Source organism: Microcaecilia unicolor, chromosome 3 (genome assembly GCF_901765095.1).
Source record: "Microcaecilia unicolor chromosome 3, aMicUni1.1, whole genome shotgun sequence".
In the NCBI taxonomy this organism is placed as follows: Eukaryota; Metazoa; Chordata; class Amphibia; order Gymnophiona; family Siphonopidae; genus Microcaecilia; species Microcaecilia unicolor.
Window position 1 is genome coordinate 87,012,991 of NC_044033.1, and position 576,716 is coordinate 87,589,706.

Below are 576,716 nucleotides of genomic sequence, written 5' to 3' on the forward strand. Positions count from 1 at the left end.
GAAAATCAAAGAGTTTTTTTTTTTTTGTTTTTTGCTGAAAGTTTTATACCTAGGGCCAGATGCACTAAACTTAATGAGCCGTTAACGAGCAAGTAGTAAACCCTGGCATGCACTAAAGGCTTCTCCCAGCCATTTTCCGATCACGGTAGCAGCTAATGAAAACGGAATGCAGATGAGCAAATTAGTATTATAATGTGTAGAAACTGTATTGTAATGAGATGCACTATCATTTTCCGATTCCCTTACCGTGGAAACCCCTAACGGGAGGTCTGCACCTCTCGTTGGGGCTGCTGTGAGGGAATCAGAAAGAAAAAAAAACATCCAAGTGCTTGTCAGGGATGTCTAACACGAGCTGGACATCTTCCTGCAGCTTTTGTGATGGGTGTCCTTCTTGGACGTGTTTTTCTTCTATGCAATTAGGAAGGACTTCTCTGAAGAAGAAAAAAAAGGACTTCCCTGTTTTTCTTACCTACCTAAACTGACCACAAGCACAGTTCTCTCAACAGAGAAAAGGCGGCTGAGGGGTGACATGATAGAGGTGTACAAAATAATGAGTGGGGTAGAGCGGACAGATGTGAAGCATTTGTTTACGCTTTCTAACAATAATAGAATCAGGGGACACAAGATGAAATCAGAATGTGGTAGGTTTAAAACAAATTGGAGAAAGTTTTTCTTTACTCAGCGCGTGGTTAGACTCTGGAACTCATTGCCGGAGAAGGTAGTGATGGCAGCTGGCCTTGCTGAGTTTAAAGGGGGGGAGGAGGGGGGTCTGGACAGATTCCTGAAGGAAAAGTCCATTGATAGTTATTAAAAATTGGGGTTTTGCCAGGTTCTTGGGGCCTGGATTGGCCGCTGTCGGAGACGGAGTGCTGGGCTTGATGGACCTTTGGTCTTTTCCCAGCGTGGCAGTGCTTATGTAACAGTCCCCTCCAAGGTTGTTTTTAGCTTGCGCCCCCCACCCCCAAGATTGGAACGTGTGAGGACGTCCAAATCAAAACTTTTTGGGTGTCCCTCCCTCCAGGTCTCAGCCATGGCGGGAGGGACGTCCAAAAAGTTTTGATTTGGATGTCCTCGCACGTTCCGATCCTGTGTGTGTGTGTGGGGGGGGGGGGGGGTGCAAGCTGAAAACATTACAGGTAGGAAAAGCATGTCCAAGAAGGACGCCCATCACAAAAGCTGCAGGAAGACCTCCAGCTTGTGGGCACTTGGATGTGTTTTTCTTCACAGAAGCCTTCCTAATTGCCTGATGTAAGCCTGCCTTTAACATGCAAAGCAGTAACATAGTAGATGACGGCAGAAAAAGACCTGCACGGTTCAGCCAGTCTGCCCAACAAGATAAACTCATATGTGCTACTTTTTGTGTATACCCTACTTTGATTTGTACAGTAAACAATGGAAATGTTACACAAGTGAAGAGCAGTAGCACTAAATTAACTGGGACTCTTTTCAGCACTGTTTCGCTTCTGAGGGTTCAGGCTGCTGACAATTCCTGCTCGTTGGGGACATCCTTTTTTTTTTTTTAAAGTGAAAGACGTTCTTGGCATGTGAAAGTCTGCAACGATTATGGGGATGAGTTTTTTTTGTTTTGTTTTGTTTTTTGAGTGAAGGATGTCCATAAAGGATGTCCTTGGCATGCGCAGAGCAGCTGGCACAATGCTTTGCTGCTCTGCATGTGCTCCACCAGCCGCCTGTTTACCGATGGAATAGAGAATGCAAGTGAGCTACAACGAGCAGCTCATTTGCATTCCTTTTCCTTGATGCATGCCCATTCCTTTCCGATTCGCTAAGGGAATCGGTAAGGGAAGGGCTTTAACGATTTTTTAGTGCATCTTCCCCCTAGTGTGTACAAAGAAAAGCCTTCCTTGGAAGCATCTGGGAACACCCAGACCTTTTGCCCATAGAAAAAAAAGGTACTCTTTCTGGAAGAAACAAAGTTTCAAGGGCTGGTTCTAATCCCATTCTAGAATCTGGGTTGCTAGGAGAGTCTTTTTCCCTGCATTTCCCTCATATTACCTCAAAAACTGTGCACAGTTATCAGCCCTTCTCCAAGAGATCTAGCCACAGGTTCCAACTTCCTTCCTGGCACATAGAACACCTTTAAAGTCATTGGAACTGAAATCTCTAGGTGATGTACTGCACATACAGCTTGGCACGAAAAGAAAAATTACAATTTTGTTAACATAAAAACAATTGTAAAATAGTCTAACAAGTATAAATACTATTAATTATGTAAACGTGGAGATGGCAAATTGCATCCTAGAAATAGGAGTAACGAGGTGGAGGTGTATTTTCAGAGTAACCTATGGATCTTTAAGTGCTTTAACAATGAGCCCAATGGTATCAGAAATATACAGAACCAGCACAGTAGAGCAATCAAATGAATGACAGCACCATCCAAATGCTGCATTATAATAGGCAACTTGCAAAGCACATTCATAAAACACACACATGATCAACACACTGAAACTAGCACTGTAAAGGGTGCCGAGCTGCAGTGTGCTGAATGCTAATTCTAAAACAGCATCTGAGCACCCAGATTCTATTATAAAATACTATGTGCCAATGTGTAGGCATATCCACTTATGCCAGGTCGATAGCAGGTGTAAATGTGGCACTTAAGTGCATAAATATGGAGCTGCCTCGTGTACGCCCCCTTGCAAGTGCATGCTAAGTGTGTTGTGCATCTACGTTACAGAATACCACTGAGCCTGTGCCTAGCACGTGTGTAACTGTAACAGTCCTTCATGTAAGTGCTAGTATTCTACTTATGTGCGCAATTGGTAGCTTACTTCAGGTGGCCTGTTATAGAATGAGGGGATGCATCTGCACAATACTCATGGTTCTCTTCAATAGGCACTTATTAGAACAATGAAATAATATGAATGTTGCTCATAATGTCAGTATGGTACAATAAAACATCTTAATAAGCAGCCAGCCAGCCAGCCAGCCAGCCAGCCAGCCAGCCAGCCATGGGTGGCTAAATTGATGGCAAATAATATATACCCTAGCAAGGTATGAAGAGCCGGTCTTATAGAGACTGATGCTAACTGAAGCTGTGGCTGAAACTTGCTGCTTGGTTTCAGTTAGAACTGAAAAGGCTGTGCCCAGCCGGACCTGCTTGTCTCTCTCGGCAAACTATGTATACACACCCCCCCCATACACACAAAAGGAGTCCCTCTATGCTGCTGTGCACTGTCTTCCGTGGCAGAGACACCCCCCCCCCCCCCCCCAAGGCCCTCCCTTGGGCCTACCTTAACAAGCCCTGAAGATGCAGTGGTCTCTTGGGCGGCAAGACAGAAGCCCACTCTTTGCTGCCCAGAGCCAATGCTCAGTGGAAACCACAGCCAAGACTTCCTGCAGCAGCCTTGCGAGACTGCCACAGGAGATCCCAGCAGCTATTATGAGATAAGCACCAAGAATCTCAAACTGGCTGCTGGGACCTCCCATGGTAGTCATGGTGGCCACTGTCATTGAGCAGCAGGACTAGACCACCAGGGCTTGTATGCCTGGGAAGGGCCTATGGGGGGGGGGGGGGTTGGGAAACCTGGGGGAAGCTAGGTTTCTGCTGGGGAATGGGGGGGGGGGGGGGTTGAGGCTTGGAGCGATCTCTTTTCTGTGGCAGGGAAAGGGATTATGTCATCTGCAGATGGGTACTCTGAGGGTGGGGGAGAGTTTCAATTTCTGCACTGGCATTTTTGGCAGAAACCTGGATTTTGGGCTGGTTTTGGTGCCAAATCCAAATCTGAAATTTGGTCGACCTCTATGGTCTTAGTTACAGGATTTGCAGCAAGCTAGTCCAGAGGTGGAATAAGGCGTCTTTAAAAAGGTGAAGGAACCTAACTCATTCAAATCTTCTGCCTTTGCTCTTGGAGTTGAGCCCATCACAGGGAGTTCTTCCTCCTGCAAAACATGAAGCTCAAGCTGCTTTCCAAATCAGGCTCCTGTGTTACTCCACACAGCTGGCTGCGATTGCTGCAGTTGGAATTACTGCTATGCCCGAAAGGCACCAAATATCCATGAACGGAGGGCTTAGCTGGCATTGGAACTACTGGAACAATATCTTGGCTCAGCCCTTCCACTTCACTATCACACACAAAAAAAAGATTTTTTTTTTTTCCAGAGGTCACGTTATTAATCATTAACACTGAACATGGAACTTTATACATACAAAAACTGTCTTCTGGTACCTGAGGACCCCCATGTACATTAGAGATTTTAATACATCACTTCTCTCTTCCCTCCTGTTTATAAAACCTACAGAATGTCATGTATTCATATAATGAACCTCCTTCCCCCCCCCCCAAAAAAAAAGCTCAAAGTTAGCTAAACAAGCAGCATGTACATTTTACTACCACTACAAGAAGAACCAAAACCAGGGTCAAAGTGGGAGAGACCACTAACCCCATAAGAACCAGTTCTCAGGCCAAGAGGAAATTGTCTTTATTTAATATGTGAACAACTGAACGATCTGGAACAGGTAAATCTTATGAGAAAGTGGACTCTACCGTTCTGAAGCTGGTAGCAGCTCTCCTTTTAGTGGCAGTAAAAATGCATGAATGTTTCTTCTTTTTTTTTTTTTTGTTCTTTACCTATAGATCAGAGATCTCAAACCTTTCACCTGAAAGGCCAACTTGGGCATTTGAAACCAGAGAGGAGCACATGGGGTAGGATCCTCCTTGGAAAGGTTTGCTAAAGTAGGAAAGGGGGAAGGGGGACCAGGCCTGGCCTTTTCTGTGCTTTCAAATGCTGGGGAAAGAGGAAGCCAGGGGACATGGTTCCCAGGAGTGAGGCAAATAAACCTGCTTACCTCTTTTCCCATGCATTTGCCCTCTGAGTTGAGTGTGAGGTGGGTTGGTGTGGCACATTGCTCTTCTACTCGATCCTACCCCCATCTCTTCTCACTCCCCTATTTTGCCCCATCCTCTCCCTTCCCCCTTACTCTTATATCCCAGTCCACTCTTGCTCTCTTCTCCTATTACTCCCTTCCATCTCCTCCCTTTTCTTATTGCCATACATTTCTGTCTATCCTGCATTATAAAAACTGAGCATATCCCACACCCATACATTCCTAATTCTTTAATCACTGAGAGAAAGGAATATCATCACTCACACCCTGATCCTCCAGGAGCCAGAAGCAGTTGCACAGGTATCCGATGCTGCAGCTCTGGAGCAGGAAGATACTCTTCCTTCCAACCCTGCATCGCCAGGAGTGTGAAGCATTTCTTCAGCCAGCCGCAATTGTGCCCAGCCCTGTAACAAACTCAAACAAGAGCTGAACTGTGATTGGAGATGGTCCACTGGATTAATGTTTGCTAGTTTTAGCAGTCCTGGGTTCTAGAGACACTGGCTAGTTTTGGTCCTCTTCTATGCTCACCGTTTTCCTGTGGCCATTGTCCCTTTCCCACTAGTCAGATACTCCTCGTCCTTTCTGTGAAAGTACAATAGGGAGGAATGTAATAGGAAAGATGGACTGAAATCCCCAAACTGCAATAGGAAGAGAGGCAGGGTGGAGTTTATGGCAGTGGGGGGACCCAGAAATGCATGGAGAAACAAGAAAACCTTGCTCCAGGGGCTTTAGTCTGGGGACCTTTGGCCTAGACACATAATTATGATTTGATTCACTAAGGAAGTGGTTCCCAAGCCTGGTCCTGAAGGCACCCCAGCCAATCAGGTTTTCAGGATATCCACAATTAATATTCATGAGAGATTTTGTATGCAGTGGAGGCAGTGCTTGCAAATCTCTGCCACTAAGGTTTGCTTCTCTGGCCCTCTGATTAGGGTTACCATATGGCTCCAGAAAAAGGAGGACGGATTGAACCAGCCGGGTTTTACTTCCAATGCCCGGTTAAGTGACTTGCCCAGAGGATCAAAGTCCACTGCACTAACCACTAGGCTACTCCTCCACCCCAGTGGTTGCCAGTGGTTCATATTTTAATTGGAACTAAGTACAGCTTATTTAATTTGATGATATGCTGCCCTTCCTACAAGCATTACAGAGTGGTTTATGTAATGAAAATTTTAAAAGGAAACTCAAGGAGAAAGGAAAGAGTAACTCCAGTGGGAGACAGGAAATTAACCAATCATACAGCACACATTTTGCATGAGGACTACAATCTGCATGAAGAAATACCTATTTAGAACTGAAGTTTTTATATTGGCCATCAATAGAAATCAAACAAAATAAAACATGGAAAAGAAAATAAGATGATACCTTTTTTATTGGACATAACTTAATACATTTCTTGATTAGCTTTCGAAGGTTGCCCTTCTTCATCAGATCGGAAATAAGCAAATGTGCTAGCTGACAGTGTATATAAGTGAAAACATTCAAGCATTACTATGACAGTCGGCCAGAAATCAAATTTGCTGGTTTAAAATGAAGACGCCACTTTTTTTCCATCACAAAATTCCACTAGCACACTAGCAACAGCTACCTCTCCCACTATCAAAACATGGAAAGCCAAGCTGCAGTTTGGCAGGACAGCTGGTAGCTCTTCTAGTCCTTTAACAATCTGTCTTACCATTGGCAGATTTCTACTTTAAGGCATATTTGACTGTTTTAAATTACAGTTGGAGAGGTCCAGCCCAACCATTAGGCAAGACTAGGCAGTTGACTAGAGTAGCAGCTGCTTCTGAGAGAGAGGAGGCCACCAAAGAGCAGCTGCAGGCAAAACAAAAACAGGAAGAAATAGAAGGTCATTTTACCAGTGGGTTGGACAGTTTTCAAATTGGCAGAAAGAGTGGGAATGACCAAATGTAGAGAACTGATGATCCAAGCTCTTCTAAAATAAAAACTTGTTATTGTTAAACACCTTATGATGTATGATGGTTGAAAGGCACAGACTCAACACTGGCCATGTCTCAGCAAAACTGCCATTGTCAGGAGCCCAATCATCAATCAATAAACATGATAAAGCTAAGAAGGACGGTTATGAAAGCAATTTTCTGCTATATGACGTGTCCAGGAGTAATGAATCTCTGCAGCAGACGTGGAAGTGATCTTCCAGGAGGCTATCTTGCAGTGCTGCAGTTGCTTTGGAAAAAAAAAATGCCCATTTACCCAGATTATTCTAGAAGGAAGTGTGGCGGGGTAATCATGATTGTTGTGGGGGGGGGGGGGGGGGGGGGGGGACAGGAGGCACAGAAGGCCACAGGTTTGCCTAGTGTGCCTAATATCCTTCCATCTGCCCTGGCTGGAGTTCATACAAATTGTGACACAGTGGCACTTACTCTTGAAGCATATGGATATCCATGCGCTTAAAGAGTTCAAGTACTAATTTTGCAAAGGCAGAAAAGATATGTCCAAAAAGCAAGGGGGTATGTCTTGGGCGGGATTAGGGAGGGCCTGAAATCTGGACATCCAAGAATGATTACCGAAGGGGAAGAAACATCCATCTCTAAAAAGAAGGATGTCCCTATTTTGACCTGTTTCAGATACATCCAGGGTACAAAAAGATGTCCTGATTGAGCAGCTGTCCACTGGAGGGATTAAGACATGACACCTCCTTAATTGCCCCATAGGAGCCAACTTTTCAAAATGATTGGGGGTGCTGAATTGTTTTTTATACGGGTGGTGCATTTCCCACCCACCCCCGTACCTTAACATCCTGTCTGCTGCAGTCTTCACCTAGGCAGTGGCAGTGCCACCAGTGGCGTAGCCAGACCTAACATTTTGGTGGGCCCAGAAGCTAATATGGTTGGCACTGTGTATATAGGTATGAGTAGTGTTTCTTGCTACAAAATAATGCATTAGAATGCACTTGATGATGGATTTCTAAGTAGTATGCTCAGCATCAACATATGGAAAAACCAATATTTTAAAATATAGTTTACACTATCCCACATCTTAAACTTGACCAGGCATAAGTCTACTATAATGGCAAACATCTCAACACACATGACAGGATCCTACAGCATAATTTCCTTCAAACTTTGCTTCCCTACCCCTCCATCAACCCTGTAGCACGGCATCAGCCCTTCTCTTCTCTACCCCCCCCCCCCCCCGCCCATAGCCCAGCATCAGCCCTTCCCTTCCCCATCATCCATCCCATAGCTATGCATCAGCCCCGCCCTAACCCCCCACCACTCCCCATAGTCTGGCATCTCCCCCCCCTGCCACCCTGAAGCACAACAGTATTAAATATGAAACCTTTTTTTTTTAATGTCCTTGGCACTGCAGAGGCCACCCCCACCCGGGAACCTGCCTACATTAAATATAAATGGGTTTTTTAATTTAAACCTGGGCACTGCAGAGATCATCCCCACTCCAAAACCCAACATTATTGGTGGGGGTGGGCTCTTCACTGCCTAGGGAAAAAAGATGAAATACACCTTTTTCTCCTAGGCAGTGAAGAGCCCACCAACAACATTACACTCACACAAAAAACAAAAAAAAAAAAAAAAACATTCAGACAAAAACTGAAATGGAGACACACACCCCCCCCCCTTCTCTCCACTCAAGAAAGCCAGTCTCTAAAAGCAGGGCAATAACAGAAATTATTTTTTTCTCTCCTGTACTCTGCAAAATACAAAACTAAACATTTTTTTTTTTTTTTTACAAAATGTACATTTCACAAAGCAGGCACATTTCAATCTTTACAAAAAATATTAAATAAAATTTTTTTTTCTTTTCTACCTTTGTTGTCTGAGCACTTTATTTTTCTGATTGGGCTGGTCCCACTTTCTTCCACTTTCCATGTGTCAGTCTTCTAAATTCTTTTCCATTTCTTCTTTCGTCTTGTCGTCTTCCTTTCCCATTCAATCACCAAGTCCCACTCATCTTCTGCTCTGTTCCCCTTCCCCCCCACACCCATCTTCTGCTTCTTCTCCCTCCCTCCACCCACACCTTCTAGTCTCATCCATCTTCTGCTCCCTCTCTCTCCTCCACATAGTTCCATTCATCTTCTGCTCCCTCTCCCTTCCCTCACACCCCCTAGTCCCAACCGTCTTCTGCTCCTTTTCCATCTCTCTCTTACTCTCCCCCCCCCCACCAGTGGTTTCATTTTTTTTAACCCTTTGCCGGCTGGTCTCGCTCCGTCTCTCTCGCTCTCCTTCCAGCACCCCCCCCCCCCCCGCTGCCGCCACAGCACTGAAGTCTTCCAGTTCTTTCTCTCCCTCCAGCCCCGTGCTGCCCAGTATCATCCCCTCCCCCTAGTCTTCCAATCCTCCTCCTACTGCTACTTATCATTTCTATAGCGCTACTAGACGTACACAGCGCTGTACACTTAAGCTAGCCAATTCAAGAGAGTACCTTTCAGTGGCGGCTCCATCCTCCAACCCTGCCGTCAGTTTGGCTACACTGCAAACTCCATCTGACAAAAAAGAGTTTCTAGTGATCACCAAGAGAGGCAGTTTCTTCTTCTGTCAGTGACATATCACCTCTTAGCCTGCCAAAATGGCCATGACCACTGTTCCTGAACAAGCTGCCCATTCAGCCTGCTCGACCACAAACCAGTCCATTGGATTCACTGACAGGATCAGCTCTGGGTCTTCAAAGTGATACACCTGATGCTTGCATTTTGCCCTGCCTCCCTCTTAGTACAGCAGTAGACAATCGGAGTTGCCGGCAGCTTCATTGAGAAAGCAGTACAAACACTGCTTTAGACCTTCCCCGAAGGCTTTTCTCTCTCCTACAACTTCCCATCTACACGGGAACAGGAAGTTGAAGGAGAAAGAAAGGCTTCTGGGAGCAGGTCTAAAGCAGCATGCGTACTGCTTTCTCGCTGACGCTATCGGCGGATCGTAGGATTGGAAGGCTCGGGGGGGGAGGGCGGGGGCGATACCTGGTGCCGTGATGCTGGAAGGAGAGAAAAAGAAAGATGAATGCATTTTGGAGAGCGAATTCTCCTCTCTCCCCTGCCCTCCCCTCCCTCCATCCATTCATGTCCAACAAGTCTCATCTCTCCCCTGCCCTCTCTTCCATGTCCAGCAATTTCTTCTCTCTCCTCTCCCCTCCATGTCCAGCAATTTCTCCTCTCCCCTCCGCCCTCCATGTCCAGTAACTCACCCCAAACACCCCCTGCCCATTTTCAGCCCCCTCCTCCGAGTTCCAGTCCCAACCCCAGCCCGACCTCTTCTCCCACAACAGTCCTCTGTCCTCGCTTTCCTGCCGCCCAGAATTTAAAACTAATTTTACCTTGGGTCCCGGCAGCAGTGAAAGACGGCGAGCAGGCTCGCCTTCAGCCTTCCCTTCTCTCTCAGCTCTGGTCCCGCCCTTGCGGAAACAGGAAATGAGGGCGGGACCAGAGCTGAGAGCAAAGGGAAGGCTGAAGGCGAGCCTGCTCACCTTTCACTGCTGCTGGGACCCGAGGTAAAATGAATTTTAAATTCTGGGCGGCAGGAAAGTGAGGAGAACGGAGGACTGTTGAGGGAGAAGAGGGCGGGCAGGTCGGGCTGGGGTTGGAACTGGAACCTCCGATGGCGGGTTAAAAATATTGGGGGTGCTCAAGCACCCACAGCATCCATGGAGTCTGTGCCTATGAATCTCCCAGTGTCTGCTGTTCCCCTCCCTCTCCCTGAAAGTGAAACAAAAGAGTGCATTTTCTTCCATTTAGGTTTTAGGCTCTATAGCAGCTTATAAATATATAAGCCACTTGCAAGCCTAAAGGCTATAGAAGTGGTGTACATTCAAGTACAGTATGTATGTTGCTGTTCCTGGAGGGCTCTCAATTAAAACAAACAAAAAAAAGAGTTAAAGTAGGATTTGAACCTGTCCACTGCACTAACCACTAGGCTGCTCCTCTCCTCTGCATGAACATCTGTGTGGCCATTTTCAAAGAAAGCTGCCATACAGATGTTTATACCCCATGTTTTCCCCCATTCATAATTTGGAGATTCCAGTTTGTAAAATGGATGTTCATGCTGGATGTTTTAAGTCTATGGATGTCCATCTCATATTTTTGAACAGGAAATCTTGACATATTTCCTGTTCAAAAATACATGCGAGATGGATGTTGGCTTTGGATGTTCTGCCTTGGCCGTGCTTTTAAAAATGTCCCTCCACGAGTCCAAATACTCTGTAAAAAAAATGTGTGTGTTTGTCTATATGTATACAGAAACATGTACATCAAAAGAAACATTTAAACAATAAAAAGCAAGATAATTCACTGATAAAAAATAGAGAATAAGTTCAAAATATATATACAGCATATATGAAAAAAATCATTTTACAACTGGAAATGTAAAAAAAAAATTGTGAGTTAGAATAATCTTTAAGATGATTGATGTTTACATTGCTGCAAATTTATAAAGCTTTATTTAAAAAGAAGACAAGGAGGAAAGGGGGAACGAGATAGCTTTGGCTCCACCAATAAAACGTACAGTTAAAGCTATTAGAGTGATCCATCATTGGCACTTTTTTTATTTTTCCAAATTGTATGACACTGTTGTGTTTAATAGTTCTTTCAGCTTTTTTCTCCCTACATACAAAAATCATAGTTCAGTAAAGTTGTGTAAGAGAAATTAAACATCATTTACAGCTTGCTATATGTCTTAGTCTTTATCAGCTGTGGCCACAAATTATTTTCCACACCAGTAGGTATGTGCTATTGATTACAAAAAGATAATTAATGGAGCAGATGGGACACTTTGGCCTCTTTTATCAAGCCATGCTAGCAGCTCCCAGTGTGGTAATGCTGACAAAGCCCATTCACTATGAATAGGGTCCATCAGCACTGCCACAAAGGAATCACTAGCACAGCTTGAGAAAAAAGGTCCTTTATCAGAATAGGACAGAGGGCACAAATCTGTCCCTTAATTCTTTTCCCCTTTAGAGCCTGGGACTCTAACATTGTCTTTGAATACAACATGTATCTGATAGGCATCTTGGAAGTTGTAACTGAATCCTTTGTCACCATTAGCTGCTTACCCACTTTGAGCCTTCCAGCAATTACCTACTACTCCTGAAAACAAAAAAGAACAAGAAATACTCTTGAAAACAAAACCTAAACGGAAGAAAATGCACAGGCAGTTGGTAACTCAGATGTATGGGGAGGAACTGGGGTGGGGTGGGGGGGGGGGGTGGTGGAGGGACAAGTTAAAATCCTTGGTATGGCAGAGCAACACTTTGTCAGCAGTAAAGCTTTTGAACACAGCAGGGAAGGATCCCTTCACTGTGTCCTTCCCTCTGGGCAGCTACACCAGCTGTCTTCCCCTTCCATACCTCTGTTATATTTGTCTATGTTATTGATGGTGATATGCACACTGAACACAATCTGGGGAATTGTGAGCCAAAAAAAAAATCATAATAATCCAACATATTAACCAGTGGAACAGTGGCCTAGTGGTTAGTGCAGCAGCCTGAGAACTAGGTTTGATTCCCACTGTAGCTCTTTGTGACTCTGGGTAAGTCACTTAACTTTCCATTGCCCCAGGTACAAAGGAAGTACCTGCATATAATATGTAAACCACTTTGATTGTAACCACAGAAGGGTGGTATATCAAATCCCATCCCCTTTCTCCTCTTAAAAAAAAAAAAAGAACCAATATTTGCAGTATATTGCAATGTTTTAGTAGGTTGCCAAAGGACTACTAGGCTGCAATCTGCTGGCATTTATTGTTTAGTTGTAAAACACGGATTCTCCCAGAACAAGCAGGCAGGCTGTTGTAATCTCACAGATGGGTGATGTCATCTGATGCAGCCTGGTGTGGAAGCTGACTAGCAGCACCACACCACACCACACATGCCCAATTGCCTCCCTACCAGACGCGTGAGCACTGTCTCCTTAGTCTTCATTTTTCTACAGAGCTGAAAGAAAATGTCTTCTCTTCATGGCGTGATTGTTTTTCTTCAAAGTGCCTTCCCATGCATTTTTCTTCAAAGTGCCTTCCCATGCAGTTCCTTACCATAATTTTTGTTATTTTTACAAGTTGTTTTTCTCCTTTACCTTTTCCTTTTAATTTCTTAGTTTTTGTGGCATTTTTAGGTTTTTGTTTTTTCCACGATCAGCTAGGCCCATGGTTCGACCACAGCCCTGACGTCAATTTGGCTACTGCCCCATATTTTCGGTCCAAGATTGAGGAGTTTAATTTGGCCTCAATGCTTTTTTCGATGTCTCAGAAGACTCCCATGGCTTCAAAAGGTGTGCCAGTGTAGTACTTTGATTTAATTAAAAAGGTGGGGTTTTAGCCTAGATTTGAAGACAGCCAGTGAGTTACTGGCTCAGGAAGTCTATTCCGGGCATATGGTGCAGCAAGATAAAAGGAACAGAGTCTGGAGTTAGCAGTGGAGGAGAAGGGTGCAGATAAGAGAGATTTACCCAGTGAATGGAGTTCCTGGGGAGGAGTGTAGGGAGAGATAAGAGTGGAGAGGTACTGAGGAGCTGCAGAGTGAATGCACTTGTAAGTCAATAAGAGGAGTTTGAACTGTATGCGGAAATGGATAGGGAGCCAATGAAGAGACTCGAGGAGAGGGCTAATATGAGCATAGCGACACTAGTGGAATATAAGTTGTGCAGCAGAATTTTGAACAGATTGAAGGGGAGAGAGAAGGCTTAGTGGGAGACCTGTGAGAAGCAAGTTGCAATAGTCTAAGCGAGAGGTGATAAGAGTGTGGATAAGGGTTCTGGTAGTATGCTCAGAAAGGAAAGGACGAATTTTGGTGATATTATAGAGAAAGAAATGACAGTTTTTAGCAGGCTGTTGAATATGTGCAGAGGAGAGGAGTCAAAGATGACCCCAAGGGTATGAGCTGATGAGAAAGGGAGGGTAAGAGTGTTATCCAAAGAAACAGAGAATGGGGGAAGATAAGAAGCTCAGTCTTGGTCACATTTAGTTTCACATGGCGATGAGACATCCAGGCAGCAATGTCAGGCAGGCAGGCTGATACTTTGGCCTAGATTCCTGTTGAAATTTCTGGTGTGGAGAGATAGATCTGAGAGTCATCAGCATAAAGGTGATACTGAAAACCATGGGATGAGATCAGAGTACCAAGGGAAGAAGTATAGATGGAGAAAAGAAGAGGTCCCAGGACAGATCCCTGAGGTACACCAACTGATAGTGGGATAGAAGTGGAGGAGGATCCACCAGAGTATACACTAAAAGTACGATGGAAGAGATAAGAAGAAAACCAGGAAAGAACAGAGCCCTGAAATCCAAGTGAGGACAGCGTACCAAGGAGTAGGCGGTGATCATCGTGTCAAAAGCAGCAGATAGATTGAGAAGGATGAGGATAGAATAGAGACCTTTGGATCTGGCCAGGAACAGATCATTGGAGACTTTAGCAAGTGCTGTTTCAGTTGAATGAAGAGGGTGAAAGCCAGATTGAAGTGGATCATGAATAACTGAGATGAAAGAAACTCAAGACAAACGGCGGTGAACAGCATGTTGAAGTGTCTTGAATAGGAAAGAGAGGAGGGAGATGGGATGACAGTTGGAAGGACAGGTAGAGTCCAATGAAGTTTTTTTGAGGAATGGTGTGACTACGGCATGTTTGAAGGCATCAGGAACAGTCGCAGTGGAAAGTGAAAGATTGAGGATATGACAGATAAAAGGGATGACAGTAGGAGAGATAGTGCTAAGTAGATGGATGGGAATAGGATCAGAGGAACAGGTAGTTAGTATCAAGGAGGAAAGAAAATGTGTAGTTTCCTCTTCAGTGATTTCAGAAAAGGAAGACAAGGAGGCAAGGGTTGAAGGAGGGTTGAGAGAATGGACTAAGGGAAGGAGAGGTGGAGGTGATTTGGTTGAGAATTCAAGTTTAATCTTGTGAACCTTATCATGAAAGTACTCAGCCAGAGTCTCAGGAGAAAGTGAAGGGGGAGTTGGAGGTGAAGGCACTTTGAGGAGAAGAGTGTTCAATGTGGCTAACAAACATCAAGGGTTTGAGCCATGAGAATTTGTCAACTGGATATAGTAGTCCTGTTTGGTAAGTGAAAGAGATCAGCAAGAATTTGAAATGTATGAAGTCAGCATGGACATGAGATTTCAGCCAAAGGTGTTCGGCAGAGTGGGCACAGGAATGTAGGTAGCAGATTCTAGAGGTCAGCCAAGGCTGGGGTTTGGTACAACTTACAGTATGGGAAATGGGAGGAGGGAGAGTATCCAGAGCAGAAGAGAGAGTAGTAATTTAGGAAGGGCCAGCCTCATTGACAGACTTGGATAACATGGTGTTGAGAAGAGATTTGAAACATTGCAGGACAGAGTACAAGGGTCAATAGCCTGAAGATTCCTAAATGTATTGGTTGAGATTGGACTGGACTGGTGGGGAGGGTGTTTAAGTGTGAAAGTTATCAGATGATGGTCAGAGAGGGGAAGAGCTGAGGCAAGAAACTGGAGAGCGAGCAGTTGGAGAAGAAGATAAGATCAAGCAGCATTTGGATATTTTGCTTGCCAAAATATTCAAATTGCTATTTTCATAGCATATTTTGCAGACGTGTATCTATGCAGTGCATCTGCAGTGCATCTAAATCACAAGGGGGCATGTTGGGGGCAGGATTAGGATGTTCCCAACACTTGGACGTTTTTCTGCCATAATGGAACAAATAAATGTTTTGGTCTAGACCTCTTTTTAGCACAATTAAGTCAGAAAAAGGAGCCCTAAATGAGCAGATGACCACTGGAGGAATAAAGGAATGACACCCCCTTACTCTCCCCAGTGGTCACTAATCCCCTCCCACCCAAGCAAATATGTGAAAGAAATGGCATATACCATCCTCTATGACAGTTTCAGATGTTATGGCCAGTCCTATTAGAGCAGCAAGCAGGGCCCTGGAGTAGCCTAGTGGTCGGTGCAGTGCATTGTACAGAAAGGAACCCAGGCCCATATTCCACTCTAACTGTTACGCTTGTGGTAGAAAGTGTCAGCCCCCCCAAAACCTAACAAAAACCTACTGTAACCACGTATAGATGACACCTGCAGCCATAAGGGTTATTGTAGTGGTGTACATTGGGTATAGCAGGTTTTTGGTGGGTTTTGGAGGACTTACTATACATCTGATTGGCTCCTGCAATTGAGTGTAAAGAACTTTTGTTGTTATTCTTTGTTATGTTGTAAGATTGTGCTTTCTTCCTCTGTGCCCCTGTTGTGTTAATTCTTTCCTGTTAAGATATGGAGTTCCTTTCTTTTTATGTTTTTAATTGGATTTTGTGAAACACTTTGATTTACTTGCAATATGTAGTGATATATAAGCAATAAACGATAAATATAAGGGGGTAACAGTGAGATGTGTTCCTGGGAGCAAATATGTGAAGTCTACTGCTCTGCTGGGATGTCTGTGTGGCTAGTCTATGAATGTTGGCGCCTCCTAACCCAATGGCTTGATTTTGTGCATTTTTCACTTGGACTTTTCTTTTTTTTTTAAAATGGACCAAAATGATAGACGCACAAAAACATCTAGCTATATTCGCCACTTGGATTCTGGATGTTTGAACAAAACGTCCAAAGTCGGACTTTGACATCATATCAAAAATGCCCCTTTAAATACTCAGTGTACCTGAACGTATTATTTATTATTTATTGCACTTGTATCCCACATTTTCCCACCTATTTGCAGGCTCAATGTAGCTTAAGGAGATCTGATATGGCATCGCCATAACAGGGCAAAGTATACAGTTGATGTTACAAAGAGATGAAAGAAAACAAGAGAATCCGATCAGGTAGTAGTAGGGTGAGACATTCTGAGTAAAGGAGTTTAGGTGTTGTGATCTAATTAGTTATGGGTTATCGTGGTAAGCTTTGTTAAAGAGATAGGTTTTCAGAGCTTTGCGGAAGTTGTTTAGTTCGCTGATCGTTCTCAAGTGAGTTGGTAGTGCATTCCACATCTGCATGCTTATGTAGGAAAAGCTGGACGCGTGTGTAACTCACCTTGAGCTACTTCTGAAAAAGGTGTGCGCAAAATCTAAATAAATAAATTGCATTTCTATTGGCAACAAGAATTAATCAAATTCTTGTATATGCTAATTTATGCTCTCTTTGGGGGATTTTTTTTTTTTGGTCAACATTTTAATATATATCTACAGTTTTTAATTTTGTGAAGAATATTTACAGATTTATAAATATTTTTGTTTACTATATTGATTGATATTATTATACAATTTCAGTTTCACAGTGAGAATGATGCAAATACTTGTTTAGATCTGTATGTGTTCTCTTTTGATGTGCTGTTTATTGACATTTAGTGGTCCTTTTACAAAGCTGCAGTAAGCACTAAGGCGTGCTTACCACAGCAAAAAAAGGCATACTGCAGGGTGCACTGAAGCATGGCGTGGTAATTTTACCATCTGTGCATGCTACCATAGGTAGTCGGTGGCCCAACTGTTTGGGGAGGCTAAAGGGGTGGGGTTAGGGGTGGTGCCAGGGGTGGGGCTTATATCCATAATTGTCTGACAACACACAGAAAAAAAATAAGTAAAAGTAAAATAGTCAATTAATACCTTTTATTAAATTTAGATATTCGATATGTATCATATGTCAAAGAAAAAAAGTGGTTGCTCAAAGCATATATTAACCAATGTATACTATTCAAAAATGTTATCAATTATTAAACACTGCTATTTCCATCCATGGAAAATCCCAAAATGAAATGGTCACATTAGTGAAGTAACACCCGGCGACTAGACTTCACATCATAGGTGTCAATGATCTGCTCAGGGTTAATTTCTCCAACAAGATCACTTTCAATGTTCAGTAAACATAAATCTGTCAGTCTTTCTTGACCCATTGTGGATCTCAGCCAGTTTTATACACATCTCATATGAAGGCAAAATACTGAACTATAAAGTTACCTCAAGAAGTCAGACTCAGCATGCAGCAATACTAGAGAAATCGAAACTTAAATGCAAAATATCACAGATGCACATTTCCAAAAGCTGGCATATTCTGAATAAAATACTTTTTTCTACCTTTGTTGTCTGATCATTTAGCTTTTTCTATTCGCTTTGGTCCCAGTGTCTTCTGTTTTATGCAGTATCTTTTTTCCATTTGATATTTTTTCTGTCACCATGTCCACCATCCCTCCCCTCCATCCATGTCCAGCATTTCTCCTCTCTCCCTTCCCCTCCATCTGTGTGCATCTCCTTCCTTTGTATTTCCTTCTCTCCATCCCTGTCCAACATTTCTTCTCTCTTTCCTGCCCTCCACCCCATCCATGTCCAGGTTTCTTCTCTCTTCCCTCCCCTCCATCCATGTGCATCTCCTTCCAGTCTTCCCTCCCCTCCATCCATCCATTTCCAGCACCTTCCCTCTTTCTCTCCTACCCTTCCATCCAGTGTCATCCCTTTCTCTCTCCATCCTTCCACCCATTACCCTCTCCCAATCCTTCCATCCATTGTCTCCCTCTATCTCCCCTTACTTCTAGACAGTTCTCTCTCTCTACCCTTTTCCATTCAGCATGTCCTCTCTCTCCCCATCCTTCCAGTGTCTTTCCTCTTTCCCTCCCTATCCTTCTGTCCAGCGTCTTCCCTCATTCTGCCCCCCTCCTTCCAGCATTTTCCCTCTTTTCATTCAGCATTTCTCCGTCTGACAGCTAGGATCTCCCCCAGTTTCTCCCCAGCAGCTTCCCTCTCTCTCCTGCCCATGTCCCCTCTTTCTTTCCCCATCTTTCCACTCATCTCTCTCTCTGTACCCCTCTTCCATCCAGCATCTTCTCTCTGGCTCTCCCTTGCTCTTTTCCATGTCCCCTCTTTCTCTCCCCTGCTCTTTTCCATGTCCATGGCTCTCCCCTGCTCTTTTCCACGTCCCCTCTTACTCTCCCCATCTCTCTCTGGCTCTCCCGTGCTCTTTTCCATGTCCCTGGCTCGGCTCTCCTCTGGTCTTTTCCATGTCCCCTCTTTCTCTCTCTGGCTCTCCCCTGCTCTTTTACACACACACTCTCTCTCTCTCTCCTCCAGTGTCCTCACTTCCCTACTGTTTCCAGCCATGTTCTCTCCCTCCAGGCCTCTTTTCAGCAGCGCTGACACAAGAACAAAAAGAAGCGCGGGGCCACAGCAGCCTTCAGGCATGCGCTGTCGGCTCTGCTGGTTCTCTGCCCTTGGAATGGGAAATTGATGTCAGCGGGGGCATAGGACAGCAGAGCCAACAGCGCATGCCTGAAGGCTGCTGCAGCCTCGTGTTTCTTTTTGTTCTAATGGTGGCTGTGGAGAGAAGCGGCGGCAGCAGCTCAGTGCGGTGCTTGTGCCTGCAGCTGCTCAACAGAAGCGGCAGCAGCGGCAGAATTCAGCGGGAGTCTTGGCAGGTATGCTTATTGGGGCTACATTTGGAGGAAGAGGCAGGCAGGGAAGGTCACAGCTGGGCTGAGGAGGCTTAGCCTCTTATACGGGGCACCTATGCATGCTACCCATGCTCTACAAAATACAATTTATTTTATGGCACGGGAATGTGTCTGAGAGGTGGAGAGTGGGTGTGATCTGCACTAATTGGTTAGCACTGCTACATTTTACATTTACGCATGTTAACCGTTTAAGAACATAAGCATCGCCATACTGGGACAGACTGAAGGTCCATCAAGCCCAGTATCCTGTTTTCAACAGTCGCAAAATCCCAAAACAGTAAAAACGATTTTATGCTGCTTATCCTACAATATGCAGTGGATTTTCCCAAGTCCATCTTAATAATGGCTTATGGACTTTTAGGAAATTATCGAAACCTTTTAAAAACCCTGCTATGCTAACTTCTTTTACCACATTCTCTGGTAACGAATTCCAGAGTTTAATTACTCATTTGAGTGAAGAAATATTTTCTCCGATTCCTTTTAAATTTACTACTTAGTAGCTTCTTTGCGTGCCCCCTAGTCCTAGTATTTTTGGAAAGACTAAACAAGTGATTCACATCTACCTGTTCCTAGTACTTTGTATAGTCTATGCTTAGTGCTTGAGCCCTTACTGGCTACATAATGAGTAGCAGTAAGGTCTCATGTGCTAATCTGTTTTAATGGCCACACACTAATGGCAAAATTATCGCATGGTCATTAATACCAAAAATAGGAATTTCAGCCATTTGATCTCAGCAGTAAAAATGGCCTTAGTGCAAGGGAATGACCTGCATAAGGGCACACTAAGGTCATTGTTTACTGCTGTTTGGAAAAAGGGTCCCTTATTGTAAATCTGTAATTAATGATCAGTTTACAATAAAAAGAATTGAAATAAAAAATACAAATATTTTTATATATTATTTTGACTATTTATTTAACAGATTTTAAGGTCTAAAATAAAGTTTATTTATTTATTTGTTACATTTGTACCCCACATTTTCCCACCTATGTGGCTTACATAGTACCGTGAGGCATTAGCCACCATTGATGAAACAAATACAAAGTAATGTAATTGTCAATAAGATAAATGTGTTACAGACACATCAGGGAATCGTAGAGAAGGGAGTTATATAGTGATCATAGTGTTCATTATAAGTTTTGGTTTCCTTGTGTTGCTGGGTTCAGGCATTTAAGTTGGGTCAGTAAGGTATGCCTTTTCGAACAGGTTGGTCTTTAGTGATATCCGAAAGTTGAGGTGGTTGTGCGTTGTTTTTACGGCTTTTGGTAGTGCATTCCAGAGTTGCATGCTTATATAGGAGAAGTTGGATCCATAAACTGATTTGTACTTGAGTCCTTTGCAGCTAGGGTGGTGAAGATTTAAGTATGTTCGTGATGATTTGGTTGAGTTTCTGGTTGGCAGATCTATGAGGTCAATCATATATCCCGGGACATCGCCATAGATAATTTTGTGGACCAGGGTGCAGATTTTGAAAGTAATACGTTCTTTGATTGGGAGCCAATGTAGTTTTTCTCGAAGGTTTTTGGCGCTTTTGAATCGTGATTTTCCAAATATAAGCCTGGCTGCTGTGTTTTGAGCGGTCTGTAGCTTCTTTATAAGTTGCTGTTTACATCCCGCATAAATTCCATTGCAGTAGTTGGCATGGCTTAGTACCATTGATTGTATCAGGTTGCGGAATATTGACCTCGGGAAGAATGGTTTCACACGTTTAAGTTTCCACATTGAGTGGAACATTTTCTTGATTGTAGAGTTAACTTGGTTCTCGAGTGTAAGGTTCCTGTCGATTGTGACACTGAGTATTTTTAGGTTATTTGAGATAGGGAGGGTGTAATCTGGGGTGATTAAGTTTGTGGGTATGTTCATATTGTATTGGGAAGAGAGGATGAGGCAGTGTGTTTTTTCTGTATTAAGTTTTAGTTGGAATGCATTTGCCCATAAGTTCATGGTATGCAAGCCGAGATTGATCTCGTTGGTGATTTCTGTCAAATCATGTTTGAAAGGGATGTATATAGTAACGTCGTCTGCATAGATGAATGGGTTGAGGCCCTGGGTGGATAAGGACTTGGCTAATGGGGTCATCATTAGGCGATCACACCCACGCGTGCTGGACTTTTTGCAGGACGGCTTACAAAAAGGCCTGGCTTACAATTCCCTGCGGGTGCAAGCGGTAGCATTATCATGCTATCAATGGAAGGCTACTGTCGTGGACAGGATGCTGGGCTCGATGGACCTTTGGTCTTTTCCCAGTGTGGCATTACTTATGTACTTATGTACCAGCCCCAGGTTCCAGGCCTGACAGGGCAACCGGACAGGAGGACGGAGACTAAGCACCCCTCTGAGAAATTGGGCAATGTCCGGATGAGCAGCAAGGGACCAGCCAGCGACCTTCCGTTGATGGCATGATAATGCTGTCACTTGCACCCACAGGGATCTCAACCTCCTGTAGTAGAACATCATGTAGAAATTCTGATAACTGTTTTCCAACTTCTCCCAATGAGATTTATATCTGCATGAAAGAACTAAACAAAAAACAAAATCAGACAGGGAGGGATCATGGATTCATCTGCTGTGACTAAAGGAAAGAAAATTACCAAGGTAAGAACCTAATTTTCCATTCCTTGTCATCAGCAGCAGATGAATCCATTAACTGATGGGATGTACAACAGCAATCCCTATTTAGGGTGGGAACAGGCCACACCACAAGCCAATACTTGAGCTCCAAAACAGCGTCCTGCTTCGCTGCAACATCCAGCTTGTAATGCCGGGCAAAAGAGAGCTGAGAAGCCCAAGTACTACTACTACTACTTAACATTTCTAAAGCGCTACTAGGGTTACGCAGCGCTGTACAATTTAACATGGAAGGACAGTCCCTGCTCGAAGAGCTTACAATCTAAAAGACAAATGTACAGTTAACCTGAAAGGTCAGACAGATTGGGGCAACCTATATGTTCGAAAGGTTAGGTTCCGAATGCAGCATTGAAGAGGTGAGCTTTAAGCAAGGATTTGAAGATGGGTAGGGAGGGGGCTTGGCGTAGGGATTCAGGAAGATTGTTCCAGGCATAGGGTGAGGCAAGGCAAAATGAGCGGAGCCTGGAGTTGGCAATGGTGGCAAAGGGTACTGAGAGGAGGGATTTGTCGTGTGAGCGGAGGTTGCGGGCAGGAACGTAGGGGGAGATGAGAGTAGAGAGGTATTGAGGAGCAGCAGACCGGGTGCACTTGTAAGTAAGGAGGAGAAGCTTGAATTGGATGCGGTATCTGATCGGAAGCCAGTGAAGTGACTTGAGGAGAGGGGTGATATGAGTATATCGGTTCTGGCGGAATATAAGACGTGCGGCAGAGTTCTGAATGGATTGAAGGGGGGATAGATGGCTGAGTGGGAGGCCAGTGAGGAGCAAGTTGCAGTAGTCGAGGCGAGAGGTAATGAGAGCGTGGACAAGAGTAGCCACACTACAGATCTCTTGAAGAGAGATTGCACCCATTTCAGCCCACGAGGAGGAAATGGCTCTCATGGAATGCGTCTTAAACGCTTCAGGCGGAGACCGACCTGAAAGCAGAAATGCAGCGAAAATGACTTCCTTGAGCCAACGGGCTATAGTGGCCTTAGACGCTGGGCCTCCCTGCCGAGGACCTGACAACAAGACAAAAAAGTGATCAGAAGTCCTGAAGTCATTTGACATCTGAAGATACTGCAACAGCGCCCTGCGGACATCCAGAAGATGTAACTGCCCAAAGGAGTCCAGGAACTCTTCCCTAGAAAAGGAAGGAAGAAAAATGGGCTGGTTCAGGAGAAACGCTGAAACCACCTTAGGCAGGAAGAAAGGCACTGTATGTACTGTTACTCCAGACTCCGAGAATTGCAGAAAAGGGTCCGACAGGACAGCGCCTGCAGCTCAGACACGCGTCTAGCCGATGTCATGGCCACCAAAAAGACTGTCTTGAGAGTCACATCCTTCTCCGAAGCTCACTCAAGTGGCTTGAAGGGCAAAGGGCAAACACCGAAGAGCCCTCAACAGTACTGTCGAGACTGTAGCCCGCGTGGGTGTGATCGCCTTTGAAACACCCCACGCCTCAAATTTGCGCCAGATCCGAGCATAAGCTGTAGAGGTGGACCGCTTGCGGGCCTGCAAGAGAGTGGAGATAACCTTGTTAGAGTAGCCCTTGTCTCTCAATTGCGCACTCTCAATAGCCAGGCCGTAAGACCAAATCGGCAGGGATCCTCCATCGACACCGGACTCTGAACCAACAGGTTCAGCACCAGGGGCAAATGCACTGGAGGGTCCACCAACATCCGGCGGAGATCCGCATACCACGGACGCCTTGGCCAATCTGGAGCAATGAGAATCACCAGATCTCGGTGCTGTCGAATCCGCAGTAGGACTCGCCCTATCAGGGGCCAAGGAGGGAACACATACAGGAGCTCCGGGGGCCAGGGTTCAGCCAGAGCATCCAACCCTGCCGAGTGAGGATCTCTCCTTCAGCTGCAAAAGCGAGGTACCTTGGCGTTTGCACTTGACGCCATTAGATCCATTCCGGGAGTCCCCCATTTGGCACAAATCTGAAGAAAAACTTCTTCTGCCAGTTCCCATTCCGCCGGGTCGATTTGATGCCTGCTGAGAAAATCGGCTTGCACGTTGTTCTGATCTGCTATGTGAGCTGCTGACAGAAGCTGCAGGTGTAGCTCGGCCCAGTGGCAAACCTGGCCAGCTTCTGGGGCCAGGGCCCTGCACGGAGTGCCTCCCTGAGAACTTATATCAGCAAGCCCCTTCAGAATCTTTTGAAAGGCCATAAGAGCCTGGAATATCGCTCCCAATTCCAAGCGATTGATGGACCACCCCGCTTCCACAGGTGTCACAGACCCTGAGCATAGCTTCCCTGGCAATGTGGTCCCCAGCCTAGAGGGCTTGCATCTGTTATCACCAGGCCCCAAGAAGGAAGCGCAAGAGCCATTCCTTGGCGCAGCATTCTGTCTGAGAGACACCACTCCATACTGAGTCGGGCCGCAGGGAGCAACGTTAGTCTGCGTTGATATTCCTGAGACATCAGAGACCATTGTTGAAGCAGGGCAATCTGCAGAGGCCTCATATGCGCTCTCGCCAAGGCATCACCTCCACAGTGGCCGCCATCGACCCCAGCAGCTGCACAAAGTCCCAAGCTCGCAGGCGAGGCATCTGCAGGAGCAGACGGACCTGATTCTGAAGCTTGCATCGCCTTTGGTCGGGGAGAAAGACAAACCCCGATGCCGTGTTGAACCGGACCCCCAAATACTAAAGAGACTGAGAGGGGGGTCAGGTGACTTTTGGGTATATTGACCACCCAGCCTAGCGCCTGCAGGACTGCCACCACTCTGGCTGTGGCAAGACGACTCTTGGTTGTCGAATCCGCTCTGATGAGCCAGTCGTCAAGATAAGGGTGAACTCTGATACCCTCTCGCCTGAGACAGGCAGCTACGACCACCATGACCTTGGAAAAGGTAGGGGGAGCTGTGGCTAGGCCGAAAGGCAAGGCCTGAAAATGGAAATGCTTTCCCAACACCGCAAAGCGGAGGAACCGCTGGTGTGGAGGCCAGATAGGAATGTGCAAATAAGCTTCTTTTAGGTCCAGAGACAAGAGAAACTCTCCTGGCTGTACCACCGCCATGATGGAGTACAGGGATTCCATGCAAAAATGTTGTACTCTGAGAGTCTCGTTGACTCTTCATAAGTCGAGGATTGGTCTGCAAGACCCACCTTTTCGAGGCACCACAAAATAAATGGAATAGCGGCCGCAGCCGCGTTTGGCGGGAGGCACCGGGATCACCGCCACGAGGTGCAGCAAGACTTTAAGATCTCCTCTACTGCCGCCCATTTTACGGCAGTGCCGCATCGGGACTCCACAAACACGTCTCTCACTGGGGCACCGAATTCCAGTCGGTAACCTTCTCTGATCAGGTCCAGGACCCACTGATCTGAGGTAATCTTGGTCCACTCCTCTAGAAAGAGGGAAAGACGTCCTCCTATTGCAGGCAAGGAGGAGTGGACTGGCGTCCCATTGTTGTGGAGGATGCCCCTGAATGCCTGGCCTTGAACCGGCCCCTGCAGAACATTTGTCCGAGCGAAAGGAGTTCCTCTGCTGAAAACGGGCACGTTGAGAAAACCCAGCAGAGCACCCGGGGAGATACCTGCGAGCTTCATGGAAGCGAGGTCTGGAAGAGGAAGGAAACACAGAACCCTTGGAAAAAGGTCTCGGCCTATCCTCAGGTAACCTCTGGGGTTATATTCCCCCAGGTCTTTCACAATCTTCTCCAATTCCTCTCCAAATAACAGGAGGTCCCGAAAGGGTAGCCTCACTAGTCTTTGCTTAGAAGCCATGTCAGCCGCCCAATGCCGCAGCCAAAGAAGGCGGCGGGCGGACACCGCCACAGACATCTGTTTAGCCGAAGCTCTGACCACATCATAAAGGGCGTCAGCCAAAAAGAACAGGGCCGACTCCATCCGCGGGGCAACCTCAGAAAGGGGGTCTGCACCATCGGCAGGCTGTTCCACCGCCTGCTGTAGTCAGGAAAGACATGCCCGGGCTGCATAGGAACTGCAAATAGACGCCCTCAAGGCAAGGCCCGCAATTTCAAAGGACCGCTTCAGGGCGGACTCCAGCCGCCGGTCCTGCATGTCTTTCAAAGCGAGCCCTCCCTCTACTGGGAGAGTGTTTTTTTTTTGTCACCGCCGTGACCAATGCAACCACTTTAGGCATCCCCAAAGGGGCCAAATGCTCCTCACTCAGAGGGTAAAGCTGACCCATAGCCCTGGCCACTTTCAAAGGCCCATCGGGGTCAGACCAATGAGCAGAAATATACTCTTGGATGGAGTCAGACCGGAAAGGCCCGAGTAGGCTTCTTAGTACTTGCCATCCTAAGATTAACAGAGGAGGCTTCGCCTTCAGCAGGATCATCAATCGAGAGGGCCTGCAAGGCATCAGAAATGAAAGGTGGCAGCTCGTCACGGTGGAAAATCCGGACCGCATTGGGATAATCCAAATCCAGTGGCCGACAGGCACCCTCCTCTGGATCATCCGTCCCTGAGGGCCTGCCAGATTCCTCAGACTCTCCACAGCCCGACCACTGGGGGGAAAAAGGATATGCGCCACTTCCAGATGGGGAATGTACCCGTCTATGTTTAGCGTGTTTCCAACACTCGGGGGAGGAAATAACCTCTGAAGTTATCCCTGGGACATCAACACCCGGAGGGAAGCCAGGATGCAACGCGCTGTCAGACACCTGCGGCAGAGCTCTTTTCAGCATGAAAGCCTTATGCATTAAAAGCACAAACATAGGGGAGAAAAAACTCACTCTGACCCTCCGCCTCCGAATTAGGAGAAACGGATGTAGTAGCTCCTCTGGCAGCCTCTAAACGAGGCGTCCCCCTGCACTCAGACTCCTCCGCAACCGCGAGGGTCGAGACATGCGGCGCTTCCAAAATGGCGCCCGCTGCTAGCTCCATCGAGCGGGAAGAAACATCACTTGCCATGCTAATACTAGCGTGAGCGTCTAAGGAGCACGTTTTACACAGCCCTGCTGCTGATCTGTGTTTACTACAACGGGAGCAGCGCTTAACTCATTCAGCAGCCATCGTCCTACAGGACGGGAATATAGCAATAAAATGGCGGCTTCGCGCCAAAACTTACCCTGATCGGAACGGCGTCCGTGGGACCTCACCGGAGGAGCTGGGCACCACTCTCACCTCAAAGGACCAAGTCAACGAGCTCCGGTCAAGCTGCACAGAACCAGAATCACTGGAAAAAGCCTCAGAACAGCCACGCAGTAAAAGTGCACTCTTTTTTTTTTTTACGCTGTGAGGAAAGTTGGAGGCAGGCAGCAACAGAGGTACTCCGGGAGATGGGGGGGAATGGGTAAGGCAGGGAAAGGGCGAACCTATATGCCTTTAAAGTGGGCACCACCAGCCACAACACCCCTGCTCAACTGGCAAAGCATAGGAGCCACCCCAGGCAGTCTGAAATCCAGGAGCTGATCAAGCTACATCCACACCTGCTGGGAGATAGAGAAATACTGAAGGCAGTTGGGGCTAGCCGTCCTAGAGGCACTATGGTTTTTCAATGTTCTCTATCTCCACCTGCTGGTAGGCGGATACAACCCATCAGTTAATGGATTCATCTGCTGCTGATGACAAGGAAATTTCCTTTGTATTTGCTTCCAAGCGTTGAGTATGTGATCCGTCTTTTATTTTTGTCCATGTTCGTTCAAGCTTCCTGGTTTTTGGTTTTAGTTTTTTCAGTTCGTCATTGTACCAAGGAACTGGATTATGTCTATGTGAAGTTCTTGTGCGCAGGGGTGTTTCTGCATCTTTTATCCCATTCAGAAAGGAAGTTTATGGAGTCCGTCTGTGCTGTCCATTCGTTATTATATATCTGTTGCCAGAATATGTTTAGGTCTATTTGGCTCCTTGTGGCTTATGTTTTATGGCTTATTAGGTACTTTCTATACTGCCTTTTGTTTGGTACATCAAAGCAGTTTACAGTTTTACCCCCCTGTTTACTAAGCCACGCTAGTGGCTGCTGTGCAGCAATGCCGACACAGCCCATTCAAAGTCAATGGGCTGTGTTGGCTGTCACGATTGTGCCCATGTTTCATGCTCTCATGCATCTCGCCACCTGGTGGTTAGACCTGGTGGCTGCGTTGGACTGTCTGTTTGCTGTTTCCCATGTTCCAGAAGCCATGCCGGTCCGGTCCGGATTTTCCAGCCTTCCAGACTGTCTTGGGATTTTTGGAACTAAGCAGCACCCTTACCTGGTGACCTCCCTTGTATGTTGCCTTTATTAACCACCTGGAAACTTTCCACTTTGCCTTGGCAACAGAGGTCTTGAGTTGTGTTCCTGTCCCTGTTGGTCTGTTGCGGTTCCTGCCCTGATAGCTTTCTTTGTCAGCTTTGACCCTGCTGTTTTCCTGGATTATTCTACTGATTGCTGCCTGCCTTAGACCCTGCTTGTTTCCTGGTTTATTCTGCTGTCTGCTGCCTGCCCAAGACCCTGCTTGATTCCTGGCTTATTATCCTGTTTGCTGCCTGCCCAAGTCCCTGCTTGATTCCTGGTTTACTACTGATTGCCGCCAGCCTATAGACTCTGGTTCCTGGTTTCCCTTCTGCTTTGCTGCCTGCCAGTAAGACTCTGCTTGGCTCGTGGACTATTCTCCTGCTCACTGCTTATTGCTTCTGTTCCAGTCCAGCAGCTTCAGTCCGGCTGTTCCAGTTCTGGTGGTACCAGTCTGTTCTGCCTTGCCTCCTGTTTGGGTGATTCGCCTGCTGCTGCCGCTCCTTGGCAGTGGCCCAAGGGCTCACTATTCCTGACCAGCGTGACATTGGCATTAGCATACAACTGCTGCTAGCGTGGCTTAGTAAATAGGTGGGTTAATAAACCTGATGTATCACTTTTCCTGGTGCACATAGCAAAGTGGTTGACATAACAAAATATGGAGAAGGAAGGCAGAAACACCATTAAACGATAGGAAAAGAAATTGCTTCACTTAGAATCCAAAGCAAACCCCTGACTGACCAACTGACTTGCGTCCTGTTTTACAGGCCGCCCGGTAACTGGAACGAAAGTCAGCCTGTCTTCATGGATTTCATCTCAAACACCTGTGTAAACAATACTAGGTGACATAAACCTTCACCTAGAAGACCCCAACTCAGCCAACGCACGCAAATGCAAAGACTTCCTACAGTCCTGGGATCACACATGGCCTCACATGCATCCGACCCACTCCAAGGGACATACATTGGACCTCTTATCATACAAACTGTCAACAGATCACAACCTATCATTAACAGATACCAAATGGTCATAAACACCTTGGACCGATCACTATAAACTGAACCTATCCCTAAAATGGCGAAAGAAGGGCTCATATCGCACACCAGAACAAACTACTTACACTACGAGAGGGCAAATTGACCCACAAATATTCTGGCAACAGATATATGACAATGAATGGACAACACCAACTGACTCCATACATTATCTTAATCAATGGGAGGCTAGATGCAGCAGCAAACTAAATGAAATAGCACCCTTAAAGACAAGAATATCAAAAAGACAAAACTCAAAACCATGGTTCAACAATTAATTAAAAAAACTCAAATCACAGTCCAGAAAATTTGAACGAGCAGGAGAAAAACAAAAGACGAACATACACTCAATGCTTGGAAACAAATACACAGAAAATACAAATACGCAATTAGACAAACCAAAAGGTCATACTATAAAACTAAACCACAGGTAAAAGCATACTCCTCCTTCAATTCAACATGTTGAGCGCATTCGACATAGTAAACTATTACATACTACTATGACTCCTTGGTCACTTCAGTATTGTTGGAAACGTACTTAAATGGATCAAAGGCTTTCTAACCACCAGAACATACCAAGTAAAATCAAATTCAAACATATCATCACTGTGGAGTACCTAAAGGATTGCCACTATCACCAATACTCTTCAATATGATGATGATCCCACTGGCAAAATCCTTATCCAATCGAGGTCTTAACCCATTCATCTACGCAGATGATGTTACAATCTACATTCCCTTCAGACATGCCCTGAATGAAATAACCAATGAAATCAATGATGGCCTGAACATCATGGACTCTTGGGCAAACTCATTCCAATTGAAACTGAACACTGAAAAAACACATTGCCTTATCCTCTCATCTCAACATAACAACTACAAACCCGCAACCTTAAACACCCCAGGACATATACTCCCGATTTCTGATAACCTAAAAATACTCGGAGTCACAAACTACCACAATCTCACCCTCGAAAGCCAAGTAAAAACCGTAATAAAGAAAATGTTTTATTCAATGTGGAAACTCAAAAGAATAAAACCTTTCTTCCCAAGGGACACCTTCCGTAAGCTAATACAATCAATGGTCCTAAGCCATGCAGATTACTGCAACGGAATCTACGCGGGATGCAAAGAACAACTCACAAAAAAAACTCCAAACCGCCCAAAACACAGCAGCCAGATTGATATATGGTAATATATGATTCGACAGCGCCAAACCCCTCCGAGAAAAGCTGCACTGGCTCCCAATCAAAGAACGGCTCTTCTTCAAAATCTGCACTTTTGAACGGCGTAGTCCCAGGATACATGACAGATCTCTTAGATCTACCAACTAGAAACAGATCAAAATCAGTGCAATCATACCTAAACCTACATTACCCAAACTGTAAAGGGTTAAAATACAAAACAACATATGCATCTAGCTTCTCCTATTTGAGCGCACAACTATGGAACGGACTCTCGCATGCTGTGAGAATAATACATGACCACCTAAACTTCAGGAAATCATTAAAAACTCACCTCTTCAAAAAAGCCTATCCCTCTGATCCAACTTAACTCCCCACACCCAGCAACACAACATAATCAAGGATCGTACTGGACAACTTACCACCACCATTCCCCTTGACCCAATGACGCCTGACTCACACCTTCCTCATCTGACCACAACACAATTTTGTATTTGTTATCAACCGTAACGGCAAATGCCTTTACAGTACTTGTAAACCACATTGAGCCTGCAAACAGGTGGGAAAATGTGGGATATAAATGTAAAAAATAAATAAATAAATGTTGTTGTTTTAATTGCTAAAATGCATTTGACTGAGAACTTTCGTTCTGCTGTGAGACTGAGTATAGAGTTCCCTGTTACGTGATCTCCACTAGGATAGTATGAGAGGTGAGCAAGAAACAATATCAGATTACCCAGTTACCATAGTGACAGGTAGCCAGAAAGTGATCTATATCTACAATCCTTTTCTAGGCATGTTTCATTCATTAGAAAAGTGAGTACTGTCTTTGTTAGGTACATATGTCTATTGCTATACAATACCTATTTGGCAGATGTAATAAAACACACTGATGTCAGCTAAACTGCTGCCATTTATTAAAATGGCAGCCACCACTGAAGAAGGAAGCAGTCCAAACTATTAATATGGGGAGGAGAGAGGAAGGGCATTGGGACAGGAGTGTCCTGAGCCAAAATCACACCCTATGCAAGATGCCCTCTAGTGCTACCACCCAGCTCACTGTGCTACAGCCACCACAGAGGAAACAATAGGAAGAGATTTTTGCGCTAAATCTCCCTTGCGCTTATATGGCCACACTGCCCTTGGGATGGCCCTGATTTGGAGGGCCGATAGGATAGGTAAGGGTAGCTAGGTAAGAGGTGAGGGGTAGGTGAGTAGGTGGATAGAAGATTTGAGGTAGGTATTTAAGTGGGTGTAGAGCCCCAGAACAAAATCATTCTGACTAAAGACTGCCAGGTCAAATGCTCTCTGGCTCAGGGGATCTCTAACACAAAAGTAGCAGGATGTGACCTGGGGTCATTAACTGTTGATTCTTTGTCCAGGGGTCCCCAACTTGGGGACACCAGCAGGTGAATTTTCGAAAGAGAAGGGCGCCGATCTTCCGACACAAATCGGGAGATGGGTGTCCTTCTCGCAAGGTCGCCCAAATCGGCATAATCGAAAGCCGATTTTGGGCGCCCTCAACTGCTTTCCATCACAGGGACAACCAAAGTTCACAGGGGCGTGTCGGCAATGTAGCGAAGGCGGGACTGGGGCATGCTTAGGAGATGGGCGTCCTCAGCCGATAATGGAAAAAAGAAGGACGTCCCTGACGAACACTTAGCCAACTTTACTTGGTCCATTTTTTTTCACGACCAAGCATCAAAAAGGTGCCCAAATTGACCAGATGACCACCGGAAGGAATCAGGGATGACCTCCCCTTACTCCCCCAATGAGCACTAACCCCCTCCCACCCTAAAAAAACATCTTTCAAAATATTTTTTGCCAGCCTCTATGCTAGCTAAGCTTATCTTGATCAACATAAACTAGTTCTAGCATTCTCCCTTGATCTCTTGGCCGCTTTTGACCTTGTTAACCACTTTTTTCTTCTTTCTCATACAGTGGGGGAAATAAGTATTTGATCCCTTGCTGATTTTGTAAGTTTGCCCACTGACAAAGACATGAGCAGCCCATAATTGAAGGGTAGGTTATTGGTAACAGTGAGAGATAGCACATCACAAATTAAATCCGGAAAATCACATTGTGGAAAGTATATGAATTTATTTGCATTCTGCAGAGGGAAATAAGTATTTGATCCCCCACCAACCAGTAAGAGATCTGGCCCCTACAGACCAGGTAGATGCTCCAAATCAACTCGTTACCTGCATGACAGACAGCTGTCGGCAATGGTCACCTGTATGAAAGACACCTGTCCACAGACTCAGTGAATCAGTCAGACTCTAACCTCTACAAAATGGCCAAGAGCAAGGAGCTGTCTAAGGATGTCAGGGACAAGATCATACACCTGCACAAGGCTGGAATGGGCTACAAAACCATCAGTAAGACGCTGGGCGAGAAGGAGACAACTGTTGGTGCCATAGTAAGAAAATGGAAGAAGTACAAAATGACTGTCAATCGACAAAGATCTGGGGCTCCACGCAAAATCTCACCTCGTGGGGTATCCTTGATCATGAGGAAGGTTAGAAATCAGCCTACAACTACAAGGGGGGAACTTGTCAATGATCTCAAGGCAGCTGGGACCACTGTCACCACGAAAACCATTGGTAACACATTACGACATAACGGATTGCAATCCTGCAGTGCCCGCAAGGTCCCCCTGCTCCGGAAGGCACATGTGACGGCCCGTCTGAAGTTTGCCAGTGAACACCTGGATGATGCCGAGAGTGATTGGGAGAAGGTGCTGTGGTCAGATGAGACAAAAATTGAGCTCTTTGGCATGAACTCAACTCGCCGTGTTTGGAGGAAGAGAAATGCTGCCTATGACCCAAAGAACACCGTCCCCACTGTCAAGCATGGAGGTGGAAATGTTATGTTTTGGGGGTGTTTCTCTGCTAAGGGCACAGGACTACTTCACCGCATCAATGGGAGAATGGATGGGGCCATGTACCGTACAATTCTGAGTGACAACCTCCTTCCCTCCGCCAGGGCCTTAAAAATGGGTCGTGGCTGGGTCTTCCAGCACGACAATGACCCAAAACATACAGCCAAGGCAACAAAGGAGTGGCTCAGGAAGAAGCACATTAGGCTCATGGAGTGGCCTAGCCAGTCACCAGACCTTAATCCCATTGAAAACTTATGGAGGGAGCTGAAGCTGCGAGTTGCCAAGCGACAGCCCAGAACTCTTAATGATTTAGAGATGATCTGCAAAGAGGAGTGGACCAAAATTCCTCCTGACATGTGTGCAAACCTCATCATCAACTACAGAAGACGTCTGACCGCTGTGCTTGCCAACAAGGGTTTTGCCACCAAGTATTAGGTCTTGTTTGCCAGAGGGATCAAATACTTATTTCCCTCTGCAGAATGCAAATAAATTCATATACTTTCCACAATGTGATTTTCCGGATTTAATTTGTGATGTGCTATCTCTCACTGTTACCAATAACCTACCCTTCAATTATGGGCTGCTCATATCTTTGTCAGTGGGCAAACTTACAAAATCAGCAAGGGATCAAATACTTATTTCCCCCACTGTATATCATCTATGGGAATTTTGGATGTTGTTCTGGCCTGGTTCGAATCCTCCCTTTTTATCGATCCTGTCCAGTGCTTACCCCTGCTTCTTTCTCTCAAAAGCGACAACTCCAATGTGGTGTTCCCTAGGGTTCAATCCTTTCCCCGCTTTTAATTTGTTCCTAAGTCCTCTGGCAGCTGTTATTCACTCATTTGGCAACGCAGCTTATTTCAAGGCAGACAATATTCTTCTCATCTTCCCTACAAATTAATCTCTCTCGATCGCCCCATTAGAGCCCTGTCTTGATGCAGTAGCAAATTGGCTCTTCGAACATCAACTTGTTCTTAATAAGGATAAAACTGTCATATGCTGGTTCTCAGGTTCCACTGTCCTTCCATTTTCCCCTATCACTCTTTTTGGGTCTCATTTCCAACCAGTTACCATCATTTTGCTATTTAGGAATTATTTTGGACTCCTCTCTTTCATTTATACCTTCGATTTCCTACATATCAAAACTCTGCTTCTTTAATTTCCAACAACTGCGGAATGTTTGCCACTTTTTTGATCATGACAACTTTCATACTCTCTTTCTATTGATCTTTACTTCTCATCTTGACTATTGTAATATCATTTACGCAGTTTTATCACAGGTCACACTAAAAGGGCTACAAAGTTTACAAAATTTTGCAATAAGACTTTTATACCATGCTCATCATACTGATCGTATCACTCCTTTGCTTAAACGTCAACATTGGCTGCCCATCAAGTTCTGGATCACTTCTGACCTTTAAAGCTTTTTGAATTAATATTCCTATCTCTCTTGCCTCATTATACCCTATTCTCTAACTAGAGTATTTTATTAAATTAATGATCACCATTTGGTCCTTCCCAATAACAAATTTGCTCACCTTGAAACCACCAGATACTATGCCCTTTTCTTCCTTTCTCCTCACATCTGGAATATGCTACTCCTTTCTCTCCGTAGTGACCTGGCTTTTTAGGCAGGCTTTTGGGGACTGATGTGTCCCGTGAATTTCTCTGGTGTGCGATGGTGGAGACTGTTACATTACATATATCTCAACCTTCTGCTCTCCTATCCACTTATTTTATTGGTGTGAACGTGTGCCTTTCCTGTCATTAATAGAGTTCCTTTCCTTTCAGAGGAGTTTAAAAAAAAAATCTTAGTTCTGAGATAATATTGTAGGCTGTAGAAATCTCACTGATAGATTAAGAAGGGAAGAGGAGGAGGAAGAATGGATAAAATGCTTATGAGAAGAGTTAATCCATGTCCCTGTGTTAGTCCTTCCATCCTTGGAGAAACCTTTGCACTTGTTTGTGTCAATAGATGATGGGGTGGCTTTGGGGATTCTCACACAGGCATGGGGAGGGAAGAAACACCCGGTAGAATATCTCTCAAACATGCTAACTGATTCTAGGTTGTTAAAGTATGAAGCCATATTAATGGAAAAGGATGATTTATGGGCTCATTTTCGAAAGAGAAGGATGCCCATCTTTCGACATAAATCGGAAGATGGGTATCCTTCTCACAGGGTCGTCCAAATCGGTATAATTGAAAGCCGATTTTGGACATCCCCACCTGCTTTCTGTTGCAGGGATGGCCAAAGTTCAAGGGGGCATAGCAAAGGCGGGACTTGGGCATGCCTAAAACTAGGACGTCCTTGACCCATAATCGAAAGAAACAAGGACGTCCCTGACAAACACTTGGACGACTTTACCTGGTTGTGTTTTTCTTACGACCAAGGCACAAAAAGGTGCCCAAAATGACCAGATGACCACCGGAGAGAACCGGGGATGACCTCCCCTTACTCCCCCAGTGGTCAATAACCCCCTCCCACCCTCAAAAAACATCTTTCGAAATATTAATTGACAGCCTCTATGCCAGCATCAGATGTCACACTCAGCTCCATCACAGCAGTATGCAGGTCCCTGGAGCAGTTTTAGTGGGTACAGTGCACTTCAGGCAGGCGGACCCAGGCCCATCCTCCCCTTACCTGTTACGTTTGTGGAGGAAACAGCGAGCCCTCCAAAACCCACCAGAAACCCACTGTACCCACATCTAGGTGCCCCCTTTCCCCCTTAAGGGCTATGGTAGTGGTATACAGTTGTGGGTAGTGGTTTTTTGGGGGGGTTTTGGGGGCTCAGCACAAAAGGTAAGGGACCTATGTTCCTGGGAGCAATTTGTGAAGTCCACTGCAGTGCCCCCTAGGGTGCACGGTTGGTGTCCTGGCATTTTAGGGGGACCAGTGCACTAGAAATGCTGGCTCCTCCCAATACCAAATGGCTTGCATTTGACTGTTTTTGACATGGATGTCTTTGGTTTCGAAAATCACCAAAAATCAGAAACGTCCATGTCTAGGGACGACCAAATTTAAGGATTTGGACGTCTTTGATGGTATTTTCAAAACGAAAGATGGATGTCCATCTTGTTTCGAAAATACGGGTTTCCTCGCCCCTGGATTTTGCCGTTTTGCAAGGACGTCCAAATCGCAACTTGGACATCCCTTTCGAAAATACGCCTCCACAGGGCTCATTTTCAAAGCACTTAGACTTACAAAGTTCTACAGGTTACAATGCAACTTTGTAAGTCCAAGTGTTTCGAAAATACACCTCTATGTCATGGGAGCAAGTCGTTGGATATGTCTGAAACATTTAACAAAATTAAGATGACATAGGGAAATGTGGGAGAGAGGTTCTAGAAGCCAAATTTAGGCTCTTAGGTAGAAAGCTCAAGTCCAGAACCTGTTCCACGCGCAGGGCCCAAGAGACAGGCAGAGCTCCGGAGTCTCAATGCGTGGATGAGACGATGGTGCAGGGAGGAGGGTTTTAGATTCTGGGGGAGCCTATTCCGAAAGGATGGGCTCGACCTTAACCAGGGTGGGACCAGGCTGCTGGCATCGGCATTTAAAAAGGAGACAGAGAAGCTTTTAAACTAGAAACGGGGGGAAGGCTGACAGTTGCTCAAAAGCGCATGGTTCAGGATAAGGTATCTTTCAAAGATATCACCAAAACAGGGAAGATAGGGTATCCTGATAGTGAGGTTGCAAAAGAGACCATAGTAGATAAAAATAAAAATCAGACAAAAGATTGCAAATTAATACTGTCAAGTACTGAGCATGATGTAAACAGGAACAACAAACATAGTCTGAAATGTCTATATATGAATACCAGGAGCCTAAGAAATAAGATGGGTCAGAATATATTGCACTAAATGAAAAATTAGATATAATAGGCATCCCTGAGACCTGGTGGAAGGAGGATAACCAGTGGGAGACTGTCATACCGGGGTACAAATGATATCGTAGTGATAGGGTGGATCGAATTGGTGGAGGGGTAGCATTGTATATTAAGGAGAGCCTTGAATCAAATAGATTGAAAATTCTGCAGGAAACAAAACACTTCTTGGAATCACTGTGGATTGAAATTCCATGTATAAAGGGGAAAAGGATAGTGATAGGAGTGTACTACCGTCCGCCTGTCCAGGATGAACAGACGGGTGCAGAAATGTTAAAGGAAATTAGGGACGTAAACAAACTGGGCAACACAATAATAATGGGTGATTTCAATTACCCCGATATTGACTGGGTAAATGTAACATCGGGGCACACTAGGGAGGTAAAATTCCTTGATGAAATCAAGGACTGCTTTATGGAGCAGCTGGTACAGGAGCCGACGAGAGAAGGAAAAATTCTAGACCTAGTCCTTAGTGGAGCGCATGATCTGGTGCGGGAGGTAAAGGTGCTGGGACCGCTTGATAACAGTGATCATAATATGATCGGATTTGATATTAGCTTTGAAGTATACACTGGGAGTCAAATACGTTAGTGTTTAACTTTAAAAAAGGAGACTATGATAAAATGAGAAGAACTGTGAAAAAAATAAAACTTAGAGGAGTGGCTGCAAGGGTCAAAAATTTACATCAGGCGTGGAAGCTGTTCAAAAACAACATCCTGGAAGCCCAGGCCAAATATATTCCGCGTATTAAAAAAGGAGGACGGAAGACCAAACTACAGCCGGAATGGTTAAATAGTGAGGTGAAGGAAGCTATTAGAGCTAAAAGAAAATCCTTCAGAAAATGAAAGAAGGAACCGACTGAAAATAATAAGAAACAGCATAAGGAAGGTCAAGTCAAACGCAAAGCGCTGATAAGGAAGGCTAAGAGAGATTTCGAAAAAAAAATTGCGTTGGAGGCCAAAACACATAGTAAAAATTTTTGTAGGTATATTAAAAGCAGGAAGCCACCAAAAGAATCGGTTGGACTGCTAGATGACTGAGGGGTAAAAGGGGCGATCAGGTAAGACAAAGCCTTAGCGGAGAGATTAAATGAATTCTTTGCTTCGGTCTTCACTGACGAAGATTTGGGTGGGATACTGGTGCCAGAAATGGTATTCAAAGCTTATGCGTTGGAGAAACTTAATGAATTCTCTGTAAACCTGGAGGATGTAATGGGGCAGTTCTACAAACTGAAGAGTAGCAAATCTCCTGGACTGGATGGTATTCATCTCAGAGTACAGATAGAACTGAAAAATGAACTTGCGGAGCTATTTTTAGCAATATGTAATTTATCCTTAAAATCGAGCATGGTACCGGAAGATTGGAGGGTGGCCAATGTAACGCCAATTTTTAAAAAAGGTTCTAGAGGAGATCCAGGAAATTATAGATTGACGTTGGTGCCGGGCAAAATAGTAGAGACTATTATAAAGAACAAAATTACAGAGCATATTCAAAAACATGGATTAATGAGACCAAGTCAACATGGATTTAGTGAAGGGAAATCTTGCCTCACCAATTTACTACATTTCTTTGAAGGGGTGAACAAACATGTGGATAAAGGGGAGCCGGTTGATACTGTGTATCTGGATTTTCAGAAGGCATTTGACAAAGTATCTCATGAAAGACTCCAGAGGAAATTGGAGAGACATGGGATAAGAGGTAGTGTTCTATTGTGGATTAAAAACTAGTTAAAAGATAGAAAACAGAGTAAGGTAAAATGGTTAGTATGCTCAATGGAGAAGAGTAGTTAGTGGGGTTTCCCAGGGGTCTGTGCTGGGACTGCTGCTTTTTAATATATTTATAAATGACCTAGAGATGGGAGTAACTAGTGAGGTAATTAAATTTGCTGATGACACAAAGTTATTCAAAGTCGTTAAATCGCGGGAGGATTGTGAAAAATTACAAGAGGACCTTACGAGACTGGGCATCTAAATGGCAGATGACGTTTAATGTGAGCAAGTGCAAAGTGATGCATGTGGGAAAGAGGAACCCGAATTATAGCTACGTCATGCAAGGTTCCACGTTAGGAGTCACGGACCAAGAAAGGGATCTAGGTGTTGTCGTTGATGATACGTTGAAACCTTCTGCTGAGTGTGCTGCTGTGGCTAAGAAAGCAAATAGAATGTTAGGTATTATTAAGAAAGGAATGGAAAACAAAAATGAGGATGTTATAATGACTTTGTATCGCTCCATGGTGCGATGCACCTCGAATATTGTGCTCAATTCTGGTCGCCGCATCTCAAAAAAGATATAGTGGAATTAGAAAAGGTACAGAGAAGGGCGACGAAAATGATAAAGGGGATGGGACGACTTCCCTATCAGGAAAGGCTAAAGTGGCTAGGACAAAAGGTGGCTAAGAGGAGATATGATAGAGGTCTATAAAATAATGAGTGGAGTTGAATGGGTAGATGTGAAGCGTCTGTTTACACTTTCCAAAAATACTAGGACTAGGGGGCATGCGATGAAGCTACAATGTAGTAAATTTAGAACGAATCAGAGAAATTTTTCTTCACTCAACGTGTAATTAAACTCTTGAATTTGTTGCCAGAGAATGCGGTAAAGGCGGTTAGCTTAGTGGAGTTTAAAAAAGGTTTGGACAGCTTCCAAAAGAAAAAGTCCATAGACCATTATTAAATGGACTTGGGGAGAATCCACTAATTCTGGGATTAGCAAAATAGAATGTTTTGCACTTTTTTGGGATTTTGCCAGGTATTTGTGACCTGGATTGGCCACTGTTGGAAACAGGATGCTAGGCTTGACTGACCTTTGGTCTTTCCCAGTATGGCAGTACTTATGTATTTATGTGACCTGGATTGGCCACTGTTGGAAACAGGATGCTAGGCTTATGTACTTATGTAAGATTAGTCCCACCCGTGGGAACAATAGGACTGGTGAATGCCAGATCAGCTGCAAAGAAATCCTCAGTGATCCATGATGCCATACATGAACAGCATCTTGCCATTCTAGGAATACATGAAACCTGGCTAGATAAAAGTGGGGGTTGACCACTGGTTGAACTATGCCCAACAGGTTTCAACATCCAGCATCAAACAAGACTAGGAAGACGAGGTGGAGGGGTAGCAGTCTTGATTCGGGATACAATCAAACTGCGCAGAATGACGTTGAAGGATGCTTAAGAAAAAGGTTGTGGCACACAGACACAGAGGATCATAGCAGGGTTAGCTCCGTGGTTTACTTTTTCCTGAAGCAGATCACAAATTAGCAGATCACAAATTTTTGAGCTCAGAACAAAGGAGTGTACAAAGCACTGATAACACAGAGCTAGCTTAAACAAGTTTGAAAAGGGCGGTGTATAGCATGACGTACATAGAAGCTAAAAGGTAGTATAAATGTAACAGTGTGATAAGAGGAGCCGAGCATTGCGTCTAGATTCCTAGCTTTGTGAGTGCTTGTGATGCTCCTTTAAGAATGAAACTATTCTTCCTTCTTAAGACTTTTTAACCCTGCTCCTCAGTACCTCCCCACTCTCATCTCTCCCTACATTCCTCCCCGGGAACTCCGCTCATTGGGTAAATCTCTCTTATCTGCACCCTTCTCCTCCACTGCTAACTCCAGACTCCATTCCTTTTATCTTGCTGCACCTTATGCCTGGAATAGACTTCCTGAGCCAGTACGTCAAGCTCCATCTCTGGCCGTCTTCAAATCCAAGCTAAAAGCCCACCTTTTTGATGCTGCTTTTAACTCTTAACCCTTATTCACTTTGTTCAGAACCCTTATTTTATCATCCTCACTTTAATATTCCCTTATCTCTTGTTTGTCCTGTTTGTCTGTCCTAATTAGATTGTAAGCTCTGTCGAGCAGGGACTGTCTCTTCATGTTCAAGTGTACAGCGCTGCGTATGTCTAGTAGCGCTTTAGAAATGATAAGTAGTAGTAGTAGTAGTCTTTTCTCTTTTGTAACACTTAATAAAGCCAGCTTAATTTGATTTACTACTACTTTGTAGATTCAATTTATTTCAGGTTATGAAGCCTCAGGTCCCCGAAGGCTTTGCTTGCCTTGGACCCCAAACAATATCTATATCCCCCAGCTACATGAATCAGAATCTCTTTTAATCCAACTTGAAGAGGAGAAACCAATCTGGTTGCTCATGGTATACCAAGCACCTCATAACAACACATTATCTGTGCAAGAATTCCTAGACCTCATTACTCAAGTGACCCTGAGTTACCCTAGGCTAGTGATCATGGGAGAGTTCAATCTACACATCGAAACCCCAGATACCGCCACAGTTGGCTCGCTGGACATGATGACAGCACTAGGATTTATATAAGTGATCAATTCTCCAGCCCACGAAAAGGGTCACATACTACAAACGAGTGGATATCCCAGAATTCTGGGATAACAGTATTAAAATAACACCCCTATCACGGTCAGACCATTTTCTAATTAAATTTTCCCTAAGTGACCACCTGAAACAAATGGCAGCTCCCAGAGTTTGGAAGGAGATGAGAGAAAAAAAAAAGCTGACCATTGATAAGTTCCTAGAGGCCTTGGACTATTCACATGTGGATGAAAAGACTAGTGTCAGAACAGGTTGACATCTGGAATACACCCTTAGCCAAGACCTTAGAGAAAACGGCACCACTAAAAAAGGTCTTATGCCCAACTCACAAATGCTCACCTTGGTTTTCTCCAGAACTTCGGATCCTTAAATACGAAGGACGGAAACTGGAAAGGAGATGGCGTAAAACGATGAAGACAGGCTAAACTGTAGGAAGCACATGACAAAATACCGCCAAGCCTTAACAGCAACCAAAAAACAGTATTTCTCTCAATGCAGTTGTTCAGTAAACAGCCTACTGCAACCCCCACAACAGAACCAGCCTGCCCAGTCTAAACTGAACTGCAATGATTTTACTGCATACTTTGTCAACAAAATTAAAAGTCTCTGCCAGGATTTACAAGGAATCCCACCCAGTCTCCAACCAGTTAACCTGGGGTGCACAAACTCGCCCCCTCCTAACAGAGACAGATGTGACACTTTTAACCCACTTACAGAGGACAGCCTTGACAAAATCCTAAGAGACCTTTCACCAACTACCTGCTCCCTCGACCCCTGCCCATCAAAGATAGTGCAGCAGGCAAGTATGGGCCTCATAGAAGGTGCGACAAAAAATTGTGAACACCTCTCTTTCTAATGGGCAACTGCCAACAGCATTAAAAAGGGCAGCGGCTCACTCTTTGCTAAAGAAAAACAACTTTGACCAGGACAAACTTGAACGTTACCGGCCAGTATCCAACATCACATTTCTAGGGAAACTTATAGAACAAACAGTCTGTGTTCAATTTAATGATTGGCTAGAAGAGAGAAACTGGCTAGATCCATGTCAATCTGTATTCAGACCCGGTTAGGGAACAGAAATGGTCCTCGTATCCCTACTAGATGATCTTCACAGAAACTGAGACAGGGGAGTCACCTTGGTGTTAGTATTGCTAGATTTCTCAGCAGTTTTTGACACTGTGGATCATGATATGCTAGCATGACTGACAGAAACAGGTACCAATGGAACAGTACTCGCTTGGTTCAGATCCTATGAGACAGGTAACAATCCATAATGTTTGGCAGCAACTCATCACCACCATGGTCACTGACCTGCGGGGTACCACAAGGATCGATACTGTCACCTATTCTATTCAATATCTACCTCAAGCCACTAGCTGAGCTGATTTGGTCAATGGACACTCACAAACGTTGCCTGAACCCAAGTAAAACTGAGATTCTCTGGGTCCCTAACACAAAAGGATACATACCTGACATCAAACTCCCTTTTGGGAAGTTCCCCTCAAATCACAAGTGAGGAACCTTGGAATACAGTTATCAACACTTACTCTGATTCCCCAAATCCAAGCAACCTTCAAGAGCTGCTTCCACTATTTGTGACAGCTACGCTGCCTCTCTCCTTACATCGAGAAGGTAAAGCTTATCCCAGTTGTGCTTGCCATGATAACATCAAGACTGGATTACTGCAATGCAGTATACAATAGTTTGACTACAAAGGACATGCAGCAGCTCCAATTGATTCAGAATGCAGCAGTAAGACTTGTAGAAGGTTGCAAGCGATATAACCACATCAAACCATTTTTGCAAAAACTTAATTGGCTACCAGTACAATACAGGGCTAAATTTAAAACTCTATGTCTGATCTTCAAGGCCTTTAAAGGAAATGGCCCTGAGTACCTGAAGAATAGGATGATCCTCTACACACCACCAAGGACACTAAGGTCCTCTCAAGGACTATCACTAACCACACCCTCTCCAAAAGACATTACACGATGTGATACCAGCAAGCGAACCTTCTCCAGAGTAGCCTCCACACTCTGGAATGAACTGCCTGAAAGGCTCCGCTTAATATAAGACTATCTCTACTTCAGGAAGCAGGTGAAAGCTTGTCTCTTCAACCAGGCCTTTAATGGAAGAAGTACCTAACTTGTTAGTCTCACTCACACACACACACAAGGAGTGACACAGGCTGCACATACTGCTGCAGGACATGTTTATCCACTCCTGCCCTAGCTGAGATAATATTTAACCATCTCTCTGACCTCATGTGCAACTTTCTTAAAATTAGACTCCTTACTTTTTAAATCTTTTACTCTCTTACCTATTTGTTCCATCTTTGCTTTATCCCTTCACTATCAATTAAAATATTCTATTACGTATTGTGTTGACATTGTAAGTAGACATTGTGTTACATTGTAAGTAAATATTCAAATAACATACTTTGTATTGTTATTTGACTATTTTTACTGCTGTAATTGTCTATTGCTCATGTTTGATCTATTCTTACTGTACACTGCCTTGAATTAATTCCTTAGAAAAGGCAGTAAATAAATCCTAATAAAGAAAAATATATACCCAACTGGGCATTTAAAAGTCTGTCCTTTAATGATGCCGCATGCTAAGAAATCATAGCCATAAGTATAGACAATTATTCAAACATTTATCACATGCACACACCAGAAAAGGCATCCACACCCACACTGCAAAACATAGTAACATAGTAGATGACGGCAGAAAAAGACCTGCACGGTCCATCCAGTCTGCCCAACAAGATAAACTCATATGTGCTACTTTTTGTGTATACCTTACCTTGATTCGTACCTGTCCTTTTCAGGGCACAGACCGTATAAGTCTGCCCAGCACTATCCCCGCCTCCCACCACCAGTTCTGGCACAGACCGTATAAGTCTGCCCAGCACCATGCCCGCCTCCCGCCACCGGCTCTGCCACCCAATCTCGACTAAGCTCCTTAGGATCCATTCCTTCTGAACAGGATTCCTTTATGTTTATCCCACGCATATCCCATCAAGCCCAGCATCCTGTTTCCAACAGTGGCCAGTCCAGGTCACAAATACCTGGCAAGATCCCAAAACAGTACATTTTACGCTGCTTATCCTAGAAATCAGCAGTGGATTTTCCCCGTCCATTTTAATAATGGCTTATGGACTTTAGGAAGCCAACCAAACCTTTTTTAAACCCCGAAATCTAACAGCTTTTACTAAATTCTGTGGCAACGCATTCCAGAGTTTAATCTACAGCACAACACAGTATATATAAAATTGTTTTAACCACCCTTAGGTTTTGCATTTGGGTTTAACAAGCAATACCACGTGCATGTAAGGTGTGGATAAACAAATTAAAACAATCAAAGTTTAAAGCAAATGCCCATAATAATATTTGGTAGCAATAATGAAACAGTGATGGAATATTCACATAGCAGGCAGCAAACACATTTATTTTTAAACTGAATATATATAACTAACTTTGAATGAACTTGGCGGCTAATTGTGTGCTGCTTGCTACTGTATTTTGGTGGTGTATTGTTTGTAAGCCAAATAAAATCACACTCATCTATGTACACAAAGCCGGGAGACAAAGATTAAAAATAAACAAACCCTTTTACAACCAGACTTGAAGAAGAAATAAATATATACAGCACAACTGGACCATGTTGGCACATTTAGCCTGACTCTGGATAGAGAGTCTGCATGAAGGAAGCTCTTCCCTCATTATTCAATACCTGTCTTTGAAACAGTAGTAATAAAAAAAAAAAAAATCAAGTTCCTTTTTATAATACACTACTGCATTCCACAAAACAAAAGGAGCAAGTTCCCACATACCATCTTTTCTTTTGATGTACACACAGGGAAAAAAGATGTTAAATGCTACAATTCAACCTAATTAATGCTTTAAAAAAAACCTTTATACTTATAAATAGAAACTCTGAATGTTGAGCATCTGATTTTCATAACACGATGTCTTTGGTGGCTCTTTACTAGTTGAAAACATCTCTGCACGAAAACAGGGAGTCCCTATACCAGCCCCTCCAAATTACACAATCATTACGATTTAGAACTAATTCTAACATGAAATCAATATGTCGTGTATGTGTACATCCGTATGCTGCACAAGCCGGCATGCTTGAAAATATGAGTGAAATCAAAGTGACCACGTCGATGAAGCAGCTGATAGGTTTGTTAAGTTTGCTTTGGTTTGGGTGTGTTAACATGGCGGCTGGACGGGCGGGGGCGGAAGATGGATTCCGTTTTATACGTCATGCCGCCTCCTCTCTTCTCAATCTAACCTCCTTCGTCAAACCACGATCTCTAGCGTCCTACCCTACCCTCCTTGTGATGCAGCTTCCTGTTTCCGGCAAGGCTGGATGTATCTGTGGAAAGACGTTGCATCTGAAGTGAGGGACTGTGCATTAGAGAAGAAAAGTTGACTGGTGGTGGGTGACCTCAGGTATGATTTTGATGATAGGATGAGGGGGTGGCGGTTCGTGGATAGGGAGGAGATGAGGCACGGCAGATGGGGAGAGAATACCGGTCCCCGAGTGCGTTTGAAGAGGGGTGCTTGGCGTTTGAGGGCAGCCAAATGCGTGTGACTTGGTATCTCTCTTAATTATTGCGTCTCTGCTGCGTGTTTTCTTTCACTGACAGAGAACTAGACATTCCTATCAAGCATATCTATGAATTTTTAGGCTGATACAGTTATGTTTGTGACAAGACCTAATGCTTGTTGTATCCTTTAAAAACATTAACTCACATTTCTGTGCAGAATTACTTTGAAAAACTGCAAACACCTTTCGTTTTCTTACCAAGTTAAAAAAACTTGATGACTAGTTGTACTAAACCTTTTCCTCCATAGACCCAGAACAGAGAAAACTGTCTAGTACTCTGGCTTGTAATATTTTTGTGTAGTTTGAAATTGAGAAAAATACAGTTGTGAGACTTTATTTTTAATCGCTGTACTTATGCATCTGGGATCCCCAACCTTTTGGGCATGCAGATCCCTTTAATGCAATAATGGAGTGATTCATAATGTATAAATTGTATATACCTGATGAATAATAATTTCTTTATTACATTGATTCTCAGTAACTCTTCTTTTAGTCCATAGTTATCCGCTCTTCCTCTACCTCTACAGGTTTATCCTAGCAGTTAACTGTTTTGATTTCCTGGGATCCTTTAGTTCTTCAGACCTCTTTTCCTCCCTTTTCCTGCTTGGTCCTGCCTTTAGCATATTGGGGCAACTGACTTCCATTGAGGAAGTGTCACAGAATCCAGCTCTGACAGTTCTACAGATTAACTTGGGTGTGTGTGATTTGCAAAGTGGCTGAATTTTGCTACTCAGTATAACTGCCCCATCCTGCTTACAGTCCCTCCTCCTCTAGCTAAGCATATAACTTTTATGTGTAGAAGGATCAGGAAAAAATATGGCTCTTACACAGTTGGTGCTTCTGCTCTTACTTGCTTGTCCTGATACTTAAAATCATGCATGTTGGTAGAAATCTTGTATCTTAAAAACTGAGAATATGGCAAGTTATTTTTCAAATTAATGTACTGTAACAGTGTTTCAATCTGTAGGTTTAACATAGTGAAAAAAAATTGTCAAATTGAACATAAGAATAGCCATACTGGGTCAGACTAATGGTCCATCTAGCCCAATATCCTGTTTCCAGCAGTGGCCAATCCAGGTCACAAGTACCTGGCAGAAACCCAAATTGTAACAACATTCCATGCTACCAAGCCCAGGGCAAGCAGTGGCTTCCCCATATCTGTCTCAATATCAGATATGGGCTTTTCCTTCAGGAACTTGTCCAAACAACATATGATCACCTAAACTTCCGGAAATCATTAAAAAACAACCTGTTCAAAAAGGCATACCCCACCGACCCAACTTAAATGCTTGTACAGCGCTGCGTATGCCTTGTAGCGCTATAGAAATGATAAATAGTAGTAGTAGTAGTACCTTGCAACACAACGAAACCAAAGCTCGTAATGGACATATAGGAACTTTTGCCCTCTACGATTCTCTTCCTCTCTACGATTCCCTAATGTGTCTATTACACATGAACCCTATTCTACCACAACATTACTGTATTTGTTCATACCGGAATTGGCGAACACCATTACGGTACTATGTAAGCCACATTGAGCCTGCAAATAGGTGGGAAAATGTGGGATACAAATGTAATAAAAATAAATAAAACCCAGATACGCTAACCACTGTTACTACATCCTCCAGCAAAGAGTTGCAGAGCTTAACTATTTGTTGCGTGAAAAAATATTTCCTCCTGTTTGTTTTAAGTGTTTCCATGTAACTTCATTGAGTGTCCCGCTAGTCTTTGTAATTTTTGAAAGAGTAAAAAAAAAAATCGATTCACTTATACTCGTTCTATACCACTCAGGATTTTGTAGATCTCAATCATATCTCCCCTCAGTTGTCTCTTTTCCAAGCCGAAAAGTCCAAACCTCTTTAACCTTTCCTCATATGAGAGAAGTTCCATCCCCTTTATTATTTTGGTTGCTGTTCTTTGAACCTTTTCATATTCTGTTATATCCTATTTGAGATACAGCGACCAGACCTGAACGTGATACTTAAGGTGAGGTCGCACCATGGAGCAATACAGAAGCATTATAGAATCTCAGTCTTATTTACCATCCCTTTCCTAATAATTCCTAGTATCCTGTGCTTTTTTTTTGTCCGCTGTCACACACTAGGCAGAAGAGTTTAGCGTATTGTCTACAACAACACCCAGATCTTTTTCTTGGGTATTGACCCCCAAGGTGGACCCCTAGCATCAGGTAACTATGATTCGGATTATTTTTCTCAATGTGCATCACTTTGCATTTGTCCACATTAAATTTCTTCTGCTATTTGGATGCCCAGTCTTCCAGTTTCCTTTAGGTCTTCCTGCAATTTTCACAGTGTACATGTGTTGTAACAGCCTTGAGTAGTTTTGTGTCATCTGCAGTTGTGATTGCCTCACTAATCGTTCCAATTTCCAGATCATTTATAAATATGTTAAATAGCACTGATCCCAGTACAGCTCCCTGCGGCACTCCACTATTCACCCTCCTTCATTGAGAGAAATGGCCATTTAACCCTACCCTCTGCTTTCTTTCCAATAATTAATTCCTAATCTATAACAGAACATTGCCTCCTATCTCATGGCTCTAATTTTCTCAGGAGTCTCTCATGAGGAAAAAATTGTTTCATATGAGAACTAAATTAATTCAGCCATTTCACAAAACTAACCAATTGTCTGATGGCAGTTCTGACCTGTTATGGAAAGTCGATGACTAGGTGGAGAGACAAGAATGGTTTGAGGTTCTCAACTATATACACATACATTTTTACAGCCTGTAATGTCTAAGTGGGATATAGTGGTGAATTACCACGCTCATACTTATGCATCTAGGAATAGTAAAATACTGTCTTCCAAACAAAGGAGAAAGTATATTTTAGCAGATGAATGAAGGTTGATAGCTTTGTCTTTAAATTCAGCTGGATGAAGTTATGAGGAAAAAACAAATTTTCCCCTTTTTCACATTTAAATATAGTTTCTTAGTTTTAATCTTTTGAGGAGGTTTTATAACACATGAGGCATTCTCTCCTTTTATTTCTGCATTTTAAATGAAATTAGCTCGTTATCCATTTATCACACAAACCACCCAACAATTGGAATAGCAATTTATATGATGAATGAGCTCGGAACAATATCCACCTAGATCATCATTTTTTGAATTTAGCCACTGTGGATAAAGGAATCTAACATTTATTATTATTAATAAAGCACTGTGTACACTTAGTAGTGCTGTACAGATGCACATAATAGATACTTCTTTTAAGCTTACAATCTGGAGTGAAGTTTGAGAGGTTCTTTGGGTGAGCAGCTTGTGAGCATGGTCAGGAAGACATGGAATGAGTATTTTTTCAGGTTGGATTTGAATCTTGTAAGAAAAGAGCAAGGCAGATGTGTTCTGGACTATTCCAGACCATTGGCCTGGCAAACTGGTCAGCATGGACTTCAGATTTGACAGTGGAGGAGAAGAGCATGGATAATAGCTTGTTTGCTGAGTGAATTTCAGGAAGATAGGTGCACGGAGAAATGAGAGGCAAAGTGCTACAAACTGAATGCATTTATATATAGGCAAGGACAAGTATTTGTTGTCCCATCCAGTTCTGAATAAACTCTAGATGAAGAGTAACATTATCGTGGCAGAGGAAGATAAGTCATTCTGCTGAATTTATAGCCGTACTGGGTCAGACCAATGGTCCATCTATCCCAGTATCCTTCTTCTACTAGTGGCCAAACCAGATCACAAGTACCTGGCATAAACCCAATGAGTAGCAACATTCCATGCTACAAATCCGAGAGGAAGTCTATCTAGTCTTAAGACTGAAGGGTTCCCGCACATTGCCTGCTTATTTATTGTAGGCCACATTGAAAGAGTATGTTCGGGATAATTGTGGTATAAATGTCAAAATAAAAAAAATAAATTTGATGTTCTTGCATCAGTTCTTGAAATAATTCAACCAGAGTTTGCCATCGGATGAAAAGTTGTTAGAACAACAACAGACAATGATTACAGTTTTGAGAACGCCTTCTCTGAATTGGACATCATGACAGTGATAATGAAGATGCAAGTGATGAATTAAGAACATAAGAATAGACTGCAATAGAAAGAGGTTGTTTGGGGGTTGAGAGCTTTTGACCTTTGATCATACCTAGATCAGAAGTTGTAGGTTAATGCATCAGATGAATTAACCCACTGTCCCCAGGGAGCTCTAGCTAAATGGTAAACCCTTGGGATAATCTCTACTGATGGATTTGTTTTGTATAGTACATGATGTAAATGATCCTGACTTGTAAAACAGCATGTGTTGGGTATGATCTTGGTATTTCAGATTGACTGCTAATGTTCTTTTTAGTACTTGCATTGTTAGCTTCCTTCTGCAGTTCAGGTAACACATCAAGGACATTCTTTTTAATCAAGCTGGTGTTGGCCAATACAACTAGTATTATTTTTGTATCTTTGCCACATATTCGTGGTTTCTAACTGCACCTTGAGGATTTTCTCATTTTGCATTATAGAGTTTAGTGTCTTGTCACTGATAGCTCTGTTAGTAATGCCCTTCATGTTTTTCTTTTTTACCACAATGTCTGTTTTTCTCACATCCAGCTTTTATATCGGTAGGAATGTTCCAGGTGATCACTGCTTAAGTTCAGTCAGGGTTCTTTGTCCTGGTGTCTTGCTGGTATAGTGGATGAGCTGTGCTACTTTATTTTGTCTGTCTCTATCCAGACCTTCTGATGCCAACACATCACACACAGCGAGGAGATGTGTAACCATTTCCAGTTTGGTGCTAGAATCTGCATTTGTCTGCTTTCTATTATTTTTCCAATGCATGTTGTGAGCCATGTTTTCTGTACTTCATTCTCTTGTGCTACAGTTACTATTATCAATCTGTTTTAAACTGTTTTTGTTAGACAGTGTTTAGCTAAATTCTACAACTGGTCAAGAATTCATAAATGGTATTTTTAAAAAATGTTTCAGAGGTTTATTAAAACAGCTCTTCTGGTGATAATGCAATAAAGTACCTCATATAGCAACTGGCTAATACATAGTTGGACCTATTGACTCGTATGCCACTACCTCCATTTAAGAACTTCTAAGTAATCATTTTCTCAGTCCCTCCCCACCTTCCCTCCCACAAATACCCAACAAGCAAGAACAGAGAAAAAAATTGTCAAATCCATATGTGTATAAATGCCCAAACCCTTCATCAATAATGAAATACAACTTTGAGATGTGTTATATAACTTTATTATGTGAGGAAGATAAGTTAATAACTATTGAGAGTAGTTCTCACTAAACATATTTTCTAATTGGAAGCAAATAATTAGTAGCACTCCAATTGTGTTTTTAAAGCCTGCTTTCTTTCTGAAAAACATTGCTTGTGATTTTCTTGTGAAGAGGAGCTGAGATGGGACTAGCTGCTGTGGGGAGAAACTGTACTGATGAGTTCCTACAAGAAAAAAAAGATTTTGGGGGGGAGGAATAGGAAGACTTGGGGTTAAATAGGTAATGTCAGTGTCATACTCTGATTATTTAATTACGGCAATTTTATATAGCATAGTTTAACATTAAAGTCTCTTTAGTGTTTCATATAAAATCAGGTTAGAGCACAGCTAGCCATTAACATGTCTTTGTTTAGAGTCTCTAAGTCCCTGACACCCATACCAGGCTTAATCTTTGGTTTATAGGCTTTTAAGCCAGTTGGGAAGATAGACAGTTTAATTAGGGCATCTTCAGTTGGGAAATCTTGAGGCAAGAGGCAGTTTGACCGTGCTGTATGCCCTGTTTGCTAGAACGGCATTGGCTTTCTATAAAAGCCCGAGCTTCTTTTTAAAGTGGATTGTTGGGCTTACAAGATTTTTGAAGGCTCTTGCTCTGATTATCTAGCAAGTCAATTTTCATTTCCATTATTACCTACCACCTCTAGGGCAAGGGATTCTCGGCTTATTTATTTCCATCATTCCGTGGAATTAAATATAAAAGCTCTTTGCAGTCCAATTTTTGTATATCAGGCTATTTAGTTTTGGTGTTCTTTACCTATTAAACTTAGAACAATGCCAACTTATCTGTCTTTTTGTAAAGGTTTGAAAAACTATGTTTGTTTGTTTTTTATTTTTGTTTAATTTGTACCCCACGCTTTTAACAAGTGTATTTTCTCTTTTGTTGCTTGTAACCTGCTTTTGAACCAGTTCTACTAGGAGTTGGTGCTCTATAAGTACCATATTGTATCATATCATATATCATACTTATATACACTATGCTATAATACATAAGAGTAGCGATACTGGGTCAGACGAATGGTCCATCTATCCCAGTATTCTGTTTTCCAAACAGTGGCCAAGCCAGGTCACAAGTACCTGGCAGAAACCCAAATTGTGGCAACACTCCATACCACAAATCCCAGGGCAAGCAGTTGCTTCCCATGTCTGTCTCAATAGCAGACTATGGACTTTTTCTCCAGAAATTTATCTAAACCTTTTTTAAACCCAAATACACTAACCACTGTTACCACATCCTCCGGCAAAGAGTTCCAGAGCTTAACTATTTGTTGTGGAAAAATATTTCCTCCTATTTGTTTTAAAAGTATTTCCAATTAACTTCCTCAAGTGTCCCCTAGGCTTTGTACTTTTGGAACAAGTAAAAAATCGATTTACTTTTACTCGTTCTACACCACTCAGGATTTTGTAGACCTCAATCATATCTCCCCTCATCCATCTCTTTTCCAAGCTACATAAGTACATAAGTATTGCCATACTGGGAAAGACCAAAGGCCCATCAAGCCCAGCATCCTGTTTCCAACAGTGGCCAATCCAGATCACAAATACCTGGCAAGATCCCAAAAAAGTACAAAACATTTTATACTGCTTATCCCAGAAATAGTGGATTTTCCCCAAGTCCATTTAATAACCGTCTATGGACTTTTCCTTTAGGAAGCCGTCAAAACCTTTTTTAAAACTCTGCTAAGCAAACTGCCTTCGAATTCCAGAGTTTAATTACACGTTGAGTGAAGAAACATGTTCTCCGATTCATTTTAAATTTACTACATTGTAGCTGAAGACTCCTAACCTCTTTATCCTTTCCTCATACGAGAGGAGGTCCATCCTATCATTTTGGTTGCTCTTCTTTGAAACTTTAGAAATTCCGCTATATCTTTTTAGATACGACGACCAGAACTGAATGCAATATTCAAGGTGCGGACGCACCATGGAGCGATACAAAGGCATTATAGTATTTTCAGTCTTACTATTCCCTTTCCTAATAATTCCTAGTTTCCTTGTTATCAAGCAGATGAAGCCGTTATGTATGGGTTGTGCCCATCAACCAGTAGGGGGAGATAGCACTCAACTTTTCACAGTGCCTCATGGCTAGCCAGCTCCACTGCCTCTTCAGTATTCTCTATCTCCCCAAGCAGGGTGGCTGCAGCTTCTTCGAGCTCCATCAAAAATCTGCCTGGGGGTGGCTCCTGGCTTGCCAGTTGTTAGCCGGGGTGTTAGAGGCTATAGCAGCTTCACTTTGAAGGCACATAGGTTAGCCCTTTCCCTGCCTTACCCATGCCCCCGTGGATGTGGACATATTAGCTTGCTTTTCCTTGTCCTTTCCCACTCAGTAGATGCAGGCACATTGTTTCGCCTTTCCCTGCCTTTCCCACTCATCTGAGCCTCCAGAGTTCTTATTACCTCTGCTTTCCTCACAGCGTTAAAAAAAAAAAAATGGAACAGAGGTTTTCCTTTGATTCTTCTATGGGACCGGAGCTGTGATACTTGGTCAGGTGAGGTAAGAGTGTTTTCTAACTCCTCCGGGGTGGGCCCGCGATCGGGGTGTTTTTGGCGCGACACCGCCATTTTGAATTTTCCTGCCGTTTTCGGCGATGGCTGCAGAGAATGTAAAGCGCTGTTCCCGGTGTGGCAAGCGCAAATCAGCAGCGGGGCTCTGTAAATCGTGCTGTACAGGCGTAAGAGCCGGCCCGAGCATGGCGAGCGATGATTCTTCCTGCTCAGAGCTGGCAGCGGACACCATTTTGAATTCTCCGCATGGCGCGGCCTCTGTAGAGACGGAGAGCCCTGAGCCCGGGGGGGGGGGGGGACCTCGAATTGAGGCTATTCAGAGAGCGGCTAGCCCCGGACGGGATCTGGGTGCCCAGGGCGAGTTTTTCTCCCCTGATTTTGTGGTGTTATTGCATAAAGCATACATGCTGAAAAGAGCTCTCCCTCAAGGGTCGTCTGGGGCCCCTTCTATTGTCCCCCCCGGTGGATTCTGGCCTGGGACTGCCCGCTGAGGCTATTTTCCCTGATAATTGGCATAAAGAAAAGCGTAGAAGGGCTAATTCCCCTTCAGATTGTGGTGCACCTCCTTTTTCCCCCCCTGTGGTTGGGCTGTGAGGATTCGGAGAGTTCTGGCAGGCCTTTGTGCTCTGAGGAGCCAGAGTCAGGTGCAGAATTACCACAGGATCTGGATGATCCCTCCGCGGTGAGGATTTTCCACCGTGATGAGCTGCCAGCGCTTATTTCAGATGCCCTACAGGTCCTTTCTATTGAACAGCCTGACAGTGGCACGGCCTCCTCTGTGAATTCTATGGGGCAATTATACCCTCTGCGTGAGGAGCATTTGGCTTGCTTTGCAATGCCTAAAGTAGATGCCCTAGTCACTGCGGTGACAAAGAGAACTACCCTCCCTGTGGAAGGAGGAGTTGCCCTGAAGGATATACAAGACCGTAGGCTGGAAGCAGCACTTAAACGGTCCTTTGAAATTGAAGGTCTTACTGTTCGGGCGTCTGCATGCAGTTGTTATGCTGCTAGAGCCTGCCTGGCATGGTTGCAACAGGCAGTGGAACAGCCCGGAGATGGAGCGGAGCCCTTCTCGGATGTGGCTCCGCGGCTTGAGTCGGCCTTTTCCTTTTTGGCTGATGCCCTTTATGATATTGTCAGAGCTTCGGCTAAACAAATGGCAGTAGCAGTGGCGGCTCGCCATCTTATTTGGCTACGACATTGGGCAGTGGACATGGCCTCTAAGCAAAGGTTGGTGAAGTTGCCCTTTCAAGGCCTTCTCCTATTTGGTGAGGAGTTGGAAAAAAAATTTGTTAAAGGCCTGGGAGATCCTAAACCCCAGCGCTTGCCCGAAGATAGACTGAGGCCTTCCTCCAAGGGCCAGGCGGTCCACTCCTCTTATAGACCTCGCTTCCGTGAAGCTAGAAGGTACCGCCCGTGGCGTTCTGCTGGGTTCACTTCTCGTGCACGTTTTTCAGCAGAGGAACTCCTTTCACTCGGACAAGCGTTCCGCAGCCTCCGGCTGTAGGCCTGGAGTTCAGGGGCGACCCTCTCAATGATGGTGCGCCGGCCCCCTCCTCGCTTCCTGTCATCGGAGGACGTCTTTCCCTCTTTGCCGAGGAGTGGGCCAATGTTTCCTCAGATCAGTGGGTTCTGGACCTGATCAGAGATGGCTACAGAATAGAATTCAACGCCCCAGTAAGAGACGTATTTGTGGAGTCCCGATATGGTTCTGCCGTCAAACGGGCGGCGGTAAAGGAGACTTTGCAAGGTCTGATTCAGTTAGGGGCCGTGTCCCCGGTACCTCCCGCCGAACACGGCTACGGCCGATACTCTATCTACTTTGTGGTGCCGCGAAAAGGTGGGTCTTTTCGCCCTATTCTGGACTTAAAAGAATTAAACCAGTCCCTGAGAGTGCGGCATTTCCATTTGGAAACTCTGCGCTCCGTCATTGCTGTGGTACAGCCAGGAGAGTTTCTCACGTCTCTAGACCTGAAAGAAGCTTACTTGCACATACCAATTTGGCCCCCGCACCAGAGGTTTCTGAGGTTTACGGTGTTGGGAAAACATTTCCAGTTCCGGGCCTTGCCTTTTGGCCTCGCCACAGCTCCCCGAACCTTTTCGAAGGTAATGGTGGTAGTAGCTGCTTTGCTCAGGTGAGAAGGTATCAGTGTTCACCCGTACCTAGACGACTGGCTCATCAGAGCAGACTGTGTAACAGAGAGCTATCAAGCTACAGCCAGAGTGGTCTCAGTACTTCAATCTCTAGGCTGGGTCGTCAATATGGCCAAAAGTCACCTGACCCCCTCGCAATCTCTAGAATATTTGGGGGCCAGGTTCGACACAGACTCGGGCTATGTATACCTACCCGAGCTAAGGCGGTGCAAGCTTCAGAATCAGGTCCGTCTGCTCCTGAGGATGCCCCGCCCACGAGCTTGGGATATTGTCCAGCTGCTGGGTTCGATGACAGCCACATTGGAAGTGGTGCCCTGGGCGAGAGCGCACCTGAGACCTCTACATTATTCCCTACTTCAAAGATGGTCTCCAGTTTCTCAGGATTATCAATGCAGACTTTCTTGGCTCCCTGCGGCCCGACTCAGCATGGAGTGGTGGCTCTCAGACAGCATGCTGCGGCGAGGAATGCCGCTGGTGCTCCTCGATTGGTGTATAGTAGTGACAGATGCCAGCCTGAAGGGCTGGGGCGCACATTGCAAGGGGAAGCATGCCCAGGGTCTATGGACACCCGAGGAGTCGGAGTGGTCCATCAACCGCCTGGAGTTGAAAGCGGTGTTTCAGGCTCTTCTGGCCTTTCAAGTGACCCTGGAAGGATTGGCTGTCAGAGTGATGTCGGACAACACGACAGCAGTGGCCTACATAAATCGACAAGGCGGCACTCAGTGAAGAGCACTGGCTGCGCAGGCCGAACAGATTTGCCACTGGGCCGAGCTGCATCTTCAGTTTCTGTCGGCAGCTCACATTGCAGGTCAGAGCAACGTGCAAGCCGATTATCTAAGCAGGCATCAGATCGATCCAGCAGAATGGGAACTAGCAGACTAAGTATTCCTGCAGATATGTTCCAAATGGGGCAAGCCCGTGATGGATCTTATGGCGACAAGTTCAAATGCCAAAGTCCCGTGCTTCTTCAGCAGACGGAGAGATCCTCGCTCGGAAGGGTTGGATGCCTTGAACTCAGCCCTGGCCTCCGGGCCTACTATATGTGTTCCCTCTGTGGCCCTTGATAGGGCGCGTGCTCCTGCGGATTCGACTGCACCCAGGAGAAGTGGTCCTCATCGCCCCGGATTGGCCCAGGAGGCCTTGGTATGCGGATCTCCGACAGATGCTAGTGGAGGTTCCCCTTCCTTTACCTCTGGTACTGAACCTGTTGTCACATTGCCCGGTAGCCATGGAGGATGCCTGCCGCATTGGTCTTATGGCATGGCGATTGAGAGGGCGCAATTGAGGGACAAAGGCTATTCAAACACAGTCATTTCCACTCTCCTGCAGGCCCGCAAGCGTTCCACTTCCGTGGTTTATGCCAGGATTTGGCGCCAGTTTGAGTCTTGATGTGCTTCAAAAGCGATCACACCCATGCGGGCTCCTGTTTCGCCGATTCTGGACTTTTTGCAGGATGGTGTACAAATAGGCTTGGCCTATAATTCCCTGTGGGTGCAAGTGGCAGCGTTGGCCTCCCTTCGTGGTAAGGTTGAAGGCGTGTCTTTAGCTGCTCATCCAGATGTGGCACGGTTTCTTAGTGGGGTGCTTCGGCTCCGGCCTTCTGTGAGAGCACCGCGTCCAGCTTGGAACCTGGGGCTAGTTTTGAAGGCCATGCAGGCTTCTCCTATTGAGCTGCTTCGGCGAGCATCGGAGAAAGATTTGACACTAAAGTCCGTTTTTCTTGTGGCCATTACTTCAGCGAGACGGGTGTCAGAGCTCCAGGCGCTGTCCTGTAGTGACCCATTTCTGCAGTTCTCAGAGTCCGGGGTCATGGTTCGGACCATGCCTTCCTTCATGCCTAAGGTGGTTTCAGCGTTTCACCTGAACCAGCCTATTTTCTTGCCCTCCTTTGACAAGGAGGAGTTTCCAGAATCTTTTGGGCAGTTGCACCTGTTGGATGTGCGCAGGACTCTGCTGCAGTATCTGCGAGTTACTATCTCTTTCAGGATCTATGATCATCTGTTTGTTTTGCTATCAGGTCCTCGCAGAGGGTCTCCAGCGTCTAAAGCCACTATTGCCCGCTGGCTCAAAGAAACTATCTTTTCAGCTTATCTGCTTGCCGGCCGGTCTCCGCCTGTAGCCTTTAAGGCGCATTCTACCAGAGCGATTTCTTCCTCTTGGGCTGAAACTGGAGCACTCTCTCGTCAAGAGATATGCAGTGCAGCAACATGGGCTTCTAAGCTCTCTTTTGCCCGACATTACAGGCTGGATGTGGCTGCTAGGAGGGATGCGCGTTTTGGAGCACAAGTGCTAGCGTGTGGTGTGACCTGTTCCCACCCTATATAGGGATTGCTTTGTTACATCCCATATGTAATGGCTTCATCTGCTTGATGACAAGGAAGGGAAAATTAGGTTCTTACCTTGGTAATTTTCTTTCCTTTAGTCATAGCAGATGATGCCATGAGCCCTCCCTGTATGATTGTCTGTATGCTGTGAATCTGTTTCAGGTTCTGTTCTTGTTTCCTGAAGTTCCTTCCTTGGGAGAAAGTTGGAAAACAGTCTTCAGGATTCATGTTCACTTATAGGAGGATGAGTCCATTCCCTCCAGTTTATATTTTGGAGGATGAGTTTATTCCCTCCAGGAGGTTGCGTGTATCCCCTCCAGTTATACAATAAGGAGGATGTGTTCATTCCCTCCAGGAGGATGTGTTCATTCCCTCCTTTTGAGTTCATGCCCTTGTTAAGGGGCCATCGTTCGCTGTGAGGAAAGTTCATGTTATTCCCATTGCGGTTTGCTGTACTGCTTTGGAAGCTTCAAATACCGAAGAGGCAGTGGAGCTGGCAGGCCATGAGGCACTGTGAAAAGTTGAGTGCTCTCTATCTCCCCCTGCTGGTTGATGGACACAACCCATACATAATGGCTTCATCTGCTATGACTAAAGGAAAGAAAATTACCAAGGTAAGAACAATGCTTATAGTACTTACAACAGAAATAAAGCGATCCCTTGCCTTTATTTCAGCTGTGTTTGACGCTGTCAACCATAATTTGCTACTACGTGAAATACGTATTGGTGGATCGGTTCTTACATGGTTTTTGTCTTTGAGGTAATAGACCATGCCGAGTACTGAAATATGGCATTTGATCTGAAAGTTGGAAGCCAAATTGTGGCATCTCCAAGAGGTTTCCTTTATCACCGCAGCTTTTCAATATTTACATGAGCCACCTGGGTGAATATTTACAATCTTTAAGTATATTCTCTCACCATATGTTGATGATATTTTTGTCCTGTGTTCTACTCAAGATTCCCTGGAAAATACTTTTTCATTAATAAAACAATATATTAGGCTAGAAGAATATGGGAAAATTAGGTTCTTACCTTGGTAATTTTCTTTCCTTTAGTCATAGCAGATGAAGCCATTACATATGGGTTGTGTCCATCAACCAGCAGGGGGAGATAGAGAGCACTCAACTTTTCACAGTGCCTCATGGTCAGCCAGCTCCACTGCCTCTTCAGTATTTGAAGCTTCCAGAATGCAGATACATGGACTCTTCTAAAAATGAGAATTGTAAATTCACCACAAATTCCAAGAGCTTTGCTATCCAGGGAATACTAGCCACAGGTCTAAAATTATCAACTTGTGTGAGATCTCCTCCTATATTTTAGGAATGGGGGTAAGAGCAATAGGAGCAATTTCATTAGGATAAATGCCTTCAGACAACACATTATTTATAAATACATCGAGCCATGTTATAACTCGAGGAGGAGTTGCTTTTAAATAGAATGATAAACAAATATGTAAAGGACTTCCCTTCCTAGAAGTTTTCCAACCATCGTGGAAGAAACGGATGAAAATTCATTCCATAGTCTGTCTGCAAGTCACATCCAAAAAGTCTTTACGTCACTGGCACATCCTTGAAGGACATGACTGTTTCAAAGACAAACATCTGGTAATCGCATACTTGAGGGAGAAAATTTTAAAGGAAATACTTGTACCATCCTGACTTACCCAGTTCACAGTCAAAAGAACTATTCAGCGACCACCTAAAATGTGGTTCCTGTAGTGTGTATACACACTATGGAAATTCTCCTACACATCCACACACCCAGAAGACCTACAGACTTAATCATACTTACAAATGCAATACTGCAAATGTCATTTACGTCGTACATTGTCTGTGCTCCCCTCTATATATTGGGAAAATAAAAAGAATGATCAAGAGTAGACTCGCAGAACACCACAGCTGTATTAATTGAAACATTGAATCTGTTTCCCTGGTCGCTCATTGGAAATCTACTGGTCATTCATTCTATAGATTACATCAAATTTTTTTTTATCTTTAAAGTCCTTAAGAGCAATTGGCACAGAAGTGATATAGACAACATACTAATCCTTTTTCTTTACTCCTTTTTATTGGCCTTTTTTATACAGGGCCACTCTACCACTAAGTGGACTATGCATCTGGCAAGGGCAGTAGACTTTGGAGGTAGGAGCGGCATGGCAACCCTTTAAAGCCACTGTCAGCAACTGATCTTTGATCATCTGCACACCTGTGCGTTCAAGGCATCCTGCATCAAGGCTTGCATCTCATGCCACTAGTGGAGTGTGTAGGATGTGGCAGGCCTTGAGTGTGCTTGAATATGCAGATGCTCGAAGGCCCACAGCTGACAGCAGCTTTAAAGGGCTGCTCTGCTGGTGTCTTTGCCAGCACTATGGTATATTTTGAAATGTATGGGAGGTAGTTTATATATTGTACAAAACTATCTTATGCATGTTCATTACGGATATTAAAAAAAAACCCCAAACACTGCTTCCATTGCATTCTTGCACATAATGATAGAAAACCAAGACTTTATAGATGGAGCTATATGGTCAGCCTTAACTGAGCATTACTGGAGAAAGAAAAGTTCATAAATAAAAGTAAAACCACCATGTCATGTAAAGGTGCACCAAAACAGAAATGTAGAATGCATGGAAAACAAAAGAAATTGTAACAAAAGACAGATCAGCAATTTCACAAACTATCTCGGTGTACACACACAGTGGAGAAGCAAGCTGCTCTATACAGTGAAAACCAAGTACGCATTACAGGTACAGGGCAGGCATACAAGTGGTGATCATGATGTGTATATGAGGCTGAACTGTGGTGCATGCAAGTGATGTGTCAAACAGGAAACAGTAATGCCACATCAGCAAAAGAAAGCAAACATAACCACAGGCAAATTGCCATGCAGGTGGAGAGACTTGCAAAGGATCATAGTCATAGGTGGGTGCAAACCAATGCTTCTCAAACATTTTATCCAGTATGGTCCCCTTTTTCAACATTTAAAAATTCACCTTAACCTCAGATAGTGATGAAAACAAAGTAGCAGACCTGCATTCCCTTACCTCCCTCAACTCTCTTTTCCCCCAACTTACTCAAAGCATGAAGGCTGCAGCAGTCAGCACTAGGTCCTGTGTGACAGTGTGTGCTCACAGACCCATGCTCTGCATGTGTTTCTATCCTAATAGGAAGCTTACACAAGAGAAGGGGGCATGGCCTATGAAAGTTCACAGATTCGTAGGCCCATGCTGACTGCCACTACTGGGCATAGATCATAATGGCAATCCAGAGGGAGGAGGAGCAGCCCTGTTTCTCAGACCCTATTTGTTGATGAAGTGATCCCATTTAAGGTCCTGACCCACAGTTTGGGAATCATTGGTGTGGACTATTCAGCTCAGCTTGGGCACCTCCCGCAATCCATTGGGGTACATTAATTGTACACATTAATTGTACACAATTGATTTGATTTGCTTACTTTATTTCTTGTCTATTAGATTGTAAGGGACTGTCTTTCTTCTATGTTTGTGCAGCGCTGCGTACGCCTTGTAGCGCTATAGAAATGCTAAATAGTAGTAGTAGTAGTAGTACATTGGAGTCAATGACCTCTTCTGCCTGATATTCAGAAGGGAGGCTGTCAGACCAGACACTTAGGCCAGGAACAGGGTGCTGGATTGACCCTGATCACTCTAAATGCATGCTCAGGGGCAGCAGTGGTGACTCATAGAGATCTGTTCTCCATTGGGGTGGGGGTATGTGAAGGGCTGTATCTTCCACCAGGGAGGGGTGATAGGCACGACTTTTCGGTTTTAGCCAGAGCCAAATCCACAGCATAAGTGGCATAACCTGTGCCTAACATTGCAGGGGCAGACATTTACACCAGTCCTAGAGCTGTTATAAATGTCCACATCAACAGTTTTCAAGTAGGCACATAAATTAGTCTGATCTATAATTTGTGTGTACTTGTGTGCTCTGCCCAAACTCTACCCTTATGCATATGCCCCATGGCAAAGTATGCACCATCAAGTCGAAATGTGTACGTGTGCTGTTCGATATTTTGTAAGAGGTAATTTATGCATGTATGTGGCCACATCCGTGCAAAAATAACTAAAATACCTCCAAAGTGGGCACACACTTTACTGCTTAAAGTAATTGGCTCCTTATAAAACTACCTTCCACAGGAACAATGTTTAAAATCTAATTAAGTCTGTTTCTAGAAAACATCATCTTCTGTAAGTGAATAATAATCTATTAGTTCCCAAAATTTAACACACCGTAAGAATCTTCTTTCCGTAATCTGCATGTATGTTGATCTTGAGTTGCTGTGGTAAATGTGTTTTGTTATGTATTTGGTTTACTGCTCTAAGACTGTTGAATGTTTTGTTAGATTAAAGGAGGGAATCATGTAAATATTTCTCTCATGACAGGTACCATAAGATACACTAATGGGTCACGTGCCCTGTGTTGTGTGTTGGAGGCTGTTTCCAGAGCTTTGCAGAAAAGATTTTGAGCATCTATGAAAGTGTCCCAGCTGCTATCTGGATCTGCAGCTCTTCGGTTTCATTTCCATTCTCATTCGTCAGAGGAGGTAAACACCCTGCTGGATTGCAGCTTGTATCATGTTAGGCATTCTGCTATTTTTATGTTTTATATTTTTCTACATCCTTGGTGATCTTAGAAACTTTTTCTAGAAAACATTTTTTATTTTTTTATTTTTCCCCTGAGGGTTCCATGCCAGCATTTGGGCTGCAGCCTGCATTTGAAGCCCCTGGAACCTCAGGGGGGGTTGGTCTGGAGATGTAAGCAGCCCAGAGTCCCTGAGTGGGGACTGAGACAATGAGGAGTCCTGTCTGCTTCTGTAGAACTTTAAATAAAAAAAAACATTAGCTCAATGGTTCCCACAATGAATATTCATGTTAGTCATTTGCATGCAGTGAAGGCAGTGCATGCAATATCTCATGAATATTCATTGTGGTTATCCTGAAAACCTGACTTGCTGGGGTGCATTTAGGGGAACTGGGGCTGGTACTATCTGGGCAGGTGGAATTTGGATGCTGTCTCATCATCAAGGGGGCAAGAGGCAGCCCTTCCATGGAGTGAGAAGGTTGATGGTGCCCTCTCCTTCTCTATCCCGAAGGAACCTTATGGTCAGAGGGCCCTCTCTGCAGAGGTGCAGGTGAGAGGCAAAGCTCCACCTGTTCCACAAGGAATGAACCCTCATTACGTCTAACCAGTGGGTTTTAGAGGTTATTCAGGAGGGCTGTGCTCTGGAGCTTGCAAAACCTGTTTTAGACTTCTTTATGATATTCCCTTGCAGGTCCCTTTTGAAAAGAGAGGCCATAGAGAGCATTTTGCTGTAGTTAATTCGACTGGAAGCTGTGGAGCTTCTGCCAGTACAGGAGTACTTTTTTTTTTTTTATATTTGTTTATTGGTTTTTCAAAAATAAACAACCTCTACTAATACAAGCTTCTGGTAAACTTATTACATCAACTACATACAAACAATGCAGATCGTACAGCTCCTATGCTCATTTCTTTTCCCCTTCAATTCTTCCCCCCTCCCTCCCCTCCCCCCTCCCCTCGGGTGTACTTCATCCTGCCTCATTACACTCCTTTCCATTGTTCATATGCATCCCACACTTTTTGAAACTTTTGAAGCTGACCTCTTCGCAATGCCGTCAACTTTGACATTTGATACAGGTGATGTAACCTGCCCATCACCACCTGCATGGCTGGGGTCTCCTGCTGCTTCCAGGCCCGAGCGAGCGCCAATTTTGCTGCTCCTAAGACATGAATGACCAACTTGTGACTGTGTATGGGGCTCTTTCTAGGTCTTACATGCAAAAGACAACTCTCTGCCGTTTTCGGATAGCTAATCTCAGTCATTTCCTTCACCCTGTCCATGATCTCCGTCCAGTATTTTTGAACCTTTGGGCATTCCCACCATATATGCCAAAATGTGCCTTTCCCTCCACAGTCCCTCCAGCAATTTGTCGACATTTGTGGGCAGAATTTCTGTAGTCTAACTGGGGTATAGTACCACCAGTATAAGATCTTATACCCATTCTCTGCCAGAGGCTGGGCAATGGAGGGCTTCAATAGGTATCTATAGCTATGTGTCCACCACTCTTCCGCGTAGTTACCCTGTAGTTCCTCCTCCCATTTTCTAGTATAGAATCCCAGTGGGGACGAGAGCAGAAGCAGAGCTCTATATATCCTCGTTATGCCACCCCTACCCCTCCTTGTCTCATTGCCTTTTCCACCTCCGTCTCTGCCAACTCCAATTCATCCCTAGCTCTTTTAAGTATATAATTTCTGATACAATTATAATACACTAAGTCCCTCTCCTCCAATCCGTACTCATCTTGCAACTCCTCAAATGACCGCATCTCCCCGTTGACCCATATTTGCCCCAGTTGGTAAAGACCCCTCTTGGCCCAGATCTGAAATACCCTCTCCTCCCTCCCCAAGGGGAACCCTGGTGCATCTTGTATTGCCATCTGTTGGAAATATTCTCTTTCTGGGAAAGCCCGCTTTCTTAATTGTAGCCAGGTATGTAAGATGTGGCTCAAGCCCAACGGAACCCTCTCAATTATCTTTAAGAGTTCCTTTCTCGGTTTCCAGAGTGCGTCCCCTGTGTATCTAGTCCCCATCCATGCTCGCTCCCAGTGAAGCCACTTTTTGGTATTGGTCGGGTACCATTCTGCGCATACCCGCAGTTGCGCTGCCTGGTAGTATAGAAAAAAATTTGGGACCCCCATGCCGCCTTTGTCCGGCCTTTGGTACATTACACTTCTTCGCACCCTGGGTGGCCGCTTCCTCCAAATATATTCAAAAACCTTTTTAGTCAACTTTTGGAAAAAGGTACGCGGTATGGGAATTGGAAGCGCCATAAATAGATAAAGCAGCTTCGGCAGGAGCATCATTTTTACCGCATGTATTCTACCCAACCACGAAATCGTGAGGCCCTCCCACCTATCCAGTTCTTCAAAAAGCTCCCTGACCTTCTTAGGGAAGGTTTCTTGATATAGAAGTTCTATTCTTGGGGTAATCATAGCCCCAAGGTACCTTATTGCCCTCGCTGCCCATTTAAATGGGTATAATTTCTGCAATTCCTGGGCCTCCCTCTGCTGTACCGTAAGATTAAGTATTTCGGACTTAGTGGTATTAATTTTAAAGCCCGAGAGCTCCCCATACTGCAAGATCACTTCTGTAACCTGCTGTAGCGATTGTTTAGGCTGTGCCAAGGTCAGCAATACATCATCCGCAAACAGCATAATCTTGTGCTCCCTCTTACCTCTGACCACCCCCCGTATACTCCTGTGTTCTCTAATCCTTTGTGCTAATGGTTCAATGGATATTGCGAACAACAGGGGCGATACCGCACACCCCTGCCTCGTCCCCCTACCCAGTCCTATCGGCTCCGAATAAGCCCCATTTATCTTTATGATTGCCAGGGGATTAGTATAGAGCAGGCTGAACCATTTTAAGATTCTGCCCTCCATCCCCATCTGCTTTAGGACCCCGAAAAGAAAAGGCCACTCCACCCGGTCGAACGCTTTTTCAGCATCCACCGAGAGGAGTAGAACCGGGTCTGACTCTTCATTAGCTTGCTGAATCACATGGAGCAGGCACCTAATATTATCGAACGTCTGCCGGCCCTCTATGAAGCCCGCCTGATCCTCATGAACCACTCTCGGGAGTACCCTCTGCAGCCTCGCAGGCAGAATTTTAGTGAAAATTTTATAGTCCACATTTAATAGGGATATGGGTCTATATGATCCACAGCATAGGGGATCCTTGTCCGGCTTTTGTATCAAGACTACCTCTGCCACCCTCCACGAGTAAGGCATTTCCCCCATGTTGTCAAATGCTGTGACTGCTTTCAACAGCAATGGTGCTAACCACTTGGAGAACTGCTTATAGAAGCTCGCTGGGAATCCATCAGGCCCCGGCGCCTTATTATTTGGCAAACTCGCGATTGCCCTTTCTATCTCCTCAAGCGTTATGGGGGAGGACAACTCCTCCACCTCCTTCTCCGAGAGGCCTGGCATTTGTATCCCCTGTAAATATTGTGCAATCTCTTCCCTTGTGCCCCTCAGGTCCGACTTATATAGTTGGCCATAATAATCCCGAAACACTTCCTGTATCTCTTCTGTGCTATTTACTAACTGACCTGATGCATTATATACCCCTGCAATATAATTTCTTTGGGTTTGCTTTTTCAATTTATTTGCTAATAACCGGCCAGCCCTATTTCCAAATTCAAAATGCTCCTGCCGAACCCGCTGAAGCTGCCCTGCTATCTCCGTCATCTGGAGATCATTAAGCTGTGCTCGGAGTTGCTGCACCTCCTGCAATTTTTGCGTGTCGGTCGGGTCCTCTTTATGCTTTCTTTCACTGGCCTCCATGTTATTTCTAACTGTGTCCTCCTTCCCCCTATGGTCCCTGGCGATGTGTGCCTGCCATGCTATAATCTGACCCCTTAATACCGCTTTCATTCCCTCCCAAATACTGGTCGGATGTGCTTCTTCATTATCATTAAGCTCTATATATTCCTTTATGTACTTTTCCAATTCAGCTATGTTCTGTGGCTCTAGTAGTAAAGCTTCGTTTAGCCTCCAATGGGGACGGCCTATAGGCCTTCTTCCCATCCTCAGCGTTAGCACCACCAGGGAGTGATCCGACCAACTACAGGGCTCAATAGTCACCCTTTCAACCTGCCTCCTCACCATCGCATCGCCCAGCCAATAGTCAATTCTCGAGTATGTTTTGTGGAGGGGGGCATAATGGGTAAAGTCCTTTTCAGTCCCATGCGTATCTCTCCATAGGTCAGTCAGCCCCCACCTTGCCAGCCAGGACTGGAAGGCTACTCTGTCTCCCTGCGCGTATTTTGCCACCCCCCCTGAGTTATCTAGCTTCGGGTCCAGTGTCAAGTTCATGTCACCCCCTATCACCAAATGTCCGTTAGCATGCTTTTGTAAAATCCTCTCCAGTTCCTGCATAAATATCCTCTGATTCTCATTGGGTGCATATGCACATACCAGTGTGTAATATTCCTTATCAAGGGAGACCACCATCAATATATATCTGCCCGCTGTATCCCTGACCGTTGTATGCACCTGCCAGGGTAGGGACCGGGATAGAGCTATCAAAACTCCCCTCTTTTTCTGAATCTCTGTGGCTGATGCACATCTTATATATGGGTATTGCTTATTATTCATCAAGTATTCATGGACTTTTCTAAGGTGGGTCTCCTGAAGAAACATTACATCGGCTTGCTGGCATTGCATTTCCCTAAATACCTGCTTCCTTTTTTGCGGAGTATTCAAGCCCCGCACATTTATAGTCACACATTTAAGCATTGTATAGATAGACAACTTCTTCAGTTATAAGCATCATTATAGCATACCTCGATATTCGCCACCCATCTCTCCCACCCTTCTTCCCTCCCCCCCCCCTCCTCTCCTCCGCCCCTTCCCTTCTCCCTCCCCCCCTAGTCTCCCCTTCCCTTCCCCAGAACCTTAGCACCTTTACCATATTCTGGATGGTGCAACACGGAGGTGTTGTAACTCACTTGTACCCCTTCACATTTTTAGCTATTAATATCTTTACCTTAACTCTTATCTTGCTCCCTGTTTAAACCAATGTTCTATATTACCCTACTGCACCTTATAACCAACAATAACTTTCTACCAGGCCAGCTTGCCGCTCTCCAAGTCCACAGCCCCTGGCGAACTCGCCACAAGGGCACATCCTGTTAAACAAGTGGGTTCTTATCTCCCAATGTTGCCATGCAAAGTCAGGTGAGGCGTCCCGCTGACTTCTGGCGCTGAAGTCGACTCTGACCCACTCTTTGCCATCTGGGGTGGGTCCTGGGGTCCGCTGCCATCGATGGGCGCTCCGCCGCCGAGGGTGTATCCATCTGATAGTCTCCCTGCAGTATTCTCTGCGCCTCTGCCAAGGTTTTGACCATGTGCTGCTTCCCATCCTTGTAAAATGCTAGTCCAAACGGATATCTCCAGCGATAGCGAATATCCAGTTCTCGCAACTTTGCCGTTACCGGCTTCAACTCAGCCCTTCTCTTCAGGGTGGCAGCCGCCAAGTCCTGGTATATTTCCACCCTATTGGTGTCCCATTTATGATCCTTTATTTGTCTTGCCGCTGCCATATCACGCTCTTTCACTTTGAAGTCCTGGAAGCAAGCTATAATATCTTTTGGTAAGTTCTTTCTATTAGCCCCCAGGGCCCGATGTGCTCTGTCCACGTTTATTTTTTCTGGTGGAATCGGATCCTCCGTATTCGCTAGAATATCGCTGGCAATTTGCTGGACCACTTGCTCGCTATTTTGATACTTTGAAACCTCCGGCAGGCCCCGGATGCGGATGTTATGGCGCCTGCTCCTATTTTCCAAGTCCTCCAGTTTTTCAGATAGAAGCTGCTGACCTATTCGCTCATCCGCGATCTGCCTCTCAAGGGAGCCCAGGGACTCCGAATGGTCATCTATTCGGCCTTCCGCCTCCTCCACCCGGTGTCCGAGCTCAGCTATCTCCCCTCTCAGGTCAGCCCCCAGCGTCGCCAGCTCTGACCTCATGGCCTTTAGATCCGATCGGATTTCCTGGATCCAAGCGCATAGCTCCGGCAGTCCGGCCCCCTCTGGCTCTCCCTGGGCCTGCGATGCGAACATGTCTCCCGATGGTTGCAATTCCGCATCCATTCGCTCCGCCATTTCTTCGTTCGCTCTGGCCGCCATGTTGGATTTCGTCGCGCCTTTCTTATACGCGAATTTGGACAGGTTTAGCGGCGTAGATCGCCTTTGCATGGACGTCTCTGGCCTCCTCCGCTCCTCGTTCTTAAGTGGCGCCGTTTTCTTTGCCCTCCTTGCTTATTGTAAGTGCCGGGTAGCGCTCTTTGCACCTCGGGTACTCGGGAGCACAGAAGTTAGGCAGCCATGCTCTCCGGTGACGTCACTTCCCCCTGAGTACAGGAGTACTTTTGAGGATACTTTGTGGCTCTGAAGAAAGGAGGAGCATTAATTCCCATTCTGGATTTAAAGGGAGCTGGTGCCTCCCTTCAGGTCCCGCACTTTCACATGATGTTGAAGTCTGTTATCTCATTGGTCAGGCCAAGGGAGTTTCTGACATTACTGGACTTTTTCTTTGCAATCAAGGGTGCCCTCAAGCGCTTCCTCTTCATTTAATTTTTTATTTATAGAATCATTTAAATAAAATTACATGTGAAAAAAGGAAATCGGCAATAATTTAAGGAAAAGTAAAATTGTTTATTTAAAAACTTGCTTTCCTTGTCATCAAGCAGATGAAGCCATTACGTATGGGTTATGTCCATCAACCAGCAGGGGAGATAGAGAGCACTCAAACTTTCACAGTGCCCTCTTGGCCAGCTAGCTCCACTGCCTCTTCAGTATTCTCTGTCTCCCTTAGCAGGGTGGCTGCAGCTTGTTCGAGCTCCAGAAAAATCTGCCGGGAGGTGGTTCCTGGCTTGCCAGTTGTTAACCGGGGTGTTGGAGGCTATAGCAGCTTCACTTTAAAGGCACATAGGTTAGCCCTTTCCCTGCCTTACCCATACCTCTGTGGATGTGGACATATTATATTGCCTTGCTTTCCCTGTCCTTACCCACCAACAGTGGATGCAGGCATATAGGTTCGCCCTTTTCCTGCCTTTCCCACTCATCTGAGCCTCCGGAGTCTTCAATACCTCTGCTTTCCTCACAGCTTAAAAAAAAAAAAAAAAGTTGCGTCGCGTTTTTAAACGCAGAGACGCTGGAACAGAGGTTTTTGACCTGATTTTCAGCAGGATCGTAGTTGTACACTAGATCCTTTGAGGTAAGAGTGTTTTCCAACTCCTCCGGGGTGGGCCCACGATCGGGGCGATTTTGGTGCGAAACCGCCATTTTGGATTTTACCGCTGTTTTTCGGCGATGGCTGCGGACAATGTAAAGCGCTGTTCCACTTGTGGCAAGCGCAAATCAGCAGCAGGGCTCTGTGAATCATGCTGTATTGGCGTAGGAGCCGGCCCGAGCATGGCGAGCGATGTTTCTTCCCGCTCTGAGCTGGCAGCGAGTGCCATTTTGCTTACACCGCATGGCGCGGCCTCCGTGGACACGGAGAGACCTGAGCCGGGTGGGGCACCTCAAGATGAGGTTATTTCAGGAGTGGCTAGCACCGGACAGGATTTGGGTGCCCAGGGTGAGATTTTCTCACCGGATTTTGTGCTTTTGCTGCATAAAGCATACATGATGAAAAGAGCCCTTCCTCAAGGGTCGCCTGAGGCTCCTCTGATTGCCCCCCCGATGGATTCTGGCCTGGGACTGCCCAGTGAGGCTTTTTTCCCAGATGCTTGGCCTAAAGATAAGCGCAGAAGGGTTAATTCCCCTTCAGATTGTGGTGCACCTTTTTCCCCACCGTGGTCGGGGTGTGAGGATTCTGAGAACTCTGACAGACGTTCTTGGTCTGAGGAACCAGAGTCAGGTGCGGATTTACCACAGGATCTGGATGATCCCTCCGCGGTGAGGATTTTCCACCGTGATGAGCTGCCAGCGCTTATTTCAGATACCCTGCAGGCCCTCTCGATTGAAGATCCTGACAGTGGCATGGCCTCCTCGGGTAATCCCAGGATGGCTAGTACCAAGAAAGCTGCTCGGGCCTTCCCTTTGCATGACTCCATCCTAGAGCTTGTTTCGGCTCAGTGGGCTGACCCCGAGGGACCTTTGAGAGTTTCCAGGGCTATGGGGCAGTTATACCCTCTGCGTGAGGGACATATGGCTCGTTTTCAAATGCCTACAGTGGATGCCCTAGTCACTGCGGTGACAAAGAGAACTACCCTCCCTGTTGAAGGAGGTGTTGCCCTGAAGGATGTTCAAGACCTTAGGCTGGAAACAGCGTTGAAACGGTCCTTTGAAATTGCAGGTCTCACTGTTCGGGCGTCTGCATGCAGCTGTTATGCTGTGAGAGCCTGCTTAGCTTGGCTGCAACAGGCAGTGGCTCAGCCCGGAGATGGAGCGGAGCCCTTCTTGGATGGTGCTCCGCGGATGGAGGCGGCTTTGTCCTTTCTGGCTGATGCCCTTTATGACCTTGTCAGAGCTTCGGCTAAACAAGTGGCAGTAGCAGTGGCGGCTCGCCGTCGTCTGTGGCTACGACACTGGGCAGCGGACATGGCCTCTAAGCAAAGGTTGGTGAAGTTGCCTTTTCAAGGACTTCTCCTATTTGGTGAGGAGTTAGAGAAAATTGTGAAAGGCTTGGGTGATCCAAAACCCCAGCGCTTGCCCGAAGATAGGCAGAGGTCTTCCTCTAAGGGCCAGGCGGTCCACTCCTCGTACAGACCTCGCTTCAGTGAAGCTAGAAGGTACAGCCCGGGGCGTTCTGCTGGGTTCACTTCACGTGCCCGTGGTCAGCAGAGGAACTCCTTTCGCTCGGACAAGCGTTCCGCAGCCGGCGGCTCAAGACCAGGAGTTCAGGGGCGACCCTCTCAATGATGGTGCGCCGGCCCTATCCTCGATGCCTGTCATCGGAGGACGGCTTTCCCTCTTTGTCGAGGAGTGGGCCAAGATTTCCTCAGATCAGTGGGTTCTGGACCTGATCAGAGATGGCTACAGAATAGAATTCAACGCCCCAGTAAGAGACGTGTTTGTGGAGTCCCGATGCGGTTCTGCCGTCAAACGGGCGGCGGTGGAGGAGACTTTACAAGGTCTGATTCAGTTAGGGGCAGTGACCCCGGTGCCTCCCGCCAAGCAAGGCTGCGGCCGATACTCCATCTATTTTGTGGTGCCGCGAAAAGGTGGATCCTTTCGCCCTATTCTGGACTTAAAAGAAGTGAACAAGTCCCTGAGAGTGCGGCATTTCCACATGGAATCCCTGCGCTCCATCATTGCGGCGGTTCAGCCAGGAGAGTTTCTCACGTCTCTAGACCTGAAAGAAGCTTACTTGCACATACCGATTTGGCCCCCGCACCAGAAGTTTCTGAGGTTTGCAGTGTTGGGAAAACATTTCCAGTTCAGGGCCTTGCCTTTTGGCCTCGCCACAGCTCCCCGAACCTTTTCGAAGGTAATGGTGGTAGTAGCTGCTTTTCTCAGGCGAGAAGGTATCAGGGTTCACCCGTACCTAGACGACTGGCTCATCAGAGCAGACTCTGCAACAGAGAGCTTACAAGCTACAGCCAGAGTGGTCTCAGTACTGCAATCTCTAGGCTGGGTCGTCAATATGGCCAAAAGTCACCTGTCCCCTTCACAATCTCTAGAGTTTTTGGGGGCCAGGTTTGACACAGTCTCGGGCTATGTGTTCCTACCCGAGCTAAGGCGGTGCAAGCTTCAGAATCAGGTCCGTCTGCTCCTGAGGATGCCCCGCCCGCGAGCTTGGGACATTGTCCAGCTGCTGGGATCGATGACAGCCACGATGGAAGTGGTACCCTGGGCGAGAGCGCACCTGAGACCTCTACAGTATTCCCTACTCCGGAGATGGTCTCCTATTTCTCAGGATTACCAATGCAGACTTACTTGGCTCCCTGCGGCCCGTCTCAGCATGGAGTGGTGGCTCTCGGACAGCATGCTGCAGCGAGGAATGCCGCTGACGCTCCTCATTTGGTGCCTAGTGGTAACAGATGCCAGCCTGAAGGGCTGGGGCGTACACTGCAAGGGGAAGCATGCCCAGGGTCTATGGACACCCGAGGAGTCGGAGTGGTCCATCAACCGCCTGGAGTTGAAAGCGGTGTTTCAGGCGCTTCTGGCCTTTCAAGTGACCCTGGAAGGATTGGCTGTCAGAGTGATGTCGGACAACACGACAACGGTGGCCTATATAAATCGACAAGGCGGAACAAGGTGCAGAGCACTAGCCGCGCAGGCCGAACTGATTTGCCACTGGGCCGAGCTGCATCTTCAGTGTCTGTCGGCAGCTCATATTGCAGGTCAGAGCAATGTGCAGGCGACAAGTGCCAATACCAAAGTCCCGTGCTTCTTCAGCAGACGTAGAGATCCTCGCTCGGCGGGGTTGGATGCCTTGGCTCAACCCTGGCCTCCGGGTCTACTTTATGTGTTTCCCCCATGGACCTTGATAGGGCGCCTGCTCTTGCGGATTCGGCTGCACCCAGGAGAAGTGGTCCTCATCGCCCCGGATTGGCCAAGGAGACCTTGGTATGCAGACCTCCGACAGATGCTCCTGGAGGCTCCTCTGCCGTTACCTCTGGTACCGAACCTGTTGACTCAGGGACCGGTAGCCATGGAGGACGCCGGCCGCTTTGGTCTTACGGCATGGCTATTGAGAGGGCGCAATTGAGGGATAAAGGTTATTCCAATAAAGTTATTTCCACTCTACTGCAAGCCCGCAAGCGGTCCACTTCCGTGGCTTATGCCAGGATTTGGTGCCTGTTTGAGTCTTGGTGTGCTTCCAGAGCCATTGTTCCAATGCGGGCTCCTGTCTCGCCGATTCTGGACTTTTTGCAGGAAGGTGTACAAAAAGGCTTGGCCTATAATTCCCTGCGGGTGCAGGTGGCAGCGTTGGCCTCCCTTCGTGGTAAGGTGGAAGGCGTGTCTTTGGCTGCTCACCCAGATGTGGCACGGTTTCTTAGAGGGGTGCTTCGGCTCCGACCTCCAGTGCGAGCACCCTGTCCAGCTTGGAACCTGGGGCTAGTTTTGAAAACCCTGCAGGCATCTCCTTTTGAGCCGCTTCGGCGAGCATCGGAGAAAGACTTGACACTGATGGCCGTTTTTCTGGTGGCCATTACCTCGGCGAGACGGGTGTCAGAGCTCCAGGCGCTGTCCTGTAGAGACCCATTTCTGCAATTTTCAGAGTCCGGAGTCACGGTTCGGACCGTGCCTTCCTTTATGCCTAAGGTGGTTTCAGCCTTTCACTTAAACCAGCCTATTTTCTTGCCCTCTTTTTCAGAGGAAGAGTTTCCAGAATCTTTTGGGCAGCTGCACCTTTTGGATGTGCGCAGGACTCTGCTGCAGTATCTGCGAGTTACTAACTCTTTCAGGACTTCTGATCATCTGTTTGTTTTGCTATCCGGTTCTCGCAGAGGGTCTCCAGCGTCTAAAGCCACTATTGACCGCTGGCTCAAAGAAACTATCTTTTTCAGCTTATCTGCTGGCCGGCAGGGTTCCGCCTGTAGCCTTTAAGGCACATTCTACTAGAGCGATTTCTTCCTCTTGGGCTGAAACTGGAGCACTCTCTCTTCAAGAGATATGCAGTGCAGCAACATGGGCTTCTAAGCTCTCCTTTGCCGACATTACAGGCTGGATGTGGCTGCCAGGAGGGATGCGCGTTTTGGTGCACAAGTGCTAGCGCGTGGTGTGGCTTGTTCCCACCCTATCTAGGGATTGCTTTGTTACATCCCATACGTAATGGCTTCATCTGCTTGATGACAAGGAAGGGAAAATTAGGTTCTTACCATGGTAATTTTCTTTCCTTTAGTCATAGCAGATGAAGCCATGAGCCCTCCCTGTATGATTGTCTGTATGCTGTGAATCTGTTTTTCAGGTTCTGTTCTAATTTCCTGAAGTTCCTTCCTTGGGAGAAAGTTGGAAAACAATCTTCAGGATTCATGTTCAGTTTAAATTTAGGAGGATGTGTTCATTCCCTCCAGCTTGTTTTTTTTTGGAGAATGTGTTGATTCTCTCCAGGAGGCGCGTGTGTTCCCCTCCAGTTCTATAAATAGGAGGATGAGTTCATTCCCTCCAGTGTATTGGGAGGATGTGTGATTCCCTCCAGGAGGCGCGTGTGTTCCCCTCCACTTATACAATAAGGAGGATGAGTTTATTCCCTCCAGGAGGATGTGCATTCCCTCCTTTGAGTTCATGCCCTTGTGATGGGCCATCGTTCGCTGTGAGGAAAGCTCTTGTGATTCCCATTGCGGTTTGCCATACTGCTTTGGAAGCTTCAAATACTGAAGAGGCAGTGGAGCTAGCTGGCCAAGAGGGCACTGTGAAAATTTGAGTGCTCTCTATCTCCCCTGCTGATTGATGGACATAACCCATATGTAATGGCTTCATCTGCTATGACTAAAGGAAAGAAAATTACCAAGGTAAGAACCTAATTTTCCCATACTGCCCTTTCAATAAGGTAAATATAAGCAATGCCAACCCTTTAGATCATAATAGGGAGGGAGCCAAAGAAATAACTAGACGTTTTCTATCTAGAATATAAAAAGTAAAAAAAAAAAAAAAAGCAAATACAACAGAGGGAAGAAGAGAGCTACATACCATCCACTCTATATGTACATGTGTACTAGCTTTGATCAAACTCCAGTACCTTCTCAAGCCATCAAAAAATCCAACAGCAGTTTGGGCTCAAAAGATAATTTTTTACCAGAATATAACACATGACATTGAGAAGGAAATTTCAATATATATGTTGTACCAAGCATCAAGGCTCTCAACCTTAAGGCAGAACATCTTTCTGATGCTTCTGTGACAGAGATCAGGAAATATACGAATTAATCAGCCCCAAAACCATGCATATGATGAAAATAGAAAGCCATAATATAGTCTAATTTGAAGGCAAAAGGCACTAGGAGTGTAGTCCTAGCTGTAATAACATTTAGGAAGCTCTCCAAAATTTGCAGTAACATCCAGTGAAGGAGAAGCCACTTCTGCTGTATTGGAGGAGAGCTACCCTGCCTGTTTCCTGCTGATAAATATTGTGCCCTTACAATGGGCAGCATAGTCTCAGCTGAAACCAAAAGAACTTCCTGAAAATATTTCTGGAACATATCCATAGGAGAATTCAATGAAGACTTTTTGAAATTTTCAAATGATTCCACCTTACAACTTGTGGCCTTCATTAATGCCACCTCCAGACTCTTCAGTTTGCCCACCTGAGTCCCCAGTCTGTTATCCTGCTAGACTAATCTCTCCTCATTTAAAGTCACCTTGTTCATTACTTCACCAGCTTTTATATCTAAACCACAAGACATTGTGTTGAGAGATGCATCCAGAGATTGGATGGCAACCCATAGGGTGTCCATTGTTACTGCTGGCGGTTCCTTTATCTTGCCAAAGACTATTTTTGCCTTAATGGAGCAGGATCCTTCCACTTTCTCAACAGCCTTGGACAGATCTTTCTTCTGTTACAATTCCACACTAGCCCAAAACTTGGTGAGGTACCAGTGGCTCTCCTTGTCTGGGCAGTAACTCAGCGCGCTCTGCTGCAACTGCTCTGGGTGCCACCCCAGTCTTTACACTAATTCTGGGTCTCGTGGGCACCAGCCTAATCTCGGGACTAAGCAAAACTGAGTCTGCACTGAGGTTCGTGGTTCCATCAGTGGACCTCGCCAAAAAGCAACAGCACCTCCTTGGGCAAAAGGTCCTGCCTTTCTGTGTCTCCGGGTAGGACCATCGGTTAGAATGAAGGTAAGAGGAGCTTTCTCACCATGTGTCTGCTCCCAGCACCATTTTGTCTCCCGCTTCCTCTGTTTCTGTGGGCTTTGCAAACTTTTTAAGGCCAGGCACTGCTCTTTGTCTAGCAATGGCTTCCTGAACCTTCTCCAAGGTCATGGTGGTGGTGGCGGCTGTGTATATATGCAAGGAAGGTTGGTGCACTGTACTTGGACGATTGGTTGTTTCATACCTACTCAGAAGTGGTATGTGGGTGGCAGCAGGCAGAGTGATCCAACCTTCTTCTCTTGACATCCCTCAAAGAGCAGCTGGCTTGGTGGGACCTCCCATCTCATTGAAAAGAGATTGTCTGGATTGGGTGGCAGTGATCACCAATAAGAACTTGAGGGGCTGGGGTACCTATTATTTGGGAGAGATCGTTCTAGGAAGATGGTCAGATCTAGAGGTGGTGTGGGCTATAAATCGCTTAGAAGTGAAAGCCATCTGCGAGGCGTTACAACTGTTTCTCTTGCTGGTGCAGGTCAAAATATCTAATATAATAAAACGCACCCTCAACGTTCTGAGGACAACGTTCTGTGAAGCCCTGAAGCCATGAAGCCATCTGACGTCACTGAGGCTGTAGGGTTCGTGGATTCGTGGTGTGAAGCCTTCAAGCCAGCCAGCCGTCTCTGCCCCTCCCTCGCGACAAAACAAACAAATCGGGAAGCGAAACGTCAGGGAAGGAGGCGGTGCTCCCGACGTCTAGCCTTCCCTTCGCTGTGTTCCGCCTTCTTTTTTAAGGCGGAACACAGCGAAGGGAAAGCTAGACGTCGGGAGCGCCGCCTCCTTCCCTGACGCTTCGTTGCCGGAAACGCCACGGAGGTAAATTGAAAAAGAAGAAAAAAAAAACAAAACGATGCATGGATGCGAGGGGGTGGGGGGGGAAGAAGAGGGCGGGCCAGGCTGGGACATGGGAGAGAGAGGAGCATGGATGCGAGGGGGGGTCATGGAAGGGAGAGAGGGGACTTGCTGGAAAAGGATGAATGGAGGCGGCAGGGGACAGAGGAGCATGGATGGGCATGGATTGGAAGGGCAGGACTCAGGGAGAGGGGAAATGCTGGATAGGGATGAATGGAGGGGACAGATGGGCATGGATGGATATGGATTGCAGGGCAGGGCTCAGGGAGAGAGGGGAATTGCTGGATAGGGATGAATAGAGGGGACAGATGGGCATGGATGGATATGGATTGCAGGGCAGGCCTCAGGCAGAGAGGGGAAATGCTAGATAGGGATGAATGGAGGGGGCAGGTAACAGAGAAACATGGATGGCCATGGATTGGAAGGGCAGGACTCGGGGAGAGGGGAAATGCTGAATAGGGATGAATGGAGGGGACAGATGGCCATGGATGGATATGGATTGCAGGGCAGGCCTCAGGCAGAGAGGGGAAATGCTGCATAGGGATGAATGGAGGGGCCAGGTGACAGAGGAGCATGGATGGGCATGGATTGGAAGGGCAGGACTCAGGGAGAGGGGAAATGCTGGATAGGGATGAATGGAGGGGACAGATGGGCATGGATGGATATGGATTGCAGGGCAGGCCTGAGGCAGAGAGGGAAAATGCTGGATAGGGATGAATGGAGGGGGCAGGTGACAGAGAAACATGGATGGCCATGGATTGGGAGGGCAGGGCTCAGGGACAGAGGGGAATTGCTGGAAAGGGATGAATGGAGGGGGCAGGGGACAGAGGAGCATGGATGGGCATTGATTGGGAGGGCAGGGCTCAGAGAGAGAGGGGAATTGCTGGAAAAGGATGAATGGAGGGAGCAGGGGACAGATGGCCATGGATTGGGAGGGCACGGCTCACACTCTCTCTCTGATATGCAATGTCGTTCTAACTCTCACTCTCACACACTCTGTCTCACACTGTATCACATTCACTCTCTATGTGCCACACAGTCACTCACACACTCGCTTGGTCTCATACACTCACTCAAACAGAGAATCTGTGTCTCACACACACTCTCTCTCTCGCCCACACACACACTCTCTCTCACACTGTGTCTCACATACACACTTGCACACACTCTCATTCTCACAAACACACTCACACCCAGACTCACTCTCTCTCTCACACACTCACACTTTCACTCTGACTCTCAAACAGTCACTCTCACATACACTCTCCCAAACATACACACTCCGAGGAAAACCTTGCTAGCGCCCGTTTCATTTGTGTCAGAAACGGGCCTTTTTTACTAGTTTTGAATAATGTCTGACATAGCAACCACAGTAGCATACATCAACAAATAGGGAGGAAATTGAAGTGGCACAGGTGATCAGTTGGTTTTGCAGCTGGATGGAACTCAGTCTCTCGTAGCAATTTCAGGGATGTGTATTGATGGAGTGAGGAATGCTCAGCTGGTGTATCTCAGCAGGCATTCTTGGGACCCAGGGGAGTGAGAGCTAAGCCCCTCAGCCTTCCACCTACTAGTGGTGCATTGGGGATTCCTGCCATTCAATTTGATCGCAATGTGGCAAATTGCAAAGTGCACCCTCTTACTTCAGCTGTAGAAAGGAATTAGGACTGGCAGGGATAAATGCGCTGGTGCAGTCCTGGCCCCAACAGGAGCCAACGTATGTCTTTAATGCCAATGGCTTTGATCGGCTGAGTTCTTTTAAAAGGTTGCAAGACACCCTTTCATAGTCATCCTGGTGGCTCCAGACTGGCCATGCCAAACCTGGTACACAAATCTAATTCATTTAATGGTGGACTCTCTAGTTTCCTTGTAGAGAGGTCCAGGTCTTCTGAGACGGTCTGGTCATAATGGAATATTTGGATCCTTTCTGGCTTATGACCTGGCCCTTGAGAGATGTTGTTTGAGACAAAAAGGTTACTTGGTGTCGGTCATAACTTCCTTACTAAAAAGCCTCTGGGCCTTCTACATCCTTGGTGTATGTTCGAGTGCAGCATGTGTTTGAGGCCTCTTGTTTGGAGCATGGCTTATCTTTCTGGTATGCAAATTTAGCCTCCATTTTAGCGTTTCTGCAAGGGGGACTTGATCAGAGGTTGACCTTTAGGTCCCTTAAAGTTCAGGTGGTGGCTTTTTATTAAAGGGATAAGGTGATCAGAGTTTGCTTGGTGGCACAGATGTTATGGTTCTTGCGAGGTGACAAATATATTTGGCCACCGCTGTGGGATCTTAACTTGGTACTCAATGCTTTGATTAATTCTCACTTTGAGACCCTGTTGCAAGCTTCTCTGAAGAGTATTTCTTTCTCATTACATGATGTCTTCCTTCTTGCCCAAGGTATCATCTCCCTTCTGCATGAATCTGATTGTTTTTCTTCAGTCATTTTTTAAAAGATGGGATCTGCAAGGGGTGCTTCATAAGCTGGATGTTTGCAGAATGCTCTTGCCTGTCTGGAGGTGACAAACCGTTTCTGGAAGTCTGATCAGATTTTTGACTTGTTTAATAAGAAGCACGTGGGAGAAACGGCTTCCAGGTCTTCCTTGGATTAAGATGGTAATAGAGACGGCATAGGTTCTCAACCTGAAGGCAGTACCATGGGGTACAGGCTCATTTGACAAGATCTCAAGTGATCTTGTGGTCAGAAGCCTAACATTTGGGTCAGGGGCAATGGTGTCTTTGGCAGAACAATGTTGGAGAGAACCTTCTCTTTCTCTTGTCTCTGAGGGATAGAGCTTTTGTTTATTTCAGTGGTCTAGTATAGAGTAAACTTCGGTTCCAGTTTCAGCACTTCAACTAGCCCAAAATCAAGGTTTGGGTTTCGACTGAAACTCCGCCCTTCCCCTCCCCCAGCCGCCATATAGAGCCTCCCTTCCCCTTCTCCCCAAGCCGCTGCATGCAGCCTTCTTCCCCCCCCCCCCCCCCCCCGACAACCCTTCAGCCAGCTTTCTCCCTCCTCCCCCGGGCCTACCTCAGATGCCCTAGTGGTCTAGTGGCCTAACCAGGGCAAGAGCTATTCAGTCGCTCTCACCTTGGTCATCTCCATGTCCAATATAGCTGTCATCACCTTCAGTGGCAGTCTTGTGGCCATCTTGGGATTGGAGCCAGTGTAGGCAGAGGGGAAGGGAGGCTGTGTGTGGCAGCGACGTTGGGGGAGGGAGGCTGGCTGTGTGCAGCAGGGGGTGGGGCTCAGTCAATTTTTGTTTTTGGCTTTGGTTTCTGCCACAACAGAGCAGCCAGTTTTGGTCACGGATTGTGTTTTAGCAGAAACTGAAGATCCTGGGTTCAGTTGGACTGTAGTAAGATGAAAAGGAATGCGAAATTTGTTCTTACTTGATATTTAGTATTTATTTTCAGCACTTGATATACCGCAAGTAATCCCTGAGGCGACTGTGATTTACAATTTCTATTACAAGCACTTTGATTTCTGCTGGATCAGTCAGGACCCATTCTGGGATACTATGGTTTTTGGGGAGTCGCTTGTGGCATCTGCTGTTTCTCTGCTCTTACTGCTCTTAGTGCTCTCTTTCCTTAGAGGATTCTTGATTTGTTATGTATAATTTTGTTGCTTAATTAGTTGCTTTGGGGTTAGTATACTGACTGCTTCCACACTGTACCATTCCTTTTGCTGGTGATGCATGGTGGTTCAGCTTCTTTGTCTCCATCTGTTGGTTGGGGGGGGGGGGGGGTAGCCCATTAGCCTCTGTTGGTGTAGCAGGAAAGGAAAAGAAATGAATAGATTAGAGCAGATTTTACCTTATGCTCATATTTTCCATTTCTAACTATGCCTCTCAGAATGCCACCTTTTAAATGTGTCTCAAAGCATGTGCATTGTGGATCAACATATATACTTTGTCATCTTGGGAAGAATAAATTCAAGTCCAGTAGCAGATTTTACATGAGTTAATTGCCATCTAGAATTTGTTGCTAGAGAATGGGGTAAAAACCAGTTGGCTTAGCAGGGTTTAAAAAAGGTTTGGATAATTTCCTAAAGGAAACGTACATAAGCCATTATTAAGGTGGACTGGAAAATCCAGCATAAAATCTGTTTTACTGTTCTGGGATCTTACCAGGTACTTATTACCTGGATTGGCCACTGTTGAAAACAGGATACTGGGCTTGATGGACCTTCCATCTTTCGCAGTATGGCAACACTTAAGTTCTTAATGTGAATGGCTTTGAAAATTGCTGTCCTATCAGCGAATGATTCCTGGACAGGAAAAGACCTGCACCTGGCTTGTCAGCACTCAAAACTTGCTTGAACTGGACAAGCTAACGAGTTTTTTTTTTCAAGCCATGATCATTGCTGTTTGCTTTTCTTGACTGAATGGAAAGTAATGCTGATAATAGAATATTATTACATCCTATAAACACATAAGCATAATTTCACAATATTGCAGTGATATAGGTTGTTTTTTTAGTTGCTGTGTTCAAAAACCACTTTAAAAAAAAATCAGAAACTACAGAGGGTGAACAATTTGACCTCCTGGTTGTTTATGGTCTTTTTTTTTTTTTTCCAGTCATTTTGTTGAATGTAGTTGCCATTGTGTAAATTGTACAGAAGAATAACATCAAATGCTGCTTATAGGATGACTGTTTAGGTAGGAAACTGTCCTTTTTATTTATATTTTAATAAACCAGCAAATGGTTTTAGAATGTTATTAAGCTGCTGTTAACTCTAATGGTTAGAGCAGCTGGCTGAGAATCGGGGGAACCTGGTTCAATTCCCATTTGGTAGCTTGTGATCTTGGCCAAGTTGCTTAACTTTCCATTGCCTAGATACAAACTTGGCTTAAGAGCCTTCCAGAGACATAAAAATACCTATTGTACCTGGATGTGCACTGCTTCGATAGCTTTTGGGCTTGCAGGAAGTATATAAAACTATATAAAAAAAAAATAAAAGAAAAATAGATTTCTTAGAAGTCCTTCATGCAGAATTACAATAGAATTTTAAAGGTTTGCTGTGAATCTTAATAAAACTGTCATTTAATGGAATAACTTATTCAGTGTGGTGTTACTCGAGAGAGCATCACATGATAATGTTGAAATCAAATAGATTGGTGGTGGGAGCACATCTATCTCTTTTGATGCTCCCTAATGTTATTATTGGGATCATTTCAATGGGCAGCATTTTGCTAAGTGTGGAGCTGTGCCTTGTCACTTGTGTACACTTACTATGACAGCCCTTGCTGCCTCTCCATTCTTCCTTTTCAGACAATAAAACTATGGAAGGCAGGGACAGGACTGCTGTGCAGAGAATTATAACTCTTGAGAATTATAAATCAACTTACAAACCCCATATTCTGCTTCTCCTTCTTTACATCCACCTAGTTCTGAAATGGTCAGAGAATTTCCAGTTTGGTGGCGACATCAAAAATGGAGCCAGAAGGAGAAGTATACATGGCATGGTAGTGGAGCCCCAGGTCTTGCAGTCTGGCTTTGAGTCAGCAGGAGGAGAGGCCCATAGGGCAAAAGTGGAGTGAAGGAATTACATGGCAAGACGTAATACAGTGTTGGTGGAGATATGCACTGAGGTAGTATCAATCTGTGAAGTAGAGGATTACCACAACCATTTTTTTTTTTTTTTGGTTTCAGTCAAAACCAAACCTGTGATCAAATTTTGTTGCTTGGTTTCAGCTGTAACTGTAACCAACATCAGCTGCCCCTAATAAGTACTGCACCCCCCTTGTCCCCAAACCTCTGGGACCTACCTTATAAGCATTGTTCCTTGTCATCAAGCAGATGAATCCATTACGAGTGGGTTGTGTCCATCAACGAGAGCAGGGGGAGATAGAGAGCACTGAAAAACCATAGTGCCTCATGGCCAGCTAGCTCCATCTGCCTCTTCAGTATTCTCTATCTCCCCAGCAGGGTGGTTGTAGCTTGTTCAAGCTCCTTCAGAAAATCTGCCTGGGGTGGCTCCTGTGCTTTTGCCAGTTGTAGCAGGGGTGTTGTGGCTGGTGGTGCCCACTTTAAAGGCAAATAGGTTAGCCCTCTCCCTGCCTTACCCGGCCCCCGATGTGGAAGTAGACAAATAGGCAAGCCCTGTCCCTGTCTTTGCCCATGCTGTGGATGCAGGCACATAGGTTCGCCCTTTCCCTGCCTTTCACACGCTACTGATCCTCTGGAGTTGGAAATTTGCCTCTTTCGCTGTTGCCTCAAACTTTCTAAACAGCGTTAAAAAAAAAAAAAAAAAAAAAAAAAAGTTGCGTTGCGCTTTGGCGCTGCGATTCCAGAAAAGAGGTTTTCTTCTGATTGCGCAGCGTGACCGGAGCTCGGAGACTCGGTCTGGTGAGGTAAGAGCATTTTGTAGCTCCTCCGGGGAGGGCCCACGTTCGGGACGATTTTGGCGCGAATCCGCCATTTTGAATTTCCGCTGTTTTTGGCGATGGCTGCTGAGAAAGTAAAGCGCTGTTCCGTTTGTGGCAAGTGCAAATCTGCAGCGGGGCAATATAAGGCTTGCTTTTCAGACGGTAGAGCTGGCCCGAGCATGGCGAGCGATGTTCCTTCCCGCTCCATAGAGCTGGCAGCGGGCGCCATTTTGGAACAGCATGGCGTGACCCCCGCTGAGGCGGAGGGGTTTGAGCCTGGAGAGGCCCCTCGTGTAGATGCTAATAAAAGAGCTGTTTCCCCTGGACTAGAACCGGGAGGCCAGGGTGAGCCATTTTCCCCTGAATTTGTTTTATTGCTGCATAATGTATACATGTTAAAAAGAGCTCTTCTGCAGGGGTCCTCTGCGGCCCTGCTTTCTGTATCCCCTCCAGTGGAGTCTGGCCTTGGATTACCGTCAGGCACGTTTTCTCCTGACAGATGGCCGCAAGACAAGCGCAGAAGGGTGGATTCCCCTTCAGAGAGTGGCGCACCCCCTTCCCCCCCCCCCCCCCCCCCCCCCGGTTGGGAAGTGAGGACTCTGAGGGGTCTGGCAGGCCTTCGTGGTCTGGAGAGCCAGAAGAAGGTGCAGGATTGCTACCGGATCCAGATGATCCTTCCGCGGTGAGGATTTTCCACCGCAATGAGCTGCCAGCGCTTATTACTGATGCCTTGCAGGTCCTCTCTATAGAAGACCCTGGGAGTACTGAGACCTCCGGTAATCCGAGGATGGCAAGTACTAAGAAGCCTGCTTGAGCCTTTCCTTTGCATGACTCCATCCAAGAGCTTATCACGGCTCAATGGGTTGACCCCGAGGGGGCTTTGAAAGTCGCCAGGGCTATGGGGCAATTATACCCTCTAAGTGAGGAGCATTTGGCGAGCCTAGCAGTGCCTAAAGTGGATGCCCTAGTCATAGATTTCCAGTTTTGGGCCTTGCCTTTTGGCCTCGCCACAGCTCCCCGAACCTTTTCCAAGGTAATGGTGGTAGTAGCTGCTTTTCTCAGGCGAGAGGGTATCCGGGTTCACCCGTACCTAGACGACTGGCTCATCAGAGCAGACTCTGCAGAAGAGAGTCATCAGGTTACAGCCAGAGTGGTCTCAGTACTGCAGTCTCTGGGCTGGGTCGTCAATATAGCCAAAAGTCACCTGACCCCCTCTCAATCTCTAGAATATTTGGGGGTCCGGTTCGACACAGCCTCGGGGATGGTCTTCCTACCCGAGCAAAGGCGGTGCAAGCTTCAGAACCAGGTCCGTCTACTCCTGAGGATGCCTCGTCCGTGAGCTTGGGACTTTGTCCAGCTGTTAGGGTCGATGACGGCCACCAAGTGGTGCCTTGGGCGAGAGCGCACCTGAGACCTCTGCAGTGTTCCTTGCTTCAATGGTGGTCTCCAATATCTCAGAATTATCAGTGCAGACTCTCGAGGCTCCCTGCGGCCCGGCTCAGTATGGAGTGGTGGCTCTCAGACAGCATACTGCGGCGAGGAATGCCGCTAGCACTCCCTGATTGGTGCCTGGTGGTAACAGATGCCAGCCTGAAGGGCTGGGGTGCACATTGCTGGGGAAGGCATGCCCAGGGTCTTTGGACACCCGAGGATTCAGAGTGGTCCATCAATCACTAGGAGTTGAAAGCGATTTTCCAGGCGCTTCTGGCCTTTCAATTGACCCTGGAAGGATTGGCTGTCAGAGTTCTGTCGGACAACACGACAGCAGTGGCCTACATAAATTGCCAGCCAGGCACTCAGTGCATAGCACTAGCAGCGCAGGCCGCGCAGATTTGCCACTGGGCCGAGCTTCATCTGCAGTTTCTGTCAGCAGCTCATATTGCAGGTCAGAGCAACGTGCAAGCCGATTATCTGAGCAGGAATCAAATCGACCCAGCGGAATGGAAACTTGCAGACGAAGTATTCCTGCAGATTTGTGCCAAACGGGGAAAGCCCGTAATGGATCTTATGGCGTCAAGCACAAATGCCAAAGTCCTGTGCTTCTACAGCAGACGGAGAGATCCTTGTTCGGCAGGGTTGGATGCCTTGGCTCAACCCTGGCCTCGGGGCCTCCTGTATGTGTTCCCTCCATGGCCCTTGATCGGGCGAGTACTCCTGCGGATTCGGCTCCACCAAGGAGAGGTGGTTCTCATTGCCCCGGATTGGCCCAGGAGGCAGTGGTATGCGGACCTCCGGCGGATGCTGTTAGAGGATCCCCTGCCGTTACCTCTGGTACCGAACCTGTTGTCACAGGGCCCGGTGACCATGGAGGACACCTGCCACTTTGGTCTTTCTGGTGGCCGTGACATTGGCGAGACGGGTATCTGAGCTCCAGGTGCTGTCCTGTCGAGACCCATTTCTGCAATTCTCGGAGTCCGGAGTAATGGTACGTACGGTGCCTTCCTTCATGCCTAAGGTGGTTTCAGTGTTTCACCTAAACCAGCCTATTTTCCTGCCCTCCTTTTCTAAAGAGGAGTTTCCAGAAGCCTATGGGCAGTGGCACCTTCTGGATGTGCGAAGGGCTCTGTTGCAATATCTGCGCATGTCAAATGCCTTCAGGACCTCTGACCATCTTTTTGTTCTTTTGTCAGGTCCGCGCAGAGGGTCTTCAGTGTCTAAGGCCACTATAGCCCGTTGGCTCAAAGAAGCTATCTTTTCAGCATATCTGCTATCTGGCCGGCCTCCGCCTGAAGCCTTTAAGGCACATTCCACAAGAGCGATTTCCTCTTCTTGGGCTGAAACTGGAGCACTCTCTCTTCAAGAGATATGTAGTGCAGCTACTTGGGCTTCTAAGCTCTCATTTGCCCGACATTACAGGCTGGATGCGTCTGCCAGGAGAGACGCGCATTTTGGAACACAAGTGCTGGCACGTGGTGTGGCTTGTTCCCACCCTATCTAGGGATTGCTTTGATACATCCCACTCGTAATGGATTCATCTGCTTGATGACAAGGAAGGGAAAATTAGGTTCTTACCTTGGTAATTTTCTTTCCTTTAGTCATAGCAGATGAATCCATGAGCCCTTCCTCTGTGGTTCATTATGTGATTCATGTTAATTTTATGTTCAGTTTTTCCTGTAGATGTTCCCTCATTGGGAGAAGTTGGAAAACAGCCTTCAGGATTTCTGTTAAGTTAGAGGAGGATGAGTTCATTCCCTCCAGCAGGATGAGTCCATTCCCTTCTTTGACTTATAGCTCCAGTTTTGGGGTGTTCATCCGCTGTGAGGAAAGTTCATGTTGTTATGCTTTGCGGTGTAACACTGCTTTGGAAGCTTCAAATACTGAAGAGGCAGATGGAGCTAGCTTGGCCATGAGGCACTATGGTTTTTCAGTGCTCTCTATCTCCCCCTGCTGGTTGATGGACACAACCCACTCGTAATGGATTCATCTGCTATGACTAAAGGAAAGAAAATTACCAAGATAAGAACCTAATTTTCCCTTGAGTAACATAACTGGAAAGAGCCCAGGTGACAGCAACAATGAGAGTAACTATTTGATGTAGTGGTTCAGCATCAAGAGAGTACAAAATCGAGGGCAATAAAAACCTAAAGGCAAGAAACCCCCCTGGAAAAACATTTAAAAGTAGATCTTTTACTGCTGCTTTGAAAAGTGCATTATTGTGTTTCTTTCTTGCTGCATTTGTTACATTCTTTACCAGATCTGATCTATGCACAGGTTTTTCTGTTAAGTGTATGCACGCGGTTCAGTTTTAAAAGGCTGATTTTTTTTATGGGATATTAGTAAAAATAATATTGGTTGCAGTATTTCTCTAATATATGCCACATTGAATCCTTCATTCTGAAACACAAATTTTTAAGATGGTGAAAGTGACAAGTTTTTGTGTGCAAATACTGACATCTAGGGGCCATAGATTATACAAATTGCTTTTTGGTGATGGTACCAAAAATAATCCAACATGGGAGGAAAAGTCAAATGAAATTTCATTCCAGGTTGTTCCACCAGAAATTAAGCCCTGTTTTCAAGTATTTAACGGTATTGATCTATTTCATCTGTAGTGATTTTTAACAGTGAGTTAAACCCGCAGACAAAGGAGGCGCAGTGGTAATTATGGACATACAAAAATACATTGAAGAGGGGCACAGACAGCTCTCAGACAATAAATACTACAGGAAACTAACTGAGGACCCCACACAGGATTACACAAAACAGCTGAAAGACCTTATCAAAACATTTCCTACACAAGTGCAGCCTCACCTGAAGAAACTCATACCAAATCAACCTTCCGTGGGCACATTCTACATGCTACCCAAGATCCACAAACCGGGAAACCCTGGCAGACCAATCATATCAGGTATTGGCACACTCACGGAAGAAATATCTGGATTCATAGAGGGAATTCTGAAACCTCTCGTACACAAAACTAACAGCTTCATACAAGACACCACAGACTTTCTGAATAAATTGAAAAATATCAAGCAACTACCACCTAACACCCTTCTGGTCACGATGGATGTAGAATCACTATACAGCAACATTCCACATGCGGATGGCATAGCTGCATGTGGAAGACTCCTAAAAAAAAATCCACACTGGACCATCAATACTCACCAGAAACTATTACAAAATTAATCAAATTCATTTTAACTCACAGCTACTTCCACTTTAACAATGATATCTATCTGCAAATGATGGGCACCAGGACAGCACCCCAATATGCCAACCTTTTTATGGCTGAGCTGGAAGAGACATTTCTGAATACACACCAGACCAAACCTCTAAAATACTACCGGTACATCGATGACATTTTTATGATTTGGACGGAGGGTGAAGAAACTCTGAAACAATTTTATTCTGCCTTCAATACATACCATCCTACAATCAGATTCAAAATTGACTACTCCCCAGAAAAAGTCAATTTTTTGGACACCACAGTCTCAATCAGTGATGGCTGTATACAAACATCTATATACAAGAAACCCACAGACAGATACAGCTACCTCCACAACTCCAGCTTCCATCCTTCACATACAAAAAGATCCATCATTTACAGCCAAGCCACAAGATACCACCGTATTTGCTCTGATCCAGGGGACAGAGACAGACACCTTAAAATCCTGACTGAATCCTTCAAACAAAAAGGCTACAACCCCAAAATAATCTCCAAGAATATTGCCTCCTCCCTCAAAACACCCAGGGAGAATCTGCTACAGTACAAAAAGAAAAAATCCACAGACAGAATCCTGCTTGTAGTGACATACAATCCAGAGCTGGAAAAACTGAGGAAAATCATAAGAGATCTACAACCTATACTCCAGGAGGATGAATTACTGAAAGAGATATTCCCATCCCCACCAGTACTGGCCTTCCGACAGCCACCCAATTTAAAACACAAGCTAATCAGAAGTAAACTTCCATCACAGACTGAAAAGGAACAGAAGGGCACACTTCCCTGTAATTTATCCAGTTGCAAACTATGCCAAAATATTTCACAGGACCCCAAAGTCATCCACAAAGGAAAGATATTCAACATAAAGGGATCTTTCACTTGCTCATCTTCCAATGTGGTATATATCATTCAGTGTAAAAAATGTAACGAAGGATGCTATATTGGAGAAACAGGCCAGATGCTTAAGACAAGATTCAATTTACATAGACATCATATGAACAATACTGGTGCCAGCAGGGTTCCCACGCCTGTTAGTCAACATTTTACAGGACCAGGACACTGTACCAGTGACTTCACAGTGAGAATCCTCAAAGGTAACTTTAAAACCATACAAGAACGTAAGACCTTTGAAGTCAGAATGATTGAATATTTTAACACCCAACAGAAAGGACTTAACAAGGATCTGGGGTTCCTAGCCCATTATAAACCATAAAGCTGTATGTCTCTGTTGATCACCCTCCCCTCACCTATCCACACCCATCCTGTTAGAATATCAATGATATGCTTTGATGTCCCCATGCATACTTCCTACCCACCCCCCTCCTCCCACCCTGTCAGACTGTCATAGTAATGCTTGAATGTTTTCACTTATATACACTGTCAGCTAGCACATTTGCTTATTTCCGATCTGAGGAAGAAGGGCAACCTTCGAAAGCTAATCAAGAAATGTATTAAGTTATGTCCAATAAAAAAGGTATCATCTTATTTTCTTTTCCATGTTTTATTTTGTTTGATTTCTATTGATAACCTTAAGAGTGGACTAACACGGCTACCACACTCCTCTACTTAACAGTGAGTGATAAACAAAAAAAAATACAAATAAGAAAAAATGGACAGTTAGACCTCTGATTAAATTACAACATGGCTTAGTATTTGTTCCATGTTGTAATTTAATCAGAGGTCTAACTGTCCATTTTTTCTTATTTGTATTTTTTTTGTTTATCACTCACTGTTAAAATCACTACAGATGAAATAGATCAATACCGTTAAATACTTGAAAGCAGGGCTTAATTTCTGGTGGAACAACCTGGAATGCAATATAGTTCTGCTACTTTTCATACTCCAGGGGTCTGATGCAGATAGCACTGTGGGCTTAGCTGCGGGGTTACCACTAGTTAATTGTGGGTTGTGCGTTCTTGAGCAATGCAGAGAGGAATTGAGCATGGGTGTTAACTCACGCAGGAAGACGCAGTCATAGGTTGTATTAAAATGCATGCTAACAAGCTAATTAAAGCATTCTGTGCAATACAAAGTATACCACCCACTTTTGATGCACACACAACGCAAGTATTGTTTTGCACAGTGGAGCAGGTAATCTCAAAACAACTGTAAAATGCCTTTTGTACTTCTAATAAATCATGGGGGAATTAACCTGTACTGCCCAGCAGGTACATTGCTAAAAATGAAAACATGGGGAAAGTAACCTGCACTGTGTAGTAGATGATAACCTAAAACCAGTTTTGCGGGAAGTAACCCACACTACGTTGTGGGTTCCATCCTAACAGCCTTATTGGGTAGAGTAGATGGACCTTGCTGGTCTTTATCTACCATCACTTACTATGTTATATTTCTGTGGGGATTGTTTTAAAAGCCTTATTTGTGTTTTCCATACAGAAGTACAAACGTTTACATATGTATATTGCATACATGTGTAAAAAGCAATTTCAGAAACTGGTATTCACACATGAAGATGCACATGACCTAGAGATTTAAAATTTGAGTGTGATTTGGGTTGGGCTTGGACAGGACTAAAATCTATTCATTTATTCTCTGTTTTACAAAAGAAGTATACATGTAGGAAATTTTTCCATTTTGGCTTTTACACCTGGTCAGCCTGAGCTTTACAGGAGGAATTAATCCCCTTTCCATATCATCATGCTGATCAATCCATAGACTGGTGGGTTGTGTCCATCTACCAGCAGGTGGAGATAGAGAGCAATCCTTTTGCCTCCCTATATGTGGTCATGTGCTGCCGGAAACTCCTCAGTATGTTCTCTATCTCAGCAGGTGGTGGTCACACACAGCAGCAGCTCTGGCTAGGTCTCCAAGCCTAATTTTTAGGTTTTGTTGAGTACCTGGGGTTGAGGGCTCTTCTTGAGCAAGTGCAAACCTGGTGGTGCCAGGTCCCTCCTTTTCTCCCCCCTCCCGCTGGCTCCGTTAAAAAAAAAAAAAAAAAAAAATTTTTTTTTGGACGTCCTTAAGGGCGTTTATTTCAACGTTTATTGCAGCTGCTCACTGGGACACCAGTTCGTTACAGCTCGGAGCGAGAAGCAGGTAATTTTACCTTTTTATAGCGGGCAGGGGGTTCCCCGTTTGGTCTCCACGTGGCTTATGGCGTCGGAGGGCGAGGGCGCGAGGATTCGCTCCCCGGACCGCGTGGGTGCGTTTAGCGGGGATGCGGGGATTTCAAAACCTGAATCGCCTTTGTTAGGCATCAGTTTGGAGTCCGGTCAGTGTCCCGGTTCTTCCTCCGGTGCGGCGGTTTTTCCTGCCATAAGCGCCCATCCCCCACTGCTCGCCCACTCCATGTTGGCTGGCCACTCTGCTTGGATGGCTTCTTCTTGGGCCGCCCTTGATTCGGGCGACGGTAAGAAAGCGGCCAAAGTTAAGCGCCGTTCTTCCCGCACGGCTCCTTCTCGGAGGTTCGCGCCGGACGCCATTTTGGATGCGCAGCACGTTTCTCCCCCGCTCTTGTGAGTGCCGGTTGAGGGTGCGGCTAGGGCCGTGGCCCAAGCTGCAGAAGTGCACAGTTCGGGGGGATTCTCCCCTGAGTTCATTTTGCTGCTGCATCAGGCTTTTCTTATGCAAAACGCTGCCCCTGCCCCCCTGTCAGATAAAGGGGTTGAGGCCTCCGGAAGCAAACGCCCTCGGGTGGATTTCCAGGCCCTAGAGGACTCTGTCTCCTCTGATGTAGATGAGGGCAGCGTATCTGAGTTCTCCCAACGGTCCTTTGGGGATTCCTTGGAGGAGACTGATTCCCGCTCGGATGGAGCGGATGACCCTCTGCAGCTCGGATCTTTCGCTCAGAGGATTTGACCAACCTGTTAGTGCAGGCCATGAGCATTTTGAAGATTTCCTCTCCGGAGGACGTCTCTCCCTCAGCCTCTGTTGGCTCCGCCATTATACTGGGAACGAAGCGCCCGCCTAGAACCTTCCACGTGCATGAAGCCATGCGCACCTTGATTTCGGCTCAATGGGATGTCCCAGAAGCGAGCCTCAAAGTGGCTAGGGCTATGTCCCGCCTCTATCCTCTGCCTGAAGGTGAACGGGAGGCCTTTCTTTGGCCTACCGTGGATTCTTTAATCCACTTGGATCCACTCAGGGCCTCCGCTCTAGGTGCCCAGCACTCCCACCAGGTGCTGTGGAGGACTTGCAGCCCTTCTGCATTTCCTCACAGCTGTATCTGGGGTGACTCCAGTTCCACCCCGATCTTCCCAGGGCCTTCGCTCCAAGTGCACAGAGTTTCCAGGTGCTTTTTGGCTAGGATCAGGCGACCCTCAGGGGGAGGAATGCTGGCTTCGGCCTAACCCCTGGTAAGCCTTTCCTCAGCTGAGAGGTGCCCAGCTCTACCACCGGCTGCCTTTCAGGTGCTGTGGAGGACTTGCAGCTCATCTGCATATCCTTACAGCCTTCTCCGGGGTGACACCCAGGTCCACTCCGATCCACTCAGGGCCTCCGCTCTAGGTGCCGCGCGCCTAACGGCGCACGGGGCATTTTTCTCTTTACATCTAATTTTGCTAAAGTACCTCAGTCATTTATGGCCCCTATTCATATTCTCTTCCTAGCCCTGTCCCTTCCTAATCTTTTCCCTCACCCCTTACCTCTCCCCGCTACAGGAACTCACTGCCCATCCATCGACTTCATCACCTCACCTTCTGTCCTACCCTCTTCCTCCCTCTTGGCTTTTAATCTCCGCCTTTTTCTTCCGTCCATTTTGCCTTCCCCATTCCACCTAAATACCTCTCGCCTTCGACGCCTTCGTGGCCACACCTCTCCTACTCTCCTCCGTTCTCTTTTACTCCTTCTCTTACTCTCAGCCGGTGACATCAATCCCAATCCTGGCCCCCCTCACCAACTATTATCCCAACTCTACAGATCTCACCGCGACCCCTCTAACCTCATCTCTATTTCTCTACTCCCCTCCTCTTCTCTGCCCTTCTCTTGCACCCTATGGAATGCCCGCTCTATCTGTAACAAACTCGCCTATATCCATGACCTCTTTATCTCGCGTCACCTCCATCTGCTCGCCATAACAGAAACCTGGCTCTGCCCTGATGACTCTGCTTCAGTCGCAGCCCTGTGCCATGGCGGTTATCTATTTTCACATACTCCTCACCCTGCTGGCCATGGGGGCGGTGTTGGACTACTTCTCTGTCCCTCCTCCAGATTTCAACCCCTTCTTCCACCTCAATCTCACTGTTTTTCCTCCTTTGAAGTCCACTCTATCTGCCTTTTCTCCTCTGCCTCTTCGAATAGCGGTCATTTATCGTCCCCCTGATAAGTCCCTTTCATCCTTTCTCAGTGACTTTGATGCCTGGCTTGCCTTCTTCCATGATCCTTCCTCCCCCCTCTCTCATCCTTGGTGACTTTAATATTCCTGCTAATGATCCTTCCAACTCTTATATTTCCAAGTTACTCGCTTTAACGTCCTCCTTTAAATCTCCAACTATGCTCCACCTCCCCCACTCATCAAAATGGTCACTGTCTTGATCTCATCTTCTCCTCCAACTGTTCACCCTCTAGTTTCCTTGCCTCTGATCTTCCCTCCTCTGATCACCATCTTATAACTTTCACACTTAAATCTCCTCCCTCCCAGTCCCGTCCTATCTTATCTCATTTATCTAGGAATCTTCACGATATTGACCCTTCATCTCTATCCTCCCATGTTTCAAACCTCCTCTCTACTGTGGCACCATCCACATCTGTCAACGAGGCTGTTTCTTCTTACAACAATACTCTATCCTCTGCCTTAGACACTCTTGCACCTTTGATGACCCGCCCTGTAAGGCGTACAAAACCCCAACCTTGGCTGACTTCTAATATCCGCTACCTACATTCCTGTACCCGCTCCGCCGAACGCCTCTGGCGGAAATCTCGGGCCCTTGCTGATTTCTTACACTTTAAGCTCATGCTGACCTCCTTCCAATCTGCTCTTTTACGTGCCAAACAGGATTATTATATCCAACTGACCAACTCTCTTGGCTCTAATCCTCGACTTCTCTTCACCACATTGAACTCTCTCCTCAAGGTGCCCCCTCCCCCAACTCCCCCTTCATTATCTCCTCAGACCCTTGCTGAATTCTTTCACAACAAGGTTGAAAAGATAAACCTTGCTTTCTCTACCTCACCACCTCTCCCTCCACTAGTCCGTTCCCCTCTCTCTCCTTCCCCTCATTCCCTTTCCTCCTTTCCTGAAGTTACTATTGAGGAAACTACACTTCTCCTTTCTTCCTCAAAATGTACCACCTGTTCCTCTGATCCCATTCCCACCCACCTTCTTCATGCCATCTCTCCTGCTCTTATTCCTTTTATCTGTCACATTCTCAACCTCTCACTTTCCACTGCGACTGTCCCTGCTGCCTTTAAACATGCTGTGGTCACACCTCTCCTTAAGAAGCCTTCACTCGACCCTACTTGTCCCTCTAATTACCGACCCATCTCCCTCCTTCCTTTTCTCTCCAAATTACTTGAGCGTGCTGTTCACCGCTGCTGCCTTGATTTTCTCTCCTCACATGCTATTCTTGACCCACTACAATCTGGTTTTCGCCCTCTCCACTCAACCGAAACTGCGCTTACTAAAGTCTCCAATGACCTATTACTGGCTAAATCCAGAGGTCAATATTCCATCCTCATTCTTCTTGATCTTTCCGCTGCTTTTGACACTGTCGATCACAGCATACTTCTCGATACCCTATCCTCACTTGGATTCCAGGGCTCTGTCCTTTCCTGGTTCTCTTCCTATCTCTCCCTCCGCACCTTTAGTGTTCATTCTGGTGGATCCTCTTCTACTTCTATCCCTCTGCCTGTCGGTGTACCTCAGGGTTCTGTTCTTGGTCCCCTCCTCTTTTCTATCTACACTTCTTCCCTTGGTTCATTAATCTCATCCCATGGCTTTTCCTACCATCTCTATGCTGATGACTCCCAAATTTACCTTTCTACCCCTGATATCTCACCTTGCATCCAAACCAAAGTTTCAGCGTGCTTGTCTGACATTGCTGTCTGGATGTCTCAACGCCACCTGAAATTAAATATGACCAAAATCGAGCTTCTCATTTTCCCCCCCAAACCCACCTCCCCGCTCCCCCCGTTTTCTATTTCTGTTGATGGCTCTCTCATTCTCCCTGTCTCCTCAGCTCGAAACCTTGGGGTCATCTTTGACTCTTCTCTCTCTTTCTCTGCCCATATCCAGCAGATTGCCAAGACCTGTTGTTTCTTTCTTTACAGCATCCGTAAAATCCGCCCCTTTCTTTCCGAGCACTCTACCAAAACCATCATCCACACCCTTGTCACCTCTCGTTTAGACTACTGCAATCTGCTTTTTGCTGGCCTCCCACTTAGTCACCTCTCCCCTCTCCAGTCGGTTCAAAACTCTGCTGCCCGTCTCATCTTCCGCCAGGGTCGCTTTACTCATACTACCCCTCTCCTCAAGACCCTTCACTGGCTTCCTATCCGTTTTCGCATCCTGTTCAAACTTCTTCTACTAACCTATAAATGTACTCACTCTGCTGCTCCCCAGTATCTCTCCACACTCGTCCTTCCCTACACCGTGCACTCCGCTCCATGGATAAATCCTTCTTATCTGTTCCCTTCTCCACTACTGCCAACTCCAGACTTCGCGCCTTCTGTCTCGCTGCACCCTACGCCTGGAATAAACTTCCTGAGCCCTACGTCTTGCCCCATCCTTGGCCAACTTTAAATCTAGACTGAAAGCCCACCTCTTTAACATTGCTTTTGACTCGTAACCACTTGTAACCACTCGCCTCCACCTACCCTCCTCTCTTCCTTCCCGTCCACATTAATTGATTTGATTTGCTTACTTTATTTATTTTTTGTCTATTAGATTGTAAGCTCTTTGAGCAGGGACTGTCTTTCTTCTATGTTTGTGCAGCGCTGCATATGCCTTGTAGCGCTATAGAAATGCTAAATAGTAGTAGTAGTAGTACTTCGGTGACTAAGAAAACGGCGTTGCCGGTGGAAGGTGGCACGGCCCTAAAGGACGCCCAAGACAGAAGATTGGAGGCGGCGGGCAAGAGGTTACCAGAGGTCAGGACTCGGGCCAGTGGTGCTCGCCCCGGGTCCTCCAAAGGACGGTTTCAGGAAGCCCATCGGTATCGCCCGGGCAAGTCGGGCTCCTCTGCCCCCTCTTCCTTCAAGAGGAACTTCTCCCCCAAGCAGCATTCCTTTCGCAGAGACCGCCGTCCCGGTGGTGCGTCCTCTGGTCCTCCCCCAGGGTCTCGTACCCAATGACGGGGCCCTGGTCTATGGCCCAGTGCAGATTGGAGGACGCCTGTCCTCGTTTCTGGGCGAGTGGACCAGGGTAACTTCAGACGCTTGGGTGCTGGAAGTCATCAGAGATGGCTACAAGCTAGAGTTCTGCCGACCCTTAAGAGACGGGTTTGTTCACTCTCCCTGCAAGTCTCCGGTCAAAGCTGTGGCAGTGCAGCAGACTTTGGACAATCTGATCCTTCTGGGTGCGGTCGTTCCGTTGCCAGAAGATCAGCTTGGCAAGGGACGTTACTCCATTTACTTTGTGGTACCAAAGAAAGGAGGTTCTGTACAGCCTATCCTCGACCTCAAAGGGGTCAATCGGGCCTTGAAAGTTCGGCACTTCCGAATGGAGACTCTCCGCTCTGTTATAGCGGCAGTGAAGGCAGGGTAGTTCCTGGCATCCTTGGACATCAAGGAAGCTTACCTGCATATTCCCATCTGGCCTCCTCATCAACGCTTTCTGCGTTTTGCAGTCCTGGGCCGACACTTCTAGTTCAGAGCCCTCCCGTTCGGGTTGGCTACTGCTCTGCGGACCTTCTCCAAAGTAATGGTGGTCATCGCGGCCTTCCTACGAAAGGAAGGAGTACAAGTCCATCCTTATCTGGACGACTGGTTGATCCGAGCCCCCTCTTATGCAGAGTGCGGCAGAGCTGTAGACCGGGTGATTGCTCTTCTGAGCTCCCTGGGGTGGATCATCAACTGGGAGAAAGGCCAGCTGCGCCCGACTCAGTCCCTGGAATATCTGGGAGTTCGTTTCGACACCCAAGTGGGCAGAGTGTTCCTGCCGGACAATCGAATTGTCAAGCTTCAGGCTCAGGTGGACCAGTTCCTAGTAGCCTCTCCTCTTCGGGCTTGGGACTATGTGCAGCTGTTGGGCTCTATGACGGCCACGATGGAAGTAGTGCCCTGGGCTAGGGCTCATTTGAGACCACTACAACACTCTCTGCTGCAGCGCTGGACTCCAGTGTCAGAGGATTACACTGTGCGCCTTCCCTTGGACCTAGCGGTGCGCAAGGTGCTGAGCTGGTGGCTGAGGACAGACAAGTTGTCCGCAGGGATGCCTCTTTTGACCCCGGAGTGGGTTGTCTTCACGACGGACGCCTCTTTGACGGGCTGGGGAGCCCATTGCTTGGGAAGGACAGCGCAGGGGCTCTGGTCTCCTGCAGAGGCAAAGTGGTCTATCAACCTCCTGGAACTCAGAGCCATTCGGTTGGCGCTTTTGGAGTTTCTCCCGGTACTGGCGTTGAAGCCAGTACGGGTCCTGTCGGACAATACCACGGCCGTGGCCTATGTCAATCGCCAGGGAGGTACCAAGAGCGCCCCTGTAGCCAAGGAGGCCATGAATCTATGCCAGTGGGCGGAAGGTAACCTGGAACAGCTGTCGGCGGCCCACATTGCTGGAGTCATGAATGTCAAGGCGGATTTTCTCAGTCGCCATACCTTGGATCCCGGAGAGTGGCAGCTATCGGCTCAGGCGTTCTTGGACATCACGAAGCGCTGGGGCCAGCCGAGCCTAGATCTGATGGCGTCATCGGCCAAGTGCCGCGCTTTTTCAGCAGGGGACGGGACCCTCGATCTCTGGGGGTAGATGCTCTTCTCCAACAGTGGCCGACACAGGAGCTTCTCTATGTGTTCCCGCCCTGGCCCATGGTGGGCAGGGTGCTAGACCGGGTGGCAAAGCATCTGGGCCGGGTAATCCTGGTGGGTCCGGACTGGCCCAGACGTCCCTGGTATGCGGACTTGATCAGGCTCTCAGTGGACGGACTTCTGCGACTGCCAGCGGAGCAGGGCCTGTTGCATCAGGGTCCCGTGGTGATGGAGGATCCCTCCCCCTTTGGTCTTACGGCCTGGCTATTGAGCGGCAGCGTCTGAGGAAGAAAGGCTTCTCAGACAAGGTCATCTCCACTATGCTGAGAGTGAGGAAGCGCTCTACTTCTACTGCTTACGCCAGGGTTTGGCGTACCTTTGCTTCGTGGTGTGAGGCAGGCTCACTTTCTCCCTTCACTGCTCCTATACAGTGGGGGAAATAAGTATTTGATCCCTTGCTGATTTTGTAAGTTTGCCCACTGACAAAGACATGAGCAGCCCATAATTGAAGGGTAGGTTATTGGTAACAGTGAGAGATAGCACATCACAAATTAAATCCGGAAAATCACATTGTGGAAAGTATATGAATTTATTTGCATTCTGCAGAGGGAAATAAGTATTTGATCCCCCACCAACCAGTAAGAGATCTGGCCCCTACAGACCAGGTAGATGCTCCAAATCAACTCGTTACCTGCATGACAGACAGCTGTCGGCAATGGTCACCTGTATGAAAGACACCTGTCCACAGACTCAGTGAATCAGTCAGACTCTAACCTCTACAAAATGGCCAAGAGCAAGGAGCTGTCTAAGGATGTCAGGGACAAGATCATACACCTGCACAAGGCTGGAATGGGCTACAAAACCATCAGTAAGACGCTGGGCGAGAAGGAGACAACTGTTGGTGCCATAGTAAGAAAATGGAAGAAGTACAAAATGACTGTCAATCGACAAAGATCTGGGGCTCCACGCAAAATCTCACCTCGTGGGGTATCCTTGATCATGAGGAAGGTTAGAAATCAGCCTACAACTACAAGGGGGGAACTTGTCAATGATCTCAAGGCAGCTGGGACCACTGTCACCACGAAAACCATTGGTAACACATTACGACATAACGGATTGCAATCCTGCAGTGCCCGCAAGGTCCCCCTGCTCCGGAAGGCACATGTGACGGCCCGTCTGAAGTTTGCCAGTGAACACCTGGATGATGCCGAGAGTGATTGGGAGAAGGTGCTGTGGTCAGATGAGACAAAAATTGAGCTCTTTGGCATGAACTCAACTCGCCGTGTTTGGAGGAAGAGAAATGCTGCCTATGACCCAAAGAACACCGTCCCCACTGTCAAGCATGGAGGTGGAAATGTTATGTTTTGGGGGTGTTTCTCTGCTAAGGGCACAGGACTACTTCACCGCATCAATGGGAGAATGGATGGGGCCATGTACCGTACAATTCTGAGTGACAACCTCCTTCCCTCCGCCAGGGCCTTAAAAATGGGTCGTGGCTGGGTCTTCCAGCACGACAATGACCCAAAACATACAGCCAAGGCAACAAAGGAGTGGCTCAGGAAGAAGCACATTAGGGTCATGGAGTGGCCTAGCCAGTCACCAGACCTTAATCCCATTGAAAACTTATGGAGGGAGCTGAAGCTGCGAGTTGCCAAGCGACAGCCCAGAACTCTTAATGATTTAGAGATGATCTGCAAAGAGGAGTGGACCAAAATTCCTCCTGACATGTGTGCAAACCTCATCATCAACTACAGAAGACGTCTGACCGCTGTGCTTGCCAACAAGGGTTTTGCCACCAAGTATTAGGTCTTGTTTGCCAGAGGGATTAAATACTTATTTCCCTCTGCAGAATGCAAATAAATTCATATACTTTCCACAATGTGATTTTCCGGATTTAATTTGTGATGTGCTATCTCTCACTGTTACCAATAACCTACCCTTCAATTATGGGCTGCTCATGTCTTTGTCAGTGGGCAAACTTACAAAATCAGCAAGGGATCAAATACTTATTTCCCCCACTGTATCTTCAGTGTTGGCATTCCTGCAAGAAGGTCTGGAGAAAGGCCTGTCGCTCAGTTCCCTTAAAGTCCAGGTAGCGGCTCTGGCTTTCTTCAGGGGCCGCCTGAAGGGTGCTTCCCTGGTTTTGCAGCCAGATGTGGTGCGCTTTCTCAAGGGAGTTAATCACCTGCGCCCTCCTCTGCACTCAGTGGTACCTGCGTGGAATCTCAATCTGGTGTTAAGAGCCTTGCAGAAGCCGCCTTTTGAACCCTTGTCGAGGGCATCTCTGAAAGACCTGACGTTGAAAGAAGTCTTTTTGGTGGCTATCACTTCAGCCGGAAGAGTTTCCGAGCTCCAGGCGCTCTCATGTCGAGAGCCCTTTCTGCAGTTCACTGAGGCAGGAGTGTCTATTCGCACAGTGCCTTCTTTCCTGCCCAAGATTGTTTCTCGCTTCCATGTGAATCAGCAGCTCTGTCTCCCATCCTTTCGTAGGGAGGACTACCCAGAGGAGTACTCTGCTCTCAAATATCTAGATGTGAGACGAGTCATCATCAGATACTTGGAAGTGACCAATGATTTCCGGAAGTCGGATCATCTGTTTGTCCTGTTTGCAGGTCCTCGTAAGGGTCTGCAGGCTGCTAAGCCTACAGTGGCAAGATGGGTCAAGGAAGCCATTGCAGCGGCTTATGTGGTCGCGGGGAAGGTGCCGCCTATCCGGCTGAAGGCTCACTCCACTAGAGCTCATGCGGCCTCGATGGCGGAGGCCGGGTCCGTCTCCTTGGAAGAGATTTGCAAGGCGGCAACTTGGGCATCGGCTCATACCTTCTCCAGGCATTACCGCTTGACTGTGGCTGCTCGGGCAGAGGCCCAGTTTGGAGCTTCAGTGTTGCGGTCAGGGATTTCTATGTCCCGCCCTGGGTGAGTACTGCTTCGGTACATCCCACCAGTCTATGGATTGATCAGCTTGATGATATGGAAGGTAAAATTATGTATCATACCTGATAATTTTCTTTCCATTAATCATAGCTGATCAATCCATAGCCCCTCCCAGATATCTGTACTGTTTTTATTCTGGTTGCATTTCAGGTTCAAGTTTAGTCTTCAGTTCCTGTTCAGGAGGACTTCGTGTTCAAGTTTTTTCAATTGGATTCTTCAAGAGTTGAGACGATTTTGTGTTACAGTGAGCTGCTGCATTCCTCTCCCCTCCGTTTTACGGGGCTGGATTGAGACCTAAATTCTGCCGGCGCTCCCTCCTGCTTCGTGCGGCTGTAGGGCAGCTTTGTACCCCTCCCGCTTTGGCGGTGTTAGGGTCAGTCAGCTCCTCCCGCGGTTGCAGGATAAGCCAGATCCCTCCCGCATCGGCGGGTGTGGTGTCCCTCCCCCGCTCCGCGGGGATGAGCTGGATGGATTCCCCTCCCCCACTTGTGTGGGGATGAGCTGGGTTAATTCCCCTCCCCCTTTTCAGCGGTGGTGAGCTGGGCAGAGTGTCCCTTTGTGGGTGTAATTCTCTAAGTGCTGAGTCCTGCGGATGGAGCTTTGATATCGACATACTGAGGAGTTTCCGGCAGCACATGACCACATATAGGGAGGCAAAATGATTGCTCTCTATCTCCACCTGCTGGTAGATGGACACAACCCACCAGTCTATGGATTGATCAGCTATGATTAATGGAAAGAAAATTATCAGGTATGATACATAATTTTGCCATAGTTTATATACACCTCCAAAATGAAACCAAATTAATATTGTAGAAGCACAACTTAATTGGTGGCATGTGTAGGCTTGTAAAAAGAGGCTGCTGCATGTGGAAATTACAAAGTTACCACTTCCAGGTGTAAGTGCACACTGCAGACACTTCCACATGGAAGCTGCTGGGTCTGTACTGTTCATTTTTTTTAGTATGTGTTTATAAATGGCTGCTCCTACTGCACAAGCCAGCAAATACTTTTGTGCTCCTGCAGGTACTATAGAAAAGGTTCTGCATTTGCAGAGCCTTTAGTAAAATACCACCAGAATTGAGTACGTCCGGCTTGGATGTCTATTCTGGTCTATGTGTTCTATATATAATGGGTCTTGTATCCCAGAACAATTCTTCTCACAACAATCTTCAAGGCCTTATTCTTGTAGATAATTTATGTGGGCTTACTCCCGGATTTTATATATGGTGCCTAAAAATCCACGCAGAAACCAAAACGTACTCTATTACAATGCACATAACTTGGTTAACTAGCTAATCACTATTAATTGGATTGGCATTAATTGAGATTTACATGCACAACTTGCTAAGTGTATTTTATAATGTGGTACAGCTAAATTCTAAGTCATATAATTGAAAAGTGGGTGTGGCCATGGGCAGAGCGTGGGTGTTTCTAAAATCCATGTGCTTGTTATAGAATACACCTGATCTACGCCTAATTTGATCGGATTTACACTAAGTAAAGGTGGCCTCATTATCCCAATATTGACTGGATAAATGTTGTTATCAGGGAGTGCAATTAGAGATAAAATTTCTAGATGTAATACACAACTGCTTCTTGGAGCAACTGGTCCAGGAACAGACATGAGGGGGAGTCATTTTGGATCTGGTCATTGGTGGCATACAGAGGTGGTGGGGTTGGGTCCCCTGAGCAACAGTGATCATAACATGATCAAGTATGAGCTACTATATGGAATGAACCCGCAAAGGAAATCTACTGTAGCTGCATTTGATTTTTGAAAGGGCAACTAAAATAAAATGAGTAAAATGCTTAAAAAGAAACTAAAAGGATCAGCTGCTAAGATCAGGACACTAAATCAGGCATGGACGTTATTCAAAAATACCATCTTGGAAACCAGACTAGATACATTCCACATATTTGCAAAGGTGAAAGGAAGAGAAAATGACAGCCAGCATCATTAAATGGTGAAGTAAGAGGCTATTACAGCCAAAAGATTGTCCTTCAAAGAATGGAAAAAGGACCCAAATGAAAAAAATAAGAAAACACAAACACTGGCAAGTCTGATGCAAAGCATGGGGCATTTTCGAAAGAAACATCTAAGTTTGGATTTGGACGTCTTTGTAAAATGTCCAAATCCAGAGGCAGGGAAAACAGTATTTTTGAAAAAAGATGGACGTCTATCTTTCGTTTCGAAAATACCATCAAAGACGTCCAAATCCAAGGACGTCCTTTAATTTGGACATCCCTAGATTTGGACGTCTCTGACTTTCGACCATTTTCGAACACAAAGACGTCTAAATGCAAGATGTCCAAAACAGAAGAGGACTGGCTTAATGGTTAGTGCAGCGGGCTTTGATCCTGGCAACATGGGTTTAATTCCCACTGCTGCTCCTTGTGACTTTGGGCAAGTCAAATGCACAAGGGGCATCTTTGGATATGACATCTAAGACTGAATCTGGATGTTTTTTGTAAAGCATCCAAAATCAGAACAGGAAAGGTCATTTTCTACAAAAAAAAAGTCTATCTTTTCCTTTTGAAAGTGCTGTTTGGAAAAATGTTTTGTGATTTGGGGGAGGAAGGGGAGGTGATCCTCGAGTTCCTCCAGTGGTCATCTGGTCATTTGGGGCACCTCTTGTGTGGAGTAGAGGAGCAGCCTAATGGTTAGTGCAGCAGACTTTGATCCTGGGGAAGTGGGTTCATAAAAATAGGTCTAGCTCAAAACGTCTACGTTTTAGTCTTGGACGTCTTTGTTTTGTTCCATTATCGCTGAAGACGACCATGTCTTAGGAACGCCCAAGTCCCACCTTGAACACACCCCTGGCACTCCCCCTTGAGATTTAGACGTCCTTCTGACGGACTGCAGTTGGAGACATCCAAAAATCGGGTTTCGATTATACCGATTTGGATGTCCCTGAAAGATGGACATCCATGTTCAGATTTATGTCGAAAGATGGACGTCCATCTCTTTCGAAAATCAGCCTGTAAATCAGGTATGGACGTTATTCAAAAATACCATCTTGGAAACCCAGACTAGATACAATCCACACATTTGCAAAGGTGGAAGGAAGAGAAAATGACAGCCAGCATCATTAAATAGTGAAGTAAGAGGCTACTACAGCCAAAAGATTGTCCTTCAAAGAATGGAAAAAGGACCCAAATGAAAAAAATAAGAAACAACATAAGCACTAGCAAGTCGGATGCAAAGCATTAATAAAGACAGCTAAAAGAGAATATGAAGAGAAACTTGTCGTCAGAAGCAGAAAGCCATTAAGGGAATCCGTGGGACCATTAGTTCACAAAGGAGCAAAAGGGGCACTCAGGGAAGACAAAGCCATAGTGGAGAAACTGAATGAATTCTTTGTTTTGGTCTTTACAGAAGAAGATGTAAGAGATCTGCCTGTACCAGAAATGGTTTTCAAGGGTGATGATGCGGAGGAACTTAAAGAAATCTCAGTGAACCTGGAAGATATACTGAGCCAAACTGACAAATTAGTAAATCACCTGGACTGGATGGAATACATCCAAGGGTACTGAAAGGGCTCAAGTATGAAATTGCTGATCTGCTGTTAGTCATATGTAACCTGTTGTTAAAATCATCCATAGTACCTGAAGATTGGAGGGTTGCCAATGTGACGCAGATTTTTAAAAAAGGTTCCAGGGGTGATCTGAGAAAATGATAAAGGAGATGGGACGACTTTGGCTAGGGTTTTTCGGCTTGGAGAAAAGGCAGCTGAGGGGAGATATGATAGAAGTCTATAAAATAATGAGTGGAGTTGAGCGGGTAGATGTGAAGTGTCTGTTTACACTTTCCAAAAATACTAGGACTAGGGGGAATGCAATGAAGCTACAATGTAGTAAATTTAAAACGAATTGGAGAAAATTTTTCTTCACTCAACGTGTAATTAAACTCTGGAATTCATTGCCAGAGAATGTGGCAAAGGCGGTTAGCTTAGCGGAGTTTAAAAAAGGCTTGGATGGCTTCCATATACCATTATTAAATGGACTTGGGGAAAATCCACTATTTCTGGGTACTTATGTACTGACTGGTAAGCTTGATGTCAATGCTGGGCAAAATAGTGGAAACTTATTATAAATGATAAAATTATGGAACACAGACTGATTTAATGAGACAGTCAGCATGGGTTCAGCCAAGGGAAGTCTTGCCTCACCAATTTGCCTCATTTCTTTGCAGGCATGAATAAACATGTGGATAAAGGTGAGCCTGTTGATGTAGTGTATCTAGATTTTCAAAAACCTTTAAGTTCCTCAAGAGAGACTCCTGAGAAAATTAGAGTCATGAGATAGGAGGCAGTGTTCTGGTGTGGATTAGGAATTGGTTATTGGACAGAAAACAGAAGGTAGGGTTAAATGGTCATTTCTCTTAATGGAGAAGGGGGAACAGTGGACTGCCGAAGGGATCAGTACTGAGCCCGGTGCTATTTAACATATTTATAAATGATAGGAAAATCGGAATGATGAATGAGGTGACTGAATTTGTAGATGACACAACTATTCAAGGTTAAGACACGTGCGGACTGTGAAATATTGAAGGAAGACTTTAGGAAACTGGAAGACTGGGCATCCAAATGGCAGATGAAATTTAATGTGAACAAATGCAAGGTGATGCACATTGGAAAGAATAATCCGAATAATAGTTTCCTGATGCTAGGGTCCACCTTGGGGGTCAGACCTCAAGAAAAAGATATAGGTGTCCTTGTAGATAATACGCTGAACTCTTATGCTCATTGTGTGGTGGTGGCGAAAATAGCAAGCAGGATGCTAGGATTTATTAGGAAAGGGAGGTGAATAACACCGAAAATACTATAATGTCTTTGTATCATTCCATGGTGCAACCGCACCTTGACTATTTCATTCAGTTCTGGTCACCATATCTCAAAAAAAGATATAGCAGCATTAGAAAAGGTTCAAAGAAGAGCGACCAAAATGATAAAGGGGATGGAACTCCTCTCATATGCGGAAAGATTAAAGAGGTTAGGAATCTTTGGAAAAGAGATGGACAATGGGAGATCTGATTGAGGTCTACAAAATCCTGAGTGTAGAAAGAGTAGAAGTAAATTGATTTACTACTCATTCCAAAAGTACAAAGACTAGGGGACTCTCAAGAAAGTTAAAACAAATAGGAGAAAATATTTTTTCACTCAACGAATAGTTAAGCTCCGCAACTCTTTGCCGAAGGAGGTAATAAGAGAGGTTAGCCTATCTGGGTTTAAAAAATGTTTGGACAAGTTCCTAGAGGAAAAGTCCATAGTCTGCTATTGAGACAGACATGGGGAAGCAACTGCTTTGCCCTGGGATTTGTAGCATGGAATGTTGCCACAATTTGGGTTTCTGCCAGGTACTTGTGATGTGACTTGGCCACTGTTGGGTTTTGTGGGGCTCAGCACCCAAAGGGAGCTATGCACCTGTGAGGTATTTTAATTTTTTTTTTTTTTTTTTTTTAAAGTGCCCCCTAGGGTGCCTGGTTGGTGTCCTGGCATGTGAGGGGGACTACTGCACTACGAATCCTGGCCCCTCCCACGACCAAAGGGCTTGGATTTGAGATGGCCAGCTTCGGTTTCCATTATCGCTGAAAACCGATGCTAACCATCTCAAATCCGCCCAAATCCTAGGCATTTGTCCGGCACCAACCGTATTATAGAAAGAAAAGATGGCCGCCCACCTTTTTTGATAATACGGTCTGTCCCGTCCCTTCGCGTTCCCGTCCTCGGAGATGGGCGGCCCCATTTGATTACCCCCTCAATGTGTGCTTTGCCAGCCAGATCTGGGTGCTCTGCATCAGACCGAGCAAAAGAGCTATTACCAGGGCTTTCAAATAGAGCAACATCAGAATGAGCTTTGCTCACAAGAAACTAAATTATGATTTCAAACTGGAAAGCTCTGCTGTAGTGCTGCACCATAGTCAGAAATGGCCTTTCAAACATGAAGAACTGCATGCAGGTGTCTCAATCATTTAACCAATTAAAAAAAAAAACTCTATTATGTGATCCAGATGACCAAATGCCCGAGTTTAATCTATTTACCACAGTGTTTACTTAATACCTGGTGTGGATTTATGCTGCAGGATTTCTACTTGTCTAGGAATCTATATGGTTAATAGTGTGGGAGTGATTTGGTTTTCCCAGTTTGATGGGTACTAGGGAAGGAGACATGTCATTAAGATTATAGTGGAAAAATTGTCTTTGCCTCCTGCTAAGAGGGAACACAGGGCTCCTGAGGAGTGGGATTTGAGTACAGCCTAGACTCTGGACAAGTAAATCAAGGGGTTGTGGTCTTCTGCCTCTTATTCACCAAAGGAAAAGTAAGGGTGGCAGCTGAAGTCTTATCACCAAGGGTAGTGGAAGTTTACCAGGGAAGAGGATGGGGACTGTGTTCCTTCATCTAAAATGTCACTGGTTTTCGAGAAATGTCTTACAGATCAGAAGTGAAATTCTTCCTGAATGTAAGAAGGTATAAGGGAAATCAGGGAATAAGGAAATGACGAAGAAGAGGAGTACTCAAATTGAAAGGTGGTTTCTGCATAATGAGTACTCTCTATGGTTTCTGAAGTCTTTTTTTCTCTCCACGTTTTATGAATACTAGTGACTGTACACCTCCAATACTGGGTTATAACAAAGTAGAATTTTGCTGCAAATGGTGATTGTATTCTAGTATTCCTTTTTGTTGATCGGGGTAATTGAAATCACCCATTAATATAGTGTTGGCAGCTTTCCTAATCTCTGTAAACATTTCTTCATCCGTCTGTTCATTCTGTCCCAGCGGACGGTAGTATAGCCCTACAAGCTTCCCTTCTCATATGGAATTTATATCCATAATGATTCCACTGCTGTCTGTTTCATGTGGCATGTTTATTTTATTTGACTCAATTCCCCCTTTCAACATATAGCCCAACCTTCGCACCAGGCAGGTAAGTGACCAGATGATCCTCACATCCACCAGCCACCCAGCTATCTACATGCCTTATGATCAAATTACCAACTACAACAGTTGTCCTAACCCAGGGGTAGGCAACTCTGGTCCTCGAGAGCCGCAGGCAGGTCAGGTTTTCAGGATATCCACAATGAATATGCAGGAGATGGATTTGCATACCATGGAGGCAGTACTTGCAAATCTATCTCCTGCATATTCATTGTGGATATCCTGAAAACCTGACCTGCCTGCGGCTCTTGAGGACCGGAGTTGCCTACCCCCGTCCTAACCCTTCCTGCCTGGGCAGAAGTTGTTGGAGACGTATCCTTGGTGTGAGGATAGTGCATCCCCTGGTGGGCAGGTCCTGGTACAGGAGTGCTTCCTACTTCACCAGGGTGATGCTCTCCTAGGAGACCTTTCTCCTCCAAGTCAGCTCAGGGGCTACCAGACTGGAGGTGAAACTTCTCTACAATGTTCCTGTAGGTCTTCTCTGTGTTCTTTTGTCTCCCTCAGCTGCTACTCAAGCCTCAAGAGAAATGACCCATTCTCTGAGAGCTAGGAGCTCTTTGCATCGGGCACGCACATATAACCGCTCACCATTTGAGAGTTAATTATACATGTGATACTTAATGCAAAAGACTTGATAACATCCCTCTTGCTGCTGGACTGCTGTCTCCATCTTAGTATTTTTAGAGTTTTTCAGTCATTTAAAACTTGCTAAGGTATTTAGGATATTAGTCTAATATAAAAAAGTATTTAGCTTATCTATATAAATAATTCTCACCTCCAATTCTGACGCTCACTGTACTGAAACACTGAAGCCCTGTACTGTTGTAGCCTGTCAGCACCACTCACTCTCATTCTCACTCATACACCCGCCCTCAGCCATGCCCCATCCGGACATAATTCGCAACCCCAACGTTCTAATGAAGCCCCAAGCTCCACCCACTTTCATGAAGGGTTCATAACTTCGTGGTGGTGAAGCCTCTCCACTGACCATGTCTCTGTCACGCCCTCGCGTTGAACGTGATGACGTCGAGGGCGGAACAATTTCGGTGAACGAAAGGAACGCAACGGAAAGGCATAAGTAGGGAAACATGCTCCCCTACCAACGAGTTACACACTCCCCCCTCCCTCCGATTGCAACACACCCCCTCCGCGTTACTGCCCCCTGGACCCCCCTGCCGTGACCTCTGGACACCACCTTTCCTCCCAAAAACCTCCCCCGAAGCCTTCGCCTACCTCTGCTGACGGAGACAAACTTCTCTTCTCGCCTGCGGGGCGTGGCTTGATGAAGGAGTATCTGTCCAAGTCTCTGTGCGTGTGTCTGACATCAGACGCACAAACAGAAACTTCAACAGATGCTCATTCAACAAGGAACGCCCCGCAGCCGAGAAGAGAAGTTCGCCTCTGTCAGCAGAGGTACGCACAGACTTCGGGGGAGGTTTTCCGGATGAAAGGGTGGTGTCCAGAGGGTCGCGCCACAGGGGTGGGGGGGGGGGCAGGCAGTAACGCCAAGGGGGGGGGTTCAACTCGGTGGGAGGGGCGTGAAGGGGGCCTTGAACTGGGAGGGAGGGGGTATGGAACTCGGCAGGGAGGAAGGATGGGTGGGAATTTCCCTTGCTAGCACTCGTTTCATTGTGTTTCGAAACGGGCGTTTTTTACTAGTATTTGTGTGATTTATTTAGTGATTTCTTCTTAGAAATTAATGAAATGTAATTAGAACTCTGTAAGAGCACTCCTCCCTTGTTATCCTAATTAGAATAACTGACTATAAATGAAGAGTTGTGATGTGGGTGGGATTTCGGAAGGAAGGGTGGGATTGAAGACTATAAACTAGGTCCTGCTGTGCTGTCTAGAGGCTATTTGTTAAATGTTGTAGGCTGTGGCAAAAGGTTCAAGCTAGATCAGTGATCAGATTGCCCTTAATAACCTTTGCAAATATTCTACTTCCTCACAGCTTTAACACCTAATTCAGGTCAGTAGCTGTGCTACCTCTCAAGCAGCCAAAGAACAGAAAATAACTGTCTTTTAGAACAAAATTTGAGCCTTGTTGTATCCTTTTAAATGTTCTTTGGCTAGTTAAGTTTCTACCTCTTGAGAAAGTTTCAGTTTAAAGCAATGGGGAAAGGGTTGTACACTATGGAAACTAGTTAATAATGCTTGCTTCTCTCTTTTTTTTTCCCCTTTCCCCAAGACTGAACTAGGCCCTGCTGTGCTTGCTAGTTAATAATGCTTCTCTCTTCTCCCGCCTCCCCCCCCCCCACCCGAAAGGCTGAACTAGGCCCTGCTGTGCCTGCTAGAGGCTATCTGTTAATGCTGTGGTACAAAATTCAATTTTTAAAACTAAGGAAAAAAGGTATGAAGACTAGTTTGCATTTTTTTTTATTCTGCCTTTCAATAACCTACAATTCCTCCTTTAAACCCCAATCTTTACGTTCCCAATGCACAGGGCAAAATTATGTTCACTTACCGGAGAAATGTCCTCTTCTTTCAGAACTTCTCAGTAGTTTGGAATTTTTCTTTTGTTTTTGCGTTTTTGTAAATATTTCTTTAACATAGGTAAAATAACAGCAATGATACAAACATACGTTAGGCATAGGTTGTTTTAAATGTTATTTTATTTTAAATGCTACTGTACTAATGTCTAGTGTTTGAGCACTAAAAAGCTTTTTTTTCTCTTCCATCTAGTGGTGGTCTCATGCAATGGCTGCAAGCCATAGGTCCTCACCAGTGCCTCACACGCCCAGTAGTGATGGTTTCTTTAAAAAAGAGCTGGAGTCTGCAAAACAGGTTCGACTGGTGCAGTCACTGCCGGATGTTTGTCCCAAGGAGCCTACAGGTAAAATGGTCCTTTCAAAGCAGGTGAACAGTGACCTGATATGCAAAATGTACATACCAAGGAGCATGCTTACTTTATGTGAGCCACCTGCATTGCCTGCAGCATGTGAATAAGGCTTGGATTCAGGTGCCATGTGGAATCATAGTTGAAAATTGATAATCTAAATTTGTCTGAACTCCGGATGCACACCAATTGTAGTTAACTAACATGACTTGTTGTGAACTCAGGGTCTGAAGTGACTTTTATATTCCAGTTAAGCAGCATTTTAGTTGTTTATGATGTAGGGGTGTGCTTAGAAAAAAAATTAGATCCAGCTGTGTCCCTACTCCCCACCTTAAGAAAACTAAGAAATCCTTCCTGGGCTCCCTCTCTACACACTCTCCCCCCGCCCCCCACCCCGACTTTTACCTCATTTGTATTTTCTTCAAGGGACAGGAGTGATCCAAACTCAGTTGCATCTGCACCACCATTGTTCTCCAGATCGTACTGCAGATTTTATTGTAGAGTATGGTAGCCTCTATCAGGCACGTGGTGAAGCTGACATCAATTGTAATCATCCTGCACAGTGGTGATGGATGAGGCAGGCTTTGGTCTGTCTGCATAAATCCTTTTTCTCAAGGGGATCACTAACATGTAGAGATGGTGGTAACAATGATTCCATGTTTTCATTGCCTATACTTTGTAAGTAAAGGAATAATTTTTATTGTATATCATAATCTTTAATAGTTATGGGAGAGCATAACAAGCATGTTAGAACTACTCAGCTTTGGAATTCTTACATCCTAAGAATGTAGTTGAGACCATCCCATGCACATAAGTGTTGTTCCATTAATTTACATACTGTGTTAAAAGTCTAATGTTATAACAGGTATCTAGGGTACATAGACTGGTCCTTAAAAATGTATGACTAAATACTTCATCTGTCACAAGACCTTGTAAAACCACTGACTATTCATTAGTATGTGGGAAAAAGAATCTCAGAAAATACCCGGTGATATATTAGCCTTCGTTATTGGCTTATTGTGGCTTTTTGAATCACTCGTGGGTAATTAATCATAGGTTCAGAAAACCCCCACAAAACTTCACAAAATATTTTTCACTCAATGTCTTATTTCTTTTTTAAAGTTTATTTTTGTAATTTTTTGTATAAAATGATCCAAAACAATTCAGAGGATGAACTACGTTTGTTCACTTATCTATTTGCAGAGATCCTAACAGGCACCAGTTTCGCAGAACCTGCTTCCTCAGAGGATCTTCAGCGTAAATATCAATTTAAGAAGCTGCCGCTAAACCCTATATCATGCCGGCACGATATTATGTTTAGCGGCAGCTTCTTAAATTGATGTATACGCTGAAGATCCTCTGAGGAAACAGGTTCTGCGAAACGGGTGCCTGTTAGGATCTCTGCAAATAGATAAGTGAACAAACGTAGTTCATCCTCTGAATTGTTTAGGATCATTTTATACAAAAAAACGACAAAGATCTTTAAAAAAAAAAGAAGATATTAATATTGAGTGAAAACATATTTTGTGAAAATTAGTTTTGTGGGGCTTTTCTGAACCAATGATCGATAAATTACCTGAGAGTGATTCAATAAGCCAATAAACCAATAAGCCATTAGGCACGAAGGCTAATATATCACCAGGTATTTTCTGAGGTTCTTTTCCCTATATACTAATGAATAGTCAGTGGTTTTGCAAGGTCTTATGACAGATGGAGTATTTAAAAGCCTAATGTTAACCTTTTGTGTTAAAGGAGATTGGAGACACCCAGCATCGGTGCTCGGTGCTCAGTTTTTCAGTTCCCCCTAAGGGTCTACTTGCAGGGCTTGTCACAGAACCCTGAAAAAGAGGTACCTTGGATGTAGATAATTACATTTTACAGAAGAAAGTGCAGTGGCATCTGTCCAGCATGTTATTGGTTCATAATATGATCTGCAGTGAGGTAATATGTGCAGTTTAGAGAAAGAGGGAAGTGGACAGAGACAAATTTATGTTGTAGAAAACTATGGACCAATAGGTTCCAGCATTGTTGACGGTGAGATTCAGTTACCATCTGTCCCTTTTTGGAACCATAGTAACATAGTAGATGACGGCAGAAAAAGACCTGCACGGTCCATCCAGTGTGCCCAACAAGATAAACTCATATGTGTATACCTTACCTTGATTTGTACCTGCCTTTTTCCGGGCACAGACCGTACAAGTCTGCCCAGCAGTATTTCCCGCCTCCCAACCACCAGTCTCGCCTCCCATCTCCGGTTCTGGCACAGACCGTATAAGTCTGCCCTCCACTATCCTCGCCTCCCAACTACCAACCTCTCTTCCCCCACCTGCTCCGCCACCCAATTTTGGCTAAGCTTCTGAGGATCCATTCCTACTGCACAGGATTCCTTTATGCACATCCCACGCATGTTTGAATTCCGTTACCGTTTTCATCTCCACCACCTCCCGCGGGAGGGCATTCCAAGCATCCACCACCCTCTCCATGAAAAAATACTTCCTGACATCTTTTTTGAGTCTGCCCCCCTTCAATCTCATTTCATGTCCTCTCGTTCTACCGCCTTCCCATCTCCGGAAAAGATTTTTTTGCGGATTAATACCTTTCAAGTATTTGAACGTCTGTATCATATCACCCCTGTTCCTCCTTTCCTCCAGGGTATACATGTTCAGGTCAGCAAGTCTCTGCTCATACGTCTTGGAACGCAAATCCCATACCATTCTCGTAGCTTTTCTGTGCACCGCTTCCATTTTTTTAACATCCTTCACGAGGTACGGCCTCCAAAACTGAATACAATACTCCAGGTGGGGCCTCACCAACGACTTGTACAGGGGCATCAACACTTCCTTTCTTCTGCTGACCACACCTCTCTCTATACAGCGTAGCAACCTTCTCGCTACGGCCACCGCCCTGTCACACTGTTTCGTCGCCTTCAGATCCTCGGATACTATCACCCCAAGATCCCTCTCCCCCTCAGTACCTATCAGACTCTCCCCGCCTAACACATACGTCTCTCGTGGGTTTCTACTCCCTAAATGCATCACTTTGCATTTCTTCGCATTGAATTTTAATTGCCAAACCTCAGACCATTTTTCTAGCTTCCTCAGATCCCTTTTCATGCTTTCCACTCCCTCCCGGGCGTCCACTCTGTTGCAAATCTTAGTATCATCCGCAAATAGGCAAACTTTACCTTCTTAACCCTTCGGCAATGTCACTCACAAATATATTGAACAGAATCGGCCCCAGCACCGATCCCTGAGGCACTCCGCTACTCACCTTTCCCTCCTCCGAGCGAACTCCATTTACCACCACCCTCTGTCGTCTGTCCGTCAACCAGTTCCTAATCCAGGTCACCACTTCGGGACCTATCTTCAGCCCATCTAGTTTATTTAAGAGCCTCCTGTGAGGAACCGTGTCAAAAGCTTTGCTAAAATCTAAGTAGATTACGTCTATAGCACGTCGATGATTCCAATTCTCCAGTTACCCAATCAAAGAATTCAATGAGATTCGTTTGGCACGATTTCCCTCTGGTAAAACCATGTTGTCTCGGATCTTGCAACTTATTTGCTTCTAGGAAATTCACTATCCTTTCCTTCAGCATGGCTTCCATTACTTTTCCAATAACCGAAGTGAGGCTTACCGGCCTGTAGTTTCCAGCTTCTTCCCTATTACCACTTTTGTGAAGAGGGACCACCTCCGCCGTTCTCCAATCCCTCGGAACCTCTCCCGTCTCCAAGGATTTATTAAACAAATCTTTAAGAGGACCCGCCAGAACCTCTCTGAGCTCCCTCAATATTCTGGGGTGGATCCCGTCCGGTCCCATGGCTTTGTCCACCTTTAGCTTTCCAAGTTGTTGATACACACTCTCTTCCATGAGTGGTGCTATATCCATTCCATTCTCAGGTGTACTTTTGCCAGTCCCTCGCGGTCCTTCTCCAGGATTTTCTTCAGTGAAAACCGAACAAAAGTATCTATTTAGCAAATTGGCTTTTTCTTCATCATTATCTACATAGCGGTTAGCTGTATCTTTTAGTCTCACAATTCCCTTTTTAGTCCTTCTTCTTTCACTAATATATCTGAAGAAATTTTTGTCGCCCCTCCTTACATTTCTAGCCATTTGTTCTTCCGCCTGCGCCTTCGCCAGACGTACCTCTCTCTTGGCTTCTTTCAGTTTCATCTGGTATTCCTCCCCGTGTTCCTCTTCTTGAGATTTTCTATATTTCTGAAATGGTAACTCTTTAGCCTTTATTTTCTCAGCCACTTGCTTGGAGAACCATATCGGTTTCCTTTTTCTCTTGCTTTTATTTACTCTCCTTACATAAAGGTCTGTGGCCCTATTTATTACTTCTTTCAGCTTGGACCACTGCCCTTCCACTTCATGTACATCCTCCCAGCCCATCATCTCCTTCCTCAGGTATTCCCCCATTTTACTAAAGTCAGCACGCTTGAAATCCAGGACTTTGAGTTTAGAGTGGCTGCCCTCCACTTCAGCCGTTATATCAAACCAAACCGTTTGAAGGTCACTGCTTCCCAGGTGTGCACCCACTCGGACATTTGACACACTATCCCCATTTGTGAGCACCAGATCAAGCATCGCTCCCTCTCTCGTGGGTTCTGTCACCATCTGTTTGAGCAGAGCACTTTGGAAAGCATCCACGATCTCTCTACTTCTTTCCGATTTGGCAGACGGAACCTTCCAATCTACATCCGGCAGATTGAAATCTCCCATCAACAGAACCTCTTTTTTCTTTCCTAATTTTTGAATATCTGCGATCAGATCTTTATCTAGTTCCTCTAATTGTGTCGGGGGTCTGTAGACAACACCCACTTGGACCGAGGTTATATCCTCTCTTTTTAAGGCGATCCATATCGCTTCTTCTTTTCCTCAGGTCCCTGTCATTTCAGTCGCCATGATATCATTCCTCACATACAGAGCTACTCCTCCACCTTTACGACCCTCTCTATCCTTCCTAAATAGATTATAGCCTGGTATGCTTGTATCCCATTCGTGGGAACCGTTGAGCCACGTCTCTGTGATTGCAACAACGTCTAAGTCTGCCTCCAACATCAGGGCTTGAAGGTCATGAACTTTATTGCTTAGACTACGAGCATTTGTGGCCATCGCTTTCCATCTATATTTCTTGGTATGTGTTTCAACATTAGTGATTTGGGGGTGTCTTTTCACTTTGGGTACCTTCATGTCTTTTTGTTCCAACTCTATTGCTTTTTCCTCTGCCTCAGTTCTATTTTCAGGAGCATTACAGTGCTGTAATGGAGCAAAAGAATTCTTTAGTGGCAACACTTGTGCGGGCGGATGCTTCTGTGTCACATGACGAAGTCTGCCTGAGCCTACTGTGAACCATCTGTTCTTATGTGGTTTTATTCTTTGAGGAACCACAGGGCCATATTTTCCTATCATGAAACGAACAGGCTGTGTATCACTTGTCATGTCTTGTGCTCCTTTCACTTGTTTGCTCTACCGCTGACATCTTCTGCATTTCATTTTCTTAATGTGTATTGTCTTCCCCCTGAACTGTGTGTTGACTTTTACTGGCAGTTCAAACCTGAAATGTCTGTTTTGGAATTTCTTTAAAAAATTTTTAAGTTGGGACAACTTTTTACGAATTCTGGAGCTCTCATTGAAGCTCGCCAAGAGCTGTTTCTGGCATAGAAGAGGCACTTCTGTAACTGGGTGCTGCCATTTAGGCATCCTAATAACGCTGGTGGTGAACCTGTTCTTTAAGGACATTTTCACACCAGGTCAGTGGCTAGCTTTAATGGCACACTTAAATGGAGCAGTTATGTGCGTATTCTGTAAGTTTGCCCATAGAACTGCTAGACCCGCCTGTGCTGCTCTTCTTTGCGTTTACACAGTATGCCATTTGTGCGCATACTTTTTACAATAGCACTTGACCATGCTGCAGTTATTTTACGTGCATGGATGGCAGTGTTCAGCTAGCACTTACATTTAGGCAACCTGTTATAGAATGAGGGGGTTAATGGCCACTCCAACCTGTTGCCTTTATCAACATATTTTATACACTAAGGTGAACTGATGTTAATGACATGTGTTCTACATTTTTTTAAATCAAGCTAATTGGAAAGAGGGTGCCAAGGAAAGTAGAAATAAAACATATAAACATTGTAGGCTGGAAGGTGAGGAGTGGTTAACTGATTTAAAGTTGTCAGATAAAAGCAGCTTACTTGAATTTGAGAAACAAGCTTTGGTTTATGGCATTTTCAGAAAGAGCAGGATAAGCACAGTATAGTGCTCAAATATTAATATCAAAGCAAACCTGTGTCCATATGCTGTTGGGGAGGCATTTAGATAGTGGAGTGATAAAATGGATCTGGTGTAGGGGATAGTGGAGGGTTGGATTTATGACTTAACAGAAAACAAGTGCTGCTGAAAAGTGATGAAGGAAAATGACATTGTGTGAATTTTGAGAGACTGAAGTCTAGAAGAGGAATGCTTTTGCACATGAATGGGATCTAAATTTCCTGATATGCTCTCTGAAATGCAGTATATAAGGGGGGGGGGAGTTTGTGTGTATAAATGCTCATATTTTAAATTTACATTTGGTACCTTGCAAGTGTCTTCACAATCTTGTAGATTTTCATATTCTGTTGTCTAGAAAATATCATTCAGAATGTTATAGAAGTTTGTTTCACTGATCAATGTAACATACTCTACCTTTTTCAGCTTGAAAGACTATTTTTTAAAAAATTAAGAAACTGAAAAGTCTTGATTGTTTAAATCTTCACACCCTTTGACATAGCAGTCCCAAATTGTATCTGGCTTCAAAAATAACAAGGCTTATAATAAGCCCACCTGTGTCCAATCATAGTATTCAAGCTGATCCAGACATTCATGTGTGAATAATAAAGCTTTTTTTGTTACGACTTGAACTTGTAGCAAAGGTCCAAACCTACTCAACATGGAGCTACCAAAAGAAATAGGGATACAGTTATTAAAACCTACAGATTGGGGGAAAGCTATAAGCAAATTTCAGTGTCTATAAATATCCTTCATGGCAATGTCAGGTGCATCATTTTATTTTGGAAACAGTTTGGCACTACCAAGGTTCTACCTTGATCAAGCTGTCAATGCCAGTATATTTATCACCTGCTTTATTTTAATCCCTGGTTCTATCCTCTGTTGTCCAAGAAATTGCATGGTCTGATCATGCTTTAGTAATGTTTGAACTCTCAATGAAAGACTTAAAAGATGAAAAAATGTTTTGTTTTGTTTTTTAAATAAAATACCAGCACAATACCTGCTGAAATCGCAGTGAAATGTGTCTGGATATTTACACTAGCTTGGGAGCAGATATAAATGTACACAAAAGTATATGCAGAGATTTGTGCTTTATGATCAACCTGTGCTTTGTAATTCCACCCAAGCTCCTACACCTGGGCTGTGTACAAGTGCGTGTTTATGTACTGTTGCGTTGACTTGTACTTGTGGGGTAATTTTATAAGAGACCTTTTACTGGCATATAACATCTTTCTGAGAACTAGCAGGATATCAATATTACCACATAGGGATGATGTCACCAATAGACGCTGCCCAGCATTCTAGGTTTTTCAGAAGCTTTTTGCAGACGTGACCATGTGTGTGTGCCTTCCATCCTTCCTCAGTCACATGGGACCAGCAGTTTTTCTCTTACCATGGAACTGAGAAGATGTTTGTTTAGTGCTGTCTTTGGCACAGGATTTTTGATCTCTTGCGGCCTTCCATGACTTTGGCTGTTTCTCCTTGTTAGTAGTGTGGGACCAGGTTTTCCTGGTTCCCTTTATAGTTTTAGTATTTTTTGTTTTTCTGTGGCTCTGTGGCCCACTTAGGCCTGAATATGGCTATTTTTTCCCCAGTGTCCCTTAAAACTCCCAGTGGTTTTAAGAAATGTTCTTGGTGCGGCAAGGGAATCTCTGTTACTGATTCTCACCATTGGTGCGTGCCATTCCTTGGACCTCGCCATAAGGTCCCTTTGTAAATCCTATTCTACAATGCAGAAAAGAACACAAGAGTTGTGAGGCACTGCATGAGAGACTTCTTGACGCATTCGTCTGGTCCATTGGAATTGGAGCTCCCAGACCTACATCAGACAATGGGGACATTCGGGCACAGAGGAGGGCATTGATACACCCATCCAGGCCAAGAAGCCTTGAACCCAGCACCAAGGACATGCAAGGATTCAACGTTATCCTCGTCAGCACCATAGGACCTCAGTGTTGGACATTGAGCAGAGATGAAGAAGCACTGTTATCAGACCTCTTTGAAGCACAGTGCCAGGAGCTCTGGGACATCAGCATCATTGGTACTCAAGCATTGATACCAAGAGGGCTGCTCCTCCTCCATGGAGTTGGTGTCAACATAACAGACTCCCCAGAGCCGGTACCAGACCTCCGGTTCAACTCCCTCATCTTCTCAGGCTGTTATCACATAAGCACCAGCCCAGCCTTTATTGATGCCTGCCTCCAAAGAACAGCTCCAGGCCATGCTACACGAGGAGTGGAGTGCATCTTGGGTCAGCACTGTGCAGTAGCATCAAGTGTCTGTGATGACCATTGTGCTGCCCCAGCTAATCCTGGAGGCCCATGACTTGCCTGTCTGTCTTTCATCGTGTCCTGTCGGGCATCAGAGCCAGCACTCCTCTCCACCCCATTTGGGGAGGAAGCCCCTTCGATGTCCAGGAGAGGGCCTGTCCATTGGCACTCTCACCCAGAGGCTGACCATGAGTCCAGTGGTCCAAGGCAGATAAAGACTTGGCATTCTCGTGAAGAGTATTTTGCTGAGTCTGAGATGGGACTGCTCTTGAGTGTGAGGTAGAGCCAGAGGACCTCTCAGAGGAGGGGATCCCTTGGTCTACCTTCAGACTGTTTCCCCGTGCCTTTTCATAGCAACGTCATTTTTTGAGTATATATATATATACCTTATTTAGTGAGTATGATTTTTTTAATGATGTTAGTTCATAGCAGCACTTACTGTTTGTACTTTTACTGTTCACTTTTGTTAGGTTTTTAGCAGTTATTTGATTTTTTTTTTTCTCCCCTCCTTTTATGCACCCAATATTTTATCTGGTTTCCTTCTTCATTTATGCACCCGCTATATTTTAGCATGTTACCTTTTCACTCTAGCCATTTTTCTTTGTTTTGCCAGCTAACGTCCATATACCTCCATGGACCTCATTATTTACTTAGTCCCGTATCCTGTCTTTTTTTGTTTTGTTGTTTTTTTCTGTTTTGGTTTTTTTTGTGTCTTTTGCCATCCCTGTTGTACTTTTTTTTTTTTTTTTTTTTAATGTTTTTCATATTTTTCCCGCATAATAGCGGGGTTTACTCTCCAACATTTTATTAATAGTAGACTTTGGCTACAGTTTGGTATATGTTTCTAGTAGTTCTCACATTTTTCCCCTTTTATTTTCATTTTATCTGTGGACATCGTGTTTTCCTGCTACATTCATCCAGTGCATATTTTTATTTAGAATTGTTCTTTTTATCCATATGTATGTATGTTTGTAACCTCCATATAGCTTTTATTTGTCCCTGTTGTCCACTGTATGTACGTTTTTACCCATACGTTCTCAGTGGCTAAATAAACAGTACGCATGGACTGTGTTACCCCAGGGTAACAAATCGCTACCATGAAAACCCATAACTAACTAAACCACAACATCTATCCACCTTTATCAGTTTGTATCTTTCTATAATTGCCTGACCAGTCCCTCTTGTTCTCCTTGATTTCTTTGTAACACCAATTGTATTCTTTACCCTGGTATGGTGATGCCATATCAGTTCTTTGTAAGCCACATTGAGCCTGCAAATAGGTGGGAAAATGTGGGATACAAGTGCAATAAATAATAATTTTTATATATTTTTTATATATTTATTTTGACACGCCTTTTGTTCACTTTTTTTGTCATGCCTTTTGTGCATTTTCTCCTTTTATAGTCTACATTTATATGTGGTACCCGTGCCAGTTTATTTGACTATACTGATTTCCAACATTCATCAGGTCAGTACTTCATCTCATGTTATTTACACAAGTGATGCATGTGATATACTTATAGTTCTTTATTTTAGATACATACAAATATCTTAATTGTTCTAAACAATGTATGTTTGTATTTTCATATTAATTGAACATACACAGAGTACATTTAACTGTTTTCTTTTCTATATTGCATTAAGCCTATTTGCCGCAGTTTATGCACTTAGATGTTTTTTATGTAATAATAATATCTTTTACATAGAACTACAGCACATTGTCACAATCCTCCATTGCAAGATTTGTGTTATTCTTTTATTGTTTTGTTTTTCTATATGTTCATGAGTCACTTGATTTGGCCACGTTTGTTTTTCCTTCCATGTCATCAAAGATTTCCAGTGGCTTTAAGCTCTGTGCTCCGGTGCAGTCGGACCATCTCTGGAAAAGATGGTGTCTCCAGTGTTCGGGACCTGAACATACCCCTTCCAGCTGCCTTCTTTGCATGTGTATGCAGGAAAAGAACCCAGCTGTCCATAGAGGTTCAAAGAGAGAAACTTTTGGAGTCCGGTACAAATTGTCGACATCGGCGTTGGCAGTTGCATCGGTCCACATGGCTGCAAGACCTGTGACACTGGGAGTAGGAGTGTATCGAGCAGGTCTCCATCTGTCTAGACACTCAGCTGCTGTGCAGGTCCCCTGGGACCGATCAGCATGGGACCTGACATCGAGGATGCATGAGGTTTGGCTTTACTCAGAGTGAGGAATGGCGATACTCGACAGTGGGCAAAGGCGAAGAAACACAAGCATCGATTTCCCCCCCCCCCCCCCCCCCCTCTCAGTGCATGGTGCTGGGAGCACTGGTGCCCTGAGAGTAACAGTCCCCAAGAAGCATCAGCTGAAACACTAGCCTTACCCAATGTCAACTCTTGATTGAGCACATCCAGGCCATACTTCATGAGCACCTAGTGGGGCATATCCATCAGAGTGCATCAGCATCTGGGGTGCTTTCACCAGCCATGCCTCCTCTTCTAGCCTTTAGCCTGTGGTGAGGTTTCCAACACCGGTGCAGCATATGATTCCAGTGTCAACAGCTGCCTGTGCTGTCACCCTCTCTCTGATCCTGGTAGCTAGGGATTCCCATATTTGGTAATATTTGATGTCCTGCTTGTCCTTGGAGAAAGTGAAGTTACTTGTAGCAGGTGTTCTCTGAGGACACACATTACCATATACCCTCCCACTTCCCCTATGACGCAGATGGAAGGCATGCCCACATAGCTGCCATAAGCTTTTGGAAAATCTAGAACACTGGGCAGCATCCACACTGAGGCTTTGTCGATGACTTCTCCCATATCTGGTAATGTATCCTGCTGTCCTCAGAGAACACCTGCTACAAGTGAGTAACTTCATTTTACATGCAAGAAAACCTTTAAAATTAATCCTGTATACTACAGTGTAAAATGTTGAAAAATGCATGCTGTAAGAATTGTACAATAGCATATTTTGTGGAGTGGCAGCAGCAGAAAATTAAAGAGCACAGTGGCTCAAATTGGAAGCCCCCACACCTCATTCCAAAAGCAGGTCTGAAATAGAGAAAAGTTCCTACCCCCCTGATTAAGCCTTGCTTTTTTTTTTTTATATAGGGGAGAAATCTTCAGTGGCTGCTTATACAAATATGGTGCTGGCTGATCCCTAGTAGTAGGATCTCATTATTAATACTAGGGGGGGGGGTTACACGTCCAAGTAAATTCACACTCCCTTATTTGGAAGTGTAACCCTGAGTGCTAGTACCACAAGACTACCACTAGGGGTCACCTGGCATATTTGTATCGGCAGCTGCCAAGGCAGGAGTGAGTAGGGATCTCTTCTGTCTCTATTTCTCCAACTTACCCCTGGGCCCTGGGAGGGAGATGATACAGAGCGGGGGGAAGGGGTGGAATTTGAAATTTGTCTATAATTTGGGTCCTGTGTAAGGGGTGAGGAGGGGGGAATCAGGCCCAAAGAACCACCAGTGGTTTGGGGAGGGGGTGGCGCTCCGTCAGTGTGCCTTTTAATTTTCTGCTGCTGTGGCTGATCTTTGCTGGCATGAACTGGGGACTCCTGCCACCTCTCTACCCTGCACCACTACAGCTCTGCACTAATCTATCTTTGCTGTTAGGAACTGGGGACCCCCACCACTATTCCACTCTACGTTGCACTGCCACAGATCGACATTGATATTTTCTGGGACTCTACTTCAGTCTATTGTGTTTGAAACACATCTATTTATTTGTGTATGTGCAAAGAAACAGATACAGTTTGACAATAGACGGTATCACCAGATGTGAAACGCACCTAAAACTGATTTACATGTGAAATATTATTCTTTCTTGTGCAGCAAGAGAAGAGAGGGAATCAAACACAGTAGAAAAGAAGCACAATGGGCCTCAAGAATTGGTGTGAAGGAACTGTATTGGGTCCTCTAAATTTAGTTCCTTCACAACAATTCTTGGGCTCCGTTGTGCTTCTTTCCTACCATTCTTTCTTATGCACTCACTATTGGCAAAGCTACTTTCAAAGCCTTATCTTTTAGCTCTGGAGATTGCATAGCACATATTGGACACATGATAACGTGGAATAAGTTTCTTATTTGTGCTGATTCAGCCAGTTCTGGGTGCTCTCTATCAGACCTTCAAGTAACAAAAGAGAGGGTCCGAAAGTACACAGATATAAGAAAAAAAAAAGCACAAAAGGGCCTCCAAGGCTGGAACAATGGTACAGTCTTTAATAAAAATGTACCTGACACGGGCCGTGTTCTGGCGCAACGTGCGCCTGCCTCAGGGGTTGTGTAATTGTGTGTATGTTTCAGATTCCAATGGCAGATCGGACACTGGCCTGAAGGATTGGGAGAAAGAACAGGAATCGTTATATCCTCCTCAATTCTGCCTTCAATAACTGTTGTATTTCCTTCTGTAACTTCCACAACTTCCCTCAGACCCCGCTCCGCCGTCACTTTCCCGCGGGGTCTGAGGATATAATGATTCCTGTTCTTCCTCGCAGTCCTTCAGGCCAGTGTCCAATCTGCCGTTGGACTCTGAAACATAAATACAATTACACAAGGCTTGAGGCAGGCGCATGTTGCGCCGAAACACGGCCCGTGTTGGGTCCTTTTTATTATTAAAGAACGTACCATTGTTCCAGCCTTGGAAGCCCTTTTGTGCCTTTTTTTTTGTTGTTGTTGGCTGTATTGGACCTTCATCAGCCTTTTTCAAAGAAAGCAAAGTCAGTATATACTTAAATCTCTGGAAACCAAACTGTAGTTTCAGAATCGAAGGCTCTTGTCAAATACCAGAAAAAGATAGTTGCTGAGTGTTTCACAGTGCAATGCTTCACAGTGTGGGAGATTTGTATTTGAATGGCTTTTCCATGTTTTGTTTTATTATAGGGGGTTCTAATAGCTTATGCAACAGCCCATCTGTTGTTGCAGACCAGCACAGATGGACTATTTATCATTCCAAAGTTAATCTCCCAGCAGCACTAAATGACCCAAGGTTGGCAAAAAGGGAATTGGATTTCTTTACAAAAACCTGGGGTCTGGACTTCGTGGAGACTGAGGTTATGCCTTCATTCTACCTCCCACAGATTACGAAGCAGCATTTTGCATTATACAAGCAAGAAACTACTCAGGTAAAACCTCTCGTTTGATGAAGATTCTTGCTGTAAAAGTCAGTTCACAGGAGTAGGTCCTTGCACCTAATGGACAGGTTGATGGGTGCAACTGCACTGATGATTAATTTCTGGTGTAGCAGTGACATGGAAGCCTTGAGCTGTGGAGGAAGAAGAGACCTTTTGTCCTGTCTTTCTTCATTTGGGTCTGACAGTGAGGCTCATTTTCAAAGCACTTAGCCTCCCAAAGTTCCATAGAAACCTATGGAACTTAGCCTCCCAAAGTGCTTTGAAAATATGCCTCAGTGTCTTGCAAGTGACCATCACAATGAGGTTGGACCATAGTGCATAACAGGGGGGCAACACAACACCTTTATGATTGGGCAGTCAAACAGACCAAACTCCACAGCTTTCCAGTTGCTGATACTGTTTGAGGTAAAAGGTTGGTCAGTCCAAGGCCCCTGCAGCCCACCTCATTCCACTGCCAGTGGTTCAGAATAAGAAGAAAAACACCAGTGAAAGATTGATTTCAAAATTGTCTGAGTAGAGTGATGTAGCCATGTTAGTCCACTTTTAAAGGTAATCGATAGAAGTAAAATAAAACATAGAAAAGAAAATAAGATACCACCTTTTTTGTAGGCAGGGCCTTCCAGTCAGTGCCTTCAGACCTGATCAGGTGAACCATGAAAGGTTACCACTACATTATGATCAGATCCAAATTATAGAATGACACAGGGACAAAATTTGTCCCTTCCCCGTCTCCGTGTGTTCTGTCTCTGTCTCCACCCTGTCCCTGCAGGCCCTGTTCCCGCCCCATCCCTGTGGGCTCTGTTCTCATCTGCAGAAGCCTCAAATACTTATGATTTTATATTTAAATCTTTTTATTAAAGTATAAAAAGGAACATATGCTGTGCATTTGTTGTGTATAAATTACAAATAGAAAACAATAATAACAACTAGCAGCTATAACTCTTCCACCACCACCCCCCTCTACCCTTCCAACCCCAACAATAGCTGACTTCTATTACCCCAAGGAATCCTAATTCACCCTGTTAAATTGTCCAGGGGTACAAAATACAACCCGTTCTGTATGCCCTAGAGGGGAGAAATATGCCATATGAAACACTGTTATGATTTTTGAATCTGTGGATGAATAGGAAGTCATGAATAATCTCAGGATTAAGTCTAGCTCTCCTGTCTTCCACAGACCCTCCTGCAATAGAAGATGTCTTCTTAGAAGATGTGCTGGTCGCAGAATGTGTAGGATCCCCCATGCAAATTTTGCTAGCTGTGGCCAGCATGTTTGCTTGTTTTTCCAAAAAATAAAAATATTGCCGTCTGCATCAATCAAACATAAATAACAGTCCAATTCATTAACAGGCTTCAAAATAGAAAGTGACATGGGGACGTCCTCATGGGCTCTGTTCCCATCCCCTCGGCAGAGGCATAGCCTGGTTAGGGGGAGCAGACTTTTGTAAAATAGGTGCCGTTTGGTGTCTGCTAGGCAGCAGTGCCGATGTTGTTGCTTTGGTGCCATGGCTGTGACCAGCAATGATTTAACACAGACTGCCTCTGCTGTGTCCTGCCTATGAGGAAAACAGGAAGTTACATCAGGAGGCCAGACACAGCAGATGTCCCAGGACTGGTGGGGGCAGGCAGCTTGTCTTCTTAACTAGAAGTAAAAATATTTCAAATTGTGACCATCACCTCAGGGACAGCACACACACTCCTTCCACTGCTAGACACTTTTTTAAATCAGATGGGCTTTTGTTTGTATGGTGACTCTACAGGATGTGGAAACCACTGGTCCATTGTCTCTTTCACCCTCTCACCATCCAACATCACTTCGCTCTCTTCCCCATTACATCGCTCTTCTGTCTCATTTTCCAGCATCCAGCTTTACTCTGTCTTTTTCTCCAACTCTGCTCTATCCAGCTTTGCCTGATTCTCCCCCAGTACTCCTGTCTCTCTTTTTATTTCCTTGTTTATCATGCAACATCGCCCCATCCAGGACCCTCTCTCTCCCTCCATCTGCCATGCAGGATTCCCTCCTCCCTCTCCCCCCCCCTGCAGACATCCAACATCACCCCCCTGTCTCACCCCTTCACCATCCAACATCACCTCTCTCTCTCTTTCCATTCACATTGCCCTTTTGTCTCTCATCCCTCAGCATCCAGTTTTATCCTCTTTCTCTCCTCCTTCCCTTTGCCTGTCCTTCCCCCAGTACTGCTCTTTTTTTTTTTTCCTGTTCATCATGCATCATCCCATCTCTGTTCCCCTCACCCCCTCCATTGGCCCTCTCTCTCTTTTTTTCCCATCCCTCCTGATCACTCACTGACATTTCCTCCTCAGTTCTCAGAGTTCTGGAACAACCACGAGCTTAGCTTCCCTTTCCTGACCCTTAATGGTTTTCGCCGCTTACTGCATCCCTGACCCCAACTTGGCTGCAAAGTAACACAAGAAATCCGCGCGCGGGGTCATAGCTCTATTGCACCTCTTCCGGTTTCCTCCCCTTCTCTGACCTGCCCCTCGCTTATTGGTTCACACCGCTTACTGCCTGTCTGCCTCCCCGATCCCGACTTGGCTGCGAAGTAATTAAAAGTAAGAAAAGAAAGCCACGCGCGGGGTCATGGGTCTGTTGCACCACTGCCGGTTTCCTCCCCTTCCCTTCCCTGCCCCTCGCTTATTGGTTGGCACTGCAACTGCCTCCCTGACTACTTGGTTGCGAAGTAAAAGTAACAAATGAAAGAAAGCCACATGTGGGGTCATAGCAGCAGCACACATAGAGCTGCTGCTATGACCACGCGCCTGGCTTTCTTTCCATTTGTTACTTTTACTTCGCAGCCAAGTAGTCAGGGGGGCAGTCGCAGCGCCAACCAATAAGCAAGGGTCAGGTCAGGGAAGGGGGAGGAAACCGGCAGTGGTGCAACAGACCCACGACCCCGCCTGTGGCTTTCTTTTCTTACTTTTAATTACTTCGCAGCCAAGTCAGGATCTGGGAGGCAGACAGGCAGTAAGTGGCACGAACCAATAAGTGAGGGGCAGGTCAGGGATGGGAAACAAGCTCGTGGTTCCTTCAGGGACTGGAAAGGCACTTAACCTATGGCACATAGGCGCCATTTTCTTTGAAAATCTGTTTGGGGGAGCGACCGCTCCCCCTGTGCCCCCCCCCCAGCTATGCCACTGCCCCCCCTCAGTTACTGCAGTTCTCCGTCCCTGTGTCATTCTCTAATCCAAATCAGCTCGTGGACTCTACATTTGCATACAGAGAAAATAACTTATGTTGTTCCAGGGTGATTCTATCTATGCAGAGCCCATTACTCTGAACAAAGCCACAGGTTTACAGAAAAACTACTTACACAGTTGGGGAACCACTAATCCTTGAAGACTGCCAGCTGACCAGGTTTTCCAAAAAGCACTAATGTACAGTAGGACACAGATTATCCGGACTAAGCTTGGCAAAGGGCGTCTGGATAATAGAAAATCTGGATGATTGGACAAATCTTTTTAGATTAGATTGAACATAAGAGCACACATTCTGAGCATTGCATGTTGAGCATTATTTTTTATTTTTCATAAAGGGAAAAAAATACTGAACTACAGTACTGTATTTGTAGTACATATACTACTGTATTTTTATTTTAAAAAGTAATTCTTAATTGCTTCAATGCTGATTTTCATTTCTCTGCTGCAAGATCAAATAGTTCTTCAGACATAGGAGCTGTGTTACCCTGCTTTCTTTTTGCTTTTCCAGCAAAGCTATCGCTGTATTTAAACATTCAAAGGGTTCTGCATGTGTTAGTCCCACATCAGCATTAACCTGTTCAAAGTACTAGGTCAAAACACTTAAGTAAAATTAAAAATAAATGTATATTTTAATACTTAAATAACAGTATAAGTACAGTGAAGACCACATTAAAAAAATCTGCTTAAGTGAAAGTAAATTTATTGCCTAATACGTTTTGAGTAAAAAGTAAAAGTACTGCACTGGATGCAACTATTAACATTTTTATCCCAACAACTTTATTACTCTACAATTGAATCCACTTTGCTTTTAGTAAACCTAAATTTTGAAAATAACTGTCACTATGTAAGTGCACTTGTGAGTCATTAATCCAGCACAGCTAAAAAGGTGTTCAACAACTGCACTAGCAGGAAGTGAGATTGTAGTAGATCGGGTATCTTTAAATAACAATAAAAATCAGACAAAAGATTGCCAATTAATACTGTCAAGTACTAAGCATGATGTACTTAGGAACAACAAACATAGTTTGAAATGTCTATATGCGAATGCCAGGAGCCTAAGAAATAAGATGGGGGAGTTGGAATATATTGCACTAAATGAAAAATTAGATATAATAGGCATCTCTGAGACCTGGTGGAAGGAGGATAACCAGTGGGACACTGTCATACCAGGGTACAAATTATATCGTAGTGATAGGGTGAATCGGATTGGTGGAGGGGTAGCATTGTATATTAACGAGAGCCTTGAATCAAATAGATTGAAAATTCTGCTGGAAACAAAACACTCCTTGGAATCACTGTGGATTGAAATTCCATGTGCAAAGGGGAAAAGGATAGTGATAGGAGTGTACTACCGTCCGCCTGGCCAGGACGAACAGACGGATGCGGAAATGTTAAAGGAAATCAGGGACGCAAACAAACTGGGCAACACAATAATAATGGGGGATTTCAATTACCCGCATATAGACTGGGTTAATGTAACATCTGTACACGCAAGGGACATAAGATTTCTTGATGAAATCAAGGACAGCTTCATGGAACAGCTAGTTCAGGAGCCGACAAGAGAAGGAAAAATACTAGACTTAGTCCTTAGTGGTGCTCATGATCTAGTGCAGGGGGTAACGATACGAGGGCCGCTTGATAACAGTGATCATAATATGATCGGTTTTGATATTGGCATTGAAGGAAGTGAAACTAGGAAATCAAGTACGCTAGCGTTTAACTATAGAAAAGGTGATTACGACAAAATGAGAAAAATGGTGAAAAAAAGACTGAAAGGAGCAGCTCGCAGAGTAAAAAACTTGCATCAGCCGTGGATGCTGTTTAAAAACACCATCCTGGAGGTTCAGGACAAATATATTCCACGTATTAGAAAAAAGGGAAAAAAGACTAAACGTCAGCCGGCGTGGCTAAACAGTAAGATAAAGGAAATCATTAGAGCCAAAAAATAATCCTTCAGAAAGTGGAGAAGAGAACCAACTGAAAGTAACAGGATAGATCATAAGGAATGCCAAGCCAAATGCAAAGCGGAGATAAGGAGGGCAAAAAAGGAGTTTGAGAAGAAATTAGCGTTGGAAGCAAAAATACATAGTAAAAATTTTTTTAGATACATTAAAAGCAGGAAACCGGCCAAAGAGTCGGTTGGGCCGCTGGACGAAAATGGTGTTAAAGGGGCGATCAAGGAGGACAAAGCTGTAGCGGAGAAATTAAATGAATTCTTTGCTTCGGTCTTCACCGAGGAGGATTTGGGGGGGGACACCGGTGCCGGAAAGAATATTTGAAGCGGGGGAGTCGGAGAAACTAAACAAATTCTCTGTAACCTTGGAGGATGTAATGGGTCAGTTCAGCAAGCTGAAGAGTAGTAAATCACCGGGACCTGATGGTATTCATCCCAGAGTATTAATAGAACTAAAAAATGAACTTGCGGAGCTACTGTTAGAAATATGCAATCTGTCCCTAAAATCGAGTGTAGTACCGGAAGACTGGAGGGTAGCCAATGTTACTCCGATTTTTAAGAAGGGTTCCAGAGGAGATCCGGGAATTATAGACCGGTGAGTCTGACGTCGGTGCCGGGCAAGATGGTGGAGGCTATTATTAAGAATAAAATTGCAGAGCATATACAAAAACATGGACTGATGAGACAAAGTCAGCACGGATTTAGTGAAGGGAAGTCTTGCCTCACCAATCTAATGCATTTTTTGAGGGGGTAAGCAAACATGTGGACAATGGGGAGCCGTTGATATTGTATATCTGGATTTTCAGAAGGCGTTTGACAAAGTGCCGCACGAAAGACTCCTGAAGAAATTGCAGAGTCATGGAATCGGAGGTAGGGTATTATTATGGATTAAGAACTGGTTGAAAGATAGGAAGCAGAGAGTAGGATTGCATGGCCAGTATTCTCAGTGGAGGAGGGTAGTTAGTGGGGTCCCGCAGGGGTCTGTGCTGGGTCTGTTGCTTTTAATGTATTTATAAATGACCTAGAGATGGGAATAACTAGTGAGGTAATTAAATTCGCCGATGACACAAAATTATTCAGGGTCGTCAAGTCGCAGGAGGAATGTGAACGATTACAGGAGGACCTTGCGAGACTGGGAGAATGGGCGTGCAAGTGGCAGATGAAGTTCAATGTTGACAAGTGCAAAGTGATGCATGTGGGTAAGAGGAACCCGAATTATAGCTACGTCTTTCAAGGTTCCGCGTTAGGAGTTACGGATCAAGAAAGGGATCTGGGTGTCGTCGTCGATGATACGCTGAAACCTTCTGCTCAGTGTGCTGCTGCGGCTAGGAAAGCAAATAGAATGTTGGGTGTTATTAGGAAGGGTATGGAGTCCAGGTGTGCGGATGTTATAATGCCGTTGTATCGCTCCATGGTGCGACCGCACCTGGAGTATTGTGTTCAGTACTGGTCTCCGTATCTCAAAAAAGATATAGTAGAATTGGAAAAGGTACAGCGAAGGGCGACGAAAATGATAGTGGGGATGGGACGACTTTCCTATGAAGAGAGGCTGAGAAGGCTAGGGCTTTTCAGCTTGGAGAAGAGACGGCTGAGGGGAGATATGATAGAAGTGTATAAAATAATGAGTGGAATGGATCGGGTGGATGTGAAGCGACTGTTCACGCTATCCAAAAATAATAGGACTAGAGGGCATGAGTTGAAGCTACAGTGTGGTAAATTTAAAACGAATCGGAGAAAATTTTTCTTCACCCAACGTGTAATTAGACTCTGGAATTCGTTGCCGGAGAACGTGGTACGGGCGGTTAGCTTGACGGAGTTTAAAAAGGGGTTAGATAGATTCCTAAAGGACAAGTCCATAGACCGCTATTAAATGGACTTGGAAAAATTCCGCATTTTTAGGTATAACTTGTCTGGAATGTTTTTACGTTTGGGGAGCGTGCCAGGTGCCCTTGACCTGGATTGGCCACTGTCGGTGACAGGATGCTGGGCTAGATGGACCTTTGGTCTTTCCCAGTATGGCACTACTTATGTACTTATGTGAGTTTGATAAAAAGTTCCTTCAAATCAGTCCAAGTAGCAATATTACACACCTGACTTCCATATAACAAAGAATAATTATAAAGTCCTTATCATCTGCATTAGAAGTAGTGCTGTCTAATTCATTACTTGCATCTTCATCTTTATTATCATCGTCATGCTGTCCAGTTACAGAGAAGGCTTTCACAAAGTTGAAATCGTTGTTTTTGTTCTAAGAGTTTTTCGTCTGATGACACTCTGTTTGATTATCTTTGAGAACTTATGCAAGAACATCAAATGTGTGAGATCCTTCAGTCTTAAGGCCAGACAAAGAAACTTCTTCTCTAAAGACACTTTCAATCCAGTGGACAGTCATCCCAATGTAAAATTTTCCATAGAATGACCAGCAATCTGTTGTGATAGAGACATATGTCTTGTTCACCAAGAATTGCTGCTACCAGCTTCAGCTTCAGCTCCACTTTAAAGTGATCTAACTTATCACTGTTCAGTTTAGCTGGAGACCACTAACCAGTTTAACGAACCCAGACAGCTCCACTGTTCTTATAGACAGTGATGTGGTTCTTGTAACCCGCTAACTTCCAGTTATCAAAAGCATAGCCAGGTTGAAGGCACCAGGGGAGCAGAGAGTGGACTTTTGACAGCACCGGTGCGCGTTTTAAATGCGACTGATCACGTAAAAGATAGATACCAGCACTGTCAGAAGTCCGTTTGGGGGAGCGACTGCTCCCTGGGTGCCCCCCCTTAGCTACGCCATTGCCACGTAGTAGTTGTTCAAAGCTGGTAACAGAGTAGTTGAAAAAATATACAATAATGAATGAAGATTAAGACAGAAATCTTTTAAACAGATAAGTCTTTAAATTCTTATGAAATGAGAAATAAGCAGAGGAGCCTCTAAGTTCAAAAGGAAGACAAAGCCAAAGATGAGGGCCTGGTAAGATTTTGGAAGCTTGCTTTTGTTTTTATATCTAACGTTTACAAATGAAGGCAAAATGAAACAAAATGGATCTCTAGCTTTCAAAATTCTGTGAACTGAAGGGAAGAATATTAATCTAAAAAGGTAGCTGGAGGTGACTACTACTACTGCTAACATTTCTAAAGCGCTACTATGGTTACGCAGCGCTGTACAATTTAACATAGAAGGACAAAGAGCTTACAATCTAAAGGACAAATGTACAGTCAGTCAAGTAGGGGCAGTCTAGAGTTCCTGAAAGGTATAAAGGTTAGGTGCCGAAAGCAACATTGAAGAGGTGGGCTTTGAGCAAGGATTTGAAGATGGGTAGGGAGGGGGCTTGGTGTAAGGGCTCAGGAAGTTTATTCCAAGCATAGGACGAGGCGAGGCAGAATGGGCGGAGCCTGGAGTTGGCGGTGGTGGAGAAGGGTACTGAGAGGAGGGATTTGTCCTGTGAGCGGAGGTTTCATGCGGGAGCGTAAGGGGAAATGAGGGTAGAGAGGTAATGAGGGGCTGCAGACTGAGTGCATTTGTAGGTAAGAAGGAGAAGCTTGAACTATATGCGGTATTGAATCAGAAGCCAGTGAAGTGACCTGAGGAGAGGGGTGATATGAGTATATCAGTTCAGGCGGAATATAATACGTGCAGCAGAGTTCTGAATGGATTGAAGGGGGGATAGATGGTTAAGTGGGAGGCCAGTGAGGAGTAGTTTGCAGTAGTCAAGGCGAGAGGTAATGAGAGTGTGGATGAGAGTTCGGGTGGTGTGCTCAGAGAGGAAGGGGCGAATTTTGCTGCTGATAAAGAGGAAGAAGCGACAGGTCTTGGCTGTCTGCTGGATATGCGCAGAGAAGGAGAGGGAGGAGTCGAAGATGACTCAGAGGTTGCGGGTGGATGAGATGGGGAGGATGAGGGTGTTATCAACTGAGATCGAGAGCGGTGGAAGAGGAGAAGTGGGTTTTGGTGGAAAGACGATAAGCTCGGTCTTGGCCATGTTCAGTTTCAGGTGGTGGTTGGATATCCATGCAGCAATGTCGGATAAGCAGGCCGATACCTTGGCCTGGGTCTCCGCGGTGATGTCTGGTGTGGAGAGATACAGCTGGGTGTCATCAGCATAAAGGTGATTCTGGAAACCATGAGATGAGATCAGTGAGCCCAGGGAAGAGGTGTGGATTGAAAAAAGAAGGGGGTCCAAGGACAGATCCCTGGGGAACTCCAACAGAGAGCAGGATGGGGGTGGAGGAAGATCCATGAGAGTGTACTCTGAAGGTGCTGTGGGAGAGATAGGTGGAGAACCAGCAAACATTTAAAAAATTATACAAGCCAATTTAAATAAAACTCAAAATTGAACGGGGAGCCAGTGAAGAGAAATGAGTGGCAGTAGAGCTTTCAGATTTCTTAAGAATAAGTTTGGCAGCATTATCCTGTAGTATCTGCAGTTTATGATGCAATTTCACGGTAAGAGATGAATAAAGGGTGTTAAAATAGTCTAACCGACTTAAAGTATAAGATTGGACTAAAATGGCAAAATGTTTTATCAAAATAACTACGAGTATAATGTAGCTGATGTTAATTGTAAAAATACTGTTTGCGTCAGATGATATAGTTGTGGTTCAAATGAGAGAGTAGTATATAAAATAACTCCAAGGACCTTGGAAGAATGATCAATTTTAAGAGAGATATCTTTAGAAACTGAAAGAGAATAGGAAATAAAATTATACTTACAGTCGAGCCAAGGTAATTGGCTTATATACTCTGAGCAGCCAAATTTAAGATAAGATGATCCACTGTTTGCATGACGAGGTTTACAATAGCAAAATCCTGCTTCAGGTTTTGCTGTTTCATTTGGTTTATTGAGGAATCATCATTTGTCTCACTTCCGCTTTACTTTTTACTTTTAACTGCAAGCATCAGATGTAACTGAGTAAAAGTAGTAAAAATTGGTGAAATTATTACTTTAGTAAAAGTAACAAGATGTTTACTGTACTTCTTTACAAAACATTTACTTAAGTACAGTAGCTAGTTACATTTACTAAGCTACTATACAACACTGCTTCTATAGTAGCACCTGCCTTTCCTCCTTAAATATAGCTAAAGCCCCTGAATGTGGGAATCGGTTACCAATTGGGCGGTTTCCTGCAAACCCTCGTGGGAAAAAATGCAAAATCCGCAGGTAGCAGTTTTTTGGGCTGTTTTCCCACTGGGGCCCGTGGTTTGGTGGATTTTTCACCTCACCAATCCTGTTGGTCAATAGGATGGCGAGGGAGGCGGGATCTAGCCTGCTTTAAATATTTGGTGCCACCTGTGATAGTCCCACACCCTGTCTCACTCTCTCAGAGTTGGTCGGAGTCCAAGACCGTCGGACTGACGGACTCTGCTATTCGGGGGCAGCCTTTGCAGCAGCAACTCTTTCCCTTTTCCCCTTATTCTCTTTCCTTTTCTCTCACTCTTTCCTTTTCCTTTATTTTCTCTCTTCCCTTAGTCTTTCCCCATGGTTTCTCTCCCCTCACCTTATTCTCTCTCCTCTTCCCCTCTTCTTTCCTGAGTCCCGACCCGGTCCTGTTCTACTCAGGCGCTCTGGAGCCGAAGACCACTGGCTTTCCTCCAGCTGACCTGGGCAGCTCTTACCTCTGTTCCGCTCTGCTTCTCTCCAATCCGGTGCTTCAGACTTGGTCACGACGCCAACGCTGTCTTGTAGCTAAGCTTTATATGTGAGCTGCAAGATGGTGTCATCATGAACCAGGAAGTGAGTCTGGAGTGCATGACTGAAGAGAGAAAAGCGGGGCAGGAGCGGAGCAGAATGATCTAAGAGCCACTCGGGCCCCTGTGATTCAGCTGGAGGAGATCTCTTCCTGGTGCCGACAGGGAGAGGAGGACTGATATGCTAGGTCGCCAGTGCCAGTGAGTGAGCACTGGGCAGGCACAGTGGGCCATGGTGGCCAGAGACTAGAGAGAAGAGGAGGACCACCAGCTTAGCTTGGAGCAGCCAGGGTCCAGGCAAGGCAGGCAGAGGAGTGGGCTGCATAGGTGAGGGGGCAGTGGTCTGTCGGACTGGAGAGAGGGGGCTGTGCTCTGGGCTTTAAAATGGTTGCTGTGAAGGGAGGGGCAGCTGTAAAATCTGAGCTGCTCTATCCACTTTCTTTATTGTTGGTAATATTTTTATTTGATCTCACTTATTTTCTGTTGGCTCAGGCTGCTTGATATGCGAATATTCCATCACTGTTTTCATTATTGATGCCAAGTATTAAGGGCATTAGCTTTGAACTTTGTTTTAATTCGTTTATCCAGTCCTTATATGCACATGGTTTAAACCCAAAGGTGATTCCTAAGGGTGGCTGCACAATTAGGTATAAACTGGGTTTCTGATTTTACTTGTTGTGGGCTACTAAGTGCTTACACAAATTAATGTTAGTCTGCTTTTTATGTAAAAGAAAAAATGAAAATAGTTTGAAAATATTAATATACTGCTGCTTATGATGCTAATTATTATGATTATGCTGTTGATTATAATAATTACAATATTAATGTTCATATTAACCTTATTAATATTGGGCTATTTTGGGTCTGGAAAAAGTTTTGCCATCTGGCAAGATTACACTGGGAATTAGCTGACACAATGTATTACACTGGTAGCACACAGCTCCTCCTCCTCTTCCCACTCGTGTGTCTCCCTTTGAGTTCTTCCTATATGTGGTGGAGTTGTCAGTGCTTCTTTTGCTTTTCTTTGACCATATGAATCCTGTTCATGGATAAACTGCCTGCTGTGCTGAGGTTGGCATGTCACAACATTTTTTTTAAATCTAGGGGTGCATTGGACTTGAAAAGGTTGGAAATCACTACACTTTGACACGCCTCTTTGGAGCTGCAGCTCACGTCTGTTTCTGTTTTGTTGCAGAGACAAAAGCTTCATGAAAGATGCAAGAGCATTTGCCCTCCTAAGGATGACTTTGATAGGACTACGTATTCACACAGTAATGGTATAGTGCCTTGCCTTTCTCCTCACCAGTGTTCATGTAAACCGTTCTGATAAATAGTATAGTAAATAAATAAATGATAAACAATTGTTGTGTATGCAGCTTGATGCAGAACTGGCTAGAAAAAGCTAGAAGCGTTCATGAGTGCTGCTTGTGACAAAGGTTCTGGTTGTTAATAAACAAGATTTAAAAAAAAAAAGTGTTGGGTAGATCCATGCAGTGGACAGCTATGCAAAAGGAGCAGGCAACTTTCATTTGCAGCTGGACTTGCCACAGTCGCTCTGAAACCCAATAGTTTTCTTGAACTGACCCCAACTGTCCATCACTTTCTAGCAGTTAGGTGTCATGAAATGTGACACATTCTGTGGAAGTCCTCATTGAACTAGCACATCCTACTATATATATATATATATATATATATATATATATATATATATATATTATTTTTTTTTTTGTTTTTTTTTTTTTTTGTTACATTTGTACCCTGCGCTTTCCCACTCATGGCAGGCTCAATGCAGCTTACATGGGGCAATAGAGGGTTAAGTGACTTGCCCAGAGTCACAAGGAGCTGCCTGTGCCTGAAGTGGGAATCGAACTCAGTTCCTCAGTTCCCCAGGACCAAAGTCCACCACCCTAACCACTAGGCCACTACTCTACTGGGTACTAATCCAAGGTTCTTTTTCAATAGCAGTTTGAACCTCTTTACCTTTACGCTGGTTAATTAGGGTATACTTGAAACTGTCTGAGCAATTACATGTAGCAAACGCTGGAATGGCTCAGCTTCTACACAATAGGAGTCTTGTAATGGTGTTTGCTCTCCATGTCAGTATGAGCCAGTCAGCTTGTATACTGTGGATGTGTGCCTGTGTCAACTAATTATTGTGTAAGTTGACCTCAAGGTTCCATTCTTGCTAAAGTACTCCACATCCTACTTGCTTTTTTTTCTGATCAGACTTCTGGATTCAAACCAACAATTTTGTGCAACAATTTTCTGTCCCCACTTTGGGGATCTTTCTGTTGAGCTAAAAGTGCAGCTTCCCAGGTTGGGCTTATAGAACTTGAACTGATAGTACCTGGTTGCTTCTGTCTCCGCCTTTCAATACCTTGTCCTATCCTAGCCAGTGTATGCTGGATTTGGCAAAAGAAGCACTTTGGCATAAGCCAGCACTTCTGAGCAGTTCAAGTATTGTATGATGTGATGCACAAAAATAACAGAGGCATATTTCAAAGCACTTATACTTACAAAGTTCCATAGATTCCTATGCAACTTTGTAAGTCTAAGTGCTTTGAAAATAAGCTCCAAAGTGTTCCTTAAATAATATCACAACAAAAGGTGAGTACTAACGTCACTGCACACACATACATCTATTATATGGCCATGCCATGAGTGTTCCTGTCTGGTGTTTGCGCAGTGCAGAAAGAGTGAGTATGTACAGTGGGGGGCTCTGAGGGTTGTGTGCATCTTACAACACCACACAGTGTAGATTTGCAAAGTACACAAGGGAGTCTGTTTAGCTAATTATTAGAGTCTTGAGGCATTTGCTTTCTGATAATCCCTTTTGTTTGTATCCTGCTTTCTGAAGAGATTGAAGGCATGTGGTGTCCCCATGTGTTTGTGTCCCTCAATAATAACCTTTGTGCTAGGTGTCCAACTCACACCAAAACTTGCTAGTGGGAACACGAAGTTGCTGAAGGATGGGGATTTTCAGGAGATCCACATACAGTGGTGGAAATAAGTATTTGATCCCTTGCTGATTTTGTAAGTTTGCCCACTGACAAAGACATGAGCAGCCCATAATTGAAGGGTAGGTTATTGGTAACAGTGAGAGATAGCACATCACAAATTAAATCCGGAAAATCACATTGTGGAAAGTATATGAATTTATTTGCATTCTGCAGAGGGAAATAAGTATTTGATCCCCCACCAACCAGTAAGAGATCTGGCCCCTACAGACCAGGTAGATGCTCCAAATCAACTCGTTACCTGCATGACAGACAGCTGTCGGCAATGGTCACCTGTATGAAAGACACCTGTCCACAGACTCAGTGAATCAGTCAGACTCTAACCTCTACAAAATGGCCAAGAGCAAGGAGCTGTCTAAGGATGTCAGGGACAAGATCATACACCTGCACAAGGCTGGAATGGGCTACAAAACCATCAGTAAGACGCTGGGCGAGAAGGAGACAACTGTTGGTGCCATAGTAAGAAAATGGAAGAAGTACAAAATGACTGTCAATCGACAAAGATCTGGGGCTCCACGCAAAATCTCACCTCGTGGGGTATCCTTGATCATGAGGAAGGTTAGAAATCAGCCTACAACTACAAGGGGGGAACTTGTCAATGATCTCAAGGCAGCTGGGACCACTGTCACCACGAAAACCATTGGTAACACATTACGACATAACGGATTGCAATCCTGCAGTGCCCGCAAGGTCCCCCTGCTCCGGAAGGCACATGTGACGGCCCGTCTGAAGTTTGCCAGTGAACACCTGGATGATGCCGAGAGTGATTGGGAGAAGGTGCTGTGGTCAGATGAGACAAAAATTGAGCTCTTTGGCATGAACTCAACTCGCCGTGTTTGGAGGAAGAGAAATGCTGCCTATGACCCAAAGAACACCGTCCCCACTGTCAAGCATGGAGGTGGAAATGTTATGTTTTGGGGGTGTTTCTCTGCTAAGGGCACAGGACTACTTCACCGCATCAATGGGAGAATGGATGGGGCCATGTACCGTACAATTCTGAGTGACAACCTCCTTCCCTCCGCCAGGGCCTTAAAAATGGGTCGTGGCTGGGTCTTCCAGCACGACAATGACCCAAAACATACAGCCAAGGCAACAAAGGAGTGGCTCAGGAAGAAGCACATTAGGGTCATGGAGTGGCCTAGCCAGTCACCAGACCTTAATCCCATTGAAAACTTATGGAGAGAGCTGAAGCTGCGAGTTGCCAAGCGACAGCCCAGAACTCTTAATGATTTAGAGATGATCTGCAAAGAGGAGTGGACCAAAATTCCTCCTGACATGTGTGCAAACCTCATCATCAACTACAGAAGACGTCTGACCGCTGTGCTTGCCAACAAGGGTTTTGCCACCAAGTATTAGGTCTTGTTTGCCAGAGGGATTAAATACTTATTTCCCTCTGCAGAATGCAAATAAATTCATATACTTTCCACAATGTGATTTTCCGGATTTAATTTGTGATGTGCTATCTCTCACTGTTACCAATAACCTACCCTTCAATTATGGGCTGCTCATGTCTTTGTCAGTGGGCAAACTTACAAAATCAGCAAGGGATCAAATACTTATTTCCACCACTGTATTTGCATGCTCCAAATGTGCATGTGCTCTGGAAAGCAGACGCCATTAGTTTTGGTTGAACGTTATATTTTGAATGATGAATAAATGGTGTACTACACTCATTGTCTGTTCCAGCTACTCACTGTTCCTCCTTATTTTTAGGCCTACTGTATATTTTTACCCAGAATAAAATGGGAAATGAACAGTGCAGAAAAGGCGCCAACTGGAGTTTCTTGTTGTGGTTTACTTGTGAACAAGCTTAGAGTGTCTGAAGCAGAGAGATTCTAATTTGACTTTTCTTTTTTCTCAGTAGATAAATCAAGGACAGATTTGGAGTATGTACCTAAGGTATGATTTATAGGCAAAATAATATGCTTAAAAGTTTGGATTGCATCATTAATTTGAATATTCAGCAGTATTTCAGAGAGAGGTTTCTGTTTTGATAGGTTCTCAAGCCAGGCTTGGCACACATTCAGCCAGTCAGGCTTTCAGGATATGCGCCATGAATATGCATAAAATTAAATTTGCATGCACTGCCTTCTTCGTCTGCAAATCTGTCTCAAGCATATTCATTGTGGGTATCCTGAAAACCTTCCTGGTTGGATAGGTCCTGAGGATTGGCTTGAGAACCCCTCATAGAGAGTAAGCACATTTTCAATTTTCACATGTGATGGTACAAAATAGCCAAGTGCATGGTGAAATCAAATTAGATTTTACTTCACCCACCAACAATGTAATAGAAAAGCTGTCCATAGTAATTGGTGTAGCTACCCCAGTACATTGTGAGACTGAGGTGAAAAAATATATATTATGAATTGGAAGTCAAGGCATGAAACAGCTTGTGTTCTTTCATTCAGTAAAATGCAAGATGCATAATTCTGAGGTCAAAGTTGTCTTGAAAAACCTTACCAAGGTATTTATGTTGGCATCATATTGCATGAAATGGAATCAGGACATGTTTCCCTCTCCTTGGAGGCTGGCTGGCGCCATATATCTTCCAGTAATATCTTTCTGTTTCATTTCATTTATTGATTTCTAAACCATTTTCCCGGGATCCAAATGGAACCTCCCAAAGTGATGTGCAATTTAATACATTTTTAATTTTTATTTATTTATTTATTTAGAGCACTTATACACCACCTTTTCCCCCATTAAAACAATATAATGCACAAAACTGAATCTGCTATCAAATGAATATGCCAGGGACTTTGCCTCTCTGGCAGGGCCAGTTCACAGCTTGATGCAGGAATGGGCGCCATTTTGTCAGGGCTAATTGACAGTGAGAAACAGACCCTGTCTAATCATTCATGGAGCACAGCTGCCATTTTACAGCTTCAGGACCGGACAGAGCATTCAGCTGCATTGGGATCTTTGTTTTCCACAGAGTTTATATTGCTCTTACACTAGGCCTATTTACTGAAGAAGGGACTGAGTTGCTGCAGGGTGCTTCAGTTTCTCACTTCACTGTCCCTTCTGCTTCTAAAAGATCTTGTTTAGCCTCATCTGTCCTGGAGGTCTATCTCTGCTTCTCCTGCCTTATCTGATGTGGCCTCGGTTTATTCAGAGGAGCTATCATTGAAGGAGCCTTTAAAGGAGGGACAGCTTCCTTCAGAGGATGGGGATGACCTGAAAGCACTGAGGTTGTTTCATAAAGAGGAGCCCAATACTCTTATTTCTGAGGCATTGGCAGTGCTTTCCATTCATTCAGGACCTGATTATACAGCAGAATGGGTCTTGCCAGACATGGTGCTGAGAGTGGGAAGAGGAGAAAGAGAAATTGTAGCTTCTCAGGATGTACTCCTTGTTACGACAGTGACTAAGAAGATTACCTTGACGTTGGAAGGGGGCATTGCCCTAAATGATGTACAGGATAGAAAGCTAGAAGGTTCACCAAAACAAGCCTTTGAAGTGACCAGTTTGGGCCGTCAAGCGACAGTGTGCAGCTCATTCTTGGCTAGAGCACGCTTGAAGTGGCATCTGCAGTCTGCAACACAAGACTGGTGCCATAATGCCCAGCTAGAAGTGGAGTTTGCCTACTTGGCAGATGCTATTATGACATGTTAAGGGTTGTGGCCCACAGTATGTCTTTGGTTCTCATGGCACTTTGGCAACTCTGGTTGCGGCACTGGGCAGCAGATGCAACATCGGTCGCATCTAGTTAAACTGCTCTTTCAGAGCAAGTGGCTATTTGGACAAGATCTCAGTAACTTGATGAAAGAACTGGGGTAAACTAAGCCACAGTAGTTGCTGGAGGATAAGCTGAAAGCCTCTGGTTATCCGTCTTCAAGGGGCTCTTGAGCTCGATTCCAAGACAGCAGATGCTACCAACCTGGTCATTGGTAATAGTCAGAAGTCCCGCTTTCAGGCACCCAAATTTTCCTTTCGTGCGGACAGAAAGTCCTCCTTTCAGTCAGCTAGAGTGACTAATGCTTCCTGAGCTTCGCAGTGATGCGAGGCTGGTTCACTCTTCTCTTCCTTTGGTGGGAGGACAGCTTCAGGATTTTTAGTAGGTGTGGGCCAAAATCATGTCAGACCAGTGGGTTCTGGACATTCTTACAGAAGGTTACAAGTTGGAGTTCTTCCACCTGGTTGCTCCTTCTTCTTGAATCCTCCTTGTTGAAAGGGAACCAAGGAGGTTGAGGTTCAGGCCACTGTAGATTCCTTGCTGGTGCTCCGGGCCATTGTTCCAGTTTCCCAGGCTGAACAGGAACATGTCAGATGCTTCGTCTATTTCATTGTCGCAAAGAAGGAACCTTTTGTCCAGTCTTAGTTATCAAAGGTTTAAACCTCTGCCTCAAAGTGTCCCTGCTTTTGCATTGAAGCACTAAGAGCAGTCATAACCTCGGTTCAAGTGGGAGAGTTTCTCACCATTCTTGATCTCAAGGCATATTGCATATACCCATATGGCCACCACTTCAGAGGTTTCTACATTTCTTGGTGCTGGGCCGTCACTTCCAGTTCAGGGCTTTGCCCTTCAGTCTCGCCAAGACACCAAGAACGTTTACCGAGGTTATGGTGATGGTGGCAGCCTTCCTTCAGCACCAGGGAATTGGAGTTCACCTGTATCGCAACAATTCATTGATGTCGTCCTATTCAGACAGTGTGGCAACGATGGACAAAGTTGTGTATCTTTTGCGGTCATTGGGTTGAGTGATCGGTTTTGAGAAGAGCAGACTAACACCATCACAGATGCTGGAGTGTATGGATGTTTTATTCAACACAGCAAGGGAGAGGGTCTTCCTCACAGAACGCAGGCGGTCAAAGCTGGTTCAACAGATTCATCTTCTCGGTTAAGGCAGGCCCAGGGTCTGGGACTACATCTAGGTTCTGAGGTCAATGACGGCAACGATGAAAGTGGTGCCATGGGCAAGGCTCATATGCAGCCATTACAGGAGTTCCTTCTCAGCTGCTTGTCTCTGGTGTCGCAAAAGTACGACCTTCATCTTCTTTGTTGACTGGTCACCAGACAGAATATGCAGTGGTGGTTGTCCAGGAATTTGACCGTTGGAGCTCTCTTTCCGATAACACAATGGGAGGTGGTGACGACAGACACTACTAGCAAGTCGGGTTGGGGAGCTCATTACAAGTTCCATCTGGCACAGGACACCTGGGCAGTACAGGAGTCTCTTGTTGATTAAATCACTTGGAGCTCAGGGAAGTGCCAAATTCCTTGTGCGATTTTGCTCCCTTTCTGGCGGGGCTCCGGTTTGAGCTTTCTCTGACATGCGACGGCGGTGGCTTATATCAACAAGCAAGGCGGGACCTGCAGCCATCCAGTCGTGATGGTGGCAGCCTTCCTCATGAGTTGAGTGAAGAAAACTCTTCTCTGCTTGTCTGCAGCTCACATCACTGGGTCCTTGAATATGGAGGTGAACCTTCTCAACAGGTTGTCCTTGGACACAGGAGAATGGGAACTATCCAGCCACGGTTTTCAGCTGATAGTGGGCCAGTGGAATTCTCTGCATTTGGACTTGATGGCAATGAAAGGAATGCCAAAGTGCCCAATTTCTTCAGCCTTTGCAAAGAACCTGGTTCAATGGGGATTGATGCCCTACTGCAGCCCTGGCCTGGGGAGACATCTACTGTATGTCTTACCTCCTTTGCCCATTGTAGGACACGTTGAAAAGGATCACGTTGCATCGGGATCAAATAATTCTCGTAGCCCCAAATTGGCCACAGAGGCCATGGTATGCGGACCTGATTCATCTACTGGATGGGGATCCTCTCTATTTTCCACAGGTAGACGACTTCTTGAAGCAAGGTCCGGTGCTCATGGAGGATCCGTGCCCTTTGTTCTTTTACCTTGGCCATTGACAGGGCTCATTTGGGACAAAAAGATTATTCTGATTCGTTCATCGCTACCTTGCTTCAGGCTCGGAAAAGCGCTACATCTGTGATGTATGCAAGGATGTGGAGGGCGTTTGAGGGCTGGTGTTCTGAGCGCAAACTTTCTCTCTTCTCTGCCTGGATCATACATATCCTAGGGTTTCTCCAGGCAGGCCTTCAGAAAGGATTGGCTTGAGTTCTCTAAAAGTTCAGACTGTTGCAGTTGCTGTTCAAGGGCCAGCTACAGAAGACATCTCTTGTGGCTCATCTGAATAGGCTAGTGCTGAAACTACAAAAGGAACAGAACATGAATCGCCTGCATATCAAACATCGGCTTGCTGGAGAGCAGCCTTCCTTGCAGAAGAAGAAATATCGGGATCTTGATCGTCAACTTCGAACGATTGTCATGGATTCTGCTAATCGCTCAACTATGGATTATTTGCATGTATGCAGCCACAACATTAACTTGATTAAGAGTGAAAGAGTGGCAGATCCTATTTGGACATGTTTCATTAAATGATTCTACATTGGTGCATCCTTTACGCATCTTTCTTGAAAATAAATTTGCTTTAATTGGTTCTAAAGCTTTAGTCCATGCTTTAGAGAACGCTAATGTTGGCTTTATAAACAAATATTTGCTAGTCGACTATCACTTTGCAAGATTAATTGTCACTTTTATTGTGAGTTTTCTTAATAAAACCTTTACAAAGTTTCATTTAATCATGGTTAACCTACTATTCATGCTAAAATGTCTGCGCCAGTTTGTCTGCCACAAATTGCCTGCGCCAAATTGGCCTGCTCTCAATTATCCTGCTTCCTGGTGTACTCAGAAACCAGTTTTGGGACTTAGTTCTTAGGGTGGCAGCGCCAGGATACCACCCACTCCAGGGATTGCTTTTTAAACATCTCACAGGTTCTGGAATAATGGGAAGCTACATTTTGAAAGGAGAAATGAGGTCTTACCTTATAGTTTTCTTTCCATTAGTCCTTTCCACTATTCCAGAGGCCCGTCCAAGGTTTTTGAGATATTTAGTCTGTGCAAAGTAATGGCTCAGATAATGACGTGTTATCTTTCATGGTGCTTCCTCCATATCTGTTTCTACAAGTTGTCCAGAGATATGAGAGGGCCACACGTTTGCTTGTCTGGTTAGTGTAAGGTTAGAGAGTTGTATGAGATTGTTGTGTTATTCTGCATTTCTCCTTACTTGTCTACGTAAATACTGAGGAGCTGAACTAGATGGCAAAAGAGATGTCTCAGCTCAGTTTTCAGTTTTCTATCTCCACTTGCTGATTGATGGACACAACTATCCCACAGGTTCTGGAATAGTGGGAAGGACTAATGGAAAGAAAATTATCAGGTAAGCCCTCCAAATTACCTAATTTATCTGAATGTAGCTCACTTTGAGCTATACTACTGAAAAAAAGTGTGATCTAAATCCAATTAAATAAATGTACAGGATAATGCTTAGGCACATTTTTGCCTTTTACGCGTGCGTGTATGTGCACACATGCATGTATATGCCATTATAAACATTTATGCATGTAATGGGTACGTAAATGTTAGCGCCTACTTTATAGAATTCCCCCAAGGTGTATAAGGAACAGATCAGCCAACAAGTTGAAATGTTTTTTTTCTGCAGGTATGTAGCATTAAAGCTATAGCATTCTGTATTTGTGTAGGAAGAAAACAACATATAATGTTGTTTCAGGGTAGTTCTATCACTCTGAAAAGAAAAATAACTTACACAACTGGGAACCACCAGTCCTTCAGGTCTGCCAGCTGACCAGATTTTCAAAAAAGCCCTAATGAATATGTATGAGTTTCATGCCCACTGCTGCAGTTAAATGTAAATCTGTCTTAAGGTTTTCCTGCAATCTGCATACCTTTGATATAAGGTGCTTTTTTTTCTTAGTGTGTATTCTGCAATATTTATTTTACTTTATTTAAAATCATTTGTAATATGCTATATCATACTATACACAGCAGCTGACAACTCAACATACTCATGCATAATTAATCTTGGCAGCAAGTAACAAATAATTCCAGAGGGAGCAACTTAACTGAGCTGAGGCAGTCAAGGTGAAGTACTGGTTTTTTTGAACATCATTTTAGAGTTCTTAGCAATAATTTGAAGGCAGAACTCCTCTCTGGAACAGTATACTACTCCTGGGGGAATTCTGTGCAAAATGTTTTAAAATTCTACATAGCTTATTTGTAGTAGTTTGCACAGAATTCCCTCATCATAAGGCCTGAAAATACCTCCTGCCTTTTCCTTCCTCAGGCTTCAGCCTCCCCAGTTCACTCTCTCATTCCAACTGCTGTCCTCTCTCTCCCTTCCCAGCAAGACTTCTCATTCTGTCTGTCCCCAAAGTTGTCTCCTGCATGCATTACCTCCATTTCTCTTCTCCAGACTTGCCGTCTCCTTCATTCAGAGGGAGTCTTCCGCACTCCTGCCAAAGCGGGAAAGTGTCCCGCTGAGACACCGTGGGTCAGATTGCTTTTTTCCCCCACTGCTGCTGCTTCTCCCAGTGAGCAGTAATGATGGCAGAACAACTCCTGCCTCCCGCTCCCCCTTCCACTCAGTATCCGTTTCCTGGCCACTGCTGCTTCTTCTGTTGGGCAGCGGCTGCAAAAAATAAAAATAAGCAAGCTTGGCGCTGCAGTAGCCTTCAGGCATGCGCTGTTGGCCCTGTCGCTCCTGTCTCCTCTCTTCTGGAAATTAAAGAATGGATAGTAAGAATGAATTAAATCTGGACAAAGAAAGGCAGAATAATATTGAAGAAAACAAAGAAAAAGGAGGGAAAAATGACAAATAGACAGGAAATCCTGGCAAGAGAGTTAAGAGAAGATGAAGGAAAGCAGAATCAAGAGACTGGAAGCAACACAGAAAAAGTAAATGGCCAGACAACGAAGGTACAGAAAATAATTTTATTTCTAATTTAGGATAAAGTCATGTGGTAGCTGTGTTAATAAAGATTAATAAATGCAAATAAAACACAAAATAGAAAATAAGGTGATACCTTCACTGATTTTAAAACATTTTTGATTAGCTTTCAGAGACCAGCACTTTGTTCCTCAGGTCAGGAGAGGATACCATAACAGCATTATACTGACCTGAGCTGAGGCAGGAGGTTTTTGGCCTGTAAAAGCTAATTGAAAAGGGTATTATGCTATTAAATAAAACATTTTCTGCAATGGCCGGGGGTTTGAGGTGTGCCAGGGGGTGGAGCCAGTGCAGAGTGGGGTGGGACTGGGGGGCGTTGGCTAAAATATCCCTTTCAAAAATTGGGAGCCCTTGGCAGCTCTGCTTCTCCTCTCCCTATTGTTGTATCTCTCAGCCACCATGCTCTATGGTATACCTTCAAGCTCCATTACTTCCCATACCAGTTCTCAGCTTGTTCAGCTCCCCCCCCCCCCCCCCCCCCCCCCCAACAACGTAATCACTGCTTGGTTTTCTCTGCCCCCTCCTCTCAATCGCTCTCGCTGCCTCCCCCCCCACAGATTAAGGGTCAAGAGGAGAAGAAAGCGAACAGCTGCACATTGGGCCACTTTCTCTTCCTGTGGTGACCTAGGCCCAACTGTTCATTTGAATCATGGGGGCCTCTGTATAGCATTGCAGTTCAAATTAATAGTCAGGTCTAGTTCAGCACAGAAAGAGGAAGCAGCCCAAATGTGTAGCTATCATTTCTTCTCCTCCTCCTCCTTCTCTTGCTGCGGGATCTCTATAAGTGTGTCTCTGGGATAGGGGAGAAGGTGAGAAATTTAGCAGCGCACCTGATGCTAGTACCTTTGCAGAATGCTGCTCATTCTGTGGAGTTGGGGAATTCTGCTCAAATTCTGCATTGTGCAGTTCATGATTCTTCTAGGAGTAAATATACCTCTGTGATGTAAACACACAGGAGGCAGGCCTCTTTCAATTCAAAGAAGATCTGGAATGAAGGGTTATAGGATGAAGTTGAAAGGGGCAGACTCAGGAACAATTTTATGTTTCAACATTTTTATTGATGATTCCACAAGAAAACATCCCACAAACTCACTGTACAATAAGTTGCAAACACAACATAAGCATCTGAGTATAAACAATAGATTCCACTCCTCATCAATCATTTTTAACCTTTTCTTCCCCCCCCCCCAAGCTTAGCATATCCACATTTTTATTACATTTAACATTCAGCATCTCCTTGACACCTGCCCAGAAGGACCTGCTGACAGTTCACTACCCCTGGGCATCGGCAGCATACTATTTCACAAGGCCATGGCATCTTCTATTTTGCCCAGTTTTAAATACTCCAGTGGAGATACCAGGCCGGCCCCCCCTATTTCGTGTAGCCACCTCAGGAACAATTTTAAAGAAATATTTCATTATGTAAATGATGGTGGATGCGTGGAATGTATGGAATAGACTCCCAGTGGAGAATCTCTGAGGGAGAGGAAGGGATTGTAGAACATAGTGGATGGGCAGACTAGATGGACTGTATGGTCTTTAATTTTCAGTCATTTTCTATGTTTCTGTGTAATTATATTCACTGCTAGTGTAGCAGTCTGTGATGTGGACTACTAGGCCTTGTCATAGGTGCACCCTGTGCTGGTGCATGTTTCAGTGTTTCAACTTATTAGAAAATAATGAAGTGCAAGTAATAAAGAAGAAATTTTGTTTTATTACATTTCAGATTTTTATGAAACCAGATTTTGCCTTGGAAGATTCATTAACGTTTAATGCAGTCTTACCGTGGTCTCATTTTAGTATCGCTGGAGGAAAAGGGAATCATGATGCAGCTTCCTCAAAGTTGCTGCAAGAAAAGGTTTGTTTATGTATTATATACATTTGATTGCTTGCTAGTCGCCAAAGAATCTCAGAGTAAGAGAACAATTTTAATAAATAAAAACACATATATGAAATAAAACAATAACACACCCAACTCTATCCAGTTCCCAATAATGCATAAAATATATTACTGTTACAGAACAGAATAGTGGTGGAAACTATCATAAAGAATAAAAGTACAGAACACATAGACAAACATTATTTAATGGGACAGAGTCAGCATGGGTTCAGCCAAGGGAAGTCTTGCCTCACCAATTTGCTTCATTTCTTTGACGGTGTGAATAAACGTGGATAAAGGTGAGCCGATTGATGTAGTATATCTAGCTATTCAGAAAGCTTTTGATAAAATTCCTCATGAGAGACTCCTGAGAAAATTAGTCATGAGATAGGAGGCAAGGTTCTGGTGTGGATTAGGAATTGGTTATTGGACAGAAAACAGAGGATAGGGTTAAATGACCATTCAATGGAGGAGGATGAACAGTGGAGTGCCGCAAGGATCAGAACTGGGACTGGTGCTATTTAACATATTTATAAATGATATGGAAATCAGACCGACGAGTGAGGTGATTAAATATGTAGATGACACAAACTATTCAACTGTGAAATATTGAAGGAAGACCTTAGGAAATTGTAAGACTGGGCATCCAAATGACAGATGAAATTTAATGTGGACAAATGCAAGGTGATGCACATTGGAAAGAATAATCCAAATCATAGTTACCTGATGCTAGGGTCCAATTTGGCAGTCAGTACTCAAGAAAAAGATCTAGGTGTCGTCGTACATGATATGTTGAAATCTTCTGCTTAGTGTGTGGCAGCAGCCAAAAAAGCAAATTATTAGGAAAGGGATAGTGAATAAGACCGAAAATACTATAATGCCTCTGTATCACTCCATGGTGCGACTGCACCTTGAGTATTACGTTCAGTTCTGTTCGCTGTATCTCAAAAAAGATATAGCAGAATTAGAAAAGGTTCAAAGAAGAGTGACCAAAATGATAAAGGGGATGGAACTCCTCTCGTATGAGGAAAGGCTAAAGAAGTTAGGGCTGTTCAGCTTGGAAAAGAGACGGATGAGGGGAGATATTACTGAGGTCTACAAAATTCTTAGTGTTGTAGAATGAGTAGAAGTAAATCATTTTTTTATTCATTCCAAAAGTACAAAGACTAGGAGACACTCAAGGAAGTTACATGAAAATACTTTTAAAACAGGAGGAAATGTTTTTTCACTCAACGAATAGTTAAACTCTGGAAATCTTTGCTGGAGGAGGTGGTAACAGCGGTTAGCATATCTGGGTTTAAAAAGGTTTGGACAAGTTCCTGGAGGAAAAGTTCATAGTCTGCTGTTGAGACAGACATGGGGAAGCAACTGCCATTGGTCTGACCCAGTATGGCTACTCTTATGTTCTTACAAGTAAAAAAAGGCCTGTTTCTGACACAAATGAAACGGGCGCTAGCAAGGTTTTCCTCGGCTCCCCTGCAGCCACCCAGGTCCAGCAACCTTCCTCTCCTCCTGCAGCCACCCAGGTCCAGCAACCCTCCTCTCTCCCCTGCCCCCCCCCCCAGCCACCCATGTCTAGCGACCCTCCTCTCTTCCCTGCCCCCCCTCCAGCCACCCATGTCCAGTGACCCTCCTGGACATGGATCAGCTGTGAGGCATGTTTTTTTTTTCCCCCCGGGTTCTGAAGTTGACATCATAATGACTATGGTGATGTCAGCCTGATCTACGGAGCCTAGCAGACCAACTCGGAATGAGCCACGGTCCTAGGCAAGTCAGAACGTTGGAGGTGAGAATTATTATATAGGATGTACCCTCACATGTTCCCTACTAATTCTCTGGACACATCTTTATTGTTCCACCCGTTATGTACCCTCAAGTTAACACAGTAGTTTCCTAGTGGATATCCTCATTTAACATTTTCAGGCTGATTGGTTTTTGGCATTGCTAATTGTTAAATCTGTTACGATTGTCCAGAGCTCAAGCCTGAGTTCTTGAGGTTCCTGGATGATTAATGGGGCGTTAGTTGTGCTTTAAAACTCATTTGGTCTCTTCCCTAACTAACTCATAGCTGGCCTCCTCTGTTGTTAGTGCTATTGCAGATGACTGGCTTTTATGCATTTCTTTTTGGATATGCTGATAGCTCCGATGTTAGTACTTTATGCTCATATTTTGTTCTCTAAGTATGTTTTATTTCACTTTTTATTTGTTTTTAATATGTGCTTTTATGATTTTTTTTTTGTTAATCTCTTCTGGGTGTTCTTGTAAGGCTAGGTATAATAACTAAATACATAAAATCACTTTAGTATTCCAGACCTATAACAAATCCACAATCCCATAGTCTTCCACCTGTCTGCTTTGGAATAAACTAGGGCTCTTCATCTTGAAGAAAAGGTGGCTGAGGGGAGATATGTTAGGGGTCTATAAAATATAGTAACATAGTAGATGACGGCAGAAAAAGACCTGCACGGTCCACCCAGTCTGCTCAACTAGATAAACTCACATGTGCCATTTTTTGTGTATACCTTACCTTGATTTGTACCTCGCTTTTTCAGGGCACAGACCGTATAAGTCTGCCCAGCACTATCCCTGCCTCCCAACCACCAGCCCTGCCTCCCACCATGGCTCTGGCACAGACTGTATAAGTCTGAATGGAGTGGAACGGGTAGCCGTGAATCACTTGTTTACTCTTTTCAAAATACTAGGACTAAGGGACACACAATGAAGCTACAAAGTAGTACATTTAAAATGAATTGGAGAAAAGTTTTCTTAACTGAAATTAAATTCTGGAATTCGTTGCCAGAGAAAGTAGTAAAAACAGTTTACTTAGAAGGGGTTTAAAAAGGTTTGGATAGTTTCCTAAAGGAAAAGACCATACACCATTATTAAAATGGGCTTGGGGAAAATCCACTGCTTATTTCTAGGATAAGCAGCATAAAATGTATTGTACTTTTATGGGATCTTGCCAGGTACTTGTGACTTTGATTGGCCACTGTTGGAAACAGGATGCTGGGCTTGATGGACCTTCGTTCTGTCAGTATGGCAATACTTATGTACTTACGACCCAACTAATAGTATTATTTATTTAATTTATACATTATTCCAATAGATCAGGTTCAATGTGCCTAACAACTTATTGACAGTACAAAAAGTGATTTGGGATAGTATGCATTAAGTATTAATACAATAAATGAGGATTCAGTAAAGCTGTAAGGTTGGGGCTAGGAGTATCTGGCTGTTAAGGGGTTGGATGGGGAGGGGGGCGTTTAACGGTGACTAGTTCCCAAGAAAACGGTATGGAAGGGGGTAGTTGGGTAAGGAGGGTGGGGTATTTAGGTTGGGTTGGGTAGGGTGGGATCAGGTACCATTTTTATCTTGCAGTGGAGTCAGAGCTCAGGTGGTTCAATATTGTGTCTTCAACAGCTATAATATCGTGGTCTTACTTAACAAACACGGGGTACTATATGTGGAGGGAGGCCGTGTGCTGGGACGGTCTCTCTACTTCAAACTAAAATGCTTAACTGTGAGCTTGCCTTTACATTTTCTGCTATTGTGGTTAAAGTTGTAACTTGGCATGTTGGGGGCATCCACTCTCCTATTAAACGATCAAAAATTCTGCAGTATCTGCAGCGTATCAAGTCTGATGTAGTTTTTCTACAGGAAACTCATTTATCTGAAATGGAGCATTCTAAATTGGCCTGCTGGTGGGTGATTGTGTCGTCACCAGCTGATGGTAAGAAAAGGGGAATTGCCATTCTCTTTAGGGCGGGATTAAGTGCTCAAGTCCAAAAGGTTGTTAAAGACTCTGGGGGGGCGCTTTGTTTTTTGCCATACCCTGATAGCCCGACAATCGGTTGTGCTGGGCAGTATTTATGCCCCCAACCAATGGGATGGTACCTTTTATAAACGCCTCACACACACACACACACTTCTGGGACTCTCTGCCCTTGATATTAGGTGGTGACTTTATTATGGCCTTTGAACCTGAGTTGGACAAATCTCGCCCTTCCATATCATCATGCTGATCAATCCATAGACTGGTGGGTTGTGTCCATCTACCAGCAGGTGGAGATAGAGAGCAAAGCTTTTGCCTCCCTATATGTGGTCATGTGCTGCCGGATACTCCTCAGTATGTTCTCTATCTCAGCAGGTGATGGTCACACACAGCAGCAGCTCTGGCTAGGTCTCCAAGCCTAATTTTTAGGTTTTGTTGAGTACCTGGGGTTGAGGGCTCTTCTTGAGCAAGTGCAAACCTGGTGGCGCCAGGTCCCTCCTTTTCTCCCCCCTCCTGCTGGCTCCGTTAAAAAAAAAAAAAAAATTTTTTTGGACGTCCTTAAGGGCGTTTATTTCGACGTTTATTTAAACGTTTATTGCAGCTACTCACTGGGACACCAGGTCGTTACAGCTCGGAGCGAGAAGCAGGTAATTTTTACCTTCCATATCATCAAGCTGATCAATCCATAGACTGGTGGGTTGTGTCCATCTACCAGCAGGTGGAGATAGAGAGCAAACTTTTGCCTCCCTATATGTGGTCATGTGCTGCCGGAAACTCCTCAGTATGTTCTCTATCTCAGCAGGTGGTGGTCACACACAGCAGCAGCTCTGGCTAGGCCTCCAAGCCTAATCCTTAGGTTTTGTTGAGGCCTGGGGTTGAGGGCTCTTTTGAGCAAGTGCAAACCTGGTGGTGCCAGGTCCCTCCTTTTCTCCCCCCTCCCGCTGGCTCCGTTTAAAAAAAAAAAAAAAAAATTTTAAACGTCTTTAAAGGCGTTTAATTCGACGTTTCTTTAAACGTTCATTGCAGCTACTCACTGGGACACCAGTTCGTTACAGCTCGGAGCGGCAAGCAGGTAATTTTACCTTTTTATAGCGGGCAGGGGGTTCCCCGATTCTTCTCCTCGTGGCATATGGCGTCGGAGGGCGAGGGCGCAAAGGGTCGCTCCCCGGATCGCTGGAGCACTTCTAGAGGGGATGCGGGGGTTTTACAACCTGATTCGCCCTTGATGGGTGACAGTTTAGTGACCGATGAATGTCCCGGTCGTTCCTCCGGCGTGGCGGTTTTTTCCCGCCATAAACGCCCATCCCCCGCTCCTCGCCTCCGCCATCTTGGCCAGCCACGCGGCTCGGACGGCTTCTTCGTGGGCCGCCCTTGAGGTTGGAGACATTAATGCCATGAACGCCCTTAATTTGGGCGACGGCACAAAGCGGCTAAAGTTAAGCGCCGTTCTTCCCGCGCGGCTCCTTCGCGGAGTTTCGCGCCGGACGCCATTTTGGATGCGCAGCATGTCTCTCCCCCGCTATTGCGAGCGCTGGTTGAGAGTGCGTCTAGGGCTGTTGCCCAGGCTGCGGAAGTGCACAGTCTGGGGGGTTTCTCCCCCGAGTTTGTTTTGCTGCTGCATCAGGCTTTCCTCATGCAAAACGCTGCCCCTGCTCCCTCTTCTGATAAAGAGGTTGAGGTTCCCAGAGGTAAACGCCCTCGGGTTGATTTCCAGGCCTTGGAGGACTTTGTCTCCTCCGATGTAGATGAGGGCAGCGTGTCTGAGGTCTCCCAACGGTCCTTTGCGGATTCCTTGGAGGAGATAGATCCCCGCTCGGATGGAGCGGATGACCCCTCTGCAGCGCGGCTTTTTAGCCCAGAGGATTTGCCCAACCTGTTGTTACAGGCCATGGACACTTTGAAGATTTCCTCTCCGGAGGACGTCTCTCCCTCAGCCCCTGTTGGCTCTGCCATTATGCTGGGGACGAAGCGCCCGCCTAGATCCTTCCACGTGCATGAGCCATGTGGCTCAATGGGATGTCCCGGAAACGAGCCTTAAAGTGGCTAGGGCTATGTCCCGCCTCTATCCTTTGGCTGTGAGTGAACGTGAGGCCTATCTGTGGCCTACCGTGGATTCTTTAATCACTGCGGTGACTAAGAAAACGGCGTTGCCGGTGGAAGGTGGCACGGCCCTAAAGGACGCCCAAGACAGAAGATTGGAGGCGGCCTTAAGGTCGTCCTTTGAGGCAGCTGCTTTAAGTTTGCAGGCCTCAGTTTGCGGCTCCTATGTGGCCAGGGCGTGCCTGACTATGGTGCAGTGGGCTTCCCCCTCGGATCTTTCCTTGAGGGCTGATTGGCCGGCCCTGGAATCGGGCTTAGCCTATTTGGCAGACTTGCTGTATGATGTCTTGAGAGCCTCAGCTAAAGGCATGGCTCAGACAGTCTCTGCGCGGCGGTGGCTTTGGCTGAAACATTGGTCTGCTGACCACGCCTCTAAATCCCGCCTGGCTAGATTGCCTTTTAAAGGCAAGCTGCTCTTTGGGGTCGAGCTGGACAAAATCGTGACCGATCTCGGCACGTCTAAGGGCAAGAAATTACCAGAGGTCAGAGCTCGGGCTAGTACTCGTCCCGGTACCTCCAGAGGACGGTTGCTGGAAGCCCGTCGGTACCGCCCGGGCAAGTCGGGTTCCTCTGCCCCTCTTCCTTCAAGAGGAATTTCTCCCCCAAGCAGCATTCCTTTCGCAGAGACCGCCGTCCCGGAGGTGCTCCCTCCGGTCCTCCCCCAGGGTCTCGTACCCAATGACGGGGCCTTGGTCCACGCCCCAGTGCAGATTGGAGGACGGCTGTCCTCGTTTCTGGGCGAGTGGACCACTATAACTTCAGACGCGTGGGTGCTGGAAGTCATCAGAGACGGCTACAAGCTAGAGTTCTGCCAACCCTTAAGAGACGGGTTTGTACTCTCTCCCTGCAAGTCTCCGGTCAAGCTGTGGCAGTGCAGCAGACCTTGGACAACCTGATCCGCCTGGGTGCGGTCGTTCCGGTGCCAAAAAATCAGATTGGCAAGGGACGTTACTCCATTTACTTTGTGGTTCCAAAGAAAGGAGGTTCTGTCCGGCCTATCCTCGACCTCAAAGGGGTCAATCGGGCCTGGAAAGTGAGGCACTTTCGCATGGAGACTCTCCGCTCTGTTATAGCGGCAGTGAAGGCAGGAGAGTTCTTGGCTTCCTTGGACATCAAGGAAGCGTACCTGCATATTCCCATCTGGCCTCCTCTCCAACGCTTTCTGCGTTTTACAGTCCTGAGACGACACTTCCAGTTCAGAGCCCTCCCTTTCGGGTTGGCTACTGCTCCGCGGACCTTTTCCAAAGTAATGGGGGTCATAGCGGCCTTCCTGCTAAACGAAGGAGTACAAGTCCATCCTTATCTGGACGACTGGTTGATCCGAGCCCCCTCTTATGCAGAGTGCGGCAAAGCTATGGACCGGGTAGTTGCTCTTGTGAGCTCCCTGGGATGGATCATCAACTGGAAGAAGAGCCAGCTGCGCCCGACTCAGTCCCTGGAGTATCTGGGAGTTCGATTCGACACCCAAGTGGGCAGAGTGTTCCTGCCAGACAATCGGATTGTCAAGCTTCAGGCTCAGGTGGACTAGTTCCTAGTAGCCTCTCCTATTCGGGCTTGGGACTACGTGCAGCTGTTGGGCTCTATGACGGCCACGATGGAAGTAGTGCCCTGGGCCAGGGCTCATATGAGACCACTACAGCTATCTCTGCTGCTGCGCTGGACTCCGATGTCGGAGGATTATGCTGTGCGCCTTCCCGTGGACCCAGCAGTGCGCAAGGCGCTGAGCTGGTGGACGCAGACAGACAAGTTGTCTGCAGGATTGCCTCTGGTGACCCCGGAGTGGATTGTCGTCACGACAGACGCCTCTTTGATGGGCTGGGGAGCCCACTGCTTGGGAAGGACAGCGCAGGGGCTCTAGTCTCCTGCAGAGGCAAGTGGTCTATCAACCTCCTGGAACTCAGAGCCATTCGGTTGGTGTTATTGGAGTTCATCCCGGTACTGGTGTTGTAGCCTGTACGGGTCCTGTCGGACAATGCCACGGCTGTGGCCTATATCAACCGCCAGGGAGGTACCAAGAGCGCCCCTCTAGCCAAGGAGGCTATGAGTCTTTGCCAGTGGGCGGAAGCGAACCTGGAGCAGCTTTCAGCGGCCCACATTGCCGGAGTCATGAATGTCAAGGCGGACTTTCTCAGTCGCCATACCTTGGAGTCCGGAGAGTGGCAACTATCTGCTCAGGCGTTCTTGGACATCACGAAGCGCTGGGGCCAGCCGAGCCTAGATCTGATGGCGTCATCGGCCAATTGCCAAGTGCCGCGCTTTTTCAGCAGAGGACGGGACCCTCGATCCCTGGGAGTAGATGCTCTTCTCCAACAGTGGCCGACACAAGAGCTCCTCTATGTGTTCCCGCCCTGGCCCATGTTGGGCAGGGTGCTAGACCGGGTGGCAAAGCATCCCGGCAGGGTAATCCTGGTGGGTCCGGATTGGCCCAGACGTCCCTGGTATGCGGACTTGATCAGGCTCTCAGTCGACGATCCTCTGCGGCTGTCAGTGGAGCAGGGCCTGTTACATCAGGGTCCCGTGGTGATGGAGGATCCCTCTCCCTTTGGTCTTACGGCCTGGCTATTGAGCGGCAGCGTCTGAGGAAGAAGGGCTTCTCAGACAAGGTCATCGCCACTATGCTGAGAGCGAGGAAGCGCTCTACTTCTACTGCTTACGCCAGGGTTTGGCGTATCTTTGCAGCATGGTGTGAAGCAGGCTCATTTTCTCCCTTCACTGCTCCAATTTCTTCAGTGTTGGCGTTCCTGCAAGAAGGTCTGGAGAAAGGCCTGTCGCTCAGTTCCCTTAAAGTCCAGGTAGCGGCTCTGGCTTGCTTCAGGGGCCGCCTGAAGGGTGCTTCCCTGGCTTCGCAGCCAGATGTGGTGCGCTTTCTCAAGGGAGGTAATCACCTGCGCCCTCCTCTGCACTCAGTGGTGCCTGCGTGGAATCTCAACCTGGTGCTAAGAGCATTGCAGAAGCCGCCTTTTGAACCCTTGTCGAGGGCATCTCTGAAAGACCTGACGTTGAAAGCAGTCTTTTTGGTGGCTATCACTTCAGCCAGAAGAGTTTCCGAGCTCCAGGCGCTCTCATGTCGAGAGCCTTTTCTGCAGTTCACTGAGGCAGGAGTGACTATTCGCACAGTGCCTTCCTTCCTGCCCAAGATTGTTTCTCGCTTCCAGGTGAATCAGCAGCTCTGTCTCCCTTCCTTTCGTAGGGAGGACTACCCAGAGGAGTACTCCGCTCTTGAATATCTGGATGTGAGACGAGTCATCATCAGATACTTGGAAGTGACCAATGATTTCCGGAAATCGGATCATCTGTTTGTCCTGTTTGCAGGTCCTCGTAAGGGTCTGCAGGCTGCTAAGCCTACAGTGGCAAGATGGGTCAAGGAAGCCATTGCAGCGGCTTATGTGGCCGCGGGGAAGGTGCCGCCTATCCAGCTGAAGGCTCACTCCACGAGAGCTCAGGCGGCCTCGATGGCAGAGGCCGGATCCGTCTCCTTGGAAGAGATATGCAAGGCGGCAACGGGGGCTTCGGCTCATACATTCTCCAAGCATTACCGTTTGACTGTGGCTGCACGGGCGGAGGCCCGGTTTGGAGCTTCAGTGTTGAGGTCAGGGATTTCTATGTCCCGCCCTGGGTGAGTACTGCTTCGGTACATCCCACCAGTCTATGGATTGATCAGCTTGATGATATGGAAGGTAAAATTATGTATAATCATACCTGATAATTTTCTTTCCATTAATCATAGCTGATCAATCCATAGCCCCTCCCAGATATCTGTACTGTTTATATTCTGGTTGAATTTTAGGTTCAAGTTTAGCCTTCAGTTACTTCAGGAGGACTTCGTGTTCAAGTTCTTCTTTCACTTGGATTCTTCAAGAGTTGAGACGAGTTTGTGTTACAGTGAGCTGCTGCATTCCTCTCCCCTCCGTTTTACGGGGCTGGATTGAGACATAAATTCTGCCGGCACTCCCTCCCGCTTCGTGCGGCTGTAGGGCAGCTTTGTACCCCTCCCGCGGTGTTAGGGTCAGTCAGCTCCTCCCGCGGTTGCGGTTGCAGGATAAGCCAGATCCCCCCGCATCGGCGGGTGTGGTGTCCCTCCCCCGCTCCGCGGGGATGAGCTGGACGGATTCCCCTCCCCCACTTGTGTGGGGATGAGCTGGGTTAATTCCCCTCCCCCGTTTCGGCGGTGGTGAGCTGGGCAGAGTGTCCCTTCGTGGGTGTAATTCTCTAAGTGCTGAGTCCTGCGGATGGAGCTTTGATATCGACATACTGAGGAGTTTCCGGCAGCACATGACCACATATAGGGAGGCAAAAGTTTGCTCTCTATCTCCACCTGCTGGTAGATGGACACAACCCACCAGTCTATGGATTGATCAGCTATGATTAATGGAAAGAAAATTATCAGGTATGATTATACATAATTTACCTTTTATAGCGGGCAGGGGGTTCCCCGATCGATCTCCACGTGGCCTATGGCGTCGGAGGGCGAGGGCGCGAAGAATCGCTCCCCGGACCGCGTGTGCGCTTCTAGTGGGGATGCGGGGGTGTTAAAGTCTGACTCGCCCTTGTTGGGTGTCAGTTTGGAGGCCGGTCAGTGTCCCGGGTCTTCCTCCGGTGCGGCGGTTTTTCCCGCCATAAACGCCCATCCCCCGCTGCTCGGACGGCTTCTTCTTGGGCCGCCCTTGAGCTGGGAGACGTTAATGCCATGGCCGCCCTTGATTTGGGCGACGGCAAAAAAGCGGCTAAAGTTAAGCGCCGTTCTTCCCGCGCGGCTCCTTCGCGGAGTGTCGCGCCGGACGCCATCTTGGATGCGCAGCATGTTTCTCCCCCGCTCTTGCGAGCGCCGGTTGAGGGTGCGTCTAGGGCTGTGGCCCAGGCGGCTGAAGTGCACAGTCTGGGGGGTTTCTCCCCCGAGTTAATTTTGCTGCTGCATCAGGCCTTCCTTATGCAGAACGCTGCCCCTTCTCCCTTGTCCGATAAAGGGGTTGAGGCCCCCGGAAGTAAACGCCCTCGGGTGGATTCCCAGGGCTTAGAGGACTTTGTCTCCTCTGATGTAGATGAGGTCAGCGTATCTGAGTTCTCCCAACGGTCCTTTGCGGATTCCTTGGAGGAGACGGATTCCCGCTCGGATGGAGCGGATGACCCCTCTGCAGCGCGGATCTTTCGCTCAGAGGATTTGCCCAACCTGTTAGTGCAGGCCATGAGCATTTTGAAGATTTCCTCTCCAGAGGACGTCTCTCCCTTAGCCCCTGTTGGCTCCGCCATTATGCTGGGGACGAAGTGCCCGCCTAGAACCTTCCACGTGCATGATGCCATGCACACCTTAATTTCGGCTCAATGGGATGTCCCGGAAGCGAGCCTCAAAGTGGCTAGGGCTATGTCCCACCTCTATCCTTTGCCTGAAAGTGAACGGGAAGCCTTTCTTTGGCCTACCGTGGATTCTTTAATCACTGCGGTGACTAAGAAAACGGCGTTGCCGGTGGAAGGTGGCACGGCCCTAAAGGACGCCCAAGACAGAAGATTGGAGGCGGCCTTAAGGTCGTCCTTCGAGGCGGCTGCCTTAAGTTTGCAGGCCTCAGTTTGCGGCTCCTATGTGGCCAGGGCGTGCCTGACGATTGTGCAGCGGGCTTCCCCCTCGGATCCTTCCTTGAGGGCTGATTGGCCGGCCCTGGAATCGGGCTTGGCTTATTTGGCAGACTTACTGTATGATGTCTTGAGAGCCTCGGCTAAAGGTATGGCTCAGACAGTCTCTGCGCGGCGGTGGCTTTGGCTGAAACATTGGTCTGCTGACCACGCCTCTAAGTCCCGCCTGGCTAAGTTGCCTTTTAAAGGCAAGCTGCTCTTTGGGGTCGAGCTGGACAAAATTGTGACCGATCTCGGCACGTCTAAGGGCAAGAGGTTACCAGAGGTCAGGGCTCGGGCCAGTGCTCGCCCCGGTATCTCCAGAGGACGGTTTCAGGAAGCCCGTCGGTACTGCCCGGGCAAGTCAGACCCCTCTGCCCCCTCTTCCTTCAAGAGGAATTTCTCCCCCAAGCAGCATTTCTTTCGCAGAGACCGCCGTCCCGGAGGTACGCCCTCCGGTCTTCCCCCAGGGTCTCGTACCCAATGACGGGGTCCTGGTCCATGGCCCAGTGCAGATTGGAGGACGCCTGTCCTCGTTTCTGGGCGAGTGGACCAGGGTAACTTCAGACGCTTGGGTGCTGGAAGTCATCAGAGACGGCTACAAGCTAGAGTTCTGCCGACCCTTAAGAGACGGGTTTGTACTCTCTCCCTGCAAGTCTCCGGTCAAAGCTGTGGCAGTGCAGCAGACCTTGGACAATCTGATCCGCCTGGGTGCCGTCGTTCTAGTGCCAGAAAATCAGCTTGGCAAGGGACGTTACTCCATTTACTTTGTGGTACCAAAGAAAGGAGGTTCTGTACGGCCTATCCTCGACCTCAAAGGGGTCAATCGGGCCTTGAAAGTTCGGCACTTTTGCATGGAGACTCTCCGCTCTGTTATAGCGGCAGTGAAGGCAGGGGAGTTCCTGGCATCCTTGGACATCAAGGAAGCGTACTTGCATATTCCCATCTGGCCTCCTCATCAACGCTTTCTGCGTTTTGCAGTCCTGGGCCGACACTTCCAGTTCAGAGCCCTCCCGTTCGGGTTGGCTACTGCTCCGCGGACCTTCTCCAAAGTAATGGTGGTCATCCCGGCCTTCCTGCGAAAGGAAGGAGTACAAGTCCATCCTTATCTGGATGACTGGTTGATCCGAGCCCCCTCTTATGCAGAGTGCGGCAAAGCTGTGGACCGGGTGATTGCTCTTTTGAGCTCCCTGGGGTGGATCATCAACTGGGAGAAAAGCCAGCTGCGCCCGACTCAGTCCCTGGAGTATCTGGGAGTTCGATTCGACACCCAAGTAGGCAGAGTGTTCCTGCCGGACAATCGGATTGTCAAACTTCAGGCTCAGGTGGACCAGTTCCTAGTAGCCTCTCCGCTTCGGGCTTGGGACTATGTGCAGCTGTTGGGCTCTATGACGGCCACGATGGAAGTAGTGCCCTGGGCCAGGGCTCATATGAGACCCCTCCAACACTCTCTGCTGCAGCGTTGGACTCCGGTGTCGGAGGATTATGCTGTGCGCCTTTCCTTGGACCCAGCAGTGCACAAGGCGCTGAGCTGGTGGCTGAAGACAGACAAGTTGTCTGCAGGGATGCCTCTTGTGACCCCGGAGTGGATTGTCGTCACGACAGACGCCTCTTTGACGGGCTGGGGAGCCCATTGCTTGGGAAGGACAGCGCAGGGGCTCTGGTCTCCTGCAGAGGCAAAGTGGTCTATCAACCTCCTGGAACTCAGAGCCATTCGGTTGGCGCTTTTGGAGTTCCTCCCGGTACTGGCGTTGAAGCCAGTATGGGTCCTGTCGGACAACGCCACGGCTGTGGCCTATGTCAACCGCCAGGGAGGTACCAAGAGCGCCCCTCTAGCCAAGGAAGCCATGGGCGGAAGCCAGTGGGCGGAAGCGAACCTGGAACAGCTGTCAGCGGCCCACATTGCCGGAGTCATGAACATCAAGGCGGACTTTCTCAGTCGCCATACATTGGATCCCGGAGAGTGGCGGTTATCGGCTCAGGCGTTCTTGGACATCACGAAGCGCTGGGGCCAGCCGAGCCTAGATCTGATGGCGTCATCGGCCAATTGCCAAGTGCCGCGCTTTTTCAGCAGAGGACGGGACCCTCGATCTCTGGGAGTAGATGCTCTTCTCCAACAGTGGCCGACACAAGAGCTTCTCTATGTGTTCCCGCCCTGGCCCATGTTGGGCAGGGTACTAGACCGGGTGGCAAAGCATCCGGGCCGGATAATCCTGGTGGGTCCGGACTGGCCCAGACGTCCCTGGTATGCGGACTTGATCAGGCTCTCAGTGGACGACCCTCTGCGGCTGCCAGTGGAGCAGGGCCTGTTGCATCAGGGTCCCGTGGTGATGGAGGATCCCTCCCCCTTTGGTCTTACGGCCTGGCTATTGAGCGGCAGCGTCTGAGGAAGAAGGGCTTCTCAGACAAGGTCATCGTCACTATGCTGAGAACGAGGAAGCGCTCTACTTCTACTGCTTACGCCAGGGTTTGGCGTACCTTTGCAGCGTGGTGTGAAGCAGGTTCACTTTCTCCCTTCACTGCTCCAATTTCTTCAGTGCTGGCGTTCCTGCAAGAAGGTCTGGAGAAAGGCCTGTCGCTCAGTTCCCTTAAAGTCCAGGTAGCGGCTCTGGCTTGCTTCAGGGGCCGCCTGAAGGGTGCTTCCCTGGCTTCGCAGCCAGATGTGGTACGTTTTCTCAAGGGAGTTAATCACCTGCGCCCTCCTCTGCACTCAGTGGTGCCTGCGTGGAATCTCAACCTGGTGCTAAGAGCCTTGCAGAAGCCGCCTTTTGAACCCTTGTCGAGGGCATCTCTGATAGACCTGACGTTGAAAGCAGTCTTTTTGGTGGCTATCACTTCAGCCAGAAGAGTTTCCGAGCTCCAGGCACTCTCATGTCGAGAGCCTTTTCTGCAGTTCACTGAGGCAGGAGTGACTATTCGCACAGTGCCTTCCTTCCTGCCCAAGATTGTTTCTCGCTTCCATGTGAATCAGCAGCTCTGTCTCCCTTCCTTTCGTAGGGAGGACTACCCAGAGGAATACTCTGCTCTCAAATATCTGGATGTGAGACGAGTCATCATCAGATACTTGGAAGTGACCAATGATTTCCGGAAATCGGATCATCTGTTTGTCTTGTTTGCAGGTCCTCGTAAGGGCCTGCAGGCTGCTAAGCCTACAGTGGCAAGATGGGTCAAGGAAGCCATTGCAGCGGTTTATGTGGCCGCGGGGAAGGTGCCGCCTATCCAGCTGAAGGCTCACTCCACTAGAGCTCAGGCGGCCTCGATGGCAGAGGCCGGGTCCGTCTCCTTGGAGGAGATTTGCAAGGCGGCAACTTGGGCGTCGGCCCATACCTTCTCCAGGCATTACCGCGTGACTGTGGCTGCTCGGGCGGAGGCCCGGTTTGGAGCTTCAGTGTTGTGGTCAGGGATTTCAATGTCCCGCCCTGGGTGAGTACTGCTTCGGTACATCCCACCAGTCTATGGATTGATCAGCATGATGATATGGAAGGTAAAATTATGTATCATACCTGATAATTTTCTTTCCATTAATCATAGCTGATCAATCCATAGCCCCTCCCAGATATCTGTACTGTTTATATTCTGGTTGCATTTCAGGTTCAAGGTTAGTCTTCAGTTCCTGTTCAGGAGGACTTCGTGTTCAAGTTTTTTCAATTGGATTCTTCAAGAGTTGAGACGAGTTTGTGTTACAGTGAGCTGCTGCATTCCTCTCCCCTCCGTTTTACGGGGCTGGATTGAGACCTAAATTCTGCCGGCGCTCCCTCCTGCTTCGTGCGGCTGTAGGGCAGCTTTGTACCCCTCCCGCTTCGGCGGTGTTAGGGTCAGTCAGCTCCTCCCGCGGTTGCGGTTGCAGGATAAGCCAGATCCCCCCGCATCGGCGGGGTGGTGTCCCTCCCCCGCTCCGCGGGGATGAGCTGGACGGATTCCCCTCCCCCACTTGTGTGGGGATGAGCTGGGTTAATTCCCCTCCCCCGTTTCGGCGGTGGTGAGCTGGGCAGAGTGTCCCTTTGTGGGTGTAATTCTCTAAGTGCTGAGTCCTGCGGATGGAGCTTGGATATCGACATACTGAGGAGTTTCCGGCAGCACATGACCACATATAGGGAGGAAAAGCTTTGCTCTCTATCTCCACCTGCTGGTAGATGGACACAACCCACCGGTCTATGGATTGATCAGCTATGATTAATGGAAAGAAAATTATCAGGTATGATACATAATTTTACCTTCACCATTCCCAAGGGCCTGGTCAATGAGGGGGTTGCCTGGTCTTTGTGAGCTGTTGGATCTTTAGGTATTTGGCGTATTTTGCACCCACTTGATAAAGATTATACACATCTTTCTCGGGCACATGGTACACAATCACGGATCGATTATTTGCAAATCCTTCTTGAATTCTGTTAAAGATTCGCAGATAGGGCCATGTGTTACTTCGGATCATGTGATTGTCTGGTTGCAGTGGCTGACTGCTGAGGTGGAACAGCCGGGCCCGATCCTGGAGCTTTCCAGCTTACTTGTATCATAATGGGGAATTTAGGGAGCTGTTACTACAAAGGTGGACTGAATATGCGCAGCTTAAATCGGGATAGTGTACATAATACGTCCATATTTTGGGAGGCTGCTAAAGCTGTCTTGTGGGGTGAAACCATTAGTTATGTCAGTCATTTAAAAAAAGCGAGAGATAGGGAGCTTCTTTGTCTGGAGCGAAGGCTGCTGGTTTTGCGTCGTAAGCATGGCATGTCACCCACTGCAGCACTGAAACAAGAGCTTTTATCGGTGCAAAATGTCACAAATTTACTATAAATTTCAATTGTACAGACATGGAAATAAGTGTGGAAAGTAGTTAGCGAAACTAATTGCTCAAAAGCAGGCTTCAAAGTCTATAATTACTATCAGAAATGCTCAAGGCAGGGATGTCCATTACTGATAGAGACATCTGTGAGGTCTTTCGAACCTTTTATCCAACTTTATATACTCCCCCAGAGACTGTTGATTTGCCAGGCCGCCTCTACTTGGAGGGCATGGATCTTCCACACCTGTTGCAGTCCGATCGTACATATCTAAATGCTCCTATTCAAACGGATGAAGTCTTATGGGCGCTTGGTAAGAGTATGTTGGGCAAGGCTCCCGGCCCGGACAGTATAAGGGCTGAGTTCTACAGTTTGCTAGGGAAGGCTATTGTTGACCCATTGACTGCCTTATTTAACTTGTGGGTAGAGGCAGGTAAATTGTCTTTTTATTTATTTATTCATTCATTTTAAACATATGGTTTTCAAAGATAAATATCTTTGAGGAAATATTACACTTAGTTTCAAAAAATCATTTTCAAATACATACATCAGCTGACTCAGTTCTGAATTAGTCCACTTATTGAGACCCAAGATGTCCTAAAGAATAACCCAAGAGGAGTCGGAAATTATAAAATTAGCAAAACACAAATTTAGGCTTCTTATTACAATCCATTTAAACTATGAGGAATGCCAAGATTGCCTCCTGGTCTTTATAAAATCAGAAAGTTGATTAACCTCATAGAAAATACATTTCTTGTCCCCATATATTACAACACATTTGCATGGGAAGCGCAATTGAAACTTGGCCTGCGATAATATCACATCTTGTCTTAGTTCAAGAAACTTCTTTCTTCACATTTGTGTCCACTTGGATACTTCAGGAAAAATAAGAATTCTCCCTCCTAGAAAATCTATCTTAGATCTGTGGAAATAAAGTTTCAATATTGCTTCCTTATCTTGGAGGAAGACAAACTTCACAATTAACGTAGATCTCTTTTTTTTCTTCTTCAGTGGATTGTTCTAGAAAAGTAGTCAGGTCCAAGTCCTGTGCTTGACCTCCAGACTGAACCTGAGATTCTTGTTCCTGTTCTCGTGTTTTTTCTTGTGGTTTAACTGGCAAGTAATATATTTTGTGTACAGAAGGATACATTTGCTCAGAGTACTTAAACTCCTCTCTCAAAAATTTAAAGAACATTTCTTTCGGTGATATTAAGTCATTCAAAGGAAAATTCAAAAGTCTTAGGTTTTGAATCCGCAAGGAAGTTTCTAAATTTTCAATTTTCCTTATAGTCATTAATTTTTCACCAACTACCTGGGTTTGGACTTCACTTATTTTTCTCAACTCTGCATCCATCTTCAATTGCTTATCAGAGATTATTTCTAATTCAGCCTTTAAAGATTTAACTTGTGTTGCATTATTTAGTGACACAGAAATAAAAGACAAACAGACCTTGTGGAGGCTTTCCAGGGCTGTCCAAATTGTCTCCAGCGAAATCTCGGCAGGTCTTATCAGGGGCTGTATCCCTGCCAGAAGTAAAGCAGTTTCAGCTTGTAAAACACTAAATTCTTGTGTTGGGACCGCCCCTGCTGCTTGAGAATGTTGGGCTTCCTCCATTGCCTCCCGCACCTCAGTGTTCTTATCCGGAGTTTGCCTCTCCTTCAGAGAAGAAAGATTAGTCTTCTCCTGCACTGCTCCGGTCGGTTTTGGGAACGGAGAAGTTAAAGGGCCAGCTGGACTGAGTGATAAATCACTCTCCAAGCCAGTGCTCTCCCCAGCACCGGCAGTGGAAGCGTCCATCGGAGTAGAAGCCAGGAATGCTGAGATAGATGTTTGATGAAGGGAGGGGGTTTCAACCTTGGATCCTCGCGGGTAAATTATCTGATTTAAATATAGCACAAATTGTTGTTTTACCGAAACTGTGCCGGGACCCTATGCTGCCAGAATCTTACAGACCCATATCACTTATTAATCACGAGGTGAAGATGTTCGCAAAAATCTTAGCCAATCGACTGGGAAGGATATTGCCCTCCCTCATCCATGAATTACAGGTAGGGTTTGTGCAGGGAAGATCGGTGACTAAAAATATTAGACAAATTTTGACATCCTTGGAGGTTGTGGCTGAGCAGGCACTGCCAGCGATATTGATTAGCTTTGACGCTGAAAAAGCGTTTGATCGTGTATCTTGGGACTTTCTATTTGCAACCCTGGTCGTCTATGGGTTTGAGGGTTGGTTTGTGTCTGTGATTAGAGCGCTCTATACTCGCCTCAGGGTGAGAGTTATGGTAAATGGGCTGATATCTACTGAATTTGAGATCTGTCAAGGGACTCGGCAGGGATGCCCAATGTCATCGCTGCTATTTGCGTTGTCCCTTTACCCACTGATTCGAGATATCTAGTCAAATCTTGACATAAGGGGAGTGGTAATAGGGGCTGAACATTTCAAATTAGCAGCCTTTGCCGATGACCTTTTGGTGCTTCTGACAGGTCCCCAAATTTCCTTGAATGCTTTGCTGGAGTCCGCAGAATATGGAGATTTCGCGGACTTTCGTCTTAATTTTGACAAGTCGGTGGCCTTGGCGACCTCAGCAGATCTTCCGTGGGTATGAAGGGGAACCTTTCCACTGAAATGGGCACATGGTTCCTTTAAGTATTTGGGTGTTGTTCTTGCGCCTCAGGTAAAAGATCTTTATAATCTCAATATGCATTGGATGTTCCGTGGGATGGAGGAGCAGTTGGATAATTGGCAGGGACTGCCTCTCTTCCTTGCGGGAGGAGCGGCCTCATTTTTGTGGTGATATTGCCCAGATGGCTGTATCTTCTGCAAACCTTGCTCCTACGAATGTTAAAAAAAAAAGATGTACAACGATTTAACCAGTTGGTTAGCAGATTTTGTTGGGCCAAGCGGAAACCCAAAACGCGTTACCAGCTGCTATTGGGCAATTGGGCACGGGGGGGATGGGTCTGTCCAATTTACAGTTATCTAATTATGCGTGCCTATTGTGCAATGTGGGTGGCTGGCTTTACTCAGAAAGCCGTTTTACGCCACTGCTTTTTGAACAAGGGTACTTTGCTCCTTATGATTTGATCTCCCTGCTACATTAGGATCATCATTTGTTACCTGTTTGATTGAAGGTTTCTGTGCTTTTAAACCCTTTGCGGGAGGCTTGGAGATATTTGGTAAAAGGTATCGGAGGGGATCCACGGATTACCAAACTCCTTTCTATACGGGGTAACCCATTGTTCCTTCCCGGTTTTGATACTAAAGCCTTCAAAAGTTGGGAACATGGGGGAATTAGTAGACTGAAACATGTCTGGGATACCGCCGGTGGGCTTTAAGTCTTTAAAGCTATTGAAAGGACCTGGGAACATACAATGGGGAGATGTCTATGCATACTGTCAGTTAAAGCATTGCATTCGAGCATTGTGAGAGGAGTCCCTGGGTAAAGGTACTGGAGCTCAAGTGCATAACTTTTTTGACATGATATGAGTCTTCCACTTCTATTTCAGGAATCCATAAAGCTTTGTGGAACCTGGGTACCCATAAGGAGATGGAGGATGTCAGACATCACTGGGAACTTGACACGGGATTGAACTTGGAATCGTGGGATATGCTCTCCACTATACAGAGCAGGGCCGTGCTAACACGGTAAGCGAGGTAAGCATGGCAGGGGGGCGCTTCCCTCTGGGGGGCGCCGCCGCACCATGCTCACCTCGCTCGCCCTCCCCCCAACATCCCTTTTCTTTTCTTTTTAAATTTACCTCCGTGGTGGCGGTTCCGGCAGTGCAGCGTCAGCGAAGGAGGCGGCGCTCCCGACGTCTAGCCTTCCCTTCGCTGTGTTCCGCCTTCTTCTGACGTCAAGGATGACGTCAGAAGAAGGCGGAACACAGCGAAGGGAAGGCTAGACGTCGGGAGCGCCGCCTCCTTCCCTGACGCTGCGCTGCCGGAACCGCCACGGAGGTAAATTTAAAAAGAAAAAAAAGAAAAGGGATGTTGGGGGGAGAGAAGAGGGCGGGCAGTTGAACAATGGGAGCGGGAGGGCAGGGGAGAAACGAGAGCATGGATGCGAAGGGGGGGGGGCATAGATGCGAAGGGGGGGGGGGAGAAGAGGGCGGGCCAGGCTGGGACATGGGAGCGAGAGGAGAGAGAGGAGCATGGATGCGAGGGGGGTCATGGAAGGGAGAGAGGGGAATTGCTGGATAGGGATTAATGGAGGGGGTAGGGGACAGAGGAGCATGGATGGGCATGGATTGGGAGGGCAGGGCTCAGGGAGAGAGGGGAATTGCTGGATAGGGATGAATGGAGGGGACAGATGGGCATGGATGGATATGGATTGCAGGGCAGGGCTCAGGGAGAGAGGGGAATTGCTGGATAGGGATGAATGGAGGGGGCAGGTGACAGAGGAGCATGGATGGGCATGGATTGGGAGGGCAGGGCTCAGGGAGAAAGGGGAATTGCTGGATAAGGATGAATGGAGGGGACAGATGGGCATGGATGGATATGGATTGCAGGGCAGGGCTCAGGAAGAGAGGGGAATTGCTGGATAGGGATGAATGGAGGGGGCAGGTGACAGAGGAGCATGGATGGGCATGGATTGGGAGGGCAGGGCTCAGGGAGAGAGGGGAATTGCTGGAAAGGGATGAATGGAGGGGGCAGGGGACAGAGGAGCATGGATGGGCATGGATTGGGAGGGCAGGGCTCAGGGAGAGAGGGGAATTGCTGGAAAGGGATGAATGGAGGGGGCAGGGGACAGAGGAGCATGGATGGGCATGGATTGGGAGGGCAGGGCTCAGGGAGAGAGGAGAAATTGCTGGACATAGAGGGGAGGGAAGAGAGATGAAGGAGATGAAATGAGGGAAAAGGAAGAGAGGAGAAAAACTGCACATGGATGAAGAAAATAGGCAGAAGCTGAGGACCAGAAATGAAGAAGAAAGGAGGAAAGGAAAGAAATAAATGGAAAGGAAGCCCTGGAAACGGAGTTAAGAGGACAGATGGCAGTGGAATCAGATACTGGGCCAGCATGATCAGAAAAAGAAAGTCACCAGACAACAAAGGTAGAAAAAAAAATTTTATTTTCATTTTAGTGTTTGGAATATGTCCACTTTGAGAATTTACATCTGCTATCTTATTTTGCAATGTATAGCAATTTGTTTCTAAGAATATTGCTGACAATTCCTGTCAGTGTGGCAAGTGGTGTGCGATCATTTTCATGGGGGGGGGGGGGGCGCCGCCGCCGCCGTTGCCAACTGATAGTCTGCAGGGGGGGGGCGCCAACTTATAGGCTGCAGGGGGGCGCCAGAGACCCTGGGCACGGCCCTGATACAGAGTATGCCAAAGCTCACAGGAAGTGCTTCTTATAGAGAGTGCTATTTTTGGGTTCTTCTGAGGGCCTATTTCACTAGGGTTCAGGTGGTCCATGTGGGGGGGGGGGGGGGGGGGGTTGTCCTGTTCAATAAGTCCCAAATCCAACAAGTCAGACAATACTTTTTATCATGCCTTTTGGACATGTGAGTGGGTCTGCCACTTTTGGGATCGGGTCACTGCGTATCTGTCGTCAATCATACTTCGTCAGGTGATGTGGTCCCCGTCCCTTTTGCTGCTGGAATGTTTCGGGTCAGTGAGGGGAGTTTTGGCAGAATCAAAGATGATGCTCCGGAAGGCTTACCTGCTGGCACGTAAATGCATTTTGCAGACTTGGGTTTTGGATGCATCCCCTGAATATTGGCAGGGGCTACTCCTGAGAAGGCTCATTGGCAGGTATCGTATCATATCATTCCCTTTGATGAGGGGACACATAGTGATGCTCCTTGAGAGGATCTTAGAAGTTTCAAAGGTGTGTAAAAAGCTAACTTATTCTTTAAGTACTCTGGCCCATTTTGTCTGAGGGCCTTGAAAATCAAACATAGAGTTTTAAATTTAGCCCTATAAGGCACTGGTAGCCAGTGTAGTTTTTGCAGGAAGGGTGTGATGTGGTCATGCCATTTGCAGCCTTCTATCAGTCATGCTGCAGCATTCTGAATTAGAGCTGATACAAACTCTTTTTGGTTTGACCAGTGTACAGGGCATTACAATAGTCCAGCCGTGATGTTATCATGGCATGGACTGTTGTCAGATTCGTCTTTTCAATATATGGAGAGAGATTTTGTAACTGCCGTATGTAATAGAGACAATTTTTAAAGGTAGTTTTAATTTGCGGAATCAGAGTGAGTGATGAGTCTAGCAGTATCCTAAGATTCCTGGCCTGTGATTTTAGGGAGAGTTCATACTTTCCAAAAAGTATTTTGAAGTCCGATACTACTACTACTACTTATAATTTCTATAGCGCTGTCCACTTGTGTTAGGTACCTAAAGAATCTCTGTTTTGTTTGGGTTCAGGCAGAGTTTGTTGTTTGCCCACCCCTGTCTTGTGGTTAGGCAGACAGACAGTTCAGTCAGAGCTGTTGGTAGATCTGGTTCAACAGGCATGAGTAGTTGCACATCATCAGCATAGATGTAGAATTTTCTGTCCCATCGACCAAAGCAGCTTAGCCAAAGGCTTGAGGTAGGTATTAAATAAAATGGGAGACAGTATGGATCCCTGTGGCACTCCACAGTTTAGTGTACAATGCAATGATGTGCTGTTGCTGAACAGAACTGATTGTCTTCTGTCTGACAAATAAGATTTAATCCATGTAAGTACTGTTCCACTGATACCTGTTCCTGCAAGTCTTGTAAGCATGATGTTTATTTATTTATTTGTTACATTTGTATCCCACATTTTCCCACCTATTTGCACGCTCAATGTGGCTTACATAGTGCCGTGGGGTGAAAGCCTCCTCCGGTGAAGAAACAAATATAGAGTTTTGTTATTTTAAATGAAATAGATATGTACAGACACATTAGGGAAACATAGAGAGGGAGGTTATATTAAGTTCATAACAAGTTTGGGTTTCTTTGAGTTGCTGGAGTTTCTTTGATGTTATGATCTGTAGGTACTTTTATATCAGATAATCACACACAAAAGCAATTATTCTGGATTTGTTTGCTCAGGGATATGACAGTACCTAAGTGACCCTTTGCTTTGCTAAATAGCTGAACCAATGAAAGGAATAGTGCCACAGAGAATATATATTATTATTAGAAAATATAAAAAAAATATGTATTAAATGGTAAGCAAAGTACAAAAATAAGCTGGTATTACAAAAATAGATTATCACCAGGAGATATATATATAATTAGCCAAAACTGTGTGGATAAGTAACAATACAACTGATGGCACCACTAATATCCTAAGAATTATTATGAGAACTTACACAACTAATTTGTTTTGAGCAAAATATGCACTTAGCAGCTAATGATTCACTGATCACCAGTCCTGAAAAACCAATCTGTCACAGATAAAAATGGACTAACTAATCCCTGAACCATAGATAGTAAACCCTGTTATCTCACCTTTAGTCCATATTGCAGACTTCCAATGGATGAAGAAACGGATTCCACCATTGAGACTCCAGCTGAAGCCCCAGCGAATCTTATTTCAGTCCCAGAATAAAGTCCAAGGTCTTTACTCTGTACTAATTACAGTCTTTCGGGTAGTCCTAGTATTGTAGTTGAGCTAACCTTGTCAATTTGTTACAAGGTATGCAATTCACTGGTGTGTTTAGAAAATCAATCTCTCGTTCCTCTCGGAACCATCTATCCACCAACAAGTCTTCTGGTCTTCTCCTTTGTCTTCTTCTTCTTCAGTCCAACATTGGCATCTTTCTGGGTCAGATGATACCTATGGACCAATCACAACGGTGTAATTCCATCCAGCCAAATACATTGTCATGAAGAGAGACCTTGTTCTTAGCAAAGAAACTGTTATCATACAGCAAGCAAAACTCCCTGTCGGGTCTCATACCCCTGGAGCCATCTGTCCCTGGAATTACTGTCCTCCACTCTTCACAGGAGATAACTGGGGGCTAGTTTGCAGCAAACAGTGTGTCCTTGGATGAAATCATCATGGTATGCCCAGCAGTAATATTCCTTTGTAGAAAAGCTGTTTTTGATGGTGGCAGATATATTCAAGCCACAGGTTATAGAATCCATAATGGTTATAAAAGGATGGTTCAGACTTGAATAGGCCCCAGACCAACAAAGGTGAGAGAGCAGGAAAATACCCCTACGGATCCACAGTGTTGAAGATGACTGAGAAATCCAGCAACATTAGTATCAAGGCAGATAGATCCCCGTCACAATTTCTGTGCAGATCATCAAGAAGGGACACAAGAAATGTCTCTGTTCCATACCCAGGTCTAAAGCCGGATTGACATGGGTCTAGCCGGTTATTTTCAACTAGCCAGTCATTGAGTTGCAGACAATTTGGGGGTTTTTTTTCTATGTTTTGCTAGGAAAGGAATGTTAGAGACTGGTCAGCAGTTTTTGCGCTTGTCCTGGTCGAATGAACTCTTTTTCTGTAGGGGGCGAACTACAGCTCTTTTTAGTGTTATTGGCAGCTGCCCTTCCACAAGAGAGCTGTTAACAGTCTTCTTCAATGAGGCCTATGCTAGCTTGTTGTATTATCTTTGCTGGGCAGGTTGTAGGACTTTCAGGATTTTTTCAAGAACTTCCTCTGTGACCTGGTTGAATGAGTCTCAGATGGATGTGTATGGTGAGGAAGAGGGAGTGTTCTCTTCGTTAGCTGATGGGAGCTTTGATGGGACTATCTGTAAGTCTTGATGGGGACTTTTAATTTTGTTGGCAAAGTATGTGCCAAAATCATTGCTGGTTTGTTGTGACTGGCAAGGCTGGTTCTGTTTTGGGGTTTGCAGTAGGCTGTTTATTGTTTTAAATAGTTGCTTGGTTGAATTTTCAGCTTGTTCTATGTGTTGAGAGAAATATTGTTTGTTGGCTGTTAAAGCCTGGTGCCATGTGTTTGTTACAGTTGAGCCTAACTTCATCAAAGTGAAATGTTTCGCCATTTTCTTTCAGGTTGACGTCCTTGACGCTTAAGGACATGTAGTTCTGGGGAGAACCATGGGGAACATTTGTTTATAGAGTAAAAGACCTTCTTTAGAGGGGCCATTTTTTTCTGATGCCATTGCTAAGCATGCATTCCAAATATCAACCTGTTCTGACACTGTCGTCATATTTCCATTCACTTGGGGGTAAGACAAGGCCTCCAGGAAAGAAGTATTAGCAGTCAGATTTTTTGTCTCTGATTTCCTTCCAAACTTTGATTAGGCCCATCTGTTTTATGTAGTCCTTAATAGCAAATCTGATTAGAAAATGATCAGTCCATGATAGGCGTGTTATCTCAATGCCACCAGTCTTGTGTTCAAAATGTCGACCCTTTTACTGGACACCAAGTCTAGCATTTGGTCCTTTTCACAGGTTGGATATTTGATCCCCTGAATGAATCCTAGAGCTACCATCATATCAAGGAAGGCAGCAGCAGTAGTGTCTGGAGTTTCAATGTGTAGGTTAAAATCTCTCATCATCAGTAACCTAGGATAGCTCAGGTTACCTCAGTCACCAGATTCAGCAATTCTTGTACAGATGGTGCGTTCTTGCGAGGTGCTCTGTAGACCACAAGCAGCCACACTGGTTCTTTATCTCCTAGCTGGATTGGGAGGCATTCTGACTCAGACAGTTGGGGGATGGAGACTCTGCACAGTTTGATCATCTCTCTGATCAGGACTGCTATCCCTCCACCCCATTTCCCTTGACTTGTTGCAGGATAGAGGATCCGGTGGGGCATAGATCTGCCAATGGTACTTTTCCATTTTCATCCAGCCAAGTCTCCAGTTATTCCCAAGATGTCTAAGTGGAATTCACAGATGACATCATGTATCATAGGAAATATTTTGTTGGTTGATCAGGCAGTTACTAGACCCAAGTTTCCAAGTACTGGTCTGTTAGTTGTTAACTGTCAAGCTGCTGTGCTGATTCCCACGTTAACTGCTTAGCGCACTTGGGGCTCTTAAAATGGCTTTGCCTAAAGAAGCAGTGCCTCTTGGCCTGCACAATGATTAACAAGTAGAACTGTATGGCTGAGTGTGAGAAAACAGAGCTTTACAAGCCAGTGGTGAGAATGAGAGGGAATGATAGGGGGCAAAAGGTGTCTTGCCAGCAGCAGGTGGTGATAGCAATCTAGTCAAATTACTGGGTGAGACCATATTTACCATTTTGTGTCCATTTTTAGATGCAAAAAAATATAGATAGCACAGAAGTGGTCAAAAGGAGGTATTCAAAAATGATGCAGTGTGCACTGCAAGCCCCTGGGAAGTCAGGCTGTGTCTTCTGGAAGAAAGGCAGGAATGATAGCAAGCACTGAAATACCTCAAAGGTCTAAATGTTGAATATATATGGCCGCCCTTGCTCTCAGTAAAATACAGGTCAATGGCTCAGGCTAAAGAGCTAGGCCTCTACAAGCAAATGGCTCATAATAAGAGCTGGTCTTCTCTTAAAAATCCAAAGTCATCTCTGATACAAAATACATTTTTCTGCATCACAAGCTGAACTGAGTTCTCATGGAGCTGGCACGGGAGGGGGGTCCTTTGCTCTTATAAACATGCCTGGGACTGAGAAAGATGTTTTGGGTTAATGAAAGTAGATAAGGGGGTAGATGTACGTAGTTAGAGAGTACTCAGAGGAAGGGGGGAGCTGAGAATAGCTGAGAAGAGCAGAGTGACCGATGAAGTCATCTCGCCAGCTGTGCTTTGCACCCCTTTTGTGTATAGTTAGAACCTGGGACCCAATGAAGTCACCCTTATCGGTTCCTTATCAACTGATAAGGGGATAGCAAGTTCTGCTGACAAAGCTGGATCCCATTGGAATCCATTGGGTTGAGACAGTATAAAGGAAGCACCCCGAGAGGTGTAAGATGCAGATGCTGATGGAGGAGAAAGACAGAGCACCACCGAGAGCTGGTGTGTCGTGTGATTCTGTTCCACTGTATGATTGACTGAATTGCTGGTATCCTCATTATTGGGTAATGTATCGATGCTAATTAATACTAATAAACTATATCTCTTTAGCTAATTAAAACTGGGTTCCTCTTTAATTACAGACTTAGCTACGGCTGAGTCTGTACCGAACTGCCATGAGCAGATTCAAGGTTGGGAAAGCTAGATATTTGGAGGGCATATGTAACTCTGCCCAGAGAGATGAGACGGGCCACTGCTTCCGCTGCCTGATTAGTAAAGGCAGATTCTAAGAAAATAAACAATGTACATAAGGTGAGCATTTTTCAGTGGAAAAGAAATTAGAGAACAGCTGGTCATGGAAATATTCTGAAAAGAGAAGCCTTGGGCACAACATGAAAATAGTTCTTCAAAGAAAGATTGGGTAGATATATAGAACAGTCTTATAATGGAAGTAAAAACTTAACAATTCAAGAACACTTGAATCTAACAGGATCTTCAGTTGTGTGGAAGCAAGTATAAAAATGAAAATAGAGTAGGTACTGCATAGAGAGTTGCATGGGGACCCGTACCCACCCATTCCTGGTGGAATCTTACGCGTCCCCACAAGAATTTATTGGTACTTAAAAAAAAATAATTCCAGTCGCCTCTCTGTCTCTTTGTGTTTGAGCCGCAGCACTGCAGACACAAAGTTTGAACTTGGAATACTCTGGTGTGCACATGTAAGTTTTGTCTCTGATTCACTGCCACTGTGTGCTGAGGTTGCCATATGCACATGCCAGTAGGTGACGTGACCTTTGATGCTGAGGCCTGTGCATCAGCCCGGGAGCAGAGAGGATTAATGGAAGATTTTCTGCATCTGCGCTGTTAAAGCGAGGAGGAGGGAGGCGGTGGCATTCAAAGAACTTGATAGGTGAGAGGCAGGTGCAGCTTACACTTCCACAGGAATCCTTCAGGAATTGCTTCCATCCTCACGGGAACCCCTCAGAACTGCTTCCATCCCCACAGGAATCCTGCTGCCCCGGAGGTGATTCCTGCAAACCCTTTTCCCATCAGATCTCTAGTACTGCAACAGGAAAGAAGACTATCAGGCTCATTTTCGAAAGAGATGGACGTCCAAATCGGTATAATCGAAACCCGATTTTGGACGTCTCTATCGGAGGTCCGTCGCAAGGACGTCCAAATCTCAAGGGGGCGTATCGGAGGCATGGTAGAAGCGGGACATGGGTGTTCCTAAGACTTGGACGTCTTTGAGCCATAATGGAAAAAAAGCAAAGATGTCCATGACTAAAACTTGGGACATTTTTACCTGGACCTGTTTTTATTATGAATAAGTACTACTACTACTACTACTATTTAGCATTTCTATAGCGCTACAAGGTATACGCAGCGCTGCACAAACATAGAAGAAAGACAGTCCCTGCTCAAAGAGCTTACAATCTAATAGACAAAAAATAAGGCACAAAAAGGTGCCCGAAATTACCAGATGACCACTGGAGGGAATCGGGGATGACCTCCCGTTACTCCCCCAGTGGTCACTAACCCCCTCCCACCCTCAAAAAACATCATTAAAAATATTACTTGCCAGCCTCAGATGTCATACTCGGGTCCATGACAGTGCATGCAGGTTCCCGGAGTAGTTTCGTAGTAGGTGCAGTGCACTTCAGACAGGTGGACCCAGGCCCATACCCCCCCCCCCCACCTGTTACATTTGTGGAGGAAACAGCGAGACCTCCAAAACCCACCAGAAACCCTTTGTACCCACATATAGGTTCCCCCCTTCACCCGTAAGGGCTATGGCAGTGGTGTACAGTGGGGGTAGTGGGTTTTGGGGGGCTCAGCACACAAGGTAAGGGAGCTGTGTACTTGGGAGCATTTTATGAAGTCCACTACAGTGCCCCCTAGGGTGCTCGATTGCTATCCTGGCATGTCAGGGGCACCAGTGTACTACAAATGCTGGCTCCTCCCACGTCCAAATGGCTTGCATTTGGACGTTTTAGACTTGGACGTCTTTGGTTTTGAAAATTGCCGAAAAACAAAGACGTCCAAATCCAGGGATGTCCAAATCCTAGGACGTCCATGATATTTTCGAAGCAAAAGATGGACGTCCATCTTTTTTCAAAAATTACCTTCTCCCCACCTCCGAATTTGGACGTCTTTGAAAAAACGTCCAAATTCAGATGTTTCTTTCGAAAATGCCCCTGTACGTAAACTAGGTGAACTTCAGTCTGTATAAGAGTAATTCTATAATAGGGCATGTAGGATAAAAAGGTAATCAGGTACCTGTTTCAAGCCTGTTCTATATGGAAAAGTAAACACCTATTTTTCTTTATAAAATAAAATGGCAGATCACTTACACCAGTCTTATAGCTGGTGTAAATATTTGTGCCTAGATGTTAGTCAGATTACATGTAAATTAGAGGCGAGTATGATTTGAGCATTCTGTCTGTGCTCTGCCCAACCTATGCCCATGTGCACAGCCACTGGGAAAGTATATGCCAGTAAAAATGCCATGCACCTTTTAGTTAATTGATATTCTACTACTACTTGACATTTCTAAAGCGCTACTATGGTTACGCAGCGCTGTACAATTTAACATAGAAGGACAGTCCCTGCTCAAAGGAGCTTACAATCTAAAGGACAAATGTACAGTCAGTCAAATAGGGGCAGTCTAGATTTCCTGAAAGGTATAAAGGTTAGGTGCCGAAAGCAACATTGAAGAGGTGGGCTTTGAGCAAGGATTTGAAGATGGGTAGGGAGGGGGCTTGGCGTAAGGGCTCAGGAAGTTTATTCCAAGCATAGGGTGAGGCGAGGCAGAATATTCTGAGAACATTTACATGCATAGGTGGTGAGAGTACTGCCATTTATGCACATTCATTATAGAATTACCCCCATCTACTGTAATTTTCTTGGTTTTAACTGGGGATCAGTTTCCTGAAACAACCTTAACATGGAAGAGTGGTTCTATAATTTGTGTTGGAGCCTTCCCTCACTTCCTAATTAACAACAGGGCTTGTATTTATTTTGCTAAGTCCCTGGTCTCAAGTTCATACCTATTTTTAATTCTTCAGAATTAGGGATCATGTGGAGTAGCAGCTTAATTTCAAAAAGCTGTAGATTTCCACTAATATGAGTCTGTGCTACAAAAACAATCCTCTATAATTTAGGTGTGATCTGTTCAATAAATGTTAATGTTAGAACACATAGGGGGCACCATAGTATAAACTGAGATGTGCTGCCCTGTCACACGTGTAGAAATAGATGTGGCAAAGAATTCTACTGCTATGGCATTGTTCCCGTGTTTGGCATGTCCTTCATCAACAAGTGGAATCTGTAGCCTTTCATGCCTCATGAATTTATTAGAAGGCAAATGTCACAGTATGTTAAGATCACAGGGTCTGTCTAACATGCACATTTTTTCACACTTACTGCATTGCCTCAGACCATGCTGGATCTCTGTCTCTGCTCTCCACTGCTGAGGATCGGTGCTTGCCCCATACTTTCTTGAATTCTTTTTTTTTTTTTTTTTGGTCCATGTAAAAACGAGGTTTCATTGAGGTAAATTTGGAGATAGAAACAGTTGTAAAAGTTTACTGTCAGTTTTTCTTTCTACATTCTAACTGCCTTCCATATTTTCTCCTCATTTCCCTCACAGTCTTCCCTGTTCTTGTACTTCCTCATCTCCCCCTACTTTTCTTATTTCACTTATTCCTTTTCCCCTTCCCAAACTATTACTTTCAACAGCTGGTTGGTTCCACCACTGCCAGGAAGGTGGCCCCCTTTTTTTCTTGACATTTTTGCCACATCCTGCCTCTTGTTCTGGTGGTGAATGGATCCCCACCTGCATACTGCTGAAGTCCTTGCCATGGCTGTGATACACCTCCTCTTCTGCTCGCTAAAGACGGCCATCACCACTGCAGAGTTTTCTCAAATTTTAATACCACAGGGATTGGTGTCCTGCGGTACCAACTTTCTTCCTGCTGTCACTGCTCCCAAATTATCGGTGTGTATATATTTATTGATAAAGCTCTTTCTCTAAGGTCAAGCAGGCTGCTTGTTCTCACATGTGAGTCGACGTCCGTATCAGCCTGGTAACTGGCATTTTAGAACAGCAAAAAATAAACAAAGTTTTGCCAGAGTCTTCTGGTGCGCGAGCGCGCCTCAGTTTTTCTTGTTCTGCGACGAGGAGCGGCAGGCTCCTCCTGTGCTCCTTGTTGAGTTCCGGAAAAGAGTTTTCTTTAGAGCGATTCTTTCATCAGTTTTTCGCTTTGTTTAGAAAAAAAGAAAAAAAAAGATTAGTTTCCCGTGGTTTTTCTTCTTTAGCTCTTTTTCTCTTCATTTTAAGTTTACTTTGTTTTTCGACGCGGCCAGGGTTCTCCTCTCTTTTGTGTGCCCTTCCAGTCGCGTCTTTGATTTTGCTGAGACCATTTTTCCTTCCATGTCATCAAAGACACCCAGCAGCTTCAAATGTTGTACTCGTGCAACCGGACCATCTCAGGTACCGATACCCATTCCTGATGTATCCAGTGCCTTGGGCCCGACCACAGCCCAGCTGTTTTTAGTCTGTGTCTTCGTATGAAGAAACTGAACCAAGTGTCTCGAGAAGCCCAACGAGAGAAGCTTTTTGGGGCTCGGTCCGGTCCTTCGACACTGGTACTGAGGTCGGCGGTGTTGGCATTGACATCGAGGGAGGCATCGATGTCAGGAGCAGAGGTAATGGCTGTTGAGAGACCAAGTTGCGCTGGGAACAGTGAGGTATTGAGTAGGTCTCCACCTGTCTCGAGGCCTCCTGCTATGCAGGCCCCCCCGGGACCAACCATCGTCGGACCTGACCCCGAGGAGACGTGAGGATTCCACGTTATCCTTGTTGGCACTGAGGAGCCTCGGTGACAGGCATCGAGCGAAGGCGAAGAAGCACTGTCACCGGTCTCCGACACACGGTGCCGGGAGCTCCGGGGCGTTTAGGGACTCAGCACCCAAGAAGTGTCTGCACCGAGAGGATCGCTCCCCCTCTGAACAGGAGGTGCCAATGCGTTGGTCTCCTGGCAGCCCGGTACCTGCTCCCGAACCTCAACAGATTCCGCCACCACCGGCTGTTCCACCAACCCCGCAGCCTTCTCTGATAGCGGCTCTTGACGAGCGCATCCAGGCCCTGCTTCCAGAGCGTCTAGAAGGACTGCTGCGTCAGTCTGCTTCGGTGTCCGAGGTGCTTGCGCCTTCCATACAGTGTGCTGCAGTGGCATCTTGCCCTTTGCCTGCGGTGAGGAAAACACACAATCTCAAATTGGCTAGCAGATTGCATTTCCTTCACTTATACCCAAACTGGGCTGACTCTGGAGGGCCAAGTCATGGCTCATAATGTCAGAGCCATGGCTGTGTCAATGGCTCACTTAAAGTCAGCCTCCATTAAAGAGATTTGCAAAGCTGCAACGTGGTCTTCAGTCCACACATTCACATCTCACTACTGCCTTCAGCAGGATTCCCGATGCGATTGTCGGTTTGGGTAGTCAGTGCTGCAGAACATATTTTGGGGTTTAGAATCCAACTCCACCCCCCCATGGCCCGTTTTTATTCTGTTCCAGACTGCATTCTCAGCTAGCTGTATATAGTTTCAGGTTAATCTATGTTATGTCCTCGCTGTTGCGAGGCCCAAATGTTTTGAGTGAACCTGGATGCTAGAGATACCCCACATGTGAGAACAAGAAGCCTGTTTGTCCTCTGAGAAAGCGATAATACTTACCTGTAGCAGGTATTCTCCGAGGACAGCAGGCTGATTGTTCTCACAAACCCTCCCACCTCCCCTTTAGAGTTGTCATTTGTTATTTCTTATGCTTTTTGATTTAACTGAGGAGACACGCTCGCACGGTGGGCGAGAAGTCAGTCCGCGCATGCACGGTGCACGTGCACCAGAAGACTGGCAAAACTTTGTTTATTTTTTGCTTTTGCAAAATGCCGGTTCCTGGGCCAACGTGGACGTTGACCCACATTTGAGAAACAATCAGCCCAACGTGGACGTTGACCCACATGTGAGAAACAATCAGCCTGCTGTCCTCTGAGAATACCTGCTACAGGTAAGTATCTTCGCTTTATGTAAGAACCAGAATTCACTTTGCTGTGCCATATTAGAGACTCTTGTCTCAGAAATAGAGCCTTTTCTTGGTGGCCCCTGAGGAGTAGTTTGATAATGCAATGGGTGGGATTTTTGTTTGTACATTGCTTCAATAGCTTTTCTAACTTGTAAGTGGTATATAAACAACTTTGTAAGGTAAGAACATAATTGGAAGAGAGGCGTGAGTGTAAAATACATGATTTCTGTATTACAATATCAAAAAAGATTCAAACTTTAGCAAAAATAATATGGTCCTGCTGCTGCAGAGTAATACTAAATGTGTTTTGGATTCTTCTGATTACCATTTGGAAACCAATCTGTTAATTGTGAGATGTATTGAGCAGAATTAGATGTTAATAGCTAAGGGTGAGCACTCTTTATTAAAAGCAGAATGCTTGTAATTATTTTTATTTTTTGTTACATTTGTACCCCGCGCTTTCCCACTCATGGTAGGCTCAATGCGGCGGGCAATGGAGGGTTAAGTGACTTCCCCAGAGTCACAAGGAGCTGCCTGTGCCGGGAATCGAACTCAGTTCCTCAGTTACCCAGGACAAAAGTCCACCACACTAACCACTAGGCCACTCCTCCTATATTATCAACTATGGTTGTGAAAGGATGCTGTTGTAGAATGACTCTTAGTAATATTCTTAGGGTAAGAGAACCAGGAAGCAAAGTTAATGCGTTGTCTGAGTAAAAAGGTCAGTGAAATCAAGAACACAAACTCCCAGTGGGATACCTTAATATACAAGATGATAAATGAAGAGGAGAATGTGGAAAAGAAATCCACCTCTTCAGCTGTGAGAAGCTGTAGTTGCTGCTCTGCTTTGAAAACTTGCTCTTGCTAACTATGGTGTTACCCCACAAGAGTGTCCTTAAGCAGTCAGGTGGTGGTCTTGTTCAACCACTATTTTAATTATCAAAAAAGGCAAGTTCTTTTATTAATGTTGCAGTTTAATTACAAGAGATACAGTATTATAGTGGTCTTAATGATGTGCCTAATGACCCTGTGCTGAAAGACTTTGGGCTTCTGATTTAAAGGTCCCAATTTCAGTCTCTGGCAAACCCAACAATTGCAATATTTTATTAACATGAATGGCTTTAGGTACTTCACAATAATTGCTAATTATTGAAGATTTTACATGCAGGAAACATTCTTATTTTTACAGTGCACATATTTTCTCTGCTGCTGTTATATTCTCTTAGAACCAGCTCATACCCTGCAATGTGTGTTGTCTCTTGTAGCCTAGTGGTTAGTGCAGTGGACTTTGATCCTGGGGAACTGAGTTCGATTTCCACTGCAGCTCCTTGTGACTCTGGGCAAGTCACTTAACCCTCCATTGCCCCTGGTACAAAATAAGCACCTGAATATATGTAAACCACTTTGAATATAGTTGCAAAAACCTGAGAAAGGCAGTATATCAAGTCCCATTTCCCTTTCCCTTTCCCTAATAGTTCCCATATGAACTCGGTATGTGCAATATCTACTCTTTACAGAAAATGGGATTTCTAGGGAAATGATGAAAAGGAAATTGCTGTTACTAGCAGTGCATGCCTTTTTAATCTTAGGCAAGGCCATAGCAAATGGAACATTTCTTTACCCTGTTTATAAAGCTGTATTAACTAAGATGAAAATTGTGTGCTAAATGTGTGATGCCATATTAACTGTTTGCAGATGCTGATTGCTGCATTAAACATTTAACTTGGGGTATGTAATGAACAAGACTGTGCTTTGCTGTTAACGAGGAGGTTGTGACCACATATTAGCAGTTAACATGGCACATATCGTTGTGCAGTTAATGTTTATTAACACAGAACAAAGTTTGATAACTGTTCTTCAGTCCTCCCAGATGTGCTGGAAACACCCCTAACATTTACCACAGAGGTTTTGCTCCTAATGAACCATAACTTGATAGTTGACACATGTTAAATTCAAAATCTTAGTGCACTTTAGAAAATAAAGGTCTTAATGTGGAATAAAATGAAGCTGCTAATTTTGGACAAAGTGATGCAAAAAGGAGGAAAGAAATGAACATCATTAGATTACATATAAACTCAACTCTGGAGTTGGTTTCTTTCTGTTGTTGTTTCGTTGACCAGAACTCGCATAGTATCAAAGAAGTGTTAAGTTACTTAAAAAAAAAAAAAAAAAAAAAGTATACCATGTTGTACAAGTGTTAATGAACCATGTTTTACATTCTGGTGAAATTACAGTATCAGAAAAACCTACTAAAATAAACTCTTCCCTCGATATTCAGCTCGTGGTAGTTAGTGTCTTTAAAACGACTGACTGCTGCGGATTGAATCTAACCCAGATTATCCTTTCCAAGCCATGTCTGGGGATCAGCATTGGATATCTGAATTATTAGCAGACTTGGTAGTTAGGCAAATATAGGACTGCATAAAGATCAGTTCTCTCTGCATGTTTAGCTATGCGGTCACTGACACTGAATTTCATCATTGCCTGCATAACTACCAGCTCTTCCTTGATTCTGCCCACAGACTGCCTTGCACTAACTGCACAGTGTCACTGCAGTCAGAAGGGATATTCAGTGGCATTGTGTGGTTAAATGCCACCAAAGATCTAGGGATGGTTCAGATAAAGGAAGAAATGTTGGTCTTGTTGATATGTGAATAAGTTATTGTTTTGTTATGTTGAATTTATTGTAATGTATACGTTTTTATATATGTATTCCTGTGGGAAGTTGTGGGTTATAAATATTTTAAATACAAAACTAAATAATACCCCTATATTTCCCAAATAATAAGAGATGAGTTTGCTATTAAAAAATATAAATAAATAAGCTGATGACCTTAGGTCTTTTAAGTGGCACAAAATTTCCTACATTGAGTAATCATGACCATTCACATAAGGCATCCTCGGCTAACAGTCAGCCATGCCCCTTGATGGCAGGAAGTGGTTCATTGTTAAAGGTAGAGGGCAAAAAAAGCATGCAACTGTGTCTAGATAAACGATTTTATTTTAGTGTATCAGTTTTGTAATCTCTTAATAATTTTTGACTCCATATTCAGAAGCACTTATTTGGATAGCAACACCTGCTATCCGGATAAATGTTGCCGATTGGGCCTATTAACTGATTTTTAAGTGGCATTATCCAGGTAGTGTCACCAAAAATCATTAATGACTTCCCCTGGCAGTGCAAGGGTGAAGCATAGGTTGCACTGAATATCCAGATTAAATTTTAAAGTTGTGGTGGATTAAAAAAAAAAAGAATACTGCTAATTGACCCATTTGTTTTAATTTCTACACCACTCTTATTACTATTAGGGGCAAGTTCCTAAATTAGTTTCATAAGAAAACTAATTAAATTTCTTAAGGGGTGGGGTGAGTTCTTCAAAGATTGTTTGAAACCAGTCCTGCTTGACACTGCAGATTCTTCGATGCAAAGGAATAGGCATAACGTTCCTCAAAGTAAAATTGATTATGAGATAAAATAGTGAGGCCAGTATTCAGCTATGTGGTCAACTGGAACAACCCAAATACTTTCCTCTTTCCAGATAGATTATTTTGGCCATACAATGACTTATACATACAAAATTATCCGTTCAAATGCCTTGGGTTTAAAATAAGCTCGATGCAGTCAGCCCCACTGCTAATTGCATTGTGCTTTTGAATATTGATCCCTCTGTGTTTTGGCTTGTTAATGAAACAGCCAGCTAGGTGTAGGTTTTCATTAAACTCCTGTGGAATATTAAGTAATTCTGTTTTTTTTTCTGGTTTATTTTTTAAGCTGAGCCATTATCTGGATATTATTGAAGTAAACATTGCTCATCAGATTTCACTGCGTTCTGAAGCATTTTTTCACGCAATGACCTCCCAGCATGAACTGCAGGACTACCTCAGGAAAACTTCCCAAGCTGTAAAAGTGCTTCGAGACAAAATTGCACAGATTGACAAAGTGATGTGCAAAGGATCTCTACACATTTTAAGGCAGGGACTGACCAGAAATAACTGTGTTAAAGTGTACAATAAACTGAAATTAATGGCTACAGTACACCAAACGCAGCCTACAGTGCAGCTACTGTTATCCACGTCTGACTTTGTTGGGGCTCTGGACTTAATAGCAACGACCCAGGAGGTGCTACAGCAGGAGCTTCAAGGCATTCACAGCTTCCGGTAGGTTGTGAACCGACCATAATAACGTGGTAATACAGACCCCATTGATAGCATTACGGCCAGTGTTCTTAGGAAGTGTCAAAATTATTACAGAAACTGAAACTTTAAATTTCTTGAAAAATATATATCTTTAATAATTTAAGAACCAAAATCTTATCCAATGGTCTACAGATAAGTGGTTTCTTTAGGGCACTTCTTCTCTGCCTTCTGCTGGAGAGCATATCTAGCTAATCAAGTTTTCAGGATTAGTGTAATGAATATGCTTGAAATGGATTTGCATTCTTTGGGTTTCTAGTTTATAGAAATGAATCTCATGCACATTCCTATGATACTCCTGAAAAACTGATTTGGCTAGGTGTGCCTCCAGAAGAAGGTTGTGAAGCACTTTTTTTAGGGCAAGACATAAGAAATAGCTTTGGTTTTGTTTTATTTTTAAATAACTGGCAGTCAGGTAAAGTTGAATATTGGAGAAAATATGCATCTGTATTTTTCTTTAAGTTTAGATTTATTTTTTTTATAATCTGGCCTTATCCAGATCAGAGAACAAACAAAACATATATAAACATAAATGCAAACGACACTGACATTAAATAAAAAAACAATCTTCACATCTACAGGTTCATTCAGTCAAAATGTCAGTCCAGTCAAGACAATCCATATGGCAGACATAAGAAATGCTGTTCTAACAAATGCTTAAAATCTGTCAGGTTTCTCTTAAGCCACGTCTGCAATGGCAATGTGTTCCACTCCAGAGGACCAGCAACAGTGAAAATACTTTCTTTAAGTCTGGTACCACTAGTGTACAAATAATTGCAGAGCGCAGTGTGTGAGATGGACTATATTGCTGCAGTCCAGGTCTCAGATACAAAGAAGAGTCCTGATACAACCACACATGAACAAGTAACAACAATTTATTTCATGTGATTAGGCTACAGGTAGCCAACACACTGAAATCAGATAAGGGGTAACATGTTCAAATTATCTGCAACCATACCGCAATCATACTGCTAAATTTTGGGCTATCTGCAAAGATTGAACATGTGAGGCTGGCAAACTCAGGTATGCAATATTGCAGTAGTCCAAATTGCTCAAAATCATAGACTGTAAAATAGCATGAAAGTCTGAACATGCCAACAAAGGGCACAACTTATTCACCAAACATAGAATTTTGGACCACAGCCTTCACTTGAGATGTAACAACAAACTGGAATCCAAAAACACCTGCAAAATTTGAACATGCTTCCCTAAAATAGAGACTTCAGAAGGAATTTCAGAAGTCTCATCAACTGACATTCAAAGAAAGCCGAATGTCCTACATCCAGTTTGAAACACTATCCAAAATGGTCTGTAGCTGGAGAGTCACAGAAGGGAATGTCAACTGTTGGTGAAAGAAAACCTGGATGTTGTCTGCATATATGCGGTACGAGACCCTAAAAGAACCTAACAGATGACATAGAGGCAAAAGATATAAATTAAATAACACTGACAGATGAACCCTGCAGCACCGCAGTATGCAGCAAACAGGCCTTAGAAAATGTAGTCCCCATGCACACCTCCTCGCTATGGCCAGATAAAAAAGATACAAACCAATTTAAAACAGCTCTCACAAGGCCACAACTACATAGATGCTGTAACAATATTCCATGATCCGAAGTATCAAATGTGGCAGAAATGTCCAAAAAAAAAAAAATGTTGATCCATTCCATCGTGTAGCTCAAAGAAGCTGCCACAAGTGTCTCTATAGTGTGCACCTTGGGGAAACCGTATTGATAAGGGTCCAAAAGGGACGCCTGATCTACATACTCAGGTGACAAACTGAGCGCTCAATCACTTTTGCCAACACAGACAATGTAGAAATAGGGTGAAATTTTAACAATTTGCTATAGCCCAACGTCTGAGATTTCAAAATGGGACCTACAGTGGCCCTTTTCAAGTCATCTGGGAGAAACCTTTATTCCAAAGATTGATTAACAATTGCTGTGATTGTAGGTTCAACAAGACATCCATTGCACGCAACAAGCTAGCGTGGTGAACGTCATAAGAGGAGGCAGTCTTACGACACAACTGCAGATTCACCCTTACTTCCTTCTTGTATTATCTGATCCCACCACCATGTGTCTTTGTTTCCACTGCTATGACAAGATCGTAGGATAGTCACAATGTGATTCTTCAGGGGAGTAGATATGGCCTACTCGCTAACAGGATAGGCAGATTGAATAGGGTGGAAAAAATGAGACTTCATAAATTGGAAGATTAGCTAAAGATTGCAAACTGTAATTCAGTGCAAAAAAAGAGAGCTAGAGAAACCATGTGGAAAGTGATGTAACCAAATGTTACTAATCTGTTTAATAAACTAATTGACCTAGAAGCTAGAAAAGGACATGGATGTAGTTATTTATTTTATTTGCTTATTTCATTTACTACCTTTTTGAAAGAATTCACTCAAACTGGTGTATGTTAACAGGATTGTGGTTCCAAGCCAATTGAGACAGTGAGCCCAATACACCAAGATGTACTTTTCAGAAAAAAACGTGATAGATAAACGAAGGGGGGGGGGGGTACTTTTAAATATTAGAGACAAAATAAAATCCATTGAGGTACCAAGTGAGCAAGAAACAGCTGAGTGGCTATGGATTTTCATGTAAAGTTGTGATTTATAAGCCACTATCACAAGGGAAGAGAGATTATATACACAATTGAAGCTATTCAGAGCATAGCTTCAAAAACTGAGGAGTGGTTGATGGAGGAGGGGTTTAATTTTATTAGGTTTATTAAATTGGAGAGTGCCATCTGCTGAATCATATGTAGGAGGAAGACTTCCTTAAACTAATTCAGGAGCCCACTGGTATCAAGGTACCACTGGATCTGGTCCCAATAAAAATTATTCTTTTCATTAAGTTTCAACGGTTTTTATTGATGACACACCAAAATAAAAGAACAAACATGGTGGTACAAAAATCGTCTTGAATAATACATAGCAATAATTGAGCAGGCTGCAAACTGTCATCAAAATTTTTTTTGTTTTGTACCCCCCCCCCCCCCCCCAAAAAAAAAAAAAACATTCCTCCCCTCCCATACCTTCCCACCCCTCTCCATCCCATACCTTACCCTCCCAAAGTTCCTCAGAACAATATCCATATGAATAACACTTTCTAAAGGGAGTGCCAAATGGTACATGCTGCAAACTGGAACATTCAACTCTAGAACCATGTGTTATGAAAGATATGACCAGTTACGTTGTGTTTACCTAAGATTGTCCCTTTCGACTATTCCAAGCCTACCGTTTCCCCCCCCCCCCCCCCCAAAAAAAAAAGAACAAAACCCTATTTAGTACTTTGGAATATAGGCGGTACCACCGTCCTTGGCCCCTCCCTATGTACAGCAAGAGTATGAACCCCTATCCTGCCTGCCCACCCCCTCTTACCCTTAACTATGATGCCTGAACCTCCTCCGCATAGCCACCCCTATTGCACCAAGGAAAATCTGTTCAAAATTCAAGTTCATGGGGATATCCGATTTAAGTAAGCTTTCCAAATCGCAAGAAACCTCGGTTGCCTCTTTGGGGATAGGTGTGCGCCCTAAGACTCCCAAATCAAAAGCTCATGAGGTTTATACCTCCAGTACCAAAAGGAGTGGGGATGTGGCAAAACCCAAAGGTTGCATAACAAAACTGAAAGTATTTTAATAACAATTAATCCTTCCTAGCTAGGAGATTGCTATATCATATGTAAAGCTGATTTTTGAAAATTACCAGTGTATACTGAGAACCCACCAAATTCTTGGATCAGACACACAAGGAAGGAGAGGGAATTTGAAAAATCTCTAATATAAGGACATAGAAAAAGATTGCATTCATCTCACTCCCTAGTCTTATCCTGTAATCCTTAAATTCCTCACAAATTAAGCAGACAAAGGGCTCAATAGCCAGAGCAGAGAGCACAGGTAGCAGAGACAAACATGACAAGTGCTTCTCTCCAGACTAAAAGGCAGTAACAGATGCTCATTGACTAGTGCGGGGCTGCTTATAGCCCTCAATCCAGCTACAAAATTGTGGCTGAAGCCAAATCTGCAGAGCACACAGAATAAATAAGGTGCCTCAATTTTATCAAAAGTTTTCTCAGTGCTAAGGACAAGACAGCATAGTGGATATCTTCTCCTTTTACTGCAGGAATGAAATTAATCAATCACCATATGTTGTCCTCTCCAAATCTGTTCCTAATAGAGCCTGACTGATCCAGGTAAATAGTGGAGTACTTGGGGTCTAAAAATCTACCTAAGTTAGACCTAGATACTAATAAATATCTAGAATGGCTTAGTGTCAAGGATGCATATAGTACCATTGTGCCACTAAAGAATAAGAAAGCGGCAGGGCCAGACCATCTACTTGCAGAACTATATAATGGCATCTTTATAAGTGGCAGTCTAATGATACAGCAACCCCCCCCCCCCCCCCCCCCCAAAAAAAAAAAAAAAAAAACACATAGGCTCCTCCACTCTTTTTACACTGAAATGATTATGGTAATCCCTGTGGAGGGTAAAGATCCAACACTGCAGCAGTTATAGGTCCAGTTTTCTAGTAAATATTGACTATAAAATCTTGGCAAAAATACTTAACTTTAGAATGGACAGCTCCTTCAGTAGGTTGAAATTATGTCTTATGAGACAGGCTGCCATCTTTTCAGACCTGCAGAGGTCTGCTCATATCTCATTTTCTGAATCTAGCGTCTAATTGTTACCCTTTTAAATTGCCACAGGAGGAGCTAATTAGCTTTATCTGAGTGTTCATAAAAATGCCTCTTTGTATATTGTATATCTTTTCCTGTTCTCCACATGCCTTTATCAACTGATTTGAAACTTGTTTATTTACCATTCCCTTATGTAACCTCTCCAATCACATTAATTATGAATATAATGTATCCCACTGAGTCTGCTACAATTTTCTTATAAAAGGATATAATAGAAGTAATATATCCCTTTAACACAGCTTGTCTAGTTTCCCAACACAGATACAGAGTAGTTTCTGGGGTGGCATTAAAATGCATAAATATCTCCCATGCTTTCAAAAGTTTTTCCAAAAGGATTGGTCTTCAAGTATGCATAGTCAACTTGGGTGGGCTCCTATATGGATCAATATTCAACACCTCCAAGATTACCCTGGCATAATTTGAATTTAATATGGGGCTTACAGTATATGCATGTGTCCCTATCGTCGAACATAAGCCTTGCCATATGGAGCTGACTAAAAGGTCCATCAAACCCAGTATCATGTTTCCCAACAATGGCCAATCCAGATCACAAGTACCTTGCAATATACCTAACCCAAACATTTGTTCTTGCTTCTCATACCCCCAACATTATCTGCCATCCTTCTCACCCCAGCATCTCTTAGCATTGGTCCCTTTTCTCCAAGGGCCGGCCCCAGCTACTGTCCCAGCATTAGTAGTCCCCTCCCAGCCCCAGCCTGTGGCAGGCAGGGCACTCCCAAGGTCTGTGTTCATCCAGTAAATTACTTTAATGTGTCATACTAATGTCACAGTGTATTCTTTTGTCCACCAGTTCATCTCAAGGAGGTTTGATTGAGAACAGGAGGTGGCATTTAGGTTAATCTGTTTCCCCTTCCCTGCACAGCTGTTTTTCTGCATACACTCAAACCAAAGCAAACAAACCTATGAACTGCAGTATCCACATTGTCGTTCTTTATTGTTGGTAGAATTTTTTTTTGTAATCTCGTTCATATTTTCAAACATGCCAGCTTGTGCAGCATACGGATATACACAGGGGAAGTATAATAACGGAATAACTTTTCATAAGTAAAGTAGTAATTTGTTATGAATTGTAATCAATGTGTCATTTGGAGGGGCTGGTTATAGGGACACCCTAGCACATGTTATATTCATGCAGAGATTTATTTTCTCCGGGTAATGGGCCACTAAAACAAATATCATGTTATTAGAATCAGATGCTCAGCATTCAAAGTTTTTATCTATTTATTTATTTAGTTATTTATGACATTTATATCCCACATTAAACATGAATTAGGTTGAAACCTGGGAGCATTAAAAATCTTTTTTTTTTCCCTGTGCCTAGATCAAAAGAGAAAGATGATTTGTGGGACCTTGCTCCTTTTATTTTGTGGAATGCAGTGGTATATTATAAAAATGCACTTAATACTGTTTAAAAGAGAGAAATTCATTAATGAGGGCAGAGCTACCTTCATGCAGAAGTTCAGAGTCAGGCTAAATGTACCAACATTTTCTGGTTCTGTGATATATATTTATTTCTTCAAGTCAGTTTTCAACAGCATTTTCTCGGTTATTACCCAAATGCAAACACAATTATAATGTAACTTAATACATTTTGGATGTTACTGAATTCTATTATTCTGTCTCACTGTATTTCCAGTTTTGGAACAGTATGTCATCACAAGGACAAAATAGAAGAAAACCAATTGACTGCATTAGGGGCTTATAGCCCATTTAGTTATGTTTAAACAAATGAGAGATCTGCATGAAAGAAAATATTTATTTTTATTATTTTGACCTATCAAAACCACTTGTACCTGAAACATGCTCAAAACAAACCTATAAATCTAGAGGATGTAAAGGGGCAATTTGACAAATTGAAGAGTAGCAAATCTCCTGGACTAGATGGTATTCATCCCGGAGTACTGATAGAATTGAAAAATGAACTTGTGGAACTATTGTTAGTAATATGTAATTTATCTTTAAAATCGAGCGTGGTACCGGAAGATTGGAGGATGGCCAATGTAACGCTGATGTTTTAAAAAGTTTCCAGAGGGGATCTGGGAAATTATAGACCGGTGAGCCTGACATCCGTGCTGGGCAAAATGGTAGAGATTATTATAAAGAACAAAATTACAGAGCGTATTCAAAAGCATGGATTAATGAGACAAAGCCAACATGGATTTAGTGAAGGGAAATCTTGCCTCACCAATCTTTTACATTTCTTTGAAGGTATGAACAAACATGTGGATAAAGGGGAGCCAGTTGATATTGTGTATCTGGATTTTCAAAAGGTGTTTGACAAAGTACCTCATGAAAGTCTCCAGAGGAAATTGGAGAGCCATTGGATAGGAGGTAGTGTTCTATTGTGGATTAAAAACTGGTTAAAAGATAGAAAACAGAGAGTAGGGTTAAATGGTCAGTATTCTCAATGGAGAAGGATAGTTAGTGGGGTTCCCCAGGGGTCTGTGCTGGGACTGCTGCTTTTTAATATATTTATAAATGACCTAGAGATGGGAGTAACTAGTGAGGTAATTTAAATTTGCTGATGACACAAAGTTATTCAAAGTTGTTAAATCGCGAGAGGATTGTGAAAAATTACAAGAGGACCTTACAAGACTGGGTGTCTAAATGGCAGATGATGTTTAATGTGAGCAAGTACAAAGTGATGCATGTTGGAAAGAGGAACCTGAACTATAGCTACGTAATGCTATACTTACTCCTCACCGGCCTCCCACTTAGCCATCTATCCCCCCTTCAATCTGTTCAGAACTCTGCTGCACGTCTCATATTTCGCCAGAACCGATATACTCATATCACCCCTCTCCTCAAGTCACTTCACTGGCTTCCAATCAGATACCGCATTCAATTCAAGCTTCTCCTTACCTACAAATGCACTCAGTATGCTGCCCCTCACTACCTTTCTACCCTCATCTCCCCTTACGTTCCCGCCCGTAACCTCTGTTCACAGGACAAATCCCTCCTCTCATTACCCTTCTCCACCACCGCCAACTCCAGGCTCCGCTCATTCTGCCTCGGCTCACCCTATGCATGGAACAACCTTCCTGAGCCCTTACGCCAAGCCCCCTCCCTGCCCTTCTTCAAGTCTTTGCTTAAAACCCACCTCTTCAATGCTGCATTCGGCACCTAACTCTTACCATTCAGTCAATCCAGACTACCCCTACTTTGACTGCCCCTTTCGGTCTTGACCGTTCATGTGTCTATTAGATTGTAAGCTCTTTGAGCAGGGACTGTCTCTCTTTGTGAAATTGTACAGCACTGCGTAACCCTGGTAGCGCTTTAGAAATGTTAAGTAGTAGTAGTAATGCAAGGTTCTACGTTAGGAGTCACCAACCAAGAAAGGGATCTCGGCGTCATCGTTGATGATACATTGAAACACTCTCCCTCTGCTCAGTGTGCTGTGGCGGCTAAGAAAGCAAATAGAATGTTAGGTATTATTTGGAAAGGAATGGAAAACAAAAGTGAGGACATTATAATGCCTTTGTATCGCTCATGGTACGACCGCACCTCGAATATTTTGTTCAATTCTGGTCACCGAATCTCAAAAAAGATATCGTGGAATTAGAAAAGATACAGAGAAGGGCGAGTTCCCTATGAGGAAAGGCTGAAGCATCTAGGGCTGAGGGGAGATTTGATAGAAGTCTATAAAATAATGAGTGGAGTGGAACTGGTAGGCGTGAATTGTTTGTTTGCCCTTTCCAAAAATACTAGGACTGGTGGGCATGCGATGAAGCTACAAAGAAGTCAATTTAAAATGAATCGGAGAAAATGTTTCTTCACTTAACGTGTAATTAAACTCTTGAATTTGTTGCCAGAGAATGTGGTAAAGGTGGTTAGCTTAGCGGGGTTTAAAAAAGGTCTGGACAGTTTCCTAAAGGAAAAGTTCGTAGGCCATTGTTAAAATGACTTGGGAAAATCCACTGCTTATTTCTGGGATAAGCAGCATAAAATGTATTGAACTTTTTGGGGATCTTGCCAGGTATTTGTAACCTTGATTGGCCATTGTTGGAAACAGAATGCTGAGCTTAATGGGCCTTTGGTCTGTCCCAGTGTGGCAGTACTTATGTAAACAGGATAATCCATTTGTACAAAAGAGATGAGGTGAAGATGTGATTCCATGTGCACCAATGAAAGAGTTTAATTTTACTCCAATCTTTATAACATCAGGCTTCCCAAGGCAGATTACAACAACAGTTAAGATGAACCCATCAGTAAACAGGATATCCTCACTGAAAATTGGCCATGTATTTCTGTGTTATATAGAACAGTGTAGAAAAATGAGCACAAAATACAGCCTTTATTAGTGCTCTTTCCACCAGCTACATATGGAAAGCTTTCAAATAAATTAAAAAGCTGTCAAATAAGTTAAAAAAACAAAACAAAACTTTTGTCCTCCACTTTTAAGGCATTGCCTATCCAACTGGAACAGCTTTTGACTTTTTACAGATGGACCATGCATAGGCAGCCTGTTATGTGTAATAATCTTTTACTGTTGTTTTCAGTAGTGTTTGCTATTTTGGGTGAACTGGTGTAGTGGCAATCTCAGCCTACTGCCAGCAAGCTCTGCCTACTGGCTTCAACCAATATAATGGGCTAGATAGCCTTGTACCATCTCCTGTTCTCAGTCTAACCTCTTTAGTTCATCTGTTTATCCCTGTTCCTGGTTTACCTTTCTGTTTGACTTCTTTTGCCTCTATAAGAACATAAAAATAGCCAGACAAACAGTGTGGGGCAATAGAATATGTTCCTTCATCTTAGCAGAGTAGATTTGAAGTGCGGATATCCCCAGTGGGTGCACAAGCTGCCCCCCATTTCACCCCGGCCTGTTTAGAGCTGTCATAAATGCTTATGCCTTAGCCTCTGTGTAAAGATACATCAATTTACCAGACCAGCATACCAAACTCGGAGATTAGCCGGGAAGAGCAAGGCAAATTGCAACTCTTTACAATGTAGTTCTGTGCAATAGGGTGCCATTAGCTTCCTCCCTGGCGGAATAGTCATTGAATAACAGGATTTTCCTACCTTCATACTCCAGCAGGCCCAATCTGCAAAACACTCTCAAAATAGCTTCTTTTTCTTTCCAGTTCATACAGTGTTCTATCGCAGGTCTAGGCTTCCTCTTCTCCTTTGGTTTTGGGCCGATTCTGTGTGCACGCTCACACCTATACATATATGCATCTGTATTCAAACCAATTTTTTCTGGCAGCCATTTACTAAAGATATTAGAAAGATCCGAATCGCTCACCGCCTCAGGAAGTCCAACCAACTGGAAGTTGTTACAGCGATTCCTATGTTCTAACTCTTCAAGTTTCTTCTTTAATTCAGTAGTCTCTTTCTAGAGCATTGCAAATGCACTCTCCATATTTGTGCTGCAATCCTCCTGCTCTGACATCTGCTGCTCAGTCTTCATTAGCCGACAACGCAGTCAAACTTTTTACTAAGCTCGTCCACTGCAGACAGAAGTTTATTTAAACTATCCGCAAGCACCACAGACACCGTTCTCGTTATTTCCTGTATCCGCTCACCAGCACTGTGAAGGAAGCCACTCCATCTGCCATCTTTGGTGTTAGCAGTTTGTTTATCTTGGGACGTTCTCTGGGTTTCTATGGATATACCACTCGTATGAAATGCTGCAGCTCAACCATCCACCTCCCCTGAGAGCACTTCATTTTCCCAGATAGATAAAGGAACCCAATAGCCACGAGAGATCGATTTTAAAGCAGATTTATGTAGGTAACCACTGAGCTCCGCTCCTGTGCGTCCGTTCAGGCAGGCTGCATCACGTCATTATTTGGGTTTCTGCCAGGTACTTGTGACCTGGATTGGCCACTGCTGGAAGCAGGATACTGGGCTAGATGGACCATTGATCTGACCCAGTATGGCTATTCTTATGATCTACAAAGGTGCGCTAAATGATAATACCCCATAGAACTGTAATGAGCGTCTTATCATTTAGCATGCGCTAATCATTAGAGCACCTTAGTAAAAGGACCCCTTAATACTGCCACTAACAGGTAAGTTAAGGGACCTCCCTGGCTCTGCGCCAGCACTATCCAGATGGCTCTCGTACAAGGATACTCAGAGGCAGTATCCTGGTCAATGGCACTTAATCCAGGTAACAGGTGCTGTTAGCTAGATAAGCTATTGAATATTGACTCGATAGTTTTAGTTTGCAGCTAACAGAAAATAAAAGGCCAATTAATTTAAAAGACAACCATCCTTTAGCTGAAAATACTTATCCAATCTAAATATGTGAAAAGCAAAGAAAAAGTGTATCACTTAGTTACATAGCAGTGTTCGCCATTATTTGAAAATGTAATTTTGTGGGATACCCACCAGAGATTCTGAGCCAAAATAATTTCACAAGGGCCAGTGCATCTAAATGCTTACTTAAAACGTATAAGAAATCACTACAAAAGAAAAAAAATCTGATAGAATGAATCACCATCTCTGCTTGGTGTAGCTCCATTGGTGATTAATTTGTGTAATGACTTCCTCTGCTCCTATGTGGGTTTTGTGGTATTTTGTTTACATCAGAAACTACGATATTCCGGGGACTGAAAATATTTTATCTTGCTTGAGGGAACTGGGGGGCTCCTTGAATGGGGTGAGGAGGGTTGCATAGTGATGAGCACCAGAAGTAGGTGTGCTAGAGTACTTGGTTTGGGGGTTGGAGAATGTATGGGGATGGAAGGGGAGGAAGTTGCGGGGGAGTGTATGCAAGTGGGTGGGTGGGTGGGTGGGTGTGAATGGGAGTGAATGTGTACAGAGGTTGTTGTAACCATTGGAGATTGCCTTTGGGAACTCAGAGCACAAGAAGGAACAATGGGCATCCGTTTCACGCAGCTGGGCCTAGCTGGGGGGCTCAGGGGTGGTTTTCTTTTTGGTATTATACAGTTGTCTCATACAGGTCTTCTTGGGATTTTGGCTGATTTAACAGTAGTTACCTTAAATGCAGATGGTATAAAGTCTCCTGTTAAACGTATTAGAGTGCTTCATTGTCCGAAAACACTCAAAGCAGACAATTGCTTGTCTGCAGGAAACCCATCTTCCGGGTGCAGAATCTGTAAAACAAAAAGGGTTGGGTGGGGGAGGTCTATTTTTCTGCATTTCATGGACCTCGAATGGAAACAGCAACTTTGATACATAAGCAGCTCGCATTTCAAACAAATACAAGGTGAAGAGGGCAGATATACTTCTGGGTGAGGTGTGAGGAGTACTTCTAATATTATTAATGTCTGTACACCAAATGTATATAATCATACATTTTTTCATCCCTGATTGTGTAGCTGGCTGGGTATCCGGATTATTGCCTGATAGTTGGGGGTGATTTCAATATAGCAGCAAATCCTATTATTGATTGTAAGCTCCCCAAGCCCTGAAATAGGGATCACGATGCAAAAGGGGTTAATTTTTTGCTCCAGCAATTAGTACTGCTGGACATTTGCTGTTTGATGCATCCATCAAAACGTGAGTTTACTTTCTATGCTAATCCCAATGGGGTATACACAAGACTGGATTAATGATACCCCGGATATAGGACCAGCTAGTTTTTGGCATGCGTCAAAGGTAGTAATGAGGGGTCACGTTATTTCCTATACTCGTGTGTGAAAAAAGAAGAGGAAAATTTTAACAGCTTACAACGAGACTTCAACAGCTTAGGCGGTGCCTCATTAAAGATATGGATGCTCCTACTAGAGCAGAATATCAGGCAGTCAGTATCCGAATAGAGGATCTTTTAATAAATGAGCAGAGCATGTTCTCTATTATCAAAGAGAGAGGTTGTTTTGTTGGGGTGGAAAGCAGATAAGCTTTTAGCCAATTTGGTGTGCCCTTCTAAAAAAGGTAATCGTAGCTATTAAGAACGTTCAGGGTACAAAGTTTGTAATGGTGGGTCAAATAGAAGAACAGTTTGTTTTGTTTTACAAGACATTATATGAAAAACAGGACCTTGACTATCAGGACCTTGGTCTCTTTTTTGAGGGTCTTTCTCTTCCATGGTTCACAGAGGAGCAGTTGCGGCAATTAAATGCCCCATTTACAGACACAACTACTGAAGAGTATTTCGGCCCTTAAACTTACCAAGGCTCCAGGACCTGATGGTTTTGGGCATGGTTATTATAGTGTCCTCCCAGACCTGGTGGCCAAGCCCTTGTATGCTCTATATAATGAATTAGTGAAGAGGGAGGGATGTAGAGCAGGATAATGTGGCACATGTATTACTTCCTAAACCTGGGAAGGACCCTGAACAGGTCAGTTCTTATAGGCTTATCTCTCTCTCAAGTCAAGATAAGTTGATGGCTGCCATATTGGCTGGGAGGCTTAATGCTTTTCTGCCTGGTGTTATCCATCCAGAGCATATGGGATTCGGCCCTGGCCGATATGCCTCCATGAACTTGATGAAAGTTTTGGGACTCCTGCATGATCATAGAGGGAAGGTGGGCACATCAGCAATAGTGGGATTAGACATGGAAGAAGTATTTGACAGCATATCACAGGAATATGTCTTTGGGTATTGGAGAAGTATGGGCTTACGGGTAGCTTTTTTTGGTTGGAACAATTGGCTATCAAGATCCGGACATGTACCTTGGTTAGGGGATTGACGGAGGACAGGAAAACAGGATTAGACTCTTTGCAAATGACATCCTTTTTACTTAGCACAAGCCCAAGTGCATTTTGCACCATCTGTACAGATAATACATACTTTTGGGACGCTATCTGGTCTTAAAGTAAATTGCTAGAAATCAGAGCTCTTGGTGCTCACGGATGGAGGTCCAGAGCCTTTGTCAGGATGGATTGGAAATGACACCTACCCAAAAACCTATGTGATATTTATGTACATATCTGAGCACTGATCCCTTGGTTGTTTACCATATTAATATTACCCATCATTTAGATGGTGTAGGAGGGTTGTGTCAGGCCTGATATGATCGCCCTTTGCCTTTGTATGGCCAGGTGGCATTGGTAAAGATGGTCGTTGTCCCTAAACTTTTATACCCCTTACAGGCTTTTCCCATTTGGTTGACTAGAAGGGATGAACTTAAGTTTGTCTATTATCTCTAAATGTATCTGACACTTCAAAACATCTAGAATTAGTATGAATAAGCTGCAGTTGGATAAATTTAGGGTGGGACTAAATATACCAGATATTCGAGCATACAAGGTGGCTGCCCTCATGCAATGGATACATGAGGGCCACACGGGACATCTGAAATATTTTCTGTCGGGATGGATGGAGCCATCTTTTAGGTTCATTAATTTGATTCATGCTCGGGGTGGGGGGGGGGGGGGGGCAGAAGATCGCCTGTCATGACAAGGTTCAATTTTTGGGTCCCATGCTTAGGGCTTGGAGATGATGGCGCAGATTACATCATAAATCCACTGTTATGTCTCCTTTTTCGAATCTTGAAGGCAAATCATTACTGGGAACTAGTGAATACGCAGACACTGGGTGAATGAGATAAGGGATGCTTAGATCAGTTTTTCTCCACCACACCAGCTTTATTTAGGGGTCCTTTTACTAAGCTGTGGCAAAAAGTGACCTGTGGTAGTGTGGGCGCATGTTTTTGGCGCACACCGGGCAAGTTTTTACCGGGTCCAGGAAAAGGGCCTTTGGTAAAATTGAAACCAGCTTGCACCTATTTATGGCCTCAGCCTTTAACGCCATCCGTTGACCTACTACTACTATTACTACTATTTAACATTTCTAAAGCGTTACCAGGGTTGCGCAGCGCTGTACAATTAACAAAGAAGGACAGTCCCTGCTCAAAGGAGCTTACAATCTAAAGGACAAAAAGTGCAGTCAATCAAGATTGAAGCAGTCTAGATTTCCTGGATAGAGGTACAATGGTTAGGTGCCGAAAGCGACATTGAAGAGGTGGGCTTTGAGCAAGGATTTGAAGATGGGTAGGGGGGACTTGGCGTATGGGCTCAGGGAGTTTATTCCAAGCATAGAGTGAGGCGAGGCAGAAAGGGCGGTGTCTGGAGTTGGCGATGGTGGAGAAGGGTACTGAGAGGAGGGATTTGTCCTGTGAGCAGAGGTTATGGGTACGAGCGTAAGGGGAGATGAGGGTAGAGAGGTAGTGAGGGGCTGCAGATTGAGTGCATTTGTAGGTTAGTAGGAGAAGCTTGAACTGTATGCGGTACCTGATCGGAAGCCAGTGAAGTGACTTGAGGAGAGGGGTGATATGAGCATATCGGTCTAGGCGGAAGATAAGACCCGCAGCAGAGTGCTGACCTAGCAATAAGGGCTCACGCACTACATGCGTGGTGACCGGTCAGTGCCTGTCAACTGCTGATTAAAGACGGAAACTACTACTGCTTATCATTTCTATAGCGCTACTAGACGTACACAGCGCTGTACACTTGAAGATGAAGAGACAACCCTACTCGAAAGAGCTTACAATCTAATCATAGTAACATAGTAGATGACGGCAGAAAAAGACCTGCGTGGTCCATCCAGTCTGCCCAAGATAAACTCATATGTGTATACCTTACCTTGAATTTGTACCTGTCTTTTTCAGGGCACAGACCGTATAAGTCTGCCGAGCAGTATTTCCCGCCTCCCAACCACCAGTCCCGCCTCCCATCACCGGCTCTGGTACAGACCGTATAAGTCTGCCCTCCCCTATCCTAGCCTCCCAACCACCAACCCCTCTTCCCCCCACCTGCTCCGCCACCCAATTTCAGCTAAGCTTCTGAGGATCCATTCCTTCTGCACAGGATTCCTTTATGCATATCCCACGCATGTTTGAATTCCGTTACCGTTTTCATCTCCACCACCTCCCGCGGGAGGGCATTCCAAGCGTCCACCACCCTCTCTGTGAAAAAATACTTCCTGACATCTTTCCTGAGTCTGTCCCCCTTAATCAGGACAGACAGGACAAATAAGGGATAAGGGAATTAATAAAGTGCGAAAGATAAAACATGCAAGGGTACTATACAACTGAATAGAGATTAGGAGTTAAAAGCAGCATCAGAAAGGTGGGCTTTTAGCCTGGATTTGAAGATGGCCAGAGATGGAGCTTGACATACCAGCTCAGGAAATCTGTTTCAGGCATATGGTACAACAAGATAAAAGGAACGGAGTCTAGAGTTGGCAGTTGAAGAGAGGGATACAGATAAGAGAGATTTACCCAATGAATGGAGTTCCCGGGGAGGAGTGAATTAGAAAAGGTTCAAAGAAGAGCGACCAAAATGATAAAGGGGATGGAACTCCTCTCGTATGAGGAAATGCTAAAGAGATTAGAGCCCTAAAGGGGATGTAACTCCTTTCATATGGGGAAAGGCTAGAGTGGTTAGAGCCCTAAAGGGGATGGAACTCCTCTCATATGAGGGAAGACTAAAGAGGTTAGAGCCCTAACCTCTTCAGCCTTTCCTCATATGAGAGGATGTTCCATCCCCTTTATCATTTTGGTTGCTCTTCTTTGAACCTTTTCTAATTCCGCTATATGTCTTTTGAGATACGGCAACCAGAACTGAACACAATACTCAAGATGAAGGTCGCACCATGGAGCGATACAGAGGTGGCATAGTATTCTCTGTCTTATTTACCATCCCTTTCCTAATAACTCCTAGCGTAGGATCAGTTAAATATGATTGGATTGTTCTTCCTAATGTGCATCACTTCGCATTTGTCCACATTAAATTTCATCTGCCATTTGGATGCCCAGTCTTCCAATTCCTAAGGTCTTCCTGCAATTTTTCACAGTCCACATGTATTTTAACAAACTTGAATAGTTTGTGTCATTTGCAAATTTAATTACCTCACTTGTCATTCCGATTTCGAGATCATTTACAGATATGTTAAAAGGACCCCTAAGTCTGATATCTGAAAAGTGAACTTAATGTTGCTGCTATTTAGATGTGTTGCAGTGCTGACCGCATCATTCGGATATTTAGCACCAGCCACTATCCAGATTTAAATTGATAATTTAATGAATTCATCATCTCAACAGATCATCTCTGCAGCACTAAAAGGGGAAAGGGAAATGGGACTTGATATACCGCCTTTCTGAGGTTTTTGCAACTACATTCAAAGTGGTTTACATATATACAGGTACTTATTTTGTACCTGGGGCAACGGAGGGTTAAGTGACTTGCCCACAGTCACAAGGAGCTGCAGTGGGAATCGAACCCAGTTCCCCAGGATCAAAGTCCGCTGCACTAACCACTAGGCTACTCCTCCATTCCTCCAGAAGTAACAGGTTTGTATGTAGTAGAGCCAAAGGACATTCCCTATAATAGGTCACCAGTGGGGAAACAGTCTGCAATTTCCCCTTATAGTTCAGCTGTTGAATGTCTGGTGCCTACAGTGAGACTAAATACCTCAGTTGAAAATGATACTGATCACTCAGCTTCTCTTATTAATAAAACATCAAGGTGCCCTGGCAAAATGAATCCTTTGGCTATGTTGACACAAGTTTTGTCTGCATTTGTAATTTGTGAGACTTTATTAAATTATTTAATATGGTAATTTTTTGTAACAGGCATCTTGGATCTCAGCTCTGTGAACTGGAGAAACTAATAGATAAAATGATGATTGCGGAGTTTTCCTCATATGTACGCAGTGACTTAAATAGACCACTTGAAGACGGCTGCCAGATTTTAGAAGAGGTATGAGATAATCCACTCCCTAGAGGGCCAGGGAATATTTGCAAAGGACATTGACAGTTAAAATCAAAAGAAAATATTCTCTCACTCCTGTATCAATGTGGTAAATGTTAACATAATGAAATAATCAAACAGGTACATAACATGCTAACAACCTTACTAATCATTAGTGTTAAAGCTAAATTTAAATCTCATTTTAACCCTTAAAAATTATATTCTATCAGATGCTTCTAATCATCTGCTAGAGTGCAGATCCAGAGTACCACAACTGGTATTGGGGAAGGTCATGTCTTTGGCTTCTGCCCCCCACCCCCACCCCACTCTGCGGAAAGAAATTGTACTACTTTCAGATTCCCTGTTCTACTCTCTCAGGGGCCATGAATTTAGCACAAAAAAATAGCCGCAGCAAGTTCAAACTAATGAGCATACACGCACGGCTTAGCACAGAAGGAGGCATATTTTCAAAGCACTTTGGGAGGCTAAGTTCCATAGGTTTCTATGGAACTTTGGGAGGCTAAGTGCTTTGAAAATGAGCCTCGATGTCGACTTTCCTGTCAGTGCCTGAAGAAAGTTGACACTAAAAAAAAAAAGTGCAGTTCCCTCCCGACTCCCCCCCCCCCCCCCCCAAAAAAAAATCCTGGTACTCCAGTGACCCCCCATCTCCCTCTCTCTGGCCTAAGAACAATGGTGGTCCAGTGGCCCCTCTCCCCAGCTGACTCCCTCACTCCCAAGTCAGAAATTCCCCTGGCAGTCTAGTGGGCCTCTTCCCCCCAGCCCCCATACCTAGAAGAAGGCAGATGCGATGCCCACTTGCTCCTGCCTCTGAGCACAGTCATCTCCAAAAGGGCAGTGTCCTGCCCTTATATTGTAGATAGTACCCACCATTTTGGAGATGACAGCACCCAGAGGCAGGAGCGACTGGGTGTCATTCTTGCCTCCTTCTAGGTATGAGGGCCCCGCTAGACTACCAGGGCAATTTTGGACTTGGGAGGGAGGAAGTCGACCGAGGGGTCCCACTGAACCACCATTGTTTTTGTCCCTGAGGGTGAGGGGCTACTGGACCACCAGGGCATTTTTTTTTTAGTTTTGGGGGAAAGGGGGTCAGGAGGGTCAGAGTCAATGCTCAATAGGAGTCAGGAAAGGGGGCCAATAGACCACAGGACTATTTTTTTAATATTTGGGGAGCCTGAAGCAGGGTGGTTGAGTTGAAGGGAGAGAAAGGGTGCCGCTAGATACTTCTCCTCTTAACCAACCCTTGTAATGTTGCCTCAGACCTGGCAAAATGTTTTCTGCATTAAAGGTATGTGAGAAACTTTTTTTTCCTCCAAACATAGCTGTATAGCTGCAGGGTACATAATGGCTGCATATAAATGCAGTATATGCTAATGGATTCAGTGCTTGCACCAAAACCGGTTGTACATGCTGCCTACTCTAATCTGCATGCTAACCCAGTATTAACAGCCTGTTAATGCCAGTGGTACTTTTGAGCACCGGTCCCTCAGAGCTGCCAAGGGGTCCCAGTTTTTGAAAGGAAGATTTTAGTACACGCCCCCAGGTTCATTCCACTCTACCTAGCTGCACCTACTCATCCTCTTGGCTTCACCCCATGCCAGATCTCAGTTGCACAGCTGCAGCACTAGCAAGTCACCTCCCCCTCTGGCAGCAGGAGATGCCTTAATAAGATGTCATCTTGTGCTGTCGCGGGACCAGTCTTGCGATAAGAATGGTGAGACTTTACAGCTTTTATCATAAAACTGATCCCATAGCAGCAGGAGGTGATGTCTTATTAATGCATCTCCTTCCACTAATGAAGGAGGGAGCATGCTGGGTGGGCATTCTTGGCTCCCCAGCAGGAGTGAAGGAGATGACCTGCAAAAGCAGGTAGTCTGCTGAATGAAGGAGACTTGGCAGGTCTGCTCTGTAGGGCCATATCAAAGGTTCCAAATGCTAAACCAGAAAAAGGAGACAACCTTGCCTTCCATCAGCCCAGTATCCGACTCTGGCCCTGTCTGTTGGGGACCTTGAACCTATTTCTGGGGGGGGGGAGGGGAGTAATATTTTGCAGATCGCAGTTGAAGGTAAATTGGTGGTTGAAGTGGTTTTTTGGGATGTGTTTGGTGACTGATTTGGGGATTCAATGTTGTTGTTTTTTGTTTTTTTGTTTTTGGGGGGGGGGGGGGGATTTGAGTAGGAGAGGCATCAGGGTGAAGGTTTCATTTTTTTTTTACTCCCCTGAGTAGCACAAAAGTAATATACTTGCATAGTGCTTAAATTTATTGCATTGCTAATAAAACTAATGACATACACCTACACTTAAATGTGCACAAATTTTTAGCATGGATTTAGTATGTTGGTCTCTCTAAGAATTAAACATAAATTCAAAGAACATCCATTTTAAAGTTTGTAAAGCAAAATTCAACTGTTTGCGTCAAGCATGTTGTAAAGAAAGATGAGCTCCATAAAAATGTTCATGAGTGTTTAATATTATGATTATTTTCTCTTTTTAAATTATTTGTGTCATGTGCATGGATTTCTAGTTGGAAGTTATTTGCTAAGTACTTTGCTCTTACAGTATTGGAAAATGTATCCCTCTTGCTTGGTAAAAATGGTGCTTAAGTCCTTTATCTCCCTTTGCTGGGCTGAAGTCTGAAAATAAGAGCCATGAAATTGTGCGACTTTTGTTGCTAGACTTTGTCTCAGCAGCAGGAAATGAGGCACTTAAGCGAGGAATGTCACTGAGTATACAAGTAAAGAAAGATAAAGTGGCCCAGCATCTCTTAAAAGAAAGTAGTGTTTACCATGCTCTGCTCTCCTAAAAACAATGTTTTTGCATTGGGATGCCACATTTGAACTTATGCCACTGAGAAAGCAGTGTACAAATTAATATTAAAATATAGATTTAGGACCATTTAAGCCATAACTTAACCAGCTAGGTTGGGATAAAGCCTAAGAAGGCCTGCTGAAACAAGGCTGGCCTATCTTGGCCTCTGAATACTGACTGTCCTAATGCCCAGATCCACTAAGCGTTAATATTTAAAATGTTACAGCAGTCTGATAGTTGGAGTGACTGCTTCACAGTTTATAACTTCATAATGCACTGTTTGATCTATGATAGACTGTATACTTATCTTCTTAGTTTGCATATGTATTATACAAAAACATTAGCAATATTACTATGAAATTCACATGAGAGCTTAATTCCATAATTCTCACTGTGTAGACCCTCTGCAATTTTGGAAACGAGAACACATTTTCTATCATGGGAACCAATTCATTTTTTCTGTCTTTAATAGGAAAGGTTAGTATCTCTGGTCTTTGGCCTATTAAAACAAAGAAGGCTCAATTTCTTTGAAATCTATGGTGAAGAGATGATGACTACAGCAAAAAACATCATTAAACAGGTAATTGAAATGGGATTTATGCGGTCACTTTACATTCTTTTATCTTCTACATTGTTCTGTTTGAGACCAAAATTATGTAATTTGAATATATTTATTAATGCACTGAAAGTCCAATAGAGTTTGGAGAACTCCAGCAAGAGGAGAGAGTTAGAAGGTGGTGATGGTGTGGGTAATGTAACAATCACATGTTTAGGGTTCTCCAACTTTTTGGAGAGTGGATCCCTTAGAACTAGAGACTCAAGTCTCTGGGCCTCCTTATGATTCCATTCCTCAGATTTCACGTCCTGTCTTGGAACAATCTGACATCCCCATTATCTCTGTGGCTTGTCATTTCCCCATTCTCTCACTTGTTTTCTCACCCTTTTCCCTAGTTGTTACTTTTGTCTTCCCACTCTCTCATTTCCCATTTCCTGCCCTGCCATCTCCCATCTCGCTCTCCTTCTGTACAGCCACTACCTGATTTTTTTTCCCTCTGCTTGTTCTACCTACTTAGCACTTCCCATTCAGCTCTTTTTAGAGGGCTCCTGTTTGTAGCATTTTGAGCAGCTGAAGTTTGCACTCTTAATCTGTAAGAATTTTAGCAAGTAATGCCTCCCGCTCTCCTACTGTACTCCACTCTCAAACAAATTTGCCAGAGTTGTTAGATTCATAGGTTTAAAAAAAATTCAACATCAGTTGGATGTGCAGTATATTTAATACATTGAAGAGCTACACATGTCATCAGGTAATGAATTTGTTTTCCTACCATTTTGCTTTCCATACTTCTCACTGTGGTATTCTAAATCTCTCCTCTAATTTTCTTTGCCTCTTCCTGTGGTGGTTCTTTCCCCCTTTAGCTCTTCTAGCTCATCCATGTATCTCCTCATCTTTTTGATATCTTTTTTTTCTTTATCTTCTTTCATCTTTCTCTCTGTTGACCCTTTGTTCTCTTTTCCACCTCTCTAGCTCTCTGTATGTTTTGCCTCTCTCTGTCTCTCCTTTACTACTGTATTCCTTCAGCTATGTCTTTTCCTGACCCTCCACCTCTCTATATCTTATCCATGTCTTCCTTACAACCCTTTTATCTGTTCCTCTGTCATATTCTTTTGGTCTTCATCTACAAACCCATCTCCTTTCCTCCTTCCAAGGTCCCCCCTCCCCTATTTTGTTCCATTACTACACCAGCCTATTCTGTGGATTGTAAATAGCTGCCAGTTGTATAACCAAGGGCTCGTCCCTATTGCAGTGGTGTACTGTAAACTGTGCCTTCCTTTCATCCTACTAGACCAGTCTAGACTACTGGGTTATTCTATCCTACCGGCAGTGATATCACCAATATAAGAACTGGTGCAGCCTGGAACTAGCTGGTATTTTCCTCCTTCCAGCAAATGGTATAGTATAGGTGGACTGGTGCAACAGGAGACTTTTGTTTTAGTTTTGGGCCTGATGTCCTAGGCCTCAGCTCTGTGGTTGAATCTTTGGCCAGGGAGCTCTCAGGGATTATTCTGCAACCTTTGCCTTAATTGAGCAGAAGGTGGCTCTGTCCTTGACCACCAGACCCCAGACCCCAACCTATCGGTCCTGGTTTGTGAGGCTATATCTGGCAGTGATTCAGTAATCTAGTAGGGTTCCTTCCCTCCCGCTGTCCCTCTCCTATTTTTCCTTCCACTGTCACTGTGGATTTTTTCCCCCCAGCTGGGACCCTTCTGCAAGCCCTAATAAAATTTGAAAAAAGTAAAATAAAAAATAAAAAGTAGTATTAGAGTTGGGAACTTCCTTGGTGCTGTGTGGAGGCCTCAGAGAGGGGATCCCTAGGTGAGCTCCGGGTATATGAGAGTCTTGGGTAGGGTGGTGCGCAATGGTGAGACAAAGCCTGAAAGAGGTCAGCGGTGTGGGCAAAAATCAGCACATCAGCAACACAGTTGGGGTCCTTTTACTAAGGTGCACTGAAAAATGGCCTGCAATGTTCTAGACATGTGTATTGGACGCCCACAGGGCAATTTTCAGCAAGCCTGCAAAAAAAAAATGTCTTTTTTTGGCTGAAAATGGACATGCAGCAAAATGAAAATTGTCGCGTGTCTGTTTTGGGCCTGAGACCTTACTGCCACCCTTTCACTTAGCGGTAAGGTCTCACGTGCGAACCGGACGGTAATCGTCAGTGCGCATACAATGCTGATTACTGCCCGGTTAGTGCCATGTGCCGGAAAATAAAATATATTTTCCGGCACGCGTACTGGATGTGCGTAAAAAATGAAATTACCACCTCGGCCATGCTGTAGCTGAGCAGTAGTTCTGAATGGGTGATCGTAGGCGCCTACTTGGCTTAATAAAAGGGCCCCTTGGTCCTTCTGCTTTGATTGTGATGGAGAGTTGTCATGCCCAGTCTTAATGGTGTTTAGGGGGGGGGGGTTGGCACCCTGGAACTGGTTAGGGAGTACAACGTTTCAGCGACCATTACTACTGAGGAGCCTGACTACATGGGTCCTGCTGGATGGGTGGTTTCTCAGCATGTGTTAAGCAGTAGGGATGCCCCTGCAAAGTCCTCTCCAGCCACCCAGCGAATCTCCTCTCTCCCCTGTCCCCCCTCCAGCCACCCAGCGATTCTCCTGTCTCCCCTCCTCCCCAAAAAATCATAACTGCAAACTAAGACAAAACCCATCCTTAGTGCGAACAGAATTGCAAATAACGAACATATCACATCACACAGCAATTCTCCTCTCTCCCCTGCCCTCCCCTCCCGTTCCCCTCCATGTCCAGCGATTCTCCTTCGCCCCCATCCTCCCCTCCCATTCATATCCACCTACCTGTCCTCTTCTCCCCCCTACATCCCCTTTTTTCTTCCTGCCACAGTTGGTTTAAATCTTTTTTATTACCTCCGTTGAAGCGGCCGCGTCATTGAAAGCCCTGCCCGTTTCTAGCCTTCCCTTCATGAGTTCGTTCCCTCAGAGTCCCACCCTTGTGGAAAGAGGAAATGACGTCAGAAGGCGGGACTGAGGGAGGCTTCTTGGCCTCCCAAACTGAGCAGCCTGTATTAAAAATTACCTTCATTATATGCAGGACTAAAGAGAAAACAATGTTAAGCAAAGGAGTGTTTTCTCCAACGTTTGAAACTTGATGTGTCCCATAGAATTCTGAGCCCTCTCCTCAGCCTACCAGAGGGCCTCATACACTCCAGACTTGTCCATGATTCCAGCTGGGGTAGATGGACCTAATAGAAAGCTTAGCCGTTATAGGGAGCATAGATTTTACTGCAAAGTTATTTACTCCTTTGTAGAGTATAGTGTGTTATATTGTAATATTACACACCTATGTGGAACCTTTTAACCTGGCAAACCTTTGACTCATCTTGATTGAAATGCTGTTTGAGTACCAAACAGAATATTAGAAATTGACTACTATATTTTGCATCTCTTTCTATTCAAATTAGGTTTCTGTTGTGGTTATTTCTGTGCATTGCTTTAGACCAACATAAGATGATGGATGTACAGTGCATACACTAACACATTTAAATTCTGCTTTGCATTTCATTTTCATTTATAAAAGAGGCAGTAGGTACATACAGAAATAGTTTGCATCTTTCTAAAAACAGTTCACTCAGTTTTTTGCGGGTTTTCTTTTAGCGCTTACTTCTCTCCTTTAGACAGTTATGCCCCTTGGGGAAGAGGAGAGGTGCCAGCCTGGGTATGTACCCTTGGCACACTGGTTTTCGCTAGGGGCTACCACTATAGTGTTGGCTGTCTTTCCCCAGGGCTACACACATTACCTCTGCAGCATGCTCAAGCCTTATAAGTTTGGTTTAATAAAAATTCTCTCATGCTTGTCATCATGGTTTATAGTGCATCTAGAGCCTCTACAGAAATTTGTGTCCTTATTAGATCTATAAATTGTAGATGTGGGCCTATATAAGTAGAGGGCAGTTTTTGAAAACAAGTTCTATTCAGAAAGCTGTGCTTTATGCATGGAAATCAATTTCCTTCCTCCAAGAATTAATGTGTGTTACTGGGCCTTCCTGTATGCAGTCCTTTGAGGCAAGGTTATTACTGCACGTGTAATATTTACATGCCTTTCACTGTATAGGTGAATTAAAAAAAAACAAGTGTTTGCATACTTGCTTTGAAAATTATCCCAGGGAGTATATGTGCTTACATTTGCACCTGCTTATTAGCACATTAAAATTCTCTGGGTTACTATGCACACATGAGTTAGTATACTTTATTTATTTATTGCATTTGTATCCCACATTTTCCCACCTCTTTGCAGGCTCAATGTGGCTTACAATACATCATGTGTAGTGGGAATATGCTAAAAAAAATAGACATTTAGTGTTACAGAAGGATATTGGGCAACATGATAATGATAAAACATGAAAATAATATAACAATCAGATATTGTAAGACAGTTCTAATATGTGTAGGAGTTGTGTATATTCACATTGGTTGGTCTTTGAGGTATGCCTTGTTATACATGTATTTTCAAAAGTATTCACATAATACAAACCCTCCCTGATTTCTTCCCTCTCTCCCCCTCCCCACCCAAGAACCCAACTGCTTAGTTCAGATAAAGTTATGTCAGGCCTCATTCATGTAACTTTATATGCATAACTTTATAAACCACTTATTTTCTCCAAGGACAAGCATGCTGATTATTCCCACCATTGGGTCGTCGTCCGCTATGGCCCAGGAGACTGGGAAAAAACTTGAGAGCAAATGAAGAAGTCTCTCAAATGCTCCGTCGCGCGGGCTGAGCGCACTGCACATGCGCGAACAGCTTCCCGCCCGCGACACAAGCATGAGTCCCTTAGTCTTCTTTTTGACCGTGTTTTGAGTGACGTTATTTCACAACAGCACTCAGTTTTTCGGCTCCGGAGACTAATTTTCGCGTTTCACGGCCCCCCCCCCCCCTTTTTTTTTTTTCCTTACTAGTGGTAGTTCTTCTCGGGGAAAAAAAAAAAGAGAGTTATTTCCCTTATTTGTTAGTTTTCTTCACTTGTTTGTTTCCTTTCTTTTTCGTCGCACCTGCCTTATAGGCTGCTCAGCTGGGTCTTTTTTTCCCTTTTTGTGCCTTTTTATTTGGCACAATCGAGTCCGTTAATTTCAAAGCCGCTATTTTTCCGTCCATGTCATCGAGGACTCCCAGCGGCTTCAAGCGTTGTACTCGCTGCAACCGGACTGTCTCAGGTACCGACCCTCACGCGTGGTGTCTCCAGTGCCTTGGGCCCGAACATTTGCCAGCTGCTTGTAAGCTGTGCTCTCTTATGAAAAAGCGGACCCAAGTGTCTCGGGAGGCTCAGCATGAAAGACATTTTGCTGATCGGTCGGTCCTTCGACGTCAGTGTCGTGTTCTCGAAGACCTTGGCATTCTGTCAGGCTTCTTTCCCGGGAACCCTGGGTACGTGAGTCCTTGGACCACGGCCGAGGAGCGGCAGTGGCAGGCAAGATCACCTTCGGAGCAGAGAAGAGACAAGGCTGAACTGGAACCCCGGACTGGAGTCCTGCACTGGAACACTTGGGACGGGAACACACCGGACCGGAACACACTGGAGTAGGCTTCACCTACGCTTAGCTGCCTTTCCCCGAGGGTTGAGCCCTCAGGTTCGAGCAGCCGGTAGGGCTTACAGAAAAACCAGAACTGGAACCAGCAACAGGAACAACCGGAGTCAGGATCCAGCAGTGCTCCCAGGTACCTAGGCTAACGTGAGACAGGCAGGCAGGGAATGTCCGGGTTCTGGCAATAGTCCAAGACAGGTGGCTGGCAGAGAAGATCTGAGTATAGGCAATAGGCAGAGACAGGTGGCTGGCAGAGAAGATCTGAGTATGGGCAATAGGCAGAGACAGGTGGCTGGCAGAGAAGATCTGAGTATGGGCAATAGGCAGAGACAGGTGGCTGGCAGAGAATATCTGAGTATAGGCAATAGGCAGAGACAGGCATGGTCAGGTTCAAAGCAGGAGTCTCTAGGCAGGCGGCAACAGAGCAAGGCAAGAGTCAGAACCAATAGCAAGACTAGGGCTGGAGCTCCAGTAACAAGGAGAACTGGCAAAGGACAAGACTAGGGCTGAATCTCCAGAAACCAAGGAAACCCCACCGGGGAAAACCAGAGGCTAAACACAGGAGACCTAGAAGCTGTACACAAGCTAACAAGCAGAGCAGTGCCCAAGCTAACTAGGCAAACACTAGGAACTCACACAGAGCAAGCACAGAGCACTCTAGCATACCAGGGACCTTATACGATGCAAAGGCTGCAGTCTCTAAGTGATTAATAAAGCCCTTCAACACCAGAGACACAGCTGCAGCAATCTCTAAGTAACTACGGAGGCTGTTCAGGCACAAACCACAGAGCAGGCAGAAAGCACAGTGAAACACAGAGAGGCTTCCCACACCCAGGTGTAGTGCAGTGAAGTAATTAGTGTCATGCTGCTGGATGCAGCCAGCACAGAGAGCCAGAGCTAGCTCAGAAAGGACAGACAGAAGAAACAGGAGCCAGCTAGGAAGCTGACCCCCAGGAACATGGTAAGTCTGAGGGTGGTCACCGCCACAGACGTGACAGTACCTCCCCCTCAAGACCCCCCCCCCCCCCCTCCGGTCTCCACGGGGGGTTCAGGTGTCCAGGGGTAACTGTGGTGAAACCTTCTGATGGGTTTCAAAACCCAGACATGGATCGCTGGACTGGAAGCAACAAAGAAGTCCTGCACTGGCAGACAGGAGCCGGAACTTGTCAACAGGAGGCTCCTTCAAATCACCGCTGGGCCAACTCAGGAACTTGGATGCATCAAGAGGAACAAAATTCGACGTCCTGAGGGAACCCACAACGTCCTGGACCTCTTGGCAATTCCATGTAGTGGCAGGAACAAGGCTGGAGCCACTACCCCAGCTGACATCAGAAGTTGGACTGGGGCCCAAAGCATCCCAGTCTTGACAGGACCTAGAAGTCTGAACAGAAGCAGATCTGGAACTGGAACCTGGGTTGGCATCCACAGCTGGGCCGGGATTGGAACCCGGACTGGAGTCAAACACTTGACTGCAACTGGATTCAGGAGCTTGACTGGAACTGGAACTCTGCAAGAGGTCAGCCCCTGACTGGCACAGGACCTCGGGGTGAACTCAGCGTCTTGGCTAGAACTGAAACTCTGAGCAGGCTTAGCATCTTGGCTGGAACTGGAACTTGGAACGGACTCAGCATCTTGGCTGGAACTGGAGCTCGGAGCAGGCTCAGCATCATGGCTGGAACTGGAACTCTGAACAGGAGCTGAACCGAGACTGGGACCCGGACTGGCATCAAAGTCTTGACTGGAACAGGAACTCTGAACAGGAGTTGGACTGGGACCCGGACTGGAATCAGAAGCTTGACTGGCAGCGCCCCTCGAACTGGACTTTAACTGAGGCTCGGTCTGAAGCACCACTCGAACTGGCCTTAGGAGCTTGATAGGAGGTGCCCTCTGGACTGGAAGCAGAGGCTCCACCTGAACCACCCTTCGGACTGGCACCGGGGGCTTGGTTAGAAGCCCCCCTCGAACTGGACTCGGTGGCTTGACTGGACGGGTCCCTTGGACAAGAACCAGAGACTCGACCCGGAGTGCCACTCGAACAGGACTTGGAGGCCCAGGTAGAAGTATCCCTCGGACTGGACTCAGAGGCTCAACTGGACGGGTCACTTGGACTTGAACCGGAGGCTCGACCCGAAGAGCCACTTGCACAGGCCTCGGAGACTCCGTCAGAAGCCCCCTTCGGACTGGACTCAGAGGTTTCAAAGGGCTTGCCACGTGAAGGAGGACTGGAGGCTCGGCCCGGAGCGCCACTCGAGCAGGAATCAGAGGCTCAATCGAAAGCTTCCCTCGTACTGGACTCGGAGGCTTAAGTGGAAGCGTTACTTGAACTGGAAGCGGGGACTCAGTATGAAGCACTCCCTGGACTGGACTCAGGCGCCTAGGTGGTGGCACAACTTGGACTGGAATCAGAGGCTTGGTCCGACATCTCACTCAGCCTGACCTCAGAGACCTGGTCAGGACCATCCCTCGGAACGAACTCAGAACCTTAACTGGCGGCTTCACTTGAACAGGATTCGAAGGCTCCGCTGAAACTCTCCTCGGACTGGACTCAGCGCCGGTGGACCGGAATCCCGAATAGGAACTAACCCGCTATGGTACCGCAGGCTGCACTGCTGAGGAGACCTGAGTGGAGGAATTCCCCAGCGTCTTCTTTCGGCCTCAGCTTCAGGAGTATCCTGCAGAGCTGGCTCCTCCAGAAGTCTGAGGCGGTACTCACAGAGCGAGATAGCAGGATTCATGTCAGAAACTGGGCTATGGCAGACCAGACACCACCAGAGTCGTTTTCTTTCAGCTGCTGCTTCAGGAGTATCCTTCAGGGCTGGATCAGACAAAAGTTTCTCTCGGTACTTCCGAAGCGTCATAAAAGGACCCAAAAAAGAAACTGGGCTGACATAAGGATCAGAGTCAAAATCAGAACCTGCACCCGGATTGTCCACAGGAAACGAACTCATGGGCAGGCAGCCCACCGGGAGTGATGATCTTGCCGGGTCAAAGTCAAAATCAGAAACTACACCCGGATTGTCCATAGGGAACGAAGCTATGGGCAGGAAGCCCACCTGGACGGCTGATCTTGCCGGACTCATGGCCTTTGCATTCTGTCGTGTTCTTGAGGACCTTGGCATTCTGTCAGGCTTCTTCCCCGGGAACCCTGGGTACGTGAGTCTTTGGACCACGGCCGAGGAGCGGCAGTGGCAGGCAAGATCACCTTCGGAGCAGAGAAGAGACAAGGCTGAACTGGAACCCCGGACTGGAGTCCTGCACTGGAACACTTGGGACGGGAACGCACCGGACCGGAACACACTGGAGTAGGCTTCACCTACGCTTAGCTGCCTTTCCCCGAGGGTTGAGCCCTCAGGTTCGAGCAGCCGGTAGGTAGGGCTTACAGAAAAACCAGAACTGGAACCAGCAACAGGAACAACCGGAGTCAGGATCCAGCAGTGCTCCCAGGTACCTAGGCTAACGTGAGACAGGCAGGCAGGGAATGTCCGGGTTCAAGCTCCAGAAACCAAGGAAACCCCACTGGGGAAAACCAGAGGCTAAACACAGGAGACCTAGAAGCTAACAAGCAGAGCAGTGCCCAAGCTAACTAGGCAAACACTAGGAACTCGCACAAAGCAAACACAGAAGAACTAGACAAAGTAGCAGTGCACAGAGCACTCTAGCATACCAGGGACCTTATACGATGCAAAGGCTGCAGTCTCTAAGTGATTAATAAAGCCCTTCAACACCAGAGACACAGCTGCAGCAATCTCTAAGTAACTATGGAGGCTGTTCAGGCACAAACCACAGAGCAGGCAGAAAGCACAGTGAAACACAGAGAGGCTTCCCACACCCAGGTGTAGTGTAGTGAAACAATTAGTGTCATGCTGCTGGATGCAGCCAGCACAGAGAGCCAGAGCTAGCTCAGAAAGGACAGACAGAAGAAACAGGAGCCAGCTAGGAAGCTGACCCCCAGGAACAAGGTAAATCTGAGGGTGGTCACCGCCACAGACGTGACAGTCAGCATCGGTTCCGAGGACGTTGAGGGAAGCCTGCCGAATGACCACATCACGCTGGGAGCAGTGAGGCATCGAGTGGGTCTCCATCTGTCTCGAGGCCTACTGCCTGGCAGGCCCCTCGGGACCGACCTTCGTCGGACCTGGCCCCGAGGAGTCGTGAGGATTCCACGTCCTCCTCTTCGGTACTGAGGAGTCTCGATGACGGGCATCGAGCGAAGGCTAAGAAGCACAGTCATCGTTCTCTTTCCAGACACGGTACCGAAAGCTCCAGGGAGCCGAGGGATTCGGCACCCGAGAAGCGTCGGCGCCGAGAGGGATCACTCACCCTCTATGTAGGAGGTGCCAATGCGTCAGTCTTCTGGTAGCTTGGTACCGGCTCTCGAGCCCCCTCAGATTCTGCCACCAGCTCCTACACCGACCCCCCAGGTTTTTCCGATGGAGGCTCTCGACGAGCACATCAGGGCCCTTCTTCCAGAGCTTCTGGAAGGATTGCTGCGCCAATCTGCTTCGGTGCTAGGAGTGCTTGCGCTTTCTGCATTGACTGTGGAAACCGCATCTGGGCCTTCGCCTGTGGTGAGATCCCTGTCCTCAGTGGCACTTGCGGCATCGGCGTCGGCCGCCACCCGGGTCGATTCTATGTCAGCGGAGGAAGCTTCGCCGCAGTCCAGGCATTGGTCGACTTCTCGACATCCCCCTCGAGGCCGTCGTTCCTTGACGTTGAGACAGGCTTGGGTTCAGGCTGCTCTTAGAGAGCTTCTGTCCAACACTGATGAGTGCTCGTGGGAGGAAGCGGAAGATCCCAGATACTTTTCGGAGGAAGAGTCATATGGGGTCTCTTCTGATCCTACTCCGCCTATTGAAAGAAGGATGTCTCCCCCTCTCTGAGAGTCTTTCTTTTTCCTCTTTTGTTCAGGAAATGTCTAAAGACATTCCTTTCCCTATGGAGGTTATGGATGAGCCCAGGGCCAAGATGCTCGTGGTCTTGGATTATCCTTCTCCGCCCACAGAGGTTGCAACGGCCCCCTTGCATAACACACTCAGGGAAGTTCTTATGCGAAACTGGTCATTCCCTCTATCTAATCCAGTGGTCCCCAAAAAAGCTGAGTCCCAGTACAGAGTCCATGGAGAACCAGTAATGGTGAAGGCCCAACATCCTCACGATTCCATGGTGGTGGACTCTGCTCTCAGAAGAGCCAAGAGTACTAGAGACTATGCCTCGGCGCCCCCAGGCAGAGAGTCTAGGACCTTGGATTCTTTTGGGAGGCGTACGTATTAGGCTGGAATGCTCGCCGCCAAGATCCAAACATACCAGCTGTACACGAGCATTCACTTACGGAACTCGCTGAGGCAACTGTCCAGTTTAGTTGAAACTCTTCCTCCGGAGCTTGCTGAACCTTTTCACCAGATGGTCAGGCAGCAGAAGGCGTGTCGCAAATTCCTGGCCAGGGGAGCTTATGACACTTGATGCCGCATCCCGAGTAGCTGCTCAAGGTATAGTGATGCGCAGACTCTCATGGCTGCGTGTTTCTGACCTGGATCAGAAGACCTAGCAGCGAATGGCGGATGTTCCTTGCCGGGGGGGGGGGGGGGGGAATAATCTTTTTGGAGAGAAGGTTGAGGATATGGTCGATACCCTCAAGAAGCACCATGATGCAATGGATTCTCTCTCCCGCCGGACGCCTTCTGCTACTACCTCCTCTACTAGGAGGTTCTTTGGAGGGAGGAGGAGTGCTCCCTATTCCTATAATAGGTGTAGGTACACTCCTACCTCTCTGCAGCCTGTTCAAGCTTGCTCCCAGCAGGTTCGCTCTCATCAGCGACGTGCGCCTAAGGCCCCTCCGGCTCCCCAGCAAAAGCAAGGGACAGGCTTTTGACTGGCTCCAGAGCTGCATAGCTGCAGTAAAAGTAGCCATGCCGTACAATCTGCCTGTTGGGGGTAGGTTGATATTTTTTCACCAAAGGTGGCCTCTCATAACCTCCGACAGGTGGGTTCTTCAAATACTCCGGTTAGGATACACTCTCAATCTGGCATACAGGCCTCCAAATTGCCCACCGGGAGCTCAATCCTTCAGCTCCCAGCACAAGCAGGTACTTGCAGAGGAAATATCTGCCCTTCTAAAGGCCAATGCGGTCGAACCCGTTCCACCAGAGGAAGAAGGGCTGGGATTCTATTCCAGGTACTTCCTTGTGCAAAAGAAGACAGGGGGGATGCGTCCCATCCTATACCTAAGGGCCCTGAACAAATTCCTAGTCCGAGAAAAGTTCAGGATGCTTTCCCTGTGCACCCTTCTTCCCATGATTCAGGAACACGATTGGCTATGCTCTCTGGACTTAAAGGACGCCTATACTCACATCTCGGTGCTTCCAGCTCACAGGAAGTACCTTCGATTTCGTCTGGGAACTCAGCACTTTCAGTACTGCGTACTACCCTTCGGTCTAGCATCTGCACCCAGGGTCTTTACAAAGTGCTTGGCAGTTGTCGCAGCATCGCTACGCAGACTGGGAGTGCATGTGTTCCCTTATCTCGACGATTGGCTGGTGAAGAACACTTCAGAGGCAGGAACTTTACGATCCATGCACATGACTATTCAACTGCTGGAGCTACTGGGGTTTGTAATAAATTATCCCAAGTCCCATCTTGTTCCACTGCAGAAGTTGGAATTCATAGGAGCTCTGTTGGACACACAGACGTCTCGAGCTTATCTTCCCCAGGCAAGGGCAGACAATCTTCTCGCCTTAGTGTCCTCGGCTCGAACATCTCAACAGATCACAGCTCAGTAGATGTTGAGGCTTTTGGGCCACATGGCCTCCACAGTTCATGTGACTCCCATGGCACGTCTACATATTAGATCAGCTCAATGGACCCTAGCTTCCCAGTGGTGTCAGGCTACAGGGGATCTAGAGGATGCTATCCATCTTTCCACCAATTTTTGCAATTCCCTTCAATGGTGGACCATTCGCTCCAATCTGACCTTGGGACGTCCATTCCAAATTCCTCAGCCACAAAAAGTGCTGACGACGGATTCATCCCTCCTGGGGTGGGGAGCTCATGTAGATGGGCTTCACACTCAGAGAGCTTGGTCTTTTCAGGAAACGGGTCTTCAGATCAACCTCCTGGAATTACGAGCGATCTGGAATGCTCTAAAGGCTTTCAGAGACTGGCTGTCCGATCAAATTATCCTAATTCAGACAGACAACCAGGTTGCGATGTATTACACCAACAAGCAGGGGGGCACCAGATCTCTCCCTCTGTGTCAGGAAGCCATCAGGATGTGGCTTTGGGCTCACAGCCACAGCATGTTTCTCCAAGCCACATATCTGGCAGGCGTAAACAACAGTCTGACCGACAGGTTGAGCAGGATAATGCAACCTCTCGAGTGGTTACTGAACATGGATATTGTCCACAAGATCTTTCAAGCGTGGGGCACCCCCTCAGTGGATCTTTTTGCCACTCAGACCAATCACAAGGGTCCTCAATTCTGTTCCAGGCTTCAGGCCCACGACAGACTAGCATCAGATGCTTTTCTCCTACATTGGGGGACAGGTCTTCTGTATGCGTATCCTCCCATACCTTTAGTAGGGAAAACTCTGCTGAAACTCAAGCAAGACCGTGGAACCATGATTCTGATAGCTCTTTTCTGGCCCCGTCAGATCTGGTTTCCTCTTCTTCTGGAGTTGTCCTCCGAAGAACCGTGGAGATTGGAGTGTTTTCTGACCCTCATCACTCAGAACAAGGGATCGCTTCTATATCCCAACTTCCGGTCTCTGGCTCTCACAGCCTGGATGTTGAGAACTTAGAAGTTGCCTCTTTAGGTCTTTCAGAGGGTATCTCCCGAATCTTGCTTACTTCCAAGAGAGATTCCACAACAAAATGTTATTCTTTCAAATGGAGGAGGTTTGCAGTCTGGTGTGACAGCAAGGCCCTAGATCCTTTTTCTTGTCCTACACGGACCCTGTTTGAATACCTTCTACACTTGTCAGAGTCTGGTCTCAAGACTAACTCAGTAAGGGTTCACCTTAGTGCAATCAGTGCTTACCATCAGCATGTAGAAGGTCAGCCTATCTCTGGACAGCCTTTAGTGGTCCGATTCATGAGAGGTTTGCTTTTATCAAAGCCCCCAGTCAAACCTCCACCAGTGTCATGGGATCTCAACGTCGTTCTCACCCAGCTGATGAAGCCTCCTTTTGAGCCACTGAATTCCTGCCATCTGAAGTACTTGACCTGGAAGGTCATTTTCTTGGTGGCTGTTACTTCAGCTCGTAGAGTCAGTGAGCTCCAAGCCCTGTTAGTCCATGCTCCTTATATCAAATTTCATCATAACAGGGTAGTCCTTCGCACTCATCCTAAGTTCTTGCCGAAGGTGGTGTCGGAGGTTTCCATCTGAACCAATCTATTGTCTTGCCAACATTTTTTCCCGTCCACATACCCGCCCTGGTGAGGACAAGTTGCACACCTTGGACTGTAAGAGAGCATTGGCCTTTTACATGGAGCGGACAAAGCCCTATACACAGTCCGCCCAGCTCTTTGTTTCTTTTAATCCCAACAGGATGGGAGTTGCCATCGGAAAATGCACAATCTCAAATTGGCTAGCAGATTGCATTTCCTTCACTTATGCCCAAGCTGGGCTGACTTTGGAGGGCCATGTCACGGCTCATAATGTTAGAGCCATGGCTGCGTCAGTGGCTCACTTAAAGTCAGCCTCCATTGAGGAGATTTGCAAGGCTGCAACGTGGTCATCAGTTGTGAACTGGTCACCCTTCCAAGACCTGGCCAGGGCTGACCCTGCTTAGTTTCCTTCACAAATGTTCACCAACACCAGACTTCTTAGAACCAAAGGCTTTATTAGTTGCCATTAAACATAATCTTCAAGGCTTATTTCTTCTTCAGCTTAAACACATTCTTCATCTCAAACATAACAAAAAGGCAGTTACTCAGACTCTTCAAATTAAACCCTTCTTTGCATCTTAACTCAGTTCCTCAAACTTTCACAGTTCAAACAGCCAAACAAAAGCATTACTTTTCATTTAGACTTTCTCAGCTGATACTGTAGCTGTCACCTTTTCAGCAGAGAGTTTCAAAAGTCCACAGAGTTCAGCCAGCACTTTCCAGGGGATCTTCTTCCTCAAGCTGCCAGGTCCCAGCTTCTGTCTCCTCTTTCACTACTGAGACAGGTATAAGGTGGTTAATTAGCTTCTCCACCCCTTCAGGCTCTTCCCCCTAATTCCAGGCAGCACCCAGCCCATAACTACCTATACCTGTTTCCAGCCCAGGACTCTCCTTGGTCCTAGCAACCTCCATCTGGACATTCCTCTACCGGCTCCCCTGGTGGCCTCCTCAATAATGACATGACCTGGACCTATTCCCCCATTTCTATGGGAACAGCGCCACCTAGTGGCATACCCAGGACAGGACAGCCCCTTACTCTTCACACAGTCCACACGTTCACATCTCACTACTGCCTTCAGCAGGATACCCGACGCGACAGTCAGTTTGGGCAGTCGGTGCTGAAGAATCTGTTCGGGGTTTAGAATCCAACTCCACCCTCCTAGGCCCTTTTTCTGTTTTGTTCCAGACTGCACTCTCACGTAGTTGTGTTTATTTCAGGTCAGTCTTAGTTATGTCCTCGCCGTTGCGAGGCCCAATTGACCAATGTTCATTGTTTTGAGTTAGCCTGGGTGCTAGCTATAGAAATGCTAAATAGTAGTAGTAGGGATACCCCATGCGTGATGATATCCAGCCTGCTTGTCCTCAGAGAAAATGAAGATACATACCTGTAGCAGGTATTTTCTGAGGACAGCAGGCTGGATATAATCACAACCCACCCTCCTCCTCTTTGGAGTTGTTCTTCTTCTCGTTTTTGCTTGTTATGTAACTGAAGGAAGCACGCGGGTGTAGCCGGCGGGAAGTCACGCGCGCATGGGCGGTGCGTTGTCCCCGATCGCGCCGCACTGTTCTAGAGCTTTCTAAAGTTTTTGTTTTAGTTCCGGTCTCCTGGGCCGTCGCAGACGACGACCCATTCGTGATGATATCCAGCCTGCTGTCCTCAGAGAATACCTGCTACAGGTATGTATCTTCATTTTCTCTGAGGACAGCAGGCTGATTATTCTCACATACCTGCCCTCCTCCCCTTGGAGTTGTTCTTGTTTCTGGTTTGCTTTTTTATTAAACTGAGGAACTCAAGCTCGTGTCGCGGGTGGGAAGCCGTTTGTGCATGCGCGGTGCGCTCAGCCTGCGTAACGGAGCGTTTGAGAGACTTCTTCGTTTGCTCTCAAGTTTTTTTTTCTGGTCTCCTGGGCCGTCGCAGACGACAACCCAATGGTGAGAATAATCAGCCTGCTGTCCTCGGAGAATACCTGCTACAGGTATGTATCTTCATTTTATGTGCATGAAATACTCCTTCCTCCTAAGCACTTGACAAGCATAATAGCACAGAAAACATATCCAGGTTACTCATGCATACATGCCAAAAATGTACTTACATATTCAGCAAACTTCTGTGTTTTTAAAGTAAAGTTTGGCCTTCTTCAGAGTGCTTGACAGTAGCTAGAAACCTCCCCATCTGGTTAGAGTTGAGTCAGTGTTGATCATGGTTTCAACAGGAGGTGTTTTGTTTTTATATTATATTTTGATATTCTGCCATCGTTACCATATTTTTGAGTTCTATCCCAGTTTTTCTGCTGCTGGTGGTGGGAGAGTTCTAATTATGAAATTACACTACACTAAGAACAAAAATACTTAAGTTTTAAAATAAGCGAATACAGTTTATAAACACTATTTTTTTGTTCAAACTTTTTGCAGTGTGTGGTGAATACAGTAACACAAATAGAAGAAATAGATGCTGAAGTAATTATTAAGTAAGTATTTTCCAACATAGTGATATAGAAACTAATTATTATAAGTATTAAAAAAAATTCTGAGGGCTCAGATCAAGCCTTTGATTCTGGCGCACGTTCATATATCAGACTTCTATATGCAAGAAGATCTGAGTCAGCTAAGATGAGAGATGAATCAGCTCTATTCACTTGTACACTTATATAATATTACTCGCAGAACAGGTGTAATTTCTGTGCATGTGTATGTTAGTAAATGTGGGCAAATATGTGTATTTATAAAATGCTCCCATAAGTGCCAGTCCTGCCCTGCTCCACCTATTTGCTGCCTCCAGGAATGCCTGTGTATATAATGTAAACTAGGTGCTATGGGAGTAATTTGGTAAAGAGGGCACCAAGAATGTAAAAGACCAGAATACTGACATATAAGATGCATAAATAACCAATATTCCAGCTACGTTCTGTTCTATAACATGGCACCTAAATGCAGTTTGAAGGTGGGCATATACATAGGTGGAGTCTGGGTGGGGCACACAGTTACCCCATTAAATTATAGAATACTCTGCATGAAGGAGGCTTCATCAGCTGGGTGAGAACGACGTTGGCAAAGACCACTGATTATTTTAGTAGCAACCCTCTGGACTGACTTCATTCTGTTTATTCCTTTTTGAAGGTGTGATCTCCAGAAATGTACACAGTACTGTAAATGACATCTTACCAGAAGCTTATAATGAGACATCGTCTGCTTTGTCTTTCTGGCCATTCTTCTTTATGCAACCAAGCACCCTTCTAGCTTTTGCCATTACCTTTTCTACCTGTTGGCCACCTTAAGATTATCACATAAGATTACACCCAAGTCCTGCTCCACTTTCATGTAGAAAAGTACGTGACCCCTAAACTGTACCATTCCCTCAGGTTTTTGCAGCCTTTGCTGGGTCCCTCCTTGTGTTATCCACACCAGCATGGATGTCTACCCTATTGCAGATTTGGGTATCATCTGCAAAAATGCAAACTTTACCAGACAGAGTTTCAGCAATATTGCTTACAAAAATGTTGATGAGATCCAGCCCAAGAGCTGAACTCTGTGGCACACCACTGGTAAAATCCCTTTCCTCACAGTGAGTTCCATTTACCAGTACCCTGTGTAGCCTTCCACTCAACCAGTTCCTCACCCAGTCTGTTACTTCAGGGCCCATACCGAAGGCACTCTATAAGCCATTTGTGCAGTACTGTGTCAAAGGCTTTGCTGTAATTTAAGTGCACTACATCTAGTGCTCTCCCTCAATCTATCTGTTTGGTCACCCAATCAAATTAATCAGATTGTCTGACAAGACTTGCCTTCATTGAAACCGTGCTTCCTTGGGTCCAAAAATCTCACTATTCTCTGCTTTAGAACTGTTTCCATTAATTTACTTACCACAGAGGTTAGACTAATTGGCCTGTAGTTCCCAGCCTTCTCCTTACTTATGCTTTTGTGGAGAGGGGCCACATCCACCCTTTTCCAGTCTTCTAGGACCTCTTCCAACTCTAAAGAAGCATTATAAAGGCCAGACAGCACAACTGCCAGTACTTCCCTTAATACCTTTGCATGTATCCCATGCAGCTAACCGTCCCCATTTCTTTGTCTGCCTTTAGTTTAGCTTGCTCCTCATGAGCATAGTCGTATAAAAGGAGCAGATTCTAATACCTCTCGGTGATATCTCATCCATATTGTGTTCATTTTAGAGGCAGAAGCAGGCAGAGTAAAGGTAAGCAGAGGAGAGCAAATCATAACACATCTCACTTCTTATGTTCTGCAAAAATCCTCTCTGTTTTATGTAGATAACAGAAGAGTTTAGGCAAACCCTAGGAGGAAAAATTAATTCTAAACTGATTCAAGACATGTTCTATAGAAATAAAACAAAATAAAACTTGGCAAAGAAAATAAGATGATACCTTTTTTATTGGACATAACTTAATACATTTCTTGATTAGCTTGCGAAAGCTGCCCTTCGTCAGATCGGAAATAAGCAAATGTTGGTAGATGATAGTATATATAAGTGAAATTGCACATTGCTCTATAGTCGGGGATCGTTCCAGTTGGATACCTCCTGGACCGGTAGACCAAGTTATAGTGATGTTTAAAACAATGGTTATGAAAGAGATCGAAGAATTGGAGAAAAAAAAAGAGGTTTACCAAGTTTAATATGACACAAGAACGGAGAGCACTATCATCTTTGAGAAATGATAAGGATGGAATCATAAGAAGGGGCAGATAGTAACATAGTAGATGACGGCAGAAAAAGACCTGCACGGTCCATCCAGTCTGCCCAACAAGATAACTCATATGTGCTAATTTTTGTGTATACCCTACTTTGATTTGTACCTGTGTACTTCAGGGCACAGACCGTATAAGTCTGCCCAGCACTATCCCCGCCTCCCAACCACCAGCCCAGCCTCCCACCACCGGCTCTGGCACAGACCATACAAGTCTGCCCAGCACTATCCCTGCCTCCCACCACTGGCACAGACTGTATAAGTCTGCCCAGCACTATCCCCGCCTCCCAACCGTCAGTCCCGCCTCCCACCACCGGCTCTGGCACAGACCGTACAAGTCTGCCCAGCACTATCACCGCCCCCCAACCACCAGCCCCAGGAGCGGTGGTTATCTGGTCTAGGGAGGATTACATGAAGGAAGCCTACAATCAACTGAATAATGGTGATAATTACATTAATCTTCCACAAGACCCTTCTCCCTTAGTTATGCAATTTATATTTGAGATCACAAAAGGTGGTTATGAGCAAGGGTTCATCACTTTAAAAGAATTCAAATTTTTGAATTACACTTAAAATAAAATACCTATTTTTTTATCTGCTTCCGAAAATCCACAAGTGTTTGGAAAATCCCCCAGGGAGACCGATCGTCTCGGTGAAAGACTCATTGTTGGAACAGTTGTGTCAGTTCACAGACATTCATTTACAACCTTGTCTATCCTCAGTGAAATCGTATATTCAGGACACCACCCATTTTTTAAAGATTCTGGACTCTTTAGATAAAACAGGTAGGAATAAATGGATCCTTGTAATGCTTGATGTGTGTGCGCTATACACCAGCATCCCTCAGGAAGAAGCTCTGGAGGTATTGGAAATGGCATTGAATGAAAGAGCCAGACCTCACTTAGTTCCCTCAGAATTTTTAGTAAAGATCAGTGAGATAGCAATGAAGAAAAAAATTTTTCCAACAGACTTTGGGGATTGCCATGGGGACCACATTTGCCCCCACGGTAGCTAACCTCTTTATGGCAGCATTCGAGGAGAAATGGATTTATACTTCACCTTTTTTTTCAGCATATTACATGCTGGAAAAGCTTTATAGATGACATATTCTGTATTTGGACAGACACACGAGATCAGTTACAGCAATTCGTGGAGTTTTTAAATTCATGTCATCAAAAGATAAAATTTGAAGTAATAAGCCACGAACAGCATTTATCTTTCCTTGATGTATGGATACAAAAAGAGGGTGATTTAGAACCACGGTCTTTTCCAAACCCACAGACCACAATTCTTTGCTACACTATAGTAGCATGCATCCGCCACATATGGAAAAACAATATTCCTTATGCTCAATTTTTGCGACATAGGAAGATTTGTTCTCAAGATAAAGATTTCAAATTGAGTACTAAGACACTTAGTGGGAAATTCACTCAACGTGGATATCCAAGACAGCTTGTGAAAAAAGCAGCTAAAAGAGCGAGATTTAACCCAAGGGAAGCCCTATTGGAGTATAAATCTAAATGTCAAGAGGAAGATATATTACCTTTTGTTTTGAAATACAACACAGATACGGGAATAGTAAGTAAAGCTATAAAAAGACATTTGATCTACTTAGAACCCATCCGGTGTTTGTCCAGGCGAACATCCTGTTCTCTTATCAAAGAGAATGTAACTTGGCAGACACTTTGAGCATTAGCGATGTATGGACACCTAAAGAACCTATGAAAGGGGGTGGTAAACACTCTAAATGTGGTCATTGTTCGGTTTGCCATGTCATGATGGACAGTAGTGAATTCATTCAATTTGGCACGGGACGTAGATGCACTTTGAAAACTATTACTACATGTGAATCCACGGGGGTTATTTATGTGATTCAATGCCCCTGTGGTTTGTTATACATTGGACAAACCACCAGAAGCCTTAAAGCTAGGCTTATTGAACATCGTTCGTGTTTGAAACTGGGCAAGCAAGAAGCACCAATGGTGTCCCATAATGATAATTTCAACATAAATTTGATGACCTGTTGTGCATTGTCCTTGAACAAGTTCATCCTTCTATATGAGTAGATTGCTCTGTCAGAAAGAACAAAAGTGGATTTTTTATTTTAACACTGTAGAACCAGAAGGGCTGAACGTAAGGGTTGAATGGTCAGCTTTTTTCTAATATTAATTCCACCTATAAGATGCAATATTGTTTGTCTAATATATATATATAGATGGCGGAAGTGATGGAGTTGATATGCATGGCGGAAGTGAGGTAGTTATAACTCACTACAGAAGGGCGGAGTTATGTTCGATTTAAAATGCTGCTGTTTTTCCCGCAATAGCACCGTTGAGCAGTACAAGTTGGGAGCTAACGGTGACATTTGACAGTGGATGCATTCTTTGGATTTATGAACTTTGGAAATTACCCCTGACACAGCATTCGCGAAACACGGGGGCTCCCTGTCGGGTTTTCAATAAAAAGAGGAGGTACACAGAGAAGGACTACAAATGAAAATATAAAGCTAAGTGATCCGTGGTGACTCTTCTTAATGTTTTTGCTATGTTTGCATTCAAGATTTTGTGATGGAACTTTTGTTGTTTTTAGTTCCATTGATCTGATACAGTACATATATTTAAGAAGTAGTGAACACATAGAATAGTAAAGAAAATTTTGAGGTAAAAGTGGAGTTTTTTTGAAGCTAAATGATGGCACGCTGAGCTCATGCCTTATAACTGCACTCAGAGGTGAGAGGCTGGGCGGCAATTCTGAAGCTTTTTTCCTCCACTTATATACTATCTGGGGTCTAGAGAGTTTTCTATTAGTGATTCACGATACATTTACATAGGGGTTGTGAACCTGTGTTTGATTTTCTATATAGTTTATATAAGTGAAACAGCAAAGCATTTCAGTGACAGTCTAACCTCTTGAACTATCAATTATCACAGTAAAAGGGGCAATCAAGGAAGACAAAGAAATAGCAGAAAAACTAAATGAGTTCTTTGCTTCGGTCTTTACCGAGGAAGATTTGGGTGGGATACCGGTGCCGGACAGGGTATTCGAAGCTGAAGAGTCGGAAAAACGTATTGAAATATTTGTAAATCTGGAAGACGTAATGGAGCAGTTCTGCAAACTGAAGAGTAGCAAATCTCCTGGACTGGATGGTATTCACCCTAGGGTACTGATAGAACTAAAAAATGAGCTGGTAGAGCTACTGTTATTGATTTGTAATTTATCCTAAAAATCGAGCATGGTACCTGAAGATTGGAGTGTGGCCAATGTAACGCCGATTTTTTAAAAGGTTCCAGAGGAGACCCGAGAAATTATAGACTGGAGAGTCTGACTTCGGTGCCGGGCAAAATGGTAGAGACTATAATCAAGAACAAAATTACAGAGCACATTCAAAAGCATGGACTAATGGGACAAAGTTAACATGGATTTAGTGAAGGGAAATTTTGCCTCACCAATCTGCTGCATTTCTTTGAAGGGATAAATAAACATGTGGACAAAGGTGAGCTGGTTGATATTGTGTATCTAGATTTTCAGAAGGCATTTGATAAGGTCCCTCATGGAAGACTACAGAGGAAATTAGAGGGACATGGGATTGGAGGTAGTGTCTTACTGTGGATTAAAAACTGGTTGAAAGATAGGAAACAAGAGAGTAGGATTAAAAGGTCAATATTCGCAATGGAGAAGGGTAGTTAGCGGGGTCCCTCAGAGATTGGTGCTGGGACCTCTGCTTTTTAACATATTCATAAATTACCTAGAAATGGGGGTAACTAGTGAGGTAATCAAATTTGCCGATGACACAAAGTTATTCAAAGTAGTCAAATTGCGGGAAGATTGTGAAAAACTACAAGAGGACCTTACGAGACTGGGAGACTGGGCGTCTAAATGGCAGATTACGTTTAATGTGAACAAGTGCAAAGTGATGCATGTGGGAAAGAGAAACCCAAACTATAACTACGTCATGCAAGGTTCAGCGTTGGGAGTCACGGACCGAGAAAGGGATCTAGGTGTCGTCGTTGATGATACATTGAAAACTTCTGGTGAGTGTGCTGCTGCGGCTAGGAAAGCAAATAGAATGTTTGGTATCATTATTCTGCCGTTGTATCGCTCCATGGTGCGACCGCACCTTGAGTGTTGTGTTCAATTCTGGTCGCCGCATCTCAAAAAAGACATAATGGAATTGGAAAAGGTGCAGAGAAGGGTGACAAAGATGATTCAGGGGATGGGACGACTTCCCTTTCAGGATAGGCTGAAGAGGCTGGGGCTCTTCAGCCTGGAGAAAAGGCGACTGAGGGGAGATATGATAGAGGTCTATAAGATAATGAGTGGAATGGAACGGGTCGATGTGGAGCATCTGTTTACGCTTTCCAAAAATACTAGGACAAAGGGGCATGCAATGAAGCTGCAGTGTGGTAAATTTAAAACAAATCGGAGGAAATTTTTCTTCACTCAACGAGTAGTTAAACTCTGGAATTTGCTGCCAGAAAAGTTGGTTAAGGCGGTTAACTTAGTGGACTTCAAAAAAGGGTTGGATGGCTTCCTGGAGGAAAAAGCCATAGAATGTTATTGAATGGACGAGGGAATAATACAGTATTTCTAGGATGGGCGGGACAAATTGCTTGTTCTTTTGGCCGCTGTCGGTGACAGGGTGCTGGGCTCGATGGACCCTTGGTCTGTCCCAGCATGGCAATGCTTATGTACTTATGTACTCTCCAAAGGACTTTCATTTTGCCCATCCAGCAAGCTGGACAAAATCCAATTATTCTCAGATGTAGAAGAATTCTTTAGAAAACTGCGCCTGAAGGCACATTTTCACAACAAAGGTACCCCCAACAGACTGGAATACAGTTTTAAACAAAAGAACACTTATTTCACCCCACAGGATGGACAAAACTACAAGCTGGACAACTACATAGAAAGCTTCAGACATAGGGTAAAATCACAACTTTCCAGCAAACAAAAGAAAATTCTGTACAATCTTACTCCACCAGAAAGAGCGGCCATAACAACTCTACAAACTAACCCACACATTATCATCAAACCCGCAGACAAAGGAGGCTCAGTGATGATTATGGACACAGAAAAATACATTGAAGAAGGGCCCAGACAGCTCTCATACAATACATACTACAGGATACTAACCGTGGATCCCACACAGGATTATACAAAGCATCTGAAAGACCTGATCAGAACATTTCCTAAACAAGTACAGCCACATCTGAAGAAACTCATACCAAACCAGCCTTCTGTGGGCACATTCTACATGCTACCCAAAATCCACAAACCTGGAAACCCTGGCAGACCAATCATATCGGGTATTGGCATACTCACGGAGGAAATATCTGGACTCATAGATGGAATTCTGAAGCCCCTCATGCACAAAAGAAACAGCTTCATACAAGACACCACAGACTTTCTGAATAAATTGAAAAACATCAAGCAATTACCACCAAGCACCCTTCTGGTCACGATGGATGTAGAATCACTATACAGCAACATTCCCCATGCAGATGGCATAGCTGCATGTGAGAAACTCCTAAAAACATCCACACTGGACCATCAATACTCACCAGAAACCATTACAAAACTAATCAAATTTATTTTAACTCACATCTATTTCTGCTTTAACAATGATATCTATCTACAAATAATGGACACTGCGATGGGCACCAGGACAGCACCCCAATATGCCAACCTCTTTATGGCTGAGCTGGAAGAGACATTTCTGAATACATACCAGACCAAACCCCTAAAATACTATTGGTACATCGATGGCATTTTTATGATTTGGACTGAGGGGGAAGAAACTCTGAAACAATTTTACAATTCCTTCAATACATACCATCCTACAATCAGATTCAAAATTGACTTACTCCCCAGAAAAAGACAATTTTTTGGACACCACAGTCTCAATCAGTGATGGCTATATACAAACATCCATATACAAGAAACCCACAGACAAATGCAGCTACCTCCACAACTCCAGCTTCCACCCTTCACATACAAAAAGATCCATTATTTACAGCCAAGCCACAAGATACCACCGTATCTGCTCTGACCCAGGGGACAGAGACAGACACCTTGAAATCCTGACTACATCCTTCGAACAGAAAGGCTACAACCCCAAAATAATCTCCAAGAATATTGCCTCCTCCCTCAAAACACCCAGGGAAAATCTGCTACAGTACAAAGAAAAAAAAGCCACAGACAGAATCCCCCTTATAGTGACCTACAACCCAGAGCTGGAAAAATTTAAGAAAAATCATAAAAGATCTGCAGCCTCTACTCCAGGAGGATGAATTACTGAAAGAGATATTCCCATCCCCACCAGTGCTGGCCTTCCGACAGCCACCCAACTTAAAACACAAGCTAATTAGAAGTAAGCTCCCAACACAGACTCAAAAAGAAAAGAATGGCACACATCCTTGCAATATATCCAGCTGCAAACTATGCCAAAATATTTCACAGGACCACACGGTCATTCACAAAGGAAAAATATTCAACATTAAGGAATCTTTCACGTGCTCATCTTCCAATGTGATATATATCATTCAGTGTAAAAAATGCAACGAAGGCTGCTACATTGGAGAAACAAGTCAGATGCTAAAGAGGAGATTTAATTTACATAGATACCATATGAAAAATGCTAGTACCAATAAAGATGTCACGTCTGTGGGGCAGCACTTTACAAAACCAGAACACTGTACCAGTGATTTCATGGTAAGGATCCTAAAAGGGAACTTTAAAACAATACAGGAACGTAAGACCTTTGAAGTCAGAATGATTAAATATTTTGACACCCACTAGACAGGACTTAACAAAGATCTGTGTTTTCTAGTCCATTATAAACCATAAAATTGTATTGCTTTGACACCCTCCTGTCTCCATGCATATCTCCCTGTCTCTCACCTACCTACCCCCATCCTGTTAGAATCTTACTGAAATGCTTTGATGTTTCACTTATATATACTGTCATCTACCACATTTGCTTATTTCCGATCTGACGAAGAAGGGCAACCTTCGAAAGCTAATCAAGAAATGTATTAAGTTATGTCCAATAAAAAAGGTATCATCTTATTTTCATTTCCATGTTTTATTTTGTTTTATTTCTATTGATTACCTTTTAAAAGTGGACTAACACGGCTACCACACCTCTCTACTCAGACATGTTCCAGAAATAGCAAATTTTTAAAGCTTTTCTAAATAGCAAATAATTATCTATTAGTCTTAAATACATCGGTAAAGAATTCCAACATGCAGCAGCCTGATATGGGAAAGATAACATCAACAAATGTTTAGATCTAAGCCTTCTAGCATTTGGAAAATTTAGTAACTTGGTATGAACATGTTGCACAATACCTTTTGATAAATAAAGGTAAGAAAAGAGTAGACACATACAGTGGAGCTCGACCATTTTTTGTACAGTGGAGTTAGTATTTATGCAGATCTATCTCATGCATATTCTTTATGGGTATCCTGTAAACCTGGCCTGTTTGTGGCACTTGAGGCCTAAACTTCTGCATCTCTGATTTAGGTGCTCTTTGAGATCTCAGCCTGTTATAAAATTACCACCTTAGTCATGGAAGGGGGTTGAAAGCAACGGTCCGCTAGGATCTGTGATACTGTAGATAGAGAAAGTTACCACACTGGATTATTTGCTGGTTCATAAATGTATGTACCCTTTAAAGCTAAGGATGCATTTTACTTTTTATTCCATGATAGTTTTTTTTTATTAAGTTTCTCAGTCTGTCTTTTCATGTTAAATTTTTTGATGTATTTGTTAGAATGCTGAATATGTGAATACTTGCTTTAATGCTGTGTTCCATTGCATAGCTTTCCACTAGCCCAGAACCTGTGGGATAGTTTATTTATTTAGTTTAGTGCATTTATATCCCACATTTTCCCACAAGCGCAGGCACAATGTGGCTTACAGTAGTACAGGAGAAAAAAAATACAATAAGAGGATGGGTAAACAGAGGGTTACAGAGCAGGGATGAATTCACAGAAAAGACATGGGATGGAGAAGCTGTCCAACAAGAGCAATTTTGTAGAGTTCCACTTCATTCTGCCACCGGCGAGTCAAATGGAGTAGGCTTTTGTAAAAAGGAATGTCTTTAAGAATTTGTTAAATAATTGATGGTCTAATATCCCTTTTAATTGCTTCGGCAGGACATTCCAAGATTTAACACTAGTGTATGGGAAAGATGAAGCGAGCATATGCTTATATCTGACTCTCCTACTGCTGGGATAGTGTAGACAGAGAAAGTTGCACGATGAAGCATTTCTTGGGTGTAGATCGACGAGGTCGAGCATGTATTCAGGGGCCTCTCCGAATATGATCTTGTGCGTTAAAGAGCAGACTTTGAAATTGATGCGATCCTTGACTGGGAGCCAGAGCAGGGCAAAACGCAATGGTTGTGCATGGGCAAAACGAGATTTGCCTAGTATCAATCTAGCAGCTGTGTTCTGGGCTGTCTGGAGCTTCCTTAATAAATAGTCATGACAACCAGCATAAATCCCGCTGCAGTAGTCCAGGTGCGAAAGTACCAGCCAGTGAACAAGTGTGCAGAAAAGATCTCTGAGTAGGCAGTGTCTGATATGCCTCAGCCGCCACATTGCAAAGAACATTCTCTTCACTACAACCTTCACTTGATTGTCCAAGAGCAGGTGGTTGTATACTGCTAATATCCCCTTTCCAGGTTTCAGTGCAGTTTACATTCTAGGTGAGACAAAAGCAGATAGTGTTAATGTAAGATATGAGAAACATTACAGATCATTGGTGTAATGCATGAGACTAAAAACATTAAAGGAAAGGATAATGGATAATACTAGGAAGTAGAAGCCATGGTCCATCAACCAGCAAGTGGAGATAGAGAACTGAAAACTGAGCTAAGACATATCTCTCTTGGCATCCAGTCCAGCTCCTCAGAATTTCCTGTCTCCAGCATGTGGATGGACACACTTTTCAGCCTCTGGTTCTGAGTGCTTTGCTCCTGGTCTAATTGGTCAACTGATCCCTGAGCAAAACTTTCATATCTGGAGGTCTTCAGATCCCTGTCCCTGGTGCTCTGCAAATTCTGTTCTTCCCTCCCTTCAACTCTTCCGTGTTTCCTGTGGAACTCTCCTTTTCCAGCATAACAAACTATTAAAAAAAAAAAAAGGGAAGAGGTTTGCTGGAGAGCATGGGACAGAGTATCGAACCTTTCTCATACATAAGTACATAAGTACATAAGTAGTGCCATACTGGGAAAGACCAAAGGTCCATCTAGCCCAGCATCCTGTCACCGACAGTGGCCAATCCAGGTCAAGGGCACCTGGCACGCTCCCCAAACGTAAAAACATTCCAGACAAGTTATACCTAAAAATGAGGAATTTTTCCAGTCCATTTAATAGCGGTCTATGGACTTGTCCTTTAGGAATCTATCTAACCCCTTTTTAAACTCCGTCAAGCTAACCGCCCGTACCACGTTCTCCGGCAATGAATTCCAGAGTCTAATTACACGTTGGGTGAAGAAAAATTTTCTCCGATTCGTTTTAAATTTACCACACTGTAGCTTCAACTCATGCCCTCTAGTCCTAGTATTTTTGGATAGCGTGAACAGTCGCTTCACATCCACCCGCTCCACATCCACCCGATCCATTCCACTCATCTGGCAGAGCTGGTGCGCAGTTTGCAGGAATGGGTACCATTTTGTCGGGATTGACTGTTAATGAGGAGCACACTCTGATCATGTGTAGAGCACAGTCACTGTTTTACAGCCACAGGACCCAACAGAGCATTCAGCTGCATCAGGATCTTTGTTTTCTCCGGAATTTATATTGCTCTTAAACTAGGCCTGTTTATTGAAGCAGGGACAGTCAGAGTTGCTACAAGATGCTTCAGTTTCTCACTGAACTGCCCCTCCAGCTCCTAAGAGATCTTGTTAGACTACCAGGAGTGGGAAAACGAGGCTGTCTTTTCTTCACCCTCCTTATTTGATGTGGCCTCGGTATATTCAGAGGAGCCGCTGTAGGAGGGAGAGCTCCCTCCTAAGGAAGGGGATGATCTGAAAGTACTGGGATGGTTTCATAAATAACAGCTCAGTACTTTTACTTCTGAGGCACTGGCAGTGCTTTCCATTGAGGAGCCTTCTGCTTTGGCGCCAGGAATTCCGTGTTCGTCGATGATGAGGTGGCTTAGAGGTCCTTCTAAGACCTTCCCGATGCATCCAGACATTCAGAACCTGATTACAGCAGAATGGTATCTCCAGATGAGGGGTTGGGGAAGCTCATTACAAGTTCCATCTGGCACAGGGCACCTGGATGGAACAAGTCTCAGTGGTCGATAAATCGCTTGGACCTCAGGGCAGTGCAGAATGCCTTATGCAACTTTCTAACCTTTTTGACAGGGGCTGCAGTCCAAGTTTTCGCCAGCAATGCAATGGTGGTGGCTTATATCAACAAGCAAGGTGGGCACAATGGCAGTGGAGGTGGCCTTCCACATGAGTTGGACCCTGAATTTAATCCTTCAGGTTCTTCAGAATCCTCCTTTGAGCCACTCCAGAAGGCATCCGTGAAAGATCTGAAGCTAAAGACAACGTTCTTGGTGGTTGTTGCATCGGCACATAGGGATTGGGAGCGTCAGACATCCTTTCTTTGTTCCAAAAGTGGTATCAGCTTTTCCTCTCAACCAATCTGTGGAGTTTCTGTCCTTTCACAGAGAGGACAAGGAGGCTCAGTGTTCTTCCTTCAAGCTTCTTGATGTGCGTAGCGTCCTCATTAGATATCTGGAAGTTACAAATGAGTTTTGCAGATTGTGCTTTATGGTAAACAGAGGCTTGACCTCATGGCTTCCAGCCTATAATTGCTAGATGGCTGAAGGAGACTATTGCAGCAGCTTATTTGCTTACAGGAAAGCAGGCTTCTCCAGGCTTTGCGGTCTCATTCTACAAGGCGTACCGTAACATCTTGGGTGGAGACTACCTTACTGTCTCCAACAGATATTTGTAAGATGGCAATGTGGTCAACGCTGCATACCTTTGCCAAGTACTACAGGGTGGATGTTGCAGTGTGCTTGGAAGCCAGATTATGAGGCTACCTACCCACTCTAGGGTTTACTTTTGAACACCGACAGGTTCTGGAATAGTGAGAAGCTACATAATAGAAGGAGAAATGAGGTTTTACTTGATAATTTTCTTTCCATTAGTGCTTCCTACTATTCTAGAGACCTTCTTGAGGTTTCTCAGACGTTTAGTCAGTGCAGAATAATGGGTCAAATAATGATTGTCTCCTTACATGGTGCTTCTTGCACATCTCTTGTTCTCTGCAAGTTGTCCAGAGATGAGAAACGTCCACGTTTGTTGGCTCATCTGTTTAGTGTTGGCTTCTCCGGGCTTTGCAGGCTTATTCTACAAGGCATACAGTAACATCTTGGTCAGAGACTACCTTACTGTTTCCAGCAGATATTTGCAGGGCAGCAGCGTGGTCAACGCTGCATACCTTTGTCAAGCACTACAGGGTAGATGTTGCAGTGTGCTTGGAAGCTGGATACTGAGGAGCTGGACTTGATTCCGAGAGATATGTTTCAGGTCAGTTTTCAGTTCTCTCTCCACCTGCTGGTTGATGGACACAACTGTCCCACAGGTTTTGGAATAGTGGGCTAATGGAAAGAAAATTATCAGGTAAGCCTAATTTCTCTTTTAGTTTGAGTTCCGCATTCTTCTTTAACAATAATGAATATATAAAAATTGTGTCTTCCAAATTCCTTTTTTGTCCCAGACTTGCAGACCAAATGCGAATGATGAATTTTCCTCAGTGGTTTGATCTACTCCAGAATATCTTTTCCAAGTTTACTATATTTCTTAAACGAGTTAAGGTAAGGTTTAATTATTGTTTATTAGGTTTACCTGTACAGGCTGAAGATATTTTATAAAGAAAGATGTGAGACTTGAATAAAAGTCCTGCAGGGTTATGTACTATCTTGGCTTACAAATGTTTTGGTGACATAGTAACAGATTGCAGATGAGGACCAGCATTTAGCCGTTTTTCCTTCTGCTTGTGCTATTGTCATCCTGATTTCTCTCTGTCTCTTTCATCTTTGGTACTTTGTAATTACTTAAGAATACTGCTGCTAGACTGATTTTTGGAAAGTGTAGATATGAAAGATTCTCTTCACTGCTTTTACATCTTCATTGGTTACCGATAGAACAATGTATTAAATGTAAAGTTGCCACTCTTATTTTCAAATCTTTAAATGGATTGTACCCTACTAGTCTTGTTCAGATTTTCACTTTTTTAGGTGTCCGCAATGCTTCTCGTTTTAAAACGACACTTATGTTGGGCTGTCCCATTATGAGGAATGTTTGTTGTAAATCAGTATTGGAACATTCTTTTTCTTTTCAAGGTTCTAAAATTTGGAATAGTATTCCTATTCAAATTAGATAAATCCTATTACGTTTTCAAAAGTTGTTGGAAAAATACTTTTTTCTGATTGGATTAGTAATTGTTTATTAATTAGTATCATGTTGGCTGTTATATCACTTTGGTATATAGATTTCTTAATCTGTACTCTGCTTTGTATGTTTTCATTGAATTAGGTAGATTATAAATTACTGAACAGAATCCTCTATTTTGTGAACGCCACCAGTTTTGCCTCTATTTTTGCAGCCACTTATGTGGAGAAGCATATTAGTTTTCTGTTTCCTCTTGCTTTTATTTACTTTCCTTACAAATCCTCCATTTGCATTTGACACTCTTTCGTGTGCACGTGTGGATTTGCTCATTTTTGTGTTCATTCTTACAGCTTCTAGGAGCCCTTTACATGCACAGCATGGCCTTCTTGTAAGGAGGGATCTGTAGGACGTGTAGGACATATGGAGGGATGCAGGGCCATCTGCAGAGACTTATTGCACAGCCTCAAGTGTATAAGTCATTTAGAGCTGAAAAGCAGGCAAAAATTGGGGCCATATGTGAAAAATACAGTGCTCAATGGTAAGGCCAGTTTTGCATCTTGCCTAGCTCACCATTTTTAGTTGGCGCAAGAAGGCCTTAATTTGCTTGCTACTTAGACACTTGTATCTGGATAATGCATAATATAAATAACTTATTTTTCTCTCCCTCTCACACTCCCCTTCTTGCCCTAACCCTTACTAGTTTCTGATTTTTCCCCTACTCCATTCTTATCCTGCTGACTCACCACAGGAGAAGCCTTTTCAGTCATTTTGAGAGTGAAATAGCCATCCTTAGCAGAGAGCTATAAGTTTCTCTTCCATAAGGCTATTGTAAAGCAGGATTCCTGCTCTGTGAGATGTCATACTTCCATCTCACAGATTTATGCCTTTTTAATTACCACTAGACATTTCTCCCCCTTTTTGATTTGAGTACCGTGGCTTTGCATCAGTTTTATCAGTAACTTGCCAAAGATTTGACTGACCTGAGGTTATTTTCCTATAAATATCATTTTTGCTTTAGCCAGAATAGTTCTAGGAATTTTGAATGTTCTTAAATCAGATTTCAATAGAATAGAAATGTAGCCTACCATGAACTGGGTAACTAATGTATTAATATGCAAGTTTTCAGAACTCCCAAGGTCTCTTCAGCAGGCAAGCGTCTGCAAGTGAATCTGAAGTTCCATATATAGTGAAGAAAATTACAGGCTGTGAACTCATTGCATTTGATTTCAGTATAGAAATATATCAGCAAAGAGGTTGTTGGTGATATCTGTTCAACTGAAATGGGGTAATACGGAAACCATACTCATTAACTTAGCAAAATGGAACTATCTGTTTAAAATGTATCTCTGCCAGCATGCTCCGTAGGCAAACCTTTGAAGCCCAAACTTTTTCATTTCAGGAGAAATGTTTGCTGGATCTTTAGGGACTTGGTTATTAGTGTGGTATGTTTTTGCACTTACTACACATTAATTGCTGCTGTTGAAGCATGTAAATGCTGTGTACAAATAAATATACAAAATAAATGCAGTTTCAACAATTAACAGACATAAAATGTATTATAAAAATGTTTAAAAAATCCTAAGTCAGTTTTAATGGCTGTCTCTGTTAATTTTATCTTTAATCCATTGAAAAACTTTTACCCCATTTTGTAAATTTAGGTAATCGTTATCTTTAACACATTCTGTTTTATGTTTAGGTTTACATCCTGCCTTTAATACATAAGCATTATATCTTTTTCGTAGGCAACGTTAAGTCTTGTTCGTGGCATTGTTCTTTTGGTCCTGGACAAGAACCAAAGGATCAGGGAGCCTGAGAGTTCAGTCCAGAAGATTTCTGAAAGAGACAGTCATGTGGACACAGAACTGGCTTACTTGACACATGAAGGCATGTTCATAAGTGATGCATTCAACGAGTGCGAGCTTTCCGCTGTAGCTGCTGACAGTACTGTTCAGAGAAACGCCTCTCCCAGTAGTGAGCCTTGCAGCAGTGACTCCATATCAGAACCAGAATGCACTACTGACTCTTCTTCAAGCAAAGAGCACACATCTTCCTCTGCCACACCAGGAGGGATAGAAATAACGTGAGTGATAAATGATCATCTAAAGTATATCACTTCTGAAGTGAGTAGCCTCTTCTTGGGGAGGATTCTGCTTGAAAAAATAGGAAACATTTAAATTTAGAATTTGAAGAATTTCTAAAGGAATCTTGGACCTATAGAGCCATGTAAAGGACTGTGACTCATATTTCCTCCTATCATTTCATATTATATCTGCATCAGAGCACCCTGCCATAAGTTTAGTTTGATGACCAGAGAAAAGTGGCACCTTGCTTTTCCTTAGCATTAGCAGCAGATGAATCCAGCAGGTGGAGATAGAGAACACTGAAAGCAGTGACCCTGGACACCCAGCTCCCTGTCTCCTCAGTATATCTCTATCTCCAGCAGGTGGTGGACGGATCATTACCAGCTCCTGGATTCTTGGGGTTCTCCTGGGCCCTTTGGCCAGTTGAGTGTGGGGGCATCTGGCTGAGGGTGCCGACCTTAAGGACATACTTGTGCTGCAGGTCCCTGTCCTACCCCTACCCCTCTCTCCCTCTTTTTCTGTTGCCTCCCTCTTTGCTGAAAATCAAAATCTCTCCTCACACCTTGTGCAGCTGGCAGCCAAAGAGGAAAAAATCTACAGAGAAAAGCCTGTTAGCCCTTTTACTCAGGCTTGCTTAAAGCTGCAGAGGGTGAAACATAGAATTTATGTGTCTCTGCTGGAATCAGCTGCCCTGCTCAGCTTTCAGGCTGTGGGGAGGACGGGAGAACCATTTTGGGCACCGCGGGAGAGTGTCAGCCGCTTCAGACGGTTTCTTCCTGCGCCGGTGAGTACCTCACGCTTCTTGGTGTGGTAACGGGGCGGCGGGGTCCGGCCAGCGTGTTTGAGGCAGTCATGGCCATGGAGGCAATGAAGAGGTGTTTCCACTGCGGCTCTCGCCGTTCGGCAGCGGAGCTCTGTGTGGCGCGTTGCGCTGAAGCGACAGCAGAGGCAGGGGAACTGAGTAGTGACTCTGCCTGCGTGTTGGACCACGCGGCCTGCAGTTCTGCAGCGCTTTCGGAAGCGCCATTAGAGCCCGCGCTTTTTTCTCCTCTAGAGTCTTCCTGCCTTCCCGCTTCGGCTGCTATAGGGAGCAGCAGCGCTGCTGCTGCGCCTCCTGGTGCTTTCAGTAGTGCTTTTGGCCCTGCTGGGGTTGAGATGGGATTCTCCCCTGATTTTGTTATGTTATTGCACCAGGCTTATTTACTTAAGAGGGGTATGTCTTTGGGGACTCCCTCTTTTCCTCAGTCCATTTTAGAACCTAGGGAGGCTCTTGCTTCTCAGGAGGATTTTTGTCTTCTGATGACGTGGCTTCTAATCGCAGATGTTTGTCTGTTCTCCCTGATGGGGGGTCCGGAGTGCCTGGGTCTTCCCCTCCTTCAGTAGTGATGGGGTCCGGGGAATCGTCTAGACCCTCTAAATTGGAGGACATTGAGGAGGGTGAGCCTCTGATGGGGGAGCAGGATGATCCTGCTGCTGTGCACATTTTTCATCGTGAGGAGCTTTCTTCTCTCATTTGCGAAGCTTTGGCATCGCTTAATAACTCTGATCCTGAGGAACTGTCCGTGGCTGCGGTTAATCTTCGGATGGCGAGCATGAGGAAACCCTCTAGGGCCTTTCCCATGCATGAGTCTATTCAAGAACTTATTTCCAGTCAGTGGGCTGACCCTGAGGGGTCTTTAAAAGTGGCTAGGGAAATGACTCGCCTCTATCCGGTGGCTCCTTCCCTGGAGGCCTTTTCTGTGCCTAAGGTGGACGCCTTGGTGACTGCTGTCACCAAGAAGACTACTCTCTCAGTGGAAGGGGGAGTGGCACTTAAGGACATGAAGGACAGACGTCTTGAAGCTTCCCTCAAGCGTTCCTTTGAGGTGGCCGCGTTAACCTTACAGGCTGCTGTTTGTGAGTCTTATGCGGCCAGAGCGTCTCACGAGGCTTCCCTTTCGTGGGAAGTTGCTTTTCGGGGAGTATCTAGTTAAGGATTTGGGAGATTCTAAATCTCACCGTCTCCCTGAGGACAGGACTAGGTCTGCTCCTAAATCTAATTCGGCTAGACCTCGATTTCGTGAGATGCGCCGTTATTGTCCAGGTCGTACTTCTTCCTTTCAGCGTTCCTGGTTCCAGCAGAAGCCTTCCTTTCGAAACGATAAAAGAGCATTGGGAGCTGCCAACAGATCTCAGACTACCAGTAGGACTCCCCAATGATGGGGCACAGGTCCATCCCTCGAATGTTGCTATAGGGGGTCAGCTGTTCCTCTGTCTCGAGGTGTGTGGGTCACTATAAAGTCCGACCAGTGGGTTTTGGATATTATAAAAGACGGCTACAAGTTAGAGTTTGCCTTTCCCATTGGAGACGGATTTTTGGAGTCTCACTGTGTCACGTCTTTCAGGAAGCAGGCCGTTCAGGATACCCTTCAAGTGCTGTTGGATATTGGGGCAGTGGTTCCTGTTCCATGGACCAAATGGGGCACCGGCCAGTATTCAATTTACTTTGTGGTCCTTCGCAACGGGGGCACCTTCAGGCCTATTCTCGACCTCCGGAAAGTGAATGATTGCCTCCGGGTGTGTCACTTCCGTATGGAGACAGTTGGATCAGTGATCTCCTCTGTTCAGCCAGGAGAATTTCTCACTGCCTTGGATTTGAAAGAGGCCTATTTATACATTCCCATCTGGCCCCCTCATCAAAGGTTCCTTCGCTTCGTGGTTTTGGGGCGCCATTTTTCAGTTTTGCACTCTCCCTTTCTGCCTAGCCACGATGCCTCGTACTTTTTCCAAAGTAATGATCGTGGTGGCGGCCTCTCTTCAGAAAGAAGGAATCAAAGTTCATTCGTATCTCGACGATTGGCTCATTCGGGCAGATTTCACCTCAGGAAAGTCTGACAGCGACCTCTCGGGTCATAGAGTTTCTTCAGTCCCTTGGCTGGGTGATCAACTTTCCCAAAAGCCGTTTACTTCCCTCCCAGGTGTTGGAATATCTGGGGGTACTATTCGATACGACTCAGAGGCGGGTCTTCCTGCCGGAGAGCAGGAGGCGCAAGCTTTGTTTGCAGTTTTGCAGTCTGTTCAGTCCTCTTGTCCTTGAGCTTGGGATTACTTGCAAGTTCTAGGATCGATGACGGCCACTCTGGAAGTAGTTCCGTGGGCAAGGGCTCATATGCGTCCTCTCCAGCGTGCCTTGTTAAGTCGCAAGTCTTCCATGTCTCAGAATTATCTTTGTCGTCTGGTGTGTCTTCCGGGTGCCAGAAGCAGCATGGCCTGGTGGCTCTGTGCCAGCAACCTACGGAGGGGAATGTCTTTAGCATCCCCTCCTTGGGTGATTGTGGTGATGGATGCCAGTCTCTCAGGCTGGGGAGCACATTGTCTTCATCAGGTGACTCAGGGACTGTGGTCTCAGACGGAGGCAAAGTGGTCCAACCGCCTGGAATTGAGAGCAATCAACCTAGTTCTCCGGGACTTCCAAGATCTTCTGGAGGGTCACGCGGTTCGAGTCCTGTCAGACAACATGTCAGCGGTAGCTTACATAAATCGCCAGGGAGGCACTCAGAGTGTAGCTTTGGCCTCAGAGGCAGCCAGCCTGCTTCTTTGGGCGGAAGACCATCTTCTTTGTCTTCCAGCGGTGCACATTGCGGGCCAGAGCAACTTGCAAGCAGACTTCCTCAGCCGGAATCTTCTCGACCCGGCCGAGTGGGAACTTTCGACGAAGGCCTTTCGGCTAATCTGTCGGCAGTGGAGCACTCCAGTAATGGATCTCATGGCAAGCAAACGGAATGCAAAGGTGCCAGCATTCTTTATCAGAAGGCGAGAGTCAGATTCGGCAGGGCTGGACGCTCTCATTCAACCTTGGCCGACAGTCGGTCTTCTCTACGCCTTCCCTCCTTGGCCGCTAACCGGTTGTCTCCTACATCGGATCAGGAATCATCAGGGTCTTGTGGTGTTGGTAGCCCCATACTGGCCCCATCGGCCTTGGTATGCCGATCTTATGCGACTGCTTGTAGAGTGCCTGCTGCGGCTTCCAGTTTTTCTGGGGTTGTTTCATCAAGGCCCGATTGAGATGGAGGACATCTCCTGCTTTGGTCTTACGGCCTGGCTCTTGAAAGGGCGAAGTTGAGGAAGAAGGGTTATGATGAGTCGGTGATTGCTACTTTGCTCCGTGCTCGTAAACGTTCTACTACTTCAGCTTATGCCCGGGTGTGGCGCACGTTTGAGGCGTGGTGCGCTGAATGTGCATGGTCTCCCTTTAAGGCCTCGATTTCTCAGATTTTAGCCTTTCTGCAGGATGGTCTAAAGAAGGGGCTGGCTTATAACTCCAGGTGTAGGTTGCTGCGCTAGCTTGTTTCCGAGGGCGGCTTGCGGATGTTTCTCAGCTCATTCAGACGTGGTGCGGTTTCTGAAAGGTTTGCTCCACCTCCATCCTCCTTTTCAGAGTCCTTGTCTGTCTTGGAAGTTGAATTTGGTCCTTAGTGCTCTTCACGGAGCCCCTTTTGAGCCGTTGTGTGCCACTTCAGTGAAAGATCTAACTTTGAAGACGGTGTTTCTGGTGGCTATTTTGGCACGCAGAGTTTCAGAATTGCAGGCGCTGTGTTGTCGTGAGCCTTTTTCCAGTTTTTGGATTCGGGCGTCACCTTGCGGACGGTTCCTTCTTTTTACCTAAGGTGATTTCAGCCTTTCATTTAAATCAGCCTCTTTTTCTTCCTTCCTTTCGAAAAGAGGATTTTCCTCAGCATTTTGCTCAGCTGCATCTTCTCGATTTGTGACGTTCGCTTATCCAGTATCTGCGATTGACTAATGAGTTCCGGTGTTCGGATCATTTGTTTGTCCTCTTTGCTGGGCCCAGGTGGGATTATGCAGCTTTCAAAGCGACGATTGCTTGCTGGATTAAAGAAGCCATCTGTTCTGCGTATTTGCTGAAGGGTTCTGTTCCTCCTCAAGGTCTGCGAACTCATTCTACTCGTGCGCAGGCGGTTTCTTGGGCGGAGACTGCAGTTCTTTCCTTGGAGGATTTTTGTCAGGCTGCTACTTGGGCTTCACACCATTCGTTTGTTAAACACTACAGGTTTGATGTACAGGCGAGGAGGGATGCGAGTTTTAGGACGGTGGTGCTCTCTCGGGGAGTGGCATCTTCCCACCCTGTTTAAGGATTGCTTTGTTACATCCCACCAGTTCCTGGATTCGTCTGCTGCTAATGCTAAGGAAGGTAAAATTATGTATTACCTGATAATTTTCTTTCCTTTAGTGGCAGCAGACGAATCTAGGATCCCTCCCTACTTTCTCATACCTCACTGTGTTTTCTGGCATTTGCAGACATTTAAGCAAGATAGAAGAAAAAGAAGCGGAATTTGAGAGAAGACAGTTAATTTTAACTGTTCATTCGACTCCTTTTCAGTTCATGGAGTTGGAATTGGTTACATTTTCAGATTGTTGCTGTTTGGCTTGTTGCCCTTTTGCTGTGAGGAGTGTTCTATTTCTGTTTCCCTTTGTTTCTCTGCTTTGGGATATGACCTATACTGAGGAGACAGGGAGCTGGGCGTCCAGGGTCACTTCTTTCAGTGTTCTCTATCTCCACCTGCTGGTAGGCGGATACAACCCACCAGTTCCTGGATTCATTTGCTGCCACTAAAGGAAAGAAAATTATCAGGTAATACATAATTTTACCATCAAGAGAGGAGGATGGTGGAAGGGAGGGGGAACCTTTTGGACTGAGAGCTACATTGTATTAAGTGGTTGGTTGGTGCCCTGTGCAGGTGGAAAAGTGGTGTCCTTCTGGAGCACTGCAGCAACCCATCTTTGAAATGGTGCACACCTCCTCTTCTCATGACATATATATTTCCTATAGAGTCATTTAAGGGATTGTGGCTCCTATTTCAGATAGAGCTGATGCAGCTCAATTGTGGCATTCAGATGTTTGTCCAGTACAGATACACAGTAATAGTAGGAGGGGAATACATTGCCAGGTTATTATATTTGTTTATCAGAAGGAAAAGACAGTCATTGTAATAACTTGGTGCATTTTTCCTGAATAAAATTGGAATATACGTCCCAATTCTTATTCTCTTACCTGGCAAAGCTGCTCTTTTTTTTGTAGTATATCCAGAATTGTCCACAGTAATTCACATGGGGTCTTACAAAAGGCTTATGCAGAAGCATTATCACCTCTCTCCTGCTGGCCATTCCACTTCTTATGCACCCAAGTATCCTAGCTTTACGGTTACCTTTGTTCTCCCAGATTTTTAAACATTTTTTTAGTCAGTATGGAGAGGAATACAGCTGCAGGATAGAGAGCTGGATTTTTCCCCTTTTTTGGTGCTGCAGCAGTCGTCTCCCTCCCAGAGCCAGCTTGGGTTACAACTATAAAGTAAATGGGGGGGGGGGGGGGGGGTGCAGAGCTTCATTGCCCTTTGTTTTCCCAGCACATCCTAAGACTAGGAAGAAGTGATTAAACAGTGGTGCTGGACAGAAGCAGACATGGGGTGGCTGTGAACTACTTGTCTTCACCCTTTCCCTGTTGCTTGGAGTCTGAAGGAAGGGGTAGAGGGAAGATATTGGTACTGGTGGCACAAGGTAGGGTTTGAGATGGAGATGGCAAAGGGTGAGAGGGATTGAGTGAGAGAGATTGGGGGGGGGAGGGGTTTGAGAAAGAGACTTGTGGCAAAGATGGTTACAACTAATCATTTCTATAGCGCTACTAGATGTACACAGTGTTGTATACATTATATGCAGGTACTTTCTCTGTCCCTAGAGGGCTCACAATCTTAGTTCCTGGAGCGTTAAGTGACTTGCCCAAGGTCACAAGGAGCTGCAGTGGGAATTGAACTCAGTTCGCCAGGATCAAAACCCACTGCACTAACAATTAGGCTACTCCTCCACTCTGGTTATGGGATTGAGAGAAAGAGACTGCTGGCAAAAAGTGGGTGGTTTAAGAAAATGGGCACATATCTTTAGCACATGGCCAGCAATGTTGCAAAATATGTGAAGACCACTGCCCTATACTGTATTTCTTCATTGGAATTTTGCTCTTCTGATGCTGACCCAGCACTTCTTAGCATTAAAGCTTAGCTGACAACGTCTAAACCATTCCTTAAGCTTTCGTAGATCTCCCTATGTTATCCACACATTCCAGGGTATCTACCTGGTTGTAGATTTTGGTATCGTCCACAAAGAGGCAAACCTTTCCTGATAGCCCTTCCATAGTATTGCTTCCAAAAATATTGAAAAGATTTGGACCAAAAACTAATTTCCCTAGAAAACCATTGGTAACACCCCTTTCTTCAACGTGAACTCGTTTATCATTATTCTTGATCACGTTCCACTTGTCACTTTCCATTCAAACATTTTCTAACCAGTCATACCAACAAGTTTTTTTTTAATAAAATGTTTATATGGAACCATGTCCAAAGCCATTCTGAAATCCGTGAATACCGCATTTATGGCTTTGCTTGATCCAGTGGAAAACAAATTTTGTCAGGATGTACATCTAATAAAGCTGTTCTTCCTCAGATTGTGTACTTTGTTGGATTCCAGAAATTGTGTTGTCTTCTGTTTTAGCGGTGATTCTGAGGGGTCTAGGGCTGAATTTTGTTGAACTTGGGTTTGGAGGGGGGTAGGTGGATTAAGATTTTGTGTTTGTTTTCTTGGGGCGGAGGGAGATTGTTAGAGTATGTGGTTGGCCAATAAAAAGGGATACTAATGAAACAATCTGTCAAAAATGATAAACATAATGATTTTCTGTAAGGGTTGACAGATTCTGAAGCCTTTACATTGTGGAAACAATATTTTTGTTCCATAGATGTATCAGCTTTGTTTATGAATTAATCTTTGTATTTGTGGTTGAAGGTGAACTTTCATACTCAGGTGAAGGGTTGTCTTCATGACCTCTCATGATCACATGTTATATTGTAGCCTGTTATTAGTAGATATAAATAGACAGAGGAATTGATGGCTGTGCTACAAAGAAAGGGTCTTGTTACTGGGAAGCTTGCCAGGTGCCCTTGGCCTGGATTGGCCGCTGTCGTGGACAGGATGCTGGGCTCGATGGACCCTTGGTCTTTTCCCAGTGTGGCATTACTTATGTACTTAATTACTTCGGTTGAAAGTGAAAATAGCTGGGAAAGAAAATAATTTGTTAATTTCTCATTAAATATTTTGACTAGTCCTGATCTTTTCTTTGCAAAATTTCAGCAATACACTATAATCAGAAACTGAAAATAAGCACTAAGGCATTCGTTTGGTTTATTTAAACACTTTGAATTCTTGCTCATAGGAGCAGAAAAAGTCAAACCAAGGTTGCCTTTGATAGTTCTTTTATGATGAATGTTTATATATATATATATATATATATATATATATATATATATATATATATATATATATATATACTAATAAAAAAGGCCCGTTTCTGACACACATGAAACGGGTGCTAGCAAGGTTTTCCTCGGAGTGTGTTTGTTTGAGAGAGTGTATGTGAGAGTGACTGTGTGTGTGTGAGAGAGAGTGAATTTGCGAGTGTGTGTGAGAGAGAGTGAGTCTGGGTGCGAGTGTGTCTGTGAGAGTGAGTGTGTGAGAATGAGAGTGTGTGCAAGTGCGTATGTGAGACACAGAGAGAGAGAGTGTGTGTTTCACACAGTTACAGTGTGTGCGAGAGAGAGAGTGAGTGTGAGACACAGACTCTTTTTGAGACTGAGTGTATGAGACCAAGAGAGTGTGTGAGTGACTGTGTGACATATAGAGAGTGAATGTGATACAGTGTGAGACATAGAGTATGTGAGAGACAGTGTGAAAGTGAGAGAGAGAAAGGCATTGACTGTGAGAGAGAGAGAGTGTGTGTGATAGAGATACCTCCCCCCCCCCCTCCCTCCCTCTCTCTGGTGTCAGCCCCCCCCCCCCCTCTCTCTCTGGTGTGCAGGACGCTGAGCTCTGGCTGTGCTTCAAGGAACTGACGAATCCTATTTAATAGAATGCACCTCCAACATTCTGAAGCCGAGTAACCTCGTGTGGTTGGTCACTTCTGCTTGTGACGAACCTGGAAGTACGTGATGTCAATTCAGGAGATGGATACAGACAGCAGGAATGCCTCAGCCATGCAGTCAGCTTCAGAATGTTGGAAGTGCGTTTTATTATATATATATATATATATATATATATATATATATATATATATATATATATATATATTCACTTTACAAATATTTTCAAGAACAAACTTGTAAAGAACTTACAATGACATCAAGAAGTTAAAAAGGAAATCTATCCACAAAAAAATCTAAAATACTTTAGGGTGTAATTTTAAAAGGCATTTTTGTATAAAGAAGCATTTTGCGTGTGGAAATCACCTTTTAGACTATGGCTTGGAGCATATGTGCCTAAACTTACGCACATACATCCTGTATGAACTTCAGCTATGACAACAAATTGGACTCTAGTACACATTAATATGTTATGATACCATCACTAGGGTTGGGAATAGACTGCGCTTCCACCAATAAGGTATATTATAAGTCTTTCCAAGACCTCAGCAGTGCAACTCAAAGCTGAAAATTCTAGCTTCAAAAATCAACCACTCAGATTGTCACCGAGGGTGAAGTGACTTGTCCAAGGTCACAAGGAGTGTTGGTAATTTGAACCCTGGTTGCTTTGATTCTCAGCCTGCAGCTCTAACCACTGGGCTGCTCCTCCACACCTAATGCCAAAGTGTAGATCAGTTACTTAACTTGGGGTCACAGTGATAGAACAGATTCTAATGTTAGTCATGGATTCTTTGACGGGTAGGATACCTTTTGTAGCAGCAGCCTAACAATTATCCAAAGATAATGATGTGCATAGGATTTTGAGACTGCATAGCTTCTTTCTTCAGATATTTCCAAGTGCAGCCATCGACTTCACTGCTGTCTAAACTTCTAATCATCTGCTGTAGCCACTGGCTCTCTCAGGAACAGATTACATTCATATTTTTGTGTTATGTCCTCCTGTTTGACTGTTTCTTAACATCAGACACACCTGTCTGTGGCTGTCATGATCACATAATTTTATTATATTTGCTCTCATATTTAGGGTTAATGATGACATGAAACTGACTGACTTAGAATTGGGGAAACTCGCTAATAGCATCCAGGAGCTACTTTACACTGCATCAGACATCTGCCATGATCGTTGTGTGAAATTCCTCATGGCAAGAGCAAAGGTAAGCTGATTTCTTGCACATTTTCATTTTATTAGGTTTTAAAGCGTATTTGTATGGTTAGAGAGCATTAACTAGCCCTGTGCTTCTGAAAGGTTAACAGATCACTGCTTTTGCTGCTGTTTCGCACAGGCAGGCAAAGGAAAATTAGAGCTAGCCATCCATTATGTTCTTACAGACAGTGCTTCTCTTCTATATAAGCCCTTGACATAGCGTTTTACATCAATTTTCATTCTTGTTATGCTGAAGGTGAACAAAGCAAGACAATTAGTCAAGACAAAACTACACTGTAGACCCAATATAATGCTGTTCAACATAACACCAGATCGCTTATAATGCAGTCAAGGTTTTGATCTCCATGGGTGTTTCCTTGTTTTCAAGTGTTAAATGATAGGCCATTACCCAATATAACCCAGATTCACTTACAACAGTCAAATATCTTGGAGGCTGATATCCACATTATATAGGGTCTACAGTGTATTTCAGTGTTTGTGCTGAAGTGTCTTGCAGGGAACCCCAGCAATAAAATCACTGTTGAACAAAATGACATTCTTCTTGTTCAGGGGATTGTCTAATAATGGGTTACAAAAGCTCTTTGAAAATGGAAAATGCTTTTGGTTTGATTGCAGTGTTCAGTTACTGTTGCCTTCACAGTGCAGATGAACATAGTTAAGCTGACAGCTGTTCTTAGATTTTAGTTGTACTGAACAGTCCTAATTTTAGAATGAGAAGGTTTTGTGGAAATAAAAGCCCCACTTGTTCTAAGTACGGAAAGTCCCATTGTTTTGTCACTGATTTTGTGATGCTTCCTTCTGTAATTCAGGATGGGTTTCTGGAGAAATTGACCTCTTCTGAGTTTGTTACCCTTTCACGGTTAGTGGAAGCATTTGTGCTAGACACTGAACAGATTTGTGGCAGGAAAAGCATGTCATTGCGTGGAGCACTTCAGAGCCAAGCCAACAGATTTGTGAATAGATTCCATGAGGAGAGGAAAACAAAATTAAGGTATCATTCTTTTTTGCCTTCACTTGATGATTAAGTTTTATATTGTTCATTGAGAGGTATTTCCCTTATCAATTTGCCTTTAGACACTATTGCTTACACAGTGAAATATGTGCTCCCCCCCTTTCTGCATTCAGATTGTATATATTACCGAATGCAGCTACAGTCAGATTATATATATTTAGGGTTTCTGATTTTAGGTTTTAACCAATAAACACCAATAAAAAAACTCCAGGTGCAAAAAAAATTAAAATAAGTATTTATTGGATAAATACCGAAAAACCTCTATTTACTGTGGTGTTCTTTCACCTTTCCCCTTGCTTGCCTTCAATCCTCCACCTTCTTTTGTACCTTTTCAATGCTGCTGCACAAATGCACTGCACTGCCACTGTCTTCCTCCTCCTTTTGCCATGTGGCAAATTCATGAGACCCTGATTAAGGGGATTCAGTGGCGTAGCCAGCCAGCCAGCCAGTTTTGGGTGGTCCTGAGCCCCAAGTGGGTGGGCGGCATAAAGTTTTCTCTGCCCTGCCCTACCCCCACCTCAAAATATAAATTCTTTAGCTAATAAGTATCCCCAAGCTCTATCAGCTGAAGACTTTCTCTGAAGGTGGCCAGAGCTCTCTTTTACCAAGCTTGGCAGGCAGCAGCAATGACCCTAAGCCACTGATGCCGGCATCCCACACATGCTTAGTTGTTGATGGTTCAAGGATGCTGTTGCCAACTGCTGAGCTTGGTAGAAGGGAGTTCTGGTCGTCTTTGGAGGAGGTCCTTAGCTGGGGATGCTTAGGGATCTTCACCAGGGTCAGGACTGGTGTTAGACCTGCTTGGGCCCAGGTAAGAAAATAAAGAAGAGCCCCCCCCCCTCCCCGATTTCCTCTCCTCTCTGCCTCCCCTCAGATTTCCCACCTGCCATTACTATCACACCAGCAGACCCTCACCAAATAAGGGATCACAAATTAGAAATAAAATATGTAGACAAAAATTGAATGGGAACCCCAAGACGTTAAACTTAGCTTAGCATTACTGCAAAACTGGAGATATAAAACAGAAATGCATTTCCTTTTCTAGTGAACACGATACAAAGACATTTGCTATACACATTTCCAAAAGCTAACACATATTCCATTTAAAACATTCAAAATAAAATTTTTTGTTTCTACCTTTTGTTGTCTGGACATTTTATTTTTCCATCTTGCTGGTTCCAGTTTCTCTTTTCTGCTTTTCTGTCTGTCGTCTGCTAATTCTTCTTCAAGCGGCTGCAGTCCATTTGCCTTTTCTCCTCTCCTGTCTGTTCCCTCACTACTCCTGGCTCTGACATATTGATCATTCCTTTTAGCCCTTTTCTGCCTCTCTCTCTCACCCTTCTTCTCCTCCTTTTTACTTTTCAACTACCTATCAAATTTACATCATCATCTTTCACCCACTAGCTCTCCCATTCCCCATCTCCTTCCCCAGCCCTACATTCTCTTTAATCTACTCCCCATTACAATATTTCTACCTTCTGCAATCACTATCTTCTCATTCATTTCCTTGCCACCCCCTCCTTCCCCTCCTGGCCTATCCCACAGAGTTCCACCATTCCCATCTTCTTCCTCCCTTCACCCTTTTAGATTCCTCCTGCCCTCTCCCCCACGGTCCAGCATTTTTCCCTCTTTCTCCCCTCACCACCTCCTGTGTACCTCTCCCTCCTTCTCATCCACCCCCATGTCCAGCATCTCCCCCTCTCATTCCCACTGTCCACCATCTTCTCCCTCCCTTGTGTTCTTGATCCAACATCTCTCTCCCCTTCCCATGCAGCATCTCTCTCTTCCTCCCCTCTACCATCATGTCCAACATTTATCCATCCTCTCCACCCTTTGTCTAACGTTTCTCCCTTCCCTCCACCCCTATGTCCAACATTTCTCCCTCCCTCCCCATGTACCATTTCTCCCTCCTCTCCACCCCTATGTTCAACATTTCTCACTCTCGTGCCACCTGTCCCATCTATGCAGCATGTCTCCCTCCCTTCCACCTCATATGCAAGATTTCTCCATTTCTCACCCCTCCACCCCTTTGCTGCATATCTCTCTTCTTCCCTTTTGCAGCAACTTCTCCCCCTGTGCAGCATCTTCCCTCCCATGTTCCCAACCCCCTTCTATGCAGTATCTTTCCCCATGTTCCCTCCCCTCTTGCAGTATCGTTCCCCATGTTCCCGCTCCTCTTGCAGAATCTTTCCCCATGTTCCCTCCCCCTGTAGCATCTGTCCCCAATGTTCCCTCCCCCTGTAGCATCTGTCTCCAATGTTCCCTCCCCCTGTAGCATCTGTCCCCAATGTTCCCTCCCCCTGTAGCATCTGTCCCCTGTCTTTTGTCTTCCCTCCCCCTGTGCAGCATCTGTCCCCTATCTTCCCTCACCCCATGCAGCATATTTCCCCCCCATCTTCCCTCAACCCCGTGCAGCATCTATCGTCCCCTTCATTTCTCTTTCCTATCCCACCCACTACTCTCCTCATGCTTCTATGGGTTGCCGGCAGTGATTTTTACATGCTGCCTGCCACTCAATGATCTCCTTGCAACCGCTAAGTGCTAACTCGGAAGCCTCTCCTCTGCTGCAACTTCCGGTTTCTGTCCAGTCAAGATGCAGCACAGGAGAGTCTTCCGGGTTAGCGCTTAGCAGCTGCAAGGAGGTTTTTGAGCAACAGACAGCGTGTGGGAGTCGTGAGCCTGCGACCAGCAAAAGATAGCAGCTACTTAAGGGACACTGCTGCTGGGTGGGCCTAACCCCCACCCGTAACTATGCCCTTGAGGGGATTGGAGTAGGGAAGAAAGCATTGAGACAGGGAGGTTTTAGAGAGTAAGTGAGGGGATGGAGGAAGGTGAGCAAGAGTAAACGAAGGAAACTGGGGGAGCTGTGAGTTGTGTGGGGAGAGGGGAGTGAAGGGGTGAGGGGTGCTACAGGGTATGAGAAAGTGGCTGCGGAGAGAACAAGGGGATTAAAAGGGGTGCATTAGGGTAGAAATATTGGGCAAAGGAGATGGTGAGAGTAAGTGAGGGGACAGTGTGTGAGGATCATCCCTGTCTGTCCTAGGTCCCCTTCCTGATCCAGGATCCCATCTTTTTCCTCCCCTTCCTCTCACTCCCCTTTCCTCTTTCTCCTCTTCCCCTAATTCCCCCATTTTCCCCTCCTGTATGTCTGCCCTCCTTTCACACTCTCCTGCCTGAGATCCTTTCTGCATACCCCCCCCCCCCCCCCCCCTCTGGTATTCATCTCCTTCCTCTGAGATCCTTTCTAACTACTCCTTCCTTCTGATCAATTCACCTTCCCCCTAGCTTCTGTCCTCCTGCCATGATGGGATTAACTGTTTTGGTGGGCCCTCGACAAACAAGCACATTGGGCCCTCATTATATTATAAGTACATTTTAAAACTCCCTCAGATGGAGACCACATAGTTCTAAACTGCAGAGGAAAAAGTAGGTAAGCAGTGCTGCTCTGTGACAATGCACAGGGGGTGGAAGGAATGGACATATCTCTGCAGACAACAGTGGGTTTATTCTCTCCCCCTTTCTCCATCCAGCAGACTTAACCAGGGCAAAAATCTGCCTTGGAAGCTCCTCTTAAACTTTTGGGTCCTAGGCACCTGCCTTAATCCTGCCCTGCCCAATACCAATCAATATGATCTCTTCAGCTCCAAAAGGATAAAATAAATTAATTGAACGCACATGTAATGTCAAGAAAATATTTTATTTTTTAAAAAGTAAAAAATAAATATACATATTTTAATAATGAAATGTATGCATGTTTCCCCATCATTGGCCCACTTCATATACAGTGTGGCCGAACATTAAAATGGGTTTGACACCACTGTTTTGGAGAAACCATAGGACACAGAGTCATTGTGTAAACAAGGGTCTCCCAAACCTGTATGAGAGAAATTTGTAGTGATTTCTCCAGTGTATGCACATTTCTCTCATGCATATTCGTTGCAAATGTCCTGAAAACCCAGTTTTCTGAGGGGTCCCCAAGACAGGGTTGAGATGTCCTTGCTTTTAAGTATCGGACAGCTCAGTGATTAGTAGCATTTGAAGAGAAGTTGATGAAAGTGGTATGGGGGTTTGCACCAGAAGACATATGAGAAAAGACTTAAAGACCTGAATATGTATTCTGTAAAGGAAGGAGGGACAGGGGTGATATGATAAACATTTAAATACTTGAAAGGTATTAATATACAAACATATCTTTTTCCAGAGACAGGGAAGTGGTAGGACATGAATTGAAGTTGTGGGGTGGTAGACTTAGGTGTAAGATCAGGAAATACTTTTTTCATGGAGAGGGTAGTGGATGCCCTCCTTGTGAAGGAATTCAAAAATGTATGGGACAAGCACAGAGGATTCCTTTATAGAAAGAGATGGATTCAAAACAAAACTTAAATGACCTCACAACTATTGATGTGTTATGGTGGCCAGGAGTGGTGCTTAGAAAGCAACTCTAGTAGTTGGGACGTAAGGACAGTGCTGGGCAGTCATCTACGGTCTGTGTCCTGAAAATGGCAAATACTGATCAGGATCAAGTATGCATATTTTATTACACCTTGTTGGGCAGACTGGATGGGCTAAGCAGGTTTTTTGTCATTTATTATGTTAAGTGTAGCAGCTTAGTGGTTTAGGTGCTGGTGTCTTGGCCAGTCTCACCATGATTGCTGTAGTTATTAAGAACTATAGCAGTATTCTAAGTAGTATATCCTTGGCATTGCACAAGAATGCAAATGTTGTTGATTGAAATCTATCAATCATCCCTGGTGCCATATGAAAAGCAATAAAATAAAAATATTCAAATAAGCTCTGGGTTATCTTTAGTATTAATTTTGTTTCCTGAAATAATAGTCAGTGTGCTTTAGGGAATCAAATATGCCCAGACCTTCATTTCTTCCTCCGTTGCAACCAGTCTTCTTCTAGAAAATGAACGATGGAAGCAAGCTGAAGTTCCTGCAGAGTTTCAGGATCTTGTTGATTTGATAACAGATGGCAAAATCGCTTTACCTGAGAAAAATGCAAGAGGTATGCTGCCAGCTTCATTATATATTTTTTCTTTTTATCTAGTTGCTCGTTTTCCTACCATCTGTGCCGTAATTTGAAAGACAAGCTGGTGTGTTGTTTATCATATCAATAATATTTTTTTTATGCCCAATAAAAAGATATATTCCTGTACTAGCCCTGGACCAACCAGAGAAAAATCTTTGGCCTCTAAAATGTGTTCAGTAGCCAGGGATGCCAGCTGGGAAAAATTTTCCCAGCCCCAAACAAGCCGTAAACCTGCCCAAAAACCGCCCGTAGCCAATCCCCGTCTCCCACGTCACTAACCCCGCCTCCCACGTCACTAGCCCCGCCTCCTACGTCATCCCTGACGTCAACCCCGCCCCTGAAAGGCTTCTATTGGTCCAAATTGGACCAATAGAAGCCCTGGAAAAGCTTCTATTGGACCGAATTGGACCAATAGAAGCCCCGGACAAAACCGCCGAATTCGCAAAGTGGCGACGGGAAAACCGCCCAAAAAACCGCATCCCGCGGCCGGCGAAATTTTCCTGCCGCTGCTGGCAAAAACCCGCCCAATTGGGCAGTAAAACCGCCCACCTGGCAACTTTGTCAGTAGCATGCACAGTAAGGATCCAAATTGCACCTTCTCCATTCACTGTATGTATTGTTTTCCCTGATCCCCTATCAGTAACTAAATCTACTCTCAGTAATTTACATTAACAACATATTATTAATCTGGGTTTACTTCTTTGGCCATTACCTTTTTTATATCACCAGTTAGTATTCTAATTCAGTGTTTCCCAAATCAGTCGTGGAGTACCCTCTTGCCAGTCAGGTTTTCAGAATATCTGCAGTGAAAATGCATGAAAGAGATTTACATATAATGGAGGCAGTGTATGCAAATCAGTTTCATACATATTTCATTGCAGATATCCTGAAAACCTGACTGGCAAGGGTGTACTCCAGGATGACTTGGGAAATACTGTTCTAATCTATTGACAAGATCTATGTTCCATTTCTAGTTGGCCTTTCCAAATTGATTTTGCACCAGCATTGAGTGGGTATGCATTTCTCTAATTACGTTAGGCAGCAATTCACAACAAAGTAAATAGATATAATATGATGAATAAGAACGCTAGAAATAAAGTACCAACAGAGCAACACCCTCCACCTAGCAATCATGTACCAAAAATAGAACCACAACCCACACCTTCCCTCTGATTTCGTTTACCAATACAGTATCCCCATAGCTAGGGTTACCATATGTTTGGTTTTACCCAGACATGTCCTCTTTTTGAGGACACTACGGGATGTCCGGATGGGTTTTGCCAGCCTGCCCGTTTATCCGGGTTTGCGAACAGACTGGCGGGCCATAGGGCGTCCTCCCCTCCTGTACCTTATTGTTGTTCCCTGGTGGTCTAGTGACCTCTTTGGGGGCAGGAAAGAGCCCCCTCTTTCTTGCCTGGCACTACCGCAGACCTCTCGCTCCCTGCATTGCTTCAGAATGGCTGCCGAGAGTTCAAGCTTTTGAAGCGGTGCCAGGAACGAGAGGTCTGTGGCAGCACCAGGCAGGAAAAGGGCTCTTTCCTGCCCCAAAGAGGCCACAAGGGCACGACGATAAGGTATAGGATGGGAGAGGATGTGAATGGGAGTCATGTGGATGGAGGGAGGGAGCTGGAAAAAAAAAGTGGTGGGAGGCTGGAAAAAAGATTGGGGAGGTGACATACATGGGGGGAGAGAGGGAATCTGACTTTCTTTGAGGGGGGGAGGATTCAAGGTGACACTGCGGTGCGGGGGTGTGATGTGGGGCAGGGTAGGGGTGTGATGGGGGGGGGGGGAGTTGCTGAATTATATTTTGTGTCCTCTTTTTTTTTTTTTTTTCCCCCCCATGGCAAGTATTGTAACCCTACCAATAACAGTAATGATGCAGAAATGCAATCTATAAGACAGTTAGTATGAACCACAAAAATTTCACCAATCTAATTTATAGAGATACATAAAGATAAATCAAATCAATTCTTGTATACCGTTAATAACCCCTTTGCAGGGTTCAGTGTGGTTTACATTCTAGGTGAGACAAAAGCCAATAATGTTAATGTGAGGTAAGAGAACAATTAGAGACAATTGGTGTAATGCATGAGACCGAAAACATTATAGGAAAGGATAATGGATGATATTAGGAGGTAGAAGTCAATGGATTGTTATGAAGCAGTCTATGGGAAGAGGAAGGTTTTTAGCCTCTTCCTGAAGCTTAAGGTATTTCTGTTCTGATGGCAATAGAGTTTCATATTTTAACTCCCAAATACAGGGAATAGAGAGCTGAAAATCTTTTGATTTCGAATTGTCTTTTGAAATGGTGATGCTAGCATCAGTTGTTCTTTGTCTGCTAGACTGGACCAAATGTAGTAGTTCAGAGGTGAAACCTTGTAAAATTTGAAAAACTAAAGCAGCTTTGAACCTGAGTTATAGATATATAGTATGAGATATAGATAGTACTCTTATTGTTTTAATTACAAATGTAAACCACCATGCAGTTTATAAATATATTTTATAAATTAAATTATATGGTCAACTACTAATCTCTCCCACAAGGCACACTAGCCAATACTGTCATTTTTATATTTTCACTTCTGTCCAAGTGTGATTTATTCACTTTGGGGAAAGGGAGTGGGATTTGAACTATCGCCTTTGTGTGGTTACAATCAAAGCGGTTTACATATTATATGTACAGGTACTTATTTTGTACCAGGGACAATAGAAATGACGTGTTTCTACCAAAAAATGAAATTCCAAATTTTCAGTGTGTTTTAGCTCTGTACAATAAATATTTCAGCACAGAAAGTATAAGGAAAAGTAGTGCCAATTTGATACATTGAAACCCTCTGCTCAGTGTTCAGCAGTGGCTAAGAAAGCAAATAGAATATTAGGTATTATTAGGAAAAGAATGGAAAACAAATATGAGGGCGTTATAATGCCTTTGTATCGCTCCATAATGCGACCGCACCTTGAATATTGTGTGCAGTTCTGGTCACTGCTTGTTTCTAGGATAAGCAACACAAAATGTACTGTTTTGGGATCTTGCCAGGTACTTGTAACCTGAATTGGCCACTGTTAGAAATAGGATGCTGGGCTTGATGACCCTTCAGTCAGTCCCAGTATGTTTTGTAGACTATGCGTTATGTACTCCATCTCTGGTTACAAATGATATTTTTCCCCTGAAGCAGCGCAATATTTAGCTGGATTACCCTTAGAATAGCTTTTAGTTTTTTAAACAAAATCAGAGATAAACAAGAGCACACATGCAGTCTGCAGAACAATTTGTCCCCCCCCCCCCCAACAGTATATTAAAATGCAAAGTCAAATATATCACTAATTCTCCCTACCTACCTACCCACCCACATCCAAAACTGTGTCAAACAAAAACTTCTATCAATTCTATAGAAATGTTATGACCTTTATCTGAAAAGGAAAGTAAACAGTCAAATTGAAAACATCATGACTATTGCAAAGCAAAATAAAAAGAGATGAAAAAAAAAGATTAAACAGGAAGCCTGGTTTCTTATATTTTCCTGCTTAATGGCAGTCAAAATCTCCTAAGCCTCTAATTCCCAACTATGTCAAAACCTACAACTAATCCATTAATATAACTAACAACTACAACAACTGCAAAATCCTCTCCAAATATGCCAGACTTCATTTTCTTCTGTGTTCAAAGTGAATTTAATGCCCAACTACGAGCCCGAGGTGAGATTAAGCATAACTTTAAAAGAATAGCACATGAATTGGGATCAAACCTTCTTTTTTTTTTTTTATGTAAGCAGTGGAAGTGGTAATTCAATTTTCCTGTTAAGAAAGTAGGTGTTGGGTTGTAAACTGCTTTTTCAGATACCAGATTTATCTGAAGTGGTTTACAATTATAATTAAAACAGTGATACAGTACCTATCTATGTGTGTGTGTGTATGTGTGTCAAACAGAAATTTTAATTTCTCAATCTCATAAAGTGTTCCCCCACCTCGCATTTCCTCCTGTACACTGCAAAATATAGGCAGCAGAAACAAATTCTGAAAACTGAAAATAAAATAATTTTTCTTACCTTTGTTGTCTTGTGAATGGTTTTATTACTATAATTAGCTTATTCCCTTTTTTGATTCTGCTTTCCTTTATCTGTGCTCTGACCTCTGTTGCCAGGACCTCATGTCTATTCACTATCTCCTTTCTCTTCCTTTCTTCACTTCCTTCCCTATACCAATCTATCATGTTCGTTCTTCCAGTTTTCTACCTCCTGAAATCAGTTTTCCATCTCCTCCCTTCTTGTTTCCCCTTCTGTCCATCCTTGAGCAACATTTCTTTCCTCTTTTCCCTTCCCCACCATTCATGTGCATTTCCTTCTCTTCTTTTCTCTTCCCACTCCATGTCCAGCATCTTCTTCTTCTATCCTGTTTCCATCCAGCATCACCCCTGTCTCTCTCTCCCCCACACACCATCCAACATCACCCTTTTCACTCTTTCCTTTTCCAGACCTCAACACACTTTGTCCTCCTTCCCTGATCACAGCTTGTTGCTTCCAGTCCCTCCCCTCCCCCATCACGTGGAGGGGCATAATCGATTGGGGGCGCCCAAGTTTTCCTGAGGACACCCTCGCAGGACGTCCCTGTGAAGGGGCGGGGAAACCCGTATTATCAAAAGACAATGGGCGTCCATCTTTTGTTTCGATAATTTGGCCGGGGATGCCCAAATCACAACATTTAGGTTGACCTTAGAGATGGTCGTCCCCGGTTTTCGGCGATAATGGAATCCGAGGACGCCCATCTCAGAAACGACCAAATCTAAGCCATTTGGTCGTGTGAGGAGCCAGTATTCATAGTGCACTAGTCCTCCTCACATGTCAGGACACCAACCGGGCACCCTAGGGGGCACTGCAGTGGACTTCAGAAAAAGCTCCCAGGTGCATAGCTCCCTTACCTTGTGTGCTGAGCCCCCCACCCCCCCCCCCCAAAACCCACTCCCCACAACTGTACACCACTAATATAGCTCTTAGGGATGAAGGGGGGCACCTAGATGTGGATACAGTGGTATGGGCCTGGGTCCACCTGCCTGAAGTGCACTGCAGTACCCACTAAAACTGCTCCAGGGACCTGCATACTGCTGTCATGGAGCTGGGTATGATATTTGAGGCTGGCATAGAGGCTGGAAAAAATATTGAAAAATTTTTTTTGAGGGTGGAAGGGGGTTAGTGCCCACTGGGGGAGTAAGGGAGGATCATTCCCGATTCCCTCCGGTTTTCATCTGGTCATTTAGGGCACATTTTTGTGGCTTGGTCATTAAAAAAAAAAAAAAAAAAGGACCATGTAAAGTCGACCAAGTGTTTGTCAGGGACGCCCTTCTTTTTTCCATTATTGGCCGAGGATGCCCATGTGTTAAGCACGCCCCACCTTCGCTATGCTTCTGACATGCCCCCGTGAACTTTGGTCGTCCCCGCAACAGAAAGCAGTTGAGGACGCCCAAAATCGGCTTTCGATTATGCCGATTTGGGCGACCCTGTGAGAAGGACGCCCATCTTGCAATTTGTGTCGAAAGATGGGCGCCCTTCTCTTTCGAAAATAAGCCTGATAGTCTTTCTCCCCCTATCCCCCCTAAATTCAGCATTCCCCATCTCTGCCCCCTGCCACCACCATCCAATGTTGCCAGTCTCTTTCCCTTTCCTCTCCCTCTCTCGCACACACTGGTTCTAGCTCCTCCTCTGGTCCACTGCTTCTCGATTCTAGATGCCAGCAGCAGCGACGATGACAGCAAATAGGCAGGCATGTGTTGTATATCCACTGTAGGCTCTTTTGGTTCCACCCCTGAATTTCCTGTTTCAGAGAGGCTGAACTGTCAGAGCCAGCAACGGCACGCATGGGGCAATGCTCTATATGCATTCCTATTATTTGGTGTAATTGTTGCTGCCTGTTGCTGCATGGTGAAACGGGTCCAGAAGAGGAACCATCATCAAGTGAGTGCCGGATGGGGACATGAAAGAGAGAGAGACCAGCAGTGCCAGATGTTGGTAAGGAGAGGGGCTGGCAATGCTGGATGGTTGAGGGTTTTGAGGAGCAAGAGAGGCAGACAATCAGTGATGCAGACCCTGAGAGACAGTGGGCCTAGCAGGGATTGGAAGGGTGGCACCATTAATTGAATTAATTTTTTTTAACACAAGTTAAAAAATTTTCTCCGAGACATAAGATGGCTGACGTCATTAAAGGAAGTCCCAGTGTGGACACTGCCCAGCGTATTGAATCTTCCAGAAGCCTCTGGCAGGCCCTTGTGCCTTTCCATCTGCCCCATTCGAAGGGGACCCACAATAATCTTTTTTTCCACAGAGCAGTGAAGACATACTTCAGTATTCTCTAACACATAATTTCGCTGTTCAAATTTTTTCCCCAAACCTCATGCCCATCCTGGCAAAAGCACACTGTACCTTGGACTGCAAGCGAGCCTTAGCCTTCAATCTTGAGCAGACTAAAGTCCACCCATCTTTTTGTTTCTTTTGACCCAAAGAGGATGGGGGCAGCCATTGGTAAACACACCCAGTTAGCTAGCAGACTGCTTTTTCTTCACTTAACACCCAGGCTGGGCTGACTAGAGGGTTATGTCACAGCTCATGATGTCAGAACCATGGTTACTTTGGTAGTTCACTTGAGATCAACCTCCATTGAGGAGATTTGCAGAGCTGTGTCATGGTCTTTAGTCCACATATTCACATCTCACTACTGCCTTGAGCAGGATTCCCGATACGACGGCCAGTTTGGTCAGATAGTTCTGCAGAAGTTGTTTATTTATTTGTTACATTTGTTTCCCACATTTTCCCACCTATATGTAGGCTCATTGTGGCTTACATGGTACTGGAGAGGTGTTTGCTGACTCCGGTGAGAACAAATACAAAGTGATGTTGTGGTAAGATAAAGTTCGTGTGGCACAGCCACAATTAGGGAATCGTACAACAGAAGAGTTGAGTTATGTCCATTACGTACTTAAGTTTTGTTGTGTCGCAGTGATCAGGCATTTAGGTTGGATCGCTAGGGTATGCCTTTTTAAACAGGTTAGTTTTTAGTGATTTCCGGAAGTTTAGGTGGTCGTGCGTCGTTTTCAAGGCTTTTGGTAATGTGTTCCACAGTTGTGTGCTTATGTAGGAAAAGCTGGATGCGTAAGTTGATTTGTATTTGAGGCCTTTGCAGCTTGAGTAGTGCAGATTTAGATATGTTCTTGTTGATTCTGATGTGTTTCTAGTTAGTAAGTCGATCTTTCTAGTTAGTAAGTCGATCAAGCCTGTCATGTATCCCGGGGCTTCACCGTAGATCATTTTGTGAACCAGGGTGCAGATTTTGAAGGCAATGTGTTCTTTGATTGGGAGCCAGTGTAGTTTTTTGCGGAGGGGGTTTGTGTTTTCAAATCGCGTTTTTCCAAATTTAAGTCTAGCTGCCGTGTTTTGACCGGTCTTAAGTTTCTTTAAGGTCTGTTCTTTGCATCCCGCATAAATTCCATTGCAGTAGTCTATGTGGCTTAGTACCATTGATTGTACCAGGGTGCGAAATGTTTCCCTCGGGAAGAATTGTTTCAAGCATTTGAGGATCCACATTGAGTGGAACAATTTCTTTGTTGTGGATGCCACTTGGCTCTCCAGTGTCAAGTTACGGTCTATTGTAACGCCAAGGATTTTCAGGCTGTCTGAGATAGGAAGGGTGTAGTCTGGGGTGTTGATACTTGTGGGGTTGTCCGCGCTGTGCTGGGATGAGAGGAAGAGGCAATGTGTTTTTTTCTTTATTGAGTTTTAGTTGAAATGCATTTGCCCATGAGTCCATGATGTTTAAGCTGTGCTTAATTTCGTTGGTGATTTCTGTCAGTTTGGTTTTGTACGGAATGTATATTATGACATTGTCTGCATATATGAAAGGATTAAGACATTGGTTGGATAGGGACTTGGCTAGTGGGGTCATCATTAAGTTGAAGAGGATTGATGATAGCGGTGATCCTTGTGGTACTCCACAGACTGCTTTCCACGGTGATGATATACTTGAGTTTGATTTTACTTGATAGGTTCTTGTGGTTAGGAAGACCTTGATCCAGCTAAGTATGTTTCCACCAATCCCGAACTTATCTAGTAATCTTATTAGTATATTGTGATTTACCATGTCGAATGCACTAGACATGTTGAATTGGAGGAGAAGGATGTTTTTGCCTATTGCTACTTCTTGCTTGAATTTGGCTAGGAGAGTGAGTAGTACTGTTTCAGTGCTGTGGAGGGGGCGAAAACCTGACTGTGATTCGTGTAATATTGAGAATTTGTTTATGTAGTCTGTAAGTTGTTTGGTTACCATGCTTTCCATCAGTTGACTACCAACGAGATCGATGCTACTGGACGGTAGTTAGTGATTTCATTTGGTTTTTTTCTTGGTATCTTTTGGTATTGGGGTGAGTAGGATATTGCCATTTTCCTTGGGGAAGAGACCTTGCTGAAGTATGTAATTTAGGTGGGATGTGGGGTCCGCTATGAAGCGATCAGGGGCGGATTTCATTAGGTAGCTGGGACAGATATCTAGTTTGCAGTGAGTGTTGGAGAACCTGCTAATCGCCTGGGTAACTGTTTCAACAGTAAGGAGGGCAAAATTTAGCATAGTCCGGTCAGCCAGGTATACTACAGTGGTTGGGTTCAACTCGTTAAGGAAGTGTTCGATGTCAGTGGTGTCCTGAGGTAGCGTGTTGCGTAGATTTATAATTTTTTCATTGAAATACTTAGCAAGTTTGTCTGCAGATGGGATGTCTGTATTCGTTGTAGTGGCCAAGTTGGTGTCTAGGAGTTTGTTCACGAGTTGGTATAATTTCTTTGTGTCTTTGTAATCTGTCCCTATTTTAGTTTTATAGTATGATCTTTTGGTCTGCCTTACTGCGTATTTGTATTTTCTTTGTATTTATTTCCATGTGTTGAGTGTGTGTTCATCTTTTGTTTTTCTCCATGCTCGTTCAAGTTTCCTGGAGTGTGTTTTTAGTTTTTTTCAGTTTATCGTTGAACCATGGTATTGAGTTATGCTTGCATGAGGTTCTTGTTCGTAAGGGTGCTATTTCATCTAGTATGCTTTTGCATCTTTTGTCCCATTCTGTGAGGTAGTATATGGAGTCTGTCTGTGCTGACCATTTGTTATTGTATATCAGTTGCCAGAATGTTTTCATGTCTACTTGACCTCTTGTGCTGTAGGATGTGTGTTCTTGTGTTCGTTGTAGACCCTTTTTCCGCCAATGTAGGGACAAGTTTATTTTGTAGTGGTCGGTCCAGGGTGTTTCTGTCCATTTGATTATCTGTTATTATAAAATTCTGGTCTGTTGAAAGTTTGTGTGAGATGAAGACGAGTGTGTGCCCTTTGACGTGCCATTTGTGGCCATTTGAGATCCCATTAGCGGAGGAATTCCTTACAATATCGTGTGTTGATAGAGTTTGGGTCTTCTAAGTGAAGGTTAATGTCTCCTAATACTAGTATATTGGAGTTGGTTACACATGTGTTTGAAATGAAGTCCATGAAGTTGGTGTGGCCTTCGTTCCAGTTACCTGGAGGTCTGTAAAACTGGACACAGTTCAAATGATCACGTAGGGTTTTGTTGTGGATTCTGATTGGGGCAATTTCAAGTTGAAGTGTTATGGACTCAGCAGTGGTTTCGATGGTAAAATGGGATCGAAAGATTAGTGCTATGCCTCCGCCTCTTTTTCCTTTTCTGGTCCAGTGTGTGATTTTGTATCCTGGAGGGCACATGTCTAGGATTATAGGGTCCTTTTGGTCATGGATCCAGGTTTCATTAATGAAGAGTAGATTAAGGTTTTCTGCCGTGATCCAGTCTGTTAGTATTGCTGTTTTATTTACAGCGGATCTGGCGTTGATGTAGCCCACTTGGATTGTTTCGAATGGGTCTTCTGTGTTTGGTATTGTGTGGACTTTTAATAGTTGTCGTTTCTTTGTTAAGGTGAGTTTGTTTGGACCCTTCTTTCCTTTCTGTTGTGATTGTCCGCATGTGAGTGTTCTTCCTTTGTTTAAGTTGTTGTCAGTTTGATGAAGTGTGGAGTATCTGATCAGTCTTTGATGATTGTGTAGTATGGGTATGATGTTACTTTCTGCAAGTGGGGTGGTTAGTGTTGAGTGGATCAGTGTTAAGGAGTAGATTATTAGGAGTAGTTTGAGGGTGTTCATTTTAGTTTCTGTTCCCTTTGGCTTCTAATAGGCCGTGTTCTGATGATTCCATGCATGATAGGACTTTGTTCTTTGGTGTGGAATCTGGTGTTCTGGTCTTGTGTGTTAATTCAGCTTGCCTTTCAGCTGTGTAGTTCAGTATTGGGTCCGGTTTCAGTGATAAGTAAATGAGAAGGGGAGATGGGGGGGGGGGGGGAGAGTAGTTCTGAGTCAGGGTGCTCCTTTGATCTGTCTCACAGCAACTAATTGTTTCCCATCCTCTTTGCCCAGAGAGTCTTCAGGCTCCTGTTTCTGGCTTTGGCTGGAGACAGAGGGGAGGCAGGGAGGGGGGGGGGACTTCAGAGCACTTTCAGGTAGTTTACAGGGAGGCGTCACGTACAGTGGGGGAAATAAGTATTTAATCCCTCTGGCAAACAAGACCTAATACTTGGTGGCAAAACCCTTGTTGGCAAGCACAGCGGTCAGACGTCTTCTGTAGTTGATGATGAGGTTTGCACACATGTCAGGAGGAATTTTGGTCCACTCCTCTTTGCAGATCATCTCTAAATCATTAAGAGTTCTGGGCTGTCGCTTGGCAACTCGCAGCTTCAGCTCCCTCCATAAGTTTTCAATGGGATTAAGGTCTGGTGACTGGCTAGGCCACTCCATGACCCTAATGTGCTTCTTCCTGAGCCACTCCTTTGTTGCCTTGGCTGTATGTTTTGGGTCATTGTCGTGCTGGAAGACCCAGCCACGACCCATTTTTAAGGCCCTGGCGGAGGGAAGGAGGTTGTCACTCAGAATTGTACGGTACATGGCCCCATCCATTCTCCCATTGATGCGGTGAAGTAGTCCTGTGCCCTTAGCAGAGAAACACCCCCAAAACATAACATTTCCACCTCCATGCTTGACAGTGGGGACGGTGTTCTTTGGGTCATAGGCAGCATTTCTCTTCCTCCAAACACGGCGAGTTGAGTTCATGCCAAAGAGCTCAATTTTTGTCTCATCTGACTACAGCACCTTCTCCCAATCACTCTCGGCATCATCCAGGTGTTCACTGGCAAACTTCAGACGGGCCGTCACATGTGCCTTCCGGAGCAGGGGGACCTTGCGGGCACTGCAGGATTGCAATCCGTTATGTCGTAATGTGTTACCAATGGTTTTCGTGGTGACAGTGGTCCCAGCTGCCTTGAGATCATTGACAAGTTCCCCCCTTGTAGTTGTAGGCTGATTTCTAACCTTCCTCATGATCAAGGATACCCCACGAGGTGAGATTTTGCGTGGAGCCCCAGATCTTTGTCGATTGACAGTCATTTTGTACTTCTTCCATTTTCTTACTATGGCACCAACAGTTGTCTCCTTCTCGCCCAGCGTCTTACTGATGGTTTTGTAGCCCATTCCAGCCTTGTGCAGGTGTATGATCTTGTCCCTGACATCCTTAGACAGCTCCTTGCTCTTGGCCATTTTGTAGAGGTTAGAGTCTGACTGATTCACTGAGTCTGTGGACAGGTGTCTTTCATACAGGTGACCATTGCCGACAGCTGTCTGTCATGCAGGTAACGAGTTGATTTGGAGCATCTACCTGGTCTGTAGGGGCCAGATCTCTTACTGGTTGGTGGGGGATCAAATACTTATTTCCCTCTGCAGAATGCAAATAAATTCATATACTTTCCACAATGTGATTTTCCGGATTTAATTTGTGATGTGCTATCTCTCACTGTTACCAATAACCTACCCTTCAATTATGGGCTGCTCATGTCTTTGTCAGTGGGCAAACTTACAAAATCAGCAAGGGATCAAATACTTATTTCCCCCACTGTATGTAACTTGCTGTCTTTGGTTGCTGGCAGGTTGGCCCAAGGGGAGAGGTTAATCTTGATCAGGGAAAGATACTTGAAAGACAATGGTAAGGTACTTAATTCCTCTTTGGAATGTGGTGAGGAGTGCTAGCATTTGAACACTGGTTTTGGCTTCCACAGAATCTTTTACATTTCTCAAGCATCTGTTCTAATATGTACACTTCAGCAGTCTTGCTTCTTTAGTTAAGAGTTCGTTTGTATGCAGACCAGTTAATGTCCAGGCTGATACAATCAAGGTTACAAGATTAATTTTTCCTTTCTAGTTAGCCTAACTTACATAATTCTGCATCTCCGGCTTGATCAGATGCAGTGCAGAGGCTCCTTCAAAGGCACGTCGAAAGTGTCTTTGGCTCCTTCAGCATTCACTCAGTCTCTACTCTGGTTATCACTGTCAGGCCTTTTAAGGCCCGTCAATTGCAAAATCTCAGTGTCTTGAGGCACAATAGTCAGTCTACTCACAGTCTGATGTTCTGAAGCGTTGCCCAGGGTACAGAGACTCTGTAACCCTGAGAGCTGTATAGCGGTTGGAGGTAGAAGCCAGAGGGGAGGTAGCAGCCTCGGCTGCCACTGCTGCTTTGCTATGAGCCCCTCAGAGCCTGTTGCCTGGACGCCTCACCGCGCTGCTCCCGCACCTTTTGCCGTCGCTACTGTTTCGACCACTCTGATCGCGGGTGTTGTCGGCAGAGCCCTTTGCGGCCTTGGTGACATCCACCGATTTCATCCTCACATCTCCATGGCTCCTGTGCTCCTGGGGCAGCTCCACTGGACATGGGCTCCTCTCCCCGTGCTGCCGTTTGAGGACTGGCGGGCGGGTGGCGAGGAGGCAGAACCGGGAGCGTGATCGCTGTTGGCGAACCCCTTGTGGTACTCCGTAGGGAGAGGCTCATTTGCCTCTCTCTGCTGTGGGTTGGCTGGCGGGCGAGGAGGCAGAGCCAGGCGCGCAACCGCTGTCCCGCAAACCTCATGCGGTCCCCCATAGGGAGAGGTTCGGTTGCCTCTCCCTGCTCCGAGGGCGGCAGCGGTGCCGCTCACCGTTCCCACACGGGCTCCCCAGGTGCTGTCTACAGCCTCTGCCTGGCTCCGTTTTCCTCTGAGCCTGGAGCTCTCGCAGGTGCGTCTTACTCCGTCGCCATCTAGCCCTTTAGTGTCTAAAATTCAGCTCCACCCTCCTAGGCCCATTTTCTTCTGTTCCAGGCTGCTCTTTCACAACAGGGAGTTTTTATGTTACATAGTGTTGTTGGTTCTGGTTGGCCTTGCCTGTTGCAAGTCCCTATTGACTGTTGTTTCCGGTGCACCTGGTAGCTAGGGATTACCATCTGTGGTAATCTGATGTCCTGCTTGTCCTTGGAGAAAGTGAAGTTAATCACCTGTAGCAGATGTTCTCCGAGGTCAGCAGGTCACATATTGCCACTTCTGTCCCACCTCCCCTAGGAGTTGTGTTCATCTAATTGTGGGTCCGTGTTTCAGGCGAGCAGGAAGGTACACGCACATGCGTGGTCAGACCTGCCAAAGGCTTCTGGAAGATTTAGTACACTGGGCAGCATCTGTACTGGAGCTCTGTTGGTGACATCACCCATCTGTGGCAATGTGTGTGACCTGCTGTCAGAGAACACCCACAAGTGAGTAACTTCCACGTTCTTCGTGCATTAAATGTGCAGCTCTGATATAGATACATATAGATATAGATATACACACACACATAAATCTATATGTATGTGTGTATGTATAAGTAATCTCTATTGTGCTATTACTGTTGAAATTTTTGTGGTTTATTCTAACTGATTTTGTGCCGTTGCATGTTTGCATCATCACTGTGTTGGGAATACTATATTTGTTAACTTGTGATTAGAAGGAAGGTATGAGTTAGGCTTCTATGGAATATGTATCTTTTGGTATATGATCATTGAGGTGGGAGGTTGCTGTATGGTAGTTGATTCCCGGCTTGAACACCTATTTCAAGGACTGAGCCAGTTGATGCTCTTACAGTGGCATAGTGGCCAGTCAAAAGGCAAAGCAGTAGTGTCATTTGGGAACTGCATGCCTCCTAGGCTTGAGTAGTGCAGTGCGATAGCAGGATGAGAAAAAAAGACAAAATACCAAATTCCATGCATCTCAATCAAAGAACTGCAGGAACAAGACCTTGCAGGGAAAGATAAAAATGAGAATCACAGAAAATGACTCCCAGAAGTGCATCAGGTCTAGTGTGAAATCACTTGGCTAATATGTTTGACAAGCTTTCTGTATCAGACAGATTGTATATGTATGTAAATTCCTTTTAGAAAAATCTATATTCATATTTGACTTCCTTTTACAAATTTTAGCTGCTGAAGACCGAAAGCCAACTGACTTCCTGATTGTGGAAGGACAAAAGTATGCTGTAGTAGGGTAAGATGCCATCTGCAAAGTAGCCTTGTCCTGGTCTATTTACATGGGTTTTAGAAAGTTGCACCAGATTGGCCTTAAGTACAAATATATTTATGCCTCCAACTTCACATTTATAGGCACACAACTGTGGAGTGCTTTACCCAAATCAGTCAAATGTACCCAGATCTACTTAAAATTCAGAAAATTATTGAAGACTGTTCTGTTCAAAAAAGGCTTATCCTTCAGACTACATAATTTCAAATAACGTTTAGTCTAACAATGATTCAAAGACACTAATTTCTTTATTGTTTACATATTGTTGTTTAAAATGTTGTTTACTATTTTACTTTAAACTGTATAATTGTATTTCATGCACTGTAGCCTTTTCTACATTGAGCCCTGCAATTGGTGGGAAAATGTGGGATATAAATGTATTAAATAAATAATTTATGCCAGGATGGTTCTATAATTCTACAGCAGTATTTAATGGGTGAGCACATTTGTGCACAGATGGAAAAGTTCACTCTCACACAAAAGGGCCTATCATGTAAAGATCAGCAACTGTAAAGGAGAGTAAAGAAAATAGATGAATGTTTTATTGCAGTAGGCTCCTACTTAGACTAGAAACATAGGGGGTCTTTTACTAAGCGACGGTAAGCCCCATGCAGGCTTACCGCTCGCTAATCCATAATTAGCACCGGTGTTTACCGGGAGGTAATTGGGCAGTGACGCACGCGGCAAGAGCTTCACTTGTCACACGGCCATGTCTTTAAAAAAAAAAGCCTTTTACCTGCTGCAATAAAAGGGGGCCTCAGTGTGTGTCAAAAATACGCACTCACTCCAGTTCAGGCCCCCTTTTGCCGCAGCTTAGTAAAAGGACCCCATAGTCCTCAAGGTAATGAGGGAAAAGAGCAATTGGTGCAAAAAACAAATTCATAAGCTATGGTTTGTGCCAGGGACGGACTGACCGTTTGGGCAACCAGGCAGTGCCCGAGGGCCCAGAGGCTCTGCCCGGATGCCTGCTGTTCTCCCCATTCCCACACACTACCTTCCTGCCGCGGCCACCACCGCTGCTACTGCTGCTGCTGTTACAGCAGTGGCGGCAAAAACAGAAATAAAGATCGCAGAGCCGCACTGTTCCTCCTGTTTTCGGCTGCTGGTCCCACCTTCCTCTAACAATTTCCTGTTCCGGGGCAGAGCCGGTCAGCTGCGAGCAGGAAGGGAACAGTGTAGCCCCGTGATCTTTTTTTTATTTTTGCCGCCACTGCTGAAACAGCAGCAGTGGTGGCCACGGCAGGGGGGTATTTGGTGGGAGTGGGGATAGCCTAGTCCTGGTGTGCCAGTGGTAGTGGGGGTGTCCGGTGGGGGGGGGGGGGGGAGAGGGTTTGGGTGTTGGGTGGGGCTGAAAAAAAAGACTGTAAAACTGGATGGAAGGGGGAGGGTGTGATTGTAAGTGAGGGTAGGGTGGAAGAGTGGGGATATGGGGATTAGGTGGGGTGATAGTGGGGACATCTAAATTGAGCAGGAATAAGGAGGACCCCAGGTACAGGGTGTCTGGGTGTGGGGGAAGAACAGACGATGGGTGATGGGGAAGGACAGATGATGGATGGAGAATGGAGTGGGGAGGGGGAACAGATGCCGGATGGAAGGGAGAAGAAATGGGACAGATGCTGGATGGAGGGGGAAGGGAAGACAGGTGCTGGATGAGAAGGAGAGAGGGGACAGATATCAGATGGAAAGAGGGAGAGGAGGGACAGACACTGGATGAGGGAGAGAGAAGGGACATATGCCAGATGGAAATGGGGAGAGGAGGGACAGACACTGGATGAAGGGAAGAGAGGGGATAGAAGCTGGATGGAAGGGGGGGAGAGAATGCAGATGTTGGATGGAACTGGGGTGAGATAGGGGCTTGAGTGGGTGGAAGTGAAGAGAGAGAGAGGGGCCAGATGCTGGATGGAGGAGGAAGAAAAAGAGGAGAGACTCTGGATGGAAGTGAGGAGAGCGAAGGGTCAGATGCTGGATGGAAAGGGGGTGAGAGGGGGCAGACGCTGGATGGAAAGGGGGAAGAGAGGAGGCAGATGCTGGATGGAAAGGGGGAAGAGAGGAGGCAGATGCTGGATGGAAAGGGAGAAGAGAGGAGGCAGATGCTGGATGGAAAGGGGGAAGAGAGGAGGCAGATGCCGGATGGAAAGGGGGGAGAGAGGGGGCAGATGCTGGACGGAAAGGGGAAAAAGAGAGAGGGAGCAGATGCTAGACGGAAAGGAGGGGAGAGAGAGGGACAGACACTGGCGCGAGTTAAGAAGAGATCGAGGAAAGAAGAAACAAGAGACTGGGACCAACACAATTAGAAAAAAGTAAACGGCCAGACAACAAAGGTAGGAAAAATGAATTTTATTTTTAGTTTAGTATAAAGTAGTGTGGTAGCTGTGTTAATAAAGAAAATGGAAATAAGGTACCTTTATTGGACTAATTTTAATACATTTTTGCTAACGTTTGGAGACCCAACCCTCCTTTCTCATGTCAGAACAGAATACCTTAATAGCAGTATACTGTCCTGACCTGAGGAAAAACGTTTTGGCCTCTGAAAGCTAATTGGAAAATATATTTGATCCAATAAATTGGTATCATATTTTCCATTTTTTTGTTTTATGTGTATTTGTTAACCTATAGTATAGTGATTGAAATATATTAGTTTTTGAAATTTGCATCTGCGGGTGGGGGAGTATCAGCAGCACAGCGGGTAGGAAAGAACTGGGATGGTGGGGGTGTCGGCTGTGGCGGTGGGGGGGGGGGCATCGGGCAGTGGCCAGGTGGGGGGCCCAGACCACTCTCAGTCTGCCCCTGGTTTGTGCTGAGTTGAGTGAGAGAAGAAAATGGTTAGAGGGTGTCCAAGGTGTCATGTTCTGCTGTCTTATTATCCTCCAGACCATCTTCTTGGTACTTGTGGCTTCTGCTTAGCAGTTGATGGTCTGAGGTATAACTAAAAGAAGATGCAAAGACTAGACCGAAAGCCCACAGGGCATATTTTGGGTTCTTAATTTAGTAGGAACCTTATTTTTGACAATAGTAGAACCATTATAAGGAAATTTCCCCAGTTCTTCACATTTTGTATAGTAAGAGCTGCCTTATTCATGGCAGGTTTGATGCCATGAATTCTAGTTGCTTCGGGCAAAATTTCATCAAACGCATTGGGGTAATTTAATAAACTATTTTTTCATGGATAAACCTTGTTTTATTACCTATGGGAGGAACTTCTATAGAATTATCCCAGGAGTTACACTATATAAAATAGGTGGAAAAAATGTACACGAGTACTTTCATACAACCCCAAGGGAGGAGTTTGGACAAAGTGAGGGCAGAGTTGTGAAGTGCACATATAGTTTATAAGATATTCATGTGTGTGAAAATGTATACAAACTCGTGTGTAAATATATGTGAGATTGTTGAAAGTTTTTTTAGGCAGTTTTATAAAGACACATAGAGGCATAGTTTCAAAGCACTTAGCCTTCCAAAGTTCCACAGGTTTCTATGGAACTTTGGAAGGCTAAGTGTTTTGAAAATATGCCTCATAGTGCACCTGTGTGTCTTTATAAAATATCCCCAAAATAAGCAGCTAGTTGGACTTCCTACCCAGTTAACCTGTTATAAAATTATTCTCGTTTTGTCTGCCTGGAGACTGGTATGATGATTTGCTAGTTAGCATGCTGCATGTGTGTGGAAGGTTCAAGTCTGCACATATTTTGAGTTGATTTTTCATGGAACTGCCTAAAAAGCAAGAGGTAAAGCTTGATGTTGGCTGGTAGACATCCCCGCTAAAAAGATGAGAGAGAACCAATTGCTTCATGAGAGGATTTTGTATTTTAGAGGTAAGTCATAATGAGTGGAGAGGAGGTCAACAGTAGAGCTAATTTTTCATGAAATTGTTTGCTTATTGCCAACTTTCATTTTTTATTTTTCTTTATCTCTACGGATAAATTAAGTTGATGCTACAGGTGCACAATTTATTTTGTAGGACAGTGTTACTGTTGATGCGAATAATTCTTGAATACTGCCAGTGTGTGGATGACATACCCTCTATCACTACTGACATGCTCACTCGCCTGTCGGATTTATTGAAGGTACAGTATTGATGTTTGGCTACAATGTGTGGCATGTGGAAAGTAGCTTAAAGAGAAGAGCTACATACTATAAATTAAAAGAGATGTTTTTGGAAACTGCCATTTAACATTCATAAACTAGGGTTTAGTTCCTTTCAGTGTTAAATTTAAGACTTTAATGAGCCACAAACTTGGGAAGGAAGGAAGATTACCTCTAAGGAGTGGAGCCCCAACAGGATGAAATAAAGATGTGAGATAATTCTAAATGCAAAAACCCAAAAGTATTAAACAGTATTGAGAAAGGAAGTGCAGAAATAGTGTAGGAAGTACTTTCCCATTCTCCGTCTGTTATGAAGATAAGCCACCTGAAACCTGCTGACTTCCAATAGCTGCTGCAAGTTCTGAACTAGGAACCAGCTCTGAATTATAATTGTGTTTTGTATGCCAGGGATTAGGCTATCATCCTTCTTTTGTGCCATCATGCATGGCTTTTTAGGGAGTTTTCTTTTCCAGTAGGGTCATTCCATGCCAAGTGGTCTAAACCTTCCCATCATCATGTCTCCAATTTTGTTCAAATTTTATCTGTTGTGCGAGTCAGGTGTTAAACGAAGTTTCCCAAAATTTGAGGTCTCTAACTGCAATAGTTGCAGATCTAGACCCCCTTTTCTGAAAGGTTGTCAGTCCATGAGCACGCGACATTTACCAAAATGCCATTTTTGGGGGTCTAATAAAATCCAAACACATTTATAAGAATGGCTAAAAAATTCAAATCCTGTACAGTTTTTTATGCTAATTCCGATGAAATACTTTTTAACAAATGAGCCACCTTGCACAATGAGATAATTGGATCAACATATATAACGCTCACTGCTATGCTTTAACTGTAAATACAGGCGTGCTTGCTCTGATTAACCAAGCATGATTAGCATGAAATGTTGCCAAGCTTAAATGCAATTACAGGCCTGCTTTGCTTTGAATGTAAACTTGCAGATTGCTTGCTACAGCGCCTTAAACACTGATATGAATACCAGTAAAACACTCCTAACCATTTTCTGCATCACCCTACTTTCTCACGCAAACATTACCTATGACCCAGACAACAATAACACCATAACCCACAAATTGCACAGCACTCACACACACACAATGCCCACCCTGAAGAGCATCGATAACAAGCCAACCACAACACACCAATTCCATGCACAGCCTATGAACAACTTAACAAACCAAAACAACACAGACAACAACAACCCCATTACTCACAAATCATACAACACTCACACAGACACAATGTACGCCCCAAACAGCACCCATAATAACTCACCACCAACTCACCAATCATATGCACAACCTTGTGACAACCCACCAAACCAAAGACACAACAACCAATCAAGAGCAATAGCCTCCGGAAACGAACACAATCGACAAAATGAGGAAAACAATAACAGCAGCAAATTCAACCACCGAAGGAACAGACAACTAATAAAAATAAACACGTCAAACCCTCCCTTGGAACCATATCGCTCAATTCATCTAGGATACATCAATGCAAGATCAGCAGTAAGGAACTCAGTAGACATACTAGACTGGATCATCGCAGACAAACTAGACCTCCTATTTATCACAGAAACCTGGCTCCATAGTCCTACAGATCCAGCCATCTTAGAAATATGCCCACCAGAATACCAAATCACCCACTGGACAAGGAATGGAATAAAAAGAGGAGGTGGAATAGCTATAATTTACAAACCCGAATTCACCATCACAATCACGGGTGAATCTACCTCCCCACAACTCGAAATTGCATCGACAAGAATAAACCATCCAAATCTAACAGGCCACCTCAACACAATCCTATTCTACAGACCCCCAGGGAAATGGCAAGACTCCCAAACACAACTCATGGATTTCATCTCAAATTCCTGCGTATCTTCCTCAAACATCCTCATACTAGGAGACATCAACTTACACCTAGAAGATGACACCTCATTAAGCACACGAGAGTTCAAAGAATTCCTAAAACTTTGGGATCTACAAGCACCTTACATGCAACCGACTCACAAAAAAGGACACACACTAGATATCATAACGAACAAATTCGAATCGGATTCAACCATCATGATCACGGACACAAGTTGGACACCTACACTATGGTCAGACCACCATAAAGCAAATGTCACTCTCTGCTGGCGAAAAACACACTTAAACACGACCAATAAACCCGAGCGAACAACATACACAACGAGAGGAAAAATAGACTCCGCGACATTCTGGCAACAGATCTATCAGTACGAGTGGACAACAAACGCTGACACCATCCAATTCCTCCAAGAATGGGATGAGCTATGTACAACAACATTAGACAAAATCGCCCCAACCCAAACTAGAACATCACACAGGAAAAAAACAAACCCATGGTTCACCGAAGAGCTGAAAAAACTTAAAACACAAGTCAGGAAACTAGAACGAGCTTGGAACAAAAAGAAAGACGAACAAACACTAAACGACTGGAAACTACTTCGGAGAAAATACAAATACGCCATAAAACAAACAAAAAGACAACACTACAAAACAATAATAGGACCAAATTACAAAGACACACATAAACTCTTCAGCCTTGTGAACAAACTGCTAGATACCACACCAGTTACAAATAACGGTGAAAATATACCAGACGTCGACAACCTTGCGAAGTACTTCAAGGAGAAAATCATACTATTACGACACAAAATACCCGCCAGTCCCATAGAATACGCCACTCTTCTAGACTGTCTGGACCCAGAAGAAGGAGCACACCCAGCAGACAGAACCTGGACCGAGTTCGAACCACTACCAGAAGACCTCATCTCTAAAGCTCTCAAAAAATATGCCAAATCCAACTGCAAACTAGACGCATGCCCAAACAGCCTCATGAAATCAGCCCCTCAACAATTCACAATTGACCTAACGAATCATGTAAATTACATGCTACAAAACGGACTCTTCCCAAAAGAAAAAGGAAAAATCTTACTCACCCCAATTCCAAAAGATACAAAGAAAAACCTGAGCGAAATTACCAACTACAGACCAGTAGCATCCATACCACTAATAACCAAGTTAACCGAAGGGATGGTAACCAAACACTCAATACTACATGATGCCCAATCCGGATTCCGGTCGAACCATAGCACAGAAACAGTACTAGTCACCCTTATGAACAAATTTAAGCAAATAATAGCAACCGGGAACAATATACTCCTCCTACAATTTGACATGTCAAGCGCCTTTGACATGGTCGACCATGAAATCCTACTACACATACTTGAATACTTCGGCATTGGAGGAAATGTCCTAAGCTGGTTCAAGGGGTTCCTAACCCTGCGCTCGTATCAAGTTACATCACACTCAACCACGTCCAAGGCATGGATACCGGAATGTGGAGTTCCACAAGGATCACCCCTCTCACCAACTATTTTCAACCTAATGATGATCCCCCTAGCAAAACTCCTATCAAACCATAACCTCAATCCACATATATACGCTGATGATGTGACAATATATATCCCCTTCAAACATGACATCAAAGAAATCTCCAACGAAATCAATCAAAGCCTACACATCATGAACACATGGGCAGACACATTCCGTCTGAAATTAAATGCAGAAAAAACTCAATGCCTGGTACTCACCTCCCAACACAACACCAACGAATTCAACGCGATAAACACACCAAACCTAAACCTTCCAATCTCAGAAACGCTAAAAATCCTTGGAGTCACTATCGACCGCCACATAACACTGGAAACCCACGCAAACAACACAACTAAGAAGATGTTCTACTGCATGTGGAAACTGAAAAGGATAAGACCACTCTTCCCAAGATTCGTCTTTCGTAACCGAGTGCAATCCCTCGTCCTCAGCCATCTGGATTACTGCAACTCATTATACGCAGGCGGCAAAGAGCAAACACTGAGGAAACTTCAAACAGCCCAGAACACAGCAGCCAGACTCATCTTCGGAAAACCAAAATATGAAAGGGCAACACCACTACGAGAGAAACTACACTGGCTTCCACTGAAGGAACGCATCACCTTCAAGGTATGCACACTAGTCCACAAGATCATCTACGGCGAAGCCCCAGCCTACATGTCCGAGTTGATTGACCTACCACCCAGAAATGCTAGGAGATCTTCCCGAACATACCTCAACCTCCATTTCCCTACTTTCAAGGGCGTGAAATACAAGACGCTACACGCGTCAACCTTTTCTCACACGAGCACGCAGCTTTGGAACTCACTACCATGCAACTTAAGAGCGATCCACGAACAAGCATCCTTCCGCAGATTACTGAAGACCCACTTGTTTGAGTCAATCTACGGAAAAAACCAAAACACATAGAGTCTACACTCACTTACATCAATGCATCACACATCCACTCAAGATCTCTCATTCCCCCCAATTCCACATTACTCATACATATACTTACAGGAATAGGTAAACCATGTGCCTAAATGTCTTAACACTACCCTTAAACTTCCTATTACCTCCTCCCAAAGTCTCCCTGTTGATGTCCCATTGTGATATTCCTAATGATAATTTGATTATCATAACTTGTACAATGTAACCCATAACCAATTTGTATCAACTGTATTCTCTGTATTCATATCTTATTGTAAGCCACACTGAGCCCGCAAAGAGGTGGGAAAATGTGGGATACAAATGCAAACAATAAAAATTATGGATGCAAAATCCAGTCAAACAAGTTGACTCAAAGTGTGCATCAAAATTGGTCGTGACTCATCGGAACATATTTGGGCCAATATTCAGACCGCAACAACTTCCATGCAAACAAAGATACGGACTTGAAATTTTGAACAAGCATTATGCTTGTGCTGGACATAATACTGCCAGATTTGCAACTAACCAGCATCTATAACCGCCCTGCATGATGTCTTCAAAGTTGGCACTGTCAGCGCAAATGGTAAAATGTACCAAAGTTCAAAGCCAATTATTAAAAAAGAGTCTGCCTGAATCAGCTTGTGAACAGTATCATCTGAAAGAGAAAATTGTGCTCTACAACACTGATATGTTTTTGTTTTGCAATGCCACCATTAAGTAGCCATTTACTCAGGTCAAAATATATTTAGTACGCTTGATGCGCTAATTTTTCTTCATTTCTAGGAAATTGAGTCTTAATAGTCGCTTAAAAGTATTGATATAATTATTCATTCGTATTTTATTCATTGATTGTCCAATCGTTTATTGTGCGCTGTTATGGTGGATTGGAAACGTTTGTGAAATGTCAGTTGAACAGAAAGATGCTTTCATAAGCTTTATGCATCCTCATGGTCCCGCTACTTCATTTTATTGGCCAGTAAGACGTGATACTTGCTGGATCCCAGAACAACTTATCATTGCTGTTATTCCAGCTCCATCAGTGACATCATCTGGTCGGCAATATAGTGTCCATGAAACCGTTCTCTTGCAGATCAGTGATGCTTTCAGAATGATGAAGTAACTGAAGAAGGCAGGCTTGGGAACCTGCAATGAAGTAACTGAAGAAGGCAGGCTTAGGAACCTGCAGTGAAGTAACTGAAGAAGGCAGGCTTGGGAACCTACAGTAAAGAAACCCACAATCAGGCTTGGGATCCTGCAGTAAAGATACCCACCCATGGCTGTTACTGCATGGCTATCGGGCGTGGCCCGAATGGCGATGGGGATGCTGGTTTCAATGTGATAACCAGTAATGGCTCGGCCATCATGGACCAACACAATACATCGCGCACACAAAATATAACATACTTTGACCTGAGTAAATGGCTACTTAATGGTGGCATTGCAAAACAAAAACATATCAGTGTTGTAGAGCACAATTTTCTCTTTCAGATGATACTGTTCACAAGCTGATTCAGGCAGACTCTTTTTTAATAATTGGCTTTGAACTTTGGTACATTTTACCATTTGCGCTGACAGTGCCAACTTTGAAGAGATCCTGCAGGGTGGTTATAGATGCTGGTTAGTTGCAAATCTGGCAGTATTATGTCCAGCACAAGCATAATGCTCGTTCAAAATTTCAAGTCCGTATCTTTGTATTTCATCGGAATTAGCATCAAAAACTGTACAGGATTTGAATTTTTTAGCCATTCTTATAAATGTGTTTGGATTTTATTAGACCCCAAAAATGGCATTTTGGTAAATGTCGCGCGCTCATGGACTAACAACCTTTCAGAAAAGGGGGTCTAGATCTGCAACTATTGCAGTTAGAGACCTCAAATTTTGGGAAACGTTTAACACCTGACTCGCACAACAGATAAAATTTGAACAAAATTGGAGAACATGATGGTGGGAACTTTTTTTAAATTTTAGACCACTTGGCATGGAATGACCCAGTAGTCCCTATCATTTTCTTCTGTCCTATAAGGCACCAAAATGACCTGCTGTAGACAGGGTTCCATACTGTTCTCAGCCACTGTCATTAGGTTAGTACCCAGTGTTCTTTCCCTTCATTTTCTTGCAGTTAGGTTTTGTTCTTGATGCAGCAGCCCATGCAGGATGAAACACAGCCATGTCGGACATAATTTTAATTAGATTATTCATGTTAAAATTACTGAATATAAAATTCGTAAACCTGGAAAGCTAAATTGTAGAAATCCAAAGTGAGAATGGAACTTTGGGCTTCTACGTGGCAGCAGTGAGCATACTTATGTGCAAAAAAAAAAAGACTTGTGAAAACGTTAAACACTCAGGTTATGAAGATGGTGAAAGTACATGTGGATTATTTTGTTTGTTTGTAGCCTGATGTCTGTTTCAAAAATATGTACAACTTAATGGTTAACATATAAAGTAGGCTAGAGAAGAAATGTGAGAAAATATCCTTGTACTCGGAAGTGAAGCTAAAGTGCACATTCACCACTCTCAGACCTTGCTGGAAGACATTGTTATGATGGGAATGATTTCAGTCATGAAAAGGCACAATACCTGTAGATTTCAAACCATTATAGTTTTATATGTTTTTCTTGGTACAAACTGGAATTCCAAATGTATTTCAGATTTCATGCTGTTTTGTCTTGGTTTGTGAAATTAAAGTAGTGCAATAGAATTGCTTTCCTAATCTTCCAGCCTTGTAGCCCTGTTTTGAGTCATAAGGACCCAAGTATCCCTTTTTTAATATGAAGTTGGCGTACAGTGCAGATTTAGGTATGAAGATCATGATATAAAACTTGTAACAGCATTTTATCCATAGCCTTTACCTTTACTTTTTTTTCCTTTGTGGCAGCGGTTGTTAACGTAACTGATGCATATCGAGTAAATAAGTACTGAGGTTTATTCTTCATTAACCTGCTTCAAGTTAATCATTGAATTAGCCTGTTACTATCAAGTTAAGAAATCTTGACTTGTAGGTCAATCTTTCAGGATAGGTACTCGTAGAATAAACTCTGTGTATTTATTTATTTCCACTTTGCTCACACCTTTTTCAGTAGTAGCTCAAGGTGAGTTACATTCAGGTACACTGGATATTTCTCTGTCCCAGGAGGGCTCACAATCTTGGTTTGTTTTGTGATTTACAAAAAGATTCATGTTCATTTTAGTTGTATTTTTCTCCCTCCTCAGTCTCCCTATCTACTCTCAAAGTACAGCTCAGTGAATGAGGCCATTCATGAGCTGCTATCAGGTTACAACTGAATGTGGTGAAAGACAGGAGAGAGCAGGAATGCAGAATTTCAAGGAGTTAAAAGTATTTTTAGCTACTGTATTCAAAACTCTGTTGCGAAAATCAATCCAGAGTATGAATTATTATTTTCTTTGCCTTTTCTTTGAAAGTACTTCAACTCAAGAAGTTGCCAGTTGGTTCTTGGAGCTGGAGCATTGCAAGTTGTTGGTTTGAAAACGATAACTACCAAAAATTTGGGTAGGTATAACATTTTAAAATCACTAAGAAAGCCAAGAGAATCTGTGGTGCAATAAGCATTCCCAAATGGGAAATGTGAGGAAAGATACAAACTTGTTCAGTTCTCGTTTGGCTGACTGGAACTATAGCCACAGAGATTAAGGTCCCAAATGGAAAGCCGCTGAAAGTGGTGCTCTGTAGTATCCCTAGTGGCTGATCTGTTGTAGCTGAGTCATGGTCTTGTCAACAGGGCTGGTCTTAGGCAGGGCAACAAGGCACTCCCATGGGCCCCACGGTGGCCTTAGCATCTCCCTCCTTGCTTCAGCCATCATTGCCGTCTTCTGTTCTCAATCTAACCGCCTTGGTCAACTCTCTCCTACTGGCTTTCGGCTCCCTGCAGCACTGCTTTCAATCCAGGCCACAAACAGTGTCAGAGAGGTAAGCACACTACCTTCAGCAGGCCGGAAGCTTTCTCTCTGCTGCAATTTCCTGTCCCACATAGGCGGGACGCTGCAACAGAGGGAGAGCTTCCGGGGCCACCAAAGGCAGTGTGCCTACCTCACTGATGCTGCTGGCAGCCCGGAAAATTGAAGAGGCAGCGGTGCTTGAGCTGGAACTAAGGGAGTGGGTAGGAGAGAGCTGAAGGCGGTTAGGTTGAGACGGCTACTGAAGCCCATGAGGTTGGTCTCCCTTTCTCTCTCCTCCGTGCACTCTTCATCCCCTTGCCCAAACAAAGCAAGCAAATCTATGAGCTGCTCTAGCCACGTTGTCATTCTTTATTTTTGGCAGCATTTTTATTGGACCTCACTTATCTTTTCAAAGATGCCTGCTTGTGTAGACAGAGGAAGTATTGGTTTCATCTAATTAGTTCTAAATCGTATTCATTGTGTCATTTGGAGGGGCTGGTTATAGGGACTCACTGTATTCTGATGTTTTCACCTAGTAAAGGGCCACCAAAACAGACATTATGAGTATCAGGTGCTTAACAATCAGACTTACTATTTATAAGTACAGTTTTAAAAAATCAGTAATTAGGTTGAGACCTGGGAGCATTTAACATCTTTTTTTCCTGTGCCTACATCAAAAGAAAAAGATGGTGTGTGGGAAATTGCTCCTTTTGCTTTGTGGAATGCAGTGGTGTATTATAAGAATGCACTTTCCTTTTTTTTATTACTGCTATTTCACAGAGAAGATATTGAATAATGAGGGAAGAGTTTCCTTCTTTCAGAACTGTCCAGTCAGTCTAAATGTGCCAACATTGTCCAGTTCAGCACACTAATTAGTTGCTGAGTTCGTACAACGTTAATATGTTCAGTGGAAAATAAATCTGTTGGCTCAGGCTGCTTGCTATGTGAATATTCAATTACTGGTTCATTATTGCTACCAAGTATTACATATTAAGGGCATTTGTTTTAATTCATTTATCCCGTCCTTACATGCACATGGCTTTGCTTTTTAAGCACAAAGGTTTTCTATGATAACATTGTGCTTATTTGAATTAGTTTTTCTGTACCAAGTTTTGCTTGATTTGTCTTTATTTGAAATAAAATGTGCTAAAACGCATCTTGTTAACAAGGGGCGGGGGAGCACCAAACAGGTCTTCACAGGGCCCCACAATTGCTAAGTCTGGTCCTGCTTGTCAAGTTCCGTGCCAAGTTTACACAGAAGAACAAGGTCAGTGTCTCAAAACAGATAAAAACCGTCTCTGTTACACTCATTCTAAGGTAAACACAGGAGGTAATGGAAATGAGAGCACTGGCACTAGAAAAATGAACACCAAGCACACCGAAAGCAGAGTCAACAGGAATACAGGCATGGTTAGTGGTGAGAGGCCAGACCAAGGACTGGAACTGGGAGATAGACTGGGACAAAGCATTATCTGGTTTAAGTTAACAGGTTAAGTCATAATGTGTAAAGAACAGGTCTAAACTAACAAAATAAAGAGAGACCTAGTACAGTGGCACGGAGTTAACCAGATATGTTTGAATATCCAGTTAAAGACAAGTTATTCAATTATATGGTTATCTTTAGCTGGATTAAGCATCACTGAGTATTGCGGGGCTAACTTTATAATAAGGTGCCTAAGATGTCAGATCATTTAAGGCAAATATGTTGCGTCTATTTTATGAAGGTAACATATGGAGTAGTGTACAGATACTGTGGAGTTAATTTTAGGCGTTTTTAGTGTGACATCGTAGCCTGCAAGTTGGAAAGAGAGAGGTGACATTTCTGGAGTTATTTCCAGTTTTAGGGGGATAGTTACTAAAGGTGTGTTAAAAGTCATGCATTATTAGTGTCTTTGGCAAGTGTTGTCTTTGTAGGCAAAGCTACAGCAGTTTCATCATCCCATGATTTCATTCCTAGTTTAGAAGCTCTTGCAAGACATTTTCCAGAATTAAGGGGTATAAGACTAAGTGGGAATTGCAGCAACCTATATAACGTGAAGTTTTGATAAAATTGCTCCAAGCTTTGCCTACCATCAAGCTCATTTTCAAAGCACTTAGCCTCCCAAAGTTCCATAGAAACCTATGGAACTTAGCCTCCCAAAGTGCTTTGAAAATATGCCTCCATATGTGACAAAATGAGGTGGCTTTATTTAAGACTACTTTTTCACTTGCCTTTTTTGGTGCACTTCGGTTGAGCGAGTATGTTTCAGAAGTTAGTTAATTTAAAGATTAGGCATTCAAGAACTGATCAGTTGGGTAAAGGAGACTGGTTATTTATGGTGTGTACCTAATTGCCTTGTGCATAGTGCACAAGAATACCTGTATTTGCCACTTTGAGGGTGGTTATTTAGGTAGAGTCATGTGGAAGGCTCACTATTGATGAAAATGTGCTAAAGTGTCCATTAGCAGCTGTAGGTGGCTTTGTTTGCTGCCGAGAGGGGTCTTCTGGTGCATGCCATTAAGAAATTAGGGTGTCGGTGATAAATTCATTAATTGTTTTGTATTTTCTCCTGTTTTTGCTGTCTGTTTCTTCTGTATGTTCTGCAGCACATTAATTCTTTGTATGGATGTGTGAACATTCGTTTATTTTCTGAGCAAGGAAGAAAGCTACACAGAAGAGTGGGTACTTTATTTGACTTTCATGGCATGCATTGGGTGCCAGCTCTTACCTCCGCTCTTAGAGGCTTGTATGCTATAAATGGGTGGACTTAATTTGTCAAATTAAGAGGGCTTTATTATTGATATGCTGCTGTTTTCCTTATTCCATCTTCAGTTGCTTGTTATTCCCAGGAGGGTTTGGCATGATGCTGTTAGCACTAAAGATATTGAAAGGCTTTGGAGGAGATGTATGCTGAGATCTCTTAAGTTTCTTTGTTGCATAGGTTGTTCTCTGACATGTGCTATCAGGTGATTGCCCTGAGCTGTGTTGAGGACATTCATCTGCCAGATACTGGACAAGAAATATTTATAAATACTAGTCAGTATTTATTACAATGGAGTGGCAAAGCTTTTTGGGCCACAACTTTGGGGTGGGGAGACAGTGCATGCCAAAAGCAGTCCCCATCTGGGCACAAGTTGATATGTTCTTTTGCTCCCAGATTGGCTGGATGGGGAGGGTCAAATGGAAGTGCGTTCTGGTGATTTTGCACATGGGGATGAAGGAACTTAGTGTAAATCTTCAGTGATGGGTTTAGATATGCAATTCCACCTTGCATTACCATAGGCTGGGTAAATGTGGGAAGTAAATGCTGAGAGGATTAGTACTTTGCCTAGGGTGGCACCATCTAATCAAAGTTTATGCCATTCTGGGAGACATTATATATGTATTGTATTAACCAGTTTCATGTAAACTATGAATGCTGGAAAATAAAGCTGCAGCTAAGTTTTGCCACTAAAAACGTTTCTGAGGTTTATTGATAAGTTATGGTGAGTGTTGGACTGAACTGTGAATGCCTAAATTAGGAGTGATAACTTACTGGCAGTTTTTGTTTTCCTCCTTTGTTCTTAAAGAAATGGTGAAAATGACAGCAGATAAACATAAAATGGCCTATCCAGTCCATCCATACCAACTAATTTCTACTATCTCCTCTTTCCCATCTTCTGTGCTTGTCCCATGCTTTTTTTTCTTAATTCAGATTCAGCTTGTCTCCACCACCTACACTATTTCCTTAGAATACTCCTGAGTCTATTTCCTTCACCTTTATCTTATGCACCTTCATTCTGGAGTCTCTATTATTCTATACACTGAATAAGGTCTGACCATATACAAGGGCACTATCACCTTTTTCCTGCTTGGACATTCCTCTCCTTATGCACACGGATATGATTACATCCAAATCCCACTCTTCTTTCATGCACAGAAGTACTTCATCTTTTATATTGTACCACTCTCTTGGATTTTTGCAGCCCAAATGCCCTGCAATTTTAGCATTTAATCTTAGCTACTAAATTCTTTCAAGCTTCACTAGATTCCTCCTCATTCTATCCACAACATCTGAAGTATCTATCAGACAGCTCTTCCACAATATTGTGTTTGTGTTATCATAGTTCTAATATGATTGTTCTACTGTGCTGTTTAATGTGTATATTTCTGGTACTATATCGTATTACTCCCATTTCTTGGGTTTAATTTGCGATCTCCAAATTTACCTCATTGATTGTATTTATGCTTGTTTGATCATTTCACTATTGTTATTCTGTTTAATTGTAAGTTTTATGTAAGGCTCTGTATCCTGCTGTACACTGCCTTGGGTGAATCTCTTCATAAAGGCTGTTAAACCCAATAAATTATGTTAAGAACCAGCCCAAGCAGTGATCCCTGTGGCACACTGCTGGTAATGCCCTTTTTCCTCATGGTAAGCTTTACCTACTACTACACTTTGTCACTTTCCACTCAACCAGTTTCTAGCCCAGTCAGTCACTTTAGAGCCCCTATGTAGAACAGTGTTACGAGTATCATGTTGAGTAAAGAAATATACTAGATCCCCTATTTTGAGGATGTCAAACTGCAATCTTGAAGGCCACAAACCAGTTAGACTTTCTGGCTATCCCTAATGAATATTCATAAATAAATTTAAGGGCTGTTTATTAACTTTAGTCAATATCCAATATACTTCCTACAAAATGACTACTATACCATAACATATACAATTTATATATATTAGTCATTTTGTGGGAAGTATAATGAATATTCATGAGAGAGATTAGCATGTAGTGGCTCTGCTGTATGAAAATATCTCATGCATATTCACTGCTAATACATCTTGACTAAGTACATACTTAAATACTCTTTATTCACATGTCAAAGTTATACTTAGAATAAAATGCACACTTACTTACATTACACAAACAAAATCATTTTACACGTTGAAAAAATAATTGGTATAACCACCCCAGATTTCTAATCAACTTAACCTCACATCTAAATGAAAATTATACCAGTCCTCTTATCTTTTTTGTTAGTCCTGTGTGTTAACCTTTGAAGCTTCTCGACAGTAGAAGCCATAAAGGGCTATTTGGCTTGGCCTTGTTCTGAGTAAAAGTCTTTCTCTGAGGACAAGCAGGCTTCTATATTCTGACAAGTGGGTGATGCCGATCTGCATCACCCAGTCTAGCTTTTGCCATAGTAAAAAAGAGCTTTGTGGGGCATGAACTGTGCTCCACCCATCACGCGAATGTGGTCTCCTCAGTTCTCTTTTTTCCACGTGAGGAGAAAGTTCGGGTTTTTTGTACTCTCCTCACTCGCCTGGTCTTTTTGAGAACTGTCAGTGCCTTTCGGTATTTTTTTCTGCTTCTCTTGTTTCTCTTTGTTGGGCCTTACAAACCCGTCCTTTATTTTTTCTTTAGTTTTATTTTGCCAGGTTTTAGTTTTCTTTAAGTTTTCTTTAATTTCTGTTGTCTTCGGGCTGTTTTTAGGCACTGACTTCGGTTGGGTCTTTCCCTTTCTTTTTCTCTGTGCCTTGCCCATTTTTCTGGCACCATCGACAGAGTTTTTCCATCTTTGTCCACGATGATTCCCAGTGATGTACCCGGTGCAATTGGATGTCGAAGGATTCGGCACCTGAGAAGCATCAGCACTGGGAGGATCACTCCCTCCATACAAGAGGTGCGTATCTCCAAGCAGCCGAGATCCTGTTCCCACTTTGACCCAGTGGTTCTGCAACCTGCACCTCTACCGGCACCCCAGCTTTTCCCGGAGTCGCCTGTGGTGTGGTCTGTGGCGCCGCTTATGGCCACAGTGTCGACTGCCACCCATGCCGGTACTCCCTCGACATCGGTTGGAGGAAGCTTCGCCGGTGTCAAGACAGGAGCTGACTTCTTGACGCCACTCTCGAAGGCACAGTTCTAGGCATCAAGGCAGGTGCGGTCTCAGCGATCCCTTTAGGGAGATACTGTCCAACACCGAGGAGGACTGCTCACGGGATTCAGAGGAAGATCCCAGATACTTTTCAGATGAGTCTTATGGGATCCCCTCTGAACCCTCCCCTCCACCTGAAAGGAGACTGTCTCCGCCAGAGAGCCTTTCATTTTCATCTTTTGTTTAGGAAATGGTTGATGCCATTCAATTTCCTTGGGCACTGGAGGATGAGCCCAGGGCCAAGATGCTCCCCTCTCCTCGAGGTACTCAAGGAAGTCCTCAGGAACTGGGAGGTCCCCTCTGTTGGTTCCTGTTGTGCCCAAGAAGATTGACACCCAGTATCGGTTCCAAAGTGAACCATGGTGGGTGGAGTCCACTCTCAAAAGAGCCAGGACTACTAGGGGCTATGCCTCGGTGCCCCCAGGCAGGGAAGCTAGAACCTTGGATTCTTTTCAGAGGAAGATGTTCCATGCTTTAATGCTCATCTATCGTAAACAATCCTACCAGCTCTTCATGAGTGCAACAGTTGTCGGAGAGAAGGCCGAGCCTTTTCGCCAGTTAGTCAAGCAGCAGAAGGCGTGTCAAAAGTTCTTGGCCAGGGGCACTTACGACACTTTTGATGTGGCATCCAGGATCTCTGCTCAAAGTATAGCAATGCGGAGACTCTCATGGCTGCATGTTTCTGACTTGGAACACTCTGTTCAACAGCGGTTGGCAGGAGGATGCTTCTTGCCGGGAGGATACCCTTTTTGGAGAGAAGGTTGAGGAGGTCACTGACCAAATCAAGAAGCGTACTAATACAATTTCTTCTCTCTCCCACTGGGCACCTTCTGCACCGGCCTCCTCAGCTAGGAGGGTTTTTGGCAAGCCAAGGAGCAGTCTCTACTACTATTCTAGCATAGATATACTCCTTCGGCTCACCATCCTACTCGGGCTCAGCCCCAGTGCACACGTTCATGTCAACAGCGTGTGCCTAAGGCCCCGGCTGCTCCCCAGTCAAAGCAAGGGACAAGCTTTTGTCTGGTTCCAGCAGAGCATAGCCACAGTTAAAGTGTCCATCCTGGATGACTTGCTGGTCAGGGGCAGGCAAAAAAAATTTTCACCTAAGGTGGCCTCTTAACATCCAACCAGTGGGTTCTTCAACTAGACCATCTCAGATACACCCTCAATTGACATCTCAAACCTCCAGATTGCCTGCCGAGAACTCTTCAGCTCTCAGCACAGGTAGGTACTTGCAGAGGAACTCTCCGCCCTTCTAAAGGCCCTTGCAGTTGAACCCATTCCACCAGGGGAAGAAGGGCAGGAATTCTATTCCAGGTACTTCCTTGTGCAGAAGTCAGGGGGGATGCGTCCCATCCTAGACCTAAGGGCCCGGAACAAATTTTTAGTCCGAGAAAAGTTCAGGATGGTTTCCCTGGGCACCTTTCTCCCAATGATTCAGTAAAATGTTTGGCTATACTCTCTGGACTTAAAGGATGTATATACTCACATTCCGATACTTCCAGCCCTCCAGAAGTATCTTCGATTTCGGCTGGAAACACATCACTTTCAGTATCACATGTTGCCTTTTGGCCTCACAACAGCTCCCAAGGTCTTCACCTAGTGTCTAGCAGTAGTTGCATCATTGCTATGCAGACTGGGGCTCCATCTGTTCCCGTATCTCGACGATTGGCTGGTAAAGAGCACTTCATGATGCTCGGGAGTCCATGTAGATGTCTATTCGTATGCTAGAGCTACTAGGGTTCGTTTAAACTACCCCACATCCCATCTATACCCTGTCCAGCGATTAGATCTCATAGGAGCCCTGCTTGACACACAGAGGGTTCAAGTCTACCTACTGGAGATGAGAGCAGATTATCTTGTCTCACTGGCGTCCAAGGTTCGTGCCTCTCAGCAGGTCACAGCTCGACAGATGTTGAGATTGCTGGGCTACAGGGCTTCCACAGTGTATGTTACACCCATGACACGTCTTCACGTGAGATCACCTCAATGGACCCTGGCTTCTCAGTAGTATCAAGCCACGGGGAGTCTAGAAGATATAATTCAAGTGTCCCCAGAGCTTGTACGCTGACTACAGTGGTGGACAGTTTGATCCAATTTGACTCTGGGACTTCCATTCCAAATTCCTTAGCCACAAAAAGTGGACCAAACTAATTTTTGATGATCTTGAAGCACCTGCGGTATAGGCAAGGCTATTGATTGCTTGACTAAATTCAAATATTTTGTGACAGATCTTTTCCCTTCAGAAATGTCCCCTTGAGATGTAAGGGGTATATGCAAAGTAGTCACTAATTTGTGTAAAAATTTTGTATAAGATTCATCCTGGACAGGAAGAGTCTCATCCTGAGAAGTAGAAGGAAGCGCAGGTAAATCTTGTCCTGTTGGAGTCATGTGTGTATGATGTGAAGAAGCCACTGAAGGCGCTGGTGAATTTACTGGTGATTTTACTGACAACACTTCCTGCACCGAAGGTGAAGGAGAAAAGGCACATAACTGCTGCCTCTGAGGTGAATGAGGCAGAGATATTGCTTCAGAGGTGACTAATTGAGTTGATTGAACTGCAGGCTGATGCATTTTTTGCTGATTTGCTAACAACTTCATTAGCAAATCCACTATTTTCAATTGTGTAGTGGAAGAAGTGGAAGAACGCCCTCTAGAGGAGGCATGAGAAATTGACTGAGTCGATCCCCTACATCTAGCAGAGTGAGAGGGTGATCGAGCCTGCCTTCTGCATCGCTTCTTCTGAGGAGCAGCAGATGAAGAAGAAGATGAAGAACTGGATCGAACAGTGCTTCTGCCTCGAGGAGAATACTCATATTTTGAAGAACGACACTGTGAAGAACGACTTGGTCTAGCAGAACGTCGATGGTGCCGTGCACTGCCCTGCCTGGTACCGACATCGGATTCATTGCTCGAAGTCGAGCTCGATGACCTCTTACGATGTCGAGGGTTGTTGTCATGACGACGTCGAGCATCAGCTGATCTCGAAGATCTATGATGCCGACGTCGATCTCGAGAACTGACCTCGATGTCAGTGACTTCTCTCACAGACACTTGCTGTCCATTTTGTAAAGAAAGAACCTGATCCCCGGGCACTGAGGCAAGGGGGAGAGCAGGAATGGACGCCACCTGATCCCCGGGCACTATGGCAAGGGGAGAGCAGGGAGAATAGCAACATCCTGAAGCGCTGAAGCTGCTGATACTGTGACAGCCATAGGCGGTGAAGCTTCGTCAGAGGAGCTGACAGATCGAGTTTCAGACTGAGACGCTGTCAAATGCTGCTGTAATTTAAATGCCCTAATGTCCAAGGATTTCTGAGACATATTCTTACAGGCAAAACAGGACTTGGTATCGTGATGTTCACCTAAACACCTCAAACATCTAATGTGTATCTGTGAGAGACAATTTACGGGGGCATGTAGCGCAAGCCTTAAACCCCGTTTTTTTCTGAGACATAACGTAAATAATTTACAATTGTAGATGACTGACTGACTGACTGAATAGTAAAAACCGGGTCGCTGTCAATCGCGGAAAAAATAAAACTGACTGGTCTGGGCTGTCAAGTGTATTTATACAGTACTTATGGGCGGGAATCCGCTAATTTTTTTGCTTTCTTTTTAAAGCGTTGCTATTGGATGGCCGGGTCACGCACGTCATCGTGGCGTATATTCAAGGGGTGTGGCTAGAAGATCCTGTCCATGGAAAACACACTTTTTCAGTTTGACTGGCAGATTGCATTTCCTTCACTTATGCCCAGGCTAAGCTGGCCCTAGAGGGTCATGTCATGGCTCATAATGTCAGAGCCATAGTTGTGTTCGTAGCACACTTGAGGTCAGCCTCCATTGAAGAAATTTGCAAAGCTGCAACATGGTCTTCAGTCCACACATTCACATCACACTACTGCCTTGAGCAGGATACCTGACGTGACAGTCGGTTCAGGCAGAGTGTTGCGGAATCTGTTTGGGGCCTAGAATCCAACTCCACCCTCCTAGGCCCGATTTTATTCTGTTCCAGGCTGCGCACTCATTCAGATTGTATATAGCTTCAGGTTACAGTGTTATGTCCTTGCCATTGCAAGGCCCAATTAACCAATGTCTGTTGTTTTTGGTGAACACAGCGAAGGTGACACCAAACGTCCAACGGACTCAGAGTTCACATCAGAAGCTTTATTCAAAGTATGTAATGGAGTCGACGCGAATCGTGCTTCGGCCACAGAGGCCTTCCTCAGGTGCAGGGGTGTAGCCAGACAACAGATTTTGGGTGGGCCTAGGCAAGAAGTGGGTGGGCACCAAGTGTTCTCTCCCCCCTCCCCTCAACCACCACCCAAAAAATATCTCAGCTGGTGAGAAAACACTTCTTTCCATCTTGGCAGTCTGCAGCAGGCATGCACGGAAAACTGAGCATGCGTAGGTGCCGTTATTGTGGAGAGTAGCGTGTTTGTTACCATCAGGGGGAAGTCTTCAGCTGGTGGAGCTTGGGATCCCCACCAGCTACCACTAAACGTGTGCTACTGTTGGGTGGGCCTGAGCCCTAAGTGGGTGGGCCCCGGCCCACCCAAGCCCACCTGTGGCTACGCCACTGCTCAGGTGTCCTTATAAAGTGCAAATATTTAACTTCTCAGTGCTGTACAACGTCTGAAAGTAATGACCTAGTCTCTGATGTACCAATACAGGAGCACTCACTTCCAAAGTAGGGAGGTGGGAGGGATTATGAGAATATGAAGCCTGCTGTCCTCAGAGAATGCCTGCTACAGGTAAGTATCTTAGCTTTTCCTCTGTATCAAAACTATGCAAGAAAGCAAAGATACTTACCTTTATTATGTATTCTCCAAGGACAGTAGGCTTCATATTCTCGAAATCCCTCCCACCTCACCTTGGAGTTGTCTCCTTGGTTATTTTTACTTTTTGCTTTAGTATTAAACTGAGGAGACCGCGTTTCCAAGACAGACAGGAAGGCATGCGCACATGCACAGTGGAGCGCAGTCCGTTCTCCTCAAAGCTCTCTCTTTATTACTATGGCAAAAGCTGGACCAGGCAACAGGGATCGGTGTCACCCACTCGTAAGAATATGAAGCCTGCTGTCCTCAGAGAATACCTTCTACAGGTAAGTACAGTGGGGGAAATAAGTATTTGATCCCTTGCTGATTTTGTAAGTTTGCCCACTGACAAAGACATGAGCAGCCCATAATTGAAGGGTAGGTTATTGGTAACAGTGAGAGATAGCACATCACAAATTAAATCCGGAAAATCACATTGTGGAAAGTATATGAATTTATTTGCATTCTGCAGAGGGAAATAAGTATTTGATCCCCCACCAACCAGTAAGAGATCTGGCCCCTACAGACCAGGTAGATGCTCCAAATCAACTCGTTACCTGCATGACAGACAGCTGTCGGCAATGGTCACCTGTATGAAAGACACCTGTCCACAGACTCAGTGAATCAGTCAGACTCTAACCTCTACAAAATGGCCAAGAGCAAGGAGCTGTCTAAGGATGTCAGGGACAAGATCATACACCTGCACAAGGCTGGAATGGGCTACAAAACCATCAGTAAGACGCTGGGCGAGAAGGAGACAACTGTTGGTGCCATAGTAAGAAAATGGAAGAAGTACAAAATGACTGTCAATCGACAAAGATCTGGGGCTCCACGCAAAATCTCACCTCGTGGGGTATCCTTGATCATGAGGAAGGTTAGAAATCAGCCTACAACTACAAGGGGGGAACTTGTCAATGATCTCAAGGCAGCTGGGACCACTGTCACCACGAAAACCATTGGTAACACATTACGACATAACGGATTGCAATCCTGCAGTGCCCGCAAGGTCCCCCTGCTCCGGAAGGCACATGTGACGGCCCGTCTGAAGTTTGCCAGTGAACACCTGGATGATGCCGAGAGTGATTGGGAGAAGGTGCTGTGGTCAGATGAGACAAAAATTGAGCTCTTTGGCATGAACTCAACTCGCCGTGTTTGGAGGAAGAGAAATGCTGCCTATGACCCAAAGAACACCGTCCCCACTGTCAAGCATGGAGGTGGAAATGTTATGTTTTGGGGGTGTTTCTCTGCTAAGGGCACAGGACTACTTCACCGCATCAATGGGAGAATGGATGGGGCCATGTACCGTACAATTCTGAGTGACAACCTCCTTCCCTCCGCCAGGGCCTTAAAAATGGGTCGTGGCTGGGTCTTCCAGCACGACAATGACCCAAAACATACAGCCAAGGCAACAAAGGAGTGGCTCAGGAAGAAGCACATTAGGGTCATGGAGTGGCCTAGCCAGTCACCAGACCTTAATCCCATTGAAAACTTATGGAGGGAGCTGAAGCTGCGAGTTGCCAAGCGACAGCCCAGAACTCTTAATGATTTAGAGATGATCTGCAAAGAGGAGTGGACCAAAATTCCTCCTGACATGTGTGCAAACCTCATCATCAACTACAGAAGACGTCTGACCGCTGTGCTTGCCAACAAGGGTTTTGCCACCAAGTATTAGGTCTTGTTTGCCAGAGGGATTAAATACTTATTTCCCTCTGCAGAATGCAAATAAATTCATATACTTTCCACAATGTGATTTTCCGGATTTAATTTGTGATGTGCTATCTCTCACTGTTACCAATAACCTACCCTTCAATTATGGGCTGCTCATGTCTTTGTCAGTGGGCAAACTTACAAAATCAGCAAGGGATCAAATACTTATTTCCCCCACTGTATCTTCGCTTTTCCTCTGTATCAAAACTAATTATGCAGGACACTGGTTATCACTCTCTTGCTGACAAACATTTCTGGCTTTTGTTGAAAAAAGTTCCATTTGCTTATACAGCTCATATTTCTCCGTTAATTTGTTTATATTAATTCTCAGTCACAAATGAGTTTTCAAATCCCTTTTATTTGAAAATCACTCAGTCTTTTGAGCAACTTAAAAGTTTGGATTTTATTCTGAGTATAATTTTGACGTGAATAAAGAATATTTGAGTATGTATGTACTTAGTCAAGATGTATTAGTAGTAATGTTTATTTATTTATTTGGATTTTGCTCACACCTTTTTTAGTAGTAGCTCAAGGTGAGTTACATTCAGGTACACTGGATATTTCTCTGTCCCAGGAGGGCTCACAATCTAAGTTTGTACCTGAGGCATTGCCCAAGATCACAAGGAGCAGCAGTGGGATTTGAACCAGTCACTTCTGGATTGCAAGACTGGTGCTCTAACCAGTAGGCCACTCCTCCACTCCATAATTAGTTCATGAGGACTAATTATAGCAGAGATAGCCCACTGTAAGCAGGTAATGCATATTCACTAGGGATATCCTGTAAACCAACTTACAGCTGTCTAGGATTTCAGTTTGACACTACTGCCATCTCAAGTTCACACTCTGCATCCATCCGTTCCAGAGCTCTGTGGTTATCTAAATAATTACAGAATACTAACATGACAATTCCCTAAACAAATGGCCTCCTAAGCTTCTTGTATGGCCTGCCTGCAAGACTGATGCGGCTGCCTGGGCATCTGTTTTCCACCATCCAAGTAAGGCTCTTTAAACATATGCAACAATTTGTTCCTTCTGTTGTCTCTTTACATTTTTGCAACTAATGGTCTTCTGATCTTACCCTTTGCCTTCTTAGTTACTTTTTTAACTTTTGCCCCATGTTCTGGGAAGACATTATTATACCATCATCCACAGTGCAAAAGTATTTGTGACTGCTCATATGTTTACTGTCTCACAACCTCATTTCGTGAACATCCTTTCCCTTGAAACAGATTTGCTTCTTGTGCATTTATAACTTTCAGGTATTTGAATATTCTTACCATATCTCCCCATGTCTTCTTTCTTGTATTATATATGTATTTAAATATCCAAACCTTATCTTGAATGGCTTTTGATTCAGACCCTACACCATTTTTGTAGCTCTTGACTACTTCCATGGCTTATATCCTTCCAGAAGTATTGCCTCCATAATTAAACATTATGCTCCTGGTGATGTTTGTGCAATGACACAGTCACGTTTCTACTGATTATGCCTCTCCTTATATGCCCTCACATTCTGCTGGCTCTGGCTACTTCCTTTCTGCTCTGTTTCACTTGCTTTGTGAATATGGGTATCTTTTCACTCCAGTTCTCCTCATCATGTTCTGCTCTATTGGTTTTTTACACCTTAGATGCATAACTCTGCAATTTTTAATAGTATAACCCGGTGCCAAACTGTGACCATTCCTCAAGCTTTTTTAGATTCTTTCATATGGTTTATTCCTTCTGGCATGTCCAGCCTGTTGCAGATCTTAGTGCCAACCATGGAAATAGTTTTCCTCCTAAAGATGTTGAATGAAACTAGTCCAGTGGATCTTTATCTCCTGAAAACAGGAATGCCGGAGAATGTGGTGAAGGCAGTTAGCTTGGCAGAGTTTAAAAAGGGGTTAGACGGTTTCCTAAAGGACAAGTCCATAAACCGCTATTAAATGGACTTGGGAAAAATCCACAATTCCAGGAATAACATGTATAGAATGTTTGTACGTTTGAGAAGCTTGCCAGGTGCCCTTGGCCTGGATTGGCCGCTGTCGTGGATAGGATGCTGGGCTCGATGGACCCTTGGTCTTTTCCCAGTGTGGCATTACTTATGTACTTATGAAGTTAATGTTTCTCATTTTATCTAATTTGACAGTATGACATGTATTATCATGGACTTTGTGTGTCAGTTTTCAGGATAAACAAATGTATCAACTCTTATCAGCAACTAGATGAAATATACCTGGGTAGTTTTGTAAACTGAATTCTTTTAAGAATATTCTATCTTTGCATTTCCTCATTTTTAATGTGAATTTAATTGAAAACATCAAAAGACAAGTGTTTCTGTTTCAAATTCTAATACATCAGAGGAATTTTGAACCATAGCTAACAGAAAGCATTTTGCTTCGTGTAGACAGAAATGATTTGAAGTGAATGGAGAAAAGATTTGTTTGCAGTTTCAAAATGTAATTGTATGGTTATTGAACTAACCGCATGTTTGGCTAGCTTTCAGGAGTCGTGCTTTTTTCATTAAGCTACTGCAGAAACATGCTAAGAATGAGGTTATCTGAATACACAGTTTTCAAATGTACTTGACTTGGGCAAAGTCTCCTGCTTTCACCTCACCTGCAGAGTCATTGGAATGAATAAAACTGTATTCATTTGAATCTCTTAACAGAATTGAGCAGCCCAACGCAAATATATATTCTGTATAGGTATGAGTCAGAAAATGACCTGTGACAGCCCTCAGCAGTGACTCATTTCATGCCGGAATCACTGCCAGACAACTCGCTTCTCTTCATCGGTCTCAAGAATTTTCACAAAGGTCTGTATTTAATATTTTATACAAGTAGCATTATTCTTTTGTAGAAAAGTTATAAAACTCATAAGAAACTTATCTTAATCCATCTTGGTCAATTTTCTAATTGCCTCGGACCTGCGCCAACATGCCATGTCCCCAAAAGCTGCGTCAGGGCCCGGTCCTAATAAAGGAAATATAACAATTAGCAAGACTTACCCAATCCTTCAACTACAATAAGAGCTACAATACTGACTCATACCTATAATGACGCTATCGTTCTCCCAGCGTCTGCAAAATCTTTGAAGACTTACCCAATCCTTCAACTACAATAAAAATTATAATACTGACTCATATACCTATAATGACTCTATCATTCTCTCAGCATTTCCGAAATCTCTCATGATGGCCCAACCAATCAGATTCCAGCAGGACAGCACTCCTATATACATCTTATTAATTAGAATCAGTCAGTTTCTAAATTTGATGTGGCAAATTTGGTAATGGATTTTCCTTAATTACTCACATATCCCTGGTTGTGCCTTTACTATATAAATTCTGGAATATATTGCAGATTCACCAGTGTTTTCAGGAGCCCCCTATTATTGCATATCAAAGGGGGGAGACTATAGGTGAATTTTTGTCATATAAGAGGTTGGATTATCCTGTTCGGGAGGACACAATCAGAGGGCATGAGATTTGTGTTGAATGCCAATACTGTTCAGGATATATCTTGGCAAATGCTAGAACAAATCCATTTGGGGTTTGAGGGTGGTGAAGGTGCTTCTTTGCTAAGTTTGAAAGAGCAGTGATGGCTCTTCACCTTAAACATGATAGTCCCAGTGGGTTTAAATTTAGAAATTGACTGGTTCTCTTTAATATGGCATATATAGGAGTGCTGTCCTGCTGGAATCTGGTTGGGCCGTCATAAGAGTTTGTATAGGCACTATCTTGAAAGATTTTGCAAATGCTGAAAGAATTATAGCGTCATCATAGGTAGTGTTATAGTGTTCTAGTTTTTATTGTAGCTGAGGGATTGGGTAGGGTTAAATGGTCAGTATTCTCAATGGAGAAGGGTAGTTAGTGGGGTTCCCCAGGGGTCTGTGCTGGGACCGCTGCTTTTCAACATATTTATAAATGACCTAGAGATGGGAGTAGCTAGTGAGGTAATTAAATTTGCTGATGACACAAAGTTATTCAAAGTCGTTAAATTGCAGGAGGATTGTGAAAAATTACAAGAGGATCTTACGAGACTGGGCGTCTAAATGGCAGATGACGTTTAATGTGAGCAAGTGCAAAGTGATGCATGTGGGAAAGAGGAACCCAAATTTTAGCTACGTCATGCAAGGTTCCACGTTCAGAGTCACGGACCAAGAAAGGGATCTAAGTGTCATCGTTGATGATACGTTGAAACCATCTGCTCAGTGTGCTACTGCGGCAAAGAAAGCAAATACAATGTTAGGTATTATTAGGAAAGGAATGGAAAACAAAAATGAGGATTTTATAATGCCTTTGTATCACTCCATGGTGCGACCGCACCTCGAATATTGTGTTCAATTCTGGTTGCCGCATCTCAAAAAAGACATAATGGAATTAGAAAAGGTGCAGAGAAGGGCGATGAAAATGATAAAGGGGGTGGGACGACTTCCCTATGAGGAAAGGCTAAAGCGCTAGGGCTCTTCAGCTTGGAGAAAAGGCGGCTGAAGGGAGATATGATAGAGGTCTATAAAATAATGAGTGGAATTGAACGGGTAGATGTGAAGCGTCTGTTTACGCTTTCCAAAAATACTAGGACTAGGAGGCATGCAATGAAGTAACAATGTAGTAAATTTAAAACGAATCGGAGAAAATGTTTCTTCACTCAACGTGTAATTAAACTCTGGAATTTGTTGCCAGAGAACGTAGTAAAGGTGGTTAGCTTAGCGGAGTTTAAAAAAGGTTTGGATGGCTTCCTAAAGGAAAAGTCCATAGACTATTATTAAATGGACTTGGGTCAAATCCACTATTTCTGGGATAAGCAGTATAAAATGTTTTGTACTTTTTTGGGATCTTGCCAGGTATTTGTGACTTGGATTGGCCACTGTTGGAAACAGGATGCTGGGCTTGATGGATCTTTGGTCTTTCCCAGTATGGCAATACTTATGTACTTATATTTCCTTTATTAGGACTGGGTCCTGACGCAGCTTTTGTGAAAATTGACCAAGATGGATTAAGATGTTCTCCGAGGACAAGCAGGCTGCTTGTTCTCACTGATGGGTGACGTCCACGGCAGCCCCTCCAATCGGAAACTTCCCTAGCAAAGTCCTTTGCTAGTCCTCGCGCGCATGCGCGGCCGTCTTCCCGCCCGAAACCGGCTCGAGCCGGCCAGTCTTCTTTTGTCCGCACTCGGTACGGTCGTTTTTTCGCCGTGTCGAGCCCCGGAGAGTCGACCTCGCGCGTCCAAAGTTTTTTTGAGCGTGTTTTTTCTTCGGAAAAGCTTTCTTCTACTGCGGGAAGTGCTCCGGAAACCCTCCCCGGGTTTCGTGTCAATCCTCCCCGTACTTCCAGCTTTTTGCCCCGATAAGTTTTCTTTCGTCGTCGGGGTAGGCCTCTTTAGGCCTCGGTCGAGATTTTTCTCCCTCTAAATTTTTGGTGCTTCAATTTTCGCCATTTCGGCTTTTGACTTCGCCGGCGTGATTTTTCCGCCCATGACATCGAAGCCTTCCAGCGGCTTCAAGAAGTGCACCCAGTGCGCCCGGGTTATCTCGCTCACTGATCGACACTCGTCGTGTCTTCAGTGTCTGGGGGCTGAGCACCGCCCTCAGAACTGCAGTCTGTGTTCCCTGCTTCAAAGGCGGACTCAGGTAGCGAGACTAGCCCAGTGGAACGTGTTGTTCTCGGGCTCTTCGTCGGCATCGGCACCGGGATCTTCGAGTGCATCGACGTCGTCAGCGTCCAGACCATCTTCCTCGGCCGCCCTTGCATCGAGTGCATCGAGGCATCGGGCCTCTGCATCGGCGCCGAGACATCGGATAGCTGCATCGACGTCGGTGGTACCGGGACCTCGTCTCCTGATGTCGTCGGACGGTGGTGCATCGAGTGGAGTGCAGGTGAGGGCTGTCCATTCCCCTGCTGGTGGCGGTGAGCCCTCGGGTGGGTCTCCTCCTACCCTGAGGGCTCCTGCGGTACAGCCCCCCCGAGATCGACCCTCTTCGGTCTCGGCCCCGAGGAAGCGACGGATGGATTCTACGTCCTCCTCGTCGGTGCCGGGGAGCTCCGGTGACATGCTTCGGAAGAAATCGAAGAAGCATCGACACCGGTCTCCTCCCCGTGTCGGCACCGAGAGCTCTGGGTCGCCGAGGGCTTCGGCACCCAGCAGGCATCGGCACCGAGAGGACCGCTCACCCTCTGTTCAAGAGGTGTCGATGCGCTCCACTCTGGACAGCCCGGAACAGCCTCCTCGCCCGGAACAGGTTCTGACGTCGACGCCTGCATCGACCTCTCAGCCTTTTTCTGCAGCCACTCTGAACGAGAGCCTCCGGGCTGTTCTCCCGGAGATTCTGGGAGAGCTGTTGCGCCCTACCCCTCCGGTACCGGCGGTGCTTGCGCCTCCGGTACCGTTGAGCGTGGCGCCGGCTGGCCCATCGCCCAGGTTGAGGTCCCCGACGTCGGTACCGCGTGCGGTGCCGACCGCAGCCACCTCCCAGGAGGGCTCCCCGACTACGTCGGCGGAGGGAGCTTCGCCGATGCGGGCGAGGGAGTCTTCCTCTCGACGCCCCCGTCGTGGACGTGGTTCCACTGAGTTGAGCAGGGCGAGGTTGCAGACACAGGTTCGGGAACTTGTGTCTGACACCGAGGGTGAGGCCTCGTGGGAGGAAGAGGAAGACCCCAGATATTTCTCTGACGAGGAGTCTGAGGGTCTTCCGTCTGATCCCACTCCCTCTCCTGAAAGGCAGCTGTCTCCTCCTGAGAGCCTGTCTTTCGCTTCCTTTGTCCGGGAGATGTCTACGGCCATCCCCTTCCCGGTGGTTGTGGAGGACGAGCCCAGGGCTGAAATGTTTGAGCTCCTGGACTATCCTTCTCCACCTAAGGAAGCGTCCACTGTTCCCTTGCACCATGTCCTAAAAAAGACATTGCTTGCGAACTGGACAAAACCCTTAACTAATCCCCACATTCCCAAGAAGATCGAGTCCCAGTACCGGATCCATGGGGACCCAGAGCTGATGCGCACTCAGTTGCCTCATGACTCTGGAGTTGTGGATTTGGCCCTAAAGAAGGCTAAGAGTTCTAGGGAACATGCTTCGGCGCCCCCGGGCAAGGACGCTAGAACCTTAGACTCCTTTGGGAGGAAGGCCTACCATTCCTCTATGCTCGTGTCCAAGATCCAGTCTTACCAGCTCTACACGAGCATACACATGCGGAACAATGTGCGGCAGTTGGCGGGCTTGGTTGATGCTCTTCCCCCCGAGCAAGCCAAGCCTTTTCAGGAGGTGGTCAGGCAGCTGAAGGCGTGCAGAAAATTCCTGGCCAGAGGAGTTTATGACACTTTTGATGTTGCGTCCAGGGCCGCTGCTCAAGATGTGGTGATGCGCAGGCTCTCATGGCTGCGTGCCGCCGACCTGGAGAATAGACTCCAGCAGCGGATTGCGGACTCGCCTTGCCGTGCGGACAATATTTTTGGCGAAAAAGTTGAACAGGTGGTAGAGTCTCTCCACCAGCGGGACACCGCATTCGACAAATTCGCCCGCCGGCAGCCTTCAGCCTCTACCTCTACAGGTAGACGTTTTTTCGGGGGAAGGAAGACTGTTCCCTACTCTTCTGGCAAGCGTAGGTACAATCCTCCTTCCCGACAGCCTGCGGCCCAGGCTAAGCCCCAGCGCGCTCGCTCTCGTCAGCAGCGTGCGACTCAGCAAGGCCCCGCGGCTCCCCAGCAAAAGCAAGGGGCGAGCTTTGACTGGCTCCAGCAGAGCATAGCCGACATCCAAGTGTCCGTGCCGGGCGACCTGCCAGTCGGAGGGAGGTTGAAAGTTTTTCACCAAAGGTGGCCTCTCATAACCTCCGATCAGTGGGTTCTGCAAATAGTCCGGCAGGGATACACCCTCAATTTGACATCAAAACCTCCAAATTGTCCACCGGGAGCTCAGTCTTACAGCTTCCAACACAAGAAGGTACTTGCAGAGGAACTCTCCGCCCTTCTCAGCGCCAATGCGGTCGAGCCCGTGCCATCCGGGCAAGAAGGGCTGGGATTCTATTCCAGGTACTTCCTTGTGGAAAAGAAAACAGGGGGGATGCGTCCCATCCTAGACCTAAGGGCCCTGAACAAATATCTCGAAAAAGAAAAGTTCAGGATGCTTTCCCTGGGCACCCTTCTCCCCATGATTCAGCAAAACGATTGGCTATGCTCTCTGGACTTGAAGGATGCCTACACACACATCCCGATACTGCCAGCTCACAGGCAGTATCTGCGATTTCAGGTGGGCACACGCCACTTCCAGTACTGTGTGCTACCCTTTGGGCTCGCCTCTGCGCCCAGGGTGTTCACAAAGTGCCTAGCTGTGGTAGCAGCGGCACTCCGCAGGCTGGGGGTGCACGTGTTCCCATATCTCGACGATTGGCTGGTAAAGAACACATCAGAGGCAGGAGCCCTGCAGTCCATGCGGATGACTATTCGCCTACTGGAACTACTGGGGTTTGTGATAAATTATCCAAAGTCCCACCTTCTCCCAGCGCAGAGACTCGAATTCATAGGAGCTCTGCTGGATTCTCGGACGGCTCGCGCCTATCTCCCAGAGACGAGAGCCAACAACTTGTTGTCCCTCGTCTCGCGGGTGCGAGCGTCCCAGCAGATCACAGCTCGGCAGATGTTGAGATTGCTGGGCCACATGGCCTCCACAGTTCATGTGACTCCCATGGCCCGCCTTCACATGAGATCTGCTCAATGGACCCTGGCCTCTCAGTGGTATCAGGCCGCAGGAGGTCTAGAGGACGTGATCCACCTGTCCACGAGTTTTCTCGACTCCCTGTATTGGTGGACGATTTGCTCCAATTTGACTCTGGGACGTCCCTTCCAAATTCCTCAGCCACAAAAAGTGCTGACCACGGATGCGTCCCTCCTGGGATGGGGAGCTCATGTCGATGGGCTCCACACCCAAGGAAGCTGGTCCCTCCAGGAACGCGATCTGCAGATCAATCTTCTGGAGTTACGAGCGATCTGGAACGCTCTGAAGGCTTTCAGAGATCGGCTGTCCCACCAAATTATCCAAATTCAGACAGACAACCAGGTTGCCATGTACTATGTCAACAAGCAGGGGGGCACCGGATCTCGCCCCCTGTGTCAGGAAGCCGTCAGCATGTGGCTCTGGGCTCGCCGTCAAGGCATGGTGCTCCAAGCCACATATCTGGCAGGCGTAAACAACAGTCTGGCCGACAGGTTGAGCAGGATTATGCAACCTCACGAGTGGTCGCTCAACTCCCGAGTGGTGCGCCAGGTCTTCCAAGCGTGGGGCACCCCCTTGGTAGATCTCTTCGCATCTCGAGTGAACCACAAAGTCCCTCAGTTCTGTTCCAGGCTTCAGGCCCACGGCAGACTGGCATCGGATGCCTTCCTCCTGGATTGGGGGGAGGGCCTGCTGTATGCCTATCCTCCCATCCCTCTGGTGGGGAAGACTTTGTTGAAACTCAAGCAAGACCGAGGCACCATGATTCTGATTGCTCCCTTTTGGCCGCGTCAGATCTGGTTCCCTCTTCTTCTGGAGTTGTCCTCCGAAGAACCGTGGAGATTGGAGTGTTTTCCGACCCTCATTACACAGGACGAAGGGGCGCTTCTGCATCCCAACCTCCAGTCGCTGGCTCTTACGGCCTGGATGTTGAGGGCGTAGACTTTGCCTCTTTGGGTCTGTCAGAGGGTGTCTCCCGCATCTTGCTTGCTTCCAGGAAAGATTCCACTAAGAGGAGTTACTTCTTCCATTGGAGGAGGTTTGCCATCTGGTGTGACAGCAAGGCCTTAGATCCTCGCTCTTGTCCTACACAGACCCTGCTTGATTACCTTCTGCACTTGTCTGAGTCTGGTCTCAAGACCAACTCCGTAAGGGTTCACCTTAGTGCGATTAGTGCATACCATTACCGTGTGGAAGGTAAGCCGATCTCAGGACAGCCTTTAGTTGTTCGCTTCATGAGAGGTTTGCTTTTGTCAAAGCCCCCTGTCAAGCCTCCTACAGTGTCATGGGATCTCAATGTCGTTCTCACCCAGCTGATGAAACCTCCTTTTGAGCCACTGAATTCCTGCCATCCGAAGTACTTGACCTGGAAGGTCATTTTCTTGGTGGCTGATACTTCGGCTCGTAGAGTCAGTGAGCTTCAGGCCCTGGTAGCCCAGGCCCCTTACACCAAATTTCATCACAACAGAGTAGTCCTCCGCACTCACCCTAAGTTTCTGCCAAAGGTCGTGTCGGAGTTCCATCTGAACCAGTCAATTGTCTTGCCAACATTCTTTCCCCGTCCTCATTCCTGCCCTGCTGAGCGTCAGCTGCACACATTGGACTGCAAGAGAGCATTGGCCTTCTATCTGGAGCGGACACAGCCCCACAGACAGTCCGCCCAATTGTTTGTTTCTTTTGATCCCAATAGGAGGGGAGTGGCTGTAGGAAAACGCACCATATCCAATTGGCTAGCAGATTGCATTTCCTTCACTTACGCCCAGGCGGGGCTGGCTCTTGAGGGTCATGTCACGGCTCATAATGTTCGAGCCATGGCTGCGTCGGTAGCCCACTTGAAGTCAGCCTCCATTGAAGAAATTTGCAAAGCTGCGACGTGGTCATCTGTCCACACATTCACATCTCATTACTGCCTGCAGCAGGATACCCGACGCGACAGTCGGTTCGGGCAGTCAGTTCTTCAGAACCTGTTTGGGCTTTAGGATCCAACTCCACCCCCCGAGGGCCCTGTTTGTTCTGTTCCAGGCTACACTCTCAGTTAGTTGGTAAATTTTTTAGGTCAATCTCAGTTATGTCCTCGCCGTTGCGAGGCCCAATTGACCATGGTTGTTGTTTTGAGTGAGCCTGGGGGCTAGGGATACCCCATCAGTGAGAACAAGCAGCCTGCTTGTCCTCGGAGAAAGCGAATGCTACATACCTGTAGAAGGTATTCTCCGAGGACAGCAGGCTGATTGTTCTCACAAACCCGCCCGCCTCCCCTTTGGAGTTGTGTCTTCCCTTGAAGTGTATTGTCTTGCTACATACTGGACTGGCCGGCTCGAGCCGGTTTCGGGCGGGAAGACGGCCGCGCATGCGCGGTGCGCGCGGGCGCGCGAGGACTAGCAAAGGACTTTGCTAGGGAAGTTTCCGATTGGAGGGGCTGCCATGGACGTCACCCATCAGTGAGAACAATCAGCCTGCTGTCCTCGGAGAATACCTTCTACAGGTATGTAGCATTCGCTTTACTTAAAGAGTTTTATAGCGTTTCTATGAAAAAATGATTGTAATTTGTATAAAAAATTAAATACAGACCTTTGTGAAAATTTTTGAGACCGATGAAGAGATAGGTAAGGTGTCAGGCAGTGATCCTGGCATGAAACGAGTCACTTCTGAGGGCTTTCACGGGTCATTTTCTGACTCATACCTATACAGAATATTTATTTGCATTAGGCTGCTCAATTCTGTCAACATTTTGATTGCCTTCGCAGAAAAAATAATTGTTTGGGGATATATTGACATTTTGATTTGAATCTCTTAAGTCATTCATACAGTTATTTAAAAAGAATGGTGCCAGTGCACTTCTTCGTGGTAAATTGTTTCATGGTATGGGGCGCACCGGTGGCTTAGTTCTTCCTGCTGGGATGTTGAAGGAATTGACCACTTTGAGAATCCCTAAATTGCCTCCTGTAGTCAGGTGGCCAGGTCAGGAACCAACTTGGCTAAATGGGGATATTCTGATAGCCTTGAGACTTGCAGTTGTGGTGCAAAACTGTTAATTTTGTAATTAAAAATGAAATATGTATAACTGAAAAAAATCATCAAATATTAGGGTAAAAGCCAAATTTTACAAAAATGAAAATCCACCTTGATACACAGAAATAAAGATTAGAAAACAAGTTATAGGTGATACCTTTCTATTGGACTAACTAAATTGCTTTCTGATACATTTCTGGCTAGTGCAAATTGATTTTACCATATTGATATCAGTAAATTGTTTACTTCTAGTTAGGTGAGACATTATCAATGTGAGCTCCCATTAAGATGGGTTATTTTACTGTTAACCTAGGTTTAGTAACTAGGTCTTTTAATGGGACCTGTGCTAAAATAGCACAAGTTAGTGGTAAAATAACCCGTCTTAACGGTATCCAATGTGATAACTTCTCTCCTTAGTAGAACTAACAATTTACTGATTTAAAAAAAAAAAGAAAGAAAGAAAGAATCAACTTGGTACATTCTGTTTGCACTAGCCAAAAATATATCAGAACTTAGTCCAATATAGAAAGTTTATTACCTTGTTGATAACTATGTTGATAACTTCTCCCTTAATAGTACTAGTCTCTGAAGACTTGACACTTCCCAGAATCTCATGTGGATGATGTGACTGAGCTGAACACTATGAGTTATTCTAGAACTTTCTGAAAAATGGCAGAAGTCTTTTGCTGACCATGAGCAGCAGTTCTCACACTGCAGTGGCCCTGCTGTTCCTTTCAGTTCATTTTTCCACCAAGACCAGACCCAGACTTTCTTCAGATTTATCTATGAACCCCCCCCCCCCCCCTTTTAGTTTTTTTGGCACTGCAGATTTTCTTTGTCAATCCTGCTGAACAAGTACACATTTTGTTCTCAAGTGTGATCCTGCTTTTGTGAAAAGTAAACTGTTATAGGTATGCAACTTTGCTATGTATCTTCTTGTGCTAAGCAACAATATATTGGTTAATATAGCTTGCTTATCCTCTTTGTTAATAACACATTCCTTTATTTTTTGCCCCAGCTTTGTCTTCCCGATGTTTGCAACTGATAGTACACTACATTCCTATTATCCGAGCTCACTTTGAGGCGCGATTGCAGCCCAAGCAGTTCAGCATGCTCCGGCACTTTGATCACATCACCAAGGTAAGCTTTGCAGGGGATTCTGCTCAATTGATACAACTACATTCTGAATCAAGTACAAACCTTTGTGCATTTGAAATATCGTGTTTGATATAGTACCACTTTTATTTTATCCTTTATTACAGGATTATCAAGATCATGTAGCAGAAATTTCAGCAAAACTTGTAGCGATAATGGATAACTTGTTTGACAAACTTTTATCAAAGGTAATGATTTGCTTATTTACATTTTAGCTGTTTTATTTTTTGATGGTCATCGTGCGGTGGAGCCAGATGTAAAAAGTTGGTGTTGAAAGTTCTGTGGCTGGCTATTCATAAAAAAATGTTTTTGGCTTCAGTCTGACCTATCATTTATATGTATACAATTTTGGTGAGTGATAATTGAACATGAGACTGTTGAGATATTTGAACAGCCTTGTTCTAGAGATTGAACTTTGAATAGGGAATGTTTTATAATAGCTTCTCCTCGTACGTTTTCTCTCATACTTCCTTTGTTTCACATTAAGTTGTGCACAGGGAAAAAAAAAGCACTTTAGCCCCATGTCTTAGGGTGAATGACTTCCTATATGAATCTTCTCTTTCATACTGTTCATGTCATATCATACTATACAGAAATCCTTTATTATGTTAGCTGATTTTATTCTTTATATTTTAATATTTCTTTGCCACATGAGAAGCCTGCAAGATCAACACATTTATTAAATATATTTGAGAAACTACAGATTGAATGATTGTTTTTATATTTATCGATAAATTCCTTCTTATGAAATTCACTTAAATTCATTTCTTACTTTGGAAAAAATGGAGGAATGGGTGTATGTATTATATCAGAAAAAAAAAGCAAAAAACAGACAACGGAGTAGACAAGGATGGCAGGGTGTATTTTTAATAAGCAAACTGACTTGACACAGACAGTGTTTCGGTGACTGGGCCTGCATCAGGAGTGTGTAAGCATGTGCTAAAGCTAAACTTCTAATCAACAAACATCACATGAGAACACTACATAGGAACTGAGTATAGCATGCACATACTAATGGCTGCAGATACTTCTGCACTTAAGAAATGCATCCAGCAATAAACCCGCGAAACACGTATCAGATTCATTTACAAGCTGAAATGCCTTATCACAACTCTAAGCAAATTATAGAGGCACATAAGGCTGGAAAACTTTTGTTTTATTTTTAACAAGCCAAATAATTAGTCTTTAATCTGCAAAAGATTTCCATATGGGGAAATATGCTATAGAATTGCTGCAGTATTTTCTAACACTTGCCACAGAGTCTGCTTCTGCAGAAGAGGGGTCTCTGGCTGTAACGTGTGGGATTTAAGAGAGGTTTGGTCAGGTTCCTGGAGGAAAAGTCCATGAATTAGCCAGGTAAACTTGGGAAGCCATTGTTCAACCTGGAAATGAGCTATGAGTAACAGATCCACTTTTCTTTTTTTTTTTTTTTTTTAAATCTGCCATACACATGTGATCCCAACTGGTCACTGCTGGAGAAAGGATGCTGGCCTTGATGGATCTTCATTTGACTTGACATGGCCAATGTTGTATTCACGACAAACCTGCAGTATAGCCTTGAAGACATGCAGCTAATAAACAGGGCTATGACAAGCAAGCTAAATCCCAAAGAATATCAGCTTTAAGAAGACACAAGAAATTCCTAAGAGAGCCTACCTTTTCTCAAACTTTCCCTTAGTTTTTTCCTCCTACATTATGACTGGTCTGGGAAGTCTTAGGTTTGCAGAAAAGGACTTCCATTGATAACAGCGAGTATGGAATGTTCTTTGGCCTGTCAATTTAGTGTTTATAGTTTGGAGTTTATATTGATTCTATCCTGTGGTATCCACATTGGAGCGCTAGTGAGTTAGAAGAATATCAGGCTCATTTTACAGTTTTAGTGTCTTGATTTGCTTGCCATTTCTCTTTTCTTATTTTGGAAAAATACATGAATGTAAATTGGACACATGGTAACAAACATAGAAAAAGTCAAATTAGCACAAATTTGATATCTATGGAAATTTAAATTTGAAAGCGCAAAACCCCTCCGGGAAAAACTACACTGGCTACCAATCAAGGGACGTATCGCCTTCAAGATTTGTACCTTTGTTCACAGAATAATACATGGTCTAGCTCCAAGCTACATGTCTGAACTAATCAACTTTCCAATTGGAAACACATTTGAATCAGCCAGAACGTACTTAACATCTTCACTTCCCCAGTTGTAAAAGCCTGAAGTATAAATCAACATACGCGTCAAGTTTCTCTTACATATGCAAACGCCTGAAATCTACGAATAATCGTCTAGAATTCCGAAAAAAACCTAAAAACTCACCTGTTCAAGAAGGCATACCCCACAGTATCTGACATAAACACCGAATAATGAAATGTGGCATTTTAAATTAGGAAACAGACAGTTTTCAACCCCAGCGCATGATCACACCCTAACATTTTGTCTGAATCACCCCAACCTATTTAACTATACTTCTTTACTGTACTTGTCACTGTAATAGGACCCCTATACTGTATTTGTTCACACTGGAGTCTGTAATCACCTCCCCGGAACTATGTAAGCCAAGGATTCAGCCCCGGTTAATGGTTAATTCCTCCCCTTTGTATGGATTTGTTGATCAAATACACCAGATTAAGAAAGACCCTTTGGGCAAAATTTTCAGTGGCAGTGACCTCCAGATAAAAAGGTTTTCATATCTATATACACTAAATTTTGTAGCTGCAGGAAGGAAGAGGAATACAAATAATTAAATGAATGATTTCAAATGCAATTAAATTTGCTTAAGCACTACAAGAAAAATCTCATGCAGCTAGATCACTGCAGTGAGCAACAGTGTCAGCCTTGGTTTGATAGTCTTAGCTTTGATGGTAGGAGTTAGTGTACTCTGATATAGCTTAATATGAACATTAGCGTTCTAGACCTTTCTGATAGAAGAAAGGTTATTGACTGCACCTGCTGTCCATTTGTCTTGCCCATTTCAGGTGCATGCAGGAGTCATGGATTATATCACATGATTCTACCAATGCTGTTAAATCATCAGTGCTTTCTAAGCCAGAGGTTTGCAACCCAGTCCTTGAATTCAATGGGGATATCCTGAAAACCCCGACTGACTGGGTGTGCCAAGAGGACTGGCTTGAAAACCTCTATTCTAAGCTCTATACTTGCCACCTGTTTTGTTTTTTTCAGATCGGTTCATGACATTTTGACTTTAATGCATATAGAGCTTGAAAGAAAGGTTATGAATCTGCTAGTGGGTTCAGACACAGCATATTCAACACCCTGCAAGTGTACTTAATGTCTTCAGCAGTTTTTGGTGCTAAATTCCTCCATATGCTAAAATAACCATTAAATCATCTGCTTTATACTGACACTGTCCCTGGACAGTGCAACAAAAAATGTCTCTTGGAGCAATCAGGAAATAAAGTTATCAGAGGATAAGCAAGATAGTGAAATCCCATACAGGAACTTTTTTTCCATTACCGCCACAAAACTGTTGAGAGTTCTCAATTGCACATATGCACCTGTTATTGCCTACTGCTGTTGCATGGCAGTACATTAGTCTTTTGTTTTCCACAGAACTGATCAGACATGCCTTCTTTACTTCAATAGACGCTGAATGTTGTGTAAGTCTGTCATGGTCATGCAGTACTCTTTCTGATAGCTTCCCTAGTTAGGTTTTATGGAAAAGTAGAACCCAACTCTCCCCTCCCCCACACATATATCCCAGAATCCTATAGGCAATAGGGTGACTCCCATAGCAAAAACTACAGTATGACATCACAGCTTTTTCAACACAGTCGGTCTCAGAGGCACCGTGCAATGTTTTCCTATGAGCAGCTCTAAATGCTCCATTTTGTGAGTATAGTGTAATTTATTTAACCATTAAAGAAGGGAAGGGGGGAAACTCCACCTTCCAGCAAACTGCTACAGTTGTAATCTTATATAGCAGTGTAGTTGTGTAAAACCTTGATTTTGTCACATGTAGATGTAGCTGGTTTTTAATCAAAATGTATGCAAGCTTGCTCATATAAATGTCTGTCTACATAAATTTGTTGGCAATAAATATTGCCTTTTTCTTCTTAATTTTCCAGTAGTCTAAGCATTGTCTTTCATTTGATTTTCTGCATCTTAGTCTGAATTTTTGGATCCTTCCTTTTGGGTTGATGATAAAAAAAAAAATAAATCAAAGGCTTACATCTATCTATAATTCAGCAAAAGCTTAAATATGTCGAGAATCGATTTAAGCTTATAAAAGGCAATTCTATAACATAGGCGTCCATATTTACACATGTACTTGTGTAGAATACTAGCACTTACACACACATGTTTGCACATACCCATGTGTGAGGGAGTCTATAGGAGACTGCCACTTCCCCATAAGGATACACCCTCACAGTGCTAGAGCCCCTTAAAACCCATGGGCCCACCCAAGGGGGAAGTGACACAAAAGAGATGGAGCCAGGAGGGCATGTCCCAGGAAGTATAAAATCCCGGAGTGCAGCTAGGTTAAGGAGGCCCAGAGGGAAGCAGCGACACCCCACTGCATATGCCTCCACCACCTATGTATAAACTGCAACCACTACAGTTAAGTAGATCAGGTTTGACTTGGAACCTTGCAATTTGATATCTTTGACCTGGCCGCTAATAATTGTACTGGTAACTCTGGGAAGCCAGAACAGAACCCAGCAGCGTATGTTGCATTCTGTGGCCCAAAAGGCAGAAAAGAGTAGGTATGGACAGTGAACCTAAATGAATCAGGATTCCATGGGTGTGGTCAATTTAGAAATGTTTATTGCAAAAGCACCACACATACATTTAGAGGACCTGACATGGGACCATGTTTCAACAAAATGGCCGCCTGCCTCAGGGGTTCTAAAATCTATATGTACAAAAAATAAACAAATACACATAAATCAAAAGGTACAAGATATAAGTGAACAAACATACATAAGCTAAAATGTACATAATATAGTATATAAAAACTTAATAAAAACTACTTAACCATCGGAAAATCTCTAAAACCAATAGTATACGTACAAAAAATGAAGATGAATGGATAATAAAATGCATATTACTAAAAAAAAAAATCCCCGTATATAAAGACAACGCTGCTAGACTAAAAAACCTTCTAGCAGGTGTTAGTCATAACTTCAAACAAAGGTTCAAAGATTATATATGCAAACGTTAAAATGAGGTCGGACCAACATATAAGTACAAGGGAAAGTCATCCTATAAAGAGAGTTGCAAAGAAATGCAACTATATAAGATACATATACAATATAATGATACAAAAATATATTCATAATATTAAAAACAGCAGGGGTATGGATATCGTCAGTACATTGAACCAATCAAAAGGAATATGCCATGTATAGATAACACATGACTTCAAAAACATAATATACATTAAATGAACTATAGAAAAAATGAATAGAGGATACATATATACAAAGAAGAAACAAAATGTACCTGTCAAGTATGGTAGTGAAATTCTGCTGAGACAGTAGTGCTTTGAAGTAATGTAGTTTAAGTGCAAACCAGCAAACAGTACTTAGAACACTGCAAGTTTCAACAATCAAATAGAAAAAAATGAAAACAGTGTGATTATAAAAGGTTCAGACGGTTAGGAGGTAGAGAGGACAAAGAAAGGATAAAAATGTTATATTGGGAATACAGAACATTAGTGCATACTTTAAAAAAAAAAAAAAGTTTCATTTAAAGATTGTTCAAATCGTGAATTAAAATTGTGAGCTAAACAAGTAAACCAAACCTAAAAGCCAGTACACCTGATTAATAATGCAGGACATGGCGGTATCTCCCATATATTTGCCCCCTGGATCTGCCTAATCCCACACCACCATAATCACGAAAAGTTCAGAAATGGAAAACAATAATATTAACCTCTATCACAATATGCTAATATATCAACCTAATCATTTATTGTACTTCTGTATTATGTACTAGACTTCTACAAATCTAAATTTTGTAACCGCCTTTTTAGCAATATGTAAGCCCATACGGTGGGAAAATGTGGGATACAAATGCAGTAAATAAATAAATATATGCTGTAAAACACATAAACAGAATGAAGGACAGGCATACTACAATTTATCATACACCGTGATACGAAACCTTTTTAAAGAAAAGTAAAGTACTGTGTGTGCAATGCCTAAAGCACCAGCATGTGCCCTGGTGAAAAAATATAAAGCCATTTTGGATTATCAGTAGTGATATTGGCAATCCCTGTGATCCAAACGTCAGCTTCATGGATCTCTGAGTGCAAGGTACCACAGGGATCGCCAATATCACCAATACTGTTCAATGTAATGATGGCGCCACTCAGAAGAAAACTGGAATTAATGGGTTTCAACATATTTATATATGCAGATGACATCACCATCTTCATACCTTTCCAAAACAATGTAACAAACATACAGGACAAAATAAAAAAAGGATTGGACCTCATGGAAGAATGGGCAACCACTTTCAAACTCAAACTGAACAGAGACAAAACCAAATTCCTAGTACTATCCAGTCCACACATTCTACCAAAAATTCACAATCAACTAACAAACATACCACATCGAAACACAACTTAAAATACTAGGAATCATTCTCGACAAACACCTAACACTGGATAATCAAATATCAGCAGTAACATCAAAATGCTTTAGAACACTGTGGAAACTGAGAAGAATAAGAGACTATTTCTCTACACAATGTTTTTGGATACTGGTCCAATCAACTATACTATCGCAACTAGACTACTGCAATGCAGCATATGTAGGATGCAAGGAAAACACACTAAAAATACTGCAAACATTCCAAAATATGGCAGCAAGATTGATTTTCAAGAAATCGAAATATGAAAGAGCAATCCCACTGCTTGAAACACTACATTGACTACCAGTCAAGGCAAGAATATTTTTCAAAGCGAACACCCTAATCTTCAAGATACTATTCAGAATGGCACCCGAATATATGCTTAACATGATTGAACTATCCTCAAGAAATGCCAGCCCACAAAACAGAAACTACCTACTCCTACATCTACCCAACTGCAAAAACACCATCTAAAAAACTATCTACACAGCAGGATTTAGATACCTGGGTTCCAAATGTGGAACTCAGTATCAAAAACCATAAGAAGCATCACAGATCTCCAATTCAGAAAAGAAATGAAAACCTACCTCTTCAAACAAATTCTACAGCTAATCACAAAGATATTGTTGCCTTCCTTTCTAATCTACCTCTTCAAAAACTATATGAATAAGTATCACCGAAACTCTACAATTGAACACAAAAGCTACCACTACCTTTTCCAATTCAATTCTATCTCTTCAAAAACTCTGAATAACCACATGAACTCTCCACATTGCACTGTTGTAACTCCACCAAAATGTAAATTGTAAGCCACTTTGAACCGAAACTTGTTTTTGGATAATCGTGGGATACAAGAATGCATAAAAAAAATGCTCTAAATAATAAAGCCAAACCTAGAGGCAGAAACACATACAACTAGGATTTGAAAAGATATATTGTGGAGCAAAAATATACACAAAGACATGCCAGATGACACATTATATCATATGAAGAATGATGCACCACAGAAAAAGTAACAGTGCAAATAAAGATCCAGTGGATTAAAACCTATAGACAAAAATATTGTGCTGTAACCCACAAACACTGTGTTTTCTGCCATAGATAAGAGAATGCACAAACAATACCGCTGAGCCACAGAAGAACACTTGTATGAAAGGACTAGTTTTTGTGTTCACTTTTCTTCCCCACCTGTGAGTTGAGCAGGGACCCCTACTTGACACCTTCAATAAAATATTATTTTGTTCATCTTAACGTGCTGTGTGGTTCCAGTTTATCCTGGCCCTCAAGGTCCACCCTCATTCACTTTACACCACCATGTAAATTCTAGCAGAACACCTAGGTGCCATTCTGGGAGAGAGTGCATAAGCTGATTTTGTCTTCCATGAGAGACAGCTGTTCATCTGTATCACTGAAACATCAACACATGATTAGTGGACTGGGTCATCAGATAAGTACACACCTTAACTTGTTTCGCAGTGTTAATGAGAGCTAATTGTGGATCTATCCTCATGGCACTATATTGATGACAGTGATTACTTTTGCTTGTTATTTTATGGTTAATGAAAGATTTTAGAGCGTTTTCTTAATAGTATTCTAATAAATGTGTGAGCTGTTTAAATTGTTCATAAGTGGTCTTTCAAATTTGTATAGTGACAGCGAAATTGCAGCAGTTATTGGCAGAGCAATGATAATTTTTTTCAGTGAGATTAAATGTCAGTGGAGCACTGGCATTAGTGATAGCATTTAACTATTTACTATCTTTAGATTCAATTAATTGCTGTAAACAGTTAAAACTTTTTATCTGTGTAGATAAAATTGACACATTCTCACAATTTGCATTTCCAGTATGAAGTGAAAGCCCCAGTGCCCTCAACTTACTTTAGGAATATTTGTAAGCAAATGTCCAAAATGCATGAAGCTATTTTTGAACTGCTTCCAGAAGAGCAAACACAGGTGAGAATTTTAGTAATCTTGTAACAATATGTGTTTTTAAATATGTTCCTGTACCTTTCTTTATCTTGGCAATTGAATTTATAATGGTAAAAATCCTTAAATCATAGCAGTAATTTGCAGTTCTTTGAAATAAGAAACTTTGCTCTCCAAGGACAAGCAGGATATCATCTCCCTACTGATGGGTGACATCATCCAACAGAGACACAATGGCAAGCACTCCACAGTATGCTTTTGGAAGCAACATATAACGCATGGTGTGTCTTTGCCATCTTCCCATGGGCTCTGCTCAGTTCTGTTTTTCCCATGGAGTAGCAAGGATGTGTTTTCTGACTCTCCCCTCAGCTTGTGTCTGTTTATTCTTTTGCCATGGTTTGCGGTATTGCCTTACATCTAGGGAGCTAGTCCTCTCTTATCCTCCGTTTCATTTCTTTGTTTTTCAGCACTTTTAAGTTTTATGTTTGTTTATTCAGATTTGTTTTTTTTTTTTCTTTTCCCTCAGCTCACTAGTCCACCTTAAGCCTCGAACACCTAGTTGAGGACTTTATTCACCGTTGAACCATTTGATTTCACCTTGACTACTTTTCCTGACATTTCCAGAAAACTCCTAGTAGCTTTAAGAAGTGCACCCGGTACAGCAGGACCATGCCCCTCATGGTTACCCATAATTGGTGCCTGAGGCCGGATCATAATCCCTCTTCTTGTAAACTCTGTTCACAGATGTCAAGAAGAGGTCGATACAGAGAAGTAGTGTGAGCAGATTTTTGTCTCTGAAAAAACTGGTCCATCAACTTCAGCATTGGTCTCAGTGGCTCCATGAACTGCATCAGACACTGGAGACACATTGACATTGAGAGGGCCTCTACCTTCCTCGATATCAAGTGTTGATAGCATCTGCTGGATCAGGCATTCTCAAATCCCCATCCCAAGGGTGAGGAAGGGATTCTTCATCTTCATTGACACTGAGGGACTCTGATGCTATGCGCCAATCAGCGTTGAGAGGCCTAAAAGCATCAGAGTCAAGAGGTCCAAGGTATCAAGATTATTGATATCCTTGAAGCACCCTCAAAGTGAGGGCCACTCAACCTCCTGGGAACCAGAAAGGTGTTACAGCTTCCATCGAGCCAAAATCAAGTCACTGATACAGCCCCGATGCCTTTAAAGGATGTGACTGTTTTGGCTGAAGCTCAGCTTTCAATGGCGGCCTTTGAGGAGCAGCTCAGGGCCATGATCCAGGAAGAAAGTACCTTTTGGCCCAACATGAGGCTGTGGCATCGAGGGCATCAATATCAGTTCCTCAGGAGCTCCAACCTACCCTGGAGGCCCATGCTGTGCCTGCAGGCAGCATATCGATACCAAGGCCTCATAGGTGTCTGAGGAGGTACCTGAGGTCCTCTTGGAGGAAGGGTCCCTTGGTTTTTCCTCAGACCCCTCCCCTCCAGAAGAGCTCTCCTCTTCTGATTTTATCAGGAAGATGGCTAGATCCATACCATTTGATTTGAAGACTGAGGATGAGCCCAGGGCCAGGACTTTGGACATCCTTCAGTTTGATTCCCCTCCAAAAGAAGCTGTGACAGTGTCCATGCACAGAATCCTTAAGCTTATACAGATGAAGCAGTGGGAGATGGCCCCCTCTCCATCTCTTGCAACAGGTATATAAGAAGGGCAACTCTGTGTATAGAGTCAAGAAGTTCCAACTTCATCATCATTCCATGGTGATTAAATCCACTCTGAAAAGAGCTAAGACTTACTCTTGGTGCCTCCAAGGAGGGAGGTCCAGAATGTGGAGTCTTTTGGGACATTTTTTTTTTCAGAATGCTATGCTTGTTTCCTGTATAGCTTCTTTTTTTTAATGCCTTTTACAAATAACGAGCAAAAGCTTGCATAGAAATTTAGAGCAATGCACATTACAGGGAAAATATTTATAAAGAAAAAGCTTCTTACCAGCCTTAATGAGCATGCACTTCATTGTGCACATGGTGGATTTTGCAGATACTCTCCCTTAGAAGAAGGCTGGAGAACTTCATCAGCTAGTAACCAAGCAGCAGGAGTGTGTAAAGTACATGGTGTAAGCAACTTACGATTTTGATACAGTGTCCAGAGCCTCCGCCATAGATATTGGTTTGTGGACAGACTCACCTAGCCGCACGCCTGAGACCTAGAACCAGCAGTTCAGGCAAATCTGGTGGATCTTCTGTGCAAGGGAGACTACCTTTTTAGTGACAAGGTAGAGGAGGTTGTAGATCTCATCAAGAAACATTCTGATACCATTAAGTCACTATCCCAGCCCACTTGTGGCTCATCCTCCACATCTACGAGGTACTCTAGGGGAGGGCAACAGAGGGCCTGCTGTTCTCGAAGTAGTGTTCTCCTCCTCCTCCTCCTCTCAACCTCCCCAACATAACCAGGGCTCTCACTACTGCCAGAGGCAGCAAAGGGCCCAAAAGTTCCAGTTGACTCCCCAGTCAAACCAAGGGACCGGCTTTTGACTGGCTCCAGAAAAGCTTTGCTGTAATTCCCATAGCTGTTGAATTTTGTTTTCCAAGCAAGGTGGCCCCTTGTAACCTGAGACTGGTGGGTTCTCAAAATTGTCTGGGCAGGGTACACCCGGCACTTGTGTCCAAGAACATCATAGTTAAGCCCTCAACACCAGGAATTGCTCACAAAGGAACTCTCTTCCCTTTTGCAGACCAGAACGGTCAAACCTGTTGCACCAGTGGAAAAGGAGAAGGGATTTTATTCCAAGTACTTCCTGTTCACAATAAAGATGGGAATTTCGTCCCATCCTAGACATGGTCCTTGAACAAATACCTCACAAACTAAAAAGGATGGTTTCCCAATGCTGTCTATTCCCAATGATTTGGGTTCAAGATTGGCTATGTATCTGAGATTTCATGTAGAGAACATTACTACCAGTACTGTGTACTGCCATTTGGCCTCGCTTTCACACCCAGGGTCTTCACAAAATGGCTAGCAGTAGTTGCAACATTGCTATGCAGACTGGGGATGCACATGTTTCCCTATTTGGACGATTAGCTGGTGAAGAGCAAAACTTAGGAAAGAGCAACAGTATCAATTCACAAAACTATTCTGGTGCTGGAGCTACTAGAGTTCGTCCTCAATTATCCCAAGTTCCATCTCAGCCCATCCCAGCAATTGGAATTCATGGGAGCCCTGCTTATACATATGACTCATGCCAGGGCTTTCCTTTCAGACCAGCACATAGAGGCTCTTACTTCTGTGGTCCAGGAAGTCCACTAGAGGATGAGTAAAGTATTGGCTTAGCATATGTTGAGGTTATTGGGCCCACGTGGCCTCTACAGTACATGTCACACCCATGGCATACCTCAATTTGAGGACAGCTTAGTGGATCCTTTCTTCCCAATGGTCTCAGGCCGGGGGGAACCTGTGAGATGTCATAACTGTCATGTTTTCCATCACAAGGTCTATCTTGGGGGTTAATTTTCAGCAATTTGGTTATGGGACTCTCATTCCAAATTTTTCAGTACTACAGGATGCTAATGACAGATGCATCAAACCTGGGAGGGGGGTAATGTAGAGAGACAGGAAATATAATACCAGATCAAAAAGGTCTGTCTTGGTGGTTAATTTCCAGCAATTTGGACATGAGACTCTCATTTAGAATTTTTCAGCACTACAAGATGATAATGACAGATACATCAAACCTGAGATTGGTGAGGAGAGGGGTGGTAATTTAGAGAGACAGGAAATATAATACCAGATCAATCTCCCAGATCTGAGAGGTATTTGGAATGCGCTAAGGGTTTTCAGAGAGCTTGGTTCCCTCTACTTCTGGAGCTAGCTTCTGAAGACCCATAGACACTGGAATGCTTTCTGACCCTTATCACTCAGAATGAGGGGTCCCTCTTATTTCCCAGCCTCCATTCCCTGGCCTTCACATTTTATATGTTGAAAGGTTAGAAATAGATTACTGGGATCTGCCAGAGGATGCCTCTCAAGTTCTGCTTATTTCCAGGAGAGGTTCTACCAGGTCATATGGTTTCAAATGGAAGAGGTTTACTGTCTTGTATGAAGGCAAGGCCCTAGATCCCTTATTATGACCTACACAAAAAGTACTTGAATACCTTCTGTATCTGTCAGAGTCAGGTCTCAAGACCAACTCTATAAGAGTTCACCTTAGCATAGGAGTTCTCAACCCAGTCCTTGGGACACACCAGGTCAATCTGGTTTTCATCATATTCATATCCCTGATACTTTCTTTCTCAAAAGGCATATTTCTGAGTTGTGTGTGTATGATATTTATACAGGTTGAAATGCTAATTTTTAATTAAAGATTTTTGTAACAAACAGAAAAAAATAAGCAATATTAAAAAAAACAGAACTACCCATACAACCATATTCAGGAAATTGGAAAGGAGTAGTCTAACCCAGGGAAACCAGGTTTGATTCCTACTTTGGCTCTTTGTGACCCTGAGCAAGTCACAAGTCAGATACAAAACCGATTGTGAGCCCACTAGAGTTGGAGAAAATACTTGTATGTAATGTGTAAACCATTTTATTGTACCACAGAAAGGCAGTATGTTAAGAATCTGATAAACCATCATAATTAGATTACATTATGAGGAGTCGACAAAAATTAAGGTAAAATAAAGTTTAAAGAAATTAAAGCAAATATGTTGACATCATTCTCATACTTTCATTAGCTAATATACCCCTTCTGGTCTATTCTTAACCCCACTCAACAGAAACATAATACTAATACAGATTCAGAAAAACATAGTGATTCCCTTGAAAGAAAACCAAACACTCATAAGAGACTCTAAGAAAAAAAAAAAGCAGCACCTACTGCTAAGATCCTAGCTTCTAGCAGCAAAAAGGACGTCCTGCACAGCTGAGTGGCCTGCCCACATCTGGAAACACTGAATCTTCTGTCTACAGAATAATGCATTCTCTTTTTTTCTTTTTTTTTTAAGTATAATTTTAAAATCCTCAATGTATCTGACTCTTGAAAAAAGAAGGCTAAGAGAGTGGATCTCAGTGAAATACCATCTAGTGATGGTTCCAAAACTCAGATAAATGTAAACTTTAAAGAAATAATATATGATCCATATTTTCCTCAGCCTCTTCTTTTCAGACCCTTCACTGGTTCTCTTTTCCTTGTTCATCAGATCAAGGTTTTTGATTATCTACTGGTTTTTTGTTTGTTTGTTGTTGTTGTTGTTTTGCCTTTGCACCCCCTGGTTCCTAATCTTCTATTCCTTAGATTTATCACGCATCTTTTAACCATCTGGTTTAATTTTCTCTCCAACCAGATTTTCTCTTATGACACAGTTCTGGTAGAATCATCTGCATGCTCATGTCTTTGCTTCTCTCTCCTGCCTCCCTATTTTTCATCTTTGTCTTAGGACCCACCTTGTCACTTGTAGTGCTTGTGTTGCTTATATAGACCTGTGCACTGTTTTGGAGATATTTGTGTAAATTCAAATCATTGCTGTATTTTTGTCTTTATAGATGCTGTTTTTAAGAATTAATGCAAGCTACAAACTCCATTTGAAAAGGCAGCTAATGCATCTAAATGTAGTCAATGATGGAGGACCTCAGCATGGGTATGTACAGTTGTTTTAAAAGTGAGCCATATGTAAGATACTAATCAGAATACCTTGCAAATCATGCATATAATGTGTCATTCCTAGGGCAATGAAAGGGGATTTTCTTTTATCCGCTAATTCTCTTTTTGTTAGGCTGTTGTCAGTTTTGACCAATTAGTATTCATGCGGAGATGTGTGTGCACCTCTTACTGGTGTCTTGCTGCATAGTTTCTCTCCTTCAGTCTTGTGATAACTTTAAACTGTGTGGGACTCGCACAGTTTACCCTCACAGGACCTGTCAGCTCCTTGCAAGCTATAAGACATTGATGTGGAGACCTGTGTACAGCTGAACAAAGGTTGTTCAACATTTAGTCTATGGGCCAGAATTCAGTCTGCCAAACATTTCTATGCAGACTGCCAGCAGTATGCTAAATAAGGGATTGAGAAGCAGCCAAAGACTGCTTGACACTGGGCCTGGAACAGATAAGAACATAGTAGTCATACTGGGTAAGACCAGTGGTCTGTCTAGCCCAGTATCCTGCTTCCAACAGTGGTCAATCCAGGTCACAAGTACCGGCAGAAGCCCAAATAGTAACAACATTCCATGCTATCGATCCTAGGGCAAGCAGTGGCTTCCCCCATGTCTAGCTCAATATAAGACTATGGATTTTTCCTTTAGGAACTTGTCTAAACATTTTTTAAACCCAGATACATTAACCGCTGATACCACATCTTCTGGCAACGAGTTCCAGTGCTTAACTATTCATTGAGTGAAAAAATGTTTCCTCCTGTTTGTTTAAAAAGTTTAACTTCCTTGAGTGTCCTCTAGTCTTTTTACTTTTTGAAAGAGTAAAACATCAATTTGTGTTTACTCATTCTACACTACAGTCTTTTGTAGACTTCTATCATATCCCCCCTCTCATCCATCTCTTTTTCAAGCTGAAGAGTCATAACCTCTTAAGCCTTTCCTGATATGAGAGGAGTTCCGTCCTCTTAATCATTTTGGTTCCCCTTTTAGTGTTGTATAGTAACTAAGTAAATGTAACTAGTTAATTGTACTTAAGTAAAAGTTTTGTTACTTTTACTTGTAAAGAAGTATACAATCACATTTGTTACTGAAGTAATAATTTTGCCAAATTTTACTATTTTTACTCAGTTACATCTGATGCAGTTAATAGTAAAAGTGGAAGGGAGATGTAAATGATGATTACTCAGTAAACCAAATGAAATAGCAAAACTGGGGAACAAGAGTAAACAGTGGATCATCTCATCTTAAATTTTGATGTTAAGTGAATATAACCTATAAGAACAGTGGATTTGCCTGTGTATGTTGAACTGGTTAGCGGCCTCCAGCCAAACAGATGAATTAGGTCACTTTAAAGTGGAGATGAAGCTGGTAGCAATTCTTGGTGAACAGATTGTCTCTACTACAATCATAGGCACCCGGTAAATGAGGCTTGGGGAGCCACGAGCTGACCCAAAGGTAACTGGGGCAGCATGCTGCACAGCAGAACACCATGCAAAAAGCAAGAAGAGCCCATTAGATCTGTGGCTGCAAGATCTCTCGCTGCTGCAGTGCACAGCCGCCTGCCGCAATAATAGCCAGGAGTACTCGGGATTCCCATTCCCCCTTCCCCGACTCTTACACTGCTACCGGTAGTGGTCTCCACCATAGCGATTACAGCAGGCCTGCCTCGGGAGCTACTCGGCCATCCCCCTTTGATGCATCCCATCTCCTCTTACGCAACTTCTGCGAGGGTGGGCCGTGTCACAGGAAGACATCTGAATCCCCGAGGCAGGCGGCTGTAATCACTAGGATGGAGACCATTACCGGCAGCACTGTATGCCGCAGACTAATCCACATCTAAGAAAAGAAGGCAAGTGTCCGAATCCAACTGCTTCTTTGGGGGAGGGGGTGGGAAGGAGCAGGACAGAGGGAGCGATTAGAACCGAGGAGGGAGGAAGGAGCAAGGAGCGGGACTAAGGGAGAGAGCAGAGGTTATATAACAGGAGCTAGGATGACATTAAAAAGTTGAAGTCAATTATGTTAATTTCCCTTTCCCTCTCCGTGCAGTCATCATCCCTGTTTACTCAAACAAAGCAAGCAAATCTATGAGCTGCTCTATCCACGCTGTCGTTCTTTATTTTTGGTAGCAGTTTTATTTGATTTCACGTATATTTTTAAATATGCCAGCTTCTGCAGCATACAGATGTACATAGAGGAAGTATTGGTTTCATTGGTTAGAGTGCCTAATTTGTTCTAAATTTTAATTAGTTGTGTCATTTGGAGATGCTGGTTATAGGGACTCCCTGTATTCATACAGAGATGTTTTCACTTATAAATAGTAAGTCTGATTGTTAAGCACCTGATTCTCATAACATGATGTCTGTTTTGGAGGCTAATTACTAAGTATAATTTTAAAAAATATATTTATTAGGTTGAAGGAGCATTTTAACCTCTTTTGTTCCTGTGCCTACATCAAAAGAAAAAGATGGCATGTGGGAACTTTCTCCTTTTGTTTTGTGGATTGCTGTGGTATATTATAAAAATTCACTTGCCTTTTTTTATTGCTAATATTTCACAAAGAGGTTTTGAATAATGAGGGAAGGGCTTTCTTCATGCAGATGTTCTGTCGAATCAGTCTAAATATGCCAACATTATCAAGTTCAGCACACTATTAGCTGCCAAGTTCATACAAAGTTAATTATGTTCAATGGAAAATAAATCTGTTGGTTCAGGCTGCTTGCTATGCGAATATTCCATCACTGTTTCATTATTGCTATCAAGTATTACATATTAAGGGCACCTGCTTTAAACTTTCTTTTAATTTGTTTTTCCAGTCCTTACATGCACATGGTTTTGCTTTTTAAACCTAAAGTTGAATCCTAAGGGTGATGAACAATGAGGTATAAACTATGTTGTTTCTGATTTTACTTGTTTTGAACTGCTTTGGGTGCTGCTCTGTACATCTGCTGTCTGGAATTTTGGAAGATGGAAATGAGATAATAAAAAATAAGTTTTGGATGTACTCTGTAGAAGTTATTGATGTAAGCCCCGCCCATGACCCGGCCCCCTTTAGCCTCCCCAAACTGCTGGGCCACCGACCGCCTGTGACCACAACAGACTGCATGTCATTCTATGGGAAATTTTACATTGGGGTAACTGTCCACTGGTTTGGTAAGTCTCTTTAGGGAGGAAGTCTGCTTGTCTGGTCTTAAGACTGAAGTGTTCCCACATATTCAATGTAATTTCATCAATTCTCGAAGATAATCAAACAGTTTACCATCGGATGAAAAATTGTTAGAACAACAACCGACAATGATTCCAACTTTGTGAATTCTTTCGTTGTAATTGGACAGCATGATGATGAAGATGAAGATGCAAATGATGAATTTAGACAGGACTATTTCTAATGCAGTAATTCCCTTGCCCGTAATGTCTTGTCTGTCTGTTTTACCTAGATTGTAAGCTCTTTGAGCAGGGACTGTCTCTCTACGTCAATTGTTCAGCGCTGCGTGCGTCTGGTAGCGCTATATAAATGCTAATAGTAGTAGTAATGATAAAGTACTTGTTGCTATGTGGAACTCAAGTGTTTCAGAGATTCCCTTGATCATAACTTGCAGACCCAGTCAGAAGATATCAGTAATATTGCAAACTGGCCTGATTTGAAGGAACTTTTATCAGACAGCAGAAAGTGGATTGTTCAAAGTTGTTGAACCTTTTTAGCTGTGCTGGATTAATGACTCACGAGCACACTTGCATAAGTGATGGTTCATTTTCAAGAAGTGGATTGAATTGTAGAGCAATAAAGTAGTTGGGTAAAAACTTTAATAGTTGCATTCATTGTAGTTGTGGTTCTTTTACTTTTTGCGCAAAATGTATTATATTAGGCAATAACTTTTTTACTTAAGTAAATTTTTTTTCACTGTGCTTTTTACTTTTACTTAAGTATTAAAATATACATTTATTTTTATTTAAGTACTTTGGTCTAGTACTTTGAAGAGCAATGGATAGAGGTGTACAAAATACTGAGTGGTGTAGAGCAAGTAAATGTAAATCAATTTTTTTACTCTTTCAAAAAGTACAAAGAATAGGGGACATTCAAGGAAGTTACATGATACAATTTTTAAAATGAACAGGAGGAAATATTTTTTCACTCAACAAATAGTTAAACTCTGGAATTCGTTGCCAGAGGATGTGGTATCAGCAATGAGTCTGAGTCATAGGATATTTGTACTCCTACATTGTGCTCAGTTATGTAGTCTTATAAGAACAACATGGGAGTTTGGGCACTATGTAGTACCAAAGTATATTGGCTCTTTCATGGCCCCCAGCAGCAGTAGCATTGTTTGCAAATACATCTCATGCATATTAATCAGGGAAATCCTGAAAACCCAACCTTGTGAAGGCCAAGGTTTGTGGACACCCATGGGCTAGATGGGTGGCTGACTGGCCAGTTGGCATGCTGTGTGTGTGTGGATAGGGAGAGAACTCCTTCTCTTCCCAACCAGGATCAGCTGCAGTGATACATATGGACAGGAGCAGAGAAGATTCATTGTCATTGGTGGGGGCAGGGATGAGCGTAAAGGGAGTAAGAGAGGAACAGTTTGTGTGAGAGGGATGGCATGCAGGATTGTAAGCAAGTGGGAGAAAAGGAGGCAGAAGTTTGTTGGTATGCCAGGGAGAGCAAGATTGGGTAGAAATAGAAATACCTAGCACATTCCCCAGGTACTGGAACCTCCTATCCAACCCCTTTTTCTCCATTCCAGTTAGAACTTTCTCTTTCCCCATCCTAGATCATGATTTTCCTCATCTCTGATTCACCCTTGTGTCCCCCTCTCCCTCTGTTCTGCAGTTCCCAGTTCTGTCTCCTCTTCCCCTCTTTCCATCCCTTTAGTTCCAATTCTCTTTATACTTGAGATTCCTTTTCACCACTCCGTAATAGCCCATGTAAGTAGTCGGGGTACTTGGACTGTGATGATACTTTTAGACATGCAGTTAGGCCAGCCAAGCCCAGGTTCAGAACTAAAGAAAAATATTTATTTACCCACGAAAGATGTGCCTGGCTTAAGTTGCAGGCTTAAAGCGGGGTTACAGCCAAATACTTGTTATACAATTCCCTGTTATTTCTGGGCCCTGAGCTTTTAAGTCCTTTCTTGGACATTTCCCTTGCCTGTGGGCTCCCTGGCTTTGTGAACTGGACTTAAGGGGAACCAGGAATCTCATCTGTATACCTCTTCACACACCTTCCTCAGCTTGACCTTGCTAGGTTGAATGCCTGCCTCTGCAGGAGCTACATTCAGAGAAAAGAAGCCTGTGTTCTGGTGGCCTCTGTGTTGGTGTGCTTCATAACTGACGGACTGGAGGCTTAGGAACAGCTGCATTACCTTGGTATTTGCTTTGTACCTGACTCCATTTGAGCAACCAATGGTCTGTTATCAGGGTGCACCCACACCTCAGTGGGCAATTGTAGATTTTGTTGGTGGCTAGGGAGGGGGTTAGTGTCATAATTCCTCTGTAGTTTGACACATACCTTTGTTTATCTTTTTGTTTAGGGTTAATCCCTGAATGTTAATTTCCTTTGACCACTCCAAGTTTATTAGAGATTAAAAGTGATATTGTAATTCCTTATATTTTCATTTTTTCCGTGTTTATTTCTGATTTCTATTATCAACTATATTTACTTGGAGATTATTGTAAATATATGCACAAATACAATTAAAAAAAGTTCAAGCTGTATTGTTATTTAAACCATTGGGTGCGATGATATTGAGTCTGAAAATCTATTTCTGTTTAGTTTAACATTGTCTTGGAGATGGTCTAAAACAGTGAATCACAAATCTTCAAAGGCATGTCCAAATTGGATACAGTGAGAAACCATGGGGGCTTCCAGTTTCTGAGTTCTTAAAGTGGTATGAAGGCCTTGTTAGTCCACTTTTAAAGTAATAAGGGTAATAAATATTTCTGTTTATTACCTAAGTTCTTAGCTCCATTGTTCCACTAAAGTCCTTAATAGGCAAATAGTTTTACCAATATAGCAGAGAACAGGGGCATTTAACAATATAAATAATCCCTGCAGTGACACAGTTTTATTGAACCTCAATGGAATTTGTTGTCCTGTCAAAAATAGAAGAACATATCCTGACAGTGATTGGGGGACACAGAGAACATTGACCGCAAGGGGCATGTCCCAAATATGATCCCATGAATGGCTGTTTTCATGTAAAAAATAGATCCTACCAACATCCTATATAATAATTTGCACCTCCGTCTGGATGCCTGGGTTCATAACACAGTTCCCATTGGTCCGCCCTGGGGATGACGTCACAGGTCGGACCAATGGAAAGTGAGAGGGAAGGGAACCCAGCACCAGCAACCGGAGGTGAGTACAGAATCGCCCGTCCGAGTTCCTTGACCCCCTACCTCCCTCCCTCCTTCCACTCGTGTCCGAGTTCCACGGCCCCCCTCTCTTTCAAGTTCCATGCCCCCTACCTCCCTCCCTCCTTCTACTCCCTTCTGAGTTCCATGCCCCCCCCCCCCTCTCCTCCGAGTTCCACCGGCCTGAGTCTCCCTCCCTCTCTCTATGTGGCCTCCGAGTGCAAGCAGGATGTGTGCTGCTGCTCCTCCGCTTTGTAAGTGCCGGCTGTTCTTTAAAACTTTTTGCTTCCTGGTCCACCGGCAACAGTGAAGTCGAGCAGTCACGGCATGGCGCTTCACACTGTCTTTGCTTTCACTTCTGTGTCAGCTGTGCCTCTGGTCCCGCCCTCATTTCCTGTAGTGCTGAAAATGGGATGAATCTGTAAAACAGGCCACTTTTGCAGCACTAACTTACATGCCATATAAGTCTCCACAGAAAATGGCAAAACACATACCAAACAATCAGACAATTGCAGAGATCATGGTTGTAATAAAAGTTGCTGGTTGGCATAAAGAGCATGCTTAAAGGTTTGTTTTATGAGATGGATAGGATATCCACATACTATAAACCATTGAACCATATCCTTAATATAAGCTTTTTCTGGACACAGCATAGCAGCTTCTCTGGCATTCCTCATCCGTTCTTTGTATCCAAAGGACATAGTCCATCAGTTTTTGACCTGCACTCTGCTCTTGTTCTCAAGTTTCTAGGGTTACATTCAGGTTTCCCTTGGGCTGCTTCCAAGAATGCAGCTGAAATGGGAAAAACGTGTTAACTCTGTGGAACCCCTCAGATGGCAAATATCATTTGCAGCAACAAGGTGTCCCAGTTCTTGCCAGCCTTGGCAACAAACTTCCTCAAAATCTGCTTGAGTTTTGTTGAAGCATTCAACAAGCCTGTCTGTTTATGGGAGATGCATTGAGATAAGAGTTAGTGTTTCTTTGATAAGTGTTGGTACTAAGGAGGCAGATTGTACCCTGGTAGGGTTAGTTAACTGACAGATAGGGCAGGACTGATAGTAAAGCTGAACTTTCTTAGATAGCCTGGCTAGTAGAATTGTGCTTATATTCACTCACATGTTTCTCTTCCCCTAAATGGACCTCCCTAACAAACAACCTGTTGGAGGTGTGGTCAGGGTAGTAGAATCTGATCAACCACCTCTCCTTCTAATTTTTCCCTTCATTATCTTACACACCAGGTCCCTTCTTAATTGAAAAAGGATGTAGACAGTCTCTGAGTTGGTAAGATAGAGACTAACTTCTTGTCTATAATTTGATCCCATTAAAACTCGAGGGACTCATCATCAATCTGGACACTTCTAAAGTTCTCTGGTCACCCTTCCCCAACCTATTCAGGTGTAACAGCTAAGGGTTCTTGGGGCATTTGAGTGTCGTTGGTAGCCTTGGATTCCTGTCAATTACAGCTTCTTGATTCTTTACATACTTGACCTTTTCCAGCCAGCATTGCTAGTGGGGCTAAAATATCTTGAGGTCTTCATCATACGTCCAGGTCCTCCGGGGGGGGGGGGGGGGACCTCAGGGAATGACTGTTCTTCAGTCACTACTGGTTTAACAGTAAGCTAGGCCCACAAAGTTCCAGAGTCTGGGTAGTCCTATCCCAGAATGATAGGGTACAGGTGCAAAGATAGTACTCCTATTTCAAGATAGGTAGCAGAGAGTAGGGTCGGTATTCTCAGTGGAGAAGATAGTGGGGGTTCCCCAGGGGTTTGTACTGGGACCTCTGCTTTTCAACATTTATAAATGATCTAGAGATGGAAATAACTAGTGAGGTAATTAACTTTGCTGATGACAGTTATTCAGAGTTGTAAATTGCAAGAGATTTGTGAAAAATTACAAGAGAAATTTGGGAGACTGGGCATCCAAAGGCAGATGATGCTTAATGTGAGCAAGTGCAAAGTGAACATGTGGGAAAGAGGAACCCAAACTATAGCTACAAAAAGCAAGGTTCCACATTGGGAGTCACCGCCTAGGAAACGATCCTAGGTGACATCGTTGATGATTGAAACCCTCTGCTCAAGGTGCAGCAACATCTAAGAAAGCAAATAGAATGTTAGTAATTATTAGAAAAGAAATGGCGAACAAAAATGAGAATGTTATTATGCCTTTGTATCACTCCATGGTGTGACCACACCTCGAATACTGTGTGCCATTCTGGTCACTGCATCTGAAAAAAGATATAGCAGAATTAGAAAAGGTATAGAAAATGGCAACAAAAGTGATAAAGGGGATAGGATGATTTCCCTATGAGGAAAGGCTAAAGCAGCTATGGCTCTTCAGCTTGGAGAAAAGATGGCTGAGGGGGTATGTGATAGAGGTCTATAAAATACTGAGTGGAGTGGAATGGGTAGATGTGAATTGCTTGTTTACTCTCTTTCCAAAAATACTAGGACTAGGAGGCATGCAATGAAACTACTAAGCAGTAAATTTAAAACAAACTGGAGAAAATATTTCTTCATGCAATTTGTAATTAAAGTCTGAAATTCATTGCCAGAGGATATGGTAAAAGCAGGTAGCTTAGCAGGGTTTAAAGAACGTGTGGATGATTTCCTAAAAGAAAAGTCCATAAGCCATTATTATTAAGATGGATTTAGGAAAATATACTGCTTATTTGTAGAATAAGCAACATAAAATTTGTTTTACTGCTCTGGTATCTCATCAGGTACTTGTGACCTGGATTGGCCACTGTTGGAAACAGGATACTGGGCTTGATGGACTTTTGATCTGTCCCAGTATGGCAACGCTTATGTTCTCTAAGGACTTACAATCTTAGTTTGTTCCTGAGTCAATGACAGGTGAAGTGACATACCCAAGAAGCAAGATTTGAACCAGGGTTCCCCAGTTGTCGGCATGGTGTTCTATCCACTAGGCTAGTTCTCCACACCAAACTTATTAAGATCAATTAGGTGTTACATTTTGTCCTAAAAACTGTATAATATGATAAGAGCCATATCTCGTTGGTTATGGAGTTCCAAAGGGAAAGTCCTACAAAGGAGGAAACCCAGTATCTAATTTCTACATAAACTTTATGGAAGGTGATTGTGCTACCATAAGAAGATCCTAAGCAGATCTCAAGACTCTAGTTAGTCTAACGATTTCTAGTTTACATATTGTGGGCTGAACCATCAATATTTGCATTATATTGTTTTCTACTAGTAACAAAAAACTTAATCTTTCTACTACAAAGGAAACGTGTTCATAAAGTTTTAGCCTGCCGGAAACATGGTACCTGTATGCTGCACATAGTGGAACCTATTCAGTTGTCTCTTCTGAAAGGCTAGGAGCAGTGAATTACAATGATCTAATTGTCCAGTAACAAAAGCATGCATAACTATTGACAAGTCTGAGAAAATAAACAAATTAAATGTAGGGCACAGATGCCATAAAGGTGACTATGAGCTTGGATGGATGTTTAACTCAGAGTTCAAACGAACTCCCAAACTTTTGACCTCATTGTGGATGTTTAACTCCGAGTTCAAAATTTTGACCTCATTATTCACTGTTAATAGATGACCACCAAAAGAGAGGGTGGAAAAGGGTCAAATTACATAAAGGCCCATTTGAGCCAAAATCATCCCCCCTTGCCTTTTTTTTCGGGGGGGGGGGGGGGGGGATTCAGGATTTTCTTTACTCTTACATAGATTCAGGAACTATTGAGAGGTGCAAAACATCTTATGTCAGCTGTGTATATAATATATCATAGGAGCCGGCTCTCTGGGTGCTTGAGCACCCCCAATATTGAGCAAACTCTTTTATTATGTCCAGGGAGGGGTAATTTCTATTGGGTTTAGCACCCCCAATCATTGTGAAAATTTGGCTCCTAATAATATATTATAATAAGAAAGAAGTGACCCAGTATAGAACCTTGCCAGAAATGCCTAGGGAGGATAAATGAGAAAGGAGAAGGGGGGAATGGTTAATGAGATCAAAGGCAGCAGACAAGTCCAGGGAATCTGCTAAAACAATTTTCTGGTGTTCAAAATGGGACTGTAATTCATCAAGGAGGACAGTATTGTCTCTGTGCTAAAATGCTTTCTAAAACCTGTATTTATACCTAAACCACCCAGCGGTAACTCCACCTACTACTACTAATTTAAAGGGCTAGCCACTCTATCTCTTTATTCAGCCCATTCGGGTGCACTGTATTCCAGGTATATATGAATCTCTGTTCCTGCTGCGTCAGTATAGAAGTAATGTCCCCTCCCCATCTGAGCTGTACTCGTGTCAATACTACATACTGTAAATCTGCTTCTGTGTGTCTGTAAGTGCACCAATGGCTAACCAGCAGTGCTTCCACTTTGTTGATCCGGATATTGCTCAGGTGCTCTCCAATACGGAGTTTAATTTTTCTTTGGGTATGGCCAATGTACCACTTCTGGCATGGGCAACAAATTGCGTAAACCACTTGAGTCGTGTTAGTCTGTTTTAAACCACAGATGAAATAATTTGCCCGCGGCTGGATTTATTACACTGTTGACTTACCATAGCATGGTTACAATATCTACAGTTGTGGCATTGGCTATGTCCTGGATACTCAGATTTATTCTCAAAACCTCTAAATATGGAAAGCACCTCACCCATATTTTTTACTTATTTTTTAAGCGATCTGAGGTCTATTTCTCAACTGCGGGTGTAACTTCAAAATAGACCAATGCTTCTGTATACTTTTGGATATAGCAATATCTGTAGGGGGAAAGGGTAAGACGAATTGTAATTTACTATGTATTTTTAGAGCCTCCAAGCGCGGGCTGATCAGCCAATCTCTATTGGCATTAGCTGCCCTCTTCCGTGCATGCTTAATAACTTTATTGGGTAACCTCTCTGCTTAAATTTGTGCATCATTTGATTAGCATGAAAATTAAAGGATTGCTTCTCAGTACACAAGCGCTTGACTCTGAGGAACTGACCCACTGGAATACCATTCTTAAGCGGTGCTGGATGGTGACTGGAATAATGAAGAATGGTATTTCTATCGGTGGGTTTTCTAAATAATGTGGTGATAAACTTATGCTGTTGAATTTCAATATGAATGTCCAAAAAATCTGCTTCATGATGACTAATGGTGGAGGTGAATTTAATGTTAGGATCACTGCTATTAAGATCTTCAATAAACACGTTCAATTCCTGTTGACTCCCAGACCATACTAATAAAATGTCATCGATATAACGACGCCATAATATCACCTTATGAAAAAGGTTAGATGTATATACATAAGACTTTTCAAATTGAGCCATGTATAAACAGGCCACGGTGGGAGCCACGGTGGCCCCCATGGCTACTCCTTTCATTTGTAGGTAATAAGTATCTTCAATACAAAAGTAGTTACGACAGAGCACCAATTCTGCAATGGTATTAAAAAATTGTTTGTTTTTTTTCAAAAGAAATCTGCAAGTCCTGAATATATAAGTCCAAAATCTGAAGGGCTGCAGACTGGGGGATGTTAGAATAAAGGGATTGAATATCCAATGTCACCATCGTATACTCCCTGTCTGAACTCAAATCAATGGTGTCTAAAATCTGTAACAGATCCGTTGAATCGCTGAGGAACGACGGAATCTCCTGTACTTTGGGCTGCAAAAAATGATCCAGATATTGCGAGAGGGGTTCGAATAAAGACTGTTTACCCGATACTGTCGGCCTTCCTGGTGGATTTTGCAATGACTTATGAATCTTGGGTATAAAGTATATCCTTGGGATCACTGGAAATGATCTATATAAATATTTAAATTCTCTCATAGAGATAACACCCTTTTGGTTAGCCGTAATCAGTATCTCACGTACTTCAAGCTGGTACATTCCTGTCGGATCCGCTGGTAAGTTTTTATAATATATGGTATCAGACAGCTGACGTTGAACTTCTTGCATATAATCCACTTTATCTTGTAGCACGATAGCTCCACCTTTATCCGCTCTCAATATCACCAAAGTCGGATCCTGTTGTAATTGGACTAGCGCATTCCATTGATTACTTGTAAGATTATTGGTCCTATTTATTGTCTGTTTCTCCAATGCTGCAGTATCTTTTAATACTAATTGTGAAAAAGTCTCTATAACATGATCTGGCGGACCTGGCGGTACCCAGATGGATGGAAGGTGGTATTTTACACAATTAGTATTAAAAGATACTGCAGAATTGGAGAAACAGACAATAAATAGGACCCAGCGGTAAACAGCAGTGGACGCGTGCTTCATGCCTACCGCCTAGGTAGCATGTGAGACCGGACACTTTATCCCATATGACACTACTACTAGAAAGTTTGCTGACCTCTGATGTACAGAAAGATAGATGAAAAATAAACCTGTATTCTAAGTTGAATCATAAATGTTAGATGTACATGTGCAGAACAGGCTAGGTTCCACAGTGACAGTGCTGTACCCTGTCATTCAGAGAACCTGAATTTGAAATAAAAATAATAAATTACTAGTCTGTGAAAGGCTGTGGGCTGCAAGAAGTCACAGTACAGTGAAATGAATTATTTCCCCTGCCTGAGGCATTTTTTTTAATTTATTTGTGATATTTGGATCTCGCATTATCCCAAATTATAGCTTGGTATGATCACATTGAACCAGGTCTCTGTAATAGCAACAATGTTCAGATTTTCCTCAAACATCAGGCCTTGCAAATCTTGAACCTTTTTTACTTAGACTATGAGCATTTGTGCTCATTGCTTTCCATGTGCAGATGGTTTGCTATATTTACATGACTTTTCCTTCAGCCATCGTGTGTTTCTCTGAGGGTGACTTTCTGAATTCACCTATTTCTCTTTGTCACCCCCACCCTGTAGTTTAAATGTCTAGAAACATACTGTCTGAATTTGTCCCTAAGGATCCTTTTTCCTGTCACAAAAAGATGCAGCCCATCATTGCAGTACAGCCTGTTATTTTTCCACAAGTTACCCCAGGGCCGGTCTTAGGCAGAGGCGACCGAGGCGGCCGCATAGGGCCCCGCGCCTAAGGGGGCCCCGCGCGGCGTGCCTCGCCTCTGCCTCGCCGACCACGCTCGTCTGCCCTCCACCCACGTCGCGAGTCTCGTCGTTCCCCTGCTGCTCTCCCTCCCTCCAGCCACCTGAGACATCTCCCGTCTGACCCCCCCCCCGACCCGCCAAACGACCCTCTTCTTTCGCCCGCACCTCAACTGACCCGACCCAGCATTTAAAAAAACCTTCAAGCGGCGGTGCCGGTGCCTCGCGTCTGAGGGCAGAAAACTCGCTTCATCGTTGGCCGGCCTTCCCTCAAGTCCCGCCCTCTGATGTAACTTCCGCAAGGGCGGGACTTGAGGGAAGGCCGGCCAACGATGAAGCGAGTTTTTTGCCATCAGACGCGAGGCACCGGCACCGCCGCTTGAAGGTTTTTTTAAATGCTGGGTCGGGTCAGTTGAGGTGCGGGCGAAAGAAGAGGGTCGTTTGGCGGGTCGGGGGGGTCAGACGGGAGATGTCTCAGGTGGCTGGAGGGAGGGAGAGCAGCAGGGGAACGACGAGACTCGCGTCGCGGGACGTGGGTGGAGGGCAGGGGGGACGGGGGGGGTTACTGGACATAGGTGGATGGCAGTTGGCAAGGGGGGCAGGAGGGTCGCTGGACATGGGGTGGATGTAGGGGAGGGCATAGGGGACAGGGGGGTTGCTGGACATGGGTGGATGGCAGGGGAGGGGGTTTCTGGACATAGGTGGATGGCAGGGGAGGGCAGGGGGCACAGGAGGGTCGCTGGACATGGGTGGATGGCAGGGGAGAGCATAGGGGACGGGGGGTTGCTGGACATGGACGGCAGGAGGGACAGGAGGGTCGCTGGACATGGGTGGATGGCAGGGGAGGGGGTTTCTGGACATAGGTGGACGGCAGGGGAGGGCAGGGGGCACAGGAGGGTCGCTGGACATGGGTGGATGGCAGGGGAGAGCATAGGGGACGGGGGGTTGCTGGACATGGATGGCAGGAGGGACAGGAGGGTTTCTGGACATAGGTGGATGGCAGGGGCGGGCAGGGAGGACAGGAGGGGCGCTGGACATGGGTGGATGGCAGGGGAGGGCATAGGGGACAGGGGGGGTTGCTGGATGGCAGGGGGGACAGGAGGGTCGCTGGACATGGGTGGATGGCAGGGGAGGGGGTTTCTGGACATAGGTGGATGGCAGGGGCGGGCATGGAGGACAGGAGGGTCGCTGGACATGGGTGGGTGGCAGGGGAGGGGGTTTCTGGACATAGGTGGATGGCAGGGGAGGGCAGGGGGCACAGGAGGGTCGCTGGACATGGGTGGATGGCAGGGGAGGGGGTTTCTGGACATAGGTGGATGGCAGGGGCGGGCAGGGAGGACAGGAGGGTCGCTGGACATGGGTGGATGGAGGGGAGGGGGTCTCTGGACATAGGTGGATGGCAGGGGAGGACAGAGGGGGCAGGGGGGGTTGCTGGACATAGATGGATGGCAGGGGGGACAGGAGGGTCGCTGGACATGGGTGGATGGAGGAGAGAGAAGAAATGCTGGACATGGATGGAGGTGAGGGAAAAGGAAGAGAGGAGATAAAGTGCAACTAGATATAGAAAATAGGCAGAAGCTGGATCCACTGGACAGTCAAGTCTGCGGAGGACCCAGCTTTTACTTACGGATGTAGGACAAGAAATGAAGAAGAAAGGCAGAAAGTAAAGAAATAAATGGAAAGGAAGCCCTGGAAATGGAGTTAAGAGGACAGATAGCAGCACAATCGGATACTGAGCCAGCATGATCAGAAAAACAAAGTCACCAGACAACAAAGGTAGAAAAAACTATTTTATTCAGGATTTATTAATTGGAATATGTTAGTTTTTGGAAATGTGCATCTGTGATATTTTTCATGTAAGTTTTAATTTTTGTAGTATTGCTACATACTGAGTCTGACTTCTTGAGGTAACTTTCCAGTTCAGTATTTTGCATTCATGTGTTTTTCAGGTGTGATCAAGGAAGGTACAGTATTCTGCTAGCGTATAGTTTGCAGCCCTTTTTGTTTGTTTTTTTTCACTAGGTTGTGCACTGGTGTTTTAGAGCCCGGTGTAATTACAGTTGCCTTTCCACGCCACGCATAAGGTTGTAGCTCGTCCTGTCCTTGGAATTACCCTGTTTCCCCGAAAGTAAGACATCCCCCAAAAATAAGACCTAGTAGAGGTTTTCCTGAATTGGTAGATATAAGGCCTCCCCCGAAAGTAAGACCTAGCAAATTTTTGTTTGAAAGCAGGGCTGCCGAGAGCCGGACAAGGCCGCCCCCGTTTGTGTATAGTGTTTTGCAGTGGAGAGATTGTGTGTTGGCCTTACTAAGGTGGCACCAAACATCGGAAAGGGTGTAGAGCCTAAATCATGACACACTATCTCTAAAAGGGTGTTTTGTGGCTCTACATGAGAATTGTGATATTATGATCCCTTGCTAGCTTCATATTGTTGATAATCTGCATTTTCCGTATGGCTGGTATATTGGTGTATAAGGTATTAATTGTGATTTTTTTTTTTTTTTTTACTTATTTTTTTTCTGTGTGTTGTCAGACAATTATGGATGACAGAGTCGGAGTCTTCTTGAGTCAGAGAGTTGTGGTATATATTTTAAAACAATTTTAATACCTTGGTGGTCTATATGTTTTTATATTGTACATTATATTTTACATATCACTTAATTTTATTGTATATCTTTTCATTTCATTTTTATTTTATTGCATATATGGGTTACAGAGTAATAGGGGAATTTGAAAGTACTAAATCTTTTCTTAATATTTTTCCTTTATTCTCCTTTGTTATGAGAATTGGAACTACTAATTGTAGTGGACTTGAACTGAATAATTTCTGGGGAGGGGAGGTTTCATGATAGCATTGTGCTTATTATTTCAATCAGTTTTTTGTACAAGTTTAGCTTCATTTGTCTTTGAAATTTCATAAATAAAAAAATGTTCTAAAAATGGAATAATTTTATCAATGGGGTGGAGCTAGGGTGGGGGCGGGGCTACAGTGGGGCGGGGCTATGGTGGGGTGGGGCTAGGATGGGGCCCCACCAAATTGGTCTGCATAGGGCCCCGCACTTGCTAAGACCGGCCCTGAGTTACCCCATCCTCCTATGTATCTAAAGCTGTCTTCTTTACACCAAAATTGTAGCCTCTTATTGAATTCCTCTGTTTTACATAGTCTTTCCTTTCCTTCCCACATGTAGGAATTACTTCAGAAAAAGCTACAGTCCAAACCAAAGACTTCAGTCCCTCCTCCTATGTATCTAAAGCCGCCTTCTTTACACCTAGATTCTAGCCTCTTATTGAATTCCTCTGTTTTACTTAGTCTTTCCTCTCCTTCCCACATGTAGGAATTACTTCAGAAAAAGCTGCAGTACGAACCAAAGACTTCAGTCCCTCCCCAAGCTTCTGGAATGCTCTGCGTGCTCTAAACTTGCTATTGTTGGCCAGGTTATTTGTCGTCAGGTGGATTCCAGCATCAGTATTAGATGCCTGTCTTCTTGGATTAAGTTCAATATTTGGTTGGTACTTTGAGTAGTTGAGTATCCTGGAAGGCCATTTCACTAGGTTGGGACCCTTGAACTGTGTTCTTAAGTTAATGCATCTGATAATGGAGTCTCCTAGCAGCAAGAAGTTTTTGTTTTGGAGCGATCTGACATGGTTTGGGGGATGTTTCCTAGATTGTACCACATTCCTTGCCTCTGGTTCCACCTCAGTACTTTTCTCAGCCTCATAATGATCCATTGCAGCAAAGGAATTATAGAGGTGCAAAGGTTGGGAGGGTGAATGCTTCTGTGTCACAAAATACATGAGCCTACAATGACCCATCTATTCCTCTGTTGCTCTATTCTCTGTGGCAGTGCTGGTAGTAAATTGGCTAGGAATTAGGTAATCCTGGTTGCTTCCTTAATTGTAGCCAATTCCTTCTTGAGGTTGTGATCTCATCTTTCATAGTTGATATTTGGAGACAGATGGGGCAAGCTCTAAGGTTCCAGATGGTTTGCCTTAGGATTAAAGCACAATATGTATTACATTGAATGAAGGTCATGTTGATGTGATTCACAAGTGTGAAAAGGTGAACTGTGTTAAGAAATATGAATGAGTAGGATTGACCAATTAGGGTGTATTGAAGATACTTGTGCAAGTCAGAAGAAAGGAAGAGTTCTTTGTTTTGTTTTGTTTTTAGGATAGATGAAGGTAAATTCAGCAGATTCTCACAGAGATATTAAGAGAAGGACACAGGTAAAATCAGATTAGATTCTATGGAATCAAACCAAATCTGAAAAATTCACTATTAGTCACAAATTGATTACCTTAACTCACAGGCAACTCTGAGAAAGCACAATACCCAATTCTGATAACAAAAGCACCTTTAAAACTATTTCAGGCATAAAAAATATAAAAATACAAAGCAAGAGAGCAATTATAAGACACTGTTGTAAAATTACACTTCCACTGTAAGGATTGTGAGTTTATAGGTTCTAAGATAAGAATTTTTCCTGACCTCTCTAGGAATACCCAGAGATTACACCAAGAATTCTTGGCTCTGCAACCTCTGGCATAGTCCCTGAGTATGAAATTTTGCTTTGTTTTCCTTGTCTTTGTTGTTTCTTGTCAGAATAATACTTATGTCTTAATGAACCAGAATAATACTTATGTCTTAATGAACCCAAACAACTATTTTGGTGCCTAAGGAGGAGTTGAGTGTACAGATATAACTTCCTGCAGATGTTTAGGGGTACTTTTATAGCTGACTCTGGCCTTTGATTGTTTTTTGGCGTTTTCTCTTGATATATATATAGATATAATATATATATATTTCCTCCTTTTTTTTGTTTTTCTGAACATCTTGATCTTATTTCCTTTTATAGTGGATGTATATGATTGGAAATGTTTCTTTTAATTTTTATTTGTATATTTCTTTAGTTTTCTCAGTTGCATTTATTGGTGATTTGATTGTATAATTTGAAATGATTAAAAATAAAATCTGTTTTAGAACAGTTTTTGAAAATTGGAAACTGTGCCTTTGTTTATGCATCGAGGGTTTTATGCAGTGTTTTCCATATTATCCAACTTTTCAGTTATCTGACAACGGATCAGTCCCATTTAGGTCGGATAATTGAGGCTGTACTGTAGTGGCTTTCCAAAAGCAGCAAAAACAAAAAAACAACTGAGACTGTGATTATGCCTCTGTATAAGTCCATGGTGTAACCATACTTTGGGTATTGTAAGAAGTTAGCCAACACATTTCAAAAAGAATATAGTTAAACTAGAAGTTCAGAGTAACATACTTAGATGACTTCAGGACCTGTACGGTCTATCCAGTCTGCCCAACAAAATACAAAAGGTATGATGTGATATTACTTATGCCTATCTGATCTTGATTTGTCCTTGACATTTTCAGGGCACAGATGGTAGAAGTCTGCCCAGCATTGGCCTTGTTCTCCAACTACTGAAATGTCATTGAAGTCCCACTCCAGCCCATACAAATCTTTCCAGACTTCACTTCTTAATTACTGGTGTTGCCATCTGATCGCCACTAAGCTTGTTTGTTTCATGCCTCCCATACAGGATTCCTTTGTGTTTATCCTACGCGTTTTTGAATTCTGTTACTGTTTTCATCTCCATCTCCTCCTGCGGGAGGGCATTCCAGGCATCTACCACCCTCTCTGTGCAAAAGTACTTCCTGATGATATTCCTGAGTAAGCCCCCTTGCAACCTCAATTCATGCCCTCTAGTTCTACCACCTTCCCATCTCTGAAAAAGATTTATATAAATACCTTTCAAATATTTGTATCATATCACCCCAGTCTCTCCTTTCCTCTAGGGCAGGGGTAGGCAACTCTGGTCCTCAAGAGCCACAGGTAGGTCAGGTTTTCAGGATATCCACAATGAATATACAGGAGATAGATTTGCAAGCACTGCCTCCATGGTATGCAAATCTATCTCCTGCATATTCATTGTGGATATCCTGAAAACCTGACCTGCCTGCGGCTTTTGAGGACCGAAGTTGCCTACCCCTGCTCTAGGGTATACATCTTCAGGTCATCAAGTCTGTCTTCATTCGTCTTGTGAAACCCCATACTATTTTTGTCCTTTTTCTCTGAAATGCTTCATCTTTTTACATCCAAGTTATGGCCTCCAAAACTGAACAACTTGTACAGAGGCATCAACACCTCCCTTCTTCTGCTGGTTATACCCTTCTCTATGCAGCCTAGCATCCTTCTGGCCATGGCCATCGCCTTGTCACATTATTTCATCACCTTGTGATCTTCAGACACCAATACCCCAAGGTCCCTCTCCTGAGCTATGCTTATCAATCTTTCTCTTCCTATCTCATTCATATCCTTGGATTTCTGCATCTCAAGTGCCATCACTCTGAACTTCACATTAAATTTTAACTGCCAGATCTCTGACCATTCTGATTTTTGGAGATCTTTCTTATGGTTTCTACTGCCATCAGGTATCCACTGTATTGGCCATCTTCATGCCATCTGCAAAAAGACACTCTTACTTCCCAGAATTGATTCCAGTCCTAAGTGAATTCCATTTACTACCACCCCCTATTGGCCAACCAGTTTACCACTTTGGGTCCAAAGTTCAGCCCTCTCAGCTTCATGAGCCTCCTGCTGAAACCCATGTAGTTAACAGCTAGTGCGTGTCCTTTATCCATTTCTTTGGGCACTCAGTCAAAGAAATCACTCAGATTCATTTGGAAGGATTTTCCTTTGGTGAAGTCATGTTGCCTTAGCTCCACTCATTGGAGTCTGGAGAAAGATGAGATGATCAAGTGCATGGAAGACCTCTGAAGAAAGGCTAAACAGGTTGGCAGGGAGGAGGAAGATGAATGAGACAGATATGATAGGTTTATAAAATCTTGAGTGGATTGGAACAGTTTAAACTTTCAAATAATACTGAAATAAGAGGTGGCATGTGTTTATGGAGGATATGATTAAGGTGACTAATGGTGCTCAATATGAAAAATCACATACCATATGTAATGAGTTCATCTTGTTGGGCAGACTGGATGGATCGTATAGGTCTTTATCTGTCATCATCTACTATGTTGCTATGTAAAAGAGTTTTGGACAAACTGACTGAAACGTCCATAAAAATGTTAACTAGGTAGACTTGGGAGAGTGCACATCCTGGAAAAGAGCTATGAGAAATAGAGAAAGGTCAAAGGAGCCAGTCCAAGTCACAAATGCTCAGTAGATTCTATGAAATACATCTGAGTACGGCCTTTATGTAATGAGAAGCAAAGAGCCTAAAGAAAGAAGCATTGACATTCAATAAATTATGGGTGAAAGAATAAAAATATTTCAATTCCTAGTCAAAATAAAATCAAGGCAGCAATTAACTGACTAGGCCATGAATAGAGAAATGAGAGTGTTCATTTAGACATGTCACAAAATACATTGTTATACCTGAGCTGCTGTTAATTGAGTAAATTCCTGTGTTAGAAACTGTACCAACAGACTTATGGACTAGAATCTCTCCCATTGGATGTAGGGCTATACCAAATATTCATATTCAATTTGATTCAAATACAAATAATCCAGGGCTATACTGAGCTAAATCCTACTGAAATAAACACTTGATCTGATTTGATATGGCTTCTTTTATTATTATGTTAAAGTTCAATGCCCATTATTCGTATTTGTATTTGGCCAAATAGTAAAATAAGCTGCTCGGTACAGCTCTACAATATTTGGTTTTGTAATATCTTCAGTTTAGTGTGTGTAGCACCTGCAGTCTAAAAGCAGGCATTGTGTTAGGAGGTATTTGGTAAGAATAGAAAAGAGCACTGCAGCTATCATAATGTATCTACATGGAGCAGCCACACCTTGTGTAAAATTCTAGTTCCCTCTCTCAAAAAGATATACTAGAAAAGGTGCAAAGGACAAAAATTATGAAAGGCTTACACCAGCTTATTTACAAGGAAACTCTGATCAAGTTAGGGCTGTGCAGCTTGAAGGAGTTGTATGAGAGGGATAGTTAATAAAACTTGTGTGATGTGGAAACAGCATAACAGGAGAGAGTTAATTTTTTTAGTAACAGCTTGAAAATTCAACAAACTGTTAGAACTTAAAACAGAGGAAAGTGTTTTTAACATTGCACAGGGTGGCAGTTGGAGAATGTACCAGTAATATAGTATAGCTAGAGTTTAAAAAAAGGTTCAGATTAATGGTTGGGAGGCAGAGCTAGTGCTGGGCAGATTTCTACGGTCTGTGCCCTGAAAATGACAGATACAAATCAAGGTCAGGTATACACAAAAAGTAGCACATATGAGTTTATCTTGTTGGGCAGACTGGATGGACTGTGCAGGTCTTTCTCTGCTGTCATCTACTATGTCTGTTATTAACCATGAGCAATAAAGGAATCACTCTAGTTCAGGGGGTGAGCAGCTTGGTCCTCACAAGCTGAGATCTCATGCAATTCATTGGGGAAATCCTGAAAACCTAACTGTGTTGTAGCCCTTGATGACAGAGGTTGCCCACCCCTGCTGTAGGTGGAGTGGCTGGCTGCACTGTACCCCTTATCCTGAGCTTGTTGGACCAGTGGACTAACCCAAGATGGCATATTTTATGTTCTTGAGAGAGATGATGGATTATGAAGATTTAAAATAAAACCTTTTCAGTGGTAAACTGCAGTTGCAGCCTCATAGAAAAAGCCCATTCATAGTCAATGTAAGTCTTCACAAAATAAAACAAAGAGGGCCTAGGAATGCTAAATTACTGAAAAACCAAATGTATATGATAACAGTTAAGGAATGCAGGCTATGCCTGCCCTGCCCATGCTGTAAGCATAAGCCTCTATTAGCATCATTTCTACCCTATTTACCACAAACAGCAAGTTGACTGGCTTGTTTTCAAAAGTAAAACTTGTCTGATAACTGAGGTGATCTGGTTCTGCTGTAATATGACTTTCTATACTTGAAATTCAGAAAATTAAAAATTCTGTGAAATGTATGTAAAAAGCATAACATCCCTGAAATATTTATAACCAGAAACACTAGTATGCAGTGCCTTTCAATATGCTTCCAGTGAAGTGATGGATATTTGACATGTAGATGCCTTTTGCAATAGCTGAAAGTTGGTATTGTGTAAATAAGTTTCTCCCATAAGTTTTTTTGGTTGTTTTTTTATTTTTATTATACATTGATACTATTTTCTGTATATAACTAGGCTGGTTGCTGCTGATGTAGCTTTCTACGTTGGGAACATTCAAGCTTTGAAGAGCTTAAAAGACCTGGACCTAAACATGGGTGAAATTTGGGAACAGAAGAGGTGATGGCCTGCTCAAACACTAAACACAGTTGCCTTGGTACAAGAATGTTATCACCAGTCTTCACAAGTCACAGAACTGGAACGGTATTGCTCTCCGGAAATTAGAGCCACTCAGCAGGAAATGTCCTTCGCAGTGCCCTTCATGAAGGAACAATCAGCTGTCTGAACAGTTTCTCACACTCTGGAAACAGACTCAGGTTTCTTTGGACCAAATCCAAAAGAACACATGGCTGTAACACAGCTGTACTTGACAAGAACAATCTGTAACCACTTATTTAAGAAAATTAGATGCCTTGCATCTGCTTTTAATTTGTGCAGTGAAATTTATAAAATGGTTATTTAATAATGGTACAATTTAAAATTTTGAAATCTTGCAACATGTATGCTGTAGAAATGTTTCTCCATTTAAAAATACTGTCTTAACAGCTTGGACTTAGGCGTAATATAATTACTAGATAGTATTAGTAGTGAGTGCATACAGGAGCTAGGGCCTCATGTTTAACAGACCTGCAAAAAGCTAAAGAAAGAGCTGTTTGTAGACTATTGCAAGCTTTTTTTTTTTTCTTTGACTGAGCCATTTATCTGTGAGGTTAGTTGCACACTACTGCCTTCTGGACTAGCAACCTCCAGGTACTGGTGCTTTTTATTTATTTCCTGAGTAGCTGCACTGGGGAAATTAAGCTAGAGGGCTGGTGCTTGGCAATCAGTATTTTTGTACAATATAAATTTTAACTTTTTAAAAAGTAAGGTTTTTGCCTTTACCTTGTGTGCCAAGGCAAAATACATATATGTGCAGTATCTGCAAAATATGAATCTTTTCAATTGGTAGGTAATCTTTTACCTTGTCTAAAGAGCCCCCTTCCTGCTTATGTTATGTTTTTACATTTGTGGGGTGAAGGAAAAAACAAGCTTAGTTTGTTTGTTAAAATAAATGGCTCTACAGTTTTGAAGTGGTATCACTATAGGGGAGGGCACATACCACATGTCTTAATGTAAAAAATTCCAAAATCTAGACTAAAAAGTGCCTGTGTTCATTACCACCATGAACTAGAGTGCCTAATCACACACTGATTACCATCAGATGGTTGAGTATATGTTACCCTAGTTGAAAAGTCATGTCAGCCATTTGTTACAGGAGTTGTGCACCCTGCTTCTTACAACTGTTCAAATAAAATTACAGAACCACACACTTGGATTCATTGCATCAAATTTTAATTAGGATGATTCACAGTGATCACAAATGGCCAAGTTGCTCTAATAGGTTTTGTTTTATATACATGAATCAGTAAACAGCAGCATGAAGGATGACTTCCAGCACCTTCAATCTCTAGAAAAAAACCTTTTCATACCTCCCATGAGGAGAGGTATTGCAAAACCATAAATGCCAGGGGGTATTGACCAGACATGTATACATTTTGTCCTGAACTGCTATAAATTATAATTTTACATCTTACTTGGCTCAGAAGCTAAATACCATAAGTTATTAATATTGCACTTTTGTTTTATTGAGTAGGTGTAGCTTCAATTGTTTAACTAGAATCTTTGGGACGCTATTGCTTTTAATTAGAGAACAGCAGAATATAACTACTTCCAGCAATACAGGAGGGTGCACTGAAGCATTGACCTGTGCAAATGTTTAACAGTCATCTGCAATAGGAGAAGCTATGCTCTAATTTCAGTTAAAATTTCCATGTCATTTCCACACCATCTTCAATGATCCAGAATGCGCAGATTGCCAGATACGATTTTGTTCTCTAATACTGCTCCTGGTGGGATATCAATTCTGTCACCGTGATTTGCAATAATGATGACTGTTCCCTATGAAAACAAAACAAAAATTAACCTAAAATCTCTGCTACTGTTCATAATTGCCTGAACTAAAGAATGTGCCAGTGTAACATAAAAACACATTCTGAAATTTTACTAGCAACACCTTGCTAATAAGTCATGTAAAGCTAGAAATATAGTTATATTAAAACATGCTTTTCAATTTGTTTAGGTATTCCAAAATTAAACCACCTGCCATACAACAAATGTCTAGAGTACTAGCTTTAAGTAACTGTAGGCTTAACAAGCCTTACAAAAATGAGCAGGTGATATCTAATCCTTTAGTACCAAGAAATGCAGTCAAAGAGCAAGAACATGTGGTAGCAAGCTACAGCAATATTTCCCATCATTTTGGGTGCCACAGACTTGATCTACATTTGGCTGTGCATGTTTGATCTTATGAATGCCAGACAGAAGCTCTTCTTAGCATTATGCAAGCATGGGCAGTAAATTTGAAACCAAGATCATACCACTCTCTCTTAGGAGTGATGTCCATTCCTGTCATGGTAGCTTAAAACCAATGCATTTGAAGAGATTGTCCCTAACAGCACTGCAGTCTGTAACCCATTTCTCCCACACGCAATATTTGAACAGTATGGAATTTTAAACCATGTTCAAGTCCCTGAATACCTACCATACCCCAATTTAAAAAAAAAACAAACAAACACATATAGATGGTAAGGACTATACTCATAACTAATTTGTTTTCAGTTATAAAAAGAGGGAATCCTTAGGCTAACTGCTAGAATCTCAAAACATGGTACTGTAGGAAACAGGAATCTGAGCAGGTATGCTGCAACTGGAACTAGTTTCTGAAATATCTGAAACACTCTGCAGTGTCCAGCAGCTTTTCTTGTTATGTACTGATCTAGAGAAATAAGCTACAATGCGTTTGCTCAAAATATACAAGAAAACAAATGGTAGACAGGAAAAAAATGATTTGTGTGCATAGTTGCTTAATAGTTTACTTTTTGTACTACTCTTGGGGGAAAAAAAGCACTTTTCTATGATGGCTATTAATATTTTTGCTAACAATTTTTTTACCCATAATTTCTTCTTTCCAAGACCATTATTACTGAAAAGTACTTCAGATAAACACTCTGAACCTATACAAGAACAGCTGAAAGTTTGTTTTTCATTTTCTATAGATTCAGTAAGCATGTTCTTTCCTTTACAAAACAGATATTTTGCAAAGGGCAGGTGGCAGTTCAGTAATTATCTACAGATTCAAAAGAGAAAAAAAAATGGAACGACTCTACCCTCTCAATCATTCTGTTCAACTTTATTTCCTGAATCAAGATAGACTACCACTTTCTGGAATGAGAGCATCTTTATCCTACAATGGAGCATTAGCACTAGAACATAAATTGAAAAAGAGGCTGTAGTGCTAAACAATTTAAGAATTATGCAAAACTAAATGTAATTATCAAATGTATTCATAATGTCTAATGACCTAATGTGTGACACTACAGTACTGTGTTTATATAAAGGTTTCTAGTACAATTATGTTGCAGATTGAAAATACAGCCAAAGAGTAGCTAGCAGCCTTATCAATGAAGCAGTAAAACAAGCCTTCTACAGTCTAAAGAACAGAAATCTAACTTTTTAAAGGAATCAGAGTTGCAATTCTTGTGAAATATTGGGCGTCTATTTTCCATAGGTTTGCTTTGCCAAACTCTGCCCCATATATTGTTAAAACTGAGAACAGTACTTCATGAAGATACTCCCAGGCATGACCATTAAGAAAATGAATAGTGCATATGCTTCAGCATTAGAGCTCGAAAGTACCACTTGCTAAAACTACTACTACTATTAAACAAAACATCTCCCCTGTTAAGGCCTCCTTTCTTTTTACAAAACTAATGTAAGGAAGTCTCTTAGTGAACATATAGCAGTATCTTTCTTTCAAATAAATCTATTTTATTGCAAGACCTTGCTCAGTGCATAGCATCAAGCTGAACTACAATTCCACATGATTAGAGAAAAGGAAAAAAAAAAAACCCAAACTATGTGTACTGCTCATACGAGTGATCATGCAAACATCCTGACATGATTTATTTTCTCAGTATTTCCTATAAGAACTATATAGAAGTAATCCTTCAATAAATCTTGGTATCTTTTGTTGGGCCAGCTGTTTCTTCATATTTCTTTATATTATAGCCAAACTGAACCCCATGAAGTTCTGGCATAAGACGGGTGAGGAAAGAATTCTCTTTTTCTATGTCCTTTCATCCTCTAAAGTCAGTTCACCTATTGGTACACCATCAATCCTTAGCTTAGGTCAAACTGTCCTCACTTCAGAACCCAGTGAATGCAGACCTTGTATTTGGCTACTAGGTATTACCTTTGAACAGTGGCCACCCTTCCCCTCAGCACCATAACCTAGGAAACAGGTAGCCTACCTAATGAATCAAACCTCCCATCCACATCCTTAGGGTAACTGCAGATAGGTTCAAATCAATGGCTCAGTTTTAAGCAGTAGTAAAAAAAAAAAAGCAAAGAATGTTAAAAGAGATGGGGAGTTACCTAATGTTTAGTATAGTGTGGGCTGAGGAACTGGGTTTGATTCCCACTGCAGCTCGCTGTGACTCCGGGCAAGTCACTTAACCCTCCATTGCCCCAGATACAATTATTTAGACTGTGAGCCCACATGAAACAGAGAATGAATCTGCATATAATAAATGTAAACTGCTTTGGTTGTACCCCACAGAAAGGCAGTATATCAAATCCATGACTACTCCTCCTTTATTAAGTAAGAAAGAAATGAAAAACAAAACAGGATATCATAATGGCTCTGTATAAATCCACAGTGTGTAATTCAGTTCTGGCTGCCTTCTCCACAAAAATAGGCTTTTCTACAAGGGAAATCTTAAACAGGTTAGGGCTCTTCAGCCTGGAGAAGAAATGGCTGACATAAAACACGAGTGAGGTTTATAAAATTGTAAGTATGTGGAATTGTTATTTATACTTTGAAATAGTACTAGGCAAATAGTTACAAATGAACAGCAACCAAAATGATAAGAGGGGATGGAACTGCTTCCACATAAGGAAAAGCTAAAGAGGTTAGGGCTCTTCAGCTTGGAAAAGAGAAGGCTGAGGAGGAATATGATTGAGGGCTACAAAATCCTGAGTGGGGTGGAGGTGAATTGATTGTTCACTCATTCAAAAAAATACAAAGACCAGGGGAAACTCAATGAAATTGCATGGAAATACTTTTAAAACAAAAATAGGAGGAAATATTTTTTCACTCAAAGAATATTTAAGCTCGAAATCATTGCCGTAGGATATGTTAACAGAGGTTAGCTATCATGGTTTAAAAAAAAGGTTTGGACAATTTCCTGGAGAGTGTTTATAGTGGAGTCCATAGTATTGTTATTGAGATGGATATGGGGAAAGCCACTGCTTGTCCTGGGATTGGTAGCATGGAATGGTGCTACTAATTGGGTTTCTGCCAGGTACTTGTGACATTGATTGGTCTGACCCAATATGACTATTCTTATGCTTTTATAGTATTGTATATTAAGTAAACGTGATCACTGCCAAAATTCCTGAGCCTCAAGTGTAATATCTTTGAAGCCAACAAGCCTAAATTTTTATCCCTTTTAAAGATTTGTCCCGTATGCATTGAAACATTCATATCTGAATACCTAACTCACCAGAAACATGCTCAGTTTTCTTATTTAAGAACCTGAAGTTTAATATATCCGGTATGCAATCACAGCACAAGAGAAAGTGATATGTTACAGCTCTTTGTCCATTATGGGGAAAAATAACAGGAACTCTAGTGTTAAGGTACAGCCTTCCTAATTCCTTTAGATATATGTTGTAGGTTTTACATACAGCGTCACATACACACCTTGAGTGCAACATTCTTGCCAAATGTCACATCTCCTGAAACTGTGAGGTGATCCAGTTCCAGCATGTCAGGTATGCTTTCAAACCTCCTGAGGTAATCTTGAACCTTTTTGAAATACAAACAGCATTAAAATACAAGGTACTAAATTTGCACAGTTTTACAAAATTAATAGTTTTAACTGTAAAATACTTGAAGGAGAGGAGTTAACAATGTTAAGATAGATAGGGTTTGTTAATGAGGCATGAAAAGTATATTTTGCTAGGCCATCAGACCAGGCTCTCTCCCCTCAATACAAAGAGGAAAGGTTTACAAGACTGTTACCGAGGATTATGAAGTTTTTCTACTGTTGATGTTTTCATTTGCCTCCAATACAAAGTCTTCTTCCAAGAAAAAAATAATGCAACGTCTATTCTGACTCTTCTCCCTCCCACTAGTCTGGTTTAAGAGTCAAATGTTTTAACAAAGGTATTTCAGGCAAAGGTGTTCAGAACTATGTTAAACTATTTTCTGCTAAGCTTATGTGCATCAGGTATCACATACATTTTCATTCCAACCTTCAAAATGAAACATCTTGCTTTACACATGCCAAAATCATATACAATAAATTTTGAAGATAAATCCATCACTGTCCTGGGAACAAAAGCTCTCATCTAAAAGCAAGTCAGTGAGAGATGGAAACCTAGGATTCAGTAGAAAGCCAAACATTACACAAACTTCTCCTAGCAAGAGGCTGTGTTTTCCATACAGCTCACTGGAAAGTCAAAAGGCATTCCCAGGAACATAGAATGTACAAGTGGTTCCACCCAGAATTAATCCAGCCTACTTCCTGATCAGAATCCTGTTGCTCCCTCAAGCCCCATCCCATGGACAATATGTCCTCCATCTTAATGTCAATAGAATACCAAACAAAAAAAAAAAGTAGTAGAAGGAACCACCAACATAGAAAGCTTATAAGCTGCCTCTCCCTTCAGAAAGTAAGCTTTAAAAAAAAGTTCAATTTGGCCTTATTTTTAGTATAACACGCTGCAGGAATAGAGATTTCTCTCTTTCCAGTGCATCTGCGACCCTTACTGCAAACTCGTCATAAGCACATGGGCTTTTTAGTATCCGAAAATTCAAGGGCATATTGGGCACAAAAAGCTAGAACAGGTTGGTTAAAGTGATTTTCTTCTAAAAATGACGAGTAGTGTCCAGCAATGGCCTCCATCTTCTACTAAGTCTGCAGTGGAGGAGGAAAAAAAAAACCCAAAACAATATGCAGTTCAAAATGGTTCCACATAAAATGACCCAGGGGGAATGAAACCGTGGAAAAAACGTTCTCAAAATTACTCAGCTTCTGAGTGTGTGTAGTCCTATGAATCCATGAGAATATTTCAGACAGCTTTCTGCTAGTTATGTGTAAATGTAATTTCAACACATATAAAACCCATCCACTGCATATCATTTTAAAATTGCTCTCAACATGTACATGAGTTCTTACCTTTGTAAAAGAGCTTCCCAGTTTGACCAGAGGTACAGTGGGAAATTCTCGCTTTTCACTCATAGTTAAGGACCCAGCATTAAGACTGTACAGGTTAGACATCACAAGCAGAAGATCTGATGTAGTCTTTACAGGTAGGAAACGGCTACGAGGAACGTTAATACCCAAGGAATTTTCAAAACTTTTAATGGCAGCACCAACAGCAGTCTCCAACTGAATAACATTTAAGCCACCATCCAAAGTCTGGAACATCAAAAAGAGACCACACATTAAGAAACTTACATAAAAAGGGACCATTTTACTACAGATAGGATACAGATGATAGGCTCAACAAGCAGCCAGCAGCGCTCGGTGTTTTACTTGCAGCCACAGGCGTTACGCCTGGAAATTCAGTGCTGGGCCATGTCCAGGCTTTGGCATTGAATTTCTGGGTCTGAGGAGCCGGCTAAATCATGATATTCAGCACTTAACTGGCTATGGGGTACTGCAGAAAGATAGGAACTAAAGTCAGTCCTAGTTATGTAGTTACCTTAGCTGGTAAAGTGCTGAATATTGGCACTGAACTGGCCCTAGTGCCAATTCTGCTCCTGCAATGCCCTCAAAATAGACAGTTTTCAGTTAGGCGCTAACCGGACATTTTCTGCTGCTGCCACTGAAAGTGACCAGTTAGCTGGCCAGTTCAATCGCCTGTTCGGGGCTAATTTGCTTTGAATATCGACCGACCCAGACATGTTTACACTGCCTTGATTTTATAAGCATGAAAGGAAATCTGAGCTAGTCAGTAGTAAAGGATTGGCCTCCATGCTACTTCTATAGTTATGAAAAAGCAGTGCTTGGCCCAAAACTACAACTGTAAGAACTAGAATTTTTGCAAATTCAATTTGTGCCTTTTTAAAATGTTATTAGAGAGCTACTGCTCACATAATACATGCTGGTCAAATGAAGTTTTTGACGAGAGTAATGTAAAAACTAGACATTACATATATAGTGGTCTGTCTTTATAACAAACATTGATTATAGAAAAGTGCAATAAAAATCACTTTACATGTTGATATTACTCCAAATATAAACGATGACCAATATTAGGCAGGCTGGGTAGCCTAATGGTTAGTGCAGTGGCCAGAGAACCAGACAAACTGGGTTTGATTCCCTTTACAGCTCCTTGTGACTCTGGGCAAAATAAGTATCTGAATATAGTAAGTAAACTGCTTTGATTATAACCACAGAAATGTGGTATATCAAATCCCATTACCCTTACATTTTTTTTCTTTCAGCAAGAAGCTAAATCATTCAAGTCAAAAGTAGTATCTGTTGAGCAAGAAGCTTAATAGGTGACAAGGCCAGTATTTATACTTCATGCTACTTATCAAGAAACCTTTGTCCACATTCTGAGTCACGGTGAGTCAGAGCTCTAAGGGCTTGCTGTGGAAGTATTTCAAATAGGCAAGTAATTATAAACAACAGTTCTCATGGCCTCAGGAGCCAAACTCTGTTTGCTCCAAGTACAAAAATAAAAAGGTGCAGAGTGCAATTTAAGATCTTACAATGGGCAAGAGAAACAATATAGATGGATAAATCCTCAATGTGCATTTTACTGGTGAGGCGACAACAGAAGAGTTCAAAAGGAAATTTTGACTAATTATGGTCCATACCACTCACCTCCACAACTGCCTCTCTGTAACCAGGCCCACTGGTGTCTTTCACGGAGTGCTATGCTCTTCCCCCCCCCCCCCCCCCCTAATTTTAGGTGCCTGGGCTTTTTTTTTTTTTTTTTGCCAGTCCTGCCCAAGTTTAGTTTTCCCTGTTGCTTTTTTACCCACACAGGCTACTTCAGCTCATTTGAAATGACTACGCTTAGATTTCTTGATGAACTGTTAACAGCTGCCTTTCTAATTTGATAAAGTGACTAACGGGTTTTTTTTTTTTTATTTAAACCTTTAGCACTGCAATACCACTTAATCCCAAAGATCCTACAGACATGATTCCATGTTTTTCAAGTCTGCTCAGTGTGTATACTTACTTACAGAATTTTGTATTATCTGTAAACAAGTCCTTCCAGGATGTTGCTAGCATAGATATTGAAGAGAAAGATGATATATATATATATGGTTAGGAAGGAAAGGGCCACAAGAAACAGACAGGAGGAAACTGTTGGTGAAGATCAGCAATAAGAGGCTCAGCTGGCAGGCCTCCAGAAAAAACAGGATGAACCTTACAGATTACACCAAAAACAATTAGAGGGAACAGTTAACATAAAAGTGCTCATGCTAAATTCCCCAGTGAAAAGTGCTAGCGCAAGGGCAGATGCTGATAGTCGCCTTTCTACAAGAGAGAGATATTTAAGTAGTGGAGATCATCAAAAGAGGGAGGGAAGGAATGGCCTTTTAACGTATAACACCTGACAGAGGGGTAGCAATACTGATACATAAGAGGATGCTTTCAAGACCCATAAGGATGCAAAAGATCTGTAATCCTAGTGCAAGAACTAAAGAGCCAGCACATACTGCTGTAAAGTGCTTATACCCCAAATGTTTACAATCCAAATTCTTTTCTACCTTAGTGGTAAACGTAGAATATAGCGGTTACAAAAAAAATAAATAAATAAAATAGAATTTACACCACTAGAAACCAATCAACTGAAGGACCCCCCAAAATCAAAACAGTGGAGAGAGAAGAGGTATCGACTTCCTATTATTTATTAGGATTTATTTACCACCCTTTTTAAAGGCATTTACTCAAGGCTATTGTCTGAATTAGATCAACTAGAGTCTTGCAAAATGCTACACCCACATGAAGTACATTTGGATTATATCATGGTATTAGAGAATGTTTTCCAAGGGAATATAGCACCACTTATGGTCTTTAAGCACCTGCCGGTAGAAAAGAGCCCAATGAATTTGTACGGTGGATGAAACTGACTCTGGATAAGGAATTTTATGGTTATCTTAAGGGGGCACAGAAGACTGAGAACCGCAGCAAGAAATCCATAGACCCAGTAATGCATTTTAATACAGCTAAAGCATTTTGTAAGGGAAGATAATAGCCTACCACTGGAGTGATGCGTAAAATGGATAGGGAGATATTAAAACTACTAGGGAGCTTAAGAACAAATGGAGAACACACCACTTATATGATAGGTACACAGAATATGCTAGATAAGGAAAAAAGGTTAGATAAATTGCGGCAACATAAAGCATTAAATAATACTACAAATATAAACTACATAGATGGGGGAATAAAAACAGGAAAGTTCTTGGTAGTGGAAGAGTAGTCTAATAGCTAGTGCAGTGGGCTGAGAACCAGGGAAACTGAGTTCAATTCCCACTTAACCCTCCATTGCCCTTGGTACAAAATACATACCTGTATAATGTAAACCATAGAAAGGTGGAATATCAAATCCCATCCCCTTTTCTGAACAGGTCCAGAAGCATGAAAACTTAGTACAAACTTCCAGACAGCGCAGGAAATTAAAAAAAAAAAAAAAAAAAAAGGATATAATGGAGCAGCTTTTTAAAGAACTATTCAGAGACCCCTGAGAAAGCAAGAACAGGAACTTTTTTTTTTTTTTTTTTTGAGACAAATACCTCAGGTAGAAAGAGAAAAGCAACAGCATCTGTGTGACCCATTTGAAGGAAAGAGATTAGAATGGTGATAAGTAAACTAAAACTGGCAAAGGGTGCCTGTACTGGATAGCTCCTTCGCTCCAACATTAGTGCCCTTGTGCAAGAGCAAAGGGATAAATTACAAAAATGAGGCACATGTTATAGTGTTATTGCTCTCGCCCTCTCCTCAATCAAGATGTTAAGATAGTGGCAGCAGTGTTGGTAAATAGGTTGGAACAGTAGTTAGCAGGCCTGAGAGAGAAGGGGAAATGAATAAGAGTGCATGACTACAACGGGGGGAGGGGGTGAGAGAGAAAGAAGCCAATGGGAGAAAATGAGGTGTATTGTTGTTACATCAAATTTTGATGTTCACCAAGTAATTGAATGGATGTGAAGTTGCAGCAAAAATGTTTTTATGATTATTATTTGTTACATTTGTATCCCACATTGTCCCACCTTTTGCAGGCTCAATGTGACTTACATATAACAGTTAATAGCGTTAGCCAGTTACGGTTTGAACAAATACATAGTATGAATGAATACAAAGTGATATTGTGGTATGATGAGATATATGTTTGGTAGGAAACAGTTGGGGGGGGGGGGACTTAGTGAGGGAAAGGGGGAAGAAGAGTCAGGTAATGTCCGTTACGGTCTTTGGTTATATTGTGTCGCAAGTGACCGGTATTTTTATGTTGGGTCAGTGAGGTATGCTCTTCTGAACAAGTCTGTCTTTAGTGCTTTCCGAAAATTTAGGTGGCCGAGCGTAGTTTTTGCTGCTTTTGGCAATGAGTTCCATAGTTGTGCGCTTAGGTAGGAAAAGCTAGTTGCATAGATTATCAGACCATAGTAAATGAAATGACGGCAGATAAAGACCTGTACAGTCCATCCAGTCTGCCCAACAAGCTAAACTCATTTTACATGGTATGTGATATTTTATATGTATACCCGAGTTTGATTTGTCCTTGCCTTTCTCAGGGCACAGACCGTAGAAGTCTGCCCAGCACTGTTCTTGTACTAAGTTCTGAAGCTAATGTCGAAGCCCCTTAAAATTTACACTCCAGGCCAACCCTATCAATTCAGTCACGATCAGGGCGTAGACCTTAGAAGTCTGTCCAGCTCCCGTTTTGTTTCCCCAATTACCGGCGTCGCCACCCAATCTCCGCTAAGATTCCGTGGAACCATTCCTTCTAAACAGGATTCCTTTGTGTTTATCGCATGCATGTTTGAATTCCATTACATTTTTCATCTCCACCACCTCCCGTGGGTTATAATGTCATATTGAAAAGAATTGGACCTTGCACCAAGCCCCATAGTACCCTAGTATTCTTTCATCAATGTGGCCATCCACAGCTTTCTATCCTACTGTCACAGTGGCTACTTTGCTTATTAGTATTTTATATGACATAGTATTTTTTTTAACTGATGCCCAGATTAACATTCACTACATTGGTTTAATTAAAAACTCAAGTTTGTCTGACAAGTTCTTCCCTTGGTGAAACCATGTCATGTATCTTGTCACGTGCTGCTCTCTCTTTAGATGTGTTGAAAAATGAAACTAGAGAGCTACTGAACTAGAAAGGGTAGAGTAAATACACAGCTATACAATGCAGAGTTTGAAATAAAATATTTTAAGAGTCTCAATTTTATACTTGCCTTACTGTTAACAATTATTTCCATATCAATAGCATTCTGCTTCTGTAGTCTTTTGATTGCAGATAAAGAAATCCACAAGTTGTTTGTGTTGAATATTTTAAATTTTGATACAGACTTGAATTCATCAACATGTGCTTTTGGAACTTGAGCTATTTCTACCAATCGCAGCTTTCCTTCATATTGTGTAAGTGTGCCACCCTGTAAATGGAGAACAGAAGCTGTTGAAGAATTTTCCAGAACATCTCTCATAACAGCATTTCCAGCTCTTGCTAAATATGTGAAGCATGCATGCATTTTAAATGTTAACAGCCAGCGACACTAAAATATTCACATGAATATAATAGCAAACAACCCACTTTCTGCAAGACAATGTTATTTAAAAAAAACACAGAAGCTTTTACTTCCAAAGTCAGGGGGAAAGGAACAGAATAAATCAAAGAATGTCTGATTAGCATCCGTGGTTTTTTGATTAGCATTCTATGCATTTATTGACATATCCCTAATGGTCTGAAAATGAGAACAGCCCAGTATGTTTTACTCTTTGCTACACCCAAAGGTTATCCCTTTTTTATGTGATTTACAGACAAATATTTCCTTCCTATCTGTATTTATCATATCTACCATAACGTACCATATCATAGCTATGTTCTGATGAGCTCTTAAATAGTCTGGTCGCTCTGGAAGTTGTTATTTTGGCACCAGGAGCATTCTTTCCAACTACAGCTCCAATTGCTTCTACCCCACCCCTCCAAGCAGTAGTGGAAGCACAGGCTCAGGGGCAAAAACCCTAGTTGCCCTGCCCTAGGTTTCTGGATTTTAGACAATCCTATCCCTGACATATTATGGGTCCTGCAGTACCAATGTCAATAAGGAACTACAAATAAGTTCAAAACCAAGACTGGCCAAAAAGCCTTCCTCCTGGAACTAGGTAACCCGTTAACATAACCAGGAAAACAAAGCATGTTCCCAGCGTACGGCTTAAGAGAGACAGAGGCCCTTGCCACCAAATATAAAATAATTGCTGGTTACAAGTAATTCTCTCAAGTGTATTATTTTTCTCTATGTACCATGAAAGTATTTATTTAATTTCAGAGGGAAAAAAAACTTCAGATGCTCTGCCTTTCAGTGTTCTCATATGTTTTGAGAACTGGCAGATTGCCTCATATCTAAGATAAACCATTTGTTACTAATTATAGATATGGGGCGAGCTCCTCAGTCAAAAACCTCCGCTGTAACATCAAAGGCTATCCTCCTATTTTTATATTATCGAATAGAAGAGGAAGAACCACTTATCTTAATTAGAGCTGTAGCTGAATTAGAAGGGAACACTTGACAGAGAAGCCCCTGTTTCGTCTCTTCTTCTAAAGGAGCTGGACCCTTGGGTACTGCTGATGCCCTAAAAAAAGAATAACGCTATGAGGGGGGGGGGGGGGGCTAGGTTAAACGTTAACGGGTATCCCACGCAGAGGTAATAGTTAAATAAGCCTACCTTTCTGGAGTCCAACTATTTTTCCTGTGGGACTCTAGAGGGAATCAATTAAAATGGCGCCGGTATTTAAACCGACGCTGTCTACATCATATGACCCTCACCTGCTTGCATAATCTCTAAAGAGTTTTTTAAAGGGCTAGCTGACCCTAAGGGCAATCATCAAGCCTCATTCAATTCGGTTATTAAGTCCAGTAGGTGTTAAGGTGTTCAATTTAAAAATCCAGCGTTGTTCTGTTTGGATCAAAATACAGTCTCTGTCTCCCCCCTCTTATGGATTTAATGACCTGATCTATAATTAAACACTTGACATCCATAAAAGTATGGGGTATTTACAAACAATGAGCAACCCACTGGAGCTTCCTTTCTTTGGTGGATGATGTTGAATTTATGGTCACTAAGATGTACGTGTGGTCTTGCCTACATATAGCTTTTTACACGGGCATATTAAAATATATACCACATGAGTACTGTTACAATCTGTACCATATCTTAGTTGATATTTCTTATAATCTATAGGATTCATGAAGGTTTGAGTAGTGATCATGTTTGGACAGAACAAACATTTGCCACAAGCTTTGTAGCCTATATTCACTGGTCCACTTTGGCTGTAGTATGTCACGTAAATTTTGGCCCCTAGAGTAAGCTATGCGTAATTGCTGATCGCGGAAAACTGGGTGCGCTTGTAATATTCGCCAATGTGATTTTAGTACACGAGCTATTCCTTTGATGCCATGAATATATTTCAATATGCACATTTGTAGCTGCGTGTCTGACACTTTGGCTTTAGATTGTAGCAAAGAGTCTCTGTCGTTATACTTTGCTCTAGTATAGGCAGTTTTCAGGATCGCAGTGGGATATTTTCTATTGCTGAATTTTTCTAGCAGGATTTTAGCTTGATCTTTAAATATTTTTTTATCACTACAAATCCTGCGATGTCTAAGAAGCTATTTTTTGTTGCCAGAGGATGAATACTCTCGTAATGCAGGAGAGTATTTTGGTCCGTAGGTTTTACATATACTTTAGTAGAAAATGATGTTTGTTCTTGGGTCACCAAAACGTCCAAACAGAACAACGCTGGATTTTTAAATTGAACACCTTAACACCTACTGGACTTAATAACCGAATTGAATGAGGCTTGATGATTGCCCTTAGGGTCAGCTAGCCCTTTAAAAAACTCTTTAGAGATTATGCAAGCAGGTGAGGGTCATATGATGTAGACAGCGTCGGTTTAAATACCGGCGCCATTTTAATTGATTCCCTCTAGAGTCCCACTGGAAAAATAGTCGGCCTCCAGAAAGGTAGGCTTATTTAACTATTACCTCTGAGTGGGATACCCGTTAACGTTTAACCTAGCCCCCCCCCCCCCTCATAGCGTTATTCTTTTTTTAGGACATCAGCAGTACCCAAGGGTCCAGCTCCTTTAGAAGAAGAGACGAAACAGGGGCTTCTCTGTCGAGCATTCCCTTAGTACATAAGTACATAAGTAGTGCCATACTGGGAAAGACCAAAGGTCCATCTAGCCCAGCATCCTGTCACCAACAGTGGCCAATCCAGGTCAAGGGCACCTGGCACGCTCCCCAAACGTAAAAACATTCCAGACAAGTTATACCTAAAAATGAGGAATTTTTCCAGTCCATTTAATAGCGGTCTATGGACTTGTCCTTTAGGAATCTATCTAACCCCTTTTTAAACTCCGTCAAGCTAACCGCCCGTACCACGTTCTCCGGCAACGAATTCCAGAGTTTAATTACACGTTGGGTGAAGAAAAATTTTCTCCGATTCGTTTTAAGTTTACCACACTGTAGCTTCAACTCATGCCCTCTAGTCCTAGTATTTTTGGATAGCGTGAACAGTCGCTTCACATCCACCCGATCCATTCCACTCATTATTTTATACACTTCTATCATATCTCCCCTCAGCCGTCTCGTCTCCAAGCTGAAAAGCCCTTCTAATTCAGCTACAGCTCTAGTTAAGATAAGTGACTCTTCCTCTTCTATTCGATAATATAAAAAGAGGAGGATAGCCTTTGATGTTACACCGAAAGTTTTCTGACTAATGAGGAGCTCACCCCATATCTAACAGTAACAAATAAATGGTTTATCTTAGATATGAGGCAATCTGCCAGTTCTCAAAACATATGAGAACACCGAAAGGCAGAGCATCTGAAGTCTTTTTCCTCCGAAATTCGAAGTTCGATTCCCGGCACAGGCAGCTCCTTGTGACTCTGGGCAAGTCACTTAACCCTCCATTGCCCCATGTAAGCCGCATTGAGCCTGCCATGAGTGGGAAAGCACGGGGTACAAATGTAACAAAAATAAAATAGATACTATTGGAGATTCTACGTGGAATGTTGCTACTATTGGAGATTCTACATGGAATGTTGCCATTCCACTAGCAACATTCCATGTAGAAGGCTGCGCAGGCTTCTGTTTCTGTGAGTCTGCCGTCCTGCAGGACGTCAGACTCACAGAAGCAGAAGCCTGCGCGGCCACATTGGTGATCTGCAAGGGCCGACTTCTACATGGAATGTTGCTTGTGGAATAGCAACATTCCATGTAGAATCTCAAATAATAGCAACAGTGGAGGAGTGGCCTAGTGGTTAGGGTGGTGGACTTTGGTCCTGAGGAACTGAGTTCGATTCCCACTTCAGGCACAGGCAGCTCCTTGTGACTCTGGGCAAGTCACTTAACCCTCCATTGCCCCATGTAAGCCGCATTGAGCCTGCCATGAGTGGGAAAGCGCGGGGTACAAATGTAACAAAAATAAAAATAAATAAATAATGGTACATAGAGAAAAATAATACACAGAGAATTACTTGTAACCAGCAATTATTGAATAATTCTTCAATTCCAAGTTCCACCAGTAAAGTTCTCCAAATATAAAACAAATTTTAAACTTCCTGTAGCCCAGTGGTTCTCAACTCTGTCCTCAGGGCACAACCAGTTTGATTTCAAGATATCCACAATGAATATGGTTGACTGTGCCCCGAAGACTGGGTTGAGGAGCACTGCTCTAGCCTGTCACCAAGTCATCCACTCCAAAAGAGAAAAAATGAAGCCCTGCACCCTCCTACACCCTGTCCCACTGGAAACGTGCAAACCCCAGGCCCCAAGCTGCTCCCTCCCCCGCAGTTCCGCCTTCATATCAAGGCTCATGGGTGTTCCCCCACCACCACCATTATTTCAATAATTGTTCTTTCAATCGCAGTACCTTGAATGGCTGGAGGGAATGCCCAACAAGCTCCCCCCCACAGCCAGGTGACTCTAAGCCCAAATCTCTCTCTGTGTAAGGAAGCTGGCATCATGCTTTCTAGCAGCCTCTATGATACACATTTCCTGCTGCCATGTAAGTGGAGCTGGCGGGGTATGCAGAGGGCCTAAAACGCTGAGGATCCATGGACTCTTAAAAATCAATCCTTTTGCTGCTACTCTGGCAAAGCTGTGACAGGGACTGGAGTTTGCAAGAAATGCAGAAGGGAAGATGCTCCAATTGATGTAGGCTTGATAATATTTTTGTGTTTCTTGTTGGAATTCTCTTTTTGTAATTATCTTTACAATATCTTGTTTCTTATGAAAATAATATATAAATAAAAAAAATAAAAATGGAAGGAAGGGAATATATGCCTGGAGTACAGGTGGAGAAAGAGGAAAAATGCTAGACCACTGGTGGGGAGATGGATCTGATGCAGGGGCTAGAGCCCTACATCTGCAGAAGGTGGGAATAGGAGGCTGTTGCGAGGCTAGGGATGGCCAAAGGGGGCTTAAGTTTGTAAAATGGGTTGATGCTAGGAATGGGAGAGGGGTCTGTTGCTGGGGTAAGACGGGGGACTCAGAGATAAAGAGACTGGGGACAACGGTTGGAGAAGGAAAGTGTGGCAAGTTTGGGGAGGAGCCCCCCCCCCCCCCCAGTGTTCTGCTGCCCCTGGTTAGGATCATGATTAATGATACCCATCATATAAACCCACATTATCAAATTATTCATTGAAAAATGTTTTTAATTGATCAATTTACCTTTACATCTGCTCTCGTTTTATCAGTAACTTCCATGACAAATTCACAACGTTTCCCATTTGGTGGGTTCATAAGATGATTAAGGATATACAGATCCACCGTTGCACCTAAATTATCTATGTTAGAAACAAAAATATACTCCTTTCCTTCGTCTATAAGGGTGTTCAATAGACCAGAATTGTAGAAACTGGCATAAATATCACCGTGACCTGGAGGATACCAGGCCTCTGTATTCTCCCCTGTGTAAGAGACATCCTTGGCTATAGGCAGCAGAGACTCCTTATTGACTCTAGGATATCTGAAAGACAATATACTGTGTTAGCATGTGTTACAAATCCAAATGACTGAACAATCAATCTACTTCTGAAAGACAGCTCAAGATAAAAACATTGCCTACAATTTGAGAGAGGCCAAGCAATGTTACCCTGGGGTCTGCTAACTACCAATCCCATCAAAGTGGTGAAGCAGTCTTACGCTATTCCAGGTTTACAGTAGAAAAAATATACAATTCCCTTTAAATATTTTATGCACAGTAAATTTGTAACAATCTACTCAATTGGTGTATTAATATTTTACCAATGTTTCCACATAACAGCATTTTTAAAATAGGCATGTTAAATTAGCTTACTGACCTGTACTTGAATCTTTATCATCATCTACAATGTCTAAACTAAACTACAGTGCACAACTACACTATAATAACATTCAACTTAAAGAATGAGGTGTTATTTCTATTTTTTTTAATTATACAAATTGCTTTCCTAGTAATAAAATATAATGCAAGAATCTAATTTGGACAACCTATCAACTACAATTCAACTTCAGTTGTCCAATGTTAAAAAATATTTAACAGTTATAATTAGGGCTTTTGATTTTGGTTATAATCAGAAAACCCTAAATAAAAGTCGCAACAGAAAACCTGGTTTCCAGTTATAACCAAACACACCCTGTAGCAATCTGACGACATCTTTGACTGCTGCTGTTGTGACGGTGATGATATGGAAGTGAGACCTCTCAGTCAGTACCAGCATGAGTAGAACAAAGGAGAGAAAAAGCAGTAGGGAATACCTTAGCTCAAGGCTCAACAACTCCCAGGTACCAAGTTACCATGGTGCCTAGAAACTGAAGCCTGGCACCCAGGAATGTCTCCCCTTCAAAAATCCTGGTTACCTCTACCACCAACTGAACTGGGCAGCCACAAAGTTTGCAATGAATCCGTTGAGTGCACAGTGTAGGAAGAGCTTCTTCGTTTCATCTCAAGTCTTATGAGATTTGAAACCATGAGATCAAGAAGCTGTATTTGACAGCTTGCTGAAAATCCCTGGTGGTCTAGTGGACCACCTCCCAACCCTCCCTTGGCTTCCCATTAACCCCCCAGAACAAAAATTCCTTGGTGGTCCATTGGACACCGCACCCTACCCCTGCACCCCCCCCAAGTAAAGTCACCCTGGTGATCCAGTGGACCCAACCTCCCCCCAGACCCATCCATGCAAAGATCTACCTGGTGGAGTGGCAGGAACAACATCTCCTCCCTCTGGGCCCACCAGGAATAAAATGGCCGTGCCGTGCCCAGCCCAGTTCATTCTGGGATGCACTGGATGGAGCTAAGTAACATATATGGTGCTTAGCCCCACCCAGTGCATCTCAGAATGCACCGGGCACAGCCATTTTATTCTAGGTGGGCCTGAAGCAGGAGAGAGGTGGTGTTGCTCTTGCCCTCCTGCCTCCAACATTTTAAGGGGAGGGTCACTAGACCACCAGGTAAATCTTTGCTGGGAGGAGGGGTCCATGAGAGGAGGGGGGTCAGGTCGACTGGACAACCAGGGTGACTTAGCTTGAGGGAGGCCGGGAGGGGGTGCGGGGTCTGAGGTCTGCCTGTTTGTGTTTCCCTCCTCTCCGGCAGCTTCAGACCAGCCATAAAATTAGCTTGCTAAAGCTAGGAGCTCCGGAGCTATGCATTGTCCAGAATGCTCATTAGAATATTAATGAGCTCACTGTAAAACATTTGCATGGAGTGCCTGGTGGATGCTAATGGCACACGTTGAGTCATGGAAAACCCCTTTATGCATTACTCGCTAAATAGTGTTTCCTTTAAGACTGGCTACAACCAGTCTAAAGCAAACATTCCCAGCATGGAAAGCTTTGTGCATTGGGCACTGAAAATACATTATTGAAGCACCACCCCCGCACCCCCAGACATCAATGTAGTTGAGGACTGCTGCCCAGCTTAGAGGGAACAGTGGGCAGGACAGATGCCCTAGTTGCTCATGCCCTGGCAGCTTCATTTTGAAAAATGTTGCCTCCTGATCCTCTAATGGTAGTCTGACTAGTACCACAAGATTAACTGGGGGGGGGGGGGGGGGGGGGGGGGGAATCAGGCTGCATTAATTTTGCTCCTGCCCACCACCAGACTCCCAGGAATCAACCAGTAGGTTGTGGGGGGGGGGGGGGGAACTAATTTTTGAGAAAAGGGTCAACATTTAGGGACCCAATTTAGTTGGCAGCCTTTATAAAACTGTATGGAGGTACAAGAAAATGCCCTTTACTACAGTATTACCAATGAGGTCCGTCACTAAGAAGAATGGATAGTTTTAATCTTGTCAAATTCATTCTCATGATGAATCAGCTCATGCATTCATGGACAAATGCTCCCAAAGGAAAAATACTGGCATCTATGGAGGTGGTGTTTATTCCCTGAAATTGAACTTCACATGCTGCATTATCACAAACGGCATAATGACCATGCATACAGATTTTGTTTTTAACACACTGAACAAGAATTTCATGCCTTATGGGACTTTAATGTCTATTGCCACAGTGTAGCTTAGTATGAATATTCCCAAATTTATTGGTTCTTTACTCTCTGCTTTGCATCAATTGCACCATTATGTATATTTTGTTTAATGCATAATATGTAAATGTCTACATCTTGATAACTACCTTGATGCATCAAGAAAAAGGTGACAAATTAATAAAACTGAGCAAAAAAAAAAAACTTCAGTCTGGAGCAGTGAAAGGCTGCCAGAACATAAGTTTGCAAAAGGGGGCTTAAAAGCTACCAGATTATGTATATTACAGGATACTCAGTGGAGGAATCCTGAGACACTGACATTAGCCTGCACCTGTAGGAAGTGTCAAGTTCCTGCTTGGAAAAATCAGCAACTCTACTCAGGTATCAATAAGAGGAGAGTTAGACAAGTCTGGATTTAGGCATAGGCAACACAGGCACATGTCTTGGGCATCAAAATCCGATGGTGCCCAAAAACAAGGGCTCAGAACTCCCCTCCTAACTGGGCGTCTGCCTATGGATTTCAAAATCTTAAACCCGACCATAGTCTCAGAGGATTGGGCAGGGCTCTAAAGAGCCATTAGTGTGTAAAATAAAAACAACAACAACAAGAAAAAAAAACCTGATGTTGGTGCTGATGAAGCTGATCTGACTTTTTGGAATTTGATTTTTCTATGCATTTTACCTAACAAAGGTACATTATATTTTACACTACACCCATTTCACAAGTATTTCATACTTTTTTTTTTTTAAACAACTCCCCCAACCATGAGCAACTTTGGACTACTATAAGCACAAACCAGATTCTTAAAGGGTTTTCCTCCACCCCTGTCAGAGGAAACCATGATCTCCAGAAGATACAGAGCCATTAGCTGTGTCTCTGTCCTTACTGGAAGGTGAAATAAGGGTTATACACCAATACAGGGCGTTTACCTGGAGCAAAGATGTGACATCAAAAACTATTCTGACAAGTATATAAGCACACACAAAAAAAATAAAATCAACATACTAAGACAGATCAAAGGTCCATCACGTCTAGTTTCCTGTTTTCAACAGTGGCCAATCAAGGTCACAAGTACCTGGCAAGACCCCAAGAGTAAAACAGATTTTGCGCTGCTTATCCCAGGAATAAGCAGTGAATTTTCCAAAGTCCATCTTAACAATAATTGATGGATGTCTTAGGAACTTAGCCAATTATTTTTAAACCCTTCTACATTAACTGCAGTTACCACATTCTCTGGCACTGAAATCCAGAGCTTAATTACACAGAGTGAAAAAAAATACTCAATGTTTTCTAAATGTCCTACTTACTAACTTCATTGTAAGCCTCCTAGTACTTGTACTTTCAGAAAGAGCAGTGCTTTTTTTGTAGAAAAGAAAAGGTGCCGGTACTCATTATGGGCAGGGTCACCACATATGGTTCCACCCCTATGATAGCCACACCCACATTAGCCACACCCCTTATACCAGCCATGGCGCATATAGACATTGAAAATATTATACTAGTATAGGAGAAAAAAATAACATGATTTTTTTCATTACAAATAATTTCTGTAAGCTGTTGCAGCTCCAGTATACCCAGTGCAAAATAAGACAGCAGATGTAAATTCTCAAATTGGACATATTCCAAACACTAAAATGAAAATAAAATTATTTTTTCTACCTTTGTTGTCTGGCGACTGTTTTTCTATCCATATTGGTCCCAGTCTCTGATTCTGCTGCTCTCTATTTGTTCCCTTAACTCCGTTTCAAGGGCTTCCTTTCCATTTATTTCTTTACTTTCCTCCTTTCTTCTTTATTTCTTGCCATACATCCATAAGTAAAAGCTGGGTCCTCCTCCGTGGAATTGACTGGAGAAGGTATAACATGGATCCAGCTTTTGCCTATTTTCTCCATCCATGTGCATCGTCTTCTTTCTTTCCTCCCCTTCATCCATGTTCAGCACTTCTCCTCTATCCTCCCCTCCATCCAACTCCAGCATTTCTCCTCTCTCCCTGCCAACCCCTCCTTCCTTCCGTCCATCCATCCATCCATCCACGTCCAGCAATTCTCCTCTATCTCCTGCTCTCTTCTCCAACCATTTGCAGCATTTCTCCTCTCTTCCCTGCCCTCCCATCCATATGCATCTCCTTCCATGTCCAGCATGTCTCCTTTCTCCCCTGCCCTCCCCCTCCCATGTCTAGCTATTCGCCTCTGTCCCCTGTCCTCCCATGCCATCCATGTCCAGCGATTCTCCTCTCTCCCCTTCCCTCTCATCCATGGCCAACGATTCTCCTCTCTCCTCTTTCATCCATGTCCAGCCAATCTCTCTTCCCTGACCTCCCCTCCATGTCCAGTATGTCTCCTCCTTCCACTGTCCTCCCCTCCCATCCATGTCCAATGATTCTTCTCTGCCCCCTGTTCTCCCCTGCCATCCATGTCTAGCGATTCTTCTCTGCCCCCTGTCCTCCCCTGCCATCCATGTCTAGCGATTCTTCTCTGCCCCCTGTCCTCCATGTCCAGCGATTCTCCTCTCTCCCCAGCCCTCTCCTCCATGCCCAGCAATTCTCTCTCTCCTGCCCTCCCCTCCATGTCCAGCGATTCTCCTCTCTTCCCTGCCCTCCCTTCCAATCCATGTCCAGCGATTCTCCTCTCTCCCCTTCATGTCCAGCAATTCTCATACCTGCCCTCCCCTCCCATCGATGTCCAGCAATTCTCTCTTCCCTGCCCTCCCCTCCCTTCGATGTCCAGCAATTCTCTCTTCCCTGCCCTCCCCTCCCTTCGATGTCCAGCAATTCTCTCTTCCCTGCCCTCCTATGATGTCCAGCAATTTCTCCTCTCTCCCCTGACCTGCTCTCTCATCGATGTCCAGCAATTCTTTCCCTGCCTCCCCTCCATGTCCAGCGATTCTGCTCTCTCCCTCCAAGTCCAGCAATTCTCTCATCCCTGCCCTCCCCTCCCATTGATGTCCAGCAATTCTCTCTTCCCTGCCCTCCCATGACGTCCAGCGATTCTCCTCTCTCCCCTGCCCATCCTCCTTCTCCACTGCCGCTCCAGCGTCAGACTCAGCAGTGCAAACGGTGCAGCGATTGAGAGAAGCTGGCAGCGTTGGAGCTTCCCTCTGCGAGTCCCGCCTATGTGGAAACAGGAAGTTGAAACAATGTAGGCAGGACTCGCAGAGGGAAGCTCCGAGGCTGCCAGCCTCTCTCAATTGCTGCCTGCACCGTTCGCAGTGCCGAGTCTGACGTAGTAGTAAGTAGGGGAGTGAGAGGAAGAGTGTAGGACTCGCCGGGGGGGGGGGGGGGGGGGGAGGGGAGGTGCCGGTACGCTGTACCAGCACAAAAAAAAAAGCCCTGAGAAAGAGTAAACAAGCAATTCACATCTACCCATTTCCACTCCACCCATGATTTTATAGACCTCATCTCCCCTCTGCTGTTTCTTCTTTTGTAATTTTATTACATTTTAATACATCACATCAAGAAAGTAATAAAGAAAATCAGAAAACCACTTTAAAACAGATATTTAAACAAGAAATCAATATAGAAATTACTGACCACTGTAAAGGCAAAGAAATCAGGATACAGAATAATAAATTAGATAAATTATACGTAACTAAGGAATGCTAGCAGAAGCAGACTGCCAGTAATGCAGCAGGAAGCCTAAGCAAGGGTGGTAATTCCCTCCTAAGCCCTCAAGTCATTTAACAGTTTAGGACTGAAAAACCCAAATTATAGCTATATAATGCAAGGTTCCACATTAGGAGTCACCACCCAGGAAAAGGATTTAGGTGCCATCATTGATGGTACGTGGAAACCTTCTACTCAGCGTACAGCGGTAGCTAAGAAAGCAGATAGAATGATTAGGAAAGGAATGGAGAACAAAACTGAGATTATAATGCCTTTGTATCACTCCATCGAGTGACTGCACCTCAAATAGTGTATGTAATTCTGGTTATCAAATCTCAAAAAATATATGAGGTAGAGAGAAGAGCAACCAAAATGATAAAGGGGCAAAGCCTGCTTTGGGAAAAGACAGCTGAGGGTGTTTAAAATGTCCTTGTTTATGTGTTGTAATACGGGGGGGGGGGGGGGTTGTAATTTTATGTTTCTCTTCCCTACATGCATCACTTTGCACTTGCTCACATTAAATGTCATCTGTCATAATGTCGAGATAAGCCTGTGAACTCCCCAGAGAAATGCACACATCTGAAAAATATTTGTAAAGTTTCAATGTTCAAATTCTATCTTATGAGCACCTTTGATATATCAGCTATGTTTGCTAGCTGTGATGTCCTATTGCACACAGAACATAAAAATGTAAGAACAGTCATACTGGGTCAGACCAGTGGTCCATCTAGTCCAGTATCCTGCTTTCAACAGTGGCCAACCCAGGTCACAGGTACCTGGCAGAAACCCAAATTAGTAGCAACATTCCATGGTACCAATCCCAGGGCAAGCAGTGGCTTCCCCCATGTCCATCTCAATAACAGACTATGGACATTTCCTCCAGGAACTTGTCCAAAACTTTTTTAAATCCAGATACGTTAACTGGTACAAATAAACTTCAAATAGTCCTAAAACTTCTATTTTGGAGGAATAAAACGTATGAATAGTACAAAAATATTAAGAGACTGCCATGTTACAGTACCTGCTTTGATTAAATGTGTAGATTTTCAGACGACAGTGGCTGTATTTCTGCAAAATTTTTTTTGTGTCTTCATCAGTGTTGAAGGAATTCATTAGAACAAGAGGAACATCAGTATTGTAAGTTTTATTTAGATGCTACAAATAAAAACGAAAAAAGGCATTATATTTTTTCATTAGACTACTGCAAATATGAGCAAAACACAATACTGCAATCTTAAATAAATAGGTTTTAAATTGTCTCTCCTATTTACCATAAGCTGCGAGACCTTAACTGAGCATCAGAGAATGGGCAGTCACAAGCCATGTAGGGTGGATGCTTCCTGCTGCTTTGGAAGGGGCAACTTCAGAGTAAGCTTACTATCATTGGAACTATAAATATTTAATAGTCAAGAGAATGAGATTAAAATCTGCCCTCCCCACTTTAAAATGAAACAATGCCAACATGAAGGACTTTTATGTGGATAGTATCACTTTTCCTAAAGATAAAAATGGTTCATTGTAATATGTAATGTTTCTAGTAACATATACTCAGGGTCACACCATGTAGGCTGGTCACTTGTAATGCTACTGCCATTGGGGAAACAGACTAGGATACCAGATCAGAATGATTAGATCACAGCAGACCAGTATCTCAAGTGGTAAGTATTGTGCACTGCTGTGCAGCAACATAGCTATGGGTCTCCTCCAGAACTACAGTACTCCTTTACCTTTGCTGGCAGGGATGCTGAGACTCCCCTCTTTCTTGACGGTTTCCCTTCCTGCAAACATTGGTGGTGTGCCTTCAGCCACCGATGCCTGGACTTCTTGCACATGGAAGCAGCCAAGAAGGAGGGGATCATAAGCACTGTATTTATTTGGCTGGCGGGGCCCCGATATCCCCACTAGCAAAGGTATGGTTAGCAGGGGGGGGGGGGGGGCAAGACAGATGAATGCATTGCCCCCGGTCCAACCCTGGGCATCCCCAAAACTGGAGGGCTGGCTATGCCCATGCTGGGACCTTCAAACAGCAAAGTCAAATCTTCTGTTCTCTGGGTTTGGCTGACACAGGGGATGCTGTGGTTCACAATGCTGAATGACGACAGATGTCATGATCACTACCTCAAGAGTAAAGAACTTAGTGACTGAATTCAGGACTCGTGACTGCAAAGTTCCAGAAAGAGCTCCGATATGCAGCGCTTGGCCCAGGACCATCGCGATGACCAGACTAAGTACATTTGAGGAGCAGGGTAGGAAACCAAATAAGGAGAAAATCTTGTTACACTTCAAACAATCCATTTCTTCAACCTAAACCTGTTTTCACTGTTAAATTCCTTACGGAAAAGGATGCACTGCAATAAACATGTTTGATGCTGATTGTTATTAAAGTTTCAGTGAACCAGACTGTCCCTGTACTTACCTCAATTTGTTGTACAGTTAAGTCCAAGAAGGTATTCTCATTGCGTACACTGATAAGACTCTTTGGGCCTTTACAGCCCATGCTAGTCCCCAAACCTCCATTCAGTTTAACCACTACCAGCTTGTTCAAGACAGAAGCTATGTTATCAGGCAGGCCTCTTGCTTTCATCTTTTCATAGGGCTGGATCTAAAAAAAAAAAAAAAAAAAGAGGTATTTCAAAAAGGTAAGCAACAAACTGTACTTTTACAGTTAAAGATGATCACTCCTCCCTAAAGTCTACATATCACAGATGCCATCTATTTATTTATGCTAGTAACTCCACAAAACTTTTCACCTATTGGATAAACATAGTATTCTAAAATCACTGACAAGAAAGAGTTCCCACTGAAAATGTTTAAGCATGTTTTCATTTTGTGATTTGAGACAAATTTGAGCATTTGTTTTAATTATTTATGTATTCAGGGGTGTAGTTATCAATGCAGGCTAGCATTAAGCATGTTATTTTATCACAGGTCTCATTTTATGCAATGACACCTAGTTACTAATAACGGGGTTTAAACAGCAAAATAGCCCATCTTAATGGCAGTCCATACTGATAACTTCCCCCCTCAGCACTTATTCACAAATAAAGCATAAATATCATCTCCAAGCAAACATTAAAACAAGCTACACAATTCCTGCACGTCACTTGTTAGCAACGAACTACACATCTCCCACAAATAGCCATAAACCTTAGTTTAAAAAAAGTTTTTAAATCTTCTAGAAAGCAAAATTTAATTTATTATCTTCAACAAATCTTGAAACCCTACTTCTACTGGGAGTAGGTATTTATAATAGGAGAACTTGGGCTGAGCTGCACTGTCAATGAGGCAGCCTACCAGAAAGAAAAGTTATAGACCAAGGGCCCTGAAAGACAGAAAACGTAAGCCCATTAATTGCTCAGGCTGAGTGCCTTTAGTTCCGTGATGGCAATTCTGGTCAAGGAGAGATACAAACTGGCCTGGTTTTCAGAACGCCAACAAGTTGATTTTGACTGCCGACACACAAATGTCAAGCCAAGAGAAGAAAGCAGCTGGCAGAACTGGCTAAGTAGAATACCATCCCTCTGCTTATGAGTTTCAAGTAGTAATGGCAGCTAATCTTTGGCCCTGGGCAACGGGTGAAAAATGCATCTGCAGCTCTGATCAGGGACTAGGAAGCAGCAATAGAGGTGATAATTACATTCTCAAGCAGAACAAAAACAGCTTTATAATGTTTGTGGGGGGGGGGGGGGGGGTTTAAAGGCTTGATCTTACACCGTTTTGAGTTATAAGCCAAATCAGATTTCATGTAAAAAAAAAAAAAACAGACACTGCAAGTTTCAAAAGCAAATTTTAAACAAAAGACCTATAGGGAGAGCTCTCTTCTGAAATGTCACAGGGTCAGCAGTGGCCCAAAATCATTCCTTCCAGCACTCTACATGCACTCCACTAGCAAGACAAAGATTGTTAAAAACAGCACTTTCAGGGTGCTTATTGGCTCACCATTCACCTATTTCAAGAATAAAAACATTCTAAATGGTATTAAAACCAAGCTTCCATTTAAAGTGCCAACATTTGCCTACATTGTTTTGGCAAGGTTTAGAGATCCCCGTAACAGGATATGGAAGAAAAAAACAAAAAAACGAATATTCAGTAGATCTTGAACAATTATTCAAACGATACTGTTGTAACGCAGAAATGAAACCGAACCCATTTAATCTTTATAGGTTGGTTTACTCAAGTGCATCTGGATGTCTAAAAAGTACAAAAGGGAACTAGTTAAAGTAGAGCATCGCATAGCTAGAATGGTTAAAGTCTGTGCCACTTCAGATACTGGATATTTGTGGATAACAAACGATCGGCTCAGAGGTCAAAAACACACAACCCAACAGCTGCTCAAAACAAAACCATTTAAGGATAGCCCAGTAAATTAAAAAAGAAAAGAAATAAGGGTGGTAAGATTAAAAATCTGTATATGTTTCAAAGTAATGACTACTACTCACATGAAGATTTCCTGCCACCTATGAAATTCTTAGGTGCAGTACCGATTAGTGGTGCACTGAATGCAAAGCTGCCATTCTATTCCCACAGGCTTCTCTGCATTAAGTGCACCCTAATCGGTAGTGCAGCTTTGTAAAAAGGAGCTTTTATCACATTCATCAATAATAGGGGGAAAAAAAAATAAGAGGTTGCTGTAAGTGAATGTTATAACTTAGGGATGGTAACCCTTACTCAGAAGCAGCAATACAACCGAAACAGAACAGTGGGTTGTGGGTCTCAGTCTGCAAACCAAACCAGTAAAGTTATAGCCCTTTTGGAGCTTGCAGCTGGCTTGTGAGCAAGATAAAAAAGACAGAGTGCTGTAAATGTCTCCATTTTCACTCCTACAATCATTGCTAGACTATATTTTCTCAATTCAGTGATTAAGAGTCTTTGCCAGACTTGCTACTGACTACCCGCAAGCAATGCCGAGAATAGAAGGGAACAATATCACTGATCCACCATGGCAGGGTCAGTAGCAAATGACTTGTGAGCACAGGAGAAATTAGGTTAGGAGCTGGTTTCTGATAATCACCTGTCTACCACAGGGGAGGGCAACCTTTGTACACAGATGGCCACATGTCAGTGCTACCCCTAACGGGCCACAAAATTACATAATGTTGGAACTGGAAATGCACAGAGCTTTACAGACTGTGATGAGTAGAAATGTAACTAAAAACGATGCAAACTGCTAGAGTAGCTATTCTGAAAATATCTGCAAAACACTTCCCATGGACCACAGGTTGACCACCCTGTTCTATCACATCCCAAATAATCAAAAAAAAAATCTTTTTTTTAATTAAAGTTTCAAATTACATATCTCAACAATATCAGAGATAATCAGAAAAAACATACAAATATAATAGGACATTTTCCAAACATTTTACAGAAAATATATATCAATATTTCATCCACCAGTCTAGAAATCAGAAACCCAAGCTTTAAGAAAATACATTAATCAAGAAAAAAAAATAACGAACAGGCAGATGCCCCCTCTAAATTCTATCTCCAGCCTGCCATACTATCAGGATTTAATCATGACATTCATTTCCTCTTTAGCATCTAGAAAATCAGCTGTTGTGAGTCAAAGAATTGAAACTGTTTACCTTCATGCAATAATACATAAACAAGGAAAACATAATACAAAATTAGCCCCTAAGGCAAACACTCTGAGCAGCAAGGCCAAAAAGCCTTACGTCTCGTTTGTGTTGCTCTAGTCAGGAAATATATGGACTTTTGAACCCCCAAAAAACGTCTCCAAATGTATGAAGTCTCAGAATTGCATTTCGATCAGGTTCCAAAACAAAACCAGCATAGTAGCTCTCTGTGTAATCACTTCTAAAAAGAGGTTTCCAAAAAGGAGGTAAGATTCATTTTATCCACTTCTCGCTTACGAGAGAAATCTCCCATAGATCTTCCTGAGCTCCAGCTATATTGAGGTCGTGTTATAGGTGGCAATGAGTCTCCAGCCATCCCCAGGACCTCTATTAAGTATTTTTTTTACCATGTCCAAAGGAGCAATCAATGGTGACCTGGGAAAGTTGAGTAATCTCAAATTAAGCCTTCTAGCTTGATTTTCCAAATACTCTAAATGTCGATATAGAAAATTCTTATCCTTAATTGAGACAGCCTCTACATTTTCCAAGATTTGCCTTTTAGATTCCAAACTGTCAACCTTCGAGGACAGCCGAGCAGTTACCTGTGCTTGAATCAAGACCGCTTCTGAAATAGCCTTTGCATCTTTAGAATTTCCTCTTATCACAGTCAGCAAAGAAGAATGAGTGTCTTGAATCATGTCCCAAAGTGACTCTAACGTCACTACGGCTGGTTTAGCTTTGCCACAGGATGGTAAAGGGGAGAGAGATTGGCTTTCTACCTGGGCTAGAGTACTTACAATTTCTGGAGGTAATATCCATAAAGCAGATTGAATAGTCTCTTGCCCAGAGGCCATGATCTCTTTTGCTGGGGAAGCCTTCCCTCCTTGGGAACCAGGTTCCATGGCGTTAGCCTCCCTGGCTGCAAAAGCCTCGACAGTGTTCTCCCTCCCTGGCTGTGGTGGAGCCGTATGTTCAACGGGGCTCAGGGAAGCCCCGTTCGCAATACTCACTGACACCAAGGCGTCAGTTCGTGCAGAAGGAAATGAAGCCTTCAAAAGAGACCACAAAAGCTCCAAGATAACCCAGCGTCGTCTGTCTCATCGATGTAACCGTTTTGCGAGTCGAGGGAGGCTCCCTAACTTTCCCTCTCCGCTTGCCCATCAAAAACCACGGGCTGGGAGGTACTCTGTAAGAGGCGCGCAGGAGTTTGGCAGGAGCATTTGCAGGTGCATCTGTCTCATATCGCCATCTTGGATCTTCTCCAACCTCCCAAAAATCTTTTTAATTTGATTTATAGCCAAAGACAGATAAGGTGAAATTTAGTCTTACCTGAAAAATTTTCTTTCCTTGAGTCTTGCTAGTCCAGACTGACGTGTTATGTTGCCCAACCAACAAAGAGACAGAGAACTGTTTCAATACGTCACCAGTTTTGAGAAAGTTGCAGCGCCTGGAACATCTCAGTGTACTAATACCAAAGCCTACCAAGCACCAGAAGATCCTGGTATACATAATGAATCCAGCACCAGCCAAAGAAACTTCAGCAGACCCCTGAGGAATACCCAAGAAATGTATAAAGAAATATGTAGCAAACTAGATGGGTAGCCAGAATATGAAGACTTCCTTAACTTTGCCATCTTCCAGGATGAGTCCTGAACTAGTCTGGCAGGAAAGTAAGTTATCAGTTAAGACTAAAATTTCACCTACTTTATCATCCTGCTAGACTAGGCAGACTGACAGGATGGATGTACAAGACTGATCTGCCAAAAGCACTATCCTCTCTAGCCTGACATCTTGTAATGATTTACAAATGAGGATAGCGATGATCATGCTGCCGCTCTGCAGATATTCTCAGGGTTTGACTGCCCTAGCTTCAGCCAAAAAGTCACCCGAGTTGTAGTTGAATGAGCTTGCAATCCTATTGGAACATTTTTCCAACTGAGGACATAAACTGCTTTTATGACCTCCTTAATCCAGCAGACAGTGGTAGACACTGGCTGTCTCTCTGTTATGTGCCTCATGGAACAGCATAAAGAGTGTCTGAATTCCAAAAGGAAGTTGTCACCTACAAGTACTACAGGAGCAGTCTGCAGACATCCAGCTTACAAAGGGTACAAGCAGAGCTCAAACACACTCACTCAAACAACCTGAGACCATTGATCAGATGAAAGGGGGAACCACCCTAAAAAGAAAGTGACAGACATGGATCACTGCAGGAAAAAGCTTGTAGTTCAGATACCCTCCTGGCTGAACAGGCTGCCATTAAAAAAAAACAAACAAACCATCAAGTCCTTCAGCAAGGTTCACTTCAAAGACATGAAAGGTGGACTGGCTAGGGCCTGCAGGACCAAGCTGAATTTCCAAGGAAGCATAGCCTTCCACAAGGAGGGCTGAATCTTCTTAACCGCCCCCCAGAACTGAGGGCAAGATGCATCAACCAAACGTAAAAGAATCTAAAACGTAAAAGTGCTTACCGAATTTGAAAAAACGAAGAATGCACTAAAAACACACCTCAGAAATATTCGGTACAGTATTCAAAAGTTGGATGCATGAAAGTTTCGCTAATCTGGTGCAATCCCCCGTAGCAGAGTAGGAAACGCATGTGCACAGAAAGCACACGTTATCGGCATTAATCCACAATGTAAAAAAAAAAAAAAAAAAAAAAAGGATCGGGAGGGGGCAAAGGCGCTCATCAGGAGCGTCCTTTATGGACGGCCTTGGCCCCCACCCCACCCCGCCCGAGGTTGCCGCTGCTCCCCGCTTCCCCCCACTTCCCAAAAATCAAAACTTTAAGCTGCCCCGGCCCCCCTCCCTTCCCCTCAGCTCCGCCTCCTGCCATCCTCTGCCCCCGTGTCCCACCCCCGCCGTCCCCCCGAGGTCGTCGCCGCCACTCCCCCCTCCACCGGGCCCCCCTCCCTCTTACCGGGCCCACGGAGCGCCTCTCACCTCTGTGTGAAGGCGCTGCACGGGCAAGAACAGCTGATGCCTCTTCGTGGAGTCTTCGGGCATCTCTCCTTTCCTCCTGGGCCTGCCCCCGTCTGACTCCGCGAAGAGGCATCAGCTGTTCTTCTTGCCCGTGCAGCGCCTTCACACAGAGGTGAGAGGCACTGCGCGGGCCCGGTAAGAGGCAGGGGGGCAGAGGATGGCGGGAGGCAGAGCTGGGGGGAGATAGAGAAAGGAAGAGAAGAAGGGAGGTGGGCCGAGGCTGCTAAAATTTTGATTTTTCATGCAGGGAGAAGCGGGGATCTCGGGCGGGGGGGGGCAAGGCCATCCATACAGGACACTCCTGACGAGCGCCTTTGCCCCCTCCCGATCCTTTTTTTTTTCCTTTTATTTTAATGCATGGGGAGCGGGGAGCAGCGGCGACCTCGAGCATCAATAAAGGACGCTCCAGACGTGCGTTTTTGCCCCCTTCGCGATGTTTTTTTTTTTTGACATTTAGGTATTTTTACATTTAAGCTCATGAGAGGTACAGACCTCTCATTAGCTTTCCAGTAGTCTTCCAGCATTAGGGCAAGCGGAAAACTTTAGTGCATCTCATTTCAATAGAGTTTCTACACGAATTGCTCATCTGCATTCCGTTTTCATTAGCTGCTAGCGTCGTCGGAAAATGGCCTTTAATGCATGCCACGGTTAAAAATTTCGTTAAAGGGTCGTTAAAGGCTTGTTTTGTTTAGTGCATCTGGCCCTGAGTCACATCCAGCTGCGCTGCAAGGAACAGACCTTTGATATTACCTCAATCACAGAAACACCACCACTTGAACTTTTGGAAAATTAAGGGCTTGGCCCTGCTTTTTAAAAGGTAAAACCAAGCACACGTCTGGGTGCCACATATTTGTTGCACAGAGCAGAGCCTCTTTCAAAGGTCTGCCAGACACGGGCATACACTAAGGAAGTGGAAGAGCACAGGGCACAAAAGCAAGTGCGTGTTGACGGCGGCCAACTATCATCTATTTCAGGTGAAAAGCCATAAGCCAAAAGGGATCCAGATCCTCCATTAGGACTGGTCTCTGCTGCAGGAACACTGGCTCTCTTACGAATAGAACCAAAGGTTCTGCCAACAACCAAACTAGGTCCACATATCACAGATGCTGGGGCCAACCTAGAGCTACCAGGATTACTAGAAGGGACAAGTGGCTGTTTTCCTGAGGACAAGGGTCATGGGGGTGGGGAGGATGACAGCGATTCCACCTCCAGCAAGGTCTGGAGAAGGACATTGATCCCACTGATCCCTGCAAAACTCCTACCCTTCCTGTGGCTGAAGAATACTGGAGGCCATCAGATCAAAGCAACAAAATCCACCAGAATCTTCCAGTAGTTAATATACCAAAGCATGTATAAATTATTAGCTTCCAGGTATAACCGGAGTTCAAAACTGGCCAGAGTGATAATTCTTATGGGTGGGGCTTTGTACTGAAAATTGTGTCGCCTTGGTTGTCACGCTGTTTTCTCCCGTTGGATCAGAGACCACCAGTGGGGTAATGGGTTTTTCTTTTTCTTTGTACCACTGTTATGTACAATTGTGTTGTATTTCAGTTTTGATAATTGCTTCTTGGTGTTTGTTGTATGACCAAACCCCCCAAAAATCTACTAGAACCTTAAAGGCAAAGGAACTCTGCTTCCATTCTCCTGCATCCAGTGTCTCTGCTGAGAATATTGTCTAATCCCACAATATGAGCTGCTGAGATGGCATAGGAAATCACCTAGACCTAGGTCTCTGTATGCCTGGTCCCACCGTACTAGCTGATACACCCCCAGATCACCAGATCTCACATTGGTGATGAACACCAGCCAGTTTGGAAGTCCATGGGAATCCCCTTGAGCAGATGCAATGGAGAGTCCCACCACACCAGACAATTCTTCAAGATCCTATAAGCAGGATCCTGATCTTGAGCTGCTGAGTTTTTTTTTTTTTTTTTGGGGGGGGGGGGGAAGCACAATGGGACAAAAGCACCCACCGCCCACAGGACCACCTCCAGCATTGCTGCCATGAAGCTGAGCAGCTTTAGATACTCCCAAGCTCAGGGAGCCTTCTGCACTTTCACGGGTTAAGAACACAATGTCACACTTGATGTTGAAAAGAACCATGAGGCACTCCAGCTGACTCTTGGCAAAGTTCACTACTCAACAGAGGCACTTGAGCAGGCATACCACCTGGGAGGTTGCTGCTCTTGAATCCACCTCAAAGTTGACTCAGATCATCCAAGTACAGATAGACTCAAATACTAAGCGTGACCTTGGAAAAAAGTTCAGCGCTATAGCCAGCCCAAAAAGTAAAGCCCATAACTCTGACCCAGCCTTATCCTCAGGAAGCTGCTGCAACCAAGCCTTTCCAAGATCCTTAATGATCTTTTCCAAAATGACCCTGAAAGGCAAGCTTGATCATGCACGACTAGGAGGATGATTCTGCTGAACAATGCCAAAACTACTACTACTACTATTTAACATTTCTAAAGCGCTACCAGGGTTGCGCAGCGCTGTACAATTAACAAATAAGGACAGTCCCTGCTCAAAGGAGCTTACAATCTAAAGGACAAAAAGTGCAGTCAATCAAGATTGAGGCAGTCTAGATTTCCTGGATAGAGGTACAATGGTTAGGTGCCGAAAGCGACATTGAAGAGGTGGGCTTTGAGTAAGGATTTGAAGATGGGTAGGGAGGGGGCTTGGTGTATGGGCTTAGGGAGTTTATTCCAAGCATAGGGTGAGGCGAGGCAGAAAGGGCGGAGTCTGGAGTTGGCGGTGGTGGAGAAGGGTACAGAGAGGAGGTTACGGGTAGGAGCGTAAGGGGAGATGAGGGTAGAGAGGAAGTGAGGGGCTGCAGATTGAGTGCATTTGTAGGTTAGTAGAAGCTTGAACTGTATGCGGTACCTGATCGGAAGCCAGTGAAGTGACTTGAGGAGAGGGGTGATATGAGCATATTGGTCTAGGCGGAAGATAAGACACGCAGCAGAGTTCTGAATGGATTGAAAGGGGGATAGATGGTTAAGTAGGAGGCCAGTGAGGAGTAGGTTGCAGTAGTCAAGGCGAGAGGTAATGAGAGAGTGGATGAGAGTTCGGGTGGTGTGCTCAGAGAGGAAAGGGCGAATTTTGCTGATGTTATAGAGAAAGAAGCGACAGGTCTTGGCTGTCTGCTGGATATGGCAGAGAAGGAGAGGGAGGAGTCGAAGATGACTCCGAGGTTGCGGGCGGATGAGATGGGGAGGATGAGGGTGTTATTGACTGAAATAGAGAGTGGAAGGAGAGGAGAAGTGGGTTTGGGTGGAAAGACAATGAGCTCGGTCTTGGCCATGTTCAGTTTCAGGTGGCGGTTGGACATCCAGGCAGCAATGTCGGATAAGCAGGCAGATACTTTGGCCTGGGTTTCCGCAGTGATGTCTGGTGTGGAGCGATAAAGCTGGGTGTCGTCAGCATAAAGATGATATTGGAAACCATGAGATGAGATCAGGGAGCCCAGGGAAGAGGTGTAGATTGAAAAAAGAAGAGGTCCAAGGACAGATCCCTGAGGAACTCCAACAGAGAGCAGGATGGGGGTGGAGGAAGATCCATGAGAATGTACTCTGAAGGTACGGTGGGAGAGATAAGAGGAGAACCAGGAGAGGACAGAGCCCTGGAACCCAAATGAGGACAGTGTAGCAAGAAGTAAGTTATGATTGACAGTGTCAAAAGCGACGGATAGGTCGAGGAGGATGAGGATGGAGTAGTGACCTTTGGATTTGGCAAGGAACAGGTCATTACAGACTTTAGTGAGTGCCGTTTCTGTCGAGTGTAGAGGGCGAAAACCGGATTGAAGCGGATCGAGGATGGCATGAGAAGAGAGAAAATCAAGGCAGCGGCTGTGAACGGCGCGCTCAAGTATCTTGGACAGGAAGGGTAGGAGGGAGATGGGGCGCTAGTTGGAAGGGCAGGTAGGGTCTAGTGATGGTTTTTTGAGGAGTGGTGTGACTACAGCATGCTTGAAGGAGTCAGGGACAGTTGCAGTGGAGAGAGAGAGGTTGAGGATATGACAGATGGGGGGGGGGGGGTGACAGTAGGAGAGATGGTGTTTAGTAAGTTAGTGGGGATGGGATCAGAGGAACAGGTGGTGCATTTCGAGGAGGAAAGAAGGTGGGCGGTTTCCTCCTCGGTGATATCAGGAAAAGAGGAGAAGGAGGCCTGGGTTGGTTGGTTGACGAGCCACTTGACGGGTCACCACAATGGAGGCCACTAAATAAGAACACATACACACAAGGTCATAAAGGATATCAGCTAGGAAGGTCACCACGGTTTCAACTGTGCTATCTGAATCAGGCAACTACTGAGTCCACCATAAGAGAGCCCTGGCCAGATATCCACCACAAACAGAAGTCTGGGCCCCAAAAGCCCCGTTTGAGAAAAAAAAATTGTGGTCATGGAAATCCTTAAGAGCAGACCTCCCTTCCACTGGGATAATAATCATTCTATTGGTAAAAATCATCACATCAAGGCATCTAACTGTAGGGAAATGCAGACGATTACCCAGATCTTCCTGCAGGAGAGGGTAAAGCCTGCCCATGAGTTTAAGGCCACAAAGGACTCAGTCCAGCCCCCCACTCTGCCAGTACCATCTGCCCTTAGCTTTAAGGATTCTCTGCTAAGCAGATGGACTACCAGATTCTGGCTCTAATGTCTCCAGACTGAAAACCATAACAACATTTCCTGAGATAATCCCTTTCTGTGGTTGACAGCATTGAGTCCATCTCCATATCCTCTTGAAAAGGCGAGACTTAGCTCCTGAAAACTAGTCAAAAAATATTAAATTAGTCCAAAGGAAGGTGAAGTTACTTGCCCAAGATATCCAGTGATATCAGTAAGAGAAGAAAGATGAACCCTAACTTCAGCCCACTGCTCTTACTAGGCTTCACTTCTACTCAATCCATTTTATCTATTAAAGGCATCACTCACCAAATCCCATAACTGCAACCAAATACTACTTACAATTAAAATTTTCTATCCATTCAACTCTGGTTTCAAGAGCATATGTACAAATACAGCACGATTATAAATGTTTATTGTAACCCGCTTAGACTACTAGATAATGCAAGATATAAATTTCTTAAAATAAATAATGCTGAAAAGACACAAGCTAAATCTAAAGAAAAAATATACTAAAGACTGGTTTTATCAACATTTTCTTCAATGCAAACATTTAAATTTATAAGCCAAAACTGAAATAAGAGCTAGATGGTGAGTTCCATAATGGTGGGTTCCACCAAAGCTTGGGCTCATCTGAAATGTGGTGGGATGAGGTCATAATATATAATGTGATAGGACATGGGATTGGGATCAAACTTCATTTTTAAAAGAAAAAGTAAACAAGTTCAAAAAAAGATCAGAACTTCAGTGCAATGGACTTGAAATTCTTTCACATCTCCTGTTTGATGAGGCAACAATTCAGAGACAGATCATGTGATGTACTGATCCGCTGAAGGGAAGGTGCTATATAACACAAGTAGCACTGAAGGGTTCAGTCTAGCAAGCAGCCTTTCCTCTAGCCTTCTCAATTTCAATACAGAGAGGCTCACCTAGAGTGGAATCTAGCATGGCGGTGGAGGGAAACAATCCAGCAGAACACATGAAGAGGTCACATGGGTCTCAGTATCAGTACAAACAAAGCCAAGAAATCCCAAAGCTGTTGGAGTGCAGTGTCTACTTCTTTATTTTGCGCCCATCTTTGTATGATCCAACTAGTTTGCTGCAAGACTAAGTTGTCCCTGATGTGGGCTTCATGTCAAAAATTGACCAAGTCAGAAAAATGTCATTAAAAAAATGTAAAAAGGATGCTGTGTCACTATTACAAAACACTTACTTTCTTATCATCCTATTACACAGTACGAGGATAAAGAGCATTTAGAACCTTGAGCATTACTTTCTGGAATCACCTATATTTGAATTATTTAATCAAAAAACTTACAGAATCCTCTGGAGGCCTCTGAATTTTTCCCCAGTCTACAGAAGGACCTTTTTCTTGCAAGAATCTGTGGAATAACTTCTGAAACCCTTCAAGGTCTTTTTGTGTGTGCTAAAATAAAAAGAATTAGGAAACAAAATTATTTTCATGCCTCATCACTTTTAAATACAAGTGGAATAAACTTTAATTGCCAGCATTTAAGGAATTTATAAAAAATGTTTTGATAATTTAAACAGGCATGTAAAAACAGAACTATACAGTATACTTTATAATCAAGATCGTAAGCATTACATGCTGTACAACACTAAACCCCCTGTTTACTAAGCTGTGATAGCGACTGCTGTGCGCTAATGCCAACACAGCCCATTCACTTTGAATGGGCTATGTCGGAATTGCCGCACAGCTTAGTAAATGGTTGGGGGGGGGGGGGGTTAATTCTCACATATAATTTTTTAAAATCCATTATATTGCTACAATATTGCTATATTTATAAAATGTGTTTACACATCTAGTAGCACTATAGAATAAAATAGTGATTACTAGTTGCCTATTTTACAAAGACATAAGTGTCTGTATCTATAAAATGCCAACACAAAAGTGGTTTAAAAAAATGCTGGTGTAAATATAGGTAGATCAAGTATGTGTGTACTTTGCGACTCTATACAAACTCTTCCCCCAAACATGCCTACACCCAGGTCACCAGGTATGTGTCTATTTACTAACACATACTTGCATCAGGGCGGGTGGATATTTTTTTTTTTTTTTTTTAGAGGCATACACAAAAAAAATCCTTTATAAATTTGCTCTTAAAAGGTATACTTGGAACCATATTTATAAATGATTCACATGAACAGTATTATAGATACAAACAGTACATGTTAATAAATGTTGCCTTTCCTTCATATCCCTTGCTAGAACGTCAAGTTAAAAATCTGTCAATAGTGTTCATGCTAAGACAGTGGTTCTCAGCCTTTATTCTGCTGCAATGCACCTGATAATGTTCAAGTGTGTGACACAATGAACACAATACATGGATGAAAAAAATCCTGAATATTTCATTGTTATAAATATATCAGGGAAAAGTTTTAATACTCTGTTAATGGTTTTTAAAGTTATTTGAAATTAAAGTTATGTCATTTAACTTTTTCCTGGCTGAAGTTTTAAGCTTAATCAATCACTTATAGAAATCTTAAGCTCATATGTTGTGCACCTTTTGATATGAGGTTGAAAGAGAGAAATTCATACAAATCTTACTATTGATATCAAATTCTGACCTATTGTGAAATCTATACCGTGCAGCGCCAGTGGGCTTTAAGAAATTACTGTACACCCAACATAGGCCAGATTTCAGCGATATGCCTGCATCAGGGGTTATGCCAGCCATTCCCAACCCGGTACATCTAGTCCCATCAGGTTTTCAGGATATCTACAATACATATGCATGAGATGGATTTGCATGCATTGCCTCTATTGCATGCAAATATACTCATGAATATTATTGTGAATATCCTGAAAACCTGATGGGACTTGGCGTGCCCCAAGAACTGGGTTGGGAATGGCTGGGTTATGCAATATCAATTATTTAGTACAACTTGCTTCATCAATTCACTATGTTCAAAAAGGATAGTTGTGTCCATCAACCAGCAGGTGGAGACAGAGAACTGAAAACTGAGCTGAGACATCTCTCTTGGCATCCAGTCCAGCTCCTCAGTATTTACATAGACAAGCAGTATGAATAAACTAAGAGGAAACCCAACCACCTTAAACAACTCGCTAACCTAACACTAACCAGATGAGCAAACATGTGTGGACAGCTCATCTCTGGACAACCTCTAGGATGTTTAAAAGCAATCCCTAGAGTGGGTGGGATCCTGGAACTGCTGCCTGAGGACTGAAGCCCCAAAACTGGCTTCCAAGCATGCCACAACAGCCACCCTGTAGTGCTTGGCAAAGGTATACAGCATTGATCTCATTGCCACCGTAAGGCCTAAGGAGCCTGCTTCCCCACAACCAAATACGCCAACGCGATAGTCTCCGTTAGCCATTTAGCAATTGTGGGCTTGGAAGCCATGAGGCCAAGCCTCTGCTTACCAAAAAGCACAAATCAGTTTGTCCAATTTGTGAAACTCATTCATGACTTCCAGATATCTAATGAGAACTCTATGCAAATAGAGAAACTTTCAAGGAAGAAAACTGAGCCTCTTCATACTCTCTGCAAAAGGACAGAAGCTCCGCGGATTGGTTGAGATGAAATGCTGATACCACTCTTGGAAGAAAGGAAGGAAATGTGCATAGGGGGACCCCCCACCTCTGAAAAACAGAGAAAGGGATCCTGAGAAGAGAGCCTGAAGCTCCAAAACCCTATGTGTAAACAACAGCCACCAAAAACACAGCATAAGATCTTTCAAGACAACCTTCTGGAGAGGCTCAAAAGGAGGCTTCTGAAGACCCCGAAAGACTAAATTAAAGGTCCCTGGACACAAGTAGCCCCCTCTCTGGAAGAATCAAATGATATCTGCGTAAGCAGACATCTTCTGCATTTGGCCCAAAAAACAGGCCAAAGCTGCAACATGAACTTTTAGAGAACCCAAGAATCAAATGATATCTGGGAAAGCCGCAAAGGATTTCTTCAGTTGGCCCAAAAAAACCAGGCCAAAACTGCAACCTGAACTTTTAGAGAACCCAATGCAAATCCTTTCTGAAGACCTGCTTGAAGAAATGCTAGGATGTGTGCAATCTGAGCAGAGAAGGGGGAAGTCTGTGCTCAGAACACCAGCTCTCGCACGTCCTCCACACCCTCGCATACACCATGGATGTAGAGTTTTTCTGAGCCTGAAGCAAGGTAGCAATGATCAAATCAGATTAACCTTTCGTATCAAACAAGCCCTTTTAATGGCCAAGCCGTAAGACCAAAAAGGAGCACAGATCCTCCATGAGCACCGGATTTTGCTTCAGTAGACTGTATACCTGCAGAAGATGGAGAGGATCTCCATCCAGCAGTTGAATCAGGCCTGCATACCATGGCCTCCGCAGCCAATTCAGGGCTATGAGAATTATTCGACCCTGGTGCAATGAGATCTCAACACAGCCTAACATGAGCCAAAGAGGGAAGACTGCAGTATGGCATCAATCCTGGTTCTTTCCAACAGCTGAAGAACTTGGGCACTTGGCATTCCTTTTAGTCACCATCAAGTCCAGAAGCAGAGAACTCCATTGGTCCACTACCAGATGGGTCCAAGGAGTGCTGAAGATTTTTCTCTGCCCAACTCATGAAGGAGGCTGCCTCCACTGCGGGTCCCACCCTACTTGTTAAAAGCCATCACCGTCACATTGTTGGAAAAAATTCAGACCGGGCCCCCGTCAGAAAGACAGCAAAATCGCGTAAAGTATTCTGCACTGCCCTGAGCTGAAAGTGATTTATCAACCACTAAGTCTCCTGTTCCATCCAGGTGCCCTGTGCCAGATGGAACTTCTAATGAACTCTCCAACATGACTTGCTGGCATCCGTTGTCACCACCTCCCATTTTGTTATCATGAAGAAAGCTCCGACGGTCAAATTTCTGGGTGACAACCACCACCGCATACTCCATCAGGCAACATCCAAGGAAGATAAAGTTCATACTTCTGCGACACTGGAGACCAGCAGCTCAGAAGAGACTCCTGTAACAGCTGCATATGAGCCCACGGCACCACTTCCATCGCTGTTGTCGTTGACTCCAGAACCTGGACATAGTCCCAGACCCTGGGCCTGCCTTGACTGAGAAGCAAGCTTCAACCTCCTGCGTTTCGTGAGGAAAATCCTCTCCCTTGCTGTGTCGAATAGAATGCCCAGATATTCCAGCATCTGCTACGGAGTTACTTGCTCTTTTAAAGACTGATTGCCCAACCCAATGACTGCAGAAGACAGACAACTTTCCATCTTCGCCATACTGTTTGAATAGGATGATGCACGAATGAGTCAGTCATTGAGATACGGGTGAATTCTGATTCCCTGGTGCCAAAAGCAGGTCACCACCACAGCCTTGGTAAACATTCTTGGTACTGTGGCAAGACCGAAGGGCAAAGCCCTGAACTGGAAGTGACAGTCCAGCACCGCAAAATGCAGAAACATATGAAGCAGCAGCCATATAGGTATATGCAATTACGCTTCCTTGAGATTGAGGGCAGTGAGAAAGTCTACCACTTTTACCAAGGTTAAGACTGCTCTTAGCGTTTCCATGAGAAAGCGGGACACTCAGAGGCAGCAGTTTAGACCTTTGAGATCTAAGGCTGGATGAACGGCGCTTTCCTTCTTTGGGACAATAAAGTAGGCCGAGTATCTGCCTTATCCTTATTCGGCCTTCCTCCCTTCCGTCTCAATCTAGAACCCCCCATTACCTTCCTTTTCTAATCATTCTTTTATTTTTAGTATGCAAGTGCCTAGATGTACTTGTGATGGGTGGGGTTGCCTCAAATAAACTTGAAACTTAACTGCTTTTACCATCTGCTCTGGCATGAGATCCCTGGACATCTTTTGGATGCCACCCTCATAAGTACTCCTCCTACCAGAGGATGGAGAAGGATTCAAAGGCAGACCAGTAGACAATAGCCCTTCTAGTTCTGGTGAGATTGCTCAACATCACCCCATGAAGCACTATAATTTGGATGAACAGGGCAGATTTTTCTGCTAGTGAGCAGCTGGAATACATTTCTAGAGAATCTGAGAAACAGAAACTCAAGGACTGCAAATTCATTTCATGCTGTCTTGTTTGCACCAAGATCAACTGTGGTAAGAGATTTGAAAGGAAAGGTGATTTTGAAATTTGTATACCCTAGAAATACCCATTAAAAAATATCCACATTATAGCTGGAGGTTGATCTAGTTAATGTTTGCAGTCCAGATGGCAAGGAGTTGACTCTTCAATGAGAATTTGCTGAAGAGGCTCCATATAGCAAAGAATAGACTGAAGACCAGAAACACACAGATAGCATGGGTCACGTGTTCTGCACAGGTCTGGTGCCGATTTACTTTTTAAAGATCCCAGGACCCATGGTCTCCCTAACGCTTTGTGGCAGTAAAGAAAAAATGGTGTTCTATTTGCTTTTCTCCCTGTCACCACTGATGTAGTGAAAGAGGAGGTTGAGTGCTGCTCTCCCTTTGGTACATTTATGAAAGACTTTCCTCATTCCATTGATGAGAAATAGATTTTTCTCACATCAAGATGGAGATAAGAAAAATCAAAGCTTGACTGCATACTAGCACAGGGATACCTAGACAGCCTTTTAAACATGGTCAGTCAGCTCTGAGGGTTTATTCTTTCAGTTTGCAGGTCCGTCTGTAGATGTCAAAAATTCAGCTGGCTATTTCAGGATCTAAGTGATATCCTGCCACAGTTGCAAAAATTTGCTTCATCAAAGAGAGGGTCCTGAACAAAGTGCACACACTTCATTGAAATTACATGAGACTTCCAATAGCAGCTACACTATTCACTCTCCCAACCTTCACTCCCTACACAAAGAGCACATGCAAACATATGAATGCTTTTAGCATTTATGTACTTTATACTAGCTACATTTTCAAAAGGAGATAGTTTCTCTCTGAAAATTAACTGCTTGATGGGTAAAAAGTGTAACTAAGTGGGACATATGAAAATTGCCCCCTTTTTATCTATGTTAAAAAAAAAGGCAGTACATCTGGCCTAATCTAGTAGAAGAGAGGTACAGCACATGTTATATTGGCCTCTCAACCTTTTAAACAATGGCCCTTTGTTAAAAACTGTTCCTTAGACTCACAGAAGAATCCATTCTTGCTCAACACTTCCCTCTCCTGTATCACGTTTGTAACACTATAATTAACATTTCTAGCTAAGACTAAATTCAAGATAACTATATAAATCCCAATATAACATGCTTTCAGTGTGATCATCCTGCAGGAAACTTCATGTACTAGAACCCAGAAAAATGCTACATGCTAAAAAACATATATATAAAAAATAAAAATAAGAAAGAAAAGACAGTTACTGTGCACACAAACAGGGAATATATATATATATTTTTTTGGGAGTGGGGGGGAGGGGTGTCAAATTAGGCTCCAGAATTTGATAAAGCTCAAGTCTATTTATGGGTTCTCATTTCAATCAAAGGAATGTCACTTTATAAGTTCCTACCTCCAATTCATTCTGAGGTGCTGTAGCAAGTATTTTTTCTAGATCCATTTTCATAGAATATTCGAGTTCTTGACGAATTACTTCTTGAAACTGAGACATGCCTCCTCCGGATATTGCTTTGCTAAAATCTAAAAAAAAAGACATACAATATTAGAAAGGAAATTGATTTCACATTCAAATTTTTATCAGCAAATTACTGTCATAGCAAAGTAGCACTATTACATGCAGCTTCTATCATACCTATTTTTCATGACCTTGTTTCCAAATTTCTACTCAATTTTTTTTAGCTCTACTGAAGCCATCAACAATTCAAACCTATGACTAGTGTTCTTTATAGAATACTGTCTGTAATCTAAAATTCACTTTAAACAAATTGCATTTTGAATGAACTGTGATGGCATTACTGCACCAGCAGCCGATAGCGCAGCTTTGTAAAAAAAAAAAAAAAAAGGGGGGGGGGGATTATTTGCAAAATGTACAAGTGCCTGGTATCTTTCATCTGAACACAACTTACAATTTTTAGTTTGTAACATTAATATGACAAGTAACCAGAATATGTAGTTGTTTAAATTCTACACCTTCAACCAGTAGCATACATAAAAGCTTGAAGAAACATTATTAAACTTTACCTACTTGAGCACACAGGTATGGAACACATTGCCGCGTAACTTAAAAATGATTTTCAAACTAACGGACTTCCGCAAACTGCTGAAGACCCATCTCTTTAACAAGGCATACCACAAAGATCAATCAATGTGAACATACATAACTCCTCCACATATACTCAGAACTGTCTTACAATATCTGCTTGTTATACTATTATGTTTTATCATTATCATGTTGCCCAAGATCCTTCTGTAACACTAAATGTCTATTTCCTAATATACTTCCACTATTCATGATGTATTTATTGTAAGCCACATTAAGCCTGCAAAGAGGTGGGAAAATGTGGGATACAAATGCAATAAATAAATAAATACATTTCTGTTTACCCAAAATCACTTAACAGCACAATCTCAAATCAAGTTTAGATACAACCTTTTTGGAAGACTCAAATATAAAATATTACAATAATCTATATGTGAAAGTTGAAAGCATGAACTAGCTTCTAAAGGTTATCACAAGAAAAATAAGATCAAACCTGCTCAATCTAAATCTCCCCTTGCTTAGTTTAAATGCTGGTATAAAGTTGAACTTGGAAGAGAAGCTCAGGACCGTTTCCTTCAAGAATTAAAGCATCGCAGCTTTTTCCAACTCAGTTCAACAGCATTTCTATGTGTTGATGGGATTATCCATGGTCTTTTCACTTTAGATCATTATATAATGGATAGAACTTCTTTGCCCCATAAAACAATCCAATTTCTACTAGCTTTGGTTTAATTGTATTTGATTTATATATTGACTTATACAACATATTCAAAACCACTTTCCCTGCATCAAACTATATAAATTTAAGTTCTTCTAGCACTTCTCAGATGGTCACAGATTCACTCAGCTTGCACAGTGTTTGAATCTTTCCTGTGGCAAATAAGTTAGTAGATGTATATTAGTTTCCCTTTCACATTCTCAATTCTCCAAAATTTTCAAACCCATCTCTGTAAAGCAGGGGCACCTAAAAATTAAGGGCCCTGTTTACTATGGTGCAAGAGACACCCATATATTCTGTTTATCTTTCTGCCCTCTCCCAGGTATAAAGGTACTAGTTACCTGTAACTCCAGGGAATATGGTCCTACCACCACCAGGTGGAGAGACAGAAAGACACAGAAGGCTATAGTAATACGAGAATAATCAGTAATTGTTTATTACACTTACCAATCAGGACTACAATTAGACTACGTAATATAATTAATTCTCATATAAGACAGCAACCGGGACACAAACGTGACCTCTGACATTAGCTCTCTGATTGCCTCTGTCCAGGATTTTCCTTTTTATACCCTTTTCTCTCATAGGCTAGTATTGGAAGTACAAAGTCAGCATATTCTAACATATTCTAGTAAATTCTATCTTACAGAAGCAAACTTCTTCATAACATATTTGCTTATCATAAGTAAGGTCAGTAAGGTTATCCTACTTTGCAAAAAACCATCTTCCCAGCAATCAAAGTGTGTCTGCTTTCATGGTCAGCAGCAAATTTCCCCTTACATTACTATATTCCAGGGGCGTAGCCAGACTTCGGCAGGAGGGGGGGTCCACAGCCCGAGGGGAGGGGGCGCATTTTAGCACCCCCCAGCCATTATCGACTCCCCCCACCGCCAACTTGAACATCTAGACCAGCAGGTGGGCCCAACCTATCCAACGCAGGATGCTGTGTGGCACTGAAATCCCCACCCACTATCAATTACCCTTGGGACAAGATGTGCAGTGCCCTATCAGCTTATTCAGAACCCCCCCCCCCCCCCCCAGGCTTCATTGGGAGCATATATTGAGGCTAAAGTAAAGGCCAAGTCATCTATCCTGAGACTCAAAAAGCAAGAATTGTCCATCTCTATCATGCTGAATTTTAACTACCTGTGTCTGCAAGGAGGAGTGGAGCAGAATTGCTACCCCCTGCTTCTTAGAACCATCAATCGCCAAGGCACAGAAAACAGAGGGATATTGAGGATGTGATAAAAATTTTTCATGGTCCCTTCTCAAGTGAGTTTCCTGAAGAAACAACACATGTGGTCTAAAATGCAACAATTCCTTAAACAATTTTTGGCGCTTTTGAGGAGAGTTCAGGCCTTTCATGTTGTAAGTCAAAAATTTTAAATCCTTACTCATATCAGACACATGACAGGCAGCTATGCAAAGTGTACATAGGAACATGGGAACCCCTCGAGACTAAAGCAAATTTAAAGGCATCCCCCTGACAAAATCCCTTGAAAACTCCCCCTCCAACCCCCTTACTACCCCTATTCCCCCCAGTCACAACCCCCCCCCCCCCCCCCCCACACACACACACACACACTCATACACCTACCAGACAGCACTGAATGGGAAATCAGGAGAAAGTAACTACCGGACTAAATGGACCCCCCCCCCCAACTTCACACACATCCCCCACATTCGCACTCCACCCAAGCCTTTATCACCTGGTAGAAGTACATCCACACACCACTCATTCACCACAGTTAGCATATTCTCCATCCACAATTATCGCAAGGCAATATAACAAACAGTCATCAAAGAACTCGCAATAAGCTCGCAAGCAAAACAGTAATGATTAAAAGTCTAAGAAGAGTCAAGTATGGGCCAATTGTTTCTTAGCCTTCTGAGTAACTCTCTTCCACTTTTGTAACTTGGCTTTCATCTAGGGAGCTAGATTAGTCGGCGGGACAGCAGATGAAGTCAGGCCTGCCTCATGAAGACTCTTCCAAGCCTCCGGAACGCTGTGAAGCATGCTCTGCTTTCCCTTGATCGTAAAACATAGAGCAAAAGGAAACGCCCATCTGTATACAACCTTCTCTTTGATTAAGATCTCCAACACTGGCTTCATAGCGCGTCTCTGAGCTAATGTGAACAAGGAAAGGTCCTGATAGACTGACACTTTAGCTTCATTATAATCCACGGATGATAGTTGATGAGCACACACCAACAAGCTCGGGTGCTCACCCTCCTTATGCTGCGACGAAGAAAGCTTACTCATGGCTATCAAGAACTCGCCACGAACCTTCCCAGGTAAGTAGAGATGGATAAGGAAGTGGATGTCAGTGGATGAAGCAATTAAAAGCAGGGTAGTGCAGGAGCTAAACTCTCAGGCATCCATTCAGCCCCCTGACATCACTTCCTCCTTCACTATATCTTTTTTGAGTTGCGGTGACCAGAATTGAACACAATATTTGAGGTGAGGTCACACAATGGAGCAATCCAAAGGCATTATAACATCCTCATTTTTGTTTTCCATTCCTTTCCTAATACCACCTAACATTCTGTTTGCTTTCTTAGCCGCAGTAGCACACTGAGCAGAAGGTTTCAACGTATCAACGACGCCTAAATCCCTTTCTTGGTCCGTGACTCCTACGTGGAACCTTGCATGACGTAGCTATAATTTGGGTTTCTCTTTCCACATGCATCACTTTGCACTTGCTCACATTAAACGTCATCTGCCATTTAGCCGCCCTGTCTCCCAGTCTCGTAAGGTCCTCTTGTAATTTTTCACAATCCTCCCACGATTTAATGACTTTGAATAACTTTGTGTCATCAGCAAATTTAATTACCTCACTAGTTACTCCCATCTCTAGATCATTTATAAATATGTTAAAAAGCAGCGGTCCCAGCACAGAGCCCTGGGGAACCACACTAACTACCCTTCTCCATTGAGAATACTGACCATTTAACCCTACTCTCTGTTTTCTATCTTTTAACCAGTTTTTAATCCACAATAGAACACTACCTCCTATCCCATGACTTCTCCAATTTCCTCTGGAGTCTTTCATGAGGTACTTTGTCAAAAGCCTTCTGAAAATCCAGATACACAATAGCAACCTGCTCACCTTTTTTCCACCTGTTTGTTCACCCCTTCAAAGAAATATAGTAGATTGGTGAGGCAAGATTTCCCTTCACTAAACCCAAGTTGGCTTTGTCTCATTAATCCATGCTTTTGAATATGCTCTGTAATTTTGTTCTTAATAATAGTCTCTACCATTTTGCCTGGTACCGACGTCAGACTCACCAGTCTATAATTTCCAGGATCTCCTCTGGAACCTTTTTTAAAAATTGGCGTTTAACATTGGCCACCCTCCAATCTTCCGGAAACACGCTCAATTTTAAGGATAAATTTACAAATTACTAACAATAGCTCTGCAAGCTCATTTTTCAGTTCTATCAGTACTCTGGGATGAATACCATCTAGTATAGGAGATTTGCTACTCTTCAGTTTGTAGAACTGCCCCATTACATCCTCCAGGTTCACAGAGAAATCATTAAGTTTCTCCTACTCATCAGCTTCGAATACCATTTCCGGCACCGGTATCCCACCCAAATCTTCCTCGGTGAAGACAGAAGCAAAGAATTCATTTAATCTCTCCGCTACAGCTTTGTCTTCCCGAATCACCCCTTTTACTCGGTCATCTAGCGGTCCAACCAATTCTTTTGCCGGCTTCCTGCTTTTAATATGCCTAAAAAAATTTACTATGTGTTTTTGCCTCCAATGCAATCTTTTTTTCGAAGTTCCTCTTAGCCTTCCTTATCAGCGCTTTGCATTTGATTTGACATTCCTTATGCTATTTCTTATTTTCAGTCAGCTCCTTCTTACATTTTCTGAAGGATTTTCTTTTAGCTTTAATAGCTTCCTTCACCTCACTTTTTAACCACGCCGGCTGTCGTTTGGTCTTCCGTCCTCCTTTTTTAATACGAGGAATATATTTGGCCTGAGCTTCCAGAATGGTGTTTTTGAACAGCATCCATGCCTGATGTAAATATTTGACCCTCACAGCCGATCCTCTAAGTTTTTTGTTTTTTACCATTCTTCTCATTTTATCATAGTCTCCTTTACACTAACGTATTTGATTTCCTATGTATACTTACTTCAAAGCTAATATCAAATCCAATCATATTATGATCACTGTTATCAAGCAGCCCCCAGCACCATTACCTCCCGCACCAGATCATGCGCTCCACTAAGGACTAGGTCTAGAATTTTTCCTTTCTTTCGTCAGCTCCTGTACCAGCTGCTCCATAAAACTGTCCTTGATTTCATCAAGGAATTTTACATCCCTAGCGTGCCCCGATGTTACATTTACCCAGTCAATATCGGGGTAATTAAAATCACCCATTATTGTGTTGCCCAGTTTGTTTGCGTCCCTAATTTCCTTTAACATTTCTGCATCCTTCTGTTCATCCTAGCCAGGCAGACGGTAGTACACTCCTATCACTATCCTTTTCCCTTTTAAACATGGAATTTCAATCCACAGTGATTCCAAGAAGTGTTTTGTTTCCTGCAGAATTTTCAATCTATTTGATTCAAGGCTCTCGTTAATATATAATGCTACCCCCTGCACCAATTCAATCCACCCTATCACTACAATATAATTTGTACCCCAGTATGACAGTGTCCCACTGGGTATCCTCCTTGCACCAGGTCTCAGAGATGCCTATTATATCTAACTAGCCATTAAGCCCGTTAAAACGGGCGAGATTTCCAACTACCCTCCTCACCCTCCCCCCTGCACTGATCTGACAGTGCCTCTCACCTCCATGTGAAAGCACTGCAGGCAGCAGCAGATCGCTCTGCTGCTGCCTGCAGCGCTTCCACACAGAGGTGAGAGGCGCCATCAGTTCAGTGCAGGGGGCCCGATATGGAGGGAGGCGGGTGGAGGTTGGTGCGCGTGATGTTCGTTTCCAGGCTCCAGCGGCAGCGTCCGACAATGACTCCGACTCAGTTTCCCTCTCTGTTCCACCCTCTGACGTCATCACGTCTTGACGCGAGGGCGGGACAGAAAGGGAAGTCTCTACTGCGCATTTGCAGGTGAGTCGGTCACTTGCCATTTATACGTTTGATTTTTCATTTAGTGTAATATATTCTAACTCTCCCATCTTATTTCTTAGGTTCCTGGCATTTGCATATAGACATTTCAAACTATGTTTGTTGTTCCTATTTACATCATGCTTAGTACTTGACAGCATTAATTTGCAATTTTTTCTCCGATTTTTATTTTTAGTTAAGGACACCTGATCTACTACGGTCTCTTCCTCAACCTCACTGATACCCTATCTTCCCTGTTTTGGTGATATCTTTGAAAGAAACCTTATCCCATGCGCTTTTGAGCGACTGTCGGCCTTCCCTCTCCCCCCCCCCCCCCCCCGTTTCTAGTTTAAAAGCTGCTCTATCTCCTTTTTAAATGCCGATGATGAGGAGTAGAACACAGAAGTTGTGGATGTCCTATTTCTGAAGGGAAAAACAAAGATATCAGTTCTCTTACATTTCGATTGTCTGCCCCTCCCACCTCAAGCCACTATCAGGTTGTAATTGTCTTACAACAACCAACCATCACCAGAACCCCTCCCTGGGCCCCCACCTTTCTCCATTTCCCTATCAGTCTCTAGGCAGAAGCAATCCCCTTTTGCTCCTGCCTTACCACTTCTTTTCAAGAAGATGATGCCAGTCAACTAGAGGTCAGTGCTATTTTTGTGCTACAGCAGTATAAAAAGGTACACACAATATTTGTGTGTATATAACACTTACTACACTTATATGTTTTCAACATATGGATAATTACATTTTAAAAAATTAAATATTAAGTTCTATAAGAGGTATATGAAATGCTACTTATAAACCACTTGTCCTTTAGTTTTAGTTCCATGAACTGAGCACCATCTTTCAGAAGGATCACTATATCCCAGAGGGGATGCAGTCTATAGTGACTTGCCACAAATGTGAGCTAGTGTCATATGGACAGATCTGAACTAGGAGGCCAAACAGAAAGCAAGCTAAACAGCTTAGAACAGAAGTGGGAAACCTTTGCTTCTTGAAGCCTGTAAAGCTATTGAATTTTTAAAAAGGTACCCTAATGAACATGTACAGATTGTTTTATTGTTCGCCTCCAGTGTATGCAAAAGGGCTCACACACCAGCACAGGAGGCAGCTCTGTGGATGCTTAAGCAACCCCAATATTGGGGATACTCCTTGACTGTGTCCAGGGATGGGGTAATTTCTATTGGGATTAGCACCTCCAATCATTTTGGAAAGTTGGCTCCAAAGCACAACAGCACAAATGCAAGATGCAGACAGCTACAAGAGAACATGGAGACTATTTTATTGATGACCCAAATCAGTCCCTGTTTTAGCAGATAACCTGCATCAGGGATCTAATAAAAATGCATAAATAAATAAATAATACACAAACATTAAATCAAACAAAATCCAGAAGTTACAAACTAAAAAATATCCAATACAAGTTACAGAAATGAGAGACTGAAATATGATACAATTGAGGCAAAAGAACATCATGTATTACCACCATTCAGTAGTCTCACTGCGAGCTTGTCTCCTGGATCCACTACTAATATATATCCAATATTAAAACATATGCAAACCAGTACAAAACAAAGCTAATTAACTGTAAAAGTGGGTCACTACTTAACACTGTATACAAATAAGTACAACCACACAGGTTATCATAAGAATGCACCAAAATACATTTGTATCTAATAAAACCATGGAGCTCAGCCAATCTTGTGATACAATGATTTTTTTTTTTTCTTTAAATGCCAAATCTGGGAAAATATATATCCAGTATATGTAAAAATATCATGATCTTAACCCAATAGTGCCCAATGTTCCCATAATAAGTTCCCATATGGGAACGTTGGGCACTGATGGGTTAATAATAAAAACAGCTATGAGCTGGATAAAAACAGATCTTCGGTGTTGGGGCATTTTTAGTGAGACTACACTATTAGATATGGAATCTGTGTGTCTTGGAGCTAGTTTACTTACATTTGTTTATAGATTACTACTGTAAAGAACACAGTGAAATAATTAGAAAGGCTCAGATGAACCACATACAAATATGTTCTTACCCTTTTAACTATTTTTTATGATAGGTTATTCTTTATTTGACACGTCTCCTGAGCATGTATTATACTACTGTCATGCAGCAGGTGGCTCGACATCTCACACTGCAGATCTATTTTTATCCGGCCCAGTATGTATAGGTCATAGCTGTTCTATTAACTTTCTTTTTGTATATGTGATATTGTTAGTTTGTAAGTATTTTTCATAGCATAGTATTGTTAGTAGTTACTATTTATTTAATCCATCTTATATTATTACAGCTTCCATAATTAAGCATTTCCTAATTAGTTTACTAAGGTTATCTATCACTTTAATAATTTTGTATATGCTGTTAGCAAATATGCAAGCGTTTTTTCATTTGTTTTTATTTTTATAGTGGTGTGCAGTTTTCAATAGTGAATATATATATATTACCAGTAGTGGATCCAGGAGCCAAGCTCACAGAGACTATTAAATGGTAATGATACTCGATGTTCTTTTGCTTTTTTACATGGTGCTCGTTTTCTGCCTCTAAAATTATAACCATATAGTCTAACTTTTTTTTTTTCATTTGTGTGTTTTTTAAATCCCTGATTCCATGTGTTTTATATTTGTATAATACATTTGTACTTTATGTATTTATATATATTTTTAGACTCTAGATCCAGGCACATCTCTGAAACACAAGCCATGTCATGTCATCAATAAAAATGGTCTCCATATCCTCGTAACCAATGACTTTTTTTTTAATAAAAAGTGTGTACTACACTAAAGGCAATACACAGAAATCTCTCATATGCATCATATATCATTTTGATATATCCTTGACTGCTCTACTACACTGGTCAGGTTTTCAGGATGACAGAGATTTGCTATTCTTGGTTTAAAAGGAAATAAAGACCAATATAAAGTACAATAAAAAGGAAACATTTCATTTATTACACTTATACCACCCTTACTAACTGGCAGACCAGGGTGGTGTACAGTCTAAAATTTACAAACAGTATGAAAAGAACTACAATTTTTGAATAGAAATGAACCCTCATACACTAAGTTAAAGTCAAGCTAAGAGGAAAAAGGGAGGGAGGGAGGTTGTCATGAAAGGAAAGGGGAAAGAAATAGAAGGGGAACAAGGAGAAAAGAGCAAACCCTGACTGATGGACACCACCCCTCTATGCAGGGGTAAAAAGCAAGGATTAAAAGCCAGGTCTTTCTGCACAAATAGATCCAGTGTGAAAAGTAGATCATGTAATTCACAGTAATATGTACGTGGTGTAATCTAGGCCATACTTTTTTTTTTTATTCGTTCTTATATTGACTCCTAGATTTGCTGTCTCCCACTCCTTATTAGTTGTGGTCTAAGAAAGAATTTTTCTTTTTCTTGTTTCTTAATTGAAATGGAATATATAATTTCAACATATATATTTTTTTCTTTTCTGTTTTACTTGAACAAGTGAAATGCTTGTAAATTGATATAAATTGATAAATAAAATAATTAAAAAAAGAAAAAAAAAGCCAGGTCTTAAAAGTAATTTTAAATTGCTTTAGTGGTGATTCTGCACATATAGGTAGAGGCACTGCAGTCCAAAGGAATGGTGACGCATAGAAAAATGCTCTGTGCCTGGTGGATTCAAGGGTAGCCTGTTTTGGGCCTGGGAGGACCAGGCGATCATTCAGGGATCGAAGAACACGAGATGGGGAATAGGGGATCATTAAATAAGGTAAGTATTCTGTTGAGCCTACCCAAAACACCTTAAAAAGTGAGAAGTGTTTTATAAAAATGATACGTAGTTCCACCGGAAGCCAGTGATGACTTTGAAGAAGAGGAGAAACATGGTTACAGCAAAAGGCAGGACATAAAAGTCTCATTGCAGAGTTCTGAAGTGTTTGAAGCTTTTTTATGCGAGTGGAGGCAGCCAATATACGCGACATTACAATAATCTTAACTGGGAATACGCAAAGAAAGAAGAATGGAATGTGTCATGATCAGCGTCTAAAGAATGTAGAAAACAGATTTGCGTACTGCAGATTTCTGTGGTGCGAAAACTAAGTTTGGAATCCAAAGTAATGTCCAAGTAATAAAAAGAATCAACAGGTGGAATAAATAGCTCAATATGAGCTCACTACACAACCCAATAAAGTAAGAATTTAAAAATCTTGTTCCTCACACCATAGCTAGATATACATCCGCCTGGCCATCTGGAATTAGTCCATGGGTTCTGAGGGGAAAAACCATGTTCTATGTCCTTGACCACACTTCAAAAATAACACTGCCACAAAAACACAACGTATAAGAGGGCTTAAAGACAGCCACCACCTTGGTGTGAGGTACAAGCTTCAATGTTCAGCAGAGTCTCCACCACAGAAAGGTAAATGGCAGGGGTTCTATGCCTTGAGATCTTCTGAGCCCAGAGATGAGGGCTTTCCTGCCACAATGATAAATTTTGAAAGCTCACCAGCCATTTCTGCTCTTCCAGCCCCATCTCATGGCACAATGTGATGGAGTGAGATCAGAGGGACCCAAAGTGTCTGGTCTCCCACAGGGAAACAGGGAACCATTAAGCTTTTTGGCAGAAGCAGTGATGTTTCACCAGTAATAGAGAGGTGCCCATTTGACTGACATTCAAGAAACTCCTGCTGAGACCGCACCTGCTGTGGATACTGGAAGGGATGCCACAGTTTGCCTCCTTTATTTCCTTTTTTAGGCTGGCCCTTCTGCGTACCGTCACCATCAGCCCTTCATCTTTCCTGGGACTCAGACTTCAGCTATTTAGGCCCCAACCTGTGGAATTCATTTCCCCCATCCTTTAGGACACGTATGCCACTGCAATCATTCAAAACCCTCTTGAAAATTCATCTATTTTCTGAAGCTGCCCCACTTCATCAGCATTGTCCTGTTACTTTTTAGTCACGGTGTAAACTGCTTTGTTGCCTACCCAGGCTCAATCTATGTTTGTGTAGGGCTGCGTACGCCTTGTAGCGCTATAGAAATGCTAAATAGTAGTAGTAGTAGTAATTTGATGGTATATCAAATGTATAAAGTAAATAAAAGTAAATATGGCAAAGTATCTCTATTTGGATTTGAGACAAGCTTTGATAACTCAATTTAATATTCTAGAACAAGTGGTGCAGGAACTTGGAATTAAAGTCTCTAAGAATGCAGTGGATATCCAGAAATTTGATAAGGTTTTCCTATGAATCTAGATACACCAGGGAAGACTCACACTTTTCTGGGTGTAGAACAATACCCAAGATGTCCTTAAAATAAACATAAGATGGAATTACTCCTCCAGGAAAAGACAAAGGTGATTAGTATGGGAACATTCACCAGATTACCCCACCTGCTCTCTCTAATAACCCTGTAAAGTCCAAACAGTGAAAGGATAGTTGCACTCTCACTTGAGCGTTCTTCATTTGACTTCTTTCCCCATGGGAAGCAATACCAAACTCGAATACCCCAAGTCCTAAAAGATATTGCTTGAACAAGACCACCAGAAACAAAGACCACTACCAGAAAATTCAAAAATCCTATCCATTTTAAACATGCTACTATGGGTCCCCAATCTGAAGCCCTTAAGAGTAACTGCTTACCTTTAACGGATGGTTCTCTGTAGACAGCAGGATTATGGAGACACACTTGTGGTGATGTTATTCTGACAGAGCAATAGATACATTTGTTTCCTGCTCTAATCCATAATATAGCTGTTTCCAGATTCAATTCTAGAGGGGATGGCGGGCAGAACTGTACATCTGCATGTTCCTGCTATTTACCTGTAACTGGTGTTCTCTGTGAACAGCTACACTTTCTCTGCAGAAGAATGGGATGTAGTCATACACATAGTGACTCCAAAAGCAGGAGACTGCCACCAATCCTTGTAGTACTCAAGACAAGCCATAATTCAAGGTCTGAATGAGGCCAGCTGGCTGGAGTCAAAGTAAGTTATGTGAACATATTTTGAAGGATATAAAAGAGGGCCCAAAAATGCTGTCCGCTCTCAAAGAGCTGTCAAGACAACAGTGGTTAATGAAGGTGATAAAGATGGCCAAGTGGCTGCTTTACATACTTGTACAAGAGATGACATCCTTATACCGGCAAGAGATATTATAGATGAATTAAATTGATGAGCCCCAATTCTAAAAGGGGACAGATCTTTTTGTTGGTAGCAGTATGCGATGAAATCTGAAACCAATTAGAAAACTACTTCTCTTCATGACCTTAAAACGTGTATTACTTCCTAAGGTCTTTTGTGCAGCCCAGGTAATATAGCATGGCTCATTGTCAGTCCCAAGTGTGTACGAGCAGATTTGGAAAGAATAATTTCAGTCAGTTGTTCTCCCAATAAATTCCATCACTTTCTTGGGGAGGAATTCTGGGTTAGTACAAAGTATGGCCCAGTTTAGAAATCTGTATAAGGAGGGTAGTAAAACAAAGCCTGAAGTTAAGCAACTCTTCTGGAGAAGAACGATGGGGCTCAAGAATGTTTTCCACAAGAAGAATTTTAAGTGTTCCTTGCATGGTCAAGTTGTGCAAGAGTGACATTAAAACCCTCAACTGGTGTAGGAGGTCAATTGTGTATTTAGAGTTCATGAGTCTTCACATGAAGCACGACAAAAGAGCAGAGATAGCACCACCATCCACTCCATTTTGATTCGCAGCTATGTACTAAGATGGACATGCACCAAATTTCTCTTCAGGCTTTGACTGGATGGGTGGAAGAAAGACAGGGCCGCCGAGAGACCAGGCCAGGCCGCCCCTGCCACCCCGGGGCAAGGCCACCCCTGCCACCATGCCCCCAAGGTCGGCGCTGCCGCTCCCCCTCCACCCCCCCCCCCGTAGCCGCCACCACTCCCCCTCCACCCCCCAAGGTCGGCGCTGGCGCTGCCGCTCCCCCTCCACCCCCCCGTAGCCGCCACCACTCCCCCTCCACCCCCCCCAAGGTCACCGCTGCCGCTCCCCCCCCCCCCGTAGTCACTGCTGCCGCTCCCCCCTCCGTCCACCACCAGGCTGGGCCTCCTGCATTGAAATCGTAGTTTCACCTCCGTGAAAGCAGGCTAAGCAGCACTGCAGGTAGCAGAATGCCTCCCTTCGGCCCTCCTTCCCTCCTTGTGCCCGCCCTCACAGAAGTTACGTCAGACAAGGGCAGGACACAGGGAGGGAAGGAGGGCCGAAGGGAGGTGCTCTGCTGCCTGCAGTGCTGCTTTCACTGAGGTGAGACTGCGATTTCAATGCAGGGGGCAGACGGTCGACAACGGAGGGCGGGTGGGACTGCGGCGCCCTTGGAGGCCCGGACCTGGGGAATTTTGTCCCCCCCTGCCCCCCCTCTCGGCGGCGATGAAGAAAAATGAGAGAGTTGGAACTGGATGTTGAAAAGGGTCACTGTCCTGACACCAACAGGCAAACTTGGCTCATCTGGAACCATAAGACTTCCCCCTCTGGCTGCCTTCTGGAAACAAGGATGTTTCATACCCCAACCATTAGGAGAAGAAAGAACAATTGCCTTTCAAGATTCAACCTGTCAGTGGCCAGACTGGGATAAAAGTAATTTACCTTCTCCACTGCAACAGAAGTGAGGGGTGTGTTGTTGGGGCCAATGGGGAAGTTGAACAGAAAGTGCATAGCCATGGAAATCACCCTTGATGGGACAATAAGGACTGATGATCATGTGGGGGTTTTCTGTGATCTTCTAAATCATTTTGGATATGAGTGGGAAAGTGTTGGGGCAGGTATAGAGATCTGTGTTTCAGCCAGGGAATGGAGAATAAAACAGTCTACCATCTAACAGACTGTTCAGTGCTGGCCTTCTGAAGCACAGAGCTGGCATTAGAAATGCTGGGCCTCAGGGCAGAAATTAGGAGGAAACTCCAAGTGGCAGACTGTTCCTTTTTCAGCTTCAGGCAATCTTGGGAACCCCTGTAGCATGGAAGCTCAGGGCAACTGCCCCACTTCCACTCCCTAATGCTGACCCTACTGAAACAAAAACACTAGTCACTATACATTCTGATGCAAAGTGATTATGCGTGGTGCGCCCCATTACTTGAAAAGATTGGAAAGCTGCCTCTTGAGGGACCATTCACAACGGACCAGTATGTAACAGAGCATCTGCTATATAGTTCTGGATTTACCGGCACATGGATCACTATTAGAAGTGATTGGTTGGAGATGGCTAGGTCCCATATTTTAATGGTTGCCTGGCCCACTTTGTTTATTTTTTTTTTAACATGGCAACTTTGTTGTTTGTGCAGATCAAAAGGACTTTTTCTGGAATCCAAGGTCTGAATACTCTCAGGACATAATAAACTGCACAGAGTTTGAGATGACCAATATGTAGAAGTTTCTTGTGTGCAGCTACAAGGAAAAGGGTTCCCCAGCCCCTGTTGGAGGTGTCTGTGGCTAGTACCAGTTGATGTGGAAGAGGATAAAACTAGAGTCCCTGATAAAGATTGGCTGGTAAGAACCACAGTGAGTAACAAATTACACTAATGATATGAATTCACTGTAACTGAGATAGATACATTCCCATTGGGACCAGCACAGACTGCCATTGCAAAATTCTCATACATAGCCTGGCCAAGTGATCAGAAGAGTCAGAAGATGCCTGTTGTCAGAAGATGACAACAGGCATAAACAGTACACATGTTCATTACTGTGCCAGGATGGCCTGGATACACTCATGCAGTCAGAAATGTTTTGCTTGGAAGAGTATCAAGACTGTTGCCTACTGGTTTTCCCAATAGGGTATGAAATTGAACCCCTCCTAATCAAAAGTTGGACATGGGGATGAATGAGAGGGAGGGAGAGGTACACAGGAGGTGGTGAGGGGAGAAAGAGGTAAAAATACTGAACCATGGTGGGGAGAGAGCAGGCGGGAAGAGAAAAAGAACAGGAAAATATCAGGCTATGAGGGTGGGGAGCGGAAGAAGAGGGCTCAGATGCTGGCTAGAAGGGTGGAGTAAGGAAGATGATGGGAATGGTGGAACCCTGTGGAGAGGCCACAGGGGAGGGGGGGTGGCAAGGAAATGAATGAGAGAATAGTGATTACAGAGGGTAGAAATATGGTAATGCAGAGTAAATTAAAGAATAAAGAGAATGTAGGGCTGGGGAAGGAGTGAGATGGGGAATAGGAGAACTAGTGGGTGAAAGAAGACGACAGAAATTTGATAGGTAGTTGAAAAGTAAAAAGGAGGAGAAGGGTGAGAGAGAGGCAGAAAAGAGCTAAAAAAGAATGATCAATATGTCAGAGGCAAGAGTAGTAAGGGGACAGGAGAGAGCAGAAAAGACAAATGGACTGCAATCGCTTGAAGAAGAATTAGCAGAAAAGAGAAATTGGAACCAGTAAGATGGAAAAATAAAATGTCCAGACAACAAAGGTAGAAACAAAGCATTTTATTTTGAATGTTTTAATGGAATGTGTGTTAGCATTTGGAAATGTGCATTGCAAATGTCTTTGTATTGTGTTCAGTAGAACAGGAAATGCATTTCTGTTTTATGTCTCCAGTGTTGCAGTAATGCTAAGTTCAACTTCTTGAGGTTCCCATTCAATTTTTGTCTAAATATATTTCTAATTTGTGATCCCTTGTTCTGTATTTGGTGAGGGTCTGTTGGTGTGACAGTAATGGCAGGTGGGAAATCAGAGAGCAGGTAGAGAGGAGAGGGAATCAGAGAGGGCGGCCCTCCTTTATTTTCTGACCTGGCGGTCCTCCAAAGACAGCCAGAACTCACTTCTACCAAGCTCTGCAGTTGTCAATGATTCAAGGATGCTGTTGCCAACTAAGCATGTGTGGGGTGCCAGCATCAGTGGCTAAGGTCCTCGCCAAAGAGCAGCTTCCCCCTGAAGGAAAGCTTGTTAAGGTGCTGCTTGAATGCTGTTCCACACCAAGCCACACATAGGCAGTACTTATTTCTAATAGGTGTTTGCTATTGTTTTGGGTGACTCAGTATGGCATCAAGCTCCGCCTACTGTGTTTGCTATTGTTTTGGGTGACTCAGTATGGCGTCAAGCTCCGCCTACTGGCTTCAGGCCAGATAATGGGCCAAGCTCGCTTCTGCCATCTGTCAATTAAACCTCCTTGGAGGCAAAGGCCCCAAATCAGCTGAAGGGCCTGAAGAAACCAGTCTGGAAAGCAGATGGAAGAGAGCCTCGATGCCAAACAGTGAGTTGAGCAGCGTAATTAGCACTTAGCCTCAGCTACCACTGAAAACAATGCCAGGAAAGCCGCACACTGCAGGGGACCTGAAGGATGATTAAGGCAGTACTCCCCCAAACCAGAGAGTCTTACCATCCTGCAGTAGAATACCTACTAGACTGGTTTCTCCAGGGACAAATCAGCCGCTAAAGAGAGAGAATCCCCCCTTCAGCAGCCAAACCTGCAGAGCTAAACACTCGCCATCACTTAATCTCTTTGATCCTCTTCAAATATTATTTTTCCAGTGAGGAAGGAGAAGATGCGCTGACAAGGAAAAAGAGGGGGGATGGGGGAGGACCAGGCACCACCAGGTGTACCCCCAGGCTGACTTTCCATTTAGCCAAGCACTCCCAGGCTCAACTGGACAGGGGAACCCAGGACAGGAGCAGGCAAATAGATAAAAAAAAAGTGCTGGAAGACCACACACCACCTGCTAGAGACAGAGGAATACTGGCTGGCTGAGGCAATGAGTGCCCTATATGTAACAGAGCTCAGCTTCTATTATCTCCATCTGCTGGTAGACAGGCACAACCTACACATTAAGGACTGTTGCTAGAGGCAAAGGAAATAATTATGCAAAAATAAAACTTATTTCTCACACAAATATAGACCTTGCTTACAAATAGATGCAGATCCTTCTGCAAAAATTATAAAAATGCATTCCTGGAATCAGATGCCACAGGCACTGTGACTGCATGCTTAGAGTGACAGTGTACTATGGGGTCATTTTACTAAGCTGTGGCAAATAGTGGCCTTAGCATGCCCGTATGTGGGTTTTTCCTGCATGTTAAGGACATTTTTTTTTTACCAGAGCCATTAAAACGTTTTTTTTTGTATTAATGGCCTTGCACTAACGTTGCTATTAGCGAGCAGACATTAAAAGATTTTACCACACAAGTGCTTACCACTGCCCATAAAGGCTCCCGCTGTATTCCTCCGCTAACCAATATGTAGCTGTGCTGATTAGTACAGGAAACCCCAAAAAAAGGTGTTTGTAAATATTTTTAGCAGTTACTGCATGGCACCTGAGCACATCTCACGGTACACATTTTAAGCTGCATTAGTATCTAACGCAGCTTAGTAAAAGGGCCCCTATGTTAGGTGGTGAAGCAGATGTAGTGTATTTCAGATGTGCCATGAGTAACTGTGCGATGTGTCTGAGTGCATGGAATGAGTAGGTAGAGATTACAAAGCTGAAGGCAGTGATACCAGTCAGCTAGCTCATCCTTCACTTAAGTATATGGCTCATCACCAAGCAGAATCAGACAAGAAACCAGGAAGCCTTCCTCACCAGCCAAACACAAGAGAAACTCGTCAGTCCGACTTAGAGAAACCATGATTGCGATGGACTCCTCTTCAGTAGTTTGTTCTCTCTTTTTTTTTTAGTTAAAAAAAAAAAAAAAAAAAGAGAGAGAGACTCAGGACAAGGACAGGCAAAACAATCGCGGCTGACAGAGGGCAGGATCCTGGATTAATCTGCTGCTACTAAAATCAGCAGGTAAGGCATAATTTTACCCTTCCTTGGACTATGCAGCAGATGAATACAGGAACTGGTGGGATGTACCAAAGCAATCCCTAACTACAGTGGGAAGTTGCCGCTCCCAGAGACAGAACCGCTGCTGCAAAGGCAGCATCCGAATAATGAAAGCATATCCGTTCCGCCCAAGAACAGCAACCTCATGGAATGAGCCTGCAATGCCACTGGCAGGACGCAACTTTCCAAAAAATCCACAGAAACAAATTATCTGCAATCCAACAAGAAAATGTCTGATCAGAGGCCACCGTCCCATGGCAAGGACCAGTGAGAAGGACAAAGAGAAGATCTGAACACTGAAAAACATGTGACATCTGCGAATGCTGGAGGAGAACCCTCAGAACATCCAGAAGACAAAGCACCGCATACTCCAGTCCTTGGTCAAGAAAAAAAAAACCTCATACCAGAGTTGTCTGGGATGGGACGAGGTGGATCATGCAAAGGGCGACCACCCAGCCCAAGGATTCCAACAGCGAAAAGACCCAGGAAGATTGACTCTCAGTACTCATCTACAGCGGGGTGCGCTCTGATGCCATCCTTGCGGAGAGTGCCGCAACACTCCCAAACCTAGGAAAAGGTTTGTGGAGCCATAGCCATGCTGAAAGGCAAAGCCCAGAACAGCCAACCAGAGAAACCACAGATGAAGGGCCAAAGAGGAAAGAGCAGAAACACTTCCTAGAGGAGAAGTGCAGGGAAGAATGCTAAATTGAAGTAGCTCTGCAATATTGCTAGCTGTCCAATACAAAGAAAAAGTGCAAAAGAGCAATAAAAGCCTTAGGGACACTACAACATACAGCTAGCTAGAGGTGCCACTGATACAGTGGAAGCTGGACTTGGTAAGCAATAGTTTGACCAGTGTCAGAGTGCAATACTAGAAGAGCACAGCTGCTGTGGGAAACCAACACAGCTAACCTCTGTCACTGTATCGTAGTATTAGCTGTCCCAGCTATGCAATGAACTACTTGTCAAAGCAAGCAATATGAGAGAGTGAAGTCAAATATGCCCCGTAGGAAAAGGAGCTGAGGGCCACAGCTTCTAATATGATGCACAAACCTGCCTTAAACCTGTGACCTTCAGGTTGAAAGCCAGCCAGTCACCTTCCAGAAAAACAAAACAAAGACACTACTTTGCTGAAACTACTACAACCTGGAGATAATGCCCCCATGGCACCACTAAGGTTCCATGGTTACCAAGGAGGCCAGAGCACTAGCCCTAGAAAACAACAATATGTAGCATTTCCCACAGAAACATGGAGCCAACAGCACTAAGCCTAGAAACTCCCTTATAAAGGTGCAGAAAAAAAACCTACAGCCCCCGGTATTCCCAGGTGGTCTCCTATCCAAATAGAAACCAAGCCCAACCCTGCTCAGCTTCCGAGATCAGAGGAGATCAGGCACACTCAGGGTGGTGTGCCCAATGGCAATACCTATACTGCCAGTGAGTTCCACAAAGGAAGTGAGGGAAACTTTCAGGGAGTTTAAGCAACTGCCCTCAGGGAAAAATCTGAGGGGACCGAAAAGTCTGTAAATAAAAATACTGAATAGGCCCTTTCAGAGGCCCAACACACAAGGAGCCCTGCTCTGATGTTGTTCACTGTTTCCCACACCAGGAACAGCCTTTAACCATGCAGGAACTAAAAGAAAATCTTAACTCACCACAGACAGAGGCATATTGGAGACTGCTGCCATTAACACACCCACTTAGGCAAACATGGCTTTCTAGCTCATGCGATTCCTGCTGCCTCTGTGCAGAAAGGGACTGCCCTGAAAAGACTCCCTCCAAATAAAGGAAGACATGGGAGCAATGGACCCTACTGCTGAGTTGGAGAGTAAACATCCCATCTTCAGGGCAGGGTCCATCAGTGGAGACAGGGAACAAGTCAGAAATCTCCAAAGGCTGAACTAAAAAGGAACTGTCAGTTCCGCTACCAGACTTTGTGCAACATATAGGCATCTGTAGAAGCAGAATGAGAAAAAGGGTGATGAAATCTGGGCACAAAACAATTTCCCCGAATCAGGAGAAATTGGTACAAAGCCTGAAGGTGTCCCCATAGCAGAAGCGAAGCCGCCAACAGTCGGAAAGTGGGAGCCGCATCGGGAGGTGCCAAACAAAAAGTGGTGCATGCCCCCGACGCCTCAAAGCAGGAATCCCGCTCAGGAAAAAGGAATTCCCTGGTGCCTGCCTATGCCTCTGTGCACCCGGCAACACACATCCCCACTGCCACCGAGACTCCTATGATGGCCTCCACCACCAATACCACACATTCCCCAATGGCAGAAAACAATGCACTCAGACGCGCAGCCAAACTTCCTGCCAACAACAGGACCTCCCAGGCAAGCCTTCCGCCAAACTGGCTCAGCAGGCTACACACACACACAGCGACTCCAGAGACGCTGCCCCCAAGACTCCTCTTAGCAGTCTGCTGTCCTGTTGCAGCTGCAGAGCCTGCATCCCAAATCACTTTTTTTTTTTTTAGTGAGGAAGACTATAGTTCAAACAACATCCCAAACTCTGAGAGGAAAGGGACCACGGGGTGAAGCAGGGACCCAGACCACCGGGGATGCCCCTAAAGTTGGCACAGTACCTAAATACCCCTTAAGCTCAACTGGCCAAAAGGCCCAGAAGCAGGCCCATGAGATGAATCCAGGAGCTGCAGAGACACTGTCTACCACCTGCTGGAGATAGAAATATACTGAAGTGAAGGATGAGCTGACCTTCTAGTATCACTGCCTTCAGCTTTGTAAACTCTATCTCCACCTGCTGGTAGATGGACACTACTCACCAGTTCCTGGATTCATCTGCTGCATACGATAAGGAAAGATACATTATCCAGTAGACAGACCTGAGATCTTGCCTGCCAATGACACTGGTTCATCTGGCTCAGTGGATCCAAATCGCCTGCCAAAAGCAGCAAATAGGCATGCAGTCCCAAACAATGTTTATAGCGAGCATCAGGGCTGCTACACTTCACACAAGACCCATCCATAGGGAATCCCATTTTTCGAGCTCTGGAGGGGTGAACGTACATTCTCAACAGAAACTTGTAATGGAGCTGTTGAAACTGGATACTCTCCACTAATTGTGGAGCAGTTTCTAAACTATAAAAATTTGTTAATATCTTAACCAAAATCTGTAATCCAAAGATCGACCAAATGATATAACAGATGAAGGCCTCTAGATTTCGCTAAGGCTGCATAATGATGTCGCTAAAGTCCCCTTGTCACTGCTGAAATAGGCCATGCATCATCAACATCCGATTCTATGAATGCTGTTAAAAGCTGCATAATGATGAAGTTGCACATATGGATAGCAGAAAGAGCATGGAAGATAAGTTCAGCAAAGGAGGAGGAGGACCAGACCAGCTTCACCATCTTCATCAATGTCATGTTGGATCCGCGTTATGCCAGGCAGTTAGCTGTCCAGGAAGAAAATCTGGATTACCCGAAATAGGTTAAGTAACAAGAACTGCCAAGCTGGCAGACCATAATGTTTCCTAAAATGGTAGCAAGCCCATCTCAAAACATGTCCCTTCAGGTGGGGAGGCAACTTCACCATACAGGAATGGATCAGGTAAGCTGGAGAGATGTTCAGAGTTGACTCTCATAATTAATGCCACAAAATAAAGTGTGAAACATCCAGTCTCTGACCTGCTGCATTTGACTTGCAATTTGTATAGTTTTAAATTCAACAAACCCAGTCTACCCTCTCTACAAGACAAACTCCGCTGAGACAAAGGCTCGAGGCCTCGTTAGACCACAAGAACTTACGGAGAAGCCAGCTGCTCAAATCCTTTGCTCTCAAAACCAGTGGTAAATGTTGAAGGACATAAAACCATTTTGGTAAAAATGTTCAACAAACTAATTCTATCCCTTAAAGAAATTGGTAATGAGCTCCAGCATCCACAGAGTCTCCAACTCTCCTCTAAAAGAGGCGCTATATTAATATGATGCAAACAGGACAAATTTCTGGGTATGTATAGACCCAAATATTTTAGAGAATGACATGCCCAGCGTAGAGAAAAATATCCCCTCTAGCAAGTCACCAAACCTTCAGATAAACTAAGGGTTTAAGACTTATCCATGTTAATCGACAACCCTAAAGCCTGGCCAAACTCCAGAGCCAAAGGCTCTGTGAACATTCCTAATAAGTCATCAGCAAACAAACCTAAAGTAGAAGTCCGATTACCACCTGAATCCCCTTTATGGTACTTTCCTGAAGGAGCAGACAAGCTAATGGCTCTATGCAAAGATTTACTAATCTTTCCTTTGTCAATTTGGTTCAGTATGTCTTCCAGGTTCACAGAGATTTTTCAGTTCCTCCACATCATCCCCCTTGAAAACCATCTTTTACATCTTCTTCCATGAAGACAGAATCAAAGAATTCATTCAGTCTCTTTGCTATGGCCTTGTCCTCCCTGAGTGCCCCTTTTGCTTATGTTCCTGGTTTGGGTGTCTGCTGTCCTGCTACAGTGGAATAGTTAGAGAGGAGCTTGCCTAAGCAGAAGCTAGTGAGAATATAGTTCCTGAAATTTCAAGCTCCCTAGGTCTAAGAATGGATTTTTGGCTTGCAAAAAAGTCACCTAAAAATGGTGGTGACTGGTTTTAGAGATCTCCATCAATGGCCCGATTCCTTAAATGGAGATTAGACTGGCATATCATGACCCTTGGAGTCACCAAGATCCTTAACCAACTTCTCCAAGTCCTCCCTGAACAGGGGAGTTTGGTAAGGTGTTGTTTAGAGGCCACACCTGCTGACCAATGCCAGAGTCACAAGAGCCGCCTGGCCGAGACTGCCAGCGCAAACTGCTTGACTGAAGCCCTGAGCAAATCATAGAAGGAGTCCGCTAAGTAGGCCAACCCTGTCTCCAGAGCTGGGAAACTCCAGGGATGTGACATCTGAATCAGACAGCGTTATCAGCCCCCCGCCATACCCAGGTGAAACAAGCCCAAGCAGCTTAAGAACTGCAAATGGAGGCCTGGAAAGACAAACCTGAAATCTCAAAGGAAAGCTTGACAGTAGACTCCAGTTTCCTATCCTGGGTGTCCTTGAGGGCGATGCCACCCTGCACTGGAAACGTAGTCTTATTGGTGACTACCGCCACCAATGTATCCACCTTCAGGAGCTGAAGCTTCTCCTTGAAGGAAATAGGGTCCAACCTAACCATAGCCCTGGCTACTTTAAGCCTAGCATCTCCCGCTGCACAGACATGAACTCCTGCACCACCTCATGCACATGAAAGGTGTGTAGGGGCTTTAGTTCCCACCATCAACAGATTAGAGGCCAGCCAAAGGAGGAGTGGGAGCAGAAATATTGAGAACCTCCAGCACTCTCATAATAAAAGACGGGAGCACCTCTTTGCGGAAAACCTGTACCACTGTGTGATCATCTGCTATGTCTGAGGGCAACCTGCCCTCCTCCAAATGCTCAGGCTGCTGGGAAGCCAGGCAGAATTAAAGCCCCTCCATCCGAATCGGGGGGGGGGGGATGGGGAAGGAGGAGAAGCAGGGCTCATTTCAGGCAATGGGTCCACCCTCCACCTCTTCACAGCTACCACCGATGGGGATCCCAAGCCCTGGGAACCAGCACTTTGAAGAGGAGCCCCAGGAGGAGAGGATCTCTTCAGTAAATACACCTGATGAAGCAACAGAAAAAATCTCCAGGAAAAATGGTACCTGGGCAGCTGGCAGAGACGTGTCCACCCCAGAGGAGGAAGAGGAGGCAGGTGCAGAGCCCAGCAGTAACCTCAGAGAGGCCAGTGATGTTCCAAAATAGCCACTGATGTTGGGCCTGCCGCAGAGTCAAGAAGATGAGCAGTGCCCTTCCCTCCCTCCCCCCCCCCCCGCCGCCACCAATGCAGCCAGATGCCCTCCGAAAAGCTCCTGCAGTGAAAAACCCAGTCGGCTGTATACCGTGGGAATAAAACCTAGCTGCAATGAAAATGAAAGTGAAACCACGTTCCTGGGGGAGCAAACAGGAATTACAAGTTTTAAGAGATATTCACCACGGAACCCAAAGAGGAGGGCTGCCAGTGACCTGAAGCTACAAAAGCAGTGCAGGCAGGCTGGATTTGCAGTGCCTCTTGACCCCCACTACTCAGATGCTACCCACTGACTAAATGCCTTATGGAAGCTGTCAAAGCTGCACCCCAAAAGAGAACTGCTGCTGCCTGAGCCCAAATTAGAGCCTCCAAGAGATAAATTACCTGTCCTATTATTATTTTTTTTTTTTGAAAGGTGAGGAAGAAGCCTGCAGCTACAGGGGAGGACAGGGTGGGAAAGGGACCTAGAGCCACCAGGTGTACCCCAAACAACACCAGCCAAGCTGAACAACCTGGGCTCAACCAAACCAAAGGAACAGGAGCCCATTACAAAAGAGACCAGTCACAGATGAGAAGCCAACCTCAACCTGCTAGAAATTGCGAATACTGATTGACCAGACTGCAGGTTAAACATAGTAACATAGTAGATGACGGCAGAAAAAGACCTGCATGGTCCATCTAGTCTGCCCAAGATAAACTCATATCTTGAATTTGTACCTGTCTTTTTCAGGGCACAGACCGTATAAGTCTGCCCAGCAGTATTTCCCGCCTCCCAACCACCAGTCCCGTCTCCCATCACCGTCTCTGGTACAGACCGTATAAGTCTGCCCTCCCCTATCCTAGCCTCCCAACCACCAACCCCTCTTCCCCCCACCTGCTCCGCCACCCAATTTCAGCTAAGCTTCTGAGGATCCATTCCTTCTGCACAGGATTCCTTTATGCATATCCCACGCATGTTTGAATTCCGTTAGATATGCATAAAGGAATCCTGTGCAGCAGGAATGGATCCTCAGAAGCTTAGCTGAAATTGGGTGGCAGAGCAGGTGGGGGGAAGAGGGGTTGGTCCTATATATCTCAATTCAGTGTTCTCTACATCCACCTGCTGGTACATGGACACAACCCATCCATTTCTGGATTAGTCTGCTCTGACAAGGAATATACCCCAGGACTCTATATATGGCACCTTAATTTCCGGACAGAAATCAAAACATTCTATAACAATGCACATAACTTAACTGGTTAACAAGTTAATCAGTGCTGTTAATTGGATGTTAATGAACAGTTATCAGCACTAATTGGCATTAAGATTTACGAACACAACTCGCTAAGCATATTCTGTAATGTGGTGTGCCTAAATTCTAAGTTGCATAATTGAAAGGGGGAGGGCATGGGCATTTCTAAAATCTATGCACATTGTTATAGAATACACCTGCTCTGTGCCTAATTTAGGTGTCGTGAATTATACCAAGTAAAACATGGAATAAATGGCCACTACTAAATTTGGTCGCATGGAGAGGCGCTCGGCGTTATTCTATATACCGAGCGGAAATTTAAGCCTATTCTATAAAATTTAGGTGTACTTTACAGAATACGCCTGGGCGTATTTTTTTTTCCGCGTGGAATTTTCAGGCGCCACATATAGAATCTAGTTCATAATGTTTTAAGTTTTTATTTGAAGCTGGAATTTGAGTCGGTACATATTTACTAACTCCACCCAAAATTACAGCCCTGAGAGAAAAGTCCTCAGGCGTCTAACAAGGATGAGCATTGTTTGATGTGAAATTATAGCAACAAACTTCGACTGCACCAAGGAGAAATGTCTGCACAAACTCTGGCTTCAATCCCAAAATGAGAAGTTTGTGCCAATGACAAATACCACACTATGCCTTCTGCCATCAAAGTGGCAAGAGTTTCTCCCGCACTAGTTAAAGTAACATAAAATGATGGCAGATAAAGACCTGTACTGCCCAACAAGATAAACTCATTTTACATGGTATGTGACATTTTATATGTATACCAGAGTTTGATTTGTCCTTGCCTTTCTCAGGGCACAGACAGTAGAAGTCTGCCCAGTACTGTTCTTGTACTAAGTTCTGAAGCTAACATCGAAGCCCCTTAAAATTTTCACTCCAGCCCATCCATATCTATTAAGTCACGATCAGGGCATAGACCGTAGAGTCTGCCCAGCTCTTGTTTTGTTTCCAATTACCGGCATCGCCACCCAAACTCCGCTAAGATTCCACGGAACCATTCCTTCTAAACAGGATTCCTTCTGCCACTGCAGTTACTTTCTGCATTGAGGATCCTGCATAAAAACCTGCAATAAAAAGGGATCTGGCCTCCTTTTCTTGGAAGTATCTTCACTGTTTTTGTCAGCAACACTTCTCCTTCGAGAAGTCACTCCTACAAATAGTGTGAACTCTGCTTTTCGCACCAGCTAGTGGCAAACAGGCTTGTGCCTTGCTGGAACTACTCCTTAACCTCTGATCTACACTGCTCTTCTGTTAGAGAAATGCCTGATGAAAGGCAGAAGTGAAAGTTCCAGCTTATAGACACTAAAGCAGTGATTTCTAGGGGAAGTACAAGTGCAGTGGGGACAATTTGGGAGATCAGAGTTTAGTCATAAACTAGTAAAAAAAAGGCCCATTTCTGACACAAATGAAACAGGCGCTAGCAAGGTTTTCCTCGGAGTGTGTATGTTTGAGAGTGTGTGAGAGAGAGTGAATGTGCGAGTGTGTCTGTGTGTGAGACAGAGAGAGAGTGTGTGTGTGAGAATGAGAGTGTGCGCCATGGGCCCTCCTCCCTCCCAGTTCCAGGGTCGTCCCCCCCCTTCCTCCCTCCCAGTTCAAGGGTATTCCCCTCTGAGTTCCAGGGTCATCTGTCCCCTTCCTCCAAGTTCCAGGGTCATCCCCCCTCCCTCCGAGCTCCAGGGTCATTCCCTCCCTCCCTTCGAGTTCCAGGGTACCGAGTATCAGGTTCCCCCTCCCTCCGAGTTTCAGGTTCCCCCCTCTCTCTCCCTCCCTCCCAGTTTCAGGGTCCCCCTCCCTCTGTCCGAGTTTCAGGATCCCCCCCTCGGAGTGCGACGTCACAAACGAGGGTGTCGTCGTCCCTCCCTTCCAGTTCAAGGCCCCCTACCTCCATTAAAAAGTCATCTTCACTTACGAAGTCAGGTTTACGGCGGCCGGCAGCAGCGGTAAAAGGCGTGCAGGCTCAGCCCTTCTCTCTCAGCCCTGGTCCCGCCCTCATTTCCTGTTTCCACAAGGGCGGGCCCAGAGCTGAGATAGAGAGAAAGGTCAAGCCTGCATGCCTGTTACTGCCGGCCACGGTAAACCCGACTTCGTAAGTGAAGTTGACTTTTAAAATTTGGAGGTAGGGAGGGAGGAAGGGAGAGATGATGACACCCTCATGTGTGTGACGTCGCATTCCATTGCCTGGCAACTCTGCAGCGTTCCCTTCCAGTGATTGGTCTTTACGAACACGGAAGTAAGTGCCGTCATTTCAGGAGATGGATACAGCAGGAGCCCAAATGCTTCAAGGCTTCACTTTCACGGAGTCAGCTTCAGAACACTGGAGGTGCTTTTTATTATATAGGATATTTTCTAGACACAAGCGCTAACTTATCTTACAAACCGTTTGCTGTGGTAGACGAGCTAAAAATTCAATTTTCCACTAAAAACAGAAAGGAAAGGAAAAAATTTTTATAGCATAAAAGGGGACTGTGAGGAAAGGATAGGAATGGGAAAACCAGAAAAAAGGAGCTTAGAATTAAAAAAAAAAAAAAAGTAGTTCCGTTAGATGTTTAAGAACTCACAACTGAAAAAGTATTTTGATGGAAACCATATACAAAGTATCATTCTAGGTTATGTCATTGAACTAGGAGAAGTCTTAGAAGGGAGGAGTTCAAGATTTCACTCAACATACATACAGCCTTACAAAAATCTCCCTCTGCCCATAGGCCCCAACTTTTCAACATTATTGAGGGTGCCAAGCCTAGTGGACATAACCCCTCTCTGTGCACATACAATGAATTTTCTCAATATTGGGGGTGGTCAAGCACCCACAGCACCGGCTCCTATGCCTCTGCCTCCAAAACTCCATTGAAGATAACACACTTGCAATCTAAAAGCCATGTGAAAAAAAACTCAGAAACATGAATCGTTTTTGAAAAAAAATTTATAGAAAGCAAGCACCATTTTCTGTCATATTTGTTATATGTTCCGAGTAAAATATATAAAGATTTCCAGTGGCAAGTTTTGTATATCCTTAAAGAAGAGTAAGTTACTATCTCTAAACAACATTGTGCATGGAAAAGCGTGTGCAAGATGTAGTTAATTACACTGCAACTCCAGTGCATATATTTTATTAGGGCAAGAGCCTCTCATTGATCTTTAAAGACAAACAGTGTGATCATGAAGCAAGAATATTATTTTCTGTATTTCCGTTGAGATTTTATAATCTAACCAACCAAAATGTTTTGTATTTTAAATTTAAAAAATAACCAAAAAAAATCAGGTCAAACAGAAGCTAAAGTTAAACCGTCAGTCAGTAACAAGTCAGTCAGTAACAAATGTTTACTAAATGATTTTTCGTTTGGATAAGGTGGATCCAAGCTGCAAAGATTCCTTGCTTAGTTTCTCCATTCTGCTGAAGTGTTACTACTGGGCTCCAAGTTTCAATTGCCTGGTTTAGTACTATTCTATACCTTAATGAGTAGTTTCAAGGTCTGTCCCCATGTGATGGCTGATGTACTGCAATCTAGTCTAGTCAAATGATATAAAAACTAAAATCTCAAACTAGAAAAAAAAAATCATGCAAAAAGCACTACATAATTCTGGCAAATCTCAAAAGCCTTTCAGCATTGTCTGTTCTAAAGCCATTTGTACCACAGAGAAGTCCTCTAAAGCACTCTTTGGTTAAATGAATTTATACTGACCTCTATAACAATTCTCAAAAAAATATCAAAAGGACATTTAAACAAGTCATAGAGAATAAAAAGGATACATACATAGGCTCCACATCTTGAAGCTGACAAGTCAGAATATCTGCTACTATTCCTCTTTCCTAGAGTTTAAACTGTACTCTGTTTAGATCCTCTGTCCGCAAAAGCCGCACACTGATCATGATTGCTTGATACCAGTAATGAAAAGGTATGAGAGGAGTCTGCATACAATGGGACCGGAGACAAATTTGCATACACTAACTTCAAATCCTGACCAGGATCTTGTACTGGCGTTATTACAGGAAGGTGGGTGGGGGTGGGTGCATGCATGGAGTGGAGGAGTGGCCTAGTGGTTAGGGTGGTGGGTGGACTTTGGTCCTGGGGAACTGAGGAACTGAGTTTGATTCCCACTTCAGGCACAGGCAGCTCCTTGTGACTTTGGGCAAGTCACTTAACCCTCCATTGCCCAATGTAAGCCGCATTAATACTACTACTATTTAGCATTTCTATAGCGCTACAAGGCATACGCAGCACTGCACAAACATAGAAGAAAGACAGTCCCTGCTCAAAGAGCTTACAATCTAATAGACAAAAAATAAATAAAGCAAATCAAATCAATTAATGTGAACGGGAAGGAAGAGAGGAGGGTAGGTGGAGGCGAGTGGTTACAAGTGGTTACGAGTCAAAAGCAGTGTTAAAGAGGTGGGCTTTCAGTCTAGATTTAAAGGTGGCCAAGGATGGGGCAAGACGTGGGGGCTCAGGAAGTTTATTCCAGGCGTAGGGTGCAGCGAGACAGAAGGCGCGAAGTCTGGAGTTGGCAGTAGTGGAGAAGGGAACAGATAAGAAGGATTTATCCATGGAGCAGAGTGCACGGGAAGGGGTGTAGGGAAGGACGAGTGTGGAGACATACTGGGGAGCAGCAGAGTGAGTACATTTATAGGTTAGTAGAAGAAGTTTGAACAGGATACAAAAACGGATAGGGAGCCAGTGAAGGGTCTTGAGGAGAGGGGTAGTATGAGTAAAGCGACCCTGGCGGAAGATGAGACGGGCAGCAGAGTTTTGAACCGACTGGAGAGGGGAGAGGTGACTAAGTGGGAGGCCAGAAAAAAGCAGATTGCAGTAGTCTAAACGAGAGGTGACAAGGGTGTGGATGAGGGTTTTGGTAGAGTGCTCGGAAAGAAAGGGGCGGATTTTACGGATGTTGTAAAGAAAGAAACGACAGGTCTTGGCAATCTGCTGGATATGAGCTTGCCATGAGTGGGAAAGCGCGGGGTACAAATGTAACAAAAAAAAAAACATTAAAAAAATGAAAGAATTCAGTACTGGTAACTGGCCCAAGACGTCTGCCACATGAGATCCATGTGGAGTATCCCACCTATAAGCACTCCCTTCTTAACCTTTAGGCTGCTATTATGTACTGTTCCATGACCAATACAAGAATTTGGACAAGATTCTAAATTTGTAAGTCCAAACTGCCAACTTACTTCAAGGTCAAAGTCACTTGTGTCTACTTCACAAAATCAAGGTATTAAATACAGCTTCCAGTAAAGGTGGTGGGGCAAAAAAGTGGTGACATTCAAAAAGACACACGATAGGGAGAAAGGTTCTTTAATAAGGCCAAACTACAGATTCAGCATAACGGACACACTGTAGCAAATAGGGAAAATAGCCAACTGGACGAGCCTAATTTTTATCAGCTAATTTTTTTAACCCTTTCTGGTCAATATTCAAACTCCACAGTCAGTGTTTCTATTAATTACCAGTCACAGCATTTAAATATATTCCCAGGAAAATCCAATAATATCCAGATATTGGAGCTAAATAGCCAAATATGTCACAGACAACCGTTATCTGGATAATGCCACTGAAAATTGTTGATTGGCCCTTGTGAGCAACACTTATCCAGATGGTTTTGAATATCAGGCCATATGAAAAAGCTGTATCTGAAATTAGCAGCCAATAGTGATCTGACAATAGTGTAAATATTAGTCTGCAGCCTATTCCTATGGGGCCCTTTTACTAAAGCTTAGCACGTTAATGAAATTAGCATGCACTAAATGCTCATTTTATACCCATGGGCTTCTCAGCATTTACCGCACATTAAGCTTTAGTAATAGGGTCTCTTTATGAATGAAAAATGTGTACCGTGTTTTGAAAAGCCTGTAGGGGCACAAGGTTCAAATTTTTCCTATTAGTCAGAAAAGTCAAGCAAGCAGGAAACAATTCCTGGCTTCAAGTCAGGATGTTCTTTATCAGAACAGAAATCATAGCAATGTACTTTTGAGCTACAATTATTTTTCAAGTTGTCCTTCATCACTAATGCAGTCTTGTGTACTTTTTTTTTTTTTTTAAACACTTTAGCATGGCTTCTAAAAGTCTTTTTTTTTTCCGGTAGAAAACAACAATTTGGCCATGGAATATTTAGTTTAGTATTTTTTTTTTAATTATAAAGCTATGCAATCATTGTTGTACCTTAATCAAGATTAACTGAACAGAGGGAGGAACAGACACCAGAACAGGGTCCATATATCACAATATATTCATTGTATGTGATTAACTTGGTATTTTATCCCACACCTTGACACATAGCACAGGACATGGCTTGTCCTATTTTGGTGTTTCTTACATTCAAAAAAAAAACAAAGAAATGCTTACCAAAAGGTTCTGATGGACAAATTGTCCAATGAGCCAGGAGCCTGTGTCAATAACCTGCATAGCTGTGTTATAAATGCCAGATTGAGTAAACTGAACAAAACACAGTCCTGTAAACTAAGTTCAATAATTAATTATTTCAGAATAGTCAGTCATATGTTTTAATGCTTCTTTGTTTCTGTCATGTCAGATATTGAAAGAGGTTTTGTTAACGTTGTTCATGTATTTCATTTGTGTCTAAATGGAAATAATGAATAGGAACCTTTAAAAACATTCTGCAATACATCTAAATGGGCAAATATTTAATTTGACTGGAATAATAAAAAAAAGATAACATCTAACATTTAAAAAAGAGATAACGCTATAAGTTTTATAACATCGCTTAATTAGAACAATGTAAACTGTTCCAAGTACTAAACATATAGGCACAGCAACAGAATAGCGTTATTTCTAGAATGGCCATCTAATATTATATTGGCAGCACTTATTCGTGCAATATATCAGCCAAACGATCATCCAGGAATCTCTTCGGATGTCCAAGAACACAGACAGCAATGCAGCAAAGTCATTCAAGTTCCCGAAATGACCTCCAGTCTCCGTTGACTGGTTCCTGTTATTTCGCAAGAAATTAATCTAGAAATCAAACCACGTAATACACGTACCAGGAGAATGAGTTCTTGCCCAAATTTCTTAAAAAAAAGGGAGATCACAAAATATGATTTACCCAAACTAAAGCAAGATGTGAGAGTTCACATTACCACCACTCGAGCAAAACTAAAAAGAAAGGTGGGCTGTTGATTCTCCTCCATCGATTTGTGATACTAAATGTAACATTTACCCTAACATACTCCTTTCAGCTAGCTGAATCTCGTTTCCTAGCGACTGAAAAATGACAAAGAAAACTCCCGGTATAGTGGGGGGGGGGGGGTAAATGAGCATGAAAACGTTGTTAAATTACAAGATCTACGCAGTAGATAGGATACTGATCGCCTCCAAAAGCCTCGAAAAACCGGACCATTAGAATTACACCAGTTCCTACACAGCATAAGTACAATAAGGTAAAACGAAAGATTAAATAGTAGACTTACCTTCCGCATATTTCGACATTTTCGAATTCGTTTGCTAAATATGTATCTCTTTAGCTAGAAGATCTATGAATACTAAATGCAGTTCTATGCGCCCAGCAGATGCAGCCTTTTCTGTTTTAACTACAAAGAATCAATTCCTAACCAGCAATAAATAAGCGAGCTAGACAGAAAATAAAATTCCTATACAGGGATTCTACCAGTAACACTGAATTTATAAAATAAAAAAAAAACTAAACTTCACAAGTGAATCATTAACAGCATTATCAACCTTAAACTACTTCCAGCCCAGCTAGCCTTCCAATATATGAAATGTTCTTACACAAACTGGAAGCCTGAAGGATTAAATTTCATCAGTGAAATGGGAGGACCTCACCTATTAGTTAACCCCAAAGAAGCTAAAAGCTTCAACTGCACGCACGTCCGTCTTCAACCTCCCCCTCCTCCCTTTTTTGCCTAGGGAACCATTGAAAATCCTTCCCACCGACTACAGAAAAATACATCCCCCCCTCATCTGCGAGATGGAGACACCACAGCGCCTCCTCTCTGCAGGCCCCGACTTATATCGTCTCCAAACTCGCAGTCCACCGCTAGCCGATAATATCATGTGCCCAGCAAATACCCCATTGCGAGAATGCTCCCCCCCCCCCACACCAAAATCAACCCACCCCCCGCGTGTCTAGCACAAGGTCTGGCAGCAGCTGACAAGCACTGCCTTGACGTCATCACGCTAGCCCAAGCGGGCATCGGGCACGAGAGTCTCCCCTCTCCCAGACACACAGAGTATCCTCTCCCCTCCCCCAACCATCCCATCGGACAAGCGGCGCGTGACACCAGGCAGGAGGCGTGTTTAACGCATAAGCACATATAAATTCTCTCTCTCTCGTCATCTCACACCCATACATGAAATGAGATGGGGAGTGGGACGGCTTAAAAACACTCTGGCTAGAAAAAGCAGAAACAGCACTACTGCAGATTCCAAGCTCCAGTCTGGCGCGCGCGCGCGCGCCCACAACTCAATAGCACAGGAGGCGCGTACACGCGCTAGCTCACTCGTTAGTAGCTGGCGGGGTGACCCACTCCCCCACCGTCCATCACAAACAGTACCCACCTGAAAACTCTCAACTTTCTCTCGCTCCCTATCTGTGGATTAGGAGAAATAATACGTTTTTTTAACGGTTCTAGGAGAAAAAAAACCCGTCTCCTAAAGCCCGTCCCCCTCCCACTTTGGTGCATTCAGCATAGCGACTACACCAAGCACTAAGCGGGCGGTCGGAACTCAGAAGGCGAAAAACCCTACCCAACTTCCGCCCCTTTCCCTTCACTGAAATGCGGAAGTATAGCCATAAAAGGACTGACAGCATATTCCTCCAATCGGAGTTCAACATTTGCCTGAATCCTCTCGCTCTTGACCAATAAAAAATGCAGAAGACGGCGTAACTAGAGGGAGAGTACAGTGGGCCAGTATTTTTTGTTTGTTTAATAACTAAAGTGTTATTGTAGCGCTATTTCTTAATTTACAATAAAGAAATTCAAATGGAAAATTATAGCATTGCATTTGTTGAAAAGTTAAGCAAATAATGTACAGCTACACATACATTTTAGTACCTGTATTGTATTGGTTAAGTACAGGTACTAAAATGTATGTGTAGCTGTACATTATTTGCTTAACTTTTCAACAAATGCAGTGCTATAATTTTCCATTTGAATTTCTTTATTGCAATACTGATTTTGTAAAGTTTGGGGAAATATTTTGAGCTGTATGACTACTATACTGTTTTTTTACTGTTTCCCTGAGGTACACATTTTGTAGGGAAGAACGTATATCTTACATGCCGGAGAAAATGGTCAAGCTAAGTTTAAAAGGTTGGCTGAAAGAAAAATCAATAACCCTAGGTGGGCTTGGAAAAGTCACCGTTTGGTGACCAAGGCTAAAAACAGAGACAGAATGCTTCATGAACTTCTGGCCGGATGCAGCAAGGCATCTCTTCTATTCTTAACCTAAAACTGGGCATAGTCTTCAACATATATTAAGACACATTTTGATATTATATATTTTACATCTTTTGTTTAAGATAGCTTGGAGACACTGGCAATTTGTGTGCTTAGGTCATTCTGTGCCTTCTGAGCAATCCAGGGGGCAGGGCCAACAAGCTAGCCATTGCTTGAGCTCAGCTCCAAGTCCTACTCCTGAAGCAATGATATGGAGCATTGGTACCACTATCCTTAGTGCCCAGAGTGGTCACCTGTCTTGCCTGGTCCCTCCAATGGATCTGTGACAAGATAAAGTGAGTAGGGCAGAGCAGGCATCCTGAAATTAGTGTGGGCTGTACTAACATAGTAACATAGTAGATGACGGCAGAAAAAGACCTGCATGGTCCATCTAGTCTGCCCAAGATAAACTCATATCTTGAATTTGTACCTGTCTTTTTCAGGGCACAGACCGTATAAGTCTGCCCTCCCCTATCCTAGCCTCCCAACCACCAACCCCTCTTCCCCCCACCTGCTCCGCCACCCAATTTCAGCTAAGCTTCTGAGGATCCATTCCTGAAATTGGGTGGCGGAGCAGGTGGGGGGGAAGAGGGGTTGGTGGTTGGGAGGCTAGGATAGGGGAGGGCAGACTTATACGGTCTGTACCAGAGCCGGTGATGGGAGATGGGACTGGTGGTTGGGAGGCGGGAAATACTGCTGGGCAGACTTATACGGTCTGTGCCCTGAAAAAGACAGGTACAAATTCAAGATATGAGTTTATCTTGGGCAGACTAGATGGACCATGCAGGTCTTTTTCTGCCGTCATCTACTTTGTTACTATGTTAGTACAGCCCACACTAATTTCAGGATGCCTACTCTGCCCTACTAGGGACAGTTTCAGAACTGGGACAGGGTTAAATTCTTTCAGATGCTAGGTGAGGGAAACTAACAAGAGAAGCATCCTCCACTCTCAGTGGAGCAGTGGCCTAGTGGTTAGGGTGGTGGACTTTGGTCCTGAGGAACTGAGTTCAATTCCCACTTCAGGCACAGGCAGCTCCTTGTGACTCTGGGTAAGTCACTTAACCCTCCATTGCCCCATGCAAGCTGCGTTGAGCCTGCCATGAGTGGGAAAGTGTGGGGTACAAATGTAACAAAAAAAAAAAAACAGGTGAGATATTGGAGGATTTTTTAAGTAAAGAGAATGGTATATGAGATAATGAGGATAACTTTGTGAAGACAAAAGGCTTGAGGGGGAAAGTCAAGTGGTAGAAATCTGAGGGAGAATTACATGAGGTTTGAATTGAATAATAATCACTAGAAGTTCAGGAATTTATTGAAATTAAAGGGCTGAAGGGAACTTAGCCTGTGTTGGAGGAAGAGTCATTTGGATTTCAGTAATGCCAAAGTCAGCATGGATAAAATGAGGAAGAATTAAGCTCAAATTTCTTGAGGTGAGCAGATATTTTTGAAATAGTGTATCTGGTATTTCAGTAGATTAGTGGGGGAGGGGTGAATCGGTTTAAGTATGCTAGAAGAACTCATTCTCAAGCCTGTCTTTAAGATATGTCTGCCAGGATATCCACAGTGAATATTTGCATACAATGGAGACTCAGTGCATGCAAATCTATCTCATGCATATTCATTGCAGATATCCTGAAAACACTGCTGACCTCAGGGGGTCCCTGGGGACCAATTGAAGAATGCATTACACCTGTAGAAATCTCTCAGCCATACCTTACCAGGAAGTAAAATCAAAGTCATATAGAGATATGTTTGCATGATGTACATTTAATTTTTTTTACATTTGTACCCCACACTTTCCCACTCATGGCAGGCTCAATGTGGGTTACATATTGGGGCAGTGGAGGGTTACATGACTTGCCCAGAGTCACAAGGAGCTGCCTGTGCCTGAAGTGGGAATTGAACTCAGTTCCTCAGTTCCCCAGGACCAAAGTCCACCACCAAACAGGCACAGTGAAGTATAGCAAAACATTAAGATTAGGTTTACTGGTGCAGGAAACTGCAGAAGATATCTTTGGGTGTGTGAGCCATCAGGTTTCAATGTGTTTAAAAGGTACAGATGGTATAAGCAAGAGACAGACGGCATGAGGCAAAAGGGTCAAGAACTTGCAAGGTGAGATCATTGTCTGCAGCTCTGCTTCTCCTCAAGAGTTAAAGTAACAAGAGTGATGAACATGACAACAATCATAATAATATGCCTTTAGTTAAAATGTAACATAATATTAGCTGTGCTATCTACAGAGAAGTAGCGTTTAAAATAAAAGGAACAATGAAGTTCAGTATAACATAAACCAAGATAGGAAAAAAAGAGGTTCCTATAAACGTTCAGGCCAATATTCGGTGGGAGCTAGCTTTATACCAGTGGGTGGCAGACATATGATTGCCTTATCTGTACATTTTCAAAATTTATATAGATAATATTGGGACTTTAAAATCACTAAATGGCTGGTTATTATCTATATAACAGGAGAGGGGCCCATTGTTCTAGCATATCTGTTTAGCAGTGATCATATTCAGCTGCTAATCAAATAAGTTATCTGTTTAATTTGGGCCTGCTGAATAGCATTAACATGTTAAGTGTAAAAACTAGTGCATGGTAAGTGCAAAGACTGTGCAGTAACTTTTGGGAGAATGTCCTCATTCCTCCACCCCCCCCCCCCCCCCACCCCCCAGCAGATAAGTTCTCTACTGCGCATTAATATCAATCACAATTAGTGTGGAATCTTGAATTAGTTCTCTTCATTTAAAACTAAACACAGAAAAAAACTTAAGGTCCCTGTTTACAAAGCCACGCTAGCGGCTGGTAGGTGCAGTACTGCCGATACAGGCTGTTCACTTTGCCTGGGCTGTGTCGGCAATGTTCTGCAGCAGTTGCTAGCGTGGCTTTGTAAACAGGGGGGGGGGGGTAAAGTTTTAATGATTGGGCAGACCACAGATATATAGAATGATAATATATTGAGACTTATGGGCTCATTTTTAAAAGAGATAAACGTCCAAAAAGTGGCATAAGTCTGCATTTGGACGTTTTTCTCACAAAAACATCCAAATTGATATTTTCAAAAACAATTTTTTGAAATTTTTTGAAGATGTTTTTCTATCAGGTCCGTCAGAAGTACGTTTTTTGGGGGGGTGGGAGGGAGTCAGTGACCACTGGGAGAGTAAGGGGAAGTCACCCCTGATTCCCTCCAGTGGTCATCTGATCATTTAGGGCACCTTTTTGTGCCTTATTCATTATAAAAACAGTTCTAGCTCAAAACATCTTAGTGTTAGTCTTGGACAGTTTTGTTCTGTTCTATTATGGCTGAAAAACATCCAAGTCCTACAATTAACATGCCCCTGACATGCCCTCTTGTGATTTGAACTTTGTTCCTGGTGTGGTAGTGGGGGGGGGGGAGGAGAGAGAGAAGGTTTGGATGGTGGGGGAAGGTGTGATTGTAAGTGAGGGTAGGGTGGAAGAGTGGGGATATGGGGATTAGGTGGGGTGATAGTGGGGACATATAAATTGAGCAGGGATAAGGAGGACCACAGGTACAGGGTGACTGGGTGATGGGGAAGGGCAGATGATGGATGGAGTGGGGAGGGGGAACAGATGCTGGATGGAGGGGGAAGAGAGGACAGATGCTGGATGAGAAGGAGAGAGGGGACAGATGTCAGATGGAAATGGGGAGAGGAGGGACAGACACTGGATGAGGGAGAGAGAAGGGACATATGCCAGATGGAAATGGGGAGAGGAGAGACAGACACTGGATGAGGAGAGAGAGGGGCTAGATGCTGGATGGAGGAGGGAGAAAAAGAAGAGAGACTCTGGATGGAAGAGAGAAGGGTCAGACGCTGGATGGAAAGGGGGAGAGAGGGGTCAGACGGAGGGAAAGGGAGAGAGAGGGGTCAGACGCTGGAGGGAAAGGGGGAAGAGAGGGTCAGTTGCTGGATGGAAAGGGGGAGAGAGGGAGCAGACGCTGGATGGAAAGGGGAGAGAGAGAGGGAGCAGATGCTGGATGGAAGGGGGAGAGAGAGGGATAGACTCTGGCAAGAGTTAAGATCAAGGAAAGAAGAAACAAGAGACTGGGACCAACACAATTAGAAAAAAGTAAACGGCCAGGCAACAAAGGTAGAAAAAAATGAATGTTATTTTTAGTTTAATATAAAGTAGTGTGGTAGCTGTGTTAATAAAGAAAATGGAAATAAGATATCTTTATTGGACTAATTTTAATACATTTTGACTAATGTTTAGAGACCCAACCCTCCTTTCTCATGTCAGAACAGAATACCTTAACAGCAGTATACTGTCCTGACCTGAGGAAAAAGGTTTTGGCCTCTGAAAGCTAATTGGAAAATATATTTGATCCAATAAATTGGTATCATCATATTTTCCATTTTTTGTTTTATTTTTATTTGTTAACCTTTAGTATAGTGATTGAAATATATCCGTTTTTGAAATTTGTATCTGCGGGCGGGGGGGGGGGGGGGTAGATGCAGCGCAGCGGGCAGGAAAGAACCGGGATGGTGAGGGCATCTGCTGTGGCAGTAGGGGGGCATCGGGCAGTGGCCAGGTGGGGGGGCCCAGACCACTCTCAGTCTGCCCCTGTTGAATGCCCTTTTGGTCTTGTCAATATATAATAAACTGCACAGACAGATGACAGTATAAATCACATTCTGTGTTTTACAGTTGGAAAACAGTCTTAATTCATAATGGTCCCCTGTAACTGGATGAGTAAAGGTTCTTGTTTTTAAATTTACATGACATACTGAACAATTGTGACACAGGCAGTGTCCAGCAATAGTGACTACCCAATTTTTGTTTTTGAGAGGCTGGTAGAGCAGAGGGTGCTAAAATGTTTTTAAGGTTCTTATACCTCTTCAAAGCAACCATAATATCTTTCTCAGAGAAATGTGGTGAAACCTTCATAATATGCCTCTAAGGATTGGAATGATATCTTAAGATTGTTTGCACGCAGTTTGGTATATCTATCTTGTCATTCTGTTTCCTTGGTTTTGAGTAATGCAAGGACCTTCTGTCCTGAGAAACTGCTCTCTCTCAGAATAACTTCTTTCTCTGAATTTAGTGTCAAAATTTTTGACCTGTTTTCTTTTTTTTTTTTATAATCATCTGTAGTAGAGCACATTTGTTTAACTTTGAGAAATTGGCTCTACGGCAAATTTTTCTTCAACACTTTGCTATGGCAGCTTGATTAATGTAATAAATCAAAAAATAGCTCTCTGTGTATGATATATAAAGAATAACACTATACTACATTTTCCACTCAACAAAATGATATAGAAAATCAGTATACTATTCGAGTATAATATGGAGGAAAAAAGAGCCTCACAGAGCTCCTAGACAATATAACCGTCTATTGGAGCTAAAACGGATCTTAATCTGATCCTCTGTTCATCATTGGCTCTAAAAAAAAAAGTCCAAAAAAAGCATATTATTCATTGCTCACTAACCAATATGAATAATTTAAGAAAATAGCTGTAGTGACGAAATTAATAGTTCCATAAAATTGTTGCTTCGCAATATATTAGAACTTAATGCAAAATGAGCACTTATCTTTTACGCTAGAAGACTTCAAACACAATTCTTCAGACGCTCCAAGCCAACGGTGGCCAGCGTTTCGAAAAAACTGCTTCAAGGCTTAGGTAGCCCTAGTCTTCTGTCAATAAAAAGGGATTCAAATTATTCATCACTGCAGTTATTGAACAATAATATACTGATCTTTAACAAACTCACCCACTCACTTAAAAAAACGCTCTAGCGATGATCTCCTGCGCTCTGCAATGTAATTCCTTCAAAATGGCTCCGATTTATAATACATGACGTCAGACGCCATGCAATCGATTGGCCAATCAAAATAAAGCATTACTAGGAGCTTTAAATGCGTGTCAACACTCGCAGTAATTTAAAAGAAATGGCACCATTCAATTCTTGAGTTGAGCCCTAAGGGTTCCAAAGAATGCAGTCGATAGATCCATTTCTGCTCAAATTGTAACAACATCCGTCGGAGATCTCCTCCTCTCGGAGACTTCCGCAATGTTTGCAAAATGACACATTTTAAATCTTTAAATTTATGAAGCTTCTCTTTACAGTGCATGACCAGTGGCGAACCAATTTTTTCGATATGCATCGCACTTCTATGCTCAATTAACCGTGTAGTTAACATACGAGATGTCTGTCCTACATAAATCTTATTGCACGGACATCTTAAAGTGTATATTACGTTCTCAGACGTACATGTTGACAACAACGTTAACTTATAATGTATTATCCTTTCGCACCGAGGATATATCTCCAAATGTTGCCCGGGAGGGAAAGGTTAGGACAGCTGTTGTACTTGGTGATTCGATCATTAGGCATATAGATAGCTGGGTGGCTGGTGGACGTGAGGATCGCCTGGTGACTTGCCTGCCTGGTGCGAAGGTGGCGGACCTCACGTGTCACCTAGATAGGATTCTAGATAGTGCTGGGGAGGAGTCCGCTGTCTTGGTACATGTGGGTACCAATGACATAGGAAAATGTGGGAGAGAGGTTCTGGAAGCAAAATTTAGGCTCTTAGGTAGAAAGCTGAAATCCAGATCCTCCAGGGTAGCATTTTCTGAAATGCTACCTGTGCCACGCGCAGGGCCCAAGAGACAGGCAGAGCTCCAGAGTCTCAATGCGTGGATGAGACGATGGTGCAGGGAGGAGGGCTTTAGATTTGTTAGGAACTGGGCAACATTCTGGGGAAGGGGGAGCCTATTCCGAAAGGATGGGCTCCATCTTAACCAGAGTGGGACCAGGCTGCTGGCATCGGCGTTTAAGAAGGAGATAGAGCAGCTTTTAAACTAGAAATGGGGGGAAGGCCGACAGTCGCTCAAAAGAGCATGGTTCGGGATAAGGTATCTTTCAAAGATATCACCATAACAGGGAAGATAGAGTATCCTGATAGTGAGGTTGCAAAAGAGATTGTAGTAGATCGGGTATCTTTATATTTCAACATTTTTATTGATGATTCCACAGCATGACAACAGCACACAAAGTCGTTTTACAGTGCATTGTAAACGTAACATAAACATTTGATTAAACACTGTGAGTTTTGTCCTCATCAAACAGTTTTTTGAAACTTTTTCTCCCCCCCTCCCCTGTACCCTCGCCCCCCCCCCCATGCTTAACTTTTATCTGCCCCAGGATTCCTACTCCGAAGATCCTATTGACCATGCACCTCCTCTGGGCTTCAGCAATATACCATTGCACTGGTTGGTGTCTCCTATTTTGCTCAGCCTTGTGATTCAACAGAAACCCTTTCCTATTCCCTAGTAATGTATACTTTTATGTTCAATAATAAAAAGCCGTGTACTTCTGCTCAGACCTTTCCCCCCTTCCCCCCCCCGATCCCCCCTCCCCCCTCCCATTCTACACCCCCCTCTACCCTCCCCCTCCCTTCCCTCCATGCCACGCTCAAAGTATCGTGTAATCAATACTACTTTTGCCAGGGGAGTTTATTTAAAATTTGACTGCGCGCTCGTGGCGAGATGGTGTTCAAATACGTCCCCCACACTGCTAAGAATCTCCGCTGCCTTCCCGGTGTCAGGCCCGCACCTCTGGCCTCCCATATCATCAGTTCGTGAAGTTTATTCCTCCAATGCCAAAAGGAGGGAGGGTGATCCTGCAACCAGTATTGTAAGATGCACTTCTTCCCTACAATGCACGCCTTCCCTAAAAATAGCTTCTCCCCTCGTGTACATAGACTCCACATCCTGGGCGCACTGAATACTGCTCTTTCAAACGTTAATGTAAAATTCCTACTTAGTACCTCTTGTAAAAACCTGGAGATCGCCGCCCAATATCTAGAGATACTTCCACATTGCCACAGTCCATGGGCCAGTGTAGCCTCACCGCTTGTGCATTTGAGACAGCAACGTGAATCAGTTACCCCCATGTGAGCAGCCTGTCTCTGGGAAACATAAGCCCTATGCACCACCCGAAAATGACACTCCTGGAGTTCTGCACTGTGGACCAACTGTGGTCCACTTTTAAGGGCTGTCAATAACAAGTGCGCAGGTATCGGCCTTCCCATCTCTCTGCTCCATCTGTCTGCCACCACTTGTAAGTCACGAGCTTTTTCTTTATTGCATAGTTCTCTATGGAACCCTGCTACCGACACTTGTCCCTCTGCATCTCCTTCCAGGAGTGTTCTTAGTTGTTCACCAAAAGCAACCGATAGGCTCTCCGATGGCAGCGCTCTCACGTAATGCACCAGCTGCCTATAGGCCAATATGCTTAATGGGCCCCATCCTCCCAACCCCGCAAAAGTCTGGTAATCTACCAGCGAACCATCCTGCTGGAGTAGGTCTGCCAATCTTGTTATTCCCTTATTGATTAATTGACGAAACACCTTAGAATCCCTCCCTGGTTCAAATTCTAGATTCCCTTGTATAGGAAGCCATACACTACTCGTGGGATTTTGTTGCCACAGCGGCAATAGTGTTCTCCATAGCTGCCATATTGGACGCAGCAATATACTGTCCCGAAAGTGTATCGGCTGTTTCCTCCTGGATGCATGTAACAAAGATGCTACATTCCAGGGGTCAAAGTAATTTTTTTCCATTTCCAGATCGAGATAAGTGCTAGTTTCCAACAACCAGTCTTTGAGATATCTGAGTAAACAGGCTTGATTGTATTTCTGAAAATCTGGAAATCCCAGCCCTCCAAGCCTTGAATTACCTATCACCAGTTTCCATTTCATTTTTGCCTTCCTACCCCCCCAGCAGAATCCTGCCGCCATTTTATAGAATGTCTCCAAATCTTGTTTATTAATCCACAGTGGTAAAGCCTGCATTACATAAAGCCACCTTGGAAAAACAATCATTTTTAACAAGTGTACCCTACCATAAAAGGACACCGGTAAAGCTGACCACTTTGTCAATTGATCTTTCGTTTCCTGTAGAAGCTTGGTTATATTTAGCTTATATATCTGTGCGGTGTTCATTGTCAATTGTATTCCCAAATATCGAAACCTGCCTGTCGCCCACCTCAATGGGAAATCTCCTTCCCACATACCTCTTACTTCTTCTGAGCTGGCCAGTGCCTCCGATTTCAACAAATTTAATCTAAATCCAGAAAAATCTCCGTACTCCACTAAACTCTCCATTAGATTTCCCAACGAGGTCTTAGGCTCTGTAATAAGCATTAATAAATCGTCCGCAAACGCTGCTGTTTTAAAGGCATGTTTCCCTATGGTTATACCCTTTATACCCTGATTAGATTGAATCTCTCGTAATAATGGGTCCAATGTTAAGACAAAAAGCAATGGGGATAAGGGGCATCCCTGTCTTGTTCCCCTACTTATCGGGAAACTATCAGACAATACTCCGTTTGCGTACACCTGTGCTCGCGGCTCTGCATACAATGCTCTAACTGCCCTCAAAAAACCCCCTCCTATTCCATATGCTTCTAGGACTCCATACATATAGCCCCAATCCACCCGATCAAACGCTTTTTCAGCGTCGAAACTTATTAACATTGCCGGGATTTTCTCCCTCCTAATTTTTTCTAATGCCCCTAATATTCTTCTCATATTTTTTGATATTACCCGCCCCCGGATGAATCCCACCTGTGAGTCAGCTATCAGCGAGGGTAACACTCTGGATAGTCTGTTCGCCATAATTTTAGCGAGGAGCTTCACCTCCACATTAAGCAATGATATTGGGCGGTAAGATTCTGGCTTATCTGCTGGTTTACCCGGCTTCTGAAGAACAATTATTTGAGCTATATTAAGATATCGAGGCAACCTTTCCCTTTGTATAATATTATTGAACACTTCCACCAGTACCGAGCTAATCTCTGATCTTAACAATTTATAAAATTCAGTCCTGAAACCGTCCGGTCCCGGGGCCTTTCCTAGCGCCCCTTGCTGTATTACTAATTCCACTTCTTCCACCGTCACCGAAGCATTTAGTCTGTCTAGGTCGGAGTCCTCTATGCGGGGTAATCCCACACCAGACAGATACGCCTCACTATTGTCCATTATCGTATTCTGTGCCTCATAAAGCCGGGCAAAAAATTCTGTAAAAACCCCATTAATGGCTTTATCTGTATGATGTCTGTTACCCTTGGAATCTATCAGTGTGGTCACCTTTGTCCGTCCTTTGTTTCCTTTGGCTAAACGAGCCATTAAGCCACTACTCTTATTCGCAAACCTATAGAGCTGATATTTGTAATAGGCTTGCGATCTTTTCGCCCAGTCATGCAACAGTTCATTTAAATGTTGTTGTGTTTCCAACAATTGTTTTTTCACCCTTGCGTTCTGTGTCTCCCCGAATTGTTTTCGGAGGGAAGTCATTCGTCTCTCCAGGCGCTCCACCTCCCTACGGCGCATTTTTCTCTGATGACTAACATAGGAAATCACCTCCCCTCGTAAAACAGCTTTCGCTGTCTCCCAATATAGATCCGGTTGAGCCCTGTGCTGAGCATTGGCTTCTGCGTATTGTTGCCATTTGGAGACTATAAAAGGCAAAAAACTAGTGTCCTTGTACAAATAAGACGGGAAACACCAACCCCCCTCCCCAGAGACAGGCTCCCCAGCCAACTTCACCTCAACCCATGCATGATCTGACACCATTATGGGGCCTATCTTTGCTTCTTCTACCTGTGTTAATAATTCTGATGATATTAATATATAGTCTATCCGGGACATTGTATTATGCGCTCTAGATATATGTGTATAGTCCCTTTCTAGAGGATTAAGTGTCCTCCAGACATCTATCACTCCCAATGCAGATTCTAGTAAATGCACCCCGCGTTCTGTGCGGGCTACTTCTCTATCAGTAGGTGCTGAGCGATCCAGTTTTGGGTCTGCTACATCATTCATGTCCCCTCCTAACACTATTGGTATATCCCCCAAACTCAATATCTGCTTAATTACTCCTTTAAAGAATTTCCGCTCAAATACATTTGGGGCATATATATTGCACAAGATCATCGGTTGGCGTTCCAGTACTACAGATACTAATATAAACCGTCCTTTTGGATCTGCTATAATTTTCTTTGTTTCCAGGTGTAACCCTTTCTTTATTAGGATCACCACTCCCCCCCTTCTCCCCTCTGCTGGTGCCTCGTATATGGAGCCTACCCACCATTTTTTCAATTTTTGATGTTCCCTCGTGGAGAGGTGCGTCTCCTGTAGGAAGGCAACGGAGGTCCCCCTGTCCCTTAAAATCTTTAGCAATTTTTGTCTCTTAATGGGTGAGTGTATTCCCCCCACATTCCATGAGGTGAACTTTACATCTGGCATTTTAGCCTATTCCTTCCCTTTCCCTTCGGGATTTATTGTCCAAAGAATCCATTCCCATCATCTCGTATCTAAGAGAGTGTCCCAGCCTCCACTCTCCCAGCTTAAAGGTCTTTATACTCGTGCCACTTCTCCCTTTATTTGCCCCCTCCGATCCTTTTAGCATTGCCCTCCCTTTCCCCTCCCTCCTTCCTCCCCTATCCCCTTTCCCTCCCTCCCCCCCGCCCTCTCTTCCCCTCATTGTTCCGGATTCTACCCAGAACCCTTCCATACTTGGGCTAAAGGTCGCCCTTTCTCTTATTAGTTTTCTTCCTGTCTCCCCCCCTATCTTCCATCCATATCTCCTCCCTATCCCTTGCTGACAGTCCTACTGCTATATATTCCACCCCTCCTTGAATGCCATTGCTGCTACCACTACCCAACCCCTCCGGAGCACCACTAGGGGCTCCACAGCGTTGTGCAGCATAACATGCCCTAGCTGAACCCCCCCCCCCCATTTTCAACCAGGCCTAGATCATTGTTTTCATTTGGGGATTACATTCTTCTGAGGGTCCCTCCCTCCTTAACTTGTTTAACTCAACCTTCTATAAATTAACTTTAACTCCCTTACTAATTAAACCCTTCCCTTCCTGTTAACAGATTGCTTTCATAAGTCTCTGATCATACTGTCCAGTCATTTTATGTTTTTCAATGCTTTTTTTTTTTTTTTTTTTTTTTTTTTTTTTTTTTCCATCAGTCATCTTTTACATTTTCTCTCAGATTTATATTCCCATACATCCATCAGACTTTTCAATAATATGTTACTATTGTGCTCTTGTGCTCTTTTCTACGTTGTTTTCTACATATTTACAGTAGACAAAAATAGCATTATACAGATATATATCTCCCCCTCCCCTCACTTTTGTTTATTCAATGTCTTTTAACTTTTAGGCCAGCTCTCTACAAATGTTCAACTTATATATATCACTAATCATTTTCTCTCCGACCTGCTCTAGTGGGGTATCATTTCAGCAGATGACCAGACTGTCCTGTGCAGCTTCAGTGCATATGAATTCAGCCATACATTTGCCTCTCCCCGCTAATTACACTGTTCTTTTTACCCTCTTGTAGCCTTCGGTATCCTGCTCCTTACTACTCCGTCTGTATCTTCATTTAGTCTGCTGCAGGTCTCTCGCTCCCCAGTTGCTCCACAAAACTTTTTGCATCATCCACTTTGTCAAAGAAGTGCACTCGACCCTGATCGCTTACTTTAAGCTTTGCTGGGAACAGTAGGCTGAAGCGTACTTTGTGCTCAATCAACTTGGTGCATATTGGCACAAACGCCTTCCTTGCTGCCGCTACTTTGGTAGAATAGTCTTGGAACACAAGAATTTTGCTGTTTTGGTAGCGTAGTTGTTTACCTCCTCTGGTCGCTTGCAACACCCGCATTTTATGTGCATCGTTGAGTATTTTAAGGATGGTTACTCTGGGTCGCGCCTCTCCCTCGCGCCTTGGGCCTAATCTGTGAGCCCGTTCCACTCGGAGTTCCCCCGCTAGATCAGGAAGTTCAGCCGCCTCTGGAATCCATTTCTCTAGAAAACTCCTCAAATCTTTGTCTCCGAGTGCTTCTGGCAACCCGACCAGTCTTAAGTTATTTCTTCGCGAGCGATTTTCAATATCCTCGAACCTCTCCTCCAGCAGCTTGAGGCGTTTTTGTAAAGCTGGGCTCTCCTCCTCTAGCTTCTGCACTGTGTCTTCCACGTGGCCAACACGCTGCTGCACCTCTTTCAAACCAGACGCTATGGTGGCGTACCGTTCCTCCATGCCTTCAAGCTTCTCTAATATTTGTTGGAATTTACAGTCCACCGACTGCTCTACTGCCTCCGTTACCTCACGGCTGATATCCGCCGCCCATTGTGGGTTCGGAGTCGGAGACGGCGGCTGGCTCTTGTCCGCCATCTTTGCCTCCGCTCCTCGTCCCTTCTCACGACTCTCCTTCCTTACTGATTTCGAGGCCATCCGTTTTTGGGCTTATTGCGTTTTGCTCACCACAACCGCCCCGTTATTCCGTGCTTATTTTGAGTCCGTTTCGGGGGGAGACAGGTTAATTATTTGTATCTGTTCTATCGGGCGCCTCGGAGCAATGAGTGCACGCGTCCTCACTCCTCCATAGCCCAACCGGAAGTCGATCGGGTATCTTTAAATAACAATAAAAATCAGACAAAAGATTGCCAATTAATACTGTCAAGTACTAAGCATGATGTACTTAGGAACAACAAACATAGTTTGAAATGTCTATATGCGAATGCCAGGAGCCTAAGAAATAAGATGGGGGAGTTAGAATATATTGCACTAAATGAAAAATTAGATATAATAGGCATCTCTGAGACCTGGTGGAAGGAGGATAACCAGTGGGACACTGTCATACCGGGGTACAAATTATATCGTAGTGATAGGGTGAATCGGATTGGTGGAGGGGTAGCATTGTATATTAACGAGAGCCTTGAATCAAATAGATTGAAAATTCTGCAGGAAGCAAAACACTCCTTGGAATCACTGTGGATTGAAATTCCATGTGCAAAGGGGAAAAGGATAGTGATAGGAGTGTACTACCGTCCGCCTGGCCAGGACGAACAGATGGATGCGGAAATGTTAAAGGAAATCAGGGACGCAAACAAACTGGGCAACACAATAATAATGGGGGGATTTCAATTACCCCGCATATAGACTGGGTTAATGTAACATCTGTACACGCAAGGGACATAAGATTTCTTGATGAAATCAAGGACAGCTTCATGGAACAGCTAGTTCAGGAGCCGACAAGAGAAGGAAAAATACTAGACTTAGTCCTTAGTGGTGCTCATGATCTAGTGCAGGGGGTAACGATACGAGGGCCGCTTGATAACAGTGATCATAATATGATCGGTTTTGATATTGGCATTGAAGGAAGTGAAACTAGGAAATCAAGTACGCTAGCGTTTAACTATAGAAAAGGTGATTACGACAAAATGAGAAAAATGGTGAAAAAAAGACTGAAAGGAGCAGCTCGCAGAGTAAAAAACTTGCATCAGGCGTGGATGCTGTTTAAAAACACCATCCTGGAGGTTCAGGACAAATATATTCCACGTATTAGAAAAAAGGGAAAAAAGACTAAACGTCAGCCGGCGTGGCTAAACAGTAAGATAAAGGAAATCATTAGAGCCAAAAAACAATCCTTCAGAAAGTGGAGAAGAGAACCAACTGAAAGTAACAGGATAGATCATAAGGAATGCCAAGCCAAATGCAAAGCGGAGATAAGGAGGGCAAAAAAGGACTTTGAGAAGAAATTAGCGTTGGAAGCAAAAATACATAGTAAAAACTTTTTTAGATACATTAAAAGCAGGAAACCGGCCAAAGAGTCGGTTGGGCCGCTGGACGAAAATGGTGTTAAAGGGGCGATCAAGGAGGACAAAGCCGTAGCGGAGAAATTAAATGAATTCTTTGCTTCGGTCTTCACCGAGGAGGATTTGGGGGGGACACCGGTGCCGGAAAGAATATTTGAAGCGGGGGAGTCGGAGAAACTAAACAAATTCTCTGTAACCTTGGAGGATGTAATGGGTCAGTTCAGCAAGCTGAAGAGTAGTAAATCACCGGGACCTGATGGTATTCATCCCAGAGTATTAATAGAACTAAAAAATGAACTTGCGGAGCTACTGTTAGAAATATGCAATCTGTCCCTAAAATCGAGTGTAATACCGGAAGACTGGAGGGTAGCCAATGTTACTCCGATTTTTAAGAAAGGTTCCAGAGGAGATCCGGGAAATTATAGACCGGTGAGTCTGACGTCGGTGCCGGGCAAGATGGTGGAGGCTATTATTAAGAATAAAATTGCAGAGCATATACAAAAACATGGACTGATGAGACAAAGTCAGCACGGATTTAGTGAAGGGAAGTCTTGCCTCACCAATCTAATGCATTTTTTTGAGGGGGTAAGCAAACATGTGGACAATGGGGAGCCGGTTGATATTGTATATCTGGATTTTCAGAAGGCGTTTGACAAAGTGCCGCACGAAAGACTCCTGAAGAAATTGCAGAGTCATGGAATCGGAGGTAGGGTATTATTATGGATTAAGAACTGGTTGAAAGATAGGAAGCAGAGAGAGTAGGATTGCGTGGCCAGTATTCTCAGTGGAGGAGGGTAGTTAGTGGGGTCCCGCAGGGGTCTGTGCTGGGTCCGTTGCTTTTTAATGTATTTATAAATGACCTAGAGATGGGAATAACTAGTGAGGTAATTAAATTCGCCGATGACACAAAATTATTCAGGGTCGTCAAGTCGCAGGAGGAATGTGAACGATTACAGGAGGACCTTGCGAGACTGGGAGAATGGGCATGCAAGTGGCAGATGAAGTTCAATGTTGACAAGTGCAAAGTGATGCATGTGGGTAAGAGGAACCCGAATTATAGCTACGTCTTGCAAGGTTCCGCGTTAGGAGTTACGGATCAAGAAAGGGATCTGGGTGTCGTCGTCGATGATACGCTGAAACCTTCTGCTCAGTGTGCTGCTGCAGCTAGGAAAGCGAATAGAATGTTGGGTGTTATTAGGAAGGGTATGGAGTCCAGGTGTGCGGATGTTATAATGCCGTTGTATCGCTCCATGGTGCGACCGCACCTGGAGTATTGTGTTCAGTACTGGTCTCCGTATCTCAAAAAAGATATAGTAGAATTGGAAAAGGTACAGCGAAGGGCGACGAAAATGATAGTGGGGATGGGACGACTTTCCTATGAAGAGAGGCTGAGAAGGCTAGGGCTTTTCAGCTTGGAGAAGAGACGGCTGAGGGGAGATATGATAGAAGTGTATAAAATAATGAGTGGAATGGATCGGGTGGATGTGAAGCGACTGTTCACGCTATCCAAAAATACTAGGACTAGAGGGCATGAGTTGAAGCTACAGTGTGGTAAATTTAAAACGAATCGGAGAAAATTTTTCTTCACCCAACGTGTAATTAGACTCTGGAATTCATTGCCGGAGAACGTGGTACGGGCGGTTAGCTTGACGGAGTTTAAAAAGGGGTTAGATAGATTCCTAAAGGACAAGTCCATAGACCGCTATTAAATGGACTGGAAAAATTCCTCATTTTTAGGTATAACTTGTCTGGAATGTTTTTACGTTTGGGGAGCGTGCCAGGTGCCCTTGACCTGGATTGGCCACTGTTGGTGACAGGATGCTGGGCTAGATGGACCTTTGGTCTTTCCCAGTATGGCACTACTTATGTACTTATAAGTCTTATGATCAACTGGATTAACAAAAATAGTAGTTTCATCCATAATATCGCAAAAACTACAGTTACCACAATTGAAATGCCCATGTACACTAGATGCCTGAATAGAGTCTTCAATGGGGAGCATTGCAGGGCATAAAGATTCTTTCAAGTTTTTGCCTCTGCTATATGCTACTCGTACACGGGAACCCCGAAAAATAGGATGTGATTGAATTAAAGGCCAGTATTTCTTGATACTTTTAACCACTTGAGGTGTACTTGCAGTATATTGCGTCACAAAAGTGAAAACATCTTCATCAACATTCATAGGAATAACTCTGGATGTTAGGAGCAATTCTCTATGATTGAATTTTGCTCTTCGGTATGCTGTATGTAGCCCCGTCGAAGTAATCTGGCTGTCAAATCCTTCGATTTACCCTTTTCACAGTTCTTAAGATACTGTAGGGTCTGTTCTGATGATCAAGAATTTCGACGTCAATCAAAGGATTTGACAGCCAGATTACTTCGACGGGGATACCCTAAAAGAGTTGTACATACAGCATACCGAAGAGCAAAATTCAATCATAGAGAATTGCTCCTAACATCCAGAGTTATTCCTATGAATGTTGATGAAGATGTTTTCACTTTTGTGACGCAATATACTGCAAGTACACCTCAAGTGGTTGTCATGTTCATCACTCTTGTTACTTTAACTCTTGAGGAGAAGCAGAGCTGCAGACAATGATCTCACCTTGCAAGTTCTTGACCCTTTTGCCTCATGCCGTCTGTCTCTTGCTTATACTATCTGTACCTTTTAAACACATTGAAACCTGATGGCTCACACACCCAAAGATATCTTCTGCAGTTTCCAGGAATAACTCTGGATGTTAGGAGCAATTCTCTATGATTGAATTTTGCTCTTCGGTATGCTGTATGACGCAATATACTGCAAGTACACCTCAAGTGGTTAAAAGTATCAAGAAATACTGGCCTTTAATTCAATCACATCCTATTTTTCGGGGTTCCCGTGTACGAGTAGCATATAGCAGAGGCAAAAACTTGAAAGAATCTTTATGCCCTGCAATGCTCCCCATTGAAGACTCTATTCAGGCATCTAGTGTACATGGGCATTTCAAGTGTGGTAACTGTAGTTTTTGCGATATTATGGATGAAACTACTATTTTTGTTAATCCAGTTGATCATAAGACTTATAAGTTAACGTTGTTGTCAACATGTACGTCTGAGAACGTAATATACACTTTAAGATGTCTGTGCAATAAGATTTATGCAGGACAGACATCTCGTATGTTAACTACACGGTTAATTGAGCATAGAAGTGCAATGCATATCGAAAAAAATTGATTCGCCACTGGTCATGCACTATAAAGAGAAGCTTCATGAATTTAAAGATTTAAAATGTGTCATTTTGCAAACAGTGCAGAAGTCTCCGAGAGGAGGAGATCTCCGACAGATGTTGTTACAATTTGAGCAGAAATGGATCTATCGACTGCATTCTTTGGAACCCGTAGGGCTCAACTCAATAATTGAATGGTGCCGTTTCTTTTAAATTACTGCAAGTGTTGACACGCATTTAAAGCTCCTAGTAATGCTTTATTTTGATTGGCCAATCGATTGCATGGCGTCTGATGTCATGTATTATAAATCGGAGCCATTTTGAAGGAATTACATTGCAGAGCGCAGGAGATCATCGTTAGAGCGTTTTTTTTAAGTGAGTGAGTGAGTTTGTTAAAGATCAGTATATTATTGTTCAATAACTGTAGTGATGAATAATTTGAATCCCTTTTTATTGACAGAAGACTAGGGCTACCTAAGCCTTGAAGCAGTTTTTTCGAAACGCTGGCCACCGTTAGCTTGGAGCATCTGAAGAATTGTGTTTGAAGTCTTCTAGCGTAAAAGATAAGTGCTCATTTTGCATTAAGTTCTAATATATTGCGAAGCAACAATTTTATGGAACTATTAATTTCGTCACTACAGCTATTTTCTTAAATTATTCATATTGGTTAGTGAGCAATGAATAATATGCTTTTTTTGGAGGTTTTTTTTAGAGCCAATGATGAACAGAGGATCAGATTAAGATCCGTTTTAGCTCCAATAGACGGTTATATTGTCTAGGAGCTCTGTGAGGCTCTTTTTTCCTCCATATTATACTCGAATAGTATACTGATTTTCTATATCATTTTGTTGAGTGGAAAATGTAGTATAGTGTTATTATTTATTTTCAGCAAATTTTTCCACACCTTATTGGTTGATTTGTAGTGGATGATATATAAAGAAGACACTTAACACTATTACTAAATGGCAGATATTTTCTACCAATTAAATGTTTGTAAAAGAAGGAACTCTCAGTTAGAAAGAACAGTTATAAACGCTCTAAGGTGCCAAATAACTACTTCATCAAAGGAGCCCTTAATTTTGTAAGGCTTCTCACTTTCTTTACATGAGACAATATCTCACATCATTAAGTTCCTCTTCATTTTCATTTCATTTCATAGCAACCATATTAGTGATATGTGTCCATAACCTTGTGAAAAATGCCTATCCGAACTTTTCAAACACAGTATTCTCAATTAGAGCCCCTTTAAACAAGCTGGGCTAAAAAAGGGCCCTGCAGTAGCATCGGCATGTGAATTCGCCACACGCCGAGGCCCCCTTTTACCACACTGGGTAAAAGACTTTTTTTTTTTTTAAGGGAAAAGGCCCTATAGTAAGTGAACCACTTGGCGTGTGGCCATTTCCCGAGGAAGCACATGGAGCTGCCCGATTACTGCTGGGTAAGCCTCTGGCACTAGAAAATGAAAATGCACTTTCTGGCACCGGGGTTGGCGTGCAGCAGAGGCCGGGACTACCCTTAGGCAAAGGGCCCCCTTAATATGCTGAAACATAGTAAGACAAAACTTATCTCAATTTGAACCATCAGACTTCAGGTACGGCCCTGCCCCGTTTGGAATCTTCCTCATGACAGTGTGAAAGGGAAAAGAGGTTGTCTATGTTTTAGTATTTGCTGTTTTCCTCTTCTCTGGGGTTTGCTTTGCTAGAAACAAAAAAAAAAAAAAAAGACAAAGGAAAGAAAACATTTTTCATTGTGAGTTGCAATTTTCTTGCAGATCCATCATTTTTACAAACTGAATAACATTTCATAGCAATGTTGTAACTTTTCAGGTTCTGTGGCAGCTCTGGCTGTTAAGGAACCTGATACTTTGTTTTGAGGCCTCTGTTTAGAAGCAGACCTCCATCAATGACAAGTTGATTCATGACATTGGCCATATGTTTTCATCTTATGGTTAAACAGTTTTTTTTGTACACTATCGTTTACTTCATATGTAAAAAAAAGTTCTTAGGATGATTGTTTCAGAAGCTGCTATTAGCAAATGTTTTGTTCTCTGCAGAATCATCCTAAACATTTAAATAATGTGGAAATAATTCCTTTGCACCATGAAAAGTAGTATTTCACTCCCCCGCTCTTCTTTGTTTCCCTACCTTTGTAATGTGATCTGCACACAGACATTTCATACCATCCAGATTGACATCAGGACATTTCTCACAATGCACATTAGGTGTGTAATGTAGTAGCTGATAGCAGAAAAAGACTAGTTAGTTCAGTCTTCTACACTACAGAAATATATCTCAGCTTGATCCCTTATAGGGATCACTGCTTTGTCAATCATTTCATTTATTACTTTTAAATAACATCATAGTCATCATAATTGTTCTAGGTAGCTACAAAATCACATTTATCATAAGAAACTCATAAAGGACACATTAAACAAACAAAATAAAATCAGCACCTAGCTAAAACATTCTCAACAAAATCAAGTTAAAAACATACCCCAATCCCCTCCTATATGTTATTGTCAAGCTCCATAACAGAGATGTCAAAGGGGAACCATTTTTGGGAGGGAGGTTTTAGCACACATACCCTGTTCCACCCAACTCAGCCTCTAGCCCCACCCCCTGCCCTACCAGTTATTACCCACCCATTCATTTGATGCTCTTTTCCCCATTTTCACCCTCCCATCTACTCATCCACCCACCCACTCGATGCTTCCCCCTTGCTCATTTCCACTCTCCCACTTTTTTGCCCATTCTCACCCCCACCCACTCAATTCTCTTTTTTCCATTCACAATCTCATGCACCAAACCACTCACTCATTCATCCACTTATTCATCCATTCTTCCCTCTCCTTACCCGCTGATTCTATGTAGCATTAGCATGCTTCCTCATTCCCAGTCAGCAGCAGGAAATGCATTAATAAAATTTGTGAGATTTTGCATCTCTTAATGTGAGACTGGTCCTGTAACAGCAGGAAATGATCTTATTAATGTTTCTCCTACTGCCAAAGGATGGGGAGGCTGAGTGGGAGTTTGTGACTCAGCAGGGGTTTGGGAAATGACCCATGAACATAGGAGACTTGACATGTATGCTATAATAATCCAGAGAGCTACAGAAATGTACACAATTATCCTTCTAGGTCTATATGGTCTTGCTGAATTCTACCTGGCCAACACCATTCTGCCAGCACAGACATTATTGCTTTTTAGAGACTGTAATGATATTGACCTGGCGATGCAGTGACCTGCTGTACTGACAGACTGTGCTTTCTTTCTCCACACTTTATTTTGTTCTGATCACTTCTCTATTCTTGCTTCTGCTTTTGGAAAGCAAAGAAATTCTGCAGCCTTCTAGCCCTGTTCCTACCATGGTTGTTAGGGGTGGGGTCTCCCAATGGGTTAGTTTTGCACATTTCATGACGGTAATGACCCTCACTCCTAAGCCAAGGTATGTGGATGATCGCATTCTCTCAAATGTATTACCAATATTCATTGTAGTACTTGCATCATGCCAAAGGGAGCTTCCTTCTGGAGCATTTGCAAATCCCATCATTCTTACAAACTGAATATCGTTTCATGGCAATAGTTCTTTGGGTGCAGTGAGTACCTTGTACCCCCAATATTGAGCAAATTCCTTGACTGAGTCCAGGAAGAGCTAATAAGTGTGGAATGTAGCAGGGGCGTAGCCAGAGAACAGATTTTGGGTGGGCCTAGGCAAGAAGTGGGTGGGCACCAAGTGTTCTCCTCCCTCCCCCCCCCCCCCCCCAAAAACAATATCTCAGCTGACGAGAAACAAATTCTTTCCACCTTGGCAGTCTGCAGCAGGCATGCGATGAGAACTGAGCATGCGCAGATGCAGGTATGGTGGAGAGTAGCGTTTTCGTTACCATCGTGGAAAGACTTCAGCTGGCAGAGTTTGGGATCCCCACCAGCTACTGCTAAATGTGTGCTACTGTTGGGTGGGCCTGAGCCTTAAGTGGATGGGCCCCAGCCCACCCAGGCCCACCTGTGGCTACGCCACTGGAATGTAGCACCTCTAATTGTTTTGGAAAGTTGCTTCCTACTACTGTTCTTGGCTCTGAGAATAGAAAGTACTATGAAGTCTATCCAGTCTGCCCACCCCTGGTTTGATACCTTACTACTTACAATTGCCGGTTGATCGGTGGTGCTACACAGCGTTTTTTTTTCTTTTTGAAGACTATACAACAGCTCTTCAGCAAGGACTTTGTCTTATACAGTCCTATTGCAAAGAGCATAAGAGACATCTTGACTCCTGAGGCAGGCCTTTGCGCTGAAACATGGCCGTGTTGGTTCGTTTTTATGCTTGACAAAATAAAAGACTCATTGAAATCCTCCTTGAGTTCTCCTCACTTTGTTCTTCCATTCTCACGTATATGTGAGGGACTTTTCCTCCTCCTTTGTTTTGTCTTGACACCACAGATCCCAGTTAATCACTATCCCTCTACTCACATCACCACCAGGGATCCTCTATGCTTTTCCCATATATTCTATGCATCTACCACCATTTCACTAAAAATGTATTTCTGATGTTACTCCTATGCAGGGCTTAATTTCTGGAAGAATGACCTGGAAGGCAGTTCCCCCACTCCTTTTTAGACTCTAGAGCAGGAAAGCTGTTCTTTTCCAGCCCTTCCTCCTAGGCAGCCTGCAAGAAGAGGAGGGGAAGGAACCAGCCTGGAGTAGAGCAGAAACAGTCACTCTGCCCCCCCTGATCCAGGCTCTCTCTTCATGACGCTCCTGCCCCGGCTTGCCCACCTACTCCACAGTTCCACTTCCTTTTTGTCTACCAATTAAGCCCTGCTCCTTAATCTACCCTCTAGGCACAAATCATGCTCTCTTGTTCATATTATTTATTGTATTTTTTAAAATATGTCTAACATGCCTATACAATCAAGGATCGATCTTAGCAAAATACATCAAAATAACCTTCCCTCACTCTGTCCCGCCCTCCGCTGACGCAACTTCCTATTTCCACAAGGGCGGGACAGACAGAGTGAGGGAAGGCCCGATGAGACGATCCATAGTTCTTTTACATGCAGGCACGAGGCGCTGCACCTCGTCTTGCCACGGCTCCTGAGATTTCTTTAAAGGTAGGGTGCGGGAGCTGGTTGGACGGAGTTGAGGAGGGTAGGCACTGGGTTGAGGGGGGAGGATGTCATCGTGCTGTACCCAGGGGGGGTGCAACGGTGAACCACCCCGGGTGGCAGCCCCCCTTGCTACGCCACTGCCCTTATGTTTAGATAGGGAGCCTGAATGGGATTTTTTTTCTTTTGGTATTTAGATCCCGAGTATCATTGAGGCTCCACAGACAGTCATGCAGATGCAGAGTGGCTGTGATAGAGAAGAGATTTTTTTTTCCCCCTTATTAACTGATTAATGGCCTTTTTTATCAAGCTGCGCTAGTGGCTCCCGGTGCGGTAATGCCAACAAAGACTATTCACTTTGAATACAGAATGGGGTCTTGAATGTTACTGCGCTGCATAGTTTGAAAACAGTTGAGCCCGGCTGTTAATACTGAGGAAGAGGTGTTTTATACATTTCTTTGTGGCTGAATATTGTGCTAGAAAATGTTGCTAACTTGCTGTTATCTTATTGTTTGACCTTACATCCAAGTACTGGAAGGAGAAAATTTAATTTGTTTTATGTTTTCCTTTGGGTCTAGTTCGAGGGGTGTCCAAACTCAGCCCTCTTCAGGTTGGGTTTTCAGGATTTCCCCAATGAATATTCATCCACAATCTGGAATATTCATGAGATCTATTTGCATACAATGGAGGCAGTATATACAAATGGATCTCTTGCATATTCATTAGGGAAATCCTGAAAATCCAACAGGATTGTGGCCCTTGAGAACCGAGGTTGGACAATCCTGGTCTAGTTCTTGAGACAGGTACTGTCTAACCCTTCTACCTACCTGGAGGTGTATAGGCTTTTTTTTTTGTTTGTTTTATCTATCCTAGTCCCTCTTCCCTACCTCCTAGAGATATCTTGACAAGCTAGGATTACCTTTTTAAGTGACCCTGTAGAAGCTTGAGATTGTGGGGTAGGGTCTTCCTCCTTGATTTATGGGCACTTCAGGTGACCTAGGGATAATCTGAACTATCTGGTCCCAACTGAGACCCTTAGCACCATGAAGCAGGAGTCTCATATGTACCTGTGGTGTAAAAAAAAGAAAGAGAGAGAGAAACCCATCACTGGTTTGTAGCTTGTCTTCTGAAGAAGCCAACGATCAAATCATTCTTTTGTCTGGGCACAATGTCAATAATGATCTCAGTGTGTTTTCAAATATTTTGTAATGGGCGTGCTCCACTCATATTTTGCAGTTTAGATTTTTGTTGGAAAAAGTTTTGAAATGATATCCAATAGAGGCAGCACAAGCATTTTTCTCCAGACCAAAAGGGTAGTTGCTTAATTCCTAAGTTAAATTAGATTTAATATTTATGTATGTGTATATTTGATCCAACAGTTTTCTCCTGGTCCCTTGAGCTTCAAGATTAATGGGAACTAGCCCAGGCTGGATTATGGTGCCAAGCAGGGGCGGCCTAACCATTAGAACATTAGGGAGGTACCCGAGGGCCCAGAGCAGTAGGGGGGGGGGGTCCACTCTCCCCTAACCTTCATCTAGCTTAATCACTTTTGATAGGTGGTTAAGGGCCCATGACCTTTATTGCCTGGGGGCCCAGACCTTTGTCAGTCTGCCCTGGTACCAAGTTCTTTTATTTGCAACTACCTGGGTTGTATCCTTCCCCCCCCCCCCCCCCCCCAAGCTCAACTCAACTCAGCTCAGTTATTGCAGTGGCAGTCCACAGTCAGAAACCATGATCAGTAACACCTTCTGGAAGCTAATATTACTCTTCTGTCTACTAACTAAATATTGCTGTTCACCAATGGTTAAGACTCCCTCCCATTAGAGGCTGTAACCCCTCCTCAGCAGTATCCCCAGCCCCATTACAGATCTGAAGTGTCCAAGGCTCCTCTAGCAATGCTGTTAAAGAAAAGTGCAGGCCCAAAGGGGTTCTGTTTAGATTTTCAGAGACAGTTCCTCTTCAACTCACTGAGGGGCCCTTTTACAAAGGCACAGGAGAGCCTACACATGTACAGTGCATACCAAATCGGCACTAATGCCCGGCTACTGTGTCAGCTGGACGGTAATTCTGAATTTGGCATGTGCTAAATCCTGCGGTAGAAAATAATTTTCTATTTTCTCCTGCGGGCCGCTTACCTGGCAGTAAACAGCAATTGAGGCGCGCTGCATGCTTACCATGTAGGTAGTGCTGAGACCTTACCGCTAGGTCAATGGGTAGCACTAAGGTGTCAGGCTGAAAATGGATGCATGCTGCTTTCAATTTTTGCGCACATCCATTTTCTGGCCCCTTAAAAAAGGCCTTTTTTCCTATATGTGTTAAAAATTGGTCCAACATGGGCCCAAAAGACATGCTCACACTATCGCAGGTCACTTTTTATCGTGGCTTAGTGAAAGGAACCCAAGTCAACTGGAGAAACAGAGGCCCAGCCCAGAAACTGAACCTAGGTTTTCCTCATGGTAATGAACAGCATGCGCCATTGAGGCACTAGGCTGGCCTACTAAAGCTATGTTAAATGAAAAAAAAAAAAGTCCCATTTCCAAGTAAAATGCTGCAGCTACATCATTGGGTCATTATAGGTTCTTGTAATTATATATGTTAAAACTGTTATAATTGACTGAGTATTCTAATTTGGTGTTTTCTTGCATGTAAGCCACATCAAACTTGAACATGTTTGGGATAATGTGGGATACAAATGTCATAAATAAATAAATAAACATTTGAGGGGAAGTCATGTGTTAGCTTCATAAATACTATGTTTACTTTTTTAGATGAAAATGTGTGTTCTATGTAATTACAATCAGCTTGCTTGTTTGAATCACTCTTTTAGGCAAATAACACTTTGGGAAGGCTGGTAACTCTGTTGGTATGACTGCAATGCAGATGTGTACTGTGCTGAGACAAGCCCATAGACGACATGAATCTCAGTGAAAGGGCATTACATTCCTCTGAATAGTATAATATCTCACACCCTTGATTGTCAATTTAAAAGGTGTAGTTCAAAAGCAGTTTAGAAAAAATTGAAAGCTAAATTTAGTGTCTTAGAATTTTTTTTTTCTTTTAATTAATTGGGACAGATGGAAAACTAAAGGAACCGCTCTTACTATGCCTTTGCTGAAACAGTTTTTAGAGCTGGCACTGGCTGTTATATCTGCCAATGCTGGGGGCCTTTCTTTTGTCAAGCAACAACTACTCACCAAAACCACTGACCACAGCAGTTCACGTTGCACAACCTTAAATTACCAGAAAATAAAGTATTTCTCTCACACAGATCTGCCTAGCCAGCTGTAAGTGAATAAGACATTGAAACAGGAAGCTGATTAATGACCAAACACCAAAGAACATGCACAGTGGAGTTGATGGAAACCACACATAGGAATGGCTAAGGAGAGGTGAACTGAAACCAAAAGATGAGAGATTGATAGTTGTGGCCTAGAGCATAGACAAAAACTAGGGGGAAAAAACCCATATGTAGCTTTTGTAAGTAGAAGCTGGGAACAGTTATTCATGCCGGAGCTGGCTGCAAAGTTTTGATGAGAGAAAGTCCTATATTAAAGAAGCTGGCACATCTCTTCAACAAGGCCTACAAGAGAACCCATAGCATACAAACTACCCCACGAATTCACCCAGCTATGATAGTCCACCTTCTAAACTATCCTCCCTAACACCTCCAGCTCTCTTCACTTACTTAATCTTTGTATACTACCAATTATATTTGATATCCTGTAATAACTATGTCATAACAAAACTCTGTACAATACCAATTGTATCTGATTTTCTGTAATGACTGTGTCATAACAAAACTCTATAAGCCACATTGAGCCTTCAAATAGGTGGGATAATGTGGGATACAAATGCAATAAATACATAAATAAATCTCTCAACCACTAGAAACATTTGTAAGCATTACACCCTAGCTGTAGCAGAAAAGCACTGCGATCACAACCCTAAGATTTATGGTGAGTGAAAAGATTCCCTCTGATATCCAGCAATTTGACTCCCCTCCGGCGGCGTTCAACCTGGATATTCAATGCCAGGCTGTTTCCGGCAACCAGCATTGAATATCCAGGTATTACAATGCTGGCTAGCACATGACTGGTTAAGTCGATATTTAGACTTAACCAGCCATGGCTTAGCGGTCAAAGATAGGCCTGCTTAACTGGGCATTTTCAGTGATGATGACCGGATAAATGCCACTGAAAATGGCGGTTATCTGCTGAGAAGCAAGTTAACCGGTCAGCAGCCATTCCCGGCCGGTTAACTCGCTTTCAATATCAGCCAGGTTATGATCACCTGGGACATTCCCATTCCAAGTGATAAAAAGCTTGATGTGTGGAAACTGGACACAGTAATAAAGGAGAAAAACACAAGAATAGTATTGACAATAGAAGTGACAGTAACAAATGACTATTCTATATACCCTGTTGAGAGAGGGATCCTCAAGTACCAAGAAATTAAAGGCCCCTTTTACTCAAATGCACTAGAACTTGTGCTTAATGCATGGTAAAGTGGGATTTTACTGCTGCTAAGTCTACTACTACTACTACTATTTAGCATTTCTATAGCGCTACAAGGCATACGCAGCGCTGCACAAACATAGAAGAAAGACAGTCCCTGCTCAAAGAGCTTACAATCTAATAGACAAAAAATAAATAAAGTAAGCAAATCAAATCAATTAATGTGAACGGGAAGGAAGAGAGGAGGGTAGGTGGAGGCGAGTGGTTACAAGTGGTTACGAGTCACAAGCAATGTTAAAGAGGTGGGCTTTCAGTCTAGATTTAAAGGTGGCCAAGGATGGGGCAAGACGTAGGGGCTCAGGAAGTTTATTCCAGGCGTAGGGTGCAGCGAGACAGAAGGCGCGAAGTCTGGAGTTGGCAGTAGTGGAGAAGGGAACAGATAAGAAGGATTTATCCATGGAGCGGAGTGCAGCGGAGTGTGGAGTGCGGAGTGCTAAGTCCAGATTTAACATAGCAATTTTGAGGGATTTTAAAAATATATTTTACTAAAGGTCATGTGCTGTCATACCTCCATAGAGTTAATGTGGGAACACTTATCCCCATAGGCGGTCGGTGGCCCAACTGTTTGGGGAGGCTAAAGGGGGGTGGGGTTAGGGGGCGGAGCCAGGGGGCGGAGCTTAATACATAATTGTCTGATAACACAGAGAAAAAATAAATAAATAAAAATAAAATAATCACAATTAGTACCTTTTATTAAATTTAGATATTAGATATGTATCATATGTCAAAGAATAAAGTGGTTGCTCAAAGCATATTCTAAGCACAATCGCTCAACTGCAAAACACTATGCACAACTTTGTGCAAAAACACACTCAGAACCTTACTGTACCATAAATATTACACTGGGCAGAACCTAATACACCAATATACCACCCATATGGAAAATGCAGACCGTCACCAATAAGAAACAAGGGATCATATCATCACAATTCTCATGTAGAGCCACAAAACACCCTAATTCATGTTTAATGTGGGATAAAATGCCATAAATAAGTAAATAAATATAAACATTTAATGTTGAGCACCTGATTCTCAAAGTGGACATATTCCAAACACTATAATGAAAATAAAATGATCTTTTCTACCTTTTTGTCTGGTGAGATTTTCTGATCATGCTGGCCCAGTATGATTCTACTGCTATCTGCCCTCAGTACAGGTCAGGAAGTCATCCTCCTTAAATATCTCCCTGGCAACCCAGGACACCTCCAGCCAACCCCCCTCCCCCGCTCTCCCAGAAGTAAGGTAAACAAACCATAAACCAATTTCTACAACTGGACAAGGCTAGAGGGCTTTCACTGCAGCTCCTGCTGTGAGGATGGAGGTAAATCAACAATTTAAACCCCTCAGAGCACAGCAGGGGAGGCTTAGCCTGTCCAAGCCTCTTATACCGGCCGCCTATGCTTATCCCCTTCTATTTAGGAGGTGCTAACTGCTCTCAAATTAACTCTGTGTTAGCCAGTTAGCATGCATTAAATATAACATGTTAGCTCATTTCCACGCCCAGTTGCCCACTCTCCGATCATGATATGCTGCCTCTCAAAAATATATATATTTTAAAAATATGTGACACGCAGTTTAACATGCATAAACATAGGATAGGAGGCAATGTCCTTCAGTGGATTAGGAACTGGTTATTGGATAAGAAACAGAGGGTAGGGTTAAATGGCCATTTTTCTGAATGGATGAGGGTGAATAGTGGAGTGCCACAGGGATCTATATTGGGACCGGTGCTATTAAATTTATAAATGATCTGGAAATTGGAAAGATACATGAGGTGATTAAATTTGTAGATGACACAAAACTATTCAAAGTTGTCAAAACACATGCAAATTGTAAAAAATTGCAGGAAGACTTTAGAAAACTGGAAGACTGGGCCTCCAAATGATAGATGAAATTTAATGTGGACAAATGCAAAACGATGCACATTGGGAAGAAGAATCTAAATGATAGTTGCCTGATGCTAGGGTCCACCATAGGAGTCAGCACTCAAGAAAAAGATCTGGGTGTCATTTCTGCCCAGTGTGTGGTGGTGGCCAAAAAAGCAAACAGGATGCTAAGAATTGTTAGGAAAGGGATGCAAAATAAGGCCAAGAATATTATAATGCCTCTGTATCACTCCATGGTGTGACCTCACCTTGAGTATTGCGCTCAATTCTGGTCACTGTATCTCAAAAAAAGAAATAGCAGAAATGGAAAAGGTTCAAAGAAGAGCGACCAAAATGATAAAGGGGATGAACTCTTCCCATATGAGGAAAGGCTAATGAGGTTAGGGCTCTTCAGCTTGGAAAAAAGACGGCTGAGGGGGGATATGTTTGAAGTCTATAAAATCCTGAGTGGTGTAGAACGGGTGGAAGTGAACTGATTTTTCAAAGACCAGGGGGACACTCAATGAAATTACATGGAAATACTTTTAAAACAAATAGGAGGAAATATTTTTTCACTCAACAAACAATTAAGCTCTGGAACTCGCTGCAGGAGGATGTGGTAACAGCGGTTAGCGTATCTGGGTTTAGAAAAGGTTTGGACAAGTTCCTGGAGGAAAGGTCCATAGTCTGCTATTCAGATAGATATGGGGGGGAGCCACTGTTTGCCCCAGGATTGGTGGCATGGAATATTGCTACTGAATGGGTTTCTGCCAGGTATTTGTGACCTGGATTGGCCACTGTTGTATGCAGGATCTTGGGCTAAATGCTTTAAAACATTTCTGCGGTATCCTGTTTGCACACGTGTTAAGGGCTTAACACCCCTTAGTAAAAGGGCCCTTTAGTCAGAGACAAAGAAAATGTGGTAGAAAGATACAGGAATATTTCCCATGGTGATAAAGGCTTGATTAAAAGCAATTTCCATGCACACCTTGATTAGTTACCTCTATCTCTATATAATAATTTGTCAATCTGCATCCCTGGATGGCTGGATAGGTTCATAACCGTATGCAAATGAGCTACCACTACCACACACTGTTCCAGGGAAGCAGAGGCACACTCCAACCTGCTGTACATCACATGCCATCTACTGCAACACACCTTAACTACTATCCACTACGATCTGCCAAATTTAAAATAGTATCTCTGTCGGTTCTGAAGTGCAGAACTGACTCCACGTGTTTTCATCTAATGCACACCTCTCATTTACATTGCGTCAAAAGCAGTTTCCTGTAAAATTGGCTTTTGCAATGACAATTAACAAATCACAAGGGCAGACTTTGGAAAAAGTTGGCATTTTCTTGCCATAACCAGTATTTAGTAATGGACAACTGTATGTGGCATTTTCCCCGAGTTCGAAAGTCTTCGGATGCAATTATAAAAGTCATAGATGGTCCTGAGCAAGGAAAGCTTTTCCCTCATTGTGGCAAAGTTTTCACCACAAATGTTGTATATAAATAAATTTTCCATATGTAAAGGAGGATTATATTTTTCTAAAATCTTTCTATGTTATTTTGTATTTTTTTTACTTTCAGCAAATTGCATAAAGCCAAAACACACAAAAAAAAAACACTTGGGGCAGCATGCGGAAGGGGGTCCAAGTCCCCTGCCCTGGAAGGATACTCCTGCATTGTAAAGCCTTATCAGTTATTGCTTATCATAGGATATTCTTGCTAACGCTTCCGTTAAAAACATGGCCATTAGACGATAACCTTGCTAGGGCCCGTTTCATTTTTTCGTAAAACAGGCTTTTTTGCTTGTATTTAATAATTGTATTTATTTATTTATTGCATTTGTATCCCACATTTTCCCACCTTTTTGCAGGCTCAACGTGGCTTACATTACATCATGAATAGTGGAAATACATAAGAAAATAGACATTTAGTATTGCATAAGGATCTTGGGAATTTAGCTCATATCTTTCCACTAGAAGCTCAAAGTGGGTTATATTCAGGTACATTAATTATTTCCCTGTCCCCATTGAGCTTTCAATCTTGCTTGTACCTAAGATAATTGAAGGTTAAATGACTTCCCCAAGTTTATAAGAAGCTGCAATGAGATTTTAGCCCTGGCTTCCCTGGTTCTCAATCTGCTGGCCTAATCATTAGGGTACATCTTATGAACTCCAGAAGGAAACTCTCTTTGGTATGATGCAAGTGCTATGGTGAGAGACTGAGATCATATTCCATAAACCCTAGCTTTGAAGCTGTCAGAGTATGTGCAAAACTAAGTCAATTGGAGATACTGCTCCCATATAGTGTGATAAAGACAGACATCCCTACCTAGTGGAGGCCACCAGAGGGCGCTCTCATAGTGTAAGGCATGTAAAATGCCAGGATCTGGTCACTAAAGGGAGCTCCAAGGAGGACACCAGGGAAATGCTATAAGGGGTCACTAGAGGGTGCTCCAGCAAAGGCCAGGCATATAGGGGTCGGGGAGGACCCATAGCAGTAGATTCCCTTTAAAGAAGGAAGCGCCTGGAGAAGGTACTGGACCCTTCCAGAACTAGGGAGAGGGGCCCAGAAGGGGTGGGGAGCTTTTAGCAGCCATATAAAGAGCACCTTCCAGGAGAAGCGGAGAGAAAGAGAGAGAGAGAGAAGAGAGAGAATATGAAGTCGGGCTTGAAAACCTGGGGCCTGGTCCCCAAAGGAAAGGATCCCTGAAAAGAGAAAAGGTACTTACCTGAATACTGGAAAGACTGGGTGGAAAATGTATCAGGAGGAACCTTTGTTATGGGCTCCAATGTGAAGCGAACACTGGGCCAGATTCAGCTTAGTACTATTTGAACTGGACTAACAGCCGGGGGTGGAGGACAGGACATTAAAAGTTAAAGTGAATGTTTAAAGTCCTGTCCTGGAGTGGTGGCTGTTCCAAACTGAGACCCAGATCCCCTATAAAGTGGGCTCAGTTGAAAAGTGATTTGATAAACTGTTTGTTGAAAAAGAATTCCCTGCTTGCATGATTAAGGAACGCTAAGGGAACTGTAATTTGCCTAAGTGGCTAATTTGAATATTATGGTGAATCCTGATGGTAAAGTGTTGTGTACCCCAGAAAAGGTGCCAGGAGGGTGTGCTACAAGTGTACAGAAACTGCAACCTATTACCAAGTGAAATCTCACAAGGAGAGGGTTGGGAACAGGATGGCTGATAACTGAGGAGCAGTCACCCTGACTGGAAGGAGGACCCCTATACCTAAGTCCGAAGGTATGAGCAGCTGGATCTACAAGTTGTTTCTGGGATCTTTCTTAGAAGCAAAGCTTTTGTGATGCTTCTGTGAACATTCTGAGTGAGTTCAGAGGCTTTCATTAAAGTGCAGAAGTTGTTTTAGGGAGTGTTCCAACTGATCTGCATTAGAGGGAGGAGGCATCTCAAGTGCACCTTTAATTGGAGCGCTTAAAAACAAGGTACTCATCACACAAACTATAGTGAAGCTCAAGGCCATGGCTGACTGAGGTGGTTGGATCCCAAACTTAACCTCCAGTGCGAGAGGAGATTGGATGGAGACGGTTTTTGGCTACAACAAGGGGCTCATCATAACAGATAGAATACATAGAGACAGAGAAGGAGAGGGAGAGATACACAGATGGATGGAGACTGACAGGTGTATACACACATAAACAGCTAGAGGAAGAGAGAAACTCATATACACACATAAATGTATATAAAGATGAAGAGAAAGATACACCAAAGATGGAAGACAGAGACAAAATTGGGGACTCATAGGACTGTTAGCAAAACTTTGATTGTAGCCCTACCCTGAAGGAACTGAAAGAAATCTCGGTGAACTTGGAAGATGTACTAAGCCAAGTTGACAAGTTAAAGAGCGATACACCGCAGGGTATTGCAAGATCTCAAACCTAAAATAGCTGATCTGCTGCTAGTGATATATAATCTGTTGTTAAAATCGTCCATAGTACCTGGAGGGTGGCCAATGTGATGCCAAGTTTTAAAAAGGGTTCCTGTGTGATCCAGGAAATTACAGACCGGTAAGCCTGACTTCAGTGCAGGCAAAACAGTGGAAACTATTATAAAGAATAAAATTACAGAACATGTAGACAAAAACAGTTTAATGGGACAGTGTCAGCATGGATTCAGGCAAGGGAAGTCTTGCCTCACCAATTTGCTTCATTTCTTTGAAGGAGTGAATACACATGTGGATAAAGGTGAGCTGATTGATGTAGTGTATCTAGATTTTCAGAAAGCTTTTTGACAAAGTACCTCATGAGAGACTCCTGAGAAAATTAAAGAGTCATGGGATAGGAGGCAATGTCCTTCTGTAGATTAAGAATTGGCTATTGGACAGAAAACAGAGCATAGGGTTAAATGGCCATTTTTCTCAATGGAGGAGGGTGAATAGTGGAGTGCCGCAGGGATCTGTACTGAGACCAGTGCTATTTAACATATAAATGATCTGGAAATCGAAATGACAAGTGAGGTGATTTATTTATGTATTTATTTATTTATTGCATTTGTATCCCACATTTTCCCACCTCTTTGCAGGCTCAATGTGGCTAACAATACATCATGAATAGTGAAAATATATAAGAGACTATACATTTAGTGTTACAGAGGTTCTTGGGTAGCATGATAATGATAAAACATAGTAGTAGTATAACAAGCAAATATTGTGAGACAATTCTGGATTTATGTATAGGGTTCACATTTGTTGATCTTTGTGGTATGCCTTGTTAAAGAGATGGGTCTTCAGAAATTTGTGGAAGTTAGTTCATAGATCGTTTTTAAGTTACGCGGCAGCGCGTTCCAGAATTGTGTGCTCAAGTAGGAAAAGGTTGACGCATGCGTTAGTTTGTATTTTAGACCTTTGCAGTTGGGGAAGTGAAGATTAAGGAATGTGCGGGATGATTTTTTAGCATTCCTGGGTGGCAAGTCTATCAGGTCTGACATGTAGGCTGGGGCATCTCTGTGAATGATTTTGTGAACTAGGGTGCACATTTTGAACGTGATGCGTTCTTTAAGTGGAAGCCAGTGTAGCTTTTCTCGTAGGGGTTTAGCACTTTCATATTTTGTTTTGCCGAATATGAGTCTAGCTGCAGTGTTCTGAGCTGTCTGAAGTTTCTTGATTATATGCTCTTTGCAGCCAGCGTACAGTGCGTTGCAGTAGTCTAGATGACTAAGTACCATTGATTGTACCAGGTTGCGAAAGACGGTCCTTGGGAAGAAAGGTCTTACTCTTTTTAATTTCCACATTGAGTGGAACATCTTCTTGGTTGTATTTTTTGCGTAGCTCTCAAGTGTTAGGTGTCAATCAATGGTAACTCCAAGAATTTTTAGGGTGTCCGAAATTAGAAGACTTAGCTTTGGTGTGTTAATGGTGGTGAATTTGTTCGTGTTATGTTGCAAGGTGAGTATTAGGCATTGGGTTTTTTCTGCATTGAGTTTCAGCTGGAATGCGTCCGCCCATGTGTGCATATGTAGGCTTTGGTTGATGTCTTTGGAAATGTCCTTTAAGTCTTGTTTAAATGGGATGTAGATCGTTACGTCGTCTGCGTATATGTATGGGTTGAGGTTTTGGTTTGATAGTAATTTGGCCAAGGGTATCATCATTAAGTTGAATAAGGTCGGTGAGAGGGGGGTCCCTGTGGAACTCCGCATTCAGGTATCCATGTGGCTGATGTAGTCGAATTAGATGTCACTTGGTATGATCGTGTGATTAGGAACCCCTTGAATCAATTGAGGACGTTGCCTCCAATTCCGAAGTATTCAAGGGTATGTAGTAATATTCCATGATCAACCATGTCGAAGGCGCTAGACATATCAAATTGTAGAAGTAGTATGTTCTTGCCAGTTGCAATCATTTGTTTAAATTTATTCATGAGAGTAACTAGTACTGTTTCTGTGCTGTGATTGGACCAGAATCCTGACTGGGAGTCGTATAGTATAGAGAATTTGTTTAAGTAATCTGTGAGTTGTTTGGTTACCATCCCTTCCGCTATTAAATTTGCAGATGACACAAAACTATTCAAAGTTTTCAAAACACATGAGGATTGTGAAAATGGGTTTGGACAAGTTCCTGGAGCAAAAGTCCGTAGTCTGGTATTGAGATGGACATGGGGGATGCTACTGCTTGCCCTAGGATTTGTAGCATGGAATGTTGCTACTAATTGGGTTTCTGCCAGGTACTTGTTACCTGGATTGTCCATTGCTGGAAGCAGGATACTGGGCTTAATGGACCATTGGTCTGACCCAGTATGGTTATTCTTATGTTCTTATGTAGGCTGTAAAATAATGTGTTCTCCGTTAGGGATGTGCATTCAACAAAATGGAAAATGTCAGCGATAAATGAAAATGACAGGAAAAACACAAATGTTGTGGTTTCTTCATACATTAATCATATGCACTCTTAATGTTATTACTTTCATAATGAAAAAATGCTAAAACCCTCACAAACAAAGCAAACATTCCCATAAATGACACTAAAATTTTTAAATTGTACACCCTATTCCCTTCAGTTAATAGACATCAGATGGGTGTTGTCCCTGAAATGATTATTCCAGTAGTGCACCCAACCTCATTACTTGTGAGTCAGTGAATATATCAAGGTAAAACATACTACCCTATATTTAAATCAATTTAACTGAGTAAGAGAGGCTCCTGCCTAGTTATGTGTAAATATTTTTATTAAGGTAATGAATGCAAAAATGCAAATATAAGTCAGCCAAAACAATATCCAAAAGTGTCAGGCATAGCAAAGACATCAAGGAACAAAGTTTAACTTGATAGTGCCCATCTCCCCAATGCCCCTACCCTCTTTCTTCTCTTCCCCCCATCTATTCGTGTGGTTGCTTCACAAAACATGAATATTCCCCAACTCATCTACAAAATCCCCCCCTGTCCTCAACAATCTAAGGGTAGAAGAGAAAGTGGGATGTTTGACCACTGAAACCAAACACTGGAAAGGTGGAAATGTTTCTTCAAGAAACATTTGTTTCTTGAAGAATCAACCGTTCCAGTATTTGGTTTCAGTGGTCAAACATCCCACTCTCTCTTCTACTCTGTGTTTCTCCGTGGGATGTTTGAGTTCTCCGCCTTTGGCGGATTATCCTCAACAATCTAAGGACCCTGTTTACAAAAGCGTGCTAGTGTTTTTAGTGTGCGCTAAAAAATTAGCATGCGCTAACCGTGTAGATGCCTATAATATTCCTATGGGCGTCTACATGGTTAGTGCGCACTAAAAATGCTAGGGATGGGGGAGGAGGGGATCAGACCAGGATTATTGTTGTCTTTGTGGAAGGGAGGGGGAGCAGTGCTGGGGTTAGAGGGAGGGGAATTGTAGGGACTGAGGCCCCTGCTTTCTCTTATGTGGGTCCTGGCTGAATATTGGTTAAGACCTGCATAAGCTCTGATGGCCAATTTATTTTGAATTAGCCACAGATATTCAATGCCAGTGCCAAGACATGGCCTGGCATTAAATATCCAGGATTAATTCTGCCCATGGCAGTCAGCATTTTTTTTTTAAATGCTGACCTCCATGGGCTAAATATTGACTAGATAAATGTTATTATTTCAGAAAATAGCGTTTCAGTAATAAATATGTGTATAAGGTGGGAGAGGTGGGTGGGTAAAAAAGGGAGGAAAATCTTTTGATAAATACTAGAAGTACATTGTTAGTGAACTATTTGCTTGGAGAATTTTGCAGAAGGTTAATTTGACCTAGAGATGTATGTGATAATGTTTGGTCTACATACGCATGTAATTTACTTCTGTTTCTTTTGAAGTGTTTTATCTGAATATGTAATGTTTCTCCAAAATCCAATAAAATCTTCTACGAATTAAAAAAAAAAGATATGTGTATAAAGGATTAACCATAGACAAGTATGAACATCTCTATGCAGTACTTACCAGTTTAGGACAAACTATTAATAATATGCAACCCTATATTTACTGGTATCACAGTCTAGTATATCTTTAAATTATCAGTGAGCTCACTAAAACCCTGGAAGGTAGACATTTACAGTAATAATTGGGTCCAGTAAGATACACACATGAACATTTACAATTGTCCCCAAGCCCTCTGAGGGCAACTGGCAGTAATGAAACATCCACAGAGTTCAACTGGGTCCATTTGGTATTTCAGAACTTTCCTATATAAGGTACCCATAGGAGTTCCTTAGGAGCAGGGAAACATCCACTGATAGTGGGTGTCTTGGCAAAATAAATTGTGTTCTATAGGACAGTTAAATCCCTGACAAAGATGTTTTGAACATGGCTATGTCGGGCATTCTGCTTTTATAATGTAGTGAAGAATTTTGGATTTTTGATGTTCTTCTGGATCCTCTGGTTGTACTTTTCATCTGTTATGGATCTTTTGCTTCTTTTCTCTGTGGAATAATCAGTTCTCAGTCATCCATCTGCCACTAGTTCTGACACTCTATCCAGGTCATCGTCAAAACCAGCTTCCAGAGGAAACAAAATTGCATATTATCCCACACAAATAGAGTAATGAACTATTAGATTCCTTAGGACCCCCACCCCAAAAATGGGACAAATGTAGAAATGAAATAAAACATAATAGAATGAAAGCTTGCACTGTGCAGTCACTAGGGGGACTCCAAATGGAAATATTTTCTTCTATTCTCACATGTTGCAATCTATCCAACAAAAAGGACCTAAATCATGTGACAATTGCAGTGCCCATTCCCAATTGAACTCTTATTTATTTATTTATTTGGATTTTACTCACACCTTTTTTCAATAGTAGCTCAGGGTGAGTTACATTCAGATACACTGGGTATTTCTCTGTCCCCTGGAGGGCTCACAATCTAATTTTGTACCTGAGGCAATGGAGGGTTAGTGACTTGCCCAAGAACTAAATTCTTCAAAAAAGGTATTTCATGGTAAATGGGGTCAAATGCTGAGGACATATCAAGAAAAACCAATACAAAGGTCTGTCCTTTATCATAGCCTTGTGTAATGAGTCCCTTGGCTATACTGCTGGTATGAAGTCTGGTTGGGGTCTTTTCTTGTCTTTGAGGAGGCTGTTGAAAAGCAAGCCTGAGAAAACAAAACAAAAAACTTAGTGCAATTTCAATCCCCCAATCTGGTCTGGGATTTCAGTCTTGCTTAACAGGGCAGCTCCCAGTAATTCTTTGGTAGAAACAGTTCTGCAGTAGTGCCCAGTACTTGTCTGTTTGTTCTTTCACCATTCAAAAATACTTTCCCCTTCCCCCTCCGGGTAATGCTCTTTTAAGATCAGTTTGTTTAAGCTTTGACCTTCAGCAGTGCTGGAAAACTCAGAGGGAACTTTAAAGGTCTCCCCTCCCCTGAGCACAGTCTTGTCTCCAAAACAAAACACATAAACTGAACTAAAGTACATCCACTGTTTGCCAGTTTAAAGTTAATTTCACAGTTTCAAATAGTTAATAGCTTTTCACACTTTCACTGACAGCCTCATCTCTAGCTGGTAATAAGCCAACACCAGTCCTCCCTCTGGGACTGTGTGAAAATTCCAGCCACTGAAGCTTCTAGCAGCTGGTTTCATTCACTCTGGAGACCCCTCCATTCTCTCCTCCTGGTCAGGAACCATTGTCTGTGGAACAGTCTGCGCTACCACCTCATCAGCCCACTCCAGCTCTCAGTTCACTTCCTATTCCCTCTTTCTTATTAGCCCATGTGGGCCCCTCCCCTTCCCAGCTGCAGCCTGTATCCATATTATATTGCCTAGTCAGCCAGGGAGCTTAGGCTGATTCAGGATCCTGGGCTGTCTGTAGGGATTATCTCCTGCTCTGTTAAAATATTTTTTCCAGCCTCTATGCCAGCCTCAAATATCATACCCAGCTCCATGACAGCAGTATGCAGGTCCCTGGAGCAGTTTTAGTGGGTACTGCAGTACACTTCAGGCAGGCGGACCCAGGCCCATCCCCCCCCCCCCCACCTGTTAAACTTGTGGTGGTAAATGTGAGCCCTCCAAAACCCACCAGAAAACCACTGTACCCACATCTAGGTGCCCCCTTAACCTGTAAGGGCTATGGAAGTGCTGTACAGTTGTGGGTAGTGGGGTTTGGGGGGCTCAGCACACAAGAAAAGGTGATTACGACAAAATGAGAAAAATGGTGAAAAAAAGACTGAAGAGCAGCTCGCAGAGTAAAAAACTTGCATCAGGCGTGGATGCTGTTTAAAAACACCATCCTGGAGGTTCAGGACAAATATATTCCACGAATTAGAAAAAAGGGAAAAAAGACTAAACGTCAGCCGGCGTGGCTAAACAGTAAGATAAAGGAAATCATTAGAGCCAAAAAACAATCCTTCAGAAAGTGGAGAAGAGAACCAACTGAAAGTAACAGGATAGATCATAAGGAATGCCAAGCCAAATGCAAAGCGGAGATAAGGAGGGCAAAAAAGGACTTTGAGAAGAAATTAGCGTTGGAAGCAAAAATACAAAGTAAAAATTTTTTTAGATACATTAAAAGCAGGAAACCGGCCAAAGAGTCGGTTGGGCCGCTGGACGAAAATGGTGTTAAAGGGGCGATCAAGGAGGACAAAGCCGTAGCGGAAAATTAAATGAATTCTTTGCTTCGGTCTTCACCGAGGAGGATTTGGGGGGGACACCGGTGCCGGAAAGAATATTTGAAGCGGGGGAGTCGGAGAAACTAAACAAATTCTCTGTAACCTTGGAGGATGTAATGGGTCAGTTCAGCAAGCTGAAGAGTAGTAAATCACCGGGACCTGATGGTATTCATCCCAGAGTATTAATAGAACTAAAAAATGAACTTGCGGAGCTACTGTTAGAAATATGCAATCTGTCCCTAAAATCGAGTGTAGTACCGGAAGACTGGAGGGTAGCCAATGTTACTCCGATTTTTAAGAAGGGTTCCAGAGGAGATCCGGGAAATTATAGACCGGTGAGTCTGACGTCGGTGCCGGGCAAGATGGTGGAGGCTATTATTAAGAATAAAATTGCAGAGCATATACAAAAACATGGACTGATGAGACAAAGTCAGCACGGATTTAGTGAAGGGAAGTCTTGCCTCACCAATCTAATGCATTTTTTTGAGGGGGTAAGCAAACATGTGGACAATGGGGAGCCAGTTGATATTGTATATCTGGATTTTCAGAAGGCGTTTGACAAAGTGCCGCACGAAAGACTCCTGAAGAAATTGCAGAGTCATGGAATCGGAGGTAGGGTATTATTATGGATTAAGAACTGGTTGAAAGATAGGAAGCAGAGAGTAGGATTGCGTGGCCAGTATTCTCAGTGGAGGAGGGTAGTTAGTGGGGTCCCGCAGGGGTCTGTGCTGGGTCCGTTGCTTTTTAATGTATTTATAAATGACCTAGAGATGGGAATAACTAGTGAGGTAATTAAATTCGCCGATGACACAAAATTATTCAGGGTCGTCAAGTCGCAGGAGGAATGTGAACGATTACAGGAGGACCTTGCGAGACTGGGAGAATGGGCGTGCAAGTGGCAGATGAAGTTCAATGTTGACAAGTGCAAAGTGATGCATGTGGGTAAGAGGAACCCGAATTATAGCTACGTCTTGCAAGGTTCCGCGTTAGGAGTTACGGATCAAGAAAGGGATCTGGGTGTCGTCGTCGATGATACGCTGAAACCTTCTGCTCAGTGTGCTGCTGCGGCTAGGAAAGCGAATAGAATGTTGGGTGTTATTAGGAAGGGTATGGAGTCCAGGTGTGCGGATGTTATAATGCCGTTGTATCGCTCCATGGTGCGACCGCACCTGGAGTATTGTGTTCAGTACTGGTCTCCGTATCTCAAAAAAGATATAGTAGAATTGGAAAAGGTACAGCGAAGGGCGACGAAAATGATAGTGGGGATGGGACGACTTTCCTATGAAGAGAGGCTGAGAAGGCTAGGGCTTTTCAGCTTGGAGAAGAGACGGCTGAGGGGAGATATGATAGAAGTGTATAAAATAATGAGTGGAATGGATCGGGTGGATGTGAAGCGACTGTTCACGCTATCCAAAAATACTAGGACTAGAGGGCATGAGTTGAAGCTACAGTGTGGTAAATTTAAAACGAATCGGAGAAAATTTTTCTTCACCCAACGTGTAATTAGACTCTGGAATTCGTTGCCGGAGAACGTGGTACGGGCGGTTAGCTTGACGGAGTTTAAAAAGGGGTTAGATAGATTCCTAAAGGACAAGTCCATAGACCGCTATTAAATGGACTTGGAAAAATTCCGCATTTTTAGGTATAACTTGTCTGGAATGTTTTTACGTTTGGGGAGCGTGCCAGGTGCCCTTGACCTGGATTGGCCACTGTCGGTGACAGGATGCTGGGCTAGATGGACCTTTGGTCTTTCCCAGTATGGCACTACTTATGTACTTATGTAAGGTAAGGGAGCTATGCACCTGGGAGCTTTTTCTGAAGTCCACTACAGTGCCCCCTTGGGTGCCCAGTTGGTGTCCTGGCATGTCAGGGGGACCAGTGCACTATGAATGCTGGCTCCTCCCACGACCAAAGGGCTTGGATTTGGTTGTTTCTGAGATGGGTGTCCTCGGGTTCCATTATCGCCGAAAATCAGGGATGACCATCTCTAGGGATGACCATCTCTAGGGACAACCTAAATGTGGAGATTTAGGCGTCCCTGACCGTATTATCAAAACAAAAGATGGCTGCCCATCTTGTTTCAATAATACGGGTTTCCCTGCCCCTTTGCAGGGACGTCCTGTGAGGACGCCCTCAAGAAATCTTGGGCACCCCGTTCAAATATGCCCCTCCACGTTGCATACTATTCTATCATCTTTCAGGAAACTGGGTTAACGTCCAAGATGATTTCAAAGATTTCAAAGCAAACACATGCACCAACTTTTCTGTCATCCTGCAATTGGGAGATATCAACCTGCACCTAGAAAAACATGACCCCAACATCAAAAACTTACCTTTCTAGACCAATGGAACATAACAATACCACAAACCACCTCAACACACTTAAAAGGTCATCACTAGACATAATTTCACACAGATTCTCCATCAACAGCAATCAAAAACTAGAAAATCACAAATGGGAAGAAGTACCGTGGTCAGACCACAACAAACTCACTTTCACAATCCAATGGAAAATGAATGGTAAAATAAAAGAACAGAGAATAACACACAAATACATTAGCAGAGGAAAGGTGGATAACAATAACTTCTGGACAACAGCACAAAATGATCAAACAAATACAACACCCAACAACGTCCACTTCATGAGCAACTGGGACAAATTTAGCAAAAAGACACTAAACAAAATAGCACCGCTAAGAACAAAAAGACAACCATGCCCCTGGTTCAAAGATGAGTTACGAGAAATGAAAAAATTATGCAGAAAACTGGAAAGAACCTGGTCAGAAAACAAGTCAGCAACAAACAAAAACACATGGAGAAAAATGATAAAACTATACAAACACAACATAAATAGAGCCAAAGCAGAATACAACAACAATTATGCTGGCCCAGAACAGATGAATACAAAGAAAATGTATGCACTAATGAACAACTTACCAAACACAGAAAATCTATTAACAGCAAATGAAACACTGCCAATGGTCAGTTCCCCATAATACTCACACCAATCCCTAAAACCACCACTAACAAGATCAGCGACATTACAAATTATAGACTAGTTGCAGCGCTGGTCCAAGGCAAGATGCTACTTGAGACTTAGCTAACATGCAGTCCCCTGCAGGCTGAGATGTCGCCACCTTCACCACCACCCCCGGGCCAAGATGCTGCCTCCGGCCTGTTTGCGGTGTTTACCTGTTTCGTCACATTCCAAACCCGGCAGTGGCAGAGATTCCCACATGCTGCCCTGCCGCTGGCACTCGCCTCTTCCCTTTACTGTGGCTTCCTGAGCCTCTGACGAAACAGGAAGTTACATCACAGAGGCAGCCACAATAGAAGAGCACAGCGCTTCTACAAGAGCCCAGCAAAAGCCTGGAGAATAAAAAGGCAATGCTAATTAACAACACAGCACCACAGCTCCGTATCGATCTCCTTCCTCCTCTTCTATTGTGAATATGACGCACCCGGCATCATGATGCTTGTAACACTAGACAACTCAATGATGACCCTTCTTGGCTAAAGGTCTATCATCATTACTAGAAGCCCAAGGCTGGGCTACCTCATTTTTGTAATCTTTATGCTTTATGACTCCAGATGCATGCATGCATTGAGTGCCGAAACACAGCCCATGTCGGTCCTTGATGTACAGCATCTATTCATATGACTGATTAAAGAACCTGTTCCAATTTGAAGGCTCTTGATTCTTTTTCTTCTTGTATTGTTTGCTGTGTGCTTTGTTTCCCTCTTTGTACTACTGTGCTTTAGAATTGAATGTATAAGCAATTTTCAATGGTTTTGTAAGTCTTCTTGTTTGTTTGATAGTTGGAATGGACTGCCTATTATGGTGGGAGAGTTTGTGACCTTGTTTTGAATATCCCTGACATTTGGAATTGTTGGGGAAATATAAAAGATTTATAAAGTTGGTTTTTGTCATTCTATTTTTGTTGTTTATTTGTGATAAGACATTGTCTTCTGCATGATCTTTTGACACCATTTGAGGTTGGTGGTCTTTTTATATATATTTTCACAATGAATATTTGGCCACACCCAATATGCTTACTAGGGCATGGTGAATTTTTTTGGAAATGGGAACATTAAAAAAAGCAAAAGTGTTCAGGGCTATAAGCAAGAAGTAGAAATCACAATGTAGAGTTAATTTATGAAGATATTAAAGAACAATTCTCTGGTACTATGGAATACTGATGCCCTGTACAGCATTTAGCCCCATTGTACTTTGCATCACTGAAGGTTGATTTGACCATTGAAGTCAACAACTGTGGAGAACATTATTTATTAAATATTGTTCTTGCCTAATAGACCTACTTGCAAATCTTTCAACATGCCGAAATAAACTTTGCCGATACAGGTGTAATTAAGGCTTAGCTCAGCAAAAAGAGTTTGTTTAGTGGGGTTGCCCCATGGCAGGATTTATAGCCCTCATACCCCTAGATGAAGTGGGGAGTGAAAAGTGACCCTGTGAAGATCCCAAGAAGGGGTACCTCTCTGCAAATTCAAAGGAGCAAAGGAAAAAGGGAGGTACAGAATCCATTGACAACAATGGCGTTCGGTAACATTCACAGCAAAGGATTCAGTAAATACACAGACAGCATAAAGGGCTTGGTGAACCAAAAATAGCGCCTTCCACTCCAAGACAAACAACACAAGGAGCTCGGTGGCCCTAACCCAACAATTCCCATTACCACCCCAGAGACAAGAGGGCTCAGCAGCCTCACAATAGCACCTTCCAACCATACCTTTTCTCAGTCCTGTTTCCCTGAAAACTGTGCTCAACAGCTGCCTCCTCTCTGTCTGCCTCTCTCTCTTTCACCCCTTGCTAGACTACAGGAGGTGGAGCATTTAGCTGCCTACAAAAGCACCTTAGGCATCAGATACACTTGGGCTGCCCTGTTTTTCTCCTAATCTCTCTTCCTTGACCCAGCACACATAAGCTAGTAAGACTGGGGCTGGAGCTGCAGCTGCAGCACTGGTTTTACCAAACATGGACACCTCCTGCCAGTGTGACCTCCTTTTAGGGGATGCCGGGCCACATGATTGAAATATCATCTGTTTGAACCACAGGGCTCTGTGTCTACAGCCCTGTGGTTCCCAAACTGTGAGCTGGCACCCCAAATGGGGTCAGAAAACCAACATTTGGGGTTGTGACCTGGGTGGGCTCTTCATAGGTAAATTATTATTCTGTGCCTCTGGCGGGTGGTCACACAATTTTATTTAAACACAATCTTGGGGTCATAGCCACAAAAAGATTGAGATACACTGGTCCACAGAGTCCTACATGGTACAAACATTTTCAGTTTGAAGTGCACAGGCCTCTGTGGTTCAAACAGGAGGAAGACCAAACTTGCCAAATCACATACATTAGGCCCTCTTCTTAAGTTCTCATGCTAAAGTTACCTCCTCTCACACACTGGCTCCCTACGACCAACCCCTGCCCCTGTGGTTTGGCATCTCTCTCCCCTCCTTCCCTTTCCTCACCTCCTGCAGGCCAGAATTTCTCACTCTCCCTCCCCCCCCCCCCCCCCGTGCATCCTCCAAACTTGCTGTATGTTGTTGGGAGTGGCAGCATTGAATACAGGTTGCCTCCATCTGGCCTAGGGCCTTTCTTTTGCTATATTCTGCTTCCTCTGATACAAATTCTTGTTTCCAATTGGATGAGACATGGCAGACGGAAGTCTCTGAGCTGGCCAGAAGCAGTATGTCTTTGGCACTGCTGTTGCAGCCACAAAAGCAAGTTTAAAGAAACATCATGGGGGAGAGAGGAAGGGATGCCAGGAACTGCGGGGAAAAGAAGCGGGAGAGATGCTGGATTCATGGGGTGGGAGAAACAGGAGGCAGGGAAGAGAGATGGAGAAATGCTGGCATGGGTGCAGGGGTGGGGGGACAGAAGGGAAGGAAGAGAGATAGAGAGATGCTAGCCCAGAGAGGGGGCACTGGAGGGAAGAAAGATAGCTGGCCTGGGGTGGCGAAGAAGGGAAAAGTGAGGGGAAAAACTTGACATGCTATGGTGGGGGCTACCGTTGCCCCCATGGCGACCCCGCAAGTCTGAAGAAAAAATTTTGTTTCAAATTGGAAATAGTTCTTTAGTACCACCTGTCGTGCTATTTTATTCAACAGGGACACTTTATCATCAGATAATTCACTTGCCACTAGATGTTCATTTATTAATTGTAGGGCTTGTTGTTGAGGGATCACTGTATATAGTGATCGTACATCCATCGTGACTAATATCATAGACTCATTGGTGTTAGAAAGGGCATCCAACATGGTTATGAAATGACTCGAATATCTAACGTAGGAGGGGATGACGAGAAGATGCGGTTGTAAATGGAAATCTAAAAACTGTGATAATGGCTCGTTAATGGATCCAATGCTTGCTACTATAGGGTGTCCAGGGGGGGTCACATAATGATTTGTGTATTTTAGGAACAAATCTGATCTGTGGTATCTTAGGGTACGTCATATACAAATATTGAAATTCCTTTGTAGACATGGTGCCTGCCGTGTTTGTTGACTTCAAAAATGTTTTAATCTCCTCCTGGAACCAAGGTGTAGGATCTATATCCAATACCTGGTAAAAATTAACATCCTTCAATTGACGATACACTTCAGTTTTATATCTCTCCATGTCTTGTACCACTGTGCCACCTCCCTTATCCGCTTTTAATATAATAGATTTATCGCGTTGTAAATCCCTTAGGGCTTCCCTCTGTGCCCTGGACATGTTCAAATGTATATATGGACGTTGTTGTTCCAATTCCTCCATGTCCTGTAATACTAGTCTTTGGAACGTTCACCACCACTGGATCTGGAGGGCCAGGTGGCATCCATGTGGATAGAATACAATATTTTTGTGAAACTGATAAAGGTTCATCAGCAGATTCTGTCCTGGTTGTCTCATTACCAAAATAAGCACGAAGACATAATTTCCTAAAACAATTGTACAAATGTTGATGGTTAGAGAAGCTGTCATAGTTGGAAAACGGTATAAATGATAACCCATATTGTAGGACCTCTAATTGGGATATGGTCAACTCTTTAGACGAAAGGTTGATCGAATGGTGTGTGTGTTGCCATTTTCCCCTTTAACCAACCATATTAAGGGGATTGTAAAGAAACACTGGCCTATTCTAAGGTTGAATGACATGACTTCAGAGGTATGCTTTGCCTATAAATGAGCGACCAATATAAGCGAAACACTGACACACAAATACATGGAGGACCAGGTAACTGTGGTAAGGGGTCATGACAAGTGCTCCAGATGTGTTTATTGCAGATATGCATGGAAGACGGCCAGTGTCAAGCACCCAGTCACGGGGAAAAAGTTTGTTCTTAAACATAATACGAATTGTGAGTCATCTCGTGTGGTATATGGGATTCAATGTCCATGCCTCAAGTGGTATATTGGCCAGACTAGGAGGAGAATCAAGGATTGAGTGGCAGAATACCTGAGCAATCTACGAAATCAAATGAAAGATGCCCCGTTAGTATCTCATTGGGCGGAAATGCATCATGCTGATATAGACCTGAAATTTGTTGTATTGACCCAAATTTCTGCAAATGTGACAGGAGACATAACATCTATCTTAACCCGTAAGGAGCAACGCTTTATCTATTATTGGCAGACAGTAACACCTCGTGGTCTAAACAAAGAAATCAATTGGGTGGTATGAACACTTGAAAGCATATAAGGTAAACATCATCACACGGACAATGTGCATGCCCCGGCGTCTTTTTGACGGGTGGTTGCAACTGAGAAGTCTCACCACAGGTCAGCTGTTAGATTGTAATATTTAAAATAAAGGTAGTAAAAAGACTGAGCTATATGTAATATATATTTTGAATGATACTTGAAGGATGATAGCTCGAGTGACTGTATTTTACGGATTGTTTTTATTCATTGCAGATAAAATAATGTTCCCCTGAGGATGCTAACATAGCGAAACACGCCAGCGTGTTGGGAACCAACAGCATATACCATCTTGGGAGCTGGATTTTAATCCCCACTTTAGGGAGTAGCGTAATCTACCGATGTATTTTTAGTCACAATCACGGATGGGGATCCCCACGGAACATTCAATACAACAATGACCCCCCCCCCCCCCCTGCACTCCGGAATAAGCTAAGTACAACCTGCATTTGAGCATACCTTTCCAACTTATAAAAAGAAAAGAAAAACGTTTTTTTTATATTTTACAAAAGTGACAGGGAGGAAGGAGTGCAATGATGTGCTAAAGGGGTCAGCAGCAAAAATACTGCACACAAGTTCTGGGTGTCAAGTCTCTCAAGACTTGTATAGCTGTTTCTTAAGAGTTATTTAGCTATAAGTCTCAATATCTTGAAGTATAAACCCCTAGCACATCAACACACCTAAATCTCTTGTTCTTTTCTGAAGTTCCTTTATTGAATAACATAGATGATTACTCACAGTTAGATGTTCATAAGCACAAAGGAACCCTGTGGTTTCATGAGCTGTATCAGTGAAGAGAAGGTAGAAGTTTAAGTGGGATCAGCTCATTGCAGAGATAAGAAAAGTAGTTCCACAGATAGAGGCAGCTCGGAGTTAGGTGTTTGGGAGTGCAGTACCCTCTTCTAGGAGGGTATTTTCAGGGTGAAAAGACTAGTGCTTTTCCAGAGCTACAGCAGGATCATTGCTTTGTCCTGGAGCAAAATGGATACTGTCCTCCTCATGGACAGGGGACAGAGCCAGAAGCTCTTACAGACTCAGAGAAGAAGGAGTAGAAAGGCCAATAGGGACAAAGCCTGCCCTCGAGTGGCAAGAGCGGCTCTAGGGGGCAGCCCCTGATTGGAGGAAAAGGTCATACCTGGCTGACCTCTCAGGACAGAGATAGTAAAAATGGCCAGGAAGTGCTGGCACGTAAACAAAGAAGCCAAGCTTGGCTGAGACAGAGGAGTGATCTAAGCAGCATCACAACCAGTAGTAACAGATCTTATACAGACAGGCAAGTGGGGTTGCGTTGTCTGTGAACTACATTATGCACAATGCATTGCTCACACACATATCTTAGCAGTGAAGACTGCAGCAGTCAAGATCTTTAGGAGTAAGAATAGCAGTGAAAGCATTAACACATTTTAGGGTCACACTATAACTAGTGCCAGACTGTCAGGGGACAGAACACTCGGACAATGACCCCTCCTACTGAGCACTGTTAGCAATTAAAAAAAAAAGAAAAAAATCATTTCACATGTGCACTATTTAAATTTTGTTAGTACATTGGTTTCTTTATATAACTTAAAGAAAATGGTGCCAGAAGATGACCCGGACTATTTAATGAGCAATTTTGAGAGGACCGCCCGCATTGCTGGTTGACAAGAGGCACCATAGACAGCTTATCTGGGGAATTTACTAACAGCTAGCAGCCAAACGGCATTCTAGGATGTTAATCCCGCTGAGAAAGCCACCTATGTGGAAATGAAAGCAGCCACCCTGGAGAGGACAGCCCGCACCCCAGAGGCCTATCGGCAGAGGCTCTGGAAGGGTTCCCTGCAAGCGAAGAAAACCCCCCAGAGTTTCTTTTACCAACTCAAGGAGGTCACCAGAAGGAAAGACAGGCTCAGAAATAGCAAGATTCTCCTGGAGCAGTTCCTGGAAGTTCTACCACTGCCTATGAAGCAGTGGGTATAGCAGAACTCCAAACTGACCCCAAAAAGTGCATTAGAGGCAGTGGAAGTTTTATACCAAGCACAGCCAGAATCTGAATATTATACAGAGAAGAAGCGGCCTGGGAGTCCTGGGAGGAAAAGAGAGAAAGCTGGACCAGACACCCCAAAGGAGCAGAAACTGCCCTCCAGCCCAGGATCTCCAAGGAAGGGGCTGTAACGAGGGAAGCCCTCATTCTCAAGAACGTACCACTGCCCTTTTCCCCAGCCATGGAAGTGTACTCCCCCACCTGTTTCAGATGTGGAGGAAGAAATCACATAGCAAGAGACTGCCAAGAGCTAGAGGAGGGCACTATGGAGGTGAACTTAATAACCATTCATGACTGCAGTTTTGTGGAAGCTGCTCAGCTGGGAACCAGAAATTGTGTACTACAAGTGGAGCTAGAAGGGCACCCATACCAAGTGTTAGTGGACTCTGGCAGTGTCATCATTCACAATTGAACTACAAGTGAACTGTGACCTGCTCTCTACTCATCCCGCCCCTTTCTAATGCAAATTTCTACATCCTACTTCTGCAAGAGTGGGATGCAGCAGGACATCAGTAGACAGTAGGCTGCAGACAGCTGAAGGGATCACTACCATTCTGCCACAGAATTGCAGACTTTAAAAGAGGGGGGGGGGGGAGGTCGGACACATGAGGAAATACTGGTCTGAGGGAAGGAGAGGAATTGAGAGAGACAAGTAGTGCTAGACCCAGGGGCAGAGGGGAAGCAGAGTGAGAAATGATGGACGGGTGGAGTGGGGAAAGGGAAGAAAAGATGATTTTGGACCCAGGGGTAGCAGAGAAGGAGGAAGCAGAGAGGGAGAGATGTTAAATGCAGGGAGGGAGGAAGGGAAGAAAGAGAGATGGAGACGTGAGATCCAGGGGCAGAGGGGAAGGAGGATGACAATAGATGTTAGACATATAGAGTAGGTGGGGTAAGGGAAGGAAGAGAGATGGATAAATATTGGACCCGGGGGCAGTGGTAAAGAGAGGACAGAGAGGGAGAGATGTTATACCCAGGGAGCAGTGGAAAGAAGAGATAGATGGAAGGACCTGGGTGTGGATGGGAAGGAGATGGAAACATGTTGGATCTGGGGGTGGAGGGGAAGGAGTAAGGGAAGGAAAATAGATGGAGAGACATTGGACCCAGGGGTACAGGGAAGGAGGGAACAGAGGGAGAAATATTAAACCTAGGGAGGGAAGAAAGGAAGAGAAATGGAGATATGTTGGACATGGGGGGTGGACGGGAGGGAGATATGTTGGATCCCATTGAAGGGACGTAGGGAGAAAAGGAGAGGGAGAGATGGTGAACCTGGAGGCAAAATGGAGAGAAGGAGAGATGCTAGACCATAGATGGGGACAGTGGTAGAATGGAAGGGATATTAGACTACAAGGCTGCAGGGGGAGGAGCAATACTGGGAATGTTGGAACCATATGGGAGAGGCCATGGGGGTTGTCAAGGTGATGAGTAGGAGGAGGGCCGAGGATAGAAATGTGGTATTGGGGAGTAGATGAAAGATAGAATGGAATAGGAGGCTGGGTAAAAGGGTGAGACCAGAAATGGGAGAGCACTGGGGTGAGAGAAGAAGATGGAAAGTTGATAGGTAAGTGAAAGGAAACAGGAGATGGAGAAATGGAAGGTAAGAAAGAGGGTGAAACTTGAGTGGACAGAGGCAGAAAAGAAAAAATGGAGGAAATAACTAAAAGGGAAAGATCAGTGTGTAGAGGAGGAATGGAACAAGACAGGAGGAGAGGGGAGAAATGACGAATGGACTGTTGATGGAAAGAGCAGAAGGCAGGAAAGCTTTATTTTGAAATTTATTAACTGGAATATGTTAGCTTTGCGAAATATGCATTACAAATGGCTTTGTATTATGTTCATGCATTTGTTTTTATTTCTTCAGTGTTGCGATATGTGCTGAGTTTGACTTCGTGGGGTTCTCAGTTTAAAATTTGTCTTTATATTTGTAATCTATGATCCCTTGTTCTGTATTTGATGAGGGTCTGCCTATGTTTTGGAAATGAAGGTGTGGTATTCTGTATATAGTTTCTGTGAAGAACTCGTTAGCAGTTCTACTTGTTCTGTTTTGCCTGTAGTTGGTATATTGGTGTTTTACGGCCCAGTTTAATAGTTGTGGTGCTGCCTATTCATAGGTTGGGTTCTTGCTGTATGAATTTTAGGATTAGTGCTATTGTCATATGACATGTTTACTACATTTATGCTAAGTCTGGATTTATTTCAGGTTTGTGTTTCACAATGTGTCTGGAAGTGGAGAGATTTATATTGATTATTTATTTATTTTGAAGGAATTCACTCAAGGAGGTACAGTAAGAATAGATCAAACATGAGCAATAGGTGATTACAGCAGTAAAAATATTCAATTAACATTACAAAGTATGGCATGGTAGTGAAGGTTAAGGCAATGTTGTAACATATAGATGGGTAAGAAAGTAAGAAGAATTAGAAAGTAAGGTGACTGATTTGAAGAAAGTTGCACACGAGGTCAGAGAGATGGTTAAATATTATCTCAGCTAGGGTAGGAGTGGATATGTTCCTCAGCTGACATGAGAATCAGAATATGTTTCTTTTTTTTTTTTGTATAGTGACTGCCATGGAGAAATTCCTAGTTCTGATCTGCATCTGTTGTTGGGGAGAGCATATGTACATTTAACATAAGAATTGCTATACTGTGTCAGACCAAAGGTCTGTGAGGGTCATGTATGCAGTGTGTCACATATGTGAGCATCATTCTTCAGGTGTGTCCAAATGTAAAAATGTTGCGCCTCAGCAGCATTTAGAAAGCAAAACATGCAGATCATTCCAAATGTGTACCCTGGATGCATTATTAGCATTATTTAATGATTTTATTTATTTCTACATCAGGTTTTTGTCTAAAGTGTGTTTTAGAAATATTACAACAGATGCAGAGCAAGTAATCTGTCAGATGGGAGCAGTGGCGTAGCCAGACCTGACTTTTTGGGTGGGCACCATGGATATACAAATGCTGCCCAACAGCTGTCCTGCATCAATATAAACCACATACATACTTAAAAAAACGATATTTGTAATTATTTCTGCTGCATCAGATCGATTCCCTTTATCCAACCCAAGCCACCCAACCTCCCCAAATCCTCCCCATCCCTCCCCAATCTTTCTTCTAACTAGGAACATCCCCTAAAACATCCTCAGCTCCTACCACCTTCAAAGAAGCCAATAGGACAAAAATTACAATCGATGCTTGAGGGCCTGCTCGCTTTCATGCCCAGGCCGGCTTTACCCGCTAAATCTGCAAGCCTATGATGTACATAAAAACAATCAAACCAAAATCACGGAAGTTTCAAGCAACTCAACCTAACAGTTTAAGGCCATATCTTGCTCTCACCCATGACGTTAATTACATGATGTTAACAAATTTATTTTTAAATGTATTTAAATTTTATTACCTGCTGGGCAGCTGCATCCTGTCTCAGACTGTGTTGTGAGGCCGCGGGGGGGGGGGGGGGGGGGGGGGGTGCTACTGCTGCTGATCCAAACGGCATTGAATCATCTAGATCCAGACCTGGCCGGCAGGGCACCAGGGAGGCAGCGATGGATAAGGAGCTGCGTCCATGACACAGCCAGGCCGGCAGCAGCCTTTCTCATGCAGCACTGCGTGCGGCCCGGCATGGTGTCATCGTGCCATACGTATTGCGAGCCCGGGACAGGGGGGGGGGGAGCAGGCAGTGCTGTGTGGCTGTGGCGCGTGCAGCAGCTGAACTCATGCTGCTTAGTGCTTACTTTTTAGCGTGAGAACGAGGCCGAGGAGGAGGAGCAGGAGGACCAGAAATCAAGAGCTGCTTGCAAGTGCTGAGTCCAACTGCTGAAGGCAGGTGGGTGGGACTGGGAGGTCAGCTGCTGAGTGGGCTGCGCCGGCAGAAACTAAGGCTGTGGCCTGCGGCCGCTGCTTTGCTGTGCATTTTTAACCGGCGGTGGCAATTAAAATTGGGTGGGCCTGAGCTGAGATTGGGTGGGCATGGGCCCACCCAGGCCCACCCGTAGCTACGCCCCTGGATGGGAGGTTGGGGGAGGGGGGACCATGACCTTTATTGCCCGGGGGCCCAGATCCCTGTCAGCACCTGCATCCCCAGTCCAACATCTCTTCTCTCCATCCCTTCACTCTGCCCTTGGTCCAACATCTCTCCCTTCCCTCAGCCCAGGTCCAACGCCTCTCCTTTTCTCTTCCTTCCACTCCTGGATCAGGCAACCTTCCTCTCAACCCCTCCACCCCAAGGTTGGGCATCCCTATAGGCGGTCGGTGGCCCAACTGTTTGGGGAGGCTAAAGGGGGCGGGGTTAGGGGTGGGGCCAGGGTGGAGCTTAAATCCATAATTGTCTGATATCACACAGAAAAAATAAATAAATAAAAATAAAAGTCACAATTAATACCTTTTATTAAATTTAGATATTAGATATGTATCATATGTCAAAGAATAAAGTGGTTGCTCAAAGCATAGTCTAACCACAATCGCTCAACTGCAAAACACTCAGAACCTTACTGTACCATAAATATTACACTGGGCAGAACCTAATACACCAATATACCACCCATACGGAAAATGCAGACCATCAACAATATGAAACAAGGGATCATATTATCACAATTCTCTTGTAGAGCCACAAAACACCCTAATGCATGTTTAATGTGGGATAAAATGCCATAAATAAGTAAATAAATATAAACTTTTAATGTTGAGCACCTGATTCTCAAAGTGGACATATACAAGCACTATAATGAAAATAAAATGATCTTTTCTACCTTTGTTGTCTGGTGACTTTTTCTGATCATGCTGGCCCAGTATCCGATTCTGCTGCTATCTGTCCTCAGGTGTCAGTGCAAATCTCTTTGGTATGAACTGCTCACGTGCAGTGCAGGTCAGGAAGTCATCCTCGTTAAATATCTTCCTGGCAACCCAGGACACCTCCAGCCAACCTCCCTTGCTCTCCCAGCAGTAAGGTAAACAAATTAAACCATAAACCAATTTCTACAACTGGTTACACAAGGCTTTCACTGCAGCTCCTGCTGTGGGGATAGAGGTAAATCAACAATTTAACCCCCCCCCCCCCCCCAGAGCAGTGGGACTCCTCAGCTGATCCATCCTGCTTCAGCAGGGGAGGCGTAGCCTCCCCAAGCCTCTTATACCGGGCGCCTATGCGGCATCCCCCATCTCTAAACCCCTCCACCCTGTTCTGGCAGCTCCACTCTCTAAAACACCTCCTCCATGATCCAGCAGCTCCCCCTCAAACCTCCCTCCCCTGCGGTCCACCAGCTGGCCTCTCTCTCAACCACCCCTTTTGTCCCCGTGATCTGGCAGCTCCCCCTCACTCAACCTTCCTCCCCATGGCCCGATAACTGGCCTCTCTCTCAACTGCTCCTCCCCCAGTCCCTGCAGTCCAGCATCCCCCCTCTGTTAATTCCCCCATCTGCACCAGCAGCTTCACCCTCTGTCAAACCTCCCCCACGAAGGTAGCTCCCCACGCTCTCATCCCCCTTCCTCCATGGTCTGGCAGTTGGCTTCTCTCTCTTAACTGCAACTCTGACCCTCCCCTACAATCCTGCAGCTTTCTCACTCTGAACCCACTCCCCATTTTTCAGCAGCTGGCCTCTCTCTCATCTCCTCCACTTCCCTCCCCCCCCCCCCCCCAGTCTATCTTTCTCCTCTCTAGAGGTGGCAGGCAGCATTAGCAATTCACTTAACCCTGCCTGTGCCATTACTGCAGCTTTTCTTTGGTGCATTCAGCCCCTGAAGAAACAGGAAATTACATCAGAGGGGGTAGGACACAGCAAAGGAAAGCTGCAGCAATTGTGCAGGCAGGGTTAGGTGAACTGCAGATACTGCCTGCCATGCCACCTCTAGAAAGGAGACACATTTACTTAAAGGTAGACTGAAGAGAGATTAGAGAGAGGGATCATCGGGGGGGGGGGGGGGGCAGGGTTGAGAGAGTGGAAGCTGCCATATCATGGGGTGGTATGCCGAGTTGAGAGAGAGACCAGCTGCTGGATCATAGTGCGTGGGGGGAGAGGAAAGGCCCGACCCAAGGGTGAAGTGGAGGGCAAAAGATGAAATGTGCCAAACTCGTGGGAGTTGGGAGATGCTGTCATTGGCCGGGAACAGGCTGCTACAGAGGTACCAGTGAGGCAGGCTTTTGGTGCTCTTGAAGCTTAGTGCCCTGAGCCAGTGCTCACCTGGTCCATGCCTAGAGCCAATCCTGAGTGGAGTGCCTCAAGGGTCTGCACTGGGACCTCTGTTTAGCATATTTGTAAATGATGTAGTGATAGCGATAGTGAAGTGATCAAATCTTAAGATGACACAAAATTATTCAAAGTTGATAAGAGTAGAGGATTGTGAGAATTTAGGATTTTGTGAAACCAGGAGTATCTAAATGATAGATGCAATTTAATGTGGACAAGTACAGGTACAAAATTCCAGGTTCTGAGTTAAAAGTCACCACTCAAGAAAAGGATCATGAGTCATAGTAATCAGCATGTTGAAATTTCTAACCCAGTGTGACACGGCAAATAGAATGTTTGATTGTTTAAAAAGGGATGGAGAATGAAACTGCCATCATACCTCTGCATAATTCCCTGGTATGTCCACTCCTTCAATACTGTGTGCAGTTCTGGTTGCCCCATCTCAAAAAGGATATAGTGAAACTAGAAAAGGTTCAGAGAAAGGCAACAAAAATGGTAAAGGGCATGGAATACCTCCCTTATGAAGAGAGGCTAAACAGGTTGGGCTCTTCAACTTAGGGAAAAGATGACAGAGGGGATATGATAGAAGCTTATAAATCATGATTGAGGGGAACAATTATAGATTGAAGAGTTTAGCCTTTCAAACAATACAAAAACAAGAACATAAACAAGAACATAATCCATAAAACTAATGATTAGCAGACTGAAAAATCATAGAAAGTTTTTTTTTTCACAGCGCACGTAATTAAGCTGTGGAATCTGTGCTGGAGGATATGGTCAGGGTAACTAACACAGTAGGGTTCAAAAGAGGTTTGGACAAGTTCCTGGAGGAAAAGTCCCAAAAAATTATTAACCAGGTAGAACTGGGAGAGCCATAGAGGGGCATAATCGAACGCGAATGCCCATCTCCATGGGTGTCTATCTCCGAGAACGGGTACGTGAAGGGGCGGGACAAACCGTATTTTTGAAAAAAATGGGCATCCATCTTTTTCCAATAATACGGTTTGTGCTAGCCAAATGCATTGGATTTGTGCGGATTTGAGCTGGGCGGTATCGTTTTTCAGCGATAATGGAAACCAAAGGCGCCCAGCTCAAAAACGACCAAATTCAAGGCATTGGGTCATGGGAGGGGCCAGGATTCGTAGTGCACTGGTCCCCCTCACATGCCAGGACACCAACCGGGCACCCTAGGGGGCACTTGTAACAATTAAAAAAAAAAGTTAACTACCTCTGAAGTCCATAGCTCCGTTCCCTTGGGTGCTGAGCCCCCCAACCCCCCCCCCCAAAACCCACTGCCCACAACTCTACACCATTACCATAGCACTTATGGCTGAAGTGTATGGTTTAAGACTGCTCCTCTGCAGGAAAGCTAAAAGCCCACCTTTTTGATGCTTTTAACTCCTAACCCTTACTCACTTGTTCAGAACCCTTATTTTGTCATCCTCACTTTAATATTCCCTTATCTCTTGTTTGTTTTGTTTGTCTGTCCTAATTAGATTGTAAGCTCTGTCAAGCAGGGACTGTCTCTTCATGTTCAAGTGTACAGCGCTGCTTACGTCTAGTAGCGCTATAGAAATGATTAGTAGTAGTAGTAAGGGGGGCACCTAGATGTGGGTACAGTGGGTTTTGGAGGCAGTTTGGAGCGCTCCCATTTACTACCACAAGTGTGACAGGGGGGGGGGATGGGCCTGGGTCCACCTGCCTGAAGTCCACTGCACCCACTAACAACTGCTCCAGGGACCTGCATACTGCTGTGATGGAGCTGGGTATGACATTTGAGGCTGACATACAGGCTGGGAAAAAAAGTATTTAAAATTGTTTTTTTTTGGGTGGGAGGGGGTTAGTGACCATTGGGGGAGTCAGGGGTGGTCATCCCCGATTCCCTCCGGTGGTCATCTGGTCATTTAGGGCACTTTTTGGGCACTTGGTTCGTAAAAAAAGGGTAAAAAAAAAGTGACCCAAATTCGCGCTAAAAATGCCTTTCTTTTTCGATTATCGGCTGAGGACGCCCATCTCTCCTTGGCCGATAAACACGCCCCAGTCCCGCCTTCACCACGCCTCCGACACCCCCCCCCCGTCAACTTTGGCCGTTTCCGTGACAGATTGCAGTTGAAGACACCCAAAATCGGCTTGCGATTATACCGATTTGGCCGCCCACGGAAGAAAGGCGCCCATCTCCCGATTTGGGTCGAAATATGGGCGTCTTTCTCTTTTAAAAATAAGGCGGATAGTGTATCTCTAGAAATGAACTATTATTAACACTACACGGGTTACACTCTCCTCTAATTAGTCACATATAACAAATAATTCACTTTTGGACTAATAAATTATCTTTGCTATGTTAAACATATCACAATACAGTTTCATTTGTATTATTTTTTTTAATTATAATTCAATTACCTTATTTTTCAATCCACCCTATTAAACACAAACATTAAACACAAGAATCACACATCACCTAACACATCTCCTCAAACAATCATCTGAACTATCTAGTAAAATATTATCTCTCATAACTTGTTGTCCACAATGATCAGTACACGATGCAACAATATGTTACACCATCACCCAATGTTCAATCTTGGCAACTTCCCAATGTGTTCAAATATATAGTCCATCAACTGCTGTATTTGGTCCATGCGATATTCACCAATCATATGCTAGTCCCACCGATATTCAACAATCGTGTATATCCTACGATTGCTTCAATATGTTGTTGATTTCAAATAATAATAGATGTGAAATCTTCATAGGCCATATCTTTCCAAAGGAGACATGTCTGGCTCTTAATCACACATTTCAATCACATTGATATGTGATTCTTGTGTTTAATGTTTGTGTTCAATAGGGTGGATTGAAAAATAAGGTAGTTGAAGTATAATTAAAAAATAATACAAATGAAACTGTATTGTGATATGTTTAACATAGCAAAGATAATTTATTAGTCCAAAAGTGAATTAGAAATGAACTATGAGAAAAAGATCTCTTTGGAATCTGTTGTCAGAGAGGATTCTGTACTACTACTATTTATACTCCTGGGTGAATTCTGTGCACAACATTTTAAAATTCTGCATTGTATATTTGTAGTGATTTGTGCAGAATTACTCCATCATAAGCCCTGAAATCCCTTCCTGCCTTTTCCTTTCACAGGCTCCCCAGTTTCCTCTTCCTTTAACTCCCAATGAGACCCCTAATTCTGTCTGCTCCCAAAGTCTACTTCTGCATTCAATACCCCCACTCATTCTTTCTCCTTCTCTCCCCAGCTATCACTGTATCTACCCCCACCTTCAGACATGATCCCCACTTACCAGTGGCACACTTTCAGCTTGCTGCTCCAATTCTCATGGCATATTCTGAACTTTCTCTAACCCCACTCCTATCCCCATATCTCACTCACTTTGCTTTGCCGCCTCCCAATCCCCATTGTGCACACACCTTGTTTTGCCCCTCCCAATCCCCTTTGCACACTTACCTTGTTCTGCTCCTCCAAAGCCCCATTGTACACTCACCTTGTTCTGCCCATCCCAATCCCCATTGCACACTCACCTCGTTCTGCCCCTTCCAATCCCCATTGTGCACACACCTTGTTTTGCCCCTCCCAATCCCCTTTGCACACTCACCTCGTTCTGCTCCTCCCAAGCCCCATTGTACACTCACTTTGTTCTGCCCCTTCCCAATTCCCATTGTACACACACCTTGCTCTGCCCCCTCTCAATCCCCATTGTACACTCACCTTGTTCTGCCCATCCCAATGCCAATTGCACACTCACCTTGCTCTGCCCCTCCTAATGCCCATTGCACACTCGCATTTGTTCTGCTCCCCGCCCCATTGCACACTTACCTTGCTCTACCCCTCCCAATCCCCATTGCACATTCACCTTGCTAAATTCCCTCAATCCCCATTGCGCACTCGCTTTTTTTCTGCCCCCCCAACTCCATTGCACACTTACCTTGCTATTAGGGTTACCATATGTCCGGATTTTTGACGTGGAATAAACTCCCTGAGCCCATACGCCAGGCTCCCTCCCTGCCCATCTTCAAATCCTTGCTCAAAGCCCACCTCTTCAATGTCGCCTTCGGCACCTAACCACGACACCTCTATTCAGGAAATCTTGACTGCCCCAACTTGACATTTCGTCCTTTAGATTGTAAGCTCCTTCGAGCAGGGACTGTCCTTCTTTGTTAAACTGTACAGCGCTGTGTAACCCTAGTAGCGCTCTAGAAATGTTAAGTAGTAGTATGTCCAGGCAACCGGGCGGGTTTTGCCAATCTGCCCGTTTGTCCGGATTTCTGGACAAAAGGGCAGGCTGGTGGGTGGGCTGTCCTATAGGACGGCCCACCCACCAGCCTGCCCGTTTGTCCAGAAATCTGGACAAACGGGCAGATTGCTGGCCTCCCCTCCCCTTACTTATTACTGCCCTGGTGGTCTAGTGACCTCTTCCGTCTTAGGGGCAGGAAAGAGCCTCCTCTTTCCTGCCCAGAGCGTTGCCCTGCATGCATCCTTCCTGTTCCTGATCTCAGTGCCGATTCAAAATGGCCGCCGAGAGTTGAAGTGACCTCGCGAGACTTCAACTCTCGGCGGCCATTTTGAATGGGTGCCGAGATCAGGAACAGGAAGGATGCATGCAGGGCAGCGCTCCGGGCAGGAAAAAGGGGGCTCTTTCCTGCCCCAAAGAGGTCACTAGACCACCAGAGCAGTAGTAAGGTAAGGGGAGGGGGTGACGGGGAGGGGGAGTGACCGGGTGTGTGACAGGGGGGAAGGGAAAATGTGACGGGGGCAGAGCGAGGGTATGAAAGGGGGCGTGGTGGGGTGTGTGGTGGGGCGGGGCATGTGTCCTCCTTTTTGGGGGACAAAATATGGTAACCCTACTTGCTATGCTCCCCCAATCCCCTACTGCACAATTACTTTTGCTCTGGCCCCTTCTCATTCTCAGCTATAGGCAACAGCAGGAGCTACTCTGCTTTGCTCACTGAGTCACTTTCTGTTCCCCTCCATTGCTGAACTCCTGTGGCAAGAAGAGGAGGAAGTGAACTGGTGCATATCGGGTCACTTCCTCCTCCTATGCCAGTTTAAACATGACTGTTTATGTGAACCACTGGGGCTCTCGCGATTCACATAGTTGGGTCTAATCCAGCACAGAAGAAGGAAGTGACCCAGTGTGCACCAGTTCACTTCCTCCTCCTCTTGCCACGAGAGTTCAGCACGGAAGAAGAAGTGGAGAATGAACGGAGCTGCTGCTTGCCCGGGCCTATGCTGAATTCTGCATGGCAACGGCAGAATTCTATGCATCCTGTGGAGATGGGGATTTCTGCACAAATGCTGCACAGAATTTCCCCAGGAGTATACTTATCATTTCTATAGCACTACAAGATTTTTGTGGCAAGTAAGACAAAATCCCTACTTGGCAGAACTTACAATCTATTCCAGACAGACAGACAGGACAAATAAGAGGTTAGGGAGTTTCATCTATTATGGGAATGAACAAAATAATGTGGGCATTAAACAGACAAATAAGGGATTAAGAAGCCTAAAACTGTGGGCTTTTAGCCTGGATTTGAATAGGGCTATAGTCAAAGCATGATGTACCACCTCAGGAAGCCTATTCCAGGCATATGGCACAGCAAGGTGGAAGGAAGAGAGTCTGGAGTTGGCGGTGGAGGAGAAGGACACAGATAGTGACATACCTCGTGGAAATAGGAAGTTACATCAGAGGAGGGCGGTACACAGTGAGGGAAGGCCCGCCCGAGGCGATCTGCTGCTTCTCACACAGAAGGCGCTGCGCTGCCGATTTTGAGATTTTTTTTTTTAATGAAGGTGGTCGGATGGCAGAAAGAAGGGAGCTGAGGGTAGGTAGGTGGAGACTGGGGACTGCGGCGCTGGTGGCCTGGGAACAGGAGCGGGCGAGAGATCCCTGCGCCGGGCCCCCCTTGGAATCCCAGGCCCGGGAAATTTCCCCCCCCCCCCTCTCGGCGGCCCTGACCAGAGGTGATGAGAGTATGGATAAGTATTTTGGTACAGTGTTCAGAAAAGAAAGGACACATTTTGGTGATGTAATAGATAAAGAAACGATAGATGTTAGCAGTCTGTTGGATATATGCAGAGAAAGAGGTGCCAAAGATGACCCCATGTTATGAGCTTAGGAGACAGAGAGGATGACAGTGATATCCTCAAAAATAGAGAATGGGAAAAGGGGCGAGGTGTGTTTACGGGGAAAGATGAGAAGCTCTGTCTTGGTGGTGGGACATCCAAATAACAATATCAAACAGGCTGAGATTTGGGCCCGGATTCGTGAAATTTCTAGTATAGAGAGGTAGATCAGCATAAAGGTGGTACTGAAAACCATGGGTTGAGATCAGAGCACCAAGGAAACAAATGTAACCCTGGTCTCACTACAAAGTTTCGAGCACCAGATAGTACTTTGGGTCAGGTACCTGAACCGGGGCTACAAACAAAAGTTTTATCTTTACTGAGCTGGGTGCAGGCCGGGGCCAGGCTTTATCCCAGTCACTGAGTCAGGATCAGACCTCCCTGTCTGTCCTTCTGAGGTGCACTTCCCTGAGCTGCTGCCTCTGGCACTGCAAAGGCTTCTTCCTGTGCTGCTCCCAGGGGATTAACCCTTTCTATCCACCCAGAGCTCTCCTCTCAGTTACTGCTTTTATTAACAGCAATTACTCCTTAGTTCAGCCTTAGATTATTAGGCCTGATCAGGTTCTGGTGGGGGTGAAGGCAACCAAAGACAATGTGCACTTTAATCCTATCACTTTTATTACCTTCCAACTCCACCCCAACTATGAAATCTCTTGTCACTTATTCTCTAGTCTTAAACCTCCCTCTGGGCTGGGCTCTTCAACCTCCTACTCATGCTGTTTTCTCTACCCCCAGTGAATCTGGAGAGTTCTACAGTAGGTGTAGTAATCCCCAGAGAAAATTTCCAGCATCAATTTACAAGGGGATTACACTAATACATAGAGAAAAGAGAAGAGGACTCAAGATAGAACCCTGAGGTAAATTGATTAAGTGAGATAGCAGTGGAGAACGATTTGAGAAGATACACTAAAAGTGCCATGTGAGAGATAAGAAACCCAAGATAAAACATAACCCCCAAATCCAATTTAGGACAGCATATCAAGGAGTAGCTGGTGATCAACCGTGTCAAAATCAGCAAATGGGCCATGAAGAATGAAGATTGAATAAAGGCCCTTGATCTGGCCAGGAACAAGTTACCCATTCCAGGAGAGAGAAGTTTTGGCCGGTCCTAGGTTTCTGCCGACTTCATCCTGGTGCATTATGGGACCTGCAGCACTGATTTCAATGGATAGAATCACGGACTTCAAATATTACGTTGCTTTGGGATGTAAGTTTAAAATCAGGACTGGCCAAAAAGTCTCCCTCCTGGAATGGGTAACTTGGCAGCTCTGGAACAGGTCACTGGAGACTTTGGCAAGGGCTGGTTCTGTAGAATGTAGAGGGCAAAAGACAGACTAGAGTGGGCCAAGAATATCTTGAGATGAAAGAAAGGCAAGACAGCAGCAGTGAAGAGCATATTCAAGTGGCTTGGATACGAAAGAGAGGCGGGAGATGGGATGATAGTTGGTAGAACAGGTAGGGACATTGAAGGATTTTTTTTTTTGAGGAGTGGTGTAATCACAAAGAGTTGCAGTGGAACATGATAGGTTAAGGATATGATAGAAAGGATGACCTGTGAAGGTAGGAGAGATACTACCAAATTAATGAGTGAAGAAGGGATCAGAGGTAGTGAATTTGGAGGAGGAGAGAAGATGTTTAGTCTCCAGAAGAAAAGGTGGTAAGGATTGAAGGAAAGATGTGAGAATGGAGTGGAGGAAGGGAAACTGGAGGTGACATTACTACTACTACTACTACTATTTAGCATTTTTATAGCGCTACAAGGCGTACGCAGCGCTGCACAAACATAGAAGAAAGACAGTCCCTGCTCAAAGAGCTTACAATCATGACGGAGAACTCAAGATTAACCTTGTGAATCTTGTCATGGAATACTCATCCATAGTCTTGGCAGAAAGTGAAGCGGGTCTGGAGGTAGAGGTTTTCTGAGGAGGGAGTACAGTGTGACAGAGACAGTGAGGTTTGGAGGTTACAGTTTGTCAAAGGAACATAGTACTCTTGTTAGGCAAGTGCAATAGCAGGCTGGAAGGAGGTCAGCAAGATTTTAAAATGTATGAAGTCAGTGTGAGCATAGGATTTTAGCCAAATGCACTCTGCAGAATAGGCATAGGAAAATTGGTAGTGGATTCTGGGGGTTGGCCAAGGCTGGGCTTTGGTGTGCCTTACAGGAGGAGGAATAGAAGGAGCAAGAGAGTCCAAAGCAGAGGAAAGTATAGCATTATAAGAAGAGATTACCTCATTGGCAGATTTGAATAATATAGAGGATGAGAGGAGAGATGAGACAATGATGGAGAGTGCAAGGGTCAATAGCCTGTAGATTTATTTATTTCAAATATTTATAGACTGCACTATGGGAGTCTTTTACTAAGCCACAGTAGCATTTTTAGCTCATGGTAGAAATCAGCTGGCAGTAAATGCCGAGATGCCCATAGGAATATACCGATAACTGATTTCTTCCGTGAGCTAAAAGCACTACAGCGGCTTAGTAAAAGACCCCCTATCTTCAAGACGGCGTACAATATCGAACATACATAAAATTAGAACAGACAAAACAAAATCAACAAAACATTCACACAAAACGTTGAATCTGTGAGATTTACTATCTAATTTGAAACAGCCTGCACACAATGAATAAGCTGCCATGCTTAAGTGCAATAAGCTTGCAAGAAAAGATGTGCCTTCAATTGTTTCCTAAACTGTAGAATTGAGCTAATGTGCTGCATTTTATATAGCAGTGAATTCCAGAGTCATGCTCCCTGTACCTGCACAATATTTGAGTGACAGATGTCGTCTTATCTGCCTAAATATGGGAACATCTATCTATAATTTAGTAGAAGATCTCAAGCTCCAATTTGGCCGATATATTATCTAGATTGTAAGCTCTTTGAGCAGGGACTGTCTTTTTTGTGTATGGTGTACAGCGCTGCGTATGCCTTGTAGTGCTATAGAAATTATAAGTAATAGTAGTAGTATATTCTGAGTGCATTTGCAAGTGCTAAAGGTGCCTCATTATTCAAAGCCTTATGGATTAATGAAAGTACTTTAAACTGGACTCAATAATATACTGAGAGCCAATGCAGTTCTTTCAAGACTGGGGTAATATGACTCAACTGTGGAAGTCCAACAAGCATCCTGGCAGTACTATTTTGAGCTATCTGTAAAGCATGTATTGTATTGTTGTTGGTTTTTTTTTAAAGACCTAATAACAATGCACAACAGTAGTCAAAAATTAGTACTATCAAAGCTTGTAGTACAGATTGAACATTATAGGGAGACAACAAATCTTTCAATCATCTAATCTCGAATTTAAAAATACCTTTTGAATAATGTTGCTAATATAAGGTTTAAATGACAATGATGAACCAATAATGACTCCAAGATACCGACATTGTGAAAGAATTGAAATCTCAATATCGTCAAAATGTTTTTAATTAGAATTTTTTAATAGCATAGGAAATTACAGTAAAAACACAACACAAACAAAAAAAAAAGCAAAAACCTTAAACCTAGTCCACATCAAGCAGGTAACACCTGGAGTTACCATCACTCACATTATACTAAGAAAAATTGTATCATCAATTTTAACAAAAGATGAAATTGTAGTAGGTTCAAACTTATTCGATAAAAATAAAGGGCCCTGTTTACAAAGACGTGCTAGAGTTTTTAGTGTGTGCTAAAAATTAGCACATGCTAACTGTGTATATGCCCATAGGACTATTATGGGCATCTATATGGTTAGCGTGAACTAATTTTTAGTGCATGCTAAAAAGGCTAGCAAGCCTTTGTAAACACGACCCAAAATTTGTGATTTTGAAAGGTTTAGCTGAAATCTGTTAGCTCTCATCCAACTCCTAATCATTTCAAGACTCATGCTCAGAAAATTAAAAGAAAATAACTTTTCACAGTATCTTTCATTGCAAAGTAGAACTGGATATCATCTTCATGTATCAGAGATTGCAGTCCCAAACAGGAAAAGACATGATAAAGTGGAAGTATATATATATATATATATATATATATATATATATATATATATATATACATATATATATATATATATAACAGAACAGCAGATAGGGCAGATCCCTGCGGAATGCCTGCACAAATGGGAAACCAATCAGAGTCATTACCATGATGTACTCGGGCTCGGTAACGGCATTTTGTCAGAAAAGAATTAAATCAATCCCAGACTGTATTCTGGATGGTCAGATTTCTAAGCCTATTTAACAGGATGTCATGATGAATTGTATCAAAAGCCGTGGTAATGTCTAACATAATCATAAACTATTTCTCACCACAATCAATACCAACCTTCATCCTGACATAGCAGAAAGAAACATGACGTCATGTCAGGAGAGAGCCTGAATATTTGAGAATAACTGAATGTTCATATAAGTAGTTAATTAAAATATTTTTGAATTGAATTGAATAAGAAATGAATAAGAACATGAGGTGAACATATTTGAGTGGATCTATAAGGAAGTATAGTGATAAGATCTGTACTTCGTAATGTAGCTAGACTCAGCTTCTGATGATCTGACTGATACAGAGTATACGTGAAGGGGCATTTTCAAAAGGATGTCCAAGTCAGAATAGGGATGTCCAGGTCATAATGTCCAAAACAGCTGCTGGTTTGTTGAGTGACACTACTGATTTCTGTACCAAAAATAGGATGTGACTTGAGAGAATGGGAAACATTTACTACTAAATTTAAAGCTGCCATTAATCTTGAACTAAACAGTGTGGATTTAATTAAGTATTGTAAATTATTTTATGTTTAACTAATTTTTATTGCAAGTGAAAAGTACAAACTAGACCAATATGTCAAAAGGCAAGTTTAAACAAATTCTTTAAAATATATGAAGTGAAACACTTTTATGTTTAAATTTACTCCATTTTATTTTTGTTACATTTGTACTCTGTGCTTTCCCACTCATAGCAGGTTTCAATGTGGCTTACATATTATATACAGGTACTTATTTATACCTGGGGCAATGGAGGGTTAAGTAACTTGCCCAGAGTCACAAGGAGCTGCCTGTGCCTGCAGTGGAAATTGAACCCAGTTTCCCAGGACCAAAGTCCACCATGCTAACCACTAGGCCACTCCTCCATCCCTACACTTCCCCTCTCCAAGCCCAAAACCCACCTTCTGCCCATAGGGGTATGAGCATTTTAAAAGCACCACAGATTTTTTAGGAGAATGAACAATTTGTTAACCGATGGATCCACAGAAGCTTAGCTGAAATTGGGTGGCGGGGGGAAGAGGGGTTGGTGGTTGAGAGGCTAGGATAGGGGAGGGCAGACTTATACGGGGTCTGTGCCAGAGCCGGTGATGGGAGGTGGGACTGGTGGTTGGGAGGCGGGAAATACTGCTGGACAGACTTATACGGTCTGTGCCCTGAAAAAGACAGGTACAAATCAAGGTAAGGTATACACATATGAGTTTATCGTGGGCAGACTAGATGGACCGTGCAGGTCTTTTTCTGCCGTCATCTACTATGTTACTATGTTAATATGATACTCAATAAATGCTTCCTGGATTTAATTCTCTTCATTATTGAAAGGAGTAAGAAATTGCTGGAGACTGAAAAACAGATTTTGGACGATGAGTTAAAAAAGATCAAAGAGAAAAGTCCATTGCCAGATTTTGAACGTGCTCATGAAAAATTGAAACAGACTTTGAGTACATTTTGAGATTCAATAAGACAAAATAAAATCAAGAAATTTGAAAGAGATGCTAAGGATTATTCATGTCAGCATGTTTATCAGAGTCTACACTGTTAGCATTCAGATCACAAGAACAACTCATAATATATAAAGGAAAGAGAAAGCAGATTATATGTTTTGCTTAAGTCTTAAAACTTAACAAGAGAGCAGTAAAAATCTGTAAAATGTGCTTAAGATAATGTAAAAGTAAGAAATAAAGACCTACTACTTAGCTGTATTCCTTATAAAATCTAAGCTCGCAGTAGTTTAGAATCTTTGTCAGAGAAGAAGCTGCTCAAAATGGTTGCTCAGATCACAATTAGGCTGCAAGGCACCATATTACAAGCACTAGGAGGGAAAAAGAAAGCTGTTAGTGCCATAATAATAATTAAAAAAAAGATCTTCCAGACTACATCAAACTACTAGAGGTAACCTTATAATATATATATATATGACTAGCCGTTGAGCCCGTAAAAACGGGCTAGTAAAGGAAGGGGGGGTTGAAAGGCCCTCCCCCGGAGTCGCTGCCGCCGCCGCCGCCCCCCCCCCCCTGGAGTCCCCTCCGCCACCCCTCCACCCGGGCCGGGTACCTGGCTTCACTATTCAAACCGCCGGAACGCAGCACACAGCTTATCTGAGCTGCCGTCGGCCTTCCTTCTTCTCTGCGTGTGTTCCGCCCTCGTGTGACATAACGTCAGCGAGGGCGGGACACAGGCATTAATGTTTGATTAGTATATGTATAAAGAATGAAACAACCATGATGTAGTGGCGTAGCCAAGGGTGGGCCCAGGCACACCTACTTTGGGCTAAGGCCCACCCAGTAGCAGCACACCTAGCTGGCAGGGATCACCAAGCCCCACCAGCCAAAAACTTCCAAAAGCTGTCCCTCCTACATACCTTGTACATAGCAGATCTTCGCATGCAGCGAGCAGCGACTGAAACATACTGTTCGCACTGGCCCCACAGCCTTCCCTCTGATGTATTTCCACCTATGCGGAAACAGGAAGTTGCATCAGAGGGAAGGCTATGGGGCCAACATGAGCTGTGTATATTAGTTGCTGCTCGCTGCCAGTGAAAATCTGTAATTTAAAAGGTATGTGGAGGGAGGGAGGAGATATTTGAGAGACCACATGGCATGCAGGCGAGAGAGGAAGAGAACAAATCACTTGTGGGACAAGGCAGAGTTCACATTCAAATATTTGAAAGGTATTAATCCGCAAACGAATCTTTTCCGGAGATGGGAAGGCGGTAGAACGAGAGGACATGAAATGAGATTGAAGGGGGGCAGACTCAGGAAAGATGTCAGGAAGTATTTTTTCACAGAGAGGGTGGTGGACGTTTGGAATGCTCTCCCACGGGAGGTGGTGGAGATGAAAACGGTAACGGAGTTCAAACATGCATGGGATATTCATAGAGGAATCCTGTGCAGAAGAAATGGATCCTCAGAAGCTTAGCTGAAATTGGGTGGCAGAGCAGGTGGGGGGAAGAGGGGTTGGTGGTTGGGAGGTGAGGATAGGGGAGGGCAGACTTATACGGTCTGTACCAGAGCCAGTGATGGGAGGCGGGACTGGTGGTTGGGAGGCGGGAAATACTGCTGGGCAGACTTATATGGTCTGTGCCCTGAAAAGGACAGGTACAAATTCAAGGTAAGGTATACACATATGAGTTTGTCTAGGGCAGACTGGATAGACCATGCAGGTCTTTTTCTGCCGTCATCTACTATGTTACTATCTTGGGCCCAGGCCCACCCAAAATTGGGTGTCTGGCTACGCTCCTGCCATGATGTAAAAAAAGAAAAGAGAGAGAGAAATAGGAAGAATAGCAGCATAACATATCTTACTTATGTAAATCCTACTTCTTAACATTGCTTTTAAATGCCTAGAACACTGAGGTCAGGATTTAAAATATGTCTAGCTAGTGAACTGCAGATCATTCAAAAATTTAAACACTTCGTGGTTAGAATCTGTGTCATGTTTATCCTTGGATGTTTAAAGATCGGGAGATGTCAACAGGCAGAGTCACCAAATTTGAGGCAGTAGTTGATTCTGTATACAGTGGGGGAAATAAGTATTTGATCCCTTGCTGATTTTGTAAGTTTGCCCACTGACAAAGACATGAGCAGCCCATAATTGAAGGGTAGGTTATTGGTAACAGTGAGAGATAGCACATCACAAATTAAATCCGGAAAATCACATTGTGGAAAGTGTATGAATTTATTTGCATTCTGCAGAGGGAAATAAGTATTTAATCCCTCTGGCAAACAAGACCTAATACTTGGTGGCAAAACCCTTGTTGGCAAGCACAGCGGTCAGACGTCTTCTGTAGTTGATGATGAGGTTTGCACACATGTCAGGAGGAATTTTGGTCCACTCCTCTTTGCAGATCATCTCTAAATCATTAAGAGTTCTGGGCTGTCGCTTGGCAACTCGCAGCTTCAGCTCCCTCCATAAGTTTTCAATGGGATTAAGGTCTGGTGACTGGCTAGGCCACTCCATGACCCTAATGTGCTTCTTCCTGAGCCACTCCTTTGTTGCCTTGGCTGTATGTTTTGGGTCATTGTCGTGCTGGAAGACCCAGCCACGACCCATTTTTAAGGCCCTGGCGGAGGGAAGGAGGTTGTCACTCAGAATTGTACGGTACATGGCCCCATCCATTCTCCCATTGATGCGGTGAAGTAGTCCTGTGCCCTTAGCAGAGAAACACCCCCAAAACATAACATTTCCACCTCCATGCTTGACAGTGGGGACGGTGTTCTTTGGGTCATAGGCAGCATTTCTCTTCCTCCAAACACGGCGAGTTGAGTTCATGCCAAAGAGCTCAATTTTTGTCTCATCTGACCACAGCACCTTCTCCCAATCACTCTCGGCATCATCCAGGTGTTCACTGGCAAACTTCAGACGGGCCGTCACATGTGCCTTCCGGAGCAGGGGGACCTTGCGGGCACTGCAGGATTGCAATCCGTTATGTCGTAATGTGTTACCAATGGTTTTCGTGGTGACAGTGGTCCCAGCTGCCTTGAGATCATTGACAAGTTCCCCCCTTGTAGTTGTAGGCTGATTTCTAACCTTCCTCATGATCAAGGATACCCCACGAGGTGAGATTTTGCGTGGAGACCCAGATCTTTGTCGATTGACAGTCATTTTGTACTTCTTCCATTTTCTTACTATGGCACCAACAGTTGTCTCCTTCTCGCCCAGCGTCTTACTGATGGTTTTGTAGCCCATTCCAGCCTTGTGCAGGTGTATGATCTTGTCCCTGACATCCTTAGACAGCTCCTTGCTCTTGGCCATTTTGTAGAGGTTAGAGTCTGACTGATTCACTGAGTCTGTGGACAGGTGTCTTTCATACAGGTGACCATTGCCGACAGCTGTCTGTCATGCAGGTAACGAGTTGATTTGGAGCATCTACCTGGTCTGTAGGGGCCAGATCTCTTACTGGTTGGTGGGGGATCAAATACTTATTTCCCTCTGCAGAATGCAAATAAATTCATATACTTTCCACAATGTGATTTTCCGGATTTAATTTGTGATGTGCTATCTCTCACTGTTACCAATAACCTACCCTTCAATTATGGGCTGCTCATGTCTTTGTCAGTGGGCAAACTTACAAAATCAGCAAGGGATCAAATACTTATTTCCCCCACTGTATAATGACGGTTTCTCCAGTAGTATTGAGTCCAGTGATGATTTTTAGACCAATGCCCCAAGAGAGGAATAGAACATGGAAATTGCAGAACAAGAGGATCAACTACAAACAGAATGTGTCCGCAAACTTGCTTTCAAAAGTGGATGAATCCATAGTAATCAATCTATCTACATATGATCTTTCTATTTCTGACAAAGCATTATTGTCTCGCGGTTTGTCATTTATTCTAGCATTTAGTTTTGATGAGCTTCAGTTTAATATTGATCTTGAACAGTTTATGAGACAGCTACAATTGTGTACAATTGTGTGTATACTTGAACAAGAAAGATACAGGTAGCAATCAATCTAAAGTTTTTTCCAAAATCGACTTGGACACCGCCAGTACCCTTAGACCCGGTGATTAAGATTTTCAAGACACTGGTGATGAGAGAAGTACTGGCTGCCTTCAAAGAAAAGTGCGGTTTTGTAGACAATTTAACTAAGATGAGAGAAGTTCATTGCAGAAGTTGAGAGCCAATACAAGTTTAGTCATTAAGGGATCCTTTTACCAAGTTGTGGTAAAAAGGGCCCTGTGATAATGGCAGGGGCTGTTTTTGCCACATGCCAGGGCCCTTTTTTCTGAGCAGGTAGGGGGGAGCACTTACTGCCACCCATTGGTTGCCCAGCGATAACCGGGCAGCAATTATTGCCGGGTTAGCACCGCACTAGAAATTACGGAATTATTTTCCGTAGCACTGGAAATGGGCATCGAGGTGGAACTACCACCGGTAGCCACATTGGGCCAGAGTTAGTTCCAGGTTGCTGTGCGGCAATCCTTTAGTAAAAGGGTCCCTAAAAGCTGACAAAGGAGGAGCAGTCATTGTACAGAACAGGGAAGATTATGTGGCAGAAATAATGTCTCAACTTTCGCAAGTGTATACAAGCAGCTAATGGAAGACCCAACAAGAATGTTGCAAGACAACATAAAAAATCTTATTCAGGAAGGTGTTGCTCAGGGATTTCTGACTACACAAGAGATGGGATTTGTGATTACTCAGCATCCTGTAATTCCAGTATTATATGCTCTTCTTAAAATTCACAAACGCCAAGAGAAACCACCTGGACTCCCTATTCTTTTGTCAAACGGTTCATTATTAGAACCATTGTTGATATTTGTGGATCATTTTTTAAAACTATTTATACATTTAGCAAAGATTTACATCAAAGATACAATGCATTTTTTGGAAATCTTGAGTCAATTGGAAGGTCTGAATGTGGGTAATCTTTTGATGGTGTCCTTGAATTTTCGTACACTTATATACCATAGGACCAGGCACTGGAGACTATATGGTTGGAGCAGCAAGAAAGACCTATAGAAGTCCCGTCATCCTTCCTATACAAATTGGCTGAACTAGCATTGAAGAAAAACTTTTTTCTGTTTGAAGACATCTTCTTTCTACAGACATCCAGTATAGCGATGGTCTTTGCACCCATGACTGCTAATTTGTTCATGACTATCTTTGAAGCACATTGGCTCCCTAACTCCCCTCATCTTCAGTTCATTATAACATAGGGACACTATATAGATTATGTTTTTTTATTGTTGGCAGGTAATGACAGACAACTACAAGACCTTGTGACTTGGCTTAATACTTGCAATCCTCCCATACAATTTATTTATGTATGTGTTTTTCAGAATTAAAGATAAACTTCCTTGATGCGGAAGTGATACAGTTACAGAATCGATTTTTAATGAGGGTCTACAAAAAATCAGTAGACCACAATACACTTTTACAGTATTGGAGTTGCCATCCGAAGTCTCTCAAGAATAGTTTGCCATTTTTGCAATTCCTAAGGTTCCACAGAATCTGCACTGAAGACCTTGATTTTAAAACACAAGCAAAGAGGTTGACAGAAGATCTTGAGTGGCATGGATATCCCAGTACAGTCCTCACAAGAGTATATATGGGAGCGAAGTATAACAATCAAGAACTGATGTTAAAGCCTAGAGTTAAACACCCAGAAAAAGGTCTGTGTGAAACATGTGTGTTAAGATTTTCAACGGATGGGAAAGCGGTGGCTGCTATTATGAGGAAAAATTGGGACATTATACAGGCACATTCTGTTTTCCAGAGTCATAGGCTTTGTATAGCCTTTGCTAGGGGATACAATTTAAAGGAACTGTTAAATCCAGCTATTCTCCCTACTCTAAACACTGACAATATTCCCACAGATACAACAGGACATCTTAAGTGTGGGAATTGTAGATTGCCCAATTATGCAAGAATGTTCTGAGTTTGTTAATGATCTGGATAGTATAGTGTATAAACTGAAAACAAGCACTAATTGCCATTCAGATCATGTGGTATATATGCTAAAATGCCCCTGCAAATGCCTTTATGTAGGCAAGACTATCAGACAATTAACCGCCCCAGGAGACTTTCTTTCTGAGAAGCTCTGACAGAAAAGGACATTTCTCTGGGTAAGTGAGCATTTTTTGTACTCTGTACTTTGGTGATTTAAAGGTTGGGGTTTAAAAGAGGTATTGTAGGTTTATTGATAAAGACAGTTAGAATTTTAAAAAGCAAACTTTATTAACAAGTCTCCATACTCTTTTCCTCAACTTGAACCATATCCTACAGCATAAACAGAAAGCCTTTAGAAGGCACAGCAGAGCCTAGTTCATTCCCACCTAGCACACCTCTTCATTTAGTGGGCCTTTTGCAAAGACACGCTAGCGTTTTTAGCGCATGCTAAAAATAAGCATGCGCTAAACGCTAGAGACACCCATATATTCCTATAGTCAATTATTCAAATTAGGATAACAAGAGGGGAGTTTTCATTAGAGTGGAAGGAGAAATGGTACATGGGGAGGGAGGGAGGGAGAAATGTTAGACATGATGGTAGAGGAGAGAAAGGGAGAGAGAGATGCTGCATGGGAAGGAGAGAGAGATGTTGGATCTAGAACACAAGTGAGGGGAAGAGAGAGGTGGTGGACAGTGGGAATGAGAGAGGGAGATGTTGGTCATGGGGGTGGATGAGAGGGAGGGAGAGGTACACAGGAGGTGGTGAGGGGATAAAGAGGGAAAAATGGTGGACCATGGGGGAGAGGGCAGGAGAGAAGAGAGTAGGGACAGGAAAATGTCAGGCTACGAGGGTGGGGTGGAGAGGGGAAGAAGAGGGATCAGATGCTGGCTAAAAGGATGGAGGGAGGAAGACGATGGGAATGGTGGAACCCTGTGGGAGAGGCCAGGAGAGGGAGGAGGGGGTCGTAAGGAAATGAATGAGAGGATAATGATTACAAAGGGTAGAAATATGGTAATGGGGAGTAGATTAAAGATGAAAGAGAATGTAGGGCTGGGGAAGGAGTGAGATGGGGATTGGGAGAGCTAGTGGGTGAAAGAAGAAGATGTAAATTTGATAGGTAGTTGAAAAGTAAAAAAAGAGAAGAAGAAGGGTGAGAGAGAGACAGAAAAAAAGGAATGATCAATATGTTGAAGGCAGGAGTAGTGAGGGAACAGACAGGAGAGAGAAGAAAATACAAATGGACTGCAGCCGCTTAAAGAAGAATTAGCAGAAAAGAGAAATTGAAATCAAGATGGAAAGATAAAATATCCAGACAACAAAAGTAGAAGCAAAGCATTTTATTTTGAATGTTTTAAATGGAATATGTTAGCTCTTGGAAATGTGCATAGCAAATGTCTTCGTACTATGTTCAGTAGAAAAGGGAATACATTTCTGTTTTATGTCTCCAGTGTTGCAGTAATGCTAAGTTTAATTTCTTGGAGTTGCCATTCAATTTTTGTCTAAATATTTTTATTTCTAATTTGTGATCCCTTGTTCTGTATTTGGTGCACATTGTACTAGTTCAATATTGAGCTGCAAGCTGCAGGTCAGAACGTTGCCCAAAAGTATTCCCAAATTCTCTGGAAACCTTCCCCTTGCCTAGATGAATTGTTGGTAATCTCCAGACCTTCCATGGAAAGCAAGGCGATCATGTGGATTCTCCAAGTTGCCAAAGTAGGGTCCATGGGTGCCCACCAGTGAAGTAAAATTACATGTTGTGCCACCGGAACCAAGCAACATAAGAACCCTCAAAGTCCTTGTAGGAGGGGTTGAGAAAGTCGAAAAACTGCAAACAACAATGAAGCATGTAAAGGAGATGCACAGCTCCACTGTACCGCAACATTGCCCAACACTTGCTGCCAAAAGGGTTGAATAAGTGGGCAACTCTAGAACATATGTCCAAGTGTTGCAGGAGTCTGGGCAGAACATTGTAAGCCACATTGAGCCTGCAAATAGGTGGGAAAATGTGGGATACAAATGCAGCAAATAAATAAATAAATATGATTGCATTTGGGGAAAGCTCCAGACTCAGTAAATGCCTATATATATATATATATATATATATATATATATATATATATATATATATATATATATATATATATATATATAAGCGAAGGGCAAACCAATATTGCATCTCCCAAAGTGACACACTGCCAAAGAGCTGCTGAGTGCTTTCCACATAGTCTTTAAACTTGGCTCCAGTAAGCTCAAACGATAAATCCTCTCACCAGCGATGGAAGCAAGTGAGCAAAATCAAAGTCTTCTGTAGAGTACTGGAAATATTTATGATGAAGGACTAAAGGAAATCATTATGAGAGCCCAGTGTCAATGCCTCAGAAAGAGTTTCTTGCACATCCTCACATTAGTCCTCCCAGGAAAGGCTGTGGACATAGTGACAGAGCTGATAATATGTGAAATGATCAGTATTAGGCAAGGAAAGCTGACTGCAGATCCACAAATGGTTTAACCGTTCCCTCTTCTGTTAGCACATGGTATAGGAACTTAACCACAGCAGAGTCCCAACGCACAAAAGCAGCAGAGTCAGTCCCTGGCAGGAAGTCTGGATTAGCTTGAATAGAAAGAAATGGCATCACTTCTGCTGAAAAATGATGTCTCCTGCACAACCAGCACCACACAGCTTGAGCAGACTTTAAAAACAGATTATATTGCAACAAGTGACGAGAACGTCCAGGCACAGTGTGAAATTCCCAACTGAAATGGTCCGTAGAAAATACAGCAGTCTCAAGTGGAGTCACTGAAAAATCTGACATCCCCCTATACCAATCATTAATGTCTCATGGCATGGGCCACTGTTAGGTGGCACATATTAAATAAACCCAATCCCCCATGACATCTAGGTTTTTGGAGAAAAGTAATTGGAACCGGGCCTTCCGACCTAGCCACAGATGTGCTTGAAGATCTTTATGCAATATACGCTCATCCTTAACTTTCAAATACAGGGCTAGCATCTGAAACACATGTGGAGGGGCACTTTCGAAAGAAACGTCCAAGTTGGGATTTGGACGTCTTTGTAAAACGTCCAAATCTAGGGGCGGAGAAAACCGTATTTTCGAAAAAAGATGGATGTTCATTTTTCATTTTGAAAATACCAAGGAAGCCCTTAGATTTGGACGTCCCTAGAGATGGATGTTTTTGACTTTCGGCAATTTTCGAAACCAAAGACGTCCATGTCAAAAACGGGAGAAGCCAGCATTTGTAGTGCACTGGTCCTCCTGACATGCCAGGACACCAACCGGGCACCCTCGGGGGCACTGCAGTGGACTTCATAAAATGCTCCCAGGTACATAGCTCCCTTACCTTGTGTGCTGAGCCCCCCAACCCCCCCCAAAACCCACTACCCCCAACTGTACACCACTACCATAGCCCTTACGGGTGAAGGGGTACCTATATGTGGGTACAGTGGGTTTCCGGTGAGTTTTGGAGAGCTCACAGTTTCCTGCACAAGTGTAACAGGTAGTGGGGGGATGGACCTGGGTCCACCTGTCTGAACTGCACTAAAATACTCCAGGGACCTGCATACTGCTGTCATGGAACTGAGTATGACATCTGAGACTGGCACAAAATATTTTTAAAGATGTTTTTTGAAGGTGGGAGGGGGATAGTGACCGCTGGGGGAGTAACGGGAGGTCATCCCCGATTCATTCCAGTGGTCATCTGGTCTTTTCGGGCACCTTTTTGTGCCTTATTTGTTATAAAAACACGGCCGGGTGAAAACGTCCATGTTACGTCCCTGCTTTTTTCGATTATGGCTCAAAGACGCCCAAGTGTTAGGCATGCCCAAGTCCCACCTTCACCACGCCTCCAACACGCCTCCAACACGCCCCCTTGAAATTTGGACGTCCTTGTGACAGACTGCAGTTGGAGACGTCCAAAATCTGGTTTCGATTATACTGATTTGGATGTCCCTGGGAGATGGACGTCCATGTTTCGATTTATGTTAGAAGATGGGCGTAGCTTCTCTTTCGAAAATGAGCCTGATAGTCACTGCAGGGCTATGATCATGTTAAATAAATTGATACGCCCCAGCAGTGAAATTGGATATGAGTGCCAAATGCCCAGTGCCCCGTGCTGTTTATGAAACAATGGCTGTACATTACTGGCATACAACATTGACAGGTTTTCAGTAACAACAACTCCTAAATATTTAAGCTGTTCAGGTCCCAGGTTAATGGAAAGTCCCCTGTCCAAGTAGAATGAATATTAGGATGTATAGGAAGAGCCTGCGATTTAGTTAAGTTTAAACTGAACCCCAAAAGGGTCCCATATTGCGCAATAACATCTAACAGAGCAGGCAAGTAGGACTGAGGTTCAGACATGGTCATAAGCAAGTCATCAGCGAAAGCAAGAACCTTAATGACCATTCCTCAAATCTCTAGCCCATGCACCTCCGCCGAGCTCCTAAGAGTACACAATACAGGCTCCAAAGACAAAAGGAATAATAGCAGTGAGCGCGGACAGCCCTGTTGGGTCCTGCAAAAAAATAGGAAACAGCTCCATCTGAACTCCATTGACCAGCTGAGATGCACTAGGACCAGAGTAAAGGGCAGATATAGCCTGATAGAACCAGTGCATGATCTCAAAAAAGAAAAGGCCACTACACTGTATCAAAAGCACGTTCTGCATCCAAGCTGGTCAAGGACACCCTTCACCCACCATACACCATGGCTAACAACAGCTTACAGACATTACTGATTATTGACCCCGCACAAAGCCCACCTGGTCAGTGTGGACTAACCCAGGCAGGTACCCTGCCAGCCTATCTGACATAATTCAAGAAAAAGTCTTAAGATCCACATTAATAAGTGATATCCTGCAATAACATCCAGGGCCTGCCCAGTTTAATCAAGAGACTAACCAACGCTAGATTATCATGTTGTGGAAAATGTTGATTCTCCACCCCACCACCAAAATAAGATATAAGTGGGCCTATAGGTTTGGTCTGCAATATTTTATAATTTTCACCCCAAAATCCGTCTGGGCCATGGGCAGAATGTAATTTAAGAACCTGGATAGCAGATTGCATTTCCTTAGCAGAAAGTGGCTGATTAAGAGCCAGTGCAGGTTCATCAGGCAAACGGGGCATGTCAGATTGTTGGAATCCTATCGAGAGGAGGAGCTTGGCAATTCTGATCACTATATAAGTCCTGAAAGAGGGTCAGAAACACTGCTGCTATGTCCTACATTTAATGTAAACCTTTCCATTAGAACCTTGAATAGTAGGAATAAATCTAGAGCCTCGCCAAGCCTTGTTAAGTTGGCAAGCATACACACATACAAGAAGTGCACTCATGAAGAAGGACATTTAAAGCAGCAATGAGTAGTAGCTAAGTTTTCAAAAGCCTATGCAGTGGGGCACATAATACATTTCCTCTTTGCTGCCCTCAATTTCTGTTCTAAATCTGTAATGCCTCTCGCAATGTGCTTATTTCTTGCACAGACATAGGCAATAATAGCACCCCACAGTACTGCTTTGGCAGTGGGCCAGAACAAAATGGAGTCATCCATATGTTGTTGATTATGGACAACAAAATCATCCCACTGCTTATGCAAATCAGTGGAAAAATCAGGGGAAGAAAAAAGGTATGCCGAAAACCGCCAATTGGCACGCTGATGGAAGTAAGGTTCCAGATCTAGATCGATCCAGATCATCGCATGATCAGAGATTTCTCCATGGCCAATTAACGCACAGAAAACATGAAGGAAAATGTATAACTCACAAAAATATAATCTAACTTGGAGAGGGTTTGATGTGCTCTGGAGGTATGCGTGTAGTCTTTGTCCTCCGGATGGAGGACATGCCAGGCACCCACACGTTCAAGAGACAAACAAAAGTTAGTCAGAACACCCTGATTACTCCCAGATCCCAACTGCCGGCATGTCAAATGATCTAAAATAGGATCCATCACTGCATTCGTATCTCCTGCGACTATCAAGGGGAGTTCTGTATATTGAGAACAGTGGTGGAGAAGCTAGCGGAAGAAGGGCCATAACAAGGGGATAGGGCCATATACCTCCACTAACACTAGCTTCCGTCCCTGTAAATTAAGATGAATACCAAGGTATTGACCTATCTCATCATGGAAGAGCAGTTTACTTGTGCTTTTGAAGGATTTGTTAAAGAGAATCATCAGCCATCCCCACCTACCTGCAGATAGGGAGCTATAAACCTCTCCAACCCACTGCCTAGATAACTTTTGATGCTCGATGGAGGACAACCTAGTCTTTTGTAAACATACAATATCCACCTTATGGTGTTTTAGGGCTCCCGAGATCTTTGTACTTTTCATGGGCAAGGTAATACCCCCCAACATTCCAAGAAAGAAGTTGTAGGGTCCCTCTAGGCTTGCTACTCACTAAATATAAGATATGGGTCTATCAAACAGTTAATAGTCCAGCAACAAAAAAACTCCCAGGTGCCTAGCCTCACCCAGGAGCAATGAAAATACAGGGGTAAAAGACACCTCAAGCAGAAAAGTAAACACTCCAACCCAGACAACTGCAGCTTTACATAGAACATCACCCCAACCATCCCACCCACCGCTTCCTTTTCACACCCAAGAACACCCCCATCCACCCTCCCAAACTCGTTAAACCTCTCTAGTAGTACCCCTACAGACAAATTGAAGGGGGGCTCAAGAGCACTACTATGGCTAGGAGGCTTCCCACTCCTGCGATAAAAACATAAAGGAGTAAAGGTCAACAACCAGACACACAGCAAAGGTCATATGTTCTCTGGAACAGTGATAGTATAGACTAACCAGAAAAAGTACATAGTGATCAAAATCAAGGGGTCTGTTCTCCAGTCAATAGAGCATTAATCAAGTCCTGTGCTTCCTATAATGTGTCCATTATTTTCCATTGGCCATTCATGAAGACCTTGAGAATGGTTGGATAAAGAAAGTGAATCCCCTGGTCATGTAAGGCAGTACACAATGGAGTAAACTTCCTCCTACGTTTAAAGCAGGTGAATAGTCCTGGAACAGCAGAACAGTCTGTCCCTCATATTGAAAAGACTCACGGTGTTGTCAATAGTGTCTTAAAAAGTATGCATAGTTTAGAATTTTTGCTATAACCACCCGAAGTCTTGTCTGCCAGGCCTGCTCAATCCTTAAAGGATCGCTCTCACTTGTGGGTGTTAAATAGAAGAGAAGCCACTGTTCCAACAGCTGGGGGAGTTTATGTTCAACCAGAACTTCAGGCAACCCAACCAGATGCACATTATTTCTACAAGACCTATTTTCTAGGTCATTGAGTTTAATTGCTTGTTCTTTTAATTGGGCTTTAAGAGCTTCAGTCTCTGGCCCCATCACATTAGCGGTGTCTTCCAGGTCAGTCACGCGTTGTTCCACCTCTCCCATTCGCCGATTCATCTTTTCAAATCGCAAATCATACCCTTGAATTTGGTTGAAAAGCTTCTCCCACCTGGGCTCCAAAGCCTGTACCACTGCTGATGTAAGCTGTGTAAGTTGCGCCGAGGTAAACTCTTGTGATGCAGGCCCCGCTATGTCCGCCATTTTATCATCACCATATGCATATGCATCTGCACCTTTTCATTTCGGACTCTTTTAGAAGACATAGCAGATCCTGACGCTGTGATGAATCTGTCCATAAAGACAGCACTGAGCCACAGGGGACGTTGAAAACAGTTAAAGTTTAAGAAGTGCCTCCCTGTTCGATATTTAATAGGAGTTATGCCTTTGCTGGCAGGTTGCAAATGCATACCAGAAGTAGCCTAGTGCTTAGTGCAGTGGACCTTGATCCTGGGGAACTGGATTTGATTCCCACTGCAGCTCCTTGTGACTCTGGGCAAGTCACTTAACCTCCATTGCCCCAGGTACAAATAAGTACTAGTATATACTATGTAAACCACTTTGAATGTAGTTGCAAAAACCACAGAAAGATGGTATATCAATTCCCTTTCCCTTCCATATATTTGTAGAAATCATATGGATAATACTGGACCACTTAAATGGTTACATGGCCAGATAGTGTCTATTTGGTAATGGACTGGGTTAGGGGTGGATGGAAGTAGCACTAAAAAGTTATCCAATTAGCAATGTTATTCAGCCTAAACTAACAGCAGCACAGAATATATGTATTAAGTTAAACACTGATGCTTGCTCTTAACTTATTACACCACATGGAAAATGCTTATATGTATATACAACTTAATTTTTATGTTTTGAAGACCTCAGTCAAACAGAGTTGTGGAGCATTTGTTGGTTCAAGCAGCCACTCTCCTATCGTCACTGGTCTTCTTGAATTTTTTGTTAAAATTTTTTCTTATATCTCTTGTATTTCTTTTATTATTATTTTTGTATAAATATTTTTCACTTGTTCCCAAATATTGCTACTGGGTATTTTTAAAGACTTAGATCAGTATAAAGACTTTCACTTAGCTTAAATATATCAATTCCAGGGGGTATTTTCTGTCCGACATGACATCATGTTTCGCTACTCGGCTGTGTCAAGGATCCATTACCAAAGAGATATGTCTGTCATCCATGCCGGCAATGTATATTTCTTATCCATCTTTGACTGAGGTCTTCAAAACATAAAAAATTAAGTTGTATATACATATAAGCATTTTCCACGTGGTGTATTCAGTTACTATTTTGGCTTATATAAAACACTGGAGCTTAAAGGACAGTTTATTGACATATACAGTGGTGGAAATAAGTATTTGATCCCTTGCTGATTTTGTAAGTTTGCCCACTGACAAAGACATGAGCAGCCCATAATTGAAGGGTAGGTTATTGGTAACAGTGAGAGATAGCACATCACAAATTAAATCCGGAAAATCACATTGTGGAAAGTATATGAATTTATTTGCATTCTGCAGAGGGAAATAAGTATTTGATCCCCCACCAACCAGTAAGAGATCTGGCCCCTACAGACCAGGTAGATGGTCCAAATCAACTCGTTACCTGCATGACAGACAGCTGTCGGCAATGGTCACCTGTATGAAAGACACCTGTCCACAGACTCAGTGAATCAGTCAGACTCTAACCTCTACAAAATGGCCAAGAGCAAGGAGCTGTCTAAGGATGTCAGGGACAAGATCATACACCTGCACAAGGCTGGAATGGGCTACAAAACCATCAGTAAGACGCTGGGCGAGAAGGAGACAACTGTTGGTGCCATAGTAAGAAAATGGAAGAAGTACAAAATGACTGTCAATCGACAAAGATCTGGGTCTCCACGCAAAATCTCACCTCGTGGGGTATCCTTGATCATGAGGAAGGTTAGAAATCAGCCTACAACTACAAGGGGGGAACTTGTCAATGATCTCAAGGCAGCTGGGACCACTGTCACCACGAAAACCATTGGTAACACATTACGACATAACGGATTGCAATCCTGCAGTGCCCGCAAGGTCCCCCTGCTCCGGAAGGCACATGTGACGGCCCGTCTGAAGTTTGCCAGTGAACACCTGGATGATGCCGAGAGTGATTGGGAGAAGGTGCTGTGGTCAGATGAGACAAAAATTGAGCTCTTTGGCATGAACTCAACTCGCCGTGTTTGGAGGAAGAGAAATGCTGCCTATGACCCAAAGAACACCGTCCCCACTGTCAAGCATGGAGGTGGAAATGTTATGTTTTGGGGGTGTTTCTCTGCTAAGGGCACAGGACTACTTCACCGCATCAATGGGAGAATGGATGGGGCCATGTACCGTACAATTCTGAGTGACAACCTCCTTCCCTCCGCCAGGGCCTTAAAAATGGGTCGTGGCTGGGTCTTCCAGCACGACAATGACCCAAAACATACAGCCAAGGCAACAAAGGAGTGGCTCAGGAAGAAGCACATTAGGGTCATGGAGTGGCCTAGCCAGTCACCAGACCTTAATCCCATTGAAAACTTATGGAGGGAGCTGAAGCTGCGAGTTGCCAAGCGACAGCCCAGAACTCTTAATGATTTAGAGATGATCTGCAAAGAGGAGTGGACCAAAATTCCTCCTGACATGTGTGCAAACCTCATCATCAACTACAGAAGACGTCTGACCGCTGTGCTTGCCAACAAGGGTTTTGCCACCAAGTATTAGGTCTTGTTTGCCAGAGGGATTAAATACTTATTTCCCTCTGCAGAATGCAAATAAATTCATATACTTTCCACAATGTGATTTTCCGGATTTAATTTGTGATGTGCTATCTCTCACTGTTACCAATAACCTACCCTTCAATTATGGGCTGCTCATGTCTTTGTCAGTGGGCAAACTTACAAAATCAGCAAGGGATCAAATACTTATTTCCACCACTGTAGGAGTGCTCTTAACTTATGGCAGTGACCGTGCCAGCTAAAAATGTACCCCTACATAAATTTAAACAGCATTTGTAGGGGAAAAAAGAGTCCTCAACTTTGTATATTATGTTCACTATACATTAATGGATTTTTTAAAAACTTGTTTTAGGAGCTTCCGGTGACGTCATGTCCGTGAGAGGTTGAAACTCGCGACCTCTCCGGTTCCCGACCTCCTCCAAAACTTGAAAAACGGAACCCCCCGAGCCGCAAATCGCCCTTTCAGTGACGGCAAGACTCCCAGCGGCAGGCAAAAACACCCGCGATTCGTTCGGCGGTGCAATGGCGACGAAGAATGCGCTTAAAGATAAGCTCCGAGTCAGGGGAGGAGAAGACAAGATGGCGCCACCTGTAAGCCCGCCCGGCCCGCCAGCAACGTCAGCGTGGGTTGCCGAAATCACGGCAGAAATGTCAGTAATAATGGAGGCTTTGCTGGAACGGCGGCTATCCCCTATAGACTCGAAGCTGGAGAAAGTGCAGGCTCAGCTGGCTGACCTCTCGCGTGACTGTGCTGTATTCCAGACGCGAGTAGGCGAAGTAGAAGACAGAATGGCCGAGGTAGAGGGCTCACAGACCTCCATGAAGAAGCAATTGCAGGAGATGGAAGACAAAATCGAAGACCTAGAGAACAGGTCCCGGAGGAATAATATCCGTATGATTGGTCTGCCAGAAAGTGTTGGAGAACGGGGCTTAGAGGTCTTTCTGACTAGGTGGATTACAACTGAACTACATCTCCCAGAATCCACGGGGCCCCTGCATATAGAACGGGCGCACAGGTTGGGAGCTAAAACAACTGGTTCAAATAAACCTTGAGTGGTGATAATGCGCTTTTTGGACTACGCCCAGAAGCAAGAGGTGCTGCAACAGCTCCGATCTGGTAATGCCTTAACATATGAAGGGTCAACGATCCGCTGCTTTCAGGATTACTCTGCAGGGGTGGCAGCCAAACGCCGTAAGTTCTCAGAGGTCTGCTCACAATTGTTTCACAAAAAAATCAGATTTGCATTGCAATACCCCGCGAAGCTGCGAGTGACCTATAATGGCACCTCAAAAATTTATGCAACGGCTGAAGCGGCACAGGATTTCTTGAGACAATTGGAGGCAACAACACCCGAGGAGCGCTGAATAGCGAGAGGAATACAATTTGCTGAGCGGAGATGTGGAGTCGTGTGGCGGTGGCCTAGTACGGGAAGATGCAAGGAGCGTCTCTGCTTAAATCAATTAACAAGGCAGCTTGGGTGACCATGGAAGAGAAAAGACACTCGAACGTGGAGAGGTATCAATATTTTCTTTTTGAACTGACCCAGTTGGGGGATTAAGTTAAGTTAATGCAGCAACAGCATTAGTTCACCAAAGAGGCGGACTACCTGGCTACGAAAGGACTGCCTTGTTTGACTGCTGCAGCAGTGAAGTTAGAGTCCCTGGATGCTGGATATATCTACTCGCAGAGGACATGGATAAAGAGTGGAGTAGGTAAAGCCCTGGTGAGGGGGCTACGACACTACAATTTTTGACCAGCTGAATATTTGGGGGAACTGTTTACTGTTTTCTGTTCTATTTGTTAACTGTTTAAAAAGGAGGGAGGAGCGAGGGAGAGACGTAAGGAAGTTATGGTCCCTTTAGTGGGCCCAGACATAGGGGACAGGGGGGGTTAGAGGGGGGGGGGAGGGGAGATGGGAGGAGGGAGGGGGGATGCGGGTAGGGGTAAGCAGGGGATGAGATTTAAAAGGAGAAGTGGTAAAGGACGACAATGTGGATTCGCGTGGGGCCTAGTAACACCAATTTCCCATGAAAAGTGCATTGTGGGTAAGGAGCGAGATATAGTTGGATTGGGCTTAGGATCCAGAGCTTTTGAGGACAAGTTGGAATTAAGAGCCAGAGAGGGCAGAGGCTGGGCTGCTCTCTTGGCATATAAAAGCAGTCTTATATGGCATCAACTATTCAATTATATATAACAGAATAGTAAGAATTATATCATGGAATGTAGGCGGGGTGAACTCGCCCATAAAAAGATCTAAGATACTACAACAGCTAAATAGGCAGAAAACAGATATTGCACTCCTACAAGAGACGCACTTAGACCAAACCGAGCACGCCAAACTCAGCACATGGTGGGTAGGGAACTGTATTGCTGCAAACGCACAGGGAAAAAAGGGAGGAGTAGCGGTGCTATTTCGAAAGGGCATAGCCTCAGCGATTAAACCACTACTGATTGACGCTGCAGGACGATATGTCATTCTGGAAGCGGTTGTCGGGCGGCAGAGACTGCTAATCTGCAACATATATGCCCCAAATAGCTACGATCGGAGATTTTTTCAAAGCCTGCTCAGCTTCTTGTTAAAACAGCCACACACAGCTATGGTAGTGGGGGGAGACTTTAATGCAGCCTGGGACCCCTTACTGGACAGATCAGCCCCGGGGGCAGCTTCTTACTATAATAACAAAGGGCTCCTGCAGATGGGTCAGTTGTTAGATCTCATTGATGTCTGGCGGGTGTTGCACCCAGGCGAAAAAGACTATACTCACCTTTCACGGGCCCATTCAACTCAGTCGCGAATTGACTATATTCTGACATCGCGCCAAATGTTCGGGGAGGTGACCACGGCAGAAATTGGACCATATGCAGTATCTGATCATGCCTGGGTCAAAATTGAGTGGATGCCTGGGGGTATGGCCCAACAGAAATATAGGTGGCAATTCCCCCTGGAATTAAGTTCGGATCCAGTGCTTAAGGGCCGCTTGCACGCTAGCTGGGCAGAATATAACACACATAACCAAGAACACTTAGACGACCCTGTTTTGTTCTGGGAAGCGGCTAAGGCGGTTCTCAAAGGGGAAATTATAAGTCATGCACATTATGTGAGGAAAGCACGGGACAGAGAGATATTACGTCTCAGTAAACAACTGTGTCAGGCGCGAAAGAGATATGGGGACACACATGCAGTAGGAGACAAACAGCAAGTGCTAGAGCTTCAGACCGCCCTGAATGTACTGTTACAGGGGAGGGCACATAAGTCCCAGACCTACTACCGCTACATGCTTTATAAGCATGGTAATAAAACGGGCAGACTGATGTCGAAAGTAATTACTCCTCGGGGTGGGACTCGAAACATCTTGACACTTCGGAAAAAAGGGGGAGGTCTTTCCTACAACAGATAAGGCAATTTGTGACACTTTCCAGACATATTATAGGGGGCTATATGCCGCGCCAGAGGAAGAGGGCCTTCCTAGCCAGATGTATTTAGATAACATAGCACTGCCAAAACTCACAACACAGGAGCTGGACAGCCTTAACCAGTTAATAACGGAAGAAGAAGTTAGTTTGGCTATAACACGAAGCCCACGGTTAAAGGCCCCAGGACCAGATGGCCTTCGAGGGGAATTCTATAAATTGATGGAGGAAGGCGTTATACCAGCCCTTACTAGATTTTTAAATCAATTAATAGAGAAACAGGCAATGCCCCCCGATTTGAACAGAGCCCACATAATAGTCCTGCTAAAGCCTGGGAGAGACCCTTTAGAGCCGACCTCGTACCGCCCTATCTCCCTACTGAACTATGATGCTAAGCTGCTGGCGAAAATTTTGGCCAACAGGCTGGCAAGACTGTTGCCTAGACTGATCCATGAAAGCCAGGTTGGTTTTGTGGGAGGTAGGGCGGTGAGCAAAAATTTGAGGAAGATCCTGACATCATTGGAACAAAACTCACAGGGTAACACAGTGTCATTGCTTGTTAGTTTCGACGCGGAAAAAGCTTTCGATAAAGTCCACTGGGACTTCCTCTTTGCCACCTTGGCAGGATATGGTTTCTCCGGGCGGTTTGTCGAAGCGATTCAAGTCCTATACGCTAATCCTAGTGCAACGATGTGGATAAATGGGCTGGAGTCGGAGAGCTTTCCTATTATGAGGGGCACGAGGCAGGGATGCCCACTATCCCCCCTTCTTTTTGTATTGACTTTAGACCCCCCTTATAAGAGAGATTATGGAAAACCCTAGGGTTCAGGGAGTCAAAGTGGGACCCCACATGTTTAAGATCGCAGCATTCGCAGATGATCTCCTGGTACATCTCACGAACCCGAGAGAATCGCTAGACACATTATTGGAGACATTCCGTGAATACGGAGACTATGCAGGCTTTAGAATAAACTTGGACAAGTCTGAGGCTCTGGCCTCGCCAGCGATGAGCCAAAGTGACTGGGGACCTGGGTTCCCATTGAAATGGGCCAAAGATTCTTTTAAATACTTAGGCATTCGACTTGCAATGAATACCTCAGATCTATATCAGCTAAATGTCAAGATCCTACTAGAACATACTAAGAACAAATTAGATTCTTGGATGAACCTCCCTTTGTCCTTGATGGGGCGAATACACCTAATACAGATGGTGCTGTTCCCCCGCTGGCTATATGTCTTACAAACACTGCCAATCCGCTTGACGAAGACTGATTTGAAACGAGTGACCCGCCTTTTTAGTCGATTTTGCTGGGCAGGGAAGAAACCAAAATTCAGACAGGACATGTTAGTGGGAAGCTGGAAGCAGGGAGGCATAGGTTTCCCGGACTTGTTCCTATACAACCAGGCATGCCTGATGCGACACCTGGGGGATTTCTTTCAAGACACGCAATATTACACACCCTTAATCGTTGAGAAGGCCTTCTTTGCGCCTTACGATGTGCAGGCACTTCTCCACTTGCCTCGTCGCCTCATCCCGTTCAAATTTAAAAAAAAGCACTTTATTTCAACCTCTTAGAGAGACGTGGCAATGGTGGATGAGGCAGCTGGGAGGACATCCACACGTCACTGACCAGATACCGATTATAGGTAACCCAGTATTTAAAGCGGGGTTGGACAACCCGGTCTTTGATGAGTGGCAAGGGCTAGGTATCACGAAATTGGAACACTTATTAATGGAGAATGGGGAGATGCAAACATTTAACGCCCTCCAGGACAAGGTGGGGGCAACATGGGGCAATAGGTTCGCACATGCACAGGTTACACACTACATGAAATCCCTAAACCAGGCAGCTCTGAAAGGGCGTATGGGGGAAGCAATTCGAGGTTTTTTTGAAGAGCTGTTGACAGAGAGGTACTCGGTATCGGGTCTGTATGCAGCTTTGGCCCGGCGTCAACCCAAGAGACAATACGAGGATCTCAAAAACAAATGGGAACAAGATATAGGGTCCTCACTAACGTCTTGGGATGTGGCAGCTACATTGAAAGGCATTAGTATGCTAGTACAGGATGAAAGGCTGAGAGAATGCGGATATAGGGTAGTCCTCCGAGGCTACATGTCTAAAGCACAGCTGGCTCATGTGCAGGGGCCAGACGGCTCAGATTGTTCCAAATGTGGAAGGGGTCCCTGCTCACTGTATCATGCCTTATGGCAATGTCCCAAAGTGCGCGCATTTTGGCAGCGGGTAAAGGGTTTTTTAAGCCGATTGGGGAATAAGATTCAAGGGACAGACAGGCAGTTTCTGCTGGATCTGCCAGGAGCCTTTGCTCCGCTGCGTGCCCCCGCTATAAAACTATGCAGGAAACTGAGTTTGGTTGCTCGGAAGTGCATTATGCAATACTGGACATCTCCAGAGGAGCCGGCCTACTGGCACTGGCGAAACCAAGTACACCTATTGGCCTCCTGGGAAGCAAGAGACTCCAAGCGATCACCCAAACGCAGAGCACAATTTCTCCAGATCTGGATGCCATATCTGCAAGCCCTTAGCCCAAGGGGGCGTAGCTTACTCCTCAATGCCTGATAAAGTTGAAGCGAAGTGGTGGGGACGGAGGAGGTATGGAATTAGAGAGTGAGACAGATCCATTCGCTGCTTGCCGGGAGGGGGGGGGGAGGTTGAAGGGGGGTGGGAGAGGGAGTAGCTAGAGGAGAGATGCGGGAGGGGACGGGATGTCTTGAGAGTTGGATGTTCTGGTGGAGGTAAGGCTCTGGTAATAAGTCATAGCTGCAGGGACCAGGAACAAGATCTGATCCCTTGGTTAATGAGAAGTCCTATCTCGATGGAGACTGGATATTGAGTGGCTGATAGATCTTTAGACATAGAGGGTCCTGAATAGCTGCATATCACAGCCTAACCAGGACATCAACACGAAGCTCCCACGCCTGCGGAACATACTGGGGATGGGGCGGAGATTGGGAGGGGGGAAGAGTGGTGGGGACAACAAAATAAAAGTTTGACCCTGGTTAAATTTTAGGATAAGTATGTATAGTACACTAGAAAAGTTCTGTAATACTGTTTATATTATTGTGCTGTACCATATTGAGGTGTCAATAAAAGAGTTGAAACATAAAAACTTGTTTTAGTCAGCAAATGGAAAAATGGATCAGGCAAGAACATGTAGTACATGACAGCAGATAAAACTAGATTGGCTCATCCAGTCTGTTCAGACTGGAAGACACAGTTTCACACAGTGACTTATTACCTAGAAATATTTTCATTGCAACATTCAGTGACATAATTAGACATAATAGGGAATGACAAATGGACTAAACCATGCAAGGCCACGACGCTCTCCCTGTTCTAATATTCAGAGCATGTGTTGATTCATTACAGCACACACCTCAGTGTTTAATGGAAACTGTAATATCTATCATTTCAGGAAACCGTTCCTTAAATAGGATTGCTGCCATACAGATCAGTGTGGCAAAAGACGAGCCAAAGAGCCAAACCTATCCACCAGACATAGTCTCACCACATAGCATTATTAGGTCTGTCTGAGCCATTCCATAACCATATGTTTGTTCATATAAATCAGTTATGAGTGGATTGTTTTATTGTTGTTTTTATTCTTAGAATGGATGCTTTTGGTTTGCTGTGCTTTCCTGTCAAAGAAATGGAGTTCCTGTAGGTTATTTTACAGTTTTGTGCATTTTTAAAGAATGTAAACTATTCTGGTTTGTGTATGCAATTAAGTAATGGTATAGAAAAACAAATAAATGATAAACAGTATGTGTCATGGATCTTGACTTGTGTGACTTCAGTTAAATATGTTGCTTGACTCGAGCCCAGAATATAAATTATGACTCACTGAAGCTTTAGTAACAAATACCACTCAATTTCCTGAGTTCTTTCCACACACTGCAGGCAAAGGTTTTCTCATCTGACAATGAAACTACAGCCTAAAATGTCCATAGCACCAACAACAGTACATACATACATTGAAAAGAATGGACACTCATAAATATAGTGGGATACAGGCAGTGGCGTACCAAGGGGGGGGGGGGCAGTGGGGGCGGTCCGCCCCGGGTGCACGCCACTGGGGGGGGTGCCGCAGCGCGTGCCTGTCTGCTCCCAGTTCGCTACACTCGCTAAATTCTCTCGTTCGCTGCAGCAGCTCCCTCCTTCTGCCCCGGAACAGGTTACTTCCTGTGAGGGGTCATACTGCTCAAACATAGGGCAGATACTGAGGTAGAACATATAGGAGTCCTTTTACCAAGCTGTGGTAAAAAGGGCCCTGCGGTAGCAGTGAGGGCTGTTTTTGCCGTGTGCCAGGGCCCTTTTTACTACAGCAGGTAAAAAGCCCCTAAAAAAGACATGGCCATGTGATAAGATTATTCTTACCTTGGCCATGCAGGGGGAGGGGGGGGGGAAGGTGGCGGTAAGGGCTCCCACAGTAACTCGGCAGTAACCGGGCAGTAACCGGGCAGTGATTACAGCCGGGTTAGTGTCGTGCTACAAATTATGGAATTATTTTCCATAGCGTCAGAAATGGCGTGCATTCGAGGCGGAACTACCACCAGCGGCCAAGATGAGCCAGTGGTAGTTCCGGGTTGCCACGCTATTTTAAGTACAACAAACCTTTTTGTTAGGTAAGTAAACAAAAGTAAGAAGAAAAAAGGCCACTTTAGTTCTGAAAAGTAGGTGAAAATTTAAGAAAAAAGAGGTTAGCCTTCATAAACTACTAGAGATCACAGAAAGAGGAAGACAGGCAACAATATCTGGAAAAGCGAAGAGATACTGTTAAAGTAGTCAGAAAAGCAAACATGCAAATGGAAGAAAAAAAAATAGGCAATACTGAAAATTGGGGGACAAGACATTTTTTTAGACATCTTAGTGATAGGAGGAAGTAGAAATATGACATTGCAAGACTCACAGGTGAAGGTCAGGAAAATGTAGAAGCTGATAAGGATAAAGTGGAATTGCTTAACAAATATTTCTGTTCTGAGTTCACAGATGAAGGGCCAGGAGTAGGACTGCAGAAGACAAACACAAATTCAGACGCTTGGGAGAATGTGGGATACAAATGCAACAAATAAATAAAATAAATAAATTCTCTGATAGGGTTGCCAAGTTTTTGCTTGCCTCATGCATTGTCTCCTCATGGGGAACTGAAAGGGCAAATCCAAGGCTTTCCCCTCTGAGCCTGGAGTGAGCCCTATGAGGCAGCAGACTATAAACACCTAGTGAGCTACCCCAGTGGCACTGCAGCTCCAGCTTTGGTCGCTCCTGTGGTGTTGGCAGCAGTGTGGAAAGCGGTGTCATGAGCCCTATAGAAAGGCTGATCCCTCCCAAATCCAGAAGTGCAACCTGCCGGTTAGAGCAATAGGATGGCAGTGCTGATAGTTCTTGGACAATGGCTTTGCTACAGGGGGGTTACTGGTGGCTACATCCCCCCCTTTCGAAACAGGTGCAGAAGGTAGTAGCTTTAGTGACAGCCAGCCTTGTTTGATTCAGGTGAAGGAGGCTCCATGAGAGAACTACAGTCCAGTTTATAAGAATTTCTAAGCTGGCTGTGTGACTATGGAGTTGCTTTAGGAGGCTATTCAAGGGCTTAATTCCTCTTTATCCACTGTGGTTTTTAAGTTGGTTGATGTCTTATCAGTTAAGCAATAGAAGTGCCGAGGGGCACCATTGTTGGGCTGTGCGTAGGGAATCAGTTGGCCTTAATTCGGCCCTGTCTATTAGGTCTGTCTTCTGTAGCCACCTTTGTTAGCATCTCTAGGGGTTTTGTTCTTTTTTAAATTTCCTTTTCTGTATTGTTTAAAATTCTTGGCCCTCTCAAATTATGGTCAATTAAGTAGGAATACTTTGTTTTTAACTGGTTATTTCCTACTTGCTATCTTGCAATTTTTTGGTGTTCTGCTTCTGATGTGATAATATTAAAATTACAATAAAGATAAAATTAAAATAAAGAAGATAAACACAAATAGGAATGAAAGTGTGGTAGACCCTGAACAATTCTCAGAAGACTGCGTTTGTGAGGAGCTAGCTAAACTAAAGGTAAGCAAAGAGATGGGGCTGGATCCGAGGATACTGAAGAAACTTAGTGAAGTTCTGGCAGCTCCACTGTCTGACGTTTTCAATGATTCTGTAGTGTCGGGAGTGGTCCCAGAGGACTGGAGAAGGGCAGATGTGGTCCCTCTCCACAAAAGTGGAAATGAGGAAGTTGGGAATTAATAATCAATCTGATCTCTGGGGTGAGTAAATGAATAGAAATGCTTCTAAGAGAGAGGGTAGTGAAATTTTGGAATACAATGGATTGCAGGGCCTGAGGCAGTATGGTTTCTTCACTGGAGGCAAGTCTTATCAGACATATCTGATTAATTTATTTGACTGGGTGACCAGACAGTACTTTGATACAGTTCCACATAAACTGAGTTTCCTTGGTATGGGCCCTAAAGCGACTGACTAGGTTAGAAGCTGGTCGAATGGAAGGCAATAGAGGGTAATGACAAATCGAATTAATTCTGAAAAAAAGGGATGTTACCAGTGGTGTACCGCAGGGATTGGTTCTTGGTCTGTTTCTATTTAACATTTTTGTAAGCAATACCGTGGAAGGGCTGCCTGGTAAGGTTTCTCTATAACATTTTGTAAGATGTGTAACTAGTCCCCCCCCCCCCCCCCCCCCCCACACCAGACAGGGTTATTTCCCAGAAATGTGCTTCCAGGACAGCGTTGTTATAGTTGTGACTGCTGTCAGGAAATACACTCAGGAATAGGGGACTAGTGCAGGATACTATCCTCGTCTTCCGCTCTCAAAGAACGGAAGAGGAATTAAAGCTAAAGTTTAGGATTTTTCTGATAAAGGAGAACAAACTCAGTTTTTCTTTTAAATATAGTTAAACAATTTTAATATTTCAGCTTAAACTGCGAATGGCAGTCTGTAAAATACCAAACAAATGAAGGATTCAGGTTATTTTATGTTTCCCACATACTTATCTGTTTACAATGAAAAGATCATTCTCCCCTCACTAGGGGGGAAAGCTTCTTAACGTGGACAAATATCTGCACCATCTCTCCAGTTGGGGGTCTTTCCCAGCACATTCTTGTGAGCCCTCTGCTGAAAGCTAGAGATCTCCAGCTGAGTATAAGAACATAAGCACTGACAGTCAGAAGGTCCATCAAACCCAATATGCTGTTTCCCAAAGGAGGCCAGTCCAGATCCAAATACCTGACGATCCCAAAAGATAAAAAATCTTATTCTGTTTATCCCAGGAATAAGCAGTGGATTTTTCCAAGGCCATCTTAATATTGGCTTATCAACTTTTCTTTTAGGGAATTGTTCAAACCATGCTGGCTATCATTATTATTATTATTATTATTATTATTATTTGCTGCATTTATATCCCACATTTTCCCACCTATTTGCAGGCTCAATGTGGCTTACAATATCATACAACGACAATCGCATTGATGGAATAAGAAAATCAGAATATAGATAACAGATAAGGTGCATAAGAATATCATGGCAATCATATTAACGGAGTAAGAATTTCAGAATTGTTGCAATTAAGGTGCATAAGAAAATTCTGTAGAATAAGAAGTGGTTAAATAGGTAAAACATAACATAATGATATCAGGACAAGATATAATATTCAGTAGTTAGGGTGTAAATTAAAACAAATTGGAAGAGTTCCATAATAATTGTATCTGGTGTAGTTTAGGTGTCAGTTGGTTATGGGGGATCCTTTTTGTACGTCTTTTTGGACAAGTACGTCTTCAGTAATTTCCGGAAGGTTGTCAAGTCCTCATTTGCTGTTCTTTCCACCTTTGTAAATATTTGGAATACATCTGGTTTGGGCTTCCAAGATGGAATTGTTAAACAACATACATGCCTGATTTAAAGTCCTAACCTTAGCAGCCGATCCTTTTAGCTTCTTTTTAACCATTTTCCTCATTTTGAAAATTAAATGCTGCTACAATAGATTTCCTTTGTGAGTTCACTCCGGATATTAGCTCAGATTTGATCATGTTACCATCACTGTTTCCCAGCAGACCCAACACCATTTGCAAAGTGATGCACTTAGGGAGTAGAAATCCAAGAGAGGTGTATGTGTTAGGCGGTGAGAGTCTGCTAGGTACGGATGGGGAGAGGGATCTTGGGGTGTAGTATCTGAGGATCTGAAGGCGATGAAACAGTGTGACAAGGTGGTGGCCGTAGCTAGAAGGTTACTAGGCTGTATAGAGAGAGGTGTGACCAGCAGAAGAAAGGGGGTGTTGATGCCCCTGTATAAGTCGTTGGTGAGGCCCCACCTGGAGTATTGTGTTCAGTTTTGGAGGCCGTATCTTGCTAAGGATGTAAAAAGAATTGAAGCGGTGCAAAGAAAAGCTACGAGGATGGTATGGGATTTGCGTTACAAGACGTATGAGGAGAGACTTGCGGACCTGAACATGTATACCCTGGAGGAAAGAAGAAACGGGTGATATGTTACAGACGTTCAAATATTTGAAAGGTATTAATCCGCAAACAAACGTTTTCCGGAGATGGGAAGGCGGTAGAACGAGAGGGCATGAAATGAGCTTGAAGGGGGGCAGACTCAAGAAGAATATCAGGAAGTATTTTTTCACGGAGAGGGTGGTGGATGCTTGGAATGCCCTCCCGCGGGAGGTGGTGGCGATGAAAACGGTAACGGAATTCAAACATGCATGGGATAAACATAAAGGAATCCTGTGCAGAAGGAAGGGATCCTCAGGAGCTTAGCCTAGAATGGGTGGCAGAGCTGGTGGTTGGGAGGCGGGGCTAGTGCTGGGCAGACTTATACGGTCTGTGCTGGGACTGGTGGTTGGAAGGCAGGGATAATGCTGGGCAGACTTATACGGTCTGTGCCAGAGCTGGTGGCGGAAGGCGGGACTGGTGGTTGGGAGGCGGGGATAGTGCTGGCCAGACTTATACGGTCTGTGCACTGAAGAGGACAGTACAAATAAAAAAGTAGCACATTTGAATTTATCTTCTTGGGCAGACTGGATGGACCGCGCAGGTCTTTTTCTGCCGTCATCTACTATGTTTGCTATGTTTACTTTTAAATTAAACATTAACTTAACTCACTATTAGAGATAAACAAGCTTTGATTACTACCCTATAACAAAATCCCTAAAACCTTCTCTGTAATATACCTTTTGTTTCCTTACAGGAAAACAAGCATCAACTTCTTTTTTGTAGTAGTACTAATGTTACTATGTGTCATGAGTACGTATTGTATCAAGAATTTGATTCTTTGCTCTGTTTTTTTTTTCCTCTCTCTCCACAGGTTTCCCGTAACGTCTTCTTCACAAGGATGGTAAGTATATTTTGTAACTGTCTCTCATGTATAATAGTGTGAGTTTCTTACTAATTTTCTTTTGCTTAAAGTCACCGGTTACTTAGCTGTCGTGGTTTCCTCTTTCCTTTTTCCTGGGTGCAGACTTGCTTGCGTTGGAGCTCGTGAGTTGTCTGGTTTTCTTCACTTTTTTATGGTCTTCCTCCTATACCTCTCTCTTAATTAAAATAATTGGAAGGAAAACCTTACTCTTCTTACTTTCTTCTTTTAATAATCTTTAACAGAGAGTGCTGTCAACAGCAGAACAGTGGGCCCTATTTAAATAAAATCAAAATAAATAAATGGCCCTTACTTTCCAGCGCCTATGCTATTGATTTCTCTTCCCTACTCTTAATCAGTGCGTTTGGTCTCTCTCAGTGGTGCAGCGCAGCTTCAACATTCCAACAGCAGCACAGCTCTGAACATTCCACTCACTGTTCCCACCTTACATACACAGTTTTTTTTAATTCTTTTTCCCTTACAATGTATAATTTTCCCCAAAATATATTAAACCTACTCAACCCCCCTACTTAACCTCCCTACTTAACCTCTCTCTCACATTCATAAAATTTTAACTAAGCTCCTACACAAACCTTTCACACACTAACCCCACCAAACACGTACATTGTAGCAAAAACACTTCCCTCTTTAAACAGACCCTTCTCCTAATCCTCTCCCCACCTTCAATTACTACTACTACTACTACTATTTAGCATTTCTATAGCGCTACAAGGCATACGCAGCGCTGCATAAACATAGAAGAAAGACAGTCCCTGCTCAAAGAGCTTACAATCTAATAGACAAAAAATAAAGTAAGCAAATCAAATCAATTAATGTGTACAGGAAGGAGGAGAGGAGGGTAGGTGGAGGCGAGTGGTTACAAGTGGTTACGAGTCAAAAGCAAGGTCAAAGAGGTGGGCTTTCAGTCTAGATTTCAAGGTGGCCAAGGATGGGGCAAGACGTAGGGGCTCAGGAAGTTTATTCCAGGCGTAGGGTGCAGCGAGACAGAAAGCGTGAAGTCTGGATTTGGCAGCAGTGGAGAAGTGAACAGATAAGAAGGATTTATCCATGGAGCGGAGTGCACGGGAAGGGGTGTAGGGAAGGACGAGTGTGGAGAGATACTGGGGAGCAGCAGAGTGAGTACATTTATAGGTTAGTAGAAGAAGTTTGAACAGGATACGAAAACGGATAGGGAGCCAGTGAAGTGACTTGAGGAGAGGGGTAGTATGAGTAAAGCGACCCTGGCGGAAGACAAGACGGGCAGCAGAGTTTTGAACCAATTGGAGAGGGGAGAGGTGACTAAGTGGGAGGCCAGCAAGAAGCAGATTGCAGTAGTCTAAACGAGAGGTGACAAGGGTGTTGATGAGGGTTTTGGTAGAGCGCTCGGAAAGAAAGGGGCGGATTTTACGGATGTTGTAAAGAAAGAAACGACAGGTCTTGGCAATCTGCTGGATATGATCAGAGAAGGAGAGAGAAGTCAAAGATGACCCCAAGGTTTCGAGCTGAGGAGACAGGGAGAATGAGAGAGCCATCAACAGAAATAGAAAACGGGAGGAGTGGGGAGGTGGGTTTGGGGGGAAAAATGAGAAGCTTGGTTTTGGTCATGTTTAATTTCAGGTGGCGTTGAGACATCCAGACAGCAATGTCAGACAAGCACGCTGAAACTTTGGTTTGGATGCAAGGTGAGATATCAGGGGTAGAAAGGTAGATTTGGGAGTCATCAGCATAGAGATGGTAGGAAAAGGCATGGGATGAGATTAATGAACCAAGGGAAGAAGTGTAGATAGAAAAGAGGAGTGTAGATAGAAAAGATTACTCCTCTCTCACTCACACACAGTGCAGCGCTTCCTCTCCCTCTGAGACTCAAACTCACTCTGCTCAACCGTCAGCCAAGCCGTCTCCCAGGTTACCGGACCTAGGCTTGGGTTCCAATCCCCCCCCTGGCCAATCAGATACTCCCCCAAAATTCCATTTTTTTTCTATTACAATTTGGAATTTTTCCTAAAACAGCCCAAACTCCATTTTACTTTTGTTTTTCCCATTGACTTTAATGGAAAATTCCTAAAAATTAAATTAAAAAATCACCATTCACCCAAAATTTCTCAAAATCACCCCAATCACTAAGCACTACGTTCCCCATAAATCTATATTTTTAAAATTTAAATCTAACTGTTTTTTTACCTCCGTCCCAGTATTTTCTCAAAAAGAACCCCCTCAAAAATCTCAAAATAATTTAAAACCCACACTAAAAATTAAATTACCTTCCCCTCTACTTGCTACGTCAAATAAAACAAATTAACCCTTGACTAACCCCTTTTAAACAGACCCCCTCCAAAAGACCCCCCCAAAAATATTTAAATTGTAAAACTAAATCACCAGAAAAATCATAAAAAATTCCCCGAACCCAAATCTGAAAACCCCATTCAAATCCGACAAACCCCTGAATTTTTAAAAATCAAAAACCGCATTTATACAATTTAAAATTAAACTAATTTAAATTTTGGGTCAACTGACCCCTTACCTGAAACTAGATTTTCTGTACACACGACGCCTGCCACTGGAGCTTCAATCCTGAACACGCGCCCCCGATTTGTGCATGTGACCGTGCACGCGTGCGCACGATCACACACCCCTGCGCTGACTTCCTCCTTCTCTCCAGCCCTCCTCTTCGGCCTCCAGCTACGAAACGGCCCTTTTCCTTGGCTGGAACCGGCCCGCAAAACCCCAAAGCGGCTCCCTACATCTCTCCTCCGGCGCTCCCCTGCTAATCTCTCTCCCGATATCAGCGCTCCCGAACTCCTCCGAAAACGGCGCTTCAGTGTTGCCTTGCCTGTCTCTCTCTCTCTCTCACTGCCCCGAGTCAACACGCCGCCATGAGGGGATCCTCCTCCCTTCGCCCTCCCTCCTCTCTCCAGAAGCTGCCGAATTAAAAAAACAAAATGGCGATGCTATCTCCCAGCGTCGAGGACGTCGGATACAAATAAAAAAAACCCCATTAATCCTGCTGCACCCGGGGACGTGCCCAACCGTCCCCGGGGCTTGAAAATCGCGGCGCTGCATCTCGCAGTGCCTCCATTAACTTTCTCCTTCCCATAACCCCCGAAATGACACAGGGAGGCACCATTCCCACCAAAACGGCCCAAAATGCATTTCTCCTCTCCTGCAGCACTCCTGCAGGCACCCTGACTCCCACCAGCCACCTGAACCTCGGACCTGCCCCAAAAAGGCCCCGGAGCCCCCACAACGGTTCTCAGGTAAGTACTTTTTTTAAAAAAATCCTAACCCCCGTTACAGATGCTGAAAGCCGAGATAGGGGACCTGGTCATTTTGGACTGTAAACATTAGTTTGGCAGGATGAAGGGGGAGAGGGCATATACCAGTTGATTTGATGTTTGATGCAGACTTTATGACATTTATCAAATCTAAATGGAGGAATAAAAACTCATAATGAAGAAGATTATAATACTCCTAAGCTTTCCGGAAAGAAGCTAAGGTTGTCCTGAGGGAAAAGATAATATCTTACCCCATAAAGCATTTGAATAAAGGAAATTAAATGAAATTATTCTCTTGGGGAAACAGATTAAGGAGCCTAGAAGAAAACTGAACATTAATTTGACAGTAGAGAATAAGGAACATTTTTCTTGAGTACAGAACACTTTGAATTCACTCATCCTTCAGAGAACTATGAATAATTTACATGAAGCATAACCTATTTAAATTTGGGAATAAGGTGATATGATAGGAACTAGTGAAACTTTTGGATTAAGGCAAATTCAACCATATTTAATGCATTAGACATATTTAGGACAGTAATGCTGGAGCCTGAAAGCATACCATACTAACTCATTTGTCTCCAAGAGAACCCAATACCATCGCAGATAAGCTTGATCATAAAAAGCATAATTGTTATTTCTTCAGCTCTTGTTAATATACAACTGAAAATTTTCTGTTTTAAGAACGAGCATTTAGGGGATAGAAGGTATGCTAGATGAGGCTGGTTCCATGGCTCATGGCTCAATAGAATCTTTCTAAAAGTGATAGCTGGACTTGGGTGTGCCTTGGAAGAGAGAGACTCTAAAGGTCAAAAGGTGAGATGCACTAAGCATCTTTCCATTAAGATACAAATTGTGCCTGATATAGTAACAGAGTAGATGACGGCAGATAAAGACCTGTATGGTCCATCCAGTCTGCCCAACAAGATAAACTCATATGTTTTACTTTATATGTATACCTGACCTTGATTTATCCTTGCCATTTTTGGGGCATAGACTGTAGAAGTCTGCCCAGCATTAGCCCCGGCTCCCAATTACCGGTGCTGCCACCCAATCTCTGCTAAGCTTCTGGGGATCCATTCCTTCTGAACAGGATTCCTTTATGTTTATCCCACGCATTTTTGAATTCCGTTAGTTTTCATCTCCACCACCTCCCACAGGAGGGCATTCCAAGTATCTACCATTCTCTCCGTGAAAATGTGGGATTGTGTATGCTAATGACCATTTCTAAAGGAACAGTCACTCGCAAGAGTGGGAGTATAAAACCTCTTGGAAGGGTTAGGTCTTACTGGACCCATTCACTCTGTCCTTCTTTTGGGATGCCCAGGTTTCTAGGAGGAGCACCAGGGCTCGGGAAGCAAGTCCTTGGGCCAAGCAGGCCAGGGCTTGAGAGATTATGGGGCTCATTTTCAAAACAGAAAGATTTCAAAAGAAAATAGCATAACAGGTGTACATTTTTCTCGCAGAAAAAATGTCCAAAGCATATAATCAAACAAGAAAAAATTTGTTCGAGTCTGCTAGTTGCCTAAAACAAAATGTTAGAAATAAAATAGAAAAGGGACCAATGCTTTAACTATTCCACCACTTTAAATACCACAAAAACCTTACATAAGTACATAAGTAGTGCCATACTGGGAAAGACCAAAGGTCCATCTAGCCCAGCATCCTGTCACCGACAGTGGCCAATCCAGGTCAAGGGCACCTGGCACGCTCCCCAAACGTAAAAACATTCCAGACAAGTTATACCTAAAAATGCGGAATTTTTCCAAGTCCATTTAATAGCGGTCTATGGACTTGTCCTTTAGGAATCTATCTAACCCCTTTTAAACTCCGTCAAGCTAACCGCCCGTACCACGTTCTCCGGCAACGAATTCCAGAGTCTAATTACACGTTGGGTGAAGAAAAATTTTCTCCGATTCGTTTTAAATTTACCACACTGTAGCTTCAACTCATGCCCTCTAGTCCTAGTATTTTTGGATAGCGTGAACAGTCGCTTCACATCCACCCGATCCATTCCACTCATTATTTTATACACTTCTATCATATCTCCCCTCAGCCGTCTCTTCTCCAAGCTGAAAAGCCCTAGCCTTCTCAGCCTCTCTTCGTAGGAAAGTCGTCCCATCCCCACTATCATTTTCGTCGCCCTTCGCTGTACCTTTTCCAATTCTACTATATCTTTTTTGAGATACGGAGACCAGTACTGAACACAATACTCCAGGTGCGGTCGCACCATGGAGCGATACAACGGCATTATAACATCCGCACACCTGGACTCCATACCCTTCCTAATAACACCCAACATTCTATTCGCTTTCCTAGCCGCAGCAGCACACTGAGCAGAAGGTTTCAGCGTATCATCGACGACGACACCCAGATCCCTTTCTTGATCCATAACTCCTAACGCGGAACCTTGCAAGACGTAGCTATAATTCGAGTTCCTCTTACCCACATGCATCACTTTGCACTTGTCAACATTGAACTTCATCTGCCACTTGCACGCCCATTCTCCCAGTCTCGCAAGGTCCTCCTGTAATCGTTCACATTCCTCCTGCGACTTGACGACCCTGAATAATTTTGTGTCATCGGCGAATTTAATTACCTCACTAGTTATTCCCATCTCTAGGTCATTTATAAATACATTAAAAAGCAACGGACCCAGCACAAACCCCTGCGGGACCCCACTAACTACCCTCCTCCACTGAGAATACTGGCCACGCAATCCTACTCTCTGCTTCCTATCTTTCAACCAGTTCTTAATCCATAATAATACCCTACCTCCGATTCCATGACTCTGCAATTTCTTCAGGAGTCTTTCGTGCGGCACTTTGTCAAACGCCTTCTGAAAATCCAGATATACAATATCAACCGGCTCCCCATTGTCCACATGTTTGCTTACCCCCTCAAAAAAATGCATTAGATTGGTGAGGCAAGACTTCCCTTCACTAAATCCATGCTGACTTTGTCTCATCAGTCCATGTTTTTGTATATGCTCTGCAATTTTATTCTTAATAATAGCCTCCACCATCTTGCCCGGCACCGACGTCAGACTCACCGGTCTATAATTTCCCGGATCTCCTCTGGAACCCTTCTTAAAAATCGGAGTAACATTGGCTACCCTCCAGTCTTCCGGTACTACACTCGATTTTAGGGACAGATTGCATATTTCTAACAGTAGCTCCGCAAGTTCATTTTTTAGTTCTATTAATACTCTGGGATGAATACCATCAGGTCCCGGTGATTTACTACTCTTCAGCTTGCTGAACTGACCCATTACATCCTCCAAGGTTACAGAGAATTTGTTTAGTTTCTCCGACTCCCCCGCTTCAAATATTCTTTCCGGCACCGGTGTCCCCCCCAAATCCTCCTCGGTGAAGACCGAAGCAAAGAATTCATTTAATTTCTCCGCTACGGCTTTGTCCTCCTTGATCGCCCCTTTAACACCATTTTCGTCCAGCGGCCCAACCGACTCTTTGCCGGTTTCCTGCTTTTAATGTATCTAAAAAAATTTTTACTATGTATTTTTGCTTCCAACGCTAATTTCTTCTCAAAGTCCTTTTTTGCCCTCCTTATCTCCGCTTTGCATTTGGCTTGGCATTCCTTATGATCTATCCTGTTACTTTCAGTTGGTTCTCTTCTCCACTTTATGAAGGATTGTTTTTGGCTCTAATGATTTCCTTTATCTTACTGTTTAGCCACGCCGGCTGACGTTTAGTCTTTTTTCCCTTTTTTCTAATACGTGGAATATATTTGTCCTGAACCTCCAGGATGGTGTTTTTAAACAGCATCCACGCCTGATGCAAGTTTTTTACTCTGCGAGCTGCTCCTTTCAGTCTTTTTTTCACCATTTTTCTCATTTTGTCGTAATCACCTTTTCTATAGTTAAACGCTAGCGTACTTGATTTCCTAGTTTCACTTCCTTCAATGCCAATATCAAAACCGATCATATTATGATCACTGTTATCAAGCGGCCCTCGTATCGTTACCCCCTGCACTAGATCATGAGCACCACTAAGGACTAAGTCTAGTATTTTTCCTTCTCTTGTCGGCTCCTGAACTAGCTGTTCCATGAAGCTGTCCTTGATTTCATCAAGAAATCTTATGTCCCTTGCGTGTACAGATGTTACATTAACCCAGTCTATATGCGGGTAATTGAAATCCCCCATTATTATTGTGTTGCCCAGTTTGTTTGCGTCCCTGATTTCCTTTAACATTTCCGCATCCGTCTGTTCGTCCTGGCCAGGCGGACGGTAGTACACTCCTATCACTATCCTTTTCCCCTTTGCACATGGAATTTCAATCCACAGTGATTCCAAGGAGTGTTTTGTTTCCTGCAGAATTTTCAATCTATTTGATTCAAGGCTCTCGTTAATATACAATGCTACCCCTCCACCAATCCGATTCACCCTATCACTACGATATAATTTGTACCCCGGTATGACAGTGTCCCACTGGTTATCCTCCTTCCACCAGGTCTCAGAGATGCCTATTATATCTAATTTTTCATTTAGTGCAATATATTCCAACTCCCCCATCTTATTTCTTAGGCTCCTGGCATTCGCATATAGACATTTCAAACTATGTTTGTTGTTCCTAAGTACATCATGCTTAGTACTTGACAGTATTAATTGGCAATCTTTTGTCTGATTTTTATTGTTATTTAAAGATACCCGATCTACTACAATCTCTTTTGCAACCTCACTATCAGGATACTCTATCTTCCCTGTTATGGTGATATCTTTGAAAGATACCTTATCCCGAACCATGCTCTTTTGAGCGACTGTCGGCCTTCCCCCCATTTCTAGTTTAAAAGCTGCTCTATCTCCTTCTTAAACGCCGATGCCAGCAGCCTGGTCCCACTCTGGTTAAGATGGAGCCCATCCTTTCGGAATAGGCTCCCCCTTCCCCAGAATGTTGCCCTGCACCATCGTCTCATCCACGCATTGAGACTCTGGAGCTCTGCCTGTCTCTTGGGCCCTGCGCGTGGCACAGGTAGCATTTCAGAAAATGCTACCCTGGAGGATCTGGATTTCAGCTTTCTACCTAAGAGCCTAAATTTTGCTTCCAGAACCTCTCTCCCACATTTTCCTATGTCATTAGTACCCACATGTACCAAGACAGCCGTCTCCTCCCCAGCACTATATAAAATCCTATCTAGGTGACGCGTGAGGTCCGCCACCTTTGCACCAGGCAGGCAAGTCACCAGGCGATCCTCACGTCCACCAGCCACCCAGCTATCTATATGCCTAATGATCGAATCACCAAGTACAACAGCTGTCCTAACCTTTCCCTCCCGGGCAACATTTGGAGATATATCCTCGGTGCGAAAGGATAATACATCCCCTGGTGGGCAGGTCCTGGCTACAGGAGTACTTCCTACTTCACCAGGGTGATGCTCTCCTTCTAGGAGACCTCCCTCCTCCAAGGTAGCACAGGGGCTACCTGACTGGAGGTGGGACTTCTCTACAACATCCCTGTAGGTCTCCTCTATGTACCTCTCTGTCTCCCTCAGCTCCATCAAGTCTGCTACTCTAGCCTCAAGAGAATAGAAATATTTTTTATCCAAATTAGCTATTTATTATTTTTATCTCACTATCACATCTAGTACATATGAGATTATAAACCAACAATCATATATATCATAGTTTTATCTTCAATACAATACTATATTTCTCCTATGTATTCCACTCTCAGAGTCCATACAATGCAAAGTCCATTCCAATTGTGTCCATGTTCGTCCAAAAGTCAAAATATGAGATGATTATTTAATTAAACTTGAAGTTATCACAATTTCTTCAGTTCCTTATATAGTCAATAAAAATCCTTTCTTTCAGCTCTACACAGTGCTGTGTTTCGCCATCGGCGTCTTCAGGAGCTGTTTAGCATTATATTGCCTCAGCGGTATATTACTCCAATTCATCCATTGTATATATGTATAACAACTGCAATGGCTGTAAATATAATATGATACAACATCAATCTCATATCAACTAGCTTAAATAATTCTAATTCATATATCAATTCTGTATACTTACAATTACATAATATTCTTCATAATACTCATTGACACAACCTCTCAGACAGGAGATCCATAAGGTGGATTCATCCTGTGGTCACCTAGTCAGTGAGAAACAAAAGCCCATATACAACAGACTACTACTCACTTGTTATATATCTTCACAGGGAACCACCCCTCACTGATGTTATTACTTCATTAATTAGGTTAAATTACTAATGCTGAATTACTTCTGTCCATTCAACATCTTTGTTCAACCCATAAGGGTGAAAATAATTCTTTGTTCGGTAATTAGCAATCTCTGATGTATATCTCCTCCTCTTATCCCCATATCAATTTTAATTAGGATAGAAAATCTCAATTCATCTAATGTGTGATTCTTATCCTGCCAATGTTGTACCAAAGGCGCTTCTACATTTCCTCTTCTAATATTGCTCAGATGTTCCCCTATTCTAATTTTCAACTTTCTCTTAGTTTGACCAACATACCACAGTTTGCATGGGCACAATATTACATATATTACACCTTCTGTGTTACAATCTCCTAGGCATTTCAAATAAAATGATCTATTCATTACTTGATTGTAAATTCTATCACCTTCCAGTGCCTGGCTACAATAACAACATTTCTGACACGGTTTAAATCCTAGTTCTAAAACTGCATTCTCATTAATTTGTTTAGTGACTGACATCAATTCTCCCAGGTTTTTATTCCTGTGATATGCAAAAGTAGGTTGTTCATTAAATATCGAATGAATTTGTAAAATGTTCCAATAACGTACTATTGCTTTTCGTAATTGCATTGTTTGAATTGAATATGGGAGAACACATACTAAGGCTTGATTTTCTTTTGATTTCTTAGAATTTTGTAAGAGCCAATTTCTGTTGGCATTTTGCGCTCTTTTATAAGCTCTTTTGACCACTTTTCTTGGGTATTTCCTTTGTAAAAACCGCTGTTTCATATTATCTGCATGAAATCGAAAGTTATGTTGTTCTGAACATAACCTCTTCGCTCTAAGAAATTGTCCCATAGGCATACTCTCCCTAAGATGTTTTGGATGATAACTTGTGAAATGTAAAAATGAATTCCTATCAGTTTGTTTCCTATAAAGCGATGTATGAAATTTGTTCTCATGTATATATTGATAGATAGATATATCTAGAAAATTAATGGTTTGCGTATTTCTTTCCATATTAAATGTAATATTTGAATCGCATTGATTAATGTATTCTAAGAATTCCGTCAACTGTTGATATGTCCCCATCCATACAAGCAAGACGTCATCAATAAACCGTCTCCAGCATAAAATGTGTTTGTATATGAAGATGAATATATATACCTCTCTTCATAATCAGCCATATAAAGGCAGGCTACAGTGGGGGCTACCATAGCCCCCATTGCCACCCCCTTTACTTGTAAATAAAATGTATCTTCATATTTAAATGTATTATTATCAATAACCAATGTGGTCATATCTTTGATCAATTGTTGATGGGATATCGTTAAAGAGAGTGGAATACATAGGAGAAATATTGAAGATAAAACTATGATATATATGATTGTTGGTTTATAATCTCATATGTACTAGATGTGATAGTGAGATAAAAATAATAAATAGCTAATTTGGATAAAAAATATTTCTATTCTTATAAGGTTCTTGTGGTAAAACAAAATGTTCCCAGAGGAGGTGTTTTGTGTGCGTGACATGGGCGGTGTTACATGATGAACGTTTTCTGCCCGTAACGGATAGTAAAACGACTGGGGCCTGCTTTAAATGCATCTAGGGTAATGTCAAACCTGTGTTTAGACCCATTTGTGATTTAGCTGAGTTGGAGAGTAGAGAGATGGAAGTGGTCATTTGTGAGAAAGAGTGGAAAGTTGCTGAGTGCTTTATTACCTTTGCGTGTTTGCCCCAATCTGAACCTTTTGGCCCTTACATTTCCTGACATGCCTTCTCTGTGTCTCATCTCCTCAAGTCCTTGCCCACACGTGCTAGCCCCCTCAGCCACACCTGTCCTTTCCTCTGTATCTCGCCCCCTTCACCACCAAACCCTCAGAGTCCCCAAACCCCCACACCTCCCATTCTACATCTCTACCTGCTTTTCTCCTGTCTCTCATTGTTTCTCTGTTTGTCCACTCCAGTTTGTCACTGTGCTCTGTGCTGCTGTTATTTGTGTGAGGGCTGTGTGCTGTTCCTGGGAGAGTGAATGCATAGTGCTGCAGCTATATATGTCTGGATTGTTTGTTGATGGTGGGAGAGTGAGTGATTTGGGCTGCTGGTGTGTGTCTCATGACTGTTTGCTGGTGCAGGTGCTGGGTCTTACGAGGTGCAGTAGGTGGAGGTGTGCATAGTGCTGTTTCTGGGGGTCAGTGGGTTGCACCTGTGGTGGTGAGACATCTGCATGCCAATCATGGATGCACAGACTGCTTTGGTGGTTCATGCTTTGCTGGAGATGGATGAAAGTTTGGAGGGGAGGCCCTGGAGGAGATATCCCTATCAGAGAGTCTTCAGACCCCACACCTGCTTCCTGGACCTCACTGACCAGGAATGCCTGACTAGATTCTGCTTCGACAGGGCTACCCATACATCACCTCTGTGACCAGCTACAACCCCCTCTTCCAGCCCAGGACACACAGGAATAAACCTGTGCCAGTCCACCTGAAGGTCACTGCCTCCCTTGCCTTTCTGGCCACCCCATCAGATCCACCTTCCAGTCCATGCTGGCAGTAGGGCCGAAACACAAGTCGTGTCAGGTCTCTTTTAATGTTTCTGAAGATTTTTGGAATAAAAGTTCCTTGGACACCATCTGCTAGAGGTTCTTCTTTTTCCTCAACTTTTTTTTTCTTTTTTCCTATACTATTTTATACATGGTATACTCTACCCATGGAGGTGTTTTCTTCTGTTTTGTGGCATTCCATGCAGGCCTCACCCAGTCTGCAATTTCCAACTGCCTTGCCCAGTTCCTTGATGCCTTCCTCACCCACACCTCAGACTATATTACCTTCACCACTACTGCCCAGGCACTGCAGAACAACATGGCTCAGTTCTACACCATAGATTGCTTCCCTTCAGTTATAGGCATCATTGACTGCACACACATCGCACTCAGACCCCTCCTAGGCACAGGAATAGAAAATCATTTCACTCCATGAACATGCATGTTGTGTGTGATGCCCAGGGGAAGATTGTGGAATGGATGTGCTTGCTACCCAGGCTCCACCCATGATGCCTACATCCTTAAGCATTCAGGAATCTACTGCAGGTTTGACCAAGGGGAGATCATCAGCGGCTGGCTCCTAGGTAAGCAGTACAGAGATTCCCAACTCCATACTCCCTCCCCCTCTTAACCTTCAATACATTCCCTCCCTCTGCATGCCCCCCCAACCCCCAACCATTACCACGCCTTCTCAAGATCACCACACCAACTGATACACACCCATGTTTGTAATTCTGCTTCCCCCCCCCCCCCCAACGGGTGACACAAGCTACCCCCAGTAAACCTGGCTCATGACTCCCTTAATCCACCCCAAAATGACAAATTTTCAGTAAAGGTAAGTATACAATTTGTACGCTACACCTCTAACATCCCCCACTCCCAACCCCTCCCCAGCACATCTCCTCCCCCTCCCATCCCCTGCACACACACCCCAACCTCTGCCCCAGCACACACCACCATAGCATGGTAATTAGGTGGTCTACAGCCTTACTTCCCCCTCCCCCTCCCCATCCGCTCTAGGATTCACCTCTGCCACCCTGTCCCCGAGCTGCTGGCAATGGCCTGGGCCTTGCAAGAGCAGAAAGTGTATCAGAGTCCTCCCCTGTGGTGCTACCACTGTCCTCAGTCATCACTCCATCCTGCTGCCTCTGCTACACCCTAAAAATCTGACCACCTGATTTCTCAGGTATCAGATCTGTTGCTGGACCCAGCAAGGGAGCGTGTGCTGCCCCTGAGGAACCTGGCCTCTCAGTTGCCCCACTGGCCTGGGGTTCTATGGGTTTTATCCTTGGACATTTTGAGGATGGTTGTGACTCAGCAGCTGAGGCAGGTGCTGTGACACTTGGCTGGGCTATGTGGGCACTGGTAGCACTTGCAGGTGGGGCGGGTGCTGGTGCAGGACTGGTGGCCTTACTGGTTCCAAATGGAGGCTCAGGTGCTTGCTGTGTCGGCAGTGTGCTTGACAAGGCTGCCACATAATCCTGGAGATCCCACCGGATCCCCAGAAGCTGCTGCCAGATATTTTGGGCTGCATCCCAGCTCTCCTGCTGCATGCTCCACAGCAGCCATGTGTACTCTCTTTGGACTCTGACCCCCTCCTACAGCAGCTGAAGTTTCTGCTGCCAGTAGTTTGGCAGCTGCAAATTCTGCACCAGCAGTTTGTTAGCCACAGCACCTGCCGCCTATGCCAGTAGGGACCTCTACAGGCTGGCTGTGGTTCCTCATCAGTCTCCTCTGCCTCTATTGGACCATCTGCAAATGCCACAGGGGGGTGAAGGGGGTTGCACTACTAATTACTCCTGCTCTTCATCCCCTGCAGGCAACTCCTGGATGGTATCCTCTGGGTGCTCTTCCTCTCCCATGGTGTCCTCCTGTGTGCCCTCAGCTGCCACCGATTCACTCTCCTCCTCTTAATGTGAATGCCCTGCCTGTTGGCTGCCAATTCCAGGCTCTCCATCTGACTCCGTGGCCTTGCCTGCATAGAGAAAGTAGAGAAAATGTGTCTGTTGCACTAACTAAACGGCAGTCTGCTGCAGCCTTCCTGAACATACCCTTCTATGTGCACTTCTAGACCACAGCTGATGAGGAATGGCATTGTCAGGTAACCCGAGGATGTATGCCTCTACATCCAACACTGTCAGAGCCAAAGGGTATGGTGCTCTGTGAATCTCAGAGGCCATGATGACAGACAGCCACACAGCCAGGTGGGTACAGAAGGAAAGATTGTGGAAGTGGTGTGAAGGGCACAGTGAGAGGAACACAGAGGTGTGGAAAGCAGAGATTGAGACAGGTTGCTGATGGGCCTAGGCAAGGAGGGGGGAAGAAGGTATTTAAACATGATAGATACAGGGAACCTCCATCCGATGAACTGAGTGGCTCCAGACCTGCCCACTAACCATTACTCCCGCTGGAATTGTTGGGAAATGCCCCCTGATAACCAGCCTATAAATCTATGTGTGTGGTAGACCACATTAAGCTTGTCGCATATGGTGATCCATTCTTTTTCCTTAGTATATGCACATATAGTTTGCCCCTTGGGAGCAAAGAGATTGGCATGATGTGCCATGATCTCCTTGACAAGGAGCTCAATCTCGCCATCACTGAAATTGCATTTCCTGCTTGGAGTCTTCTTTTTGGGTGCCATCACAATAACAGGATATGGAGGATTGAAAATCCCAAGATGTGTGTTTTTATGGGGCACTGGAAACATTTCAGCTGCGGCCACTTAGATGTTTGGGAAATGGACTTTTTAAAAATTATTATTATTATTATGACCCACATATGGAAACATTTTGGGAAGAATGACGTTTAAATCCTGTGATTTAGATGCCATTTGTGAACCACAATGTTACCTTAACATTCCTAAGGGGGAGGTGGCTTCTCATCTGCCTGGAATCTTCCACACCTGGTAAACTAACTCATTTGCTCTCCATTCTGTCTCTGCAGTATCAAGCAGCTGAACCCTGGAAGCCATGAGCCAGCGTGAGTCCCCTTTTGCCACATCTCCAGGTAAACAGAGACTTCTGATCCTACCTTTCCACTTCTGCTAGGGAGACAACCACAACTGGTAGATTCTCTACAGCCTTGCGGTTCATGTCTCTTTTCAGCTGACTTCTATTGTTTACTGCCAGAATTCCACATCTTCCTTTGTGTGGTAGGCCTTATTCAACTTTGCCCATGTGCCCACCAATTCCCAGGGTTGAAGGGGACCATTTTATTTATGTATTGTCATTCCCTCATTCAACTTTGCCCATGTGCCCACCCATTCCCAGGGTTGTGGGGGCCCATTTTATTTATGTATTGTCATTCCCTAAAAAGTTCACTCCCCCTTGCAAGCATCAGAATTCCAGCTTCTTTTAACATTATCCCTGTCCTGTCCCTCATCCTCTACACGACCATCTGCAAAATCCACAGGGGGTGGGGGTTCCTCCAGTAATGGTTTCTGCTCTTCCTCCCCTGAACGCGGTTCCTGGCTGGTGCCTACCCTAATCCTCTGCCCTCTGGCCTGATGAACACAGAGTAAAATCTAGTCTCTGCTATGGCCAAGGACATCTGCTGCTTACTACCTGGTCAGCAGTGAAAATGTCTACCTAGGATCTTTGTCGAGAGACACCTGTGATGGGTTCTAGCCTCCAGCATGGAGATGGACTGGGAGACCAGCATGCTAGGTTTGTACTATGTTAATGGCACAGACCCTGCAACTCCATCAGTCCCAGCTTTCCCTCAGACTAGATATCTGTTGACAACATTGGTGTAGGATTATGGGCAGATTGTGAACCCCCAGGGGACAGATAGCTACAGAGTGCGATAGTGGTATAGGTGGGCAGTCTGGCCCACTTTTTATTTGTTCATACCGGAACTGGCAATCGCCTTTACGGTACCATGTAAGCCACATTGAGCCTGCAATTAGGTAGGAAAATGTGGGATACAAATGTAACAAATAAATAAAATACTATTATTATTATTATTACATTACATTTGTACCCCACATTATCCCACCTTTTTGCAGGCTCAATGTGGCTTACAGAGTAAGGTTATGTTAAAGTCAGTACATGATTTAAATTCAGTAGATCATAAGTTGAGGTAAAAGAGGATTTAGATGGGAAGAAGTTGAGTGGATTGTGTGAGAAGAAACAGCACTGTGGATCATTGTAAAATACTATGATCCACAGTGCTGTTTCTTTGACTTGCTTTGCATTCTTACCGTGTTTCCCCGAATATAAGACACTGTGTTATATTAATTTATCCTCCCCAAAACGCGCTAGGTCTTATTTTGGGGGGGGTGTCTTATTTTTCTGGGATCGTGGTCGCCCCCCCCCCCACCCGAGGTTGCCCCCCACCCGCCCTCCGTCAGGCGAGGGCGGGGCATGGAAGGAAGGAGAGGTCTGCCCTGCTGCTGCTTGCTGCTGGGAACTTGCGTTGCGAAGGTGAAAGAAGTTTAAGGTTAGTTCCGGAGTGACGGAGGGCGGGTGGAGGGGGGGGCCTGGCGACCTCAGGTGGGGGGGGCGACCTCGGGTGGGGGGGCGGGGGCGGACTTGTCCGGCTCTCGGCAGCCCTGCTGCAAAAAAAAAGTTTGCTAGGTCTTATTTTCGGGGGGAGGCCTTATATTTACAAATGTAGCAAAATCGCTACTAGGTCTTATCTTCGGAGGATGTCTTTTTTTCGGGGAAACACGGTATGTAGCTACATTAGGGGATAATCTCCTTTGTTCATTTCACCTTCAAAACCTTGCCCTAATTCCTGGAAGGACACTGGCTGAGCTCATGGTTTTAGAGCATCTGAAAGTGGGCCCTTCCTGAGCTGAGGCCAGATATTGCCCTGCCAGGTCCTGGGGGCAGGTCAGCTCCTCAGTTGGTAAGGAGGTGGCCCAGGAATCTGTCAGAGAGACATATGCATGTACATGTTTCTCAGACATTTGTCTTGGCCATCTCCTCACCAGTTGAGGGACTGGCCTGGACCCATGACCTGGAGGGCAATATCTGGCCTCATGAGCCAGCTGGGGAACGGCCCCACACCCAGATGTCCTACAACCATGATCTGGGAGAAGGGAGTGGAAAAGAAGACTGCAGTCCTGTGTCTCCACCCCCCCCCCCCCCCAGAAGGACCAGTAGCTCTGTCTTCTTCACAGAAAAATTTGGCTCACTTCTCAGAGACCTAGCTGAGCACTCTGATGAACAAGAGATTTGCATGATCCTGGAGGTACCCTAGCCACTCAGGTTTTCAGGATATCCACAATGAATATTCATGAGAGAGATTTGCATGCATCTCTCTCATGAATATTCATTGTGGATATCATGAAAACCTGACTGGCTGGGGTGCCTCCAAGACCAGGTTTTGGAACCACTGCCATAGTGTATTTTTGATTGACAGAAGCATTTATCTCCGAATGTCTAGGATGTTCGGTAAATCCTCTTTCTAAACTTTTTTTTTTTTTTTTTTTAATGTTTTCCAATAAACATTTATTTCACCATTTGGATGTCATATCGAAATGCTCCTCTATGTCCACTAGCTAGAATCTATAAGTCACAGATTTCAGGAGGTGTTAGTGAGCTAAAGAGTCAAAGACGTTTATGGAACCACATGTGAAGAGAAGTGTCTCAGGAAGTCAATGAAGAGCAGTGGCGTACCAAGGGGGAGGTGGTGGGGGCGGTCCGCACCGGGTGCACGCCGCTGGGGGCGTGCCACGCGCCTGTTGGCCGAGTCTGCTCGTTCCCTCCCTGCTGCTCCCTCTGCGCGGAACAGGTTACTTCCTGTTCCGGGGCAGAGGGAGCAGCAGGGAACGAGCGGACTCGGAGCCGACAGGCGTGCGGCACCCCCCCCCCAGCAGGTAAAAATGCACCCAGGGAGGGTTGCGCTGCACCCGGGGGGTGTAATTTCGCCGGGGGGGGGGGGGGAGCGTGCATCGGCGATCCTCCCCAGGTGTCAGCCAGCCTAGGAACGCCACTGGTGAGGAGACTACAAGCAGAAAGTGGGTAAAAGAGTAGCACTCTACAGAGGGGATAGCCAAAGAGACAAGTCAGCAGTGGAAGAGCTGATACCCACCCAGAAGCAAGTAACTGGACTATTATATAAACCAGCAAAGTTTTTTTTTAAATTTATTGTTATTGATAAACAAGAATATACACACTTGTAGTAACAGTGAGAAAGATATAAACTTTTTGTTCCCTCTCCACCCCCCCCCCCCCCCCAATTATTTTCAATTCCACTTTTACAATGAACAAACACTTCCAGACTTGGTGAACTCTTATCCAAGTCTGAAAGTACACATAGAGGGGCATTTTCGAAAGAAACGTCTAAGTCAGAATTTGCAAGTTTTACAAAGATGCCCAAATTCCGAAGCAGGAAGGAGGTAATTTTTGAAAAAGATGGTCATCCATCTTTTGTGTTCAAAAATACCATGGATGTCCTGCAATTTGGACGTTTTGCGATTTGGACGTCTTTGATTTTCGGCCATTTAAAAAAAAAAGACGTCCAAATCTAAAACATCCAAAGGCAAGCCATTGGGATGTGGGAGGAGCCAGTATTTTTAGTAGACTGGTCCCCCTGACATGCCAGGACAGCAATCGGGCACCCTAGGGGGCACTGCAGTGGACTTCATAAAATGCTCCCAGGTACACAGCTCCCTTACCTTGTGTGCTGAGCCCCCCAAATCCACTACCCCCAACTGTACACCACTACCATAGCTCTTACAGGTGAAGGGGGCAGCTATATGGGGGTACAGTGGGTTTCTGGTGGGTTTTGGAGGGCTCACAGTTTCCCGCACAAGTGTAACAGGTAGTGGGGGGATGGACCTGGGTCCACCTGTCTGAAGTGCACTAAACTACTTCAGGGACCTGCATGCTGCTGTCACAGACCTGAGTATGACATCTGAGGCTGGCATAAAGGCTGGTAAGTAATGTTCTTCAACACGCTTTTTGGGGGTGGGAGGGGGTTAGTTACCACAGGGGGAGTAAGGGGAGGTCATCCCTGATTCCCTCCAGTGGTCATCTGGTCATTTGGGGCACCTTTTCATGCCTTATTTATAAGAAAAACAGGTCTAGCTCAAAACGTCCAGGTTTTAGTGCTACATGTTTTTGCCTTTTTCCATTATGGCTCAAAGACGTCCAAGTCTTAGGAATGCCCAAGTCCCACCTTGAACATGCCCCTGATACGCCCCCGTCAGATTTGAACGTCCTTCCAAAGGACTTCTGAGAAAGACGTCCAAAATGTGGTTTTGATTATACCGATTTGGACGTTTCTGTGAGATGGACATCAAAATGCCGATTTATGTCACTTTTTGGATGTCCATCTCTTTCGAAAATGAGCCTGCTAGGGTGCCCCATTGCTCTCTTGGAATGTCTGGGGAACCAGTCTGCTAAAAATGCTGGCCTCTCCTCAGTGGCGTTCCTAGGGGGGCTGACACCCGGGGCGGATCGCCAATGCGCCCCGCCCCCCGGGTGCAGCACCCCCCTGTGCAGCGTGACCCCCCCCCCGGGTGCACGCCGCTGGGGAGGGGGGTGCCACGCGCCACTCAGCTTCGTTTCCATGCTCCCTCTGCCCCGGAACAGGAAGTAACCTGTTCCGGGGCAGAGGGAGCATGGAAACAAACGAAGCTGACTGGCGCGCGGCACCCCCCCCCCCCCATGCGGCGTGCACCTGGGGCAGACCGCCCCCACCGCCCTCCCCTTGGTACGCCATCCCAATGGCTTGATTTTCTACATTTTTCACTTGTTCATTTTTTTTTTAATAGCCTGAAAAGATAAATGCACAGAGCACAAAACCTTGTTACAAACAGCATTTTCAAAAAGAAAAAAGATAGATGTTTGTGTTTTCAAAAATGATCATGTTTTCCATTCGGATTTTGAATGTTTAGCACAAAATGTCCAAAGTCCGACTTAGACGGCATATTGAAAATGCCCCTTCATGTAACTTTGTAAATCTACTTAACTTTGTAAGTCTATGTGCTTTGAAAATGAGCCTCTAGGGGGCACTGCTGTGGACTTTCTATAAATGCTTCCAGGTACAAATCTCACCATCGCTCCCTTATCTTGTCTGCTGAGCCCTCCAAAACCCACCCAAAACCCACTACCCCCAACTATACACCCCTACAATAGTCCTTATGGGTGAAGGGGGCACCTATGTGTGAGTACGGTGGGTTTCTGGTGAATTTTGGAGGGCTCACATTTTTCACCACAAGTATAACAGATAGGGGATGGTATGGGCCTGGGTCCACCTGTCTACAGTGCACTGCATCCACCACTACACAACTCCAGGGACCTGCGTGCTGATCTACTGGATCTGGCTATAACATCTGAGGCTGCTACAGAGACTGGTAAGTACTATTTTTATTCATATTTTTTGTAAGGGGGGTGGGAGGGGGTCATCCCTGATTTCCTCTAGTGGTCATCTGGTCACTTAGGGCACCTTTTTGTGCCTTATTCATTCTGAAAACAGGTCTAGAGCAAAACATTTAAGTTTTGGCCCTAGACATTTTTGTTTTGTTCCATTATGGCTGTAAAACGTCCAAGTGTTAGGCATGCCCTTTGAAATGCCCCTGACACACCTCCTTGTGATTTTGATGCACTGCAGAGGAAATGCATAGATAAACATCTGCAAAACAGGTTTCAAAGATACTGATTTGGATATTTTGAGAAGAACTCTGTCTAAATCGTGCTTTATGACATTTTTTGGACATCTTTTTCTTTTTTGAAAATGAGCCCCCTAGTAATCTATGTGCTGTGAAAATGAGCCAACCACTCAAAAGTGGAGGAACACTTAATCCCTACGAGCATCTTCCAAAGAAAACCAAGGGATATGCCTATTTAAAAATGTGGTCTTTATTGAAAAACATCAAATGACTCGGCACGACTGTCATGTTTCGGCACCCAAAGCGCCTGTGTCAGGACCAAATTCAAACAAAGGCAGACAACGTTTGTCCAAAATGTAGAGCAGATGTGTGCAACATCCATCGGCAAAAGTCTGGAAAAGTAATGAGCACCATAATGTCACCGAATTTGCTTAGTCTTATTTGACTTTGGAACAACCAGATCATAACAGTCAAATAAGAAAACAGAAGCCGAGAGTGGCAAACACAAACCAAAAATTTGCTGAACCTTGAGGGAAACCTCAGCCCACAGATACTGAGACTCTGAACATGACCAAAACATATGTCCTAGTGTCGCCTCACATTGCAAGCATTTTAAGCAACAACTGCTCTGTGCCACACCTATCAAAAAAGCCCTTCAAGGAGATACATAAGCTCTATGAAAAAGTTTATATTGCTGTTCTCTATAAATCATAGAAGTCAATTTCACCAAAGCTGTAAACTGTGCCAACACATTTAAAAAAGAAACCCACAGTCATTCACATGGGAAAAACATTCAGCAAAATGGGATCTTTCACATGCTCATCTACAGATGTGGAATATTTCATTCAAAGCAAAGTGTGAAGGATGCTATATTGGAGAGACAAGCCAGAGAGGTTAAAGATGAAAATCAATTTACATAGACTTCACATCACAATGCCAACCAGGATGTCAACTCTGTGGGGCAGCACTTTACAAAATCAGAACACTGCATCAATGATCTTATGGTGAGAGTACTAAAAAGAAATTTTAAGATAATCCAGGAATGTAAAACCTTTGAAGTCAAAATGATGAAATGTTTTGACACCCACCAGACAGAGCTTAAAAATCTGGGCTTTCTATCCCATTATACATCATAAAATTATATTGCTTTGTCAACCTTTTATCATCCATCCATCTTTCCCTGTCTCTCACCCACCCAGCTCTCCCTGTTTCTCATCTAACCCACCCCACCCCACCCTCTTCCTGTGAGACTGTCATTGGAATGCTTTTGTGTTTCACTTATATATATTTGTCAATATTTGCTCATTTCTGATCTGAAGAAGGGTTACCTTTGGAAGATAATCAATAAATGTATTAAGTTAGTCTAATAAAAAAGGTATCATCTTATTTTCTTTTCTATGTTTTGTTTTATTTCTATTTATTATATTTAAAAGTGGACTAATATGACTAATATGAGAAAGGAGAGGAGAAGGAGGAGGAAATGGAAGTGCTGGTGGAGAGCTCTTAAAAAGACGAGCGCTATCTAAGCCCTGAAGCAGTTTTTTACGAAACGCTGGCCACGTTGGCTTGGAGCGCCATAGGAAGAAAGATTGAAGTCTTCTCACGCTATAGATAAGTGTTTATTTTACACTTTGTTCTAATATTCTGTGAAGCAACAATTAGTCCTAATATTTTGTGAAGCAACAATTGAAAGGAACTATTATCTTTGTCACTGTTCATTGAAACATTAGAAAATTATTTTTTGGGGGGTTTTTTCAGAGCCAATGATGAACAGAGGATCAATTTAAGATCCGTTTTAGCTCCAGTAGACAGACATATTGTCTAGGAGCTCTGTGAGGCTCTTTTTCCTCCTTATTAGAAATCCAGCACAATACACTGATTTTTTGTATCATTCTAATGCAAGGAAAGTGTAGATTTTGATATATTTTTTGTGATAAACTTTCCTTACCTTGTATACGTTGTTTAGTGGACTAATATGACTACCACACCACTTTTACCAAAGGTTTACAAATAAGTCTATTTAGAAGATTCGAAGAAATCATAGTTCCCAGGTCTCTGGCCTAAGCATCAGCTTGTGCTTGGAAACTAGGCAATTAATATCCTATATAATAAAACTCACCCTCAACGTTCTGAGGACACTGACGTCAGTGTCACTTCCTTCGGGTTCGAAGGGTTCATGGTGGTGTCTCTGGGCCCTGCCCTCGCGTCAAACATTATGACGTTGAGGGTGGAGCAATGGCATCACAGATCGAGGGCGGAGCAATGGCGTCAGTGGCTTCACAACGAACAAGGACTCAGGAGATGAAGGTGGCGTGCGTTGACGAGGTGCGGAGCAATGACGTCAGTGCCTTCACAACGACGAAGAGGTGGGTAGGGATGGGGGGGTTGGGGAGGAAAACCTTGCTAGTGCCCGTATCATTTGCTCCAGAAATGGGCCTTTTTTACTAGTAATTCATAAAAGCTCAAATTAAAACATTTCTAAAGAAATTAAAAATAACATAATGCAATGCTCTATAACAATTTGTTAATATCTGGGACCCTTTTACTAAGTTGCGGTAAGGACTAACATATGTTTACCACAAGGTAAAAACCACTACCACGGAATGTGCTCAGGTGTCCCACGGTAGTTTTGACATCTGTGCGCACTTCCCAGAGTAGGCATGCCGAGTGCTAATCGGCTAGCGCAGCCACATCACCACATGCTAACCGATTAGTTCATGAGTCCTTACCGCCTAGAAAATAGGTGTAGTTAAGGGCTCACATGCTAATGAGAAAATTAGCACGTGCCCATTATTGCTAAAATGGAAAATGTAGCCATTTTACAGCCACACTAAAAGTAGCCTCAGCACATGAGAAACCCACACGGTAGTCATAGCGCAGGCCACTTTTTAGCGCAGCTTAGTAAAAGGGCCCCTATGACTGTGCAAATTAATAATATCGAGTTATTTTTGTAACATGACATATCCCCCCTCTGCTGGCCAGTGTTGAAAATGTGTTTTAGTACTTTAAAAAAAAATCCCAGATTTGGGTGTAGGGCTCCTTTCACTAAGCTGCGATAAGCACTAGCATGTGCTTACCGCAGCTGACAAGGGCTTACCACAGGCTTCTCTTCCTGCCAACAATGATGATTCTTATCACAGCACAATTTTATCAACTTGTCTGGATGGGTGTTATTACAACCCCGCTGAAAGCTGCTCACACCATTCCACACCATCTCAGCATCAGGAATCTATCTCGGACAGCCTACTCCAAAATCTTACCATCTAACCTACAGTCCTTCAGAATTCCATCTCCATGGACCATTTTGGACTCTTTTTTTCCCTTCTCTTTATCTCTTTTTACCTTGTCCCTTCTCTCCCATCTAATTTATTTGTATTTGAATTACCACTGGTCTGGCAATAGCCTTATCAGTACATTGTAAGCCACTTTGAGCCTGCACACATGTGGGGTATAAATATGCGAAATAAATAAATAAAATAATTTTGCAATGTGTGCATGCAAACCAAACGCTAAAAACTTAAGGGGGGTCTTTTACTAAAGCTTAGCTCAAGTTATCTGTAGCAGGGTCCATTTTATTCCTATGGGCCCTGCTGCAGATAACTCGAGCTAAGCTTTAATAAAAGACCCCCTAAGGGCCCTGTTTACTAAGCCACGCTGTAGGCACGTAAACATTTTAGCATGTGTTAAAAATTAGCGCACGCTAATACTAGAGACATCCATAGGAATATAATGGGTATCTCTATCGTTAGCATGCGCTAATTTTTAGTGCATGCTAAAAAGCTAGTGCGCCTGCAGCGTGGCTTAGTAAACAGGGCCCTAAATTTTATTTTTCTACAGAAGGGGTGCGTCTGGGAGGCAGAGAGTTGGTGTTTCTGCACTGATCAGTGCATCTGCATTACTGTGCGCTAACTGATCGGTGCAGGATTAGCATGTGAGCCCTTACTGCCTCCAAAATAGGTGACGGTAAGTGCTCGTACACTAATGGCAACATTAGCACAAAAAATAAAATATATATATTGCTCTTGAGAATTGAGAAAGTGTATGCCAAATATAAATATACTATTAATAAACTACAGCCTCAACTGCCCCGGAATAAGTCATAGACTTTCACAAAATATAGCCCATGGGAGAACTCTTATCGGCTCAATTATTGTAAAAACCGCAGTGGAAAACAACTCCCAAAAAGCGAGCAAAAGCCGCTGCTGGAAAAAAAAACCAACTGCCACATATAATCAATAAATTGCAAATTTTAGCAACGACTTTCCTCAATTTTCAAATTAAAGTAAATGCATGTTTCAAGGACCTGATCTATGCCTCCAAATTTTCATTTCTTTAAACAATTGAACTCAGCCTCCATTTCTTCAAATTGTAGAAATCCACATTGCGACAAAGTCAGCACTCAAATAACAAAAAGAACTGCGAGCAGTTTGTGGATTTCTACAATTTGAAGAAATGGAAGCTGAGTTCAATTGTTTAAAGAAATGAAAATTTGGAGGCATAGATCAGGTCCTTGAAACCCGATGCATGTACTTTAATTTGAAAATTGAGGAAAGTCATTGCTAAAATTTGCAATTTATTGATTATATGTGGCAGTTGGTTTTTTGTCCAGCAGTGGCTTTTTCTCCCTTTTTGGGAATTGTTTTCCACTGTGGTTTTTGTACAGCTTAGTAAAAGGAGCCCTTAGCCAATTATTGAGCCTTCAGATCCTGACGACCATATTTGACCACAGAATTACAAGTTTAATGATAATATCTGTATACTATTTTTTGTTTGCTTTATCCACTATAAATAAATCCTAATAAAAATATGCTTATTCCAATTTTTGACATTGATTCTCTAGATGGGAATGCCTAAAATGTATACTTAGCCAGAAGGATTAAAATTTCTTCTGGGGGTCAGATTACTTTACCATGTTTTAGTAATTTCAGAAATTACAAGCAGAAAGTCCTGCCTGCTAGTACCGAAAGTGTTTGTAGTGCCTGCAGAGACTGCAGAAGGAACCACAGGGATTGACTCCTGCCACTCCTTCTGCCACTTAAATAGTCTAAAGGAGGGGGGGAGGGATGAAACAGATGCTGGAAGAAGGGTGGCAGATGGAGGACACAGATGCTGATGAAGAGGCAGGGACAGGTGTTATGGAAGGAAGGGAGAGGCAGTGGCCTACGATGAGAAAAGAGGATAGACAGGGGAATGTGTACTTGGGAAGGAGACAGATGGGTGGGTTCTGGATATGGGACAAGAAGACAGGAAAGTGGATGTTGAGAACATGGAATTCAGATTTAGGGAGGTGGAGTGCAGGGATTGAGTGGGACAGCAAAAAATACAGTCTCCAAGACTAACTAGAGATTGAGAAGCACAGGCTTGGCTGGCAATTGGGTAGTGTGGGACTCAGGAATAGTTTGGGGGAGGAATGAGTGAGAACTCTGGAATTAGGAGAACAGTGAGAACAGTGATTGTTAGGGAATACAAAGGCTGTGGGGTGCATAGGTGCCGACCCCGCGGGTGCTGTGGGTGCTCAAGCACCCCCAATATTTCACCCACCGGAAGTTCGTTCCCTCCCTTCGAGTTCCAGGCCCCCTCCCTCCGAATTTTAAAAGTCATCTTGACTTACCTCTTTGGGGTTACGGCAGCAGCAGCAGCGGTAAAAAGTGTGCAGGCTTGGCGCTAAGTTTAGTTTTCCCTTCTCTTTCTCTCAGCTCTGGTCCCGGCCTCATTTCCTGTTTCCGCAAGGGCGGGACCAGAGCTGAGAGAGAAGAGAAAACTGAACTAAGCACCGAGCCTGCACGCTTTTTACCGCTGCTGCTGGCGCCGTAACCCCGTAGAGGTAAGTCAAGATGACTTTTAAAATTCGGAGGGAGGGGGCCTGGAACTCGAAGGGAGGAAGGGAGGGACGACGACTCTGGAACTCAGAGGGGAGGAGGGAGGGAGGGGGGACCCTGGAACTGGGAGGAAGGGAGGGAGGACCCTGGAACTCGGAGGGAGGGAGGACCCTGGAACTGGGAGGGAGGGAGGGGGGACCCTGGAACTCGGAGGGAGGGAGGGATGGGGGTCCTGGAACTCGGAGGGAGGCCCTGGAACTCGGAGGGAGGACCCTGGAACAGGGAGGGGGGGCCCTGGAACTCGGAGGGAGGGCAGAGGGAAAGGAGAGAGAGAGAGGGGAGGGAGGGGGCCTGGAACTCAGAGGGAGGTGGAGGGGGGACGAGGGAGGGAGGACAGGGAGGGAGGGGGACGGGGAAGGGGAGGGGAGGGAGGGGGGAATGCACAACCTGTAAAAAAAATTTTTCAGCACCCCCAATCATTTTGAAAAGTTGGCTCCTATGGTGGGGTGTGAGACCAGAGAGAAATGGGAAGGAACTGGGGAGATGGTATGAAGGGCCTGGAGGGATTAGAGAGGATTTGAGAGGATTTGAGAGAAAGCAGAAATAGGCAGGGAGCTGTGGAGGGAATGAGATACAGAAGAAAGGCATAGATTTTTCAGAAAGGATGGAAATGAAGGTGAAAGGAAGAATGTGATGCTTGGTAAGTGAAAGAAAAAAAGGAGCTGCAGATAGGCAAAATGGGTAACAAGGAAGGAGCTAAGAGATGAAGGAAGGAAGATGAGGACTGGTGAAAGGGTGAGTATAGTGGGTGAAAGAGTGAGTAAAATAGGGAATAGAAAACAAGAAGAAGTAATGGACACAGAAGGAGAATATGAGAACTGCTGAAATGAGATTGGGAGATGGAAAGCTGATAGGTAATGGAGATGTTAAAAAATTAAAAACTGAAGGGTGAGAGAAGACTGGAGGGTGAGAGAGGAGAAGAATTAAAATCTGAGAGTGTACAGAGGTGTAGATGAGAGAGATGGAGAAAGACAACATAAAAAGAAAGGATCACTGCCAAGATGTAAAAGGAAAAAAGAGAGGGTAAATAAACAGAATATGAAATAGAGACCCTGGGTATATTGCAACATTCACTTACCTCCTTAATATTGCAATTTTGGGATGGGGTTAAGGGCAATTTACTTAAGGGAAAAGGAGAAACATTTCTATGGTCTGGCATGCGAGGCAATAGAGACTTCCCCTAGGGATGGGAAGTATTTCATTTAGGGTTTGGAAGACGTTGGGTTATATCTCTTACGTCAATTTATCGGGGATATTGGGTTGGTGGTGTAATTTGAGGATTTAAAACAGTTTGGATTAAGCAATAGGGACCCGATGAGCTACTTACAACTAAGGCATATTTTGGGAGGGCATGTTTCTGAGGATTTGTGGGCAGAATACACACCACCATATTCACTTCAAGGGAACCAGAACGGTTCTTTCTAATTTATATATCTCACTTTCTACAAGGCCCCTCAAAATTGCAGCATACCAGTAGAGATGGAAACAAGATTTAGGGAGGACCATTTCAGAAAAGGAATGGGAAGAAATTCATGCTAAAGTGTGGAAGACAAATGTCTCTGCTCAGCTCTTGAAGAGTGATTATAAACTTTTGTATAGGACTTGCATTAACATCTGGCAGCTTTTCTATTTATTTTTTTTCCATTTTGCTCACACCTTTCTCAGTAGTAGCTCAAAGTGAGTTACATTCAGGCACACTGGATAGTTCTCTGTACCAGGAGGGCTCACAATCTAAGTTTGTACCTGAGGCAATGGAGAGTTAAGTGACTTGCCCAAGATCACAAGGAGCAGCAGTGGGGTTTGAACTGGCCACCTCTGGATTGCAACACCAGTGCTCTAACCACTAGGCCACTCCTAGTGCTACCAACTGGGAACTGGCCTTTATTGGAGGGGGTGTGAACAGTGTGGCAGTTGGTTTCACCTATGATGGTAGGAATGCCCAGTCAGCCAACAGTTCTGATCCCAAGTGACAGATCTAGTACATAATATTACAGGATTAGTGAGCTCCTACAGACAGAGGATGTGGATATACATTGAGGGCCATTATACATTGCTCATTATGGATTGGTGGCTACTTGATCTGTTATTGCTCACAGCTAGAAACAGGGAGTAGGCTGGATAAAGAGGGACACGTGTACTATGGATAGAATTGCATATTTACGAAATCACTCCCTTAGCAAACATTTTAAATTAGTTGGAAGGTGTTTGAAGATTGGCACAAAATCAGTGGGATGGTTTTTTTCTTCCGGATTGTTAATTAACGTGCAGGTTTGAGGGGGGGGGGGGGGAGGATGAAGAAATGCTACACTTTTGTTGGAAGTATGCCTTTAACTGTTAATACTTAGGCAGAGACTCCATTTGTTTATTGTGTTGATTCCAACAAGGATTTTGCCAGAGCAGCTCAGTCTAGGCCTGGTTATAATGGTCTGATATATGGGGGGTGGGAGGAGAAATATTTGGCCTAGAGGTCATTAGTGTTACAGGTGTTATAATTCTGGAATATTATTGTTGTGTGCACTTTGAACTATAAATAAAGAATTGCAATAGAGGCCCTTAAAAATAAATTAGGAAAAGACTGACACAGTAAAAGTGAAAAAAAAAAAGCGTTCAGAATGAACTCAATCCAAAAACTCAAATGATCGGACATTTTATTTTGAATTTTTAGTGATTGGAATATGTGAGCTTTTTGCTCAGTACAAGGGAAATGCTTTTCTGGGTTTTTTGTTGTTGTTATGCTGCACTGCTTGCAGAGCCTGGCTTCTTGAGGTTTTCAGCATAGATTTTTTCTTTACATTTCTATTTCTAATATGTGATCTGTTATTTTACATTTAATCAGGGTCTATCTGTGTTTTGCATGTTTGTGATGAAGAATTCTGCTAGTGTGTAGTTCCTTCCTGTGTAGGGATCTGTCACATAGTCTGGCTTGTTCTCTTTGGCAGTAGAAACCAATGTAAGAAAATGGTGGCAAATAAAGACCACAGGCCAACCCAGTCTGCCCATCCATACCAACTACTAAGCTCTAAAATCCCTTCCTCTCACTTAGAAACCTTCTGTGCTTGTCCCACACTTTCTTGAATTCATATATGATTTGTAGTAGATTATTACTGAGTCTTTCCCCTTCATCCTATGTCCCCTCATTCAGGACTGGCTGAAGGAACTGTAGCACCCTGAGCCAACTTTGCTTCAGCGCGCGCGCGCACACACACACACACACACACACACACACACACACACACTCACTCTCTCTCTCTCTCTCTCTCTCTCTCTCACAACCCCCTCCCCAGGTATACCTTCACTCTTTACACACGCTGCCTACATCCAGCACTGTTGCCTTCCCTCTACCACATCTCACCCCTGCCTTCCCCCTCCCCACAAGAAACAGGAAGTTGTGTTAGAGGGAGCGGGAAGTCTCTGGGCTGGGCACAGGCATCATGTGTGGATCACTTCTGCTGGTGCCCTCTAGAGTGTTAGAGTAGATGGGGGGGGGGGGGGTTAAGAGAGAAGAGGTAATATTGGACTGTGGGCATTGGAGGTGAGGGAGGGATAAATGCTGGACCTGGATTTTGGAAGCCTTCATCACTGGGCACCCTGAGCCAGTGTTCACTTGGTTCATTGGTTGAACTGGCTTTGCACTCATTCTAGAGCTTTCTTTCAACTGAAAGAGACCCACCTCCTGTACATTTATACCACAGAAGAATCTAAATGTCTTTTATCATATCTCCTCTCTCTGACTTTGTGTGTCCCCATCTCTCCTCTCTGACTTTGTATGCCATATTTTTTATGATGAGATCAATGACCATTTTAGTAGTCACTCTCTGGACCAACTCCATCTTGTTTACATCTTTTTCAAGGTGAGATTTATAGTAATGTACACAGTACTTCAAATAAGTCTCACCAGGGTCTGATATAATATTTATAGTGCTACTTTTTCAGTGCTGTGTCCTGGAAGTTACTGCTGTTTTGATAGGACATGTTTTTTTTACATACAATTAGGTACCAAGTGCTTTTGCAAGGTTTTTGGTAATTTTTTGGTTGTCATATGACATGCATGTTATAAGTGATAGTTTTACCTCAGAAAACCACACTTTAAATTATCTCTTGATTAGTGTGCTGATTTAAAATATCCAGTTATATTCTTATTTTATATAAAAAATGTTGTAAATGCAGAATATATATTCATACTAATGCCCAATATTAATTTACAAATGTTAATTATTGGGGGGGGGGGTGTAAGGCTGAAGGACATCCAGTCAAACCAGTATAAAGGGGGGGAAGTGCTTGAAACAGCTCCAGGTCCCTGTTCCTGTAAAAATTGGCCTATCACCCTGCCATCATGGAAAGTAGAATAATAGTGCTCTGCAGTTTTGAATTTAGAAGCAGCAGCGATGTTACGCCTGAGAATGAGTCACAGAATGAGTTACCATTTTCAAGAATAAGTAACACTTTTCTTTTCCTAGCAAAAAATGACTGCTGGTGTAATAATTGCAGTTATTCTACTTGGTATGGCTGTCGGAGGTACCCTATTCCGGTGGCACCTTGTTCTCGATGTATGCTCTAGTCGTCTGTTGGAACACGGACAAAATGTTTTGGAATATCTGACTCGTGATATGTTTAATTCCTCACATTTTTGTCTTGCTAACATAAAGCTACATCAGACTTATTGCGGACATGCATGATTTCAGTTCCGATGCCTACATTTCTTTTAAGAACTTCATTTGCTGTCACATATAAGGACTTTGTTGCTTCAATTTATCTGATCACTCGGAGAATATTGCTAAACATATCGATGATTTAAATGAATTAGTACAACATGTACAGGAAAATGTTAATAATTCATGGTGGAATTGGCTGTTTAGCTGGATTCCAAACTGGGGACAACTTAAATATGGTATTGGGATAGCTTTTCTAATTATTGGAGGTTTAATTGGCCTCTGTTGTTGCATTCAATGTGTCCCTGGATTAGTGACCATGTGCAGACAAAGGTATCAAACTAAACCCGAATTTATGCCAATCTGTTATGGTGGTCAAAACTCAATATCAATGGATGGAATGTAACGGAAAAGTTTGTGCTTGACATTGAGTTCTGCCTAAGTATTGTTATCATATTTAATGTTTCTTGAAAGTACATAATGAAGTAATGATATCATAGTTAATGCTCTCTTGGAAGTACATAATGGACTCCCATATGGATATTTAATGCTCTCCTGAAAGCACATAATGGACTCTCAGGACAGGAATTGATAGCATGTTATCGTATTAAATGATGAAGTAATTTGTACTAAATGGAATGACAACATGCTTAGGGCTAAGGATGATGTTTCACAAGAATCTCTGGAAACCTGACCAGTTCCTGGGGATGCATTAAGAAACTGTCACATCCTTAACTACACGTCAGCCTTATTCAAATAAATTAGATCATGTTTATTGGTCAGTATAAAAGCTGGGAGCTAAGGGCGGACAGACAGAGGTTAAAATTCAGAACAGGAGCAGACGTGCTACCCAGGCCTCTTGTGCCCGCTGAGACTCTCTGCCTGGCTGCAACCCAAAAACCTCCCAGTCACTGGCAGAAGATGTCTGCAACTCAAGCGGTGATGTATGATTTACTTAATTGAATAAAGTTTATGTAATAACCTTTGACCACCTCTATAGTCTATGTCTGACAGAGATATACTTGAAAGAACCTAAAGCAGAACACTTGTTTGCCCTTGTTATTCCTTATACAGTTTCACGTACACTCTGATCACACGATAACAGACTTGTAATCCCCTCCCCCTCTCAAGCTAAGTGAGCTTCTACCTGAAGCTCTGCCTTCTATTTTCTGGCTCCATCCTTATGGCATTCTCTCCCAAAACACCTCCGATTAGAATATTCTTATGATGCTTTTCATGTCGCATCAAAAATGCCTTTGCTGCTTTTTAACCCTCAGTTTTAGAAAGAGAGAACACGGCTGTGGCCAGAGGCAAGTTCACAGTTTCTGAATGACTGAATGTCTGTTTTATGTACCTCTTGGATGAATGTCCCTTTCCTGTCATATTATGGAGTTGTGCTTTTATATTTTTCCTTTTTTACTGATTTTATTGTACACCGTTCTGACTTGTCCTTCAAAACGAGTGGTATATTAAATTCAGTAAACAAAGTGGCTGAGACAGATTGCTGCTTTAGAGGAAAATGGGACTGAAAAAAAAAGGCACATGAATCATTTCACCTTGTTGGACAATTGGAAGCATTGTCTAACAAGGTGGAGGAACAGGAGAATCATAACAGAAGATCAAATATTCAAATCTATGAAAACCAAAAGTGCAGAAAGACAATCTACTCAAGTATGTCCACACACTTTGTGCGCTTGTTTCCCTGGTGCCAATGCCGTACTGTCCCTACGAAATCAAACAGACCCATCCTGAACTGTGCTCTAGGCCCGATCCTAATTTATTTCTAAGGGTTCTATTAAAGTATTATGCTATCAAGACACTGAAAGAGAGTCCTCAAAACTGCTCATCAGCTCAGAATGTTATGAAAATGCAGTGGTGTGAATTTTTTCAGATATGAGAATAGAAACTATTAAAAAGTGGAATGAACACCTGTGCTACATTAAGAGCTACAAGAGCATGGAATAAAAGCAGGGATCTGGTTTCCAGTGTAATTGGTGTCATGATAGAAGGCAAAAGAGAATTCCTTGCTACACCAAGAGAAGTGGAGAACTTCTTAAAGTCATTCAGTGCCCCATGAGAAGGGCAAGGTGTGCAGAGTGACCCTCAGCAAGCCAAGAAAATTAGAGAATCTTATCAGTTGGTGAACATGGGAAGCCCATTGTGGAAGATTCAGATAGCAGAGCTAGTTGTGGGCCAGTACACTGTACATAACTGAGACTGGTCCAGCCCAAAGTTGCTGGAAGCATTCACAAAGCATGCATAGGAGATGTCAAAAGAATCAGGGGTTGAAGAATCATCTGTGCAATCCAACTTCCAGAAAGGTGATGCAGGGAAAGCGAATGATCCTGAAGATGCACCAAGCTCTAGTTTAGCAGCAGCAGGCCTAGTTATGGAGTAGCTGTAAGCAGGGACCTGAGACATTGAACAGACTGTGGAGCTGAGTTTACAACTACAGAGGGATTATAATTGTGGAACTCAGTTAAAAAAAAAAGAGATATTAGTGTGCATAGGTGGTATGAGTCGGGGTATAGGCTTACTAGGTGGGGTTAATTTGGGGTTTATAACTTGGAGTACAGGGGAGATGGGATTGGATGTGTGTAGTGTATATGCATGGGGATTATCAGGGAGAGAAAGGGGAGGGGGAGGTGGGAAAGAGCAAAGGAGGATATCATTGGGGACAAGGGATGAGGGGAGGGCAGAGGTCCAACAAAACTTTTAATTGGACAAACTCAACACAGTCACATTTCAGCAGATGCCTGCATCAGGAGCCAGAGTCTGATGGTGATAAAGAGACTGTGTACCAGATAATAATCAGTTGTTTGAACTTTAATCTATAAATATCAATACATAAATTTTGAGCAGGACACTCACATTGGGTTTGTCCAGTAAAAAGTTTTGTTCAGTTGACATTTTCAGTTGCCACACTGGTTTCTTCTGTTTCTTTGCAACCTTTTTTTACCCAGTTTCTTCAGACTGGTTTATTGTGTGAATACTATTATTTAACTTTTTGTACAAAGATAAAAGGGCATCTATTCAGAGCTGCCTTTAATTTTTTTTGTTTTAGATAAGTTTTATGAATACAAATCATTGTATTATAGGTGTGTATTGTTTATTTATATATTTGATATTTATTATGAATGTTACTTTGTTCCTAACTTAGATTTGTCAGGCTAGGCAGATGAAGGGAAATTAGTGTGCACCTATTGGTTAAGATGTATAAACCAAAGATTCCAAAATGGTTCACTGAGCTAAGGAGTCCGAGAAGTTCAAGTAGCTGCATGTGAAGATGAAGTCAGAGAGTAGCACTGTACAGTAGGGAAAACCAAAGACAGAAATCAGCACTGAAAAAGCTGGTACCCACCCAGAAGCAAGAAACTGGACTACTACATAACCCTGGAATCCAGCAATCCTGTGGAATCAGAGACTGATATACCAAAGAACTGTATCTTGATTTTTTGTCTGTTCATTTCTATTTTGAGCCTTTATGACCAGTAAACTTTAGTTGTTCAGGAAGCCCTCGGGGGACAGGATGTTTCCTATTCTACCTCAATGTAACTCATCTTGTTCTGAGAAACACATGAGTTAAATCCAAAAACACATAAACTTAGACATTGGACTTCTTATAGTGCTTGCTGATAGCCGAACACACAAGGGTGAAGAACATTTCACAAAGGTAGGGCCTTGATATTGAGGGACCCTGCATCGAACATGGGCTCCTCAAACACAGAAAGAGAGATTTGCTTCTGCCTTAACCCTGGAGTTTAGTCCTAGCCACACAAGGTATTACAATCCATATAGAGACAGAACTGGAGAACAGCCTTAGGGGGGCTTTTACTAAGCCATGTAGGTGCCCACGCGTGCCCTGTTTACTGCTAATATCCCCTTTCCAGGGTTCAGTGTGGTTTACAATCTAGGTGAGACAAAAGCAGATAATGTTATCTATTTAGATTTTGCTCACACCTTTTCAGTAGTAGCTCAAGGTGAGTTACATTCAGGTACACTGGGTATTTTTCTGTCCCTGGAGCGCTCACAATCTAAGTTTGTACCTGAGGCAATAGAGAGTTAAGTGACTTGCCCAAGATCACAAGGCGCAGTAGTGTGATTTGAACTGGCCACCTCAGGATGTCAAGACCAGTGCTCTAACTACTAGGCCACTCCTCCATGCCACTTAGTGTGAGCTATGAGAAAATTAGATATAATTGATGTAATGTATGAGATCAAAAATATTATAAGAAAGGATAGTGGGTACTAGGAGGTAGAAATCATCTTTTAAGTTGTTCACATCTTTTTAAGCAGGCTTTTTCTTTAGAATGACCACTGAAAGGTATTTGATTCATTGTCTTGTTTTGTCTTTTCCATGCCTACACCCTTCCCTTTCCCTTCCTCCAGTTTCTCTCTAGTTTCAGTGTGTTTGCTCTTTGTATGAGTGTTCTATATCTTTCCTATCTCAATCAATGTAGTTCATTTTCTACTCTTTACTGCTCAGTTCTAAGAGTCAGCTTGGACAGTATATCAAGTTTTAATAAACATAAACACTGTACTAGAACCAGTATTAGTGAGCGCAGAATGCTCAGAGGGCTCTAGCACAGGAGACAATGTGTGGGCCTAAGATCAGTGCAAATAGCATGCAAATGTAGCCAAACAGATGTTAATGAGGTCATTTCTTATTCCCTCCCAATGCTCAGAGAACGGCGCCCTTACCGCTGAAAACCTAACACCAGCTCAGAGCAGGCATTAGGTGTTTGAAAAGAGGATTTCTCACGATTCTTTCTTTAAAATCTGCTGGTTTTGATTTTTTTTTTTTTTGGAAGTGGAAGAAAGCCCGTGCAAGCCTGTAAGCACTGGTACTAAGAAATAAATGTGTGCACGTTTGAACAAACCTGAAAGTGAAAGCACACATTGGCAACTTAAATATAAGTCTTCCAAGTAAAAAAAAAATGTGAAAAGTAGATCAGACAAAAGATTGCAAATTAACACTGTCAACTACTGAGCAAGATGCAAATAGGAACAACAAACATAGTTTGTAATGTCTACATGCAAATGCCAGAAGCCTAAGAAATAAGATGGGAGAGCTAGAATATATTGCATTAAATGAAAAATTAGATATAATAGGCATCTCTGAGACCTGGTGCAAGGAGGATAACCAGTGGGACACTGTCATACCGGGGTACAAATTATATCATAGTGATATGGTGGATTGAATTGGTGGAGGGGTAGCATTGTATATTAAGTAGGGTCTTTGATCTAATAGATTACAAATTCTGCAGGAAACAAAACTCATCTTGGAATCCCTACGGATTGAAATTCCATGTGTTAAGGGGAAAAGGATAGTGATAGGAGTGTACTACCATCCACCTGGCCAGGATGAACAGACGGATGTAGAAATGTTATCAGAATTAGGGAGGCTAACAAACTGGGCAACAAGATAATAATGGGTCATTTCAATTACCCCAATATTGCTGGATAAATGTAACATCAGGGCATGTTAGGGAGGTGAAATTCCTTGACAAAATCAAGGACTGCTTTATGGAGCAGCTCGTATAGGAGCTGACAAGAGAAGGAAAAATTCTAGACCTAGTCCTTAGTGGAGTGCATGATCTGGTGCAGGAGGTAATGGTGCTGGGGATGCTTGATAACAGTGATAATAATATGATCAGATTTGTTATTGGCTTTGAAGTACGTATACACAGGACATCCAATGCATTAGCGTTTAACTTTCAAAAAGGAGACTATGATAAAATGAGAACTGTGAAAAAAAAAACTTAGAGGAGCGTCAGTGAAGATTAAAAATTTACATCAGGCATGGGTGCTGTTCAAAAATACCATCCTGGAAGCCCAGGCCAAATATATTCTGTGTATTAAAAAAACAGAAAGGAAGACCAAATGATGGCATGGTTGAAAAGTGAGGTGAAGGAAGCTATTAGAGCTAAAAGAAAATCCTTCAGAAAATGGAAGGAACTGAATGAAAATAATAAGAAACAGCATAAAGAATGTCAAGTCAAATGAAAAGCGCTGATAAGGAAGGCAAAGAGGGACTTTGAAAAAAAGATTGCGTTGGAGTAAAAAACTCCAAGGTCCACTCAAGAGGTGGCATAACTCAGCTCAGCCCCTCTGCCAGGCAGTTCTCTTTCCCTGCCAGGAAAGTGACTCTAAGCAGCCTGTGAGATGGCCTACTTCCACTTCCTTTTCACTTCCTAACACAGAAGGTATGACCCTGTTTCTCTCTGCAGTAGACATAGTACATCATATCCTGCCTGTTTAAATGCGGATAATTTGGTTTTCCAACTGATCTCTGATAGCCTCTAGAGTATTACAGATTGTTCTTAGCTCCAGGAGGTTTATCTGGTATAACCTTTCCTAAGCAGACCACAGACCTTTGATATGGAAGCCATCTACATATTTATTTATTGCATTTGTATCCCACATTTTCCCACCTATTTGCAGGCTCAATGTGGCTTACATTATGCCGTAGTGGTGATCGCCATTATCAGAATGAGAAATACAGAGTGGTATGAGCTCCCCACCCCACCCCACCCCAGGCTGAGTGCATCTGTCATTAGATGGGATGTTGCATTGGTGGCATCCATGTGCAACAGAGGGCTTCCTGATACTGAGCAGATATTGGGGAACAGCCTACATCTCTTGATGAAGAATATTTTTAAAACTGTCCAAGTCAACTCTCTTGCAGGAGCAGCAATATAAGTTCTTGATGGATGTATGTTTTGGCCCATCATGCGTTTAAGGCACAAATTTCGGATTCTGCGGAATGCCCCAGGTGTCATGTTACTTCAGTGACTCTAACACACATGTTCTCGGCCTGTGAGCAGATTCAAGATTTCTGGAGGAGAATCACGACTTATCTACATTGACTTATCTATCAAAGATGGCCTCCACAACAAAGGCAATTTGTGTTGCAAACCGTACAAGGAGAGACTTGCCAACCTGAACATGTATACCTTGGAGGAAAGGAGAAACAGGGGTGGCATGATACAGACATTCTAATATTTGAAAGGTATTAATCTGCAAATAAACCTTTTCTGGAGATGGGAAGGCGGTAGAACTAGAGGACATGAATTGAGGTTGAAGGGGGGCAGACTCAGGAGTAATGTCAGGAAATATTTTTTCTTGGAAAGGGTGGTGGATACATGGAATGCCTTCCCGTGGGAGGTGGTGGCCCCATCCTTGGCCACCGTTAAATCTAGACTGAAAGGCCACCTCTTTAACATTGCTTTTGACTCGTAACCACTTGTAACCACTCGCCTCCACCTACCCTCCTCTCCTCCTTCCTGTACACATTAATCGATTTGATTTGCTTACTTTATTTTGTCTATTAGATTGTAAGCTCTTTGAGCAGGGACTGTCTTTCTTCTATGTTTGTGCAGCGCTGCGTACGCCTTGTAGCGCTATAGAAATGCTAAATAGTAGTAGTAGTAGTAAAATGGTAATGGAATTCGAACATGCATGGGATAAACACAAAGGAATCCTGTTTAGAAGGAATGGATCCACAGAATCTTAGCGGAGATTGGGTGGCAGCACCAGTAATTGGGAAGCAAAACCAGTGCTGGGCAGACTTCTACGGTCTGTGCCCTGATCATGACTGAATAGATATGGATGGGCTGGCGTGTAAGTTTTAAGCAGCTTTGACGTTAGCTTCAGAACTTTTAACACAAGTACAGTGCTGGGCAGACATCTACGGTCTGTGCCCTGAGAATGGCAAGGACATGGCGGCTAAGAAGGCAAACAGAATGTTGAGTATTATTAGAAAAGGGATGGAAAACAAGCATGAGGATGTTATAATGCCGTTATTTCGCTCCATGGTGCGACCGCACCTGGAGTATTGTGTTCTGGTCGCCTCATCTCAAAAAAGATATAAAGGAATTGGAGAAGGTGCAGAGAAGGGCGATGAAAATGATAAAAGGGATGGGACGACTACCTTATGAGGAGAGGTTAAGACGGCTAGGACTCTTTAGCCTGGAGAAAAGGCGGCTGAGGGGTGATATGATAGAGGTCTACAAAATAATGAGTGGGGTAGAGCGGACAGATGTGAAGCGTTTGTTTATGCTTTCTAACAATAATAGAACTAGGGGACACAAGATGAAATTAGAATGTGGTAGGTTTAAAACAAATTGGAGAAAGTTTTTCTTTACTCAGCATGTGGTTAGACTCTGGAACTCATTGCCGGAGAAGGTAGTGACGGCAGCTAGCCTTGCTGAGTTTAAAGGGGGTCTGGACGGATTCCTGAAGGAAAAGTCCACTGATCGTTATTAAATTCGGGGGTTTTGCCAGGTTCTTGGGGCCTGGATTGGCCGCTGTCGGAGACAGAGTGCTGGGCTTGATGGACCTTTGGTCTTTTCCCAGCGTGGCAGTGCTTATGTACTTATGTAAACTTGGGTATACATATAAAGTATCACATACCATGTAAAATAACTTTATCTTGTTGGGCGGACTGGATGGACCATACAGGTAACATAGTAACATAGTAAGTGACGGCAGAAAAAGACCTGCATGGTCCATCCAGTCTGCCCTACAAGATAAACTCATATGTGCTACTTTTTGTGTGTACCTTACCTAGATTTGTACCTGTCCTTTTCAGGGCACAGACCGTGTAAGTCTGCCCAGCACTATCCCTGCCTCCCAACCACCAGCCCCGCCTCCCACCACCGGCTCTGGCACAGACCGTATAAGTCTGCCCAGCACTATCTCCGCCTCCCGCCACCGGCTCTGCCACCCAATCTCGGCTAAGCTCCTTAGGATCCATTCCTTCTGAACAGGATTCCTTTATGTTTATCCCACGCGTGTTTGAATTCTGTTACCGTTTTCATTTCCACCACCTCCCGCGGGAGGGCATTCCAAGCATCCACTACTCTCTCCGTGAAAAAATACTTCCTGACATTTTTCTTGAGTCTGCCCCCCTTCAATCTCATTTCATGTCCTCTCATTCTACCTCTCCGGAAAAGGTTTGTTTGCGGATTAATACCTTTCAAATATTTGAACGTCTGTATCATATCACCCTGTTTCTCCTTTCCTCCAGGGTATACATGTTCAGGTCCGCAAGTCTCTCCTCATACGTCTTGTAATGCAAATCCCATACCATTCTTGTAGCTTTTCTTTGCACCGCTTCCATTTTTTTAACATCCTTCACAAGATACGGCCTCCAAAACTGAACACAATACTCCAGGTGGGGACTCACCAATATCTTATACAGGGGTATTAAAACCTCTTTTCTTCTGCTTACTCTGAACCTCAAGCCAGGCTCATAATAATGGATTGCTTACTGAACACATATATACTCAAACCAGTGATGTTCCTAGGGGGGCGGCACCCCGCCCCTCGGGTGTAGCACCCCCCCGATGCAGCGCGGACCCCCCCGGTTGCAGCACCCCCCCCGCTGCAGCGTGGAACCCCCCCCTGGGTGCACGCCGCTGGGGGGGTGCCGCAGCACGCGCTTGCTCAGAGTTCCCTGACTTCGCGCATTTGCTAGAGCTCCCTCTGACCCGGAACAGGAAGTAACCTGTTCCAGGGCAGGGGGAGCTGCAGCGAACGCGTGAAGTCAGCGAACTCAGAGCAGGTGCGCGCCGCGGCACCCCCCAGCGGCATGCACCTGGGGCGGACCGCCCCCACCCCCCCTTGGTACGCCACTGACTCAAACTGACAAATGTGCATCCACCTAATCCAAACACAATCCTTTCTATGCTAGGCTAAACAAGGCACTGAGTTAAGATGTTATTGTGGAAAAGGTCACCTAGGGCAGTGTTTCTTAACCCTCTTCTGGAGGCATATCTAGCCAATCGGTTTTTCAGGAGTACCACGATAAATTGCTTCCATTGTAGATGAATCTCTCTCACATATATTCATTCAGGTAATCCTGAAAACCTGACTAGTTAGATGTGCCTCCAGGCGAGGGTTCTAGAGTATTTGAACAGCAGTTATATGTTCAGCTTTTAAAAATCACAAATGCTAGAATACATCATGCCTTCTGTCCTGGCCTTTGTGCTTCAAGAATGAATGGATGAGGGAAGTAATTGCTGTTCTCCTGTAGGAATTAAAAACACTACTAAAAGGAGCAGACAAGCTTATACTGCTACACCTTTACATATGTCTCTTCTGTAGGATATTATTAGAAAGTAATCCATCCAGGAGCAGAGCTACCATTGAGCAAACGCAGCAAAAAAGGCCAAGGCCGCTCAATGGTAGAGGGTACCTACTGCTTGGTTGAAGTGCCCTCCTCCTCTAGCCTAGTTCCCAGGCTCACCGTCCTTATGGCCCGAAATCTTTCCGCCTCCCCCACTACTCTCTCACTGCAGTCTTCCCCCAACCCACTGCAGTCCTCCAAAATTATGCTGGTTCGAAAGTAGCAGCAGGAATAAATATAGTTTGCCACTGGCTGACTCTAGGGACCTTCTCTCTGCCACATCCTGCCTCCAATGATGCAACATCTTGTGGGTGGAATGGAGGAGAGAGGTCCGGGGTGAGCCAGTAGCAGCCTGTTTTTATTGCTGCCACTACCAAGGTCCTAAGTTTGGAGGACTATACAGGTGTGTGTGTGGAAGGGAGATGAAGAGAGAGCAAGAGAGCTGCAGGATGAAGGGAAGGGGCAGAAAAATATATGACAGAGATTGTGTGAGTGTGTGGTGGTGATGGTGGGTAGAAGGGAAGGAGAGATACTGACCGGTAAGCCTGATGTTGTTGCTGGGCAAAATAGTGGACCAACAGTTATCCTATATAATAATTCTCACCTCCAACGTTCTATGCTTGGGACCGTGGCTCCCTGGCTGCAAGTGGTCTGCGAGGCAGACACGCACGGACGTCACTGACGTCAACACAGCTGATTCCAAGGCAAGGGGAGGAGTAGGGAAACACACACAGCGTGTTTCCCTACTTCTCCTACTGCCTCGGAATCAGCTGTCACCCCCCGCGCTATGGCCCCCTCGAAACCCACCCCCTCCCGCGAACCTGTCGATCCCCCCCGCAATGCCGAAAACTGCCACCACCGCCGCCGTTGTTGTGCTACCTTCCCTTCCCATAGGTTCTTCAATCATCTTCTTAGAAAGTTTAACTCCGTGCGTCTGACGTCAGACGCACGGAGTTAAACTTTCAAAGAAGATGATTGAAGAACCTACGGGAAGGGAAGGTAGCACAACAACAGTGGCGGCAGTTTTCGCTGGCACGGGGGGGGGAACGACAGGTTCGCGGAAGGGGGGGTTCGAGGGGGCCATAGCACGGGGGGGGGGGGGGAATTGCCTGCCTAAGGCCCGTTTCCTTGCCTACAGAAACGGGCCTTTTTTACTAGTAAAGAATAAAATTACAGAACACGTAGACGAATATGGTTTAAAGAGACAGAGTCAGTATGGGTTCAGCCAAGGGAGTCTTGCCTCACCAATTTGCTTCATTTCTTTGAAGGCATGAACAAACGTGTGGCGAAAGGTGAGTCGTTTGATGTATCTAGATTTTCAGAAAGCTTTTGGTAAAGTTCCTCATGATAGACTCCTAAGAAAATTAAAGAGTCATGGGATAGGAGGCAATGTTCTGGTATGGATTAGGAATTGGGTATTGGACAGAAAACAGAAGGTAAGGTTAAATGGTCATTTCTCTCAATGGAGGAGGGTGGAGTGCCGCAGGGATTTGTACTGGGACCGGTGTTATTTAACATATTTATAAATGATATGGAAATTGGAACGAGTGAGGTGATTACATTTGCAGATGATACAAAATGATTCAAGGTTGTTAACACACATGCGGACTGTGAAATATTGCAGGAAAACCTTAGGAACTTGGAAGACTGGGCATTCAAATGGCAGATGAAATTTAATTTGGACAAATGCAAGGTGATGCACATTAGAAAGAATAATCAGAATCATAGTTACCTGATGCTAGGGTCCACTTTAGGGGTCAGTGCTCAAGAAAAAGATCTAGGTGTCGTTGTAGACAATATGCTGAAATCTTCTGCTGAGTGTGCGGCAGCCAAAAAAGCAAATAGGATGCTAGGAATTATTAGGAAAGGAATGGTGAATAAAACTGAAAATACTATGAGAAATATTCAAGATGGCGCCTAAGCAGGACATGCGATACGGACGCTCCTAGAATTTTCTTTTTACAAGTATATTTCTTATCATAACCATGCCGAAAAGGAAAGCCGAGGGGACCACCCCTCCTGAAGCAGATTCCTTCCTTACCTGGGCAGCAGTCCTTGTCAGCATTTTTGGTTTCAACCCTGAACGCGGACGTTTCCATTACTGGGGCTGGGAAGAGCCCCGCTCAGGAGGGCGAGTTGTCACTCAGTCCACTGGGACCCTTAACCCCTACGCCGCCTCACGCATCCAGAAAGGCTGTACCGAACCCTGAAGGTAAGGTGGATTCGAAGGAGTCGCGCTCTCCGGATGTATCTGCGATGCCTGATGTGACCTTGGGGCTGGCGCAGGGAGCCCAGCAAACACCAGAAATTACACCTGGGGAAACCATTGAGATATCGCCGGTAACAGCTACGCAAGAAGTTGCTTCTTGCGCATTGGCGATTCAACCTCTGGTTAGACCTCAAGAGGTGTCGCTGGAGTCGATCTGGATGGCCTTGGAAACTCTTCATAAGGTCTGTACCTCATTTATCACTGTTTCTCTGAATAATTCCTCACAGATAAACTCTTTAAAAGGACAAATGGAAGGGACATTGAAAAAACAAGCTAACTTGGAAACACAAATTGAAAAAATAACTCAACAACAAGCCCAAATTTCAGGGGACCGGATACTAATTCACAGGAAAATAGAGAACATGGAAAATCAATCAAGAAACCTGAATTCACGATTATTGAATTTTCCAAAATCTCAATTTGTTGCTCCTAAAGATATGTTTGTTAAATTCTTGAAAGAAGCATATAAATATTCTGAACAATCATTACCCCCACTTCAAAACATTTATTACTTGGAAATGAAAATTCCCCCACAACAAGATATTTCTAAACAGGATAATCCAACTGAAAAACTAGATTTAACAAATGTTCTCAAACAGTCGATGGATAATACAGAGACTAGAGCAACTTTAATTGTATCGTTTGTCTTTTTGCAAGACAAAGAATCTTTGTTGAGACTTTATTTCAAAAATATTCATCCAGAATTTAAAGGAAGCAAGGTCTCTGTGTTCCCAGACATTGCTCGTTGGACTCAACAAAGGCGGAAAAAATTCTTGGATATGAAACAGGAATCTTTGAATATTGGGGCTATTTTCCAATTACGATTTCCTTGTAAATGTATTTTGATATTTAAGCAGAAGAAATATGTATTTTTTGAACCTGAACAATTGCGGTCTTTCCTGGATATGAAGAGGGACCAAGGTCCAGCCCAAATATAAAGTCCCCTTAGAAATTTAAGGGAAACCACTGCTTGTTTCCTCTAACTTTATATTTAGTAGCACCAACTTCCTTTGGTAATATGTACTATCTTGAATCAACCTTATTTGTGGACTATTGTATCCAGTTTTGGAAGTAATGTCTTATGTAGTTTAATTTTCAATTTGAATGTATTCTTATTTAAAATCTTGTCAAAGAAATATTCTTTGTATTAACACTTAAAATAATAAACAAATTATTACATAAAACTGAAAATACTATAATGCCTCTGTATTGCTCCATGGTGTGACCGCACCTCAAGTGCTGCATTCAGCTCTGGTCGCTGTATCTTAAAGAAAATACAGGAGTGGCCTAATGGTTAGGGTGGTGGACTTTGGTCCTGGGGAACTGAATTCGATTCCCACTTCAGGCACAGGTAGCTCCTTGTGACTCTGGGCAAGTCACTTAACCCTCCATTGCCCCATGTAAGCCGCATTGAGCCTGCCATGAGTGGGAAAGCGCGGGGTACAAATGTAACAAAAAAAAACCCAAAATGATAAAGGGGATGGAACTCTTCTCATATGAGAGGCTAAAGAGGTTAGGGCTCTTCAGCTTGGAAAAGAGACAGATGAGGGGAGATATGGTTGAGGTCTACAAAATACTGAGTGATGTAGAATGAGTAGAAGCAATTTTTTACTCTGTCCAAAAGTACAAAGACTCAAGGAAGTTACATGGAAATACTTTTAAAATAAATAGGAGGAAATATTTTAAGTTAAGCTCTGGAACTCTTTGCCAGAGGATGTGTGTAACAGCAGTTAATGTATCTGGCATTAAAAAAGGTTTGGACAAGTTCCTGAAGGAAAAGTCTATAGTCTACTATTGAGACAGAAATGGGGGAGCAACTGCTTGCCCTGGGAGTTGTAGCATGAAATCTTGCCACAATTTGGGTTTCTGCTAGGTACTTGTGACCTGGCTTGGCCACTGCTGAAAACAGGATACTGGGCTAGATGGACCATTGGGTCTGATGCAGTATGGCTACTCTTATGTTCAAGGGGGGAAATAGGAACAGAGACATAGAGGAGTTTCTGGACAAGATGGTTAGGGACTCAGGGGGAAGATAGATGGTGAATATAGAGAGAAGAAATGTCAAAATGGAGAGGAGACCCTGGAAAGAGGAAAAACAAAGAAAAGCAGAAAGGAGACACTGGGACAAAAGCAAATAGAAAAATAAATTGCTCAGACCACAAAGGTAAAAAGTATTCTATTGTGAATTTATTATTTAGAACATACCAGCATGTCAGCTTTGGCAAGTGTGCCTATCATCTTGCAGTTCAGTTTTGTTTCTCTATGGTTTATGTAGCTTTATATATCACTCCTTGACTAGTATAACAATGCAGTGTACATAAAACAATGTCAAATTAAAAGAAAAAGGACTCTGTACAATAATAGGATAGAGAAAAAAGAAGACTCACACATACTATTTGTCCTTTCACCGTCCAGTCAGCTAACCAAAAGCCATATGGTTTTTGAAATAAGTTTTAACACCTGACTGCAATTTTAGAAGAGATGGCTCCATATGAAGAGTTACTGGAAGGAAATTCTATAAACGTGAAGTACAGTAAGAGGCACGGTGGTTCTAGATGTGTTTGATAAAGGGAGGGCATATGAAGAAGATATGAAGCATGCTGTAATGCATGCGTATTAGGTGTATCATTAGTATGATGCTAACATTGTATTATATCTCTGGTATTTGAATTCCACTGCTGTTAATGTGTATATTTTTTTAATACTGTCTCACGGTAGTTCTATTATTAGGTTTCAATTTACTGTTTTCAAGTTTACCTTATTTATTGGTCTATGTTTAAACTTGGATATTTTATTGTTATGCTGCTAACAAAATTATAAGTTTTATGTTAAACTGTACCTGCTGTACACCACCTTGGATGAATCTTTTCATAAAGGCAGTTAATAAATCCCAATAAGTAAATAAAATGATCCCCGTATAATGAATTTAAATTCTTTAGGGGTGTCTGTAAAGAAATGAGAGGAGAGGTAAGCAAGCTGATCCATATACAGTGCTCTATGAGGTAGTGTCAACATTTTATACTGTATATGCACATGAATGGGGATCCAATGGTATTGTTGGAGTAAAGAAGTGGTTAAGTCACAACATTTTACCTGACAAAACATTCTTACTGCCATGCTGTTTGAAGTTGTTTGATAAGATTGATTGGTAAACCAGCAAAGATTATTATAATAGTCTATACAGGCACTTTGGGGAATCAGGATCCAAGATGGCTGCACGCTAACGCGCCTCGCTGCTGCTGTAACGTTATTCTAAGATGCCTAAGCATAGGGGAAGGGCTGCTGCCCGAGTCTCCCAAACCCCTTCCCAAATACCTGGTCCTTTGGACAGATTTATGCAACGGAGGACTGGTGTAGAATCTGGGGCTGCTCAGAGGCGAGACACCGGCGAAATGGAGGAAATATCGGCGTCCCTCGAGCTGGAAACAACTCTCAGCCCCAAACAGACTCCCACCCCCACAGCCAATGGTGGCGAGTTCTCCGCTTTCTGGTTCGCTGACGTCTACCCAAAGTGGTGAAGCAACTTCGGCGAAGCAAACTCAGTACCAGCTTCGGATAGCGGATGGAGGGAAGTCGTTGCCCCCGGGAGAAACTCGCCAACCAGAAATGGCAGGGGATCTACAAGCGACTTGAGCGGGGAAGATTGAACAAGAACTTATATTCCCTTTGGATCTCATTACCATGCCTGAGACTGTAACTATGGATTCATTATGGGATCTTATGTCCCATTTGGGACAAGATGTTTTTGGCAATTTCAACTAAACAATCTTTAAAAAATTAATGAGTTGGAGAAAAACAGAAGGTAGAGCTTGAAAAGTTGACTCCTAGATTGGAGAAAATCGAACAATCTGTAAAAAAAACTAGAGGATACTCAATTTTTGCTTATGAAAGATATATCTAATCTAAAAATCAAATCGGAAAATTTAGAGAATTACGCCAGGAATTTGAATTTACGTTTTATTAACTTTCCTAGTGTACCAATGACAAAGCCAGGTGACTTGTTGAAGAGATATCTGATAGAGAATTTAAACATACCTGAAGCAAATTTACCTCCGTTTTCAAAGGTCTTTTACCTTCCACAAAAAGTATTAAATCAAAATGTTCAACAAATATCGGATATCTCTGCTTTTCTGGAGACATCGGACACTCAACAGGCCACACCAACAACTTTGGTAGCTACAGTGGCCCTATTTCCTGACAAGCGATGGCTCTTCCAATTGTTTTTTTTTACATCGGGAGAAGCCATTTCTTGGTCTACGAATTTCCTTGTTTCCTGATTTCTCCAGAGAAACTCAGCAGAAAAGGAAACGATTTCTCATGATGAAAACAGCTGTTACTTAAGCAGGGGGAACCTTTTTTTTTAGATACCCCTGCAAGAGTATTATTAAGCTTGATAATGTAAAATATACCTTTACTGATCCACTTCAACTCTCCAAACTAATCGCTTCTAAGACAACAACTGGAGTAATTTAATTAATTACATAGTCTTGCGCAGATAGTCTTTTCTTTTTGCTTTAATGATTCTTTTGTAGATTCCTCTGTATTAAGTTTTGGATCCCTTGTTGTTGGACTTGAGTGAATTTTGAAATATTATGGTTATGATTGCTTTTTCCTTTTTTTTTATATTATGGAATATTTCACTTTCTGTCAGGATGTTATGCCTGAAAATATATTGTAAAATAATAAAAATTAAAATAAAAAAAATAAGTCTATACAATAAGCAATTAATGCATAGAGCAAAGTTTTTTGTGAAGTTTCATCCAAATAAGATTGAATGGAATGAAATGGTCTTAGCACTCAAAAGCATCTTTTCACCACAGCAGAAACTGGGACTCAAAGATTAGATGTTGATCAAAGATAATTCCTAAATACTTTGAGTCAGGCCATTAGTTAAACCAGATGGCAACAGTTTTGATGGATAACAGTAGATAGTTTTCTAAAAATATAACTGAATCTAAACAAGTCTGTATCTTTAACAAAGCTGGGTTCAATTGGTTGATAGAATCTAGAAGGAGAATGTCATCTGCATAATAGCATGCCTTACTTCCATGCTCTTGAATAAATGTTGCTAAGGGACTTAACATGTTAAATAATAAAACTCACCCTCAACGTTCTGAGGACCAGTGGCATAGCCAGACCTGAGATTTTGGGTGGGCCCAGAGCTAATATGGGTGGGCACTATATATATATATATAGGCCCCAGCAGCTAGCCTTAATTAAAAAAAAATTACATGATAATGATTATGATGAAAAAAAAAGCATTTACAATTTTATTACCTGCTGGCTGCTGGGCTGGGCTGGGCTGCTGGCAGCTGCTGCTTACCTTGGCAGAGTTGGAGACACTGGAACTCGATTCTGGAATGATCTGGAACTTCCCAAGCCAATTCCTACCCCAAGGCCAGACTGAGGCTCGCCTCGCATTTGCGTGCGTGCGTGCACATGCAAATATCTTTTTTTAAGCCTGCCCTCTGAATGATGCCATGAGTGAGGCTGAGCACGTCGCTGCGCACAGCAGCGCAGCCACGTCCATTCAGCGCTACCGCGTAGGATGGATGATGGAAGGGAAACTATAATGCGCTGCCTGTGCGGCCCTGCAAGCAGCATTCTGGGAAGGTAGGCGCTGGCGGGCAGGCTGATGTTGTCTGAGCCTGCCCTGGAGACCTGAGCGGGTGCCCGGCTGGCGGCTGCACGACTTGTACGCTAGAGCCTAGGCTGCCGCTGCTGCACTGCAGACTACAGTGTGTGCGCTTGGGTGGTGGTGGGCGGGTGGGCCTGAGATCGAAATCGGGTTGGATTCTGTCGAGCCTGATCAGCTGAGCGCTACAGCGGGTGAGCTGTGCGGGTGGCGTCCATGCTGTCGTGCTTCTGCTGCAATGTGTGTGCACTTGGGTGGGCAGGCCTGGGCTGAAATTGAGCGGGCCTGGGCCCACCCAGGCCCACCCGTAGCTACGCCCCTGCTGAGGACACTGACTTCAGTTCCTTCAGGTTTGTGGTGAAGCCACCGGGCCCCGCCCTCGCATCAAACGTCATGACATTGAGGGCGGAGCAAACGTTGAGGGTGAGTTTTATTACTGTACCTGTGCTCCGCCCTCGCGTCAATACGCGATGACGTCGAGGGCGGCCCAGGAAAATCGCCACCCACACAGAGCTACGACGCTAACAGCGGCGGCGCACAAACCAGCTACAACCACAATGAGCCACGGGGCGGCTCAGGAAAATCGCCACTGTTCTCCGTATGTGAGTCACTCCCCCCCCCCCCCCAAAAAAAGCTAGCGCCCGTTTCATTGCTCTGAGAAACAGGCCTTCTTTCCTAGTGTTAAATAACAGGGAAGCCAGTACTGAACCTTGTGGTATACCGCAAGTAAGGGGGAACTGGGTCGCAGTACAAGTAGCACAAGGAACATTAAAGTATCGGTCAGGCAGGGAGGACTCAACCCATTTTAATAACTTCCCCTCAATCCCTATGGCAGGATAAAAGAACTGCAGGGTTGACTAAATCAAAAGCAGCTGATTGCCAATCTCCTTTCTCAAAAGCTGAATGGATCTCATTTAATAATGCGGTTATAACAGTTTCAGTAGTATGATGTGGCCGAAAGCCAAAATGATGAGGATGTGGAACATTAAGTTTCTCTACATGTTGCAATAGTTGTTGAAAGACTATCCTTTTAATCAATTCAGAAAGGTAGCAAAGGCTGGAAATGTCGATAGTTTGCAACAGAGGAAGATTTTATTGGTCTAATAAATGCTTGCTTCCAAATAGTAGGAAATTCTCCTGTAGTTGAACTATATCAGAATCAAGAAAAGGGGAAGTAAGTTGTGCTTTGATATTTTGAACCAGGAAGGAGAGACTGGCTCAAGCACAGATATAGTGGCTCGAGTGGCAAAAATCGGTTTTGACAGAGAGGTAAGTAGCCAGATTAAAGGATATCTAGATGTGCAGGAGCGATTTAGGTATTACAGAAGAATTAGTCTCCGTATGTAATTCTTTTTAGAATTAGAGACTGAAACCGAAAAGATCAGAAAAATGACATTTGGTCTGAGTTAGTAGTGGCCTCAAATTTGGATAGAAGCAAGTTCCTTTGTAGTTGAGAGAATTTCATCACTGAAAAACCGGGCAAGATTCTTAGTGTGAGGAGCAGTGGTCAGATCCGATGTTAACTGAAAAAAGTTTTTTTTTTTTTTTTTTACAATTAGTGGCATTGCTAATCATAGCAGAATAATATATTAACATTTTTTAACTATTTCTTCATGGTAAAATCTATAGGTAGATTTATAGCACAAGGTGTCACTATCTTTATTTCCTCCAGTGTCTTTCTGACCTGATTTTTAAGGAGGCACAGTCATGAAGCTGAGGATTGGTGGTATGTGACCGAGAGGTTTGAATTGGGGCTGCAGAGGACAGCATTAATTAAAAAAAAAAAATCATTCCATTGTGAGACTTCCAGGCTCATTTTCAAAAGAGAAAAACATCCAAAAAGTGGCATGTCTGCATTTGGACATTTATCTCTCAAAAACGTCCAAATCAGTATTTTTGAAACCTCTTTTTAGACGTTTTTCTCTGAAGTCCATCAGAAGGGCATCTAAATCTCAAGGGAGCATGCCAGGGGTGTGTTAAAGGTGGGACTTGAGCGTTCCTAAGACTTAAGACATCTTTCAGCCAAAATGGAACAAAACAAAAACGTACAAGACTAAAACAATGTTTTGAGCTAGAACTGTTTTTATAACGAATAGCTGCAGTGGGAATTGAACCCACTTCCCCAGGATCAAGGTCTGCTGCACTAACCACTAAGCTACTCCTCACAAGAGGTGCCCCAAATGACCACTGGAGGGAATTGGGGATCACCTCCCCTTACTCCCCCCAGTGATCACTATCCCCCTTCCACCCCCAAAAATGTGATTAAAAATATTACTTGCTAGCCTGAGATGTTATTCTCAGGTCCATTAGAATAGCATGCAGGTCCCTGGAGTAGTCTAGTAGCGGTGCAGTGCACTGCAGACAGGTGGACCTGGTCTTCTACCTCTTGCTACTTGTTACACTTGTGGATGGAAACTGTGAGCCCTCCAAAACCCACTGTACCCACATATTGGTGCTCCATTCACCTGTAAAAGCAATGGTAGTGGTGTACAGTTGGGGGTAGTGGGTTTTGGGGGGGGGGGGGCTCAGCACACAAGGTAAAGGGGCAATGGTGAGATGTGTACCTGGGAGCATTTTATAAAGTGCACTGCAGTGCCCCCAAGGATGCTCTCTTGCTTTCCTGGGATGTCACTTTTCCACTATTCTACCTGATGCCAAGCTTCCTATTTTCTTTATAACATCTGAGCCTTGTGTCTATTGTTTATCATTAGATTTGGGCTTTGAATTCAGATCTATACATGAAAAGGAAGTCTCATTACATATATCTAAATACAAGAGTGCTATTTTTCCACACTTCATAGCAAGAGTGTACATTCCCTGATTACCTGTCCCAATGTAACTCAAGCTTTTACCTCCTCAGTGCATGTAAATGGTTTCATCCCTAGGTGGATTCTCTGATGCAGTGTGAGGCTTTCTTTCCAACCAAAGCTTTTACCACACTCAGGACATGTAAATGATTTCACTCCTATGTGTATTCTCTGGTGCATTGTGAGGTTTACCTTCTGACCAAATCTTTTACCAGACTCTATACAAGCAAATGGTTTCTCTCCCGTGTGGACTTTCTGATGCACTTTGAGATTTACAATACAACCAAAGCTTTTACCACACTTAGAACATGTGAATGGTTTCACTCTATTGTGGATTTTGTACATTTTGCATTTGGATGTTTTTGTTTGAAAATGGACCAAAAAATAAAACATCCAAATCAACAAACGTTTTTCCAAACAGCATTTTCAAAAGGAAAAGATAGACGGGGGGGTTGTAGAAACTGACCTTTCCTTTTCTGATTTTGGACGTTTTGTCAAAAAACGCCCAAATTCAGACAGACATCATATCCAAAAATGCCCCTTGTGCATTTGACTCGCCCAAAGTCACGAGCTGCAGTGGGAATTGAACCCATGCTGCCAGGATCAAAGCCTGCTGCAGTAACAATTAAGTCACTCCTCCTCTATTTTGGATGTTTTGCATGTGGACGTTTTTTGTTTGAAAATGGACCAAAAAATAAAATGTCCGTATCATAAAACGTCCAAAAAAACAAAATATCCATAGTATTGTGTAAAACGTCCAAATTCTGATTTAGACGTTCTATCGAAAATGCCCCTCTATTATAAGAGAATAAGAATCAAAATTAGATGGAAAAATAGCACAGAGTGGGGACAGAGAAGTGTGGTCGATGTACCTTGAGGCACTAGGACAAACACATGAAGAAAGGGGATCAGCAGTAGATGAGGGAAAGGTGGCCCTAAATGACAGAAGGTAACAATTGGTCCATGGAAGAGAAATATTGGGGGGTGTAAAAGATGAACTAGTGTGTGATAGAACTAAATGTAATGTGTGGCCAGCTACACGTTGGGCAGGCAACATGTTGAGTGAGACAGACATTTGAAAGCACAGTTAGAAATATTTTGTCCCATAGATCCTAAGGTAGATAATACAGGGGAGGCTGCGCACTACGCAAAGGCGGAGCGTAGCTGACTAATACATTTTCTGAATATATGGGGATTGGTGGATATATGGCGGGCTCTACATGAAACAGAAAGAGATTACACATGCTACTCAGCCCCTCATGACACACATTCCAGAATTGACATGTGGATGGGTAGCCCGGGCTTAATGCTACAGGTTATATCTACAGAAATAGAGACGCGTACATGGTCTGACCATGCCCCAGTGGTTCTTTCACTGCGAGGTAAACAGGGGATGGATGGGAGGAGACACTGGCAATTTCCGGATAACTTGCTAAATGACCCTAAACAGGTGAAAATCATTGAAGGGGAATTAAAAGAATTTCTTAGCATAAATGATACACCGGAGGTCACACCTGAGATACTGTGGGAAACCCTAAAAGTAGTGATGCGTGGTCAGATGATATCTTTACAAGCGCATTTACACAAAGAGATTAAACAGCAGGAAATAGCGCTGCGAGCCACAATAGATCTTCTTGATACTAAAGTGAAGCAGCAACAGACTACATCAAATATTCAGGAAGAGCTACATAGAGCTCGAGTGCAATTGGCAGCATTGGAAAATAGGAGCATTCAGGAACAGCTGCAAAGGGTTCAGCAAGAGTATTATGAATTTAACAACAAAGCTAGTAAGCTATTGGCATACAAATTAAAACAATTAGCTAATCGCAATAACATTAATAGCATAACAGATGAGGAAGGTCGGGTGTGGGATCAGGTGGAGGACGTTCAAAGAGAGTTTGTGAACTACTATAAGCGGTTATACCAGCCAGAAACCTTCCCAGAAGAGGGATCAATACACGCATTGTTACAGAGGGTAGATTTCCCCACTCTGACAGAAACAGAGCGGAAAATGTTATCGGCCCCTATCGAGGAGGAGGAAATTGAAACAGCTATAAAGGGATTGCCGGGAGGGAAGGCACCGGGGCTGGATGGTTTTGGCAACCGGTTTTATAAATGCTTTCGAGCCATTCTATCACCGGTGCTACTTTGGGTGTTTAACAATATCACGAAGGGGACTACACTCCCCCATTCGTGGAGGTTGGCGAGTGTGGTGTTGTTGCTCAAACCCAATAAGAATCCTCAGAACTGTGGATCTTATCGGCCAATCTCCCTGTTGGGAACTGACTATAAAATTTTCACCACGATCCTGGCGACGCGACTACAAAAAGTGCTCCCACGCCTGGTGCATGAGGACCAGGCAGGTTTCGTCGCAACTAGGCAGACGTTTGATAACACCAGAAAAGCGCAATATTTATTGGACAGAATACAGCGGATAGGGCAGCCGGCGGTTTTCTTGTCACTGGATGCAGAAAAAGCATTCGATAGAGTGCTGTGGCCCTTTCTTTTTAAGTTGCTAGAATACGTAGGATTTAGCGGCCAGTTTCTGCATTGGGTCATGGCGCTCTATCGTAATCCGCTGGCTCAACTAAAAATCAATGGCAGGAGTACAGCTCCGTTCGAGTTGTTTCAGGGCACGAGGCAGGGGTGTGCGCTGTCCCCTTTGCTGTTTGTCTTGTCTATGGAACCGCTGGCCCGGATGGTTCGCCAAGAACCACGGATTCAGGGCATAAATATGGGGAGTCAGGACACTAAAATAATGCTTTATGCGGACGATGTTCTACTAACTTTAGCAAATCCGGAAGAGTCTATGCGCGCAGTGATGGATATTCTTAAAAAATATGAGGAGGTAGCAGGCCTAAAGATTAATATACAGAAATCAGAACTTTTAGCTATACAATTTCCAGCGGGATTGCAGGAGAGCCTGCAGCCGCTGTTTCCATTCAAATGGGCACCAAAGGCTATACGCTATCTAGGAGTGAATTTAACCCCGAATACGAGAGACTTGTTTCAGGCAAATTTTGTCCCCAAAACGCAAGCTTTATTCACGGAATTAGAAAGATGGGGAGGGCTGGGGATGTCCTGGATGGGCAGAATAGCGGCGGTGAAAATGTCCATACTCCCCAAGCTCCTATACCTGTTTATGGCAATCCCCATCCAAATCCCGAAAACATTTTTCAAGATGCTACAC

General features: G+C 43.9%; 2 protein-coding genes across 5 annotated transcripts; one reads left to right on the forward strand and one right to left on the reverse strand.

Annotated features, from left to right (window-relative positions):
• The first annotated feature begins 45,686 nt into the window (after nucleotides 1–45,686).
• VPS54 (VPS54 subunit of GARP complex) lies at nucleotides 45,687–346,548 on the forward strand. 2 transcript variants are annotated; one of them, XM_030196152.1, is made up of 24 exons: nucleotides 45,687–45,785; nucleotides 62,575–62,735; nucleotides 110,823–110,973; nucleotides 124,380–124,621; nucleotides 136,679–136,760; nucleotides 140,362–140,399; nucleotides 149,049–149,180; nucleotides 186,199–186,584; nucleotides 203,836–203,962; nucleotides 207,253–207,360; nucleotides 223,680–223,735; nucleotides 237,716–237,812; nucleotides 240,132–240,469; nucleotides 250,509–250,638; nucleotides 251,459–251,640; nucleotides 256,559–256,671; nucleotides 271,019–271,082; nucleotides 275,074–275,179; nucleotides 282,959–283,046; nucleotides 308,564–308,685; nucleotides 308,808–308,888; nucleotides 317,141–317,248; nucleotides 322,739–322,833; nucleotides 345,389–346,548. In XM_030196152.1, the coding sequence occupies exons 2-24, from the start codon at nucleotides 62,664–62,666 to the stop codon at nucleotides 345,492–345,494; spliced, it is 3,024 nt and encodes a 1,007-aa protein (XP_030052012.1). In that variant the 5' UTR covers nucleotides 45,687–45,785; nucleotides 62,575–62,663; the 3' UTR covers nucleotides 345,495–346,548. The 2 variants fall into 2 exon arrangements, with proteins under 2 accessions (XP_030052012.1, XP_030052013.1); XM_030196153.1 differs by having other exon boundaries at nucleotides 140,365–140,399.
• Nucleotides 346,549–346,685: 137 nt separating this feature from the next.
• On the reverse strand, nucleotides 346,686–424,411 carry UGP2 (UDP-glucose pyrophosphorylase 2). 3 transcript variants are annotated; one of them, XM_030196156.1, is made up of 10 exons: nucleotides 424,243–424,411; nucleotides 390,443–390,570; nucleotides 384,300–384,407; nucleotides 372,217–372,402; nucleotides 370,822–370,955; nucleotides 363,408–363,705; nucleotides 357,909–358,106; nucleotides 352,654–352,896; nucleotides 351,174–351,278; nucleotides 346,686–347,308 (listed from the first exon to the last, which is right to left on the reverse strand). In XM_030196156.1, the coding sequence occupies exons 2-10, from the start codon at nucleotides 390,539–390,541 to the stop codon at nucleotides 347,201–347,203; spliced, it is 1,479 nt and encodes a 492-aa protein (XP_030052016.1). In that variant the 5' UTR covers nucleotides 390,542–390,570; nucleotides 424,243–424,411; the 3' UTR covers nucleotides 346,686–347,200. The 3 variants fall into 3 exon arrangements, with proteins under 3 accessions (XP_030052016.1, XP_030052014.1, XP_030052015.1); XM_030196154.1 differs by lacking the exon at nucleotides 424,243–424,411 and adding an exon at nucleotides 423,135–423,723; XM_030196155.1 differs by lacking the exon at nucleotides 424,243–424,411 and adding an exon at nucleotides 419,461–419,592.
• Between the last annotated feature and the right edge of the window lie 152,305 nt (nucleotides 424,412–576,716).

Coding starts and splice junctions, on each gene's coding strand:
- UGP2 (XM_030196154.1), bottom strand. Junction 363,706..370,821: donor TACACATTTAATCAAAGCAG/GTACTGTAACAT, acceptor ATTGTCTTTCAG/ATATCCTAGAGTCAATAAGG. Junction 351,279..352,653: donor TGGGAAGCTCTTTTACAAAG/GTAAGAACTCAT, acceptor TATTTCAAAAAG/GTTCAAGATTACCTCAGGAG.
- VPS54 (XM_030196152.1), top strand. CDS start 62,664: ATGAAAGTGTCCCAGCTGCTATCTGGATCTGCAGCTCTTCGGTTTCAT. Junction 140,400..149,048: donor ATTTGGAGTATGTACCTAAG/GTATGATTTATA, acceptor ATTACATTTCAG/ATTTTTATGAAACCAGATTT. Junction 237,813..240,131: donor TATTTCTTAAACGAGTTAAG/GTAAGGTTTAAT, acceptor TCTTTTTCGTAG/GCAACGTTAAGTCTTGTTCG.